The sequence below is a fragment of the Trichoderma virens genome (genome assembly GCF_000170995.1).
Source record: "Trichoderma virens Gv29-8 chromosome Unknown TRIVIscaffold_87, whole genome shotgun sequence".
Classification (NCBI taxonomy): Eukaryota; Fungi; Ascomycota; class Sordariomycetes; order Hypocreales; family Hypocreaceae; genus Trichoderma; species Trichoderma virens.
In genome coordinates, this window is record NW_014013662.1 from 1 (window position 1) to 474,366 (window position 474,366).

At 48.9% G+C, this 474,366-nt stretch overlaps 172 protein-coding genes across 172 annotated transcripts; 93 read left to right on the forward strand and 79 right to left on the reverse strand.

The window, feature by feature from the left end:
• Positions 1-4,946: 4,946 nt before the first annotated feature.
• On the forward strand, positions 4,947-5,693 carry TRIVIDRAFT_18327 (uncharacterized protein; the record flags this gene model as incomplete). Its single annotated transcript, XM_014096542.1, has 2 exons — positions 4,947-5,089; positions 5,151-5,693. Coding segments are annotated over 2 exons (686 nt in total), but the record flags the coding sequence as incomplete, so codon positions are not given.
• A 1,244-nt stretch (positions 5,694-6,937) lies between these two features.
• TRIVIDRAFT_44788 (uncharacterized protein) lies at positions 6,938-8,767 on the reverse strand (the record flags this gene model as incomplete). The annotated part of the gene is made up of 5 exons (XM_014096543.1): positions 6,938-7,334; positions 7,409-7,695; positions 7,743-8,292; positions 8,376-8,650; positions 8,702-8,767. 5 exons carry the CDS (start codon positions 8,765-8,767, stop codon positions 6,938-6,940), a joined length of 1,575 nt encoding a protein of 524 aa, XP_013952018.1.
• A 577-nt stretch (positions 8,768-9,344) lies between these two features.
• On the forward strand, positions 9,345-10,418 carry TRIVIDRAFT_45202 (uncharacterized protein; the record flags this gene model as incomplete). Its single annotated transcript, XM_014096544.1, has 1 exon — positions 9,345-10,418. The coding sequence occupies one exon, from the start codon at positions 9,345-9,347 to the stop codon at positions 10,416-10,418; it is 1,074 nt and encodes a 357-aa protein (XP_013952019.1).
• A 356-nt stretch (positions 10,419-10,774) lies between these two features.
• TRIVIDRAFT_123833 (uncharacterized protein) lies at positions 10,775-12,598 on the reverse strand (the record flags this gene model as incomplete). The annotated part of the gene is made up of 3 exons (XM_014096545.1): positions 10,775-11,093; positions 11,144-11,868; positions 11,936-12,598. Coding segments are annotated over 3 exons (1,707 nt in total), but the record flags the coding sequence as incomplete, so codon positions are not given.
• Positions 12,599-14,725: 2,127 nt separating this feature from the next.
• TRIVIDRAFT_67053 (uncharacterized protein) lies at positions 14,726-15,354 on the reverse strand (the record flags this gene model as incomplete). Its single annotated transcript, XM_014096546.1, has 2 exons — positions 14,726-15,094; positions 15,151-15,354. 2 exons carry the CDS (start codon positions 15,352-15,354, stop codon positions 14,726-14,728), a joined length of 573 nt encoding a protein of 190 aa, XP_013952021.1.
• Positions 15,355-19,635: 4,281 nt separating this feature from the next.
• TRIVIDRAFT_44555 (uncharacterized protein) lies at positions 19,636-20,489 on the forward strand (the record flags this gene model as incomplete). Its single annotated transcript, XM_014096547.1, has 2 exons — positions 19,636-19,694; positions 19,769-20,489. The coding sequence occupies 2 exons, from the start codon at positions 19,636-19,638 to the stop codon at positions 20,487-20,489; spliced, it is 780 nt and encodes a 259-aa protein (XP_013952022.1).
• Positions 20,490-22,011: 1,522 nt separating this feature from the next.
• Positions 22,012-24,214, reverse strand: TRIVIDRAFT_210230 (uncharacterized protein; the record flags this gene model as incomplete). The annotated part of the gene is made up of 6 exons (XM_014096548.1): positions 22,012-22,727; positions 22,934-23,472; positions 23,626-23,696; positions 23,750-23,761; positions 23,884-23,973; positions 24,164-24,214. The coding sequence occupies 6 exons, from the start codon at positions 24,212-24,214 to the stop codon at positions 22,012-22,014; spliced, it is 1,479 nt and encodes a 492-aa protein (XP_013952023.1).
• Positions 24,215-27,449: 3,235 nt separating this feature from the next.
• Positions 27,450-28,503, reverse strand: TRIVIDRAFT_136014 (uncharacterized protein; the record flags this gene model as incomplete). Its single annotated transcript, XM_014096549.1, has 2 exons — positions 27,450-28,256; positions 28,324-28,503. Coding segments are annotated over 2 exons (987 nt in total), but the record flags the coding sequence as incomplete, so codon positions are not given.
• Positions 28,504-29,518: 1,015 nt separating this feature from the next.
• TRIVIDRAFT_128617 (uncharacterized protein) lies at positions 29,519-30,490 on the reverse strand (the record flags this gene model as incomplete). The annotated part of the gene is made up of 3 exons (XM_014096550.1): positions 29,519-29,896; positions 29,932-30,171; positions 30,233-30,490. Coding segments are annotated over 3 exons (876 nt in total), but the record flags the coding sequence as incomplete, so codon positions are not given.
• A 1,762-nt stretch (positions 30,491-32,252) lies between these two features.
• On the reverse strand, positions 32,253-34,127 carry TRIVIDRAFT_112103 (glycoside hydrolase family 79 protein; the record flags this gene model as incomplete). The annotated part of the gene is made up of 7 exons (XM_014096551.1): positions 32,253-32,777; positions 32,837-33,048; positions 33,098-33,135; positions 33,187-33,249; positions 33,304-33,760; positions 33,844-33,897; positions 33,953-34,127. 7 exons carry the CDS (start codon positions 34,125-34,127, stop codon positions 32,253-32,255), a joined length of 1,524 nt encoding a protein of 507 aa, XP_013952026.1.
• A 3,043-nt stretch (positions 34,128-37,170) lies between these two features.
• On the forward strand, positions 37,171-37,808 carry TRIVIDRAFT_76398 (uncharacterized protein; the record flags this gene model as incomplete). Its single annotated transcript, XM_014096552.1, has 4 exons — positions 37,171-37,264; positions 37,321-37,373; positions 37,429-37,497; positions 37,554-37,808. 4 exons carry the CDS (start codon positions 37,256-37,258, stop codon positions 37,627-37,629), a joined length of 207 nt encoding a protein of 68 aa, XP_013952027.1.
• Positions 37,809-39,223: 1,415 nt separating this feature from the next.
• Positions 39,224-40,860, forward strand: TRIVIDRAFT_76400 (glycoside hydrolase family 5 protein; the record flags this gene model as incomplete). The annotated part of the gene is made up of 2 exons (XM_014096553.1): positions 39,224-39,378; positions 39,437-40,860. The coding sequence occupies one exon, from the start codon at positions 39,470-39,472 to the stop codon at positions 40,727-40,729; it is 1,260 nt and encodes a 419-aa protein (XP_013952028.1).
• A 780-nt stretch (positions 40,861-41,640) lies between these two features.
• Positions 41,641-42,841, forward strand: TRIVIDRAFT_44846 (uncharacterized protein; the record flags this gene model as incomplete). Its single annotated transcript, XM_014096554.1, has 5 exons — positions 41,641-41,702; positions 41,768-42,000; positions 42,060-42,132; positions 42,191-42,281; positions 42,344-42,841. The coding sequence occupies 5 exons, from the start codon at positions 41,641-41,643 to the stop codon at positions 42,839-42,841; spliced, it is 957 nt and encodes a 318-aa protein (XP_013952029.1).
• Positions 42,842-43,175: 334 nt separating this feature from the next.
• Positions 43,176-44,025, reverse strand: TRIVIDRAFT_194355 (uncharacterized protein; the record flags this gene model as incomplete). Its single annotated transcript, XM_014096555.1, has 4 exons — positions 43,176-43,395; positions 43,451-43,730; positions 43,800-43,883; positions 43,923-44,025. 4 exons carry the CDS (start codon positions 44,023-44,025, stop codon positions 43,176-43,178), a joined length of 687 nt encoding a protein of 228 aa, XP_013952030.1.
• Positions 44,026-44,617: 592 nt separating this feature from the next.
• Positions 44,618-45,568, forward strand: TRIVIDRAFT_67061 (uncharacterized protein; the record flags this gene model as incomplete). Its single annotated transcript, XM_014096556.1, has 1 exon — positions 44,618-45,568. The coding sequence occupies one exon, from the start codon at positions 44,618-44,620 to the stop codon at positions 45,566-45,568; it is 951 nt and encodes a 316-aa protein (XP_013952031.1).
• Positions 45,569-47,020: 1,452 nt separating this feature from the next.
• On the forward strand, positions 47,021-48,138 carry TRIVIDRAFT_44495 (uncharacterized protein; the record flags this gene model as incomplete). The annotated part of the gene is made up of 3 exons (XM_014096557.1): positions 47,021-47,185; positions 47,237-47,488; positions 47,548-48,138. The coding sequence occupies 3 exons, from the start codon at positions 47,021-47,023 to the stop codon at positions 48,136-48,138; spliced, it is 1,008 nt and encodes a 335-aa protein (XP_013952032.1).
• A 96-nt stretch (positions 48,139-48,234) lies between these two features.
• TRIVIDRAFT_44963 (uncharacterized protein) lies at positions 48,235-49,635 on the reverse strand (the record flags this gene model as incomplete). The annotated part of the gene is made up of 1 exon (XM_014096558.1): positions 48,235-49,635. The coding sequence occupies one exon, from the start codon at positions 49,633-49,635 to the stop codon at positions 48,235-48,237; it is 1,401 nt and encodes a 466-aa protein (XP_013952033.1).
• Positions 49,636-51,598: 1,963 nt separating this feature from the next.
• Positions 51,599-52,585, reverse strand: TRIVIDRAFT_45094 (uncharacterized protein; the record flags this gene model as incomplete). Its single annotated transcript, XM_014096559.1, has 1 exon — positions 51,599-52,585. One exon carries the CDS (start codon positions 52,583-52,585, stop codon positions 51,599-51,601), a length of 987 nt encoding a protein of 328 aa, XP_013952034.1.
• An 808-nt stretch (positions 52,586-53,393) lies between these two features.
• TRIVIDRAFT_67064 (uncharacterized protein) lies at positions 53,394-54,257 on the forward strand (the record flags this gene model as incomplete). The annotated part of the gene is made up of 1 exon (XM_014096560.1): positions 53,394-54,257. One exon carries the CDS (start codon positions 53,394-53,396, stop codon positions 54,255-54,257), a length of 864 nt encoding a protein of 287 aa, XP_013952035.1.
• A 2,039-nt stretch (positions 54,258-56,296) lies between these two features.
• TRIVIDRAFT_44396 (uncharacterized protein) lies at positions 56,297-58,168 on the forward strand (the record flags this gene model as incomplete). The annotated part of the gene is made up of 7 exons (XM_014096561.1): positions 56,297-56,455; positions 56,507-56,554; positions 56,606-56,753; positions 56,808-57,340; positions 57,421-57,507; positions 57,595-57,979; positions 58,041-58,168. The coding sequence occupies 7 exons, from the start codon at positions 56,297-56,299 to the stop codon at positions 58,166-58,168; spliced, it is 1,488 nt and encodes a 495-aa protein (XP_013952036.1).
• Positions 58,169-58,927: 759 nt separating this feature from the next.
• TRIVIDRAFT_44554 (uncharacterized protein) lies at positions 58,928-60,135 on the reverse strand (the record flags this gene model as incomplete). Its single annotated transcript, XM_014096562.1, has 2 exons — positions 58,928-58,981; positions 59,035-60,135. The coding sequence occupies 2 exons, from the start codon at positions 60,133-60,135 to the stop codon at positions 58,928-58,930; spliced, it is 1,155 nt and encodes a 384-aa protein (XP_013952037.1).
• A 2,634-nt stretch (positions 60,136-62,769) lies between these two features.
• On the reverse strand, positions 62,770-64,046 carry TRIVIDRAFT_210232 (uncharacterized protein; the record flags this gene model as incomplete). Its single annotated transcript, XM_014096563.1, has 5 exons — positions 62,770-63,041; positions 63,098-63,507; positions 63,569-63,650; positions 63,705-63,985; positions 64,038-64,046. 5 exons carry the CDS (start codon positions 64,044-64,046, stop codon positions 62,960-62,962), a joined length of 864 nt encoding a protein of 287 aa, XP_013952038.1.
• A 3,320-nt stretch (positions 64,047-67,366) lies between these two features.
• Positions 67,367-69,535, reverse strand: TRIVIDRAFT_1299 (glycoside hydrolase family 3 protein; the record flags this gene model as incomplete). The annotated part of the gene is made up of 1 exon (XM_014096534.1): positions 67,367-69,535. A coding segment is annotated over one exon (2,169 nt), but the record flags the coding sequence as incomplete, so codon positions are not given.
• Positions 69,536-71,636: 2,101 nt separating this feature from the next.
• Positions 71,637-72,581, reverse strand: TRIVIDRAFT_45106 (uncharacterized protein; the record flags this gene model as incomplete). The annotated part of the gene is made up of 1 exon (XM_014096564.1): positions 71,637-72,581. The coding sequence occupies one exon, from the start codon at positions 72,579-72,581 to the stop codon at positions 71,637-71,639; it is 945 nt and encodes a 314-aa protein (XP_013952039.1).
• Positions 72,582-74,347: 1,766 nt separating this feature from the next.
• TRIVIDRAFT_136949 (uncharacterized protein) lies at positions 74,348-75,391 on the forward strand (the record flags this gene model as incomplete). The annotated part of the gene is made up of 2 exons (XM_014096565.1): positions 74,348-74,387; positions 74,439-75,391. Coding segments are annotated over 2 exons (993 nt in total), but the record flags the coding sequence as incomplete, so codon positions are not given.
• A 1,043-nt stretch (positions 75,392-76,434) lies between these two features.
• On the forward strand, positions 76,435-78,199 carry TRIVIDRAFT_159722 (uncharacterized protein; the record flags this gene model as incomplete). Its single annotated transcript, XM_014096566.1, has 5 exons — positions 76,435-76,573; positions 76,631-77,132; positions 77,190-77,455; positions 77,523-77,788; positions 77,846-78,199. The coding sequence occupies 5 exons, from the start codon at positions 76,435-76,437 to the stop codon at positions 78,197-78,199; spliced, it is 1,527 nt and encodes a 508-aa protein (XP_013952041.1).
• Positions 78,200-78,637: 438 nt separating this feature from the next.
• Positions 78,638-80,800, forward strand: TRIVIDRAFT_225966 (uncharacterized protein; the record flags this gene model as incomplete). The annotated part of the gene is made up of 9 exons (XM_014096567.1): positions 78,638-78,744; positions 78,810-78,838; positions 78,894-79,043; positions 79,101-79,223; positions 79,275-79,543; positions 79,595-80,285; positions 80,339-80,442; positions 80,505-80,610; positions 80,661-80,800. The coding sequence occupies 9 exons, from the start codon at positions 78,638-78,640 to the stop codon at positions 80,798-80,800; spliced, it is 1,719 nt and encodes a 572-aa protein (XP_013952042.1).
• A 1,528-nt stretch (positions 80,801-82,328) lies between these two features.
• TRIVIDRAFT_44908 (uncharacterized protein) lies at positions 82,329-83,285 on the reverse strand (the record flags this gene model as incomplete). Its single annotated transcript, XM_014096568.1, has 1 exon — positions 82,329-83,285. One exon carries the CDS (start codon positions 83,283-83,285, stop codon positions 82,329-82,331), a length of 957 nt encoding a protein of 318 aa, XP_013952043.1.
• A 495-nt stretch (positions 83,286-83,780) lies between these two features.
• Positions 83,781-84,824, forward strand: TRIVIDRAFT_225968 (uncharacterized protein; the record flags this gene model as incomplete). The annotated part of the gene is made up of 2 exons (XM_014096569.1): positions 83,781-84,723; positions 84,808-84,824. 2 exons carry the CDS (start codon positions 83,781-83,783, stop codon positions 84,822-84,824), a joined length of 960 nt encoding a protein of 319 aa, XP_013952044.1.
• A 972-nt stretch (positions 84,825-85,796) lies between these two features.
• TRIVIDRAFT_194365 (uncharacterized protein) lies at positions 85,797-87,090 on the reverse strand (the record flags this gene model as incomplete). The annotated part of the gene is made up of 2 exons (XM_014096570.1): positions 85,797-85,931; positions 85,978-87,090. The coding sequence occupies 2 exons, from the start codon at positions 87,088-87,090 to the stop codon at positions 85,797-85,799; spliced, it is 1,248 nt and encodes a 415-aa protein (XP_013952045.1).
• A 634-nt stretch (positions 87,091-87,724) lies between these two features.
• On the reverse strand, positions 87,725-88,423 carry TRIVIDRAFT_67075 (uncharacterized protein; the record flags this gene model as incomplete). Its single annotated transcript, XM_014096571.1, has 1 exon — positions 87,725-88,423. The coding sequence occupies one exon, from the start codon at positions 88,421-88,423 to the stop codon at positions 87,725-87,727; it is 699 nt and encodes a 232-aa protein (XP_013952046.1).
• A 773-nt stretch (positions 88,424-89,196) lies between these two features.
• On the reverse strand, positions 89,197-90,114 carry TRIVIDRAFT_44992 (uncharacterized protein; the record flags this gene model as incomplete). The annotated part of the gene is made up of 2 exons (XM_014096572.1): positions 89,197-89,901; positions 89,971-90,114. 2 exons carry the CDS (start codon positions 90,112-90,114, stop codon positions 89,197-89,199), a joined length of 849 nt encoding a protein of 282 aa, XP_013952047.1.
• Positions 90,115-93,861: 3,747 nt separating this feature from the next.
• On the forward strand, positions 93,862-95,479 carry TRIVIDRAFT_194368 (uncharacterized protein; the record flags this gene model as incomplete). Its single annotated transcript, XM_014096573.1, has 5 exons — positions 93,862-93,886; positions 93,952-94,083; positions 94,141-94,440; positions 94,514-94,922; positions 94,984-95,479. 5 exons carry the CDS (start codon positions 93,862-93,864, stop codon positions 95,477-95,479), a joined length of 1,362 nt encoding a protein of 453 aa, XP_013952048.1.
• A 107-nt stretch (positions 95,480-95,586) lies between these two features.
• On the reverse strand, positions 95,587-97,334 carry TRIVIDRAFT_44989 (uncharacterized protein; the record flags this gene model as incomplete). The annotated part of the gene is made up of 5 exons (XM_014096574.1): positions 95,587-95,773; positions 95,851-95,894; positions 95,956-96,759; positions 96,838-97,085; positions 97,157-97,334. The coding sequence occupies 5 exons, from the start codon at positions 97,332-97,334 to the stop codon at positions 95,587-95,589; spliced, it is 1,461 nt and encodes a 486-aa protein (XP_013952049.1).
• A 1,628-nt stretch (positions 97,335-98,962) lies between these two features.
• TRIVIDRAFT_45230 (uncharacterized protein) lies at positions 98,963-100,899 on the forward strand (the record flags this gene model as incomplete). Its single annotated transcript, XM_014096575.1, has 8 exons — positions 98,963-99,063; positions 99,130-99,334; positions 99,405-99,474; positions 99,546-99,701; positions 99,765-100,026; positions 100,091-100,631; positions 100,685-100,730; positions 100,787-100,899. 8 exons carry the CDS (start codon positions 98,963-98,965, stop codon positions 100,897-100,899), a joined length of 1,494 nt encoding a protein of 497 aa, XP_013952050.1.
• A 319-nt stretch (positions 100,900-101,218) lies between these two features.
• TRIVIDRAFT_45228 (uncharacterized protein) lies at positions 101,219-102,123 on the reverse strand (the record flags this gene model as incomplete). Its single annotated transcript, XM_014096576.1, has 2 exons — positions 101,219-101,511; positions 101,571-102,123. The coding sequence occupies 2 exons, from the start codon at positions 102,121-102,123 to the stop codon at positions 101,219-101,221; spliced, it is 846 nt and encodes a 281-aa protein (XP_013952051.1).
• A 3,264-nt stretch (positions 102,124-105,387) lies between these two features.
• On the forward strand, positions 105,388-105,963 carry MRSP1 (expansin-like protein; the record flags this gene model as incomplete). The annotated part of the gene is made up of 3 exons (XM_014096577.1): positions 105,388-105,494; positions 105,564-105,881; positions 105,933-105,963. The coding sequence occupies 3 exons, from the start codon at positions 105,388-105,390 to the stop codon at positions 105,961-105,963; spliced, it is 456 nt and encodes a 151-aa protein (XP_013952052.1).
• A 608-nt stretch (positions 105,964-106,571) lies between these two features.
• Positions 106,572-108,933, reverse strand: TRIVIDRAFT_159961 (uncharacterized protein; the record flags this gene model as incomplete). Its single annotated transcript, XM_014096578.1, has 5 exons — positions 106,572-106,949; positions 107,103-107,897; positions 107,967-108,244; positions 108,318-108,579; positions 108,646-108,933. 5 exons carry the CDS (start codon positions 108,931-108,933, stop codon positions 106,572-106,574), a joined length of 2,001 nt encoding a protein of 666 aa, XP_013952053.1.
• A 934-nt stretch (positions 108,934-109,867) lies between these two features.
• On the forward strand, positions 109,868-111,295 carry TRIVIDRAFT_57812 (uncharacterized protein; the record flags this gene model as incomplete). Its single annotated transcript, XM_014096579.1, has 1 exon — positions 109,868-111,295. The coding sequence occupies one exon, from the start codon at positions 109,868-109,870 to the stop codon at positions 111,293-111,295; it is 1,428 nt and encodes a 475-aa protein (XP_013952054.1).
• A 982-nt stretch (positions 111,296-112,277) lies between these two features.
• On the reverse strand, positions 112,278-113,438 carry TRIVIDRAFT_225979 (uncharacterized protein; the record flags this gene model as incomplete). Its single annotated transcript, XM_014096580.1, has 3 exons — positions 112,278-112,441; positions 112,518-112,759; positions 112,825-113,438. 3 exons carry the CDS (start codon positions 113,436-113,438, stop codon positions 112,278-112,280), a joined length of 1,020 nt encoding a protein of 339 aa, XP_013952055.1.
• Positions 113,439-114,384: 946 nt separating this feature from the next.
• TRIVIDRAFT_76406 (uncharacterized protein) lies at positions 114,385-117,984 on the forward strand (the record flags this gene model as incomplete). The annotated part of the gene is made up of 7 exons (XM_014096581.1): positions 114,385-114,519; positions 114,601-114,885; positions 115,116-115,205; positions 115,273-115,634; positions 115,713-116,833; positions 116,890-117,008; positions 117,071-117,984. The coding sequence occupies 7 exons, from the start codon at positions 114,385-114,387 to the stop codon at positions 117,824-117,826; spliced, it is 2,868 nt and encodes a 955-aa protein (XP_013952056.1).
• A 133-nt stretch (positions 117,985-118,117) lies between these two features.
• TRIVIDRAFT_225981 (uncharacterized protein) lies at positions 118,118-119,119 on the forward strand (the record flags this gene model as incomplete). Its single annotated transcript, XM_014096582.1, has 1 exon — positions 118,118-119,119. One exon carries the CDS (start codon positions 118,118-118,120, stop codon positions 119,117-119,119), a length of 1,002 nt encoding a protein of 333 aa, XP_013952057.1.
• Positions 119,120-120,200: 1,081 nt separating this feature from the next.
• TRIVIDRAFT_44575 (glycosyltransferase family 31 protein) lies at positions 120,201-121,718 on the forward strand (the record flags this gene model as incomplete). The annotated part of the gene is made up of 1 exon (XM_014096583.1): positions 120,201-121,718. The coding sequence occupies one exon, from the start codon at positions 120,201-120,203 to the stop codon at positions 121,716-121,718; it is 1,518 nt and encodes a 505-aa protein (XP_013952058.1).
• An 843-nt stretch (positions 121,719-122,561) lies between these two features.
• On the forward strand, positions 122,562-124,058 carry TRIVIDRAFT_194377 (uncharacterized protein; the record flags this gene model as incomplete). The annotated part of the gene is made up of 5 exons (XM_014096584.1): positions 122,562-122,675; positions 122,835-122,931; positions 123,027-123,547; positions 123,649-123,747; positions 123,828-124,058. The coding sequence occupies 5 exons, from the start codon at positions 122,562-122,564 to the stop codon at positions 124,056-124,058; spliced, it is 1,062 nt and encodes a 353-aa protein (XP_013952059.1).
• A 927-nt stretch (positions 124,059-124,985) lies between these two features.
• TRIVIDRAFT_80752 (uncharacterized protein) lies at positions 124,986-127,052 on the forward strand (the record flags this gene model as incomplete). The annotated part of the gene is made up of 4 exons (XM_014096585.1): positions 124,986-125,468; positions 125,696-125,835; positions 125,919-126,380; positions 126,453-127,052. The coding sequence occupies 4 exons, from the start codon at positions 125,456-125,458 to the stop codon at positions 126,636-126,638; spliced, it is 801 nt and encodes a 266-aa protein (XP_013952060.1).
• Positions 127,053-128,089: 1,037 nt separating this feature from the next.
• TRIVIDRAFT_213958 (uncharacterized protein) lies at positions 128,090-130,938 on the forward strand (the record flags this gene model as incomplete). Its single annotated transcript, XM_014096586.1, has 2 exons — positions 128,090-128,591; positions 128,651-130,938. The coding sequence occupies 2 exons, from the start codon at positions 128,148-128,150 to the stop codon at positions 130,694-130,696; spliced, it is 2,490 nt and encodes an 829-aa protein (XP_013952061.1).
• A 284-nt stretch (positions 130,939-131,222) lies between these two features.
• ire1 (serine/threonine kinase IRE1) lies at positions 131,223-134,980 on the reverse strand (the record flags this gene model as incomplete). The annotated part of the gene is made up of 2 exons (XM_014096587.1): positions 131,223-132,361; positions 132,424-134,980. 2 exons carry the CDS (start codon positions 134,978-134,980, stop codon positions 131,223-131,225), a joined length of 3,696 nt encoding a protein of 1,231 aa, XP_013952062.1.
• Positions 134,981-136,391: 1,411 nt separating this feature from the next.
• On the reverse strand, positions 136,392-138,934 carry TRIVIDRAFT_89070 (uncharacterized protein; the record flags this gene model as incomplete). Its single annotated transcript, XM_014096588.1, has 3 exons — positions 136,392-136,961; positions 137,042-138,575; positions 138,663-138,934. The coding sequence occupies 3 exons, from the start codon at positions 138,932-138,934 to the stop codon at positions 136,518-136,520; spliced, it is 2,250 nt and encodes a 749-aa protein (XP_013952063.1).
• Positions 138,935-139,339: 405 nt separating this feature from the next.
• TRIVIDRAFT_182590 (uncharacterized protein) lies at positions 139,340-141,464 on the forward strand (the record flags this gene model as incomplete). Its single annotated transcript, XM_014096589.1, has 4 exons — positions 139,340-139,443; positions 139,533-139,684; positions 139,751-141,125; positions 141,217-141,464. 4 exons carry the CDS (start codon positions 139,441-139,443, stop codon positions 141,274-141,276), a joined length of 1,590 nt encoding a protein of 529 aa, XP_013952064.1.
• A 110-nt stretch (positions 141,465-141,574) lies between these two features.
• On the forward strand, positions 141,575-142,804 carry TRIVIDRAFT_225989 (uncharacterized protein; the record flags this gene model as incomplete). Its single annotated transcript, XM_014096590.1, has 1 exon — positions 141,575-142,804. The coding sequence occupies one exon, from the start codon at positions 141,575-141,577 to the stop codon at positions 142,802-142,804; it is 1,230 nt and encodes a 409-aa protein (XP_013952065.1).
• Positions 142,805-144,957: 2,153 nt separating this feature from the next.
• Positions 144,958-147,702, forward strand: TRIVIDRAFT_89077 (uncharacterized protein; the record flags this gene model as incomplete). The annotated part of the gene is made up of 2 exons (XM_014096591.1): positions 144,958-146,547; positions 146,627-147,702. The coding sequence occupies 2 exons, from the start codon at positions 144,997-144,999 to the stop codon at positions 147,128-147,130; spliced, it is 2,055 nt and encodes a 684-aa protein (XP_013952066.1).
• A 309-nt stretch (positions 147,703-148,011) lies between these two features.
• On the forward strand, positions 148,012-149,124 carry TRIVIDRAFT_44620 (uncharacterized protein; the record flags this gene model as incomplete). Its single annotated transcript, XM_014096592.1, has 1 exon — positions 148,012-149,124. The coding sequence occupies one exon, from the start codon at positions 148,012-148,014 to the stop codon at positions 149,122-149,124; it is 1,113 nt and encodes a 370-aa protein (XP_013952067.1).
• Positions 149,125-153,082: 3,958 nt separating this feature from the next.
• Positions 153,083-155,057, forward strand: TRIVIDRAFT_83084 (uncharacterized protein; the record flags this gene model as incomplete). The annotated part of the gene is made up of 2 exons (XM_014096593.1): positions 153,083-154,257; positions 154,333-155,057. 2 exons carry the CDS (start codon positions 153,234-153,236, stop codon positions 154,743-154,745), a joined length of 1,437 nt encoding a protein of 478 aa, XP_013952068.1.
• A 990-nt stretch (positions 155,058-156,047) lies between these two features.
• On the reverse strand, positions 156,048-157,154 carry TRIVIDRAFT_194386 (uncharacterized protein; the record flags this gene model as incomplete). The annotated part of the gene is made up of 2 exons (XM_014096594.1): positions 156,048-156,909; positions 156,970-157,154. 2 exons carry the CDS (start codon positions 157,152-157,154, stop codon positions 156,048-156,050), a joined length of 1,047 nt encoding a protein of 348 aa, XP_013952069.1.
• A 988-nt stretch (positions 157,155-158,142) lies between these two features.
• On the forward strand, positions 158,143-159,729 carry TRIVIDRAFT_182599 (uncharacterized protein; the record flags this gene model as incomplete). The annotated part of the gene is made up of 1 exon (XM_014096595.1): positions 158,143-159,729. One exon carries the CDS (start codon positions 158,143-158,145, stop codon positions 159,529-159,531), a length of 1,389 nt encoding a protein of 462 aa, XP_013952070.1.
• A 1,869-nt stretch (positions 159,730-161,598) lies between these two features.
• TRIVIDRAFT_213963 (glycosyltransferase family 32 protein) lies at positions 161,599-163,893 on the reverse strand (the record flags this gene model as incomplete). Its single annotated transcript, XM_014096596.1, has 2 exons — positions 161,599-163,157; positions 163,870-163,893. 2 exons carry the CDS (start codon positions 163,891-163,893, stop codon positions 162,144-162,146), a joined length of 1,038 nt encoding a protein of 345 aa, XP_013952071.1.
• Positions 163,894-165,546: 1,653 nt separating this feature from the next.
• Positions 165,547-166,690, forward strand: TRIVIDRAFT_44945 (glycosyltransferase family 64 protein; the record flags this gene model as incomplete). Its single annotated transcript, XM_014096967.1, has 2 exons — positions 165,547-165,821; positions 165,901-166,690. The coding sequence occupies 2 exons, from the start codon at positions 165,547-165,549 to the stop codon at positions 166,688-166,690; spliced, it is 1,065 nt and encodes a 354-aa protein (XP_013952442.1).
• A 328-nt stretch (positions 166,691-167,018) lies between these two features.
• Positions 167,019-167,678, reverse strand: TRIVIDRAFT_67100 (uncharacterized protein; the record flags this gene model as incomplete). The annotated part of the gene is made up of 2 exons (XM_014096597.1): positions 167,019-167,597; positions 167,664-167,678. The coding sequence occupies 2 exons, from the start codon at positions 167,676-167,678 to the stop codon at positions 167,019-167,021; spliced, it is 594 nt and encodes a 197-aa protein (XP_013952072.1).
• Positions 167,679-168,404: 726 nt separating this feature from the next.
• On the forward strand, positions 168,405-169,097 carry TRIVIDRAFT_57819 (uncharacterized protein; the record flags this gene model as incomplete). The annotated part of the gene is made up of 2 exons (XM_014096598.1): positions 168,405-168,593; positions 168,699-169,097. 2 exons carry the CDS (start codon positions 168,405-168,407, stop codon positions 169,095-169,097), a joined length of 588 nt encoding a protein of 195 aa, XP_013952073.1.
• A 635-nt stretch (positions 169,098-169,732) lies between these two features.
• On the forward strand, positions 169,733-170,110 carry TRIVIDRAFT_45154 (uncharacterized protein; the record flags this gene model as incomplete). The annotated part of the gene is made up of 1 exon (XM_014096599.1): positions 169,733-170,110. The coding sequence occupies one exon, from the start codon at positions 169,733-169,735 to the stop codon at positions 170,108-170,110; it is 378 nt and encodes a 125-aa protein (XP_013952074.1).
• A 1,537-nt stretch (positions 170,111-171,647) lies between these two features.
• Positions 171,648-172,157, forward strand: TRIVIDRAFT_130986 (uncharacterized protein; the record flags this gene model as incomplete). Its single annotated transcript, XM_014096600.1, has 1 exon — positions 171,648-172,157. A coding segment is annotated over one exon (510 nt), but the record flags the coding sequence as incomplete, so codon positions are not given.
• A 1,136-nt stretch (positions 172,158-173,293) lies between these two features.
• Positions 173,294-176,525, forward strand: TRIVIDRAFT_194392 (uncharacterized protein; the record flags this gene model as incomplete). Its single annotated transcript, XM_014096601.1, has 4 exons — positions 173,294-174,106; positions 174,302-176,095; positions 176,161-176,334; positions 176,391-176,525. 4 exons carry the CDS (start codon positions 173,294-173,296, stop codon positions 176,523-176,525), a joined length of 2,916 nt encoding a protein of 971 aa, XP_013952076.1.
• Positions 176,526-176,972: 447 nt separating this feature from the next.
• TRIVIDRAFT_80759 (uncharacterized protein) lies at positions 176,973-178,082 on the forward strand (the record flags this gene model as incomplete). The annotated part of the gene is made up of 5 exons (XM_014096602.1): positions 176,973-177,021; positions 177,082-177,203; positions 177,260-177,676; positions 177,752-177,807; positions 177,880-178,082. The coding sequence occupies 5 exons, from the start codon at positions 176,973-176,975 to the stop codon at positions 177,980-177,982; spliced, it is 747 nt and encodes a 248-aa protein (XP_013952077.1).
• Positions 178,083-179,261: 1,179 nt separating this feature from the next.
• TRIVIDRAFT_45064 (glycoside hydrolase family 55 protein) lies at positions 179,262-181,840 on the forward strand (the record flags this gene model as incomplete). The annotated part of the gene is made up of 5 exons (XM_014096603.1): positions 179,262-180,003; positions 180,082-180,302; positions 180,372-180,637; positions 180,701-180,811; positions 180,889-181,840. 5 exons carry the CDS (start codon positions 179,262-179,264, stop codon positions 181,838-181,840), a joined length of 2,292 nt encoding a protein of 763 aa, XP_013952078.1.
• A 129-nt stretch (positions 181,841-181,969) lies between these two features.
• On the reverse strand, positions 181,970-182,914 carry TRIVIDRAFT_129952 (uncharacterized protein; the record flags this gene model as incomplete). The annotated part of the gene is made up of 3 exons (XM_014096604.1): positions 181,970-182,084; positions 182,165-182,490; positions 182,555-182,914. Coding segments are annotated over 3 exons (801 nt in total), but the record flags the coding sequence as incomplete, so codon positions are not given.
• An 813-nt stretch (positions 182,915-183,727) lies between these two features.
• On the forward strand, positions 183,728-184,489 carry TRIVIDRAFT_45041 (uncharacterized protein; the record flags this gene model as incomplete). The annotated part of the gene is made up of 1 exon (XM_014096605.1): positions 183,728-184,489. The coding sequence occupies one exon, from the start codon at positions 183,728-183,730 to the stop codon at positions 184,487-184,489; it is 762 nt and encodes a 253-aa protein (XP_013952080.1).
• Positions 184,490-184,942: 453 nt separating this feature from the next.
• TRIVIDRAFT_133633 (uncharacterized protein) lies at positions 184,943-186,982 on the reverse strand (the record flags this gene model as incomplete). Its single annotated transcript, XM_014096606.1, has 3 exons — positions 184,943-185,489; positions 185,520-185,931; positions 186,124-186,982. Coding segments are annotated over 3 exons (1,818 nt in total), but the record flags the coding sequence as incomplete, so codon positions are not given.
• Positions 186,983-187,850: 868 nt separating this feature from the next.
• On the forward strand, positions 187,851-188,339 carry TRIVIDRAFT_45127 (uncharacterized protein; the record flags this gene model as incomplete). Its single annotated transcript, XM_014096607.1, has 1 exon — positions 187,851-188,339. One exon carries the CDS (start codon positions 187,851-187,853, stop codon positions 188,337-188,339), a length of 489 nt encoding a protein of 162 aa, XP_013952082.1.
• A 459-nt stretch (positions 188,340-188,798) lies between these two features.
• On the forward strand, positions 188,799-189,737 carry TRIVIDRAFT_44655 (uncharacterized protein; the record flags this gene model as incomplete). The annotated part of the gene is made up of 1 exon (XM_014096608.1): positions 188,799-189,737. The coding sequence occupies one exon, from the start codon at positions 188,799-188,801 to the stop codon at positions 189,735-189,737; it is 939 nt and encodes a 312-aa protein (XP_013952083.1).
• A 259-nt stretch (positions 189,738-189,996) lies between these two features.
• Positions 189,997-191,268, reverse strand: TRIVIDRAFT_57822 (uncharacterized protein; the record flags this gene model as incomplete). Its single annotated transcript, XM_014096609.1, has 1 exon — positions 189,997-191,268. The coding sequence occupies one exon, from the start codon at positions 191,266-191,268 to the stop codon at positions 189,997-189,999; it is 1,272 nt and encodes a 423-aa protein (XP_013952084.1).
• A 593-nt stretch (positions 191,269-191,861) lies between these two features.
• On the reverse strand, positions 191,862-194,184 carry TRIVIDRAFT_44566 (uncharacterized protein; the record flags this gene model as incomplete). The annotated part of the gene is made up of 3 exons (XM_014096610.1): positions 191,862-193,511; positions 193,573-193,860; positions 193,930-194,184. 3 exons carry the CDS (start codon positions 194,182-194,184, stop codon positions 191,862-191,864), a joined length of 2,193 nt encoding a protein of 730 aa, XP_013952085.1.
• A 395-nt stretch (positions 194,185-194,579) lies between these two features.
• Positions 194,580-195,309, reverse strand: TRIVIDRAFT_226011 (uncharacterized protein; the record flags this gene model as incomplete). The annotated part of the gene is made up of 2 exons (XM_014096611.1): positions 194,580-194,803; positions 194,892-195,309. The coding sequence occupies 2 exons, from the start codon at positions 195,307-195,309 to the stop codon at positions 194,580-194,582; spliced, it is 642 nt and encodes a 213-aa protein (XP_013952086.1).
• A 1,641-nt stretch (positions 195,310-196,950) lies between these two features.
• TRIVIDRAFT_204829 (uncharacterized protein) lies at positions 196,951-199,076 on the forward strand (the record flags this gene model as incomplete). The annotated part of the gene is made up of 4 exons (XM_014096612.1): positions 196,951-197,029; positions 197,075-197,834; positions 197,925-198,205; positions 198,268-199,076. 4 exons carry the CDS (start codon positions 196,951-196,953, stop codon positions 199,074-199,076), a joined length of 1,929 nt encoding a protein of 642 aa, XP_013952087.1.
• Positions 199,077-200,979: 1,903 nt separating this feature from the next.
• On the forward strand, positions 200,980-203,166 carry TRIVIDRAFT_159892 (uncharacterized protein; the record flags this gene model as incomplete). Its single annotated transcript, XM_014096613.1, has 6 exons — positions 200,980-201,102; positions 201,175-201,248; positions 201,393-201,611; positions 201,781-202,236; positions 202,313-202,378; positions 202,476-203,166. Coding segments are annotated over 6 exons (1,629 nt in total), but the record flags the coding sequence as incomplete, so codon positions are not given.
• Positions 203,167-205,823: 2,657 nt separating this feature from the next.
• Positions 205,824-208,660, forward strand: TRIVIDRAFT_57823 (uncharacterized protein; the record flags this gene model as incomplete). Its single annotated transcript, XM_014096614.1, has 3 exons — positions 205,824-206,071; positions 206,165-208,103; positions 208,187-208,660. 3 exons carry the CDS (start codon positions 205,824-205,826, stop codon positions 208,658-208,660), a joined length of 2,661 nt encoding a protein of 886 aa, XP_013952089.1.
• A 288-nt stretch (positions 208,661-208,948) lies between these two features.
• Positions 208,949-210,580, reverse strand: TRIVIDRAFT_159968 (uncharacterized protein; the record flags this gene model as incomplete). The annotated part of the gene is made up of 4 exons (XM_014096615.1): positions 208,949-209,115; positions 209,191-209,511; positions 209,642-210,216; positions 210,291-210,580. 4 exons carry the CDS (start codon positions 210,578-210,580, stop codon positions 208,949-208,951), a joined length of 1,353 nt encoding a protein of 450 aa, XP_013952090.1.
• Positions 210,581-211,382: 802 nt separating this feature from the next.
• TRIVIDRAFT_11084 (uncharacterized protein) lies at positions 211,383-213,876 on the forward strand (the record flags this gene model as incomplete). The annotated part of the gene is made up of 3 exons (XM_014096538.1): positions 211,383-212,366; positions 212,424-213,544; positions 213,618-213,876. Coding segments are annotated over 3 exons (2,364 nt in total), but the record flags the coding sequence as incomplete, so codon positions are not given.
• A 938-nt stretch (positions 213,877-214,814) lies between these two features.
• Positions 214,815-216,092, reverse strand: TRIVIDRAFT_67117 (uncharacterized protein; the record flags this gene model as incomplete). The annotated part of the gene is made up of 5 exons (XM_014096616.1): positions 214,815-215,042; positions 215,114-215,178; positions 215,495-215,739; positions 215,886-215,934; positions 216,086-216,092. 5 exons carry the CDS (start codon positions 216,090-216,092, stop codon positions 214,815-214,817), a joined length of 594 nt encoding a protein of 197 aa, XP_013952091.1.
• A 594-nt stretch (positions 216,093-216,686) lies between these two features.
• On the forward strand, positions 216,687-217,322 carry TRIVIDRAFT_57825 (uncharacterized protein; the record flags this gene model as incomplete). Its single annotated transcript, XM_014096617.1, has 1 exon — positions 216,687-217,322. One exon carries the CDS (start codon positions 216,687-216,689, stop codon positions 217,320-217,322), a length of 636 nt encoding a protein of 211 aa, XP_013952092.1.
• Positions 217,323-217,596: 274 nt separating this feature from the next.
• TRIVIDRAFT_44583 (uncharacterized protein) lies at positions 217,597-219,104 on the reverse strand (the record flags this gene model as incomplete). The annotated part of the gene is made up of 2 exons (XM_014096618.1): positions 217,597-218,086; positions 218,140-219,104. The coding sequence occupies 2 exons, from the start codon at positions 219,102-219,104 to the stop codon at positions 217,597-217,599; spliced, it is 1,455 nt and encodes a 484-aa protein (XP_013952093.1).
• Positions 219,105-219,499: 395 nt separating this feature from the next.
• On the reverse strand, positions 219,500-220,864 carry TRIVIDRAFT_44390 (uncharacterized protein; the record flags this gene model as incomplete). Its single annotated transcript, XM_014096619.1, has 3 exons — positions 219,500-220,517; positions 220,566-220,727; positions 220,782-220,864. 3 exons carry the CDS (start codon positions 220,862-220,864, stop codon positions 219,500-219,502), a joined length of 1,263 nt encoding a protein of 420 aa, XP_013952094.1.
• A 1,314-nt stretch (positions 220,865-222,178) lies between these two features.
• Positions 222,179-224,655, forward strand: TRIVIDRAFT_194406 (uncharacterized protein; the record flags this gene model as incomplete). The annotated part of the gene is made up of 7 exons (XM_014096620.1): positions 222,179-222,327; positions 222,528-222,706; positions 222,781-223,094; positions 223,157-223,237; positions 223,330-223,913; positions 223,986-224,168; positions 224,256-224,655. The coding sequence occupies 7 exons, from the start codon at positions 222,179-222,181 to the stop codon at positions 224,653-224,655; spliced, it is 1,890 nt and encodes a 629-aa protein (XP_013952095.1).
• Positions 224,656-225,371: 716 nt separating this feature from the next.
• Positions 225,372-226,841, reverse strand: TRIVIDRAFT_194407 (uncharacterized protein; the record flags this gene model as incomplete). The annotated part of the gene is made up of 4 exons (XM_014096621.1): positions 225,372-225,587; positions 225,632-225,919; positions 225,975-226,538; positions 226,599-226,841. The coding sequence occupies 4 exons, from the start codon at positions 226,839-226,841 to the stop codon at positions 225,372-225,374; spliced, it is 1,311 nt and encodes a 436-aa protein (XP_013952096.1).
• A 980-nt stretch (positions 226,842-227,821) lies between these two features.
• TRIVIDRAFT_45231 (uncharacterized protein) lies at positions 227,822-229,597 on the reverse strand (the record flags this gene model as incomplete). The annotated part of the gene is made up of 3 exons (XM_014096622.1): positions 227,822-229,064; positions 229,129-229,329; positions 229,380-229,597. The coding sequence occupies 3 exons, from the start codon at positions 229,595-229,597 to the stop codon at positions 227,822-227,824; spliced, it is 1,662 nt and encodes a 553-aa protein (XP_013952097.1).
• Positions 229,598-233,792: 4,195 nt separating this feature from the next.
• Positions 233,793-235,444, forward strand: TRIVIDRAFT_44825 (putative PTH11-type G-protein coupled receptor protein; the record flags this gene model as incomplete). The annotated part of the gene is made up of 5 exons (XM_014096623.1): positions 233,793-233,900; positions 233,968-234,103; positions 234,176-234,692; positions 234,782-234,934; positions 234,985-235,444. The coding sequence occupies 5 exons, from the start codon at positions 233,793-233,795 to the stop codon at positions 235,442-235,444; spliced, it is 1,374 nt and encodes a 457-aa protein (XP_013952098.1).
• A 331-nt stretch (positions 235,445-235,775) lies between these two features.
• Positions 235,776-237,379, reverse strand: TRIVIDRAFT_135160 (uncharacterized protein; the record flags this gene model as incomplete). The annotated part of the gene is made up of 4 exons (XM_014096624.1): positions 235,776-236,062; positions 236,129-236,554; positions 236,612-236,765; positions 236,825-237,379. Coding segments are annotated over 4 exons (1,422 nt in total), but the record flags the coding sequence as incomplete, so codon positions are not given.
• Positions 237,380-239,588: 2,209 nt separating this feature from the next.
• Positions 239,589-240,788, reverse strand: TRIVIDRAFT_194411 (uncharacterized protein; the record flags this gene model as incomplete). Its single annotated transcript, XM_014096625.1, has 2 exons — positions 239,589-240,636; positions 240,727-240,788. The coding sequence occupies 2 exons, from the start codon at positions 240,786-240,788 to the stop codon at positions 239,589-239,591; spliced, it is 1,110 nt and encodes a 369-aa protein (XP_013952100.1).
• A 777-nt stretch (positions 240,789-241,565) lies between these two features.
• Positions 241,566-242,546, reverse strand: TRIVIDRAFT_44524 (uncharacterized protein; the record flags this gene model as incomplete). Its single annotated transcript, XM_014096626.1, has 1 exon — positions 241,566-242,546. One exon carries the CDS (start codon positions 242,544-242,546, stop codon positions 241,566-241,568), a length of 981 nt encoding a protein of 326 aa, XP_013952101.1.
• Positions 242,547-243,937: 1,391 nt separating this feature from the next.
• TRIVIDRAFT_194412 (uncharacterized protein) lies at positions 243,938-246,243 on the forward strand (the record flags this gene model as incomplete). Its single annotated transcript, XM_014096627.1, has 2 exons — positions 243,938-244,047; positions 244,113-246,243. 2 exons carry the CDS (start codon positions 243,938-243,940, stop codon positions 246,241-246,243), a joined length of 2,241 nt encoding a protein of 746 aa, XP_013952102.1.
• Positions 246,244-246,468: 225 nt separating this feature from the next.
• TRIVIDRAFT_134212 (uncharacterized protein) lies at positions 246,469-248,413 on the reverse strand (the record flags this gene model as incomplete). The annotated part of the gene is made up of 4 exons (XM_014096628.1): positions 246,469-247,170; positions 247,252-247,398; positions 247,475-247,903; positions 248,003-248,413. Coding segments are annotated over 4 exons (1,689 nt in total), but the record flags the coding sequence as incomplete, so codon positions are not given.
• A 1,754-nt stretch (positions 248,414-250,167) lies between these two features.
• On the forward strand, positions 250,168-251,377 carry TRIVIDRAFT_67129 (uncharacterized protein; the record flags this gene model as incomplete). Its single annotated transcript, XM_014096629.1, has 5 exons — positions 250,168-250,257; positions 250,321-250,914; positions 250,980-251,048; positions 251,111-251,204; positions 251,271-251,377. 5 exons carry the CDS (start codon positions 250,168-250,170, stop codon positions 251,375-251,377), a joined length of 954 nt encoding a protein of 317 aa, XP_013952104.1.
• Positions 251,378-251,487: 110 nt separating this feature from the next.
• Positions 251,488-252,046, reverse strand: TRIVIDRAFT_67130 (uncharacterized protein; the record flags this gene model as incomplete). The annotated part of the gene is made up of 3 exons (XM_014096630.1): positions 251,488-251,525; positions 251,601-251,869; positions 251,919-252,046. The coding sequence occupies 3 exons, from the start codon at positions 252,044-252,046 to the stop codon at positions 251,488-251,490; spliced, it is 435 nt and encodes a 144-aa protein (XP_013952105.1).
• Positions 252,047-252,670: 624 nt separating this feature from the next.
• On the reverse strand, positions 252,671-254,017 carry TRIVIDRAFT_194415 (uncharacterized protein; the record flags this gene model as incomplete). Its single annotated transcript, XM_014096631.1, has 2 exons — positions 252,671-253,916; positions 253,977-254,017. 2 exons carry the CDS (start codon positions 254,015-254,017, stop codon positions 252,671-252,673), a joined length of 1,287 nt encoding a protein of 428 aa, XP_013952106.1.
• Positions 254,018-255,223: 1,206 nt separating this feature from the next.
• TRIVIDRAFT_44633 (uncharacterized protein) lies at positions 255,224-256,982 on the forward strand (the record flags this gene model as incomplete). The annotated part of the gene is made up of 3 exons (XM_014096632.1): positions 255,224-255,487; positions 255,553-255,897; positions 255,957-256,982. The coding sequence occupies 3 exons, from the start codon at positions 255,224-255,226 to the stop codon at positions 256,980-256,982; spliced, it is 1,635 nt and encodes a 544-aa protein (XP_013952107.1).
• A 286-nt stretch (positions 256,983-257,268) lies between these two features.
• Positions 257,269-259,475, reverse strand: TRIVIDRAFT_114237 (uncharacterized protein; the record flags this gene model as incomplete). Its single annotated transcript, XM_014096633.2, has 3 exons — positions 257,269-258,248; positions 258,305-259,143; positions 259,207-259,475. 3 exons carry the CDS (start codon positions 259,473-259,475, stop codon positions 257,269-257,271), a joined length of 2,088 nt encoding a protein of 695 aa, XP_013952108.1.
• Positions 259,476-261,596: 2,121 nt separating this feature from the next.
• Positions 261,597-262,950, forward strand: TRIVIDRAFT_44863 (uncharacterized protein; the record flags this gene model as incomplete). The annotated part of the gene is made up of 2 exons (XM_014096634.1): positions 261,597-262,510; positions 262,545-262,950. The coding sequence occupies 2 exons, from the start codon at positions 261,597-261,599 to the stop codon at positions 262,948-262,950; spliced, it is 1,320 nt and encodes a 439-aa protein (XP_013952109.1).
• Positions 262,951-263,474: 524 nt separating this feature from the next.
• On the reverse strand, positions 263,475-264,937 carry TRIVIDRAFT_194418 (uncharacterized protein; the record flags this gene model as incomplete). The annotated part of the gene is made up of 2 exons (XM_014096635.1): positions 263,475-264,705; positions 264,792-264,937. The coding sequence occupies 2 exons, from the start codon at positions 264,935-264,937 to the stop codon at positions 263,475-263,477; spliced, it is 1,377 nt and encodes a 458-aa protein (XP_013952110.1).
• Positions 264,938-266,716: 1,779 nt separating this feature from the next.
• TRIVIDRAFT_44893 (uncharacterized protein) lies at positions 266,717-267,908 on the forward strand (the record flags this gene model as incomplete). The annotated part of the gene is made up of 3 exons (XM_014096636.1): positions 266,717-266,781; positions 266,846-267,103; positions 267,170-267,908. The coding sequence occupies 3 exons, from the start codon at positions 266,717-266,719 to the stop codon at positions 267,906-267,908; spliced, it is 1,062 nt and encodes a 353-aa protein (XP_013952111.1).
• Positions 267,909-268,438: 530 nt separating this feature from the next.
• TRIVIDRAFT_57833 (uncharacterized protein) lies at positions 268,439-270,364 on the reverse strand (the record flags this gene model as incomplete). The annotated part of the gene is made up of 3 exons (XM_014096637.1): positions 268,439-269,718; positions 269,822-270,131; positions 270,281-270,364. The coding sequence occupies 3 exons, from the start codon at positions 270,362-270,364 to the stop codon at positions 268,439-268,441; spliced, it is 1,674 nt and encodes a 557-aa protein (XP_013952112.1).
• Positions 270,365-272,711: 2,347 nt separating this feature from the next.
• TRIVIDRAFT_210243 (uncharacterized protein) lies at positions 272,712-276,314 on the forward strand (the record flags this gene model as incomplete). Its single annotated transcript, XM_014096638.1, has 4 exons — positions 272,712-273,046; positions 273,178-275,412; positions 275,481-275,605; positions 275,717-276,314. The coding sequence occupies 4 exons, from the start codon at positions 272,712-272,714 to the stop codon at positions 276,106-276,108; spliced, it is 3,087 nt and encodes a 1,028-aa protein (XP_013952113.1).
• A 433-nt stretch (positions 276,315-276,747) lies between these two features.
• Positions 276,748-278,093, reverse strand: TRIVIDRAFT_135911 (uncharacterized protein; the record flags this gene model as incomplete). The annotated part of the gene is made up of 2 exons (XM_014096639.2): positions 276,748-277,820; positions 277,919-278,093. Coding segments are annotated over 2 exons (1,248 nt in total), but the record flags the coding sequence as incomplete, so codon positions are not given.
• A 561-nt stretch (positions 278,094-278,654) lies between these two features.
• Positions 278,655-280,096, forward strand: TRIVIDRAFT_194423 (uncharacterized protein; the record flags this gene model as incomplete). The annotated part of the gene is made up of 3 exons (XM_014096640.1): positions 278,655-279,293; positions 279,383-279,553; positions 280,088-280,096. 3 exons carry the CDS (start codon positions 278,655-278,657, stop codon positions 280,094-280,096), a joined length of 819 nt encoding a protein of 272 aa, XP_013952115.1.
• Positions 280,097-280,256: 160 nt separating this feature from the next.
• On the reverse strand, positions 280,257-284,953 carry TRIVIDRAFT_44508 (uncharacterized protein; the record flags this gene model as incomplete). The annotated part of the gene is made up of 4 exons (XM_014096641.1): positions 280,257-280,982; positions 281,037-281,488; positions 281,558-282,661; positions 282,697-284,953. 4 exons carry the CDS (start codon positions 284,951-284,953, stop codon positions 280,257-280,259), a joined length of 4,539 nt encoding a protein of 1,512 aa, XP_013952116.1.
• A 1,848-nt stretch (positions 284,954-286,801) lies between these two features.
• TRIVIDRAFT_67141 (uncharacterized protein) lies at positions 286,802-287,272 on the forward strand (the record flags this gene model as incomplete). The annotated part of the gene is made up of 2 exons (XM_014096642.1): positions 286,802-286,929; positions 287,017-287,272. 2 exons carry the CDS (start codon positions 286,802-286,804, stop codon positions 287,270-287,272), a joined length of 384 nt encoding a protein of 127 aa, XP_013952117.1.
• Positions 287,273-289,453: 2,181 nt separating this feature from the next.
• Positions 289,454-290,238, reverse strand: TRIVIDRAFT_44742 (uncharacterized protein; the record flags this gene model as incomplete). Its single annotated transcript, XM_014096643.1, has 3 exons — positions 289,454-289,575; positions 289,631-290,060; positions 290,122-290,238. Coding segments are annotated over 3 exons (669 nt in total), but the record flags the coding sequence as incomplete, so codon positions are not given.
• Positions 290,239-292,838: 2,600 nt separating this feature from the next.
• Positions 292,839-295,992, reverse strand: TRIVIDRAFT_194426 (uncharacterized protein; the record flags this gene model as incomplete). Its single annotated transcript, XM_014096644.1, has 3 exons — positions 292,839-292,953; positions 293,235-293,711; positions 293,768-295,992. 3 exons carry the CDS (start codon positions 295,990-295,992, stop codon positions 292,839-292,841), a joined length of 2,817 nt encoding a protein of 938 aa, XP_013952119.1.
• A 265-nt stretch (positions 295,993-296,257) lies between these two features.
• Positions 296,258-297,322, reverse strand: TRIVIDRAFT_83087 (uncharacterized protein; the record flags this gene model as incomplete). Its single annotated transcript, XM_014096645.1, has 1 exon — positions 296,258-297,322. The coding sequence occupies one exon, from the start codon at positions 297,320-297,322 to the stop codon at positions 296,441-296,443; it is 882 nt and encodes a 293-aa protein (XP_013952120.1).
• Positions 297,323-298,086: 764 nt separating this feature from the next.
• On the reverse strand, positions 298,087-298,994 carry TRIVIDRAFT_44911 (uncharacterized protein; the record flags this gene model as incomplete). The annotated part of the gene is made up of 2 exons (XM_014096646.1): positions 298,087-298,753; positions 298,810-298,994. 2 exons carry the CDS (start codon positions 298,992-298,994, stop codon positions 298,087-298,089), a joined length of 852 nt encoding a protein of 283 aa, XP_013952121.1.
• Positions 298,995-299,396: 402 nt separating this feature from the next.
• Positions 299,397-299,745, forward strand: TRIVIDRAFT_194429 (uncharacterized protein; the record flags this gene model as incomplete). The annotated part of the gene is made up of 3 exons (XM_014096647.1): positions 299,397-299,450; positions 299,527-299,657; positions 299,712-299,745. The coding sequence occupies 3 exons, from the start codon at positions 299,397-299,399 to the stop codon at positions 299,743-299,745; spliced, it is 219 nt and encodes a 72-aa protein (XP_013952122.1).
• A 1,390-nt stretch (positions 299,746-301,135) lies between these two features.
• TRIVIDRAFT_182621 (uncharacterized protein) lies at positions 301,136-302,721 on the forward strand (the record flags this gene model as incomplete). The annotated part of the gene is made up of 1 exon (XM_014096648.1): positions 301,136-302,721. One exon carries the CDS (start codon positions 301,136-301,138, stop codon positions 302,255-302,257), a length of 1,122 nt encoding a protein of 373 aa, XP_013952123.1.
• An 80-nt stretch (positions 302,722-302,801) lies between these two features.
• Positions 302,802-304,801, reverse strand: TRIVIDRAFT_67147 (uncharacterized protein; the record flags this gene model as incomplete). The annotated part of the gene is made up of 2 exons (XM_014096649.1): positions 302,802-304,641; positions 304,701-304,801. 2 exons carry the CDS (start codon positions 304,799-304,801, stop codon positions 302,802-302,804), a joined length of 1,941 nt encoding a protein of 646 aa, XP_013952124.1.
• A 601-nt stretch (positions 304,802-305,402) lies between these two features.
• Positions 305,403-307,082, forward strand: TRIVIDRAFT_44844 (uncharacterized protein; the record flags this gene model as incomplete). The annotated part of the gene is made up of 3 exons (XM_014096650.1): positions 305,403-305,481; positions 305,533-306,811; positions 306,869-307,082. 3 exons carry the CDS (start codon positions 305,403-305,405, stop codon positions 307,080-307,082), a joined length of 1,572 nt encoding a protein of 523 aa, XP_013952125.1.
• Positions 307,083-310,625: 3,543 nt separating this feature from the next.
• Positions 310,626-313,636, forward strand: TRIVIDRAFT_182629 (uncharacterized protein; the record flags this gene model as incomplete). Its single annotated transcript, XM_014096651.1, has 4 exons — positions 310,626-310,733; positions 310,993-311,796; positions 312,061-312,660; positions 312,779-313,636. 4 exons carry the CDS (start codon positions 310,626-310,628, stop codon positions 313,052-313,054), a joined length of 1,788 nt encoding a protein of 595 aa, XP_013952126.1.
• Positions 313,637-314,295: 659 nt separating this feature from the next.
• On the reverse strand, positions 314,296-315,213 carry TRIVIDRAFT_45121 (uncharacterized protein; the record flags this gene model as incomplete). Its single annotated transcript, XM_014096652.1, has 2 exons — positions 314,296-314,989; positions 315,086-315,213. The coding sequence occupies 2 exons, from the start codon at positions 315,211-315,213 to the stop codon at positions 314,296-314,298; spliced, it is 822 nt and encodes a 273-aa protein (XP_013952127.1).
• Positions 315,214-318,161: 2,948 nt separating this feature from the next.
• TRIVIDRAFT_231727 (uncharacterized protein) lies at positions 318,162-320,213 on the forward strand (the record flags this gene model as incomplete). The annotated part of the gene is made up of 4 exons (XM_014096653.1): positions 318,162-318,368; positions 318,471-318,766; positions 318,829-318,893; positions 318,969-320,213. Coding segments are annotated over 4 exons (1,812 nt in total), but the record flags the coding sequence as incomplete, so codon positions are not given.
• Positions 320,214-322,237: 2,024 nt separating this feature from the next.
• On the reverse strand, positions 322,238-322,872 carry TRIVIDRAFT_129753 (uncharacterized protein; the record flags this gene model as incomplete). Its single annotated transcript, XM_014096654.2, has 2 exons — positions 322,238-322,634; positions 322,712-322,872. Coding segments are annotated over 2 exons (558 nt in total), but the record flags the coding sequence as incomplete, so codon positions are not given.
• A 2,579-nt stretch (positions 322,873-325,451) lies between these two features.
• On the forward strand, positions 325,452-326,125 carry TRIVIDRAFT_67153 (uncharacterized protein; the record flags this gene model as incomplete). Its single annotated transcript, XM_014096655.1, has 2 exons — positions 325,452-325,588; positions 325,654-326,125. The coding sequence occupies 2 exons, from the start codon at positions 325,452-325,454 to the stop codon at positions 326,123-326,125; spliced, it is 609 nt and encodes a 202-aa protein (XP_013952130.1).
• Positions 326,126-327,885: 1,760 nt separating this feature from the next.
• TRIVIDRAFT_226056 (uncharacterized protein) lies at positions 327,886-330,117 on the forward strand (the record flags this gene model as incomplete). Its single annotated transcript, XM_014096656.1, has 7 exons — positions 327,886-328,152; positions 328,217-328,235; positions 328,291-328,485; positions 328,544-328,839; positions 328,893-329,099; positions 329,186-329,688; positions 329,781-330,117. The coding sequence occupies 7 exons, from the start codon at positions 327,886-327,888 to the stop codon at positions 330,115-330,117; spliced, it is 1,824 nt and encodes a 607-aa protein (XP_013952131.1).
• Positions 330,118-332,403: 2,286 nt separating this feature from the next.
• TRIVIDRAFT_44611 (uncharacterized protein) lies at positions 332,404-333,348 on the forward strand (the record flags this gene model as incomplete). The annotated part of the gene is made up of 1 exon (XM_014096657.1): positions 332,404-333,348. The coding sequence occupies one exon, from the start codon at positions 332,404-332,406 to the stop codon at positions 333,346-333,348; it is 945 nt and encodes a 314-aa protein (XP_013952132.1).
• A 629-nt stretch (positions 333,349-333,977) lies between these two features.
• TRIVIDRAFT_67156 (uncharacterized protein) lies at positions 333,978-335,335 on the forward strand (the record flags this gene model as incomplete). Its single annotated transcript, XM_014096658.1, has 4 exons — positions 333,978-334,122; positions 334,173-334,234; positions 334,284-334,496; positions 334,568-335,335. 4 exons carry the CDS (start codon positions 333,978-333,980, stop codon positions 335,333-335,335), a joined length of 1,188 nt encoding a protein of 395 aa, XP_013952133.1.
• A 354-nt stretch (positions 335,336-335,689) lies between these two features.
• On the reverse strand, positions 335,690-336,955 carry TRIVIDRAFT_45187 (uncharacterized protein; the record flags this gene model as incomplete). Its single annotated transcript, XM_014096659.1, has 3 exons — positions 335,690-335,727; positions 335,790-336,355; positions 336,420-336,955. 3 exons carry the CDS (start codon positions 336,953-336,955, stop codon positions 335,690-335,692), a joined length of 1,140 nt encoding a protein of 379 aa, XP_013952134.1.
• An 828-nt stretch (positions 336,956-337,783) lies between these two features.
• TRIVIDRAFT_67158 (uncharacterized protein) lies at positions 337,784-339,333 on the forward strand (the record flags this gene model as incomplete). Its single annotated transcript, XM_014096660.1, has 4 exons — positions 337,784-337,940; positions 337,992-338,095; positions 338,145-338,216; positions 338,269-339,333. The coding sequence occupies 4 exons, from the start codon at positions 337,784-337,786 to the stop codon at positions 339,331-339,333; spliced, it is 1,398 nt and encodes a 465-aa protein (XP_013952135.1).
• Positions 339,334-339,828: 495 nt separating this feature from the next.
• TRIVIDRAFT_226061 (uncharacterized protein) lies at positions 339,829-340,351 on the reverse strand (the record flags this gene model as incomplete). The annotated part of the gene is made up of 2 exons (XM_014096661.1): positions 339,829-340,094; positions 340,162-340,351. 2 exons carry the CDS (start codon positions 340,349-340,351, stop codon positions 339,829-339,831), a joined length of 456 nt encoding a protein of 151 aa, XP_013952136.1.
• A 505-nt stretch (positions 340,352-340,856) lies between these two features.
• On the forward strand, positions 340,857-341,423 carry TRIVIDRAFT_45216 (uncharacterized protein; the record flags this gene model as incomplete). The annotated part of the gene is made up of 1 exon (XM_014096662.1): positions 340,857-341,423. The coding sequence occupies one exon, from the start codon at positions 340,857-340,859 to the stop codon at positions 341,421-341,423; it is 567 nt and encodes a 188-aa protein (XP_013952137.1).
• Positions 341,424-342,079: 656 nt separating this feature from the next.
• Positions 342,080-343,952, forward strand: TRIVIDRAFT_57842 (uncharacterized protein; the record flags this gene model as incomplete). Its single annotated transcript, XM_014096663.1, has 2 exons — positions 342,080-342,426; positions 342,509-343,952. The coding sequence occupies 2 exons, from the start codon at positions 342,080-342,082 to the stop codon at positions 343,950-343,952; spliced, it is 1,791 nt and encodes a 596-aa protein (XP_013952138.1).
• Positions 343,953-347,086: 3,134 nt separating this feature from the next.
• Positions 347,087-347,762, forward strand: TRIVIDRAFT_204880 (uncharacterized protein; the record flags this gene model as incomplete). Its single annotated transcript, XM_014096664.1, has 4 exons — positions 347,087-347,427; positions 347,479-347,521; positions 347,564-347,673; positions 347,759-347,762. 4 exons carry the CDS (start codon positions 347,087-347,089, stop codon positions 347,760-347,762), a joined length of 498 nt encoding a protein of 165 aa, XP_013952139.1.
• A 2,161-nt stretch (positions 347,763-349,923) lies between these two features.
• TRIVIDRAFT_67162 (uncharacterized protein) lies at positions 349,924-355,084 on the forward strand (the record flags this gene model as incomplete). Its single annotated transcript, XM_014096665.1, has 9 exons — positions 349,924-350,252; positions 350,378-350,402; positions 350,573-350,939; positions 350,996-352,944; positions 353,254-353,470; positions 353,621-354,080; positions 354,210-354,663; positions 354,846-355,021; positions 355,069-355,084. 9 exons carry the CDS (start codon positions 349,924-349,926, stop codon positions 355,082-355,084), a joined length of 3,993 nt encoding a protein of 1,330 aa, XP_013952140.1.
• Positions 355,085-356,240: 1,156 nt separating this feature from the next.
• TRIVIDRAFT_44409 (uncharacterized protein) lies at positions 356,241-358,016 on the forward strand (the record flags this gene model as incomplete). Its single annotated transcript, XM_014096666.1, has 1 exon — positions 356,241-358,016. The coding sequence occupies one exon, from the start codon at positions 356,241-356,243 to the stop codon at positions 358,014-358,016; it is 1,776 nt and encodes a 591-aa protein (XP_013952141.1).
• Positions 358,017-358,039: 23 nt separating this feature from the next.
• Positions 358,040-358,615, reverse strand: TRIVIDRAFT_187127 (uncharacterized protein; the record flags this gene model as incomplete). The annotated part of the gene is made up of 1 exon (XM_014096667.1): positions 358,040-358,615. A coding segment is annotated over one exon (420 nt), but the record flags the coding sequence as incomplete, so codon positions are not given.
• Positions 358,616-360,743: 2,128 nt separating this feature from the next.
• TRIVIDRAFT_44901 (uncharacterized protein) lies at positions 360,744-362,532 on the forward strand (the record flags this gene model as incomplete). The annotated part of the gene is made up of 5 exons (XM_014096668.1): positions 360,744-360,932; positions 360,983-361,029; positions 361,095-361,174; positions 361,239-361,734; positions 361,791-362,532. 5 exons carry the CDS (start codon positions 360,744-360,746, stop codon positions 362,530-362,532), a joined length of 1,554 nt encoding a protein of 517 aa, XP_013952143.1.
• A 1,171-nt stretch (positions 362,533-363,703) lies between these two features.
• Positions 363,704-364,481, reverse strand: TRIVIDRAFT_182631 (uncharacterized protein; the record flags this gene model as incomplete). Its single annotated transcript, XM_014096669.1, has 1 exon — positions 363,704-364,481. One exon carries the CDS (start codon positions 364,479-364,481, stop codon positions 363,837-363,839), a length of 645 nt encoding a protein of 214 aa, XP_013952144.1.
• A 516-nt stretch (positions 364,482-364,997) lies between these two features.
• Positions 364,998-365,777, reverse strand: TRIVIDRAFT_137476 (uncharacterized protein; the record flags this gene model as incomplete). Its single annotated transcript, XM_014096670.1, has 2 exons — positions 364,998-365,290; positions 365,342-365,777. Coding segments are annotated over 2 exons (729 nt in total), but the record flags the coding sequence as incomplete, so codon positions are not given.
• A 701-nt stretch (positions 365,778-366,478) lies between these two features.
• Positions 366,479-367,712, reverse strand: TRIVIDRAFT_226071 (uncharacterized protein; the record flags this gene model as incomplete). Its single annotated transcript, XM_014096671.1, has 5 exons — positions 366,479-366,756; positions 366,817-366,884; positions 366,952-367,340; positions 367,403-367,507; positions 367,569-367,712. 5 exons carry the CDS (start codon positions 367,710-367,712, stop codon positions 366,479-366,481), a joined length of 984 nt encoding a protein of 327 aa, XP_013952146.1.
• Positions 367,713-368,650: 938 nt separating this feature from the next.
• TRIVIDRAFT_67169 (uncharacterized protein) lies at positions 368,651-369,002 on the reverse strand (the record flags this gene model as incomplete). Its single annotated transcript, XM_014096672.1, has 2 exons — positions 368,651-368,752; positions 368,793-369,002. 2 exons carry the CDS (start codon positions 369,000-369,002, stop codon positions 368,651-368,653), a joined length of 312 nt encoding a protein of 103 aa, XP_013952147.1.
• A 538-nt stretch (positions 369,003-369,540) lies between these two features.
• Positions 369,541-371,301, reverse strand: TRIVIDRAFT_67170 (uncharacterized protein; the record flags this gene model as incomplete). Its single annotated transcript, XM_014096673.1, has 1 exon — positions 369,541-371,301. One exon carries the CDS (start codon positions 371,299-371,301, stop codon positions 369,541-369,543), a length of 1,761 nt encoding a protein of 586 aa, XP_013952148.1.
• Positions 371,302-371,968: 667 nt separating this feature from the next.
• TRIVIDRAFT_57845 (uncharacterized protein) lies at positions 371,969-372,863 on the forward strand (the record flags this gene model as incomplete). Its single annotated transcript, XM_014096674.1, has 3 exons — positions 371,969-372,006; positions 372,058-372,313; positions 372,372-372,863. 3 exons carry the CDS (start codon positions 371,969-371,971, stop codon positions 372,861-372,863), a joined length of 786 nt encoding a protein of 261 aa, XP_013952149.1.
• A 583-nt stretch (positions 372,864-373,446) lies between these two features.
• TRIVIDRAFT_194445 (uncharacterized protein) lies at positions 373,447-375,132 on the forward strand (the record flags this gene model as incomplete). Its single annotated transcript, XM_014096675.1, has 4 exons — positions 373,447-374,151; positions 374,215-374,653; positions 374,726-374,949; positions 375,109-375,132. 4 exons carry the CDS (start codon positions 373,447-373,449, stop codon positions 375,130-375,132), a joined length of 1,392 nt encoding a protein of 463 aa, XP_013952150.1.
• Positions 375,133-375,457: 325 nt separating this feature from the next.
• TRIVIDRAFT_226075 (uncharacterized protein) lies at positions 375,458-377,893 on the forward strand (the record flags this gene model as incomplete). Its single annotated transcript, XM_014096676.1, has 1 exon — positions 375,458-377,893. One exon carries the CDS (start codon positions 375,458-375,460, stop codon positions 377,891-377,893), a length of 2,436 nt encoding a protein of 811 aa, XP_013952151.1.
• Positions 377,894-378,550: 657 nt separating this feature from the next.
• On the forward strand, positions 378,551-380,465 carry TRIVIDRAFT_226076 (uncharacterized protein; the record flags this gene model as incomplete). The annotated part of the gene is made up of 8 exons (XM_014096677.1): positions 378,551-378,678; positions 378,728-378,810; positions 378,874-379,033; positions 379,106-379,330; positions 379,413-379,501; positions 379,575-379,692; positions 379,759-380,057; positions 380,119-380,465. 8 exons carry the CDS (start codon positions 378,551-378,553, stop codon positions 380,463-380,465), a joined length of 1,449 nt encoding a protein of 482 aa, XP_013952152.1.
• Positions 380,466-382,682: 2,217 nt separating this feature from the next.
• TRIVIDRAFT_44835 (uncharacterized protein) lies at positions 382,683-383,747 on the forward strand (the record flags this gene model as incomplete). Its single annotated transcript, XM_014096678.1, has 1 exon — positions 382,683-383,747. A coding segment is annotated over one exon (1,065 nt), but the record flags the coding sequence as incomplete, so codon positions are not given.
• A 2,407-nt stretch (positions 383,748-386,154) lies between these two features.
• Positions 386,155-386,988, forward strand: TRIVIDRAFT_44752 (uncharacterized protein; the record flags this gene model as incomplete). The annotated part of the gene is made up of 1 exon (XM_014096679.1): positions 386,155-386,988. The coding sequence occupies one exon, from the start codon at positions 386,155-386,157 to the stop codon at positions 386,986-386,988; it is 834 nt and encodes a 277-aa protein (XP_013952154.1).
• Positions 386,989-388,993: 2,005 nt separating this feature from the next.
• TRIVIDRAFT_136338 (uncharacterized protein) lies at positions 388,994-389,761 on the reverse strand (the record flags this gene model as incomplete). Its single annotated transcript, XM_014096680.1, has 1 exon — positions 388,994-389,761. A coding segment is annotated over one exon (768 nt), but the record flags the coding sequence as incomplete, so codon positions are not given.
• An 803-nt stretch (positions 389,762-390,564) lies between these two features.
• TRIVIDRAFT_226079 (uncharacterized protein) lies at positions 390,565-392,160 on the forward strand (the record flags this gene model as incomplete). Its single annotated transcript, XM_014096681.1, has 5 exons — positions 390,565-390,767; positions 390,849-391,104; positions 391,177-391,239; positions 391,294-391,608; positions 391,660-392,160. 5 exons carry the CDS (start codon positions 390,565-390,567, stop codon positions 392,158-392,160), a joined length of 1,338 nt encoding a protein of 445 aa, XP_013952156.1.
• A 4,897-nt stretch (positions 392,161-397,057) lies between these two features.
• On the forward strand, positions 397,058-398,501 carry TRIVIDRAFT_45111 (uncharacterized protein; the record flags this gene model as incomplete). Its single annotated transcript, XM_014096682.1, has 2 exons — positions 397,058-398,329; positions 398,385-398,501. The coding sequence occupies 2 exons, from the start codon at positions 397,058-397,060 to the stop codon at positions 398,499-398,501; spliced, it is 1,389 nt and encodes a 462-aa protein (XP_013952157.1).
• Positions 398,502-398,764: 263 nt separating this feature from the next.
• Positions 398,765-399,517, reverse strand: TRIVIDRAFT_45247 (uncharacterized protein; the record flags this gene model as incomplete). Its single annotated transcript, XM_014096683.1, has 2 exons — positions 398,765-399,290; positions 399,339-399,517. The coding sequence occupies 2 exons, from the start codon at positions 399,515-399,517 to the stop codon at positions 398,765-398,767; spliced, it is 705 nt and encodes a 234-aa protein (XP_013952158.1).
• Positions 399,518-399,897: 380 nt separating this feature from the next.
• On the forward strand, positions 399,898-402,549 carry TRIVIDRAFT_89102 (uncharacterized protein; the record flags this gene model as incomplete). The annotated part of the gene is made up of 3 exons (XM_014096684.1): positions 399,898-400,041; positions 400,113-400,255; positions 400,341-402,549. The coding sequence occupies 3 exons, from the start codon at positions 400,002-400,004 to the stop codon at positions 402,492-402,494; spliced, it is 2,337 nt and encodes a 778-aa protein (XP_013952159.1).
• A 325-nt stretch (positions 402,550-402,874) lies between these two features.
• On the reverse strand, positions 402,875-403,998 carry TRIVIDRAFT_57849 (uncharacterized protein; the record flags this gene model as incomplete). Its single annotated transcript, XM_014096685.1, has 3 exons — positions 402,875-403,106; positions 403,172-403,673; positions 403,797-403,998. The coding sequence occupies 3 exons, from the start codon at positions 403,996-403,998 to the stop codon at positions 402,875-402,877; spliced, it is 936 nt and encodes a 311-aa protein (XP_013952160.1).
• Positions 403,999-405,709: 1,711 nt separating this feature from the next.
• TRIVIDRAFT_44904 (uncharacterized protein) lies at positions 405,710-407,070 on the reverse strand (the record flags this gene model as incomplete). Its single annotated transcript, XM_014096686.1, has 3 exons — positions 405,710-406,432; positions 406,721-406,891; positions 406,966-407,070. 3 exons carry the CDS (start codon positions 407,068-407,070, stop codon positions 405,710-405,712), a joined length of 999 nt encoding a protein of 332 aa, XP_013952161.1.
• Positions 407,071-407,508: 438 nt separating this feature from the next.
• TRIVIDRAFT_187128 (uncharacterized protein) lies at positions 407,509-408,325 on the forward strand (the record flags this gene model as incomplete). The annotated part of the gene is made up of 2 exons (XM_014096687.1): positions 407,509-407,752; positions 407,840-408,325. One exon carries the CDS (start codon positions 408,043-408,045, stop codon positions 408,202-408,204), a length of 162 nt encoding a protein of 53 aa, XP_013952162.1.
• Positions 408,326-408,488: 163 nt separating this feature from the next.
• On the reverse strand, positions 408,489-409,938 carry TRIVIDRAFT_89106 (uncharacterized protein; the record flags this gene model as incomplete). The annotated part of the gene is made up of 3 exons (XM_014096688.1): positions 408,489-408,554; positions 408,631-409,768; positions 409,881-409,938. 2 exons carry the CDS (start codon positions 409,713-409,715, stop codon positions 408,521-408,523), a joined length of 1,119 nt encoding a protein of 372 aa, XP_013952163.1.
• A 1,522-nt stretch (positions 409,939-411,460) lies between these two features.
• Positions 411,461-412,517, forward strand: TRIVIDRAFT_111588 (uncharacterized protein; the record flags this gene model as incomplete). Its single annotated transcript, XM_014096689.1, has 4 exons — positions 411,461-411,621; positions 411,788-412,110; positions 412,169-412,217; positions 412,276-412,517. The coding sequence occupies 4 exons, from the start codon at positions 411,525-411,527 to the stop codon at positions 412,407-412,409; spliced, it is 603 nt and encodes a 200-aa protein (XP_013952164.1).
• A 264-nt stretch (positions 412,518-412,781) lies between these two features.
• TRIVIDRAFT_76450 (uncharacterized protein) lies at positions 412,782-414,516 on the reverse strand (the record flags this gene model as incomplete). The annotated part of the gene is made up of 4 exons (XM_014096690.1): positions 412,782-413,384; positions 413,461-413,715; positions 413,867-414,100; positions 414,222-414,516. The coding sequence occupies 4 exons, from the start codon at positions 414,235-414,237 to the stop codon at positions 412,927-412,929; spliced, it is 963 nt and encodes a 320-aa protein (XP_013952165.1).
• A 1,609-nt stretch (positions 414,517-416,125) lies between these two features.
• Positions 416,126-418,154, forward strand: TRIVIDRAFT_67185 (uncharacterized protein; the record flags this gene model as incomplete). The annotated part of the gene is made up of 4 exons (XM_014096691.1): positions 416,126-416,241; positions 416,344-417,400; positions 417,481-418,085; positions 418,142-418,154. 4 exons carry the CDS (start codon positions 416,126-416,128, stop codon positions 418,152-418,154), a joined length of 1,791 nt encoding a protein of 596 aa, XP_013952166.1.
• A 2,290-nt stretch (positions 418,155-420,444) lies between these two features.
• TRIVIDRAFT_76453 (uncharacterized protein) lies at positions 420,445-422,423 on the reverse strand (the record flags this gene model as incomplete). The annotated part of the gene is made up of 3 exons (XM_014096692.1): positions 420,445-421,147; positions 421,268-421,772; positions 421,850-422,423. 3 exons carry the CDS (start codon positions 422,421-422,423, stop codon positions 420,445-420,447), a joined length of 1,782 nt encoding a protein of 593 aa, XP_013952167.1.
• Positions 422,424-424,363: 1,940 nt separating this feature from the next.
• TRIVIDRAFT_45024 (uncharacterized protein) lies at positions 424,364-426,195 on the forward strand (the record flags this gene model as incomplete). Its single annotated transcript, XM_014096693.1, has 3 exons — positions 424,364-424,504; positions 424,639-425,456; positions 425,514-426,195. 3 exons carry the CDS (start codon positions 424,364-424,366, stop codon positions 426,193-426,195), a joined length of 1,641 nt encoding a protein of 546 aa, XP_013952168.1.
• A 593-nt stretch (positions 426,196-426,788) lies between these two features.
• TRIVIDRAFT_210257 (uncharacterized protein) lies at positions 426,789-427,414 on the reverse strand (the record flags this gene model as incomplete). Its single annotated transcript, XM_014096694.1, has 3 exons — positions 426,789-426,999; positions 427,053-427,157; positions 427,224-427,414. The coding sequence occupies 3 exons, from the start codon at positions 427,334-427,336 to the stop codon at positions 426,789-426,791; spliced, it is 429 nt and encodes a 142-aa protein (XP_013952169.1).
• A 391-nt stretch (positions 427,415-427,805) lies between these two features.
• Positions 427,806-428,582, forward strand: TRIVIDRAFT_67189 (uncharacterized protein; the record flags this gene model as incomplete). Its single annotated transcript, XM_014096695.1, has 1 exon — positions 427,806-428,582. One exon carries the CDS (start codon positions 427,806-427,808, stop codon positions 428,580-428,582), a length of 777 nt encoding a protein of 258 aa, XP_013952170.1.
• A 760-nt stretch (positions 428,583-429,342) lies between these two features.
• On the reverse strand, positions 429,343-433,895 carry TRIVIDRAFT_132302 (uncharacterized protein; the record flags this gene model as incomplete). The annotated part of the gene is made up of 5 exons (XM_014096696.1): positions 429,343-429,617; positions 429,951-430,258; positions 430,535-431,394; positions 431,545-433,488; positions 433,551-433,895. Coding segments are annotated over 5 exons (3,732 nt in total), but the record flags the coding sequence as incomplete, so codon positions are not given.
• A 1,354-nt stretch (positions 433,896-435,249) lies between these two features.
• On the reverse strand, positions 435,250-437,280 carry TRIVIDRAFT_226094 (uncharacterized protein; the record flags this gene model as incomplete). Its single annotated transcript, XM_014096697.1, has 5 exons — positions 435,250-435,551; positions 435,664-435,915; positions 435,984-436,124; positions 436,226-436,289; positions 437,065-437,280. 5 exons carry the CDS (start codon positions 437,278-437,280, stop codon positions 435,250-435,252), a joined length of 975 nt encoding a protein of 324 aa, XP_013952172.1.
• Positions 437,281-437,602: 322 nt separating this feature from the next.
• On the forward strand, positions 437,603-440,194 carry TRIVIDRAFT_67191 (uncharacterized protein; the record flags this gene model as incomplete). Its single annotated transcript, XM_014096698.1, has 2 exons — positions 437,603-437,899; positions 437,963-440,194. The coding sequence occupies 2 exons, from the start codon at positions 437,603-437,605 to the stop codon at positions 440,192-440,194; spliced, it is 2,529 nt and encodes an 842-aa protein (XP_013952173.1).
• An 86-nt stretch (positions 440,195-440,280) lies between these two features.
• TRIVIDRAFT_172892 (uncharacterized protein) lies at positions 440,281-443,620 on the reverse strand (the record flags this gene model as incomplete). The annotated part of the gene is made up of 1 exon (XM_014096699.1): positions 440,281-443,620. The coding sequence occupies one exon, from the start codon at positions 443,618-443,620 to the stop codon at positions 441,269-441,271; it is 2,352 nt and encodes a 783-aa protein (XP_013952174.1).
• A 3,105-nt stretch (positions 443,621-446,725) lies between these two features.
• Positions 446,726-448,824, forward strand: TRIVIDRAFT_67193 (uncharacterized protein; the record flags this gene model as incomplete). The annotated part of the gene is made up of 5 exons (XM_014096700.1): positions 446,726-446,864; positions 447,066-447,115; positions 447,266-447,530; positions 447,677-448,289; positions 448,431-448,824. The coding sequence occupies 5 exons, from the start codon at positions 446,726-446,728 to the stop codon at positions 448,822-448,824; spliced, it is 1,461 nt and encodes a 486-aa protein (XP_013952175.1).
• A 1,808-nt stretch (positions 448,825-450,632) lies between these two features.
• On the forward strand, positions 450,633-452,883 carry TRIVIDRAFT_213982 (uncharacterized protein; the record flags this gene model as incomplete). Its single annotated transcript, XM_014096701.1, has 6 exons — positions 450,633-450,658; positions 450,726-450,863; positions 450,951-451,048; positions 451,109-451,923; positions 452,045-452,529; positions 452,668-452,883. 5 exons carry the CDS (start codon positions 450,633-450,635, stop codon positions 452,108-452,110), a joined length of 1,143 nt encoding a protein of 380 aa, XP_013952176.1.
• Positions 451,984-454,046, forward strand: TRIVIDRAFT_89121 (glycosyltransferase family 58 protein; the record flags this gene model as incomplete). Its single annotated transcript, XM_014096702.1, has 3 exons — positions 451,984-452,529; positions 452,668-452,912; positions 452,979-454,046. The coding sequence occupies 3 exons, from the start codon at positions 452,403-452,405 to the stop codon at positions 453,864-453,866; spliced, it is 1,260 nt and encodes a 419-aa protein (XP_013952177.1).
• Positions 454,047-454,074: 28 nt separating this feature from the next.
• TRIVIDRAFT_19740 (uncharacterized protein) lies at positions 454,075-454,389 on the reverse strand (the record flags this gene model as incomplete). Its single annotated transcript, XM_014096703.1, has 1 exon — positions 454,075-454,389. A coding segment is annotated over one exon (315 nt), but the record flags the coding sequence as incomplete, so codon positions are not given.
• A 928-nt stretch (positions 454,390-455,317) lies between these two features.
• Positions 455,318-457,054, forward strand: TRIVIDRAFT_76464 (uncharacterized protein; the record flags this gene model as incomplete). The annotated part of the gene is made up of 2 exons (XM_014096704.1): positions 455,318-455,788; positions 455,846-457,054. The coding sequence occupies 2 exons, from the start codon at positions 455,403-455,405 to the stop codon at positions 456,933-456,935; spliced, it is 1,476 nt and encodes a 491-aa protein (XP_013952179.1).
• Positions 457,055-457,254: 200 nt separating this feature from the next.
• Positions 457,255-458,136, reverse strand: TRIVIDRAFT_44687 (uncharacterized protein; the record flags this gene model as incomplete). Its single annotated transcript, XM_014096705.1, has 3 exons — positions 457,255-457,388; positions 457,451-457,593; positions 457,655-458,136. 3 exons carry the CDS (start codon positions 458,134-458,136, stop codon positions 457,255-457,257), a joined length of 759 nt encoding a protein of 252 aa, XP_013952180.1.
• Positions 458,137-458,968: 832 nt separating this feature from the next.
• On the forward strand, positions 458,969-460,580 carry TRIVIDRAFT_182662 (uncharacterized protein; the record flags this gene model as incomplete). The annotated part of the gene is made up of 1 exon (XM_014096706.1): positions 458,969-460,580. One exon carries the CDS (start codon positions 459,306-459,308, stop codon positions 460,578-460,580), a length of 1,275 nt encoding a protein of 424 aa, XP_013952181.1.
• A 2,366-nt stretch (positions 460,581-462,946) lies between these two features.
• PKC2 (protein kinase C) lies at positions 462,947-467,325 on the forward strand (the record flags this gene model as incomplete). Its single annotated transcript, XM_014096707.1, has 7 exons — positions 462,947-463,352; positions 463,486-463,752; positions 463,815-464,789; positions 464,858-465,944; positions 466,013-466,214; positions 466,279-466,684; positions 466,750-467,325. 7 exons carry the CDS (start codon positions 462,947-462,949, stop codon positions 466,809-466,811), a joined length of 3,405 nt encoding a protein of 1,134 aa, XP_013952182.1.
• Positions 467,326-467,545: 220 nt separating this feature from the next.
• On the reverse strand, positions 467,546-469,034 carry TRIVIDRAFT_45163 (uncharacterized protein; the record flags this gene model as incomplete). The annotated part of the gene is made up of 3 exons (XM_014096708.1): positions 467,546-467,591; positions 467,659-468,813; positions 468,925-469,034. The coding sequence occupies 3 exons, from the start codon at positions 469,032-469,034 to the stop codon at positions 467,546-467,548; spliced, it is 1,311 nt and encodes a 436-aa protein (XP_013952183.1).
• A 692-nt stretch (positions 469,035-469,726) lies between these two features.
• Positions 469,727-470,357, forward strand: TRIVIDRAFT_204919 (uncharacterized protein; the record flags this gene model as incomplete). The annotated part of the gene is made up of 2 exons (XM_014096709.1): positions 469,727-470,212; positions 470,283-470,357. 2 exons carry the CDS (start codon positions 469,727-469,729, stop codon positions 470,355-470,357), a joined length of 561 nt encoding a protein of 186 aa, XP_013952184.1.
• Positions 470,358-470,557: 200 nt separating this feature from the next.
• TRIVIDRAFT_76470 (glycosyltransferase family 15 protein) lies at positions 470,558-472,693 on the reverse strand (the record flags this gene model as incomplete). The annotated part of the gene is made up of 4 exons (XM_014096710.1): positions 470,558-470,930; positions 471,003-471,291; positions 471,355-472,182; positions 472,284-472,693. The coding sequence occupies 4 exons, from the start codon at positions 472,332-472,334 to the stop codon at positions 470,863-470,865; spliced, it is 1,236 nt and encodes a 411-aa protein (XP_013952185.1).
• Positions 472,694-474,366: the final 1,673 nt, after the last annotated feature.

Sequence of the window (474,366 nt, forward strand, 5' to 3'; positions counted from 1 at the left end):
AAATAATTAAAAAACTATAATTATATATTATTATTAAAATAATATAAATTTTTAAATATAAAAATATATTAAATAATAAAAAAATAAATAAATTAATTAAAAAAAGTTTAAAACTTTTAAAATATATAAATAATTATATTATAATTATTTATATTAAAAAATAAATAAAAAAAAATAAAAATTAATATTAAAAATTTATTAAAATAATAATTTTTTATTATATTATAAATATTAATAATTTAATATTATTATAATATTATTAAAATTTTATTTTTTATATTTTATTTTTTATAAATTTTTAATTAAAAAATTTAAATATAATAATTTTATAAAATATTATAAAAAGTTTAATTTTAATATAAAATTTATTTATAAATATAATAAATTTAAAATTTAAAAATATTTTATAAAATATTAAATAATTATATTTTTTTTTAAATATTTTTAAAAAAAAAACTTTTTATTAAAAATTATATATTTTATATATTTTTTAAATTATAAAAATTATAAAAAGTTTTAAAAATTAATAAAAAAACTAAAGTTATATAGCTTTTTTTTTATAAATATAAATTAATATTTCTTTTTTTATTTTTTTTATTAAACTAAAATATAGTAAATATAGGATTTAAATAATTATAGCTTTTACTGTTTTAATACTTAAATAAGGATTTATATAATTAGTTTATTTAATAAACGTTAATAATAAAATAAATAAATAAATAAGTAATGGGTAAATTGCAGGGATCGTATGAGTTACTAAGAGGGACTTATACATTACAAACCCGTTGAAGCTATTCTTAAGCATATGGGAGGTGTATTTCTACAAATCGAGAAGCAACATGTCCAATAATGGCACAAGATTCGCAGTTCGCAATACCTGATTACATAGATTCTTTGATAATGTCTGAAGCATAACTTTTTTGACTAAATTTAATAAATTTATAATTAACTTCTATGATAAACTTCGTTGGTGCTTTCAGTGTATTGCGTCTGGGCAAGTTCGTGAAGAGACCAATACAAATAATGTGTATAGTATATTGCTATTGCTCTACATAAGTATGTCAGAAATGTTCTCTTCAAATAGAAACGAACAGTACTTTCACTTTGCACTTGAGCTGCCTGTGAGACTATATTACTGCTTCTAGTTAGTAAAATTAATAATACTACTGGCGAATCTCACGATTTTTCCAAGGCAGTATAAACATGTATTCATTTCTGTTGTTGCACGCAACTTTCCAAGATACCGTAAGTGTAGATGGTTGCCGACAACAACCTCTTATCCCAATCCACTAATACAGGCACTATTTGTAGAGCTGTTATTTCCAAGAAAATCTCACAAGTGGAAGCTCTAGCTCTTGGTAAGGAGTACAGCGACCGAGTGAAAGTAATTCTTGGTATTTTGGCGCCACGCGTTCGTTGGTGAGTGGTATACACACAATAATTACTTTCTTCACTATAGCCAATGCACTATATAAAGTAGACCTACCAGGGTTGGAAAATTACCAGATGCAATAAATCCCTATTCTCATATATAATCACTTTCTCGTAGGCATTTAGAGCAGATATGCAAAAAGTAATATTCATATCTGCTCTTTGAGGGGATGCGCTGGGTGCCCCAAACAGGTGATGCTTCGCTGATCCAGACAATTGACATCTGTAACCCGAGAACAGCCATAGCGAGACGAAAGATTAGAGTATTGTCATAAGTTAGATGGTGTTACGGAATACTTCCAGCTTGTACGGAGTCATTCACAGCTCGTGATATTCTTCCCCGTCATGTAGGTAGTTTCTGCTGAAGGTGTATCGTTGGCATCTTAGATGTTTTTTTTTCTGTATCATTGTTGGAGCCTGCTCCAACAATTAGCAGCAATCACACCATTCGTCGCACTTTTTTTTTTTTTTTATCACAGGCTTCCAAGCACCATGTATTCCGTAATGCAGATAAAGTTCGCATTCGGAATGTACATCAATGGCTTCAGGGACTTGAGGGGAATAATTATCTTCATGCATTTGGCCTTGCAGAGGACATGGATGGTCTAGCGGCACTTTTTGAAGGCGAAAGAACCGGATATCGGCGAAGCCCGGTGTTCGCTTCAGTGGAGAACAGCATATGCAGAGTTCCCATCACCCCACGTGGTCTATCTGTGCCCTTTGGCTGGATATACATCCCACATTCCAAAGCATGTGCGACAGATGGGTCGTGAAAGGCAGTAAGTTTTCGTATCAAATGGGAGGAATGGGAAAAAGCATTTGGCTCGGGTTAGCGCTTGGTATACCTGCTCTAGACTTCTGTCTCGATTATTTCGCAAGACTATGGTGGAAGCATTCTGCAGTACTCCATAGACGTGGTTAAAATATATAAATGGTAATAACATGCTACCTAAAGTACATAGTGAGAGAAGGGGACATTTAAAATAAGATGATCCTGGATGATAAGCATCTCGACAAAGCATTCTTGGGATGCAACTAAACTGCAGAACTCTGTAGAGACGTGATTGAACACAAATGGCAGCTGAACAAAGCCAGCAGCGATTAAGAAAGATGCAATGAATCAAATATATCAATATATAGAGAAGAATTTAGGTGAAACCCCAGAAATAACAAGCTCATGATTAAACTATATCATAATGTTCGAGGCATATAGAAGATTCGATGTAATTCAGTACCATAGGCTAGCAAAACGCGGTGAATAAAACAGAGGCGTTTTTATGTATTTAATGTTTTATTATGCCTCGCAACCTCAGATGTATTCTTCATACTCTCCAATAGCGCTGTGATCGTTTCTCGACTCTTCAAGAGGATCTTCTCTTAATTCCTCCTCTGGTTCTATGGAATCTTCAATGCTTCCTTGCATGGAAATATCCATTCAAATACCCTACGTATTTAATGGCCTGCATAGCATAGCATAACGTATTGAGGTGCATGGGCGTTGATATATATCAACGCATCAGGCTCACACGTTGTCACTTTCGTATCAATCTATCTCCTCGGATAATTTAACTCAATAGCGCCATGCTATTGTTCCTCCCATAAATCATCCTCTATCTGACTAATAATGCCTCCCTACTTTATGGTACCAAAGTTCTTACAACTAGGTAATATTGCTGCCGTCGATTAAAATTTTATTCTCCGTTTCCTCGCTTAGGCTTATTTCCGGAAGATGACCTCTTGTGTCCTCAATGAGTCGGTTGGATAGTTTGTGTGTTGTGTAACAGACACGCATTTTAATGATATCGTGTGTGAATGGAAGAGCAATGATAAATTTTCTGTTCTCCCAGTTGCCGTCTCCATAGAGACACCATCGGCTGTTGACACCCTCTAACACTGAAGCCTAATTCTCTGGGATAATCCCTGTGCAATTTAACTACTTAAGCATAAATTATTATCAGCGTTACAAAGTACACTATCAAATTTATGTTGAGCTAAGCCACTGTTTTGATCTTTGGGTTTTCCACAAGTGGGGATATAACGACGTGAACCAGTAGCTGAGAAGTGGAACTATTTTGTTCCAGAAATTATCTGCATGGAGATATCCAGTTAACAACAGATCTGACAGGTCATGGAGCCTTGATTATGTAGGCAGTACAGTAAAAAAAAGATGAAGAAAGTGAGTGTATCATTCCCCTTATCAGGAACTGGGAGGGGTGGAGCAGAGGCAAAAGTCCGCTTTTGCCTCGAGGCGCGAAGTACCTGGGTATCGCCTCCATGCTATATATGGCATCGCGTCGTAATCTGAATATCGAAAGTATATCCAGGCAGTTATCAGTCAATGCCGAAATTCATAAGCCTCCTCCTTCTCCTCCTCCTCCTCCTCCTCCTTCTTCTTCTTCTTTTTCTTCTTCTTCTTCTTCTTCTTCTTCTTCTCTTCTGATGTGGGAATAACGAATGAGCTACCCTGCAAATGAATTTGATCCTACCTATTCCATCAAATATCAATGAACTGCGGGTGCTTTCCATACATCAGGTGCCTCAACCCATCAATCTCGTGACAGTTGAAGATGAAGCGTGCCTCAACACTAGAGACAATACTTACCAATATACAAATTCGAAAATATAGAGTGTGCTAAGACTATGACCATTAGTACTTTAGACGTCAGCCTTTTTCATTTCTACCCAAATCAGGTACATATTTCATTGGTTTGTGCAACAAAATGTTGCCTGGGATGTAGTGATCTAAGCTTTGATTAGGGAAACGTCCAGTGACAATGCCATAGTCAAGCTTGCATAGTGGCAGGTAAACCACGCATAAAAAATATGTCTGCATAGCTTGGTTTGTCTACTAAAGATTCAATGACAAATAAACGCGTGCAATTGACTGGCTCAACAGCGGACGGCGCGGAAATTAGTTGCTGTGCCTTGGAGTCTGCAACACCAAATGGATGGATTGATGAACGTGCTGTTGTGCAGCGGGGCTACTGACTTTCAACTGACTAGCCGCTGAGTGACCTAAGAGCAATTCCCATAATAGCTCGCACTGGGAATGTCTAGTTCATTTCACGATTCGGCGATAAGCAAAAGATTAAAATCATGAATGGTTAAGCTAGCTAGGTGGTAATAGTGAAAATATATTTATCTGTGCTCATGCTATCGGTTGTTGATCTAACTGGGAAGGGAAGTTCAAAAAAGTGACACGTGGGGATTTTCTATCTAGGCCTTGGCAATTCAGCTCTTGGCAAATCAACTCTTGGCGGAACTTCGGTGTGCAAATGCAGGCGTAAGCTTTGACAATAGTTCTGTCCAATGTGGGCTAGACCATCCGAGAGAAAATCTTTCAGCTGTATATAAAAGGCAGGTCTTGCTCATGGTAGAAGGTAATTCCAACAGTGGTTATTCATCTCGAAAGGACCATTTCCTAATAGTCGTTCGTAAAAATGGGATTGAGACAATTGCTGGCGGGTGCGGCTCTGAGTGCCGGCTCCGTGATGGCCGCTTCTCTTTCATGTGTCATGCCGCTGAGTTGTCATAATATATCAACTGTTGCTGACACTTGTCGCTTCAACTACCCCGGTGGTCAGCTCCTTCAGACGCAATTTTGGGATACCAACCCATCAACTGGCCCCAACAACTCATGGACAATCCATGGCCTCTGGTAAAATTACCCTGGTATTAGCTCACGTACTAGCTAAGTACCCTACTGATTCTCGGAGCAGGCCCGACAATTGCGATGGAACCTATGAACAAAATTGTGATAATTCTAGAGCATACACCAATATCACCGCAATTCTTGAAGAGCAAGATCCTTGCACTTTGGAGTATATGAAAATATACTGGAAAGATTATACAGGCAACGACGAGAGCTTTTGGGAGCACGAGTTTGGCAAACATGGCACCTGCATTAGCACTCTTGAACCAAGGTGCTATCCCAATTACCAGCCTACCCAGGAAGTCGGTGACTATTTTAAGAGAACTGTCACTCTTTTTCAAACTCTCCCCTCGTATGATTGGCTTGCCGCGGCCGGTATCTTGCCATCGACAACAGTTACCTACACTCTGGCTGCAATCCAGGATGCTCTCACTGCGCATCACGGCCAGAACGTCATTATCAACTGTAACAAGAATGGCGAGCTTGATGAGCTATGGTACCACTACAACGTCCGTGGCTCGGTACAGAGCGGCGTGTTTATCCCCGTTGACCCCGTTGGAGCACCATCTACTTGCCCCAAAACTGGAATCAAATATCTGCCAAAGTATAGCACCCCTACATCAACAGCAACAACCAAGTCGGTCACCCAGACGGCTACAAGCACGAGTACCACACGTCCGACCACGCCACCTGGTGTTCTCTCTGGCAAGGCATACCTATATGTTGACACTCCCAGCACAACAAGTCCTGGATTCCTCATCAGCAAGGGAGCGTGGTATCGCGGTGGCGGTACCCCAGCCACATACACTGCCACGCCAAACGCTGACGGCACGACGTTTTCCCTAAACTCAAGTAAGGGCAAGTGCGCAGTTTTGAGCGATTCTTCCTTTAGCTGCGATTCTTCTATCTCTACCGCTAGCAGCTTTGCCTATGATGGTACTCACTTGACATTTCAAGGATCATCAACCTTTTATGCTACTGATGTTCCAACTGGACAAACTCAGGGCACTGTGTTCACGAGTCCTCAGGCAATCTCATTGCAGGTTACCTGGAATCCTTTGTCATAGATACCAGCTTCGTATAACGAGTAATGACTATAGTTTTCCTTTGAAATAAGAAGCTGTTGCAATGAGTGTGAGGTACTTGTTCAAGATTTAATCTTTTCGAGGGTGGCTGATGTCGTAACGTAAAAGTATAATAATAGAGATGATGGATATGAAGCAGAACAGTACAATTTAAGTCGAATATATTTGTTTCGTAACAGTAATGCGGAAGACAATCACGGGCTTAGGAAAGAAGTTTACAGCAGCAGGCGAGGCGCTACATTATTAAAACAACATACAGTTGTGATATTAGATTGCTGAGAGCAAGCCAATCTTGAGGATGACGCTGTAGTTTCACATTACATGCTTTTCTTTGTTACTATCCTGATTTTTTCCGGGCCAGCCAGAAGGCAGACGATGGAGAGGAGGAAGCATGGACTACTGAGAGGCCTGGATGGTCTCTTCAATCTCACAAAGCGGTAAAGGAAAGGCATCTACCTGCATTCTGAAATATTAAGAACGACTATAACAATGGAGATAAATAAATATATAGACATGGCTCAATGATCGATTACGTTTCCTAATAGAAAGTAATCCCCCCGAATGAGGGTGCAGTGATACAATAATCCAGAGTCTCAAATCCAACACACCGGAGCCTGAATTAACCCAATCACTGGTACTTTAAATTGCTTTTCTAGCGAAAGAAACTTATAATGTGTGAGAGAATTCTTGGTACTAAATTATTCGTCGCCACGAATCTTGTTTTTAAGTGAACACAAGCTACACGCTCCCATGGCCTATTTCATGTGTGCTAAGTTTTTATGATGCCGCCATTGGGCTCCTGTGATTCTTCCAGATGAACAATATCTTTTCCTTTTAAAAAATCATCCAGTTCTCTGCGCTCATCTTCTGGGACGTCGGTAACGTGGACTGCAACATCATCACCGAAGCGTGCCGAAATTTCCTCCAATGACAATTTCGCTGTTTCGGGGAAGAAAAAGTACACGACCGGGATAAAGAAGATACACCAGATAATAATGACAAGATAGTATTTCCAACCAACATTGACAATTCCAATCGGTGCAGTTTGAAGAAGGATAATAGTGCTGGAGAATTGTCCGAAAAGAGAGAACCCCATGCCGATCGGACGAATTTCAGTAGGGAAAATCTCAGCAACGTATATATACATTGTCGTATCACACCCGGTTCTATTAGTGCTCGTGAGCGAATGTCCTCGTACCTAAGAAGAAGGCAGTTTGGAGCGAAATAAATAATACCATACCCTTGAAATGCAAGATATAGAAAAATGAAGAATACACCAGCCGCATTCCCTGCCTTGTTTGATGTGCCTGCGAACTGGGCTACACAAGCCGCAAGCCCGCTGGTAGTAATTAGGCAACCGAATAGACCAACCATAAACATCCACCGTCGTGAATTGACTTTATCATGTAACCAGGCGCCAAATGGGTTGTAAATTAAGCCGGCGGTGGTGAGCCAGAGTGCGGATAGCAAGAGAGGCATGTAACCCGTTTGTCCCAAGTTGGTATATAGTATCACCGAGTAATTATTCTGTCATATCAGCGACGAGTGCTAATAGTGGAGATGAGAGGACTCACAATGATAAGAGGCCCAGCAAACTCGGCACCCCACTGAGTCAAAAACCCAATAATCATTCTTTTCCGATAGCTCTTTTTCTTGATCACGGCTGTCCAAGGACTACAACCGATAGCCTTTAGCTTCGCAGCGTCAAGTGTAATCTGGGCTCGGATCTGGTAGAGTTCCTCTTTGGCTGCCATATTTTCCCGGTCCTCCGGTGACCTTCTGAGATTCAACACAACTATCCACGCTTCTTCCAGCCTTCCTTTGTGTAATAGCCACCGCGGAGATTCCGGAATCCAAAATGATGATGCTAGTAACACCAAAGGGCCAAAGCATTGCATGCACAGAGGGAAACGCCAAGCAAAGTCTGGGCGTTGGGCTGTGGCAAAGTAGCATGCAAATCCAAGCCAGCTTGAAAGCATATAGCCGAAGACAACGAAAATGGCGTGGTGACCGACCAGCCAGCCGCGCTTCTCGGGTGGCGCCAACTCGCTCATATACATAGGACACACTGTTACCAGAATGCCGATGCCGATACCCGCCAGAAAGCGTCCTGCCTGAAACATGCTTTTGATTGCCAAAGGATATCACAGTCAGTTCAATATCTTGGGTGCTTACTTGTTGTGAATAGTGAACTCAAGCCAACGTACCCGATATTTACGGCGCCCCCTTGAAGAGCCCCTCCCAAGAGAGCAAAGAATCCTCCGATTTGGATTGACCGCTTCCTTCCTAATGCCGATGCTGCCCACATGATGAATAGGGAGCCGATAGCACCACCAGCGCTGTATATACCATTGGCGGTGGCAATGGTCGAAGTAGTTTTGGTAGCATAGCCTGGGGTGCCGCTTGGAGGTAGATCAAAGTAGGCATACCATCCTGGCTGACCGATTGTGCTGCCGATGATTGAAGAACAGTATCCGTAGGTCTAACATCTCAGAATCTTCTGGTTTATTCGATCTAGTTGGGAGAGACTTACAAGAGATCCGAAAGCGACCGCAACGGTCACTAGGCGATTGTAGAGAGTAGCGTGTGAGACTACCATTTTGAAGGCGGTGAATTAAATGTACGTGGCCCAGCTGCGGCCAATATATATATACATATATATATAGTGGTTGTTTTCGTTTATTTTTGGGGTGCGTCCTACCTGCGAATTATCGAAATGACAGGCGGGATATGTAAACACTATACGAGGACTGAGAGCCGAGGGGGTTGTTGGCATCATTATACCCTTGGGACAGACTGTGAGGAATGCAAGTGCATTGCTCTGGTCACTCAAGTTTAAGTCTAGTCAAGATGTGGTAACGCAAACTATTGCGCCAGGCGTGCACGGCTCAGTGGCAAGCAGCTCGGAGCGTACCACTTTATTGAAATGCTGGGGGTGGGGATGTCACGTAAATGTGTAGATGTGGTGGCACACTCCGCCCATGCAGTAGATAGCTTCATTCTTTAAATTGCGGAGAAGCGGAGGAGTGCGGTAAGGATCCGTGTATTTGGAATAGTATTTTGAACAAAATCATGACTGTCAGATGCACCCACCCCATCAATATCATCTAATCTTGAATGCAATCCTGACATCGTAAGCCATTGTGTCTAAGTCATCTCACTCTTATATTACAAAGATGCATACGCGTCCTGTCTCAGACATAGAGTCCATTAGGTTGTTACCCGAAACCTCGGGTAACCCTGTCAATCTTAATTCCCTATCGTTCGACCGTCTTCCAAATCCCCGCCAAGTCTGGCCATTTCCATCCCGATCGACTGAAGAGGGCTTGGGCCGCCTTGTCCTTCTCACCCCCGATGTTGTGGCATCTGCTGCTTCATCATGTATCAAAACTGGCCGTCGTACATCTCTTAACTGGGACCTCACGAAGCTAGATGTCGCCAACTTCAACCGGGCCCCAGCACAGCACCACATCATTCCCCTCCTTAACGGTACGGCTTTTGATGATCTCTACGTGTTCAATCCGCAGCAGTCTTCACAGTGGGATGGGCTGCGCCACTTCTCGGCGCCCTTTCCTACAAAGGAAAATCCCAAGCAGCGACTTTTCTATGGTGGTGTCACTTCGGCCGAGATTGAAGATCGAAAGAATACGCGCATTGGAATCCAACATTGGGCAAAACAGGGTATATGTGGTCGAGGCGTGCTTCTTGACTATGTTTCTTACGCAGAGCGGCATGGAATAGAGTACAGCACCTTTTCCAGCCATGGAGTGTCGCTAGAGGTTCTTCTCAAAATTGCGAAAGAAGAAGATATTACTTTCCGTCAGGGTGATATTCTCTTTATTCGCATAGGAGTCACGAAAGAGTGGGATACCAAAATGACTCCAGCAGATAAACTTGCGTATGCACAAAGTTCGAACCCTCTCCATGCGGGCGTTGAGGGCACAGAAGAAGTTCTAAAATGGATTTGGAACACCAAATTCTCTGCTGTTGCAAGTGACGCCATATCCTTTGAGGTTTATCCTCCGAAAGAGTCATACTCGCGCTATGGAGACCAGGCAGATGCGCCCGGCGTATTTCTGCATGAGTATTTAATTGCTGGATGGGGCATGCCTGTCGGTGAACTATTCGACTTGGAGGAACTTAGTCGAATTTGTCAAGAGGAACACAGATGGGAATTTTTCGTCGTTGCATCACCGCTCAACATGCCTGGTGGGGTTAGCAGCCCTCCAAATTGTATCGCCATTTTTTGATCCATTATTGAGCAGTTTATTGCATGTAGTGTGAATTTTACTAGTTTAATACACCGAAATCTCGACAGTGGCCGTTAATGTATGAATTGATATGGCAAGACATCTTTTCAAAAACCTCTGTTCTCAAAAACATGAAGAATTTTGCAAAATTTGCCTGCCAACCCCCAACATCGTAATCGCTGCATTATAGCTTGCGCGTCGCGACTCAAAGTAGAAACACACCCGTCGTCAAATATGTTCTTGATAGATCCCAAACCGGCCGGCCCTCCCATGCTAATCCAGCCCGCAATAGAGCGCCTTCGAGGCGCGTGTTCATGGCAAGGAAGGTCTAGCTGGATATGCACTTGGTCACCAGCAGAACTCGTGAATCGCGGGCCATATGTTGAGTACGCCATTATGAAGGTATAAGCCATAAATACACGCATGATTTCGCATGGCGCTGATACTAGATATTCGTTGGCAATGCCAACGATTTGTGCAGCATGCCAAAGGAGCATCCGACCCTTGTGAGGGTCATTTGCAAATGCGGATCTCAATCTCATCTGGGCGACATCAATATTATATCGATGCTCTAAGCAATCCTGAGAGATATGATGGCGAACTATATAGATAACGGCATCCATTATATCTTCTGCAGCGTAGAGGTGCGAGTAGTTGCAGAGAAGCCCAGATATGCTACCAATTGTTAGTCGACTCTCTTGTGAAATTGTCCAAATGTCTCTTACTTATAGCTAATCAGCTCCGGGGTATTGGAAGGAGAGGCCATGGAGTCAAGTAAGTGGTTGAGGGACCGCAGTAAAAGCCTTTTCGATTGTTGGTGTGCACCCAAAAGGGATGGAAGACCGAAATGTTCCGGCATTCCGACGACTTCAAGCTGCTTGAAATCCCACAAGAGGCGCCCAATTACTTGCGAGCAAAGTCTTCGAGCCCATGTCCCCAGGGAATTATTTATCTGTTTCCCCGAAAATATCGCTTTCAAAGTATCCGAAAGGATTGGAGTGATATTTAAATGTGATCGAAGAGCCAGCCAAGCCTGCGCGGAGGTTGCACTCCACAATGATTCATTGCAAGGTAACTTTCGAGGCAGTTCACTGAGGTCAATAGCTCCTCGACGGCTGGTGAGAGTACAGAGGCTGCAATCGTATTCGAATGCGGCCCAAGCCGCTCTGCGTTCGTGTTCTTGGCTAATCCAAGATAACCAATGACGATGCAGAAGCCCCATGTCGTGTTCCACCTCTGGCAACTCAGTACTGTCTTGAGTATCGTCCATGATTCCCCAAGACGAGGAGCCTAGAAGGCCCATGCCTCGCAAACTTCCAATGAGAACACCTCTAGAACGGTCAGCATTTTGATAGAGCTGCCTATTGCCTGACCCAAGAGAGTAAATCTGGTGCAGACACAGTGCATTCAGGTAAGATATATCGCGGTAATTTCCTCCATCTGCAGCACCCTATGTTAGACTAAGTTAGCACGCGTCATCAGGGATCATTAAACCTGTTCCGTATGGGGCGGCCTACCAGCCATGAAATCATTGGCAAGCATATTTCACTAAGCATCCATGAAAGTTCTATATCCTGCTCATCATCTGAGAGTAACGCTCCCACACAAGCCATTGAAGTGAGAAGAACTGTTGGACAAGAAAACATGTTCCAAGTTGGCCGGTGGATAATGGGCTGAATGTCATGAAATCGGGAGAAATAAAGATCAAGCAGTCTGTGCAAATCGCCAAATACCTGCGAAGCATTACTATCTTTTACTAATGACAGATTCGGAAGATAGCCGTCAGATAGGAACGAGATTAGACTGTCCAGACGCTTATTTTGATTGCCCGAGGGGTTTTTGAGAATTTCCCTCAGAGGTGGGAGGGAATACCTATGGGGAGGTGAATCTCGGGTTTGGTCAAATGGCCAAGATTGTCCTGCGTAGCTGGATTCTAGTGGGTGTAGGTTGGGGCTATTCGCTGAGGCTCTTGTTCGGCCTATGGCAGTTGGTGGACTAACAGGTTGATAAAACTGAGACGAAGGGATTCTTTCCGTATCAAGGCCTGATTGATTCGAAGTAGTTGGTGACCGAATATGGGGGTTGTTCGAAATACCAGCGACAGGCCATGGCTCAGAATTGAGACCAAAACTGGGCATATCAACACTGAGCCAATCAAGCCCGGTCGTTCGAAAATCAGGGAAACTTGAAATCGGGAAATTCAGAGGCATCGTTTCATCGTTACTGGGGATGTAGTGATTGGCTTGCGAAAATATCTCGTCGGTAACAGACTGTGAGACGCGAAATATGGTTGAAGTAGGCGGCAGCGTAGGAGAAAATTCTGCGGGCATCGAATGAAAAGATCCATTTTGAGACATTGTGTGGCTGGATGACGCAGCGGGCTCATCCTCGGAATTGGATATTGGAGTTTGCAGAGTTTGCAGGAACGATTCGTCTTGTGCGGCTTCAGATGGACTCAATGTCGATGACATACCAACAAAGACGAGATCATTCCGCCCTTGCCGTCCTTGCGCTGAAGGAGGCTGCGGCGAGCCATCTCCAAAGTTTTGCGACAGGCCTATGTTCTCAAAAAACGATTTTCCAGACCCTGGCGACGTGTACTCGCACGGAACCTGGGATTCAACACAGCCTCCACAAGGCCGTGCTCGTTCGCATTTCCGCTTCTTGATGATACAGCGATAGCATGATTTTCTCATCGAGCGTTTGACGTTGGGCTGCTTAATCAGATGACAGGCACGCAGATGGCGAAATAAAACGTCACGTCTCGAAAACGATTTGTCACAGCGAGGGCATGGTAGGATGGCCTTAAGGTTTGGGGGGAGATGGGTAAGTTGGTGCCGGTCGAGATGGCTCGGGCGAGAAAACGTTTTTGTGCAGTGAGGACATTGTAGCGAGGGAGAAAGAGTTCGTCGTTTACTTGGCGGGGACATTTTTGGTAGAGATCAGCCTCATCTTTTGCAGGCAATGTGGTACTGAGAGGAAATTGGAGACAGCCTTGCACAAGGGAGATTTAAAAGAAAAGAAAAACACCTAAGCACATAGAGATAGAGTCTGGGGAACGCGGGGCGAAATTAGACAGCTCCAAGGCTTATTAGGTCTAGTTGAGTGCTTTTAATTACCCTAGATCTCTACTAATCCATCCATAGTGGCGCCTTAGAATCTGGTGCAATGAAGCAGATCCATAGGAACATTAAGCTTCCATCTCTTTTGTTTCCCTGATAACCCAGATTGTCTTCTCCATAATGCTTAGGGTCTCTGTATGTCGGTTACTGCGGCTTTCAGGTGAAAGAAGTAGGGTTTTGGTTCATTTATTAACACGAACACAATCGCGGAGAGACTTTTGAGTTTTTCTTGCCACTGGGGCTCAACAGCTAACTAGCGACATGTTTATCCAATATCTTCCAATATTAATACTATTAATACTGTCCGGAAACACGCCTCGCCGCTTTCCCATTCATATTTGCTTGACACATGAATGAGTATCAAAGTATGTCATAACCTAGGATAAGAGTAACCTACAATGCCCGAGCCAACCGCAAACGACAATTAAACTACAATCTACTCACGACTATGACTCCTCTTGCACGAATGATAAGTCACAATTGAGTCAACTAGTATAGCCCATAATCAACCTTATTCCTTTGATAGCATTAATCACTCTAAAATCATTATGGTAACCACGTTGATATCGACTGCTGCTATTTTCTTCCACGATGTAAGTAGCGCATTCAAAGTACTACTTTGCTGGAAATATAGATATCATTATACACTTGTAGAAAGCTAGGCAAATTATGAGCAGTATTCTCCTCACATATTATACTTGATCCTTTAGCAAGACAACATCTCAAACATTTCTCAGCTAATCAACTCCGCGTTATACCAATTCTAAAGGAATTCCTCTCACGCTCCAAGTTACCACAATTCTGTGTGTCGCATAGCATTACGGACGGGGTGGGGTGGATGCATTACCCCGCATTCAGCGAACCAATAGCACTGCGATTGTTGCAGCGCAAATGCCCAAAAACGAGTGGCACAGTCCGGTCTTGCCACCTGTGGTCGGAGCGTACCACTTCTTAATGAGAAGCCGAAGGGTGAAGCGAATCGGGAAAAATAGCCATATGGTAGAATCCAAGAGGTCACGAGAAGTAGTATAAGTCAGGCTCTACACAGAGGCACCTAGAGAGAGAAGTAATGTAAAGTTTGAGCTGGATAGAACGTTTAGGTGATGTATCATACGGATATAAACCTGCGTTGCTATCTACAATTTGAACAAATTACAGATTTTATACTTCATTGAACAACCAACTCTAGTACAAGATAGCATCGCCGGCATCCATGAGCAAGTTAGGAACAGTGTAAAAGGCATTTTGAGTAGCCTGGTCACAAGTAGCGGCCGCACCGGAATTAATAAAGCCCCAGTGAAACATGTTCAACTGCCATCCTAAGCCATCCAATGCCAGGCCAAGGTTAATTGCTGACGTCCGTGCATCGCTAGAACTGTCTTCAAATCCTGGTAGGTTGCCAAGTGTGTCGGCTGCATGAGTGCCGGCAGCCACGAACTTAGGAACCAAAGCACAAATCTCAGCAGCTTGTGCGGCAGTGGCACCGCCGATGTTCACATCGCCGTTCTTGTTGGGCAAGAGATTTAGTGTGCTGGTGAAGCTATCGGCAAGACTCTATGACCTCAGTGTTAGTCACTCCCGAATTACGCCCCGTTTCTCTTAGAACGCACTTGATAAGGAGAAGCAGCGTTCTGCTCAGTGAACTCTGGGGTAGTTTGCTGCAGAGTGGCTCGAAGATCTCCGTTAGTTTGAAGTGAATCAATGACACCCTTGAGGAGAGCTGTGGCCTGGTCTGCAGTGAGGTCCGCGGGATTAGCGGCTACAGAACTGACACCGACACCGGCAAGAGCCAGAGCAAAGAAATTAGAGCGCATTCTGAAGTGGGCTTCTTCGATTACAAGAGAAAATAAGGTGGTTGATCTATAAATGTGAAAATCGAGGGTGAAAATGATCAGTTCCACAGCAATAGGGAGTCTAATTTATAGTTTTGCAATATTATGCTTCGCCGATAACTTTATCTGTAAAATGCCAGGTTAAGGAATTCCGGAACAATAAAAATTAGACGCGGCCAGTTAATGCCCCGATGGAATCCACTGGATTTGTCTGCCGGGGGACTGTTTGTATAGAGGAACAATATTCTACCATCGCGTATTTAACCAGCTGCCTAAAATAAAGTATGTTACATTTAAACTTTTTGAACCGCCGCAGTTTGGGAAACTTAATCGGCCCGATGTAGCTTACTGACAAGCGATGTGTTGCATATCTCAATATAGCAGCATCATACTGAGTGGAAAAGTCGGGGTGTAACAAGCAACTGGTTCACTAGCATATACTCCCAATCAACGTGGTCAATAGCTCTTCGGAAATGTAATAAATGCATGTTCATTGCATTTAATTAAAAATTGTTTATACTATGATAACTCGCCTGGTTTCCTCTTCTTGGGTAACTTGTGTATTTACAAGATTTATATATCGAGTAATCTATCAGCCACTGTAATAAATACCAGAGAAAATTAAACTCGTATTGTAGTTCACCATGTTTGGTAATGGAAAAATAATAACCGGAGATATATGTATATCGAAAATCTTTGCTATGTAATAGTCCTTTTGCTGCACAGTTTTATAACGGATCTCACACGCGGGCATATTGATCTTTGCAATTACCGTCTCGCCTATTCTCTCACAGACCACTTGCCAAAGACGCTCCTTGATATCATCAACAGGGCAAAGTAACGTCACCTGAAATATGAAGGTACAATCTCACCAACGACGTTTGCGATGCACCGTTGTCAATGCACCGTTGCTTTAATATATTATAGGATGTAACTGAGTCTACTTTACTCTGGACAGTTCCGATTATGTTTCTCACGGTCCAGCTAATTTTCCTTTCCTCTTCTTTCCTTTTTCTTAAGATATGAAAGCAATCCTTAGTAAGGCTTTAGAAAGTGAATGGCAGAGATATAGTTAACCTTACTAACTTTATGTGTTAATAGAAGCCTGCCGCATTCGCACCTAGCGAAATTATCCATGTAAGGGCATAGCTGTCCTCTTGGGCCCCTCCACCTTGATCTCATTCCAATTACATATTAAAGATTATGTAAAATATGACATGTATTAGAAAGCGTAAGTTTAAGTATACATATATCAACCCCCTTAATGTTCATGCGAACAATTCAAATTGATGAGTAGTTGAGCGTGTTAGCGCAGTATTTGATGTTATATATCTAGTCATGATGTATTAATAAGATGGCAAAAACTAGAAACATGTTTATATCTGCTTTTACATACCATTCAAGCACATATTTGACGTGAGGAAAACCATCCAGCAACAACGATATTACTAAGCTGCTATTAGCTATAATTTTTGGCTTTTTGGGTGTTACTTGCCACTTACCTAACAGTTTGTATGAATCGTTGTTCCGGTAAAGGCTACCAGGTCGTTTGCCACATTATCTCACCGACGCCACGACGTCTGATTTCTGCCATAGATATCGATTTTCTTTAAGTCTTTCTACAAAAATGATATTGATGAGGCCAATGCCACGCATATCATATTCCATTCTGTGGGATTATGGATTGTGTACGGAGTACTCGATCCTCAATGTCAAGATTGGTAAATGGTAGCACAGTCCAACCAACCCGGTGATAACAATACTGTCGTAAAGGTATAAGAATATTAAAAATTACTTCGAAAGACCTATTTCTGTACCAGGCAGCTCAAAGTGAAGGTTATATAAGCCAAATTTCATCCTTGCTTAGGGCGTCTGACGATTGCGCTGCCGGGGTATCATGGCCCCGTTTTGTGTGCTTTGTCAAGCAGTAAGACTAATGCTCACGTTTCGTAGTTTGGCATTGCTCATGTGCACCTCATTCTGAAAACCTTCTAGTTCCCATACCGTATGCCAATTCATCCATAGAGCCATCAAGGCTCCAGACGCAAATCAATGCACGAGGGAGCATCAGGGTAGATCGAAACCGAGGATTCTACCTCTGCCATATTGACCAAAACCCATGCCAGACATGATCATCACAATCTAGATTCTAAGCAACTCTATGACGAAAGAAGCATGCATTGTCAGTGGCAATATTAAGAAGGTCATATACTCCGAGCCATTTGCGCCGGCACACCTATAGTCGGTGGATGGACGAGCATACACCGACTTTTTGAACAAACATAGGGCGGGAATGTATCGCCATTCTGGGAGAGGCGAAAGCGACCTAATAAGCTAGCTTCCTCATTCTGAGGAGTGCATACTTTAAATTCCGGGACACAATCTCCGTCTTGGTCGCCTGAAGTGAATTGAGCTTGGTCCTTTAGTAATTAAGACCTTACAAGAAGACATGTCTAGATCAGACCGTAATCATTTCCACATGCTACTAGAAGCTTCAACTGTCAAAATTAGAAAGGTATGACTTGCTCTTATGTTTACATTCCCTAAACGAAGCCGCCGGTCTATTTATAGAAGCAGATTAGTGACAAGCGGATGCACATCTGCTGCCCCAAACTTGTTACCCCAACAGCGATGGGTTAGATGGGTAGGTGCGGTTCCAGGATGCACGCATTGTCGGAAGCACAATGTTGAATAAGGAGGATACAGCGTCGAATTAGTCTGGTTCAATCCTTCTATAGACAAATATCCGCTGTTGTGTCGACTGTCACTTGACTCAGTGCATACATGAAATGGCTAGCTAGTATTTCTTCTTGACGAGCAGATAGAACAACTGATCGATGGGGACAGAAGAACATCACAATGCGTCCAATAGCTTCACATGTTCTGAAAATCTCCCATGTGAAGACCCGGTTTAGCTGCTCAATGTTGTTAAGGTAAAGGGGATTCGTGATAAGTCCGAGTCTAGTCCGAATCTTCAGAACAATCAGACTTTGCCATCCTTGACGGCGGCGTATATGTAAACAGCCGTCCGGTTGAGAAACTAGTATGTTTGCAACGTATTTCTGATGCTGTGGATCCTGATTCAAACTTGCCGAGTGGCGTTGATTCACTCATATTATTAACACATCAGACTGTCTCCTAGATCGTGTGACAAATTGTAATTAAGAGCTCACGAAGTTGGGAACTGTAACGCGAGATATGACGAAAAGCATCGCAATCTCGCTTAGCACAAGTCAAGTGCCACGCTCACCATTGTCAGCACTGAATAATTACCTCTTGAAATCGGACGGTGCTGCAGCATTTTATCATCATATGATTTGGATGGCATCCCTGTTGATGATGCGTAGGATCTGTGGAAGGTGTGCCCGTTCATAGCTGTACAGAATATGCCTGCTGCTTTCGCGATATATGTCATGTGATGCTGGTATGAGCAGCCTTTAATACGGTAAACCTATATCGTGATACGAATTATCACGGTTCAAGATAATAGCTAAAGCGCTCAAGCATTTACGGTGATTCCCTGCGTCAGCTCTGCAAATACATGAAGCCCGTTGGATTAATAGTAGATTAGATAAGATTATGCACACAGGTTTGAAGGAGAAACATGTAGATATCCGGCCATGATATTGATATCTTCACTATGCTGCATTTTAGGAATACATCGTTGATCTAATTTCACCGAGAGATTCCTCTTGAAAACTAAGGCATGCATCATCTTACTCTACATGTTTGAAGGGTACATGTATTTGTCTCGTTTAAACAGAAGCTGTACAGTGCCCTAAGGAGCGAATCGCAATGATATAACGAGCATCTTAAGGGTGCAACACTGTGGTACTATTCAATCAATTTATTTATCATACCTAAACGAAAGTGCAATTTTGATGTGAACAGGACAAAAACGAAGAATCTATGGAGAAGAAAACTGGCGTTCGTAAGTTCGTGGTCATTCTACCCTGAATTCGAGAACATGCACTCAAAGTGGTAACCTGACCTCGCCATCAGCTTCCTCAATCGACATCTCATAGATTCTGCAAACTTCGTCTGCCGGACGTAGCTTCCTTGCTCCGCAGTGGGGGAGCGGCAATACTTCGTCCTCGATTTCCTCTCTAGTTCGGTGGCTGGGTGCGGGGGCGACTATGGTCCATGGCACATCCAAATCGCCTGTCATTCTTAAAGCAGCCGATTCCGTATGAACTACCTACATGGGAAGGCTAGATTCTGCCATTTAGTCTATCTCCTTTTCAAATCATTTGCATTAAAAAAATGACATCCATCGACGAACTACAAGGCAAACTCGCCTTGATCACGGGAGCATCTGGCGGGTAGGTTTCACTAAACGAAACCTGATCTTGACTTACGTGCATCGATAATCGCTCATGTCTCTTATTTATGTCAGGATCGGCAAAGCTTGTGCCGATGTTCTATATCGCCAGGGTGTGCACCTTACTCTTACCTATTCGTCATCGAAAGGTGATGCCGACCGCCTCGTCGATGAGCTAAGTAAGATTGAGCTACCAGAGCGATTCGGCCGGCCAAAGGTCTCTACTCATCAAGTCGACATGGTTTCTCCTGAGCAAATTGACCGAGTTTTTGACCATATCAAGATTAAGCATGGACAATTTCCTGATATTCTCGTCTCGAATGCCGGTCATGGGAAACGCATCCCGAATCTTGAAGATATCAGTCTCGATGAATGGGAGTATACAATTCGCGTGAACTTGACAGCATCATTCATATTATGTAAACTAGCTATACCACGCATGAAGGAGAAAGGCTGGGGGCGAATCATTTTGATGGGAAGCATTGCAGGCTACGGAGGAGGAATCAACGGCTGTCACTATGCAGCATCCAAAGCGGGATTGATGGGTATGGTGAAGAATCTGGCTCTCAAACACGCGCAAGACGGAATCACCATCAACGATATTGCCCCTGCGATGATTGGGGGCACACGTATGATTCCAGATGCTCAATTTGTCGAGGGCACACCAGGTGATGTACGGAATATACCTGTTGGGCGACTCGGTAGGCCGGAAGAGGTCGCGAATGTAGTCATAATGCTGTGCAAGACTGGGTATATGACAGGCCAGAGCATACTGCTTAGCGGAGGACTAAAATAGTCTCCAATGAAGCATATTGATAATTGATTTGTTTTGTACGTTTCTCAATAGCGATAGCCTTGAATGTTAGTGTTTTTGACGCAGCGTCCTCGGACTTATTAACGTCCGGGTGAGAGAACACACACTCTATGTCATCGAAAACAAGCCTTTTCTGTGTAATATTGCCATCTCCAACAGATTTGCTACTGCCCAATATCATACATCTCCGGCTGTGATAACATATTCGGCCAGGGTACCTAGCTCGCTAGGGACTTTGGTAGTTTCTAATTTGTCCTACTTTCAGCCGACTCCTCGTGAATTACGTCAAAGTTGGCAGTATATTGTATCATATTAAGGACAATGTTGCCACCATCTTTACGAGCATGATAGCCCTCCAACATCAGTTTCTGGGCAGAAGTCAATCGGCAATAAGACCAACAGAAGCACCGTCCTAATCTGCCATGGGTGACCAGATTGCTCAAGCATACCTCTTCTATTCTTCGGACGCTTATATCTCACAGGCCGCACTACATTCTACTCGCGTCCAATTTTGCATCTATCTGGAGCAATATTTAAAGGTCGGTCCTTATCAAAGCACATTGCCTTGCCCTTGAATCACCAAACCCTATTTTCCAGTGATCTTTGCCACAGCTCCTCAAAGTGCAAGGTGACCATTTATTGTCTACAAGTGGCCAATTGGATTAATAGACAGCTAAGAGGCCGAAAAATAATTTGATCGGGCGGAAGAGAAGGTCATTAACGCACATTTTCCACTGGAGACCTTCCCATGACGGTAGGAATGGCTGAGTCTAACAGCACTACTTAAATTAATTCGGTACGCGGGCTTTGAATCACGCCAGTTCGAATAAATCTACCAATAAATGCACGCCACTCCGAGAATAGGATCAGTATTGAATGGGATGCTATTTAAAGCTTGTTGATTGTCATCTACACTTAACTTTTCGTCCACCCTTATTACCGTTGCTGGAAATTGTGACATTCTTATTCCGATCTAATGCCATTATAGTAACAGGAGCATTTTCGAACAATCGACGAGACAAAGGTTGTTGGAGTTTGACATATTTCTCCATGTGGACTTTGATTGCGTCAATAGATGTAATGTATTCCCAAAACCTAGTTGGACATGCTGCTGATGTTAAGACTGATCAAAGTAAAGCGAATCTCATAGACTCAATAGCAGCAGCTTAGTATTTCCATTATACACTCCACAACAAGTCTCGGGATCTTTAATAATGTCTTTATTCGACAACTGTCAGCAAACAATTACGGGTAATCTCCATGGCTTTTTATCATTTTCAACAATAGTCCGATATTAATCCAATTCAATGTACTAGGGCGTTCTGAGGATTATCAAATGAGTTACACTAAAGATTGCTGTCGCGCGCAGGCTGAGCTTGATGTTGTATGTTTTCACTGTTGCAGTAGTATACTTTCAGTACCCTATACCGTAGTCTGACTAACTCGTCATACGCTAACTAATTTATACCTCAGTCAATAAATAAATTGAAAGATGAGCGAAGAGTTATATAAAATCATCTGCAAAGAATGCCGCAGACAGAGAAGGGCGTTTCTGGGGGTCCTTTACTACTTGAACATCAAGCGCTAAGCGCTGATTGTTTGTCATGTCTTGAAGTCTCTGTAAGCACCAATTTTTCTGTTCGGCATTGCCTCTTTGTTCCCAATACCAATGAAGATTAAAGAAGTATGCCATAGCACCCTGGACTTGGAGTGTATTATCTCCTAGACCCCTAGCTAGTGTTCTTTTGATATAATTGGCAAAAAGATCTAAAATGCTGTAATCTTTGCCAAGGCTTGTTAATCTACCGGGTAGTTGAACGGGATCGGAAAAAAGTGCTGACAAGCTTGTAAATCGGGTTTGTAACTGCTTGATGAGCAAATTGAAGCGGATTTCTAATGACCAATGGAGCATCCAAAGGTCGTTGGCTTGAGCAGCAGCAATACCTACCACCTGCGGCTGAGCAATATCACCGTCTGGAACTGCTGTTGCAATAGGACATGGTGTAACAGCAGCCATTTCTCGAAGCCATCGATCTAGGTTGCGCTCCATTACGGATGCATGGCTGAGTAGATATCGAGTCGCAAGGAGGCCTCGCTGCACTTTCCTCTCAGTTAGAAAGACAATAGCGTCCAATCTATCTGCATACTCGCATATTGTAGGCAATGCTATAACTGCTTCGATGGCCTTGTGCGTTAGATAATTTGGATCTTCCTTCTTGGCTAGGCAAAGGGTATTGTATGGTGCATGACACAAAGAATCCTCGTCTGTGTCTCGCAGCATCGTAAAACTGCCGAGGATATGAGCAACGGAGATGCCAAATATTTGAGAGATGAACGTACACCAAGATAGCGAAGCCTCTGAACAAGAACCCTCGTCAAATCGCTACATGGAAAACTTGCGCCGAACCGTTGCACGAGATGCAAACCACCCTTGATATGGGCCATGTAACCCCCATTCGCCCCTTCACCGGCTAGAAGCTCAACACGCGAGAAAATTATGATACTCGCTAGGGTGGATCCGATATCCATGGGAGATGGCTTTTGTCTGACCCATATTATATCGCTTCCCCGCAGAGCGTGGAGTCCATTCGAGTAAAGCTCTGCTGAGCGGTTGATGAGTGCAGCGTCACCATTTTTTCGGCTAACGAATCCCGTATACAACGTAAGCAGTCCTTGATTCAGAGTTTCATTGCGACCATTAAGCAACGTAGCCAAGGAGCTTATCCAACCATCAGGAGAATTGACATATTGCTGCTGATTCGTCTTCTTGGGGAAGAGCAGATCCAAGAAAACGCCGGAAAAGGCATCACAAACCACTGCAGTTTGCCCCAATTGCATACATAGCGGGGCTTGAAAGCCTGGTTCAGCGTAACCGCTTGTCTGGCTGATAACATGACCAGGCCTACTGGCCGGACGCTCGTCAGCACGACGTGTCTTATCAATACTTCCGCCCTTTGGCCAATTACTACTGGTCGTTATATTAAAGTTGTACTTGCGATCATAACCTAAACACTGCCTGCCAGTAGTAAAGCAGCGCTGGCACTCCGGAAATCCAAGGTCACACTGCCAATCCTCTAGTCAGTCAAGGCAAACGCAATTGCAGTGATTCAAGGCTTACCCGGATTTTCCTTCTGCGACACGTCCCGCAGCCCCTAGGATGTTGATTAGAACCCATTTGTGGCGGGTACTCTGAGAAATACAAAAAATGTATAATGCAAAATATTAGGGGAAAAGAAACTTACAGAATAGGATACCTTGTGCGAGTTTAAGCAGTAGTCTAGCTCTTACGAATCTACTTGATATCGGCGATTCTTTGACTAGGTACCTAACCAAAAAGCGCGCAGCACTCAAAGGCGGTTGCATAATCGTTGCTTACGCTGATTGTCAGCGCCTGGAACATTAGTGCCCACGATTGGATGTCGCAGACCTCTACACTAACCGAATACAGTGCATCTTTGCCAAGAAACTGCATTAACATCCAATAGGGGGGTTGTATAGGATTTATTCTTAGGTAGTTATTAGGGTTCCTGTCTAGGTGCATGTACTACCTATTATGCAGTACCTTGAGATCTCATGCTTCGCCGCTTTGTCGCCGCATATTGTTTTGATCTCCTTGATGGCTGTTCTGCATGTTACATCTATCTACATATACCTACAAACGTAACATAATCCTCGGTGTACAAAGTCAAACGCAACGATCGTAGCATTACTTGATCCGTCGATTAATAATTAAGTCCTGATGTCAATCCTAGTATTTTTAGAAGGAAGGAATATGGAAACCCTTACTGAATTTAACTCAATAGTCTCGATGCGGGCGACCAATAAATCCTCACGCTGAGTTTCCATGCTTCATTGCTGCGTTCCTATGTTTCAGCTGTAGCCCTTGTTATTACTTGCTGCTTACCGTGCGCTTGCGTCACAGTTTCACTCCAGTCGGTGAGAATGAAAGCTCCGATCAGTAATGGAGTCGATGAAAATGTGCCAATGAATACAAAAGACCAGTACCGGATTTACATCGCCAAATGACACATCTTTCATGGCTATTAATAGCGGAGCCTCTAACAATCCTACCAAAGTGGTCACATTTCCTACTCCATGTATATAGAACCCACCCATCCTAAAATATGATCGGAAACACCCAGTTCTCCTCCGGTGATCAATTTGCAGTACCGACTTTGAACGCTTTACATAACGCTTGTCTCCTGGAGCCGATTTCGATGTGAAACTCGGACAGTGATCCATGGGGTAGGGTTAAAATACCCCATCTTACAAAATCTTTGCCGACTCCTCGCAATGACGGTTGGCTGACGCGCGATGACTCAAGTCGTGTAGTTTACTCATCACTACTTGGTATACCGGTTCTTGGATTATCATTTGAGGTCATTACCACCTTCAGTATAGAGACCGCATATTTATCTTAAAACTGTACTGAGGTGGCAGCTGATCCACGCCCTACATCTATTATTCCATCCAACCAGACTGCTTCCTCAATCGTCGCCAATCACGCGGCCCAGTGGTGGAATGCGACTTTGTGTGAAACATCCACGGGTTCTTTTACTATTTGCATGAATGGCTTCTACGATAGCACAATATGGAGAACTCACGGTGCTGTCTCTATGTTTGGAAACGGAACTCTATTCGACTTCCCTGCTGGAATAGTTTCCTTTCAGTCCATTGCGACTGTAACCCCTCTCCGTGTACGTGCCCGATGCCCCATAAACGTACCCTATGTCGAATCCTCTATCTTTTGTTCTGGTATAGATTGTGTCGTTGAAGCAATTCGGCCATTTAGGCAAGATCATCCGAACAGCAACTCCACAGGCCTTAGCTTTGCCGCAACTTTCAAGAAATTTAGCAAGAATCTCATCCCCTCAGTTGGCCAAGACCTACACGACGATACCAGCAGTCCCATCGAATTTTTTTCTTTCTGATCCCAAGACTAGAGACTTAGCCGGAATTGCGGGCGCGAATTTCTAAGGTGATAACGACTGAGCAAGTTACCAGGCGCCTCCAGCAAGTAATAAACACCTACTGGTACGGCAGTTTCTCGCCCGCGACCATGCTGGGAAGCACAGCTACTGCTAATACCTTAAACCGAACATCAACATGTGTAATTTCTGTAGCTCGCCAAAAACACGTTGTGGACTGGAAATGGTTCAGTGTGTTTATAATCTCCTCGGCAGTCATGGAAATGGTAGCTGCATTACGTTTCTGGCGCTAGTGATACATGGCCCGGATATTTTGGGATATGCTTCGACGATGCTATCAAACTCGGAATATTTATATCAGGGGAGGGGATTGGGAAGCGTAATGTAGGGCTACGAGAGGAGTCGACTGCTTAGACCAATGCGATTAAGGCTAGCGGACGTGAAACCAGACTGTCTTGTGGGATTTATTGCTATTGTCGAAGATAACGGCTTTTGGGAGCAAGGCGAATTGAGCTTGAAGAATAGAGTATATCATTGGATATAGCTTTTATTGGAAAGGTATGCTGCTCACACGACGGAACTATTAGAACTTATTCAAGTGTCAGAGAAAACCTAGTTTTAAATCCTAACGTAAGGAAAGACACTGCTATGGTTTCTACATCTGTTAGCAAGAGCCATCTTCTGAACGGTTCAAACTGTTTACGGTCACGCTGTGCCTTTCGGTCGTTCTGTGTAAGGTGAATAGTAGAAAACACCGGTGTTACTGTATTTAATGCCGACATATTTTGTGCGATGCCAGGCCGAAACCACCAGTATGAAGATCTTATAACCATTACATAGCCACTACTAGCAGTTGATTCTACCAACATGGTTGCGAGTCTCACGACGGTTCTTTTGCTCCACCGAGTTATTTGGGATACGCAACCCATAGCGGCAGAGGATTGCAGCGCCCTGTTGGGGGAAAAAAAATATGGGGACCAGATTCAGGATAGGCCGCACTGATGTCCATGCACATATCTGTATACCTAGTTGCCTAAGTAGTTAGTTAGGTGCCTTGTATCTTTATATGTACGTAGTGTCCTATGATTGATGCCCCATTGAAAGCTTACCCAACGATATGGAAGCGGCCGGCCCTTGTAGTGCGGTTAATGACAAACTGTTTCGGACGGACTCAAGGATTAACCTAACATCAGACTAGGCTACAGAAGCTCACTACACCTATAAAGGGGTGGTATTTGTTGAGATGTTGGGAGTAACGTGTGAGGCTAATGAATGAGTTGGCATTAGTGACATTCGCGATCAGGCGACCTCTAGCGGAGTATGAGTAGCACGCCATATGGGCATTTATTAATACATGCGACTTTCTGTAGATCATACCTCATACCAAACCGAAGTGCACTATTTATTCCTCAGCTATCAAACATACGAAAATAGGATTGATTCAAACTGTACGAGACCGTTTCGATTTGCTTGTTCTGACCTTTTTATGCGAGACGTAGCGGTTCATTGAAGGGCTAGCAAGACGTTATACCAATTCCACCTTCAGATCAGAACTCCACGCGGGTTCTCGAGTTGCATGGTTCAGGGCTATAATAAATATGCAATTCAGAACTAGATGCGCAAATTCATGCTGGTGTCACGGCTCGTTATTCGGCTATGAGAGATGAGTGGATTCTCGTAGTATCTTGTATATAGCCGTCGTGTTTCTATAAATACATTTGCCTGGGGCTGGATTTCCCTCATTCATTATGCGTAGTGACTCCCTTGCATTTCCCTCTTCACACGGATCCATCGCCTGAGCCTTGTGAGCGTATTTGTGCTACGGTTCCCCCTTTATTGGCTGTAGTCGCTGGCGCCATCGCTACGTGCTCGCCTTGCCTGTCATCGTTTCTTGACTCGCCATATGGCGCGGCAACGGCTTGGAACCGAGACCATGTACTGGATTGCTCTTTCATCCAATCTAGGAGCGACATTAATGTCAGGATACTGAGACGCTTGGTAACAATGTATTCAACTCGGACATACCATTCAGCTTGTACGAGATCTCCACGGGAATTGGCAACCAGGTAAAGAGTGCGGCAACTTGACCAAAGCCCCATTCGTTATCCTCAAATTCAGGTCCTGCTACCTTAATGAGCTCACTTCTCTGACCCCAGAGCTTGACTAGCCCCCACACCATGCCAACAAGAGATAGTGTTGTCAGCAGACTCCACACGACCGTCAGAATAGCCAAGACCCTGCGCAAGCTCGGCCGTTGCTGGATGCGAGGGAACACCGTGGTGGTGGTCTGCGCAAAGAATGACAATATACACAGGCCGGCAGCCGCGTACACTACGGCTTTGTTATATGGCACTGGTGTTACCTTGCGGAAAGCTGGTTCGTTCTGGCAGCCTAAGCTTGCCTGCAGCCAGTCCGTCTCCGAATGTCCTGATAGTTGGCTTTGGGATAAAGCAGCAGTGGCCAGAGCGAAGCCCAAAAGGAATTGTAAGAAACGTTGCCACCATCTGGCAATGGGGTGAATGAGACAGAAGAATATGACTAACAGAGAGTTAAGCTGTACAAAGTTCAAGATTTGCATCTCGGCGATTTCGAAAATCGTAGGATGTTGGCCCATGCGAACTAGCGTTGCCACTGCAGACGCCATAATGAGAAACCCATTTGATTCCCAAAAAATTGTTTGCACGTCAATAATCTCCTTGAAGAGTTTCCTCAGATAGAACACATCCCATTGGGGAAGACTGTTGTCAAAGATATCAAGGCCACGTAGAACTGGCCCGAAAATGATGGTTAATGCGACTTGGAATGAATAAGCGTACATCATCTGTCAGCATGTTTAATCATTAGTATCTGGCAATATTCGCAGCGTGGGGTCATAAAAAGCCGCATACTCCAATTCCAGACAAGTCTGGATTTCCTGTACCAAACGTGAGGATACATAGATTGGGACACTGTTCAATTTCTGCCGTAATATTGAGACCATGTTCCGTTGAGTAATTAAAGAATGCTTCAATGCTAGTAAAGTTACAATGCAAAGTTTCCGCCGCTAAGTTACCAGAGGTGACTGTTAAGTTAGCCATCTTTGTATATGCCAATATATAAAATGGCATTTAGGGCAGATCAAGTGGCCAGTCCATGGCCCATTTATACTTCGAAATATTATAGTAGGATTCCACTGCGTCTATTAATTGAACTAAATGCAACTCTTCGCATTCTATATCCCTATTTAGTATAAAGTCAGACAAGGGATGTGGAATGTATGAACTTAGTACGTTGGCAATCTATAAATAGGTACGGTAGAACTCTTCTTGCCGATAATATTTTATTTCGTGTTGTGGATTTCTTAATAGAGCACGTGCATTCAAAAAAAAAAAAATAATGAGAAGAAATATTTAATAATATCGCATTGCTATAACATCTTTAGCCATAGCTCAAACAAATATCACAAAAACATCACAAGCCTATCTATCTCAATAGCCGCAAGCAGTTCTATATACTGCTGAAGAATGGACATATGAAATCAAAAAAGCAAGTATGAGAGTCGGACTATATTTATAGTGCTCTCTTATTATTAAGTGATATAAAACTCTTTCTCTCCTTCATCAAGGGTAAAGAGGCGACAGTAAACTTTGCAATATCGGCACTATACGTGAATACGGCAGGAACCGATCTCGAATCTTAGCCTTGACATCAATAACGACCGTTATAGAATGACCTCTGGCGGGGCGTATACCAATAGGTGACTCGGTAGACAATTACCTTTGATTAAAAGAATTAAAAGGAGTAGCTTAGTCTTCCATGCATATCTCCTTGGCTGTAATAATCGCCGAAAAAGACCTAAGCTATAGACCAGTTGCATGCGTGTATGAATAAGTTAATATATCAGGTAAATGATGAGCTTTTGATTGTAAAAGTAAATATGCATATAAAGTATAAAACGCAGAAGAACAATCTGTCGCCGTCGCCGACATAGAGAATCTATATATCTATATGCTAGGGAGCAATACATTTTAATCATCTGGTTATTATTTATGAAAGCTCCAAGACATATATTCTCTATATACTCATTCAATCAAGCAATGAAAGCTCTGATTGTTTTATATGAAGAAGTAAAAATGGTGTTGTTCTATTTATCAATGTAACATAGCTCTCTTCAGGATGCCTTGTCAAGAAACAGCCAAGGACCATTCCCAGTGTAAAATCCCATGCAATCACTAGCGACAAGGTTTTAGAGCCGTCGGATCCTACGCAATCTAGGAAAATATTTCTAACTAAGATATTGCGTTCATTACCTTCAAATAACTGACTAACATTTCCTTCCCATATTTTCTCCGGCGATGGGACTCGGACATTAAGCATCTGTGGCGTGAGGTACTCAAAAGGCTTGAACTGAGGGAAATTGTTGATCAGGAGAGAATTTAAATGAACTTGTACCTTAAAGAGGACAAGAGCGAGCCTAAGCATCTTAGTTTAATGTTATAACCAGAATATCACTCGACGCACCGTTGATATTGCTCCCGAGCTACCGGGCTAATATTCTCGGCATCAATTCTTTCCTGGTCGAAAATACCGGTTCCTTGAAAAAGTTGACAAAGATGCTTGCTATTAATCATAGACGACGGAAACGTATCTGCTCCTCTATATACCGCTAGAACGAGTGAAATTGTGAGGGCTTGAAGATCCGGCAGATATTCTTGTCGAGGAGGTCGAGGTAAATCGTAGCCCTTTTTGACGTTGAACTATTAGTAATGTTTAGTAAATAAACCATTCATAGGGAGTTTAGGGAAGAGAATATCCCACAAGATCCCTGTCAAGGCGTCGAAGTATTGCGTCGTGAAATATTCTCGCCTGACAGCGTGTTTCGGGCGCAGTCCACAGACCTACAACCAAGACAGCTTGCATAATCTTTGGTGGCTGCGGCGTGCTTCGAAATGTCTGTTGATGCAAAAGAGGCCAATGCCCATGGAAATTGCGAAAATAGAGTTCCGTGAGCAGTTCTTGGTGTGGCGTCTCAAGGAGCAATAGAGTTGAGTCCGCTGGCACTCCCTGATTACTCACATGAAGATCATATCGCTCATGGTTAGGAGCTGCTGTCTTCAGGCAATCACCAACTGCATTTACAAGGTCTGAACTTATGAAGCACTTAGATCGTGATGCAACAGGTCGGCGCCTTGAGCTGCTGTGACTCAGTATGGTATGGCGCTTTAGAAGGTCCCTAGATGAAAGGCGTTTACAACCATTCACTTCTATTTGGAGCTTCTGGATCAAGCGTATTACCTTCTGTTGAACTTTGATTGACAAAAATGGCATGTGAATTGGCGGAGATCAGTATGATCTCTCTGATGGCGTGAGAGGTGCTCTTTTCTGAGATACGAGCGATTGCAGCTGGGGTATTGGCATTGGAACCTTGTCATCGTGGAATTGTGAAAGCTGATAAAAAGCTTCAAAAAGATCATATTAGGGGGCTAGGACATTCACCAAGAAGAAAACAAATCGATTACTGTAAGAGATTGTGGGATATAGCCCCAGAAGAGATGTGGGATGGGGTGGCGGTGTGATCTGGGATGATGCGGGATGCGGATTAGAGCGATGTGGGATATGACTTTACTAATCATAGTAGTCCCGCAACCCACCGTAATTGATTATCCAGTGATCAATACAGCTCTGCGATTCTTTATCGCATACAACTGTCGCAACTATCAGCTGTAAGTCAGGTCTTAGCGGCCTGGAGTATAGGGTATAAAAAGCGTAATTCCACACCGATAAAACATTTTTCGATTTAAAGGAAAAAGAAATTCTCATGACACCAAGACTGCTCATTCAGTATGAAGTTGAATACATTAAAATCGATCTCTCTGCTCTTAGCAAGCATATTGGCTTCTGCTCAGCTGCCGGACCCCAATGCGTACAGCTGTCCAAATGGGTTTATTAAATCCAGTGGCACTACCTATGCTACGATTGGGGCTAACGCAGGTGCTGTTAGCTCGATCATTGGAGATTGTAAATAAGACATGTATATCCTCGTGCTATTTTACATTGGCTAATGTTTGAAGTTTTTAATGGGACCTTTTTGGGAGCTACTTTTACTAGTACTACCGGCGTAGATAATGTGCCTGGCGCTACACGAACTGCCACTTTTGACTTTCCAGGAGCTGGAACTCTTACTGCCGAAGAAGAGGTATAATTTTTCTAGACGGTAACGATGTCTTATGCTCATGTTATACTCAGTTGCTCGGTTATACTCTGCTTCCTCATGGGGCCCTTAAGTGGCTATTCAATCTGGCAAATGGTATGTTGTGCACAAGCTATGCTCAGCTTGATTCCGCATATTTACTAACACGGACCTTAAATCAGCCCCTCTTCAATTCGCACCAGAGCATGCCCCCGGAGAATTCTATGGCTACTGGATAGGGCTTGAGACATTATACCTAAGTGACAGTGAGACATTTATCAGCTGGGGAAGTGTGATTTGTTCCACTAGGCAGGTATTTGGTAAGTGATGTTTGTTATCTCATATAACGTGTACCTTGACTCACTATATTTGAGATTTCGCTACCACTCACGAATTTGGCATCAACCAAACCATCCAAATTCTCCAAGATCAAGGTAAAATTCACGGCGTGAACCAATACCCTGTCTCTATAGGAGAACGGATTGGGTGATTGGCGGTAATAGAAAGTGGCATGAAGGCTTAAGTGGAAACTCATCTGTATACACTAATTTCCTATTCATATTCTTAAATTATATCTGTCATTTCTACGGTTTTTGTGGACAGAGGATATCAACGGATGTTTTTGTCCCCAACGGGCATAGAAACTATCTACTCATCCAATGTCACGACAACGGCTTCTGTGGATGGAATTGTCAACTTAGCCATTCCTTTTGAAATGCGTAACACCTCATTATGGGGTCTACCCGACTGTGTGAGCCGCCCATGGGTATAGTTCCAGCTGAGCCCACCCCACGAAATACCCGAGTCTGCGCTAGCTCCTGCTCCAAGAAGCCTCTGCACTTTGGCAACCTTTACTCCAGAGGGAAAGTTCAACTTAATCTGTTGGCTTGGACGAGGGTATCTAGTAGTGGAATTCCACTCGTCAAGATTGATGAGCACGTATTTGTTCAACTTTGATGACTCGTAAACACCATACGCAGAGAATTTCCAGAGCTCAGGGCCGAGATCGATGGGCAAAATTTGAACGTAGGGATTATGGCCAATTACGTCGGCCACAACGATTTGGCCATACAGTGGTGGTCTGACATAGGGTTGCATATTGCCAGTGGGTACAGGAACCCAACCCGTATATCCGAATGTGGTTCCTTGAATGAGATTGAAGCGTGTGATATTCTGTACTTTTTATTAATATATGGTGTCCAAAACACGAGAAAGAATGGGGGTTGACGTGCCAGAGACATTCCATACATGAGGTAGTCAATCAGCCATAGCGAGCTACCGAAAACTCCCTCTACTTGATTCATCAGTAGATTAGTGTAATCACTATTTGTCTCCCCGAGCAAGAAAGTGATGTTAGGGTAGTTAGTCTTCAAGTACTCATTTGCTGGCGAATAGATGCTAAGATTAGCCACAACAGCAGTGTGGTTCATGAAAGTTTCTGACTCTATTGTTAGATAGTAGAAAAAAGAAAAGAAAAGAAACCGAATACTGACCCTGAAGTCTGACCCAACCCTGGTTGCCAGCAGCATAGCTACCCCCTGTGTTAGCAAATGCGGGTCAGCATGCTATAATCACGACTTACTGGTGTAGAGAAACGGATTTGACGTGGTCAGTCAAGTCAATGCCGCCATTAAACGCGTTAGGACTTCTTCAGAATTAGCTGCGTTATAATCTCAATAGTTTCCTTGTCTTAACTGACGTGGTGAAGGTTTTTAATTGCGCGTTGGCGAATACCAGAGCTTGGAAGAACCTTTGCTCATCGAGGCCATACCGATTTCCTTTGAGGACAGTTTCTGAAATTGCATCCGCATACGTAGTCCACTCTTGAAGGTAGTCGTAAACGGTATACTCACAGGACCGAACGGCACACGGGTAGAGATCTACCTCATTTCCAATCTCAAAGTCAATCAGGTCGCCTTTTAGCGTGTTCATTACATGTTTGCACACTTCCATGGTGTTGTTGAGACCCCAGCTTGCATTGTTGGCAAGGTTAGCCTGGAAGCTCCACAATGAACCTGGAAAATTATTAAAGGCTTCAAAGTAAACAGGTCCAATATAAACTGCTGACGGAATGCCATTAGCACCCGTCTCCACCTGGATTGACTGCTCTTGCGAAGCATTATAGTACGTTCGATCGCTAGTACTTGGTATTAGCACTTTAGACATTTTCAGTCAGCAGGCAGAGCTAATTACGCAGATGTGCCGCCCACACGGATGTACGGGTGTTTCCCAGTCTTACTATAAAGTAGATCTAGGATATCACGGGAGAACAGGTTAGGGTGACTATTATTTCCTACAGAGACTGGATTAGCAAGAAGTCACTATCGATTTGCCTAGAAGTAACCTACCAGCGAAATCAGGAAGCCAATGGGCCGGGAAAGAGAAAGATGCGAAAGCATGATCCACGATTTGGGAAGCTCCAGGGGGCACGATACCAGGAGCAGCAATCCTAATTGGGGGATTGGAAGTTGCTACGGCTTGCTGGGATAGACAGAGAGCCACTAGAAGAGTGTGTCGCAACATTTTGAAGGAATCAACGTTGTCGAGGCTGAAGAGATGTATAAGGTCTGAAGAACTCGATATTCGAATGCAATGTTCGAGAGCTGAGCTTTTATACCCATTTTGCCTGATGCCAGCCTTTTAGACGCATCCGTCCACAGCTAGTACTAGTAAGCATTCAGAGCATTTCTGAAGCTGTTACTCCAATGAAGACATTCAACCTAGGCAGTTCGTCATTGTGGCTAGCTCAAAGAAGGCATGGATTAATCCACAAACTGGCCTCGGGGACTATACGGGAGCGTCAATCAGGGGAGAAACCCGTGAAGCAGTCTGCTATAGAGGGTATGGTGGCGGTATTCGGCAGCTATCTACCGGAGTTCGGCAGGATCACGGTGAGGGGCTTTCTCGCCGTTCCTCAATTGCCAGCGGCTTTCGGGTGGCAGGCAAGCAGCTACAACTTTAGAGCGGCTTTCATCATCAACATCTCGATGTAGGCTTAGCGTTATAAGCAATAGAATTTGATCAATTTCAGCTGGAACATGATGACGAGAGAATGGTTGCGTGAATAAGGCCTGTTGCCAACAATAGTGGATAAGACGCCAAGCTACATATGCTTGAATGCTCACGACGTGTCTGTCCAAAACTGGATCAAGCGGGAGCACTCAACTGCAATCAAACAACATTCATTAACATCATGAAAGATCAAAAGAACATATCTAGTACGAAATGAATTAGAATGATGTGACGCTATCGCGGGCACAAGGTGCAGCTTCCAGGGAAAATGATGATACGGTACGGAGTACTCTCCCAGCCATGAATGAATACATTACATATCTTGCTTCCATGCGATATTCAGTTTACTGCGGACTGTTAGAGTCCACCTAACTATTTCCTGCTGGATTCACGTAATGAGCTGCTATCGACATATTTTATTTAGTACTAAACCTAGGACCCATTGAAAAAAATTAAAAATGAGAAAATAACAATGTATCAAGTGTCGATATCAAGCTCGTGCATTTCATAATTTATCTGTGCGGGGATTGTACCCGACGTCACAATATATAGTTCGACTCAATACTTCATGACGATGATTCTTGTTCCATTTTGGTAACATATGCTCTATGACCAAGTAGCCATTAATAATTCGCGGTGGTTCGTTCCTTGGAACGAAAAAAAAAGGTTTGTTATGTGTGGTAGCCACACCATTCCCAAATTTAAATACGAAGAACCAATAGCACGAAGGTTCTACAACTTGGGAAGAGATCTACTAAACTTAGTAAACACTATCAGCATCAGCAGTGCCAATTGCGACAAAAGAAACTTCGTTGAAATCTTTTGTATTGATACCCAAATAGACCCTCCGATTGCGCGTTGAAATTATATGCCACATTACAATGCGATAGGATTGACTTGGATATAATCGCATAGTAAACATAGATTGTACTGTATCATGTCGCTCTACACAGGTGAATGATACCTACGGTAATGTTGCGGAAACAGGCCAAAGCTGGCAATTGTCACTTTGTTTTAAAAAAGAAAATCCTTACCAACGTCCACAACCAATGTGAAATGATGAAAGCGGCGCCCTTGGTCCAAATCCTTTGTGGTCATTATTCAAATGATACACATCATACCATAGGATGAGGAAATCACCGCATTGATACATGTTCCCAAATTACAGATATAAACAAGGTGAATATGTAATATATGGACTGACCGCAAAGCGATCCCGTCTTTGTATGCGTTTCGGCATTTCCACGGCTCAAAATAGCATGGAGAATTGTGCAGAAATACGTCGCGTGCGGCCTTGCATTCTGCCCAACGAGATCACATCCTTCTAGAGAAATTCGAAAATTTATTTCAGTTTTGAAAAGTCATGGAAGTTTTCCATTAAGTTTTATCCAGCAAATGGCATGCCAGCTGCGCCGAATACTCATAGGAAAATGACTTCCGTCTTTTCAATTAGGGTGGATTTATCGCGCGGTAGCCCATTCAGCGGGGGTTTATCTCCCTTGACCTGAGGTTATACTGATGAATTGGTACGGAATGACTAGTTGCGGCACCTGATTTCATAATCATTTAACATATCTACTAAGTAAGAAGACAAAGTGGTTGAAAACGTCCATGTTGTGGCCTTTCGATCTTTGTCGCACTCGGTGCTAAGGACTAGGGTTATATCTGACGATTGCCCCAATGTAGGTTGCGAATAGTAGTAGCAGTTTACAGAAATTGCCCTACCGATCAATGTCCTAATTACTATGATCATCATCAATGATAATAGTGTTTGAATGAACCATAAGGCTTTAACAGGGAAACTGGATCAGCCGTTCTCCATACTGGACAAGAATCGTCATGCAACTTTGTAGGGTCACTAGGTGTCTCCGTGACGAAAAGTACCGCGCGCCTAACCGCCATCCCCGCACCACCATCTCCACTTAAGGTATGAATTACTCAGGAGAGAGGTTTATCTCCACGAAGTATTTGCAGGCACCGATAAACTATGTTAGAGCATGTGCAAAAGTCATGTTGCTAGTACTCCGTAGTAGAGATGACATGGGCGGGCTATAGGCCTTCTATGGCTACGAATGAGTCCGCATTGAATATTATGACATGTTATTCTCTTTGCGTGATGCTTCTGCCTGCAGAACTAAGGAGCCTGAAGATTGTGGCGACTTAAGGCCCAATAGCAAAGGTAGAGAGGGGGAAGCGGCCTTGCGGGCCACGGAACTAACAAGCGAGTCATAATAACGAAACCTATTGGATGCTAGTTGCTGCAGGAGTGATGCAGGAGTGCTGCATGTATGAACAACAGCGCATGATTGCTGGCAAATGCACCTATTACTGCGCGCTACATGTCCTATTGGCGCCGCATGCTGCCACGTATATACTGCTGCCCAATGTGGCTTGTAGAAATGGATACGTCCGTACATGTATGTGGTTTAAGGCAACCACGTCAATATTGCGTGGTCCCAGTTGGTAGTTAGCGCACTTTAAAAAAAAATATCAAGGGGATTATAAAAGAGGCCATCATGAACTGTCCTGGAGAGTTTTATTCTGTATCACAGCAACATCCACTTACTCCAATAACCTACACAACACCAACACTCTGAGCCAAACTTCTCGCATTTGACCTTTGTCTTTCCACATTCACAATGGCTCTTGTACGTCCACATATATCTGCCAAATTGCTTTTCCGCATCTAACAGAATATTCGCAGCAATCCGTTCTAGTTCGCCCTCACGAAACCGCTGATCTCAACGAGCTTGAGGTGTATGTGTTTACCTATTCATTTGAAACATTATGATAGGCGCTAACCTTATCAAAGTTTCATCGAATCTCTCATCAACCAGCCTGTCTCTTCTACCGCCTCCAGAGTCCCGGTCTTCTCTTTCAAGTATGTTGAAATATTTCATTTCGCTTTGAGTGACATCATCGCTAACTCCAGCATAGGACAACGGAGGAGAACGTCAAGTTGATCAAGGCCAAATTCGGTAATGACATCATTGTCGATACTGAAGACATTTAAGCAAACATGCACTCGTCATGCAGCAGCATCACTAATGACATTCATGAGCTTGGGGTATATAATAACCAGAATTCGACAGGACAGGGTCTGGTAGTAAGGGAATAGAGTGAAACAGAAACTCTAGTAACATATAAAATGGAATAACATAGAATATATTAAACATATCTTGTATCCTCGTGACCTCCATTCTCATGGTTCATTGTATCCATCAACACTTCCTATGCAATTCTAGGCATGATTTTGCTTTGCATCACACCCATCAATTTGACTATTTTTGTGAATTTCTTTATCAAGAGAAATGAAATCAGTGACCAGGAGCATTGATATAAAACAAAAGCACATAGCCCGGTGGTCTGCATGATCTTATAGGATCGCCTCTTGCTAGATGAAGAGTAGATTAACTCAATCCCCGGGTAGCGTAACCCAATTAATAGGGAAATACAATTGTAGTGTATTTTCAAGACAATTATCAAATGCAAGTTGCGGATCGCTGTATCGGGGCGGAGCCTGCTTGATCACCTTATATTAACCAATTAAAATCTTTCCATTAAATTGGAAACGTGTAACACATGATTGTTTCTTCTGCACTACATATACTCTAAAGGTAGGGGGAAAACATTGCGCATTGGCCAGTATGTATTTAAAAATTGTCGGGTCTGCCTTAATAGATACCAAATAACAGGGCTACTGGTGCTTACTTTACGTATATAAGCTTCTCCTTCTTATCTAGAGATTGTGGATTAAGGGGTTTAAGCAACTATCAGGAGATGCAAGGACTATCCACCACACCAAAGTAGCATCTCCTTGCTAACATTGCTTCTAGAAGCACTTTATTTGGAGCAGTAATTGCAGACATATTACTATATTACTACACATAAATGTTGAACATATGCCGCAGTACATTGGACATCTACACTAGTTATCATTAATCATCTGGAACATAGATTAAGGCTGTAAGGCATCATCACATCCGTTAGGCTATATATTCAGTAACAGTTGTTGCTGAATACTCTCTTCTCTACTGTTTCAAGAACCCTTCCCTTATTTGGCTGAATTCGAGGCTTTGACTAAGTATGTAGGATTTCAATTGTTCGCGTAGTGGGGTTAGTTGCATCAAGAGTTTTGCCGACCGGTTATACCGCAAGGGCTGAAGTGAGGGCTGAGAACAGGTTGGTAATAGTTTCGGCATGTAACCTTGTGGTCAATTTGGTGCCTTTCTGCCTTAATATCTATACTAAATTAGCAAATAAGACCCCTGCATATAGGGTTGAAGGAATACACTGTCGCTGTAGAGAACTTCAAAAAGCCGAAAATTTCTTATTCAGGCTCAATTCCCGAGTATATTGCCAGAGGGTAAGATGGCATAGACATCCACATTGTAATTTCATATACCTAAGTTACATACTCAATTGGCTACTCCGTAATGTTGCTATTGCGGAGAACTTATTTGATTCTCTCATACGTTGTCACGTCGCTCTACGAGGCCGGCTATATGAGATTAGGTGTTCAGTGAGATACGCCCGCGACTATATAAGCTCTTCTAGAACTCATATTTTCGACTCTAGAGTATCACACAATAGAATTCGAAATTCATCATTGCAGCTTCTTTCCAAATTGATCCTCTAAATTCTTCTTGTACCACCAAAGTGATATCTTTTCTACTCAACATTTGGTCACAAATCGAACTTTAGACACACAAACGTTTGTCGCTTCAGATTCTTTTATATTCTAATACACCTTGAAACAAGAGTATGCACATAATGGATGGTCAGTTGTTATGCGACCTTCAGCTAATCATGATTATCAGTAATTGATCTTTACAACACTCCATTCGTTCACAATGAACAAACCAATAAGTTCATTGCTGCTTGCAGCTACTCTTCTGGCCAGCGGCTCCATTGCACAGCAAACTGTTTGGGGACAGTGTGGAGGGATAGGATATAGCGGCCCGACCAACTGCGCCGCTGGATCGGCCTGTTCGACTCTCAACCCTTATTATGCTCAATGTATCCCAGGCGCCACCACCATGTCCACCTCAACCAAGCCAACTTCTGTCCCAGCATCAACAACTAGGGCGAGTTCAACATCATCAGCTACTCCGCCTGCCGGCTCTGGCCTAACTCGATTTGCGGGAGTCAACATTGCCGGATTTGATTTCGGCTGTGGGACCGATGGAACTTGCGTCACCTCGAAGGTATACCCGCCACTGAAGAACTACGCTGGTACAAACAACTACCCTGATGGTGTCGGTCAGATGCAGCACTTTGTCAACGATGACAAATTGACCATTTTCCGCTTACCTGTCGGGTGGCAATACCTTGTGAACAATAACTTGGGCGGAACTCTAGATGCGAACAACCTTGCCAAATACGACCAGCTTGTTCAGTCTTGCCTCTCTCTAGGTGTATACTGCATCATCGATATACACAACTATGCACGTTGGAATGGTGGGATCATTGGCCAAGGTGGGCCTACAAATGATCAGTTCACTAGTCTTTGGTCGCAATTGGCAACCAAGTATGCCTCTCAGTCGAAGGTTTGGTTCGGAATAATGAATGAGCCACACGATGTGAACATCAACACTTGGGCCACCACTGTTCAAGCTGTTGTCACCGCCATTCGTAAGGCAGGTGCTACTTCGCAGTTCATTTCCTTGCCAGGAAATGATTGGCAATCTGCTGGAGCTTTTATTTCCGATGGAAGTGCGGCAGCTTTATCTCAGGTCAAGAACCCCGATGGCTCCACTACTAATCTGATTTTTGATCTGCATAAGTATCTGGATTCCGACAATTCTGGCACACACGCCGACTGTGTTACAAACAACATCAATGATGCCTTCTCACCTGTTGCCACTTGGCTCCGTCAAAATAACCGCCAGGCTATCCTAACTGAGACTGGCGGTGGTAATACTCAGTCATGCATTCAATATCTCTGCCAACAGTTCCAATATCTAAACCAGAACTCTGACGTCTACCTTGGTTACGTTGGGTGGGGTGCAGGCTCATTTGATAGCACTTATATCCTGACGGAGACACCAACTGGAAGTGGAAGCTCTTGGACTGATACGTCTCTTGTAAGCTCATGCATCGCTCGTAAATAGTGCTGAGAAAGTGAGCGATTGAGCGCAGGCGCAAAATTTTCTAAACCTTCTTTTTCTTCTGACTGAACATAGTTTTTAACCAAGGACTTTTTGGTATTTACCTTTTTCTTCACAAGCTTTCCTCAATATTGCACATATTCTCATTACCGCTTTTTGTGATACCTATTGCAATTTCTAGCGCATGTTCACACACAGTTTAACTTCAGAAGTCTCTCGATGCCCAAGTGTTAAACCCCACTAGGATGATAGATGCTAGCAGCAGTGGGACTGCAACACTACTGCTATCCAAGCGATGGGGGACTTTTCGCTGAAGATGCTTCAATCTATGAGTTTGGGAAGATCAAGGAATACAAAACGCGCTAGGTCTTGTCGTGTTCAAGAGTTATCATATCACAACATAACAATGTTTTAGTTCGATTGCATGATCATTAAAATAAGGTAAGTAAAAATAGATGAGAATATGCCGTTAAGTAAATAAGATCATCAACAATAAATTGCATGAATCGAATAGCAGAGCGGTGGTAGGAGGGTCGTGAGGTTTATTACAGAAATCTCGGACTTGATGGCTTCTAATAGACTCTTTTTTTTTTTTTTTTTTTTTTTTTTTTTGGGGGGGGGGGGGGGGGGGCGGTGAGGCTGGGTTACTAATAGATCACACTGATGCGCCATAATTCCAGAGTTGGAATACTAACAAAGTTCGCATTACCATATTAAGCTGATGTCAAATATATGGCAACTTTTTCCGAGCTCAAAAAGGAGTCTAGCTGCATTAGTCATGCAATTATTACAATTGTGATGCTTCGTGTCTCTGCATTTAAGTAGGCTGATGTTCTGAACTAATAAACTGGTCCTTTCCCTCAGATAAACCCATCACTAATAAAATTTTAAGCAAAACCAGCCGAATTACTACGATGTGGAGCGACACTGCGATTCCTGATCTTGCTGGGAAAGTTGCATTAGTGACAGGAGGAAAGTCAGTCATCATCATACTTCCACAACTTTCAAGATTTGTTATCCAAACTAATAGTTACGGTTTAGTGCAGGAATTGGACTACAAACGGTCAAGCAGTTAGCATTGCATGGTGCTAAGGTGTATCTGGGAGCCAGATCTGAATCTCGAGCAAAACAAGCAATCGACAGCATCCTTTCTGAATACCAAACCATTAATAAAGAGCATATCATATGGCTGCCTCTAGATCTTTCTAAACCATCCAATATTGTGGAGGCTGCTCGGTTGCTTTCATCTTGGGAGAACAGATTAGATATCCTGAGTAAGCTTGCTTCCTATGCCAAATGCTATACTTTGATGCTAATAATTCTTTCTTCCCAGTCAATAACGCAGGTATTGCCGCTGAGGATTTCACAACTACTGCAGAAGGATTTGAGTTTACAATTGCTGTGAAGTAAGTAATAATATTGCCCGAAAAGCGGCATTCGCTGTATTAATAAACACACATCTAGTCACATTGGCCATTTCGTCTTAACCACAAATCTCCTGCCACTTCTTAAAGAAACGGCGTCTCAAGTTGGCTCCGATGTGCGTGTTGTAACAGTGAGTCGTTTTTGGTGCCAATCAATACAATGGCAAAACTTCCCTGACCAGCCTATACACAGATAAGCTCTTCTGCCGAGAGGTTTGCGCCGAAACATAATGTCTTTGCGACAGCCAAAGATCTTTGTGATCCTGGAACGACGAATCCGAATGACTATACTTCACGAAAGACTGTCTTTAGCCGCTATGGTGCTAGTAAACTAGCCAATATTCTCTTTACAAGGGAATTGCAAAGGCGACTGGATCAGGAAGAAGTTAAAATTATTGCTCTGACACTTGATCCTGGCCCAGTTGCTACTGATGGTGGCATGGGTGTGTTTCCTGGTTTTCTGAAGCCAGTTCTAAAATTAGTGATGAAGAGCCCTGAAAAGGGTGCCCTGAATCAACTCTTTTGCGCAACTGCAAAGGAAGTTGCAAATGAGCCACACACATATAAAGGCAAATTTCTGAGCGCGCCAGGGAAGATCAATCCTGGATCGGAAAGATCACGTAATAGTGAGTTGGCTCAGTCGCTTTGGCGGATTACAGAGGAAGCTTTAAGAACAGCCGGAATTTCTTAATTTCCTGTGTCAGTTTTTTTGTCTGTTTGAGATGAGTATAGATGTTACAAATAATAGGAATTGCTTTTAATGATCATATTGATAGCTGATGGCGGCGCCTAGCCGGATAGAATATTGGATATCTTAGTCAATATGGCACTACCAGTATACATATAAAATGTAACACCCATTAAATAGGATTGCTTAACAGCCTGTGGGTATCATGCATTTTATTTTATTTATTTATTTCTTTTTTTTCTTTTTTTTCGGGTACACTAAAATGATCCGAGTTGAGCACGATTTGGCGATTCAGTAATACAATTCTATATTTAGATATGCGGCTATCGCGTTGTTTTCATTTTTCTTGGCCAGGGATGTCGAGTTTCATCGTGACGCTGTCATTTACGATTGCTTCAGAGAATTCAACATACCCCCTCCCTTTGACAAAAGTTGCATTCCATGGTCCTTGAGCCTTCTGTTTAGCCAGCTCAGTATAAAAGGCAGCGTGTGCTGGGCCGTCAATATCGGAATATACCGGATCTCCATCAGGCTTCCGCTCATCAGCGAAGTAAAATCTGCATTGCAGTCATTCATTAGAAGTGGACCAATTATCTACTTGATTTGACTCACTTGTAACCAGAGTCCTTGTGCTCCTCTGCTAAATAGTGCATCAAATGCGCCGACCCTGCTTTGCCAACCCCTTGAGATAGTAGTGGTCGTACAACCATGAAAGGGAGTTTGTTGCCTGTATAGATGAACGTCTTGGATGATTCAGGTTGGAGAAGAGCGAAAGATTTTGTGGCCAAATGTGCCGCAACATATGCAGACACAATGTTGATGTTGTTGTCACACTGAAAAGCCGCAATCTGTTGCTCCAAAGAGGTTGAAGGTTTCAGAGAAAATGATGACGCTGCAGGTTTCAATCATTGTTACTTATGTCACTAATCGCATAATGAACGAGAAAAACAATAGAACAAACCATTATAGACTACAACGCTGGGATGGCCAAGTTCGTTTATGACTTTGGAGAATATGCCATGAATTGAGGAGGGGTCAGAAAAATCTGCCTAAATCTGAAGATGCTGGATGTCCCTTCTCGAACGTGAGACTGTCGCCACTTTATAACCTTGTGCTGCAAACGCTTCAGCAACGTCAAATCCAACATTTGGTCCGTAGCCCAAAATGAGAGCCACAGCCTGAGCCATGCTAGGGAATGAATGTAACAAACGCTGTCAAGAATATGGCCGTCTTATAAGTATTTCTCATAGTCCTAGGTCATTCATTATAGTTAGGCACTATTCATCTTATATAGATCAATCACGCTATCGATAATGTTAACCAAATGCCCTTACGCACTTGTCGGTAGCTGAGTTTCACTCATTGACCTAATATTGTGGCGCCTACTGGCCCTTGTCGGAAATACTTGCCAACATTGTGTAAGCAGTATTGCCCCCACTCCACAACCAGAGAGCCTCATTCTATCCACCCCGAGTGCTTCCTGCTTATTACTTTGTCGCCGCTCGCGGATGGTGACGGATGCTCCTGTTGAAAGTTTCATATCTTCATATAGCCAAAGCCATGCATTTTTCGTTAAAAGTTTCCTATTTTGACGTAACAGAAGCGACATATTTCACAATGGAAGTGGGAAAATATAACAGCAGAGTCCCTCTACCCGGAGGTATATATGCTGAACAGAAGTCTTTTCAAACCTGGCGTTCAACTTTTCTATACATTACTTAGTTCTCCCCTTCCAAGCAAAAAAAAACAATAACGATAAATCAAAACGTTTATTTCCATATGGGGTTCACCAAACTTGTTATTGCTGGAAGCACCGGCTGGATAGCTGACCATGCTATCCGGGCCATCTTGGCATCTGCAAAGCCCAAATATGATGTTACAATCTTGACCCGAGCCAACGGCGGCAAGGAAGTACCGTCCCTACCAGGCGCAAAGGTCATAGCGGTTGACTACTGTAATCACGATCAACTTGTGAAAATTTTCACTGGAGCTGACGCAATTCTGTCGTTTATCTCTGGTCCGCCGTCCAAAATCGTCGACAAGCTGCTGCTCAAGGCTGCGCAAGAGGCCGGTATCCGGCGTATATTCCCGTCTGAGTACACTCTCGACATTTTGCACCAGGACGCAGTTACCCTCTTAACAGAAGGTGGAAATTGGCCTGATGACAGCTCGCCCGTGCTGACAGCCCGCAAGTTCGTTTCCCTGGCCGAAGAAGGTGGGCCTACAAGTTTCACAACATTGATCCCATCTGCCTTTATGGATGGATGGCTAGAAGGAGCTTTTGGCTCATTTGACCCAACAAATCGCAAAGTTACCGTCGTCGATAGTGGAGATTTTACCTTCTCGGGATGTACTCTCCGCTACTTGGGAGCTGCCATCGTCGCAGTTCTCCAAATGGACGAGGATAAAACCAAGAATAAGCGCATACATATAAGTGAGATTCGTACTACTATGAACGAGATTACGGAAGTATTTGAGGAGACTTTGGGCGCAAAGTTTGACAAGGCCCACATTACTTCTCAAGAGCTGCTTGGTCAGCGCAATGCGAACCTCGCGGCTGGCAATCCTTTCAGTGAACTCGCTGTTACCATTCTTGTGGGTGCCTTCAACGGATGCGGAGCAGGTGACCTGATTGACGGCCTGGACTTTGATGGCGACGGCTATTTGGCGCTGAAGAAGAAGACACTCAAGGAGATGGTTATTGAAGCTTTACAGAAGATTGGCGCTTAGGATGCCTTATGTCGTCCTGGCCCGCGAGTTTTAAATAGATATCGCAGATTTGAAGGACGAGACAAGATATTAGCGGCAATAGCAAGTATCGTGATAGATGGGAACGGAAGATGTAGTATTGTCATGATGCGACCCGCCACAATAGTCTTTTCATAGACGTCGAATTTCGACTCTTTACTCTTGTAGATATTTTGGCATACATGAACGACTCTATGCGTCGTCTTCGTCTATTCGAATACAAGATACAAGTGTTTGTACTCGTATAAAACAAAAAAAAAAAAAAAAAAAAAAACTCTATTCAAAAGGCCTGGTATAACTCACACACCCATTGTTTAGAATAGGACCCAGCCCATCTTCACATCCTCCGGATTGACCGTAAAGGCTCGATACTTGCGCAGTCGTCACTAAACATATCTGCCTGTTAGATTCATCAGCCTCAACAGGAGAAAATATGCGCCAGTCCTACCAAACCGCATGAATCACAAAGAGGCGCCACCTCGTCTCTGGATGCTGCCAAAGGCTGCTTAGCGCTCATACCGCCGTGCTTACTCCATCTAGACTAAATGCTGGGCAATTAGTAAGCTCTCCTGGCTCTCTAACTCCGTCAAAAAGGCGGAGTGCCAATAGTCGCAAACATTTCGACTTAGGTTTGCTACTCTTCTTTAAATTCCTTCTTTAAGCTCAAATCAGTTTCGAAAGCCTTATAATAGTCGCTTGGTGCGGGAATACGCACAAGAAGAATTGTCAATAAGTCTCACCTCTCTTCATAGCTGCACCACATGGGTATCAAAGGATGCTGGACATGTCGAGGTAAGGGGTGTTGAACAATCTGCCTAGTTTAGAAGCTGAATGATACATTTCTATCCAGCCCGCAAGGTTCGGTGCGATTTGCAAATGCCGACATGCACCAATTGTGCTAAAGCATTTCAACTATGTAAAGGCTATGGCATGCAATTGTCCTGGCCTCGAGAGGGAAACAAGCGGCGGGCTCTAGTCAACGGTGACACAACAAAGCTAGCAAAAATGTCACAGCAGTACCGGGGACGTGACCTGATGTTTTTGAACGCTTCTACCTCAGATGTGGCATTATCAGGCGCGCTCCAGGAAAATCGCGACATTGGTAACCCTTCTTTTTGTTTTTAAGGGAAAAAAAAAATGCTACACGCTCGCTTCTAGGATATTTCACTGACTTAGAGATTAATAGCCCATTATTTACACACTTTGCAAGTGCCGCACTTACCAGTCCTTTCACAATCCCAGCTATCTGGGAATTACCAGCTGCTCGACTACTGTGGGTAGTAGAACACTTGTTGAACGGTCGTGCCGCCTAACCATTTTAAAACAGTTAATGAAACGAAAACGCGAATATTGGCACCCATCATTGACGAGTCCCTGGCTCATTTCATTATGAAAATGGCAGTAATCGGCGATGGCTCAACGATCAATTTAGTCATGGAAGGCATATTCGCATTGTCATCTCTCCTTTTGCTGGGGCCCTCAAAGAGCCAAGGCCATAAATCGCGCCTTATCTCGATGCTACAAAAGAATATAACCCGAATGGATAGAGAAAGCGTCCTGCAAAACCTGATTGCTACCATGCTCCTATATCAGTGTGAGGTACATACAGTCTTCTTCCCCATTACGAAATTTAGATGTTGAGTGGGTTAGGTTTGCAATACCGCTACACCTGGAGTGCTATGGCGTTTCTATCTTTGCGGAGCTAAGAAAATTATCTTTGCCGCTTCCGAATCAGTCACATTATATCAGCATGACTGTGCGATATTAATGGATTGGATCTATTACCATGAAGTAATGTCAGAGTTCAGCCTACGACATTGGGCAGAACCAAGTGCAATTGATGACTTTTGTAAAGGGCCTCTGGCGATACGCCCAAACAACATAATAATCGATGGCCTTACAGTAAGTGATACTGTCTATTACATGATGACAATAGGATGCTAAGATAAATCCGGTGGTAGGTTTCTAACAGAATTACTTGTCCCATGGATGTTCTTGACCTTGTTAAAAACGTTTGCAAGCGGCCATCGACTTATTCAAGCGACGATATACCATATGATAACGCAGATATGGAGCGAATCCAGCAACTCCGACAAAATATATACGGAATTATAGGAGAATATGGAACTTTTCATGAACACTTAGAGTCATTGTCGAATAGACAAGATATGCTGACTTGCCTTTATCAATACGCTGCATTGATATATCTGAACCGCTCGTTATCAAATATCTCTATATCGTCGTTCTCACACAGGAGGCTGGTGAGGGAGGGCATACTGCTTTTAAAAAACCTTGGTTTTTGTGAGAGTGCGTGGCCGCTGTTTATCATAGCCTGCGAGGCTAATGAGGATGAACAGCGTCTTCAGATACTCTCTATTCTTTCTGAAACAAACCGAGAACTAGGGCAAAGATCAAACCACATTCCTCTTATCCAGCAAATGATCGAGGCCATATGGAATCAGAACGATCTAGCTATCGAAAACGACGTGGGATATTGTAGAATTCTTGGCGCGGTGGTCTCAACGGCACCTTCTCTACCACTCTTTGCCTGAGTGAAATGATGCCTGGAGCTTATCAATATCTATATTTGATTCAGTTATGCTCGAGATCTGTGATACTCCACTCTTTCTCACCAATGCCGATTCGTTTCACTCTTTTGTCTTCCAGTTCTCTTCATAGTGAAATCCGAGTTCTTCTAAACTGGTCGCCTTATAGCCATCTTTTTCAAATTTGAGTTTAGCCTGGGGGAAAATATGTTTCTGCCAAAAGGAAATGTCATTCCAAAAAGGCGGTTCTTTCCCTTTATGAGTATGATGTGACCTCACCACCCAGTCATAAAGGTCATTGATGTATAGACCGTCCGCCGATGACGTACGGAAAATATGCAGCTGCTCTCCTTCGTCTTCATAAAGCTTCTTAGACCATTCTTGCATCGCGTCAACTGAAGGAAGTTGAATATTGTTAGACCATACAGCAGAAAACACTGCAGCTTGCGCCTCGGCAAGTGGCCAAGGGGCAGTTTTCACATTGAGTGCCGAAAAAGCTAGAGTTGGGTAATCAATGCAAAATATGTGTTTGTAAAGCCCATGTACACCGTCGCCTGTTGTAATAAGCTTCCTTTGTAAAACGGGAAGAAAAGGATAGTCATATAAGAATCCCGTGCAAAAGATAACAGCGTCGATCCCGCTCTCGACTCTTCCATCCTTGAATCGAATTCCCCGTTCATCCGCAAGAAATTCCTCGATTTCTGAAACTTCTTCGCAACCCATGTATGCTAGTCGTGGCTGAGGCGTTGGTGTTCTCACAGAAACCATTGTTCTTCGAGCTGATACTCGATTGATTTGGAGCGCAATATCAGTACCCGATGCCCCGTTGCCCACCACTATTGTCTTCTTATCTTTGAAAGACGTGGGTGTGCGATAGTCGCGGGAGTGTAATACGACAGACGGATGGGTTTCCATAAATTTTGCGATATTCTTAATCTCTGGAATAAATGGGACAGAGTAGTGCCCTGTCGCAATAACCACTGCGTCGTATAGATCTCTCATGATCTGGTTATCATGCATAGACTTTGCCTCCAATACCCAAGTGGTTCTCGCTCCCTTGGATATAGGTTCCAATTTCTCTACCTGAACACCGAATTTTATCAGGTGCCTGACTTCCTTGGCATATTTAAGAAGGTACTCCTGGATGACCTCGCGCGAAGGGAATAATAAGCTCCCTTGGGGAAAGGGCTGGTCAGAAAAGCGCATCATAGGTACAGGAATATTGGCGTAAAGCTGATCATATATCGGTGACAGTATGCTTGGGTCATGACCAATGAGGCTGTTTGATGAACTGAATCTATCATCTTTGGGCATGGGGGTCGTTTCGAGTGGAGATTTCGAGCGGTTCCATATTCCTCCAGTTTCTCCCTGTTGCTCAAATATGACGATAGAGTCGAAGGCGTTTTGCGCACGTAGATATTTCGCGGCAGATAGGCCGCTTGGTCCTGCGCCAATAATAGCTATCTTCTTCACATCAAACTGGGAAGTCGATGATGGCGACATGGTTGGAGTGAGTGGGATAAAAGAGAGAGAGGGTTGAGGAAACACAACTGGTCAATTGAACAGATGTGACTGGAATCAGATGAAGGAAAAATCAGTACGCAGGTGCGTTCAATTTCTTTCGCATTAAGGATAGAGTAGTAAACTGTCTCTCATGTCTTGGGAACTCTCAAGAGCATTTAAATGGAAGAGACGATGTTATATGCCTACCTAGAGAGGCGGTGGATTTGTGCGTTAATCCGCGCACACTGTAATTAATATTAATGGATCAAGTAAGCCTTATAGTTGGCTTGGGGGGGCGAGTAAGACTTCGCCAACCAATAGTATAACGCCATATCCAATGCTACTGAATGATTACTCTTCAACCTCAGTAATACGTGCTGAGAATTTCTATCGGCTGGTCAAAATTGCATATGCTTTATAAAAAAGGGAGTATGCTGTGCGAATCAATGACGGAAAGTTCCATAAGATGCCCGTAAAACATAATCAATTCTGAACGACCACCCCACGCAGTTTCCCAACACGATCCCCCCACCTGTTGAATGATTGGGCTTTCCATGAACCCCTAAGATATGAACTTCACCGCGATTCGACTTTGAGTATGTCGTCGATTCACTTCCCCATGAATATTGGGCAGAGAAAATTAACAACATAATCTCATCGTGGTATCTATTGCCTACCAACTTTTAAACAAGATTGTTAAACGGTGTTTTCTTAGTGTCAGAAACAGGATTTGTGTACGGTAGATTCTGATGCCTTTAGCTTGACCGATTGGCGAGCCACAGTGAAGTGTGCACCCTCCTAGCATGACCTTTGGTTAGAAATAGACCATAAAGTCACCGGAAGTCTCGCCAGGAGGGGTCAACTCTTTTACACTAGCCTACGGGAAGCGCAAGGTATGCGTATGCGCCGTCGTTGAGTAAGCCGGACGAATTCGGCTTTTTTTATGTGGGGCCAGGATATGGCACTATGGTATCTAATTGCTGAAAGGTCATAAGGTTTCTTCGAAGCGGTCCCCTCCCACTATAATACGCGCAACGACGTGATTATAGCCATACGCATCATCCTTTTGGGTTGAAGTTACACGCTAGTTGATTTTGCCGCGAGAGACTTGTTTAATTGCCCATTTGATCTCCTCGACTTTCATCACAATGCCTTGAGTTTCAACCTAAGTATCGCTGGCTAGCACAACATTCAAGATTTGTAACTGTTATTAATAGATTAAATGTTGTTATATACGATGTAAAAAGTCGCCTATCACTATAATTGAAAGGATTCAATTGTGCAGAGTTCCAAATCTTCAAATTTGGAACTTCATTATAATCTGGGTTCCATGATTAGCGCCCGCTCCACTGGTGTAAACTTGGCCATACGCTATTAACAGGACACAGTTTCCCACTGTACCCGACTATATAAATTACGTAGTTTGGATGCTGTTCGTCCGACAAGCTGGTTAGATGACAGAAAGAGCCTTGGTATTAGTTTTCATTAGAGCCACAAAGGAATCTATTAATGGGACCCTAGTCGACGAGAACCACCTGATACTTTTCTAGAACACGGAAACTTTCCGCCAGTGTGTGTATAGCCATTCTACTTTATATATAAGCCTGTAGATGGTTTTCACTTTGTTTCGTATGGGAGCAATCATATTAGATTAAAAGAATATGTTCAATTAAGATCCTGTTGAATATCATGGCCATTGAATAGCCTTAGTAGCGTCTCATGTTTGTCTTTATTTGAGATATTCAGTGAGCTTCCTCTCTCGTCTAGCCATTCCCTTTCCATATAGACATGTCCTAAACTTCTATTAATAATGCCTTACAGGAAGAACTTATTTCAGAGATATCTCATTAAGCCCCTATGACTACACTCTCTTCGCTTCTACTTCTAGGCCTCCCTGATATTGTCGCAGCCCACACAATATCGAAACGGCCTCTTAGCCATCAACTGGATATAATTTTTCTCATTAATAATTATCCCCCAGCCACTCTACAAAGTGCCTCCCGACTTCATCAGGTTCCGCAAGCATACACCAATGGCCTGCATCTATTTCTCTCACTGTTAGGTGAGGCAGCAATCCAAGGGTTTCCATATCTTTAATTCCCTGTGCTAGACAAACAACATCTTTGGTAGCAGCCACGAATAAATATGGTACGTCGATTTTGTATCTCTCAGCTGGGAGCCGCGAATCTTGCTCGTAGAAGCGGCCATCTAGGAGCGATCGATAATAACATAATGACGATTCTAAGTGATCCTTTGTCATACGCTTCATAAAATTCTCTCGCATCTGGCTAGTGGCGTACTTTTGCACGGGCCCTTTCTTGTCCTGCTCCAACCATTGTTTTAGTCCATCCTTGGCACAGAGTGTGTTCATCCACTCCATTGGTTCCGCATGCAGCGCAGTAAACAGAGATTCAGTATGCTGACTTAGAAGCGTAGGTCCAGCGACCGGATCGCTGAACAGAGACCAGTACCACCCTGTGAAATAACCAATCGATTTGATCATAGCCGGAGCAAGCTGGTCCATCACAATTGGCCCTTGTGGCGGAGGGGATGCTGGGAAGTTCAGCATAATCAGCCCAGAGCAACGCTCAGGGTGAAAGAGATAAAAGCGATGAGCAAGACCCGCGCCCCAGTCGTGACCACTGCTAACAACTTTCTCAATCTGCTCAGCGTCTAAGATGTCAATGAAATCGCTGGTCAGGCCAGATGAATTGAAGGCCTCCGGATTGGTAGGCTTCGAGGTATCTCCATACCCTAGACAGTCAGGTATAATTACCCCATAACCATGTGAAATAAGATGGCACGTTGCGAGATCTCCCCACAGTGCCGCATGGTCAGGCCAGCCATGGAGGAGAAGAATGATCGGCTTCCCACTTGATGGTGCTGATGTATAATACGTGTAGGAAAAGCCCCTCGAAGATTTGACTGTCCTCTTTGTCAAAGCGTCCATTTTATATCGTTTGCTGAAACCAATGGAATTTCTGCGTAGGGTTGTAATGGACCTTCACTATCTTTTCTTGTTTAAGTTCCCGTCAGATGTGCTAAGGCTTGCATTCCCCTCATCGTAGAAATCCGCAGGGGGGGTTTAAAGAGATTTTAAGATTCTAACAATCCAATATTACGTCACCCTTTAGTAAAAGTAGAGAGAGTTTCATGGTATTTATCATAGGTAAGCTTGACAAGAGAAAAGTATGACAAAAATGACGTAAACTCTCAGAATATGTGTGGATGCATACGCTGAAGTCATCCATCAGTGAGACTTGCATTCCACCGATGAAACGCTGCAAATAGCCGTCAAACCCTTCGTCGAATAAAGACGGGCCAAGTGTGAGGTGCATACGCTCTAACATGTTGGGCCGCCCTTCGCCGCTTACCCCTCGTCAGCCATATGTGGGCTGATTTAGTTAGCGGTGAGTTTAGCCTTAGGTTGTGACGAGAGGTGTATCACTCCGATGCATTCGAGATTCAGCATTGTCAATTCTAAGATTAGAACCAGACTTAAACGCCATCTCTTGGCCAATGGTAGCTTGAGGGAGCAAGGAAAAGTTGATAAGTCTAGCGAATATGGCATGATTAACTTAAACTCAAGTGGATATCGTATGTATGGTTCAAATGTAAATGACAATAAATATTTGATGAATCTGATCTATAAATCCTCCTATCCTGCCTAGCGAAATTTCACGGTAATTGACATGCGACAAAAGGGTAATAACTTGCATTCAGACAATTTACGACTCTATCCAACATCTATTAGCGAAATGTCGATCCTGACTTCTGGAGTTCATAAATTTCAGGGTTCTGATATCGAACTCACGTATACGGTGCGAGGATCTGGACCGTATCTTGTTGTTCAAGCAGCAGGATGGGGAATTTCCTCACAGTATCTCCAAATTGGGCTATCGCCTCTTGAGGCTGAATTTACCATCATATATTTAGAACCTCGCGGTTCAGGCTCTTCCGAGCGGCCACTGCAGGAAGACATGATGAGCAGCTCCGATATGGCCGACGACATCGAGCATTTGCGAAAGTATTTAGACTTCAAGCAAATTGATCTTCTTGGACATTCTAATGGGGGCACCATTGCGCTTGCCTATGCCCAGCGATACCCAGTGTCAGTCCGAAACTTAGTTCTTGTCACACACTGGCTTGAAGGATACGATGACAGCCACACCTGGCAACGATTTGCGAATGATCGAAAGGACAATGCATCATTTTCGAAGGCACTTGCGGCAATTGAAATGATAAGGACTCACAATTTTCGGTCGCAGCAGGAGTGGTTTCAAAGCTTACGTGTGGGATTATCGTTTTATCCTGCCAACCCAGACAAAGATTACCCCACCTTTGAGAAGGCGATGGGTGAGCCCTCATGGTGGGTTTACAAAGCTCAGTCCGCAGCCGACAAGATCAAGCGTCTTGATCTATATGCGGGACTCGATAAAGTCAGGGCTCGAACGCTATGCTTGGGGTGTTCTGAAGATCCAATCTGCTCAGAGAACGTCTCTCGTATCACAGCGGAGCGCATAGCTGGCTCTCAGTTAATTATTATTCCTGCATGTGGGCATTTCCCATGGATTGAGAAGCCAGATCAATTCTTCGCGGCCATCACCACGTTTTTGAGGTAAACATTGAAAATTGATGGGAACACAACTTCTTGGAAAAATGTAACGTCCGCACAACACTATCATTAGCTTTGGGCAATTCGGTTTGAAGGAGAATTTGATGTCTTGAAGGACGTTAAAGGGATGGAAGCCGCTTTTTATGAAGCCATAAGCAGGTGCAGAGCCAGCCAGAGTGGTCGATATGGCTCGCCTATGCACAAAAGTGGCCCAAGGCTTAAAAGCCCAAGCTGTCTATAGAAAGCACCCATGTAGTAGATTCTAATCATTCAATTATGAATTTATTATTGCTGACAGGTTACATTACCACAATACATGTGGTTGAGCTATCGATTCGATCTCAAGCACGTTTCCTTTTCTCGAAACGTCCCTAGGTAATGCTTTCAATTACGTCGTCTTGGGTTGTAGAGTACAATCCCTTGTAGGGGGTACATTAAAAGAAGGACACTTAGCATAGATACAAATACTCAAAATTTATAAGAGAAGCTCGATGACTGGGGTTGACACACCCGTATGCAATTGAGAACTCCCAAGGGATTTCGAGAGAGGTTGCAGTGAATACATGTACCCAGACAACCAGAGTAGCGTTAGAGGACCTGCTGCACTGCACTGTGTCCTCATTGATGACACAGTGTGATTGAACTTTTACCCAAGGGTTACATTCTCTCAGTTAGACATAGAAAATATCTCAATATTTTGCCTATACCTCACCCTTGTCAGCTCCAATATTCTCTGGGTCTGCATCAGGTACATATCGGAATCTCATGAAACTATATGATATCGCATTGGGGAAGCGTGTGCAACATGCAATCGTAATTCGTTGCATAGTATACTCGTATAGAGACGAGAAGTCTTTTGGCGATTCGTTCCTTGTCGAGATTTTATTGTACCCATCCTAAAGTCTAGCACCTTCAAAGTATATTGTGTTTGATGGTAGGTCAGCTACTGTTCTCACTACTGAATCCTAATCTTACCCGTATGGACTTCGTTAATTGAAATAACCAGAGAATCGGATACGATTGTCATACGACTGGGATTTGATGTGCCTCCCATTGAATGTACAGAGGTAGATATGACAATGATCCATGGGACAGTATGAAAAATAAGCTCCGGGATATCAGTTAATTCTCTCGTCTCTGAATTGGGTTGATCGGACAAGGAAATGTAGACTCTAGGCTGAATGCCTCGCTCAAGAGCGACTGTCGGAGGCACGGCTAGGAATAGTGGTGTCTTAGCCACTCATGGAGATAATTGGATCGCGCATAGTTCTGTTTCTGAGTTTAAAAGCTACACAGTACCATGCTATATCATGCTAATCTAATTCCGGCAGATCTAGCCCATACAACTGAGTCTATTCCGGTTCTCATTTGTTCCCAGGAATCGCATTACCAACCGCTTTTACTCAATAGCCTCGTAATGACACTGCTTTAGCTTAAATGGGGGAGCTAGCCATGGAGATCTGTGTTACTATTGACGTCGTAATTCCGACAGGGCCTCTCTGTCCATGTGGAGTACGCAACACCAGAACTCTTTCAGCTTGAACTGCAGCCGTTGCCTATCGGAAGTCGAAGGCTAAACTTGAAGAGATATAAGAGCCGATTTAGTGACCACTCCCTTACATTTCCCCAGACCCCGCGTTTGACTAGATGTGTGGGGAGCCGAGATAGTCTGTAGGCTAAGTTTAGGGCGTCGAGATCGTAGAGTCCGAATCCGAATCCGAAACCGTTCAGTAAATGGGAAAGATAAGCGAAGTCCAGATATATATGCAAGGGATCGGGGTGTCCAGAGACATACCTTTGACTCTGCTAACCTCCAATAGCCATCCCTATCATTATCCAACTGTAGCGCTGCAGCGTTTTGTGTGAACCATGGCGCCTCGGGACTCTCGTGAAAATCTGGAGGGTGTTGTCACAGAATTGGAGAATCAACATCATACGGACGAAAAATTGATCGAATATGATCCAGCACTCGCCAATGCAGCAGATACACAGCAGCTAGGTGCGTTTAGGGTTGTTGCGCGTGCGACTAGAGGCCTTCCCATACTGATGTGCTGCATAGCAAGTATCGGCTACAAACAGGAACTCCAGCGCCATTACTCCACTGTTCAAGTCTTTGCTATAGCATTTAGCATCATGGGGTTGCTCCCATCTATATCCGCAACATTGTGGTTCTCTGTTCCTGCAGGCCCAGTTGGAATGGTTTGGGTAAGTGTGTATCTATGGATACTTAAGCACAGCAGGTTCTGACAGGCATAGGGATGGTTCTCCGCGAGTGCTCTCATTTTCATCGTTGGGTTAGCAATTGTTAGTTTTCCCTACGGTGACCCCCACTTTGAGCACCTCTAATCCTATTAGGCTGATCTCGGTTCTTCTCTCCCGACATCTGGCGGGCTATACTGGTGGACACATTATTTCGCAGCTGACCGATATAAAAACCCGTTAAGTTTTCTTGTAGGATACAGCAACACAATAGGATTAATTGGGGGTATATGTTCAATAGATTGTAAGATGAAGCCCCCAAGAATCTCTCTTACCCTTCCGGCTAATTCTAGTTTAGATGGCTTCGCCTCTTTCATCGTCTCACTTAGTACCATCAGCAGTGATGGAGAATGGGTCCCTAGCAGAGGTCATTTGTATGCGATATTTGTGGCGACAGTTCTCTCTCACGGTTTCCTGGCGACTTCGGCCGGGAGGGTCATGCACCATCTTCAAACTTGGTTTGTTGTCGCAAATTTTGCCTTGATCGTTGCGACAATAATCGCTTTGCCCGTCAGCATGCGACTACGCAACATACCAATCAACTCGGGCAGCTACGTATTCAGTCATTCGATAAATGAGACGACATGGCCCTCTGGATGGGCCTTTATGCTCTCCTGGCTATCGCCAATCTGGACAATAGGCGCATTTGACTCTTGTGTGCATATGAGCGAGGAGGCCAAAAATCCAACAAAAGCTGTCCCAGTCGGGATACTCGCTTCAATTGGAGGTTGCTGGATATTCGGCTTCCTTGTGACAGCGGTGCTAGCTGCTTGTGCTGGTAACAACTTCGACGAGATTTTAGGCACCCCCTTTGGCCAGCCGATAGCTCAGGTAAGAATATCTCGGATTATTCTATTGGCACATAAAGTACCAGCTTCAAATTGCCTTCGTTTCTGACTTTCTACTGGCAGATCTATTACAATGCTCTGGGTAAAAATGGTGCTCTGGGTTTTATGTCTGCCATATCGATTTTACAATATTTCATGGGACTCAGCATTGTACGTTAACCATTCGGAGCAACCACTGCATGATTTATCTCTCCAATTGCGGTTCTTTTTTTCATGATGCTAACAGCTATTATTTAGGTTGTGGCAGCGTCTAGACAGACATGGGCATTCTCACGCGATGGGGCACTGCCGTTTTCTTCGTTCCTCCGCCAAATAAGCAAAACATTTGGATACCAGCCTTTGAGAACTGTGTGGGCAACTTGTCTGACCGCAATCATTATTGGCCTACTATCCTTAATCAACAACGCCGCCGCCAACGCGCTCTTTTCTCTCGCAGCGGCTGGCAATAACGTTGCATGGGCAATTCCAATACTGTGTCGTATCGTCTGGGGCAGAGAGAAATTTCATCCAGGACCGTTCTACACTGGTCGATTCAGCGTTGTTATCGCAATTGCTGCCTTGGTGTATTTGACTTTTGCAACCATATTATGCATGTTCCCAACCGAAGGGCCAAATCCTGATCGTAAGTCCCCCATCCTCAGATATCATCAAGGTGAAGCAGGGTGATATTAACCTCAGTGAAGCATCCGTCATGAACTACTCCGCAGTCGTAAATGGGACAGTGTGGGGGGGTGCGTTGCTTTATTATTTTCTTTGGGCTCATAAATGGTTCAAAGGTCCTAAACACACTCTGGATGTAATGGAAATTTAAGACGGTATTATTTAGAGCACCTTATCACATTGTTAATTGTAACTCACTATTTATTTGCTCAAAGCTCTTCCATATCCCTCGTATATAGTGATACTCCAATCTCCTGAATTGTAATTGCGATAGAATATGACAGAGTGTGGGCATTTCTCGACAAATGCTGCTATCCCTCTGTAACTGGCTAAACAGTCTATAGGTTGTATCCCTTTTTTGTCATTCAGTGCACTTTCTTAGTTCAGATGAGAAATATTTGGCTTAGTGGTATTGTGTGAAAAAATATTATTTTATGGGGGGTAATAGAGCTAACAACTGACGAGCGACCGCCAACCAACGTCAGTCCAAGAGAAGACACCTTGGACAGTTCAATATACACCATCGGAAGTACAAGGATTTCCTTCAGAACTCTACAGCTAGTGATTCATTGACGAGTGCTTAGCTGCTCAATCTTATGGACATATGCAAAGGGCGGGATCTTGGCGATTCAACCGCCAATTATCTGTAGGATGAAACCATATTCTCGGAGACCAGTACTGTGACGATGCGAAAGTTGTAGGAATTCAATCATCTTACTCCAATATTTTCAATAACATGGGGCGACAGTTCCTGGAGGCTCATTATGATGCAAGTATCTGAGGGACATTATCAACTTGGCTATTATTACTTATTCATCTAGGGCCTATATGTTATACGGCAGCCTAGCGACTTCGATGTATTTAAATACCAAAATAGTTCTATATTCAACATGAACGCTATCACAAAACATTATCTTCTGCAAGAAAAGGGGCGGGTTGTGCTTCCATTAGATGTTTCCCGAATCTATGCAAAAGTTAGCCGGTCTGTCTTGCAGGAATCAATTTTGTTCGACTTACAATATCATCAATAGTGGCGTAAGTGCCGGCAACAAGAGCCACAACCCCGATTATAAACGCCAGTGTGCTTCCAAGGGTAATGAGGATATTCTTTCGTGAGAACCAGTTGCCCTTGCAAAGCAATTTAAACCACATAATAGCAGGGATCCAGTAAGAAAATCCAGTAACAAATAGTGCCGAAACAAGGGAAAGTAGATCAGAAAAGATGGGAATAGCTTCAGCAATAACCCAGGCAATAATTGTCAAGAATGCCGCGAGCGAAATCCAGCAAGCCCAGCCCTTGGGAGTATTTACATATCGAATGATCGATTTCTTCCAAAGACGACCATGTATATATCGAAGAGCCACCGTCGAGTTAATGGAGCCAGAGATAAAGATGACAGGCAGCGCAATGCCAAACGTGATCTTGGATATAAGAGGGCCAGACGATAGTAATGCGGGAGATTGGATTGACGGCCCGATGAATGCATAGCAGAGTGCACCCGTCAACGTATAGATAATGATTTGAGCAATACCAGATGACCAGATAGATTTCATGAAGTCCTTTGGAGTATGCATCTCGTCCATGAACGAAAATTGGCCAATGGCAAAACTGAAAGCAAAGATAATATTGCTTACTGCCACAAAAGCCTCGGAGAATGTAACACCCTCTCGAGGCCACGTCGACCACTCCACGCCAGAAAGACCGCCTGGAGAGTCTCGTGCTTTAATGCCTGTAGCGATAATAGTAATTCCAATGGCAGCGATAATTGATGCAAAGTCGATGTATCCAAGTATAGCAATCTCAGTAAATGAAGGCGGTATAGCCAGCAAAAACAGGATGAACGCAGATACAGCCGAAAAAGCAATAGAGCAGACGTGATTCCCATTCAAAGTGCTCAGAGCGATGCTGCCAGTCAGGGCGTGCGAACCAACAGACATCACGAGCTCGAGAACCATGGCAGCGCCAAACAGTTCATAGCCAAATCTTCCGAACAAGAGTGTTCCAGCATCGGCGTAGTGAGAGACTTGAGGGTAGGCCAATTTGACTTGTCCCACGAGGTAACTTGTGAAGATTGTAATTAATCCGAGCGTGATGGTAAGGAAAACTCCTGGGAACATTCCGAGGGTATGATAAGCCGCTGGTAGACTGAGAGCTCCTAGGGCAATGGCTTCGACGATGGTCACAATAGCCAGACGTTTCCAGCCCAGTCGGTGGAAATGCGCATTGCCATCTGCAGCAATTTGCTTCAGTCGATCATTTTGCAACTCATCGCTCGTCTCTCCAAAGATATCGTTGTCGGTTGTAGGGCTTGATTTATCTTGATGGTTTGCATATTTTCTGGCGCTACCCTCTGGGGAATGCTGAGTGTAGACTTCAGAATGCGCACCGGCAATATTATCCGCCATATTGAGAAACCAGAAGATGAAATGTCGCTTCGGTTGATGCCAAGTATATAATTCCTACGAAAAGGGAGTTATGAATACACTTCACCCAGAAAGAATGGGTGGGCTGGTCAGGAGGGAAAACTCTGAGAGCCGAAGAACGGGTTTTTAAACAGGTGGACTTGCTACACTGATAAGCTAGCGGCATGTTCCTCAAACAGGACCCATACCTATGCCGAAAATCCGTCAGATCCAGGTAGATGTTAAACAGTCGGTTGTGCGAACCACCTTGTCCGCTTACAGTATGCTCTCCACGAATCCATCCCGCTTTTCGTATGACCACAGCATTAAGATGTTTTCCCCCGCAATGCAAGATGCCTTGATCTTGATGCAAAATCTATCCACAGCATCCCTGATACAATGGGGAAGCCCATAGATGACACTGTGAGTGGTGCCTCCCCAAAATAAGATGGTGTACTACAACCGGTTTTGTGGCGGCGAGAAAATTTCTAGAAGTTTTCGAGTCATGTTCCACAAACGTAAAATTTTCCGAGTTGGTGGAGCAACCTTCCAATGACATGACGACCAGGCGTTTGTGCGGGACTATTTGTGGATGATATTTGTACAAGATCCATTGTTTTGCATATGATTTGGTAAAATGAGATAAGAAATGGGAAGATTCGTGTTCTATATTCTACTCCAACTTGATATCTCGGTGAAGAACCGAAGCATTCATAAGTTTCTGCTTACACAGGGCCGTTACGACCACGCCATGAGGACAGCCACAATTTGGCCAGAGTCACACAAGTTCTGAATAGGATGACACAAATATCTGCCATCATAATATACTCTATGAACCACGTCGTATTACAGCTCAAAACTGCAAAACCCATAGCCGCGCCCTGTGAGAGATCTTTGACATGTTTTTCGCTGCTGACATGCACAATGTTGGAATATATGGGGCGTTCAAAGCAACTAGTTCAGACAAGTGCATAGTGGGACAACATGATTGGTTAACAGATTAAGCAAAGGGCGCACTTGAGCCAATGCCGACGCTAAGGCGTGCACGAGCCGGAGCGAAAGAAATTTTATCTGTGCCTTATCCCGCAAATACGCGGCATTTGGCGAAATGCTTTTGTTCATTGAGTACTCAACACAGAAAGAAAAGAAAAAAGATAGAGAGTGGCTTCAACACATAGAAACTCAGGCTTTCAATTTTCAGACTTTATACAGAACTTTATTTGCTGGGTCTACAGACTGATGTCACATATTTCTACCTGGCATCTCCTTTTGAGCCCTTCATGCAACTGTCTTGTTTCATGACATCTGCCTGACTCCTTATTTGTAACCCTACGCATGGATCTAAACGGCTGTAGCCGATGATGGTCAGTCTATTGTAGGATTTTCTATTTACCCACAGGATCCAAGGCCTGGTTATAAGCTTAACTGAGCTAAATATTGACCCTTATATTGAAGCACTACTCTTACACATGATATCCCCATTTATGCAGGCATCCATTACCGACGATTGCCATTTGGTATATGTTACCTTTTTTTTTCATCTTTGAGAGTATGCGTGACTGATTCTGGAAATAGCGCCACCAAGTCATATCCGTTTAACGATAATACCAACTTCAAATACATTGGTCAGGATTCAGTACATAATGGTACCATCAAAGTGTCAATTCGGTTAGAGACCTAGGTTCTAAGTAATGACGGCAATAACTCCACGGCTGCCCGTGAGCTAATTAGGGCTGTATATAACTGCCACGTAGTAGGTCCATGCTATTTGCTTAGGTATGTGCTGGTAATGACCAAATTTACCAAAGGCCCTATTATCACCAAGGGAAGTATGTAACTGTGTAGGTAGTCAAGCCCTGTCAACCTCGTAGCTGTTCAAACTCTACGGAGTACGGGAGCTTGCTATTAGAACCCATATAATAGAGACTAAATTTAAGATCAATATGAGAGTTTTAATAAAGCCGTAACATCTAGTTCAAGAAAAAGCTATGCCCCAAGCTCTGGGTTAGACTCATATTATTGATCTTTCTTTAGTAACACCACCATTTCGTAATAATAAAAATAGCTATTCATCTTTTCTCTATAAGAGACAGCGTTTATTCTATCATGTGCTAGGACCTCAGCTACCTTATCACGTGAATACTGGTACGGTTTTCCCGCTCCACCTCGACGAAGACCTGTGTCACAGACTCTTGGGTGATATGTAATTTCAGCCATATGGCGAATGTCTGTGCAACTTTTATTATAGACTAATTACCTTTTGGATATTTTAGACTGATTGATCGAGATGCACGAACGCATTTTAAATACTGTAGTCATAATAGATTACTCTCATATTATGCATAAACCTTTGTGGTTTGATTCTATCTGCGTTTGCAACCATAACTGCGATAAGTAATCGCCGAACCAAAAAACTTTTAAATATCAGCGCTTGGGTATATGATGGCCACCCGACGTCCCATCGTAAAAGAAAAAAGACCTAAGAAAACATTTATATAAAAAAAAAAGTGCAAAGCCCTCTATGAAAGGAAAAAGAAAATTAATTTGTTGCAACGCCACAGCTCTTAGGGTCATCGTCACAGGTGCAAGTTGATGGTGCATAGACCCAGCCAGTGAGACGACTGTACTTCTGTTAGCTCCGTCAATGTTTCACTTGAGATCTATAAGGTGAACTTACTTGGCGATATCACTGGCATAGCAGTGAGTAGCAATGTTGCTCTGCAAGTTACCAGTCTTTGAGATTGAACCAGAATTATAGATACGAGCAGCGCGATAGTAGTCAGAAACATCGCCATTGCCAGAGAGATTGATGCAGTGAGCCAAGCCATCGCCAGAGGTGGTGCCAGCAGTACCCTCCCTGATCATTTCATGGATAGTCTTTGACGGGCATGGTGTCGTAAGTTTGTTATTATCATTGCAGGAGGCTTTGCCGTTATGGTTCTGCATCACGCCAGGGTTGCGGACGCCAAGATCAGTCGTGTTCACCCGCACGCAGCCATGTGACTCCTGCATAATCACAGCCAGAATAAGGCGATGATCGACTCCCGTTGCATCAGCCGCGACTTGAATGCCATCCCAGATAGCTTGCTACAGTTTATGGCGATTAGAGATGAGCTTGCGGAGAAACAAGTTTGGAATGTCAACATACCACTTCAGCAATATCATTGTTGGGAAGTCGCCAGTTTAGATATTGACATGCGACATACATTTGGAGTTTGTAGTTGTTGAACCTGCTTCGGTTAGAGTTTGCCGGTCATACCGGTATTGCACTGATCTACACTTACATATCCTCAAATGAAACCCATTTATCTTTGGAGGGCCACCCGGCAGCGACAGATCCGTTGCCAAGATAGAGGTGATACCAGTCAGTTCCATTGCCAACGCCATCCTCGATATTGCTATTATCAAATCGGGCCAGGTTTTTGTTGGTGACTTTTCCTCCTATCTCGCGGGCTGCGATTTGGCCACTGTTGGAGGCACGAAGAGAAAGGCCGGTGAGAGAAGTCAAGTATGAGGGCAGAGCTGCCACGAGGGCTGCGCCCGCTACAAGCGAAGAGACGGAAAGCTGGATCGTTTACTTAGTACCACTGCATCTTGGGGGGCTTCAAAAGTCTTACCTTGACCATTGTAAACGATGGAAGTTGGAATAAAGTGTTGCTACCTGAAAGTAGAAGGCAATAATCAACAAACACTTGACAAGATCTAGGGCTGCGGCTATCCTAGTATTTCTGTAATTCTGGGGGACATGGAGCCTTATGCACGGGAAAACCGCTAGATATATAGTGGTAGTAATATGATTATATATTTAGATTTATCATGGCTCAGCTGCGACTCCATCTTCCTCTTCCGGTCATATTTTGTATGCCGCAAGTGATAGAGTCTAGTTCCTTCGTGGCTTTACTCAACTGCAGCTTACTGCTATGCGCTATCAATAGTTCACAGCCAGGGATAAGAATCCCTGCTCCAATCTACTGGTAGGCTTCCTAGACTAGAGCCTCAAGTCGCTTATGCCTAGGGTATGTGATAGGTCCGAGTTGAGAGCTAAACCTAATCCTATGACCTGACCTAGACGTTTACGAGCTATTCAGGTTTGCCAGACGCCCACGCGCGCAGCACCCTTAGCATCTCCCCTTTGCTAATTTTAATCTTTGCCATGCAACTTAGGATTCATTAGTATAGCATCATCCAAGCAAACAGCATGCTTTATATAAATAGTACGGCAGCGAATACTGTACCTGTGAACATCGACTTTGATCGCGCTGGGAACAGGCCGACGAGCGAGAAATATAGCTCCAAAGATTCATGTCCAAGAATACTCCCTACCAGTGCCTGTACTCAAACTCTTGCATCGCAGTGCAAGTGAATCTGCGTTACTGCCTGACGCAGGTCTGCAAATATTGGGAACGCTCTTGGGTTGACGAGAATCCAGGGGCGGCCATGGGAAAACTCAGCGCGAGTTCCACCAGCTTCTTTTTCTGCCTCTCCGCTCTTCAATGCGAAGTATATCCGACGCCTTCTTTTTTTAGCGTATCCGTCAAGGCTCCGTCCGCTGCTAATTTCAGCCTAAGCTAGCCATCTGCAGGGGTAGCTTCTGGCAAACTCCATTACTGCATTAATCGGCGGTGAGTTTTGCTCTTGGCGCGTCTAAACGCCCCGTCCTGGCGTGAGGCTGAGTATCACGGACGAAACAATAAGCCACACCGGGTTCATTCGGTGCCGCTTGGTGCCTCCTGGTGCCTGACGATCGACCAAACCACGCTACAGAGTTGGGTTTGAGTTAACGTTGCCACAGGTACGAAGCAGTGGCGTGAGCTATTGAATTACGGTTCAGCCACTGTCGAGTGTTGAATACATGTATGCAACGGATAATCCAGGCACGGAACGGACGGCCTTCGAAATGGCGCAGACTCCACAGGTCAAATTTTGCGGGTCTGTGGCAATCCGAGAGACACATTACGGAGTGACAGTATGCTCCATAGCAGTACGGAGTACAGTAAGACGATATGCTATATTAATCATCTCTTGGCCTTAACAAGAGTGCCATTCTCTACATCTTGGCATCTAGCTCGTCATTCCCATGAGCTACCGAATGGCTCCGGGTTGTCGAATATAGGAGCTGTTGTACAGAGCAGAAGAGGGACGCCATCCGCACACTTGGTTGCTGACCACGTTGACGGCGATGACTGGGCTCTGGTTTGTCACAAGCCAAAAGTTGGTCAGCAATATGAGCCCAGCTGCAGCCGCACTATCACCAATGCGGGCAACATACTTTAGCTGCGGACACTGCTAGTGTATTTGTGAGGATCGTCTAAGCCAAGTGAGTGCTTATTGCAAGAGGTGATTCGCGTGAACAGCTTTGAAGGAATAACGTGGCACCAAAGAGCAGCGACGCCGCCAAATTCGTAAATTATATACCTTGTTGGTCTGATGCGATTTTTTGGGTTGACGACAAAAGAGGCTCCAGAGGTAGTCATTTCGCCCATGTCAAATTAATGAGGCCGCAATAATATGTCCCTACAGGGTAAATGAGACCGTGGTTTTATTGATATCAACCTTTCTGCATCCTTTCTGTTCCGTTGAAAAAAATTATGAAGGAACAAATTAATAAACCAAAATCAAGCCCTATGCTACACTTGTTCTACAGTCTCATGGCGGGTGGGAGAAAGATGACTTATGGAGGCCTGAAATTTGATAAATTTGAACTCAGCTTACTAACAGGAAATATAATCGTCAGTGTTAGTATTCCCACCCACTCACTTGCCGATGGCAAAGATTGCTCGAAACAAATAGATTACAGATATCTTTCATCTCGTGTTAAAGGACCCCCTCCTTTCATAATAACATACCGGCTTGTATCTATAAGCACACAGTGCAACGCATTCCCTGAGAAAACCGCGATGGGCTATCACGCAGTTGTGGTGAATAGCTTGTATTTGCACGATGAAAGGAACAATACAGTGGAGCATAGCGCAAAATCCTGGTGGCGATTGATTCTGATGGATATTCCTGACGACTGATGGCAATTTGTTCTAGTATTATGTCACAAAATCTGACCAGCCTCGCCGCTCCTTTGCAACCTACCTAACAAGTACCTCTCGCAGACTAAGTCGGGCTAGCCGAAGGCCGCTTCAATGCTCCCGTGCGACTCAATGAATTTTTCGCCGTTTGTGTGAACTATTGCTTAGTCAGACGGCTTGCCAAATAGACAGCTTTGGCAAGAGCACAGCCGATGTTAGTGATTAAAGGATAAGGAACTACATGTACCTAACATTAACTGGTACACCAATATACAGCCATCGAAATGTCAGCTAACCGTTAAAGAAAGCTGCAGCTTAGGCTGAGCATATGTCAAATGTGCCATGGAACATGCTAAGCATGCACCTTGATAGTAAAAAGATGTCTCGTATAGCAAAACAGGTCGTATACGAAGGCTGATTTCTCCTGAACAACATCTCTAGGATTGATAGCTTAATACCGGCATGATGGCGTGGATTGAGTTACGGTGAACGCCACTACCCTGGCGGGGGGCGTAACTGCCGTATCAGCTCGTAAAAGCGGACATCGACCACTTCGTATTGGTACCGCATTGGGGGTGCCGAAACACGACTCAGGGAGAAAAGGGTCCGACGAAACGTTTCATGGACGAAATTCGTATTTACTGGTAGAATTACGTCAATAAACATAGATGTAGTCGCTATTAACCTCTGCCTTGTACATGGACGCAGTTCATTGTCTGGCTTGAGCCGATTGGCGTAACGCACTCTACATTAATCGTTACCTCCCTAATTTGAGTCTATACAAACTCTCTTAGAGGATGAGATAGATAATATCATGGAGGGATGCTTGTATCATTTAATATGTTCTACAGCAAGCATGAATCATCGTAGTCCGCACTGATCTGTGACCTTGGACGCCGAGCTCATAGCCATTCAAGATCAATACCCTTCTATGGTTGGGGAAAATGGTCTAGCACAGTTTCTTCTCCTTGGATTTGGAATCCTGCTGTGGGCCCATCTGCACTCTCTACATCAATCTCGAGTGTGTATGCACCAGGATACAGAACAAGATTCCCGCTGGAATCATTGCGTGCAATTTGTCCAACATTGACTCTCAGGTCAATTTTTGTCGTCTCACCAGGCTGAGTACCATGAGCACGAGCATAAGATACCAAAGTCTTCAGAGGATAAGGCTGTGGTCCAGAATCTGAACTCTTTACAAAGAGCAGCGCAACGTAGTCGGACGTTGTTGAACCCACGTTCTCCACGTTGATCTGAAAAACATCAAATTCAGCCAAGTCTTTTGGATCCTCTGCATTGATGAAATCGGCTGTATCATATGTGCCTCTGCCGCTGCCTCCTGTTTTCCATGAGATATTGAATTTGGTGTAGTGTATACCCGTGCCAAATGGTATTACTGAGCCGTTATACCACCGATATGTTCTGCCAGGATTAGATGAACTTGGTCGCAAAGACTGATCTGTCATTGGCACTTGAGTGATATAATTCGCAGGATATTGGGTAACAGGTAGTCGCCCAGCCGGAGCAGAAGCGCCGCTGAGTATGTCAATCAATCCTGATCCAAATTCTTGCCCGGGATAACCCATCCAGAGCAAACCCTTCACATTTTTATTTTGTAAAAGAGAGGAATCATCGACCTGGCCACCACCAACTTGCACCACAACAACAGGTTTTACTGCTGCCAGTTGTTTTATAAGATTCAATTGTGCTCCAGGCCAGTCAATGGAGGTCCGGTCATGAGCCTCGGCCTCAACTTGCTCATCAATTCCGCCAATGTACACAACTACATCGGCTTCCTGGGCAGCACTGACTGCGGCGGCAAATTGTGACGTATCATTTGAGAGGACGTACTGTAATCCTTGCGAATATGTAACATTCCAGTTGTATGCAGACGAGTTTGCAGTAGGAACAGGAATAGTCTTATAAGGAGCAACCCCGTTGTAGTTGCCGAACATTGAGACAGAAGCATTGTTGGCCCATGGACCGACGAACAGGACTGTCTGGCCCATTGGACGGATAGGCAGGATATTAATACCTTCAACAAGTGCAGTATAGGCAAGCTTCTGTGTCGATGGCGTGTTTACGTCTGAAACTCCAAGAGTTCGATACTCTTGACCCTCAGGAGGATCAAAATACCCAAGGACAATAAGAGAGCTGTACAGCCGACTGAGAGCTTGATCAAGCTGAGCTTCTGTAGTGTAATTGTTTTGAACAGCTGATGCTATATTTGAAGCATATGCTGTTCCGCAATCCAAGTCTGTGCCGTTGTTGATTGCGAAGGCTACTCCTTGGGCAGCAGATTGACCAACATGGTGCTGGTTAAAGACGCCATCTACTGCACCACAATCTCCGGTTACCCAATGAGCTGAACTTCCCCAGCCCCAATGATCTCGCAACACAGTGTCCAGCATATAGGAATTGGCACATGAGGGATGTCCGTTGACTGCATTGTAACTGCACATGACGGCTCCAGTCTTGGCATCACGGAAGCAAGACCGAAAGCTGGGGAGGTAGTATTCGGCCAAATCTTGAGTGCTAATAATAGCGTTGTATGAGCCGCGGACTACTCCATCAGAATCCTCAATATCATAACCAGCAAAGTGCTTGCACGTCGAGACGACCTTGGACTTGGCTGGGCCAACACCGCCTTTCAATCCCACAACATAATTGTAAGCATACTGTGCAACATGATAAGGATCCTCTCCGGGAGTTTCTTGACCGCGACCCCATCGAGGATCCCTATAGGGGTTAATGTTTGGAGCCCAGTAGTCCAAGCCAGCCTTCAGATGATTGCTGAAAGCTCGTGCTTCTGTGCTGACCGCTGTTGCAATATCATGGACAAGATGGTCATCGAATGCTGCTCCAAGAACTATGGGAGATGGGAATTGAGTGGATGAGTTGAATGCCACATTCCCTTGAGTGAAAGTGCTATTAATTCCCTGGCCTGGAGAAACTCCTGCAAGCCCATGGAGAGCTTCATTCCGCCATTCGTATGGAGGAAGGCCAAGTCGCTTGACGCCTGGTGCATTGTTGACCAAGTTTGCAGCCTTCTCGTCCAATGTGAGCTCAGCAATTATGGCTGCGGCTCTGGCTTCTCTGCTGAGACTCGTATACAGATGCCAACTTGACTTAGAGGGGGTTGAGTACAATCTGGAAACGGTATTTCATTATTGGGGAAGAGGGAGTAAGCCCTTGGAAATAGAGATAACTCTACCAATGTAGTTAACAAGAGTATCCTCATGACTAGATTGAGAGAGATCAAATATGGTTGCACTATCGAAAATTCTGTTAGATGATTACACTTCTTTTTTGTTTTGCTAGTTTTGCTTTTAGCTGTCTTCTCAACTTTATATTACACAGCATCGAGTTGGTTCGTAATTTAGCCATATTAGATTGTTCACCAGAAAGAGAATGTATTTATTCAGCCTATTTAAAGTTCAGCCATTTCATTGGCATCTTTCTTCTTTATCAATTGAAGAATGAAGTTTGGTGAGATGTTCTAGAGGGAATCATCACTGCTGATCTTTTCGACGTTGGGGAAAACAGGTTTTAATTGAATGAAGTCTCCGCGGGGGATTCCCTCTTTCAGGTATCTAAATGCAAGGTGACGAAAATCATGAGCTTTATTCTGCCAGAATATGATTACTCGCACTATTCTCTCATTTCTACGTTCTAAATCGTCGTGTTAATATTTAGAGGCTTCTACGATCGCCTCTGATGTGATCATGAGGGGAGAGGGAGTTGGTGGTGTGGATCTTGATAACATCCGACGGAACGGCAAATCCCCGATCCGCTTTGAGAGCAACACCATTGCATACTAGAGAAGCATTAATATGATTGATTAGAATTAAGCATTGGGATAAAGACTCGAGTCCAAACTAGTTCAATTTCCATAAAGTGACGTATGGAGATCGACAATACAGTTACCCTAAGTATTGCCGTCGGAATAAAAAATATAATGAATCGTGGTAATGAGACTCGACATGTTTAATATTTGGGAGAATGTCAGACAGAGGTTAAGCCGTTCTCAGTTTGGGAAAAGTATCAATCATTTTATTCAATATGCTTTAATAAGGGGGGAATAGAGTATTTCGTTAACATATAATAGCGCTGATAGAACGATTCTGAAGCTATGTACTACAAGCTGGTTACAAAAGTAGTAAATACCTAGTATATCCATTACTCATACAGCTTCAGTGGACCGGAATACTCAAGTGATTGTATATACTCGAGCTCATCAACATCGGCTACCATATTTGTCCACCACTTGTCAATATCTTGCTGGAAATGCTTCACAACCTCGCCATCACTCAAGTCGATTGGCTGATAACCCAATGCGGTTTGAGTAAGCTGCGCCTTTTGACCGTCTGAGTTCCATATTCGTCCGTACGCTTATTGGTTCGTCTTGATAAGAATTGTGAGCTAAGGTAACCGTGTGCTCCGTGAAGTTGAACTCCATCAAACCTAGCCTTTTCTAGATATTCGGCGGCGTATGCGAAGCCTTCAACTATTTCATCTATTCCGCCTTACTAGCAGCATAAGGCTTGCCGAACATCATGTCCATCTTTGGCTCTGTTTTACACTCATTAGCAAGTACCCAAAAGTCCAGGGCAACTTCTTTCACAGAGTTGTACATCAGACGCGGATATAGCTTCTTTGCTCAACCGATATTGAACCTGTCTGCCTGGATGACTAATTTGGCTAAGGACGAAACTTCCATGTGCTTTAGCACCTTGGGCTATTTCTTGAAATTTTTCAAAGCGAGACCCGTGAAATTCACATTCAGGAGTGATAATCATATCTCCTATGTCATCCAAAGCGTCGAAGAAATATCGATGTTGCCGGTAATAATCATGCCCCATCCACCCTCTCCCCGTCCGGAAGGCGAAAAAATCATGGGTTTACGTAGCGGTGACGGTTCGGCTCCCCTTCGTTCCGTACCGCGCATAAGTCATGATGAACGAATTTCTCTCAGCTATTCGATGACAGACATGGCTGAAAATTTTCTTTGAGGGTTTTTTCCCCCGCATCCATCCATCCATCCATCCATTAATATCACCCAGTGGTCATTTTTGAAGACTTAATAAACTTGAGGGAAAATCATGAATCAGTATTGGCATGAAATTCTCGAACTTAATGGTACAATGCTTAAGCAATTGAGAGTTGCAAATATTAGAACGTTTTTAAAGTACATCATTTCTATAGCGGTTCTAGGTGCTGAGAAAATCCTGTCATATACTTCATACCTGAATCACACATAATGGCCACAACTGTAGAACCAGGGTTGAGACGTTCTGCTACACGTAATGCAGCCGTGACATTAGCCCCAGTTGAAAGCCCGCAGAATAGCCCTTCTTCACGGGCTAACCGAAATGCCATGGCCCTCGCTTCGGTTGTTGAAACTCCCTGGAACTCATCTGCTATTCCGTCGTGCCATAATGGTACAACATAGCCAGCTCCTATACCATCAATGTTGTGAGATCCTGACGGACCACCCGACAATACAGCAGATTCTGCTGGCTCAACAGCAACGAAACGGATCCGATTGTCGCGCTGTCGGAGGCGTTCTGATATACCTCGGAGAGCAGCTCCCGATCCGACGCTCTGCACAAAGACGTCGATGCGGCCTTCTGTTTGTTCATAAATCTCATCTGCGAGCTTTGTATAGGCAGAGATCTGGTCGGTATTATCCATCTGGGCTGTGATATATGCCCCCGTTCTTTTGGCCAGAGCATGTGCCTCGCGAATCATATACTTGGTGAGCTTCTCAGTTTGTTTGCCGTTGTCACTTGGTATGACTGTCAATTTGGCGCCGAGAAGCCTCATATGGTCAAGTTTCTCCTTTGAAAAGGCGTCTGATGTCACCACATGAAGTGGATGTTTTTTAACGGAGCAAACTAATGCTAGTGATACTCCAGTGCTGCCTCCAGTGTATTCAACGACATCACCGCCTGGTTTCAGACGACCGTCGTTTTCGGCAGCAGTAATCATCGCGAGAGCCATGCGATCTTTCATACTACCAGTCGGATTGCTGCTTTCAATCTTCAAGAGGATACGTACTCCATTTGATGGGACAACATTATGAAGCTGTACAATGGATGTATTTCCGATGGTATCAAGTATGTTAGATCGTGTTGAAGCCATCTTTCCAGTTGTGCCAATAGATCCCTAAAAAAAATCCAACTTCTTATTCTCTGAGTCGCCGTATGGAACAAGTATCAGCGAGCAGCTTTAATGCTTTTAAATGGAACAGAACTGTCAAACTTGAAGTTGTTGATAGGGGGTCCAGAAGATCAGGTAGTGGCCAAGATGTGTAGGAGAGGGCAGTGGAGCCGTGAAAAAGAAGGAATCTGTGAATAGAACTGGCGAGGGAAAGGGCTTGTTCTTTATTATTACGCCAACAATGCGTTTAGTATTCATAAATCTCTTCTATCTCCCTATTAGCAGTCTAGTTGCCAGTTGCTATCTTTCTGAATGCTGATTAGTCTTTTCTTTCCATAATAGAGGTTATTTTACAAGGGTACTGTTGTCCGTAACGAGTATAGCGCCACTATTTACGTAACCCGCAAGGCTACTGCTTTCTCAATCGAGAAAGAATTTGCTTCAATCTATGTTCTCCGTACAAAGTTTTTAACGAGGGCTATCATCTTATGACAAATGCATTATATACAGCTATAAACTATGGCAGCTCTATCCAACTTCAATTACTAATGGTAGAATCTAATCTATGACTTGTGAAAACGGCTCAAGACGAACGCTTAATAATCATGTCATTGCTGGCTAAGTGGCTATCGTTTCCACTGAATCGTTCCATTTGGGTTGACATTCCCTCTGATCCCTCTGATCCCTCTAGCACCAAAGCATATTATAATGCGAGATGCCAGCGGGGATATATTGATAATGAACTCCGTGAATACACAATTCTATTCCTCTCAACCTTGTTAATGAACGACTTACTCCACGATAATGGATAAGTCCCATACATCTACGAAAATCTACTACTATCATTGATACCAGCAAACAAGTATGCTTACTTCTCAATTTTCCAACCAAACTCCCAAAGCGAAAGGTAGCTCAAGTGCCTCTACGGGTAAGATATTGTTCTACAATTCAAAACTCCCCGATTTCCAATCTCGCCGCCCGACATGTGTCCAGTCGGCTGATGGACTTGACTACCGTGAAATGCAGGGTAGTGGTCGTCCACAGCTGGCCGAAATGGTGAGATTTGACAGACTATTATGGAGGACAACAAACTTGGAACTAAATAGCGTAGGATGACTGTTTGTCACTTCGTCAAGCCGCCGCGCAAATTAGCGGACCAATGAACGAACTTGTGCAGCTGGAACACATGGGGATGTATGAGTGCCCCAGCAAGTGGCTGCAGTGGCGTCTCGCGTGGCCAGATACATTCCCAATTTTTTCTTTCTCGATTTTCGTCTAAACGCCTAAGATTCAGCCAGAGCCTTAACTGCTGCACTAATTGTCTTTGTGCCCTCCTACTCGCTATTCGGGTTAATTCTGGTGTTGCACTTTCTGCACTCGGAAACAGTCCGCAGATAATACTCCGTTAGTCGCTTTGGTTGGTTCAACCGCCAGCCGGCTAAGATCGCCTGATGTGGTGAAATTCTGTGCTATCGAGTCTCGGGTAATCCGAATTTGATAATAGCCGGAGATACCTCATCATTGCACAGATAGGCAAACAGGTACCAAGTACGGAGAATGCTGCAAGTGTTGCCGAACTCCTCACAATTTGCCAGTCCTAGCGCGCAATATATATGTCTCCCCCGCCAGTGTCTGTAATGTAATATTTCTCCTTGATGCTCTATAGTTTTCACTTCGCGCTCTTGGATGCTTAAGCCTACACTCACTCTGCGCAAGATAGACATCTGACTGAAGTTTGCTAAATGGCGGGTATTGCAATTTTAGGAGCTGGCATTTTTGCCACAGAAGGTAGGTAGTAACCTGCATGTTGCAAAGATCCATGGCACTAACTCTCTCTAGAACACCTGCCTGCGCTTGTGCTAAACAAGGCGAATATCAAGGCAGTCTACTCTCGTTCTAAATCTACTGCATCCACACTTGTGGCAGAAGCAAACAAACTCGGTGTCACCAATCTTGACCTTTACTCAGAAGACACATCTGGACATACGCTCGACGATCTTCTTAAACGCAGTGATATTGAAGCAGTGATTATCGTCTTACCAATTCTGGTGCAGCCATCAATTGTTAGGCGTTGCTTAGCTGCTGGCAAACATGTGCTTTGCGAAAAGCCAATTGCCAAAGATGTTGCAACTGCCCGCGAATTAATCGAGGACTACAACAAGCTGTACGCAGGCAAAGGGCTTATTTTCAACATTGCTGAGCAATTTCGATTTATGCATGAATTCGAACTTGGTCGAAAATGGATCGTGGAAGAAAAAGCTGTCGGCGATATTACCCAAGCGCACCTCAGAATATGGCGCAATCAACCTCCAAACGGGAAATGGTACGAAACTCCGTGGAGAAAAGTACCAGAATATCAAGGAGGTTTCTTGCTCGACGGTGGAGTTCATCAAACAGCTATGCTGCGATACATTTCAGGTCAAGAGGTTGTTGAAACCGCAGGTTTTGCTCGTCAGGTTGCGCCTCACCTCCCACCTCTTGATACTCTTAATGCCGGTATCCTACTGAGTGGCGGAGGAACTGGGACCATATCAATGTCTTTTGCGTCTACACGACGGGCTTCGGAGCTTACTATCATTGGATCAAAGGGTAGCTTCTTCTTGACTGATGGTCCCGATGGCTTCTTGTTGTCTCTTGATCTTGCTACTGGAGAGAGGAGATCGGAAACAATAAGAAGTAAAGGGGTGGAACTAGAAATTCAAGCATTCTTAGAAGCGGTTAAAATGGGGAAATCGGAAAAGAAGGCAGGCCCAGAGGAAGCACTGAATGATCTGGCAATTATAGAAAGCATGTGCTCCGGTGGAGGCAAGGTGGACTTATACTGAAGCGAATATTCGTCCTCTTTTCTGAGGAGGCATTTGCATAAAAGCCATCAGCTCTTGAATATTACCATACTATGAAGACGCCGGATGTATATGTCTCTTGTAGTAGATAAATTCCTAAATAACGAATCTGATACATATGCATCGAATATAGTGCATGCGAAATATTATTCTTTTATTTGAGCTAGAACGCACGAACAAATAAGGGCAGATCCAATAGCAGTGTACCTATAAGCGATAGTAGACAACTAATGTAAGCATATGTGTGAACTTTCCAAAAAAGAATGCTTCTACATTCATCGATGCGCTTGGAGCTTCTAGTCGATTCATTTGACATGCATTATGGGCTGTGTGGTAGATAAATTATCTCGACAATTCATGTCTTGCTGATATTTGTGACCAGTAAAGCCTAATAGCTTTGGAGCTGACCCAATTGAAAGAAATTCATGGTTTATGTCGGGCGTGCCCTAGAATAATGGTTTAGCCGATCACCTGATCGGCAATCACGTCGGCTGAATGAAAGATTTAGCAAGAGGGGTCAATTTCGTGAAGATCAAGTAGTACTGCTGATTGGAATCTCATCGCCTGTCTTCAAAATCTGGACATTGCCGAAGATCCTTGCCCAGCATCTCGTGAACAGCATTGGATCGCATGTCCTTTTGAGTGGAGAAAATGCCACTCATCAAAGTGCGGAGAAGGAGGTCTAAAACATTGTTTCTGGGGAAATCTGGATTTCATCACAGCAGTTTCTGGGGAAGCTATGCTAACTTGTGGGGGAGCTGTGCATTTCGGAGGCTAGTAGTAACATGTGGAACTTGCATATAACTGCATGGCCCCTCTTCACCGGGACGGCAGATCAATGCCATATCTCATCTTAAATTTAATGTCCTGGGAGGCCTTGTTCAGGCTTCCTTTCTTTTATCATGGATAGTCCGAAAGTAATGAGCCAGCATGACATTGTTCATGACATTGTTCATGATGAGGACCCAATCAAGGTCACCACGCAGAGTTGCATGACGGAGTCACGCATGCAAGCTGCATTACTAAGGGAGAATCCTCGCGTATTTCGAAAGAGTTTCTTGAAATTGTACGGATGCATTTTCGTTGGCTACTTGTGCTCGGCCACCAATGGATTTGATTCCAACACTTTTGGTATGTCCACAATGTGGCAGCAGCATTATTGAATCTCCATGCTAACACCACCTTAAGGGGGTTTATCGGCCATCCCCCAGTTTACCAAATATTTCGGTATTACTACCCAGAATCAAGGCCTTGTTGCGGCTCTCTATGTCATAGGTAACATAGCAGGCTCTTTCTTCGCTGGCCCTTGCTCGGATACATATGGCCGTCGTGTAGGCATGGCCATTGGATCGGCCATTTGCGTGGTCGGTGCCATTCTCCAGACAGCTGGTACAAATCTGTCCATGCTCATGGGAGGGCGATTTATTCTGGGCATGGGTGCAGTGCTTGTTCAAACAGCTGGTCCAAGTTATGTTGTGGAAATGTCTTATCCCAAATACCGTGCCCAACTTACAGGTGGCTATCAAGCGTGTTTCTTCCTTGGTACCATAGTGTCAACATGGCTAGAATTTGGCTTGAATCATGCCAAAACAACACTTTCTTATCCTTGGAGACTTCCTCTTGCGATTCAGGGTCTTCCATCCGTCATTATCTTATGCTCTGTTTGGTTTATCCCTGAGAGCCCCCGATGGTACGTACTTAGTTTGTCTTCCATATCCCAGAGTCATAAATTTAACATTGATGATAGGTATGTGGGCCAAGGACGAATAGCTGAAGCCAAAAATATACTCATCAAGTATCATGGCGATGGGGACCCAGATGCTCTCGTCGCAAATCTCGAACTACAAGAAATGATCGAAGTCATTGAACTTGATGGTTCCGATAAACGGTGGTGGGATTTTAGGTCATTATTTAACACCAGAGCAGCACGGTATCGGACTTTTCTCGTTACCTGCATTGCTTGGTTTGGAGAACTTGACTTGCCGCCGACGAGTTATTACTTCCCTCTGATGGGTGTGTCTCCCCTAACATGATACATGTGATTGCCGTATTGTCCATTATTCTAACATATATTATGCAGTCAAGACAGTGGGCATTACGAATGTGTCTACTCAATTACTCTTGAACGCGATCCAAACTCCGGTCATGGCAGCTGCCGCGCTCTGTGGGCTTAGTGTTGTGCATAAATTTGGTCGGCGCAAACTTCTCATGTTTTCCAGTGCTGGAATGTCTGTATCCGTCGCAATTATTACAGCATGCACTGCTCTTCAGGCTGGGAGACCTGCCGTCGGCGGAACTGGCATCGCTTTTCTTTACATTTTCCTAATTGTTTTCGCTTTCGCTTGGGTATGTTTCCTCGGCAACTTCATACGAATGGCACTAACTATTTTTGCTTTGTGATAGACTCCAATGCAATCACTATATCCGGTTGAAGTTCTCTCATTCAACTCCCGAGCAAAGGGCATGGCCTATTTGGCATTCATGAACAACGCTGTCAAGGTCATGAATACATACGTTCCGCCCATTGCCATCGCCAATTCCGGCTGGAGATATTACCTCCTTTATGTCTTTTGGGACGCGTTTGGCGTCGTTGTCATTTATTTCTTTTTTGTTGAAACGAGGGGCTGGAGCTTGGAAGAAATCGAAGACCTGTTCCAGGCAAAAAACCCTGTCAAAGCGAGTCTTGAGAAGAAGAACATTAGTGTCGCGCAAGATGGCACCATAACACATGTTCAAGATGATGGAAGCGATGCTTAACAAGGGAAACAGAACGAAGGTTTTATAATTATATGAATTACTTACAAACAATGACTTAATACCAGTGTCTCTAGTTAAATTCCAATGCTACTTCTGATTCATCAATTACCTCACGATTTACCAGTCAGTCAGCATGTCATATGATACATCTTGTATAAGAATATATTCCCAGTGAAAGTTGTAAAAATGCACAAAATTGAAAGATCGTCTTCCATGGTCAGAATCCCATTTCATAGTTCGACTATTGGATCACGTGGGCTATGTACTAATCTTAGTTTCCATCACCAGCTTCCCCCGCAATTTCGCAGCTGTCTCTCCATGTTACATACAATTTATTGGTCGTGCACCTTTTTTGAAAGTACAGCTGTCCATGATTGGTTATAAACCCTACAGCCATGATACATCCTCGACGTTGACCGTCGCTGGGGCGTTGCAATCATGGCGCCAGCACAAGAGGTTCATAGGCGGGTCAGAACTGGTGAGAATCCCACCAATAACTACCCACCTAAAGTATATGATATCGCTGCTAATTCCCCCCCAGGCTGGTAAGCCAAGTGGCATTTCGATACATGGGTTTTCGATGATGCTAATCACAGTTTGTGCCGAAAAGTATTACATGTCGGAAGCGACATATGAAATGTTGGTTCATATCGGACCACTACTAGGCTTTTTCGTAATTGCTAACGTGATGAAGGCGATGAACGGAAACCTCAATGTCGGCACTGCGAAATCAGTCGCCGTGATTGCGAATACGAGGTGCTCGACAATTCTGCTCAGCGTGAGGACGGCAATGGGCTATTCCAGTTCTCGGCGGATCATGTCTGGTTAGACACACCATCGGAGAGTAAGCGCTCATTTTCTCTGCTGATTTCGAAAAACTCTTCGTACTAATTCAGGCCAGTCACATTTATTCATTCTGTCGACGTCAACAATGACGATGATGAGGAAGTGTCAAATGCACCGACACGTGCACAAGCGACCAACCCAACAAATATCCACACACCGCTCAATCAACTGGCAAATGGTAATGCAAATTGCTTTCTCTTATGTAGCATTAGTACTAATGAAATTGAAGAGCCGTCGCCTAATATTCCTCTACTAGGCTCAGGAAGAGATGACGTGGTTCAGGTCTTAACTCCTGGACCATCTCGTGATGCTGCCAATTATGCGTCTCCTCATTCATTTACTAGCGGTGGTAGCATGGAAACCATCGATCCAGTAAAATCCCTTATCCTTAGACGGACTTCTGGATCCACCATATACATACAAGGTGCAACCGTACCACTTGGAGATCCGCTGACAGCTCGCCTTCTCCATCACTACATAAATAATTTGGCATGTTGGGTATGTATACATTTTTATTATTATATTTGTGTTTTCGCTAATACTATGCAGCTGGATGTAAATGATCCGCAGCGCCAGTTTGAGACGTTTGTACCTTACCTTGCGATGAGTTGCCCGATTCTACTACACGCCGTTCTTGCGTTTTCAGCATGCCACCTTAATCGATTAGATGGATCCTGTGATGAGTTTTGCGCTGCTCATTACCATGATTTATGTGTCCAGGGCCTTATACCAGCGTTAGCTGATCCATCTACAACCCTTGATAACGTACTGCCAATATCCACAGTAATTCTTCGAATGTATGAGATGATGAGCTATGAAACGGATCATCAGCGACATCTACGGGGATGTTCATCTTTATTTACACATAATCGAAAGAATATTGGCTATCGAGCACTCAAAAGGACAGCGTTCTGGACCTATTTTCGGGAAGAGATCATGGTTGCTCTTGCAACAGGGAAGCCAACCACCATCGGTCCTCGCAACTGGAAAGTTGATATTACGTGGGGAGGAGACACTGACTACGTGAAAACGGAGAAGATGACCATGTTGACAGCTGAAGTAATAGATTACTGCTTTTCTCGATACCCCGGAAGCCATGATGGCGATGAGAGCAACTGGGACGAACTGCATAATGAAGCAGCCGCCTGGAAAGACTCACTACCAGAGTCATTTGACCCAGTATATGTCATAGAAGATGGTGAAGGATTTCCAGAAATATTGTACCTTTGTACTTGGCATAGTGAGCAAGGTTATTTACCGATAAGTGGCTCCTTTCAGGCTGACATCTTCCAGTCGTGGCGATGCAGTTCTATCACCTAGTGAAGGTTCTTCTAGCGCTTCATAATCCACATCGTCCAAGCGGCATTGGATTTCTACAGTTTGCAAGAGCCGTCGAGGTATGTGAAAGTTGGACTCATATCAACTGATATAATAATTTCAACGCTTTCCTTACACGCAGAAGGGTGAAATACTGAAGCATACAATTCAATTATGCGGTATGACGAAAGCACTTGGCGATAAGTACCCCGGTGCCCTCGTTAACGCTGTGCAGCCTCTGGTTGTTTGTAAGTTCTGAGTTCCAAATACAAGTTTCGTTGCTAATACCAATGACTAGGTGGCCAAAGTTTGAAGAACCCGGAACAGCAAGCTGAATTGGTCCGTATTTTAGAGCAAATCGAACGGGTTACGACATTGGCGACTTCTCAAGGAATACAGTCATTGCAAGAGGCTTGGAGTTCTCATGGGAATATATAATGTTGAATACGTGGATATTATGGATGCAAGTACTGTAAGCAGCTGAAAAATCACCTACCTTGGCAACTCATCTGTATTCTTCCCTCTATGTCCAAGTTCATGATCGGTGCCAAAAAGCTGAAACCATAAAGTTGGAACCATATCATACTGGCATCTCCAAGGCACCATTGCGTAACTTATTTGTTATCGTATTCTTCCATGAATAAATATAACTATCCTTAATACTACTGGCTATAAAAAGATAATATAAAAAGATGAAAGCGTACTACGTAGCAGACGGGCCAAGGTCTCAATCTGACATTTCAACATCCTCATTCTCAGATGCCGCTATCACTCCAGCCGCTTGTATTCCATACTGGAATACTCAATAAATGCACTATAATCGTAAAATTACGGTGGAAGTGCGCAACAGTGCCGGTTATTCACATTATGACCATTACATGTATATCTTGCTTTCAGAATTTGCCTGTAGCGCCAATGCGGGGTGATCAGGAGAATCCTGTTCGGGGCTCGCTGTGTTTGCAACCGAGAGCCGGAGATGTGGCTCTTCAATTTAATAGCTTGCGCCAATCACACCGTGAAATGTCAACATATGCCGAAAGCGGATAATAGCAGCAAGTCTTGTGCTCTAATAACGTGTTTAAAGAGTTAGGAGATATGCAGATAATATTCAGTGCATTGGTATATTGAATCATAGTTGAGGAGTATCGAGTTTATCTTTCTACAGGCCATATTGTGGATAATAATTGTTAAGCTATTTAGTGCTACTTCTTTGTTGAGTATATCGCACACTCATGTGATGATATAAATCTATTATGACGTTGTATTTTTAAACACCAGGGGCATTTTGTATATTTCTCAAGCATTCTCTCTCTTTATCTAAGCCTGGGAGGGATAATAGTGGAACGGTGCACTCACTCAATCTCTTTTTCTGTGCTGATACTTCATTTATTATATGGGCCCCAGGTTACTACGGAGAATCTTTCCCTGAAGTGTAGTACCGAAGATGTTGGCCTGGCAATTGCAGAAAATTGGGCGTAATTAAATACAATTGACGACAATGAGTTAATATGTTTGTAAATAGTTATACACTTACTTTGGGTAGTTTCAACCCTACCTTAATCTTCTGTTCCTCCAGCTTTCACAAATGTCCATAAGAGGCTTACATCATCTCTGGAGCTTTTTGTATTGCCAAAGTGTTCCATTTCTATTGCATATACTTAGGAACCATAAAGAAGTCGCTCAAAGTGTTTAATACTATTTTGAAGCAGATATTCTGACATGGCGCACTGTGAAAGTAGTGAGCACGTTCAAAGAAAGAAGCAAAGTTTTGAAGTAAGAGGCGTTGAGGAATTCAGTAGACAATCCAACATAAATCATGAAGAGAAGGTATGATAGGCCTGCATCTAGAGCGTATTCAATGCTATTCCGAAAGGAATATTGAGTCATAGTAATGAAAAGTAAACGTAAGACACCGAGAGTGGGTGGTTTTGTATCTCCTTCAATTTATTGATTAGCATTTTATCTGCTAGGTACTCAGTTGATCCAACACCCATCGAACATGATCTGCAATAGCATCGGGTCTTTCCATATGGATGCTGTGACCGCTGTCTGGGATAAAAGTGAAAAGAGACCGCGTAGATAGTCTTAGCATTTCCTTCTGCATGCTTGCCTCAGCTTCGTTGGTTTCTGCAATCAATTTACGCATCAGACTTCTTTGTGTTTCCGTGCCATTCCCAGCAGCTATGCCAGCATCATATATCTTTTGTAAGTCCTGTGCATAGTTGGCTTGAATGCTCACAGGGCAATCTCCCAACAACGGCGCTCTTCCTATTTGAAGTTGACCTTTCTCTTTCAGAACCGGCGCGCTGGCTTTGTAGAAGCTTACTTCAGCATCAGCAGTTTGCTGGTGTTTTGTATTAGTCTCTTCATCCAGTAACGTCTGCCACTCGACATTTGACAACTTGTGACAATTCTCAGACCGGATACGCAGCGCATCAAGCTCAGCAAGCACCGCAGATACGTTTGCATCGGGATAGGTTGCAGGTAACTCTTCGGTATTCGCATCAACAAAGACAACGCCAGCAATGTCATCCGATTTCTCTTTGTGTAAGTGAATGAACTCGTGTGACGTGATCCCTGCATACGAATGTGCGACTATGATGTACGGCGGTTTGATATTGGCTGCTTTAAGAAGAAGATCCAGTTCAACTGCCATTCTAGTGGAGGTAGGCTGTATATCTGGCGGAGGGTTGTCGCTAGCACCAAATCCCGATCGCTCATAGGAGTATGTTCGTACAAATTTGCTCAGGAGGCGTATCGTAGCTGTCCATTCCAGAACACTGCTTGTAAGACCAGCCATTATTATAATTGCCGGTTCCTTTGGCCTTCTGGGTGGCCCAGCAACGCTCAGCTGCAAACGGTGGCTGCCAATAGAGACAAGACAACTCTTTGTCTCGTCGATTTCCCACGGATTGTCAGACATGCTGTGGCTCGATCTTAACCAAATACTCAATCTTGTCTCGAGTTTACAGTGCAATTACAGCTAAATATGGTTATGCGAATAGTACTCCTATCTATGTATTATGTCCATAAACCATTAGAGGCTTGACCAGCGGCCTGCAACAAACGGCGTCAGTTCTGATTGGCGGCATTCCAGCTGACCAGGCAAGCTTACCAATCTCTCCATCCGCATTTTTCGCTATGCATGATGATTAATCATCTTCTGTCAACTGTCTTCTTCAGCCAGGCAACTGTTACAAACCGGTTTACTTCATCTTCAAGGCACAAAGCTTCAAACTCCACGATGCCTGAAATCAACTCTCACATGTCGACTGGAAATCGAAGATATATGAGTAAACGGCAGCGTCCTTGTGACTTTTGCCGTGCTCGAAAGTCAGCCTGTCGAATAAAAGGCGGTCCTCCTTGCCGCATGTGCATATTACACTCTCGCGTGTGTACATTTGTTGAGACTACATCAATGCACAGACTTTCTACCAATACAAAAAATCTTGCTCAAAATGTCTCCATATCGGAATTCTTTAGGTCTCCTTCTAGAGAGCAGGAGATTTCACCTATTGCGCTACCTGAACAGCTCCTGCTTGAGAATACTTCCTCAGGAAGCCCATCAATTGCTTCAGCATTGAACTCATCTTCTGGTCAGCTGTCGTACGGGATGGCCTCCGAAATTGGCCTTTTATCTTGGGAACAAATTAATGCCGACTTCGCCAACTTTCAACCAAGTCTTGCAGCTGATTTTTTGGGTGATTTGGGACCACAAGAGGAAGCTCGGCCCCATGAAGGCATGCCTCCCGAAGTCCTACTCGATACTGACGATACCGATGATACTCCTCAGTTTGTTGGCACCACAGGAGAATTTGAGCCCTGTCTATTTGGGCACTATCTAAGAGATGTGTCTAGTCGCTTGCGTTTCAAAAAGCTCACCTTACAATCTGTTCACCTCGGTCGCCTGCCTGCTCATTTTATGCTTACTTCACAGTCTCTGTATTCACAGAGCCGTGAGGAGGCTGGCCTAGCATCAAAGATGGATACAACAACATCCAGAGAAGAATTAGAATCACTTGTCCCTATAGATATTGGAGAACGCTTGATACGTCTCTATGAACGCTTCATAGGTCCTCAATATCCCATCTTTTCAACTCAGTGGCATCCTTCGCCCAAATCGTCACCTACATATCTATTAGCAGCCATCTACGCGATTGCGCAGCCATTTATGCAATTTGATGATGCATTAACGTTGGACCTAGCATATGATCCATTACCAAATTCGGCCTTATTGCAGATCTCGCTCAAAGATTTAGAGTTTGAGATATATGGCCCGACTCTTCCTGTTGTTCAAACTTTCATATTACTACTTGCGCGCCCCACTCCCCATCATCTTATATCTGATTCATCCTTCAGGTGTAAATTGCTAGGTATGCTTATTTCGGCGGCCCATACACTGATTTCACATGGATCCTGTTGAATGGTCTATTCCTCGGTGGCAGACTACGCAGCGGCGTAGGATATCTTTCATGATCTATAAAATGGATACGTGGATGGCATCCAGTCTAGGCAGACCACCAATGTTGAGCGAGAAAAACTGGCTCGTCACCTCTCTCTCCACTGAAAATGGCCATGGAGCTTGCATAGAGGAAGCGGACTGGAGAGATTTCCTCCAGCATGCCCAGCTAGTGTCTACTCTTCGCAGGGTCCTCTCGGAACTCCAGTATGTGTTTCTTGTGACTAAAGGTTCTCCTGGATGCTAATCATTTGCTATTCTACAGTTCCTTGCGGGCTTTAGCTCAGTTATCGTCAAATCTTCCGCAGACATTAGGCATTTCTATGAAAATTCGAGAGGAACTCTCGATTTGGTATAACAACACGACTAAATTATCAGTCGATAACGCGCCAGTATCTGTAATAAACTTGTTGGCCTACCACTACACAAATATCAACATTTTTCGTGCCATCTTGAGATGCCATGTCACGGATGCGCGGCTGAATTAGTCTTCCGCTGATGCTGATATGCAGCGCGCGCGCCAGGAAGCTGGGAAGTGCCTGTCAGATGCATTACTTTTTGTCAACAAACTCAAACTTGATACTTCATCCCAATTTTGGCCGGCTTGGGCGCCGTTGGCGTTTTCTTCAATTGTCAATCTCATGCTACATTTACTTGTAATGTCAAGCTCCTCAGAGGAAGCTAAACAGAGAATGCAGACTGTTCGAGAGACCCGCGAGTCATTGAGAATAAGATCAAAACAACTACCTGTTCTTAGGTTGGGCCTTTTGAGGATTGATTCTATATTTTGGAAAGGCTTAGACCAAATTTTTGTTTCGCAGCCACACATATATGAAGCTCTTAGCCCTGAATTTATGGGCTTGAGAAACGCTGCCTAAGACATTTCTTAGACGTTGAAGTATGGAAAAATATACCTAATTACATACTAAAAACCACTAAAGACCATCTCTATCGGACTTCGCAAAGGTTCAATATCTATGCAATCTTTGAGGCAGGTGTAAAAAGTGTGAGAGCTGCCAATGACATCGCATCCACAGCAACGTCTAAGCTTTCAATAGTGGGAGCAAAGAGTGGCGAGTGGTTATAAGGAATCTCGTCTAATTTCCCTTTCTGACGAGCGATATCTCATTGGATGGGATCTGTTGAGCCGAAGAACCATATGGCCAAAACGAGCTCCAACCGTAGTTGCCAAGATTGATACGTCTTCACTTGCAGTTGCCACGTCCATATGCTCAAGGCTCGATCCAAAATAGGATTTGAAGCTCTTCTCAAGCGTTTGAACAGTAGTCTCGTCGTTTGTAGTTGCTGGCGTAGACGAAATGGTCTCGATTAGTGGCTCACGGTCGCATCCGCCAGCTTTGCATGCAGCCTCCACGATTCTCTTTATGGAGACAAGTATTCGGCTGATAACGCCATCTGTAAGTGCCCGAATGTTAATCTTCAGATCCAAGAAATCGGGTATCATATTTGGGGCATCTCCGGTGTGTATGCTTCCACACGTAACAACCGCCAATTGCCTAGAATCGATTTGACGACTGACGATTGTTTGCAGCTGGACCACAACCGAAGATCCAATGATGATAGGATCAATGCAATCCTGAGGTGCTGAATCGTGCCCACCACGCCCAAAGATAGGGATCTGTAGAGAGACACTTGCCGTCATGGTCGGACCACTCCTCAAGTGTATTGTCCCACATCGTGCATTGTCGACATGTTGTGCTAAGACAATATCAGGGTGAGGGATTTTGTCAAAGAGCTCGTCATCTACCATTGCCCTGGCCCCATTCAAGTGTTCCTCTGCTGGCTGAAATAGGCAAATGAGAGTTCCTTCCCAATGAGAACGTGTCCTCAATAATAACTTAGCTACTGCCATCATAGATGCAACATGTGTATCATGGCCACACGCGTGCATAACTGGTTTCTCAATACCACTCCTGTCGATCTGAGTTCTCGTGCTCGCATAAGGGAGGTCAGTCTTTTCCAGCAACGGCAATCCGTCCATATCAGCGCGCAGAAGGAGTGTAGGGCCTTCTCCGTTGGTGAGAACCGCGGCAATTCCATGACCGCCAATTTTTGTGAATATTTCGAAGCTGCCAAGAGATTGGAGATATTCGGCGACAATACGAGCTGTTTCCTCTTCTTGACCAGACAGTTCTGGCATGCTATGCAATTGGCGATAAGTCTCGCGGAAAAATGTCATATCAGGACGGTGTTTTTTGATGAAGCCCGCTGCGTATTGGGTTGCTTCATCGCCAGTGTCAGTTGTCATTTTATCTGTTTCGTGTTAGATAGCCCTGAATTGGGGATAATGGAGGTCTTACACGTCATTTACGGGTTAATAATAAATACCTCTTTCTTTTTGAAGTGTGCCAGGTGATCGATGATCTATCCCAACCGCTTGGTGAAATATACTTGCCTTATATAAATGAGGGGTTATAGCCGCGCAGCTACACGATGCATGATTAGTAGTTGAACCCCTTACTCCGTCTGCAAATCTCGGGAGAGAGCGCGTCCAATAAGATACAACGCCGCAGTTCATGGCTAATGAACACAACGAGCTTCGATGGACGCCGAAGTTGCACTGCATTTTCTCTATTGCTTCATTCCGTCAACAAACATCTTTCCGGCGTTCATCACGTAACGCAATATCACCTCCATTTCTAGACTCTAAGAGATGCATTCCACGACATGTCTATTACGGTATATGAGATTTCGTTTTACGTGAATAATAGAACCACAGAGCCTCAACCCGTCTCAGTGGTCTTTCGCCACCGCCGTCTTTGGCGTCCAAACAATTTGCACGCCCTCGCCGATCCAAAGGCTTCCTTGTAATGATATCCAATCCATGCATCGCCGGTAAAAGTAAGCCACTTCGTCCAAGACTCCGATCTGGGATTCTTATCCTAATCCAATAGCGCTTTCTCTGCAGCACCCCGAGCATGTAGCTCGAGAGTATTGAACATTGGAACCTCTGGTCGGTTCTTTTGTTCAATGAGTAGCGGAATCTCCGTGCATCCTAAAATCACACCCTGTGCCCCTCGCGAAACCAACTTGTCGACGATTTTGAGATAGCCTTGTCTCGATTCCTCGGTGAATTGAGATTTAGCGAGTTCGTTGAAGATAACGTCGTCAACGAAAGTTTGTTCTTCTTCTGTTGGCACAATAATGTTTATTCCGAAGCGACTTGAGAACTCATTCGGCAGATAATTGGAGGACATTGTGGCCTTAGTTCCCAGCAAGGCAACTGTCCGCAGATTTAGATCCAGTATCGCCTGGGCTGTCGGATCAACGATGTGATAGAGCGGAATTTTGACATCCTTCATGAATGCCTCAGAAACTCTGTGCCACGTATTCAAGACGCAGATGATGAAATCGGCTCCAGCCCTCTCCAAGCTCAGCGCCTTTCCATGCAAGTACTCTCCTCCTTCGTCCCAGAGATTATTGTTCACAAAATGGGCGCTGCGCTCAAAATTCATGGAATTAATAATGATTTCCCCTGTGTAAAACCCTCCCAGCTTTGCTCGAATGTGCGCATTGATCAGCTTGTAATATTCTACCGTGGCAAGGTCGGTGCTGCCGCCAATGATGCCGACTGTTTTCATGATTGCTTGAATGGTGTCAGAAGCTTTCGAATGATGCTCGTTTTTAATGGAATTCAACCCGATATTTTTGCTCGTGTTTCAAAGGCAGAATAACAATGCGGAGGGAGATTTATAACTCCAGGTAATTCAAGGTCTGTTCAGAGCGGTTAAAATCGGACAGCATGGGTACTAATACGATGGCAACTGAAGTGGATCAATCGTCTCCAATTTCTTCATGTCATGGAGCGCCCTGAACGGAGCCACCAAAAGAAAGGGCGTACTACTAACACCAATCTACTCCAAGTACATACTCCGCACCACTAAGAAAATCACTGAGGAGTGCTATAGGTTCCACTAGCGACAAGGCAACTTTCCGCGAGTGGCATTACACTCTTCCAAATAAGGAATTACAGGGAGAATGAGAGAGGCTTCAACCTCCGACGGCCGAAAATTTAAAAATGTATGATCGATTAGCGTAAGTTGCGTTCTGACGAGACACACATATGTCTCTCTCAGCAAATATAGTCTGTTGTATCAGCAAAGTGTTCATGCACCATCAAAGCTACCTTCTCAGTAATTGCGGCTATTAGCAGGTCAATTGATATATCTATCGCTTCCTTGACTATTAAAGCTGTCCTTCGTGCTATCTGCGAGGCCCATTTTGAGTGGCTTGGGCAGAGTCTTGGTGGATTATAACGAACGAGTCAAGTTACAAAATCGTCTGTTACTGGAGTGGGGAATAAATGTAACCCTTTCATTCTGTATGCTTCTTGATGAGCAGCCAACAGTTCTATCTACAGTGCTGATTGATATATGCCAAACCGAATATATCTGTCCATATCCCCAAACCCTGGAATGTCAACCCTTCTCTCTTCACTAATGCCCACCTGTACACGCCACCGAGTTCCCGTTTTCATCCCGACCTCATCCCACAATTTCTGAAAGCTTTCCTGGTTGTGTAGGAAGGATTTCTTCCGTCCATCTCTTTCTCTTGGATTATGAGTACCGATTTGTCTACCAAAAATCAGGGCGTTAGTCACTCCCGGCTTCAAAAATCGTGTTATTCTCATCCCAATCTTCACTTGTTCTTCCCATGTGAATAGGTGGAAGAAATTCGCTGCATGTATGATCGTAATCTTGCCATCCAGCGTATCCAAAGCCTTATCTTCGGGGTCTAACATATCGCCGGCTGCAAAAGTCAACCCGCATCCTTCATCATCGAATAGCTCTGTTCCAATAGAAATAAATTCAGAGTGCAGATCCGTGCCGAACAAGCGTGTCGGTTCGATTCCGTCATGCACCAGCTTTCGTAACACTTGGCCAACACAGCATCCAATATCAAGGAGCGTGTCTGTAGAGCTCGAATCCATATCAAGACCAGTCGAATTCTTCAGTCGTTCGAATGCAGTCTTGAAATGAGAGTCTTGCACGCTGCGCAAATTAAGAAAGCTCCACCGGCCGATGCATGGGTACATGGCTACCTCCCAGAGCTTCCTACGCTGTTAAGAGAGTGTCAGATACAAATGTGAAGTTCTCAGAGTGGAAACGATGGGGGAAGAAATACTAACTGTCTTGATAAGAAGTTCATCGGTTTCGCCAGGGGGCACTTTGCTATATTCTTCTAGCAGCTCACGAAAGGGGCTTATTTCTTCTGGGAGATCATCGATATACGTGAATCGTTTCCAACGATCTAAAGCCGTTTCATGGTACATTTGATCAAAATAGGACATGGTATTCCACTTGTTTTCTTGTTGAAAGTCGTGGATCCAAGAATTGTACAGATGGCTTCAGGGCTCAGATATTGCCGAAATTATGACGACGATAGTATTCAGAGACAACACAATCCAAGTGTTATATCTCCAAATGATCATGAAGTTGAGGAAATTAAGAAGAATTGTTTTGACTTTGGGACATCGCTCCGCCTCCTGATTCACGGGGTTCTAGCTAAGTAGCCGGATTTCGGCGCTTTTTAGATCCGCCTAATATATTCGCGCCAGCTACTATTAGCTGAAATCTTCTGGTAAATCGCACAAGCACGGAATACGATTACGGAACGGTCTCTGAACCCCGCGCCAAGAGGGCTAACAATGCAACGGAATTGGGCAACGCAATGAAACAAGATGCTTAATAGAGCCTGTAGATCAATGGATTTTAAACTGCGCCAAGAGGGCTATCATAGCCGGCTAAATTTGAGCCATACAAGTGCGTAAACTCAGTCAAGATACTATCCTTGAGTTAAAAACCAAGAGTGATTATGCAACTAATCAAAGAAATGTCCGCCTTGAGATCTCGCTCGTTGGAAATGTATGGTCGATTGATATCTCAAGCAGCACCGTTTCGCACAATTTTGAAGTTTGAGCCCCACCTAGATCTCTTAGTTAACCACCGGCCATGAGTATGAAACTAATCGATAAGATTTATTCACGGATTGTGCTGTTGGGATGGATAAACTCGACTATGCCGCCCAGCTTCAACTCACACGACTTATTTCTAGACCAATCGGCAGATTGTGAAAAACATGATTGCGTGAGCATAACATCAGCATTCTATTAAAAGCTGAACTCCTTGTGGTGGGCCATGGCCAAGTATAAGGTACACTTCTGTCAACAAATATACAAACTTGGCATCCGAATTGCCTTATCGAGTGTAAGCCGTTGAACAACATAGGCACCTCGTATTTACCAGAACAGAAGCAATAAAAATGAATACTTTAGCCATCTTGGCACGTACTGCCCTGCTGATCTTGACGTTGATAAGACGATGGGATCTGTGGAAAATGAAGTCTATCTTACGGTGCACAAAACAGAGAACATCTTCCCTGGCGCCCCGGAATACATTTCAGTTTTTCTTTTCATCGCTGATGACCATTTTCCAGGTCGGCAGTGGTCTGGATTTCCCTGTCACAGAACTGCAAGCCGGGGGGTTGTGACACCAGAGTTTGGATAGCTGCTCGAGAAGAGATAACAGATGGAGCAAATACAGCCGTTTTGATCTATCTAACAAAATTCTATTCTCTCAGCGCGCGTACTCATCGGAATTGATGGCGCTCAGTGTGGCAACCGCCATCTGCTATACGGGTAATCCGTACATTCCAATTCTTTTGCCTGAGCCAGATACAACTGGTCAATTCGCCGTTCTCTTCCTCGCATATAGCCAGTCACAATAGATGGTCAAGGATATTGCTAGTTTTACAGCCGGGGAAGATAACATGCTGCTCTTCAACTCAACTATAACCCAAAACTCTCTCAACTCAGCTGGTCATGCCATTGACTATTTCTCCTCCCATCGGACCGACCGTGGAAATGATACTCAAGCCTCATTTATCGTCACCAGGAGGTAACATTCTATCCACGTATCCACGTATCCACGTTCAGCTGGCAGCTATGCTGTCTTGTCGGGCACATGGATGGCCGCGCCCTTTACCGCTGGCGTCTATGCTCTGGTCAATTCACAGCAACCGGATCTTAGCATCGCAGAGATCGCAGAGATCACATCGATTCTACGGTCAACCGCAGTGCCGATGAGGGCGCTGAATTTGGATATCATCTCTTCCATTACACAGCAAGACAGGGCTAATTAACGGGTACGCTGCCGTTGCTGCCCATTCCCAAATTTTGTTCTCTCAGTTGAGCTTACACGACTCACGGAAGCCGGCAAAACAGACAACCCAGGAAAAAACACGTCCGAAGAAGCCAAGACCTACTCCATCTCTCAATAAGACGCATCATAGTCTATATCCGTACCTTTCACAACTTCACTGCGGGGTCGGACCAGATATTCGTCAAATTTACCCACGTACATAAAGCCAAGTAATACGCCGCCACCAATTTTTCGAAGTCGAAACTATCCCTGCAAACGGGAGAGCCGGCAAAGATTGAAGTGCAATCAATTTACGGTCCCAGATGAGCCACAACCTTACTCAGAACTCGTCTACTCAAGCCGCATCAAGATTACCACCGACAGCAGGGCCTTACAGTTATGTAGGATCAGACTCGACAGGTCCTGGTATAGTCAACATTACCAATTATAGCATCCTTAGCAGCGACGGCTCTGTCCCGGATGATATCAATGTGCCCATTGCGAAGCTTATCATCGTGCAGCTAAATAATCTTACACGCCTAGAAATTGCGCCCGCCGACACAAATTTCGAGGCAACATACTACGATTATGGCCTGTCTGTCAAGTTTGACGTTCTAGACGTGGACCCAACCATTGCAGTAGGGCTCCCTCAGCGTTCCAAATTGCGGCATAATGGCTCAATGAGGCATTGGTATTCCATCTCTTCTGGGTTGGCCGTATTCCTACTCTACAACCAGATTTTATCTTGTTCTGGCCGCTTATTATGCACGAGAATGGCACGGGTTTTAACTTGACAGCTGGTGCTTTCCGGCCCTTGCTACGCATTTTGCGTTACGGCGCCAATGGAATAAGTGCTGACGGTTACGAGTCGTGGTTGGGCCCTATCATGAATGTGAAGACGTCGTAAAAGGGGTTGCGCTTCGGTAGGGCTTTTCGGAGCGAGATGAAGAGTCAGCAGTTGCGTTAGTACAGTACGTACACATTAGCAAAAATAGGTACACTGCACTCACTTTCCATCGTGTACTAATGTTGTTCTGATCGTGAAATTGGGGCTTTAGAATATCATTCACTTAGGCACCCACGTGTCGCGCGTTTTCTCCATCCGACATGCGATCCTTGTGATGGCAAACAGTGCAACGCTCTCCAAAGTCAGCGAGGCGTGCATTAATGGCATCGCGTTCCTCCAACTGCCAGGCACAAGGTCGGGGTAAGCACTAGGTTTTGACATGAGCCGGCATTCGATTCAGTCCAACGACTAGCTGTATCCACTGATCCGTATATCCGCACTCTGGTAATCTTCAGTAGCTTTCAAGACTCGCCACGACTGGGTGCCACCTGCTGTTGGTTCTGGCGTATGCAGCTGGCCAGATTCGATATCTGACAGCGACAGTCGCATCTAATGCATGTGTGAAGAGTTTGGAGGACCGGCGATTACGAGTATGACCTATACAGCCCGCCGAAAAATTAGGAATCCAAGCATTAGTATTTCATCTCTTTAATGCCGATCGGCCAGCAAACCTGTCAGTATAGCCGCGGCCAGGAGAGCCGAGTCTTAACCTCATCTTGAGTCCTTTGGGACTAGCACTATCGGACATCACGGCTCCCCCCACAAAGCTGAGTCTCCGCATTCCTCCATCTTCCACGCCGTATTCCGTGCTTCTTTATTACTCCGTATTTTCTTGGCCTCCCTATCGATGGCCGAATTTCGCCCCTTGTCCAGAGCCCTGCCCCGTCGCTGAAAATTAAGTTGCGCCAAAGAGCCCCCCTCAGCTCTTATCGCAAAAGGTTACGTACGCCGCCTTCAGCTCTGATATTTCCATTTGTTCCGTTCCAAGAGAGCTTCAGTGGCGAAAACACGGCCAGTCTGGAGCTACGTCGCCATGTCGCTGGCAAAGAGAAACAACGGTACGCCTATCAATCTCTACATTGTTTCCCTTGTATTTAGCGCGTAAATTTTGACTCTAGACCAGGCTGTCTCGAGTGCCGCACGCGCCGAGTGCGTTGCGATAAGACAGAGCCCGAATGCTTCAAGTGCTGCAAAAAGGGGATCAAGTGTTCCGGCCAAGGGATCGAGTGTCGGTTCAGCTCTCACATGAAGAATGGTAGCTCGCAACGCTTCTCACAAACTACAAATCGCGTTGTCGGCAATGCTGCCAAAGCTGCACCACGAGCGCCAAATCGTTACCGATGGGTCACTGTAACCAGCAAGCAACCGGGATCCTCGCCAGATGCGGCGAGGCTGTCTTCTCACCGGAGTTCCACCTCTCCACCAAAGACCTTGGATGAGCGGCCCATCGTTGGGCCTGTGCGCCCAAATAGACCTACATCTGATACACCTTCTCCAGATGGGAGTTTGGACGACGATGTGGAAGAGCTTGGACCGAGAGAAATGCAACTTAGTCCACCGCAACGTGCTATCCAAGTTGTCTCCCCCCAATCCAGACTGTTCTTTAACCACTGTAAGATGCCTCCTTCTAATTCCTGGCAGCGATGCCCATAGCTGCTGTTAACACGAAATGTCTTAAATCGCAGTTTCGGAATTCATTGCGCCGAAAATGGTTGTATTTGACTTTAACGGCAATGGCTATCGCGACATCCTCCTACCTCTCGCCTGTGAAGACGAACTTGTCGGACAGGCCATCTCCGTGATCGCGGCCTTTCATCTGTCGCAAAGGGCGCCGCATATGCGAATGGCGGCGGAGGTAGGCCAGCACGCCATATTATCGAAACTGTTTCGCGACTCGCTCCAGCTAGAGCCAAAAAGATTGTTTAGTCTATCAACATGGGCTACTATCCTTGTGTTGCTAGTGGGGGAAACAATCACGGGTGCCAACAATTATGTGCATCTCCTCGAGATTCTCTCAAACTTGGCACAATCATCCGATTCTGTGCAGTCTTTGTCGATAACTACAAGGGGTTTTATCAGAGAACAAACACGCATGTAGGTTACTTCCATCTATTGTCCATAAGCAGGCAATATGCTAACGTATCAAATCACCCAGGTTCGAACTATTTGGGTTTCCGCTATCCAGCGAGTCCAAAGGCCTGCAAACATTGTCGAAGCGCCCCGACTACTATTTAGACTTCATGTCTTCGTATCCATCGCTCAGCCAAGACCCTGAGCAGTACGCCAACGTCGCTACAATGAAGGAGGCTATCCGGCAAGCCTGCGATTTATATCGTAATCGTGCTCTGCACCTCATATCAAGAGAAGAATCTATCCAATCAGTAGAGCGGCTTCGAGAGACAGTTCTCGACCTTGATCCAAGCGTCGATGGTTGCCATGCTCTAGTCTGGACGTATTTTGTGGCCGCCGCGGAAAGTATTTTGCCAGAACACCGAGCCTTCTTTTCTCACCGACTACAAAGCCTCTACAGCTGCACAGAGTTTGGCACTATTCCCATCGCAGTCCAAAGCCTTGAACATATATGGGCAAACCAGGGCTCTCAAAGATGGACCGAAGTAGTCACTCGACAACGTCCAATATTAATCATGTGAAAGCAGATGGCGGCGCTGTGGATGAATTTATTCTTCGCTTGTCTATTATACAATTTTTTATCGCTTTTTTTTATTTTGTGTTTTCGGATATCGGTTGAGACCAGCTGTTACAGCTTGGCTCGGCCCGCGAAGTCGGCTCGTACAGTAATTGCAGCGCGGGTTCCCTCTTCGATGGCGCCATCGATGAAGCTACGCCATCCCAAGGCCCAGTCGGAGCAGGCAAAAACGATGTTACGCTCTCTTGCTCTCATATCCTTCAGATGCGTGGATAGCAAGCCTGGTGCTGGGAAAAACCTACAACAGAAAACCACAGAGTCAGGGATGGGCTCGCTTAAAGAGGAAGGGAGAGATGGGAAAGATTCAATGCTTACCAAGCCCCCTTGGCAAATTCATCCTTGGACCAGTTGTGGAAGACCTAGTTTGAATGCGTTAGTCGATGGTCCTTGTTTTCAACATATTGGATGAGTTTTGCTCACCAATCTCTCAATGTTCATGGGTGCGAAACCCTGGAACGCTGCCTTTGTATGTTCAAGGTTCTCCTCAGGGTGGAAGTGGTTGTGCTGCCCGCCGAATGCTACCACATGCGTGTTGCCCGCCGGAGTCTCTCCGTCTCCGAAGCCGTAGATAAGCCCGTTGTGCGGATAGCTAATGCCCGTGAACGAGCGAAGATCTCGGTCGCTGATTTCGGCATGGACCTTGACACACTGGTTAACATGACCGGTGGTGGCTGCTGCTTTTCTTCCCGGTGCCAATGGCGGATCGAATGCGACGTCGTTCAAGACATTCAACGGAATGGCGCAGATCATCTTCGCGCTCTTGTACGTCTGGCCAGCACGCGTTGTAATCTGAACACCATTGCCTCCGTGCTGGATGCTGGCAACCGGGCTGTTGAAGGCGTAGGTCAAGTTGCCTGAGGCCAGAGCCTCCTTGAAGAAGTTGATGGCAAACGACGACTGGCCGCCGCGGAACTTATACTTGACTAGATAGTCAATGCAGCCCTCGTATGAGTAGCCACTGAGCGCCCACCAGTGAAGGAACTCATAGAAGCTTGTTGTCTCGAGGGTACCTCCACTGCAGAGAAGGACAAATGATTCGGCACAAAGTCGTTCGTTGGGTGTAAGATCATTCTTGATTTCGGCAAGACGGTCGGCGACGGACATGTGATCGTACTTGCGGGCCTCTGGGGTGAGGACGCCGCTGTGGGGGAAAGGAACCACGGTTTTTCCCAGGCATCCATCGACGTTGACGAGTTTGGCGAGTGATGATTGCATCAGCGCATCCTATACGGTGTCAGCTTCTCTAGGAAATCCGCTGCGGGTTTGGTCTGTCAACTGGCGTTGGAGCAAATCTTGTATTACCTCTTCTTCATGGGTAAAGGTCTGTGTGCCCTGTGGGCTTGATAGCAAATACTTATTGATGCCTCTGGAAAAGTCGTAAGATATCTCCAGCTCGTCCTGCATGCCGTATCTTGCAATCTCGCGCCATATATTGGCCTGTCCCCAAAAAACCCATGTGCCGCCCATTTCGTATGGGTATCCCTCGATGTTGGATGACCATGATCGACCGCCAATTCTGTCGCGTGCTTCCAGAAGCAGCACTTTCAAGCCTAGTTTAGGAAAGGTAGCAAGGTCAGCTTTCTTCACATCTCATCCAAGTGGCCAGCATTGGGCTATTTACCTGCCAGACTGGCATCTCGAGCTGCTGTGAGGCCACAATAACCTGCACCAACAACAATAACATCGTAGACGGTGTCGGCACTCTTAACATTAGACGGCGGCTCAATCACACCAATTGAAGGAACGCCGGCCCGGAGACCTTGGGCCTTTGTCCATGAGTAGCCGTCCTTGGATGTCATTGGATGTCGTGGTCGCTAGATTAGAGTTTGTAGAGGACAAGAGAAGTGCAGAGTAGTATGCGAATGTGCAATTCTACAGAGTAAAGGGCGCACTTCAACTATTAATATTGTTTACTGGTGGGACAAGGGAATGGGTCGCGATGGATGATCTCTGTGTGGTCTCCGTACATATATTCAACATCAGGTCATGGAAATCATACAATCCACTTTGAGTTTATCTCCAAGCGGAAATATCCTGAGAATCGGCGCCCTTTTAATCGATAGGTGGCGAAACGGCTAAAGTGTTGTGTTGCGTATCGTTCTACACTTTCTCGCAGAATTGCCCGATATAGCATGCGGGCGGCCGAGGCTGCCGTATCCGTGGAAAAGTGGGAGAAATTAAAGACATCGGTCCACTCAGCGCCAAAAGCACTCTGATTCAAGATAGAACCCAATTACGATAGAGGTAATGAAAAGCTATCAGCTAAGATGTTAATCCACAATAGCTGTCTGCGGAGCATCCCCTGGCCCACTTCCCCAGATATAGATTCACTTGCAAAACACCATCAATTTAGCATCGCGAAGTCAAGTATTAAAGATAGTAATATCTTTAGCAGGACGCCTAGTTGCCGATATACGGAAGTAGCTCCCAATAATAGCGTAAATGCAACATGCGGTTGGTCGACAGCAGCTAAGAACGGCTCTTATCACGGCCAACCCCTGAAATATGCGTCCGGGGGGGCCTGCTTATGTGTGTATATTGCTGCATCTATAAAAGAGAACGTGGCCCTCAGCCCGCACGCGTGTGCGAGTTTCTCTGTTCTTCTTCTCCTTCGCCGCCGTCATCTTCTCCTCAAACAAAAGAAGCATACTCGTGCCCAGCGGCCAGTGAGAATCTCTTCCGGGTTCTAGGCTAATCCGTGGCGCTCTCTGCAACCACCATATCACAAGAATACCATCCGCGTGTCACCGTGTTACCGAGAAACGGGAACGAAGAAGAACGTGCGGTCCGCGGTCCAAGCGTAACTCCACCCGTGATACGGATCAGTTGGGTTGAGAATTCGGTACGGATCTTCACCCTTGCTATCAATCCCCATACCCACTGACGGTTTGAGGCTTTCCCGGACCGCTGAGATAGAGCCACATTTATCATTCGTTTTTGCTGATTTAGGCAGGATTCCGAGAAAACAGCGCCCCAAACCAAAGCATTTATCTAGATAGGCGTCCTCCTACCCCGCGTTTTTAGTGGATGGCAAGTTGGGTCTGGGGAACACACCAGTAAGTTTCTCAGGAAATTGCCTATTCGGGCATATCTCCAATACCAGTATCATTTGTTCTAGACACTTGCGAAGCCATCGCCACCAATTGTCACTTGGACAATGCGTCAACAGTTCACTATCATTATCAAAGGATAACGATGCATCATATCCGGACTAACCAAACTGTGGTAGTCTATCAAAAGCCTCTGGCACAATCGGAGCGCACAAGGCGCGGAGATCATGTCCATTAGGAGGTTTCCAGACGTTCCGCTTTCCTGACCAATAGCTGAAGGCAGTCGGTGAATACAAATCAAGCCCATCACCACCTCGATTTTTGTACATCCATCGTATATCCTCTTTCATCAATACCTTTGTCGAGTCTCTTCAGCAATGGCGCTCTTTGGGTCGAATGCCGCCACATCAGGAGACGGGGCTCTTCAGCCCCGTCTGTCAACTCTTTCAACAATGGCCATGGCCTTTGCTATTCTCAAGTACGACTCACTTCCATTGCCATATGCACTGAATCAAGTGTTCAAGATTACTGACTCGCAACATAGTACTTGGATCGCGCTTGCTGGCTCAATAGGTCTTGTTCTGCCGTCCGGTAGTTCTGTAGCACTGTTGTACGGCTTCATCTTCTGCGTCTTATGCTGCTTTTGCGTGGCTGCGAGTCTTGGAGAACTCAGTTCTATCTGGCCGACGGCTGGTGGACAGTACCACTTTGTTTACGCTCTTTGCACGGAAAGATGGAGGAAGCCAATGGTAAGATTCCCGGCTCAGCGCCCCCTGATTCACGTTGTATCTGGTACACTAACAAGTAGCTATTCTATAGAGTTTTGTAGTCGGATGGGCCAACATCGTCGGCTGGCTGGTCGTTGTAACTGTTCAGGACTACTTTGGTTGTAAGTATCAAACATTATCACTCATGACCTATATGAATCCTTTTGGACGCTGCTAATACAAGACGACTTAGCCCAGTTTATTTCTGCTGCAGCAGTGGTTGCATCGAACGGAGCCTACCAAATCACCCCCGCCAGAACATACGGAATCTTCGTGGCAGTCCTCGTCTTTACAACAGCGGCAAACATTTGGGGCAATAGGATATTGGGAAAATGGAACGATGCCGCCTGTAAGCTAGCCCAAGGCAGAGTCCAAAGAGCAGTTTCAGCATGATAACTAACTCTGAATATAGTGTACTGGTCTATCTTTGGCGTTGTCATCATCAGCATTGTTCTGCTCTCCATGTCAGACAAGACTAGTGCAGAGTTTGTCTTTACAAACTTCAACAACGAGACTGGCTGGTCCGATGGCATGGCTTGGATCTTGGGTCTTCTTCAGTCTGCTCTCTCTCTCATTGCATTCGACGTTGTTTTGCATATGACAGAGGAGATGCCGAATCCGTCCAGAGATGCCCCTCGAGCCATGCTGTACTCCATTGGGATCGGTGGTGTCACGTAAGTTCGATGCCATTTCATCCTGTCTTTTTCAAATCAGAACATGGCTAACAAGTCAACTTAGTGGCTTTGCCTTTATTCTTGTTATGCTCTTCTGCCTTGTCGACCCCGAGACCATTCTGGCTACTCCAACCGGGATGCCCATTGTCGAGCTCATTCTCCAGGCAACAAAGAGCCGAGCCGCGGCCACCATTCTCAGCCTGATGCTCAGCGTCTGTTTCATCAACGGTACAAATGCCAGCATTACCAGCGTCAGCAGATTGCTCTACGCCATGGCTCGCGACCGCGGCATTGTCTTTCACAATTTCTTTGCTCATATCCAGTCGGGCTTAAACGTGCCAGTACGGACCATCATGTTCTGCTTCGTTTTCAATATGCTCTTCGGTCTCTTGTATCTGGGACCAGTGGTTGCTTTCAGCGCATACGTCGCATCTTGCACCATCTTCTTGAACATGTCTTACTCTGTCCCAATCCTGGTCCTCCTCGTCCGTGGAAGGAAGGTGCTTGCCAACTACCAGACTGCAAGGACTCCCTTTAAAATGGGAAAGACATTTGGTCTGATCGTGAACATCATCGCTTCAATTTATGTTGTTGTTACTTCTGTGGTGAGTATATCTACTTTGGCAAGCCTAAATGACCTAGCTGACGGGATCTATAGTTTTTCTGTTTCCCCACGTTTCTTCCGGTTACTGGAGACAACATGAGTAAGTCTTGATGTTTATTCAACCTGGAACTACAAATAGCTAATGTGTCTGCGTAGACTACGTATGCGTTGTAATCGGCATCTTTGCAATCGTCGTTGGCGTTTATTGGCTTTTCTATGGAAAGAACTTTTTAGGTCCTGTAAGTCATATATCATGTCCCCTCATTTAAATTAGTCAAATTTCTGTCTGACACCCGAAAACAGCAAGATTTGATAGTAGCGGATCTTGGTGATGTTGTCGGCCGTCCTGTTTCCACGCAGAACTCAAGTGAAGAGGATAAGGCTGAGAAGGGGTCTCACACAGAGGTCAAATGAAGAGGATATGGTGGATAAGAGATCCCGTTGATTGTTATCATTATTATTTTTTTCCCATTTTAGCAAAATGTTATTAATGAGCCTTCTTTAACCCCACTTGACATTTTCTTTTAGCTCGAAGTCTTAAAAGAAAAATGAATCACAAAATACTTTTATTTACACATCATTCTCCGTCTATGATTTCCCCAATTCCGCAGCTCGGGCAGTAGCAGCTTTGACGGCCTTGTTGACAATTTCGTCGAAGCCCAATGATTCAAATGTTTGTAGAGCAGCGTAAGTGGTTCCATTGGGGCTCGTGACATTCTTGCGAAGCTGAGCTGGCTCATCTGAGGATGTGACAAGCATCTGGCCAGCTCCCAGACATGTCTGCTTCGCCAGTCTGGTAGCCTGCTCTTTCGGAAGACCCAGAGCAGTTGCGCTAGCAATAAGATGTTCAACCATGGCGAAAAAGTATGCAGGTCCAGATCCTAGCACACATGTTAGGCTAAGCCCTTTGTGGGAGGAAATAAAACAACCTTGAACTTACCAGACAATCCAGTCACGACATCAAGCAACTCTTCTTTGTCCACCCACTCGGTAGCCTTGCTGACACTGCCCAGCAGAGCATCAACGAGCTGCTTCTCACTTTCTTTGACATCTTCGCTAGCATAGAGCCCTGATGCACCTTCTCCGACGAGGGCGGGTGTGTTTGGCATAACACGAACGATTGGCGCCGTCTTGCCCTCGCTCGTCTTGAGCCATTCTCGCAAGCTGTCAAGGGTGATTCCAGCAGCAATGCTGACAACAATTGGCAGAGTAGTACGGTGAGACCAAGATGCACCTAGCTCCTGGCATACCGTCTTCGTAATCTGAGGCTTTACTGCAATGATGATGAGGTCCGCATCTTGGCCAGCCTCGATGTTGGAGGTGGTCGTCCTCACACCAGTAGCCGCAATCTTCTCCCTGTTGACATCCCAAGGCTCTGATACAATGATGTTTTGCTTGTCGATGCCCTGGTTGGCCAGCCCTCCAATAATGGCAGAGGCCATGTTGCCCCCGCCAATGAAGGCCAACTTGCTGTTGTGCAATGACGCTGCCATGGTTGTGCCTGATAACAGAATGCAAATATGCTGGAGGGGATTCTGCGAGTTACCGGTGAGAATCAGACTGTGGAATGCTGAAATGGCCAGAAACTTATGGGAAACCGAGGACGCTTCAAGTCGGTGCAAGCTCAATGACTGGTGGTCGATCCAAAAGCATCTGGTAACGATCTGTGGAGAAACCCCGGTCCCGTGACCGGCTTCCGTCGGCAGAGGTTTATGAGGCCGGTGTCGGAACGAACAAGATACAGTCACTGGGCGTCAACTACTTGAATCATGGCAACAACAGTGGCTTTTCATTGCTATTTTCCATTTCAGGGGTTTTCTTTTCCCACTGGTAATGATTATGTCTAATACCGAATCCATCTGAGAATATCTGCCCATTGCTTCTGGTGTGGCAAGATGAGCTAATCAAGCTGCCCGCTTTGAACTGTCAAGTTTCACGTGCAGATAGCGAAGCTTGGAACTCCTTTCAACCGATTTGATAGCTGTAAAGCTTAACCTTTTTAGCGCTAGTGCATATTTTTACAATGTTAGTGTGGACATCAAGGTTATCAAAGTCATGTAGCCCAAGCCGTGATATTTGTTACTCAAACAGAAGAAACCCATTTCATCTAGCTTTAATCTTCCCACTAAAAGATTCGTGTAATATGTTATTTATCTTGATTTAGATTCAGCGAGATTTTCTCACGTCTTCCCTTCTAGAATACGCAGTATATGTACATTGCCCTTCTACTTCCCCGCTTCAATCGCCCACTCTAGGGTATCCTCCCATTAATTGCCTCATGCTACCTACCTAGCAAGGTCACACGGCTTTGCATCATGGTGAGCTATGAGGATAACGTGAGATTCATTCCAAAGCGAGTCCTAAATTTAATATGCCTCTAAACATGACACCTACTCCGATGTAATAATTCTACTATGCTTAATTTTTGATGAGATGATCATCCGCGCTTGTAGGATGTCTACGATACATCGTGATCATCGAGACCATTGCCAGGATCGACAGCATGATGCCGCTGTCTTGGCAGATATTACGCCGGGCTGCCGAGACGTCAGCATCCTACAAATTCCCTAAATTACTGCCGCTGCTAAGAATAGTGATGTCGCATGAATTATTTGGTGGCAATTTTACAATTCCCTAGCATCTTTTTCCTGTTCTAGATAGTGAGAGCATGTAGAGTTGGCTACATGCATCTCACTCTATATATGTAAACATCAAGCTCCAAACGGCGAAACCTCCAGTGTGAGAAGTTAGGCGACAAACGTGGGCTGTGTCCCCGGTTGCCCGGTAACCCTCTACAAAATGGAATTTGGGTCGGATCTTGCCGTCTAAGTATTGCTAGTGAACGAAATCCGAGGAGGTTATATGCAGAGTAGGATACCCCTGAAGCACTGCCACATGGGACTGGCTGCACTAGCTGGGGTAATGGCTAATACGGAATACTCATCAACTAGTAGAGCTAAGGGAAGTTTGCGGTGCATGGATCTTTTGGACATTCAACAACGGCAAAATACTACTACTAATTCGTTCATCTCGAATATTGAGACTGTGATTGGAAACTAGCATGCTGGAAGAAGTTGCCCTGTAATACTGGTATTCTTGCGGTAGACAGACCCTTGTGTAAAATGGAAATTCGGAATTGGAAATCTCCTGATCGCTATCGATAACACCACATTTGTGCTCCGTACGATGTCTCAAGTTTCGGGGGTGCTGAGGGTGCTGGCCCACTGCATATCGGTGGCATACAGATGTCTACTTGTAGTTTCTTGACTTCCATGCCTTATGCGACTGCCCAAACCCTAATTGGACATATCGGATTGCCGAACACGTCCGTAAACGCTTGAGGCTCAGAATATATACATAGGTACGTAATGGTAGCCTAGTTTTGTGGCCTAGCTATCCTGGACAGAGCATTTACCATCTCAGGTTTTTTTCGGCTGTACGTGTTACTAGATAGGAAGGAGAAAATCCCGCCGTTTGATGACTGCGCCCTTGCACTCGTGCTAGCACAGGCCTGGTGATTTTCGAGTTGAAATTTGTCTTCACTTGAGTCTTCGTTTTTGTGCAAAGCGTAATTCAACTATTCGCACCCGAGGAAAGAAACAGCGAACACGAAACCGCTTGCATGGCAAAAAAGAATGTCAGAGTATTTGCAGGGCGATGGAATAAAAGTATCAGGTTCATAAAGAGCAGGTGAGGCCTCTTCGCTGCTTCTGCATTTAGAAAATGATGTTGCCCCGACAAGGCAGTTGTCTACAATCAGACCATCTTCCAATGCATTCATAGGCGGCTTTATTCTTGACAAGGGCATTATTCCAGGAAACGTGAAAATATCACATGTGCTTATTCGACCTACAGGTACACAATAGTATAGGTAGGTAGGCATAGAGTGCCTAGATTAAACTATTGCATTTTAGACTTAGATTTACATATAGAGTTATCCGTACAGTAGCATTTTAATATGCGCAGTTGTGCATGCCATGCGACGACAGAGCTAATTTAATTGCGGATGCTACCTGTCAGCCTCGCCTTCTTGGCGCACCTGAATAGGAACCTTGAAGCAGTTGTCCCCATTTAGGAAAATCCACCAGTAATCTTCATTCTACAAGCCATGAGCATCCAAGAGATTCGCGATCGATGGTTCATGGGACCACTTGCCCCCTGTAAAAACAACGAAAATACAGGCAAATTATGAGCATTTTTGAGTCAGGGGGGGTGGCCTAGATTAATTGCTTCTGCCTGGTCGACTTACGGAGCAACTTGCGCCTTACAAAAAACAACTCGTAGTCCAACCCGGTCCATTTTCTACCTTCCCGAAACACCAACGCCTTACCAACTAGCTTCTACTTGGGGCCAAAGGCGATCCATCATGCTTACATGGGCCACGGCTGTTCGACCTGCTTAGTTCCCGCGTGTAAATCCCTGAGAAACGCAATAGCGGAAGAATTCCACGTCTTACACCGAATGCATGATGGTGTGTTGGAACCATGTGTCGGACTCGCCGGTTTGAGCTATTCACGAAACTCTGGATCCCTGAGTTAACGGCAGCCGAAGGACATCTGATGATGATGAAGACATGGACGAGTTAGTAAAAGGCTCCGTTAAACGACGCGAGCAATGGGTATATAAAGCCCTTGGCCATCTCTGTCTCTCCGTCTTAATCTCAATCATCCAGCACAGCAACTCATCACAGCTCCTGATAACCTAGCTTCTCTACTTCTTCGAACTTCAGTTCCAAGGCCAAATACCAAACTTTCAAAATGTTCGCCAAGACCGCCGTTGTTATTCTGGCTGCTGCCGCCAGCCTCGTCAGCGCTCTCCCTGAGCCTACCCGTGTTCGATCTGCTCCTGAGGCGAAGCGAACCGAGTGAGTCTTGTTCCTTCTGAATGAAATTTTTAGTAAAGTTTCTCCCATTTACTGACATCCAATTTCTAGGCACTGGGGTACCGGCACTGTTTACGACCAGAATGGAGCCTACGGATCTTGTGGCGAGAAGCATGGTGACAATGAGCTGATTGTTGCCCTTACCCCCAGCTGGCAGGGCAGCGGCTGGCCTCCCAAGTACTGTGGCCGCAAGGTATTCATCCAGAACATTGGCAGCAACGATGGTGTTGGCGGCAAAGGCCGAACTGTCATTGCCACTGTCAAGGACACCTGCCCTGGCTGCCCTTCAGCTGACAGCATTGACTTGTCTCACGGAGCTTGGAACCAGCTCACCGGCAATGCTCCTTTCGGAACCGTCAACATTGAGTGGTAAGTCCTCCCTGTTAATATCTATCAAGATACTCTACTAATATTACTTAGGCACTTCTGCAACGAGAACGGCCAGTGCTAAATGTCTATTTCCAAGTAGACGAGCAGGGTTCGAATGATTGATGGCCGCTGATGTTTTTTTTTGGATTCATTTCTCTATATATTTTCTCACTGTAAATACTCTTGTCAACTCACGCATATAGTTAAATACACATGAACATACATGTACAACAAACTCTCACTTATAATCTGTCCAATTTTCGTGCATTATAACCTATAGAGTGCAGTTACGTGCTCTATAGGTATGAGCTGGAGATACATGGGTTAAACCACTTGAGCAAAACGGAGATTATGGCTAGTAGCTATAAAACCTGATATCGTGATTATTCTAACATTCCGGACCCGCAATGATTTTTAAGAATCAATCCGGCCCCTTGCAGAATCTTGTTATATTAAACCAAAGTGTTGACCACCAAGGCTCCACTCTTGCGAATGATCTACCTGCCTTATCTGTAATGCGTTAAAATAGACGTATGCAAGTACAAATTTTGACAGAAAGGCAGCATGCATATGTATCTACTACTGGCATACGAATAGATCCCGGCTGGCATAGTAAGCACTAGTATCGATTCTGTTGTGCATAGACCATCTTCGGCCAATCCATCGAGCATTTTATTGCCGGCTATCCGCTCATGTCTTGTTAAATTTACCGTTAATCGACCTCCAAACACCTCGAGATGCTTTAACAATTGCGTGCCTTCCGTCATATAAGGGGTACAAAACTACCGCAAAAAACGCAAAGAATTGCCAAATTATAGCGACAGTGGTCCAGCTTGAAAAGAATGTCTTGGTAAAGATGTAGTTGCGATATAAGGGCATTGGCCATGCGATGAAGGTGATGAGGATAACCGCAACGAAAAAAATCCATGCTATGCGATACCACCGGCTCAGCTCTTGCAATGTCTCCTCACTGAATGGGTGTCGCACATTGTCCAGGTTAAGCGTGCTAATCTCGCTATCGGTTGATACTCTCACTGTGCTCTTTTCCCCGGCGGTGGTGGTCTTTGCCTTTTCAGGGTCAGACGAAGCAGTTACAGAAATATTCTCACTTGGAGATTCAGACACCACTATGCCATTTCTCTGAGGGCCACCGGATTGGGCATTAACTTTAGTCTCCTTCTCGTCATCACTCGACGGAGAGGATGATTCGATTTTATCAACTTTTGGGGCTTCTGCCAGCTCGATAAGCAGAAACCGTCGCCAGTCAAAGGAGTCTGGTTTGTAAAGAGAAATGACGACCGAGTAAAGAGCAGGGGAGAAAAATGAAGCAATGGCTCCATACAGGGCTGGGAAACTTGCTTCCGTGGTTGCAATATTGATGGTTCCATAGAGCGACTTGGCAGTGGCTAGCCAGACGCTGAGGCCTGTGAGAAATCCCAAAATGGGCGATGCAATCGCGGCTAATCGTGTCTGTTTTGACCAGGCAAGGGTCAGACCCAGCGGGATAATACCTGGGCAAGAGAGAATAGGCCTGAAATAGCCGATCCATGTCATATCAGCCCCTCCGTAGTTAAGCGCCAGCGAGATGCCGGTGATGAAGATGGTGTGGAAAACGACAGCAAGATGGCTGACTTTCATAAGCCTCTTGTCCGATGCTTTCGGGTTGATGTATATTTTATAAAGATCAAATGATAGAATGCTGCTGACAGCAATCATGGAGGAAGAGACAGTGCTGGTCAGCGCCATGAACAAGAGGACAAAAAAGGCAACGATGCCCTTGTCGCCAATAAGAGCCTTGATAGTATATGGCATCACCAGCCCTGCGTTAACCAGATTCGGAGAGAACTCGCCGGGGTAAGTCGGAAAGATAGGCGTGTTATGAATGGCCCTTGCTGTAAGACCGATGACAGTGCCAAGGCCCCAAGGAATGCCGAATATAGCGATTGCCGCAAGATTATATCCTGGAACAGTAGCTTTGACCTCAGTAGCAAAAGACTTTTGCCAAAATGCAGTGTCCTATGGGAGGAAAAAAAGAGAAATGAGCTGTGAGAAAACCTAGGATGTGTGTGAAGCTGTATCTCTTACCATGACGACGAGGGCAAGATTTCCGAATTTTAGGATCAAGCCCCATATAATTGCATCCTGGGACTTCATTGTGAGCAAGGATCCTTGATAATTCCTCGCAATGATATTTTCTGGGGCTGTTGCCATAACTTTGTCATATAAACCCCCAAGGCCTCCGACAGCCTCGTGAGTTAAGGTAGTCAGAGTAAAATAAATAATGAGAATCAAGGCAACTGCTGTATGGAGATAGTCCGTCAAAAATGTGGCCTTAAGACCACCCACTGCTGTATAGAGAACGACTATTCGACGAGTTTGCGTTATTAACTTCTCTCTTTGAATGCAAAATAGAACTATATATCACACGACACTTACCTCCAAGAGGGATAAGAATAGTAGCTGCAACAAAGTGCATACCGGAGACGCCATATATGAGCTGTGACCCTGTCAGGATCATGGATGCGCATCCAAAGACATTATTTGTGATATTTAGGATAATAAACACAATATGTCCGATTTTGCCATAGCGCATGCGGATAATCTCCAATGAGGTGTGAGCATATGGCACTCGAATCTTGGCCAAAACACCAAGTGCTGCCATCAAGGCAATCTGAAAACACAATCCTGTAGCCCACCACTGGAATCAACACTTGTCAGCCGTTTAGTCAAGTATAAAAAAATATTCAGAAAATAGATATCTTACAAAAGGGACAGCCAATCCAAATTTATAACAGAAAGCAGCTGAAAAGACTGTCTCATTAATCCACATCCATGATGAAAACACCGCCGACGCCGTTAAACCGGTGCCCACTGATCGATTGGCGACCATGAACATCTCTGATGTTGATGAATCTTCCGATAGATAGGCCCTTTGCACTTTGATGGCAACTAGGATGACACCGCAAAATGCCACTCCAAGTCCAATAAGAAGGCCATATGCCGTCCCCTGGGGGATCACCGGCACCCCGGAAACTCCAAGCTGAACCGACATAATGAAAGCCAGTTGAAACAAACTAGCTGAGAAATACGACGACTTCCCAGTGTACAGTGAGAAGATGCTCTCTCAAGCTATAGCTGTATTAACGAGAACGCTCAACAGATGGCCTGGAGAGCCAAATGCAGAGACATCTTCTTTTAAATCATCGTGCATTGACTGCTGTCGACTTCTTATCTTCATGCAGTCCATCTCGGTCTATCTCCGTCGTCCAAATATCGGGGAACCTGGAAAAGGGCCCATAAATTCAGCACGTTGCATTAGGAAGCAATGACGTTATCTCGTCCCCTCAAGCTGTTAAACGGGTCGATAATTGCTCAGCGGCCTGTTCAAAATCTTACCTCAAGCCCTCGTGGTGTTGAGATGAAGCGAGATAGGGCCCATAGAGCGGCCGACAAACGGAACTAGACACTTGCCGCGCAAATGCCGTTTAGCAATTGAAGATTGATGACATTGCCCGGCTAAATGAGATACATTTCAATAGCATTGCGATCTTTTACTGGGTATTGATAGCCGTATGCACGCGAGATCGGCCGTTGATGTGAGATCATGGTGTGTATTGCGTGCTCTGCGCATAGTGTGACGACTTTATGCGGGAACATCAGCCTTGCCTTTCGCGCAACGTTAGCTAAACGAAGCTCTGATGTTTTAATAATTATTGAGCCCAGGATGTCTGAATAGAGCCAATAGGATAATTTTAATTGATGGGATAATGTGTCAAGATGTGGAACGTTATTTCCGCTTCTTATTTAAAAGCCTTTAGATCCTAAACAAGCATACTGCAGCACTACTATCATATGCATACCCCACGACAAGTCTTTCAAAATATTCTCAAATTTTGCTAGACAGCATCACTGATTCAACAATGGGCGACAGCACACCTACTGCTGCTGCCGCCGCTGGCGATGGGCATCCCCAAGGTAAAAAGCAAATGATCTTGAATGCCTTTGTCATGAATACTCCTGGCCATCTCGCACCTGGATTCTGGCGACATCCAAGAAACAAAACAGATCAATATACAAAACTCTCCTTCTGGACAGACCTAGCACAGCTCCTCGACAAAGCACAGTTCCATGCCATGTTTATCGCAGATACCCTGGGGCCGTATGACGTATACAAGGGCCCTGCAAATGTCGTGCCAGCTCTAGCATCTGGAGCTCAATTTCCGGTCAATGACCCACTATATCTGGTTCCTGCAATGGCAGCTGTGACCAAGAACCTCATTTTCGGGGTCACTGCTAGCTTGACTTATGAAAAGCCTTATGCGCTTGCTCGGCGTCTATCGACAGTAGATCATCTCAGTGAAGGTCGGGTTGCCTGGAACATCGTCACATCATACCTTGATAGTGCAGCTCGCAACCATGGGCTGAAGGAGCAGATTCCCCACGACGAAAGATACGCAATTGCCCATGAGTATATGGAAGTATTGTATAAACTGTGGGAGGGAAGTTTCCGAGATGACGCTGTTGTTCGAGATCGCAAGCAAGGTAGCTACATCGCCAGTGACAGCGTTGTCCAGATTCACCACAAGGGCAAATATTTTGAGGTACCTGGCCCGCACTTCTGTGAGCCTTCTCCGCAGCGTACCCCATTCCTCTTCCAAGCTGGAGTATCCGAGGCGGGCAATGGCTTCGGGGGAAAACACGGCGAAGCCATCTTTGTCGGAGGCCAGACGCCTGAAGGCGTCAGGAAAACTGTTGATAACATTCGCGAGGTAGCACGAAAGGAAGGGAGGAATCCAGATCACATCAAAGTGATTGTGGGAATTAACGTTATTGTCGCTTCAATGGACGAGGAAGCTCAGGCCAAGAAGGAAAGCTATCTTCAGTATGCTGACCAAGAAGGAGCTTTGGCACTTTTCGGAGGATGGACTGGAGTCGATCTCTCTGGCTATTCAGATGATGAAGATTTCCGCTTCACTGATTCGCCTAGGTTGCAGTCGATAGTCCGAAGATGGTCAGACACTGTCCCAGGAACAGACAACCTCCCATGGACCAAACGAAGAATTGTAGAATATCTCAGCATTGGCGGCCTCGGGGCAAAGGTTGTAGGCAGTCCTGCAACAGTAGCAGATGAGTTAGAGAGGTGGATCGAAGTGTCTGGGGTAGACGGCTTCAATCTGGCTCATGTCACAAACCCAGGTAGTTTTGAAGATATCATTGAGTATCTTCTTCCTGAACTGCGAAGTCGAGGCGTATTCCGAAGTGGTGTCGAGAAAGAAGGCGCAACTGCAAGAGAAGTGTTTATCAGGTCTAAGAGACTACCGGAAGATCATCCGGGTAGCCAGTACAAGTGGAGAGCTGGCGAAAGCGTGCCGAAATACCTCCAGCAACAAGCTGAGACAGCAGATAGCAGTTAGATGATACCCACAATATCAATGCTTCTTCTCACTGACTATCAGAGGTATAGCTTTTGCTACATCTCTAATCATATGTACTCATTGACTGTCGAAGTAATTTCAGCGCATCTTGATACGACGACACATTGGCAAAAATATTTGCCTGAGAGAACGTATCCAAAAATCCTTTCAAAAAAAGCTTGTCGGCGATGTCACTTTGGGTATTAGCAGCTAACCCAAGAGTCAAGGCACAACTGAGCGTAACGTGAACAAAAACCCATGATCGCCTGATTGGGCACCCGAGTTTGAGTAGCTCCAAATATGTGTGAAGAACAGAGCGGCAGCGCTGCAGATACATATCCGTAAGTTCTTTGTTGTACGCATCTCCGTGGGAGAGCACCACTGGACGGTAGAGACAGAGCGTGACTGAGTCCACAAACTCTCGAAAGAAGTTATGCTGGATACATTCGTCTCGATTCTCGCATATTGAGACATCCTGGAGGTGAGAAGTCGACTGCTTAACGATATGATCAATTACCTTTTTAAAGTCGTGTATTTCGGGGAGTGATAGTTGTTGCCCTAAAAATTTGGCCTTATTGATTGCTTGACTAATTTTGTTTGCTGTTATGAACAGATGATTGCAGCTGGTTGTAAAAGAGTTCAGGCGAGGCAGTATCGATGATACTGATGATGACGATTCAGGTGGGATGTCTTCTACAACCGCAATGCAGGACGGCCGCCCGTAGCATAAAGAAACTAACGTATCCTGCCATATTAATGATCGCCTAGTCAATTCAGACTGGTATTAGCCTTGCTTTTGAAGGAACAGACGCAGTTTACTCATATACCAGATGTAGTATTTAACAGTAGCCTCGTCTTGTTGATCTACATCAACAGTATTCGGCTCTGGAGAACAGTGAAGTCCTAGTGATTGTGCGAGACGTATAGTAAGCCCTTAGGATTGATGTGTTTAGTACTTGTTTGTTCAAGTAAAAGGCATAGTTTAGGCGGAATCAAAGCTGAAGTATTTACCGAGAATTGACCAAGAAGCCCCCGCATTGGCCTGATTCTGTAGAAAGTTTACAAGTAATATGAGAGCCTGAATAGTGTGGATGTCAGGAAAAGAAATAAAATTGCTCAGCCTTAGGCACTGGAATGAACAGCATGCTACATGGGTTGCGTGTTAGTAAGAAGCCAAGGGAATGCCCTTTAGTACGTAGATGATGGCTGCTGGGACACTCACCGAAAACACGAGCCTTGATCAATTCGGACTCCTGATCAGACCCAAGCTGTGCGCCGCACGCCAGAATGCCGAACAGTAGTCCAAACCACGTCAGTGTGCAAGCAGATGGAGGGCTTTGTAAAGTCTCTGCAGGGTGTTTTGCTCGCTCATGAAGGAAGTCCGACAGAACAGCTTCTAGTTGAGTGAAATTGATGGTAAAAGGCAAAATGCGGAAGAGAGAGGTTTGGAAAAAGCGAACATAGCTTCAGCGTTTTTATCGTTAGCCCTCATCACTGTAGCCGGGGCACTATGCATCTTTGAAGCTTACCCTGTCAAAGATTCATCTTCGGGCAGCGCATTATAAACAACTTCAGGGCCGTCTTCCGGTTTCCACAGATTGGTAAATGGTGAGACTGTACTAGAATCTTGCAGACAAAGCAGTTCGAAAATAGTTTGCGGATTTGTCGGTGGCTTGAAGGCAGCCCCATTAGAGTTATTCCGTTCTTGGTGATGTTGGTTGGAGCTGAGGCTCTGGTATTTCGCAAGAAGACTGGGGAGTGAATCCGGCCCTAGGTGCAACTTTGTGTTGTATGGCGCGACGGAGTTCACGTAAAGCCCTGTCAACTTATCTTCCTTGGGAGTGGGCAATTCTTCCTTGGGAGTGGGCAATGCATCTTCGTGATCACTCGCAGGATGTGATTTGCCTACAATCGAGGCATTGCCAGCCTTATGCAAGGCATTTGCTTGCGCGGGTGTAGCATAATCGCACAGATCTGGGTGTCCGCGGATGTTGCAGCTCTCACAGGGCTGGTTGAGATCGCATTTGACCTTGCGCCGCCTGCATGGATAGCAAGCCTTTGCAGGACGAAACCTCCGCCTCTTGACCAGCATCAAGTCGTACTCGGACTTGGTCCTCTTCCGTTTCGGTTCGTCTTGGGGCATTCTTGGGGGCTGTACATGTACGAAGTACGAGATTGATCATAAGGATCGGAAAAAGGCGTCATTAATTGCCGGTTTTGGTTTTGCCTCTGTCCATTCTTGGCTAAGTACATGTATGTAATGCAATAGCGGCAGATGCCCGTCTATTTTGCACAAGTGTCGCCCATCGTCCAGTAAGCAATATGACGCTAATGAACATCTAATACAGATATGGAGCTTGGAGGTGACTACCTATATACATGTATGTTGTTGACGTCCATCAAACACAGGCAGCTTCCATCTTAAATGTGGAGAAGATAAGCCGGTTTCAATGATCTGTCATCCTTTTATTAGCTAGGATTTGGGTGGGCTAGGCCGGCATTCCGGCGTCCAGCCACGGAAGATTTGTCTTATATCTCGTACAGACCAGGGATATATCTTAATACTCGTCGGAATATTTGCAGATTGAAAATATCCGGCCCACAGCGGAAGATGAGGACGGCACTTGACATGGCATGGGTTCAGTCAATTATTATTATAGCTTAGGGAGAATGCATGCTGCCAAACATGTGATAGAAGTTGAGTGCAAAACAGCAGTAAAATATCATCTATAGCGATACTCAACTGTAAAACGCCCAGTGAATGCCTAGGTAAATATGAATAAGGTTCCCCTCTGAGTTTAGTCCAGCTGTAATAAGAGGCTCATCACAGTGAAGGTACGTACCTTGGCAAAACGGCGCTCTTCTCTTAGCAAATTGTGATGACAGCCTCGTCATGCGCCACATTTCTCCAGCCACATCTGGTGGGGTATGTGTGGCTCAGCTGTCAGCCTTGCTCAGATCAACATTCCATGTTGCTTCTCCAAAGTGACCCCTCCAAACCATCCAACGATTCTCATGGGCTTTCGCTGCCACGGAACCTGGAAGCGACTGAGTGCGTGCAGCCATAGAATTTCAACCACACGCTCCTCATGAATCGCCAGCGACCTCGCCTTAAGAATGGGGTCGATCTCCAGCTCCAGTCGGCCTTTCAAGACGGCAACTGGCCGGTTGTGATCCGCCTGGCCGAGAAGCGAGCCAAGACGCTCAACGATCAGTATTATGAGGTGAGCTTCGCCGGTTCCTAGCCTCAAATCTTGAGTTCGCCACCAAACCCACCAGGCTAACCAGCTATCTGCACGATACAGGCCGTCAAAATCTGCGCCGAGAGCCAGCTGGATGATCCCGCCGCCAAGTTTGCTGCCGTTGCTGCTGTCTGGAAATTTGTTAAGGAGGGCAGCACTATCAAGGATGTAGACGCCATTGACTTGATGGAATGGGCAACGACAAATCTGCTCGATCAAGACGACTTTGCCGAGACTCTGGGGCCACTGAGAGTGCGCGCTGTCAAGGCTGCACCGAAAGACAAGGTTGCCGCCACTCGGTGTCTCGAATCATGTTTGCTTCACTGGGACCTTGCCAGCGCTCAACAGGTAAGGTCCCGGCATCTCATTCATATTGGCAAATATGCGCCTTTGGTGTGCTTCTAGAGAGCTAACGAGGCGCAGATTGCCGCCATCATCGACCGCTCGTTCCCACAGGACAGAGACATGTTGTTCTGGAACATTGTAGTCACACACCTTCTTTCCGTAAGTCAGACCTTTGAACAAGTCGATGTTGTTGTGAACAATTTCCGTGTACCAGCCTGCTGACGTTGGCATAGATGAGTCCTCAAGCCTCACCAGATAAGAGGAAATTATACGGTACATTGGCCCAAAAGCAGATCGAGCGAGCTGCCCAAGCGACGGAGCAGGTATTGTTTTCACCCTATCAAAACAATGGCGGGTCGGTTTCAGTTCTAAACGTTGTTTCCTCATTAGGCAGAAGCAGGCTCAAACGATACATCGGCCAAACCTCCAGCCAGGCGTGTGAAGACAGAAGAAGAGACTCTCCTGCTCTATGACATTGTCGAGACCCACGGAACTCCTCAAGACTTCCTCAAGCTCATTTCTAGCCCTGTTTTCTCTCCTGCCGCGCAATTTTGCCAAGGCCGAAAAGAAGTGGCCCTGCGCGCAATTGCCAAGTTCAAACAGGATGGCGATTGGCTTGCTGTGTTCAACCTTTGCAGGGATTGTCTCTCCGATTGCGATGCGGACAGACAATTGACGTTGCTTGCATCTGATATTGCTGTGTGGCGACATATAATTGATGCTGCAGGCCACATTAAGGATGTTGACCCGGAGTGAGTGACTCCCTCCCCCTACCTCTCTAAACTTAACAGCACACTGGTTCGAGTGAGTACTTATTTCATCGCTTTTAGGTCTACGAGCGTTGTTCAACAACTACTCGCAAAATTGTTGTCATCTGAGCACATGCGACCTATGTATAGACGCAATATCTTATTGGCAAGAGTCTTGTCAGTGTTCAATCTTGGTCACAGTGGTGAGAGCGACGTAGTAGATGGTCGTCCCTCATCGCTACGACTTCGAGAGCTGATCCACTACCTGAATGATCAGTATACCAGCCCTGCTTGTTTCAGTGATGTCAAGACATTGATGGAAAGCCTGGATTCGAACGGCTTGAAGTACCTCGCGTTTGAACATCTACCTCGATTGTCTGAGGGTGATTCGAAAGACTTCAAGGTGGCCATCACACGCTTATTGGCTCTGAAAACACAATATCTGCTATTGACACACCGGAAAACGAAATTCAGAGGCCAAAATCAACAACTTCAATGCACCGTTTGCGAAGCGACGGTAAAATCTACGTTGTGCAACGTCTGCCTCTCGCGGTTTTCTGAGGCCAGTGTGACCTTTTACGACTCAGTTATGAAGTCCGATGGTGAAAACACTAAAGTCAACACCGAAGTACTCCCAGAACTGGCAATATTGATTGCGTTCTGCAGCCTGAACCTAGCTTTTGATGGTTCTGCACAGACTGGCAAGCCACTGGAGCCACAGGAAGCACGTCACCTCATTCATGCTACTCTCCTGCTAGATGATCAGCTTGCACAGAATCCAGGTCACAGCCAGCTATCTCTTGTTTTAACACAGCTACATATACGTCTTGGTTCAGCTTACAGGGCTGCCGATATTTGGGATGTTATTGGTGTCAAGCGCACCATCATCGATTCTCTCGGACCTGTTTTTTATGATCGCCTATCAACAATTGCCCCTGCGTTACTATCGTCTTATGATAGCTGGGGCAGTCATCTCATGGACCTTCTGCAGTCTCACTACCAGATATCGTTGAAGCTTAAGATGCCTCGGCGTTTGGTCGACGCATTCGAATCAGGAAGCTACAGCAGCGTGATGGGGATACCAAAGTACATTGACCGTCTTCGCATGAGTTGTACACGGGCAATGAGTCTAGCGGAGGCGCGAAGAATCGAAAGACTCTTGGGGCAAACTTCACATGAACTGGAGTCGGATCCGCGATTCAGTATGTTTTCCTTCTGGCGTTTGATTGGAGCTTTGGGTAAACTAACATGCATACAGATGAGGTAGATGACGAAGCAAATCTCATCCAGACGATTGATTACGGATCATTTCCATCCTGGAACAGCAGTACAATCCGGCCGATGCATCTTAATCTCAGGCTTGGACCAGCTCCATCAGTAAGTGAAACATTGTCCGCCCTGTCATGATATAGCGTTCAGACTAACAAGAAAAACTTCAGAACCGCAGATGCCACTTATCCATGTTAGCTGAAGCATTCCACGAGCTGCTGGCCTATAAACCTCCGGCCAGCTATAAAGCCTCAGCTGGGAGCTTGGAATATGATCATATTTATGTTATCGAGACATTGGCACGCCTCAGCAACTCATTCCCGAAGTTCTTGGCCGGTCCAGATGACGAAATGACCCGACCAGAACTTCTGTACTTTGAGGCTACCAGCCTCACTTGTACCTTGATGTCTCTATGTGTCGATTTTGATCGATCTTCTGACAGCTCCGATGCCTTGTCTCAGATTACGAATGCATTGAAATTGGTTCTAGAGAACCAACGAAGCCAAATCTTGCACCAGAGGGAGTCTTCAATAGATCGTACGATTACAATGTTGGGTTCGATGCATAACATCACGATGCTTCGAGATACGACGGCGGTGATTAAGTTAGGTGCTCAATGGATATTGAACCACAACGAGAGGGAAAAGACGCGGGATAGGTCTGGGAAGAGCGGTCTTCCCAAAGACTTGGCTTCTCAATTGAAAGAGTTGCAGACAGCTGCCGATGCAAGCATCAAGGAAGGCCAGGGATGGATCTCAGGGCTCAAGACGGAAGTCATGTCAAGAGACTTTGAGCCTAAGCTGAAAAGGTGGCTGTTGGATGGCGAACACGATCTTAAGAGCATCTTCAGCATGAATTCCCTTCCCGGGCTGATTGATAGCTGGCAATCAAATGTCAAGGGATGGCAGCAGGTCAAATGGGCGTAAGTGTGCGTTCATCAGAGTGGTCTGGATGAAGGATGATGTATATGCATGGACATGTACAGTATAGACCGAAACAATTCTTCGGCTCTGTAGTAAATAAGTAGCTTTAGATAAAGTGTATAAACTGTGTAGATGACGATACGGACCGTCATCGGTTCTTCACACAGTCGAAACCCCGCCCACAAACTTTATCACAAGATCGTAGCAAGCCTTCGAAAATCTGCCTCGCTTGAACCTCGATATCTGTTGAAGATATTTTCTGTTTACAAACAAAATTGTTTACCTGAGGGTGAAATGGCTCTTCCTCCTCCCTCCTCAAATTCGAGTGCGTTCCTAGCTGTGCCACTAGAGATTCGCCGACAGATCTACCGATACTGTATTCCGCAAAATCTTCGCATCGATATTTCTAGTGGCATTTGCTATCGAAACCCCTCTGACAGGCTCGATGAAATAAATGAGCGCCATCACAATGACTTGGAGAGTGGTGGCGTCTCTTCGATCGATAGTGAGAGTGTCGAAGAGGAAGAATCTCATCTGTTGACAGATACTGACGAGGAGATCATATATAAGCCCTTTGTGGACAGTGTGGTCTATAGTGAGAATGGTGAAGAGGATGAACATAAAATTTGGACTGATACCGATGATGAAGAGATCATATATGAGCCCTCCGTGGATGGTGGTTATCGAAGTCCCTTCACTGGTCTCCTTCTCTGTTGCCGCCAAATCACTGAGGAGGTGACGGACATGCTATACAAAGAGAATACCTTTCAGGTCAAACTCCACGGTGACGGCCAATTTATTCTCGCTAATTCATTCAGTCCTAACGCAAGGGAGAATATACGCAAATTGATTCTCATTTTACGGCCCATGGGAGTTTCTTACGACCGCGATTTTCGCATGGACCCGAATGTCTGGGACAATATTCTCGGTAATATTTCGATTATAGGGATTGTTGCGGAGCAGCCTTCTCTGTTGGAATGGCCTAAAGAAGAACTAGAGAGAGCCCTCGAGGAATGGACTGCGTGGATAACACCAATCGTTGAGTACTTGGGCCAGTCTCTTAATAGCGAGGCCAAGATCGTGGTGGATGCAAATGATGAAGAAAGGATGGTGAAAGTACTGGAAAAAGCAATGCCAGGGCGCTGTATCTTTCAGAAATTTCCCATGGCCGACGTTATATTCAAAAGAGGGAGATACTCGTTACAGTCAGGATACTGGGATGATGTTGATGATGGTCCAACCAGCTGTAGGGACATCATCGATGACTGCGACTACGACCTCTACTATTCTGATTAAGGCTTTTTGGCCGATCTAATATAGAAGATTGATTACCCGTCAATTCCTCTGTTAAAATTGGGTTACAACTGAAAAATGCGGGCACTTTGTTTCGGTCGCTGCTGTACTAATGTACATGTAGTTTCAATACACGTATTCTTATCAACCCTCATACTACATAGTAATTCCTACTGGGCACAACCCAAGAGACTTGACACAGCCGCAATGGCCAATTACTCGACAAAAGGAGAAAATAAACGCCAAGTGCCTGAAACGGGCCTCGTCATTTGCATGTGGAGTGAACATCACAATTGAGGCGGGCCCCCTTTTTCTTGGCGCATTGATTGCGCGTACATGCACGTCACCACCGGCATTTTCATTCTCGACCGGCGATGGCTGCAACTAATAACAACATTCTGGGATTGTTTGTGCAAATGTGGTTTGTTCGAGGGTAAGCAATGGCCCTCGAGATTCAAGGTGTGAGATATGCAAGCGGATTCAGTCCATGAAGGTTATTCTAACAAGCCGTCATGAACTCCGTATGGAGCATCAAAATCCGCCCCGGACAGGGCTCTGCCATTTCTTCCCCAGCTTCTCTTCGTCCCTGTCATTCACCTAGGGCAGCTAATTCTACTTGTCCCGATTTTTTTGGGGTTCAGCAACTATAGCGCTTTTTTTTTCCCTCCTCACCAATGCCAACCCCGGCTATCACGGCTTTGTGACTGCCGGCACGCGCGTCCTCTTTTGGTTATCGCATCTGTGGAGCCCAGCAGACAACGCAGGTTGTCAACGCACAATCGGAGCATTTACGTGCAAATTAGACGTCAACCAATTCGAGATGCAATCTACTAGGGGCAATATAGCGACAAGATGATGATACATGTATTGGCGCTACTAGTATGGGTATCCCTGAAAGATTCCCCTGACACATTGGACCAACAAGGAGGTGATGGAGGGTATAACTCCAGTCTGCCATATTTCAGATTTAGAATTGGCAGAGCAGATTTTAGATATACTAACATCTACGGTCGATCTCAACCATTCGCAAAACTAGTCCAGCCCGTTTCCATATACGGATCATGAACACTGCGTGATCCCCATGATGCTCATCACGCGTTGCCACTCGCCCATTTCACACAGAGGTATAACGCTCATTTTCATTGTAGCCACTGTGTTTCTCCTCACCCTTCTTGCGAAGCGGGAGCACAACAAAGGAACAAGACAATATGAGCTTCCCTTTGACCTAGGTATTGCGATTTCAGCGCAAGATGGCTTCCATGCGGTCAAGCCGTGCGCTTCAGAGCTGGATTATCTGAGGCGCAAAGAGTACGGGCTGACTCGGAACATCATCTTTCGGAAGCGTTGTTTTCGTGGCGTCTATAGCCCGGATGCCAATTTGCGAAACTCAGTATCCGAAGTCGAAAGCCCGTTGTTAGGGTCAAGAGTAGATATCTTGGATCTCGACGACCAATGCAGGAAGGTCTCATCATCATATTCACCCGATCAAACCGCATCTTGCGAGCCCATCACGCTCCAGGTAGCAGAGCCATTCCCGGTGGCGGATTTTTCCAAAGTCATCTTTGGCGTGGCGACGACACTATCTCGCCTGAAGGACTCGATTCCTCAGTTTTCTCATTGGATGTCCGGGACGGGTGCAATTTTCCTAGCGATTGTTGTTGACGAATCCGTTGCGGACGACGACTTGGACTCACTAGAGTCAATGTACAACAGCCACGACATCAGCCTCACAGCTATCCGGCCATGGAATTGTTCTTTCGATGTTAACGAGCAGCATTTTGCCATCATCCGCGATCTTGTCGACTATTCAACTCATGAAACCCAATGGGCCGTCATCATCGACGACGACACCTTCTTTCCGTCGCCATATTCTATCACACAACTCCTAGCAGCTCACGATCCAACCGTGCCAACGTACATCGGTGGCCTCTCTGAAAGCCCAGGGGCAGTGGAATACTTTGGATTCATGGCCTACGGAGGAGCCGGCATCTTCATGAGCATGCCGCTTCTCCAACAGCTCGATTCCCATGTGGATGATTGTCTTGCCGAGAGCCTCACAAGAGAAGGCGACGGACTACTGAACAACTGCATACGCAACTATACACAAACGGAGCTGACGGCTATCCCCGGGCTGCACCAGCTTGATATGAGGGGGGACTTGAGCGGATTCTACGAATCAGGTGCTCTTCCTCTAAGTCTACATCACTGGAAGTCATGGCACCAGGCTCCGGTCGACAAGATGGCCAAGATTGCCGATTTCTGCGGAGATTGTTTTCTGCAGCGGTGGAGGTTCGATGGGAACAGTGTTCTTGCCAACGGATATAGCATCAGCGTATACGAAGACGGCATAAGCCAAGCTGATCTGGGCCTCATCGAGGGAACGTGGGAGGCGGCCATGGGCTACGAGGGCACTATGGGCAAAATGAGAGACAAGTTAGAGGGGACTAAGAAGAAGAGTTACCGGCTCATTGACGCCGAGGAGGTGGATGGGAACTTGCGGCAGGTGTTTGTGCATCACGGAGCTTCGGACTTGGACTACGATGGCGAAGAGGAGGCCATGGATGAGGTTGTGGAGATTTGGTGGGAGTGGACGCGGGAGTGATTACATACATGGGCATGGAACTAAGCGGGCATTCGGTGTATATTGGGTTTATTTTGGTATTGGTACGCTTGATCGATGAACCGATCGGTAGGGATAGATGGCGGTTTAGGCTTCTGGTGCTGGGAGTGTGATGGCGTTTCCGGGTCGTGGATATCATAACATAGCTAACTGGATACATGTCCACAATAAATTATACATTTTGCTGAAAAGTAAACAAGCGTCAGATGCAGATAAATCTCATAATTAACTGCCTGATAATTGATTGATATTACACCGTTTGCACAAGCGTGTATCCATTGTTGCAGGACATCGCGGCGGCTGGGCATCTCACCTCATCTTCACACTGCGAGCAGCAGGCTAGATAGGACTAGGCAGTAGACATGAAACGTCTCCTAACAGCACCCCATTTAATGATACCAAGAGATGGTTTATCTGTATGTGTATGTATCCGATATGCGGAGAAGTGGAGGAGGACAAGACAACCCATTCTTTAATACTCGACGCTATTTGTGAGAGTGAATGAGGATGGACGGATCGGATTGGCGGGGTTGAAAGAGATCTGTGGAGATGGTGGCTTTTTTCTGTAGCGGTATTGCCTATATCGGGCAGGACGAGTGAGAGAACGTCTTTTCCCCAGCCTGTAGAGTCATGCTAACAATACCCGGTCTGGTCAAGTATTTTCAACACCACGCATGAGCAGCGGCGACTATCATATACGGTTATGGGTGTTGAGATATAAATACCGGCAGATCAGCTACTGAATTCACAATCTTTGGAGGGGGCGTTCTTTGGGCGAATTTCCTTGTCTTTTCGTTTTCTTTAGAGAAGCAGAGCGCATTAAGCATGGATTCGCTTTTGGAGCTTCTTCCCGGTGATCTCACCGAGACATTACCGCTCTCTCCTGCGGTGATGGCGCTTGGGGTTATTTTGGCCATTCTGAGCACAGTATATACACTTGTAAGAAACCCCCTAGATGATATATACTGCTTTCAAATCATGCAGTATCTCTCTTGATGAGACGGCGCAGCTAACACTGTTTGGTTGGACATCTAGACTTCGTTGAGCCGTCGTCACAGCTCATCATCCCACACCCAGCGATCTGCAGAGGCGTCCAAGGATTCTCTAGAGATCAAGCCGTTAAATGGCCTAGACTATAAGGCAGTTGAGCCCACAAAATACCGGCCATTCAAGCCCATCTTTCACATCACAATGGGTAAGTCTCCATGCACGTAATGTTGAATATGTACATGCATGTACATATATATGCCCGGTACTTGTACTCCCAGACTAAACTCACACAAACAAAAGCCCTGCAAGCAGATTCACCCTCGGGGCTCATCACCGTCGACTCGGAATACCTTGACAGAGTCTCCCTGCGCCGCCAGATCATCGCCCAGCACGGCGACATGGTTCACGCGTGTCTCCCGGCCGGCGTTGAGGCTGTCCGTGAGCTCCACCAGTATCTCCTCCGGGACTACCTGCCGACCCGGTTCCCGACCATGTTTCGGCTCCGTGATGAGGGCCGGCAGCTCGATAATCTCGTAACGGGTCGGTCATTTCCCACGACGACGCCGGACGATGCGGAGGCGGCGCTGCGTGTGCTGGGCGAAACAGTGGAGGAGGACATGTTTCTGCTGATGGAGGAGCCAGAAGGACACCGGGCAGTGGCCTTTTTGTGCTGCTTTCCGTCGGGATTTGATCCGTCGACAAAGGTTGGGAAGCTGCTCAAGGAGATTCACTCGCCTGTGCCGTCATACGACAAGATTGGGCCGAGCATGGAGCGGTTTTTCAGCAAGATTGAGGTGGGCAAGAGTGTGAAGCGGACAAACGTGAGTGGCTTGATTCCTTTTGCTTTTCTCTCTCTCTCTCTTTATTTTCCATTCTTGAGAGAGCTCTGAGATATTGATGGCTAACCAATTGGGATGGATAGTGGTCGATGCAAACGCACAGCGATTTGTTCCATTACGACAGACACGACCAGCACAAGAGTGATGAACCAGTGGCAGCAGAGGAAATCGACATGAGCAAGGTTAGTTTTACCCAAACGGAGACCCAATGTCTCGCAAACACGTGTATTCGATGGCTGACGTGACATTCCCATGCTCCCAGACATATGCCCGCATCGAGCTCCAGACGCTCACCCGGCTGCCCAAGACGCGGGCCATTCTCTTCTCTTTCAAGACATATCTGTACCCGGTAGAAAGTCTCAAGAAGGAGGGACTGGGCCCGCAGGTGGCAGATGCAATTGAGGGCCTCAAGACGGGCAATGCGCCGGGCATGTGGAGGTACAAGGGCGCGCCGCAGTGGGGAGAGCCGATTTGCAAGTACCTGCGGTCTTGACCCTTGGAAGACATCAATGGAGAATAGGTACATACATATAACATCAACCGCATAAGCATACATACATACACCTTGTCTATACTGCCTAGTACCTATGCAGTGTTTATTCATGTAGATCAAGCTCGTGATTCATTGGATCAATGCCAGCATCAGCTTCGTCATGCCCAATGTCCGCGAGATTACATGCTAATGCAGGCATCAGCTAGCCACATGTACAATCAATGCACCTTGCAGTTTGACCGACCAGCCACATCAACAGCCACCCGGAATACAAGAAACAAGATATCGATATCAACATCAACATGTACATCAGCACCGGTCTGTGTAACGTACTAGGCGCTTAACGCGAAGGATTTCAACTTGAATGTTGAGAGAAAAGCAAAATGCTCCTATCCAATTGTTTAGCGCCCAGCACGCTAAGCTCTGACTGCTACTGGATACGTGTAGGTACCTGTATTACCTAACTGAACTGCCGTCAACCACAGCTGATCTGACAAACTCCAGTCCAGTCTCCATTGCTCGGCTGACATGGCACAGTATCGCTCTCCAAGCTGTCGTATTGCAGCTTTGCTTATCTAAATAACGTTTTTCACGCGTCTGCTTACCTCCCCTCAATGAAGAATCAAATGATTATCCCCTCAAATCCATCCTGTCCTGCTCATTCTCCCCCTCCGCTGCTGCGCCGGCCGGCAGTTGAGTTGCCAAAACCACCAGTTGCACTGCTGCCCTGCCCTGCCCTGGCAGTTGATGGCCTTATTGCCCCCTGTAAAACCGCCTGCCGAGCCCAATCAAGCGCCCTGTCGCTCAGAGGGCTGACGCTAAGCCGCAGCGCCTTTGGAGCCTCGTGATCCACCTTTATCCGTCGCACGGGGAACGTCACCGCACCCGCAACGTACCGACCCGAAAACCGCCAGCGCAGAGAAGCATCAGAATCCGCCCCAAGCCCTTGGATTTGCTGCTGTGCCCTTTTGCTTCTGCTTCTGCTTCTGCCTCACCAGCTTCGCCTGCATCTTCCGTCTTCCTCCTCTGTCACTCTGCCCTCTGCAACTCGCCAGCATCGACGCATCCGGCTAGTGCCCCGCGTGCAACGAAACGAACGGCTGGACAGACGCAGCGAAAAAAAAAAGTCGAGCTGGACGAGCAAACCCGAGACCTGAGCTGCGAATCCATCCGCCTCTGCTCCAACAGCATCCGCGCAACCCGCAGGCTATGCTCTGAGGCCGCAGAGCTGGTGCGCGCCCCCCGTCTGTCCGTCTGTCGCTCCAGCCTCGTCGCTTTGCCCTGCTCTGAACTGAACTGAGGCTCGTCTGTTGGCGTGTAGCGCGCGCCGCTCCACCTCTTTTCGCGCGACAAACCCCCGAGCCTGACCAAACGGGCCTGTGCATCACGCGGCCAACATGAGTCTCCCATGTGCGTTTCTGTCTTGCTCTGTTTCTGTTTATTATCATCTCCCTCTGTTTTACTCTCTCTCGTTTATGCAATTCCCCTGTTCTGCTCTGTTTCCCTCATCCTCCATCTCCCTTTATCCTCCCCGTCTTCTGTGTAATCCGTGGGAGCCAATCAACGTCTACACAGACGGCTCGTCCGAATCGAATCGGTGACAATGGCATCACATGGCTAACCAGCATCCGCCGCAGTGTCTTCCGACGAGAACCAGCGCTATACCGATATCATTGACGATATCCTCTCCACTGCCGATCTCGAGACCATCTCGCGCAAAAAGGTCCGCCAGGGTCTGGAGAATGCTCTGGGTGGCAAAGACTTGAGCGAGCAAAAGGCAAGCAAAATGCACGGGAGCGAACAAGAGACGCTGTAAACAACATGTCTTGGTTCTAAACTAACCTGCCGGGCGTGTTCTAGGATGCCATCAAGAAGCTGATAGAGGAGCGCTTCGACGCCGTCTCTGGCGCCGACCAGGGCGATGCACCCCCTTCTTCCATGCCCGATGCCCCGAGCAACAAACGGTCAGCCACCAATGGCACCTCATCGCACGATGATCCCTCTGCATCTCCCGAGCCGGCCAAGAAGAAGACCAAGCGGTCCTCGTCTACCGAGGATGCCGACGCCCGCCTGGCTGCTCAGCTCCAGGCGCAGGAAAACAGACTCGCGAGGAGCCGTACCACCCGCGGCGGAGGCGACAAGGCGCGATTGGCCAAGAAGAAGAAGGCCCCTCGCAAGAAGAGCGCCAAAAAGGTCGGCGACGACGATGACAGCGAGGTGGACGCCAGCGGAGACTCTGCTCCCAAGCGCAAGGCTGGCGGTGGCTTCCAGAAGCCCTTTATCCTGAGTCCCACCTTGTCAGAGCTGTGCGGTGAAACCCAGGTAAGAGCAAAAGAGGAATTGATTTCCATTGTACAGATTTGAGCTCTGTATACTAACTTCCCTTTTCTTTAGCTCTCTCGCCCACAAGTCGTCAAGAAGCTATGGGAGCACATCAAGGCCAACGATCTTCAAGATCCCAAGGATAAGCGCCAGATTCGTTGCGACGAGAAGATGCAGGCCGTGTTCAAGCAGGCCAAGGTCGACATGTTTCGCATGAACAAGGACATTGGGAGCCACCTCTATCCGGTGGAGGAGTAAAGGTGTCTGCGCTCAAAACACTACATCATATCATCAACATCATCATCATCACTTGAACCGGCAGCAGCCAAGATAAAAGCAAACGGTTTTATCAAATGCAGTGGGGTTCTGGCGCCCGGTGGCGTATTCGGGGTTTTCACAAGGCTGGTTTATCATCTATCATCTTTCAAGTACAGTTTCTTTGGGAGGGAGGGATGGATGGACGAAGGAAGGGGACGGGGGAAATAGCAACGAATCAACTGGGTTTTCAAAGTATCGGGAAACGGACGGTGGAAGGACTAGGACAGATGGGATCTCGATCGACTCATGGTGTTTAGCTGTGGTTGGTTACATTTTTTTGGGAGCTTTTCGAATCATTTGGCATTGGACAATAACCAAAGCCCAGAAAGGAGAAATATATCAAGTGCAAATTTGACTAGGAGATCTGCAATGGTTGTGATGATTTACTTGAACCTATATGCGTGTATGTGAAGAAGAGGGAGGGCTGTTGAGGTGCACGGATGGTGCCATTGTATACGTGTAAATGACGATTATGTTGTATACGTGTAAATGGTATCTATCTCCTATACGTGTATTTCCCCAGTCTTCCATGGCGGCGGTGATCAGATTCCATGTGTGAAATGATTCCACATGCTAACTTGCTTGCCACTAGACAGTGTTGCCCTTTACAATGCAAACCCCAAAGGGGGAATTGCGATGTAATCAATTATATGTACCTATGGGTTGACCAACAGACGTCACTCCAGAGACATTGCAGTCATGGAAATACCGAGTCACGGCTTTAATCCCCGATCCTTCATTCACGCGGCCCCAGAGACTAGGAGGGCTGTGAAATATTGATCCTTGCAAACAACTTGACTGCAGCTGGCCGGATGACTCCCAGCTACCAAGTACATGCGAAATTACTCCCAATAGCAGCTGAGTCATCAGGCGGACAGCACCGAGTTTGATTTGGCAGCACACAAAAAACAGCCTTGCTGGGCGAATCCGGCGCCGCTGATTGGCCCGCACAGCTCCAGGGTAACAAGCGCCGCACCTGCTACCCTCAAACCAGCCCGACTTGCCCCCCAATTGCGCCTGCCTCGTTTGTACAAAACCCCAGCTAGAGGGGCCAAAAGAGGCCAAAAAAATCGCAGCAAAACTTTGAGACGAGCGCAGACACGATCTTTTTCCATCTTCACTTCTTGGTCATTCTTCAATCATTAGTCTTTTTGCCACTCTTGGCTATTTGCAAGCGCCCCCAATATATTTTTTACCACATAATTTTGGCAACGTTTCCATTTCTCTCTCCTCCTGTTCTTACGTCTTCTCAGCACGGCTTCTCAGCTCTGTGGGGGAGCAACAGCACCACCGACAGCTGAATTACGGCTTGCTCTAGGGGCGAGGCAACAGCCTTCTTGAGCACTCATAGACACGCATCCGGCAACCCTCTTCGATCCCATCGAGATTGTCTCTACGGAGACTTGCGACACGTATCCCGTATCGAATATCCATCCACAAGCATCTACAATGTCGAGTGCTGAAGGAGCATCTGCAACCACTGGCCGAAGCGACGGCAGCTCTAGAGGACGCGGTCGTGGCGGAGGCGGAGGCGGAGGGAGGGGAAACCAAGGCCAGAATCGAAGCGGCGGCAAGCGAGGGGGAAGAGGCGGCGGCAATCGAGGACAGGGACGAGGACAAAAGGGCCCTGATTCAGCTGCGGCTGCTACACCTGAAGCTGCTGGCCAAGCAGGTCTTGCGGCGCCGGCAACCGCTGCTGTTGGGAACAAGGAGAACAAGGCGGCTATGGCGACTGCTCCAGAGCCTGATGACGACGACGATGCCGAAGTCTGCTTCATCTGCGCCAACCCCGTTGCCCACCACTCGATTGCGCCGTGCAACCACAAGACATGCCATATCTGCGGTCTACGAATGAGGGCGTTGTACAAGACCAAAGATTGTGCCCACTGTCGTGTAAGTTGTTCCATCTCCTTCCCTGCTCTCCGTTGTATATGTACTAACACCATCTAAAGACGTCAGCTGCTTTTGTCATCTTCACCGACGATGCCGAAAAGAGATTCGAAGACTACACAGATAAAGACTTTACCACCACCGACAGCAGCATCGGCATCAAGTACACAAACGAGGACATTGTTGGAGACACCGTCCTCTTGCTGAGATACAACTGTCCAGACGAATCGTGCGACTTTGCCGGCCTGGGCTGGGCCGATCTGCATCGCCATGTCAAGTCGGCGCATCGCAAGCGCATGTGCGACCTCTGCACCCGCAACAAAAAAGTATTCACCCACGAGCACGAGCTCTTCACCGATAAGGAGCTGGAGAAGCACATGCGGCACGGCGACGACAAGCCGGGCGCTGCCGATCAGACAGGCTTCAAGGGCCACCCTCTGTGCGGTTTCTGCGGCGAACGCTTCTATGACGATGATAAGCTGTTTGAGCACTGCCGCATGAAGCACGAGCGGTGCTTCCTCTGCGATCGTAGAGACTCAAGACAGCCGCACTATTTCCTCAATTATGATGAGCTTGAGAAGCACTTCAAGAAGGACCACTTTCTGTGCTCTGATCGGGGATGCATGGAGAAGAAGTTTGTCGTCTTCGAGTCTGAATTGGATTTACAGGCACACAATCTCGCCGAGCATGCCGGCAAACACGTAGGCCGAGATGCCAGGCTCGTTGACATTTCTGCCTTTGATATCCGTCAATCCTATCAGCAGGAAAGACGTGGAGGACCAAGTGGCAGTGGTGGCCAGCGAGATGGAGAGGGACGGGCGCGAGCCAGAGGAAGGGGCAACAGGGGGAGAGACCCCAACGAAGACAGCATATTGCCCACCGTGACATCCAGCGTTCCATTGCGGAGAGACGAGCTCGCATTCCAGAGGCAAATGGCCATCGTCTCGGCGCCCTCGGGCTCCAACCGGACATTCCGTGGCCAGCTATCGACCCCAGCTCCTGCTCCTGCTCCCTCTACCGCTCCCGTAACCCCCACGCTCGCACCAACACCAGCCCAAGCTTCGTCAACTCGGAATGCTGCTCCAGCGCCCTCAAGGCCCCGGAGTGTTGGTCCGGGCACCGGCCCCGCTGCTCCCACAACTGCCATAGAGACTCTCAGCCTCTCCGACACGGCCAACCTCTCGGCCGATGAGCGAGCTCGTCTAGTTCGCCACGGCAGCGTCATTGAGCGGGCCGCAAACCTGTTGGGCAACGACTCGCACAAGATGGCGGCGTTTCGTAGCCACATCTCGACATATCGCCAGGGAGGCTTCACAGCCCCCCAACTCGTCGAGGCCTTCTTCACGCTATTTGCTGATGTTTCCTCCAATGCTCTAGGAATTTTGGTGCGAGAGCTGGCGGATCTGTTTGATGACAAGAGCAAAGCCGACAGCCTTAGAAAGGCATGGCAAGACTGGCGTGCCATCAACGAAGACTATCCTAGCCTGCCCGGCCTCGGAGGCATGCAAGGAGCCACATCGAGCTCCAGCGGATGGGCGAGTGCTGCGGCCGTGAATACAAACTTCACCGTCGTTGGTGCATCGCAGCGAAACTCAACGAGGGTCCTAAAGCTGAAGAATAGTACTCGATTAGGCGGTCCGGCACCCAACACGGTGAGAAGTGTTCCCGGCTGGGTCCCGGCTTCGTCGTCTTCCAGGGCTCCCTCGTCGGCAGCATTCCCTTCTCTGCCGCCGCCGTCTTCGTCGTCGTCGTCATCGACCGCCGCACGCGTGGCTTCTAGTGCATCTACTCCCTCCTGGACAGCCTCGTCGTCCTCGCAGTCGACACAGTCTCGCGGACCCCCGCCGCCCAACACTCGCGCCGAAGATGCTTTCCCTGCACTCCCTGCGGCGCCTAAGCCACAGACAACCATCTTTGGATACGGCAAGGGCCGCGGCGTGAGGCGAGACTTTGGCCAGCAGGAGTCGAATTTCCAATGGGGAGCTGCCCCTGCGTCGTCGTCTGCGGCGGCTGATTTGGAAGAGCCTGATGATGCTGAGGTGACGGGAGGGAAGGGGAAGAAGGGAGGGAAGAAGGGCAAGAAGCAGATTCTGGTGCAGTGGGGATAAACAAAGAGGGGATGTTACCGTTTTGTCTCACTTTCCGGGATGTTTCCATCTTTTCCCTGATATTCGTGGTGTTTTTTTTTTTTTTTGATAGGATCTGTGTGAAGACTTTGGCTAGGCGTTGGATTGGTTGGCCTCTTCTTTCTCCTAAAAGCCGTCTGAAGGGCTGTTTAGATTGTCACCAGCGAGATGGGAACAAATGTGAAATAAGACAAGCGTATAAGAATAAAGAGACATGTCACGTCACGGATACCTACGTATTAGTAGCAGTCACGGAAGAATTAGTTAAGAAACTCTTTCATTGTATGAATGAAGCTGGAAGTAATACAGTAAAAAGAAAAACATGAAAAGAAATGAAAAGAAAACTCAAACCGCTTTTATGATGCCATATACCATAACAAATACACGACAAACCCGCTTAGCCATGCGATGCACGACGAATATGCGTCGACGCCAATTTTTCATCTTCTTTCCTCCCATCTGAACCCCTCCACCCCCTTTTTTTTCACCTTCTTTCTGTCCTAATCCCTTACAATCCAGCAGGCTCGTAATATTCTCTGAAGCGATCCGTATTCTCCCACTGGAGGTTATACACCACGTTCCAGCAAGTAAGCAGCAGCATCGGGAACTTGACCGTCCAGTACGCAAGATAGCCATCCGGCAACGACCCAACGCTGCGCTTAAGCGAGTCCGACATGTCCTCGTAATGGTTCCGCTTATTGCGAAGAGCGCGCAGCAAATCGAGAAGTTTGTTGCCCGTGTACTTGCGCTGCTTGCCCAGCGAATCGACAAACTCACGCGTGAGCACCTTCAAAAAGTCTCCTCCAATGACATCCGCCGCATGTCTCTCCAGCTCCATCAAGGCCGGCGACGGAGGATCGCGGACCTCCTTCTCAAGAGAGTCCGAGACGTCGCAGAGGAAGGCTAGGCGCTTCTTAGGAGACCAGAAGAAAGGGTGAGCCATGACCTCTCGCGAGTCGGGCCGTTGCTTGGGAGCCGCCTGGAGCATCGACGCAATCAGGTCTTTTGCCTCGTAGGCAAAGTCGCCTAGCGAGTCCAAGGGATCGAGGTTATAGATGCCTTTTCGAATGTTGACCTCCCGCATATATCTGTCACCACAGTCAAAGGGGTGAGACCCGTTGGTCAGCACGTAGAAGAAGACAAGCCCAAGAGAGAAAATGTCAATGGCTCTCGTGGCCCGTCCTCCGTTTGGCGTGGTGCCGTCTCCAACCAGGATAGTGTGTGAGCCACTGTGCGTACTATCAATGGCCGCGGGATTCTGTCCGTCGTCATCGAGAAGAAGTTCGGGCGCACGCCATCCTGACGTTCCAGCTGCCCGGCCTGTCGTTGCTCCAAAAGAAGATTGTCGATCCTCCAATTTCTTGCACAGACCAAAGTCAGAGACCAACAGCCTGGGTTTGCCATCCTTGTCCAGATTAACCAGGATATTCTGAGGCTTCAAATCTCGGTGAACAATGCGCAGTGAGTGTAAGTGACTGATACCGTTGGTGATTTGATACAGAACGCCAGGTAAATCTTTTTGTCCGGCTTTGGCAAGTTCACCAAAGTGATACGGCTTCTCAATTACGTCGGCCAATGACGCGGCACAACGCTCCAATGCAATGTAGAGAAAGTCACCACGCTGTACCTGTGAGTAATATCGGATGACTGCGGACATCATGTTAGTAATTTGGTGAATAGGGGCTGTTGCAGATAGAGTTAATATTTACCATTGGGGTGATCGTCACTCTCACGCAGCAATTTGGTCTCTCGTGTGGCGATGTCATAGAACTGTATCGTCATTCTCTTGACGGCAACGTCTCTGCCATCAAACTTGCCCGCAAAGACGACAGTACCATTGCTGCCCATGCCAAGTTCCACGTCCGTGTCGACCTCGATATTTCCCATGCTGATAATGGAGCCAGTGACGGCTTGCATATCGTTGTAGATGGTCATGACATCGGGCTCCAGGCTAGGCCGGTCACCCAGCTTTTTGGCATTGCTTACAGCCTCATCTACCGTCGTGAGGCCTGCGTCATCCTCAAGCGATTGCGAACCCTCAGCAGCCCGGCCCTTTCTGTGTTTGACACCACCACGACGCCCTCTATGTGCCTTCTTTTTCTTCTCAGGGGCGGCGCCATTAGAAGTGTCCTGGGACTGTGCATCTGCGGCAGCAACAGCAGCATCCACCTGCTTGACCACTACGGGTTCTTTGCCATCTGATTTATCGCTCGGTTCTAAAGACTCGGGAAGGTCTTGCAAGTCTTTGTCTTTGTCTTTATCGTCAACCGTCTTGTCTACCTTTGGTCTAGGCAAGTCTTCCACCTTGTCGTCTTGAGGTTGAGTGCGCAGAGAAGAAGAAGAAGAAAACACTCCTTCCTTGTCATCGGCCGATTCGTCTCCTGCATCAGCATCTAGGAACAAAAAGGGATAAACATCTTTGATTGTGCCATGGGTCCTGAATCGGTTGTACGAACGTCGAAGCTTCTTTTCGTTGTATATCAACGAACCGATCAAAAAGATGATGAGAACGGGGTTACTGATGAAGTCGATGACGCTGTTCGCGGCACTTTGCGGGAGAGCCTTCACTTTTGTTATAATAGTGGGTTCCTCCGGGACGGTGTTTGTCACGGCGTGGGCGTTGTTCGAGGCGTTTTCATTCTCCAAGTCGTCATGATAATCATAATACTCGTCAAGGTTACCAGGATCGAGCATTGGCGGCTGCTGGTGGCCGCCACTCCGCAAGGGATTCAGAAAGTGAGTGCCCACCAGCGCCTTGGAAAGTTTAGAAGGCTCCCACCATTCACGTTGCGATATCTGGGCCACGGGCGCATCAATAATAAGCGGATATGCCCGACCAGACATCGCATACCAGCTGCCGCCTTCGGTCTGGTTAAGGAAGATGCTGTTGCTTCGCATCTTGGCAATGGTCTCATCGCGCGTCGGCATGGGGGGCTGAGGAAGAGCAACGAGTTCCGGGTTGCTCTCTATCGTCACTTCCCAAGATCGACAGATGTCGAAAACGCGGGCCACGGGAGACGAAAACTTGTTGCTGAAAAGAGGCAAGTCATTTTCTGCCCGGGCATAATCAAATGCATAAACCCTGCCGTCGTGCTGACTGGTGATGTATTGGCCATCCATTGAGGCATGGTACTGGTGGTAGAGGTCGCTATCAAAAGTATTCGGTCCCCACTCGGAGTACTTCAAGGTTGCAATGGGACGACCATCTCGCCTCTGGATCCCCACCGTGTACTCGGTTCTCCCCAGGGTAATTGTGCCCATGGAGCTACACTTCTCGTCAAAGGCATTGGGTCGGAGACAACTCTCGCCTTCGTTTACTTGGGAGCCGCTGGAGCCAAACCATTTGAGGACGTGACCAGTAGCCGCATCAAGCGTAACCATGGTCGTCTTCTTGTCTCCGGTATATACGACGGGCGGCTCCTCGCCCGCGTATGGAGCGAGGTCTTCCACGAGCCGCTTCATTGTAAACTCTGTTCTAACGAGGCCGGAACCGGAGTCCGGAATCCATACATAAAGGCCTCCATCGCGGCTTGGCTCGACGGCCCAGATGTAATGATCAACGGGGCTGTAATCGTCATCAAGGACGGAGTTGTTTGTTCGGTAGTGTTTTGTTTCAACCACTGGCTGGTCGACCTCGAGGTGCCAGCGGAGCCGACCGGTTTTTCGGTCGCTGGCATAGAGATCTCCATCGACGGTCGCCAGAAGAACAAAGTCTTCAACTTCCCAGTCCTCCAGACTCCGCGCAATTTGCGGCGATGCCAGCCCAGAAGCGCTGGGCCAGTGTTGTCGTGAAGTGTGTGGTGCTCGAACGGACTGAGCCGGAGCTAAAGTTGCGAGGGCGCTCGCATCGCTAGGGACATTTATGTAGTTTGATTTATCGGATTCTCGGCTTGGGGATTGGTATCGATTCTGAGCCTTGTTGGCGTAGTCATGTGGGGCTCGTCGATAATTCTTCTGCTGCGGCAAAGGAGTCGACTGCTGCTGCTGCTGCTGTTGCTTTTGCTTTCTGTTGATGGTGTCGAACCTCGCCTCGGCGGGCACGTCTTGTGCTGCTGCTTGAGCTGAGTACCAACGGTTGTTGGTGTCTTCGGATATTTTGTCAAGAGGAACGTCTCCTCTCTGAGAGTGAATTCGGATCTGCGGCTGCAGAGGCTGCTGCTGAGCATCGGCAAGTTGGAGCCATGGTAAAAGGATAAAGGCAAAAGCAATGAGGAGCTTCTGCTGCTGTGAGGACCATCGTCCTTGACCCGGGGGTCGTCGAATCATGGTTGAGACGAAAGTCGGCTGCGGGACAACGGATCACATGGGGAGCTGCAGGCTATGGCTCTACCAAGAGAGAGGTAGAGGCTGTTGAGATGCCAGAGGAGCCATTCCCGGCCCGGATGGAAATGGATGGATATCGTGTTCTGCCTCAGCCTCAGGGGGAGGGATTATTAACAGAGGGAGAGCCCAGGAGAAAAGGCTGGGCAGGACCAGTCCTGCGCGGCAACCAGGCAGAAAAATCGCCGAAATGACTCGCAGGTGCCGCTCAGACAAAATCGAGGTTGAGAGAGCTCTCCCGCGGATATCGAGGCCGTCGTAGGTGATGAGGAGACGTGACGCAGGCTGTGGGTTCGATGGCTGTCGGCAGAGGTAGTTTTGTATCCACACGCGAATAAACGGACCAAGCCTCTTCCCCCTCTCGCTAGTTGTGGTACCACGAATGTGCGCGTGTGCTTGGTGCAAAACGCTGTATCGGTACCAGCACCGATATGGCTGTCGATGCTCCGAGGGGCAGTGTTGCGTACTCGCACAGGCAAGGGAACTCAGGAGAAGGGCGATGAGAAGAGGGAGAGGCAGAGGGAGAGGGAGAGGGAGAGTGGCTCAGATTAGAGTCCTCCAGAACATCCAAGATGGTGTGGTGCGGGTTTGTGGGTTGGCCCGACACTGCTTGGGTACCTGTACGCGGTGCCAGTCGCTTAACGAGTCCTCCGCCCACGCGGATACCCCCTCAGCAGCGCACCGGCGGCGGGCCCAGAAGTACCCTGGGCGTATCGGTACGTGTCCGCCAGCAATCCCCACGTAGTAGAAAAGTAGAAACCCCCCTGCCATGCCGGCTTCACCAGGGCTGGATCCTCAAACGTGCTCAGCAGCCAATTGCAGAGATTCGTGCGAATAAGATCACGGCTCGCCGAGAGCTTGCCTTGCATTCCCTGCAGCCCACCAAAACAACTTGACGCAGGCTGTTTAAAATTGCCGGTCGCGGCTTACAGTGCAGTCAGTACGAGTACGGGTTACGGCATACGTGTGCACTTTGACGGACTGTCCAGGTATTGTACGAGTAGTATTACGAAGCACACGCTTGCGGAATTGATGGGACCAGCATCCATGCACTGACTACCTAGTAAGGTGCTGGGTTACGATGAGATGGAGGCAGAATCCCAAGGATGACGCGACGGATGGCCAGATGCCAGTCCCCGCGACTTTGCCTCCCCCTGGCACTTAAAAAAAAAGAGAGAGAGGGAGAGAGAGAAGATGAAGAAGAGAAAAAGGTATCACGGTACCAATTAAAGAAGAACAAGTGTGGAATAGGTAGGTAATAGAAAGAAGAAGCGGCGGCGGCAGTGTGGTGGTGTGGTGGTGTGGTCAAAGTCAAGGTCAAGGTCAAGGAGCCGGGGCAAGCCAAGCCAAACTTCGGTAGCTTCTTCAAAACACTTGTCATTATTTGTGCCAATTTTCCGTAAAAAAAATCCGGTGGAAATCTACCCATACATACGCGCAAAGCACTCCCGGAATGCCCATGCTAGACAAAAGAGAGGACCATCTACCCTATCACCTCCTCGCTCTCCTCCAACACATCCTCGACAATCTCCTCAATCACCCGATCGCTTTCGATGCTGCCTCCTTCGGTGCCCTCCATCTCCTTGGTCTTTGCCTCTAGCAGGGCAGCGTGTGGATCCTGTGGGAGACCCAGTGCCTCCCGCTCTTCCACCACTTCGGCCTCCACCTCCGCACGCCAAGCATGCCACTCATCCAGGACGCGGCGACGGGCCTCGACAACTGCGAGGTCGGCTGACGCACCGCGGTCGGCGTCTTCTTGCTCGAATACTCTGCTGTACTCGCGCAGGTTCTTGCGGATCTGCTTCTGCTCGTCTTTTGAGAGCAGTGTCGCCGGTCGTGGCCGCCAAGCAAACTGCTTGAACTTCTCAATGGGCTCCTCGCGCAGGGCCTCACCCTTGAAGTCGTAGATGTGGTATCCATTTTCCATCTGTTTTTCGTTTAGTCAGCTCATGTACCAAAAAAAAAAAATCTTCAAGTTACACCTCGTGTGGACACGATAATACGTACCGCATGCTTCCATGCTGATGCCCACGTGGCAACGAATCGGCCTGAGGGATCCCACTCCACATCTGTGACGCCGTAGTGATCGGCTGTGTTCATGAGCTGCAGGTTAGCAGTCAGGTCCTTGGCGGACTCGGGCTTCTCGCCCTCAAAGTCGACGTCGTAAAAGTCGAGGTCAGAGCTCTGCTGGTTGGCGATCGTGGCGATGACGACAAATCGACCCTTTGGTGACCAGTAAATGGCATTGCTGTTCTTCTTGTCCAGAGTGCGCAGCAGCTTGAAGTTGCCGGCATATGGGCCCTTGGACTTTTCGGGGCAGAAGAAGGAGACGGATGTCTTGGGAGGGACGGCGGTAGGGCCGACAGGCTCAGTGGTGGTGATGAGAGCAAACCTATCGCCCTTGGGCTCCCATGCAAAGTTGATGACGGTGTCCTTGATAGTATCAACAACCTCGACGGGGATGCCCTTCTCCTTGACGCGGAAGATCTCCAAAGTCGTAGCCTGCGACTTCTTTGACTTGGAGTGTCGGTCGACCTTGACACACAGGTAGGCGGCATCCGACTGCCAGTGCAGCTTGGCGTCGCTGACGTTGAACAGGTTGAGGCTTCGCACGACCTCCTTGGAGGGGATACTCATAAGGCCCACCTTGGCGGGGTTGCTGCCGGTTCCGGGTTGCCAGAAGGTGAAGAGCTGCTCATAAGTCTTGACGCCCTCACGCTGAGGTGTTGCTGGGGCCCAGTCAAAGTCAACCACACCTTCAATCTTGATGCTGGTCTTGTCGAGGAGGTTCATTTTGGGGAGCTCGTAGACGGAGATGGAGGCACCGGGCGTCAGACGAGCAACGTACTTGTCGTCCGCAGACCACTTGAACGCAGGCCACTGCATCTTTGGGGGAGGCTTGCCCTCCTCTCCCTTGGGGGCATCCAGGTTGGCGAATGATCGGAGAGGAGTAGCCGTCTCAATATCCCAGATGACATAGTTCTTGCCCTCGTCGTCAACTGACAGCGCAGGGTGGCCAGTCTCGGGGATGGAGATGGGTCTGTTTGACCAGGTAACGATGTACTTTTCATTCGGGGAGAAGGCGACCAGGTTAACAAATGGATGAGCAAATCTGGCGGCGCGAGACCACGATGATCCAGCCCACAGCTGAACACCCTGCTGGTGGACTGAGGTCAAGTATGTGCCCAGAGGCGACCACTGGAGGAAGGCCTCAGTCCAGTGCTGGCGATCGACAACATTCTCGGGCTGGTCCTTTTCGTTGTTCCAGAAGACGCCGACAGAGTCACCACGATACATGACAAACTGGTCTCGGCCACGGCCAGAGGGGTCCTTCAGCCACCATCTCAAGTGCTCCTTCTCGGTGAACTCGTCAATAACAGGGGGCACGTATTTCTCGTCAACTCGTCCTTCCCGGCCATATCGCTCAATGTCGGTAATCTTGTTGACGCGCAGCGTGTGCTTCTTGTCCAAGGGGACGCCGTCCAGCTGGCGAGTTGCGGCAGCGGCTTCAGCAGCTGAGGAATACTCGACAAAAGCAAAGCTAAATCCCCACCCAACAAACAACGAGTCAAAAACGAGTTCCCCCGAGGAATCAACAAACAAAGGATATATCAAAGGCCCTGCTTACCGCATCGACTTTCCATCGTCGCCCATGGGCATGTAGATGAGCTCCTCCTTGGTCTTGCCAACAGTGTTGAGCTTCTTCAGCAAGAACTTGACCAGCTTTGGCTTCTGGTCTTCCGTGACCTCGGGAAGGCCATCGATGACCACAAAGGTGTCGTAGCCCAGCTCCAGCTGGACCTCGAACTTCTCGCGCAGGTCAGAGATGTCAATCTCATCTTCGTTAAACTCGTCGTCGTCGAGGTCAGCCTCGCGCAGCTGGTCGAATGAGGGCGCCATGATGGGAGGAGGGGTGCCGAGAGTGCCCCGCTTCGGCGCGGTAAAAGTCGAGGATTGGGGGACGGCTCAGGGGCTTCGGTTTGGGATCTCCAAGAGAGGAGTATCGAGAGGCGATTCTGGCGGTCGGCCGGTGCGTTCGATGCGCAGGGCGTGGGTGTTGGTTGCAGCAAACGACGGCGTGACTGCAGACGTGGATTTTTTTTTGGCGGCGATACCCGAACACAGCACAAATTTGTTGTTCTAACTTTGAACAAAGTGTGCGGCGGAGAAGCGATGTTCCTGAGCCGCGATTTCTCCGACAGAGGGGCAAGTCACGTGGCCGCGTCTCTGCATGGTGGGGGTTTTTTGAGATGGCGCTTTCGAGGTAAAGGAGAGCTCGGCGGCGTCGTCAGGAAAAACAGGCAACAAGGAGTGCTTCTCTTCTTCTTGCAGGCCAGCCCGATATAGCCTCCTTTTACTTTCCATTGTATCTTTTTGTCCGGTTGTCACGTCACTAGCAGTCCATCATGGTATGTTTTGCTGTTGCTGTCTTTTACGCGGCTCCATCGCCAGCTTCTTCTGAGGCCCAACTAACGTATCAATCTCCCCCGCCATACAGTCGTTCTTCCCGACCCAAATTTTCGAGGAGGGCACCACCGAGGAGAAGGGTGAGAATGCGCGTCTGGCTGCCTTTGTCGGCGCCATCGCCGTTGGTGACTTGGTGAAGAGCACTCTTGGTCCCAAAGGCATGGACAAGATCCTTCAATCTGCGTGAGTGCCCGTCCATTACAAATCCCCAGCCAAGCCCCTCAGCCCCTGACCCGTCCTTCCATCTAGTTCCACCGGCGATATCATGGTGACGAACGACGGTGCCACGATCCTCAAGTCAATAGCCCTCGATAACGCCGCCGCCAAGGTGTTGGTCAACATCTCAAAGGTTCAGGATGACGAAGTCGGTGACGGCACGACGTCGGTCGCTGTGTTGGCTGCTGAGCTTCTGAGAGAGGCTGAGAAGCTGATCGACAAGAAGATTCACCCTCAGACAATCATTGAGGGTTATCGGATAGCCAGCCAGGCTGCTCTCAAAGCCCTTGAGGAATCCGCCGTTGACCACAGCAAGAGCCCTGAGGCCTTCCGCAAGGATCTCGTTGCCATTGCACGAACCACCCTGAGCTCCAAGGTTCTGTCACAGGACCGAGACCACTTCTCCCAGCTTGCCGTCGACGCAATCCTCCGTCTAAAGAAATCATCCGACCTTAGCCACATCCAGATCATCAAGAAGGCCGGAGGAAAGCTCAGCGACTCTTACCTGGATGAGGGTTTCATCCTGGACAAGAAGATTGGCGTTAACCAGCCCAAGAGGCTGGAGAAGGCAAAGATCCTGGTCGCAAACACATCGATGGACACAGACAAGGTCAAGATTTTCGGAGCACGAGTCAAGGTCGGCTCAACTGGAAAGCTGGCAGAGCTGGAGAAGGCCGAAAAGGACAAGATGAAGGCCAAGGTGGAGAAGATCAAGGCCCACGGCATCAACTGCTTCATCAACCGCCAGCTCATCTACAACTGGCCAGAACAGCTCTTCACCGATGCTGGAATCATGTCTATCGAGCACGCCGACTTCGATGGCATTGAACGACTGGCGTTGGTGACGGGAGGCGAGATTGCCTCCACCTTTGACCACCCCGACCAGATCAAGCTTGGCCACTGCGATTTGATCGAAGAGGTCATCATTGGCGAGGATACGTTGATCAAGTTCTCTGGTGTGGCGGCTGGCGAGGCATGCACCATTGTGCTGCGTGGCGCGACAGAACAGTTGCTCGACGAGGCCGAGCGAAGTCTACACGACGCATTGGCCGTGCTGTCCCAAACCGTCATCGAGCCCAGGACAACCCTGGGAGGTGGATGTGCGGAGATGGTCATGGCCAAGGCTGTTGAGGGTGCGGCCACACGCATCGAGGGCAAGAAGCAGGTGGCCGTCTCCAGCTTCGCAATCGCCCTCCGACAGCTGCCCACCATTCTGGCTGACAATGCTGGATTGGATTCTGGCGAGCTGGTTGCACGCCTGCGAAAGGCCATTTATGACGGTCTGACCACGTATGGTCTTGACCTGATGACTCCCGGTGGTGGCATTGCTGATATGCGCGAGGTTGGTGTGGTTGAAAGCTACAAGCTGAAGAAGGCGGTTGTGTCATCTGCCAGTGAGGCAGCAGAGGTAAGAAGGCCTTTTCCCATTTCCCCATTTCCCCATTTCCCCGGCCACCCTTGTCACCTTATATGACGTTGTGCTGATACCCACGATACAGCTTCTCCTGAGAGTCGACGACATTATACGGGCGGCCCCACGGAGACGAGAGCGCATGTAAGATGTTGGAAAGGTTGGAAAAATAAAGCAAAAAAGTTCAGGCGCCACGGATCTCGACGAGATAGAAGCTTAATATGGATTGTAGCGATACCATAGACGCATGAACATGGACAGACCAAATACAATGCCATGAACAATAGCCTTTTGTGCTGCATTTGGAGTATAGTTAATAGAGGGCTTGTAGTGCTGAATTCAATGGCAAGGTAGGTGTCACATAATTGCGGGTGCCAACTTCAAGGTGAATCTCGTGGGCGCAAGAGTCACTTGTTGCTCACATTTGGCCGTATTGCTTTTTCCTCATGTCCCCCTGCTACTCTACGATTTTCTCTGCAAACATTCGTTCGTACCCCTTCATACTCGCCAATCACCAGACAAATATCTACTTGGCGATTAACGCAGAGCAAGCAACCAAGCAGCAACAGACAAACATGATGGCTATGGATTCAGCCGACGACGTCATATCTATCGAATCATCCGACAACGACTCGGACTGCCGAATTGTGAAGGTTATACCGTCACCTGCTAAGCGAGGCAAGAACAAGTCGAGATGGCAGAACAAGCTTTCAAGCAAGACACGAGGAACTCCGGCGGATTGGAGAGGCAGAGATATGACGACGCGCCAACTAAACGAAGCTGTTTATGAGGATCGTCCCAGCATGTCATCAGCATCGAGAAGATACACAAAGCATCCGAGTGTGGGCTTGATGACAACACCTTGTAGCCTCCAGGGTACGAACTCGAAGACGGATTACATGTATTTGCCTGATACGGGGCCAAACGACACAAGTACATTTACCAGGGCAGGTAGCTGTGCGATACAGCACGTTGATCTAGAAGATCATGTCTCGATTCAACGGTACATTGCCGATTCGAAAGCGGCGAGCACTCCATTTCCGACCTCGTGGCAAAGTGTGAAATGCAAACGAGAACCTCGACACCTAGGGGATGAAGATGAAGACGAAGATCAGCGCCGGAGTGTTCGTTCTAGATCTGGCTCCACGGCGACTCTCGATTTTTCTCCCGAGAGGCAAAGCCATAAGAGCTCAGGAGGAGATGCGCGGGAGATCATTGGCATGCTTGACGAGCCATCTGAATCGACAAAGCTGGTTGATACAAAAGACAATACAATGTTGGATGCGTCTACCGTGGGGGTGATGCCACATAATGGCGATTACCCTACGTCAACTCCAGAAGCCTCTCCAGAAAAGCCGGATGCAGCTATCTTGACAATGCATCCCCAAAACGGGCAAAATATTTCTGAAGGAGATTCTTCCTTTGGGCCGATAAATGCTCCGCTGCAGCCTCACAAAGAAGCATCTGCATCTGGTGGCCAGCTACGTCGGGCAGGGAGACGGCTGGCATGGGAATCAGTCGTCAACATTGCTGCATTCAAAGCTCTACCAGGGCCATTGTTCACCCGGCCGAAACCGATACTTGGTACCGTTACATACAAATCCATGATGGAAGAGAGGGCGGCACAGAAGACGAAGGAGAGAAAGGGAAAACACAATAATGTAGCATCTTGTTAAGTTGGACTTGTTAATGCTGGTAGTTGCTTATGATAAGGACTGTTCAACATTGGCATATCTAGATAGGGTAGCAAAAACAATTTCCGAGGGAGCAGGAGGATAGGCAGTGTTATGTATAGACGGACCATGGATATTCACAATAAATGAAATCAAGGAAATTTACCATCCGCTGTGGAGATGCAGTGCCATTCATCTCAGCTTGGAGCATCCAAAGTAAAATAGATCTTCTCATAATCCACATATACAATACTATGTATCTACAGTAAGCCGGCATCGCCTCAGGACGCTGCTTCTCAGCCATACCATTGTGGGGCGAGCCAGGCCTATTTATTTCCCAAGCAAGGGACTCTGGACGTTCTGTGAGGATCTAGAACGTGAAGTTGACCCAGAACCACGATCAAGACATTGATTGGGGACAAGAACAAGAAATCAACAGATATTAATAGTAGCAATCTGGCAGGTATGTCCTGGCATGTCTTTGATATACCTAACATGTACATGCATTTGCAAGACATGTCATAATCAAACGGTGCTATTATTAGGCAGCCGAGAGAGTCTGCAGACAAGCGAAAGCGGACTATGGCAATTTTGGAATTCGCTTCGTCAAAACCTACAAGGAGACGGCGGTGAAGCTATTCTGGTTCCTGGTAGGGCTGACTGTGTTCGTGAGTTGGAAAAGTTGGCGTCTGGCTACACAATACCACAGTACGAGTACGAGTACCGAATGTATTTAATAGTAAAGCAGAATGAACACTGCTTGCATTATCAGACCGCACTTGATAGCGTTGATATACAGCGGCAAGGATGAGCTGCACAGTTCTATTCGGCCCCCGAACCAGCCGAGATTGAACTTCATCTCCACTTGGTCAGGGGCTTGCTGATGCGACACTGTGGTGCTGCGGCGAGATTGCAACCGCACGTACTGTGTGAGGACCAATGGCGGGAGGCCCCCGGCTGTTTGAGAGGGTGGAAGTGCTTAATTGTTGTGTGTCAGATACATTGCGGACGCTGTTGGTAGGGTTGATGCTTTGATTGACTAAGACAAGCCTCTTGTGATGGTGCAACGCAACACAGCACAGGATGCATCTTGTTGTTGTTTCCCCCCTCGGGAAATACAAGCATGGCCACACCATCCCGCTCGGTACTTGTCTCTGTACTGTAGATAACGCCAACCCAACGTCAGATAAAGCGTCAACACGCAGTCTTACTGGCTTATGACTGCAGCATCACAATCTGCATCCGTCTTGTCCAGGTTCCGGCTTAGTTCGTCTATAGTACAAGTACAGGCGACTCCGCCCTGAACGCGATCAAGTACAAGGCGCGCGTGTATCGGCTACAAGCACAATTGGAAACGGGGCTAGCGCTCAGCGACCAAGGCACAGACACACCTGCTGGGGATTAATGCAAAGTAGAGCCTGAATTGGAGCCTGAGTTGCAGCAAAGGCACCGCAAAAAAGACCAAAAAGACCAAAAGAAGGGGGTGCGAGCCTTGCCAGATTCGCACGACCAGGTACCCTGTACCTGCTCCCAGATAATTGCACATGTACCCATTCCCTCCTTGTTTGAAGCATCGATTGGCGTCTCCTTGGCTCGTCATTCCTTGATCCTCCGCAATTCTGCATCTTCTCTCGTCCTCTTTTTCTAGATTCCTTCTTCAGCTTCCTTTTCTGTACTGTATCCCATTTCCCATTTCCCATTTCCCATTTCCACACTCGTTAGAACAAACATTGAAGCTGAGAGCTTTCAGTCGTTTTGCCTCTACTATTCTTTACTTTTACTTTTTTTTTTCTTCTCTTCTTCCCACACTCTTTTCTCGGTCTCTACTTTCTTGCTCAATTCATTACAGCCGGCCTCTCGGCCCTGCGAGGATCCAACGCTGTTTCAAATCTCGAGACACCTCTTGTTGAATTACCCATACCCCCGCGAAAGAGAATCAGTTCTGTTCTGTCGCACCGCACGCCGTTACCAAGACATCACAATCCATCATCCCTTTCTACCATCCCCACCTCCAGCCGATCCGGCCTCTCCAGCTGAAGACGAAGCAGACTGGACTTAGGGCAGCTGGTTGCCCTGTTGATGCAGCAATGATTCGGGATCATGGTGTTGGAATTGGCATCATCAACGGTGGCTTGGAAAGTGCCGCTAACCACGCCACGATCCACGGCCACACGAGCCCGGACTCGCCTCCCGGCATGACCACCTCCAAGAGCTCCAAGTCGTCCTCGTTCCATTCGCTAAATAGCGACGATGCCAGCGTCCTGGCCGACGTCGGCCACTTTGAAGACATTGGTCTGAACGACGACGGTGTCACCCCAAAAGCTGCGTCGCACAAGGCTCGCGGGCCTCGAGACCTCGCCTCTGCCAAGCGGGCGCCGCGCGCGAAGCGGTCGTTTCCCAACCTCAACGGCGCTGCGGCGGGATCGAATCCGCGGAGCACGACTCTCTCGTCCCTAGCCGACCCGCGACCCGCGACTCTCACCAAGGGATACTCGACATCATCCGTCCCCCAGGCTCGCCGCCACCGCAGCACCAGCCCGGGCCTGACGCCGGATCCTCGCGATCCAAGCCTCGCTGGTAGGCCGCGACGGGGCAGCTGGCAGGTCAGCCGCGACCGCAAGTCCATCTCGGAGCTTGAGCAGGAATGCGACGACGACGACGATGACGACGACATCCCCGACGGGCTGTTTCTCGATAACGTGCCCATTTCCCCGCGCCCACCAAGTGAGCGACCTGCCAGCCGGCCGGCGTCGATAAAATCCGTGTCGCCATCGCCTGACCGCCGGCGCAACAAGCGAGTCCGTAGCGTTGGCAATGGCACGCCTCCCGTCGCCCAAGCTCAGGGCTCATTGCGATCACCGAGCTGGAAAACCGACGGCGACAGGCTTCCACCGAGCCCCCTCAGAGGCAAAGCCCGCAGCTGGACTATTGCGCTTGCGGATCTAAATGCCGATACAAAAGACCTGGTGGAAAAGTTGGAGGAACACGCCGACGAGCTGCATGAAATCGAAGCCAAAAAACATGGTGCACGACCCAATACGTGGACCCCGAACCAGTCAGCAAAGGTAGATTATGACAAGAAGAAACTACGAGTCAAATCGTCCTTTGCAGAGCTTCCGCCACTGCGCCGCTCCAACATCATGATTGACCCGCTCCCCATTTCCAAGGAAAAGGAGGCCGTACTGAGCCGCACTCGACCATCATGGCTGCCACCCAAGGATCCCGCCGAAGAACGACGTCATCTACGCGAGTATCAGAAGATGATGGTAGCCAGTGTCAAGGCGGAGGAGCGCCGAGAAGCAGCGCGAAAGAACAAGGTTGACGCAAGGGACAACAATGCGGACAAGGCCATGCACATCTGGGAGGATGACATTCTTCCTCGATGGAACCAAGCTATACGCGAGAAGAATACGAGAGAACTATGGTGGAAGGGAGTGGCGCCCCGCAGTCGGCGATCCGTATGGGCCAAGGCCATTGGAAACGAGCTTGGCCTGACGGAAGCATCTTTCCGAGCAGCCTTGACCCGATCAGAAGAGCTGGAGCAGAGAGTCAAGACGGACAGGGGCGATGCAGAGGACCTGAGGCGAGTCAAGTGGTTTGAGCAAATCCGCAAAGATGTCGCCGAGAAGACGTGGAGGGAGCTTCGTATCTTCGAAGTGACTGGTCCGCTTCACCAGGGCCTGGTAGATGTTCTGAGAGCATATGCCATGTACAGGAACGATATCGGCTATGTGTCGGGATGTAACGTGAGTAATACCATTTCTCTTTTATTTTTCAACCTCTACAGGAATGCAATCCGTTGCTAACTCGTGCATGACAAAACAGACCATAGCCGCCCTGCTTTTACTTAATCTACCAAACCCCGAATCAACTTTTATCGCTCTAGCCAACGTCCTTAACCGACCATTACCCCTCTCATTTTACACCTTTGATCGCGGCGCGCAAGCAGCGGCATTCAATCTCGTGTATGACACGCTCAAGATCAAGTCCAACTCCCTATACGAACACTTGACCAAGACGGTACAAGGCGTCCAGCTGGACCAGCACCTTGCCAACATCTTCACCAACCTGTTTACCGCCCATTTAGCCATCGACGAGGCAGCAAGACTTTGGGATGTTTACGTCTTTGAGGGTGACACACTCCTAGTTCGCGCAGCTGTTGCCATTCTTCTCAGCCGAGAGATGGATTTGATGGGAAGCAAGACGGCCGAAGAAGTCAAAGCTGTCTTGTCCAGGACCAGTGCAGGCGCCTCATCGACACGAGCGTTGAGCGAAGTTGGCGCCGAGGATCGATTCATGCAAAGCGTCCGCGATGCCGGAAAGCACTAAACGATCGCTTCAATTTTTTTTCCTCTTAATTCTCTCTTCATAAAAGACATAGCGAAGCAGTGGGCTTCTTCTTTTTTTTCCATGTTATTTTTTCATATCAACTCACTATCTAGGGGCCTCACCTCCCCCCAGACATATTGATGCCCACGATATTTTGGTCTGATTCCCGGTGGTAATGTATATCAAGATATAGAAACGGAGATAAGGGTTGGCTACGTGAGGTTGGGCGTTGGTCAGGTTACACATTTTGGGAGCCTTGGTTGAGCAACGCTGAGCACGTTTCTCTTTTATTTGTTGCTTTTCTCTTCTTTCCCTCCTTTTTTGTTTTTTATCATTTCGAGACAGAAAATTGGCGTGAAATTACATCGAAGAAGCTTAAGCAAGCAAGGGATTTATCATATGGGCATGACTGGAGCTGGCCAATCTTAATCCTTAAATTACTAGTGTCTATTCAGTCTTGCTTTAGAGAAGCGGACAAAATTGAATGACTTTTGGTTTTCATAGCGTGTTGCCTCTTTTTCACTCCCTCTGTCTGCTAGGTAGTTTACCTAATCACATGAGATGAGACATTCACATATGCAATAAGTGTCCATGCAGATGTGCTCATTTTTATGCTTGGGCTCTTGTGCAAGATGATCGACATCATGAGGTGAGGTTGACGGAATAAGTCACGTGCGGCGAATGTGTGGGTAATTTTGCGTCGACGCTCCGTCAACGGCGATAGGTCGACGGCCCGACAGTGGGACTGGACAAAAATAGCACAACACAATGGGACTTTCATCATCTGCCGTTGCCCTTTTCTCCCTCCTTCTGGCGTCAAGTGTCTTATGCGGGCATCTACAATCAACTTACAGCAACGCCTTGGTACCAACAACTGCCCCATGCCTTCTGGATACAAACATGGGGATACTCCGGCAAAGGCTATGGTGCGAGGCACCATTTCGTATCTCGAATCCCAGGGGCTGCCGGTGAATAAGTCAGCCATCTTCCGCCACTTTGACTTGTCTCGATCTCAGGGCTACGCGGCTCTCAATACATCATCGACGCCCAAGAGTGACGACCCGGAATGGGGAGAGACGCGAGGGCGGCCCAGCAAGATTGCTGAGTCGGACCTGCAAAAGATGGAGCAGATCCTATGGGATGAGAAATACGAGGATGTGAGCCTTAACTGGAGCGGCTTAGCTAGGGAGGCCGGTCTAGAGATGAACTGCAACCGGCGGACGCTGCACCGAGCCATGGGGACGCTGGGCTATCGCCGGTGTCTTGTCTGTGGGCGGACTCACACGCACAAGCGGCATCGGGAGAAGCGCTGCGACTTTGCCAGGAAGGCCCTGCGGACGTATCCCCTCAAGGAGGACTGGCGCCGCATCCGGTTCAGCGGAGAGCTGCACTTTGGCTTTGGGCTCGACGGCAGGATGCGCCTGGCTCCGAGAAGCGGCGAGAAGCTCTGCGGCGGATGCGAGCAGGAGATGGGCAACGTGTGGCCGCGGGACATTCGGCGATTGCACGCGTGGGCGGCGGTGGGCTATGGTTTCAAGAGCGAGCTGGTGTTTTACGACCCATCCACCAGCCCCAAGGGAAATGGCGCCATGTCCATGGCCGACTACTGCGACAAGGTGCTCGACAAGGTCGTCAAGCCGTGGCTCACGGCTTCGGGGCCCCTGTCGTTTGTGCTGGAGGAGGATGCGGATGTGTTTGCCCACGGGAGCGCGAGCAAGATCAACCTCGCCCAGCAGTGGAAGGACACACATGGGTTGCGATGCTCGTTTAGTTGTGGCGAGAGCCCTGATCTGAGTCCACTGGAGTCTTTGTGGCCGCCGAACAAGCAGTGGACATCGGACCTGCTCAAGGACTGGGAGGACGACACGCTGAAGCAGGCGGCTCGGGAGGCGTGGGCGGGATTGAGTCAGGAGAGGGTGAATATGTGGGTGGATGCGATGCCGCAGCGGTTGCAGCTGGTGGTGGAACTTAATGGCAGCATGGTGTCGTGGTGAATGACGTCGTCAAAGCTGAGCATTTTTTTTCTGCCTTTTTTTTTTTCCTTTCGTTGCTCGGATTGGATTCGGGGCTTCGGCTTTATGGCTCTACGGCAGAGCTCGGAATGGTGGGTTGGAGATGGTGAGTTTTTTTTTTTCATGCGGAAATCTGAAGCGTTTATTTTGGGGATTTTATTGATTGGTTTTGATTCACGTTGTTTACTTGTACTTGGCATGGCGTATGGGGTTGGTATCCATAGCTAGCAGGACATGACGATGATGGATGGAGTCTACCATGAGAACACGCATTATGGGTATGATAATGGATTAGCTGATTGGGACTAATATGATACATGTTTAATTTGAGGAAATAGCATGACTGAAGCTTGACCCTTTTATCGAAAGTAATTCGAATTGGGTAGTTTTCATGTCTCTCTTGTCAGAAATATCAACGAAGCAATTCTGCCTCTTATTGGGGGTATCAGGAGTGATTAGAAATATCAATGAAGCAATTCTGCCACTTATTGGGGTTATCAGGAGTGATTTGAAAGGCCACAGCTTCTTGTGAAGCTACTAACATGCGTGCCATCCTAGTATTAGGTAGTAAAGAAGTAGCATGAAGGAATGTCGTGAAATCTCAAGCTTATTAATCTACCACTACTACTATGTACTCGTACACCTCTTACACCGAGATTATATCATATAACTACCAAGTAGGGACGGCTTGTCAAGTATAACGCCTAGCTTAACAAGTATCACAAATAACTGGGACTTGTGGCGGTGTGGCCCGTAACTCGAGGGGGATATGCCGAGAAATCAGAGCTAATATAACCTCGTTAAGCAGCGAGTTTAACCCGATCGTGTCACACTTCGCTGTAGCAAAGGAAGTTCTAAAATTGCAGTTTTTCTGCTAGCTGGCGCTGTAAGACAAGCTCCCATATAACGGGCTGCCGGTTTTTCATAATGCTAAAACCACACAGAAACGACTACTTTTGACATTCTCAACGGCTTTGAATTCAACTTTGAAGCTAGCAGTGGGTTGGCTGTGGTTTTTTTTTCCAATGCAGAACGCGCCGAATAACCGACATCGATCATACCTCAAGTCACGAGCCACACAGCCACAGGTCCCAATTTTTCGCGATACTCTCTAAGCGAGGAGTGATTGATAAGCCGTCCCTATAAACCATATACTACGCAGCGGCATTCGTCAGACTGCATCTCCTCCTATCACCTTCTCTTCTGGGTAATTTGTTCGAGCGACGCGGTCGCGTGCTGCATTATTTGCACATGAATCGAGTGCATAATTATGTAGTTTTCAAACGGAGAAGTGCCAAGCAAATCATTGCTTACATAATACAAAGCCATTGGTGGGAAAGATAACAATACAGTGCAATCAGATACCAGATAGCCGATTCTCACACAGTACAGTTATCGATCGATGAATCCCACCAATGATGGCAGTCGCAATTACTAAGCCGACATGGGGAATCCAAAGCGGCAAAAGCACGTGGGTTTTTGCGGCGAATCGGGCCCCACGCCAGATCGACGGGCAGGGAAAGGGGACCCTGGCGTTTTGTGGCCCTCAACAAAATTCCCAACAGATGTGGGGGAGAGACAGTTGAGTGCTACGGGTTTTGTACCATCTGAGAGATGCAGTACTTGGGATGTTTTATTTGTTTGTGTGTAGTGTAGAATGGGGAGATGGACAGATGGCTGCAGGTTTCTATGAGTAGTTGGGGATTGGGCTTGGAGAGAATGCTTGATGCGAGACAGTTGAGTACTCGATTCTCAAAGTGAAGAGAGCGAGAATCAAGGGGCGAAAGAAAGAGTGCTGTACCAGTACATCCCTACTCAGATTTACCCCCCAGAGGCAAGTAAGTACACGAGGTAGTAAGCAAATTGCCTCGCCGCCACCTGCGTTTGCCTGCATGGTGTATTTCCACGGCCCAATGGAAACGAATGAGTCGAGGAGGAACATACCAGCTCACAAACTGCTCGTCTTCCTGCTCCATCTAGAGAGCCATAGTTTTGTTTTGTTGGTCTTTATGATCTGATCTTGTTGCGTGACATGAAGAATGACACGAGACGGCACTGTGAGATGCCGAAGCGGGCCAGGGCGGAAAACAGTATGAGGAGAGGTGGTGAGGAGCGGAGAGGGGGGGAGAAGTTCGAGATTTCACATGCTCCGAGGCTTGCTTCTTTAACCGTTTTACGGGAACGAAAGGAATAAGAAAAAGCTGGGGGTGGTAGTGTGACGCGCGAGCTCTTTGCATGAAGCAGCTGGGATCGGGGAGAAGGCGTCCAAACGCCGTATCGGTTCTGAGCACCTACAATACTAAGCTTTGATGGATTAGTTGTTGGCACAGTAAGTAAGTAAGTAAGTAAGTAGTCAAGGTAGTATTAGCATGACACACGAATCGGGCGTAGACGCTTTAGCATTGAATCGTATGCTTGTTTGGCTTGTACTTGTACTCCATCCAGAGCACACCATCAACTTTTGGCGCCCTCCCGCAGAACTGAAACTCGGCTTCACATGTCTCTTCCTCCTCCTATCTGAGCTGCGTCCTTGCTAGACGATCGCCCATCTTGTTTTAGGCGCCTTCAGCCCAGCCCCCCGGCACGCCCGCGCCCCTCATGCAGGGTATTGGTTTTGCTTTTACCGGCGAACGGCGGCGCACTACGTGGTCTTTCTGGGAGCGAGTTGGTGCAGCCGTTCGGAGTTCTTGTCTGAGCGTATGTGCTGGGGACTTTATCTCCGTTGCGGAGGATATCTTAGAGTACCAAGGTGGTGGTGGTCATGTCATGTATCAGGCTACTTATGCGGGAATACAATTTACGACGTTCTGCTGAGCATGCCAAAAGAGATGTGAGGATACGATGCAGGCAGTATTTGCTGGTTGTCTTGTGGGAGATTTTTTTTTTTTTTTTTTTTTCCTTTGAGTCAAGCCAAGTGCGCCATGTTGACAGAGAATCGGACATGGCGTATCTTAGTTCCCCGGACAAGATCGTTTTTTTTTTTTTCATGTGACGGTGACGGCGAAGGCGACGCCGCGTTTGGATCTACGCACGAATAATGTCTACAGTACAATCCAGCCAAAACGCAATGAATAAGACACGGCAATGGCAAATCTGTCAGTGCGGCAGAGCCGAGTGCTTGGCTTGATGGTGCCGTGAAGTTACGAGTATTCCCTGGTTCGCGGGTACAGATACAGGTACGGAGAAGAGGTCCAGATACGGGGGGTGGCCAGGCCCTCCCATCCAGGGTCCAGTTTATTCTTTTCGGGCCCAGATCTGGCGTCAAGCTCGCCTCCAATTGGCACAAATTTTTCTCCTCTATTTTCCAGGGGCATCGTGGTTTCGCAGAGTCTCTTTGTGCTTGTTTTGGACGGCGAAACCACTCAATTGAGAAAAACCAGAGTGGAAAAGAGCAAGAGAGTAGAATGGAATAGTAGCAGATGCACTGCAAGAAAAGAATGAAAGAGGCATTGATACATGTACCTGTCATCTTTTGGCCCCAAGCCCCACGCCTGGCGGTTCTGGAGCCCTTTTTTTTTTTCCTCGTCTCCTCCCGCCCCAACAAAAAATATCTCCCATACTTGCCATGCCATTGCATCTGCCTCTGCATGTACTTTTACCGTACCGGGCCAGTGGGGGGGAGGCCAAACGTCCAAGGGGGCCCAAGCAAAGTCACTCTGGCTGTGATTTTGCGTGGGATGGACTTGGGCTTGCTTGGGCTTGGGCTGCTGTGTGAGTGTGAGTGACTTGGGCTCTCGCTTTTTTTTTTTCTCTGCTCTCTCTTATCCCGATTTGCCTTCCATTCCTCCTTTGGACTGTGAAACGGACCTATCACATCCCATTCAGTTGCAGGTCCCCTATTCTCCTCTTTTCCTTCTCTCTCCCTCCCCTCCCCGGGCCAAAACAAAAGCGAGGCCACCCCCCCAGTTCGTTGCTCTCTCTCCTCGTCCCCTGGAGGCCCCGTTCACCACACGCCTATCCTATCTTATCTGATAGCGAGCTGTGCTCTCGTCACCTTTTCTTTTTTCTTCCTTTCTTCTTCTTCCCTCAACTCCTCACTGCTTCGAGTCTCTGAGAGAACTTGAGCAACCTCCCCCCAAGAGAGCATCGCCATGGCTTCAACTGCTGTGCCCCAGCCTGCAGAGGCTCTTCTCCGGCGCAATGTGACCGACTCAACTGAGTCCTCTGCTGCCGTGTCCCCCATGGACTCCCCCAGACCGTCGGCTTCGTCCACGTCTCTGTCGTCCATGTCCTCGGTCGACGTCAATGCCAGTGCCGGCGTCAAGGCTACCGACTTTGGCCGCCTGGTCGATACGTACGGCAACGAGTTCAAGGTGCCCGACTTCACTATCAAGGATATCCGCGACGCCATCCCCAAGCACTGCTTCAAGCGATCCGCCCTCAAGGGATACTCGTACATCATCCGCGACATCATCTGCCTGGCCACCACCTTCTATGTCTTCCACAACTACGTGACCCCTGAGAACATCCCCTCAACCCCCGCCCGCGCTGGTCTCTGGGCCGTCTACACCATCCTGCAGGGTCTCTTCGGCACCGGCCTCTGGGTCATTGCCCACGAGTGTGGCCACGGCGCCTTCTCCGACTCTCGCCTCATCAACGACATCACCGGCTGGTTCCTCCACTCGGCCCTGCTGGTGCCCTACTTTAGCTGGCAAATCTCCCACCGCAAGCACCACGCTGCCACCGGCAACATGGAGCGCGACATGGTCTTCCTCCCCCGCACTCGCGAGCAGCACGCCAGCCGCATTGGCAAGATGGTGCACGAGCTGTCTGAGCTGACCGAGGAGACGCCCGTCTACACGCTCTTCATGCTGGTCATGCAGCAGCTTGTGGGATGGCCCAACTACCTGCTCACCAACATCACCGGCCACAACTTCCACGAGCGCCAGCGCGAGGGCCGTGGCAAGGGCAAGCACAACGGCATTGGTGGCGGCGTCAACCACTTCGACCCGTCCAGCCCTCTGTACGAGGCCAAGGATGCCAAGCTCATCGTCATGAGCGACATTGGCCTGATCATTGCCTTCAGCACCCTCTACTACCTCGGCAACACCTTTGGCTGGTACAACTTGGCCATCTGGTACTTTGTCCCGTACCTCTGGGTTAACCACTGGCTCGGTTAGTCTCAAATCCTCATGTCTGAAACAGCTGCAAAAGTTCCCGCTTACTGACCTTTTTTGTCTCTCCCCATAGTTGCCATCACCTTCCTGCAGCACACCGACCCCTCGCTCCCTCACTACACTGCCGAGGAGTGGAACTTTGTCCGTGGCGCTGCCGCCACCATCGATCGTGAGATGGGCTTCATCGGCCGTCACCTGCTGCACGGCATCATCGAGACCCACGTCCTGCACCACTACGTGGCCACGATCCCCTTCTACAACGCCGACGAGGCCACCGATGCCATCCGCCCCGTCATGGGCGAGCACTACCGCTCCGACACCAAGGACGGTGCCATTGGCTTCATCCGTGCCATGTGGACAAGCGCTCGCATGTGCCACTGGGTCGAGCACAGCGCCGAGGCCAAGGGCCCTGGAAAGGGCGTCTTGTTCTTCCGCAACCGCAACGGTCTGGGAACCAAGCCCATGGTCATGGCCAAGCCCGAGTAAGATTTGGGCGGCATGAAAGCATAAAAGTGTTAGACTCTTGCGTTTGCGTTTGTGTGTGCGAGTGGTATGTGGTATACTGCAGCAGAAAAGGTAGACTTCTTTTTTTGTTTCTTATGGCAGGCTTGAAATGATATCTTTTTTTGCTAGCCCAGTGGAACCACGGGTCGCGGAGCTTGATGTGTCGCACGAGCCATCATCTCTGAAGAGGATCTTGAGACTTGGTCAAGTCAGTCAGATATAAAAAGAAGGAAAAAAAGATCATATAGAGCTGGATGTATATGAAAAGATACCAATAGAGACATCCTACAGACCACTTTCTTTTCTTGCGTCCCTTTTTTTTCCGTGTATTGTGCGTAGTTGTTCTTGTCCTGACTGGAATGTGTTTGGGACAGTTCACGATGCGGGGATGCCATGCTTTTAGGATCAAGAACCCCACAGTCGTGTGCCGGGTCCGGTCATGCCGGCAATTTTTGGTGTATTTTTCCTGAGGGATTTGGCGATGTGTGGCTGTGCTTGCGTTGACATGGGTTTGTCGATCGAGTTGGGGTATGACTGGTGAGTGATGTAGGGGCATTTGAGGGAGGCCTACCTATACAAGGGTAAAGCACGACATGTACACTGGTTGAGGTGAGTTTTTTTTGGGTAAATTCAGGTGTGGAAATAAAGTCGTGCTCTGGATATTACCTACTACCTACCTTAGGTATGTAGTTGGGGTAAACAGATAAATGTTGCGCGCTTTGAAGAAGTCGTCGACTTGCGAGGTACATTACATATACGTGTTGTTGTTGCTGTTGTATGGATCAAGGTTAGGATTTTAGCTGCAAAGTTTATTGCACGGGCCGCTCCTTGAAGTGGCTCTGTTCTCTACATAGTAATATTTCATTGCCTGGGTGGGCATGGGATGTCAAATGTGATTTGTGATGGTCTCCAGCGGTGAAATCGCCAGCCACGGCGTATTTTGGTGCAAGCCCAGCCATTCTCGCCTCGTCTGTCGCGTTGACATGAGAAGAGCGACACAGTTGATGAGCTGCTGCCTATGTAACAGAAGACAACAGCCCGTTCAATGGTCAGTAGTTTAGTCCACAACTTGACGGCTGTTTCACAAGATGATGCTGTGCTTTGCCAAGTACATGTAGTAGGCCCTGCAGCTGGGCGCGTACTGTACGTGATGGCTGCATACCTGGTAGATCCAGCGTGTATATGTAGCCAGCCATAGCATAGGTAGCTGAGGCGATTCATAGCCTCGCAACTGGGCAGATAAAAGTCATACAAGTAACAACATTCACACTCAACATGTTGTTTCTACTGGCTTTTGCTCTTTAACCTTCCAACCACAATCGCAGCCTTCAACACCCTCGTCCGATCAAACCACTCATATATCCTCCCTACCATCGTGTACCCCGACAACGAGACACCGTACGGGCTCAAAGCAGCGTCTTGTTTCCGTAAGTGGCCCGCCAACCCGCCAAACACATGGTCAGAAATATCCCGAATCTCAACGCACGCCCTGTCGTAGCCGCACTCGACGAGCTGGTCCCGGTATTGCTCCTCGGTCAAGAACGTCCGCCATGGACACAGCAGGATGAAGCCCAAGAGCCTGACGGCCAGGACTTGCCACGCAGATGCCGTGTCGCTGAGGACCAGGTCAAAGGCCATGACGTTTGCGTTTAGCGTCTGAGAAGCACGCTTGAAGATGGGCTTCCTAGACGGCGAGAAGTGGTACAGGCAGTCCAAGCCCATGAGCCAGCGCTCGCGGAAAGCCTCGTCTGCTAAGCCGTCGACGGATGCGCAAACGGCGTGGCTCCAGGACTCGGGCTTGGCTGCGTCTGCCTGGAATAGCTTGAAGGAGCTTTCGGGGAGGCCGAGTGCGCTGCTGCTTCCGCCTTCTGGGATAGCGAGTGCGGCGTCGAGACGTTGTTGCGCTGCTTGGAGCTGCACGGCGTTCAAGGTGAGTCCGACGTAGCGGAACTGAGGCCGTGATGAAGCGTGGAGGAGCTCGGCGATTGCAACCGTCTGGTCTCCGCATCCGAAGCCCACGTCCAGGACGGCGACGGAGTGTTGCGTCTTTGAGGTGGACATGAGACCTGCGGCCTGTAAGAGCTTCTCGAGCATGTTTCGCGCAGCCTCGTCAAAGTGCTGAATGGGTTTGCCATCATCTCGAGTCCTTTACAGATTGAATCTCAGTAATCAGTTGTTACATATTATCTAAGAGAAAAACACTCACCAGAAGCCCAGGTTCATCCACATGGATGGAAACGGGGTCCTCAAGTTGAGCTTCCAATGGCCCAGGCCGTAAATGTCGCCAGCCCGCGTGAGCGAAAAAGCCACGAGGGCCAGCAGGACAATGACGGTCAGACATCCGGCGATGAAGCCAATGGCGAACTCGCTGGCGGAGAATGACCCGGGCATTTGGGCGTTTTGAATAGTAGCTGCGGCGTTACTGTAATTGTAATTGCATGCGTACAAAGTAGAGCTCCAGGATGGAAATAATTAAAGACCTGATCCATGGAAGTTGGCGGGGCCAGGCGCACACAAAGATGGTGTGGTTTGACGCTGCGTCTCACGTCCGTCTCACAAGCAGCATCTAAAATTTAAGCTTTGTGTTCCGCGATCGTACCTATCTAGGGGCATGTAACATCTTATGAGTGGTCACTCTGTCATCCTGCAGCCACTGCACTAGAAGCCTTCACATCTCAAGCCACCCGCTGTGGTCAGCATGATATTACATTGATGCATCTTGAATGAATCAAGCATCTCGCTCTATTCGTACTTTGACTAAACATTAAATAGATTCCAGTGGGCCAGCACGTGCCAACTCCATTGTCTGAGTCTTTAGCATCACAAAAAAAGGAAGAGGCAAAAAAAGAGAGAAAAAAGCCCCATGGACTCGGCCTTGTGCGGTCCGGCGGGGAGTCTGAAACGCCCTGTCCGGCCCAATCAAATCAGGCGCTTTGCAGCTTTTGTTGGGGGGTCCATGCCCATTATTTTCTGCCGAGATGCTGATGTTCTTGTAAATACCGTATCACCGCATGCATGTGAATCCGTCATTGTGCTTATATTCATTCATCTATCTGCCGGGGTCGTTTTGATGTTTTTTCCAGATAAGAAACTTTGATGTATACCTATAGAGACGGCAGCTGAAACCGCCTTTCAACTCATCACCCTGCCCCCCTGGACCAGCTGAATACACCGGCTATTGCGTGCTCAAACGAGGGACAAGGCGACTCAAGACATGATGCAGCAGCATCAGGCAAATGGCGAGGGCAAGACTCGAGTCGCCATCATCGGCACTGGATTGGCGGGACTGACGACGGCGTATCTGCTGCACAACGACAAGCAGAAGCGCTACCAGGTGACGCTCTTTGAACAGGTACGCATTTGATATGGGAGAGTCGTAATGTTCACCTCAACTTACATCTCATCTCAATCTCAACCTCAGGCCCCCAGGTTTTCGCTCGACGCCGCCTCCGTCACCGTCAAGAATGAAAAGACGGGTACCCTCGAGCGCATCGACATCCCGCCTCGCAGCTTCTGCAGAGGCTACTATGAAAACCTGTGCCGCATGTACGACCACCTCGGCGTGCCCTTCCAGCGAATCCAGCTCATCTGGGTGTTTGCCAAAGCCTCTGCCGCCACCCAGACTCAGATCCCGAGCCACGAGGCCGCCGAGACGATGCCCGGCAACTACTTTGTCTACGGCAAGCGGCTGCACGAGGCGCTGCTCATCTCGCCGCATTTCTGGCGCGGGTCGCTGCAGAACATCCTGCAGACGTTTTACCTGGCCCTCTGCCACATCTGGTTCTTCGCGGCGTGCTTCCTGCTGGCGCCGCGGACGATCAGGCCCGAGGCGTATCTGGATGTGAAATCGGCCACCAAGGACGTTGCCCACTGCGAGTCGTTTCGGCAGTATCTCGATCGCATCCGGCTGCCGCAGAGCTACGTGCTGTATTACCTGCTGCCCGTGCTGAGCATCATCTGCAGCTGTTCACACGCCGAGATGCTGGATTTCCCGGCCAGCGATGTGACCGAGTTCATGAAGGGATCCTTTTTGCAAAAGACGTATGTTGCCAGCGGCGGCATCAACCGGGTCCAGGCAACGCTGGCCGAAGGAATTGAGGACATCCGGCTGGAAACTCGAGTGACAAAGGTGGACCGAGTTGACGGAGGTGTCTTGATACGCTATGAAAGCACGCGGGACGCCACACGCTCTGCTTCCGAGGAGACGTTTGATCGTGTGGTGCTTGCCGTATCGCCAAATGTCGCAGCCGCAATCTTTAATCCGTCCAAGCCCATGCTGAGCGTCATCCCCACGGTTCCCGTCACAAGCACAGTCGTTGCTCCTCTCTCTTCAGGCTTGTCCGTTGTGCACGAAGATACCCATGTTCCGTCTGGACAGTGTTCATATCGCCGCGGAGACGCTCAAGTCATGGCCTTTAGGACGACGTTTTCTGAGAGCGTCGTGCAGACCGAGTCATTGCACTACCTGTCTGACGGACTGATTGTTAGGACGAGCCCTGTTGGAGATGCGCCCGAGCTGAAGGGGACACTGGACACATCGAGGTTTACACGGACGTTGCGCACCACGGAGAGCAGAGGCATGGTGCAGAGGGTCATGGGCACGGGCAAATCTGGTCTTGAAGAGACGGGCGTGTGGGTGAATGGAAGGGATAACGTGTGGATTGTGGGATCTTGGTGCTGGGATGGCATGGTGCTGCTGGAGGGATGCATTATATCGGCGATGCGGGTGGCGCGAGATCTCGGGGTGGCTATCCCGTGGCAGCAGTAGATTATGCATTTTCCTTTTGTTTTTATTGTTCTTGTTGGTTGTTAGGATGTCGCATGGAGATACCTCTGGGCTTTTGTGTTTGGCTTTGTTGATGGAAGAAGTGCATGTATGGTTGAATGAGCGAGTTTACGGTTTGAAGCGTTTTTGTTGTGTACTCTTCTTATTCCATTTGATAGGTTCCAACATGTTCATATTCTTATTCACGCAAGACGTTAGACATTACTCGGATCTTCCAGGTCATGCTCGGACAGGTTGCGTTTCTGATGATATTGCTCTGCTGTTATGAATGAATGCTCTCAATATTTAGATTGACATTATAAGCAACTCAACGAGCTTCAACACCATCTTCTGAAGTGGTTGTAGTGTCAAATGAAAGGCCCTGCTCACTGGAGTACCACGATACATGATGAGATATTAGTAGGTAGAAATGGGTAATGTCTATAACCGTAGTTTATATTTGCAGTATCATGACAAGGACTTGGAGTGATTTCACTTGTAATATCAATATTGTTAGACGAACCTCGCCAGTCATGCCATTGTATATCTTGTTGGTTGAGCATGCGTTTCTACAGCTAGCGAGAGAACTCTTAGCTAGAATAGAATAGAGATGGTCAGGTATACGCTGCAAATGGTTTTTATGTAGCTTCCAATCTTCATATATATAGTACTACGAGACATGTAGCCTCTCAAAGAGTATAGAAAGACCCGATCTAGATAATAATTTAGAACATCGAGACAAACAACCGAGGTAGCAAGTTGGAAGGATGTTTTCCATGGTGGCTTCGAATTGAGTTCCTGTTAGGTGCCGCCGTCAACGCCATTTGCTCTAGCCTTTAGGAGGCCAACTAACCAAACGAATACTAAGAATGAGGGGAAATGACATTAGATAAACAGCCCCAGTTCGAATGCCCTGACAATGGCCTGGAACGGAAACGAGTGGCATATCAGCGATAACGCAAGTACCTACTCAGTTTGGAGTTGGATCGCTGCAGCTTGTTTTTGATAGATCTAGGGTAGCTCCCCTCGGATGTCGCGGCACTGCACATGGAGACCAAATCTGCCTCGAGATGAAACATTGGGAACTGACAGATCTCCTTTGCTATACACGTAATCTTACTCAGTCAATTCATCCGAGAGTAAAAATAAACCAGCAAATCAAACAAGGTGGCGTCTTGCTCCGGCTTCCCTCAGGCACAGCCCCCCTGTATTATTCAGTCTTTGTTCATGTCTACTCCGTACTGTAAGCAGCATTTGCTGTTTTCTGCCAAGCCCCCACCACTGCATGAAATGGGCCTAGTAATAGCGTCTTGGTGATGGCAAGATGGGTAACCATGACGCCCTTGATTCGGGTCGGATAGATTACTTGAATTGCTCCTTGCCTGCAGGAAGAAGTACGAGTACTCCTTACGTGGAGACGGATGCCGCAAAGCTGTGCTACCAACAGGGGATACTCTATACGAGTATCGAACCAGTCCAAATACGGAGTACAGAACCTACAATCAAAATTACAAAGAATAAAGAATAAGAAGAGGAAGAAGAAGAAGGTAAGAAGGGTGCGAAAAGCAGCCTTTGTGGGAAACCAGCGGGGGCTGTACAGAGAGTACATACATACATTCTGTGCAATATGCACGCATGCTCATCACCTGTGGAGCAACAAAGCATCAGCCGTTTCGGACTTTGTCACAGCATTTGCTTGGCGATATCAGTCTAATCCCTGCTGATTTGCTGCTACCCGCCACCGGGGGCACGGAAATCATGAGCTGCGCGGTGCGACGTAATTCTGTGACCACGCTTTGGGCGGCCCCCCGACTTAGTTTTTTTTTCTCCCTTTCTCTTTTTTCCTTCTTGGCCCGACTGACTATGTGTGGGTGGGGTGGAGATCATTTTGACGGTGCTGGCTGGATCGTCATGAGGCGCATCGACAAAGAGATGGATCAAAGATAGTACGACCATGAGCCAACAGCATAGACTTGACAGGCTTCAGTAGGAGCAATGGCCAAGGACCGGTCCGATAGCAATGGCAAAGCTTAGATGATGAAACACAAACAGAAAAATTATCATTAAACTCAAAGGTGGATATTTTTTGGTATTCTCTATCATTACAACTCTGTGATGCGGTTTTGTCCCCGCTGCTGCTATAGGATAGAATGCTTCATAACCCCTATAGATGTCCGATCCAATGACGCCGAGCTGATAGCCAAAAGCCAACATGTTGCCCCATAGTTGCCATCCCGTGTTTCGTATCGTTGGTCCCCCCTTGGAACCACAGTTGGAAAAACAAAAAGTATGAAAAGAGAACCGTCCAAATCGAGCGGGCAAAGCCATCGCCAGCGTGTTCCTGTGCGCCCCTCATCGCATGCAGCCCATGGTGTAAGTCGACAAAAAAAAAAAAAGTAATAATAAATAAAAAAACACTAAGCGGGTATCTTTCTCTCTCTAAGAAAGGGCTGGAGAAGCGTGTAAGCAATGTCGAGTACTACTGGTGGCATAGTAGAATTAAGAGAAAAAGGTCGAGTAAGAGGATGGGTTGCGGAGCGGATTTTAGAGACGGTGTGCGGAGAACAGGGAGAGAAGTCAAAGTGACGAGTAGGGTGATGGTGTCGTCACTTGCTTTACACCATGGACTGGCTGACGCTGGGCTTCCGCGGCCTCGTCGGCGACCAGCTTTTCCGGGCTGCCACGCCACCAAAGGGAAACAGGCGGCATCTTCGGCGGTACGATCTCCTCGATGTGGTGTAGAAGTAGGCAGCGCCAAAGAAGAAGGTCAAGGCCACAAAGAGAAGGCCCAGGTAAAAAGTGTAGTGCTCGCCAATCGTCAGGAACAAAGCAGCATCCCAACCGTGCCAACTGCTGGCACCGCCGTGCACAAAGATGGGCGTCGTGACCTTGCCTCGCAGCATGTGAGGCGCCATATCGCCCTGCTCGTCAGACAGAATGTAGACCTTGCGGCTCTCGCGACCTGCCATGAGGCCGCGGACGTAGGACATCCACTGGTTGGAGTAGAACATGCAGCCGGTGCTGAGCATGTTCTCGACGTACGGAATGCGCATCGGCAGCGCCCAATGCAGGTCATGGCTGGGCACATTCTCCAGCAGCTGCGTCAGGAAAGGATGGCCCGGCTCAGTCGCGATAAAGGCATTGTTGACGCCGGCAGGGTGAGCGCCGGGAGAGACATACGGCAGACGGACAATGGGCGTCGAGTCGAGGGGCACGCGACAGGTGACATCGAGGTCGACGTAGATGCCGCCCGAGTGATGCAGCAGAGCATAGCGCAGGATGTTTGCGCGCTGGATGTTCTGGGCATAGTTGGTGTAGTGAGGCAGGATATCGGGATAGAACTCGGCGATGAAGGCCGTGGCGTTGACGTCGGTCCAGAGCTGGTGCTTCCAGTCGGGATGCAGATCGGTGCAGCTTGTGATGGCCGCCTGGTACTTGGAGACGCTGGCGTTGCCCAGGGCGATCTGGTGGATAATCTTGGGCACGACGACAGGGTCGAGCGACGAGGATTCCGGCGATTCGAGATCGGACACGGGAAATGAGGCGTTCTCTGGGTGTCGATACAGAATGTCCGGGTGGTTATGCAGCAGCGGGTAGAAGGTGCTGTACGTCAGGGCGATTTCGCCCAACTCATGGATGTGGCGGCGGAACAGGATGGTGAACCAGAAGATGGCGATGGCCGCCAGGGCCACGATGTTCCGGGTCCGCATCGTGGGGGTGACTATGGGGAGATGGAGGAGACGATCGATAAGATCGAACGAGAGGACGAGGATAGAAGACAAATTAATTCGAGAGGAGGAAGAGGGAGCGATGGCAGAGTGGGAAAAGAAAGAAAAATAAAGATACGTAAGAATGAGACAAGCAAGATAAAGAGCGGATCGCAAAAGCGCAGATCCCCGACCGAGCTGAGTTCCCTTTTCCCCTTTATTCGCAGTCTATCCCAGCTCCTTTCTTTGATCGTCTCCTATAGTGGCCCTCTATCCTTTTTCACAAGCTTGGTCGTCGTATAAGTAAGGATGTGTATACGGTAAGGTGTGGTGAAATTCGATGCCCGCCAGGTTTATTATTGCAAAGCTTCGGGCCGGGCAAGCGAGGCGCAAGAGAAGAGAAATAGCATTTCGGCCATGGACGTGCTAAGCATTCTACGAACAACTATAATTATGGGACTGGCCACACCCCCCCTTTTTTTTTCACTATAGCATGCCGTGGAATCACAGAGTTCGAATGGAACGCCTTCAAACGCAATTTAGCTGGTGGCTTGTCCAAGGAAAATGTCTGTCCATCCCTTGTCGTCTCCTTGCCGACGGGCAGCTGCGGCGGACGAGGGGGGGTATCGCATACCTGGCCGGTACCTGGCCGGGACATGGCTGTCGCGTGTCTGTCAGTAGTACTCGGGCCCCCATCTGCAAGTACCGTCTACCTGCGCCTGGAACTGCGGCAGTCCGTAGCTCTGCGACTCCTCGGACCCGGCAAATAAAAAGGCGGACTCGGGCTAGGCAAGCTTCCTTGGCGTGGCCCACGATTTGATGACGCTGCCCGTCAGATGCAAATGCGCTGGAAATGGCCTGGCGCGAAGGACCTGGAGCGGCTTCACGGCAGCGCCATTCAGGCCCCTACAGCCAACCGCGGGTGCAGGGTGACGGGTAGAGCGCGCTGTGATTGGGCAGAAACCCATGGGCGCGCATCACCATCCAAGTGGCCCCTGTCTGCTGCTTGGCAGCGTAGTTGAGTGCAGTGGTTGAGCTGCTGAGCGTCTCTCTACAGGGCTTGGCACTTGGCTGTGCTCCTGCAAGCAACGCCCTATTACATGTAGATTACCTGATTCACCACGCCAGGACCCGGAGGATTCTTGTCACGGCGCTCCGACGCTGTCCATCGTTCTGCCACTAGCTAAGCCGGGCTTCGGGGTGCCTCCTTGGCCCGAGGGACGCGGATACTATTCTAATGTTAGGCTTGGGGACGGAGGGACGGAGGATGGGCGACATGGCACGAGGCACGGGGGCTGGACTTTAGCGAAGTCCGATTTCACAACATGATGCTGCAACTCTGGGATGATGTGGAATTCTGACTCTCGTTCTAGTCCCAGATCTAATTCTAGTTCCGGTTCTAGTTGTGTGGAAACAACGGAGAGAAGAAGAGCAGGAAGGCAAAAAAAGAAAAAAAAGAAAAAAAAAAAAAAAGAAAAGAAAAGAAACGGCCTGCCCGTGGGCACAACATGGTGTGGCTCGACTAGGAGCCGCAGCCCTTCCGCTTATATCAGCGGATCGTCGATGCCCTATCTGATGCGTACTATTTATCACTCCGTGGAAGAAGAAAATACTACTAGGTAACTAAATAGTATGCTTACTTGGCAATTGTCAGATACGAGTAAACACGGAGCCCAAATACGCGCTGAGCGATAATTTTTCAACGGCCCTGAGCGCGGATCCGAGGCTTCCAGGCCCATTTCTTCTTCTGGAAGACTCCGCGGCAATGGGCCCAGCTGGCTGGTTTGTGGGAATTGAATTAAAGTTACCTCGGCCGGGCAGCTCCGCCAAGGGGCCATCAGGCGATTTGCTTCACCTCATGGACAGACCTGAATTACGGAGTCTTGGGCTCGAATCGAGAGCCCAACGTTGTTGATAATCAAATGAATCCTACAGTATAGACGCAGCACGTGAGCCTCAATTTGCACGGCTCTGAGCTAAGCCGTCTTGGCCGTCTAGGAGTGCCGGGGTTACGTCATTCTGGATCCGCGTCCGCCGTGGTTGGCGCTACGGCACGTTAGACTCCGTGCCTGCCTGAGTTACAGCGCCTTGAGTGCTGTAGTATCAAGGAGAATCATCGTCGAGAGCACGTGACCCCCTTCACCCAGTGTCTCTGCTGGCCATCACAAGGAATTGCTGCCAAAAGCTTCTTTCAAGATGCTGTCTCGAGGCGATTTCCGCATGTTTGCAGCTGCAGAGCCGCCAGTGACCGCAGCTGAATCTCGACCGTCTTGAAGAAGCAGCAAAATCCACGGTCCAGATGCTCGCCGCCATGACGTCTTGCCTCAGCTGGCTGCAGGTGCCCCGGTTTAGGAGAAGCACAACCATCTTGTCCGCGCTGATTCTCGCCATCGTCACAATCGTGCTGCTTGCCAATCCTTCGTCGGATCTCAGGGCCATTGGACACTCAAAACCGGTGTCCGAGGCACTGGCGCCCCGATATCCTCGCTGCAGCGATCGCACAGACGCCAACATCACTTGGCCTCTGGAATCATGGCGGGACGCGGCCGAAACCAAGTTTGGCGGGCTGATGGATGACAAGTTTACGTATGTACAGGGTTGATGTTCTGTACCTTAGCCAACCGTGTATACTGGCTTGTACTCGTATTGACAACGAAACCTGTAGGATTGCCATGTCCACCTTCCATCGCCCAAAGGAGCTCCACCGCACCTTGAACGTGCTCCTATCCACCAAGATCCCATCGCTGCACGAAATCGTCGTTATTTGGAACAACTTTGATGAACAGGAGCCCGAAAGCTTCGTCTCCGAGCACGGTGTCGTGGTGCGATACCGCAAACCAACGCGCGACAGTCTAAACGAGAAGCTGTGGCCCGATCCCAAATACCGTACCAAGGCCATTCTCCTCTCCGATGACGACGTTTATTACCGCCCTGACGATCTCGAATTTGTATTCCAGATGTGGCGCAAGTTTGGCAGGGACAGGATGACTGGGGCTCTTGCGCGCTGCGCTACGGCGCTTCCATCGGGCCAATGGGACTACAACTTTTGTTCGCAAAAGGAGCACGAAGACGTCTACGCCCTCATCTTGACCAATCTGGCATTCACCCACATTGCCTTTCTCGACTTTTACTTTTCCGACGACCCTGCTGCCACTAAGATCCGCAAATATGTCGACGAAGCCTTCAACTGCGAAGACATTGGCCTCAACTTTGTCGCCTCAATGTTGACTGGCTCGGGCCCCCTTTTAGTTCGTGCCAGCGGCCAGTATGTCAACCTGGACCCTTCAGGTGGCATCAGCAGACACCCAGGCCACATGGAGGCGCGCAGCAAGTGTCTGAATGTTTTTGCCGATGCCTTCCAGTGCATGCCGCTGGTCGACGAGACGGGACGGATAGAACACGGGGTAAAGCACAATGTATGGTACAAATCCGTGTGGAATCGGATTTTCGGATAGACGTCTGCTCAGGAAGCAGCTTATAAGATTTTCACGTAATATTAATGATAATGGAGCCGATACACATTTATATGTACAGAACAAACGACATGCCCCCGAGGGGGGCCTCAATCATTATACTAGGCGAGGGGGACAAGCAAGGAAAGCAATAAGAAAAATAACACCACCCAACCAAAGGTGTGAGGCATGATTTCAACTAAAAGAAGCCGCCAGATCAACAAATTCGTCGCAATCCAATCATTTAGTCCATATCACTGCGGGCGTTGATTGTTAGCAATGCCCGATACATAACTCGATGAGCCGGGAAGAGTCTTAAGGGGGGTATCTCTTACAGTAAAGCCAGTGTCAGATCTCCATGAATCTTTGCCTTCAACTCAATCTGAATATCCAGATTTAGGTCGAGCCGCAGCTTAAGGGGATTCTTGCCATCCTCCTTCTTCTGAGGTTGCTGCATTTGCTGTTGTTGCTGCTGCTGCATCTGCATCTGCTGCTGTTGATACATCTGTTGCTGCCGCTGCTGACGGGGCACCATTGACTGCTCTTCCTCGTCATAGTCGTCTTCTACTTGGCGCTGGTAGGGGGCTCTTCTCCTCCGGCGAGATTGGGTCTTGGTTTGGGTTTGCTCCTTTTCGCGGCTACCACTGGGTCGCCGGCGCTCTTGCTGCGGTGGTGTCGCTGGCTCATTATCCTCCTGGTCGTCTGAGTTGTCTTCACTCAGCTCTCCCATTTTGCCGTTTTGCTGTCCATCTTGCTGTCCAACCTGCTGCTCTCCCGATGCGTTGTCGTCCTCGCCGCCAGCCACGTCGCCGCCAGCCTCTTCACCGCGCTCCTGCTCCTCCTGATGTTCTGGTTCCTGATGTTCTGGCTCTTCTTTGGGTGGGAAGCTGGTCTCCTGGTCCTTGGGTTTCTGCAAGATGGTTAGCTGATATGGCTATTCGTTGCCGTACATGGACGCTATCGCCTGGAGACGAACCTCATCTGAAGACATGGTTGGTGGATTTCAAAAGCTTCGAGCTATGAACAGATAGTATAGATGTCGGGCGAGTGAGGAACAAGCAACAAAAAGGAATTGAGACTTTTTGATCAATTGGAGTTTTGTACAACGCAAGATATCGTCGTGTTGAGTTTTTCAGTTCTCTCTGTATGTCTAAACGAGGCGTAGGTCCGCGACGGCTGGCTTTTGTGGCTCTAGAGCAACATTTGGATCAAGGTCCCACTCCAGGTTTGTCTTGATATCGAGTGACGCAACAGCGATGTGTCTCATTGTCTTTTGACGGAGCTAAAAAAACAAAACAATAACCTGGACAACAGGGTCTAAGGAACAGACAAGCTTTCTCACTCCCCCCCTGTCATCTCGGTGGCGTCCATGACGTGCTAACCTTATGATCACACATCCAAAACCTGGGAATGGTTGTCATCTGAAAAATTCCCAAGGCTCACACCATGGGCGTCAATTCATGCCTGGTGAAGTCATCAGATGGCCAATCCTGGAACTGTGACCGGGATGGAGCTTCTGCCCCCACAGTTACGGCGCGGGATCTCGATCGCTTCATGCAAGCCCCCTCATGGGTTATGGGGTCATTTGGAACAAGCATATACACATGGAAATGGGACTCACATGGCCCATCCATAAAAACGTCATTCTACGGGAGCCCCCCATGGATCTCGGGGCATTGTTTCTTCACGCCAAAGCTACTCGGCCGACGATTACACAATGGTTATTGGGCTTCTTGCCATAACGGCGATTCCTACCGTTACGGGCGTGGGTCAAGCCGTCAGCGCCCAGAAGAAGGCAAACGCGGCGAATAAGGAGAAGGAAAAATTTCGCCTGACGGCAGTGGTCGAGGGCGGGGACGAGGACGACGACTACGAGACGGATTTCTGTGTGCTCAAAGATGGAAAGGTAGGCCACCGCAGACAGGTTTGCCCTAGCGGCTGACGACATGGCTGATGAGACCAACTTGGGCAATTCGCACAGCTGAATGTCAATATCCCGCTCGATACCGAGTTCCCTGGGTACGCCTTTTGTGGTTACTACTTTATGTACCCCAGCGAGGAGCAGCACCTGGGGTTAGTGAGCACCATCTCTGATGATCCGCCCATGCTCAACTGGCTCTACATTAACAAGGACACGCATGCGGTGGAGTACGGCGGACGCAAAGATACCCTTGGTCACGTCATTGGGCCCTGGGGATGGAGCGAGGATGAGTCTTTCTTGACTATACAGGGCAAGGACGAGTGTTTTGTGGCGAAGCTGGAGCAAGATGAGAATGGAAAATCGCGATGGGTGGTGTACTGGGATCCGGATAACGAGATACTAGCCACGACGGAGGTGGAGGAGTGCAAGCCTCTGAGGCTGAGGAGGAGGCTTTTACTGGGCATGGATAGCAAGTATGTGCGAGACTAGGAGAAATGACAAAAGTAAAAAAGACGTGTGCCTTGACGGAGATTCGTGGGACAGGGGTTAATTGCTTCATCTCGATGAGGTGGCTGCTGAGTGACAAGCAAAAGAGGCTAGGGATATGGAGTACAAGTAGCCGCTGCTCGGGAAAAGCGGCCGGGGTCCCATATTATTTTGCAGGATGCTGATCCATGTCCATCTATATTCTGGAAGGGGTCATGCAGGCAGAATTAACCACGAGCGATTGCCTCATGATGACTTCATAGGGGTAATGTAGAGGTGAGGCGTGTGAGAAAGAAAATGAGAATGAACAATGTTGATGGAGACCAGGATTGAAGAGGGAAAACTGGGTGAGGCTGACGATCGAAGGGTGGAGAATGATGGGTATATCATTATGATGCTCCGGGGATTGGAGGGTGGGATGATGGATATAGTAGAAAGGCAAATAGCAAAAAGAAAAGCTGCTCATACTTGCCGGCACAGACAAAACTCATCTTTTCTATTTACTTCCAAGGCTTCTTTTTTCTTTCAACTTACGAAACTCATCTCATTGTTTCTCATCCCATCTCATTCTCACCCGATTCTCATACTCCTGCCTGTTGAGAATATAGGCATCAGCGTCAACAACAACTACAGCAACAATGTCAAATCAGTCAATGGAAAAGGAGCGCACCGACTCAGCCGAGGAATACGGCTCCGACTCGGCCCCCGAATCAGTGCCTCCTCGCCGCGAGCGAAGACAAATGCAGAGAACCCAGCGCCGCCCACAAGCCAGAAACGGCCCTCTGGACCAGCTGCCCGTAGGCGGCGAGCTGGGACAAGTCGGACAAACAGCTGGTGGAGTGCTGGGAGGCGTGACGAACACGCTGGGCGGCGTGACGAACAATGCCGTCGACAACCAGAAGCAGGGAGACGGCGGGAAGAGCGACACGCTGAGACTGCGGCTGGACTTGAACTTGGATATTGAGATTCAGCTCAAGGCCAAGATTCACGGAGATTTGGAGCTGGCGTTGTTGTAAGTTAAACCCCATTTTCTTGCTACTTTCTTCTCCCCTTGCCCCATAGCCCAACAACGGCCATCCATTCCTCATCCTTTCATCTACATCCGTCCTATTGGGTATCACATTATCTTACAAATGCGGCACCCGCATCTCTCTTCAGGACTGGCTAGTTGATTAAACCAATAAGCAATTAATAGAGAAAAATAACTGGACGGATCGGCTAATGGCGTTGCGCTCTTGTTCACATCACCAGGAACTGAGAAGTCAACGAAAGACTCAACAACAAACCGGCTGGCGCTTTGTTAAATGACGAGAGCCCGGATCGATGCCGATATTTTCGAGCGCATTCGGGTTATTCGGTGGATGCTTTTGTTTCTTCCCCAATGTTGTTTTGCTTAATCAGTTATTACGGGCAGCCTCTTTTTGTTCTTTTTCTGTTTTGGGATGGTGAGGGATCCGCAGGGGTGATGAGAATGGGATGAGGCTACTTGATTAGTGTGTGGGAGTGAACCAATTACAGCGCGGGAGGGTGAAGATTGCCCTGTTTTTACGGTGGACTATTACGATTATCACACGTATGTATTTGTCGCAGAAAGATGGAGATGCGAGCAGAACTCTGTTCCCGTTCTCTGAGTTAATACTACACATGGCTATACAACAACTTGTACTATCAAAGATGAGATTCTGAATCTGATGATGAAGAGGCTACGATAAGTCCAGCCACAGCGACGTCACCAGCCACATTGTCGCCAGCCACAGCTCCTTCAAGTGAATCCTGCTTCGAAGTAGATGCCGTGAACAAGCCACTGCTCGGCGCCACGCCATTATTCTGGGGAGTGGCTGTCACTGTGGCTGTTGACTTTGCCGATGATGGATGGATTTGGCAGCGTCCCGAGAACTAAGAGCTGGGGCGGAAGAAACGGTCCTGAGACGGCGGTTTAGACACTGCAGAAACCGGTATCGTGGACATGCGGCATGTATTTCGTGCTTTCGTGCTTCTCTCCACTAGAATTAGAAACGTGGAGCGTGCTGTATGTACTGTAAACCTGCAATTCATGGCACATGCATGGCTGTAAATAGCACATACGCCATTCGCGGAGAAACCCCTGTATCAGCCGCGATGTTACGGCAGTGATCGGCACACGGATGATGTACGGCCATGTCATCATCACAGGGCATGTGGTTATTCGCACATGATGACGCATTTACTTGTTTTTTTGCTGGTCGGGGCGAGAGAGAAAAGGTTTGGATGTTGAGGCCTGGTGCCGTATCTAGAAAGGGTATTGCATCAGTGTAAGTTGGGCTTTTTGTCAAGTTGCTGTCCACTATTACGCGCAATCTCTCTATTCATACCAACCTTTTCATTCAACTTACTGTCTGCTATTCTGTCATGCCACACATGCAGTCCCCTTCTCAGAGCCCACAGCTGCCGTCGTGCGACAGAGATCGTCAGGAACGACGACCTTCATCTAGCCACAGACTCGTCATGCTACCTCGACCAGAAGACAAAAAAGGGTCTCAAAATAGCAATAGCAATAGCAACAGCAGCCACAAGAATCCTGACATTAAAATTCCGCGGATACAGCCTATTGAGCAAGGAGAGCCGCTGGCATCCCGCGCCCAGGGCCTGGTGGGCAAATTTGTCGATGAGTTCGGCAACATCCTAGACTGGGATGGCACCGTGCTGGGGTCGGTAGAGGGGGATCTTCCATCCATGGTGGGACGGCCTGTGTCTGAGTCCGGCGAGATCCTGGATAATGCCGGAGAGGTGGTGGGATATGTCTCTGAGAACCACACGAGGCCGACTCTGAGCGACCTGGAGGGTGGTTTGAAGATTGACGGGGCTGGCAACATTTACAACAAGAATGGCGATATTGTTGGGAAGATGAATGGACCTTCTACGGGGGAGGAAAAGGCTTCTGGACAGCAGAATGCGGATCAGAACAGAACATCGCATGATGCTGGGAAGGGGAATGCTTCAACACCAAGCCCGTCGGAGGTGTATCTGGACGTCAAATCGACACACGACGGCATTCAGCTTATTATCAAGATACCCACCATTTTTAAAAATGAAAAATGAAGACTTCACCAGAATAGCTGCTTTTCATATACCAAGATCATGGGTGGACGGAACTCAGGCGTTGTTTGGCATTTGTCCGTTTGTCAATCTGGCGATAGCATCATCTACGATGCTACTATGCATGGGACTATTAGAAGGCTCTTAATTATTAATTTCACATGATTTTCGAGATTCTTGCATCTCCAGCAGTTGTAATTACAGCCCCGTTCGTCATAGCCAACCCTTGACAATAAAGCCTCGAAGGATTCCCCTACAGTACAGCAATTAATCAAGCCGGTGCATGATTTCACCGCCACACTCGTTCTATCCAGACTCCCCATCGAAACCTGTTTGGCCGTGAGATATTCAGCGCCACATGATAAATGAATACGACACCCATCCAGTTAGGCTGTGGCGAGTGTGGCTTGCCCACGATGAGCAGATCGCTTCTCGGGTCTCTCTGGCGAGGACATCCCTGTTTCGGGCCCGCGCTACGGTAAGCTCCAAGCAGCTTCCCAGCCTGTATGGGAGCTTGAAAGACGGCCAGTGGCTTGTCTGATATCATTGTGATATGATATCCCCCTTGTTAAACGTGTCCTTTGTTCCGCTATGGTGCATTTCATCGGGGATTATCCATGCTGTAAGACGTAATTGGGGTCCATGTGCGTCATGCCGTGTTGGACGGGTTGCTGAGATGCGTATTCATCGAGATCATAGATTGTCGTCGTGACGCTGTCGAACATCCGGAGATTGGCATGTTGGCAGTCAAACATGTGTTCCGTGTAGCTTGCTGGAAGTTGATGATGGAAAGCTGCAACTTTATTTTCTGTCAGCTTTCATGTGAGTATATATATCTATGCATATCTATGACACAAAAAAGCTTAACATGCAATTGAGTTAATTACAAACTATTCACTTTGTCACGTAAAGTTATTCAATTGCAATACCCCCAATCTAACCATTTGTAAATCTGAGTGTTGAATCCAAAATGCCGTTCCCAAAACCAGTCGCTGTCCCGGGGGGATGGCAAGTTAAGGAGAGTCCCTCTCAGGAGCAGGGAAACCCAGGTTAGTATTATCAAGACATTTTTTGCCTACAGTTATTCGCAACCCTATATCTAACAAGCTTGGCAATCAGTCGATATGCGATCTGTTCCTCGGTCCGCCGCTGGCGTCGTGACCGACTCGGGTGATATTCTAGACCGATCCGGCAGGTCTATCGGAAAGCTTACCGAGTCTGGAGACGCTGGCCAGCTTGTGGGAAACGCAGTCACATCTTCGGGAGATATCCTGGATTCGTCCGGAAACGTTCTCGCCAAAGCTACTCTCAACGAGGACGAAGGAGAATATACAACCGAACCTACCCAGAAGGGCCTGGAGGGAGAGAAGGGCCTGGAGGGAGAGAAGGGCCTGGAGGGAGAGAAAGACCTGAAGGAGGAGAAAGACCTGACAGAAGAGAAAGACTTGAAGGAAGCAAAGGACCTAAAGGACGAAAAGCCTGGCGGTGGCGGCTGGGATCTTATGGGCAAGGGCAAATCGGCCTACCAAACAGCCAGCACTCTCCAAAAGCCCGTTTCCCAAGGAATGGACCTGGTTAGAGGGCTACAGAAACCCAGCGACGATGAGCAGAGCTCACCCACTGAGTCCTCGTTCCAGATGAGCCAAGGCGACAACAAACGGCGCCTGGAAGAGATGGAGGGGCAAGAAAAACCACTCGAGAAAGAAACCGAAGGCCAAGAACAACAACTTGAAAAGGCCACTGGAAAGCAAGACGAAGCCCCCATCTCGATGGAAGATAAAACGGAGGGTGTCAAAGAAGAGACGGGCAAAGATTTAGGCAAGGACGTGGATGTGCCGCCTCAGAAAGAAGATCTGGAGACTCTCCAACCAGATACCAAAGACCAGGAAGGTCAAGATAAACTTCAGGAAGAGGTCCCTAAGCCAATGGAAGACGAAGTACTTACCAAAGAAGGCACCGAAGAGACCGCTGGCGGCTTGGAGGAGAAGCCTGACGAAGCGGCAGAAGGCGTTAAAGAAGGAGAAGAACTCAAGGAAGGTGAAGAACTCAAGGAAGGTGAAGAACTCAAGGAAGGTGAAGACCTTGCGAAAGACAAGCTGGAGGAACAAGAAAAGCCAATCGACTTCTCGCAGCTCAAGGGAACCAAAGTCAACAAGCTGGGCAATCTCGTTAATAAGGACGGCGATATTATCGGACGTCTGATTGAAGGTGACCCTAAGCAGCTTATCGGCAAAAGAGCAGATGAAGAGGGAAGAATCTGGGATGATGCTGGCAAAGTTATTGGCAGAGCCGAGCCATTGCCCGACCGCGGCGACGAAAAGGAGTTTGCCCCATTCGAAAACTTCCCCGATGCCGTCGTGGAGGCGGATGGTCGTGTCATGTTCAACGGCCAACAAGTAGGCGTTGTCATTGAGGGTGACCCAAAGCGTATTAAGGGCAGCCACGTCGACGAGGATGGCGATATCTTAGACCGGCGAGGTAATGTTATTGGTAAGGCAGAGGCCTGGGATAAGCCCGAGGCTGAGCCTGAAGCTGCCGTTGATAAATCTGCGCTTGCAGGTACCAAAGTCAACAAGATGGGTAATCTCGTTAATAAGCACGGCGATATTATCGGACGTCTGGTTGAAGGTGACCCTAAGCAGCTTATCGGCAAAAGAGCAGATGAAGAGGGAAATATCTGGGATGACGCTGGTAAAATTATTGGCAAAGCTGAGCTATTATCCTTCGAGGAGCGCGGCGATGAAAAGGACTTTGCCCCCTTCGAAAATTTCCCCGATGCTGTCGTGGAGGCGGATGGTCGTGTCATGTTCAACGGCCAACAAGTAGGCGTCGTTATTGAGGGTGACCCAAAGCATCTCAAGGGCAGCCATGTCGACGAAGATGGCGATATTTTAGACCGGCGAGGCAACGTTGTTGGCAAGGCAGAGGCCTGGAATGAGCCCGAGGCTGAGCCCGAGGCTGTCGTTGACAAGTCTTCGCTTGCAGGCAAGAGAGTCAACAAGGCTGGCAACGTTGTCGACGGATCGGGAGCCATCTGGGGCAGAGTCGTCGAGGGCAATGTCAAGGCCTTGGTGGGACGCATGTGCGATAAAAATGGCAACGTCCTGAGCGAGTCTGGAGATATAATTGGCAAGGCCGACATTGTCGGAGAAGGTGAACGAGAGGGTATGAAGGAGGGACCATTTGCTGAACTCTCTGGCTGCACCGTCGCCAAGGACGGCACAGTTGTTACGCCGTCGGGTGATGTCGTGGGAAGACTTACTGAAGGAGATCCCAAGAAGTTGTTTGGTCGTACTGTTGACGAAGATGGCGACGTTGTCGACAGCAACGGAAATGTCTTGGGCAAGGCTGAGCGCTGGCAGGAGGAAGAGGTGGAGAGGAAGAAGGCCCCCTATGCTGGCCGCAAGGTGAACCGTGAGGGCAATGTCCTCGATGAAGAAGGAAACCTCATTGCGAAACTCGTCAGTGGCGACATTGCCGCCTGTTCTGGCAAGGAGGTTGACGAAGATGGTGATGTGATCAACTACAAGGGCGACACTGTTGGACATGTCGCTCTCCTCGAAGACATTCCTAAAGAAACCGAGGAAGACATCAAGAAGCGTGAAGAGGCTGAAAGTGATCGCAAGCTGGCTGCGAAGCTGGCTGGCTGTATCGAGCAGTCTCTTGATAAGATCCGCCCCATCTGCAAGATGATTACGGATAAGATTAACACAGCTGAGAGAACACCCAAGGAGGAGCTTGATGAAGAGCAGTTGGTCAGAGAGGTAAAGCCCTTGATTGAAGAGGGAGGTAAGATCTTGACCGAGACCAACGGCACCATCCGCGGGCTTGATCCCGATGGGCGCATCCAGCGGAATGCAAAGCATAAGGCGGGCACCAAGGAGGCAACGCCAGAGGAGTATCATCTGGCAGATGTGCTTAAGGAGGTAAATATCTGTCATTCTACGCGTTTTATTTCTTCAAGTAGTGTTGGCTAACATGCAAATATTAGCTCACTGGCACTATAACCCAGACTATCGACAACGCAAAGAGCAAGATTGAGGGTATGCCACACGCAAAGAAGGAGCTCAATCCGCTCTGGGGTCTCTTGTCGGAGCCGTTGTTCCAAATCATTGCTGCCGTTGGATTGCTGTTGAACGGCGTCCTGGGCCTCGTAGGTAAACTGGTGAGTATCCTACTTTCATCATCTCAACAAAAGATCATTTCTAACACGCTTCACAGCTGAGCGGCCTCGGTCTCGGCGGATTGGTCGACAATCTCCTCGGAACGCTTGGATTGAACAAGGTGCTCGACAGCCTTGGACTTGGCATGGTCACCGACGCCTTGACTGGCAAGGGTGACAAGAAGAAGAAATAAGTAATGTCTGACACGTTTTCTATCTTTATGTAAAAATGATTTACGAAAGGAATAATGACTCTCAGAATGGGCTGGAAAATGGACGAAATACGGAGGCTTGGAATTGTATGTATTTGTATGGACGATGTACTATTGCTTGGTGTTTTCTTCGACGAGTTTACTAGTATCGCTGTAATGCAATTAAGTCTTTTATCTTAATAAGCATCTCCAACGTAGCAGTAATACAACCTTGAATGTAAGCGCGCCATTTCCAGACTCGATGATTCTGGTACCTCGGCTTATCTGAGCTGCTCCAGGGTAGCATTAGCTCATTTTGACGTCGTGATATGGCATCATCTGCCCGCCTTCTGCTCATCTCAAAGTTGATTTCTAGTTCCCATCAAGCAGCGGGACAAGAGCAGTGACATCGATTTCATCCAATACAGTTAGTGTAAAATAGTCGCTTCAATGGCAAAGATTGTCTTCTTGATGGCCGATTATGGCCATGATCCTACAGGTAAGCAGACCGATTCCTACCGTCGCATGAATGTTGATGAGAGACTCATCTTTTGTCCAGAAACATGCGGACCCTACACAGCTTTTAAGGAGGCTGGATTCGACGTCAGTTTCGCTACCGAAGCAGGCAAATCACCTCAATGCGACACCAAGATGCTGGAGGGTCTCACACAGCGCCTTTTGGTGTGTCTCTGTGTATGAACGCGCGTCTTCCGAGATGAATCTAACTGGAATCATAGGGTGCGTCTTCCTCTATCGTGAAGAATTATCGCGTCATGGCAGAATCCGAAGAATGGAAGAATCCCTTGTCATGGACTGATGAGCATTTCACTCTGGACGCGTTTGATCTTGTGTTTCTGCCTGGAGGACACGACAAGGCCGTGACTCAGGTCATTGATTCGGAGAGAGTTCACCAGCTGCTGGTCGACTTCTTCCCCAAGACGAAGAAGCCCGGAAAGAAAGCCGTCGGCGCGGTATGTCACGGCGTCATGGTGCTATCAGAAACCAAGTATCCAGATGGGAGCAGTGTCATTCGCGACTGCGTGACGACAGCGCTGCCGGCGCGATTCGAGCAGTTAGCTTTCTGGGGCACTCGCCTTTTCTTGGGAGACTACTACAAGACGTATGGAGCGGGGAGTGAAAACGTCGAAGACTCGGTGAGATGCTGGCAAACTCCCGTCCATTTGGAGATGAGGCGAGAAATGCTGACGCTAGGGCAACAATCTTTTTAGGTGCGCAAAGTGCTGGCAAGTCCTAAACAATTCAAGAATAGCATTGGGCCATCACCGTGAGTTTCGCCGAGGCAAAAGTGTCGATTCTCACTCAAGTCATATTATGCCGGCTAATATGTTTCTTCTAGCTTTGTCGTTGAGGATGGCAACTACAACTATGTGACGGCGAGATTCCCCGGCGACGTAGAACTTTTGTCGCAGAAGCTAGTCCAGCTAGTGCAAGGCCTTTGATTGAGAGCTGCGGAAATAATACTTTGCAACTTGCCGGTGCGGCCAAGACTTGAGATCGGGGGCGGCGGAGAAAAAAAAATGGTTGGCCATGCCGAGTGAGATTTTGAAGTATCCACCCCACGACGAGAGATTTGTAAGGCCCAGAAAGCATGCAGCAGCTTCGATTTTCGATTTGTTTATTTGTCTAGGCCCGGTGGATTTGAACTTTCTGGTGCCGATTGGCCGCTTCGTTTAACTCGCTATTCATTCTTTGACAATCATGTGTAATCATCAAGCATGCCCGGAAGACGGACACCTCTTTGGTTTCCAAAGCTCCGTGTGTATAGAATCGAATGAAAGAGAGTCTGATACAAAAGGGTCAGGCCGCATGAATCACTAATCTTACATCGTATTCGATCTGGTTCAGGATGGCCGTGGTTCTTGTTTCTCATCTGTGGCGGTGTTGCATTCGGATAACCTTAACGAATACCACTTCAAACGCTGCTACACGAGATGGTACGAAAGAAGATCAGCTTCCGATGTTACCATGCCATGCATTTGCTTCTATACGTGGGGTCTCCAGCAATGGATGCCTTGTTTGCTTACCACTGGCAAGGCGGAGTCCAATTGGCGGGTAATAATCCGGACTCGCAGGTCCAGAGCTGCGAATGTGAGGCAACTTATGCCGTCGGCCGAAGACATCCTTGGAAACAACATCCGGTTCCCCTTGCGATGACGGCGAAAAGTATCCGCGTTGCGTGGGGAAGCATCAGGGGATATGCGGTTGTTCCCCTGCATCGTCCATTGTTAGCTTGAGCTTCCCCCGCACGCCAGCAGGAAAAGGGCCGAGATGTCAGTTTTCCCCCTTCAAAAGACTTGGTTGGCCTAGCCTTGTCGGCACAAACGATGAGATGAGATCCCCCGGACACGACAAGGGGTGGCAGGTCGAGGCGAATGTGCCGAATGGGTCGACCATGACATGCTTGTTTGCTGCCCTTCTCCGCAAACAGTGGCCCGCAGACATGGATTGGATTGGAGTTTCTGCAGACATAGGACCTTGTGATGCTCTGCAAATGCTGCCAGGCTTGGAATGTCCGTCCGTCCATTTGCCGATTCTGCCAGCAGGGCTTCTGGGGTGAAGGCGAATGATGAGGTGATCAATGCATCTATAAAAGGGCGTGGGAGGTCCTCTCAGCGGTTACAGAGGAGGAACTGGCTCTTCCAGCAATCCAATTGAGGCACAGGGGAACAAAGAAACAGCAGGTTTGGGATTGATCTCACCTGTTGACCCTCTGGAAAGATGCGATTCACGCCATTCTTCCTCGGCCTGGCTGCTGTTGCAGCTGGTAGTTCTCTACCGGCTGAAGGCATCGAGGCCAGACACTCATCGGGCTACTGGTACGAGAAAATCCAGCACAACGGCATCAGCCCTTTTATCCCGGACGGCAAAAACTGGAAAGTCTTCCGTAACGTCAAGACGGACTTTGGCGCCAAGGGAGACGGTGTCACTGACGACTGGGCTGCCATCCAAGCTGCCTTTGATTATGCCAATGCCACAGAGAAGCGCAGCTCGGGTGCCTGGGGTACAACCGGCGCCCCAGCTGTTGTTTACATCCCAGCTGGCACATACCGTCTGAGCAAGCCTCTCCAGTCGTATGTTGATACTGTTGTTATGGGTGATCCTACCAACAGACCAGTGCTTCAAGCCTCTTCCGACTTTACCGATCCCTTCCTCTACTTGGGCTATGACCCCGGCTATGACTCGACCATCAACTTCTACATTGGGCTGAAGAATGTTGTCTTAGACTCTACCAAGGTGCCCCTGGCTCACAACATTACGCTTCTTAACTGGGCCGTGAGCCAGGCTGTGCAGCTTACCAACGTTCTGTTCAACATGCCCATTGGAGGCGTGGCACACACTGGATTGTCGATGCCTCAGGGCGGCTCGCCTTTGATGATCAACGATGTTGTATTCCAGGGCGGATCTGTTGGCATTCGCATGAACGAGCAGCAGTATCACTTTAAAGGAATCACCTTCAAGAGTAAGTGATCTATACCAGAATGATATCTAACCTTCTTCGTATGACAGTAGAGTTTTGCTAACAAATTGCCTCATATAGACCAAGATATTGGCCTGAAGCTTGACAAGCTCTTCGAAGGAACCGGCCAGGGTTTGATCTTTGAGTCATGCAAGGTCGGCATCGAGACGACAAACAACAACACCGGATTCTTTGCCCTTATCGACTCGACAGCCAAGAATGTCGGCATTCTATGGAATGCGGCAGCCTCCCCCACCGCCCAAGGATCAATGGTGCTCGAGAACGTCCAAGTGGACAAGACCGTTGGATCTGTAAGTTTATCTTCTAATGCTACTCAAACCCAACGAAGAGAGACTAACGGCCTCTATTAGACCGTCACTGCTGGAGGAATTAATGTTCTCAAGGGTTCTGTCAAGCCCGGTCAGTCTTGGATCTGGGGTAACGTTTACGGACCCTCAAGCGGCCAACGCGCTCAAGGCAAATTCTTCCCTGCATCTCGTCCTGCGGCACTTGTAGATATCACCGGAAAATACCACGCAGTTCCTCCGCCAACCTTCCAAGAGTATAGCTTGGACCAGGTGATTAATGTCAAGACTGTTCACGGGCTGCCGGTCGCTGGTGATGGTGTTACAGACGAGTAAGCTCTAACCAAAGTCCGCTCAACAACTGCTTCAGAGAATTAAGCTGACAAGGTTCACAGTACCAAGAACCTTCAGAAGATCATTAACCAAGCTGCTGGCAAAAAGGTCATCTACTTCCCTCATGGAACGTATCTCGTCAGCGACACCATTGTGGTCCCCCCTGGAAGCCGGTAAGTAGGAGACATCCTGATGGGATTGATTCAACACTGGTCATAGAGAAAAGAAAAGAGGCTAATAAGGACTCTAGGTTCCATGGAGAAGTTTGGTCTGAGATTAGTGCCACGGGCAACAAGTTCAAGAACGCCAATAAGCCGGTTCCCATGGTTCAGGTCGGAAAGCCTGGCCAGCTCGGCGTTGCCCAGTTTGTCGACATGCTCTTCACCGTTGCAGACATTCTTCCCGGCTGCGAGCTCGTCGAGGTTAACATGGCCGGCTTGAAGGCCGGAGACGTGGGTTTCTTCAACACCCACTTCCGTATTGGAGGAGCTCGGGGATCCAAGGTTCAGACGAACTGCGATGATCCTGCCACATGCAAGGCAGCGCGCGTTTGTGCTCATCTCACTGCCTTGTCGTCTTCATACTGGGAGAACAGCTGGTGTTGGAGTGCCGACCACGATCTTGACGATGATAACGGTGCCAACCCATCGACAGCTGGTGGTTTCTTGGTTGAATCTATCAGGGCTACCTGGATGCTGGGCATCGGCAGCGAGCACAATTCTCTGTACCAGATCAACATCTACAAGGCGCAGAATGTCTTCTTGGGCTTCCAGCAGAGCGAGACGCCATACTGGCAAGGAAACAACTCGGGCCTTTTGACGCCGCTGCCATGGACCGGCTCCCTGCTTGATAGCGACCCGGACTTTAGCTGGTGCGCTCCCGATGACGCTCAGTGCCGTATGGCTATCTTCCAGTATATCCACGATTCTAGCAACATCAATGCCTACGGAGGCGGATACTGGGTCTTCTTTAACGGTATCAACCGCGATGGCTGCAAGGCTGAATGCCAACAGAATGCCGTCATCTACGCCGACAACCAGAAGTTGTACAGCTATGGCGTCAGCACGCACAATGTACGAACCATGGTGCTGGAGTCTGAAAGGGGGAAGAGCGTGGCAGAGGTCGTTGATACGGCGAATGCCGGTGGCTGGCAGAGCCATGGTGGTGTCATGGCTGCTTACCTGGGCCAGAGTGGCTATTAAGATATGCTATTATTTCTAGATACTACCGCGAGGCGGCAAATGAAGAATGAATAAATGAATGTTTATGATTTATATGCTATCATTGTCTATTTCCTTGTACTAGTTGCGAACATTCTCTTGCTTTTCAGTCAACCACTGGAGGCCTTCTAATAGATCGCGATACCATGTTTCACTCATGGCAAGACCTGGAAATATCCAGAAGACGTGTGGATATCCTGCATAAGTATTCAGCTTTGTGGGAACTCTAAAAAAGCTCTCGTTAGCAATGACCTCGTCCAGAAAAGTTATGTTTAACCGAAGAAGGATAGCACTATGATATCTTACCCCATACGATCAAGTTTCTGTTGATAAATCATGCCTTGATCCCGCAAGGGGTCGCCTCCACAGACCATAATGTGCGTGGGAGGCAAATTCTTGATGCTGCTCTTCTCATCAAATAGAAGAGGATTCAAGAGCAAGCTATCGCGATATTCGTCCGGCACTCCCATCAGGATACGGTATTGCTCAATGTGGGATTGATGGAGGAAGTCAGCATCGCGACATTGTATATGCGAAGTTTTGTCGCCGACTTTGTGGTCAAAGGGAAAGTTTTCTGGGAGACAGAGCCAAGGTGCGGCGAGGAGTTGGCCTTTGATATGTGATTCACCCAGCTATTATCAGACGTCAGCTATACTCTGCAATTCACTTCATAGTAATAATATCACCAAAACATACCTCTCTTTCTCTTTGAACAACACTTGCTGCCAGGAAAGCCCCAGCGCTAGTACCTCCGACGTATAGATCAAAGTCTTCTGAGAATCCCAAGTCTGCTGTATTGTCAACCACCCAACTGCGAGCATCCCAGGCATCATTAAATTGCGTAGGAGCTTTCCACTCTGGTATCACCCGGTAGCCGACGCTAATAACCGTAAACCCAGTGTCCCGGGCTAAGGATATGCAGAAGGGATCTTCAGTTGAGATTGAGCCTGTCAAGAACCCGCCGCCATGGTAGTAGATTAAGACGGAGGCTCGTTCCTTGCGGGTAGGCGAGCGAAAGATTCGAATCGGGATTTCGAGGCTGTCTGCTGTCGGTATTGTTCTTGTTTCCCATGTGACTTGATGGTCGCCGAGGGCCTTCATGGCTGCATCTCTGGCTGCGTATCGTTGGGCATTGTGGACGCGACGAAATTCGGTTGATATAACGTCAACCTTGGGCATTGGGTTCCGAGTTATGTATGCTGTCCATTCCTTTGAAGGCCCGGCGAGGTAACTGAAATCTGTCATGGCGAGTGTTGGATAATAGGGAACGTCTCTGTCTTTGATTGCCTACTCTAAAGCTGGTATGTACACAATGATAATGTGCCGATGATAATTTTACATCGCCATACGGAATGTAACCCATATATATATCAAAAACACCTAACTGATATAATAGAAAATGAGCAATTACCGGGATCTGTATTGCACGCGTGTATCGTAGCCTTGTCGTTAACAGATCCCGCTAGTTGTGGTTAGTTGAGGCCGTTTAGCAACCCACCTCTTATTGCTATTATGCGCTGATGACAGGCAGTTCTAGGCTTGTACTAAGCCTATTCCTCTCGTGCGGACACCGAAAACTCCAATGCGGATCGCGACTTTAGCGCGAGTCTATGCCGGAGAACAGGAAAAGCCCCGATACCAAGCGAGCTTGCAGTAATTGAGAGGCATTGTGGAGATGAGTAAGCCGCTGAGCAATTAGCATGACTGCATTCAGCTTGCTACAGAGCTTCTTTGGGTTGCATTTTGCTGTCCTGTCTTTGGAATCTTTATTACATATTCTCACTTCATCATTATTAAGCGCGCCGACAACCACACATAAGCAGCCCTTTATGAGTCTCGCAACCTGGCAATACTAGGTAGTCAATTTCAATGGCTGACAACCCCGCAACTAAACAGGTTGTGCTTGTTACCGGAGGCAACCAGGGCATTGGCTACGAGATTGTGAAGAAGCTTGTGGCGGAGCAGCCCACCTATCATGTCCTTCTTGGTTGCCGAGCTCTCTCAAGAGGCGTAGAAGCTATATCAAAGATCGAGAAGCTTGCTGGCTCAGTTTCTCCAATTGAAGTTGACATTACTTCAAATGAGTCAATTGCGGCCTGTGCGGCGCAAATTGATCGCGAGTACGGCAAGCTTGATGTCTTAATCAACAATGCTGGCATTGGAAGACATGCAGTGGAAGATTTACCTAGCCTTAGGGCCAAAATGGCCGCATTGTTTAATGTCAATGTGTTTGGCACCATGGAGATGACAGACGCTACTATTCCTCTGTTGCAGAAAGCTGCAGACCAAGGCTCAGTCCCACGAATTGTGTTTATTACCTCAGAGATGGGCTCCTTTGGGAATACGCTGAACTCTTCATGGAAGTACTATCAGCACAACGCCTCTATACCGTACAAGTCTAGCAAAGCTGCAGCAAACATGATTGGGGCATGTTACTCAACATTGTTTGAGAAGGAAGGCTGGAAGGTCAACTGCTGCTGTCCTGGACTCCGCAAAACGGCATTCAACAACCACCTGTCTGTCGCCATGGATGTGGAAGAGGGAGCTGTGAGGGCTGTAGCATTGGCCACTCTCGACAAGGATGGTCCTACGGGGACTTTTACCAACATCGATGGAACCGAGCCGTGGTAAGAGAGCTTGAAGTAGGATGGAGCAGGTATCAACAGAAGCCATCTATTAATACTAGTTGGTCCTAAAATTTTAGTCGCACAATGTATCATTTCATTCCCATCCGTCGTGTCAATTTGGTATATCGATTCGTTCCGATTCATAAACTATTAATTTCGTTCCAATCATGAGAAAAAAAATTCGTTCCGATGCGCACAAATTAATTGCCACACTCAAGGCATGTTTGATCCAAACGTCTCAACCTAAAGCGCATAAAACATATAACATCAAAAAAGAAGAAAGAACTCAGACCAGCGAGTAACGCTTCTAGTTCCAAGCAGCCTAGATTGTATTCGGTGGAAGCCTCAGCCAGTCAAACGTGTCTAGTAGACCGAAATTGAAATCGCTCATATCTTCCGGTAAACTCGTGTCCCATGTCATGTCGAACTCCTGTTGAGTTACGGGCCTTGGAATCGCGGGATTCAGAGCTTGCTCCATCACCCGTTCAACTACAGTCTTGATGCTATTGCACAGATGAGCACCCGGTGCTCCCGGTCCGATCCATTCAAGGAAACCAATGAGCAAACTGAGTTGCTTTATGATCATGGGCTTTGTGATTGTAGTCATTGTTGGTGGCTCAGTGCTGGAAGGCTGTTTCAAAAGCTCCATGCACAAAATACCGGCTGCAGGCGCGGCGTGTAGCATGACAAGCCACTCGTAGTCGCCCTGGAGGCCTTCGAGACGATTTTGCTGCGTCCAGAAGGAGAGGGTAAGTGTTATCATTTCCAGACTGATTTCAAGCATTTGGGGGGTGTATAAGATGCTTCCTCTATATGAGAGTCGCTCAATGAAGAAAAGGTTGCTTAGATGCTCAAGTCGTGTCAACAGCCTGATGTAAAGGGTGGGAGCATCGACGGAGGGATTAGTGAAATCCTCGTTCTTGAATTGCAATCCGGGTGGAAATAGAGAGAAAATAGCCAATTCTCGTTTCCGCATAGCACTTTTGGTGTTAGTAGAGAAGTTTCTTAGTTCAGGTGTAATGGTATCAACTTACTCAAAGTTATGCTGGGTGGTGACATGAGGCGCCTGGAGCACAATCTCGAGAATTTCACTTCTTATCCCCGCGATTATATAGGCAGCTCGTAGGAACGTCACCGGATGGTTCTTCCCTTCCATATTCCATCCGTCCTTGTCCAGCCGGTGCGGCCGAACTTTGAGATTAAGCAATGATTCATCACTCACGTCAAGAGGCAACGGCGTCGAGCAAAGCTTGCTACTGACTAATGGAGGCCGGCCTGTCAAAGTAGAAACCACCATGTCAATATTAAAAACGGAACAGAAGAGTCTCCGTTTGACCTGGACAGATACACACTCCTCTGGAACTGAGTTGTTCGGCTGAGCCGTGTGGAGGCCAAGAAAGGTGGCCAAAGCGACGGCTTCAGCATGATGACGCCAAAATTCCGCACCTGTTTATAGCAGTTAGGCACCAAATGATAGGAGATAGCTTAAGCACCTCTGAGACGAATATGAGATCCAAAGACACCTACCTGTATCACCCGTGATGAGCGACTCAGCAAGACTATGCATGTGCAAGAGGTACACCATCATTGTGTTGTTGCAGCTCGTCAGACGACAAAGGTAAACGCTTCTTGTGGCACCATCCTTGTACTTTTGCATAAGATTTTTACGATTGTAGTGTCCGAGCCACTTGCGTTGCTCAACGGTGCCGTTCTCTGTGAGGGAGGCAGACCCAAACATCCAAAACGTGAACAAGATGCCCAGACCTTCCCACCGAAAATTAGCACCGGAGAAGGCCTCAAACCACTGGTCTGGATCTGAAAAGTCTTCCTTGAGGGGTTTGGAACTGTTCTGGAAAAGTAGCATTGCCAGCTGTGACATTGCTTCGTTACTCCTCTCACCCTCGAGGAAGTGGCCCAATGCCGACCACAGAGTGGCGTGCAGACGATCCAAAGCAAGGCGGCACCAGGCATCATTGGGGTTCACATTCCGCCTGAGAAGAAATTGTGCTGCCTCTTTAGTTGGAATCAGCCGGAGCAACGCAAAGGCAGCCTCGAATGCCGCTGCGTCTGGCCCCATCTTGGCCAAAGTCATGTTGTTTTCAGTCTTACCCGCTAGACCATCACGCACCGGCTCAGGGCCAACTACGTAGTCAAGGTGCTTCTGAGTCTCGCGAAAGAATTCTGGGAAGCTGGTTGCCCCGAGATAGCCAACATTTTCATCCGGAGGGGAGAGATCTTCCAACGTTGACGGGCTTAATGTAGTCGGGTTTGGCCCTGTTGGTTCTCTGGGTTGCCGTTCATTAAGCAGCTCAGCCGATTGGCTTCTAGTGACACCTGAGGGCAAAGCCGGTGTTACGAGCTGCCCCTGGATGAGGTATCGGCAGCTTTGGGGAGTACTTTTGCGGATGCAGCGCGAGCAAATGGGAAGCCGGTGGTCACACGCGACTTTGCGCCGGCGGCACGGCTCGCAGGCCTGTGGACGCCCATTCCGTCTCCGGGGGATTTCAGAGGGAACAACGAAATTGGGAGAGGCACTGTTCATTGTGAAAAGTGATATATGGGTCCACCACCGCGGTGTTCCAGTTGAATCGCCTCATGAGTTATGTGAATACGGAACGCCGAATGCCTACGATGTGAGGAGTGAGCAGAGGATTCGCGGCTCTCGGCTTCGGCGTTCGGCTTGGCTCGGCGTTCGGCTCCATGGTTGACATTTTTGTCTTTCAACTTGATCAAGACGTGGCTGAGGTCGGTGGCTGATGTCCGATGAGATTCTAGCAAGAGGGTTGGAAGTAATGAGGAGTGAGGGTGAGTTAATATATAATAGAATAGATAATGATGGGTCATGATCGACGATCGGTGGACTACGATAGCTCCGAAGCTTTGACCATAGTATCAGGTGGATATGATATTCTCACGCCCTTCACTCCCTTCGCTGGGGTGGCGTCAAAAGCACTAACACATTGATACTACTCATACCCTTGTTTGATGAAGTCAATCTAGACGTCAGGGATGGACCGAGGCGTTGGGCTGATACCAAAGAGGAAACATCCTGCGTTTATTGGGACACCATGTGCAATGAAGAAATTGCTGTGCATGGCTATGAGAGCAAGATTCCATTGCTAGACGTCGCTTTGTTCTTGGATAATATTTGAGATGGAGACAACTTTGTTTGCCTGAACAATCACCTGGACACTTGATCCAAATGTGAACCAGCCGCGAGTTTGATGAACGACGCCGCATACCAACACGCTCGGAGTAATATAGACTACGCTTGCTGGCCGCAAAATGTATCGCATAAATAGCCGCGAATATGCCGTCTGCTTCTCTCGAGTTCACCCAATTGTTGAAAGCTTCAATTAATCAGTATGGGTTGCATCACAGAGATCCTCGCTAGACAAGCGGCAATTGACGTCGTGCTGCGATACGCAGACGCCCTAGATCGTGCCGACGAAAACCTATTCGAATTTTGTTTCGCTGAGGATGCTACAATCGACCTCAGCCCGTTTTCAGTCCTTGGGATGGACTACAAGCCGATTCAAGGACGTAAAGAGATTACCAGCGCTTGCATGAGTGCAGTCGGCACGACTATGGAAACCACTCACTCCTTGACTAATTTCTTGGTTAAGTTGAATGAGCAAAACACTGCCGCTAGTATCACTTGCTACTCAGAATCTCAACACATCAAGATAGGACAGGCTTTTCACTCCGACTCCCAGGATAGCTCTCTGATAGTCAAGTGTCGATATGAAGCAACGGTTGCTCAACAGGGGTCCGAGTGGAAGATTGAAAGTTTGAAGGTAGTCCCACTATGGAGCAGGGGCAGCATGACGGTTTTTCAGCCAGCAACGGAATGAATGGACAAGCAACAAATAGTAGCGAATCAATGTATTTCGCACACACTCGCAAGTACTGACCAAAGAATAAAATTATAAACCCTCAAAATGTTAATATTATGACATGAATTCTGATTAGTTGTAGCCCGTGCCTGCGTCCTTTTGAGGACATGAGCGGATATCCGTGAACCTGTCCGATCCATTTTGCCGCAGGTCCGGGGTCCGGAGCGTATAAAAGGGTCCGGAGCGCCGATACGGACAACACCTGGTCTTCGATTGCCTCTTCCGAACATACACGGGGGATAGGATAAAATGACTTGAGGACCGGTGACGTATCGATTATTTCTGTAAAGCATACGTATTTATACTGAATTCGATCTATCCTCTATGCTGCCACTGGACTCTATTTCATTCTCTCTGTCAATCACATTCAGATTTTATTTCTACGCTCTCTTATCAAGTTCATTTACAATATTCCCAATGGCTCTTTCTGCTCAACCCTCTGAGAAGATCCTGGGGATGCCGCCCTTCATGGCCGACTTTCTCATGGGAGGTGTCTCTGCTGCCGTCTCCAAGACCGCTGCTGCTCCCATCGAGCGAGTCAAGCTCCTTATCCAGAACCAAGATGAAATGATCAAAGTCGGTCGCCTAGATCGTAGATACAACGGCATAGGCGAATGCTTCAAGCGTACAATAGCTGATGAAGGTTTTGCCAGCTTGTGGCGCGGCAACACTGCAAATGTGATTCGGTATTTCCCCACACAGGCCCTAAACTTTGCTTTTCGCGACAAATTTAAGAAGATGTTTGGCTATAAGAAAGATCGTGACGGGTACGCTATGTGGATGGTAGGAAATTTGGCTTCCGGAGGCGCTGCCGGAGCGACTGGCCAGCTCTTTGTCTATTCTCTTGATTACACACGGACTCGGTTGGCGAATGACGCGAAGAAAGGAGGACAACGCCAGTTCAATGGATTTATCGACGTATACCGAAAAACATTGGCATCAGATGGCATAGTCGGTCTCTACCGCGGCTTCTTCCCGTCCGTCCTTGGCGCTGTTGTTTATCGTGGTCTTTACTTTGGCATGTACGACTCTTTCAAGCCGCTTGTTCTTATCGGTGCTCTGGAGAACAATTTTTTGGCCTCATTTTGTCTGGGATACTTTGTCACCACAGCAGCGGGCATTGCTGCCTACCCCCTAGACACGATCCGCCGACGTATGATGATGACCTCGGGAGAAGCAGTCAAGTATAAGAGCTCCTTCGATGCTGCCAGACAAATTATTGCGAAAAATGGAGTACGAGCTCTCTTTAATGGTGCCGGGGCAAATATTCTTCGTGGTGTTGCTGGAGCCGGTGCTTTGTCAATCTATGATCAGCTTCAGATGGTTCTGTTTGGCAAAAAGTTCAAAGGCGAATGAGAAGCTTGTCTTGTAATATTTTTTTTATACATATCCTGCCGAGAATATAGCACCCACTTAGAAGAAAGTAGTATTGAGGTGTATAAAGTCGGTAGAAATACAGTTGTTTCATTTGTATAAGAAAGTAGATTAGATAGAAAATATAGAGATACTAAATGATAGGTGGAGCGTAGATACTGGACCGTTGCCCTTGTAAGGGACATCGTCATATGTTTTATGCTGCCAGTTTTGTTAAACACATTAAAAAGTAGCCGGTCCATCAACTTCTCATCAGCTCATCATAGTTAGGAAGTGTCCATTTCACATTCTCCTTCAGAATCCAGTTTCCGACTACATTCAACCTTAGGAATGCCGCTATTCCAAGAATCAAGTTGACGAGCGCAACAGCAAATGCCGACGATGGCATCTGGTTCCAAAAGATTGTGTCATCGCCCACTCCGTGTGTTACCTGGTCGATGAATGGCCTAAACTTGTCATCATAGCTCTTAAACGCCACATCAAGACCATCAGTAGGCGCCTTGGCTCCGTCCTTTGGTTTCCCACAGTGACGACCAATCTCTCCAGCCAAGACGTAAGCTCCTACAAGACCAGAAGTTGTTCCCATGCCGGTGAGCGGCGAAGGACAGTAAGCAGCATCACCAACAAGCGCGACATTGCCGTTGAACCAAGAGTCGAGTTTAACGAGACCGAGCCGTTCACAGTAGAAGTTCTCCGAGTTAAACATATCTCGCAGAATGTCTTTTGCCTCCCATCCTGCATCGTCAAAAATCTCTGCTAGCACTTTCTTTTGCTCGTCTACTCCGTCTCGGTGTGCCTGCTTCATTCGATCAGAGGTCGTGTTGCAAGGGAGGTATACCTGGATCTCCTGTGGGCTGTGTCTCCGCGTCATGATAGCTCGCCTTCCAGTTGCCAGGTAAAATGTAGAATTGTACTCTTCGCCCTTTTGAATGGGGCGAGGAATCGTAAAGTATGCCGTGTAGGCACCCTTAACTGGACGCAATGCGTCTTGAACACCGGGGCCCAACATGAGTTTGCGGGTATTTGAGCCCATGCCGTCAGCACCAACCAAGAAGTCGAAATGATCCGTTGTACCATCGGTAAAGTGAACTTCGACCTCGTTGTTCTTTTGTTTGAAGCTATCAATCGAGACCCCGAAGCGAAAAGTGACCTTGTCCTTTATAACATCGTACATGATACGACACAAGTCACCCCTCATGATCTCATATTCGGTGGTGAAGCTCTGCAACCCTTTGCCTGACTTGTTTACTCCGAAATAGGCGCGTCGTCTGTTCGCGCTATCGACGATGAGAAATCCTTGTTCTGGAACCGACTTGGCCCGGAAAGCTTGATCAAAGCCCATGAGCTTCAGAACCTCGACGCCAGGACCTCGGAGATCAACTTGGAGACCAGTGGTTCGAAGTTCAGGGAAGCGTTCAACAACGGTGACATCGTGGCCCAACTTGGAGAGCCAGTAAGCGAGGGCATTTCCAGTGATGCCAGCACCGCTGATTAACACTTTCATTTGTGCCATTGGTGTTTGTAAGTTGATGTTGAAGCCGAAGTTGTGTGAGTCTAGTTTAGACGCTCTTGTTGAATCGGCGAAGAGTAGGAGGCGTACGGATGAGACCGTGGCTGAGATGAGAATGTTGCTAACAAAAGTTTTCGAGCTAAATAACAGATGAGAGCACCATGGAAGGATTATATATGTGTTGCTCGCCTACATCTAACTGTTGTCTCGGTATATTGAACCCGCAAAACATTGCCGAGCGATATATCCGCCGTTGCCGTTTCGGCCGAGGGGGGCGATCACCGCGCAACTGGAGCATCGCATAACAGTTCTTTAATGGCCCCTTTTAAAAAATATCATTTATAAAATCTCTCACGATTCCGTCACTCATGCGGGTGGGCTAAAGCATGCATGAAATGTGTTACATTTTCTCTCTCGAAATAGTAATTATAACCGCTGCGTTATATCTGCGTAACGATCATAGAGGCATGACGCGACCATTACTTTTGTACAAGGGGTCGAATACTTATACAACTTACAGTCGAAACATGCATTAGCATATTTGTAATACACTATGTTAGTTGTGATGAGTCCTTCCTTACGGAGGTATCAACAACTCAAGTAAATCCTGTATCCGCCAAGAAAAAGTCCATGTCAAAGTCCAATCCATAGGTGTAGTCCTCTCTTTCATCAATACTTGTTGATTCGATATCTGTCGTAGGCATTGATAAAGAAGTAGTACCAAGACGATTTTGCAGCAGCTCCAAGCACAACGAAATGCTATCCCTTGCACTCTTGGCAATACGCCCTTCACTGGATATGCCTTCTTCCGTGGCTTCCGCTTGTGCCGTGATCATGCATAAGAACATGTAGCTCTTGACATTCGTCTCGCCTTGACGAATCCGCTCCAATGACAGGGACTTCATTTCTTCTATGACTTTTTTAAGCGGGTTCATGTAATGCGAGTTGCGGTGCAGGGTCCCATCGAGATACTGAGTTTCGGCCTGAGCGAGAAGCTCGAGACTAATAATGCTCGTCGCATATCGAATACCCTCTCTGAACAGTCCTCCTCCAATCGCCATAAGATTAGAGAATCCTTCATCTGGCTCAGGAGAGACTATGGTCGTGGCGGTATCTATGCTAACCTTGAGAGAATAATGAAACAACGGGTTCATTCGCGCTTTGTTAGCAAAGGGACAATGAAGGGGAATTAGAAAACGACGTAAAAGGTAGTCGAGTAAATTTCGGTGAAATGGGGTTACACCAAAGGCTTTATTTTCTCTTGCGAAAGCATTCCACTGACGACAAGTTTGAAGGATATCTGTGCTTAGGTCAAGCACGTCTAGGTAGGACAGCTCGGAGTTTAGGCCGTTCAGGAGGTTAAGAATCTGAAGCCGCATCGGTAGCGAATCAAGGAGGATGAGCTGCATAGAAGTACTAGTAAAGGTCTCCTTGGTGTGAGGCTTCAGTTCAGTCGCCGACTCTCTTATCTCATTGTCATTACTATTAGCTGGTGGCTCTGTATCAAATTCCTCGAAAGAGATCCTCGGCGGCAATGCTGAGTCGAGCGACGATTGAACAACAAGCTCTAATATCGTAGCCCATAATCTTCTACGCAGCTGCGCTTGCAATATAGACATGGGAGGCAGATGCTTGGGGTCCCGATGCAAACCAATTTGCATCCCCCGGTGGATGAGCGAACCGGACGATATCCAGACGAGGTCCCCTCCAATGGAAAAGATTTGCCGAGCCAGCATGACCAAACAATGTATTTGCAGCCCGGAGATGTCGAGGCGATCCTTTTCCAGCGGTCCAGAGAGCCAGGTTTCAGCTGCGTATATCCATTGATGCACCGTATGGCGAAGTCCGGCATCGGATTCCACATGCGGAGCCAAACTGGACCCTATCGCAATGACAAGAAGAACCTGGAGACGTAGCTTGGATGAAGCACTCTCGGGGTTGCTCCAGAATCTATTGTATACTTTCCAAAATGTCGGCTCATGTAGAATCCGGTGCGTTGACTCGAATGACTGGAAATACAAGGCTGTCATCTTGTCTGCTACCTCACGGGAAGGGGGCGTCAGATCAAAGCTCAGCGACGAAAGGCATCTACTAGGTCGCCCAATCTTGAGATTTCTAGCCACGCTTTTGCATTTCTGGAGCAAGCCGCTGGTCTCGACAATCAGCGCTCTAGTTTCAGCGCTCTGTAACGAGTTCATATCTCCATAGCCACAGATCGCACCATAACAGGAGATGATGGGGGCAAACTGCATAACAAATGTGAGTATCCCAAAAGTTTACAACACATATACAAGCTATAGACTGTACCTCTTTGGCTATGCCAACCCAATGGCTCCATCTCATAATTCTGGTTTTATTCAAGATGATACGGGCATCCGGCATACCCGACTCACCAGCGAGGACATCTCTGCCAGCCTGGGATAAATCGTGTACGGGAACATGTACAAGGGACCGCTCAAGCCTCTGTACCCGCTCCCTGAGATGATGGAGCTCGGGATCCACGAACCGGGAGCGACTCGGATTTTGGATCTCATTTGCACCTGGTGTGTTTGACAAGTCATTTGGCCCAAGCGTCCATGCCGTGGCGCCACCTGTCTCATTTTCCCGGCCGCCATCGTCTGATGCCTCCCTATTACTCGTAGTCACATTACAAGTACGCCTGACTGCGTCGACTTGTGATGGCGGCGAGGCTGGAGGGGCAGCTGCCGGGCTTGGCACTGAGGAGCTGGATATCCGGCGAGTTTGCCGATGCCTAGCTCCAGGCTTCTGCTGATGGATCCTGTAATTGCACTGTGTCGCAGTCGAGACGCAGCGGCCGCAAGGGTTACTTCGGTCGCACTTGAGCTTGCGTCTCCGACATTCAAGACATGAGAGCGCGGGTCTCCGGCGGCGGTAAGGTTCATGCTGTCGTTGGTCCATGGCTTGGGAATGTCTCGGCGGTATCGCAAAAAGCAAATCTCGGGTGGTGGGTTGGAGTTACATCAAGGGATACAGCGCTTGGATGGAGCAATGCAAGGGAGATTGAAACACAGTGATGTAAGGGGGAGGGATATTGAGGTTGAAAAGGCGAGGCTCGGCCAACTCGGACATGGGTGTATGAATATGCCGAGGACAGCCCCAAGCTTTCGGCCGACAGATTTCAACAATGTTTCCTAGCGCCGCCCAGTGCCGACTGCGATCTACTAAATTTGAAATTGACCAGGGGATAATTCCGTATGCCTTTGCACAATGTCTTGTGAGAGGTCGGATGGGAATACTCGTACTGGTAGCTACTTGTCATTTCCTCATGCTCGTACAGTACTTCGTGCAGATCATCATTTGCCGTGTCTAAGTATCATGGAGGTGTGCAAAACACCAAATATTGGCACCGTCCTCACCTCCTCGAAGCCCGTCTTCGCGTACAGTGTCTTCCCGGCAGGCGTCGCCAGCAGGTAGCAGTCCTTTCCTTCACTTGCAGCCCGGCTGATGCCCCAGTCTAGGAGGATCTTCCCGATTCCCTTCCGCTGCTGCTGCGGGTCCACCCCGAGGTAATCAAGATCTTGTGAGCCGGGAAAGCTCCTGTTAGCTACCCGTTTGGGCAATTTCGGATAATGGCACGGAGAATTTCAGGGAGGCAGAAAACTTACGCCAGACGTCCTTGATGCCTCTTTCTCCGAACATCTCCTGGTGGTCGGCTGAAACAATAGCGCGCAGCTCTGCATAAGCCGCCTGGTCAAACGAGGGTGGCGGTAGTTGTTGAGCGGCAGACTGGGGTTGATTGGCCGCCTTTTCAGACTTGGAGTGCTGGTACACATCCCACAGGCCAAATCCCACCACTTGGTCGTTTAGGGAGTCATCGACGGCTACAACCATGACGGCATCTGTGGAACTCAGGCTTGCTGTCTTTTTGGCATACCGCCATGAATAGGCTTCACCCCCTCCAGCGAGTCGAGCAGGGAACAACCGGGCTGCAATGGCATCCGTTTCCGGGTGAAAGGCTGCCGCAGCTATGCGAGCAATGGCAGGGAGATCGTCCTCAGTGGACTTGCGCACACGAATCGCCATGTTGAAGAGACCGGTAAGGACCGCAATGAGTAGCAAAAAGAGCAAAGTATTGAATACAACCTAATACTTACAAGATCAAGATCCAGGCACGAGTATACTTGTACATATCGCTCTGGCTCTAATGGGATGTATATGTGCGGATGCTACCCCGTAAGCTCGCCCAAAATGTCAAATGTCAACCAAAGGGCGGAGTAGGTGGATTTCTCTCTTATCACGTGCAATTATTGGGTCTGAGCGAGTGTGAAGCTCTTGATCACGGAGATGCATCGAAATTGGTATTTTTTAGAATCGCATTGTTTGTATCAATAGTGGTCAAATGTTGTCACTGTTATCCTCAAAGTGAGTTCAGTCAGTCTTGTAATGGCACGTTGACATTTTGGACGGCTTGTAATAGACAGACAAGCCCAAATAGGTCGGCGTCTGTTATGGGTCCCGACAACATAAAAATTGAATCAAACCCCTTAATCTGTAATATGAGAAGTCATTCTTAGCTATACTACAAAGCAACCCTTGATTCTCATTTTTCCGGTGTGTATGTTTAAGGTCTAGGGTAAGAAATATAATTCCGCGACTTGAAGCTTCGAAATTTCATCAGTATGGAGCAAGATCAACCGCAACACCTTACTAAGCGGGAAAATGACTTGGACTAAGCGGTCAGCGCGACTGTTAGCACGGGCCTAAGTATCTAGACCTGAGATCCATGACTACCAAATCTACTGTTCTATATAGAGCTGATATCCATTCAATATCTGTCCGTTGGGGAGAGGCGGGTGGGGGTACAAACATCACTGTGCTGATCTATGACCACGTTGTCTATCCACATTCAAAGGATCATAGGTAGGTAGTGAACAAAGATGACGTGCTCATTCTGATATCTGCAGAAGACAAACAAAGGCTGCCATTAAAACGTCCAGTAAAAGCTGGGCCATAGGGTTTCACGAATGTGGGAGCTCTCGATTAAAATTCTGGGGCCAAGTTTTACGGTGCTTACAGGCGGATACCGAAAGATTCCTGTCAGGCAATTTAGCGCCGAAATGATCCATTGCGGCTTTCTCTTATTGGTTAAGAAATTCTCGCCGGAAGAGCGAGATGTCCGCGTCGACGCCATATCGATAATGCTGGGCTCACTTTTCGCTGCCTTCGATGCCTATATCCGACATCAATCGGATATACAGGAGTATACAAAACATGAAAGCTTCTCTCAATTTGTCTCATAGCATCATCCCCATCAAGATTATTATTCGGAGGAGATGCGATTTTGCGGGAACCGATTTGATCAACGGACAACCCGGTGGCATTGACACCGAGCTGGAGTCCACCATAGACTGCAGAATCCCGTACACCACGACGCGACCCTGATATGGATCATTTGCCAAACCCAGTTAGTCACACGAAATTTAGCTTCTCTGGACCATCCGGACACTCATACCCCGGGAAAACCTCTCTGTTCGATATACCAGCATAGGGGCAGCTCGGATCCAGGGTCGTGTGCGGATCTTGGACGCTTGAGATGATTGGTGGTACAGCCAGGCGGTTCCTGAGAGACTTCGGCGGCGGAGGCAACCTGTCTTTTAACACCCCGAGAGTTGATACACGGATTCTAAATTTTCCTTGGGAAACACGAATACTCATCATTTCAAGATGCAAAAGACTGCTTGCCTTTCATGCCGTACATCCAAGCTTCGTTGCTCGTTGGATACGTTTGCCGAGCATAACAAGTGTAAGCGCTGCTTGAAAACCAATAACGAATGCGTTTTCAAGACAGTCGCGCCCAGGCAAAGGCGGAAACGCACCGACACTCGCGTCACAGTTCTAGAGCAGCGTTTGGCGGAATTACAGGCCGCAATAGATTCACAAAGATTGAGACAGTACGACAATGGTATAGCACAGACCAGATCCAGCAGAATTGCGCAGTCGCAGCCGCTGCCACCTCAACCTGTCAATGGTGCCTATGCTAGCGAGGCGGCAGCACTAGTTGAAGACAGAAAGTGGTTGCCTCAAGAACAAGAAGGAAAACTGGTGGAAAATTACCACTTGCAGTCGCCGTTGGAGACGCTGCTTGCCTCGGGATTCCTGTCAATAGGCACCGCCATAGCTCTATTCGACGACTTCGTCAACAATGTTCTTCCTCAGCATCCAATCGTGGCTTTTTCCAGTCAAGAAACCTTTGGCTGGCTAAGAAGGCACCAGCCTACGTTACTTCTCGCCGCTATCACTGCTGCATGCAGGGCATCCGATCCAGGCCTGTTTCGAAAGCTTCATTTCAAATTACGAGGCGACCTATCAGAACAAGTCATGGTCCGCGGGAACAAGTCTGTTGAGCTGGTCCAGGCCATCCTGGTGATGGCCGAGTGGTACGATACACCCGACGATATGAGACAGTTGAATTTTTACACATGGATCCAGGTTGCTGGCCTAATGGTGCGTGAGCTGGGCCTCTGGCCGTGGAGGGAGGAGATTTTGCCCGTGGAGCATACCGCCGCTGAATGGCGAACGTCATTCGCTGCCTACCTGACCATGTCAATGTAAGCGAATTATTGCATCTTTCTCCTTTCCTTTGCTTTGTTTGCTCGCTTCGACGGGCCGACTTGGGAGGATTGCTGACTCGAACATAGCGCCGCCGTCAGCCTTCGTCGACCCATGTCCATAATTTGGACTGAAAGCATGCGGAAGTGTTTGGACGCCTTTGACAGGAACAGTGTGAATGACAATGACAAGCGATTGGTTGCATGGGTGCGGCTGCAAATGATAGCAGAAGGGGTTGAAACATTGAGAATCAAGGCATCATTGACGCCGCCTGGGGCTGAGGCTGCAAGTCCTGTCGATCAGCATACTGTATCGTCACTAGAAAGCCACTTTGGCGGATGGAGAGATGCTGCTCAACCCGTGCTGAACGGTAAGGGGCTTCACTGCCTGGAGCGGCTTGCTTCTTCTAGCTAACGACGACACACATGATAGGCCCACTGCGGATGCATTTCTTCTACTGTCGCATCAAGCTGTACGAGCTGGCCGTCACATGCAATCCAACACGGTCAGCACCACACACAGAGAAGCAGCCACCGGTCTTGGCAGCTGCTAGGGATATGGCCTACATCCGAGCTATTATGTCTCTCATACAGTCTAGCCATTCAGCTCTGGATACCCTGGTACTCTTTGACATTGCAACGTATCGTCGCTGTCCCACTGTCACAAGTATCCGGGCTCTTTATGCACTGCAAGAGATTATCACAGTATGGAAGTCAGTATACAATCAGCGGGGGTGTCTGTCAGAGTTTGTGAACGAGGAGGTGTTGGCACTCATGTTCTACGCCAGGCAGACTGAAGAGTTCTTCAAGCAGGCAACTGGGACAGAAGGTTTCGCCATCCCCCAAATGGCACTCAACGCGCTAGCCAATGTCTTGCTCTCTCTCGGAGATGTGAAAAACCACAAGAAACAGCACCAGGGGTCGCAGCCGGAACCTATGGGCCAAGAAAAGCAACAGGGAGCAACCAAAGTGCCACGCCCGATGATCAATGACCTGGAAGTAACCTTGATTATCGACCTGGGCAATATCCAGGCGCCATCTGAGGAACAAGTCCAGGGTCAGGGACAAGAACAAGTCCAGGAGCGGGATGATGTGCGACCGGATGCAACACTAGAGTGGCCGCCCATGTCTGCTAGTGATGGCTTCGACGTGACGCTTAGGGATGTGCTTTTGGCCCCCGAACTAGAGGCCATGACGGCTCCAGGCTCAGTGATAGACCCGGGCTGGCTATTTTCGGAGTAATGGATCCATGCGTATGCGAGATGCGAATATGCACGCAGGATGCAGCCATTTGCAAATGCGGAATGGGGCGGTCAACCATGGAAGCGCTGAGATAATATATTACAAGTTGTAATATGTAATGAGACATACTTTGATTAGTTGACGAATCGGCGACTGCCCATCATTTCGGATCCAGGTTTTCTTTCTCTTTGACAGCCGATGGCATGATGTTGAAAGGCTGTCCGGTCTCAATGTGAAACCCTGCAAACAGACTACTGCAGTCCAGACAGGGATGCTGCTCTAAAGTGAGGCTGGGAAAAAAAGGAAAGCGTCGACGAGAGCTTCACCATTGGCCAAGTCAAGTTCCTCGTGATTTGGTGCTCCTGTTTCAAAAAGTTGACGTTGTTTTCACCAGCTTCACACAACCCCCCCGGCCTCCGCAAGAGTGACAGCCACAACTGCCGAGTGGTCAGTGCCACCAGCACCGCAGCGCAGATTAAAATGAAGCGGTTAATATGTCGTATGACCCGTGTTGGGATGCCTTGGAATCAGGAGAATTCGGGTAGGTACATGTACCCAGCCTGATTGATCCCTGGCCAGCCGTTGTCAAAAAACCGGGGTACATGATGTTGATATAGAGGTACATCGTAAGGTACGCACATGTAGGTACGATTAGTAGCTGTACGCGTACGAACCGGAAACACAGATTAAAGCTCTTGTAGTAGATGGGCACCTAAACCAGTTCCTCCTATGTAACTAGTACACAGACGCGCAAGTGCCGTACTATGGGATGCCGAGGTTCACGATACCGCAGCGGCAAGCATCGCCAATCTCAATCTAACCGTTGTGACCCTCCCGCCCGGGTAAGGGATTTAGCGTGGGCATGGCCAACAATGCAAAGAAACAAACAAACCGATGGTGCCGGAGTGGCTGCGGCTGAGAGCAGGGGTGTCATTTCTACTGTATACTTGGCAAGGGTTGGGATCTGGCGTTGTTGCTTGTGTGGACGGAATCGAGTGAGACAGATGGGCTTGCCAAGGTCTGGTGTCTTGGACGCCTTCTGGACGCCTTGGAGCGCTGACAGTCGATCCCCTGTCTCGTCTATTGGCATGTGCCTCGTACCTTGTGTGAGAGACACGCCTCAATAGCTCTGCAGACTACTACTAGTAGGTCTAGTACTGTATCTGGAGACGCTGCGAGATGGAGTTCTTTCTATTGAAGTAAGGTTGAGTGCCTAGGGATTCTAGCGTCAGAGGGTTTCTCGAGGTACGAGTACGTGACCTACAGCAGATGCCTCGGCGCATCTCAGTCCATGACTCGAGACAATCCTCGTCATTTCGAGCGATGGAGACCAAATACTTGTACGGGGGCCGCAGTGTGAGATGCCCTCACCCTTATTGTTCTGGCATTGCATCCCCGGTTCCTGGATCTCGTGCGAGTACGGAGTACATGTACTGTATACAGTGCGGCTCCCCCCCTGCGCACATGCGCTAAAATCCATCTGCGAATCCAAGATCCACCGCCTGGGGGCACCTAACGGCCACTAGGCCAACTGGGGCTCCTCATAGCCAATCAAAAGGTCTCAGATCCACTGGGAAATCGCCGCTAATGATTCACGTGATGGCGCGATTCCCTTTTGGAAAGCTTGGGCAAGGTCAAGCTCTCAGCCCCACAAAGGCGGTTGTCTCTCTCTGCCGTTTTGAGATGGCAGCAGCTCGGCCTTCTGCACCGTTGGATCGTCGCCTTGGCAGCTGGAAGCAACAAAAAGTTGTCGTTATCGTCAATTCTGGCACTCGTTCCCCTCTCTTCTCTCTCTCTCATTCTCCTCTGATTTTCGACTTTAGTTTTGCATCTTTAACCTCGCATATCGGCTCCCTTTCTTCTTCTTCACCATCTTCATCATCCTGTTACATCACCAATGCACATGGGACAGCCAGGAAGGGGAGCCTCATCGAACCCTGGAGGAACAGCTGCGACTACAAATCAGTCCAGCACCCTCGAGCGGTTCAAGCATGCGTGCTCCGAATGCCAAAGGAGGAAGCAAAAAGTACGCCGCTAATCAAGACGCCGCATTGGCCCACCGGGCAGTTCTGGAGATGCTGATCTTTTTGCAACCCAGTGCAATCGGATATACCCTTGTATACATTGCCAAAGCCGGGGAGCCGAACGGCTTTGCAAATACATAGAAAAGCCGTCGAAAATAGCAAGTCAACGATCCCAGGAGAATGCTGCAGCTTCCAGTAGCACGGCCGTCGGGGTTGGGGCAAAAGGCAAGGGACCAAGCAGAAAGCGACGTCGTGATAGCAGTGACGACTCCGACTGCGAAAACCACCCTAGTTGCAACGATAGCTCCAACAATAACATTGCCAGTGGCAACGTTGATTCCCTTGGACAGAATAGTGCCGCTGTGGGCTCAGAGAGCTCAGATCGTCTTTTACCTGGGCTGTCTGGTGACGACGACCTTACGCTGCCTTCCTTGGATGCAGAGGTATCGCCGCTCCTTGAACTACCGGATTTGCTGATGAAGAAAAATGGCATACTTACACGTAAATTCTCGTTTCTAGATGGAAGAACACGACCCTCCACGCAACCATCAGTACTACATATCGGCTGCCGAATCCCCCGAACTCCGTCATGCACTCGACCTTATTCCAGAAAACCGAGGCCACATAGGTATGTCTGCTCCTTGAGTTGCCGACCTTGGCTCTTTGCCTCGGCTAACTAGAAATTGTCATTGCCCATTCATAGATGCACTCGCCCTGAGCTTTTTCCAAAACGTAAACCCGCACTATGGCATGATTCACAGAACCGACTTTGGCCGCGAGTACAACCGTTGGTGGAAAAAAAAGGACGCCAATAAGCCGTTACCAGTTCCCTGGACTTGCTTGCTATTGATGATATGCGCGTGCGCCTGCCAGCATTTGCCCATCGATATACAGAAGAAACTTGAGAAAATGCTCGGTGCCAGCTGCCAGGAACTTACCGAGTCTTTCCATTATTCAGCGCGATATCTCTATAGCTCCATGCCTGCTGATCGTCACCACAAGAACAATGTCTTGTGGATGTTGCATTCAACATATTGGTACAAGGCCGAGGCCATGTTTGCTGAGGCTTGTCATGTTTTCTATACAGCTGTTCGCGAAGCCCAAGTACTCGGTATGCCGTCTTATCACGTAATTTAGTCATTGCGTTAATTTTTGCTAACCTTGTTTCTTCTTTTGACTTGTGACAGGATTCGATACAGAGCAAGATGTAAGTGGTGTGCCGAACTTTGAGCTCGAAATACGGCGGAGAGCTTGGTGTGTAATAGATTCGTGGGACTGGTGAGTGCCCCCTCATACCCATTGACATTTTAGGAGCCTTGTCTCGCTTTACCCTCATATCGCCTGTAAGCGAGACTTATGGCTGATGTCTTTCCAGGCAAATAGCTTCCGGACTTTGCCGAAAAACGATGATCGATCACAGCGCGTGCAGTGGGAAACGCCCGTCGCTGACGTTGGAACGGGACGGGGAGTTTTCTCCCCTGATGCACATGAACATGCAATCGGATCTGATCCACAGATTGGCTGGGCGCTTCCCATCCCCATCTCAAGTCCAAACGCGCAGTGAGATCATGGAATACAAAGACATGATTGACGAATGGATGCTGAATTTCCCTCCCATATTTGCGTTGGTCGACCCGGACACGTCAAACGACAAGAGGCAGGCTTGGATCGAGTATCACCGCCACTACAATTACACCATGGGATATATGATGGTCCTTAACCCATTCCGCCCACATATGGCGCTGCCTTACAACGACAAGTCTTCCGAGGAGGAGCTAGAGCTCCGAAGGATTGCTGTTGATTTGACGTTGCACTTAGTGCAAGTCCTGGATAACTGGCTTAAATTTCTCACCTTTCGGGACGGGCGATTCCACTTCATCATCTTTTCTCTTGTTGATGCCGCAACCGTGCTGAGCAACATGGTGCTCAATGATAAAACTAATACACTTCCTCGCCGGGACGATGTTTACCGCACTATTAAGACTGCTCTGGTGCTCCAGAGGAAGCTCTACTTCCTTTCAGACTCTGCCAAACTAGGATTTAGAATGGTTCAGAGAATTGCTAGACACTTATTTCGCAAGACACCAAAGGAATACTTGGCTTCACTGGGGATTGATAGTGGCCTCAATCACGACGACGCGCAGCCGGTTTTATCAGATGCACCAGATCGAACCTCTGGTGGCGGTGCACTGATGAGTGTTCAGTATATGGATCCTGACGATTATTTAGGCCCAGGATTATTCTCGGCTGCCGAGATTCCGGATCAGACATCTAGTTATGAGATTCAACCGCAATCCGCTCTTGATACCTCACTTGTGGTTTCGAATTACAGTAGCGATGCGGCTATGGTGCCTGGAGGATATGCTGGATGGGCGGAGCCACATATACCATCTGAACACCAGATGATTACCTCTTCACAAGACAACCTCTCAGTTATAGCCGCTTCATTCGACTATGCGGGGCCCACGATGCCTATAATACCCACCAATACCGGAGCTGCATCCACGGACTGCATTTCTTCTGCATCGTTACACTACTCTTTATCTACGCCTCCCAGGTATGATGATGGGATTACAACCCAGTATTTGCCTGCAGCTACACCCACTCATGTTGGATTTATACCACCTGGGCAAATTCCTATTGCACCGCCAGATTATGCTCCCGCTGTATCTCCGGATTTTGTTGTAACTCCGTCTTCAGGCCATGTTATATCAGGATCGTCGAATTATGTGGCGACGACATCTTATTACGTTGCGCCTGGACCGACTGACCATGCCATTTATGCGCTGCCGGCCAACACTGTTGATACATCTTTAAACAATGTTGCAGTCTATACTACCGTCTCATCTGCGACCTATTATAGGACAGCGGCGCCAGTTTTTGTTAATCCCGCGTGCCTTTCGACACATGGCCCGTCCGCATCTTCCGAGTATATTACAGCTACATCTACCCTCAATCCCGAGCCAAATACTGGAATATCCTCTACACCTATTCCTGCCACTCTTACGGATATTACAACTTACCAGACTCCTACACAACACCCTCCTTGGACGGGATTTAATGATGCTAAGCTGTATAGCCCACTGGACTCTCATGGCTCTTCTGCGGCGATTGAAGCTGCTGTGCCATTTGATGCGCCCTCGACTTATGCTACTCTCGCCTCATATACCTCCCCGGGAAGCCATGCAAGATCCGAGAGCTACCAGAATCCTCGGGTAGCATATGATACGCCTCCCTCTCGTACCGCTCCTGCATATTACACATCTCCGGAGGGGAATGCTTCTCCAGAGAGTCATTGTGCTCTGGGGGATTATACTGTTGCAACACCTGCTGCATCAGTTTTGCTTGGCACAGGCGGGGACGGTAGTGACCATACGGGTTCCACGCTGTATGGGACTCCGGAATCTTATTGCACTGAGTCTGCTTATACCACGCCTCTCAACAACTTTGAATCTCCTAACACGGAGCCTCCCATTTGATTCTTAATATTTCGATTTATAATAGGTACACACCGACAGAGCGCACATTGTGGGTTGGTTTCTTGTTTGGCGGCATAAATTGTTAGCGTTGGGAGGGAGCTCTAGTGGTGTTGCTGCAATGTTTTCACCACATTTTTGAACTAATTTTTTGCATTATTTGGGCGTCATCTTGAGATTGAGATTGAAATACTGATCAAGGTCTGGATATATGCATTTCTTTTGTAAAAATGGGCTTTGGTTGGGTCTGGGAGGAATGGATGCTTTTATGTACCTAACACTGCCTTAATCACCTTGGATACATCAACTGTCATCCAAACACCAAATACATTCCTATACTCCTATACTGTACGAGTATATCCACATAACACCTTATGTAACCTGTGTACTGTACTCATAGTTGAAATAAAGGCTGTCAGCCTCATGTTGCACCTTTCCCCTTTGCGTATTGCTCTAGGAGCAAGGGCAAAAGTCCCGTCCCCTGACACGGCGAAAGTGGCCTGTTTGCCGGGCTGCCCCACCGGTCCATTGGATCTTTTGCGACGTGGGCAAGTGGGTAAACCTCGGCGGCGGACTGAAGTTTTCGGGCCATGAATGGATGCCATGCGTGAGCTGCTGTTCGCATGCATAGCCGTGCGCAACCGCGTCTGCAAACGTGACGTCGCTGCTGTTGAGCTCGGAGCTTCAATATCAGGGTGTCAATAAAAGACCACTGTTGAGCACACTGAATAGCGTCAATTCGCCGCCCAGTGCTGTGTTCGCGCCGCAACTGCTGGAACTGGAACCCTCCACTATAGCCCTCAGCCTGACAGCACAGCATGGGGTGGCTGCAGCCTCTCCGGGCCGCCAAAAGGTCCCCCCACCACTCACTCTCACTGGCACTGGCACTCAGGCCGACCCCGCCATTTAAGCTGGAGGGGCTCTCCAGGTCCAGGACCAGGAGCTCCTCGGGCTGGTGTGTCGCCTGCCGTGCTTCTGCTTCTCCTTCTTATACACCGTCACCGCCTTCTCTTTGCAAGAGGCCACTCTCTTCTCCTCCTCCTTCTTCTTCTGCTTCACTTTCACTTCCCTTCTACAGCTCGTCTTCCTTCTCCTCCCTGTCTTCTTCTTCTCCTTACCCTGCTCCGTCGTCAGCATCAGCATCTTCTCCTCTCTCGCCATCGTCGTCGTTCCCGCGCCTTCGTCTTGCTCGACGCCCTCCTCCTCCTGCTGCCCCGACTCGTTCCTCTGCTCGCTTCTGCTCCGCCATGTGTCGATCCAGAGCTGGTCTCGAGGGCTCGGCCTCGGCCGCTGTTCAGGGTCGTGAGCTGCTGCCTGCCAACGTGGTGCCTCGCCATTACCACCTGACTGTCGAGCCCGACTTTGAGAAGCTGACGTACAGCGGCTCTGTCGTCATCGACCTCGATGTTGCCGAGACCTCAAACTCCATCTCCCTCCACACTCTGGAGCTGGACATCCACAGCGCAAAGCTCTCCTCTGGTGGCCAGGCTGTTAGGTGAGAAGCTTGTCATTCTGCCATTGCGCAGCTTCCTTCATTTGCCGCCAGGACAATTGAATGTGCTAACAGTTATGGCTGCCGTCTCAACAGTGCCACGCCTGCCATCACCTACGATGAAGCTACCCAAGTGACCAAGTTCGACCTTGGTGGCTCCCACACTCTCGAAAAGGATACCAAGGTGCAGCTGGAGATCGACTTCACCGGACAGCTCAACGATAAGATGGCGGGTTTCTACCGCTCGACATACAAGAGGCCGGACGGCACAGAGGGCATCCTGGCGAGCACCCAGTTTGAGGCCACCGATGCCCGCAGAGCATTTCCCTGCTTTGACGAGCCAGCTCTCAAGGCCAAGTTTACCGTCACGCTCATTGCTGACAAGAACTTGACGTGCTTGAGCAACATGGATGTTGCCTCTGAAACTGAAGTTCAGTCCAAGATTACCGGTGGAACCAGAAAGGCTGTCCATTTCAACCCCTCACCTCTCATGTCCACCTATCTCCTTGCCTTTGTCGTCGGCGAGCTCAACTACATTGAGTCGCGAGACTTCCGAGTCCCCGTGCGAGTGTATGCTCCTCCTGGCCAGGATATCGAGCACGGACGCTTCTCTGTCGACCTCGCTGCCAAGACTCTCGCATTCTACGAAAAGGCCTTTGGTGTCGACTTCCCCCTGCCCAAGATGGATCAAGTCGCTATTCCCGACTTCGCCCAGGGAGCCATGGAGAACTGGGGTCTGGTCACTTATCGAGTTGTCGATTTGATGCTGGACGAAAAGGCCAGCGGCGCCGCCACCAAGCAGCGTGTGGCCGAGGTTGTTCAGCATGAGCTGGCCCACCAGTGGTTCGGCAACTTGGTCACTATGGACTGGTGGGAGGGTCTCTGGCTCAACGAGGGATTCGCCACCTGGGCTTCGTGGTATTCCTGCAACATCTTTTACCCAGAGTGGCGCGTTTGGCAAACATACGTCACCGATGACTTGCAATCTGCCTTGTCGCTCGACGCCCTCCGAAGCAGCCACCCGATTGAGGTGCCCGTCAAGCGTGCTGACGAGATCAACCAAATCTTTGATGCCATTTCCTACTCAAAGGGATCCTGTGTGCTCCGCATGATCTCCACATACCTTGGAGAGGATACCTTCTTGGAAGGTGTCCGCAAGTACTTGAACAAATACGCCTATGGAAACACCCAGACCAGCGACCTTTGGGACTCGTTGGCCGAGGTCAGCGGTAAGCCCGTACACGAGGTCATGACTGCGTGGACCAAGAGCGTGGGATACCCGGTTCTCACCGTCACCGAGAAGGAAGGCGAGAATGCTATCCATGTTAAGCAGAACCGCTTCCTCCGCACTGGCGACGTGAAGCCCGAGGAAGACAAGACCCTGTACCCCGTATTCTTGGGACTCAAGACTAGAGAGGGAATTGATGAGACGGTGGCCTTGAAAGAGCGAGAGCAAGAATTCAAGCTTCCCAGCACCGACTTCTTCAAGCTCAATGCTAACCACACTGGAATCTACCGAACCCTTTACACCCCTAACCGCCTGGAGAAGCTGGGCCAGGCCGCAAAGGAAGGTCTTCTGTCCACCGAAGATAGAACCGGCATGATTGCAGATGCTGCCGCGCTTGCCAGCTCCGGTTACGGAAAGACATCTGGCGTCCTTAACCTCCTCAAGGGATTTGACGCAGAGACGGAGTTTGTCGTGTGGAACGAAATCATCTCTCGGATTGGTTCTATTCAAGCCGCCTGGCTATTTGAGGACCAGGCTGTTCGAGATGGTGTCCGTGCCTTCTTGAGAGAGCTCGTCAGCGCAAAGGCCCATCAACTTGGATGGGAGTTTTCCGATTCGGATGGTCATGTTGAGCAGCAGTTCAAGGCCACGCTCTTTGGCAGCGCTGGCTTGAGCGGTGACGAGAAGATCATTTCCTCTTCGAAGGAAATGTTCACCAAGTTCATGGCTGGTGATAAGTCGGCTATTCACCCCAACATTCGCAAGAGTGTGTTTGCAATTGCCCTCAAGTTTGGTGGCAAGGAAGAAGTAAGTTTTTTTTATCCCATCCTTTCCCAGTGGCAACGAGATACGCATAGATATGGAGCTGTGCTAACATTGTACGCGCGTAGTATGACCAGATCATGAATCTGTACCATTCTTCGACCAACAGCGATGAGCGCAACACCTGTCTCCGATCTCTGGGCCGAGCCAAGGAACCCGAACTTATCAAGAGGACCCTGGCCCTGTTGTTGAACGGTGAGGTCAAGGACCAGGACATTTACATGCCTGCTTCCGGACTGCGCACTCACCCTGAGGGTATCGAGGCCCTGTTTACTTGGTTGACGGAGAACTGGGATGAGCTCTACAAGCGACACCCACCTACCCTGCCCATGCTCGGCTCAATGGTGTCGCTGCTGACATCTGGCTTCACCACGTCAGAGCAGCTGGCCCGCGTCGAGAAGTTCTTCAGCGACAAGAACAACAACGGCTACGACCAGTCGCTCGCACAGAGCAAGGACTCTATCCGGTCCAAGATTTCCTGGTTGGAGAGAGACCGACAGGACGTGGCAGACTGGGTCAAGACCAATGGATATTCAACGTAGGTGTACTCACTCCTCTTTGAATGGATACATCATAGCAATGGAAATAAATGAAATAAAAAGAGAAGGGGAAAAGAAACTATGGCCGGACTTTGAGCATGTGATACCAGTTTACCATTGCTAATATACCGTGATGAAGATATATATTATCGCATAAGTTGTGACGTGCTGTCTGCCTGTCTGTACAGAACTAGAATATCTCATCTGAGAAATTGATATACACGCCTGCACCCGAAGTATAATAAACATCCAACAAATAATACACCAAACATCTCCCTGCTCAGAGTATAATCATTCCTTCAAGGTGACGTTTGGAAGAAGCCACCAACAGACGCCTCCTCCGACAATCAAGGCTGTAACAATGGGCTGCAAAACCTGAACACCGGCACTGGTTGCGATGAGGCCAGTGAACGAGGGGAAGATGGCGGCACCAGCTTGTGCCAGTACAAAGATGAGGCCTAATTTGTGTCAGTTGTGAGCACTGTACATGAATCTTATTCACTTGGAAGAGAAGAATTAGAAAAAAGACTCACCCAGCCCTGTAGATTGAACCTTTCGAGGGATAATCTTGGCCGACACCCTCATACCCGTAGCAAAGTAGGGCCCGAAGAAGAAGCCCATGAGGGCGTACGCGGTGGCGCTGGCGATGAGGTTGGGAAGCAGCCAGAAGAGCAGCTGGAGGACGAGGGTGGCGAAGCTGTAGAGCAGGATCATGCGCTGCTCGCCGAAGCGGAACGTGGGCTCTGCGAGGAGGGTGCGGCCGAGGACGACGCCGCACCAGAAGCCGGTGGGGACGTAGCCGACTTTGGAGAGTTGGCCGTGGCGGTGTTGGGTGAGGTATTCGACGACCCAGCCTGTTTTGTTATATGTTAGGGGGTTTGGGTTTTGTGAGGGCGGGTTTGGTGTGGATGGAGGAGTGGCAAGATGGGAAGATGGGAAGATGGGAACAAAGTCGATGAACTGGGTTGAAGGCAGAAAACATACCTCCAGACGTGGACCAGGCACCCGACTGGAAAAAGTAAAAGGCGCTCATAAGCCAGACATTCTTTAGTTTAAGCAGTTGTCCTACTTCTTCCAACGCTTCCTTGTTTCGCCTCGTCTCACGTTGTGCCTCTGCGGACTGGGACTTCGTCAGGAAGAGCGTGTCCCTAAAAGCCAGAGCAACTGCGATTAAATTCAAAGCAGAAGTCCCAATCGTAACATAATACACCATTCTCCAACCACCTTCGTGAGCCTCCTCAGCGGAAGCAATAGCTGTTGAGATAAGCGGTCCGACGAGGCCCCCAAGCGCATACATGGCATGGATGAAGCTCAGCCAGCGATGCGAATCCCGGATAGCGTTGACATATGTGTTGGAGTGCGTGTCCTGGAAGGCCATCCCAAGGGCCTGGAAGAAGAAGGTTGCGAAGAAAAGAGAGTAGGGGGCCCATGGACGCAAACATTGCGCAAAGACTTGGAAGATTGCGCCGATGAAGAGGAGCTTGCCGAGGTGGAGGTGGGCTGCGAGGAAGGGATTTGTGAGCGCGGCGAGGAGCCAGCCTGCGAAGATGGCGGCATAGCTAATGAATTTGGTTAGATGAGGGTTTATATATCAAATCTGATTGAGGTGAAGATGGATGGCTGATTCAATTACATGATGGCGATGTGGCCTGTGCCAATGGAAAACGAGTCGAGAATATGCGGCACTAGCGGGCCGAGAGTTGCTGAATCCAAGCCGGCACAGAAGAATGAGTATCCAGAGACTAGAATCTTGAAGATTGGCAGAGGGGGCTGAGGCTCGGCCGTCTCTCCTCCAGTCTCTGGATCTGTGGCATTGGAAGACGGCCCGGGCTGAGCTTCATCGACGACAGTCTCTAGCTCGATGGGAGCTGAAGAGGGCTGGGATGACTCTATTGTTACGGTTGCTACTTTAGTGCTGGACATGGTGAGCGCAAGTTGATGCCATTGACATTGAAATGTAATGTTTTGTTCAATTCAATGCTCAATCCTGCCCAACTCACGTCAACTCACCACCGCAACGTGAGATTCATCATCCAGCATATACGATTGATACGACATGTCTCGGATTGATGCATATCCCCGCTTATAGGCACCCTCCGTGGCTCACCTGCGGCTTCGGTGGCGGCCGGCCGAAGCGGATCCCGGAGCGGCTTTTATGTGTCATTAGCTTTTATGCTTTTGACTCATTTTTTAGTAGGGCTGTCCGGAGTATAAAGAGCTGAGAGATGCCTCTGGTCTTTGAAGAATTTCCAAAACTTAAAAAAGGTTTCGCAAATTGGCGACTCCATCTGCTGCTACTGCTACCGCCGTTGTTATTTTTCATTTACCCTGAACCTATAATACATCTATTTGTTTTCTCCCTTGATCTATACGCCGTCTGCTCTGGTACGTTGAGCGTTTTTTTTTATTTTATTTTTAGTTTTCAAAATTTATTGAGTTTCTGCACTTTATCCAAAGCTGTTTTTAGTTATTGTCACGCGTTGAAAATATACCTACAATGTTCTCAGATGCCTAAATACTGCAATTCGTGTTCTATAGTTGTAATTGCACCAAATATACATTAATTAACACCAATTCTTTAGAGAAAAAAAAAATCGGTACCCATCACCTTTTCAGTCGTAGAATAAAAGACTGTGGTGTTCGGGCCATTCCCCCCTCCAAAATGTGTTCTCATCACAGAGAAGAGAGTGACAGAGAAAATACCCCTCAGCCGCCCGAGACTCCTGAAGATGGCGTGCTTCCAAGAGATATTCCTCACCGCACCACGTTCTACGACTCCGTCGTTGAGCGGCAAATGTCCCAAACTGATGCTAAGCTGTTCTACCAGCGAAGCCAGCTAGACAGTACGGAACAGGCGCAGTCATCCTCTTTTAATGACCCTGTCGCAGCTCTGGCATCAAGCGGCGGCCTTGAGTATGAGGGCGATTCCGCGCTGTCTGAGTCTTTTGGCAAAGCGTCTGTACCTGGATTAGACAACGCTAGACTTGCAGCTGAAGCTACCAGAGGAATCTCCAACATCAACTTCCTCGACCCTCAGCCGCAGGTGACGGCAGAGTTGAGCTCCATTTCCAAGAGCATCCAAGACATTATCGCGCTGAGAAAGAAATACATGGCCATTTCCCTTCAGCGATATGGCGATGATCCAAGAGATGCCACCGACTGGCAGATTTACCCCCCTGGAGACAAGGCCGGAGATTCCTTCGACATGGAGCATGTCATGCCATTGCCTTCAAAGGAGGACAGCATGACATTCAAGCTGAGCGATGCTGGCGTTTATGAAGTCTTTGAGGGTGCCGATTCTCAAACACCTGCTTTCCAAATCCCAACCATTAGGCAGTTTTACATGGATCTCGAGAGAATCCTTACCGCCTCGTCAGACGGACCAAGCAAGAGCTTCGCCTTCCGCCGCCTGCAGTACCTCGAAGGCAAATTTAACCTGTACGCACTTCTTAATGAGTATCAGGAAACTGCCGACAGCAAAAAGGTGCCTCACAGAGACTTTTACAATGTTCGAAAAGTAGACACTCACGTGCACCACTCGGCGTCTATGAACCAGAAGCACTTGCTGCGCTTCATCAAGAGCAGGATGAAGAAGAACCCTGATGAAGTTGTCTTGTTTCGTGATGGGAAGCACTTGACGCTTGCCGAGGTGTTTGCCAGTATTAATCTCACGGCATATGACTTGAGTATTGATACACTTGATATGCACGTATGTTATCCTGTTATCAAACATGCTAGGGACATTTCTAAGCTGACTCGATAATAGGCTCACGTTGATTCTTTTCACCGATTTGACAAGTTCAATCTTAAATATAACCCCGTTGGAGAATCTCGACTCCGAGAGATCTTCTTAAAGACGGACAACCTAATCAAAGGTCGCTATCTAGCCGAGCTCACCAAAGAGGTTATTTCCGACCTTGAAGCTAGCAAGTACCAAATGGCCGAATGGCGTCTATCCATCTACGGCAAATCACTCGACGAATGGGACAAACTCGCAGCCTGGGTTGTTGACAACAAGCTGTTCTCGCAGAACGTCCGGTGGCTCATCCAGATCCCTCGTCTGTACGATGTCTACAAGGACAACGGCTTGATGGAATCCTTTGACCAAGTCATCACCAATGTCTTCCAGCCGCTGTTCGAAGTCACAAAGGACCCTTCCAGCCACCCGAAGCTTCACATCTTCCTTCAGCGCGTCGTCGGTCTCGACAGCGTTGACGACGAGAGCAAGATTGAGAGGCGCCTGTACAGGAAGTTTCCAGTTCCAAAGGAGTGGAACACGAAGCAAAACCCTCCGTATAACTATTGGATCTACTACCTCTTCGCCAACATGGCGTCTCTCAACTCGTGGCGCAAGAAGCGTGGCTTCAACACTCTCATCTTGCGACCTCACTGTGCTGAAGCTGGAGACCCAGAGCATATAGCTGTTGCGACGCTTTGCTGCCACAGCATCAGCCACGGAGTGCTTCTCCGAAAGGTCCCGTTGTTGCAGTATGTGTTTTACCTTGAACAGATTGGAGTTGCTATGTCGCCGTTGAGCAACAACGCATTATTCCTATCATATGACCGCAACCCATTCCCTCAATACTTTAAACGAGGTCTCAACGTTTCCCTCTCAACCGACGATCCGCTGCAGTTTGCGTTCACAAAGGAGCCTTTGATGGAGGAATATGCTGTTGCCGCACAGATCTACAAGCTCAGCCCTACAGACATGTGCGAGCTGGCCAAGAACTCGGTTAAGCAGAGCGGCTACGAGGCGGCTGTTAAGGAGCAGTGGCTAGGGCCCAACTTTGATAAGCCGGGCAAAGAAGGAAATACCATGGCCAAGACCAATGTTCCTGACCGGAGAGAGGAGTTTAGGTATCATACCTTGCTTACGGAGAGGGAGGTGTAAGTGTCTTTTTTCTTCTCGCTTTGTGATTGTGGGAGCATGGCTAATCAATTTTATTAAATGGCCATATAGACTTAGTCGATACGCTGCATTTGATCCAAATGCTGAAAAGAAGAGCATCAAGACTGAGTTGGCCTCAAAGTCATCAAGCGGAAACATTCCCTCCTCAAGCGCGACAGAGGCAACATCAAGCATCACGAGTCCTACATCAGAAGCCCCATCTCTTCGAAAGGCTCCCAGTTCAGCTGCAGATGTGCACATTTCTGGAAATGATCCAATGATTTTCCCTGGAATTTTGAGTCGGGATCCTAGCCTCCGCAACCTGGCCAAAATTGATAGCTGGGGAATTCAGTCTACCGAGCTTCCCAGCCCGGAGACTGAATGAAGTACATCTACCATTTGGTAGGGGAAATGAGATTTGGTTGGGTTCTTTTTGACATGCATTGTTTTTACTTAAAATTTAATAAATGAATGAATATCTGGGGCTTAGTACTAAACGTACTTCGCTTTCTCTGGTGGGCTGAAATAGATCGCGGCTCAACACGCGCACTCCCTGGCCATCGCAATGATGCCGTTAATATATAACATAGATGAATACAAAGCAAGATGCTGCCAAACATAATACCTATACTCTATGAGACTACGTTTACTTTGCATTTTAAATTATCTCGAATAGCCTTATATAAGCACTCGCAACCCCCTACCTATGGTAAAGGAGAAGAACAGCAGTCCAAGTCGAAGAATCGCAGCAAAGTGCATATACTAAAAATCAGCCCTGTATCTTTCATTCAAGCGTAATTGGTTTAGTGGTAAAATTCTCCGTTGCCATCCGAGCAACGTCGGGGAGCCCTGGGTTCGATTCCCAGATTACGCATTGCAAATTCTTTTTTTGCCCTCGGTGTATAAGTTTTGTGGGTTTCGATTTGTCGTGGAGTCGTGATGAACCTTGGTGGGGCTGCTTGGTCTTTGATGGTGATACATTGTATGCCCCTGGTATGCTCTACATGCTGTTTGAAAGCTAAAATAACGGTTTCTAATTTTATTGTCCAGTGTTGAAGCCATTCATACAAGGGCGGTAGGATGCCATCCACTGTTCGCCTTGACCAAACGACGATAGAAGAGTGCTTACGGGGCCATGTGATGTTCATAAAATAGGCGCATGAGGATGTATGGGATGAGATACCATGCAGGGATATTATACTTATTTGAGTGTAGCAGATGTCAATTCTGCCAGATTGTGTTTCTAATATGAAGGTTCATTTCTTGCCTCTAAGTTGGAATGCTCGGCATATTTATTCCGCCTCGAGCAACAAAATCGATCAGTCCCACTGAACTTGCTTCTTCGTCTAGGAGAAGTCCCATGTCATATGCCAATTTCTCAAACAGATGCTTCAGCAAGCCATTCATACCAAGTGTTTGCGGCCCTCCAGAGGAGTGTACTATTTCCGCAAGCCCACGCACATGCTGTCTAGATGCATCAATATTACCAGCTTGTATCTATATATTCGCATTAGCCCAGCCTTGTCAGCCTCTTTTGTATTATATGAGCGATAGGAGACCACACTTACCTCATCCAGTATCAATGAAATAATAGTGGCAATTATAGAGTCTCTCGCTGAGCAATTCCTAGTCCCTATGGCCATTCTAATAGCACGGATGCAGAAGATTCTATACTGCGTCGCCCAAGTAGCGTATTCCTCTTTCTTATATACTTCATATAAATGACGGCAAGTGGATAAAAAGGTAGTACTCAGAAGTTCTACATTGGATATGGCTAGTTGGATCCAACTTATCCGTAGCTGGTGGTGATGGATGGTTGGATCTTTGAGTATCATGCACTTGGATCCATATTGGGTAGTGACTATTGTCACATCTGGGAGCCCATCAATCAGCCAAGGTCCGAGAATAATTGTAACAAACCACTAGTAATAAGCTACAGACCGACTTACAGTGGTCAAAGAGGTACTCCTCCAGCGGCGAAAGCGGCCTAGCAAAGCATCCAAAAAGATCCCGGCGACTGGATGTGAGCTGATTGACAGGATCGGGGATCACAATTGAACACGCCTCGGGTCTGATTTCGACCAAACTATCATCTCTCCGCTCTGTGGCTTCATCGGCCTGACCTTTCTCTGTATGCGGAATACTCGGCTCCACAATGTTGGCCTGACCTGCGGCTTTGCGGGCATGCCTCACTCTAGCATGAGATACTCGAGCAGCATGTGAGTACGCCAGACGTTGTAATTTAGAAGAAGACGCTTGTGAAGGATGTGACAAATTTATGAACTCAAGCTTGCTCTCCATTGGTGGCAACGCTCCGGAGTAGAGCTTCATTCAGCTTACAGGCGAGAGGCCATGATTCGGAGCTGGCTTTTCCGTGGCTGTTGACGCACTAGAGTGGGGGCCAATATCAGGCAATACTTAGATGGATAAGTATGGCGGACTATGATCCAGAGCACGGCGGAAGAACTGCTGGTCCTGAATTTCGACGGATTGTGTGTGTGTTTGTGTGATGCCATCACTGAAATTCCGACACCGCTCACAACGCATTTTGACGCCGAGATCAGTGTACCTTTGTACTCTTTCCCGATTGGGATAGACCCATCTTACTTGCTAGGATTATTTAGCAAAATCTCCACAAGAAGGATTACGAGAGTTTAGCATGAGAAATTAAACCAACTTTACTTTCGGTACGGATGCTCGCAGTTATGAGCAGCTCCAGGACAAGGCCAGAATCTCTGAATCTCAAGTAGAAAATGCTTGAATAACCCTGAATATAGAGGATAATCCACATGTACCCACGTACTCTTTCTGAAATGGGAATAACGCCACTTTGGGTATGTCACTTATTAATCTGGATGACCGGAAGATGATGGTAGAACGCGCGGAATTATGTCTTGTCTTCATTCAACTCTGTAATGTTGGCTCGACGTGTTTATAATCATCGTTTTGAAGGTGGAGAATGATTCTCCGCTTGATTGCCGCGGACATGTTGGATCCGATGAAGCGGACTTGGAACTGGTCGAAGGTATAAGAAGCTCCAAAATTATCCAGTAGGCGAATGGTACGCTTTTCTCACCATCAATCCATTCCAACGCTTCTTATTAAAGTTTCATAAACATTTACTTCCTAACACAAGTCAAAATGACCGCATCTAGTCAGGCCAAAGTGGCCATTATCATCACCAGCACCAGACCTATTAGAGTTGGACCGGAAATTGCCAACATTGTCAAAGACATTCTCGAAAAAGAAGATGGAAACGAGACAAGGCTCTCCTTGGTTGATGTTGCAGAATTTAAGCTGCCAATCTACGATGAGAGCATTGTTCCGTACCAAGTTCCCTCTCAAGCAACCTATGCCAACGAACATAGCCGACGCTGGAGTGCCGAGATCTCCAAATACGACGCCTACATCCTCGTCATCCCCGAATACAACTACGGCATGGCGGGAAGCACGAAAAATGCTATTGACTACCTGAGGAATGAGTGGATGGGAAAGCCGGCAGCTATCGTGAGCTACGGCATGACGGGTGGCAGTAATGCCTCGGAACAAGTCAAGGTTTCGCTTGAGGGGGCAGAGATGCGTGTAAGCCCTACACGGCCACAGCTTGTATTTGCAAAGAATGGTGAAGCATCTGATATCTTTGCCGCCATGCACAAAGGCGAACTAGGGGAGAAATCGCGCGAGGTATGGATGACTGAAAACAAGAGGGATATCTTGAAGGCTTTCGAGGAACTGAAAGAGGCGATCAAGAATCCACCAGCGGCCAAAGAAAACTAAGGATAGGTAGCCGATATATATAATCATATTATCCTTTAAGAGGAATATTGAGATACGCAAGATTACTCTTCCATAACAACAATACATACACAATAGAAAGGGATTCAGCTGTATTGTCATGTCCAATATAATTCAGGATTATCCTTCAAAGCCATCGTTGTCATACACTTTGTTTTACTTAACGTCCCGATTTGAACAAAAGTTGAAAACAATTGACTTAATCTTACATCGCATATCACATCTACATGTGGATGGATCATAAAGTTCAAACATTCTATGCCCAGCTAAGCTCAATATTACCACCCACTTGCTTGCTATTGAACCACTCTACAATCTCAAGCTTCTCTTGCACTGGTTTCGCACCATCCAATACACGGCTCCGAACTAGAGCCTCGGAAGCCCACCAAACAATAGCAGAGGCGAAGTTGCGAGCAATGCATTGCCGCGGGCCTTTACCAAAAGGAAAACTGTCTCGCAACATCTCAGGCGTACACTCTAGCCACCGCTCTGGCACGAATGCATCTGGCTCTGGAAACACTTTAGGGTTGAAATGTAGCGAGTACGCTCCAATGCCAACGCTAGTGCCCTCTGGAATAATTGGTAAACCCGAGACTTTCAGTCCGCCTGATGGGACAATCCGGGGGAGACGAGTGGGATTGGCCAGCGCTAGACGGGAAGCCTCTTTAACAGCACCCGAGAGATAAGGAAGAGATCGAGCGTCTACTTCTGGGTTTTGGATGATTTCGTTGTAAATTCTGTCGTACCTATAGAAGATTTCAACAAGGTGTCCATATATGTAAGTTTGGAGGCAACTCACTTGTCAGGGGCCTGGATCAGATGCCAGCAGAAGACGGCCAGAACCCTGGCAACCCCATCTGTGCCTGCAAACATAATGTCCATTATCTGTGCTATGGTTTCTTCTCGCGAGATATTTGCGCTGAGCAGCCGTCCTTGGTAGGTATCCTTCTCTCCCTGAGCAATACTGTCATCAACAACCTTGGCTGCGAACTTCTGAACAATATCTGTACTCGTGGTTATTGACGCCTTGTTTTCGTCAAGCTTTGCAGCCCAGCTGTCAGCAAGGCTAAATATCCAGCTCGGAAGATAAAAGAAGCGACCGCCCGCAACGAAATTATCGACAAAAGCAGCTGCGCTGAGTCTTTCGCTGCCGACACTGTTGAAGCACTCCCCAATCAGATGTTCCGTCATAGCATCAATCGACATGCAGCGAAAGAGGTTTAATAAATCGACTGGTCGGCCGGCTGCCAGAGATCTTCGGTGCTGTAGCTCATCTAGTGTTGCATCGATAATTTTCTGCATAGCCGGCTTGCTGTTGGTAATTGCTTGCTGCGCAAACAATGGCGATACAGCTTTGGCCCGAACTGCTCTATGAGCATGATCCACTACCGAGAAAATGGTAGGAAAGCCATTTATATCAAAGTTTCTGTATCCGGCAGTCTTTCTAAAGCCGCCATTGTCAACATATATAGGATTGACAGCTGCTCCGTCGGAAATGTCAATCTCATTCGGGGCAATGCGAACCACGGGTCCGTATTTCTTGTGCAAGGCAGCAATAACTGTACATTCGATGCCCTTCCAGCAAAGATACCAGTACCAGATTGGAGTAAGACGAGCAATGAGAGGACCTGGAATATGTCCAAGGCGGTCAGTACTCAGTCCGTAGAGAACTTTCAGTACCAAGATAGTAACAAAAGCTACGCCAATGGACAAAGGACTCAGAGTTGTCACAAGCAAGGCCGTATCGGTAACGGTAGTCACCATTGTGATTGATATTGATTGAAGCGGCTCTGTGGCCAGTTTGACGTTGAGGACTGAATCTTGTTGAGCGGCACGAATTGAGGGGTTTATGAATCCAGGTTTTAACAAGTGGTCATGCCGCTCGGATCCTGCGCACGTTGGCGGAAATTTCATGCAAGACAAGACTTGGATCTCCCTTGCATACGTGCTGCAGAGATGCAACTTGCTCGATCTTCTACATAGTAACTAAAAATACTATATTTATTCTTACTGTGCAATTGGTTAGATTGCGCTTGAAAACTATTTCTACAGATCATGCGTAGAGCTCCCACCGCGGGTTAAATTAGAACAGATGCACAAAACCATTGTTCACAGAATGTTGATTAACATCGCAGATGAGACTGATTTGACTTATGTTATTAATTTTCCTGCTGCTGCTGCTTACGATCATATGCATCGTCAAGAGCCACCCGAATTTGTGCAAGAAGGTTGGTGACTTGCTCTGCATTGCCCACCGAAATCCTGAGACTACCAACACAACCTGCCTCGTCGCCACGGTAGCGAACCAAGACTTTTGATCGTATCGTCAGGAACCTCAGCACAGACTTCGCAATGTCGTTGTCGGGAACTCCGCCCTCGTCAGCGGCCTTGCTAAGGAACTCGACCAAGACGAAGTTAGTATTGAATCCGCCAAGAAATCTACCGACACCGGGGATCTGGGATAGTTCTTGTCTCAGTCGATCTCGCTGTTCAGCCATCTTGCATCGATATTCGTCTAATTTTGCTTGTGATTCCGGCTGAAGGGCTGCAGCGGCTAGAGCGACTGTCGGGGCGGACATGTTATAAGGGCCTCTCAAATTGTTCAACAGCTGAGAGATTTGAACCGAGGAGTAAGTGATACCGAGCCGGACGCCAGCAAGACCGAATGCCTTGCTAAGCGTGTGCGTCACAATCAGGTTGGGCCATTTGTTGACTTCTCCCACAAAGCTGACACTTGGCGCAAAATCGACATAAGCCTCATCGACAACCACGACACCGTTCCAGGTGGGATGCTGTAACAACTGGAGAATATCGGATCGGGCAATGATATTACCAGTTGGGTTCGCTGGGGAGCACACGAAAACAATTTTTATTGATGCGTCGTTGGAAAGTTGCTTGCTAATTTTGTCTGGACGCAAGGCGAAACCGTTGTGACTGTCGAGATCCACGTGGACAACCCCAACGTCGTTCACATCGGCACTGACTTGATACATGCCATAGGTCGGAGGACAAATGAGGATCTTGTCTTTACCTGGTGTGCAAAAGGCGCGGATGATGCAGTCAATGGATTCATCAGAACCCACACTAAGACAGACATTGTCCGGTATCAAGGGTGCAGTTACATCTTGGCGAGTATTGCGAAGATCACAGAACTTTTGCTTCAATGTTCTCTGTTGTCTAAAATACTGTCAATTAGGTACCTGATTGTTATGTTGATTTACTCACGCGTCGGGGTACCGGTGAAGCTGAAGCGCCTGAGGATCCAGAGCACGCTGAATAGTTACACCATGATCAGCAGGCGAGGCAGCGTCACCAACGAGAATGCATGGTCCAAATGCATTCTCATTGGCATCGAGAAAAGTCACACCATCGTCATTGATGCAGTCTCTGCAGAATGGTCAGCGCACAATACTCTGCGTTACAAACCAGGAATCTATGTACTCTCTCGGGGTAGTGTATGGCTTCAAAGCTAGAATATTCGGCCGTGCACACTTGGTAATGTCAAACACATGACTCTCCGACATTTCGACTTCAATAACTACCTGGATTTTGTCTTTGTAAAGCCGCAGAGCAGCCTTGAGCCCTTAAGGGGGGGACTTTTGCTCATTAAAGGAATCGTGTGCGGGCTGGTTGGTTAGGGCAGCTCGTCATGTGTGACCTGGTTCTGTGTTGGGACCAGAGGAATTCACTCGTCTCAAAGGCCAACCAACATACATCTCCTATCATGTATTTTGTAACGGGATCCCATATGGGTCCAAGCACCGAAGACCGGGCCGGATGACGGCCACTCATACCGGAGAAGCTAAACTCGTGATTGGTTAGATGTCTCCATCACTGCGATATTGACCAGGGCTTGACCCATACAGTATCAACTACTTATGATGTTTTGACATGGTTTTGCATTCCATATACCAATCAAAAGCGGGTGGTAAACATATATCTTATCCAAGCTATTTTCGGGGTCCTATTTATGGCCCGGAATATGGACATCAACAGCCGTTGATGATCTGAGGCCGGTCTAGAGTTTTACGATGCCTCTCTAGACTCTCGGCAGCTAGAAGCGGTCTCAATAGTTTGTTTTAAGATCTGCAAGTATGAACAAGGGTCATAGCTACAATTAAGCTCTCGCTCCTACGGAGTATATAGCGCGATCATGCATACCCGCCAAAATGGGGCAATTGAAGCACCTGAGAGGTCCGGAGTTTTGGATACCGGGGCCATTGGGGTATACAAATACGGCTCGATATGACTCAATATGGCATTACTAGATTTTGAATCTTTTAAAAATCCTCCTGATTTGCTACTTGGAATAAGCTTGTTGTATCTACACAGAGATTCCTCGGCACTCCGGAGCATTCCGTACGGCCGCTCCGTATGTTCCCACTTTGCCCAGACTAGCTACTGGTCGTAATCGGCAAACAACTGCCGTAAGAAAGCTCTTTGTATATTTCGCTCATGACTCAAAATTCAAACCATTTCAACATAAGTTATCTGGTAACCCCCCTTACAAGTTTGCATACATTTTTGCAGCAATTACTCCGTACTTCTCATCTTCTACTCAGATTTCTAGATTACTCATTCGATTTCTCGATTACTCATCATATAATGTAATCCTTGCGTCTGCAGGGAGACATCATTCTAATCATATAAATGGGTCGTATGTCATCACTCAGCCAATCACAAGCTGAACCTCGGCTGACGTGGGATTCAAGTCCGAGGTTTAAGATTCCGAGGTTTCCATGCATCGAGGCTCCTCGATTCTATTTCCCAACAGGCAAAGACCCCTTCGATAGTAGGTCTACGTTGAGGTAAAGACAACCAAGGCTCTGGACGTCAAGATGTCGACTCGCCGCTATCGTTCGGCTATTGCTTGTCAAACCTGCCGGGTGCGCAAGGTTCGATGTAGCGTGTCTATGACCGGGGTGCCGTGTATTAGCTGCGAGCAGGACCAAACGGAATGCATCTTAAAGCCAAGACAGGGCAAACGGTAAGGCAAACTCCCATGATACATTGGGGAAGAGGTTTATATCATCTAACCGGATCACTGATTGCAAGCCACGTGTCCCACAGCCATCGGCAGAACACTACCGTATTCCCGGCACCTCGTCACTATGCTGAAAGCTCGGCAATGCGAGATACCGCTAATCAAAGCAATCGGGGCCCCAATCCTTCATCGCCAGATTCTAGTCCGGGGGGCGACGTTGCGCCACTACAAGATACACAAGCACCATTAGACACGCCTGATACTAAAGTTTCAGCCGCATCCAGTGAACCAAGTGCTGCTGAAGAAGAACAGCTCGGTGTCGAAATGGTAGAAGTGGCCTTGGGACATCCACGAAGAGAGTGCCAAGTCCCATACTACATCGGTATGTCAACCAGAAAGATCATCGGGGGTGTCATGATCTCATACGGCAGCGTTTTTAACTCTATATCCATACAGGTGAGCAGACTGGGGGGCCTACCTCTACTATGCATATATGCACAACGGATCACCTCATACCAAAACATCTCCTCATGCCAGCAGCAAAGCAAACCATCTTAACCGAAGATGAAAAAACCTTTCTCCGCCGCAAAGGCGTCTATTCATTTTTATCAGAAACAGCAAGTGATAGTCTGATTCGGGCATATTTTCACAATGTCCACCCAATCATGCCCATCTTGGAAGCGGACAAGCTCCTGGAATATCACCGCTCTAAACGACTTCAGGATTATAACCTTATACTTCTATGGGGTCTTTATACTATCTCTTCCAATGTAAATACACCTGTCCGCCCAATTCCTCTGTGATGTGTGTAATGACTGAATGCGGACCACAGTACATACCCGCAGAGATATACGAGAATGAGGGCTTTGCATCTCGGAAAGCTTTCAAGGCTGAGATGTTTGCTCGTGCAGTTGTAAGTCATCTTCTTATTTATGTATTCGTTCTCTTTCTCCCATAAACTGATCCATGGTATATTTATAGTGCATATATAACAACGGTGGTGAGAAGAATAACCTTGTTCTTCTACAAGGAGCGCTGCTACTAGGTTTCTGGAATTCGGACATAGAAGATCATATGCAACCATGGCAGTGGAGTGGCCGAGCTATCAACTTATGCCATGTTCTCGGCCTTCACCGCGATATTGACGCTATCGGATACAACACATCCATAACCGAACGGCAGCGCTCCCTATTTCGCAGACTGTGGTGGACATGCTTCTGGCGAGACCGTTGGCTTTCTGTGTCCCTTGGAAGGCCCCTACGAATAAATCTTGATGAATCTGACACTCCTGATCCGTTGGTCTCGGACATTGCTGTGGACCTGGAAGGTATACCAGAGTCTGTGACTTCGGCTTATTTTCCGAGGGACCTGCCGCGATTGGCAGAATACTGGATTCAGCTGATACAAATGACGAAATTGCTGGGCAAGACTCTCATGACATGCTACCAGCTGCGACGACCAAAACCAACAATCAACCAGATTGATACCCTCGAGGCGGAGTTGATGCGCTTTAATATGCCGGAACACCCAGACCCTAGTCTGTCTCGGCTGGCAACCTTTTATTACTACCATTTGCAGCTTCACTATCAGTTAGTGCTCCTTCGTTGCTTCACTTCCTCTCTTTGCCTTGTAATGTGGTTTTCACTTACTGACTAGTGCAGAGCCATCTTGGTCACATTTTACCGACCTTGTAGTGTAGAGGCTCCTTCAGATCTTCCTTCATACCGCCAGAGAGAATGGCAGCAGGAAATGCAAGGGAAAGCAATGTCCGCTGCATCAAAGACTTGTAACATTGTCTATTCTCTCGCCCAGGGCAACTTCTTTTCTTATGCTGGGCCAATGACGTGAGTTATTGCCACATCCACCCCAGTTCTCAACCGATATCATTCACTAGCTGTGTTTGACCGAGAGAAGCTAATGTTACTCGGCAGACCTACTCTTTTGGTCCCGGCAATGCAAGTCTACCTCCTCAATTGCAAATTCGGCGACGCTCTTTCAAGAAGGCTCGGCTTAAACATGCTGAACATGTGCATGATGATCTTGGAAGAGCTGCAAAAGACCTATTCAGTCGCTTCCGTGTGCCGAGGTATATTCGGCAAGGCTATACAGCAGCTCTTCCCTGACGACGCCGCCAGCATTTCTTTGAACCATTCTCTTACCGAGCAAACCGTAACGCCGGTGGCGGAGCTAATGCCCCCTCCGACATCTATCCCGGATACTGCTCTTCAGCTGGAGCTTTTCGGTGCCAATGCCACCAAGGCAGATTTTATTGATGCTCTTACAGCTGAGGCATCCATTTTCAGCTTTGTCGATATGTTGAATTTCACATGAATACTAATCCGATAATACGCCTAATACTTTTATGTAGCCTAGGCTGGGCTCTTATGTAACTTGCCTGCCAAAATATACGTGTAATGATCAAAAGTTCCAATGTTCTTTCTACAAGCACCCCACGAATTCTAATCGCGATTCATACGTGTATTTCTCTACCCCATGGTTATCCACGAAGTGGCTAAGCACAAATGGGGCAATCAGCGTGCCAAGGCATGTAGTGACTTGGATCTCCGAATAAATGGTGTGATAATGCTCTAGATTCCTCGGCTGCTTGGCATGCGCGAATCTACATTAGCTACAACCTTGGCGATCCCGGGCCGATGCCTAGTTTGTACGCTACATGTGCCATCATCCGAAAGTGGCAATATATAGTCGGATCCGTAAAGAGCTTAGGGCAATGAGTTGATATGACTACATTCAATGAGGTTCTACGGAATGGAACGGCAAAGTATCTCGGCTCATCATGAATTAACTTGTATCATATCCGAGGCCATTCACTTGGATTCCGTTCGAAATCCCCACCACCGGCTGAGAAATACTCCGATTTCGGTATTCTCTGTTTAATGAAAAGAAGTCGAGGAACACTCTTTGCCCAGCTTGTAGCTCAAATAGTATTCTAAATACAACAAATCACTAGTTTTATCTTTTAATAGAACATCGATCATATATGTACTCTTTCGTCTTTAAACCCGCAAACTATGCTTTGCGTCAAGTTACTCTTTATCCTCCTTTTCCCCATCAAACATAACGTCGATAAGCCCTACACTAGCACCTGGGATTACCTTTACGGCATTCACCTGAAACCGATCGTCTGCCATCTTGAATACGGTAGCCCAATCCTCTGCTGTACGTTCCTTGGCATTGAAAAGGACTAACATCTGCATGTCAAAAGCGCTCTGCATCTTTCTTACGGGTAACGGTGGTCGTTGCTGATCTTTGTCGTAGTCCGGAAGCATAATATATCGAATAGCACGACGTGAGCCCCTGGTGTCAAAGCTGGAACTAGCTGCTGAAGAATTTTCACAACATATTTGTCCGGCCAGTCATGAAAGATATTGCGAAAGATATATGCGCTTGCGGAAAGAGGCTGTGGCGTAAAGAAGTCATGTACCTGAAATGATATGCTACTTGCAAGCTCAGGCGTCGATGCCATGGCACTGTCGAAAGCTGGCTGTAGCTCTGAGAGATCCTGAACTGTGAAGCGGAGGTTTGGATGAGATTTCGCTACCATAGCACTGATATGACCACTTGAGCCGCCCACCTGTGAGTGCATTAGCTATCAGAACTCTCGTGCTAGAATAGTGTACAATGCATACATCAACAACAGTAGCCTCTCCGAGGCTCTCCCAGTCAAAGGTTTCCACATAGGTCTCGGTATTAACCATACCACCAAGATCTTGCAACCCTTCAGCGAATCGGGTAGCACGGTAGCCTTTTGGCTTGCCTTCCTTCTCATCCACGTTCAGAAATTCCCACATCGGGCGAGATACTACCTTGCCGTCAAAGCTCGCCAGATAAAAAGGAGCATGTTCCACCTCTTCGCTCGGCGTCGGGTGTTCAACCAACCATTTTTGTAATGCATCTGCCATCACCGTAGTCGCAGGGCGCACATCTTCAAGGAGATGACTCGTGAACGATTGCATATGGTGGTTACGTGCCATATATGCAGAGGCAGCAGTGTGAATGATCCGGTCGGACCCAGGAGACTCTTGTCGAAACAGGTAAATGTTCATGCCAAATCGGAGGAATCGGCGAACTATTTCCTCGGGTAATTTCGTAGCAACTGCAATTTCAGCATAGCTGGCAGAGCCTCCAATCGGAACAGCACCCCAGAAGTTGAAACGGTTGAGGACGTCCAGTGCCATGGCCTCATTACCCAACTAAGATCTGTAATATCAGTACTATAAACTTGATAAGAGATGCGAGTTTGTAGCACCTACCCACATATTTTGGGTCATAAAAAATTCGTTCGGGCCCATGGCTAAATGCAGCATGTCCATCAGCGCTTCGACAAGTTTCGTACGGGGGCCTTGGATATCTTGATCGGGAGGGAACGATCCAGGGGCATCTTCGTTAAATGATGGCTCAGAAAGGTTTTTTGCTCGAAGATTGGTTGTGAGCGTTGTGGTAAGCCCAGTAACTATCGACAGTAAACTCTCGAGCGTTTGACTAGATTGCGCCATGCTGAATTGATAAGTTAATTATCAGGTAGGTCTCTGCTATGTATGCTACAATTCGAATATGGGACTAGCCTTCTATATGTTATGTTGATAACATCCTGCAACGGTCAGCATCCTGCAAATAATGTCTACTCTGGGAGCCGCTAGCAGGGGATGTATATGTGTAAGTAATCATCACGGGTTGCCATGAACGAGTCACTATTGTCAGATACGGTGTTAAGCATAGGGCAAATTTATAACTAGTTTGGGACGTTTGAATGGCAGATGAGGCCTATGATATTGAAATTATTCACGTTGACGACATCCAAGTAAGCACTATCGGGGAAGGGAACAAGGAAACTATCCGCCCGATTTAACCGTACATGTGTTCATTTTGACTTTCACAATTGATTATATCTTATAATTGCCTCAGTCTCAATTATTTAAAGCCTGTTATGCATTGCTACTTTGAAGGGGAGGGGTTGCGTTGCTACAGTTGGTAGCTTCAACCTGTATTGATCATTCTCATCCTTATCATTGCTCAACTGTCTTAATCTAGTGCTCTTAGTTGTCCATGTTTGAAGTAAGTAACGGTGCGGTTGTCAGTCGCATAAGTGGAAAGCAATTCAGGTTTGTCCGATACTTGGACACTACAGCGACGATTGACATTTATTTCCGCCGGGTTTCGCACGATGAAGGGCATGCTACAGCGCGGGTCAATCAATTCGCCGGTTTTGACGCCATCATCGTATATTAAGAAGAAGAAGGGTAAGATGTCATTAGGTTTAATTGATTGGTCTTACAATGCCAAGAATTAGACAATCCTAGCCCATGATGAAGCCATCAGTAAAGCTCTAGGAGAAAAGGGTTCCAATAAGAGGCATCTTGGCAAAGGCGCTGAGATAAGGCCAACATAGTGAATATTGAAAACAAGAACAATTAGCAATATATTATCTATTCAAATATCCCTCCGCCCACTCAAGGTGACAGTAAAATCTATGTATTTAGGAACGGCACATTCTTCCGTCGTTGCCGACAGTCCAGGCTTCGCTGCCCACAAGGCGGAGGCCATAAAAGAGAGAGTTAGGGTCATACTTCTTCTTGATAGAAAGAAGAGTGTTGTAGTTGGTGCCGAAGAATGTCTGCTGCCAGTTGGGCTGCTGGAAATCACCCTCGTTCATGTACGCACCGCTACCAGGTGTCACAGCAGTAAGCTGCGGGACATACTCATTGGTAATAGTCTTCTGGTCCGCAATCATCTGTGACCACGGCGCGGTGTTGTTCCAAGGAGTGCCAATCTGCAGGTGCACCGTTGTGGTTCGCCAGACAGGGTTAACTGCGTTGTTGGCGTGGGGCTGGACACCGTAGTTTGCGGAACTGCCAACAGCCAGAACGCCGTGTGCGGTAAGGTTTTGCAGGACAGCCTGGAAAGCATCGTTGTTGTTCTCGAGGACGCTGCGGGGGATCAATCTGCTGCCGTAGTTGTAGTCTCCGACAGCAAGGTTTCCGTTGGGAAGCGGGCCCATGTAGGTGTTGTAGTGGTCATAGTATGAAAGCTCGGTGTACTGGGAGGCCACGGGAGTAATTCCAAGCTGGCTGAGCAGGGCATTGAAATCCGCCAGGACAGTGTTCTGGACGTAGTCGGCTGTGGAGTTGTAGACGGTAACTGGGTTGAGCATGAAGATCTCGTTGTTGACAAGGTAAATCACCATGGCGCCCTTGTCAATCATGGCAGGCAGCAGGGCATGGAATCCAGACACAAGCTTGTTGAAGTTAGCCTGTGTGGTGGTGGCGGCTGCGATGGTTACTGTAGCACCGCCGATGGTAGCTCCGGGATGAACCTTGACAGTCATAGACGTAACGACACCGTATCCGGAGCCGCCTCCACTCAGAGCCCAGTACAAGTCGCTGTTCTGGGACGGAGAAGCAGTAAGGATGTTGCCAGCCGCAGTGACAACCTCGAATTCCAGTGTCTGATCCGCGCCCATACCAAAGCTGGTGCTCAGAGCAGAGTGACCGCCACCCTGCGTGTAGCCTCCAGCGACGCCAACGGTTGGGCACTCGCCAGACACCGCAACGTAGCCATGGCTGTGAGCAGCCTGGAGCATTTCGTAGCCTTGGACACCAGCGCCTACCTTCATAGCAGGGCCGGTGTAGTTCTTGCTGGAGTAGTTCGAGATGCTGATGTTCTTCAGGTTATGGGTCCAGATGCCGAGAGCGCCAGCACCGGTAGAACGACCAAAGAAGCTAAAGAAAGAAAAGCAATCAGCTTATGTTTCTGATAAGAAGTTACAAATAAGTGTCGGCATACTCATGGCCAGTGTTGCGCACAACCACGCGGATGTTGTACTTGGTTGCGAAAGCCAGGGCGGCCTGGACATCAGCGTCACAAGTGACGTTGACAGCGTAGCTGACGTAGTTGCCCAGAACGCACTTCTTAGACTCGGGAGTGAAGGGATCGCAGCTCTGGTTGGCGAAGAAGGGCTGCATCAATGACGACGACGTCGTATAGCTATCACATCGTGTCAGACAGGCGTTGTTGAAGAGGGTGGACCAACGAACTGTGTTTGCGGCAGTTCCCAATTGGATTGCAATTGCGCACAAACGGCCTGGTTGTATTTGGGATCGTGGCACGGTGTTCCGATAGGAACGGTCGCAATAAGTCGGCCATGGACGGATGAGTTCAGAGACGCCCATGCGGCAGAGCTGGGCCAGTTAGCATCGCCAGGAAGGTAGCGACATGGAGGCGGAGGAGGCGGGCGAGCAGCAGTCGCGTCCATCATAGCAACGGTAGAATTGTCTGCGCGTGCGCACGCCAGCAGCGCGGCAGTGGCCGCTACATTGAAAAAGGACTTCATCTTTCTGTTCCCTAAAGCAGATGAAGAACTGGTGAAGCTTGAGAAACACCAAGATTGTGTCGCGATGGACAGTATACATATTCTTGCAACAGATCCATATTTATCGCCTGGCGGACAGCGTCGTATTACCAATTATGGAGACGTTGGAGACACGGAGATTGGAGACAGTCATGGATCGCACAGCAAGCGAGCGTGACGTCGCTGCCTCCGAAGGACTCGAGAAGAACTTAGGGCATAAACTGGCTCCATTGTGTGGGATCCAACAGTTGGACTATTGAAAACTTCCTATGTTTAGAGATGTCACGAACCGAGGAAGCAGAATGCCAAGAGAGGATGTTGCTCCGTCATGTTCAGAGAGGCAAATGAGGACTCAGAAACGAGTCGATGTCACCGTGGTTTCCAGTCGAGGCAAAACCCCCTGGGGGGGCGACATGCAATTATCGTAGATCGGGCTTGGCCTAAGATGGACTAAACACGGATCCGGTCTCAGGTCAGTTTACTACGATTAGGAGTATGTCCGAAGAACCCCGGTAAGCCACCACGTTCTAAGAGTCGGTGAATGCGATGGCAAACTTCCATTCCATGCCATGAACTCCACCCAGCCGAGGCATGAATTTCGATAACGTTCGACTTATGTTCGTTCAAACTGAGCCCGCCGCCGGGAGACGACATCGCCATATCTGTGCTGCTGTGTGGGGTAGCCTTCGTGCATTTTGCAATCTTGGAATGGTTCTTCCCAACAGAGCGGATGAATCAGCGGAGATTGCAGTTTCTCCATAAAAAACAAATCCACTCGCTAATCGTGGCGACAGGGGTTGTTTGCTGGCTGGTATGGCGGATAAGTTACTGCAAACAGCATTGGATAAGCAGAACAGGGTGGTTTTTGTATGGGAAAACAGCCCGTCTTATTTTATGCAGATCCACCTCGCCAGCATCACCTGTATAGCCTCTTCGAATGACTCGACATCACCACGTGGTTGTCAACCATCAAAAACGTGGCAAAATTACAATTACGGTCTGGATCAGCGAACCTAATCCAATCATCCCACGAGGAGGCCCTGGAGATGCTGCCTTCTTAATTAATATCTCCTTGGACATAGGCTAGATTAGGTGTTTGATCAGCAGGAGCTTGGCATCAAAAAAAGTATATAAAGGGCACGTCACCCCGAACGAAGGGCCTCGAAGAGGTGGACATCTAACATCGGTTTTGATTCTGTGTTTTTATCGAAGGACAGAATGCTCCGGAGACTTTGACAAATTTCTCAGCCCAGTTACTGTACAGGAGTATGTCCATTCTTGTTAGCTAGTCTACTGAAGATGGTTGGAAACAGTATGGTCCATCAACGGCTGTGATTAACCTGCTTTCGAAACCGCCTCAGGTCTCTGGAGAATGGGTGGTTTGCATAGCAACAACGAGCTACAGCCTGGTGCACATTCCTGGTAGACTGGCTCGCAATGAGCAAAGTCCATTTCCACTCGTCTGTCCTTTCGCTTTCAAAGCCCAATCCCGGGTGCGGCGGCACACTTAGACAATCCCATCACCCAGGATACGGCTATCTAGCCGGCAGCAGATGCTTATGATGAACTAAGAGCAGTCACCGTTGGGAACTACTATGTAATAAGGTGGGCATAAAGACCGCGCGATCAACCTATGAGAGAGCAAGGAGCGTAAGGCATTGCTACCAATAGGCTGGCTCAGGACGACTGGTCGTGGAGCGGAAGTACGAACTAGGTCCACATCGATTGTCAACGGATCTAGAGCCGACAAGTATTTTCTTTTTTCTCTTCACGCGTAGGATGGACTTGACCGACGACTTGACCGACGATCGGAGAGGGATTTATCACGCAGTATGATAGGGAAAAATCCATACGAGGGAAGATCATGGACCGTGTTGCCATAGCGTCAATCTTTTGCGGACCCCTTTCTATGTGTATGAAGATCCGGGGTTAGTAGGGAGTTTAGCAGTACAGTAGCATTGGTAGCAGTAAGAGCTTTTCAGTCTGATGATCCGTCAGAGCGGCCGGGCCTGAAAATCCGGTTTACGGGAGCGCTCTTGGCCGTTACAGCCACAGCGGCCCGGTTAGTCTGAAATTTTTTTTCTGGTGGCGTCTTGTTGACGCTTGATAAGGAGCCTAGCTGACGGGAGAAGGAAGCTTCGGAAGCCAGCGGAGACAGCTCCGATCATAGAGTCCATGATGGATTCCAGCCCCTTCTGCTCGAGTCCAAGGATCTACAGAAGGGCATTGTAGGAAGATAGAAAGTTTGGACACAAACCATCAATTGTCTCGCTTGTATCTCTCAGGCTGACTGGGCATTGACAAGGAGAGATGAGTGACGCTCTTGACCGAAATTACATACCAGGTAATCTAAGGTGCCTGGATCTTTAACGGTCCAGACTAGTCGCTACTATAATACGACGCAGGAGCTCGCCTTAATCCAGCGCTCAGAAGAAACCAGAGAGGGGCAGGGAAGAGAAGAGAAGAAGAAGAATACAATCGGTCCTCGAGGCACAGATACATAGTATTTGCAAAATCGCCAACGATTGCTTCGATGGGGGGATTTTATTTACAAAGAGCCTCCTACATGGAACCACATACGAGTAATGGTTTACTGGATCCAATCCCTTCGAAACTGCAGCACCCCCACCGTTGGCCGGTCGGGGCAATTACGAGTAGTTATGTTGCCTACTGCGTACCCAAGGCATTATCGGATATTTATAATATACCCTATTACGGAAGTGAGACGAATTGCCGGCCTATGAATTCGGCTTTCTCAGAGAATTACCTTAGTAGTTATTACGGTAGTTGGTTTTGCGGAGTATGCATTAGAGATTAGAGAGGTTGGTAATGAAGAGGGCTGCCAAGATGTGGGACCTCCACACAGCGCAGCTCAACGTTCTACAACACTACTCGTACAAGTACATTCCATTTCTGTTTATAGTACGAGTACGGAGAACTGGGTAAGAATGTGCGCCGTTCTGTCCGGTTATTACCCGAAACTAATATTTCGTGTGCTCTCTGGACTCGTAGTCTAACGCCCTGCTCTGCAACTACCGCGAGGAACTTGTTCTAAGCATGCAGCCAATCGATAGCTCAACCCCGGACTTTGTCACCATATTTGTACTTAGCTGGCATCACATGTACCTGCTGAACCGCGCCTTTGGTGCTTCAAATTTGTTCCAGGTAACTGCATACGGCAACTCCCTTTTACAGTATGTTCGCGTAGCTATCCGAAGCTGAACTAAACATCCCAGCTTCTTCAAGGGGTTCAGCTCATGCAGTCAACGGTATTCTGTTCCCCCGCTGAAGATTGCGAGTCTCCACCCATGGTTTCACGGGGAATCTTCCTGCGTCTTACCACGGGTTTAGTTTCTCTTTAGCTCAGCGCAGAGGCAACCGAAGCCTCTAGGTCTACAGCCCATCTTAAGCGGACGCCAACATAGGCTTAGAGACGTGCTTTAGTGCATCCCAGTTCCCTGGTTTTTTTCCTGAATTTTTTTTTTCTTTGCAGTCTTCCTGTCAGGGGCCCCTGCATAAGGTGGGGATTCTTCCCACCAGGTTTTTCCCCGATGAACCAGCCTTCGGCCGTTGCCCGTCGCATCCCCCAAACAGAAACCGATTCAGCAGACAGGGCTAATGCAATGCAACGTCAGCAAGACTGTTCGGCTTAAAGAGCCGTCATATTCACGAGTCAGCGACACCTCTAGCTCACAAAATACAGCACTGTATTTTTCCAAGTCAGCCATATTCTAGAACCTAAGGGCCGTAGGAGATGGATGCTAGTGCAGCGCGGTTACTCAAAGTGCGAATTAGGCCCGTCCCTTAACTCATCAACGCCACAGCTTCGTATTAATTATACTGGGTTCTTTACCCTTTTCTACAGTGTAGTACCTTTGGAATGCCCGCAATAACAAACTAGTATGCTGTCCCCCATCTTGAAATAAAGGGGCGTGCCCATAATCTACTTGTAGAAAATGCCCAGTTAAAGCAGGTACAAGGCGAGTGCTGGTCAACCCTCAAATGCTTGCCCTTATGTGATGATTGATATCTCCCACCTTCCCGTCCCGAAAACGATTCCTTTGATCCTGGAAATCGACCTCGGAGACCAGTAAAGACAATGAAGTTGCTATTTCATCTCTTGCTGGCGTTCCTGGGAACGTTTGCCTTGGTACTCGCAGACAGTTCCCCCGCTGATAACCCCCTTTCGGTGTTGCCGGCCTGTGCGGTATGCTATCCATTTTTTTTTCTTTCCTCCTTCAGACGTGATCCGAGCTCGAACTAAAGATGATCAGCAAAAATGCCTTGCATCTGCCGTTGCAAATTCCACTTGCAGTCCAACTGATGTGAAGTGTACCTGCGAAAGCTCGACTATTCAAGAAACCTCGGCAATCTGCATTGCAGGCACCTGCACGGTTCGAGAGGCCTTAAGTAAGTTCTCTACCAACAGCTCATCCTCCAAAACACCCCAACGGTGATGCCTTGTCTAACTCTTCTTGTTAGCTACCAGAAATGCGACAGATACACTCTGCGGCGTCCCTGTCCGTAACAGGACTCCCGACTTCGCCAATGTTACCATCGTGCTCGGTGTCGTCTCCGGCGTGGTTGTCCTCCTACGTATCGGCTCCAAGCTTTTCATGAGGATGGCCTTCGCTCTGGACGACTATGCCATCATCGTAACGCTCTTTTGTGGTATCCCTTCTTCAGTAATGAACGTCCGGGGCACGGGAGGAAATGGAGAAGGCAAAGATATCTGGACGCTGCCGTTCGATATGATCACTCGTTTCGGAGTATACTTTTACGTCCTCGAGATTTTATACTTTGCCCAGGTCATGCTTCTGAAGATGACATTGTTGTTTTTCTATCTCAACATCTTCCCAGGCAAAGCCCGAAAACTACTATGGGGTACCGTTCTCATTAACGGTGTATTCGGAGTTGCGTTTATGCTTCTCGCGGTTTTCCAGTGTCACCCGATTAGCTTTTTCTGGACAGGCTGGGACGGTCAGCACAAAGGCAAATGGTATGTACAAGTTCATCCACCACTTTCTCACCTGCATTTAGGCCTCCCTCCGAGCATATAGACCAAGGTAAAGGCTAACAGAGATACAGTCTCAACAGTAACGCTATCGGATGGGCAAACGCCGCGATTAGTATTGCATTGGATATATGGATGATCGCAATCCCAATGTGGCAGATCCGCAATCTCAACCTCCACTGGAAGAAGAAGGTTGGCGTCGCTGTGATGCTCCTCGTTGGTACATTGTAAGTGTACCCATGCTGTGGCAACAAGCTCTTGACTAACATAGCCCAAGTGTTACGGTTGTCAGCATCGTCCGACTCCAGTTCCTTGTGAACCTGGGCAGTTCCTCGAATCCCACCTTTGACCAGGTTGACGTCTCTATCTGGTCCACTATTGAGATTAATACCGGCATTGTTTGCACATGTCTGCCATCCCTCCGTCTCTTTTTGATCCGCCTGTTTCCCCAGCTGGGTGGCTCTTCACATAAGAACAGTGGCTATCAGAACTATCCGGACAACTACGTCAATAAATCAGATCACATGGGTAATAGTCGAGCACAGACGTCGGTTTCGGCTGTGAAATCCCAGAACCGCCCGGAGCATCGCGGGATTGAACTCAACACGATGTATGAGGTACGATATAGCGATGAGGATGAGTCAAGATTGGTTAAAATGCATGAGGAAGAGGCTTCGAAGGGAGTGCATGTGGGTAGTTCACGAAGCATGAATAGTAACAGTGAGGTATCACTGTAAATTATATACTTAATAATATGTAGCTAGGCCTTGGAAGATATCAGCCAAGTTCTCCCTGTCTTACTACACAGAGGGGACTTGATAAGCCACAAAAATTTGTCGCTTGTTATTAACGGACACAATTTCACACGAACAATTTGGTCTGGGCCTTTTTTTTTTTTAACAAAAAAGTCTCTCTTAGTTTTATTTTCGCGCTCATCTGTGTACCCAGTGTACTAATTTATAGCCCAAAATAGCTTCACCTGAGCTACTAACATAAACCCATACCCACTCACCAATATTCTTCTCGTATCATACATTGACCCCCAACAAAGCTCCCTTAATTGGCAGAAACTCCCAGAGCCTTGTTGAAGGCATCTGCTGCAGCCTGGCCCGTCAGTTGAGACGCAGCAGCAGAAGCACTTTGGCACGTAGAAACCACTGCAGCACCGGCCTTGCAGCTAGAGTTTAGTCGATCGCAGATGAAGTCGGCAATGACCTTGATGTTCAAAGCCGAGCCATGGTTGAAATCTGCTTCATTGACCGGCGCAAAGGCAGGCTCTGTGCGGCCATCAAGCCCGTTGGCGAACTTGATGCTGGGGTTGGAGCATGAGCCGAAATTACCCGTAGCATTGCTTCCTGCACTTGCATTGCCAGCGTTACCGTTACCGGCGTTGCTACCACTGCTAGCATTGTTTGCTCCACTGTTGCTAGCGTTGCTGTTGTTGTTTCCGGCATTGCTGTTGGAAGCTCCAGATGTAGCGGCCGCTTTACACTGGTTGTTCTGGTCATCACACTGACCTACTCCTCCGGAGAGCTTACCAGAGTTGGCAGCATCGGCACAGGCGTTGTGCTGGATATCGCAGGATCGTCCAAGAGCGGCTCCGGCGTTGACAAAGGTATTTCCATTAACGGAAAATGGTCGGTTTCCAGTGCCCGAAATGACAGGGGGAGGAGGGCCGCCGAGTGTGCCGGTGAAGGTCTGGACATTGTTTCCGCTAGCAGCAGAAGGCTCACTACCGCTAGAGGCTTGAGTCTGAGAAGGGGCAGCAGCTGGTGTGGAAGTTGCTTGGGCAGCTGGCTGAGATGTCACCGCAACATTGCTGCTAGGAGTTGGAGCAGTGGCGCCTCCTTGAACATTTGCCGTGGAGAACTTGCTCAAGTCGACCAAGTCCGTGGCCTGAATACCGCCAGTACCGGTAAACGTCTGAGACACAGCGGCAGCAGCCGAGGCGACTTCGTCCTGGCTAGCGTCAAGAACAAGCTTGCCCGTCGTGAAGATACATCCAAGCTGGGGGTCGGGATCGTCGCAAGTATTGCCCTTGGCTGTGGCATCATTGAGCTATGAATTTGTTAGTCATCAGTAATTCGACATATGTAACCGAGAGAATATGAACATACATCACCCGGGGCAAAGGTGCCGCTGAGGAGGGCGAGATTGGGATCTGCTCCAATGCTCTTGAGCTGCTTCGCCAACTCAAGAGTAATTCCTTTGTTGATGGAAGCAGCATTGGCAGACGCCGGGTCTTGGTGAGGCTTTACGGCCTGGATTTCTGGGTTCACAGCTTGTTCAGTGCAAGTAACACTTGCAAGTCCGACTTTGCCGGTATTTCTCTCCAAGGCCTGATACACCAATGCTCCAGCCATGAGTCGAAGATCTTTAGCAGCCTTGCCGTTGGTGAAAGCCTGATCAGCTGTCTCCTGTTTGAGGCAGTCCAAGTTTGTTACACTTCCAGCACCACCTGCAGCGGCTGCATTACCAAGCAGGCCAAAGACGGCATCTGTGATGCCCTTGGGGTTGTTCTTTTTCAGAGCTTCATTCGTAATGGTGAGGAAAAGATCGTGAGAATGCTCCTGGGGAACCTCCCGGCGAACCAAGTTGGTAGGAGGTAGAGGAAAAGCGAAAGTCTGACCAAACAGCAGAGCTGTGGCGATAGAGGTGCTTTGAAACTTCATGGTGATTGAGTAAGGAGGGTGATTGGAATTTTCAAAACAAAAGAGACTTTCAGATAAGAACGAATAAAGAATACAATAATAAAAGAGTTTCAAACTCTAAAAGAACGGACCAGCCTGCTGGATAAGAAGAAGAATGAAACGAAACAAAAGAAGACAAGAGTTGACAACGGTGCAGAGACTGTTCTATCGATCGACTAATTGGACAATATATACCAAATATCTCGGCCCCGGCTTCCTCGAGCTTCCGAATATCTACCCCAATACTCCTATAAGCGACGTTTCCGTAGCCGCTGTATCGCTCGTTTCATAAACACGGAAGGAAGGTTAAACGCTCCATCTGGAAATCCGGCCAAGACGAATAGATAAAATACAGGGGGCACTATGTAAGCAAATGTCTGATATACAGTAGAGTATTCTCCTTGCTTCTCATGTTCCTGTCGCAGGTCTGACGGGAGAGCTGAAACGGTTACCGTTTCTGGTGGGGCGAAGGTAGGGATTCGCAGACGTTTCATACAGAGGCGCGACAATAATGGCCGCAGCACCTATAGCCTCGGTTGACGCTGTTTATTAAGTTTAGCAAAGGAAAATCGTTGACCAACTTTAATCTGATTAGATATCAACTCATTTGTGACAGCGCCGGGAGACCGCAGCTCCGACTTGATACCGCTCGCAAGGAAAGGAAGACGGATTTGTGGGTCCGTACTCCGTAGGAGTTGTATATTAGACTCAACAATCGTTCTGGATTTTCTACCGGTTACGTGTTTCCATGCAAAGTGCATTGCTCTGGGCTTAACCCATTTAAACTTACGTACTATTAGCTTCTGAATATCTCCAAGGTCGAAGCTCAGTCTATATCAAGCATGCCTGCCCTCACGATAACCCCAGCAGTGCCACGTGCCCAAGTTGAGCATTTCTTCATGACCTAGTACGGAGTAGTTGATAGGGATTCCACAACTACCAGGGTTGCTGTCGCAAGTATGGGACGCAGCGCTAAGCGAGCCAGAGAGGCGCCTGCGTCGTGTTCGAACCAGTCCATGGAACAGACTGGAACACGACCCATAACAGGGGGTCCCAAAAACAAGCAAATCCCCATGTTCCCATGCATACTCCACATAGCACGGGGCGCGATGACTACTAGGATAACAGCTGCCGCCCTAATATCCGGGCTCAACGGACGAGTATTAAGTTCTACAAGGCTCCGAGTCGCCCTTATACTCTTAGGTCCAGACCATGTTATAGGCCGTTGTGGGAACACCGCATACATGAGCCCGCGACCTAAATGAAGCATGGTTTTGGCTGGATCATCGGCCAAGCCACCGGGCTTTCCACAACGGGCTTCGGAACGGGCCTGCGTCGTCATCTTCAGTAACAACGGTAGCTACGTGGGTATTCGGGCTTTCATTTCCCTATTTGATATGAGATTCGCAGTTTATGCATAGATCAACACAGCTCTTGGCAAACGCTAGACGCGCCAATCGGAGCACAAGCCCACCCTTCACTTTGTTAATGCTTTGCTAATATACTTTGATGACTTAGCCAGGAAACCTCAAGTAAAACATGATCAGAAGCACCAAAAGTGTCACTACCCGAGTAAATTGCGAAGTGGATTTTCATCCGAGCTATGGAATAGCCGTAGCACCTGGTTGTGACGAGCAAGACAGAGACATCGTATTCATTTCTAGGGTAACCGCCCACAACAAAGCTACTGGACGAACACATTTGATGCAACTCCATGCTGCCTTCTATCTGAATTAATTATTCTCATTGCTTTTAAATCTCTTAGTGGTAAATGGTAGTACTTGTATATGCTCGAAATAAGCGACAGTCGTCGGGGCGCATAATTAGAAAGAGAGTCGAGCTCCGGTGAGCTGGGGGAAAGGGATGCGCAGGGAGAAGATTAAATATGCTAAATTGCATCAACTTGTCATCAAACCCTGCTACTACTTACAATAAGGAAACTTGCACATTACTAAGACAATCAATTCAACTAGCTTATTTTTGTCTACGTAATAGCTGCCCAATTGGTCATGTATTGCCCGATAAATATATCCTAACTGTCAACGGCTTCAGCCGTAAAGGTATCCGTCACGAAAATCTTTACTTTCCGTCTTCTTGTTATTATCCAAGATATGAATCGAACTCAAATAGACGTTAGCTTCCTTCGGTGGTTGAGCCCGTTAAGGACTAACCAGCGCTTTGGTTGGCAAAATTAAATCGGCTCTTCGAATTCTTGCACAATCCACCATGCCGAAACTGGTTGGGATGTTGTCCCATTCTCCGAGATGGACATACCAATAGTACCAGATACCACCGTGGCGAACTTGTGCATATTCGAGTCAACTATTGTCACAGGGAGCACAACGAGACCTCTCGGAATGTCTCCTGGCCTTATCAACGGATACGACACTCCGTCTAGTATTAGTCGTCTGCGGTCCACTTCTTGACAATCCCAAAAGTCCTCTTCTTTCAAATTCATTGTGACCGCCCCATCCTCCTTAAAATATGCAAAGGCTGTGATCCAGCCCGACAGCGTGAGGGTGCTCCCAGCAGAACCTGCACTGCCAGCCTCATACGCGACGCGGAGCCAGAAATCCTTAACCTCCTGCGAGTCCGGCTCGTCAAAGGTTCTTAGCATATAATTCATGATGGGCTTTAGAAGACTGGCCCAGCGTTTGCACTCTTCGCCGTACTTGTCTAACTTGCTGACCCGGCTTGCAAGCATCTCCCAGTCGTGTCGGGTTCCCAGCAGTGTTACACTAGGTAATCCGCATCCAATCATGATTTTGTAGCTGAAGTATTGTTGCATTGCGCCCATCATGCCGAACGCTGCCACAGCCTTGTCATGGCTTGTTGTAGTGGAAAAGTCTGGTATCATCCACTCACGCAGCTCTGCATCGACAACGTTCTCCTGAATAACAGAGGCAAATTCCTGAGCTACCTTGCTAAAGGCGAGTTGGGAGAGGCTCATGAGTTCGACAGTCAGCTCCCGCTTTCCCTCGTGAGCGACGAACATGTGTCGCAGGCGTTCGGCGTTCCCGTTGACAAAAAGGCTAAACTGCGAAAGGATAGCCTGCCAGACATCGTCAGGTCGGATAACTAGGTGGAGATCCTGATTGAAAGCGCGGATGAGCCCATCAACAAATCCATTGTTGCCGTATACGGATACAATGTTCTCGGTTGTACTCTTAGGATCGACGGAGGAAGCGATAATTGGGAAATCGCCAAAACCGGTACTGCGAATTCTCCCAGTACTCGATCTGACTGGGGGTCGACGTGAGTCCTTCGCATAAGGGCTATGACAGGAGGAAGTAACAGTATTGAAAGCTGTCCTATCATCTGAATTGAACACAATCTCTCGGTCTTGATTCTTCCCCACCTTGGAAGGGGAAGGTCTCGTTGTGACAGGCATTCTCTGCGAATTTTGGCCTAATGGTGAATTAGTCCGAATTTGGTGTCTGGGGAAGTGACTTTTAGACAGCGTTGGTGTAGGTTTAAATAAGATGCTGATACCTAGAACACAAAAAGATGCCTAGAGCTTAAAGAGATGCCTAAAATGAGGCAAAGACATGCATGGATTCAGTAAGATTCTCGAGGCTCAGATGGGCTAAAGGTGGTGAGCCCAAGAAATGCCTAATATCTGACATGTAAGACGAGGAGATATGGAAAACTAACGTCGGAATGCGCAATCCATTTTCGAGCACTGTTGCTGGCTTTTATAGCTTGACGGAATAATGCAACAGTTCTTTACTGGTTGAATTGAATTAAATGGATTTGTTATCTTGGAGCCAGTTGTTGCGTGGTGTTTGAACTACCTATATGTTTGGCCCTCGTTGCGCGCATTGGACTTTGGTGTTTTGAACCCTCTCACCCTGATTGTAAATACAACCTCCAAAAAACAGCTATTGTCTGGAGATTCGAAGAAAACTAACCCTGAAATAACACTATACGAATTAGTGTTTGTAGTTAAACATACCACTAAAAATTTGTCACCCGAGTTAAGAGATAAATGTGATTATAGGACGAGAGGTTGATAAGTAAATTTTTGTTATATAGGTAGCTGCTCCGTATAATCTACCCATCTATTGGTCCCTTACATTTCCACTGCTCAATCATCTAGTATATCTGCCCGCTAACTCGGCTGCCATACCCTCTTGATAGGCCGTATCTCTGTGTATTGGGTGGTCAATCATACGGCGACATCACCAACTGTTAAAACCACCTTGCCCTGAGTCCTGCCTTCGTGAATTGACTTGACTGCTTCTACAGCCTCAGAAAGCGGAAGAACATTTCCGACACAAGGCTTTATTTTCTTCGCCGCCACAAACGAAATGAGATCTCTGAATTCATCCAGAGTTCCTGCATAAACTCCGTGGATGCTAAGCTGATCAACTAATAGGCGGAATGCATCTGTAGGCAGTTCAAAGCCGCTGTGGCCACCGCAAACCACAATTGTACCCCCTGTCTTCACAGAGGCAACTGTATGCTTCCAGGTCGCAGTGCCGCTGGTATCGAAGACAGCGTCGACTAGTGTGGGAAGCTTCTCTCCAGCCTCGAATGTTCTCTCAGCGCCGAGAGACTCTGCCAGCTTCCTCTTCTCAGCAGAACGGCCTGTGGTCCATACGCGCATGCCCGCAGCCACACCAAGCTGAATGAGAGCCGTGGTAACACCGCCTGAGCTGCCCTGCACAAGCATAGTCTGGCCAGGGCGCAGGCCAGACTTGGTGAAGAGCATCCGATAGGCGGTAAGCCAAGCAATTCCAAGCACAGCTCCCGACACTGAGTCGATTTCCTTAGGTAGAGGCAATATGTTGGCCGGCGGGACAGCCACATATTCCGCCAGGGTTCCATCTACAAGTTCCGAAAAGACGTTACGCTTTTCATCCTTTGTCTCGTCGCCAATATAGCCGGGCGAGATCATGACGGGGTAAAGGATGACTCGTGATCCATCTTCAAGAGTTCCAACACCCTCGCAGCCTAGAACAATCGGGAAAGTGAGAGAGTGATGGCCAATGCCCTTCAGGGTGAAAACGTCGTGCCAGTTGACTGTAGCAGCTTCGACTTTGACGCGTAGCCAACCCTCTGGAACCTTAGGTAAGGGCACCTGGCCAACTTTAAGACCAGCTAGAGGATTTTCAGCATCACCGTTGGCCGCATATACCGCCAGCATAGTCTTTGTCTCGGATGATACCATGGTGCGTAAGTCCAGAGGTAATAATATCTTTCGTTGGTGTCAGATGCGGGAGTGCAGTATAAGAAATTGAATGTGTAAGATGAACGCGAATTTAAATGACATAGACGAAGACTGATGAAGCCATATATACATATGAAGAGGCTTTAAAGGCTTGGATGTCTTCTGCGGAGAGGCGGAGAGGAGATAAATGGTTATCTAACAACCCCATAAATTTGCAAGTTACATGTCTACAAAGTATAAAATGTATCAATAAGCAGCTATATTGATGTCATGTATCCCCACAGACCACAAAGTAAAACTATAGAGAGATTTGTCGAGCGCAACTCTAGGGTGCGGAACTCCGCGTTTTCGAATCTTACCCGCACATGAGCGGATGAACAAGTATACGCATTATTAATGGCGCTAGAATCTCGTATATACTTTATCTGTCGGAAATCTAATCATATCTCTTGCTCTAGGTGATAAACCCGGATTTTCACCCCAGCCGCCCACTCCCATTCCGCACTGACGGTCCATGATGCGAGATGGGGACTCCGCTCCGCATCAATCGGAGATATTTTCTCGGTGAATACTATTCGACTACGCTGTTAACAGGCTAAAGAAGAGTACCTATTAGAGGTGATGATTGTTTGATTCACGGATGCTTTGTGTATGCGTACTGCGGATGTGGGTGGGGTTTCTCCTTGTGAATTGATTTGTTTGAGATAATCCTAGAGCACCAAAACATATTCACACTGTTCCTTTCCACAATTTAACAATTGCATTTTTTCTTTATGGGAAACACTATAATAACTCATATTTATTTTACGATTCACCGAAATAGCTGAATGACTAGGAGCATTTACTATATCTACTCTGAGTTGTATTTTTAGATTTTATAATAAAGACGGAGATTGCCGTTTATTTTGCTGCCATTCTAAAAATCGCAGCAAGTTGTCTCAACAAGCTCTGTAGACTAGAATGTAGGGTGATGAGAGAAACATCTCTTTGAGGTTGCAATTCACTAAAACAATGGTCGTTTGGGGTCTCAATATAATTAATTGTGATGCTGAGTATCAATTTAATTAAATATTACTATTGGATATAATATACGTGATAAATGGTATTCACCCTAACAGCTAAATGTTATATATGCGGTGAATTAATCATGCAATACATCTATGGAACAAACCACATTCACTTCGTTTCGTTTGCGTCCCAACAATGATTTAACTGCCAAATAAATTCGGAAATTGAAAGTATTGTTTTCAGTCTATCTAGCCTGTCAGAGTCCGGCAGATGTTCTGAGTCAAAAAAATTGCACGAAGTTTCTAGACAACCCCGTGAGCCATTTGCATTTCTATTGGGCTTAACGAGTTCGAGTTAAGATGGCTATTCTATCATCTTTGACTCGGAGCTTAGCCATAGGAGCGCGTCCATTGCCATTTAAGCCGACGGTATGTAACAGAAATCCCCAAGACGAGGCAGTGCTAACACAGTTATTGACAACACTTAGCTCCAAGCCCCCGGCATCTATAACTCCTCTCTCTTCTACACATCCAGCCGCGGCCTCTTTCGGCAACAAGTAAAGAAGCCATTTATCCCATCACCTGAGCAACTCAAGGTTGTGCAACTCTGTGCCGAGCAAAATGTTGTTGTATCAGCACGACCTGGGTCAGGCAAAACGGCCACAGCAGAAGCTATTGTAGCCGCGTACCCACACTTACGAACAGGTGCATTCGTCTACACGAAGCTCCTTCAACTTGAGACCGATCGCCGGTTCAAAAAATACCCCAACGCCAAAGCTTTTACTATGCACACAATGGCGAGGTTACTTTCTGGGGTTGTCGTGCCCAACGATGTAACTTTATTGAAGCAGATAAAAGCGATTGTGAATAGTAACATGCTTCCCCCAGGGCATTTTGAGCCGTTTGATATCATCGTGCTGGACGAGTTTCAGGACTGCTCGGAGTTACTCTATTGGTTGATACTCTGCTTTATCCGAGTAAACACTCTGAAGAGGGGAGGGCAGCCCGCCCGCCTCATCATTCTTGGGGATGAGCGGCAGTCCATCTACAAATACCGCGGCGCCGACCAACGTTATCTAACTTTGGCTTCCGATTTGCTAGGTCATACCAACCCCTCCCCCTTTGTGAATCTTCCATTGAGTGAAAGCTTCCGGCTATCGAACGAGACAGTTCAGTTCATCAACCAGGCTTTTCTCGGTGGAGACTCGTATATAACCAGCTCGAAGACTGGCCCTAAACCCATTGTCTTGAGATGCAACCCTTATCGCAGTTATGGGTTGGCCAAGAAGTTGCTAACTTTGATCGATCAATACGGCGCGGAGAACACCGCAATTATAGCGCCCGCTATACGCGGAAATGGCGCATTGATAAAACTTGTCAACATCCTGGCTGAAGAGCATCACGTACCAATTGCTGAACCGATTGATGATGATGGCCCTCTAGATGAAAGGGTCATTGATGGGAAGATGTGTATTTCGACCATCCACCAGTTCAAAGGTAGAGAACGTGATCTGATCATTCTCTTGGGTATCGACTCTTCATTCTTCGAATACATTGGTCGCGATCTTCCGGACAACACCTGTCCCAACCAAGTTTTTGTAGCTTTAACGCGTGCGGTGAAACAGCTTGTCTTGGTCCATGACGATCGCAAGGAGGTTATGCCGTTTGTATCTGTTGATGCGCTTTACAAAACGGCCGACGTCATTAACATGACGCCCAATAAGGGCAAAATTTCATTGCCCGACAAACCTGGCCGCCCTATACAGCTTGGACTTGTTTTGCCCAAGAAGGTCCGCATCAGTGACATAGCCAGACACGTCCGGGGTGAACGTCTTGATGAGATCGTTCGGCGTGACTTGAGTATCCAAGAAATATCGCCTCAACAAGATCTTATTAAAATTCCCAATGTTGTGTCTTCTGATCCAAAAAGGGGATTTTACGAGGCTGTGGGCGACGTGAATGGCCTCGTTGTTGAGGCAGCATATCAGCACGCTATTACAGGGACCGTAGCAATACTCAATTCCAACAATGACGACACTGACCAAAACATTCCAGTCAATCCGGAGGCGCAAATCCCTTGGCTTTGCCGGCAGGCATGTAAATATCAAGCTGATTTCTCAGGCTACCGCCCGCGTCAACTTCAGATGAAAGAACACGCATTCAACTGGATTGAACCAAAGAAGCTTGAATTAGCCAGGGGTCGGCTTCAAAGAGAACTCGGTGACTCGGCAGCTAATATTCACTTTGAGGTTGCAGTTCAACAAAGCTTTGATGTTGACAATGAGCGAACTATACTATATGGTCGAGCTGACGTTGTTAGCATGCCCATCACTGTAGATGGTGGTGATACTAAAAGTATTGAGTCTGTTTGGGAGATTAAGTTCGTCTCGCAGCTTTCTAACGAACATATCGTACAAGCATGCACATATGCATACTTGTTGGCTGTTCAATTGGGTCGGATACCTCGTATTATACTCTTCAACGTGCGGGATGGAAAGAAAGTGGAGATCACACCATACGATGGACTTGAGGGACTGCGGCGTATGATCGAAAATATTCTTCGACTCAAGTTTACGGCCTTAGAGGAGATTGGGGATGAGGAATTTGTTGAGATGTGTGCAAAGTCAGCACAGAAAGTTTCGAGCTTGGATGATCCAGAGAAGTAAAAGATGTTGAAAACAGGTCAAGTAATGGGTAGCTATTAGTCGTCTGCCTGCCATCATTGTGGATTTTAGGAAAGCACCTATATGCTTGTAAAGGCGGCTCTTGTCCTTTCCGAAAGGGATTACAGATAAATAAATTCTGTATTATACTGTATTAAGGCTATTTATAAGTCTATATTTTAAAATTCAACTCTATTCCCACTTACATACCTGCTACGGTATACTATCATATAAAGACAGCATGCCGCTGTATGCTTTCCCAAGCCTCCATCTTGACCCAATCAACTCTAAAACAGCTTCCAAGGTGTCTATATTCCGCTGACATAAAAAGTTTGATGTTGCACCCTCTCTCTGTAGCCAACGATACGTAACCGCAGCAGCGTAGATTGCGTCAAGGATAAAGGGACAAAACTCTTCAGTAACCCGCGGATCCGGGCTCACGACTGATAACGCGCCTGTGTCTCCTCTCGCCAGGATAGAATGACTCATTTCGCAGATATCTTGGCTTACTGTTTGTACCAGAGTCATTGCCCGATGTTGCAACGCAAGCTCATCGTCTGATTTTGCTCTGGGGGATACTGCGTATCCTGCATCTGACGAGACTTTCTCTGGGCAAGTTAATACGTCCAAGAGAATGAAAAGTGAAGAACGCGCGAGGAAAGATGGTGCCAGAGGGTTCGTAAAAGGTCCTTTGCCAGGACCCTCGGTGGCCGAGTCCAATAGGCCTGCAAAGTCGTTGAGCTCTTCGATTAGCGAGCTGACTTCGTCGATAAACGTGCTTGATCTTGATCCTGATCGCTGGGTTCTCGCACAATCAACGCAACGCCCGATGTATATGGCAGATTGGCAAAGACGAGCAAAGTTATACTGCGGGACATGTTTATCTGTCGAGACGGGGAAGCCTACGGCTTCTCTGACGTCGCCTGATTCCTGTTTGTGCAAAGAAAAAACCTTAGCTTGGAGAGATTCCTTTTTTTATATAGTGAAAGACCCAAAGCTGAGTTACCATACCCAGGCTTCATCATTACCAGGCAGCCTTCCCTCTGATGGAGGATCCGGTAATAGAAATGACCTCCTGCCGCCAGCGGACAACAATCGGTCGAGGACGAAGATAACCCACCAAGCTCTTCTCCTCTCTTCCGCCTCTGTCCATGACATCTTGACATATGGTTTCATTAGACATTCCGCTATTCAATAAGGATAGAAACTGGGAGCCTGCCATTTATTGACTCACAGGTGGGTTCAGAGGCGACGTCTTGGCCTCGGAACACGATAATCCTAGGATCTCGGCATACCTCGCACATGCTCCCAGTGTCATCCACGCAGCAGGGTATACTGCGTGACTGAACTCGTATAATGCGACAAGGATCATACTCTGCAAGCATATTAGCGAGACAGCATTATTAAGTTGCAGCGTGTCTAGGAATCCCTTGGCGCTCAAATAATGGGCGCCAGTGTCTGTACTGGCGTCATCTTCAATTTTGGTAGTAATTAACTTCATGGAGAAGAAAAGCATGGCTAACTCAGGGCCTGCTTCACGTATAGAGAAGCCTAGGTCCATCCTTCTCCTGGAAATAAAAGGTAGCCATCGATGTACAGTGCTGAAATAGTTGTTGGAGGCATCAACGACGGAACCGCCCTGTGTTAAAACGGTGAGGATATCCTTAAAAATTTGGGTCATTAGTCAACTTGATCAGCTAGTTCAAACTTGAAATGAAAGCAAAATAAGCTTTATAACACAGATTTCCGAGGCGCACCGTACAGTGGGGATTGGAACTGCCGATATATTTGGGGGCGGGAGAGAACATCGTGCCCATACGAAGACGTCCAGGTCGAGAAACAATGCTGTAGTAGGTACACTCGGATCGTTCTGGAGATCGAATTGATGAGCGGATACGCTTGGCGCTGCAGAAGTTGATAGTGGCCAGGACGATAATGACCCGTTGTCTGATGATGGCGTCGTCGTGTTCGTTGTGGTTGGCCCAGAAGCTAGCCGGCGCTCCATCCTGTCCAGCCTATTCCGTAGGGCCTCGATTTCTGCCGCAGTAGCAGATGGGGCTGGATCGACATTATCCAGCTGATATTCGCAAACGCGACCCATTCGGCGGCAAAGGCCACATGCTGGCAGCCCTTTGTCACATCTCCGTTTACGCTGGCGACAGGAGCGGCACGCCACAATCCCACTCATTTTCCTCTCTTTCTTCTTTGAACGCAGCCTCTGGTGAAGTTGCCCTGGCGTTCTATTTACTATTGAATAGTCCAAGCGGCCGCACAGATGAGAGTGGTAATGCTTGTATTTCTCTTTTGGTGATGCGGAGCGGAAGTTTAGTTCCACCCGCCTCATTGCGGATTACGCTTGGCGGAAGAAGTAGTCTGACTCGGACTAAATGGGCCAATCGGATCCTCCAACTCCAAGAAACTTTACGTTGCATTCAAGAAGCCAGTATTTCTCAATTACATCGATGAGTACAATATGGCAGCAGGTGTGATGCCCCCCCCGTGAACATATGTTCGAGCCTGCATCACAGACTTCATGATGTTGGTGAGTAAACAAACGATGAGCATATATCAGCTGTCCAATTGTATCCAACGTCCACACATAACAATTGAGAGATCCCACAATATTTAAGAAAAAAATGCGCTGTGTGTATTTCACTATAAACAGCATTCCAGAGCATCAACAAGCTGTAAGCCACAGCAAACCATTGGAGCCGCATACAGAAATGGGCATGATGCTCCTGCTGAGCCGGAAGGTCGAGCCACTAAGATTTTCCTGAGAATGATTTGGCAATTTCGCAAGTGTGTTTAAAAGAGTTCGAGTGCTTTCCTGAGCCCCTTTCAGTTAGCGACAATACCTCGGCGTTTAAGGAACAGATGTCTTTGTCTGGATAAAAGCATCCCGTTTTCTTTTAAGTGATCCGAAAGATAATTTGACAAACACTGCTGCAGCAAAGAATGTTTGGTGCTGAATGGTCCTACGGCTATTGTGTCGTTGTTTAGTGTTTGTTCTTTCTTTCCACCATTCGCTTTATTTTCTTCCCATATTCCTTTTCAAATGATGAAACAGATGATAAATATCTGGTGGACAGTTTGATAATACTATATGCACCAAGTCTGGTGTTTGCACATTGCAAGTCATCAAACTTTGCGGAGATATTAATCCACTCCTGGGCATCCTCAGCGCAATTGTACAACCTCGCCTTGAAAACGAATTCTTTAAGTCCCTTTGCACACGAATCCCATCCGCACAGCTCCCTATCTCTTCTTTACCCTCTATTTTGTAATTGTGGACTGATTCCACAACAAAACTTGAGTCCGCAGGGGTGAGGATACAGTTGCGGATGCGGCCGCAGCGTCCGCATTTTAGTCTGCATTAGTTGCGGCGGTAAAAATTTGGGTCGCCCGATTTCCTTGCTGAAATCCTACTCATTGATTCCGTCACAAGCTACAGATTACAATATGTAATGCTGTACTATGCAGAAACAGCCAAATACAGGGATAGCTTGTAAGTGTTGGCCGGATTTAATCCTTTATCTCATCTACACACGAATCAATACAACCTTCTTTGTGTGATTTACTTGCACTACAATCTTTAGCCTGCATATCTTAATCCTTCGGTGCCAGATCATATGCGGCCGCAGCCTCCGCATCGTTCACTATGGTCTACAATGCTTCACCACCGCTTGAATCAACGTCACCATTGTCTCCAGAGCACTGCGGACTTGTTTCTTGGGGCCAATTGGCTCGGACTTCAATATAATTACTTCGTCGCCTCAGATATATAAACAGCTTATGTGCAGCCTTCTCCAGCCACGAACATTTCATCCCTACACCTCTAGCATTACTACGAACATATAATTCCAATACCAAGTCCAATTTACTCAAATCATAACTCACCGTCTTGAAGTAAGGCGAGCCTTTGCCGAAATGAGTCTCAGTCTTAACCTCCGAAGGAGCTCCATATGCCCTTACAAGCCGACTCTCACACACGCCAACCTCGATGATCAGGGAGGAAAGGTACGCATCTATGAGCGACTCATATCGGCCGGCATTTTGAAACCAAACTGACTTCTTTTCTAGGTCTTTATCGTCACTGGAGGCTCTGGTGGACTCGGCAAGGAACTTGTCAAGATTTTGTACCAGCACAACGCGAGAATCTATATTGCAGCCCGATCAGAGGAAAAGACGAACGAGATCATTGCAGAATGCAAGCAAGACCATCCTACGTCGAAAGGGGAACTTTTTTTCTTACGACTAACTCTTGATGATCTCTCGACTATCAAGCAAACAGCGCAAGACTTCCTCGCTCGCGAATCCAGACTTGATGTATTATGGAACAATGCCGGTGTCATGGTTCCTCCTAAGGGTTCGAAGACGAAACAGGGCTATGAGCTGCAGCTGGGTGTTAATAACCTTGCGCATTTCCTTCTAACGCATTTCCTCCGTCCGGTGCTGGAGAAGACAGCTCAGGTGGCTCCGAAAAACTCTATCAGAGTCATCTGGGTGTCGTCGAGTGCTGCTGACGCAGCGCCAAACCCGGCTATTGACTTCTCCAACATGGATTACCACAAAGAGGAGGGTATCTGGCAGATGTACTCTCGAAGCAAGGCTGGAAATGTGATCCACTCATGCGAATTCGCCAGAAGAACAAAGGGTTCGGGTATTATTAGTCTTGTAAGTTGCGATGGATTTATTTATCCACATTAAATATGTGACGTTGCTAATTTAACAAAACCAAGGCTCTGAACCCCGGAAACTTTGTCACTAATCTGCAGGACAATATGCCTAAGCTACAGCTTGCTGCATTTGTAAGTCCACCAGTCCTCCAAACAATCATGGTTCTTTAGTAAGAAAATACTAATGTTTATAGAAAATGATTGCCTCCGAACCCATCAACGGCGCATATACGGAGCTATTCGCAGGCCTCAGTCCAAGTATTACAGAGGCGAATAATGGAGGGTGGGGTAAGTTGAGAAACAGAGCTTAGCAAAGATTATTGAGATCAGCTAGACTAATTGTAATCCCTTTAGTCTCGCCGTTTGGCAAGATCGAAGCCCCCCGCAAAGACTTTACCGAAGCTGAGATTGGAAACCAGTACTGGGAATGGTCTGAGACACAAGTGAGACCGTATTGGTGAATCTTGTTCTATATCTAGCAGTATTTATACTTAATTTTCGTCAATTTTCTCTATTATCACGTTTAATAATTGAAGACAAATACACGTCGCAAAAGGACTGTCAGAGTTAATTATGCCAACGCAGGGCCCCTGATGTAGAAGATAAGCCCTATAATCATTCAAAAGTACATCTAAGTAACAAAATGCCACATGGCGACATACAATAGCGGATTGCCTTATTTACGATGTATTTCAGTCAACGACTTGAAAACCACCTTTCCGTCCTGCTCTGCGCAAGTGACAATCGTCAGAGAGGATTCTTGCTTCACAGCGCCAGTTTCTTTGTCGATATCCAAAAATTCTGTATAGTGAGACACGGATCCTCCAGTTGACTTGTCTGCATCATGGCTGGCAAGAACTTCTTCAACCTTGACGAGCTTGAAGATTGATTTGGCGCGGGAAGAGGCAATAGCTTCCTTGTAAACTTCGCCCGGTATGGTAACGCCATTGATGCTATCATTATTAGTGATGGAAGGAATTTAGGCCATGAGACATAACCTACTTGGCCTCGAAGTCGGAAGCAAAACTCTCTTTGACAGTCTTTAAGGATAGCTCATCGTCGGGCTGGAAGAAGGCGTCGGTAAAGATTCGGTCAACAAAGTTACCGATTTCAGTAGTTTTCTGTGCCATGGCTGGAGATATGGTGGACGAATTTGACAGAATGATTGGGCAAGTCAACTACTGAGTCACACTAGAGCTGTTCTTTTTCTTGGTGAATCTATCTATCGAGCTGCTTTAGGTCCATCGAGACTTAAATACATATAATCGCCCTGCATGTATGACACATCTGCGACGTAGCATAACTTGACATTGGTATTCGTTTGTCCCCAACCGTGGCCTCCATCTATCGGTGTGTGCATTTACCTCTTTGATCCATAATGCATGCTCGGAATTCCGCCATGATTTCTTTCTGGCGATAAAGTGCTGACAAAACGATACCATAACAGATTCACGCCGTCTGCGGAACTCCGCCCGTGAATTTTCCCAAGACAGGGCGGTCGGTGGCATAACGGCGGCGACTTAGACTTGAGTTATATCAAAGGTGCCACTTAATATATAGTTATTCCACTCTTTCATCCGCCGGTGGAGGTAACGTGGAGGTGCTATTATGGAACAAAGGATGCCAACCTCACTTTCATATCCGCCGACCACAATAACGCAACATGACGCAACATAACGCAACAGCCCATTATGCTCCTCCTCGTCACACAATCTCCCTCATGAGCAGGCAAACTAATAGTCAATTACACATCGTTAAGCATTAACTAATGCATATAAAGCATCGGAAATGTTTTTAGGATAAAGGGCAGCAACACGCGGATCAAGTGTCGAAGTAGTGTCTGTGTGATTTACGCAGCCACGACACGCCTCAATCCCGTCAAGCCGATCCTGCAACCACGATAATGCTTTCGACACCCCAACAACTCCATATTTGACGTGACTCAAGTTCGACGAGTTGGCTCTTTCATAATGGACCGCGAAACCCCGATCGCAATAGTCGTGCACCAAGGCGTCTATACCTTGAATGGGAGAGAGGTGATCAATGACGCTCTGATAGACATACATTGGAGCTTTAATCTTGGAATCGTCGTCATCAGTTTCTTCGTTCCATGCTTTATTGAGCTCTGTTGTCAATCTTGGTATCGAATCATCATGAAACATGGCCAGAATATCCTGGTTTGAAAACACCGATGTGCTTGCTTGTAGACACTGGTGCAACGGGCTGTAGAAGGCCTCTCGAAACTGAGGTTTCAGGGACTGTTCAATAGATTTCTGTAGATCCGGATGCTGACTCGCCAGTCCAAGCATCGCCGATGGTATGAGCGCTGCACTGGGTCCCTTGTTGATGCTAAAGATATCACTCGCATCTCCGATACTTGAAAGTCCCCCCATGGCGGCACCGGCGATTTCCAGCTCAGGTGCATAAAGCTCTTGCATCTCTACTGCTATTTGAGTGGCAGCAGCTCCTCCAGAGTATCCCCATAGCCCTATCTTTGGGTTCGATTCAATTCCCGTGATGTGATTCGACTGTAGCGTAGCTCGGATGCCGTCGAGAATTGCATGGCCAGTAATTTTAGTTGCCGTAAATGATCCTTTTGGCCCCTCATGATCCGGTACGATGACAATCCATTTCTGAGCGAGCGCCGCCTCTGCGAATAACAACTGAAGCTGCGTGATATTGGAAGTGAGTAGTGGATTGCTCTGCGCTGAAACGAGCATCGTATAAGATGGACCGCAATCAATCGTAGCAGAATCCTCAGCCATTTGCAAAGATACCAACTTATCATATTCGGCGTCGGGAGGGATAAGAGCTGTCAAAACAGCCGCAGTAGGATTCTGTTGGCTATCTGTTGTCCGATATAGAATCTGATAGGCTTTATGCACATGAGCTGGAGTCCATCCGTAAGCGGATATCCGCGAAGGCGGTTCTCTGTGTCTTATTATTTCGCCGGGAGATAATGTGTTTATATTTTCTGGCACGGCGTAAAACGGATCATTGCTTGGAGGCGGAATAAGTTGGAGGCTATGTCTGTTGATTAAGCGTAGATTCAAGGCCGACACAGCGAGAGACGCAGCTAGCCAGTAGTAAAGAGTAACCATGATGAGTATAATTGATGTGCCTATGATGGACGCATGGAGTACTTTGGCGAAGGATTACACTACAGGAAAGCGTCTCTCGAGTAACTCAAACTATTGTAAAGTTTGAACTGCGCCGTATTCCAAGCTATTGATTAGCGAGCGGGCTCCTCTTATATCGTCCATGTAGACAATAGGAGTGAGAGATGTGAGACAAGGTGAGACATGTTCAAATTTCAGCACACGTTCGTGGCTGTGGCAGCCGATACGGGCGGTATGTGGCATCGTCATGCACGGCCAACTACCACCAAATCGCCGAGTAGTAAATCAAGAGTCAATACTGTACAGTTGCGCAATTAGTCTTGGGTAAACTCCGTTACCGCTCGTCATATCCTCAGCTTCAAAAACTTGAGGTCTATCGTTAATATTCCACAATGCATTATGCATTGTGGTATTCGGGGTAAGCCGCAGTTATACAGGAGGCCACTTCCGACGAGTATCCGCATACCGATACTCCCATTCACTCAATGTCTCACAGCTCGAATCCTTTTTAAACCTTAAGAGTGGTTACGTCGACATGTCTCGGATTAGCCGCCCCAAGGTACGGGTTTTACCCGCCATCCCGTGTCAAACACGGAATACCTTGGTTTGTGCTTCTCTCCGCTCCACACACACTCTTTGATGCGTCCAAGAGATGGAGAGAGTACGCAGTATTCAATTTTACATCAGATAGAGCATCTAGGATCATACTAAGCAATAGATTCAAGTCAGAGTATTCATCCTTCTACTCTCCGAAGAAATAACTAATCAAGGGCCAAATCTGTCTTACATCGGCACTTCAACAACGAAATCACAAGATCAAACCCCCCCCCCGTTCATCCCGTCGGATATTGAACCGGACCTGCAGATGCCCTTCGAGCGGCCCTATCGGGAACTCGCTCCAGCACCCTAGCCATGCAGCCGGGGCGATCAACAGTGTGGGGTTCAGTCAAACAGCCGGACAACTCCAAGCCAAGGTCGGTGATACCCAGATGCAATGTTGCATCAAATACGAGTTGAATACCCATTGCAAAGTGAGGGGTAGATTCATGCATCGAGATTAGTCCATCTTTGCAGAACCCAAGACTTCTATAAAAGGCAAGTTACCAAATGGAGATTATTGACGCCGTAAAATCGGCATTCCTTCTCCATGATCAGAGCTTCTAGCTCTCACAATTTACAGCAGCAACCATGGTTTCATTCAAGTGGCTCCTCTTACAGTTCACTTCCGCGCCGCCACTCGCCCATGCCGCCGCAATTCACCAGCGATCTGACGACACCAGCGTATCCTCTCCCATCGTCGACCTAGGATACGCCAAATACCGTGGCGTCAGGCTAGATGCAGGAGTAGATCAATTCCTAGGCATGAGATTCGCCCAGGCTCCTCTGGGAAATCTCAGGTTCCGCGCACCGCAAGATCCAACCCCCGAGGAGTCCATCCAAGATGCCTCCAAGGTCTGTCAAACTACTACATGGTCTTCACAAGGATATCTTGAAAAGTTAATTAACACTCACAGCAGTTTGGCCCCATATGCGTAGCCGTCAGCCAAACAGCAGATGCAAACAACGCAGAAGACTGCCTCTTCGTCAACGTCTACAAGCCTTCTGCAGCAACACCCAGCTCCAATCTCCCCGTCTGGGTATACATCCAAGGCGGCGGCTACGCACAAAACTCCAATTCCAACTACAACGGCACCGAAGTCATCAAGCAGTCTGGCGATGGCCTCATCTTTGTCAACTTCAACTACCGCGTGGGCGCTTTCGGCTTCCTTGCTAGTGAGCATGTGAGACAAGATGGCGATCTCAACGCAGGGCTACTCGACCAGAGGAAGCTTCTACACTGGGTACAGAAGAACATTAAGAAGGTGTGTATCACTCCCATACAAGTCCATCATCTTCAACCCGCAACATACTAACGAACCAGTTCGGCGGCAACCCAAAACACGTCGTCATCCAAGGCGCTTCCGCAGGCGGAGGCTCCGTAACACACCACCTCACAGCCTACGCAGCCAAAAAGGACAACCAGCTCTTCGTCGGTGCAATCCCCGAGAGTCCCTTCTGGCCAACCCTCAGAACCGTTGCAGACATGGAGTTTCAGTATCGCCAGATCCTCTCCAACGCAAACTGCTCATCCCTCGACTGTCTCCGCGGCTTAGACACTCAAGCGCTGTTGAATGCCAGCCCCAAAGAGCCCTTTGTCGGAGCAGCAAGCGACAATCCTCTACCGCTATGGTATTGGCTCCCCGTAATCGACGGAGACCTCATCACAGACCACCTGTACAACCACTTTGAGCGCGGCAACTTCATCCGCGTCCCAGTCCTCGTCGGTGACGACACCAACGAAGGCACATACTTCGCCTTCAACGCCACAAACCCCTCCCAAGTTGAGACATTTCTTAAAAACAACTACCCCTACTTACAAGACTCCCAACTGAAAAGTATTTCCCACGCCTACCCTCTCGAGCCGCCCATGCCCAAGCACGCAGCCTACTTCCCTTCCGCAGAAGCAGCTTATGGAGAATCCACCTTTACTTGTCCTGGAAACACCGTCGCCGCCTCCGTAGCCCGGTACTTTGACCCTCGCCGCGTCTGGAACTACCACTACAACGTCTTGGATCCGGATAACGTCGCCAACGGCCTCGGCGTCCCCCACACATTCGAAACGAGCGCCGTTTTTGGGCCTGGATACTCAGACACACCAGCAGCATCCTACTTCACGACCAACGCTGCAATTGTCCCCGTCACGATGCACTACTTCCTAAGTTTTGTGACGAAGCTGAATCCGAACGCGGCCAAGTATCATTCGGCGCCGAACTGGGATCCCTGGGGCCAAGGAACGGGCCAGCGCATTAGGCTGCAGACGAACAATACCGCCATGGAACCTGTGCCGCCTGATCAGATAGCGAGATGTAATCTTTGGAGGAGTTTACAAAGCTACACACAGATGTAAATAGAAGGTTATGAAGGGTTGTGTATATAGCGATGCTTACACAACTGAAGAACAATGAATGATGCTTGCTGCTAGTAATAAACGTCCACCACTCCGCCATTCCACCATTCCCTCGAGCATTAACGATCCTAGCCACCATGCAAAGAATAACAAGCCAAAGGTCTGAATAAACCTTGTTTCATATGTCGTATGCGCAGCCAATCCTTAACAATATTCAATCTTCATAAATATACAGATCCATTCCTTCATGCCTTGCTCTGCTCAGCCCACGGTCGGCGATTAATACTTAGGCATCATTGTTATTATCAGCTTCGTTCTTGTCATTGGCGATTTGGCTTTCCCTCATCGAGATAACAATCGACGTCAGCTGGTCAATCTTCTGCTGCAGCTCCAAAATCTGAACTTCAACCGACGACGGCGCATCCACATCGTCCTCTCCTCGATTCCGACTAGACGGACGCAATTTCATCGCAGATCTAAGAGATGAAACGGGCGGGCGGCCAGCGGATGATGATGGTCGGCCAGCCTCTGACCTGCGGCGTCTCCCCTTAGGCTCTCTTGGGCCCTTGAAGCCGCGAAACTCATCATCGTCATCCCCCTTGTACTTGAGATACTCGTAAAACTTGATTACGGCAACAATGGGCGCGTGGGTCACCTTGAGAAGCCAGATCCTACCTGCGCGGTATTGGGACCTCGGGAGAATGTATCGCCAAGGGCGGAAAAGAAACAAGGAAAGAAGGTTGAAGGGGGGGTAAAAGTGTGTCAGGCGGTTGCTGGTTGAGGCCTCCAGCACGTAAACGCTGTACACGTAGAGATATTCCTCCTTGGCGTGGGTAATGACACGCGAAAAGCTGTTGGAGAGCATACCGGTGAGCGAGCCCATGAGGAGGAACGAAGACAGAGTGATGAAGATGATCATCAAGGGGGGTCCGAAGATCGGATCAATCTGGTCCATGATTTCGAATCCCACATAGCTTGAGCCGTAAAAGATCTTGGTCAAGATGCCCGTCATCTTGCCAAGGCTAAAGATGTCTCTGCCAACGAGAGAAAAGGTGGTTAGGAAGCCAAGGTAGACAATAATGACAAGCACCATGAATTTGATAAAGTCTTTGCCCATCTCCTTGAGGCAGGGAATGAGGGTGCCCCAGTAGGGGCTCAGACTGAGGATGGAGCAAATACGGGGGATCATAAAGAGAGCCTCCAGGGCCAGCACATCAAACGCCAGGTCGTTTAGGCGCAAGTCCTCGCGCATGATACCAATAATTCCTTGGTCATGATTAGCATTTCAGTGTCTGTTTGCGCGCAAGAGAGACGGCACTCACTCAATACAGCAAAGATGGTGCCAATGAGAATCATAATCATGTCAAACAAATTCCAGATATCCGTTGCGTAAAAGATGGCTCCAGCATCAATCCATTCACTCAATTCATCGTAAAGGAAGGCAGCAATCCAGAAGAACAAGGCGATTTCGGGGCCGGTCAAGCGGCTCTCGTCCCGCACGATGAGAACAGAGTAATACAGGCACATGAAGACGCTGAAGAACAAGACTTCCCAGCACTTTAGATACTTGGGCACACGAAGTCGGGAGTAGGGATCCGACGTGAATGGGTTATAGAAGTGTGGGTGCTTTGTCGAATTGAGGGACATGGAATCCCAGAAAACGATATCACCATTCCATATGCCCGAGATGATCTTTTGCACGACGTGCTGGCTAAGAAATCTCTTGGCGTTGGCAATGGCAGCAATTTCAAGAGCATTCAAGCCTTCAAAGGCGGCTGTTGGGTCATCATCATCTTCATCGTCGTCGTCGTCATCCATGCTGAGATTAGTCAAACGGGAAAGAGACGATAGAAGCTGGATTTTCTTGGACGAGCTTCCAACGGGAGGGTGAGGATCCGAGCCGTCAAAGGAAGCCAGCACGCGAGGAATCAAGGGAGTGCCCTCGCCAGCTTCGGGATCTGACCCGAGGATCTGACCAGGCTGCTGCTGCCGCTGAGCCTTTGCCTTCTTACGGTCAGGGATCTCGTAGAGGCAAAAAGTCACAGCCTCGCGCTCCGAGTGGTGGGTCAGGAATCTCCAGGCTACAATCTCACAGGCATTGGAACGAGCCTCGCCGAGGCCCTGGTTGTCACGATCCAAGGCATAGTGCCATTTGAGCGCCCTAGCGATAGGTGATAAGTCAAGCATGCATGGGAGGTCGGAATTGGGCTTGAAGAGAACCTACAAAAGAGCATTGACGATGGCCGGGTTGGCACAGGTATCGCTCAGATGGTCAACCAAGAGGCGGAGAGCGGTGCCGGCCGAAGTCGTGCGCAGCTGGTCAAAGGTGCTTGGGAGCTCGATGGCCTCGGTTATGTACTGGGACAGCTTCTTGACGACCAGGCGGAACGAGTCGTCCGGGCCAATGTAAGGGGGCTCGATATAATCATATCGGGCGGAGAAGGGACTGCCCTCGCGCACCGGCGTGGGCTTGAGCTTGACACGGATGGGCATCTTGTGTTGCGACGATGACGACGATGATGATGGCGTCAATCTCCAATCCACTGGTTGTGAGCAAGAAGAGCAGAACTGAAGTCAGAAGAGATGCCAGATGAGAACAAAAAAGAGAGATGAGTGAGTCCCAGCCCCGAGAAAAGAGAAAAGAAGCCTGAGAGAGGGACACCAGACGAGGTTGAGACGTGATGCGAGGCAGTAGATATGGAGCTGTCGAGATGGGGAAGCTGCAGGTCTCTTACTAGCGACGTCAATCTAGCGCGGCGTGGCCTGTGCGTGGCGCAGGTGACTGTCGATTGCAGCTGCGTTGCGGTACGAGGAGAAGACTTGCTCCACGCAGGTGCCACTGGTGAACAAACAAAGGTATCACTGCGGAGTACACTATGCCACAACATTCGGGGCCATTCCAACTATACTGGCAGAGGTATCTCATAAGTACTCCGCCCACAGCAGCTGCTGCTAAGGCCGCTATTACGGGTCGCTGGTCCCCTAAAACTTAGGCAGTAGAGGTCAAGTGTCGCAACGCCCACTCGCACATGCCAATGAGAAGAGCTGCCGCTGCCATGCTACTGGCTTTCCATTGGTGTCGTTTCAGCCACGACCCCTGTAGCGCCTCTTTCTTTATTTTCTTTTTTCCAAGGTTCTCTTTCTCTTTGTGGTAATTGATGCTGAAAATTAAAAGCAAATCAATCCCAATTGTTGGAGAAGCTCTCGAATGGGAAAGATGCAAAACTCCACTGCTCTGGACAGTACGTCATCTCATCTGCAGACTTGGACTCACACCAATCTCACTATGAGATCCGTGGAAATCGCCTTAGTCCGCAATAGGACCCAACTTGCAGCAGGGAGAAGAGCAGCCCATCACTACCTACTAATGCTGCGCCATCGCTGATGATGATGGACACAAGCTGGTTTTAGAAGTCTCGGGAGGCAGTGTTCGAGACACATGCGGGCTTTTACAGCATCTCGAAATGCGGCATCTCCAGATTACTCTGAGACCGGAGACCGGATGCCGAATTGCCTCTGAACCTTTGGCCCAACGTGCTTCGCTTCCCCAGTGCCTTTGCATGCGTTTCACGCTCATGGCTGCCACGACGCACTGTTTCTTTTTTAAACGCTCGAATGGCATGCACCCGTCATGGAACTCTTTAACGTTTCATGCCATTGAACTAAATCCACACAACTTAGCACCAGAGAGATACGGAGTAGAGTACAGTAAGAGTACCTGTAACCACCTCGCCGCCCACTCAACTCGTAACTTTTTTTTACCTTGTACCCGCGCTACCCTGCGTGTATAATAAAGATCACTGCATCCATCTCTCTTATTGCCCGTTGCCCCCAGCTACTGAGCTTGGTTTAGCTGGTCCGGGCCGTTGCCAATCAGGGCCACCAATCGGTAGCCGCGAAATCAAGGGGGCTTGACTCAGGCAAACAAACAAGAAAAACACCACGGGTTCGTGTACCGCTTAGTGTATTTGAGAGCGCATGGACCTTGGAGTCTGTGTCAGATTGCTCTGTATACAAAGTACAAACAATTCAAATTGGATGCTCTTTTCGCCCTTCTAGTAGCGATGCAGGGAGACGGACCTGAAGCGGCTACCGCTAAAACATGCAGCCGCCTCAAAAGTGAGAGCTCCCGCAAGACAATGCTGTTCTCGTATTGATACAGCACCTCATTCATTATTTTATTCACAACCCTCTCACTCACTCACTCACTCACTCACATGCTCGACAATGGCCACACACACAGCCCTTTGTTTGTTTATATACCACCAAAAGCCTCCAATGCCTATTTATACCATCAATCCACCCTCCACGCAAGATTCAATCGTCCCGCTGCACCCTCCATTGGTCGCATTGCTCGACTAATGTATGCCAGTTGGGCCTTGCAGGGGTCAATACGAACAAGGCACACTACCGAGCAAAAGCACCGAGTAGCGCCAGTGCTACCTCACCTCACAATTTGCATCTGCCAAACACCTAGTCTATTACTCCGTACATCTGCAGCTTCTTCTTCCCTCGCACACGTCATTTCCCTCTGGTCTGCTTTGTTTTGTTTTCTCCTCTCGTCTGCTCTGTCGTCGTGCTTCTTCCTTGCGCCCAGCTCGCACCACCAACAAGATGATCGTGGCCCCTCCGCCGCGATCCTCCTCACTCACAGCCCTCGTCGTCTCCTCGACCCTCCTCCAGATCGCATCCAGCCATGCGCTGCCCCGAGAAACAAAGACAATCGCCGTGCGCGAGCTCAATGTGGTGCCGTGGCCCATCGCCCCAACGCCAGCGCCGCGCTCGCCCTCGTTCAGATCAATGCCGGACCAGCTGCTGCAACGAGACTTCAACACCATCTGCGGATTTATAGGGGGCGATCCCAACTTCCCAGCCACGTGCCTGGCCGGCTCGCACTGCGCCGTCGACGTCGACAACAAGGCCATCGGCTGCTGTCCGGACGGCGGCCCTTGCACGGGGGGCATCTTCACAGGCTGTGTCGATGTCAACAGCCCGCCGCAGACGGAGCTCAACCCTTACGTCTTCACTTGCTCCGGCGCCGATGTGTGCTACCAGAACCAGTTCGACGGCGGCTTCTTCCAGTTTGGATGCGGCGCGTCCTCGCGTCTGGCGACAACGGTGGCCACCACGGCGATTAGTCGTCTGCCTCTGGACTTTGACCACGTCACTGTCCAGCTGACGGAGACGCCCACGATTCTTTCCACGCCGACGACGATTGGATCGCGGACCGGAACCAAGTCCTCTTCCAAGACCACCGGCACAAGCAGTCGCGCAACCAAGACCAAGGGCACATCCGACAACTCAGAGACAGACACGGCTACTTCAACCGACTCAACCGCAACCGGAACCTCAACTTCCACCTCAACCTCAGCCCCTGACCCCTCGGCGCCGACTTCCAGCGGCAGCTCAAAGGCCGGACCCATAGCCGGAGGCGTGATCGGTGGTCTCGCCGGTCTTGTTCTCATCGCTGGCCTGATATTCTGGTTCCTCCGCAAAAAGAAGACGGCCACGCCCTCTCAATACATCGCGTAAGGAGTCACACGCACCATTGCTTTCACAAAGATGCCAAGAGACTAACCATGACAAACGAAACAGGCCATCAACTGAAAAATACGACAACTTCGACCCCCGCGGGGTACCCCCAAGCACCGCTCTCCTGACGGAAGAAAGGGGCATCCACGCGGAGGAGGCCGAACTCACTCCAATTGCCCCAAGACCCAGCGAGCCCGCCCCGCAGCTCGGCGAGGTTGGCCTGGCGGTGCCTCTCGATCCCGGATACGGCAGGGCGTCGGACGAGATTCCCCTGACGCAGCCCGCTCCAAAGCCAAGCTTTGTCCCGCCACCGCTGGAGCCCGAAGACGATGGCCGCCCGTACAACCCGCGGAGAAGAGGTGATGGCGATGGCGCCTCTTTCTGGTCCCAGACCAGATCCTCGTCTCGGTCTCGAGGCCAGCAGCCGTGGGTTTAAGGAACCAGCTCAGAATTGATACCCCCTAAAAAGAGAAAATGAAAATCCGTTTGTATATGCTGAGTGATAGCGGCAGCCACCCTGTATACTGTTTTTGTAATGTTTGAATCCGAAGACCACCCTCGAAATACCTCTAGAAATACCTGTCTACACGAAATGTCATTCCGCGAGAATGACTCTCTCAACCTCACCTATCATGCTCACATCTGCCTGTCCTTGCAAATTAATCTTGTTTGGCCTTGGCGTGGTATTGGAAACTGCTGGCTTTTGCTTGTTCCTTTTTTTTATTCCTTGTTGCGCATACGTACACTGTTGCCGATTAAATACGGCTGGGGAAGGGGATTACGACGTGACCAGTAGAGGGGCGCTGGAATACTGCTTGTTTCGAATACAATGAACGTTAGCATAATACACTATGGACATACTGTCAACACGACTTGCATTTTGCCATCACCAGAGTAGGAGTGTTTGAGAGAAAGCGAAACAATGTATATTTTACAAGATATTTACCTGTTTGATGCATGTCATGCCGTCACGCCCTGCCCACCGACAGACCAGATCTTTAGCGAAGATTCATCAAAGATTCTACTATGATGATGGTTTCCATCAAGAGTCGAACCCGGTCCTGTAAAGGCTGTATCCATGTCCTGCTCTCGCGGATACCCCCAGCCCCCTGAGCAAGTCGCCGCAACAGAGCCGCTGGAGTGCACAATCGTGCTTCCTATGGGAGAGTCATGGGCTTTCCATGTCCAGCTGGGATCAATGGCATCGTTCCGCATGCCAACCCCTTCCCATACCGCCACCACGCCATCCTGGGTGCCAGCCCAGACCTCAAAGCCCGTCTCTCCCGGAAAGACGTCAAAGTGCAGCCGCTGCTGCGTGGTAGACCTGCGGCCCTTGAGCACGGCCAAGAGTTGGCCGGTTCCCCGGATATCATACACCAGTAACCCGTCAGCCTGCCGCTCGTTGACGACAAGGTACCGCCCGCAGGGGCTCCACGCCGTCTGCACGATGCCCTGGCCTCCCAGGCTGATACGAAACGCCTTTTGGTCGGCATCCGCGATCGACCAGTTCGCAACAACTCTATCAGAGCGGTGGAGATCGTACGTCCCCATCCAGCGGGTCCAGGTGCCAGCCGCAAGGATGGATCCGTGCCCGTTGACGTCTGCAGGAGGTGATGATGCCAAGGCGGCTACGGTGCCTTTCATGCCGACGCCGCTACCCTTGGAGATGTGACGCCGGGATGGAATCGTGGGAACAGTGACCGTTGGGCCATCTGAGCAATGGCCGGACACGTCGAAGAGATCGATGCGGTTTGCTGAGCCGCAGACAAAGTGCGTGCCAGGGTACTCCCAGAGCAGAGACGCAGGGGTGATGTACTGCTCCGACTCCTGGCGGATAAGCTTATAGGTGTAGAGGGGGCGGCTGGCGACAGCACCCGCACCCGCACCCGTATCCTCTGGCTGAGGAAAGGCATGGTAGAGATGGAGGGGGTGATCTCGACAGCCAACCAGAAACATCTGCGACGCTGGATTGGCTAGGGAGAAGTAGGGCGCGGCGGCGAGAGTTTGGGTGGGCTCCGGGAGCTTGATGCTGGCCTGGCAGTGCAAGTCGCGCGCTTCTCCTGCAGGCTGCAGGAGGTCTGCAGGAAGAATGAAGGATGAGACGGTCTGGTCGGACGATTGGGCGAGAATGGCGGTACCGTCGGCTGTCCATTGAGCAGACGAGAAGAAGCGTCGGTTCCAGGCATCAAGACTGTCATCCGGGCGTCTCCCGCTGGTCCCAGAGCTTCCGTCGCCGTCGCCAGGTAATGGCCTCTCTTGCAATTCGGGCTTGCTCACGGCGAGTCGCTCAGCAAGCAGGCGAATGGCGGGCGCCTCTTGTTGCCCGTCATGGTCTGCGAGAGGCGGTGCTTCAGGTTGGGCCTGGTCCATGGCATTGGCATTGGCATTGGCACTGTCATCAGCATTGGCACTGGAATTGGCATTGCTGCCCCGGTAGGCAAGGCTCGAGCCGGTCCACATTCACCGCTGCATGATCGATAAACTCCGTGCTGTACAGTAGAGGATGGCGATGGTCGTCTAATCAGCTAGATGAATGCAAGGGAGGAAAAAGATGGTGGACAGACGCTAAAGGCGGAAGCACCGAAAAATCAAAGCTTACTCTAGCTCAGTACTAAGGTACCTAGCGCGTACTCTGTACTTTGACGCGTGCATTGAGCAGATCTAAATTGGCTGCCCTACGCGACCAGACGACGTCATTCCAGCACCTTGAGGGTCTCCAGCTGAGTACTCCATACTGCGCGCGTACTTGCTTTGGTGCCTCCAAGTTAGAGGCAATAATACCGACAGCCCCCTATCGGTACTTTACTAGGATTGACATCAATATTGGATTGAATATTGAATCTCACCCACTGCAGCAAGTGGTCTACACTGAACTTATGGGAGTCACAATGAACAACGGGTTCGGGCTCCCTCTCCTAGCGCAGAGTGGTGGTGTTCGCCCCCTGTGGCCGCGATACGGGGTACATTAGCTTCTTGGGGCGTTCAGAGGGAGGTTCAGAGGCAGCAGCTCAACCCAATGCTACTGTAGTGTACAAGCCACCAACATGTACAGTAGGGTGACACTGCAGCTGCGGTGCCGAGAGAGCTGGCGTTCTGATCTCCGTGATCAATTCAGTCAAATACTACCGGACGGCTGAAGTAGGTAGGTAAGTACTAAGGTACATTGGTGGATTTGATTGATGAGCTCCCCGACTGCAACTGCGGGCTGGGCATGGGCCAACGCACATGTCCCTATCCCATGGCCGGTCTAATCCCTATGAGATGCCTCTCATACCGCAGCGCCGCCCGCACGCATTGACTCATTCTGTCCATGCCATGTCCCCAATCCAATTCACAGCCGAGTCCCCCTTACATGTATCGCGTACCTGGTGCTCCCTACGAGTACCTTAGTTCCTGGCACCTTGGCATAGTTGGTCAAGTATTATAGCAGCAACCCGTATTCTCTTCCTCCTCCCTCCCCACCCCCCCATAAACGGACGGCGGATACAGGCACCCAAATGATCTCCCCGACCACCCAAAAACAGGTACCTCCACTAGCACTCAGGGCTGCTGCTAAAGGGATTCAGGCGCTGGGCGTGCTCCGTACCCCGTACTCGCTACCAGGTACAGGTACCGCCGTGCTAGGCTTCAGCACCACCCGTGGGCAGTATTGGGTACCTGCACGGGGCACATGGACACCCACTGCTAGGTACCAGCATTAGCACCACAAGCTCTCCATCTCCCATCTGGCTGGTGACAACCTAATCCATCCTCCCATCCATTCGCCTTACCTTCTCTCTGCCTGTCTCACTTCACTTCTGCTACGCTCACTTTGCCCTGACCCTGAGAGAGGCTCCCAGCGAAGCGAAATCGTGACCCCCGGCTGACGGCGTCAATCAATATCAATCTGCCGCCCCCCGCCCTTCTTCTGCCCGACCATGAATCCCGCATAGCCCGTCTTGCAATCATCTCGTCGCCCCTCGCGGCTCCAGCCCGACCAAAGCACAGCCAACAAAACAAATCCGACATCGCGGCAGCTTCAAGCTTCGCCTCGCCTCTCCCTTGCCAAACCGTTGACTGGACGCGACTCCACCACGACCAACCGTTGACCCATCGACCAACTCCCACTACGACTGAGCCATCGTCGCTCCATCATCTCCATCTCCATCTCCATCTCGACTCCTCCATCGATGCCACACACGATGGATGCCTCTCCCTTGACAATGGGCATGGCCTCCACTTGCGAGAGCCTCAAGACGCCCTCCTACATGGAGCTGACAGTTTCCATGTGAGCCGCGACCTCGTCATCTCCCATCTTGTGTCTTGTCTTTGTTCTAACAAATGCATTGCAGCGTCATTCTCATCGGTCTTTTAATCTCGTATCTGCCACAGCACTATCGCATCATTTCTCGCGGCACCTCCGAAGGCATATCCCCCTACTTCGTTCTCCTCGGCACAACCTCTGCCACTGCTGGCTTTGCCAATATCCTGACTGTGGCGCCCTCTCGCAAAGCCATTGGCTGCTGCAAAGAGCTGGAAACCTTTGAGTGTGCCGCCGGACTGCTTGGTGTTGCCCAGCTCGGAACGCAATGGCTATGCTTCACTGCCATGTATGTCAACAGCCCCTGGCCCCTGTCTATCCCTGAGAGCCTGCGCTAACCCCCCGATCCTTGCAGCCTTGTATTGTTCCTCATCTTCTTCCGATATCGCGAGGCCAATGTCCCCCAGGAGGAGCTTGGTGGAGAGAGCCCCAGATGGCAAACGGCCGTCGCCGTGGGTGGCCTCTGCATCCTTCACGGCTTGGTAGTCATTGCTCTGACTGGCGTTTTCGCCATTGCCATGCCAAACAAGCTCAACTACTGGGCTAATTTCCTCGGCGTCATGGCTGCCGTGTTGGCCGCCATTCAGTACATTCCCCAGATTTGGATGACGTACCATCTTAAGCACGTCGGCAGTTTGAGCATCCCCATGATGTTCATCCAAACGCCGGGCGGTCTTTTATTTGCCGCCAGTCTGTACATGAGACTCGGCATGGAGGGCTGGAGCACATGGGCTATTTACCTGTTGACGGCCGCCATGCAGGGCTCAGTGCTGACCATGGGCATCTACTACGAATTGGCGAGACGCAGCGATGACTACGCGCACAGCTACGCCAGCAGTGCGCCTCAGTCTCCCATCGAGCATCACGCCACGCCACAGCGCCCGTACGCTCCTCGTACCTACTCCGAGGGCTGGGAGCGTGGCCTGCCGGGCCCCTTTACGGGCCATCCCGAGCGATACGCCGAAACCGAGGAAGATCTGGACGATATCGAAGAAAGAGAGGAGCGGGCGATTGCCAGAGAGAACCAGCCACTTCTCCGGCCTGGCGGCATTGGCAACCCGCACAAGAGCTATCACTCGACCTCACGCCACTGAGATGGTGGTATTCCACTAAAAGAGACCGCCTTAAAAAGAGGCGATGATATTGACTGACTACCGTTGTTGTTTGCATTTGAATTATAGCTTGTACCATTGCAGAGATAGAACATCTCAGTGCGAGAAAAGGAATATTGATGCATTGCGAGATTTTAGGGAGGATCCCTATTTTTTATTAAAATAGCTTTATTTTTTTTCTTTTGATCGGATATGATGTAAGATTATATATAGTAGTCGTCTATTACCTGCTTATTTAGCTTGGGAAGCAAGGCCGTCATTTGAGCCAACGTTGAGCATTACAACAAAAACATTCACTGCACCAGAACTACGAACGAAATCACAATACTTCAACAAACATGCGTGTGTGACTCATGTATTCGGTCTAAAACTTCAGTCTCCTTATCTAGGAGACGAACGATCGTTCTTCATTACTCTAAAAAAAGGGGGGGAATAATCCACCGTCATAAACACATAATATCCGCTGGGTCGTTAAAACGGAGCAAAAACAGCAAACTTCTAGGCATCTCCCTCTAAAAATTCATTTCACGCACAGTACTCTTCTTGTCCTGCCCCTTGACTCCAGTATTCCTCTCCTCGTCATAACTGCCCTGGCTGCCGCTATCGTCCGTTGGCTGAACATCGTCGTCCAAGTCTCCGCCAACCTCCATCCATCGGTCGCTGGTAGCAGGGATGGGAGATATCTTGCACAGGATCCAATACACGCCGAGCGAGACGATGAAGCCGCAGAAGAAGTTGAGTCTGTAGATGTAAGTGGCGCCCATGGGTACTTTGGTTCCGACTGCGCCAGCGAAACCAACGACGTTGATTACAATGCCCGAGATGTAAGCTGCATATGCGCGCCAATGGATTCCCCAGGTATAAAAGTAAGGTCCGGTGCTGCGGCCATCGTATAGTTCCTTGACATCCAAGTATCCCTTTCGCACGAGGTAGTAGTCAGAGACGATGACACCTGCGATGGAGCTGAGGAAGACGCTGTATGCAGACAGGTAGGTCGTGAACTGGTTGGAGCTGCTAAGTAGATTATACGGGCACATTGCCAGACCAACTATAGCACAAATGTACGATCCACGACGGATGTTGATGTAGCGCGGGAGAAGGGCAGTCATGTCGGTTCCGGCCGAGACGGAGTTGGCCGCAATGTTTGTACCCAGCTGGGCGAGAGCAAAAGCCAAAGAGATGATGAAGACGCCGAATCTCTGGCCGGAGCCACCATCGTCGATGAACCGACCAAGGAGATCCAAGGGGCTCCAGATTGGCTGGTCGTAGATGATGGTGGACGACGACGAGACGATGATTCCGATGAAGGAGGTGATGGCAAAGCCCAGCGGAATGGTAAAAAGCTGCGACCACAAGGCATCCTTAGGCTTGCGCGCAAATCGAGTAAAGTCACTGTCGTTGACAACCAGCGTGGCAAAGTTGGCAATGGAAGACATGACACCATTGACGAATTGCCATCCCAGTTCGCTCCCATGAATGGTGGCGGGCTGCCTTATGATGGGGCCAACGCCACCAGCCCGGACGCAGGCCCAGATGAGGAACGCAATTCCAGCAACGGGCACGAAGTAGGCCTTGACGGTGAACAGGTGACGGACCTTGTGTACTGGGAACCACAGAGCTGGCAGAGAACACACCCAGAAGATGACGAAAGAGACGTATTCGGGGGTGTTGGTGGCGCTGGTGCCGAAATTGCCCGGCATTTTGGCAGCATCCCAAGACTTCCAAATGGAGCGAATCATTAGATAGACGCAAGTGCCGCCAATGTATGATTGAACGCCATACCAAATGCATGCTGACAGGTTTGTTAGTGATTTGGTTTAAGATGCAAGGGTCCAGAGTGGTCGAGAAGACGAAGAATCGTAGTGGCCTCAACATTCAAGACTGGTTTCACTTACCCATAGCAGCACGATTAAAAACAGGCCATAAGCTGCCCCAGATGCCAAAGGACGCACGGCCAATGACGGGGAAACCAATATGGTAAGTGGCTCCGATGCGTCCAGTGGTGACAATGAAGCAGGCGGCAATAGAGTAGCCCAGCCAGACACAGATCCACGCCTGCCACCAAGAGAGCCCAGCGATGATCATGGACGAAGAAATCATCCACGTGTTGATGTTGAACGAGTCGGCGATCCAAAAGGCAACAAAGTTCCAAGGACCCCATTGCCGGCGCTCCTTCTCCACGGGCTTCAGGTCATAGTTGACTAGCTAGGAGGAGAGTCAGCACCGCGTCTCGCTCTGTCTCATGCCATCATGTCTGGTGTAGGTGGTCTCGTTTCTTTGGCGCGATATCACGACGGATGAAAAGAGAGGGATCAGGTATGAGACGAAGAGGAAGAAGAAAACAAGGACCGCACCATCAGCTGCGTAGTCGTCAGGCCAGGCTCGGCCTCAACAGCCAGCTTGTCAGCTAAATTTCTGAACCTCTGTCGCAACGCCATGGTTGATGGTCGGCAAAGCAATGAGCCTCTCAAGAACGGAAAAGGTTCAATTGCAGTCGAGAAGAGGGCATGAAGCGTATTTCAGTTCTTTTCAACCAAAGAAAATAAGATATTAATAAGAAACGATCGGACAAGTACAACATCCAAATGGAATGATCGACGCACAGATGACGTGAGGAGCCAGAATTATTTTTTCTAGGGATGGAGGGTGGCAGACGTCGTTTGTGGGGGTTTTTGCGAGGGCGATGATCCACCAGCCAGTCTCTGTTCTTCTGATGGGCACGCGAGCCGGGATCCTTGATGCCACTCGTGTGATGCGAGGATCCGTACTCGCACAAGATCTGCTGGCCGAGTACCTTGAGATGCAGCGCAGAGTCGTCAGAGGCTTGAACTCAACGGTGGCGGCGCAGAGGCGGGAGAGTCCAGAGGCTTTATTTGATTTCCTCATCCGGCGAGCGCCAAGCAGGACGAGATGATACCGAGTGGAAGCCCAGGTAGATGCGATAAAAAAGCGGAGTTGGAGGGTGTTGCAAAGAGCTGATAGTCGATCCATGCTGACTCCATCTTGGCCCCTATCGGCGATGGGATGTGCTAGACATGTGGCAAAGCAGGGACCATCTTTTGATTCTTCTGCCCATCCAACCATCTCCGACCCAAGACATGGCCCGTCAGCTGGTTCGCAAACGCCTTCTCATGGTCCCCGAAAAACGATGATACCCTGCGATTGGGTGGTGATACGTCGACGATAAGCTAAAGCCATGGTCCGAGTGAGATAGCAGTAGCAGCGGGACAGGGGTTGGACTAGTCAGAGTGTGGAGGAGGATCCGCCATCCCGCAAAAAGAGAAGACGAGGGGAGAAATCGATTACCCCATCTAATCGAGTCAACGGGTAACTGGGTGGGAATGGATGCCGATAACTGCCGACTGACTCGTTATCTGCTATCTCGGGACGAAGAGATACGCGGGAGATAAGTGAAGATATGTATAACCGCAGATAGGTCTATTTTATTTTGTGGATTATACTCGTATGTGTACTGTAGCACAACAATAGCGCTGGATGCTAAGGGTGCTAGTTTGAGATTACAAGACAAAGTAGTATGATTGTTCCTTTGCCCTTTGTGGAGGAGGGGGAACGGATGGCCGCAGCCGCACAAACTTACATGCCCATGCACGGAGGAGGATTTTGATGTGATGTGATGCAAGGGAGGCATCAGCAGCCACCTGCGAGATCCGGCCAGAGGATTACTTTTGATTAATATGGGCCCTGCAGCAATGTGGTTGCCTGCAGAATTCTGGGAATTCTAGAACGCTGAGAGGCACCAGAATGAGGAGTTGACTTTTATTTTTCCGCAGAGGATCATCTCGTTGTTCAATTGGTGTAGGTAGTAAAGCAGCGGCTGGTGTTGTAGTTTACACGTTGGTTCATCTTGATCGGTTCGGCTTGGTTTCCGTCAATTCTATTTATTGCCAATTTCGACTGATGAATAGATGCGACGAGAAGGTAATTTTCATGGATTTGTCTCGCTGCCTTGAATTCTTTTTGGGTAGCAGCATCAAGATTTGGTGATACTTCTTTGAATTACAACATGACTCCAGGTGCTGCTACTGATTCCATCTTTCAAGCACATGGATGCAATTAGACGAGTATGAGTATTGAATGCTGCAATGCTCATGACAATTAGCTGCAAATATTGCTTATTTGATTAAATATCAAATATCCATTGCACCGCACCTTTGGAAGTTTCAATGAAACAGCCAATTTGTCTTTTTGAGTTTGTTCCGTCTAGTCATCGGGAGCAGCTTAATACAGATTACTTGTAGTTACCTAGTAGTTGTTCACAATGATCTACCAGGCACCTAGTCGCGGTCCCTATCACGAAGTAAAGAGCAAGTTAATGCAAGGAGAGTGGCAGGGAACACAAATATCTTCTTAAACTCTTTATTTAAAACACTCGATGCCTCACAAGAGTCTCCTTTTCTCATTCTCTTGAGTGCTTGCAGCCTGGCTTACCCTGGACCACGCAGCCAAAACTTGGCGCATCTCAAGCAAAAAAATACAGTGGTTCGTTATCGGCTTATCGCATATTCTCCCGCCAGCCAACCAGGGACGCGCTGCCAGTCACCAGCCCGCTTTTTTTGTTTTCAATCCCCCACCATCTCCCCTCCTAACTACAATTTTTGGTGCAAGCATCTCCTGGCGAACCGCGTTTTGGAACGAGCAACGGGGAAAAAAAGAAGAAAGAAGAGAGAAAAGGAAACGAAATACACCAAATCTCCGGCGATATTCCCTCTCCCCTCTTCCGCGCCAGATCTGCCCGTCCCTTCCCTTGAATCGCCATCGCCCATCATGGAGGACCAGCTGGCGCAGCTCCTGGCCAACACTCAGCTCCCCGAACAAGCACCCCGCCAAGCTGCCGAAATCGAGATCAGGCGGGCTGAGACGAATCCCGCATTTCCCATTTCTCTTGCTCGCATCGGTGCGCACTCGTCCATCGACACGGGCATTCGCCAGTCTGCCCTCAGCACTCTGCGACTCTTCATCGAGAAGCATTGGGCCGTGGAGGAGCTCGACGATGAGCCCCATATCCCCATCTCGGACGAGGCCAGAGAGCTTCTGAAACAGACCCTGCTCGAGGTTGCCCTGAGCCCCGAGGAAGACAGAAAGGTCAAGATTGCAGCCAGGTAGGACTACACAATCATCTTGCGTCCCGCATTGAACAACCTGGGGAGCGCTTCGCAACATCCTCATACCGGGGCTAGTCTGCGTGCGGGCTTAAAGAACAAGAAGCTGACCGATGTCGTCGTTACTTTAGTTATGCTGTTGGCAAGATTGCCATTCACGATTTCCCAGAACAATGGCCCGCCCTTCTCCCAACCATCCTAGGCGTCATTCCCACTGGTAACGATGCTCAGCTTCACGGAGCCCTGAGGGTGCTTAGCGACCTGGTCGACGAAAGCCTGAGCGAGGACCAGTTCTTCTCCATGGCCCAGGACATTGCCAAAGCTCTCACCGAGGTGGCACTCAACGAGAACCGAAAGCCGATGTTGCGCGCCCTTGCCATTTCCGTCTTCCGAGGATGCTTCGACCTGATGTACATGGTCAAGGATGAAAACAAGGATGTCAAGGTGTTCGCAGAGGAGCTTCTGGGACGATGGAACCCCTTTTTCATTGCCGTGCTCAAGGGCCGTCTGCCAGAGGGTGACTCTAGCTCCGGTGCTCAGCCCGACGCCTGGAACAGCATCATTGCTCTCAAGCTGCAAGTGGTCAAGACCCTCCTCCGCATTCGCAGAGTCTTCCCCAACCTTCTCCTTCCCCAGAGCACCGCCTTCTTCACTGCTGTGTGGGAAGAGCTCAGCATCATGCAGGGCGCTTACGAGCAGCTGTACATCATCGATGAGGTGCAGTCTCGATTGGAAGACTCTGACAACCTGCCATATACCCTCGATCTCCTCATCTTGGAGGAGCTTGATTTCCTCAACCAGTGTTTCCGCGCCCCGCCTGTCCAGGCCGAACTTGACAGCCACCTTCAAGCCCACGCCTCTGGCCACGAGGTCCCCTGGATGATGGATCTTATGAAGATGCTCGTCGGATACTCTCGCGTCACTCGTGAGGAGCAAGAGCTCTGGGATTTTGACTGCTCTTTGTACCTGGCAGAGGAGACTTCAGTCACGGCCAACTACACCGCGCGCACTGCTGCCGGTGACCTGCTCATCAAGCTGGGCGAGTGGTTCAATGAGAAGACGGTCGACGGCCTGTTTGGACACACCAAGAGCCTCTTCCCCGGCGAGGGCCCCTCCGCCTGGAGAAGCCAGGAGGCCGCGCTCTACCTGTTCGTCATGCTTGTCAGCGACTTCCAGGATTTGAACAAGCCCATCCCTGACGCCGTTGCAAGCGCATACCTGGAGCTTGTCGACTTTGCCATCTCCCAAGCCAAGCAGCCCCTATTGCGCGCTCGAGGATATCTGGTGGGTGGCATCATTGGCCGCTCACACCAGACCCCACCCAACCTCGTTGATGCTATTGTCCACTCCATCACGAACGAGGAGTCTGAGGTTGTGCAGGTCGCGTGCATCAAGGCCATCGAAGGCCTTGTCAGCTCAGGACGTGTGGCCCATGACCGCCAAACCCCCATCATTGCCTCCATCCAAGCCTACATGAACAGCAAGGACCCCGAGGAGATGGAAGAGGCTGACGAGCTCCTTGTCACCCTGACCGAGGCTCTCAGAGCCGCCATCGGCATGGACAGCCAAATTGTCATTACTAGTGAAATTCCATCGGTGGATCTCCTCTTCTTGTTGGCCAAGCTTGGAGCTAGCAACTTCCAGGTTACGATGCTTGTGACCGAGGCCTTTGAGGATATTGTCACCAGTCTCTCGGATGCCTCTTCATATGGCGCTCTGTGCGCGCGTATTTTGCCTACATTGACTGGTGCATTCGATGTGGCTAACCTTACAGAGGACAACCCTCTTGTTACCGTTGCGACTGAGCTGCTGGGCGTTTTGACAGAGCATGGCTCAGAGCCTCTCCCGGAGGGCTTCGTGGCCGCCACTCTCCCCAAGCTCAACCGCCTGCTCATGGAGTCTGGAGAGGGCGATGTTTTGCGACCTGGATCCGAGGCCGTCAAGTGGATTCTGGTTCACGACCACCAACAAGTCTTCAACTGGCACGATTCCAACGGCCGATCCGGTTTGGAAGTCTGCCTGCACATCATTGACCGACTCCTGGGCCCCTCCATCGAGGACAACGCTGCCTCCGAGGTGGGAGGACTCGCTGCTGAACTTGTCGAGAAGGCTGGACAAGAGCGTCTGGGACCATTCCTGCCCCAGCTCCTGCAAGCCGTTGCTAACCGACTGGCTACCGCGCAAGCCGCTGCCTTTATTCAGTCCCTTATCCTCGTCTTCGCTCGACTGTCCCTGGGCGGTGCGCAAGACGTGGTTGAGTTCCTCAGCCAGATCCAGATCAACGGCGAGAGCGGACTTCAAGTTGTTCTGGCCAAGTGGCTGGAAAACTCTGTCAGCTTTGCCGGATATGACGAGATTAGACAAAAGTCCGTTGCAGAAATCTTGGTGTAAAGTCCCCGTTTTAGGTAGGAAATTTGCTAACGTGATTTGGTAGTGTGATTGCTTTGTCGAAGCTCTACTCACTCAACGACCCCCGAGTAGCGCAAACGTCCGTCAAGGGCGATTTGATCGTTGGCGCCGATGACGGAATGATCAAGACCCGATCTCGCGCGAAGAAGAGTATGTCCCGCGGTGTTTCCACCATTTCCAGTACAGCGGTCATGCTGGCTCGACTGTATCACCAGTACGCAATTGAAGACATCAAGACTAATACACCAACCAAACCAACAGACCCCGACAAGTACACCATTATCCCCGCTACTCTCAAGATCGTCAAGGTCTTGATTGAGGAGCTCCTCTCTGCCTCGGGTGCCCGTGCTGCCGCCAGCGCTGCATCTGCCGCCGTTGCCAGCGCCGAATTCGACGACGAAGACAACGACGACGAGGGATGGGAGGACGACGACGACACACTCGACCTCTCCTTGGGCGCCACCAAGGCCGATCTCATGGCATTCGGCATGGACTCGAGCTCACGACAGCGCGACGACGAGACGCAGCAGTATCTGACCGAGTTCTTCATCCGCTGCGGCCGAGAGAACGTTGCCAACTTCCAGGAATGGTACAACATGCTGACAGACGAGGAGAAGGCCAAGCTGAACGAGGTTGCTACCGCCTCGGGCTAGTAGAATCACTGGACAGCTCGTAATTAGCGAGACGTATGGTATCATGAAGCAAGCGTGTCAGAGAGCTAGGTTGCTTGATTTGGGGGGGGGGAGGAATTTCCTTTCTTTTTAGTATCCGAATGAGGTGAAAAGGGGGTTTGGTCCTGTTCTTGGATGGAAAGCAAAACTACTTTATGGCAGCGGTGCGACAGACACTATAAAAGGACAAAAAAAAAAAAAAAAAAAAGGACAAGATCACGATTGATATGAAAACAAGTTACGATGGTAGAGGCGGTGGTGATAGATACCTTGATAGTATAGAGAGCATAAGAGAACATGTGCAAGAGAGGAGCCTTGTATCAGCACCAGCGTTTATCTGAGATGATTTCACTGACCAATTCTGTATTGATTTCAGTATTTACATATTCAAAGGGCTTGGCATAGATGGCCTTTTATACTATTTACACAGAATGTCACTTGTAAAACGTTCACACCAGCAATCTTCTGATAGGACACAAATCTCCAATGGGCGATAATCAGTCGCGTTCTTCATTACTACCTACACCGCACAAAGCATCCAATATACGGTAGTGTAACAAGAACAAGGAAGAAGAATCATCAACCGACAACCAGTCAATTTGCTCCCTATCTTGCACTATTTCAAATAATATCGCCCGGACCAAAGCCGCCGCCTGAACCAAAACCACCCGGTCCAGAGCCAAAGCCAAAACCCCCTCCTCCGTTGCCGCCGCCCCTTCTCCCTGGATAAGACGGCCTCTGTCCCAGGGGATACGTGGGCCCGTCACTAGGATCGACCGGATCATATCTAGCTCCCGGAGGCCTTTGCGAGTTATAGCCTTGGTCATATCCTTGGCCTCCCCAGCCACCCCGTCCCGTGAACAGCGGATCGTCAAAGGTGGGATGCATGCCTGAGAAGCCGCCGGGTCGAGGCCGACCTTCGCCCACAAACGACCCCCTGAGTGGATCGTGGGGTCCAAGTCCTTGCGGATTGAGATCGTCATGTCCTACGTTGCCGAAGGGCATTCTTAGCCCCCCCATGGTCCGCGGCGGAGAATTGATTTCGTGCTCATCCTCAAAGCCTGGAGGGGGGAAGTCGCCAGGTATAGGTCGCCGAGGGGCACCAGCAGGTAGTATATCGGGGTGCGGATATGGATGTGGCGGTTGTTCTGGTCGAAATGGCTCTGCAGCCTGTGGGATCGCACCAGGGCGGGGAGGAAATATAGAGCTGGTAGGGATGAGTGGTTCGGCTCGTTCGAAGCTGCGACGGCGTTGTTGATTTCGTCGTTCGGCTTCCTCTTCTGCGTTTATCTTGTTTTCCTCCGTCTCAACATAGCCCTCCTTCTGAAGCTTTGGGATCAACTTTTGCACAAGATTGACCCTCAGGTCCCGTAATATCGTCTCGATGATTTCGGACGAAACAAAGAGATTCTGCAGCATCCCCACGAGACTACTTCGGTCCTCCTTTCCCTCGGCGTCTAGAGCGATGCGCAAGGGCAGTTTGCTAGAGTTGACGACCTTTCGAATCTCATACTCGACTCGGTGGATGGTCTCGGCGCCGACGGCGAGGGCCCTGATCTCGACCTTTGAGCCCATGCGGTCGACGCGCAAGACAAACGTCATGGCCGACTGCTTGTGCTTGTACACGAATGATAGAGCGCCGAATCCATTGTTCCACTGAGGGGGGAGCCGGGGCGCCAAGGTCTGGCATTCGGCTGTGAGTGAGAGAGAGAGGGTTAGTGATATAGCCTTGTCGTATGATGCACGGCGCTGAGAATTATACAGGGCGATGAGAGTGGAGGAGGAAGCTTACGCAATAACTTGTCTTCGCTGAAGCCGTACAGGCGAAAGTCGAGAGAGGCAAAGTAAGCGTGAGCCAGCAGCGCTACGGCCTCGTAGGAACTTGCAATGTCGGACGACTCGTCGTTTGCCTGGTGCGTAGGCAGAGCATCGGCCATGGCCTTGAGCACCGAGTCTGTGCTGACCGGCGTGGGCCGATAGTCCGGGTCCGTCATGATGATGAGAGGCTGATGGAGATAGTGATTTGGCGATGGATTTCGATGATGCGCAGTGGGTGGGAGGAAGCGAGGATATTGAGGATATAGTGGTGATGTGTCGTTTCGAGGAGTGGTGATATGTGTGTGTAATGGATGAGTTCAAGTTAGAGTTGCCGCCTTGAGAGGCGTCATTGCCACTGCTGCCTTTTGAGTTTGGGGAAGCTCAGCTCAGCCCTACGGCGGGGGAGCTTCAGTGAGCTTCAGTGAGCTTCAGCGGGCTTTGCAGTGACCACCAGGTATTGATGACTTAGCAGGGCTGCTATGGAGTGTGCGTCCAGTGTATGAACTGTATTAACGCCTTGGTACTGGATACATGCAAGAATACAGCAGATACAGGCAGAAGCAGCTGCCTACAGGTACTAGGTAGGTATACTCCGTACTAATTCACTGAATGACGAAATCATCACATGACACTCACCCACGCAACTACAGCCCATCTCCAACTTGGCATTCAACTCTCCAAACCACCAAAACCCCACCATCACCACCCAAATGTCAGCCTCACCTCCTCCTCCTCCTGATCCTCCTCCTCCTCCCCCCGAAGACGCCGACTCCTACTCTCACTCCCTCCCCCAACACGCCGCAAACCCCCTCCTCGCCTCCTTCACCTCCTTCCTCACCATCGCCATCCACTCGCTGCTCTACCACCGCCGCCTCTACCCGGAAACATCCTTCCTCGCCGCCCGCGCCTACAACCTCCCCGTCCGCCAGTCCCGCCACCCGGGCCTCTGCGCCTGGATCTCCGACGCCGTCGCCGCCGTCGCCGTCCAGCTGCGCGCGGGCGCCGTCCGCCGCATCGTCCTCGCCGTGCACTCTCCCGCGCCGCAAGCAGCGGTTCGCGAGAGATGGGTTTTCGACGTCCACCGCTTTCCGGCTTGGGGCGAGGCGGAAACAGATGCGCCTACTTCACACCAACAGCAACAGCAGCAGGAGGAGGATGACGATGAGCCCATGGAGGAAGACGTGGAGGACGTTGCCGACGAGCAGCTCAACTGGGCCGACATTCACGAAGCATTGAGAGCGGCCCTGCAAAGACTCGCATACGCAGCTCAAGGCGCGCCCAAGCTCCCCCCAGGATGCACATTCACGCTTGCTCTAGAGCTACGAGACGAAGCCGAGGCCCCCATAGGTGTAAGCAGAACTGACAAAGCCAAAAAGAAAAAAAAAAAGACGAGAGCTACCCCCAGATTCATCAAAGAACGCCGGCTAACACTCTGCAGTATCCCCAGCCATGGATCCCTTCCGAGACCCCTCTGCAACCTCCTACTGCGGTGAAGCCGCACCAGGGCGGATCGCTGCGAGGAGCTGCCACGAAGCCCGTTCGCTCTGTAAGAGCTGATCCCCTCTTCTTTGAGTGTTGGCTCGAACAAGGTCCTCCAGATGTCGAGGCTGTAAGTTCCAATAGCGGCGTGGTGACGAACACATCATCAGAAGTAATATCACAGTGAGACTCTTTAAAAAAAAAAACACTGAAGAAAAGAACAATTAAAAATAGAAATGTGAACGAAGAACAATACTAATATAGTAAAAATTAATTGCGTTTGCTTCGTCATAACATCTTCGTCTTGCTATGATTCGTCCCGTAATCTACCCTTTCATATCAAAGATTAAAATAAGAGAGAAAGTATAAAAAACAACAAAAAAGCTGCCCATTCTAAAACACATATCCCATTTGGGGCCATGAAAGAAAAAGCAACAACCTGAAAAAAAGATTGGAAAACCCCTCCCCCAAATTTCATAAAAGACAGAACCCCTCACCCGAGACTCCCCTATTCGCATGCTTTGAACCCTCCCAACCCCCCTTTAAATTCCAGAGCTCTGTTCTGCGGAATAGTAGTATACAGCAGTTTTTCTCTTATTTTTTTGGTGTGCCATCATCGCCTGTGTCTATTAAAAAAAAAGAAGATTTTGGGAAAAAAAAAAAGAAGACGTGAGAACCAAAGGGTAAAAAAACGAGCCGACATTACCATGCCATCATCATAAAAACCAGAAAGCACCAAATCAAAATCCTCTCCAAAAACAGAGGAAGAATAAAAAGAGTAAAAATCCCCACATCATCATCACCGTGTCAAGCATCATCAAGAGCATTGCCCCTTATTCTGTCCCCTTCAGCGCCGCCCGTAGGCTAATCATCTCGCGCTTCAGTCGCGCGTTCTCCTTCTTCATCTTGGCAAGCTCTTCTCCTTGTGTCTTGAGCTTGACAATCAGCTCCTCCTTGTCTTCTTTGCCCTTGCCCTTGAGCGCCTTGACAATCTTTGCGAGCTCGGTATTGAACCGTTCGTATAGCAGCTCGTTCTCTGCCACGGCCTCCTTGTGTAGCTGGTCAATTGACCGCATCTTGGATTCGGTTGTCTTGAGGGTAATTTCCACGTCTCGCTGCAGCTCATCCTGTCTATCGCGCAGCTCCTGCATCACACCGGGCATGCGGTCCTCCAGCGAGGCTACCGAGGAAGCCAACAGCTGGAGGTTGGCTGCCTGGGAATCGGACAAGCTATCACCATTCACTCGTGCCATTTCCTCTCCAATCTTGAACAGTTCCGACTGCAGCATGGCGTCCGCTTCGCCCACGGCAGTCTTCTCCGTCTGTAATCTCTCCCGTAGCTTTTGCGGGGATTGAAGCCGGAGCTTCTGCGCCCCAGACCGTATCGGGCTGATATTGGGCTGTCGACTCGGTGATTCGCCAGACGAGCTTCCGGGCCGGATGGGCTTCGGCGGCAGCAGCGTGGGGATATTTGACGTCGATAGCGTCTTGGTGTGCGTCGGCTTCGGCCTCCTGTACGGGGGCGGATCTTGTCTGGTCGGTGAATTCCCACGCATCGCCTGTTCCAGCTTGGCCTGAATCTCCTTGATTGGGGACCCTGCTCTCATCCGGACGCTGCCGTAAATGTCCGCCGAGGCAATGTTTTCCTTTTGTCGAGGTGATTTAAGTAGTGATGAGTCGGGACTCAAGAGTATGTTCGGGGTGGGGATCACATTGGGGCTGCCGTTGACCCTTTCCGATGTTTCCTTTGTGTTTTGCAGAGGCTGTAGCGCATTTTCCCTCTCCTCGGCTTCTCTCTCTTCTTGGATGCTCTCAGTCTCCAGCAGCGACGGGAGATCCGACAGGGAGCTTCTCCTCTTGTAATGTCTCCTGGGTGATCCGGGGGTTGGCGGTTCGGAAGCAGGCTCGCCAATCGTATCGAGCGGGAACTCTGCGCGATGCGCGCTGGGTGGTCTGGTCAGCTCCTCAAAGGCACTAGCTACGTGGACCCTGTCTCCAGATCCCGGCCTGCCCAGTGTAAATCTCTTCTGAATATTGTTGTCGTCTATTGACCGTTGACGCAGAGCTTGTTGCATCGTCGCCCTAGACATGCTCGCGCTCTCGCCAGCGGCCGAATTCCGGTGCTTGCCGAGACTTCTCCAGACAGAGTTGCGCTCCTCCTTGGAGTTGGAGTTTTGCCGGAGCAGCATGTCCAACCCGAATTTGCGGCGCAGGGACGATGTGTTGGAGGTCACGGATCCCTGGTGGGATTTGTTGCCGCCGCCAACACCGCCGCCGGGGCCGCCGTTTGCGCGTGACTGGAACGACTCGATCAGAGCCAAGTCGGCCAAACTAAAGCCAGCATACGTGGGCTCGCCAAATATCCTATCACAGTCGTCCACCAGGCGATCCAGCAGGTTGATGTAATTCGCCGCTGTGCCATCGGTAACTAGCATCTCCGAAAACGCCAAGGTCAGCGCGCCGCGATCGCTATCGTTGCTGCAGCCGTCCAGGAGATCGGCCAGCAGCTTGATGAGAGCCGTGAAAGCCCTCCGGTTTTGTGGAGCCAGCTCCTTGAACAAGAAGTTGACAAAATCGGCAAACTCGCCCGGAACCCTCTTGTTGGCTCGCTCCTGTAGGGTGTCGAGCATCTTGATCGTCGTTACCGGCCCAATCTGTTCAGCCCAGGCAATGTGGAGAAAGTTCTCAAAAGCCGTGAAGACGACTTCAGTTCCGACATCGTTGGCCACTTCCACCTCGAACGGATTCTCAATAAGTCGATTGTACAAGTCGTTCACCAGCAATTCATCGGCCATGGCGCGGTGCATCAAGGTCCTGCCGTGGATAGAGCCCTTGCGATATTGAAGTGCCGTCGTGAAGGCCTCAAACGTCTGCTCTAGCCGAACAAGTGGATTTTCCGGCATGACCTCTTCCAACGGCCGACGCGAGTTGTCTCGACCCCTGATAGAACCGTACATGGAATGATGGCTGTCCGCTCGTTGGATAGAGGCCTGGCTATGGTGCTTGATTTCGGAAAGAGTCGTCTCGGAAGCGTTGTTGGAACCGCCACCACTCCATAGGCTTGTGAATAGCTTGACGGGGGACGCCGCTAAGAAGGAACGGGTCTTTTCTGCACGATTAGATAGACATAGAGTCCGTAGCGTTTTGGAATTGTACGAAACCATGGGAGCCGTGAGATTTCGGTTAGAAACGTTGAACTGGACACTCAAGAGCTGCATTACTGAACGGGGAGTTAGCACTTGAGAAACAAAGGGGGCAGAACAAAAAACTCACTTCGTCTTGACATGGTTGGAAGCAAGTCTTCCAGAGCCACGTCGTCCTGATACTGCTTCCCGTTGAGGCCCACGGTGAGCAGGGAGATCCTCTTCATATTCTTGCTCGCCACATTAATGACAACCTCGACGCCATAGTGCCCGACTGGAGCACCCTTAGTTCCCTTCTCGTGGTCCACCACCACGCGGATAAAAGCGGGTTCCCGTCGCCCCTCGATGAGTTGATCGGCGCCCTCCTGGAATATCGCCGCGTGCAGTCCCAAGTTGTTCTCAGGCATCCGGACCGAGCGCAAAGTCCAGCGAGGGTCTTCCCTCTCCGTCTCGGGAAACCGCGCCTCGATCCGAGCCTTGACAACGTCTTCGCTCCACTTTGCGGCTTTGCCCTCAAAGGATTCCTGCAGCAAGAAGCATCGCGATGTGATGGCCTTGGGGACCTTGTGCTCACCAGGGTGCATGCCCTTCATCTCTGCGCTCGACGTCATCCAGACGAGGTGGCCATCTGCCGATTCCGTAAAGCGAACATCGGCAAGGTGATGCCATCCGGTAAATATGAATTCGTAATGGCCCGGGCCACCAGCTGCGTTCGTCATGGAGATGAGCAGTTCAGCCGCCGAGGGCTTGTCGATCTCGCGCAACAAATCTCGGCCCGTCATATTATTATCGCCCGATTTCCTCAGCATGACTATGTAATCGGAGAACAAGAGGAAGATGCCGGCGTCATCGGAGTCGACGGTGGCCTGGTACGGTGGCGAGAGCTCCAAAAAGTCGGCGGCCAGGATGAGGCGGCCCTGGGGTTCAAGGTCGGCGGGCCACGCCTCGACCATATTTCGAAGTCGGTTGGCGACGTGCGGTTTGTCCGGCAGGGGGTCGTCCATGGAGCAGATGTTGGTGATGATGTCTCGTGCCTTGAGCATGGGCTGCAGCGCCGGGTGTGTGATGGGAAGCGAAGCGATAATCTGGTCAATCAGCAGGCTGTAACGCGGCAGCCTCTGGACGGGCTCAATGAGGAGTGAGCGAATGGTCTGCTCGCCCGCCTGGCTCACGCGCTGTCGGAAACTCGACTGCTGGTCCAAAAAGGAATTCAGCAGTGTCGGGAAGTGCTGGCTAGCCTTGATGTAGTCCTGGTAGCACTGCGTAAACTTGGGGAACCACTCGAGGAACAGCTTGGCCATGGCCAAGGCGCCAAGCGGATCCTTGACCCGGACGGGATTGCTGCCCGCCTTTGTCGATGACGAAAGGTTCATTGTGGGAAATTCCATGTCCTTGACGGCGTCCTCTTCTGTCTCATCCATGATCTTGCGCAGCTCTTCGACAAAGGCCGAGTTGACCTGCAGAATACCGTCTGATGACTTGGGGAACAGCTTCTCCAGCTCCTCCTCGGACGGGCTCAGACTCTCGAGGGATCGGGTTTTTGACTTGTTTCGAAAGTCATTGGCCACCGTCTTGACCAGCTCCTGCACCTTGAGCACGTAGCGCTCCTCGGTGTCGACGAGCTCGCCCATCTTCATGCGCAGCTCAATCTTTTGGTCCTTGGTAAAGGTCTTGTTGCGGTTCAGCGGCGTGGGCTTGGAGGGCGCGCGCCGCAGCTTGCTGGTGGGTAGGAAGACGGGCTCGCCAAACAGCTTGACGAGCGGTGTATAGGCTCCGTACTGGCGCAGCGTCGGGTCGATGATGTCGTCCTCGTCATCGGGCATGTCCTCGAGCTCTGACGGCGGGGGCGGTACTATGGACCCCGGCGGCAGGATCAGGTCAATGTCGACGTTGCTCACATGCTGGGTCTGCAGGGCCTCGTCCAGGGTGGCAACGACATCGACGGTGTTTTCGCTCTTGACCATCTCCTTGACCAGGTCGGCGGCGTGTTGCTCGCTGAAGAGGGTCGGGGCGCTGCCGGGGCGCTTCCCCTTGGGCGGGTAGACGGCCTTGAGGTGGTTCTTGACATTGTCGGGCAGCTCCTTGAAGTAGCGGAACAGGCCAAACGCCAGGCCACGGTAGACCTCGTCGCCCTGGAACTCGCGCGGCAGGTGATTGACGACGCTGTAGAATGGGGAGCTGGGCGAGATGGTGATGCGCGGGAAGGACTGGAAGCCGGCGGGGGTGAAGACGTGGACCTGGACGCGGGAGCTGTTGAGCGTGTAGTTGGCCGTGGTCGAGGGCCCGTGGAAGATGAGGACGGGCAGCTGGCCCAGCAGAGGGTCGGGGGCGTGGTAGAGAGCAATGTGCTCGGGCGAGAGCGCCAGCTCGTCCGTAACCCGCACCATGGTGTCGTGTCTGGTCAGTGGGCGGCGCTCATAGCCCGACGGCCTGGGTGGCGATGTCTGGAGGAGATGATGAGATGATTCGGGAGCGTTTCGGTGTGCTTGTGAGTGTCGTTGTTTGGAGTGTTTTGGTTTTGGTTTGTTGACGGTGTCTTGTCACCAGCTGGCCACCTGTAGCGTGTCGGTTTCCCGCCTGTTCGTTGTGCTGTTGGCCTCGTCAAGGCCGCGGGTTGCTCGCTTCGGGATCGCTTGTTTGGTTCGGTCTGGGACTGCAGCAGAAAATTGGGATGTGGGATGAAGAATGCGGGATGGAGATCTGTGTCCAGAAACAACGGCCCAGAAAGAGTCAAGGCTGGGAGGGGTGACATGGGCGGCCAGGGGTGGGCCCAGGCTATTTGTTTAGGTCCCGTCACCAAGTAAACATGCTAAGCCCGGCGGTGGCTTGCTCCGGCGGTAGGAAACCGATGGGTGATGGGGATTGAAAAAATTAATTCGAATTCAAAAATGCTAGTAGTACGAGTAGTAGTCTAGCAACAGCGGCGGTTAGCTATCCACAGGCTCGGATCGGATCTGCAAATGGCGGGCGCCTCGTTCTGGTTGCCGTGGAAGCGGCCGTTTGGGTTTGGAGGATTGAGTTTTGAGTTTTTGGGGGCTGAAGAGAAAAAATAAAAAATAAAAAATAAAAAATCAAAATGGAAAGAAAAAAAGAGAAACCTTCAGAGGCGCGCATATGCTCCGTCCGTGCTTCGCCTAGCAGATACGCAACAGGTGCTTAAACGAGAAAATAAGATGAATGTGGGCAACGGCCGGAATCTTGCGAAATCATGGACTTACCAAGGGGCCTGGCCTTGTCCAGCGCGGCGTTAAGAAGGGACCTGTCGTTAGTGCAGCTGGCAGCTAATAGCAGCTACCTAGTAGCAGCTAGCAGTAGCAGCAGGCCGTATCGTACTATTGACTGCAGCCAAGAGAGCCGACAATGCGGGCATAATCGTAAGAGGAAGAGCCAGAGAGCCAGGGATGAGTGAGAAAAGAAGAGCTGCTCATGGCAGTATGAAGGATTCAACATGGAAGATCAGATCCCTGCCCGCCCTCGAAAATAGACACCGCTCTCGGAACATTATGGTGCAAACACCCAGCTGAAAAGATTGCCGTCCTCAGTCCCTGAACTGATTGACGCCTGTCTCGCGAACCCCCCAGCAACCACCCCCGCTGTTTTATAATGAGACAGGCCCTGTGAAACGGAGCAGGTCCCCTGGAAACGCCGGTGCTAGTGAGATTTGAGGGGAGCTATCGAAGCTCAGCTTGGACCTGGCGCGTAGCACTGGCACTGTACCTTGCGAGTACCGCTGTCCGCAAGAACCCCGCCAGTTGCTGGAATTCTTTAGCGCAGAGGACGGGTGTACAAACGAGGTACCAGGCGCCGTGGGCATGACGTCGCATCATTGGCTAGGTACGGAGTACCTCGAGGAAATGTTTTCTGTCCAGCTTCAGCCTCATCTCATTCCTCATCTGCCTCTACCTACTAAAGTCGTATACTTTACTCCCCCTCTCACTCACTCAATTTACATATACGCACCCCATCTTTAACCTCATTTCATCCCATCATCATCATCATCATCATCCGTCATCATCATCATCAACTCCCCCAAATCCCAAAACAAATCATCAACCCCGACCCACGGAAATTTAAACCCTTCTCAACTCATTCTATTAGACCCCGCTTCCATCTCACTCAACCCCCCCTACCCTACCTTTCCCTCTCTCGTAATCAATCATATCGGCGATATTCATTAATCGTCATTACAATCCAACCCCATCAACGCTCCACAAGGTCCCCGTCAAAAAATCGCAATGTCAATCTCCAGCTCCCAGGCCACGGACAAAATCCCCCTCCACCACAGACCCGACGACACCGGCTACCGCCTCATCGAGCTGCCTCCCGAACTGGAAAGTCTTCTCGAATCGGAAAATGCTCCCGTGTTTGTCATACCCATCCATCATCATGATTTACTCTCTCTCTCTCTCTCTCTTTAGCCTATAACAGGTACTCATCAAGCTCTCTCCAGCCTCACTCTAGAACCCTCCGAGACATCAGCCCTCCTCAAGACCCCCGATAGGACATACGCCCTCCGCCAGAAAAACACGTCCAACTCCGTCATCCTCCTCTCCCCCACGCCAGACCAAGGCATGGCCGCCATTTCCACCATCCACGAAACCGTCGAGCTGGAGCTGGTGCCCCAGGCTACCTCTACTTCGGGCGGCCCGCTCAAGAACACCGGCAGCAGGGGCAAATGGCACGAAATGTTCGGCAAGGGACGATGATCGAACTGAACTGTCACCAGATGTAATCGGTAAAGAAGAGTTTTAGCGGTAAACTTCAAGTGTTGTATACAGATTGCTACGGCTCATGATGAAGCACCGATATACTGAGCTGCATGGCATTTCATTAACTATCAACAAGTATAACCTCTAATTATCATGATGCTACTTGGCAAATAAACAGGAGCAGCCCGTCCTTGTCCTAGCTCTGCAATGCTGTCCTCAAGAATGATCACGGCCTTTTGCACACCCCGTCGAACCGCCGACAACCTCGTTCTTACCCTCACGGATTCATATGAGATCGGTCACAATTAGTCCAAAATATATATTATCCAGTCATTAGCTAAAACACTGGATGCAGCCCTTTATTGGCTCGCTGCTTCTATTTGACATTCTATGCCATCATGAGCATAATCTCTATTCCTCTGGGTTCTATTGTCCCTGATCCTGACGACGGCGGCGGCGACGACGACTCCTATCACCCACTTCAAGAAGATCCTGCCGTATGTGTTGCATACGACGCCACCAACCACCCTCTGGGACATACTACTGCCCGTGGTGCCGATGTTGTCTCCAATCACCCTCCTCGGCGATGGCCGCCATCAACCCATGTCCTTCTCGAATTTCATACCGGCCCTGCTGTTGTGCTTCCACCTGTGGTTGATGTCGTGGAAGTGCCTGCTGCTGTGCTCCCAATAGGTTGAGTGGCCGATAGTGCGGAGCTATTTCCAGGGTTCCAAGGTTCGCTCCAAGCGGAGGCATCCTCACGGTTGCAGCGTGCGCCCCAAATGTAGGTATTCCCATGGTTGAAAGGGGCGTCCCAAGCGGAGGTATTCCCATCTGTGAAAGGTGACTGAGGGCCTCATCACGGGAGCGAAATAACGCTTCCTCCAGCGCGACCCATGGTGAAGGTTCTTGCTGTAACTGCTGTAACTGCTGCAGTGCTGCTTGCTCATGTATCTGCGCCAGTGTTTGGCCCTGTGCCTGCCCATGCCCTTGCACCTGCTGCTGTGCCTCTTGCTGCGCCATTTGCATTGCCTGTTGCTGTATCCTCTGCTGCCCTTGCTGGTGGAATTGATTCTGAGCTCTCATAAGCAATCGCAGATGTTCCTGTCGTCTCGCCTGCATCAAAGCGTGCTGTTGGTATTGCACTGTCCCTGGTTGTCCGCGTTGCACCTGCTCTTGTGCCCGCATGCGCTGGAGATGCTGTGCCTGTATTTCTGCATGATGATGTGCCCGCATGAGCTGTAAGTTGACCGGTTGTTGTTGTTGTTGTTGTTGTTGTTGTTGTTGTTGTTGTTGTTGTTGTTGTTGTTGTTGTTGTTGTTCCATCGCCTGATTCATTAATATGTTCTGTTGGTGAATGGCCGCCATGTGCCGAGCATTGTCAGCTTGTGTTTGCTGCAAAATAGCCTGATGTTGTTGTTGTTGTAGGGTCAGTTGTTGCTGAACATTGGGTTGCTGTTGTTGTTGCTGCTGCTGCTGCTGTCCACGGGGCCACAGCCCAAGTTCATTTGCATTGCCAATGCGAAAATTGAATTGGGGCTGTTGTTGTTGTGCCAAACCGTTGGCTGGCTGAACAGGATATAGGTTCGGCACTGCGAGGTGTGGTCGAGGTGTCCGGGGCATCTCGAGGTTCTCGATTTCCACCGCTTCATTTACCACTATTCTCTGTCGCTTGTTAGGCCTCTCTTGCTCATCTTGAGATTCATCTTGAGCCTCATCTTGAGCCTCATCTTGTTGTGAATCAACGTCGGAATCATACTCGTGGCCGCCCTCGTAACCGTCCTCGTAGTCATCTTCGTAGTCATCTTCGTAGCCATCTTGAGAGCCATCCTGAGAGCCATCCTCAGAATCATCTTGAACGCCATTTTGAAGGTCATCCTCGTTACCGTCTTGGGCGCCGTCTTGGGCGCCGTCTTGCGGTGCATTCGGCGGCGCGTTGCGCTGCACGTTCCGCGGCCCAACTCGCACTGCATTTTGTTCAAACATTCTCAATATCCCTGCTCGGCCTCTTTTATTCGATACTGGTGCTTTTGGTATCTCCAGATACTGGGCATCGATTTCTGGATGTTCATTGGCCAAACGCTCGCGCGTTTGTTTCGCGGCAGCATCAACCTCTCGGGTGTAGCGATGCTCGGCATCATCGTACAGTGGGCAGGCCTTGACTCCTACTTCCGTTTTCGGGCGATTCTCCTTGAAATGGGTGTAATCACAATTCTCGGAGCACACGTCACATTGGATGTTGCCGCAGCGTGTGCAGGACACCTTGTTGCATCCCACAGACTTGATAAACGGTGTATCACCTAAACAAGACATAACATTAGCTGCCGAAAGGAGGGAGACGACTAAGCGCCTTACACTTGTTGCATGTTCGAATCAGCGCGGCAGACATGGCCTCTTCAATCTCGTGCCGTGCCGAAACGCCAGCCTTTTGCGCAGCTTCCTGGCACGAGATCGGCACATGTGTTTCGGCCCTGCACAGTCTACAGCTCACGACTAGACAATCTGGATTCTGGCAAGGAAATTCTCTATTTTCCTCCGTGGGGCCGCAGATTGCGGCAAATGGACAAAATGGACATTTCACGAGCCCCTCGATGTTTGCGGATCGCAGCACGGCATCCTGTTCAATGAGTTCGAGGGCCCTCACCAGGCCTTCGTCTAAGAACTTGGCGCGCTCCGAGAGTGAAAAAGCCGCCGAGCAGTCGTCCAGCGATAAACACTGCAGCTGGTATCTAGATTGGCCAATCAATTCTTCAGCAAGCTTGCGAGGGCATTTCATACAGAAGAGCTGGAAAGAAACCATGTCAGTCGTGTGCATCTGGCCATCCGCGTGCAATCTTGGCACTTACATGATTGGGCTCGCCCTCGCAGCTGACCATTCTACTCAATGGGAACTCCACAAAGCAACATTCACATTCTCGCATAAGCCCATGATCCTTGGCATGCTGATACTCGGCCTCCTTCATTCTTTGACCCAGCTTCAGGTGTGCTTGAAATTCATAATAATGTCGGGATTCCTGCAGTTCTGTCTGCATCGATTCCTCGACATCGGCGGGTACTTGTTCATATGGTTCGGGAACAGGTGAGCCATGTATCCGTCCATGGCCATCAGCCTCGCTTTGTTCCGTTGGTGTCGTCTCCCGGAGAGTCATATATGTCAAGAATATACTGTGTCCGTTGTCGCTCATGGCGCCGGAAACGACTTCGGATGAATGATGGGGAAACTCTTTCTGAAGCAGCTGGTACCTAAGGGGCAGTCAGAAGTCTGCTCAACGGCATTTACATGAGTACTCATCCCCGTCGAGGCCAGCTCACATTCTCTGCGCCTTCTCCCCTGTTGGCGCCTCTCTCGAGTCATTGTCGTATTTGGTCCTAATGTCTCTCACTTCCTGCATCTCGTCTCTCGGTTCGATGCGTTTCCCCTCAGCATCTCGCTTCTTCTTCCGTCTTGGATATGCGAATCCCTCATCAGCTTGATCAAAAAGTTCTTCGGCTATGTCGTTAGCACAATAGTTCCATTTTTCTGCCAACTCTTCCAAGTAATCTGGGCAAATGTCTTGAAAAATTGACATGAGCTTCTGCAGGCATGTTTTTCGATCAGGAGGTTTAGCGTCCATGCTGTCAAGCGGAGATTGATCCATTGAACTCTGGGCAGCAGCTCAAATTCTGTAGTGCTGGAACGTGGATGCAGTCTCGTCTGTAAACCCTTTTTTGTTAGATTTTTTTTCCCATTTCGTCAAACCACCTGTGGTTGGAAGGTAATGGTAATGCGGCGGGTTCACAAGTATTTTTTCGTTGGATATCCCACAGGAAGAGGAGCACCACGCTATAGGCCCTCAGCTTCTGTCCACTAGAGCGAAGGAGTCTGGATGACCATAGATGACAACTTTATATATATTTATCAAGTCATACAGCCATATGTCAGTGGCCTGGGTGACTGTTGTAGTATCAAGGGAGTGACTTCCATTGAGTTTTAAGGCTGAGCACATCTCAGAAAAGAGTAGAGTGCGGTGCATACGTATCCATAGCAGCACCAGTCGCCAGTGGAGAGGACAGAGGAAGAGGTAAACAGAGGGAAGAAGAAGGAGAAGATGATGATGGAGGTGGTGGAGAGGGTGGAGGTGGTGGAGGTGATGATGACGATGATGATAATTTTCCCATTATGTCGGGCAGTAAGGCACAGCAAACGAAAGCAGCCAACTCACCAATGATTAGAAAGCTACTAACATACGCACAAAGTGATATATGCCAGCCCGGAAAGAAGGTATTTAGCCAGTAAACGTGTATCGCGATCCCCAGCGTTGCAGAGAATAGGAACCCAGGACGGCAGGACGGCCAGGGTGCTGGCTAGGATTGATGGGGCTCGAGATGTAGGTGCTCGAGATGAATATGTAACCCTGGTAGCGCTGGTCCAATAATAATCATACCTCGTCAGGTGCACGAAAGATGGCTGCCCAACGACAAAAGCATCGCTGTAGAAGGATATCACCGGTTGTCCGTCTAACGCTCGTCCAGGGAACGAAGAAAGAGATTGAAGTCGCAATGGCAGCCCCCCAAGGTCGCCTACACAAAGGTCGCCTACAAAGGAGAGGCAGCGCCAGTCGCTGTTCTGGCTGCCCTCTGTCTAGTGCCGGCAGTTGACGGCGCTCCAGCTCCACCCGATCCTAGTCGCAAGTCCAGGGCTCTCTCGGGCGTAAACAAAAGAGGACAGGAGGGGATAAAAATATCTGGGCCGTAGCAATGGCGATGATCGCTGCCAGGGGGGTCGTCGAGGCGGAGCGAGCGTACAGTAGGGCGGTCTTGCAGCGGCCACGGCTGGGGAAAAAAAAGAACGATGGGAGGTTAAGAGTCGAGGTTGGGAGCGAGGCACCTGATTCAATTTATGTGTCGGGAGATTGTTCCCTTGATAGGCCGGCGTTAAAGTCAAAGAGTAGCAAATACGCACAATGGTGGCGTGTTGCAGTTGTGGCGGCGGTAGCAAGTACCTGGCCATGCGGCTGCTGGCTACTGCCATCCTACCTTTGACGGCTGAGGTTGCACCACATTGGACAAAGAGCATGATGGATGACGTCCAGGGATGTACAGGTACCGCAGCTGCAGCGATCCCTGGTCTTGGGACATTTTCAGCTGCCAGGCCTCCCTTGTCCGTGTCTGGAGTAGCTGCTGATCGATCTGCCCAGATTGCCAGAGCAATCGCGGGAATAGCCAGAATTGGGGGTGGGAATTCGACGACTACGGACGGGGTGCAGCCCAAACTCTGAATAAAAGCATCAGGGCGATGGATGCTGAGTATATCAAAGCCTCAGCTGCTTTAATGGCGCCCGTATAAGTAACTACATGGAATGCCTATTAGCGGCATGATTAGGGGCAGGTGCCTTATAATACACGGCAACGGGTCCTTTATCAGAGAAATGCCCAAAAACGTGTCCAAACCTCCCATCAAATCATTCCCAAACAGATTTCAACCTACAGTGATAGGCTTTGATATGCCTTTCACGGGCAGGAATAATACATACCCATGCTTCACAAACTTTCTGTAGCCAAAGATGGGCCATTGCCATGGACCTTAAATCGCCCCAGCACAAGCGGAGACACTCCTCCGGCCGGGGCCAAAGGCTGTTCTTATGCGACAGAACGCTGCCCTAGTCCCAAGCCTTGAAAGTAAATGGTCAGCCAAGCGTCTATTCGTTAAAAGGCATTTGCACCAGCTATCAATCATGCCATGTGTCATTACACTTTCCCATCCTCCTCCCAGTCGCCATCTTCGTCATCTTCGCTATCAATGGCTTGCTGTCTTCGACGTGTTGCTCGTGCCTTGCGAGATCTCGGCGCCCGAGAGTTTGCTTGGGCTTCCGTGTCTTGGGCATCAGCTACCGCCTCGCTCTCGTCGCGGCCATCTTCCATAATAAGATCTCCATCTCCGCCCTGATCGTCTTCCTCGAGAGATGGGAAAAAGAGTGACTTCTCATGCGCCTGCTGTCCCTCGCCATCCTCTTCATAACCTTCAGGCAGAAATCCTCCAGCCATTTCTTCGCCGTGAACCTTGGGTGCCTCACTGACCTGGGCCCCTCCACGGGAGTGGCCAAAGACTGAGACACTCTCGTCGATCTCGCCGTATTCTTGCCGAATCCTCTCCACGATGCGCATTCCCATTAGAAACTTGCGCCACTTGCCCAGTGCTGCCTTGCGCCGTTTCTCATCTTCTTTTCTCACGCGTTCCGCTTCGTCTTTCTCTAGCTCTACCATTACTTTATCGTGATGCTCTTGTGCAATGACGACTCCCTGAATGACGGGGACAGCCATCCGATGGCCAAACTCAAAGTCCACCACGGCCTCTGCGTAGTCGATTCCTAGTCTCTTGCAGACTTTAACAACACCTCTAAATGGTACGTGTACTGCGCCTTCAGGGCACATGTGCTCGGCGAATAGGTCAATGTTCCTATATCTCGTGTCAGTCTTCATGATATAATGCCAATGTAAGACGGCACAACATACCCGTATTCGTTCTTTGGGATGACGCCGTCCTTGATAGGCGGCGGAATAATCCAGTCAGTTTGATCGAAGCTAAATAAACCCTGAAGCACCTTTTGCCCGGTGATCGCCTCCGTTTCCAGTATCTCCCGCTTCCGGTTGAGAGTGGCAGCGCGGTAGGGAACTCTCTTCAAGGGCTCCTCACCAGCAATTGGGGCTCGGCCTTGCTTGTGCCAGGTTTCCGCACTTTTGACGAGGACAACGTCGGATCGAAGATATACGTCCTCTTCATCTAATCTGCCGCCCTTACCTTTGTTCTTGAAAACCTTGACAGGTTCAGCACCACGCCTCAGCGCCTCCTCGCGTTTCAGGTGCCTCTCCAAGGCAAATTCCTTGGATTGCTTGTAGTACTGTAGCGTCTCTTCGCCTTCCTTGACCTCCCTCTTCTCAGCTTTTGCTGGCTTTAGGTCCGTGACGTCTTCTTGTTGGTCGACTTCTGTCAAGGGACGGTCCTTGCCTCCTCGCCTGTAGCCAGACATGGCTGACTTGAACCAATCCAGCATCTCGTAGCGCTTAACCTTGCCATGGCGATTATAGATTGGGATCTTTACAAGTGGCATCCTTGCACCCTTTGTTCGCCCTGGAAGAACCTGCCGTTTCAGATATCTTACCGTCACATCCTTGGCGGTTCCGTCTCTCGAGTACCCCACGACGTAAGCAATGACTTGTCTGGCTCTGTCAGCTTTGGCGCCACGAGGCTCAAACGTTTCGACGAGATCTCGATTTACGGCGATTGTTCCCTTCACAATGGGGTCGACTGAAAGATATTTTTTGGTGGCTGGTGATAGAATCTCGGTCCAATAATGTGGAAACTCCAGGTCTTTGTCGACCTTTTTTGTATCCAGAGTCTTGGTCGTGGTAAGATTCATGTCGACGGATTCGTCATCTGTGTCCTTATACTCGAGTTCCAAATCGTCTTCAGATTCTTTGATGGTAGAAGCAGCTGACTGCGTAGCAGAACGGGCAGAACGTGACCGAGAAGGAGTGCTGTTTTTTCCTGGCTTCTCTTTCGCTTTCTTTTTTGCTGCATCTTTCTCTGCCTTCTTCCCGGTACTTTTCGTATTAGTAGCTTTCATCGGCGTGCCTTGTTTGTTGTCGTCCTCCTCGGCATCTGCATCTTCCAATTTGTTCCATCCAAATCCGAGTGGCTGCAAGCTGGCAACCATCCGAGCATCGATGCCCAAGCCCCGAAGTAGCGCAGTGAATAACTGAGCTCCAACGTCTCTACTCCCTCTGCAGTTTGTGGCGCACTGTCGGAAATCCTCTATGCTCTCTATTCGCTCGCCAAATTCTTCATAATCTGCCTCATTGTCCTTGTACGCTTTGGTGAGTCTATCGAGGCGCTCCAGCGACATGTAGCCCCATTTACGGAGACCAGGAGTCGAGACCCGAAATCTCTGTTTCCACCAGGCGACTAGCGACCTCATAAATCGAAACAGAGGATCGCCATGGCTCATATCAATGGCTCCCTCTTCTAGCCGCTTGGCGCTTTCACCCCAATCTCGAGACTTTTGCTTCACGCTTCTCTTCTTTATCGCAGTCATCTTTGGTGGTGGCTGCGGGTCTGCCAGGCCACTGTTTCGTCTCCAACGATCTACCTCATCCCAGAGTCTGGGAGGAATGTGAGAAACCATGATTGCCTGGACTTCGGCATCGCATATCCACGAGTTCCGGATAGCATTGTGCCACAGAAGACACAGAATGTGAACGCAGTGCGTTGCATTCCGGACAAGCCGCTCTCTCTTTGAGGGTCCCTTTTTATCGCCGAATTGATTCGTCAGGGATATTCGTGTGTCCCGATTCAGTGTCAGCTCCAGATCGCCGGACGGTTCTGGGGCGTCTGGTGCAAATGTGAACTGCGGAGGGGCTTCTACATCCTCAAACTCAATATCATCGTCATCGTCTTCATCTACACCAGCATCCTCTGTTTTTTGCCGCTTGGCGAGAGGAACATCTTCGAAATCGCTGTCAGATAATGAAGAGAGGGGACTGTCGCTATCGCCGGAACCCTCAAGGCCCTGGAGGAGCGAGTCTGAACCTCCAGGTGTATGCGATGAGTCGAGGTCGTCGTAGAGCGTTCTCCTTCGCGCACCTGCCTTGGAATTTGCCTTGCTGGCGCTCGTATCAGCCGAGGCTGCGTCCTCGGGCTCAGAGGCTCTTAGTCTTTTGCGAGGCACATATGGAGGCATGTCTTCCCACACGCGAATCGTGCGATGCGAAGTCGACTTTTGGTGAGAAGTGACATGTCGTCATTGACGCGAAAATGTACGCGGGATCACGTGCCTTATTTAAGTGTGAAGGATGATAAAGCATTTGGACCTACCCTGAAGCACTAACATCGAATTGAGCAGCAATTAATTGCTTTAGGAACAAGCCATGACAAAAATTCATAGTGAGATACTGTGTTGATAGAACTGGCCTCGATGGTGTTGTGTAGCATGAATTACGTGACTGTTGAAAAGAGTATTATAACTTATATTGTATGCCAAATCAATATCGCTAGGCAGTCTACTTATGCCGCTATGCTCGCCGACTCATTGTATCCCCAATACCCCCAACCAGCTCGAAACACAGATTCGCTATTCAAAAACGCCCGTATTACCTCTTGTGTATGCCCTCTTAATCCAGTGTCTGTCATTAAACCTCAATCAAGTCCGCAGGCGCACCAACGCCTCTCAGTAACACCAGTGTATTCCCGCTCTGTATCGACGCTCCAACCTTCTCCCCATAGTCAAGAACCCTGCCTCCCTCAACATGGAACACTCGCAGCTTATCTCTCTCGTCTGAGCTCTGGTTGTTGACGTTTTGCACTTGAAGACTCCGTGCTGCCGCGTCTAGCACCCGGCCAACAACCCAATCCTTGGAGTAATAGAACTCTCCCTTAGGGAACTTGGCCTTTGCCGTCTCAGCCTCGGCTTCGACGTACACGTAGATGCGCTTCTCCGGGGCCAACTTGTCGTCTCCCTTTGCCGTCTTCTTCAGGCTGTTGACGGCGACCATCCGCGCTGCAGCTGAGCTGGGCTTGGGCTTGGGCAGCGCTCTGCCGGCCTGTTCCTTCTTGGTGGTTCCCCATGCCCGAAGCCGGTCCAGCGCGGATTTCGTCCTCTGGGCAACGTCGATCTGAAGAGGCCGCGCCCCGATTGGCGTCAAGTTCTTGCAGTTGTGGTCATCCTTGAAGCGGTGCTTCAGACAGTAGTCCCGGTTGCATGTTTCGCAGTGAACGCCCGGCGTCAGTGAAGTCCCGATGGTCGTATCGCAGTCTGGCGACGCGCAGGGCTTCTCTGAGATCTTATCCCGCAGTGTCCTCCCTTGGCCGATGGAGGGTTTTGAGAGCTGAGCCTGTCGTTTACGCTCCGCCCAGGCCCCCGCGTTTGCGCACTTGTGAGATGTTTCTGAGCGGTGATCCAGGCAGAACGTCTTGGTACAGGACTGGCAGAAAAAGGGGAGGAAATCAAGCTGATTGCAGTATTCGTACTGGCAGTGTTTGCCGACCAGGCTGGCGTCTTCTCTGTTCTTCATGATGTAGCTCGTTTCTGGAGCGTCGGAATCCGATCCTGACGCCATCTTGGGGACGTGATTAATATAAAGAAAATAAATAAGTCGCCGCAGTCTCGCTAATCCGGTTCATGTGCTATCAGGCAGAGCAACTGTCGTCACCTTGCGAGGCATGGAATCGGATCTTTGTTCGGCGCGCGGCTGACGGCGTCTCCAGTCGGCTGACCAAACGTGGCAAGGAAACCTCTGGAACCCCCTATAAGCGTCTGCTAAATTAGCGATCGCGCGCTGAAGCCCGTGCGCCGTGCTCGGTAACACTAGCGACAACGTTCTTTGTACCGTATAAGTCGGGTGATGAGCCCGAATATGCAATATGGAAGGGAATTTGACAAATGATTCGCCAAGCGACCGGGGACAAGATGAGATGAGGCGTAGATGAGGCGGTAAATAAGGCTGCTGCAGGGTCGAGTCGGCATCGCGGGGTCAAATCCGAGGCCCCACCACTTTGAACAAAGAAGCATAAACTCGTGATAGTACTCCGTACTAAGAAATAGGATTCTGGCTTACATGTGATATTATGCCGTCTGCGAACGGAGCCATCAATGTGATAGATGATAGAAGTCAAAAATGAAATAAATGCATGAATGGAGAACCAAAAAAAAAAAATCATCATCTTTATTGTATTGTATTTGTAAATTTCATCTACTGTATCCATGTTTGTATGCTCCAAAATCCAAGAGTGGAGAGCAATTGGTACGCCGCAACGCCTTATCCCATTCATATCCCAGCTACTCCTCCTTGATCTTGGGATCCTTGTTAAGCAGCTTCTCTCGGCCGGTAGTTGGCAAATCCCCGACATATGCCTTGCCCCCAAACTGCTCAAAACCCTTGTGGAATGCCCACTCGACAGCGTCCTCGACCGGCTTGTCAAAGAGGCTGGGCAGGAATGGAACTACAGACAGGCCGAGTCCAATGGGGCCCCATGTCCTTAGGGTGACGTTTTTGACATTCTTCATGGCCTTTCCAGAGTACTTGACCATGCTATGGATGGTGAATGCCGGCAATCCCATACTGGCGACGCTCTGGAAGATGGCTCTCTGCACCATGACTGTTCGCCAGTCCTCCAATGGGGGGACTACGCCTGGGGCAATGTTGCGGGTCTCCTTTTCAGGGAGGCCAGAGAGTCTTTGCTGGTGAGAGTTGAGCAGAAGCTGGGGGTTGAGGATCCGCTGGTTCTGCCAGTAGGCACGGTATCCCTCGTGCGAGACATCGCCTAGAATGTAGAGCCACGAGATTCCGTAGGCAGAGCGAACAAGGGTTGGATGCGCAACGGGTCGGAACGATTCGCCAATGTCCGAAGTATAGGCGACGTATCGATGGGCAGACAGGAGAATGGTTCGAAGTCGAGTCGCATACGCGGCATATCGCAAGTTGCTCTCGGTGGTGTCGGGGGCCCTGCAATGATTGATCTTAGTGACTTGCCGGAAAAAACGGGTGAGAGTGGCAATTACCGTCCTTCCTTTATGCTGTCGAAGAAACTCTCATCCTTGTCGGCCTTGTCAACAATCTTCTGCAGTGCCTTGGGCAGCTTCTCTGCCTTGGGAAGCGTGGGATCGAAGACATGTTCTTTCGGCGCCTCTTGCTGCTGCGGCTGCTGCTCGGGCTTCGGGTCGGATGATTTTCCCCACCAGCCCATGATGATGCTCTAGAAAGTGATGATATGCAGGAGTGAAAGGACAAAAAAGAGTGTCTGGAGAAAGCAAAATGCCCGCGTTGATGGATATGAATTGAGGGATTGCGAATGCTGCTGTAAGATCTGGAGCTCCGGGCTACTTGGAACTCCCGCAAAGCTAACATGGCCTAGCCGGTACAGTGACGTCGGCCGGCAAAGCGGAACCTCTCAGTTGCTCTCAGTTGGGCATCCACAGCGCAGCGGGATCAGCCGGGGAATAGCCGCATTGCCGGGCCTGCAATTCCAGGCACAAGTCTAGGTCCGTTTTTGAGACAAAGTCGTTCAACGATCCTCAACTCTGCAGCAATCCATTGATTCCCGTCCGTTCCTCTCGTCCACCCTTTCGACGCATATACCGAGGTCAAAATGGCTGGTGTCGCTACCTACACTATTGCTGGTCGACAGGTCGGCGGCCACTACGTATGTTTTGCCGGCGAAAAAACTCGCACTTCCTAGCTCTGCCTCCAGCTCTCTGACCTGAAAATCATCCTCACAGATTGCCATGGGCTGGTTGGCTACCCTCTTCGGCGGTGCCTACTATGCTACTTCCGGCCCCAAGAAGCCTGCGTCTGCTGTCGCCACTCCTCCGATCAACGCCTCCAGCTCTGACGAGGCCGACTTCATCAAGTGCGTTATATACCAGGTGCGACTTGAAGGCGCAACCGGCTAACGGGATGACAGGAAATTCCTTGAGGAGCAGGACAAGAAGCACTAAAGAGAGAAACTCGAAAACGACCGGCATGGAGGGGGATAGTGTATTGTTGTCTTGTACATAATAGATGCCCAGAGAGCGAATGTGTCTCGAGATAGAAAAACGATGCGATTTACTCTCCCCGACACGGCTAGTGCCCTTGTTTGATCTCGCCTACGTTTGACGGTGTGAATACGTGTCCTTTGCTCGGTTTATATCGAGTTGCAGTGTGTCATGTTGAGGGCTGAGGCGATGCTGTGACGGTTGAGCCGGCGCAGTTGGGGGGTAACCATTTCCTCCGCCGTATCCATTGAGATGAATTGCGATATCTGGGGGGTTAAATTTGCGTACACGATCCTCCAACATTTAGCAGATTGAATGCCCATAGTGAGTGGACAAATAACTCTGTATGTGCTATGTAGGGAAATGCAGCTTGTGCATTGGTTCTTCATGATATGGGCACTTGGGCGTGAAGACAGCGTATCTATCCATGATGAGATCATATAACTGTGAATTAACGCTGACATTTAATTGGCTTCTTTTCATACAAAATTATTCCGTGTACCTCTTTATGAATAGAACAAATGATGCTATAAGCTTGGTCACGCAAAGCGGCTTCACTAATAAGTTCTTGTAACAAGAACCGCATCAGGCTATGCATGCATGAGCATCAAATTGCCGATATAAAGCCTTGGTGAATTTATCAAGCGAAAATATGTGATCCATGCCCAATACTACGTAGGCCATTTATTCATGGAGCATCAAGTTAAATTACGTTACCGATAAAAGATCAATACAATGGGCCAATTGTCTGCGAGAAGCCAGACAGACGCATAAACTGATTACATCAAAGCTTCGTTAGATGCGTCACAGCAATAAGCTCGAAATCTCTGATGCATCCTATCCATCATAAGATGATAAAGAGTAATTCAATAACCGACTCCAGCAACGGGCTCTTTTAATTTATATTGATCCTAGCGTCAGGCCGGCCTCATGCTAGGAGCCTTGTTTGATCGACGGTAGCCGGATATAAGCATACCAGCACCTTTACTCGTATACATCCCTAGAACCATATTGCCTACCTATGTACATGCAGGCACCGTTACCTGCAATGGAAGACGCGCAAATCGCATAACCCGTCCATCGGCAGCCACTCGCCGTGATCAAATGCAGGGAGACAGCAAGGCAGCCCAAGGCAGCCTATCACGCATGTCGCATTCCAGCCGCCTGCAGGCATCGTGTAGCCAATCTGCAGGCCGTCTGGAGCGCTGTCGCGGTCACGTGAGCGGCATTTGGCTGCCCCCAAAGCCCTGAGCGCCTGAGCGCGCCCCGCCCTGCTTTTATGGCGCATGCACCATCTCCTAAACCGAAAGAATCCTGCATCCATCGGATACAACGATTGCAATTCGACGACATGGCCGCGACAGACTCGCTGGTGGACGGCAGCGACATCTCGCCGTCCGTCTCGGCGCCCAAGGAGCGGCACTCGCTGACGCTGGACCAGCGCCGCGCCCTGCGCCGCTGGGCGAACACGCAGACGATCCGCCCGTCGCACAAGGCCTGCATCGAGTGGTTCTTTGGCCAGTACGGCCAGCAGATCAGCCAGTCGACCGTCTCGCACTCGCTGTCGCCCAAGTACTCGCGCCTCGACGGCGACAACCCGCAGCTGTCGGGCTCGCGCCTGCGCTTTGGCAACTGGCCCGACGTCGAGAAGCTGGTGCTGCTGTGGTACCAGCAGGTCCAGGCCGCCGGCCGCCAGCCCACCAACGAGGAGCTGGGCGAGAAGGCCAAGAGCATCTTCAGCCAGCTGCCGCGCTACAAGGAGGAGAGCCCGCCCGAGTTCTCGCCGGGATGGATTCACCGCTTCAAGAAGCGCTACGGCCTGCTGATCCGCCGCCAGCGGCGTCACGGCGACGGCGGCATCAACCCGGCCGACGACATTGACTACCTGGCCGACTGCGTGCCGCGCTTCATGGCCATCGCCAGCGACACCAGCCCTGCCGCCATCCGGGAGCAGGTCCTGCGCGTGGTGGGCGTCGAGTCCAGCCTCAACACCTGCGCCCTGGTCCGTGACGAGATCATCCGCCGCCTGGCCAGTGCTCATGCCGCTCCGCTCCCGTCTCTGACCCCCGTCGAACCCACTCTCGCCCAGCCACAGCCCGACCAGCCGCTCTATGCCGAGGACGACCCCGAGGTGGTGCTCCAGAACGCTCTCCGACAGCTCCAGCAGGAAGAGCAAGCTGCCGAGGAGCAGGCCGCTGCTGTGCGCGAAGAACGTGAGCGTGCGGAGAGAGCTGCTGGGCTTCAGCAGCAGCAGGCCATGGTCTCTACGCCGAGTGCTCGCGCGCCGTCAGATACCCGCTACACCACGCCGGGCCAAGACATGGCTCCTGATCTGACTCTCACGCCGATTCACTCCGAAGTGCCCATCGCCACGCACGACAGACCGCTGCGATGCCCTTTTTGCGTCAACCAGCGAATGCTTCGTTCAATCAAAGAGGCGGTGGAACACATGTCGACGCATGTCGTGGTGTAAAAAACCTCCCCCAACTTCACCCAAGATCCACCTCTATACATTTTCTTCTTCTCTCTCTCCCTCATCAATTGGCGTTGTACTTTGAAGCCAAACCATCCATCGAATATTCCTTCGCCTCATCCTTTTATGCGCTCTTTTTTTTTCACGATCGGGGAGTATGGGGGCGGGAGGGGAATTTCACGTCGCTTCTTTTGGGATGAGAGGTCCCCCCCCTTACACGCTCACGGAGTTTGATAAAAGACAAGGGGCCATTGCGGAGTTTCGGTGCCTTTTTTTTTTTTAACTTCATCTTTTTTTTGATATCCATATGGCTGGCATATGAGGCGGTGATGCCGTCATGAGGCTGCTGATGTACACTATCTTGTTTGAGAATCAAGACGCTCAGGAATCTATACCGCCTGAACATGATTCACAAACAATCCCAACTCTGAGCATGAAAAAAAATATAAAAAGTGTATCCATGTAAAGTATTATCTTCCCATCGTAGGCCTCAATGAACTCGCTTTCTCTACCAAACAATGCAATCCAAGCCATCTAACCAGACCTATATGAACCCACTGTCCTTCAACCGCTGGATCAGCGCATCGGCCTCCTCCTGTGCCGCCTTCTTCTGCAACACCGCCGCGTCACTATTGCCAATGTAATTCTTCCAAAACTTGAGTCCCTCAAGCCCCTCTTCGCGACACAAGGCCCCGTGCTCCTCGGCCATCAGCAGCTCCTCCTCTGCCACGCCGAGACTCCATCCAAACCTCTCCGCGGCCTCTTGCGCCGTGACACCGCGCCCAAACTCTCGCCAATCCCATGCAACGTCCCGGTCAGGCGGGAACTCGTGTAAGTCTTGTAGCCAGGCTAGGATCGACTTGATGGTGGCATCGTCGGTGCGGTCGCGGGCCTGCACCACCATGACGCCGCTCCGGAACTTGCGCAACCGTACGGGCAGCTTGAGGCTCTCCCACATCTGCGCCGCCTTCTCAAAGTCCATTGGGCTCACGAGCTCCACTCCGCCGCGCGCTCGGTTGAACATTGCCCACAGTTCGACCAGCGTGAGGATGCCGCCGGATCTCTTGAGCACGCCCCTTGAATCGTCCGTTAGGAACTCTGCCAAATTGCGGGCCAGCTCGGAGAAGTAGAGTGACTCGGAGCCTCCACCACCGACAATGTCCTTGGTAGTGATTAGCCCGAGCTGATGGGCGGATTCGGCCAGTATGCTATTGTCCTTGGATGTGGCATCGCCGCTGACCCCGTTGACCTGCTGTGCAAATCTCTCTGCCAGGGCTACCACCTCCTTTGCCGAAGCCATCAGGGCCTCGAGGTCTTCAAAAGCGCTGCCGATTAGAATCTCGTTATTCTTGCGCATGTTTAAGCCCAGCTGTTCGAGCCCAGCAATGCCGGCCGTTTTCGTCTTCTGAACGGGGGCGCTTGGTGAACCGCTGGTGGAATTATCATCCATCGCGCGGTTGCTCTTTGGAGCGGGAGGTGCATCTTGCAGCAGCCACTTTCGCTGTGTCATGGCACTCTTTAGTCGCTCGTAAAAGATCTTCTCCCCGCCACCTCTGAAAGATATCTTTACGCTTTCTGCAAAGTCAGTGCCGCCCTGGCTGGGTTTGTTGCTGCTATCTTTGACCGGCCCAGGGGATTGTGTTCTAATATACTCGGCGCTGGAAAGGTTGGAAGGTATGTTTTGCGATAGTAACGGGGCTCCGCACATCTCGCAAGATAGTAGCGAAGGATGGTTTGAGAAAGTGCATCGCGGGCAGTGGAACGACACAGTAGCGTCGGGTTTTCCTTGTCCACTGCCCACTCGAGCATCACAAGTCGAAAAAGGATCGCTTGGCTGCGGAGTAGTTATTGATGAAGCCTCCTGGCTCGGAATTCCGGCCTGGCTGGCATTTGGAGACGCTGTTGGACGGTTGGTTGCGCTGGTAATAGCCGCCTTTAATACCTGGGAGAGCGTTGGTTTGATTCCGCAAGCCAAACATGGTGGAAGAGGAGTGTGGGCATTTGCTGCCACAGGATCAAAATTGGAAGGGACAGGATTCGAGAAGCTGCAAATAGTGCAGACCCAGGTTGCGGTCGTGATTGGTGGAGGTCCAGACGGAGGTGTGTAGGCGCTGTCCGACGCTGCGGGGGATGGCGTACTGCCTCTTGAATTGACTCCCGTGCTGGACACAACGCGGTTATGAAGCGTTGATCGCTTCAAAGGCTTGGGCACAATGGTGATCTTGGCCGATGACTTTAGGAACCCTGCATAGAACTCATAGCGATCCACCTCCTTCAGGTTGAGGGCAGCCGAGTGTTTCCTTGGTTCATCCTTGTCGACGTAACAGATGCGATGAGACGTCAGATACACCTGGCCATTTTGCTGATTTGGGAGCTTGAACTTCCTATATCTCGTCAACACCCAGCACTCAAACAGCCCCGCCTCAAGCGCCAAGATACTCACCCTTCGTACAAGCCGACATTGTCCTGGACAAAGAGCAGGACTTCATCCGGAAGATACGAAGGCCGTAGTGCAGTAGTTAGATCAATATGCTTCAGAAACATTCGTCATGCGGCAGCGGCAAAGAGCCAGCCTTGGATCAATGAATCGGCCTGGGATTCGGAATGCGTTGAATAGCACGTGCCGAAGGAAACGCAATGAATGGCCACTGGATGACGAAGTGAAATGGCTTGTTGCAGGAGCTTCAAACGGTGAATAAGAAATAATTTGAGAGTCTATAGAGTCTGCGTAGAGGACTAGTTCTGGATATATGGTGAGTCTATGGCGAGGACAATGACGAAGCAAGGTTGCGCTACCATTGATAGAAGATGAGGCATGCGACTTGGTCGAGGTACGTACCTGCTGGGCAGCTCTACTAAGGCATCCCCACTATTGGCCGGAAACATCCTCCGCTCCTTGCCTGCCATCATTCCGTCGGACGTAGCCGGCATTTAACCGTGATTGCCTGGTCACGGGATTTCTCTGACGCACATTTTCCTTGTTGCTGCCCAACCTCGCCCGTTGCCTCCTGATCTTCCCAAGCATCGCGACTGAGACTTTATCAACCCGCTGTGCAAACTATTGCCGCGCTCTCCATCTGCTGTTGATCTGTCGTCGCTCCTCGTAAAACTAACTCCAGTTCAGCACTCTCAAGCCGCCTTCACCATGTCCGGCTGGCCAACCACCCAGCATCCGCCGAGCGTTTCTCAGCACGCTCCTCCGCCTTCATACGCCTATCCACCTAGTAAGTCTTCTCTTCGTCCCACCGGCTGAAAGCATCTAACCTCTTCTGCAGACCCTGCTTTTATTCCAGTACAGGTGCGACAGGGCTTCAGTCCATATGCCGCACCTCCTCCGCCACCACCATACAACCCGTACGCCTCAAGTCCAGTTCAGAGCCAGGCCACTACTCCCGGAACCACGACAAATGCATCTCCATCAGCACCTGTAGAACAGCCCAAAGGGGGCAAGACCGAGTGGCCGGAATCAGTCCGACGATACGTCCAGCGGTCTTTTCATCCGGAAAACGATGACGCCTCTGTCTCTCGTGCGGAGCTTGAGGCTAAGCTGAAGGACACTATCGGCAGCGCCAAGGAGAACAACGCACTCTACACTATTGATTGGGATAACATGCCTCTACCCCAAGCTTTGGTGAGAGCTGATCATGAGGCAGCACTGCTTAAGCTTCGCCATACCTCATTAACTACACCGATATATGCCGACGACTCTTTCAACCCCAGAAAGCGCAAGTCGAATGATTTTGCAAACAATGATTCATCTGTGCCGCCGTGGCACTCTACTAACTCAGGCCGATCCCTCGAGGATCGCATTTCGTATTCCCCCGACAAGCGGGTAGCCCTCGATGACCCCAAGTCCAGTAAGTTCCAGAAAGAAGCCAACAAGCGAAAGCGCCGTTTCGAAAACGAATACAAGGCGGCCAACGTAGCGTCGCCCAGCCCAACTCCGCCAACATCCGGCCCCATCGTCGGCACCTCTGAAACCCTTGAAAAGAAGTATCTTCGCCTCACTGCCCCTCCTATTCCGTCCAATGTGCGACCTGAGAGAGTTCTCCGTCAAACGTTAGATTTGTTGAAGAAGAAGTGGAGAAAGGAGAGCAACTATTCGTACATCTGCGACCAATTTAAGTCCATGCGTCAAGATCTCACCGTGCAGCGCATCAAGAACGAGTTTACTGTTTCCGTCTATGAAATCCACGCCCGGATTGCCTTGGAGAAGGGGGACATCGGTGAGTATAATCAGTGCCAGACCCAGTTGCGATCATTGTATGCAATGGGCCTGAAGGGAAACCCCATTGAGTTTAAGGCGTATCGTATTCTCTATTTCATTCACACGGCCAACCGCACTGGCCTGAACGACACCCTGGCAGATCTAACAGCAGCGGAGAAGGAAGAGAAGCCAATCAAGCACGCGCTCGACGTGCGGTCGGCGTTGGCACTGGGCAACTACCACAAGTTTTTTCAGCTTTACCTTGACACACCCAACATGGGTGCATATCTAATGGATATGTTTGTCGCCAGGGAGCGCCTTGCAGCTCTGTGCAACATTTGTAAAGGGTGAGTCGTCAATAACATCACTTGTTCCTGTTTTCATCGCTAACTCTTTGCCATTAGATACAAACCTGACATCAAGCTGCGCTTCATCACTGAGGAACTCGGGTTCGAATCAGACGCTGATGCTGCTCAGTTCATCATTGATTACCAGGGGCAACATCTTCTCGAAGACCGCACAGAGTACATTGCGTTCCTGACCGGCAAAGCCGGTAACCTGTTCGAGAACTCTAGAGCCTTGGCTTTCCGGAAAGTGGACATCAAGGGGCAGATTTAACTTGGTTGTTGCTCCTTGCCACGCTGCTCAGGCGCCTCTTCTTCTCCGCGCCTGTTTTTTCCTGCATGTGGCTCGCCTCCATCAGCGTTTTTTTGTGCATTTCCTCTTCTCTATCTCTTTGAAAATGCCAGCCTACCCTTGATACCTAACGATAGCATCTTGCCGATTCCGGCAAGGATTCAAAAGACTTGTTTCTTTGGACTCCGCCTGTTAAGAACTCGATTTCGCATGACGAATCATTTCTTTCTCCTCTCTGCACGGCTCAGGGCTGAACAGTATCAATACTCGGTTCCCGCTCGGCGAATGCAGCAGACTTTTGGCATCCGCCTTGACTATGGCGATGCCCTCTTCAAAACTATTTTCTCTTTCTAACTTGACCCGCCAGATCTCTGCTTCTATTATAAGCAGGATATCACTTGATCCATAGTAGCAACTCCAACTAGTTGGATGTTGAAAGGGATTTGGACGACATGTGGCAGGATGTTTACGCCAAACTGCTCCCTTGGGGTGAGCAAATATGGCGCTTTGGCTTTATCATCATCACGGTCGGACTGAAGCCTTGGGAGGCTGCGGTGTTTGGCGCTGGTAGTGTTTTTCTTTTTTTATACAGAGACGTTTCCGACTGTAGTTGTACATTTATTACATAGTCGGAGCAGTCATCAATTGATCAAACTTGAATTTTCGAGACGTCTGCTTTCTCCTCTTTATCGCCTCCAGCTGTTACAGTCCATGCCATAACAGGTAAGCAGGAGTATCATCAATAGTCGTTGGGAGTTCCAATACCAACTCACTCTATTGTTCAGCGACTTGAAGGGAGAAAAAGTTAAGCTGAAACAAGGAGGAATGCTTTGGCGTAATCGATAAGTTGCCGGGCGTGATTGAGTAGCGCAACTCCTTGTCAATGGCCTGAAAGTTTCTCGTTTCACCATCGGGAGGTCAGTGATGGATGGCGCTAAATTGAAGCATGCAGACAGGGGTGGTGGAGCAGCTGATGGCCGCTAGAGATGCTGGTAAAAGCTGAGTGAGTTGATTTGATGTTGAGAATAGTATCCATGGATCCGACTAATGGTTTACGTTGCCTTGTGTATTGGGGGACAAAAGAAGGGGTTCTATCTTTGTGCAAATCCTAATGCTACAGTGCCATGGGTCTTATCTATGTGGTTCTCTTCAGGCATGGAAGTAATTATAACGTCGAGTGTGTAAGGCTTTGGGGTCCATTGGTTGCGTTGTGGCAGCTGTGCACTAACACAAGACTTGAGTCAATATCTGCTAAGACGAGGCCGTCTAGTCATGTCAAAGTAAAGGGGGGGACCAATTTTCTCTCTCTTTTTTTTCTGCATGCACGGTATATCAACTGTATCAGCAAAGCAACATGGTGTGAAGCAAGGGAAATGAAGTGATGTGAAAGTAAAATGAAATGGCTGCCCAACAGAGGTTACACTCGTGCAGCGATTTCAGCCTCGCCGGCGCAGGCTGGCGCTGAGCACACCTTGGGCAGGCATCAGGTACATGTACAAGAGTGTATGGATGAGGTACTCAACTTTCTATAAATAAGATCCAAGTACTCCGTACAAAGGCGTTAAACATCTATAGGTACTTCAAATCCCGTCCAGTCCATGTCTACTACAGTATTACCACAAGTACCGGTACATGCACCTCTGTGGATATAGGCGCCTGTGTGTGCATGTACCGTTACCGGCTGCCCGGGAACAAGGCCGTGAAGATTGCAACTCAAAGAGACTGGACGTCATGTTAGCGAGTGAATGCGTAGACGAGGAAAAAAAAGATGCAACCTTTACACATTTGATGGATCCAGTCTTTTCCGTCCAAGCTTCCTCGAGAGGCAACATGGAACCCTTGCTGTCATGCCCCTCCCTTGGCCGTTCCGCAGCGCCCATTGGCAGCTCTGGGCGTTTTGCTCCAGGGCTCGCGGGCCTATGGATAGCGCTTGGACGCTGGCCGCCCCCACTGCAGCCCACCAGCACCCCCTCTGCGGCCCCCTGTAGCCCACCTGGAGCCCCGGCTGCTCAGGCTCTCGCAGCTCCAACAGGCCACAGGTTTGCTCTCAGGCTTACTGCAGACGACAGGTCCTGTACCTGTACTCCGTACGAGGCCTCAAGAGCGTGCTCGTAATGGCTGTAGAGCAGCAGCGGCTCCCTGTTTCTGGCGCTGCCTTGTCTCACCACGCGCTGTTGGGTACCTGCTTGGGGGCAGCACAAAGCAGCTGGCAGTGAAGCGAGGGTCACGCACAGGTAGTGTCGGGTCGCACACAGGCGTGGGAGTACTTGCCTGTACCTTGCTCGTGCAACCACCTGCCTTTTGATGTCCACATGTACCTACCTGCTACTGTATCCTGCACTTGTACCTGTACCTACACCTACATCTTGCTCTCTCCCTCCCACCCACAACTTGGTAAAAGGCGTTTTGGCCAGTAGAGCAATTCTTTTCTTGCATCTGCATCTGCTCCAGCCGCTTCACTCGGCGCCAGCCAGCCTCTTTTTGCCGCCCACAGTCCCCTCGATCCAATATCAAATCTTTTTGAGAGACCCTTTTTTTGCGCCGCCCGTTGGGTGCTAGATTGATTACGCTATTGCGCCACCACCGTCTGCCAAGTGACTGACTGAACTGGACTGGACTGAACTGAACTGACTTGGATCATCATCGCATTGGTTTGGTTTGGACTAGATTGATTGCGACACGACACACGGAAGCCCAGCTGCACGATTCCTCGACGGCAGCCTGCATCGCCGAAATCTCAGGCCCTGGGACGAGAAAAAAACGTGAGTGTTGCAACGGCACGAGGCTCGACTTTCTAGAAGCACGAGGCGCAGCCGACACTACACAAAGAGGCTAGAGCGGACGCAAGACTAGTATTAATATTGCCTGCTAGCACGCGCAACCAACTTCGTGTGCGACGGACTGAGCTGCCTTCTGCATCTTGCCGGCCTTCTGCTTCTTTGCCCTCTTCTGCCGTGCGCACCGCAGTTTGCTCTGCTCTGCTCTGCCCTGCTCTGCGTGTATCGACGTTTGCCGGCTCGCCATTGGCATCGACCCCCTCCCTGCGTCGCTCGCAGTCTTTTGCGCACCCCTCGCCCACCAGTCGACATCGCGAGCTCGCACGAAACTAGACCCGCCCCTCGCCGATTCTATATTCGACATAGTATACCCTCATACTCGCATACCCTCATACCCTCGTCCTCTCGCACCCGCCTCCGCCGTACCAGGAACAGCATCGCCGTGCCGCTCATATCCCGGTCAGTCCGTCCACAGTTTGTTACACAAACATGAAGGTGCGTCATTGCCAACTGCGCAAGTCATGCGCTGCCAGCTCTAAACCGCTCCCCTCCCCAACCGCCGGACCGGCAACACGATGCCTCTGGTATATCGATCGTGTTTGGCATGCCAGCTGCCTGCTTCCAAACCTTTCCTCAGTCAAAACCACCACACGCGCAAACCAGATAAACAAAACAAAAAAACAAGCATAACAAGCTCCCTTGCGACGAAGTTTCGGACAAAGAGAGAGGAAAAACAAGACTAACAGCCATGGGCTTGGTACAGGCGCTCCGTCGGTCTATCAAGGGCGACAAGGAGAAGCAACACAGCATCTCCATTACCCCCAAAGCTGCTGTCGCAATCGTTCCGCCCAAGAAGGTTCGTTGATCAGTGTGCTGCGTTTCCCCCCTTCCCACTCCTCCTCCTCCTCCTGCTTTACGCATGTCTGTGTTGAGTCGACAAGGTCGCATGACAAGACATTATCGCGCAAAAGCAGCCCCACGCTCCCGTTTCCCTTGGTCTTTTCTCCCCTTGAGCTGCGTTGGCAATGGCATTTTCATTACGTCGTTTTTCTTGGTCTTCCTAGTAGTTGTAAACGCGATACGTTTGAGGGGCCCTCTTCTTATTTCATACGCAGGTTATCCGAGCTCTCTACGACTACGAAGCCCGCTCTGCCCAAGAACTAGGCTTCTCTAAAGGCGACTTTTTCCACGTTATCGGCCGTGAGGACGATCCCGACTGGTACGAAGCTTGCAACCCTGCGCTGCCTGACGCACGTGGTCTCGTGCCTGTAGCTTTTTTCCAGGCCCTAGGCAAGACTGAGAGGGACAGCCAGCAGTCAGACGGTGGTCGCCCGCAAACTGCAAACAAGAACCCAGACCACGATTCTGGCTACGGTGAAGTCCACTCCATACAGTCCCCGGGCGCATCTGCTCCCGCATCTCAAAGAATGTCCAAGTCCGCCAAGCAAGGCGCCATGGTCTATGGCGTTGTCATGTACGACTTCAATGCAGAGAGGTCCGACGAGCTCGAGGCCAAGGCGGGAGAAGCCATCATCGTCATTGCTCAGTCCAACCCGGAGTGGTTCGTCGCCAAACCCATTGGTCGACTTGGTGGCCCTGGCTTGATTCCAGTGTCCTTTATTGAGCTCCGTGATATGGGCACGGGCAAGGCCATTGAGAACCCTTCAGAAGCCATCAGAAAGGCGGGTGTTCCCAAAGTCGAGGAGTGGAAGAAGATGGCAACCGCCTACAAAAACAGCAGCATTACCCTGGGCAAGTTTGAGGGCGGAGGACCATCCCAGCCACTGGAGCAGGGTATGGAGCGCATGAGCATCCAGAATGCACCTCAGGTGAGTCTTTGTGCTATTCATCACATCTCCTGTCCCTCCCTTTTCACCTTATCTTCTGTACCGCCTGGCTATGTTTCCCCTCGCTCCCCTGTTGTCATGTCTCGCTCACCCCACTCTGCACATTTCCACTCTTGTCTCAATTCTTTTCTCTCGGTTTTTTTTTTCTGTTTGTTTCTCCCTCTCCCTCTCCCTCTTCTAGTTTTCTCTTGCTTTCTCTCTTTGTCCTCCCCCTTCCGTCAGTCCTCCGCCAACCCTACCCCCCCTTACGCCTGCTTCCCTTTCGACGTTTTTGCTCTCTTGCTCTCCTCTCCGTCAACCTTGCCTTTTGATCAGGCATTAATGAACCCCCAATAGCCCTTACAAGGCGCCGTAAGCGGCCCTCCTCAGCCTGCTGCCCTTCCCCAGCAGCCTGAGTTTGTATCGAGCGCGACCACGGAGCTCTACGCCCCTATCTCTGCCCGGATACCCCGCTACTGCTTTGCGGAGGACAAGTACTGGTTTGTTATCGAGACGCAGCTCGAAGATGGGCGGCACTGGGAACTGTCCAGATACTATGAGGACTTTTACGATTTCCAGATTGCCCTTCTCACCGAGTTCCCTGCCGAGGCGGGCAACACTGGAACCCAGAAGCGAACACTCCCCTACATGCCTGGCCCCGTGAGCTATGTGACGGATGCCATCACCGAGGGAAGGCTGCATAACCTGGATGCATATGTGAAGAACCTGCTAGGCCAGCCCCCCTATATCGCTCGTTGCACACTTGTCAAGCAGTTCTTTGCTCCCAGAGAAGGCGATTATGAGATGGACCCTGCCACCGTTGAAGAGGAATACCGGCTGTCCCAGGGCTCTCATGGCTCATCGTCCGGGTCACATGCTAACCCTGATTCGCGACAGTCATCGCGACACAATCTGAGCGGCAATGGATACACTGGTCTCTCAGCTACCCCGAGACAAGTCAGCAACCCGCAGTCAGGTAAGAGTTTCCCGCAACCACTCTCGGCACCTTGGGCCCATCAACGAATGAAATATACTGACCTTGTTGTCACTAGTCATGCAGCAGATGCCATCGCAGCCTCAACAAGGGCAGCAGCCACAAGCCGGAGCCGCCATGAAGATCAAAATGTACTACAATGGCGATCTCATTGCTATTCGGGTTCCCACAGACATCCAGTTCCAGCAACTCTGTGACAAGGTCCGAGATCGACTCAAAGTATCGCCAAACGAGCAAGTTCAGCTGTTTTACAAGGATGAGCAGACGGGAGATAAGCCCAGCCTGACGAATGACGCCGATCTGGACGATGCCCTTAATCGCAACGAGAAGCTCATGCTGTACGTTGAAGTGGTGTAACCGCACCTTGGGAGCCCATTAACTATTCGATGTCTATATTTTTCTATTTTCTTTGAACGGCCCGGACCGCCTGCCGTGGGGTAGGTACTGTCACGACGCGATGAGTCACGGCGATCAACGTCTTGTACTGATGATACCCGCCTCTCAATCAGCTGGAATTGATTTTCTTTTCTCTTCTCTTCTTTTCTTTTCCTCATTGCCGCTCGGAACCAGGACCTGGATTATTCTCCCTGGAACCTTGATTCTCCAAAGCATGTCCTAGTCGGCTGATAGAAACCGGACGATGTAATTCATGGAGTCTGCAAGGTGCCATGGCCCGTCCGATGACAGTTTTATTTCTCCTCTCACAAAATCCTCTTGGACTTTTTTCAATTTACTTATCCGATACTACCCATGGTCCCCGGATAAGAAGACCCTTTTTTAGGCCTGCCGTGCGTCAAAGGCATGGCATGTTTTATGATTTGTTTTCTCAGATACGATTTGGTTGGCCAAGCCTCGGAACGGGCGTTTGGGAAGGAGACGGCCTCACTTTTTTTTTTCAAGGCCGAACCCCTGAATCAGATGTTTTGTCGGGCCGAACCCCGGTTGCTTTTTTTTTTTTTTCGTTTGTTCTTTTCTCTTTCTCTTTGCGAGAGATGAAGAGTGGAATTATACCTTGCTTGAGTGTGGATGAAATTCGCTAGATATGGGGAGATGGATATGCTGAAGACGGTGTGTGAGAGACAGGGGAGAAAGGGTTTCGCTAGAGACAGGTAGCTGAGTGAGTGGTATTTACGTGTGTGTGAGAGAGTGACTGCGAGACAGAATCGGGGACAATGTATGTATGGATGGACAGATGAAAATTCTTCGGTAGGAAGATTTGCTAGAACTGCAAATAAAAAGATACAATTCAACTGACAGAGAGCAAAATCAGCGGTAGACGGTAGACGGCTGTTTGCCTGTGTGATTTGTATTTATAGAGCCAGAGTTGCTGGCTTTGAGGGAGAATAGTTTACATGGCAATCCCCTGTATGTATATCCTTTACCTGTCTATCAAAATAATGACTTTGCTTGTACTGGTCGGTACAGTACTCGAAAGACGCAACCTTTAGGTCTATTAATTCCCAGCCCTCCAGAAAAAGGAAAAGAAGAAGCCAGCCAAAACAAAATGAACCATGGACACATCGCTTCGTATGCAAGTAAGGCCAAAAGAAGAAGAAGAAAAATAGCAGTAACGATGCAAAAACAGGCTGCGGAGCCATTTACGCAATCTTTTCCATGAGATGCCGCCTCGTCTTCATATTGACTACTCCGCCTACGCCGAATGCCGGTATGATGCGACACATGCGCGCGGCTGTGCTGATGAGCCAGTTTGATCGCACGACTTGCCAGCGCTGGCGCCACCCGCCGTTGGGGCGGTTGTACATGTCCAGGCCGAGCAGGTGGACAGGAGTGGATAAGAGCTGGACGGATGCTGGGGCGATGAATTGGGCTGCTGTCAGGCCGGAGACGTAGCGTCGCATGGAGTCGGAGAGGCGGGTGTCCATCCACGGAGCCAAGAGCGGCGGCAGGTTGAAGGAAGCGAAGATGGTCAAGCAGTCGCGCATCGTGAAGAGGATATAGCTCGGCAGCGGGACGGGTCGAGGAACGGCGCCGGGAGGGCCAAAGAGGCGGACGAAGACCTGGTCCTTGTAGACGCAGAGGCCGACGTTTGCGGCGGACGAGGCGGCGAACTTGCCGGGCCCGGAGGTGACGGCGCTGGCGGGGCGGTTGGTGACTGTGGAGGCGGCGGTGTCGAGGGAGTTTGCCGTCATGTAGGTGCCGGCGTAGAGGGCGAAGACGAGGGCGCATGGGCGGGAGAGGAGGAGAGCTTGCGGGCGGGAGAAGAGGGTGCGGAGAGAGGAGCGGATGGAGGCGGCGAGGGAGTTGCGGCCGGAGGCGTTTTCCATAATGGAGCTGTTGATTTGAGGAACGGAGGTGAGGTCAGTTTTCTTGTTTGGATTCCCGTCTGATACGCGAGATGCCTGTCTCTGATAGTGTCTGTCTGCTTACCGGTCAATGATGGTGATGATGGGCGCGATGAGGGCGCCGGCGCATGCGGCGCTCGTCGCATCTGCGCCCAGGCGCCAGGCGAGTCTGTCGGTGTTCCATTTGGACTGCGGCTGGGACTGGGCGGACATGGAAGTCATGGCCATTGGGAGGCGATGGCCATCTCTTGAGTTTGAGGTTGTGGCTGTGGCTGCGGTTGTGGTTGTGGTTGTGATTGCGCTTGCGATGGTGGGCATGCGCGCGGCCAGCGGTTGCGATACTGCGTCGTCCGTCTTCATGGGGGATACTGTGGTTGAAAGCACTGAAGGAGAAGAGAATTGGTGAATATGGACGACTACAGACGCAGAGGCTTTAGAATTGGCGTCTTGAAATTGGATTGGATTGCTGAGTGGCCAGATGCAGCAGGTCAGTCCATCAGTCCTTCCATCATCTGATTCTGGTCTTTTGGCAAGTAGAAGATGACGCCGGTTGAAGGTTTACCCACGCCAATTCAGGATGTGCACCGGCAAACCTTGGGAGCATCAATTGCCTCTGATTACGACAGAAATCACAACAAAAAAGGATCGAACAATAGATAGAAATCCAAATAGCGGAATCAAAACAGAGTCACGCAGACGAGCTCAACGCACGGCGAGTTAGTAATTCAGATTCAGCCTGTGCTCGGTATCGATAGGATACTGATGCGGATGCCGATACCGATAGTAGGCGATGGCAGCCAGCGATCGAATCGCATGGCGGGAAACAGCTGCGCTCTCATCATACGGGCTGTGAGTGGCTGGTTGGGCGACAGGAGACCGATCTCGGAGCAGGGGGGGGGGGCGGGGATCATGAGTAAGCTCCAGCGGCACGGATCGGCAGTTATCAGGTTGGAGGTTAGTAGCAGGATGGGTTAGCACGGCAGCTTAACAGGGCGACAGCAAACAGATCACATGGAAGACAAGATTAGCTTGCCCGTGTTTGCTGGTCGAGGTTGTCTAGTTCTAGGGATCAAGTCAAGTCTGGAGCTCCGGAGCTTCGGCGGCTCGGTTCCGTTCCGCAAGGTGAGTGGGTATAGTATGTTTAGGTCCCTTTCTTTTTGTTTTAGACGGACAGGGACTTGCTGGCGGGGGTGGGTACTTGATGCTTGATCCTCCACTGCTAGAGTCATGGTCACTGCTACCAACAGCCATCACATGCGTTTGAGGAGCGTCGTCATCGTGGACATGTACCAGGGATATCGGGCATAACAGATGCACGTAATATTGATCACATTAACTTGGGTGCCTATTATCGATTAGGCTCGGGGTGGCCATTTTCTCAGTTTGATTTCATCCATCCAATGTTATCAGAGCTCAGGCTTCCAATTACCATTATAGCCTATTAGTGCCCAAGAAGGTACCAAAGACGGTGTACAGCAGGCGGTAAACCATTTCATCCCTCTCCCCCTGCGTCCATTGACTGCTGTCAAAGTACATATGTACCAACTACGGAGCATTCAGTGCCTGTGCCCGTGCCTAACGAGTAGAGCTACAGCACCTGGTGTGGCTTGGCTCAGCGTCTAGCGCAAGGTACAAGCACGGCAGCTTCACAAAGTCGGGCGCCAATTGAGCCACGACCACACATCCAGTCAATCCCTTGCTGTCGACGTGGCTCGCGGCTGGTGGCTGCGTCATGGCGATGTTTCCCTGGTCAGCGGCCGTTTGCCCAGACTACGGACTACGCCTCACTGCTACTGCTACTGCTACAGGCACAGGTACGAGGTAAGCGTATGGCGTAGTACCTGGAATAGGGCAAGCCTCTATCTCTTATCCTGCCTGAGTGGCTGGTGAGCACGACACGGAAAACGATGGCTCAGCACTGCTGTCCTGTCCTGTCCTGTCATGTTCTATCCTTGGCGTATTAGGCAATCAATCAGCTTCTTCCAAATCTCTCCCTCTCCCTCTCCCTTCACGTCATCTGGTCCTGTTTTAGCTCTGTCATCTGCAAGAGACGCTCGTGCCATCTTGCGGGCAGAGCTCCTGGACCAGGCAATAGACCCGAGCCCAAGCAGTCAGAGAGAAACGAGACAGCCGCGCCATCTGGAGCAGGGCAGAGGCCAGGATAGACGGCATAACAACATGTGCTGTGCATTTGCGGAGCGGCGTTGGGCAATCCGGGCTTATTATACTGTAACTGCACTCTGTGCAGCGCTGCAATGCTTGATAAGCGCTCCATGATGGGATCCCCGAGCCCATTTTATAGCGAGACTTGTGACACATCAGCAGCGTCATGATGCGATGCTCGGGGCATTACGGGAGAAGCGAAAAAACCAGACCTCCTCACGCTTATCTCTGGCCATAATGATAGCCTGCGGAGAAGACGTGTAGAGCAGTCTGTGAATGGCCGTGTGCTAAAGAGCATGCGTTGATTGCGCCCACGTCTCTCCAGTCCCGTCCCGGCTATGCGACCCGCGACAACACGCAATGCCAAACGGCCAAACGGCCAAAAAGGACCAGCGCCTCCTGAATTGCGAGAAAAGCGGCGTCGCGTGAGGGCCAGAGCGCAGCACGCCGAAACTGGGGCCTTTGTCGTGGCCATGTTTCGACCAATGTGTCTGCATAAGGCTGCAATGCAGACGGGCCGGATGGAGACTGAATATCAGCAGCCACCAATAAGACGCCTCCAGCAGTATCGCCATGCACGTAGGCTTCGCTACGTGGCCAGGGTGCTATGGCGAGAGCCCGTCTCCGCAGCCAACTGCAGTTGTTTCGCTTTAGTCACCCTGGTGAAGCCGGCATGCCCATCTATGCAGGCGAATCGCATGCATGGCCACGACCGAGGCACACTCAACTTGACTCAAGGGTGCGGCCGGTTGGGATGCTCCGGGATAATATAATGGCTGGCCAGTCGTCTTGTCGTAGTGGGAGGAGTGAGATGCAAACCCATCTTCGCGCCAACCCGTCTTGTCTTGATAATTTCTCTTTGTCTTTTTCCTCTTGTTCTACTTGGCGGCTCAGAGTCTACTTTTGCCTTGGCCGTCTCTGCCTGTTGGGACTTTGTTTTCCTATGAAAACGGTCCATCTTCCCTTTGCAACCCTTCACCAGTCTACGTGCTCTTACTATGACTTGGCGAAGTGGAAGCTCTGATGGAACGTTTTACTTTCAGGCATGGCACGTCGCCAAAGATGTAAGCGGGGAGTCGTGGGTTCAGAATAAGGCCATTGCCGAGTTTATCGAGCAGAATATCAGCCCCGAGACCAAGAAATGGCTGTACATCAAGGGCTGTGTGCCGACCAAGGAGAAGCCTGGACTTCTCGTTCCCTACTCTGTAAGTCATCATTGCCCCCCAATTGGCTGCTACCATAACGAGAGAAGGGGGATTAGATGAGAAAGAAGAAGAGCGAGAACACTGACCACACCTGTCTCATAGATCTGCGTCAAACTACGCACTCCAAAGTCTGGGCAGGACCCAAAAGATCCGGAGCAGGCTCTCCTCCACTTTCGCAATGAAGAATACCCCAACATTGCAAAGACCTACTTCAAGACCAAACTAAACAACAAAACGCTCGACTTTTTCAATTCCTACTCCGAGGGAGCAGATTTTGACAGTCCTCTTGCCAACTTTGACACTGTCAAGACCTCCAAGCGGTTGAAAGAGAGGGTTCGAAGGGCCATAACACACGTGAAAAGCGTTAAAAAGGACCTTGGTGACATTGTGCATGGATTGTACGTTTCACACTGCAACTATAACATGTTCCGTCCGATGACACTAACCCCCAATTTTCCAGAGTCGATGGCGTTTCATCAAAATCAGAGTTCAAGGCGGCTCGATTCATCAGGAAACGAGGCAAAGGTATGTACCAGGCCATATGGGACATGGAGGACATAGGGGAAAGCGACATTGTTAACATATGTCTCGACTTTTCAGACCCTGCCTCCGACCCCAACATCCTGCCTCCCACGCCACTGCAGAGCCCACTGCCCCCTCCGGACATTAGCTTTGCTCCTATCCAGGAGCCCGACGTTTCTACTCGACCTAGAAAGACTTCGGATACCTCCGATGTCACCGTCGCCTCTACAGATGCGCCTGGCACTGACGCTAGCTCCGTGGGTTCTGTTGAAACCGCACAATCGTCGGTCGTTGCCGAAGAGTCCTCTTCTGAGTTGCAGGATGAAAAGGATCCCTCCTCTGAGTCGTCCAAGGCGCCTGTCGAGGAGGAAGCATCTACTTCTTCTGCTGTCGAGGAGGATTCCCCTACTACGACTGATAGTGCTTCAACTGCGGATGCCGAAGCTGAGGCGCCCGATACTACGGCTGATGGTGCTTCTACTGCGGATGCCGAAGATGAAGCTCCTGATGTGGCTCCTGACGAAGACGAGGTCGTTGAAGTGACGCCCGATGAAGAAGAGGCTGTTGAAGCAACGCTAGACGAAGAAGAGGCTGTTGAAGCAACGCTAGACGAAGAAGAGGCTGTTGAAGCGACGCCAGACGAAGATGAAGTCATTGAAGTAACGCCCGATGAAGACGAGGCCGTTGAAGTGACGCCTGCCGAAGAGGAGACAGCTAATGTTACGACCGCTGAAGAGGAGACCATTGATGCGAAGCCCGATGAAGATGAGGTCATTGATGTGACACCTGAAGATTCATCAGAAACGTCATACCAGGTGACAGCAGATTCTACCGATACAAATAGTGCTCATGCAGCTATTTCTCCTTCTTCTGGCGTCATCGTGGCCAGGAGAAAGATGAACTATGTCTCGCCCCAAACCGCACAGACGGCCTACTTTGTTGTGCAAAACAGCGGAAACTGGCTTCGGTATCTCATGGCCAATCACGGCCAGAGTGCCCAAAAGCTGAGATCTACCTTTTTCGATTCGCCAATCATCCTCGCCGCGGCCATTCCTCCCCTTCAGGCCCTGACTGCTGACGGAATGACACGTGTGTACTTTATGTCGCAAGCTAGGAAAGAGCAAGATGAAGTGGTTTGCGATGAAAATGGCCGTGCGGTTCGCACTCGCAAGGGCAGTAAATCAGGCCATGAATGGGTCGTCGGAACCGCCAAGATCTCGACTCACGCCCTCACCATGCATCTTGGCAAGCAGCTCGAGAATAGGAATGCCAGACTCTTACCAGCGGCTCCGTCCGCGGTGCGCGAGGTCGACTCGGTCGTTGGTCCCAACAACCGACTGATAGAGATGACCGATGCGCCAGGCATTCCTCAAGCTATCCTGGTCACAACGCCCCATCCTGTAGAGGATGTCCGGGAGGGCGATATTGTGCAGGAAGAGCGAGATGATGGCTTTGTTCACATCGAGACCAACATCCACAACAGGCCTGTCGAGGAGGTGGTGGCCCCCGACAATGTCGACGACGCCGATAAGAAGGCCGAGGAAGAGAGGAAAGCGAGCAAGGCCGAGAGGAAATCCCGCGCCAAGGGCAAGCTTCCTATGACCAAAAAGAGATCCAAGGCGGATGTTAAGACGCATGCCAAATCCAAGACCAGAAAGGTGACCAAGGTGGATCAAACGACGGATACCAATACAGGCGCGAGGGCAGATGTCAAGGCTGACATCACGGTTGATGCCAATAGCGTCCCGCCTCGCAAACCATCCAAGGTATATACTCCTCCTTTCAGCCGCAAATCTTGGAGAGATCTGGAGCCTCAAGAGCCACAGGTCATCTACGACGTCATGAGCGGATACGACTTTATCCAAGTGGAAGACGTCCAAGTCTTTTCATTCTCGACATCCTCGCACGACATGATGCTGCGCACTGCTCCCGCCGTCCCCGCGGCGGTTGAAGAGGGCGAGGGCATCGGTGTCTGGTCGCCTCCCGTTGTCGGCATCTTCTCTTGGATGTGGGATTATTTGGCGCCGGGAGGAGGTTGGCCCAAGGCCGCTGCCGCGTATTAGATTTCGCTGCGACAGGGAGGTGAGAGAGAACGAACTTCATGGGTTGGAAGTGGGGAGCACCGACAAACGCCTCAGAACGAGGGTTTGACGATTTGGAATTATCAATGGCATTGCGATGGCGCTTTGGGGTATGGTTTTTTTTTTAAAACACCACTTTGCACCTCATCTAATTCTTTTGTTTTATTCTGCGCTTTGTGCGCCTTCTCGCTTGGGGTCAAGATTGGCGTTTACGCTCCCCAACGACTCATCGTCTTCACGAACACTCGTTGATTCCCTTTGTTCATATTAAACATACCGAAAAAAAAAAAATCCAAGTTTTACAATAACAAAAGAAAGAGAAAGATTGACGAGGCAAATTGGTCATGGGAATTGGCATATACGAAATTATGGAACACGAAATATAGCATACATTGGATGAAAGGGATATGGGAATTACTTGGCCGGAAACAGATTGCAAGCCATATTATAGATAGATAGATATAGCGTTTTTTAAACAGAAAATTCTTGACGATGGGCGTGTGCCTGCTTAGTTAGTTCGCTTCTATTATATATATTGCGTTTTTGGATCACGTCGACTGTAACTTCTGTGATTGCGTTTTGACCAAGTTCATGTGAACAATATTTTTGTATTTCTTTAAGATGAATCAACGAAATCTTCGGAAACACGTATATGAAAGTTCCATTTGGACTGTTAGGACCGGGAAAACCGGTGGGCAAAGAAAGAAAAGAAAGAAAAGAAAAAAAAAAAAAAAAAAAAAAAAAAAAAAAAAAACTCTGGCCCCTTGAGGGTATAGACAAGCAATTCAAACCTAAACTCTCTTCGATAACCCGTTTTCGGCTTCGTAGAAGCCGTTGAATACAGCTCCGTAATGCTGGACTAATTTGGTCGCATTTCGGATACATCTGATTCCGTTAGCACATATCATCCGGTCGACAGGAACGTGACTTACTTTTCTCGATGGCTAGATTTTGGGCCATACAGAATAGAATAGTGCAAGTATGAGTGACTACGGCTGGTTAGTAAGATCCAGAGTTTACGTCGAAAAAAAAAAAAAAAAAAAAAAAAAACTAACATGTGATATAACTTGAGGCGACTGAGGAATTAGGCATAACTAGAGTGCACTGCATCGATGTCGGAATAACTACCGGTACCGGAGAGCATATTTTCGATGTAACTTCTATCAAATTTCATTTCAAATCTCCTTAACGCATAGTCATCCAGATGGTGTAAGTAAGTGAGAAAAGCCATGAATTATGCGGGCATCGCCTTGTGGGTATGTATGTCTACTCACATTCCTTGGGTGCCCAAAAGGCAGCGGCTTCAAATACAATAGCCTCCCCACTATCCTTCTTAAACCCGCATACTTCGTTGTACAGATTACCGTGAACTAAGACGGGGCGAATAGACTCGGAATTTGTCAGTGGGCTGAGAAGCCACGGTATCACGCTATCACAGAGGACGAAGCCGAGATCGCCCCAGATGGAGTCTTCGCCGTTGACCTTTCGATCATGAGCTATTAGTCGTTGCATGTCTTTTTGGAAAAACTCGACCCAAGTTTTGCACATAACACTGTCGTTTGTCGAGAGGCCTAAGTGGAATGAGGTGGGATATCCATATTTTCCTGAAGGGCTTTCCTTTTCGTGAAGATTTGCTAATGCCTTGGTTAAGGCCGTTTCATATCTGCCCCAAAATGGCTCTGGAAACCTATGAATATAATTAATAAGGAAATGGTCAAGAGGACTGATGGAGATACTTACAGCTCTTCAGATAGAAAGAAACGGTACTCGGGGAAGCTTTTGTAGGTGCCCCATGCATATGGTTTCGGCACGAAACCGGGTACTGTCGAGTGGAGCAAAGTGTTGCTCTCGAATTCACCGCGTACGATTGCACGTCCAGTGTCGCCCTTGGCAACCTTAAGGAAATATTTCTTTTCCGTTCCGTTCTCTATCACTCTAATCTGCCCAGTGAAGTGTTGGAAGGCAAGTTTAAGTTTATTTTCAGAGTCAGGCTTTGGATAATGAAAAATAGCGACCACCGTTGAGTTTTCAGGCAATTCTGTAAAGTTTGTTAGACGCATGTAAGCGAATGGGTTCATAGATTTATGAATCTGTGGAATGCCTTACCCGCTCTCACATTCTCGTCTACTTTTTCAAAGAGGTCGGGGCCCTGTAGTGGCGCGGAGCCATTGCCACAGTGTTGGGTATTAGACATTCTCAATAGTATGGAACGAAAAGATGTATTGATTTAAGAGAATGCGACCTCGATGCTCGAGGGAAGCCTAGAATAAATATATGCGTACGTGACACGCCCCGGTTTAAACAGCCTTTATTCTGAAAGCAAGATTCGCAGTCGCAGGCGTCAATAAGATTCCCATTGAAGCTTTGAAACGCTTGCAACAAAGAACTTCAACAAAGACTTCGAGTGGTCAAAGGGAATGGCAAATCTGATGTGCCCTGTGAATTACGCGGTGCTTTGACAAAGAAAATGTAGCCATTGAAAGGTGCCAAATCGAGCAGAGCTGAAGCCTTTGCCGCTTTAATTTTCCAAGCTGAGAATCAACGAGAGGCTATAACGAAAGTAGTTATAAAAGAAGAAAACTCACCGTGTATTATAACAACGAAACAAAGAGGGAGCATGCCAAAGCAAAATAGTGATATGCCTGCTGGTGATTGTTACCGGTGAGACTTAACAATTATCTAGGATTTCTCCCGTTTGCGCCTTATAAGACTATTTCCATTGGACACGGCTAGACGAATTCAGCCCCGGGCATCGGATTGGGTTATTTTGGATGGATGATGAGAGCCTAAAACAAAAGCCTCGATACGCGACATGTTTAAGTGATTAGCATTGAAGAAACAGTAGCAGTGGAGAATGTAGAAACCCACACGTAAATCAGAGTCATTCAATGTCCTTCTGTCAAGGCCAAAGCCTGTATTGAGGTCGTTCAATATAACATGGCCACTTAGGCATGATATGAGTGTAACTTATTAGACGAATAGATCTGTACTGTCTAGGCCTGTGTATCTACCCATGTGCTGTTGATATTGAATGAGAGATTCAAGAAGGAAACACCACATATGTACAATTCCTTACGCTGAGACATAGGGCTTTGTTTAATATAATATACATATTCTTGGACATATTTATTCAAGTTATTTTAAGAAGTGATGGACATCATGTTAATTGAGTCTCGTAGTCCAAATCATTTTACCTTATCATGCATATTAGTTAGGCAACGGAATTAGGCATCTACCAGTCTCTCGTCCAGCATCAAAAGAAGGTATTTGTTGACTTTGTTGGAAGCCTGAGCTGTGATCCTCGAACACAGACTTGATTGTAAGTGAGTGGTTGTAACGTGATACTCCAATGAATAGAGACCCGCTTGCTATCCAAGGGGTGAAGAGAGACGAGTATTCTCGTCTTCTCCCAGGTCTGCAAATTAAAATCGCTGAATCGTTAATTTATCTGTTCAAAACCATTCGCAATGAGAGATTGCAAATAGAAAGAAATGTCAACAAATGTTAGGCGCCGGGCAATATACCCTTGGTTTCACAGACTAGGGCACTGCCCTGTACAATGTTTCACGGAAATACATGTAGTTGTTTCCCATAGGTATACAATGGCCTGAGTAAGGATGTGCTGGCAATGCATGACGTTACCTTTGAGGGTGACACGGATGCTATATGAGAGCGCTACAAAGAGCACAGGGCGGTGAAAATATGTTGGAATGTAGGCCAATTTCCGCCTTTGTTACAATACATCCTACAATACTACTAGGCTTATACAGGCCTAGTTATAAAGCTTATAAAGCAGCGTATTTTCTATATTATTATATAGGTAGCTATTAGTAGCAGCCGTTGCAATATTTTCCTTTATACCAATATAAGGCTCTATATAACCTTAATTATATACTCTATTTAATCAATTTAAGTATTTTAACAGCTATAAAGATTTGCAAGATCTAGAGTCAGGGTTTATGAGTAAATAAAATTAAGAAAAGCCGATTTAGACACTATATTCCGCTCGTATTCATCTAACTCACTCTTTCTCTAACTCTAGATATCGAAAGGGTTAGCACCAATAACTCAATACCAAAGCAGACTTTACTTACGACCTAAGTTACCAGGGCAGCCTACATGTACTTTAACTAAAACTCAGTTTCCGCTAGGTCGCGACTCCCTAACCGCCGCCACAACTGTTATATTTATCCCATTGGTTATCCATATGCCACAGCCCCTCCTCTGTGTTGTGGTATGATGGCATTCGTCTTTGCATGCTTGTCTACGGTACGTATGTCCGACTTCATTTCGGAAATAACTGACTTGATTTGTTCCCCGCTATTGGTAGGTGTCCCGAGAATTGACTGGGCCGAGCATTTCCAGTTAGGTTGAATGACACCAGCATAAATCGGTCCGCAACTCATTTAATTGGCAAATCTGGATTTTTTTTTTCTCAAGCAGAATCATTCAGCGAACGTCTTTAATCACTTTGACTATAATGGCTGCAGTTGATCCAGAATCGCACATCAAGTCGCTCCTTGTGCGCGAGCGCTATTATCGAGACTCCTGCCAATGGGAAAAGCTCCGAGCGGCGTACCACCCTGATGCTAGTCGAACTCGCATTGACATTAGCTGGTATGAGAACACCGCTGCCATTCACTAAACAATGAAATTGCTACTGATGAGTAAGGGCATGATAGGTTTCAAGGTGACATTGATGGCTTTGTCAATGGCTCCAAACAGATGTCGAAGGGTGGAACTAACGCGATACACACCATTTGCCCTATTGAGGTTCATCTGAACGGCAACAAGGCCCTGTCTGAATCGACAGGGTCTATCTCCATACGCTTCAATCATGACGGACATCAGTATGACTGTGTCTCCCATACTCGCTTCGTTTCCCGCCTAGAAAAGATTGGCTCCGAATGGAAGCTACTGACGCTCGAAGCGATCTACGACCGCGATTATATCAGGCCTGTGCTACCAATGCTGGCCACGACGCTGCCTCTCTCTTTGCCCACTTGGGGGAGGGAGAGCTACAAGTGCATTGCCTGGGTCCTGTCCCAGAAAGGCTTCACCATTCAGCAGAATCTTCCTGGGTTGGACCAACCCTCGAGTTGTGAGGAGTTCATGAATAAGTCCTTCGCATGGCTTGGCGAGGTTGCTCAATAGTATCTTGATTATTGCTGCAAAGTGCCAACACCGCCGTATTGGAGTTTTTTATTTTTGTATTTCATGATTGATGAGACTTGCCAAAGACGTCAAGTCGAGCTTCTGGCTGATTTCCAGATTCTTTCTGGAGATGAATTGTCAATCCGCAGATGCGTTTCTCTGACAACTTGTCATTAATGCTTGCTTGAAGCCATGCTTCGTTTCATCTTTGCCTTCATTCGACTTTGCGTTCTACTCCAAGTAGAGGAGCCCTGACGCCCAGGTTCAAAACCTACCCTCAGCAAGATCTAGCTCGAAGACTTGCATTGATGCCTGTAGATGGCAAGTTTTACAGAAGCATAATGGTATATGCTGTTTTGACGGTTGGGTGGGGGGTTGATTTGCTTATCCCTTTTTACATACATTACTCACAGGGAGGTCAGTTTGCTAGCTTCTGTTGGTTGGCAAAAGAGATAGTCTAAGTACTTTCGGGGTCATCGGCTTGCATGCTGCATGTTACCTTGACGCAGTGCCCCACAATGTGACGAATTGACCGATCTACAAGCAACCTTTCCACATTGGTTCGGGCCGAGGTGCGCATACTACAAGTGCTCATGTCATTCATCTGAATGACTCCTGAGCAGAAAATACCAGTACACCAACGTATCAACAGTACTTGCAAGTGGCTTTTGCTTCAGTAAAAACTGGGGTTTGCTTCGTGAAACATGGCATAAAGCTCTAACACCCAGTGCTTCGTTAGTAGCGAATGTTTATCAGACATGGGCATTATAAGCGACCCTACCGAAGGAAAAATGTGTGCTAAGGGTCGCACCTGTTCAATTTCATGCTACAAGTGTCCCCAGCTGCTGATACCAAGGAAAGCCAAAATCAAGATCTGAAAGTAGCCCGTGGACAAGTCGTTGGTAATTTTGTCGTAGACCAGTCGCAGCGCGTGGCTGCCTGTATGAGCAGCCGCTGCGCCATCATAACTCTGTAAACCTTGGGCACTCATCACCCTGATAACAATAGCATTTGAATTCAAGAATCATCCAAGTTTATACAAGGAATGCCATATAGAAATACGGGCTAGTTCTAGTTCATTGTGTATGGCTCACTATCTATCATCAAACCCATCGGTGAACGATCTAACCCCCGCAAATATCGTGGGTCCACGGCTGCAAAGAGAGATGAAGATGAATTTGCGGGGTAAGACACACCAACGCGCCACGGACAGCCAGAGTACCGCGTTTCGCTGCGTAACTATAACTTACCCTGCCATAGACTAACAAGAAAAGAATCCTCTTGCTCTCACAACATCGACTCCTACTCTCATCATGATCCGCAGTCCGAGCAATGTTACGACCAGCCTCGTTCCGTCGCATCGAGCTACGATCAGATCATCAAGTGCCTGCGAATACTGCCGTTCCAAGAAGATAAAATGTAAGGTGTCTAGTTAACCCATCGACCAACTGGATCCAGCTACATGTACTCACGTCCGCTTTTTAGGCAATGGGTCTTCACCCTGTGGGAACTGTTTTGTACGTCGTTTCGTCGCTCCGTAGGAAACTTTCTGGCCGCCGTCTGAGACCAGCTTTAACATTGAAGCATAGGACCGGGGCAAAGAATGTACATATCCACCCCACCGCCGTAGAAGGGGCAAGCATCGCAACGAAGCAGTCAACCATTGCAGCCCTTTGAATCATCATACTACTCTCAACGGCCAGATATGGGTTGAGGAGCGATGTAGCGATGCAAACAGAGTGCAATACCTGGGCCAACCAATGGGAAATGCATCTGATACGCCTGCTGAGTCCATTCTTGAAACAAATTTACCGCGACCCGCTACATTAGGTTTGTCCCCGAAGGAACCTGTCGTAGAACAATCAGCACAAACGAGCATTACTACAGCTTCACAATCATCACTTTCTGAATATGAGCTACATTCAGGGAGTGTTCAACACGGCGTCTCAAAATTTAGTAATGTGGGAGCTCTAACTCCAGACGAGTCCGAATTCGATAGCGAAGAATCGACGATAGACCTAAAGGACGTACGTTGTGGGCATAAGACTCAAATCAAGTTCGACCTGGAACTCTTTGCTGACGTTACCATAGATAAACTGGGAACATCATGGTTCGCTACCTTGTGTCACACTTGAACCTTGTAACCATGATTTTAACTATGCTAGGGCCGGGTTCTTGGCTTTCCATCTGTTCCAAACCAGGAATAAGGTGGGTCTCAGATAAAGTTGGCAGCATTGAATTCCGTGAGGTTGCGCAAGGGTTAGTGGCGGACTGGACCAAGCACTTGACGCTGTCCCAATATCCCACAACGCAGCATGGCCCAGACCTGGACTTTGAGACCGCCTGGCGGTATTCCACATGTGGGTGAAACCCATTTACCTGCGACGTTCATTTGTGAGCTGGCTGACCAAGGACAAGCTTACTTCGATTCCACGCAGGATGCTGCTTTCGGCGTAGTGGATCGTGCCGATTTTGAGGACCATCTTCAGCGTCATTTCCAAAGCGCCGGCACGGATTATGGAGACGCTGCGTCGTACGCCTTGCGGAATGCCGTGTATGCAGTTGGTTGCCGTGCCATGCCAGCCTACACGTGTTCAGACCCCTCACAAAATCAAGATGAGTCCCTGCAACTGTTCTTCAATGCCCTCTCTGAATTACCCAACCTGCTGTTTATGCCGAGTGGTTTGAGAGCAGTGCAGGCGTTGGCCGTCATGGTAAATCCCTTTGTTAGCGTTGCATATGACTCTATTGCTGATTAAGAGGACAGACATCGTATGCAGAACTTCTGGGAAGTCCTTCGGTCGAGTATATGCTTTGCGGTGCCGCTGCTCGGCTTGCACAGTCCAAAGGCCTTCACCGGCAACCTGCAACCGCATGGTGCCTGCCGGAACGCGAAAAATTCCATCGCGAATGTATCTTTTGGACTATTTACTGCTACGATAAGGGATTGGCATTGCGGTGTGGCCGCCCATCTGTAAGTGCGAGGTGTTTTGTCCTATTGGCTTCATATGCGCTTCACATTGCCATGTCTTGTGAACGCAGAACTGATAACATTTACAGATGCTCGAGAATGATGAGATTAGCTGCCAAATACCAACTAGGACTCCCAGTGGCAGCGCGGTAGATTTAGATGTACTTGTTGCTTCCATAAGGCACGCGCAAATCTGTGCAGACATTTTCAAAAGTCTCTACTCTCCCAAATCTCTCAATAAACCCCCCGACGACCTTTTGCAGCAGATAAGAGGGATTGATCAAAAGCTTGAGGAGTGGCGCAGCTCACTTCCCGATCGCCTAGCGAGGCCGCAAAAAAAGTCCCCCTCGTACAGAGAAGAGCCGGACATGAATCAGGCCCACGCAATTCGCCTGCTCCGAGCCTACAACGGGAGCATCATTGCGTTGTATGCTAGTTTTCACTATCCATGGATCAGGTCGCGGCTTAGGAAACAACGCGAGGGCCCTTCTCCTGATTCAATTTCGGCGATATCGGCTCGAGTGGCCGAGGCTGCACGGAGCATTCTCACAACACTTACGGAGTGTAGGCCCGTGTGTATCTCTACAGGACCGTATGCATACTGATATTTCTCTTGTCATGCTTTGCAGAGAATCAAACGCGTGATTTTAGATGCAACAGATTGCTGATTATTATTAAACACAGAACTGCCTTTTACTTCCCAATGCTTGCGATCATCAACCTTTTTATATACATCCTGGAGTATCCTACAACGAAGACGGCACAGTCTGATATTGCATTGCTTGACATTGGGGTTGGTCACTTCGGACAAATCTATCATCTAACTTCTGGGCGTATGTCGTTTCAATTTTCTCGCCAAGTCGCTGTGCTCGCATGCAAGGCTGTGGAACGAGCTGCATCTAGGGCTGCAAACAACGCGACGCCAGAAACATCCATGAACAACTCCAAGGACGCTCTTGACGATCCGAATGACACGGTTGTGAGTATGATATTCCCCAATTTTGATTGTGGCGGTGCCTAATCTGTTGCTCCTTCAAGGTGCCGTTGCATGATGCCCTCATTAGCCCTGGCCAGTGGAGTGCTTTATCAGCAGACCTTTTCAACGATTTTTCAATGGAAGGAGAGATGATCATGCTTTAAGTACCTTGAATGCAGTTGTTTGAACCTCTGTAACATATTGCTCGAGGCTGAGCCTAGTGACTTCAGAAGTCAAGCCCCAAGCGAGCCCGTGGCCAAATTCGCTCAGCCCGGTTGGATTGGCTAAGCTGTTTTGTGTCATGGGCCGGGGGGATTGGAGTCTTGAGGCACTGATGGAAACGGATTAAGTTAATTTGAGCACAACCGGTGGTGCTGCCTGTGGATCCTGCATTGCAACACAAACCAAGGCTCGAAACCTGTCGGCGTGTTTTCCGGTGCAGTACCTCTGATGTGTTTCGTCATTGACCTTTTTTTGCTGTTTCTACAGCAGTCGCAGGATCAGAGATGCCTTCAATGCCTGGCATCGTCAAGGAAACAATTGTTAGAGCAACCCCAGCCTTGTCCATTGCCTCTACACGGAGTTCGAGATTTTAAGAGTCGATTCTTGACATCTGCAACATAGTCCATATTGACATATGGGTGCTCGGCGCCACCTTTGGTTTCGGGTAAGGTGTTTGTTGGATTGAACACAGATGTGGTGATCGCCTCTTCGAGGGCAATCTTCCGTAGCTGCCTCCATCTGTTAGCAGAGAATGTCGGGCGACTGGTTCCGGACGCGAATATTTCTCCAGACATTTTAATTGAGCAAAGGAGGGATTGGAGCTGGCAGCACTCTTTTTTTTTTTCGGGCCGACCGCTAGTACATAGTAATGAGAGAATGGTTTTTAAACAAGAGTTGCTTTGGGATCGAGGCTTGAAGATATATCGTCGTCATAGCCCAAGGTTCAACTACTTAAAGTTCTACGTGCAGTATCTAGAAGCGATCGGGCCGAGCCCATTACTTCGATCGTGGTTATACACCCTCGGTACCTCGGGGTGCCGCTGCTGTACGCCCGAACCCCATTACCACTTCGCGTCCGAAACATTTGGTGGTTTGAGTATATGCTCAGTTCTTTCGGATCTAGCCCGGTGGCTTTCTTCTAGTAGTTGAAGAAGTATCAATAGATCAACTGCAACCCATTCATAATTTTCTTACGAAGATCGCAAGCTAGTGCCCCTTAAGCCATGCGTGGCCTTGAATGTATGAATGACTGGCTGCTAACCGCGTGATGAAGGCCATGTGACAGTTTTTTGGAAACTTCTTTACTAACCATTTCCTACATTCACAGTCTGACCATGACGGACCCAAGCGGGGAACGGGAAAACAGGGAATAGAAGGATTTTGAACACAAACGCTAAAATTATGCTCATACAACGTTGATGACCAGTTGGTGGGAAGGGTGCTCATGTTACGGTATTGTATGCATGTATTCATTTTGCGGTCCCTGCCCCCCTGCCCCCCTGCCCCCCGCCTGGGACCGTATGAAGGAAACATTGGGGTTCGGGCCGACCTAATCAGGAAATCAATCTTCAGTTCAGGATCCACTAATTCGGGTCTACATATGCAAGGAGGCAACTATCACTCGTGGCCTTACACTTGGTGAAACATAACATCACTTTGACACGTGTGTCGGCGAACTTGAGTCAAGTTCAAAGAAACCCTACTAGGATTACAACTTCTGTTACGGCATTATTGTTGTTATAACTGTATTTCCCGTTCATTGACAGCAGGCCATATAAGCCCCCCTTCCTTAGTGAGGATGTCTCTGGTATTATAGGGTACATGTAGCTTGATTACGTGACACGATGGTGCCACAACTGGCATAATGATAGCACTTATATGAAGGCGTTGATCGTCCTGTTGCAAAAATATACCCACCTTACACCAACTGACATTGAACGTCGCAAATGCTTGTTTTAATCTCTATGCCACTTAGTCTCAATGTCACCCTGCTTCATACACAGACATACCCCTATCAGTTGCCCTGTAGCTGCGGTTTAATATAGTACTTTATCTGAGCAGGCATAGTTCAGTCAATTCGGATGCTTCTCCCAGCAAATAACGGCATGCACGTTGCTCGGCCCGAACCAACGATGAAGGTGCTCCACAGATCCGCCGATGCGTCACGCGGTGAGGAATCTTATTGATGGGTGAACTTGTATAAAAATGCTAGATTTCGATTGAGAGCACAGAAAGGATAGGTGAATCTGATGCAAGCAATTCGTCATTGGCATCAGTCAGCTATCTTTTTATATTCTCCCCTCCGTACCTACTCATTGCCAATCAATTATGCAGGTCTTCGAGCTAGATCTTGCCGATGGAGGCAAAATCTCGGGACGTTTCTCTTTTCCCGAAGTTACAAACCCGTCAGGACACACTCCGCTTATGGTTTGTATGCATGGTGGTAGCTACGATTCTGGATACTTCGATGTTGGTGCTCGGTATTCTATATTAAATTTCTCTAAAACAATCGGAATCCCAGTCATTTCACTTGACAGGCCTGGCTACGGAGGGAGCAAGGTTGTGCCTGTAGTTGGTGATGATGATGCGACTTACGCTGAGGCGCAAGGACGCTACGTTAATGATGTTATCCTGCCATCTTTGTGGGATAGCTTCGCTAAACGAGCAGGCGCAACAGCTATTGTATTGATGGCACACTCCATCGGTGGCATGATGGCGACGATTGCGGCGGGTTCTTATTCCGGAGACGACCAATACCCGCTTGCCGGATTGATTGTTTCGGGTATTGGGTCGGAATTGGTAGAAGAGCCCCGAGCGGCCATGATTCAGCTACTGGCGAATGAGGAGAGTTTCGTCAATTTCGATGCTCAGTCAAAAGATGCTATTATGCTGCAGTGGCCTTCCAAGAATTTAGTCGAGGCAGAAATATGCCAATACACCGCAGAGCTCAACAAACCAGTTCCGCGCGAAGAACTCTATGATATCAATACAACGTGGCTGAAACGATGGGAGAAACACGCAGGCACAGTGACTGTGCCTGTAATGCATGGTTTGGGCGAGTATGATGGCCTTTGGATCAGTACGAAGGAGGCAACAGCAGACTATAAAAAGGCCTTCCCAAGGAGTCCGTCAGTGCAGAGTGATATCATCTCTATGGCGCCACACTGCATCGAATTGAGCTTTCAGAGCAAGGCTTGGTATCTGAAGTGTTGCGGATTTGCTTTTGAATGTGTCGTTTCGTATGGACTGAGGAATGGAACTCCACCGAGTTAGGAAGGGCAGTTGTTTTCTCAGAGCATGAAACCATGCGCGGACTTGGCTTGAATGGTTATGGGAAATTTATGCTAGGCAACATGTAGTCCGAACCTGGAAAAGTATCTCAAGGCACAATAACGTGCAATCTTAAAATGTAGGGTATTTTGAAGAGTAGCACCTGTGCTCACCAAAGAGGACAATGAAATACGGATATAGAACTTACATGGCTTAGTTCTATTGTATAGTGGTTCCTTAAGCTGGGGGGTTTCCCGAATGCGGCAACACTGTGAATATCTGACGCCGCGATTTGGCGGTTTCCTACGGCTTTAACCTGGGCGGCCAGTCTGAGCACAAGTGCTATATATATAACGGACCTTATCCCCAAGTTGGAAGACGAGTCTCCTTGTAGTTTCAACAATATTGAGAGCAGAAAATAACATCATGATGCATCGACTGTGCAAATGGCGGATGCCGGCCCTGTCAATGAGACAAGCATGCCATCTTTCATCATCTATCGGACGCCGGAACAAATATGCATCCTATTCCACCCTGTAATATACCTCTCTCTCTCGCCACTGTGAATGCTTTCTGATAACAAAAACAGGTCTTGTTTTCCCGGTGCACCCAAGAGTCCATTGACTACCAAGATGGAATGGATAGAACCGTCTACATTGCCACCAATTCAGACATTCAGCATCATGGATGCGGTTAGTTCTGTGCAAGACCAGTCACAGATTGGTTCAGAAGTGACCCCCGACAAAGTCCTGAGTTGGTACAAGAACATGTTGACAGGTGTGTGAAAGTTAAACAATGATACAAGTAAGAATTCTAATTTTTGATAGTGAACATTATGGATAGCATCATGTTTGATGCCCAACGACACGGTCGTGTGAGCTTCTATATGGTATGAAGATCTCCCCCAAAAGGTTTGACTCTGTCTAACAAGCCACCAGGTGTCCCACGGTGAAGAGGCCGTGATGGTAGGGTCAGCCGCAGCTTTGGCGCCCGAAGACGTCATCACATGTCAATATCGAGAGCACGGCGTGTTTCTTCAGCGCGGATTTGAACTGAAAGACTTTATGAGCCAGCTCACGGCAAATAAGAATGACCCTGGCAAAGGTCGTAACATGCCTGTGCACTACAGCGGCAAGTCTAAAGTAAACATTGTGCGTACTGTCTGATACATCCCTGATCGAGCTCGCACGAGCTCGGCACGAGCGAAACTAACTCTCGAAAGCACGCGGTGGCATCAACCCTCGGAACGCAAATCCCCCATGCTACTGGAGCAGCCTACGCCTTGAAGATGCAAGACCTTGAGGACGGTGCACCTCGCAGAGTGGCTGCGGCCTACTTTGGTGAAGGAGCTGCAAGCGAAGGCGATTTCCATGGAGCTTTGAGCGTTGCGGCCACACGAAATTGCCCGGTCATCTTCATTTGCCGTAATAATGGGTTCGCAATTTCTACTCCAGCTGCTCAGCAATATCGCGGGGACGGCATCGCTAGTCGAGGAGCTGGCTATGGAATTGAGACTCTTCGTGTCGACGGAACCGATATTTTCGCAGTGTACGAAGCTACAAAAGAAGCTAGACGCCGTGCACTCGAAGGCAATTGTAGACCAATCCTTCTCGAGCTTATGAGCTATCGCATCTCTCACCACAGTACTAGTGATGATAGCGCGGCATATCGCAAAGGTGAAGAAGTCGCTCTTTGGAAGTCTGAAAAACGCAACCCAGTCGCTCGATTAAGGCGGTGGCTTGAGCGTGAAGGCCTTTGGGATGAAGACAAGGATAAAGCAGCCAAAGATGAGATTCGCGCTGATATTATCCGCAATCTGACCAGCGCAGAGAAGGAAAAGAAACCTGCTCTACACGCCATCTTCTCAGATGTGTACGCGAAACTGACTGAGGAGGTTGAGGAGCAGAGAGCAGAACTCAGGAGGCTCATGGAAAAGTATCCGCAGGAGTACGACTGTGATCAGCATGAAGGCGGTATACAAGGTCTATGACAATTGACACCAGAAAGAGAGGTGGGTGAGACAAGCATATCAAGGATGAAGGTTGAGAATCAGGCTCCATACTACATATAGAGGCTACTCTTGCCTTCCTAAATTAGCGAAATGGATACCTATTCTCGCAAACTTACCGCTTTTCCTTATGGTTTGCATTAGATCCTGTCAGGATGCCCTAGGTGTCGCAGTACTCGCCATGGTTTTTGCCTTGCAGAACGATCGCCTTTTACCATGATATCAAAGGAATGTAAGTATCAATATGTATATAATATTTTCTATCGACGATGAATTACAAAGTGACATCGAAACCCTGCATATAGGATTTGAGGTATAGAGTAAGCCCCGCGCTGTTTAGTAGTCTACCATCTCAAAAATGCCGTCGTATATCCCTACACCATGTTAGCTTTCTGCATATATATAAAAAAAAAATCGATTTTCTTCATCGACTTACTTGCCACATCTGGAAGGATGTACTTTTCATAGGCCAATCCGGTGTGAGTGGTCCATCCCGCTATTCTGCGCACCGGGGCCTGCAGTTGCATGAAGATCTTCTCTTGGATTGTTGCCGCAATCTCGGCTCCAACCCCGAAGTTGACCATGCTTTCGTGAACGACCATGGCGCGTCCAGTCTTGGCCACGCTCTGCAGCACTGTCTCCCTATCCCACGGATAAATGGATCTCAGATCAATGAGTTCCACGCTTAGGTCTGGCCTGTTCTTCTTGGCGGCCTCGATCGCCGCCGCGCAAGTGTACATTGGTCGGCCATATGAAATAATGGTAAGATCAGAGCCAGGCGTGATAACCTCAGCTTTACCCAACGGCAGAGTGTAGTATTCGTCAGGAACCTCTTCAACCGCCGCACGATAGAGGATCTTGGGTTCCATAAAAATAACTGGATCTTCGGATTCGAGTATGGCGGACAAGAGTAGTCCCTTTGCTTGCGAAGGAGATCTTGGCATCACCACACGAAATCCAGGGACGTGGCAGAATAGAGCTTCTGGAGATTGCGAATGGTACCTGCACAGGTTAGATATGGATCAAGAAGCTTGGCTTCGGTCGGGTTGCAAGTTATCCAACTTACAAGGCCCCATGTCCTACTCCGCCACATGGCATGCGAATCACGAGACCACCAAGATTGGTCCCGGTTGCTCCCTCTCGGTAGCGAAACTTCGAAGCCTCGTTCACAATTTGATCGAAGGCCGGGAAAACGTAATCCGCGAACTGAATCTCTACCACAGGCCGCATACCCTCGGCCGCCGCACCTATGGCAGCTCCAACAATTCCCTGCTCCGTTAGGGGAGTATTGAAGACTCGCTCGTCACCAAATTCCTCCTGAAGCCCAGTAGTGCACCGAAAGACACCTCCAAAACCAACATCTTCCCCGAAACACAGAACCCGAGGGTTTGACCGCAAGGCTGTCTGCAATGCGGAATTGACAGACTGGAACAGGTTCATGCGCTTCGTAGTTCCGACTTTGGAAAACTCAGGTAGGGAGGTCAGAGTGTCCGGCTTCTTGTGCAACAATGGTGTGGTCCCGAAATTGATTGGCACATTGAGCTGCCGAGCTGCAGCAGCAGTAGAAGCATAGCGTTTGTATTGTCTTGTTGCCAGGCGCATTGCGTGTTCGAAGCTGGCTAGAGACGACGCGTAGAAGTGGCTGTCCAGATATCACAAGATTGGGAGATATTCGAGCGTCTATAACCTACAATGCTATTTGCCACAAAAGCTCATGCATAAGGGTTATTCAATGTAAGGTTGGAAAACAATTTCTACATCAGCAGTCCTAAAACGGGAGCTGGCATTAATAGTGGCACTATGTACTTAAGAGCCAAGAGCCAACGGCTTAACCCGATCACACGATTATCAGTGATCTGAAAATTCATGGCCGTGGCATGCCGGAGAGTGCATCAGGGTCGCCACGCCAATTGTCAAATCCTTATTACTGGTTGCAACCCTTTATTGATACTGTGCGTGAGCAGGAGCAAGAACGCTAAGTGTTGCATGAATATTAGTGACTTAAGCTGCAAGCTCTCGGATATAGCTGTTCTCCTCCAACATCCGACCCCTTTAGGTCGTAGTCCCCTTTATTTCGGGGCCGGAGAGAGAGATAGCGCAGGTGAAATACCGAATTCAACTGCCTCGATATCCTAAATGATGCTTCAAGTTAACGGGCCTCGAGATCGGCTGCCGATAATAACCGTCACTCAGATGGTGCGAGTTTGTCCGGATTAATCTTAATATTCTATTCAAGGGTTGTCTTTAAGGCAATGGTAATATCATATCCCCTTGGAAGACTTCTAATTGCATATCATCCGCATAGTTCCGACCTGCTCCAAATGCTCACAGCTCGCCGACATAGCTTAAGACAAGTAGCGCCACACATTTCCTGAATTCGGCTTCTTTCAAATCACATAATTTTGTCCGAATATTGAATCTTAATCAAAGATGTGGAAATTAGCCATTGCAAAGTCTATAACGCAGCAGATTGGCGCCATCAGATGCAGGACGCAACATTACAAATGCCTCTCCAAGTTGCAAGGATTTCACACCACACATTTTCGTCCTGCTGTTGTGCCGTATCTTCTCGCCGATATCGGGGAAGGTGAGTACATACAGACTGTTTGTGGGTCGACCTGTTGCTGAGTCGTTCTAGGTATTACGGAATGTCAGATCATGAGCTGGGCGGTAAAGCCTGGTGACCATGTGAATCAATTCGATGCGATCTGCGAAGTTCAATCTGACAAAGCTTCCGTCGAGGTGCGGTCACCGTAGACCATAAATATTTCGTTATTTAATTCTTTATTAGATTACTTCCCGATACGAGGGCATAATAAAACAGCTTCACTACAACGTTGACGATTTGGCAGCCGTCGGTTCAGTATGCACCCCATTTACTTACAAAGAATTGAGTCTACGCTAAAAGTGAGAAGCCTCTTGTAGATATCGAGATTGAAGATGAGATTTCGCCCTTGAGAGCTGATGAAGAAGCCCTTGGAACACTCCAAGGTACCGAAAATGTCTCGATTGATGGAGCTGTAGAGAAGCTGGTCGATACTATCAAGGTCTCGGCACCTACCACCGCCAACACCCATTTTGCCACACCCGCTGTCAGACGACTTCTCAAGGAAAGCAACATTGAAATTTCACAAGTCCAAGGAACAGGTAAGGATGGGCGTGTCTTGAAAGAAGACGTCCATCGGCACATCATGCAACTCTCAAATCAGCCTGAGCAACAGAGTGACCCAAAACTAGGTGACGAGACTGTTGCCTTAAGTCCCGTCCAAACCAAGATGTTTCAGTCAATGACTGGCTCACTTTCTATCCCTCACTTTCTATACACTCACAGAGTAAACTTCTCGCCTTTAACTCTCCTAAGGAAACGCGCGGTTGATCAGAAGATGTTGGGAAGCTTGGAAACGACGCACCCTGAAAAACTTACTGCCTTACCTATCATCTTGAAGGCCGTCTCCGAAGCTCTCAAAAGATATCCGATCATGAATTCAAATCTCGCTATTGAGAACATTTCTTCTCGTCCGTCCCTCGTCCTAAAGTCCGCTCACAACATTGGCGTTGGCATGGATACACCATCCGGTTTGCTCGTCCCGGTCGTCCGCAACGTGCAGAATCATTCAGTCTTATCTCTTAGTAAGGAGCTTGCTCGTCTGTCGACACTTGCCAAGGAAGGCAAGCTCAGCCCAAAGGACCTGTCTGGGGCAACCATTGTCGTTAGCAATATTGGGAGCATTGGTGGAGAGGTTGTCGCGCCTGTCATTCTTCCTCCTGCGGTAGCGATTCTTGGCATTGGAAGGTCCCGTCAGGTGCCAGTATTTCAGACCAATAAGGACGGAACAGAGACTATCACGAAACAAGAAGAGGCGATCCTGAGCTGGAGTGCTGATCACCGTGTTCTGGACGGGGCAACCGTAGCAAGATGTGCACAGATGGTTGGGTCCCTGCTAGAGAACCCCGAATTGATGAGCTTGATATGTCATTAGACTCTTAATTGACTTTGGTTTTGCATCGATTGATCTACGGAATGCTCTTTGCATTCACCCCTGATGATGATTACCATACAAACTTGGATGCCGTGCAGCTGCTTCCCAAAGACTCAATTCTCGCTCGCCACTATCCAAAACCATATCACCGGCCTCTTTCAGCACATGCAGCATCTCGAAACATCGTTGAGTTGATCTTTCGGAATGGTCACTACAGACTTGACTAGCGGATCAGCATATAACATCTCGTCTAGCTTCACCCCGGGCGCAATCTGAGCCATGCGTCAACAGCCCAGGATTTGGCCCTAATGGTCGGAGAAATACAAAAGATTTGTATCTGTTAACATATACAACTAACGCATGGGATGTGGTTAATGAATCTTTTCAATTTCAGTGAATATCAAGATTACACTTTTTCAATAATGGTCGCGGCTATGAAAAGGGGCCCATGGCCAGTTATGGTGCAAGAAACTACCAGGGCAAAACCACAAGCGCTCATGGAACCTCGATAATTGGTGATTTATCTTCCACTGCTGGAGCAATAACACGATAGAGCTTCAGCCTGAGTGCCGAATCCCTCTCTTCAATCAGTGCGCGGGCAACGAATTGGTTGGATGACTGCTTTCCCTGTACAGTCGTCACATCAAGCTTCCCGATCATTATCAGATCTAAACCATGTGAGTTGTTGGCATACACCTTCAGGACGGTGTGGCGGCGCCTTTGAAGAATAGCCCATGCATCTTTGCGTGATTCTTGTATTTCTGCAATGTACTCCATCTGTTATTAGCAAGTTATTCCTGACAAGAAACTTCTGAGAAGGCGATATACCTAAGAAGCCCTTGAAACTACCCTGAGGAAGTAGAAACTCTCCATCTGATGTGAAGACTTCCTTCGCCAAACGACTCCCTACATTTTCCTCTTTCGAGTCTGCAAGCGTGAAGAAAAGATTGAGAAGATTCTTGACTTCTTGCGACGGTTCTGGTAATGGCCACGATGTAGATATGGTTGGATATTCCATGCTGCGCCTAGTACTGCTGTGGAAGCGAACGGAGAAATTGTAAGCTTGGAGAACGCAGCTCCTGTAGCTTTACTTGTCAGTGCACAGCTAATTCAGTTTCCAAATCCTTTTTTTTTTGGGTTGCATTACTACCCATGACATTCACGCTAAATCAAATTTGTTCGGCTACGCACTTGAGCTTGATGCGTCTGCACGCTGCATTATGACTCTGGCAAGACCGGAGTTTCATAGTGAAAGTAGCGAGAGAGAGCCAAGGGTTCTCCTTGGGAACAGGAGAACCGAACTAGTATGGAATAGCGCAGTCCCGCATGCATACCCGCCCGGCAGGACCAAGGCGGATCGCAAGTCAATATTCATACTAGTCGTGGACTTTTTTTTGTTTGATAAGGGGCTCGATCCAAACATGCTCAGAGTTACTATAAGCAACAAAATCTATCACTAGTCCTTCCCCAGCTTTCACTTTTACCACAGCCCCTCTACGAATCCTTTCGACTCTCAGACGACTATGGCAGAAACTTCGATTTTGAGACCAAGTGGATTGGCCCATATTGTATTCCGAACTGGAGATTTGTCTGCTATGGTTAACTTTTGGAAATCATTTCTCGGTGCCGAAACGGTGTTCGAGAGCGACATCATTGCCTTCCTGCGCTACGATGAGGAACATCACCGCGTGGCCATCATTAAGGAAGAAGGTCTGACTCTCCGAGCTGGCCCGACAGCTGGTTTGCACCACGTTGCCTTCTCCTACAATACTGTAGGAGAACTACTTATGGCCTACAAAGCGCGTTTATCAAAAGGAATCAAGCCCGCGTGGTGTGTCAACCATGGGCCGACCACAAGCATATACTACAAGGACCCAGACGGCAACGCCATTGAGACCCAGGTGGACAACTTTGACACGGTCGAGGAAGCCAACGCCTTCATGACGTCGTCTCTTTTCCGCGAGAATCCTATCGGCACTGATGTTGACCCAGATATTTTACTGGAGCGTCTGGAGAAGGGGGTTAGTGATAAGGAGCTGAAGATCAGGGTGGAAATTGGGCCAAGGCTGGATATCCCGGCGAACTTGTAGGCTTGCGACACAGATCAGAGCATTTGCTACGAAGAACGAAAGCTTATCAAAGAGAGTGTAAAATAAGCTATACTTCGGGTACCTACAAAATCTATAGGTACTTATATATAGAGTATACTTTTTACTTTAGTTTAACTTTTTTAAAAAAAAAATATCCTTTTCATTAATAATTACTCTATATATTATACAGGTATAGGTTTATAGATACCTGAGGTACAGCTTATCGCACCACTTTATCAAAAAGCTTAACGCATGGATTCCCCATCGATATATCTCCAATTGCAAACATTTATTTTGTTCGAAGATCGGGAGGTGAATGTGTGAAAGAACTCCGAACAAATCGGGAAGTCCCCGCGATCCCCCCGCGGGGCTCCGCAGATCGGGCCGCCCCATCTGGGAGCCTGCTTGCATGCTTCATTGGTTCGGCCCGGACGTATCTTGTCAGCATGATTGCTCCACAAACCAGGTTTCCTCTCTTTCTGAAGTGAACAGCATGAGTGGAGACACGATTGATAGCCCTCGGGTCTTCTGAACAACAGGCGGTCATGATTAACTGTCCTTGGCCTCATCTCTTGCATATATAGTACGCTGTTTGCTTTGCATTGGTTGAATGTAGCAAACACCTCACAAACAGGTGAATAAGTACAATGCAAGCCATGTCAGATGAAATTGAAGTGCCGGTTCTGATTGTGGGAGGAGGGGGCTGCGGTCTTACACTGTCTTGCTTTTTATCCGATTATGGTATTGATCATGTCCTTGTCGAAAAGCATTTGAGTACATCGATACTACCCAAGGCACACTATCTTAACCAGCGTACTATGGAGATCCTCCGGGCTCACAATATGGTCGATGAAATACTGCATAAAACATGTCCCCCTCGTTATATGAGCCAAGTTGCCTGGCAGACGTCTCTCGGGGGAGATGGTCCGACCGATCGCAAAATCATACACAAAATGGAATGTTTCGGCGGGCATCGCGGTACTGAGTTTGCCGAATCATATAAGTAAGTCTATTATAAGACACACAGCTGTTCAGCCCACGTTAGGGCCATTACATTCCTCATAGGTTAAACTTACAACGTCTAGACGTGATGCGCCCCTCCGCTCCGGCAACTTACCCCTTTTGAGGCTCGAGCCGATATTTAGAAGCCTGGCAGAGAGAAGAAATCCCGGCAAGATCTTCTTTGGTACGAATATGGTGGACTTCATCGACGAGGGTACATCTGTGAAGGTCAAAACTACAGACACAGAGGGCAAGGAGATAATATATCGCTGTCGCTACCTCATTGGCGCAGATGGCGGCCGAACAATTGGATCCAAGTTGGGAGTTGAAATGGAAGGGCCACGAAATATCACCGACATGGTGTCAGTGCACTTCGGCGCCGACCTCTCTGAGTACTGGGACGAGAGGTACTTTGCCTGTCACTTTATAAATGGGGAGTGCGGCACCGTTTTTGAAAGTGGTGCAATCGTTCCCATGGGCCCCAGCTGGGGGAAAGAGTCCGAGGAGTGGGTGTTTCACTTTGGATTCGCGATGGATGATGATAAGCGACATGACGAGTCAGCTCTACTTCCAAGGATTCGACAACTGCTCAAGATCCCTGATCTTGCCATAAAGGTGCATAAGATCAGCCACTGGAATATAGAAAGGGTTCTCGCTGACAAGTACCGTGTCGGACGCGTGTTCCTTGCCGGCGATGCTGGAAACCGTCGCCCGCCAACAACCGGGCTTGGCCTTAACACCGCCATTGAAGACTCACTTAACATTGCCTGGAAGCTGAGCCTTGTTCTGGGTGGGCAGGCAGGTCCAGGAATTCTCGACTCCTATGAAAGCGAAAGGCGGCTTGTGGGTCGCGTAAACTGCGACTGGGGCCTATTTACCTTTAGCAACTCATCCGTCATCAATACGGCTGTTGGGCTAATGCCCGGCCAGCCAGATGTCAATCGCCTGCGTTTTCAGATGCTCTTTGAAGACTCGGACCGAGGGCTCAGCTTCAAAGCACAAGTCGGCCGTATTATCGATACACAGGCCATAGAGTTTCAGGCCCACGGAATTGAGTTGGGATTTCGATACACTTCGGGGTTCTTGATTCACGATGGAAGTGTTCCTAGCAATAGGGATCCTTTAGGATTAAAATATTATCCAACGACCCAGCCTGGACACCGCCTTCCACACACGTGGTTGGAGAAAGACAAAGAGCTTATATCAACGCACGACTTAGTTCGAGGCCCCGTGGCATTCGCTGTGATCACAGATGGCGAGGGGCATGCTTGGATTGGAGCTGCAAAGAGACTTGCCGAGAGCCTTGGGATACGAGTATCCGGTGTTCAGATTGGCGATAAGTGTCCTTATAGGGACTACGAGGAGCGATGGCAACTGCTTAGCGGCTTGCAGCCTGGAGGGGCCATATTGGTGCGACCAGATAATATGATTGCATGGAGATCTACTTGGGGGAGTATGAAGAATGGTGAAGAGTTGGAATTAGCAATGCGGGGACTCCTTTGGTTGGAGGAGCATCAAAAGACCTGAACTAATCCTAAGAGATGAATATTAACATCATGAGTTCTGCTGCAATTTCCTATAACAATTGACTCTGAGGCCTTCTCAATGCGAAGAAATTCGCAACTGCAATCATCGAGCTCTGGATGACCTACAAAGTTCGGTGATAATTTAGCTCGATCTAACAGGCACCAGCTCCACCTAGAATACATTATAACCCTGTATATAAAATAATTTAGTGCTAAAAACACAGATATAATAAATATCCTTATATCTGTAATATCTTAATCCCCTATTCCTAGCATAAGGTAAATTCTTTTTAGGTAATAAGCCTAGGTTATAGGTTTATATTAGTAGAGAAGATAAGGAATAGCTTGCGCCTTGGAGATTTAGCCTTGGCCCGAGGGTGTGGGAGAGTTATTCTACGACATTAATATACCCAGTCCAACCGCCAGACTGGAGATCAACATTTTCCTGCCATTCTTGGCAGATTATCACGAAAAGTGAAATTTAATAAACGAGGTTATACCTTTATCTTAGAATTGATGGCTCGCAAGCAGGCTTCGGAAAGATTTATTGTCTTGATCGACTATCAGTTACACAACCAAAGATTAGTCGAGTTACCAACCGCCACAGTTATCAGCATTGGAAGGCAGCTGTATTTAGGAAATGCGGTGCGGTTAGCGAATTCTCGGGCAGCATGAAGCGCATACGCCCCGTGTAATCTCCTTGATGATTATGGAAATGCAATTCCGACAACGGACATTGGTTGAGTAAATAAACTTAACAGTACTGGATTCATGCTGAAGATAACGATTTCGACAAGCCACCGCCTCGTCCGGCTGGGGAAATCTTAATTGTACAACTTAATACTATTAATGTCAGAAATCACAGCACAAAGAGAAGAGTGATGGGATCAAAGAGATAAAGCATAGCAGAATAGCACAGGTTTCGCAGCTAGGTAGACCATAAAGACTGTATTTATCTCTGACTTCTCCTTAAACAGGGAGGAAAACACCTGCTTTTATACATGTGTTCACGCCACAGTTTGTTAGTTCAAAATTTGTTGCGTTCTCGCTGCTAAGAAGCTTCTTTGTCCCTGACAATTGATTTGATGCCTGGAGAACGAAACTATTAGGGAGGATATATGAAAACGATCGGAAGTAGGCTTTTAGAGCTTAGTCTGTAAGAGCAGCCCATTCGCTTCCGCATTGTTCAATTAATGCATCGTGGATCCTCTCATCCAGCAACTGCTGGCGCAAACTACTTTGAGTGCCTTCCTCTTTATTCATGCTATTCTTATGTAAATGATTGTTCTATTCATGGCTATATCCTACGTGTTCCATGGCTTAACCATATGAAGGAGACTTTTTCCTTTAGTCCTTATCAAAACCAAATACACAGCAGCGTTTACTTCCATGATCCGGATTGAAGTCAATTTATGACTGAGTCTAATACTATAGAATTCCCGATGCCAACAGGCCGCGTTTCGACTTCCACGCTATCAATTTCTATAATGATAAATATAATGCCGAGAAGGAAATTGAAGTATGGAAACAGGAAGTAATGGCGAGGAGAAGAGGGGGGGATAGTAAGGATGAGTGCGATATAGAAGAAGACTGGCAGCCGCCTAACAACCTGCTCCCAATGCTTTACGAGGACTTTAAGGGCGGTCAGTTTAGCTTGACTATACTAGTCTACGTCAGCGCTATATGCGGACCCTCACATGCGGACGTGGTCAACTTCCTTCGCCCAGCTCAATTCACAACGCGCCTATCCGGCCTTATCTACCGCATGCGGCTTATTCTAGTCGAGGCCATACTACCACGCAAGGCACATGTCTATTTAGGATCCCAGCTAGGCCTCATCCAGGGGGACTTGCTATATTGCAAGGCCTCCGTCAAGAGAAAAGGTGCAATAAGTATCTGTCGCCGCTTAGCGAATTCCTCAGCCTCCTAGCATTCGCTGGTGCCCTTCGCAAGTCAAGAGTCTTGGTTTTTGTGTTTTATTGGAGCGACGATAGCGAGGAGACCTATTGGGATAGACGAGGAATTATCGTCCTCTCGAAAATCAGTTCCTAAAATAGACTAGAATTCTTAGGACAAAAATATCAGGACCGAAACCCAGAACCTAGCTCTGTGCTGCTATAGCGCACCTACTATATAGCTAAGCCACAGCCTAAGGGTTGTATAGCCCTTAGTCAAGGAGTACTATATATAAATGGCATAGTAAGCCTAGGAAACTACAGAAATTAGAGATGAATATAGTTACTTACTGCTACCTACCTGTAAGCTACTTGCGAAAAAGTAGTTATAGTATCCTTATCCTTCTTCATTCTTCTTATATATATCTCGGCCCCTAACAAAAAGAACGGCCTAGGACAGAATAAATTTCATAGGATAGGCGAGTGGTTCCACCTAAGCGATTCTTGGCTCCGTTTAGAGCCAAAGCGGATTATTTTCAATAAAAGACGCATCGCTTGGTTATTTTTAAAAACAGCCCGCAAAGACAAAGACTCTGTAACGTAAAAGCTGACAGTGCACTTTAAACTTCAGTTGCGTTAACTGTCTCCCTAGTGAAATGAGTTAGCTTAAAAAGCAAGTCCCCGTTATAGAGCAGGATAACAGCTTGTTGTAAACAAACTATGGTTTTAGAACTAAGCTAAACTTACGATATCTAGCAATTTTTAGTTTCAGACTGAGGGGAATAAACTGGTATAATACAGTAATGCAAAACTACAGTGGTAGTCGATTGAAATTGCTATTATCCTAGTTTATTTTACAGCAATGTGAGTATTAGCTAACGCTTGCAGTATCAGTATCTCTGGCTACTGCTATACTGCTAGTAGAGCTAGTCGTAATATCTCTGGAGCTGCGCCTGCTTTCTCTCACAAGTTGCCAGTAGCTCTTACCCGCGGCCGCCCACCGGCTTACGCGCCCCATATTATTATATATCCAATGACCTTGATATCTTAATATAGGGTTGCAGGGTCGCAGCGGCCGAACGGTATTCAATTATGTAAAGGGAGTTTGCATAGAGCTTAGAAAACTATATAAATCCAGCTTAAAACTTCTTCTTTTCTATCAGTTCTCTATCACTCTTTACAGAAGACTCAGTAACCTTCTAAAAGCAACACCTATACTAAGTTTCCAGCTTTCGTCAAGATGTACACAATGAAGCTCGCTTACCTTGCAGTTATTGCATCTTCCCTGGCTGCTACTACTCTTGCAGCCGGTTTTGGCGGCTGCAATGATCCCAGAATCGATGGAATCGGCGAGTTCAATGTTGCCGATGGCCAGAATCTGCAGCAAAATCTTGCACAGAATACTATTTCCAACTCCCCTGGTACCGAGTTCGAACTTAAAGCGCAGCAACAGCAAAACTTTTTCGACGGAAGTGCGAAGCTCTGTGTCGTCAACTCCTTCCTATTCGAGAATACACATGTTGCTTTGGGCGATGTTGCATTTGCTGTTAACTTCCTCTTAGGATCTTGTGGCTCAGCAGGGTAATTTTATATTTGGCTTTTTGAAATGAACTTAACTAATAAGAATCCTAGTGGTAAATTTACTATTCAGGGAGACTCTGGTCTTAATATCGATGTATTTCTGCAACCTACCGATGGTGACTGTTAAAATATACAGGCCTACTGGAATGAACCTAATTTCCAGAAAGCTTTCTGGGGTTTCAATTTTGAGGGATTGCGCAAGATCAAAAAGACTATTGATCCTGATGATGTATTTTGGGGCTATGTGTGCGTTGGGAATCATGGCTGGAAGGAAGTTATAGACTATTTATGCTGAGTATAGTAGTGAAATACTTGGATATGCCAATAATAGCTAATTATAACAAGAGTTTGGTAGCTACATAAATATAGATGGCGAGTTATTATATGGTTATATGCTTCTGTTAACAGATGTAGCCAGAGGATAACTTGGGCTCTTCTGTCTACCTCTGCCCCCAAATCCGCGAAAATATAAATCTTCGCCAAGAATACAGTTTCTTGTCCTTCCAATCAAAGTGTCTTCAAATATTTCCCTTGCTGTCCTACCGGCAGTGTTCTTTATGTTCACAACCTTGTCGCCACCTGCCTCTAGCAAGACCTTCATCATTCCATCGAATTCATTCCTTAGTTTCTCTAGCTATATAACCTCGAATAAAATGCCCATTTGCTGCTTCATGAAGAGCTGTGTTTCCTTTTAGGTTCTTTATGGCTAAACTAGCTCCCCGGTCCAAGAGAAAGTTTACAGCCCCAACGCGATCCCACTGCGATGCCATTTTGTGCAAACATGTATTGCCATTTGCATCGGCGTGAGATATATCCTCACTTTCTGTAAAGAGTAGGCCCATAGTGGCTGCTTCGAGTGGTCGTTGAATCTGTCACATAAGAACTGGAATGGTGTTCTCCCTTCTTGATTTCGATTACTTGCATCAGCGCTATTTTCGAGCAAATACTGAAAGACACCTTTGCAGGTGTTTGTCAATCGGCCATAGCTATGTGCTGCATAATGCAGAGGTGTTTCCCCATCGTGATCTTGAGCATTGACAGCACTTGGATTGCTTTCCACCAGTAACTTCAGAGTATTCACTGCCCTTCTATTGAACTCTGGACTTTCAATTAAGCTACGGTAAAATCCTTCTTTACTTCCAGCGGCTGCCCAGTGGAGAGGGAGGCGTCCATAGCTGTCGTAGCGCGAAACCAGCTCTGTATCACCATCGCCGCTTTTGTGGTGCTTAAGAAGCATTTCAACTACCTCGACGTTCCAATAAATACTGGCAACGAACAAGGCAGTGACACCCAAGGTTAATACTTTCTTCTGAGTCACAGCACGATCGCCTGTGTTGTATGTATAAGTTTCACATTTGGGTCGGCGCCTTTGTCGATGAGACGTTTGATCAACTCTCGATTAGCCTAAGGAACAGCGAGTGTTAGAACATTCTCTATCGGCTGCTCCAGTTCTATTGTCACTTCTTCAGGGCTCGGCCATTGGCTAAAATCTTCCGCTGATGCACCTTTATCAAGCAGCATGTGCATTATTTCGTCGCGGTGTGAAGATTCATTGTCGATATTATAGCCCGACCGTTTTGCAGCCGCCAATATGGCTGAAGTGTTGTTCTTAGCTTTTGCGTGTATGTCGGTATATTCTGGGTAGTTATCTAAGAGGAGACGGACTGTGTTAACGTGACAAGCCCGGCATGCAATGTTAAAAAAAAAAAATCCCGCTAAAGAATCCAGCGCCGTGTCTACGATGGAGTACCTGATTGAAAAGTATCAAATGGTTGCGAGGGTTGGGAGGAAGAATAGAAGCGCGCTCAAGGTGACGCTGCAGTTGCCACGGCGGCTGTAGAACTTGAGGTTCAGATTATTGACTTCCACTGCCAATCATTCAAGGGCGAATCTTTTATCAATTTGTTTTCTTTAGCTCGGGTATCTAAATAGAACCCTAAAACACGATAACCATTAGTTCCATGTTGGATTAACCGCCCGTGACCCCATAGACTTTCTACATGTCTGCGGTAGCAACACTCGCCCAACACACTCACACAATCACACAGTCTCTCTCTAACACCCCTTTTCAATATATATATGTATGTATATTGCCAAATTCTTGCACGAGATTTCTGTAAATGCCTCAAGCGGCAGGATAGAATGATAAATTGTTGATAGAAAGCTCGACATCCGTTAAGCGCCGTGTAATACGCACTTGGTTTCACAGGCAAGGATAATTCCTCGTGAACTGCACTACGAAAACACTCGTGTCCCTCGACATGCGGCTGGCCGAACAGGTTCATGTTGGCGATGCTTGATTTGGGTTATCTCTGAATGATACGAAACATTTGGAGCAGGGGTAAGGACATTTGTTGTTGTACTGTGTAGCCTCCCTTCAAATATCTCTTATCTACTCGGAAATACTTAAGTGCTAGGTTGGTAGGGTAGCTGGCCAGCTCTTATCTCTTTGTTTTTCAACTTCATCGCACATCTATAAGCAGTCCCTTCAATTTCATGGAAAGCATACCATCGATAAGTGGGAGCCATTCCCAGCAAGAGTCCGAGATACGCTATTCACGTGGAGAATGGGGACTTACTCTTCTTTCGTGCCCACCCAACCCGCTTGTCGATCTCATTTTTGTTCACGGCCTTGCGGGAGGAAGTGTGAAAACGTGGTGCTATTCTAAGGATGCTGCTAGTTTTTGGCCACAGAAATGGCTTCCCAAAGAACGCGGATTCAAGGATGTTCGCATCTACTCCTATGGGTATGACGCTGAGTGGGAGTTTTTGAGAGGCAGCCCGAATAGCAACATCACGGATTTTGGCAATCAATTGCTCGAAAGGTTACATAATTCTCCAGATTTCAAAGGGTCAAGAAAGGCAAGTTTTACATGAGAGTTTTATTTAAACTCTTTTGCAAATAGTGTTGACGTTTTTTCTAGAATCCGATTATATTCGTAGCGCATAGCTTGGGTGGCTTAGTTGTGAAGCAGGTAAGTCTTGGAACTATCTACTGTCTTTTGACATGTACTCTTACTTTCTTCTTACCAACTCAATAATGACAACAGGCATATGTGATCGCTCGTCAGAAACCTTGTCGCTCTGAATTGGCCGAACGAATAAAGGCCATGTTTTTCCTGGGTACTCCTCACAATGGCTCCAGCCTGGCTCCAGCCTGGCTCCAATATTGAACAAGATTCTCTGCGTCTTACCTCTGCATTCAAAACGCTGCTACGTATCAAACCTTGATACCGACAATGGGCTGCTATCATCACTGAAACTCTCCTTCAGTCAGTGCGTTTCTGGTGTATCGCTATATTCCTTCTATGAGTCAAAGCCGGTTCATACCGGCGTTTGGTCGGTAACGATCGTCAAGAAGAGTTCTGCTATCATGGGTATTCCCGGTGAAGAACACGCCATGCTTGATGCAAACCACATGAAAATGTGCAAATTTAAATCAAGAAAAGATTCAAATTATCAATCCGTTCGCAATGCTCTCCGGTATAGGATTAAGAAGATCCTGCGAGATCGTGAGTGCTTCATTTAATCGATCCAGAATGGTCCCCATCTAAATCATCATGGACAGTTTCACCAAACAATGACGAAGACAAGTGGAGAGCCATGCAGGGAATCGAAGAGTTCCTCGCCGCGCCAGTGAAGCCAGATAGTGACTTGAAGAACCTCGAGGAGTCAAGAGTTGAAGGCTCTTGTGAGTGGTTAACCGAAAGAAAGGCATTTAGAAAATGGGCAAACCTAAACTCTGAAAATACATCAATGGTATACTGGATCTCTGGTCGCCCAGCTACAGGCAAGTCAGTATTATCCGCACACGTTATCAAAGCTCTCGCGGATACAAAGAGGAAATGCTATTTCTTTTTCTTCAAACGGGGAGATGAGCAAACATCCACTGTGAGCGGATGTCTGCTTTCCCTTCTGTATCAGATGGCATTCAAAAGTAACGGCGTGCGTCAACAACTTTTGTCAATGATGAACAGAGGAAAAAGATTCGACAAGCACAGTGCCAATGAAATATGGAGGAATTTATTATTGCCAATAATTGCCCGCAAGAAGACCGACCTTGTTCGTTACTTGGTCCTCGATGCCCTTGATGAATGCTCTGGATGTGAGTGCATCTTTACTATGATTGCGGCTTTGGAAGGGGTTTTTGGAATCCGTATAATGATCACCAGTCGCCAAGTTCCTTTTATTGGAGAAACTCTTTCCAAATTGTCCAATCGCACTAATAGCATCTCGGTTTTGGAAACGGCGATATCGCCGGAAGTCACCAAATCCGACATCAGATTGTATATCGAAGCAAATAAACACAAAGTCAATGTCGGGGATGAGGAGCAGAAAAATAACTTCATCAAACGAATAATAGAAAAAAGCGATGGATGCTTCCTATGGGTGCGTCTGGTTCTTGATGAACTTGCATCCACCTGGTCTCTTCGCGAAGCTGAGCGCGTTTTGGACGATTTGCCCCAAGGCATGTCTCCCTTTTACTTACGCGCCATTGACAGCATGTCATCGGAACATCCGGATAATCAAAGACTCATAAGAGCCATTCTCACATGGGTCGTATGTTCTGTCCGCCCATTGACGGTGGCTGAACTCACAGAGGCTCTGAAACTGGACATAAATGACGAGGTGCCTGAACTAGACAAGGCCATTGCATCTCTGTGTGCGCAGCTGCTTCATGTCGACCAATCTGGACGGGTAATGATGGCCCATTTTACAGCCAAGACGTTCTTGGTGGATGTCGTCAATTCAAAATTTCGTATCAGACTAGACGATGGGCACCTTCAACTTGCTGCCACTTGTCTTCGGTTGCTCTGCCTGGGCCAACCAGAGGTATGGTCAAACAGGAGGCAAAGATTTAACAGCCGCTCTTCTTTTGCCCAATACGCCGCGCTGGAATTTGCAGAGCATCTCAACAATGCCTCCTCTGCGAGCCCAGGGATAGAAGCAATGCTTTATGACTTTCTCCAATCCGACGTGCTGTCCTGGGTCGAGTTTGTCGCTTTGAATGGAGATCTCTCTATTCTAGTAAAAACAGCGGATTCTATTTGTGAATACGCACTGAGACGCATCCAGTCACCACCTGCTATGGTCGAGCTTGCCCGCCTTGCTCAAAATTGGAAGACGGATTTGCATCAAATGATTGTTGATTTCGGCCAGAACCTTTTAGCCTGTCCATCAGCGATACACTCTATAATCCCGGCTTTTTACTCAGAATCATCGGTTATTGGCGCCAAGTCTACGTCCAATTTCACTGTCAGAAGCTTTGAGAATAAGGGCTTGATTAACTACGGGGCTTGTATTGACAGTATGGACCAACATGCTACCGTCTTCACCTGTGGGAGTACATTTTTGGCCGTTGGTTACACAAATGGATCCATAATCCTTTATGAGAACAACACATATCTCCCTTGGAAAACACTTGAGCATTGCGGTCCCGTATATCATCTTTTGTTCAACGGCGATGGCACCCATGTCGTATCCGCATGTTCGCGATATGTTATGATCTGGGACATTGTGAGTGGCGCCGTGCTCAGAATTATTGAAGTTTCAGATGCAGTGATTAGTGTTGCAATCACAGACGCAGGGGTTGTGATGGTAGTAGTGAACGATTGTAGCTCTTCATCTTGGAGCATGCTGTCTGGAGAACTTACAAACGAATTTCCTTGGAATAGTGAATTGCTGTTCAACTATGAAAGGTTTCCAGGAGAGCTGCCATTGATGGCGGCAATCAGTCCTGATTCATCCATAATGGCCGTTATGTTTGATTGTTGGCCTATTTGTCTATATGGTTTAGACGGTGGGACCCCTAATGGTGTCCTTCAGTATAGGCAACATAATGCAGATTCCCTTACGCCCAGTTCGTTCATATTCAACTCAAAGAAAGACAATCATACCCTCGCCGCTTTTTACAACACTGATAGGAATGGTATTATATGCATTTATGACTACAAGAACCGCACACTGCTTCAAAGTGCCCTGTCGTCATTCGGTATAGCTGCGGGTGCTTGCAGCCAGGATGGGCAGATATTGGCGATTGAAGGTATGGGCAACCTGGAGCTCCGAGACTTTCACACTTTACAACTATTGTGTTATTTCGACACATGGAATTATTCAAGCAGCCTGGCGTTCAGCTTGGACGGTCTGCGGCTTGTGTATCTTCTGGACTCACGTTGCTATGTTATGAAACCAGCCGAGTTATTCCACTTAGCAAACCGTGGAACGTCTTTGATTGGGCCAGAAGAGCTGGGAACAAACATCAATGATATAAATCTTGCATACGGAAATGTGATTAGCGTCTGCATAGACGGTCCGGGGCGATTTGTTTTTGCTGGTAGAAACGATGGCTCTGTCACCATCCACGACACTGTCGCTGGTGGATGTGTATTACTGTGTCGCCACCACCATGCGGTTGTATCATGCATCTTTGGGTCTCAAAGGAATATATTTGTGAGCCATAGCACAAAAGACTTTAGGGTCTGGAGTCTGGCCGGGGATCAAGAGTTTGGCTGGAGTGCAAAGCGCCTAATGCGCAAAAAGCTCGATGGCACAATGCAGCATCGGCTACTTTTGGATCCTTCAAACAGATTTTTACTTGTCGCGACAAGAGATGGACTCAATATCTGGCATGTCGATACAGGGGAATTGACAAGGTATTTGAGGAGCTCTTGTCCTCATTTGGAACTGGATGAAATCCACTGTTTGAATCACCCGGAGAATCCCGCGCAATTCATATTGGTTTCCAAAACCTTAGTGGAGATATTTGATTGGCATTCTCACAGCGAATGGAACATATCATTGCAGCGGTTCAGAAGATCTCCAGTTCCTGTAGCTCAGCGCATACAAAAGGTTACCATGATATCTCGGGGTGATTCGTTAATTTTAGCCATCCAGTTCTTGTCTACAAGCAGGGATAACTTGGGTATGACAGAGGCTGCCATTATCTGGATGGATTCTGCTCAAATATCCAGATACTCAGTTCATGTTACGGCGCCTCTGCGGATTGAACGAGAGATACGATATGTGGTTGGCTCTTATGAGTCTAAGTTAATATTTGTGGATAGGAGCGACTGGGTTAGCTCTGTTGACTTTGGAAATTGGGTTGATCTTGCATATTATACACGCCACTTTCCCATTCCACCATCGTGGAGTATTTCCGGGGGCGATTTAGGCACATCTATGGGCGTAAATGGAAATGGAAATGTGTGGTTTGTTCATGGAGATGAAGTTTATGTTGTAAGTCACGGGCTGGATTTTGAGTATCTTGTTCAAATGGACTAGAATCTCCCGTATCTATTGTATAAATATATTATATGGCCTCATTCAACTTTTTCTTACTTATCAACCCGTATGCTCTGTGTTAGTCAAGTTTTGCAACCATTATAGCATCAATATTTATAAGACTGCACTTTATATAGGACTTGGATATCCTCAACATCAAGATACATCACACTATCTCTCAATTACTGCGCAAACACCTAGATGACTACTACATACTCTCACATACGCGGAGCACAGTTCGACCACTTTCCGATCACGTATATGGGGATACTAACGAAATCTTGACAATCTTGTATTTGCAGGTCTCAAAAGAGTACGTATTTGATATGCTAAGGAAAACAAAACTATCATCAACTACAGCCAACAAAAAGGGTAATCCAACTCCTTGTACCCAGGACGGTCGAGTGTGCAGTGGAAAATCCCGTGTAACCGTACACTAACAGCACTACTTGGTACGACGATGTAATGATTGAAGCTTCTGCATCAAGAGTAAATACATTGTTTCTTAGATAGTTTCTGGATATAACGGTACTAAACCCACGATATTCTGGCATTATTTACAAAAGTTGTAGCCATTTGAATAATGTCTAACACGCGTTGTGGTGGTGCGGGGTTGCGTCTAAGTGGTCGCAGACTCTTGACATGTGAAGGTGATTATAGCATGGAAACCCCTCTGTACTTGAGTAATGATCTCCCCTATAGTGACTTATGGTTAAGCCGTAGTCTCCTCGCTTACTTTCCCCTTCAGGTGCATTAATATGCCGATCCCGGGGAAGATCTAGACTTGCTCTTCGATAGCAGTTATGAACACGAATCCCAGTCGGAGGAAGATTGGTGCAATTCCTGCTGACCCAAGCGCCCCCCGCTTCGTACATAGTATATGAACTGGACCAGCCTGAAAGCCGCCGGCCCAACCTGAATTTGGCGAATTAAGCGGAAAAGTGGCGCGGCAATGGGAGTCGAGATACTGCAGAACCATCACACTGGACAGACTAGGCATATGCCGGCCGAGTAGCGGTTTATTAGTGGAGTTTGTCCAAGGAAGACATGGATCAATTGATGGGCTATTCTCGATGTCAAGCCCCCTGAACCTGCCCCACTCGATTGCTACAGTATGTCTTCAACTTCAATGTTCTAAAAAAGCCACTTTAGAGAAGCCAACCCGTAAAACCACCACGGGCACTTGAACCCCGGAGAAAGAACCTAATCAAATAATGGCCCTAGGCGCTTAATTTGCCAAAATAAGGCTAGTCAAATGCTCCATCATGATACGGTATCCCCGCTACATGTTGTTGAGTCCTGAAGCGAGTCCGCCACCATATGATGAAGACGGATAACATAGGTTTTGCAGCGTGCTTTTATGCCGCGTGGTGGATGGGTTTTGAAGAAATTAAATCCCCTTGTATGTGCTTCTTATGACCGGATCAAGGTAACTTGCGACAAGTAAGAGTTCAAAACACCAAAACTTTCTCCAAACAAGACTGATAACGAGGGCTTGCAACCGCCTTGATTCAAAACCATCCTGGCCATCCATGATTAAAGATTCAAACTCTAGTGCAACCATGAGGCACGCTCAGCAAAGCACCATTCCCCTAGGGGCATACTTGTTCAACCGAGTCCAACAGCTCGGCATCCGCTCCGTCTTTGGTGTTCCAGGCGATTACAACCTCGCGCTGCTTGACTTTATTGAGCCCAGCGGACTTGACTGGGTTGGCAACTGCAACGAGCTGAATGCAGCCTACGCTGCCGACGGCTACGCGAGGATCCACGGCCTCAGCGTCGTCATCACCACTTTTGGCGTAGGGGAGCTGTCAGCCATCAATGGCATCGCGGGCGCCTACGCCGAAAGAGCACCCGTTATCCACATTGTCGGTACGCCTTCGCGCAGTCTTCAGAGCTCCAGGGCCTTGGTACATCATACCTTTATCGATGGAGAATACAAGCGATTTGCAGCAATGTATGCTCATGTCACGGCAGCTCAGGTCAACCTAACCGACGCCGAAACGGCGCCAGATCAAATCGACTGGGTCATTGCGCAGGCCATGATACACCAAAGGCCTGTATACCTTCAGATCCCAGAGGACATGGCCAATGTAGCTGTAGCGGCTACCAATCTCGGCCTTGGGCCAATCACTGGCCCCTCGCTGGGGACTTTGCCAATCAATCCAGAGCACGTTGCCACCATCTTGGATCGTATGTACTCAGCTAAACAACCTGTTATTCTGGTTGACGGCGAAAGCAGAAATATCGGAGCCCTTGCCGAGATGGACCAGCTCATAAGGGCCACCGGGTGGCTAACATGGACCTCTGCGTTCGGAAAGGGTCTCGTTGATGAGGAATTACCAAATGTCCATGGAGTTTATCTTGCCGATTATGGCGACGATTCTTGCGCAACCTACTTCAAAACGGCTGATCTTGTCCTCTTTTTTGGTCCTCACCTCAGCAACATCAACACTCACATCTTCACCGCGATTCCCGATGAGACTGTGACTATTGCCTTTTCACCAAACCAAGTGCAGATTGACGGTCATGTTTTGCGGGACACATCACCTCGCAGAATCCTTGCAGAGATTGTTAAATTGGTCGACATGCCACGACTTGCTCAAGTCACCGGGCCCCGTGTCGTGCCATTACCCGACCCCAACCCTGTAGCCTCGGATATGCTCTGCCAGGCTCTCTTCTACCCATTCATGAACCGCATGTTTCGACGTGGCGACATTATTCTTACTGAGACGGGTACCGCCGCAGAAGGTGGCAAAGTCTTCAAGCTCCCCAGTGGCTGCCGCTTCTTCACAGCAGTAACCTGGTTGTCAATCGGCTACATGCTCCCTGCTGCTCTTGGGGTAACCTTGGCCCAGCGTGACTCGGCTTCACACCAACAAGGCCACAATAGGGAGCCGCATCGCACGTTCCTCTTCATCGGGGACGGCAGTTTTCAAATGACGGCCCAAGAGATGAGCACCATGATCAAGAAGAATCTCAACGTCGTAATCATTATTATCAACAACAATGGATACACAATCGAACGCGTCATTCATGGGAGAAACGCGAGCTACAACAACATCTCACAATGGAATCACCGCCATGCCCTAGGCCTCTTTGGATTGAGTGACGACGACGCGGCACATCGTTACTTTGCGGCTAGAACATGGGGAGAACTCAGAACGGCTCTTGACTCGCAGCCCATGCAGCGCGAGAATGCGGGCGTGACAGTGATTGAGGCTTTCATGGGCCAGGAGGACTGCACAGGCGAATTGAAGAAGCTGCTGTTGGAGCAAGTGTCCAAAGAAGACAAGACATCACTGTAAAGTAATGGCAGTAGGCGCCTAGACAAAGGCATTCCGTAATGATTTGATCAAGAAAAGATTGATTGGTCCCAGGACGTAAACATCTTGCACCAGTGCACTTGAGCAATGTAGCTTTAAAACAAGACCAGATCCAGTCCAATTCGTTGGCCAAACACGTCCCACCGAGTGCCACCTCCGTTTTCCCAGTATTCCTTCATAAACTGAAGGACCTTGCTGTAGTTCCCATGGCCATGGGTACTCAGGGCCGTCATCCTGTCCGCGACGACGGAGCGTTGGAAGTCGGTCATGGCTTCGCATCCAGCCGTGAGCAGTGGCCATAACAACTGTATGTTGGTACGAGAGTACATGTCTAATTTCTGGACTGTGTCAATCATAGATTCAACCGCTAGTTGTACCTTGGGATGCGATTTTGGCAGCTCGTCCACGCGGCGGTACAAGCAAAGGAGCGTTGCCTTGATGTACATGCTGTGACAGAACTCTAGTTCTTTTTGGAGTATCGAGTCATGGTGCGATGAAGTGGCCGCATGCTCGATCTTGAGTAAACGGGATTCGAGAGATCGAGTACAAACTTGGCGTGCTATATGGACCTGATGCTGATTAGGATGACTGTTTCCCACGCGAGTATTATGTTTTGGGCCATTTTGTGCAACTTGAGTTGGGGCGGACAGTTCGCAAATGCCTTCAAGCGTTGTGATTAGCTGGCGGGATAGACCTGTTATCGCATCTATGTGCCCAAATCCGAGCATGCCAGCCAATGGCTGATCCCAATTGAAGCCATTGAAGCTCCAGTTTCCCTCTTGAGGGCTTGTCAATGGTAACCCTGAGAGTCTATTCATCAAATATAATTGGACAAGCCATTTGAGGCTCAGCCACCAAAGTGCATCATGGGCATGTGACGTGCCATGTTCTTGGTGAAGGATATTTAGGGCGCCATTCAAATGCTTGCGAAACGCACGTGTGTCTCCGGCACAGACGCACGAGGTGGCTAAGAACAGCATGGTACAGAGTATCGCCGAATGCTGACTCGTCACAATTGGAACCGTGATTGTTTTACGCAGGGCTGAAAGACTAGCCACTGTTGCAGCCATGGCCGCGGTGCGGGCTGTTTGAGTCCCTGTCAGTCGAAAGTAGTGACTGCAGCTGGCGGCGACTATTGCGCGGAGCATACAGGGGCTGTGCTGGGTCGTTGGTATGACCAAGCTTAGGGCAGTTTCCGGCTGCAGAGGAAAGTAGACGATGGAGGTATATGTAATGAAGTGATGCAAGTAGAACCGATCAGCATCAGATTGGACGGCAGGATAACTAGTCAATCTGTATGTGGACAAGAGAGGACTCGACGATTGCACGTCAGCGGATGGAGCATCAAGGGCGGCTTGAGGCGTTAGATCTTGTTTCAAGACTTCAAGACACATGGTTTAGTTAGCTAGATGGTGGTCAAAGAAGCACAAACACAAGACGGGCGACGTTACCGTGAGGGAGTTTGTCCACTCTTTTGGTCTGGAATTGAGTTTGCTTAATGTTGAGTTGGTACGAGCATAGCTGAGGCCATGGCGAGCAGCGTGAGCAGACTGGCCGCTTTTCATCGCACTGGTACAGTATCCCTGTGAGCCTCCGGAATAGCACTTGCGGGATAATAGAGTGCCACTACTCCGTACCTTTGCCTTTTTCCTGCGACACTCTGTGCACCCAGCACGCCGTCTCTTGCATGGCTGCATGGCATGTGGAACTTGATGTCGAGAATGGCGTCTCGTAGCCCATGCAGATCAAGGAGTGGACATGCCGATGCGCTGGCTGCCCCGAGTTGCGTTGCGACATGTACGGGGCACGGGGTAGACGATACCGGCCTCTTGGAAACTGGGCAGAACAAAGGATGAGAGGAGCAGATCCGATCCGGGGTCGGCTGTTGTTGAGGAGACGAGGGAACCTTAGGTGAACGAATCAGTCCCACCCGCTATCATGGGAGGTGGTGAAGTGAAGAAGTGAAGGAGGCCCAGTAACGGAGATAAAAATCCCGCGCTAAACCAAAACAAGCAAAACAGGCGTTTGGACCAATCGGATGGGCCAGAGTGTGGATTAATACTATGTGCCGAGTACCCACCACCAATCAAAATTGGAGACCAAGTTGGGGGCAGGAACGATGGGGGGGCACAGCGCCAGGCGCCAAGGGCGGCCACCAACATTGATTGCCGTACCGAGGAGTCTGAATTGGTATTTTATTTTTTTTTCTCAACATCATCATCTCAAAAGCCAAAAGCCAATGCTGCAGACAAGGCGACAAGAGATTTTAACAGCTTTGCAACGCAGCGAACAAACGTCGAGCATCTGCTCAACTGGAAACGACAAACGCGGCTGATTGGTCCAAAATGAACACGAACATGATCAACCGTTCAAGTCGAGCCACCATGTCCATCACCCCACCAAAATCTGGCGTCTGGGGTTGCACCGGCTTCTACGACGCCTCTTATCCCCTCTCATCCAGAAAAAGCGCGTTTAGGCAAAGAGCAACCCCCCCTGCCCGATTTGGCGTCAAGATAACCGTAATGCCTGGCGCCTCCTGATAAGCCAAACTTGGGGTGACTGCTTGCGAGGCATCGCCGCCGAGAAAACAATTATATATTCAAGCATGACGCCGACGAAAGCATCGACGTCCATTCCAGTCCTTAGTCGTCGTGCAACCTACTCGTACTTATCTTCCATCATCTGACCTTCATCTCGTTTGTCGCAGCCATGGATAGTGATTCCACTGAAAAGGGCGCCGTGTTCGAGACTCCAGTGAATGCAGTCACACCAGTCAACACAACCAATGTCGACATCACAAGAAGCACTCCAGTTCTGGAAAAGAGATTCAATCTCTTGAGTGCCTGTGCAACCGGTATCACCACCGGGAATACCTGGACGGCTCTGGGCGGTGCTATTGTGCGTTCCATGGCACTCTTGACTATGGCTTCTGAAGCTAACATTCCTAGATTGCCTCGCTATATAATGGAGGACCCCCTGGAATTATATATGAATTGTGCCTCGCCTCTCTAGTCCCGCGTCCTTGACATGACAACATGTGCTAATCACAGTATATTGCAGCATCGCTGTTTCCGTCTTCTACTGGTTTATTGCAGCGTCAATTGCCGAACTAGCTTCGGCAATTCCCGCGTCTGGCGGAGGTAAGTGGGAGCCCAACCCATCGCATCACCAAAACACACAACAGCTTACCCCGTGTCTCGTCAGTTTATCACTGGGCCACTGTGACTGCAGGGCCTCGGTACGGCCGGGTTTGCGGCTGGTTTGCCGGATGGCTTAATTGCCTTGCGTGGACTTTTGGTATATCAGCCAACTGTTCCATCATCGGCAGCATGATTATCTACGCCTATTCCTTATTCCACCCTACGTTTGAGCCACAACGTTGGCAAGTCTTTATTTGCTATCTAATTACGTGCTGGGGTTGCTGTTTTACCGTCATGTTTGCCAACCGTGCGCTCCCCATGATTAATAGGATCGGATCGTTTCTCATCGTTGGTGGCCTTTTTGTCACCATTGTGGTTTGTGCTGTCATGCCCAGCCGCAATGGCAAAGGCTACGCATCAAATAAATTTGTTTGGAGTGATTGGAGCAACGGGACGGGCTACTCGAGTAACGCCTTTGTCTTTCTAGCAGGCATGCTCAATGGTGCGTTTGCCGTGGGCACGCCAGACTGTGTCACTCATATCGCCGAAGAGATTCCTCAGTATGTGACAACAACTCCTTTACCTTCAGCATCGCCATGGCTAACATGTCTGTCAGGGCGGCGAGGAACCTTCCCAAAGTTTTACTCTGCCAAGTGGCCATTGGATTTGTCACAGCCATTTGTTACATGATCTCCATGTTTTACGCCATCAATGACCTGCCAACCATCTTTGAGGCCGAATCAATTTGTCCACTTGGCGACATCTACCTCCAAGCAACGGGGTCAAAAGCAGGCGCCTTGGGCCTTTTGCTCGTCATTATGCTACCGATTTTCTGTGCAACCATCGGTTGTTACATTACAGCAGGACGAACACTATATACACTTGGGCGCGACAATGCTGCTCCGTTTGCCAGCAAGCTCGGAGCAGTTAGTCCTCAATGGCACAGTCCTCTGTATGCAACTCTAGCTTGTGGAATCTTCTCCACCTGCATGGGCGCTGTTTATATTGGATCACTAGCTGCCTTTAACGCTTTTATCGGCTCATTCATCCTGCTTACAACCCTCTCATACCTTCTCGCTATCCTCCCACATCTGCTTACTGGTCGCAAAAATGTTCGACCAGGCCCATTCTGGATGGGAAGGGCTGGATTTTTGGTAAACGCCATTTCTTGCATCTATATTCCGGTGTCATTCGTCATTTACTGCTTCCCATATGCCTTGCCTACATCCGTCGAGTCTATGAACTATACTAGTGTCATAACCGTTGGCCTGGCTTTTCTTGTCGGTCTGTGGTGGCTGGTCCATGGGAGAGACAACTATGTAGGCCCTGACATGGGATTACTATCACAAGAAATATAGACATACGGGCATGTGTACGGGCAACTGCTTGGTTGGCGTGCTTGGTTGGTGGGTTGCCTTGGGCAGTGGTCTCAACAGGTATAGCACAGTTGTGTGTCTGACTACATAATGAGACCTTTGTTAGACTACGAGACTGGAGGGTCGAGTCGTTGTTCTGGTTCAAGTAGTCCAATTTTAATTCATGAACCGTTCTTTTGCTTTGCTTTGGTAAATTTCAGCCTCGTTCATGGTACATTGCCGTGAGCTGGAAACCATGTGCCTTATCGTCTTAAAAGGCTGATATGAGGTCAGTGAGCCCCGACAGTAGTTAGTCTTCAATAAATCCAAGCATTTTAATAGACATGAAAACGTAATTCGCGGATTGATTCTCAGTAGTAGGAGCTCAATTAATTACTTAGACGGAGACGGGGCAAGTGTATTACATCTGAAATCGGACATACCGAGGCTGTGCGTATCTTGTTAGACAAGGGAGCGGATGTCAATGCCCAAGGTGAACGATATAGAAACTCTCTTTAGGCCGCTTCTGGAGAAGGGCACACCGAGGTTGTACAGGCTTTATTAGACAACGCAGCAGGTGTCAATCTCAAGGTGAACAACAAAGTTCCTGAGCCTTCTAGCGACTGTGGTCTTATGTACTGTGGCCTTATGTAAGGGTATGAAGGGTATATTAGGCTTGGAAACATATTTCTAGTAGCGTACGGATTTAAAAAGGATTACTACAACAACATATAATACCAGGTATTCGCGGCTTATTCGCTGGTCGTTTGCGACAACTACCCAGGTACTAATCGGGCGCTCGCTACGACTTCCTTGGTAGCCAGTACTAGAGGCGAGGGCATCAAGGCAGTCACAATTCTGAGGACAGGTTTAAATAGCGACTAGATAAACAAAATGAGCACATGTGTCTAAAGATGAACTTCTTGAATGATCTCGCCACCAGCTACATAGCACAGTACTATTGAGTTTGATGGCCGTAGGCGTAGAGCCTCTCGTTGAAGGCAGGCAGACTACATATATGTTGCACCGCCGACTCGACTTCCACTCAAGGATAGACTAGTTTCGGACGCTGATGGCTCTCTGCTTGACAACATGCATGATTGTAATGTTTGACACGCATTGTGGTGGAGTGGGGTCGTGTCAAAGTGGTCGCAGACTTTTGACATGTGACGGTGATTATAACAAGGCTCTCTGTATTCAAGTAATAATCTCCCCTATAGCGACTCATAGTTAAGCCGTAGTCTCCTCGCTTACATCTAATTTCCCTCTCAGCTGCGCTAATATGGTATTCCAGCTGTTGGTAGGTATCAAGAACTTTCAATACCCCTGACCTTTTCCCACTCATGTTCCAACATTCCTAGTATGACAGTGTCGTGCCACTTCCGGTCAAGGAGACATGTCTCGCGCTCACGGCCCTCTTCGACAAAGCCTAATTTCCGATACAGATGAAGGGCTGTGGAGTTGTAGCTGAAAGTTCTGATACTGATGCGATGTAGTCCCGCCCTCCTGAAGCCCCAGTCGAGGGCCCAGTTGATAGCCTCCCCTCCGTACCCCTTCCCACGGTAAGGCGCAATGATGTTGATGGCTATCGTGGCGTTTCGGTGGTGCTGCACATGTGCGCCCTGGTTGACAAGGCTGATGGTGCCTACCGGCGTTGGCTTAGGTTTCTTCCTGCTGCCCTCGCCAGACTCACCCTCAGATGCCGCATCTTGGACATCTGGTGGAACACAAATCAGAAGGTTAAGGAGGTTTCCTTTGTTGAAATTCAAATAGTCTTGGGCAGAGCTAAGAGGCGCCGGGAGGGCGAGTCGCGGGGTCCCCATGATCGTGACAGCGGGATCGTTTAGTAAAAATTCCGCTACCCATGCTTTGTCCTCCTGATTGTCCTCCATAGCCCTATAGATTAAACGTTCTGACTTATAGGCATTGGTTATGAAGTCTGAATAAGCCATCTTGAACGATTTCGAAGGGCAGCCGTGCTAAGCCTTCTAAGCAAACGATATATGAGCGAATAATTGGTTATTAGTATAAAGCTGAAGAAAGAAAAGGCCTCTTTACGGCAGCATCCCTTTTATAGATCTACACAACAACACAGCCATCAACTAAATTCGGCGATGTTGTTTCTAGAATAGTAGGTTAATTGATAGCTTGTCGCGCGACTGCGTGGCGTTCAGAGCGGAACTTTGGCCGTAGTATTGTAGGCATCTACATTCCTCCTTTGGAATAGTGTATCCTGAACACGAGGTGACTCATCTCAACTCTCTACCAAGGCAGTAAAAGCTCTAGCCCTACATGGCAGCGGCCGGACCTATTTCAATTAAACTTGATTCAACCCTGTTCCCTGAGAAACTAGAGAATCCTGCTGTGTTTATAAGCCTCATAGGAAATGTTTCGGAAAGTGCATGTATAGAGCTTACAATCATATTTGAAGGAAGAAATTTGCCCCATTTCACTGCTGTTGCACTGTTGCCGATCCAAACTTGGCCGCTTGATTCTCTCTCCACTGCCTTGACGTATTTCTCGCAATATTCTTCAGTGCTCATTTTCGCTCCGCCACCTCCCTGAGCTCGTTCTCTAATAGCTTCTTCTGCGCCCCTATAAAGAGAAGTCGAAGGCAACTGGAATGCAGTGTTCTCAGATCCAAGGTTGCTATTAACGACTCCCGTGACAACTGTGAGCACTTTAACGCCAAATGAAGACATTTCTAGACGCAGCGTCTCGCTCAGAGTCATTATAGCCGATTTCGATGCTGCGTATAATGCTAACTCAAGTTAGAAAACAATATCAAAGTTTAAGTATTTCTTTTGCTTACCTCCAAAAGGGACATTCAGATAGCCAGATATAGAGCCAGTATTGGCAATGGTTCCCTTAGCATTAATGATAAGGGGAGAAAAGGCTCGTATCATTGCCAAAGGACCCCAGAAATTAACATTAAACATTTTTCTGGCCTCCCCTTCATCAGTATCCAATACCGGCATCATCATCAACGCACCAGCGTTATTGCAAAGGCAGTGGAGACGTCCTCCAGTCTCTTGCTTCACTGCTTCAACAGCAGCCTCAATACTGAGCGAAGAGGTCACGTCAAGTTCAAGAAGTTGAATATTGGGAATATTTGCCAAACTTGCCATCTTTGAGATGTTACGAGTTGTTGCAAAGACCTTCCACCCATGCTTCTGAAAACAAAGAGCCAGCCCTGCGCCTATTCCTCCATCACTGCAGCCTGTAATAAGAACAGAGTTTTGTGACATCGCCTGTGATAAACAAAATGTTAGATGATAAAGGAGAAGAGAAGAGCAGATAGTAATTCACGAGTTGAGTGATTAGGGCGAAGAGTGTCATAGAGATACATAGGAGTTATGATATACTTATACTAGAGGCATATGCTTTAGAATCGGGTTAACGTTATGCCAACGGATCACGAAGTTGAAAAGAGTTGATTTGGTTTCTTGGATTAATATTAGATAATTTGTATAGTCGCTACAAATTTTTCACACAAAAAGTAGCAACAAGATACTGTTCATAGCGTCGGTGTAATTTATTTATCCGAGAGAGACAAATTATTCCAAATATTTACCAAGTACTCCGTACTCGCATCATATACTATTCGTTCTACTGAAACAAGCCAGTCTTATTAGCTTATCAGAGACAGATTACTATTTATCCTCTGCTATGTAATGAATTTACCAAGTACCTCGACTGTTGCTACTTTTTACTGGCTGGCTTTTGAGGAGTCTAGCTTCCTCCCTGGACGCTTTATTTAGGTTATTTGGGATATCGAGCAGCTCGTTACTCCCAACATGAAAATGATCGAGAAAGACTTTTCCAGAACTGCACTTTGTGGCTCTGAAGCAAGTCCCTTCCCTTAAATAAATAGGGGGAGATAATAGTTGGACGAAATTTATATTACGTTTCCGTGGTTTGTGTCATATGTAGGTATTATATCTAATTATTATGGAACTATGGAGGCATGGGTGCTCTCTTCAATATTTGTTTTTAATTGTGGTGGATTAGAAGGGATGGGTGGCGCGCTGCTGCTTCTTATATAGCCAAGCTGGAAACGACGCTCACTACTCCGGCCCCGCCAGTAAGGGTTGCTTGGCCCACTGTCTGTTAGGCCTATTCTGTAGCTTATAAGTTGGAACAAAGGTTTGAGAGTTGCGAGGGACGCGGCTGTGATGCCTATGCCGACTTCCACGGTACTCCAATTTGCGATATCGGCAGTGGCATCTAGAGAAATGAACGTTAATTTGGATGAGAGGGGAGCTGCATGATCTTGGCAAGGCTTACATAGAAAGTTCGGACCTTCTGATAGGGTATTAACATACTTATATCGGATAAGCGTCGTGGTGCTCCCACTTTAAGACCGCGTTAGCTACCCCGGTCGTTTGGTTTGCGATCAACTCTCTTTGACTGAAGACTTACATAGCAGCAAAACTCAGAAGAACAATGACTAGAATCCTGGTCTTCATTGGCATCTCCAGTGACCATACAATAAAACCAGGCAAGATTCCGAAAGTCCAATCTGCAATGCAGTTCAAACAGGAAGCAACGTAGTTCATGATGATGATGGTTCTTTCTGGTATGCAGTAGCCTTCAACCCCTGGATATATTTCCCAATATGCGGATATTGGGTTGCATTGGAACACACCAACGAAAAAGAACGCGATGCCAAAGACTACTGTTGACGCCATAGAGAGCCGAAGGATCCATATATGCTTCGTGTCGATTGACAGGCGTAATAAGAAGAATCCAACGGATAACTTCACCACGGTAGTGCTGAAGACGTAGAGTAATTCACACACATACCACGTCTAATTATGTTAGCCATATTTCACAGTATTCGCTCCATCTTCAATACAGAGCAATGACATACCAGGAGCGCATTTCTGTTCTGACTAGCACTCAACATATCACGGCTTTTCCCGGTCCCGTATGAGATACCGATGTGCTGAGAGATGAGGTATGCGGTAAATGCGATCTGTGATCTTTATCAGACGTATTCTAAGAAAATTGCGCCATCGGTGGTGGTTAAAACGGACCCAAGTGACAACCATGAGCTGGTCGTCGATTCCAAATGATCTTATAATCCATCCTCGACAATAGACGCGAAGGGAAACGACAATCGTAGTAACTATCATGAAAATGATGTTGAGAACGAGCATCTGACCGCTCCGGTCCTCCATCGTGTTTGCGAAAACAAAATAATTATCACAGATAACTATCGTCGCAGTTGAGGGAAGTGTACCACATTGCCGAAATTATGATCGCCGGTGTGGCTCCAAACCAGTGGAACACACACAACTGATTGGGGTTTTGGGCGGCACGCAAGAGCTTTAATACCAAATGAGAATGTCAATTAGCCTATCATGGGGATTGTGGAGTATTTCCACAGCTACATCAAGATATATCAAGAGTCCCAGGCGCACTAGCTGGTGGCTAATATATAGCGAAAACTTACCGCTCAAGAAGTATCAGAGCGATTACGTATCGACGCGCGCACCTCCATGTCCATATCACACAATAGAGGCTCCGATACTTTACTAGATCGCTACGGAAATATCTCTATGTCTAAATCCGACCTTCTAATCGCTTGGTTTATTTCCAATTACAGCCTAACAACAGCTAATTTGGAAATCTACTTGGAATAGACGCCATCGAAGGCCGCCCGCGAGGATGTAATACCACTGGTATAGCCGACAGACCGTCCGTCTTACAATCTAGGATAAAATAGGGCGCTCACCCACAAGGCCCCAAGAACCAGAAGATCCAAGACACTTTAGATGAGACAAAGCCAGGGGGTGACAAGTGGCAATCGTCGTTAAGCGACCCTACGAGGCGGAAAACGGGTTTCAGGGGCTTAGCTTCTCCCTCTGCTTGCCTCAAGGAAGCTTAGGTAGTGTCTTTAGCGGCCGCTGCTGGCCGTTTCCGCGCCCAACGCGTTGGAGCGAGTCAGGTCTTCATCAGCAGATGTAGCTTTGTATGCATCTTTCGAATACGACATAAGAAGGAACGAAATGCTAGCTATGGTTAATCTCGTCATCTAAACACTTGTATTCAACGGCAGTGAGGTTACAGTAAGTTCAGGCTTATGGTGGTATCACAAATTCTAGTCCATTGTCGTCTAGACGCCATGCTTTCCGTCTACAGATTCATAGTTGCCCAATTTAGCAACAGGTGCCATCTCTGGGCCGCCTGCAGCCGAATACGGCGACGCCACGAGAAACTGGCATCAATCATTTAGTAGACCAGAGTCGTCCACACACCATCTTGAAATTCAGATGCATCATACCCGTAAGAGACCTACGTCCCCAGGGGATATCGAAACAGCCTAGGGCTTTCATGGTGTTTGTCTTAAGCTGATAAAGGCTCGGATTTGCCGGCCATCTCCCGGCTGTCATTGCCTCTCGCCCTCGGAAGGCATCCTCAAACACATCCGAGGCAGTTGTAGGTCTCGCATTCCGGCCAGTGACCATGGTCATTCACGTGCCAGTTGCAAGCGTACGAGTAAGGGTGGCCGTGCAAGTCCCACATTCATACATCCTATACGACTTACCGAAGGATATCCACTAACCGACCTCGCGGACTGCCCTTCAGAGAGGAGTGGAGCTCGGCAGATCGTGTAGAAAAGTGCATGTGGAAGCGTTTCCACCTCTTCCTTTCCTTACCCCGCACGCTTCTAGAGACACTCATCACACCTACAGTACACTACTTGCACCTCGTACATCGATTAGTAGGGTGCAGTGCCTGAGTACCATAAGGCAATAGGCATAGATATGTGGTCTAGATCATGTCCTCTCTGTCTTGTCAGTAATATCTTCACTACTCTCCAGTTCCTTTTCATCTTTACCACAAGCAGGATGGCATAGTCTGGCAAGGCGTACGAAGGATTTTATTAGAGGATAGCACTTGTATGCTCGTATTATTAATATCCAATGAGATATCACAATTTTGCTTGACAAACGTACCATATATCATCTAGGTACTCTACATTCCCATTGCTCAATCGAATGATCATAATCTCGCCCTTATAACCTCCTGATGCTGTACTTCCGTCTTCATTGCCTCCTGCTTCATCATCTCCGCCGCAATGTTACGTAAATCAGGTTTTCTCAGCTTCCCGCTCGCCGTCTTGGGCCACGCCTGAAAAGCTGGATGCGAGCCCAGCCAAACGATATATCGCGGCCGCTTGAAATGCGCCAAGGTTTGGGCTACCCACTCCCGTAGCTCGTCGTCTGAGGGCCTATCTAGGTCTGTGCCCGTGGGCTCGACAAACGCGCAGATTTGCTCGCCGTATTTGGCGTCTGGTACGCCAATGACAGAGGCTTGTGCGATGGATGGATGCGCGGCAAGACGCTCTTCAATCTCCAGGGGTGAAATGTTCTCGCCACCGCGGATAATCATGTCCTTAATGCGGCCGGTGATGACAAAGAAGCCATCAGGATCAAAATAGCCCTCGTCGCCGGTATGGAACCATTCTTGACCGTCTTCAGGAGAGATCCGGTGAGCCTCTGCGGTACGCTCCGGATTCCCATAGTACCCGGCCTGTATGCCGTTGCCGTGGAGGGCGATTTCGCCTCGCTGACCTCGAGGAACCGTCTTACCGGTAGACGGGTCGGCAATTCGGGCAGAGAAGCCGGGGAAGAGGCGGCCAGAGGTGATAGTTCGCTGAGCGATAGTGTCAGAATCTCGGGTCATAGTGACGATGGATGAGGCTTCGGTGAGGCCCCAGTTGGTGTGTGTCTGGGTAATGCCGAAGGCGGACCAGACTTTGCGCATGAGTGGCTCGGGGACGGCAGATCCAGATAAGATTGCAAAGCGTAGACTGGAGAGATCAAATTCAGTGAATCGAGGATGAGCCATTTCCGCGACGAACATGGTTGTGACGCCGTACAGACCGGTGCAGCTGTACTTGGCGATGCACGATAGCGTGGCCTCGACGTTGAAGATGCTTGCGGGCAGCACTAGAGATGCTCCAAAAGCTGTTGCTGTGGCAAGGCCGATGATGAGGCCAAAGCTGTGGAATAGAGGCACTGGCAGGCAAATGCGGTCAGACGCCTTGAGATACATGGTGCTGCCTATATAGCGGCCAGCATTGTAAATGCCGCTGTGAGTCAAAGCAGAGGCTTTGGGGAGGCCTGTTGAGCCGCTGGTGAATTGGAGATTCATCACGTCTCTGGCGTGGATCTTGGTTTCCATGGCGAGCAGGTCAAAGCTACTCTTGCGGCCGCGAAGAAGCACATCTTCGTAATTATGGTAGCCATTGTACCCTAGCTTAAGGAAAGTAGGATCTTTATCTGCGTTCACTACAATGATGTTCTGTAGAGATGGGATGCCCTTTCTCAGATTTGGGATCCAATGACGGTAATCATATCGGTCGAAGCGTGGGACCATTACGAGCATGGAGACGCCGCATGATGACAGGACGGAATGGAGCTCCTGTTCGCTATATGCATAATTGGCTAAGGTGACGGGTGCGCCGATCTTGGTACAGGCGAAGAAGGTTTCGATGTATTCAATCTCGTTGCCCATGAGGATGGCGATGCGGTCACCTTGCTTCGCGCCCAAGGCGACGAATCCACGGGCGAGGTCATCAGATCGAGAATCGGCCTCGGCATAGGTCAAAGATTTCTGTTGATGATCTGATGCAACAAGCAAGGCGGATGGCCGAGCTTTGGCTTGTTCACGGAGGAGACAACCAAAGGTCTTATGGATGGGTGCCGGTTGAGCTGGGCCATGGAGGATGGAGAGGTCGCCATTGCTGCTGGAGGACATGGCTTGTGATTCTATGCTGTCTGCCATGGCTCGAGTGTAGAAGGAGAGAGGAATGCGCAAGAAGTTTGAGTTTGAGAGAAAAGGAAAGAACTTCATGCGATACAAGCAAAGAGAGGAGCTCTAATTTGAGAGGATAGAGGAGGGGGAAGTGTCTTGGAGCTGGTATTGGCTTGGTCCGCTTCCGGCCCCGGAGGTGGGGCCGATCCGGGGTCCGGAGGCGGGGTGAGGGGAAATCTCGTCTTTTCATAGGCGAAAGCGAAGAGTTTCTGCACGTCGTCTATTTTGTTGGTGTGTTTCGATATGACCCTTAGGCACAGTAGTTTCTCGGATAGAGAGAACTCTCTCGCGTGCCGGGCTTTGGTGTATCATTTCGTGATGGTCGTCGAGTCGGCGCGATAGGCGACACGCGACAGACGACTGGGTGGTGTGGGGGTAGGCGGTCCTCACACTAAGGGAATTGGCGGGGATGGTGGAGGGACAGTCCAGGAGGGGTGGTAGCTTTGTTTGGAAATCAATGGCTTTATTTGAAGTAGCCGGCACTGTAATTGTTGCAAATGAAGAGGAGAATGGGCTTGTAACGGGAAGAGACATGTGGACTTATTCGGGTCCTTCTGAAGTAGACCTAACACATATCTCACAAGACGGCGCAGCTGAATCAAACATCAATATGAATGTCCAGGATAAAATTGTTGTTGTTACAGGAGGGTACGCTTCAACACAGTATTATTATTGTGCCCTGCTAATTACACACGAAAGCCTTTCTGGCCTCGGTGCAGCGACAGTTAAGCTCATGAGCAGCCTCGGTGCCTCAATAGCAGTCTTCGATTTGCAGTTACCAAAAGATTCACCAACTGGTGACTCAGATTCGCAGAAATACCGATATTTCAAGGTCGATGTGTCCAAGACGGAGCAAGTAGCCGCAGCGGTGCAGGCTGTGACGGCGTGGAGCAAGGAGACGAACAAGCCCATTGCTGCAGTGGTTTGCTGTGCTGGTTTTCTCGGTCCGGCAAAGGTGAGATATCCTCACATAATCTGGTTTAGCAATTCCAGCCAGCTAATCAAGCACATAGATTCTCTCAAAAAACAACAGTCCTCTGGCTCTGGAAACCTTCAAAAAGGTCGTCGACATTAGCCTCACAGGCACCGTCGATGTCATCCGCCAAATCTTGCCTCACATGTCAACCCAGCCCGCCGACACAAATGGTTCGCGCGGAGTCATCATAACCGTCTCCTCAGCTGCCGCCTTTGATGGCCAAGAAGGTCAAGTCTCATACAGCGCGGCCAAGGGAGCCATTGCGGCCATGACGCTGCCGCTCGCGAGGGATCTCTCCCGGTGGGGGATTCGGGCGGTTTGTATTGCGCCGGGCATGTTTGACACGGGAATGGTGGAGGGAATGCCAGAAAAGGCGAGAGAGAGCTTGAACAAGACGCTGGAGTTTCCGGCGAGGGCGGGCAGGCCGGAGGAGTTTGCCTGCATGGTGAGAAGCGTGGTTGAAAATGTCATGCTAAACGGGACGGTGATACGGTTAGACGGGGCGGCAAGGATGCCAAGTCGGTTGTAATCTTTACGTATAGGTTTTTATTTTATCGCAATCAATACTTATTATAAGCATGTTAATTCTACATTAACCTTTGTGCAAGGTATTTGACATGCCAAGGAGCCATGGTCTCGCTGTCGCCTTGTGTTTGTATCAGTCTATCCAGGTAATACCAATAATTCAACTCAGTCAACAGAATCACTCTTGGATTCATGTACATCTCTTTTCATTCACACTTGAATATCTGGCTGCTGCATTACTCAGTATACCGTAAAGAAACATGAAGTGGTGGTGGAGTGGGTCTCGGCTGTCGTCTATCGCCAGAGAAAGGTGGATTATCCCAATGCATGTCGATTATGCATCATATGCTCTGAACCACAGCGCAGGGCGCAATCCTGTGGACCGGTGTGTTCCAATTAATTTAGAACGACTAATACATCCGAGGCATGTTAAGATATCCGTAACGATATCGGGATATTCAGATCTTCTTTAATCATGATAAGGCATGCTCTTCTTCAAGTTACATGACAGAGTATCGAACAACCATTTACACAAGCATTACGACAGACCGCAATTTCCTCTGTTCATACCAACATAGTAAATCACAATGCCTGGGTCACCATCCTCTTTCGTTGTTGGAGTTGGCATGACGCCGTTTCTCTCCCCGAAAAAGTCAGCCAGCCTAGCAGCCAACCCTCAATCAGACTATCTTGATCTCGCTGTTGAAGCTGGAGTCAAAGCCCTATTAGACGCCGGCCTTACCTTTGATAAGGTAGACCAAGGCATAGGGTGCTACGTTTTTGGTGACTCAACATGTGCCCAGCGCGTCTTCTATAGCCTGGGCATGACGGGTATTCCCATCCTCAATGTCCACAACTATTGCAGCTCTGGAAGCACTGGTCTTTGGCTAGCAAACCAGGCCATTCGTTCTGGTGATGCAGACTGTGTCATGGTCGTTGGATTCGACAAGATGTATCCAGGAGTTCTTCCGCAGACGCACAAGGATCGCACGAATCCTCTCTCTCGTGTCCTGGATCTCTCCAAGACACAGATACACGAAGCTGACCGCAATAAACCGTCGCCGGGTTGGAGTCCCCAGCTCTATGCCAATGCTCAGGCAGAGTACCTCGACAGATATGGCGGATCTGGGGGTGCTGAGAGACGTGATTTTGCGCGCATTACGGCTATTAATCGAGAGCACGGCACTCGTAACCCTTACTCTCAGCTGTCGAAAGCTGTTTCAGTTGAGGATGTTTTGTCCAGCCCTGTGATTTCTGGAGACATTACACGTCTGCAATGCTGCCCCTCATCAGTAAGTGACGAAGAGTGAAGCTTTTATAATGTTTCGTTTTGACTGATCACGACATTTTGATAGACGGGTGCGGCCGCGGCGGTCATTGTGTCGGAATCTTTCTTGGCTGCTCATCCCTACCTTCGCAGCACAGCCATCCAAATTGCTGGCCAGTCTCTAGCCACCGATTCCTCTAAGCTTTACGAGTTAAAAAGTGCAATTGAACTCATCGGGTCCGACATGACACGGACCGCAGCAAAGCGTGCTTACGAACAGGCGGGCATTGGACCCAAGGATGTCTCCGTGATTGAGCTGCATGACTGCTTCACCACCAACGAAATGTGCGCTCTAGAGGGTTTAGGACTGGCCGAAGAGGGTAAAGCATGGAAGCTGGTTCGAGATGGCCTTATCACATACAATTCAAAAGGAAAAGAGAAAGGCTGGATCGTGAATCCCAGCGGAGGGCTCATTTCCAAGGGACATCCCTTGGGTGCTACGGGATTAGCACAATGTGCAGAGCTTGGTAAGTTGTTTGACCATCTTTATCACCCCCAATTAATGCACAATACCGCTAACAATATTCCGCAATTGAAAGTCTGGCATCTTCGTGGATGGGCAAAACGTCGCTCTGTCGCATCGACGCGGTATTGCCTCCAGCATAACATGGGCATGGGTGGCGCGACCGTGGTGACGATATACAAGAGGATAGACGGAGAAACAGCTCCAAAGATTGAAGATACGAAGCCGGAAGAAGATGGACGGAGCCGCTTGGGTTATAATCCTGCCGAAGAGGCGCGATCCATAAGCCGCGAAGACTGGGTGAGCGTTATTGCAGCAGGAGAAGCAAGCTCTGCGTGGGCGACGGCTGAATTGCCGTGGAATGTGAATCCCGGGGCTTATAGTACTCGAGCCAAGCTGTAGAAGTAGAGAGTTATAATGAGGTTGAAATAATGCCGAGTATGAATCTGTGCAGTGTAGCAAATGGATGTATCAGAAGACTGAACCTTTTGAAGTTGAAGTTGTCCTGATAATGAAATGTTCCCTGGCCATTGTTTGATCGCCCAGCGCTGTGACAGGCTGGATGCCCTGTAGAATGGCAACTACTACCCTATAATAGCGGGTGCTATAGCGCACCTTTAGCTGCTGTTAGTGGCCCACTCCCCTATAATGCACCGCCCCGCCCCCGCATTTCGCATTCATGGAAGGTACGGAGCCCGGGGCTGCTCTTCCGGTTCAGCAGAGCTCCATGATTCTCTCTCGCCTTCCACCGCTATCTACATGTATCTACACATAATTCAACAGCAAGAGAATCTTTCAACTTCAAACAATGTCGTCTCGATCCGGAATTGTCCGGCATCAAAGTATTGCGCTCGGTCGCTCCGGCCCGCGATCCAAAAACGGTTGCGCAACCTGTCGCCTCCGCAGAGTTCGCTGCGATGAGCGGCGACCGACTTGCAGCCACTGCGATAGACTCAAACTTGAGTGCACGTATCAGCCTCCCCGGCCTCGACGCAGCCAGAGAAGGCTACCATCCCCAGACGATAGTTCGGCGAGCTCTCGACAAGACGCAGATGTTGATGTTGATGAGTCGCGGAGATTCAGCGTGGTGGATGAGAGCGGCGAAGGGGGACAAATGCCATTGCCATCCTTCAACTCAGCGGCAATTTCATCACGTCCAAACAATGACCTGCAAACTATCCAAAGCATTCTTCCTAACGACATCAACGGTCAATTTGATGTTTCACCTGAAAATCCAAATCCAAGCGGTCTCATTCCTGACCCAATGGCATCCTACATGACTCCTACAACTGCCACGGCACTGGATATTGGCCCTACTTCCATACCTTCAGGAGACCATTCAGGGGAACTATCACAATCACCTTGGAGCCCCAGTTGGTTCGATCGACTACCTCTCCCCGATTCAGCATTTTCTTTCACGTCGTTAGGATTCACCAGCGCCCTCAGTCCCAACTTCTTCAACTCAGATCAATCATCTGCTTGGCGTGGTGGTGCTCTTTCAGAGATAGATAGCGGCACGATGTTATCGACATCAAACGTAGACAGCAGTCCAAGCATGCATACAGTTGTACAAAGCAACACCGAAGATCAATTTGCCAATATTGATAGGCAAGAAGACAGCGGACAAGTGAACAAACCGGGATACAAACCAGCCTTTGCCTTTTCACCACCACTTCTATCAGACGCTCAAGAAGAGCTTCTTCTTAAAACGTTCGAGTGCGCAATTCAGCCCCCGGCCTCTCTTGCCAGCATCCATCCGTTGGGTTGGCCCAAAATCAAGCGTTATGTGCTTCATATGGCCAATGGCAAGCATACCTCGATAGAATATGGAGCGGTCATGCATGCTCTTGCAGCTCTCAGTGCTATGCTCTTTGAGCCTAGCCGACCAGCGGCTTTGGCTGCCCTGGGGAGCCGCGTATCAACTTGCCGCGACGACTTTGGCCTTTTATCTCTAAGATTGCATGATGTCGCCTGTGTCGCACTCAAGTTGAGCCTTTCGCATGCGGGATGGGAGGAGCGAAGCAGCCGAGCTCTTCTCGTGGCAATATTTTTGTTGGCTTGGTTTGAGACCGCATATGATGGCAGTGATCAGGTTCGACCTAGCTTCCCAGAGGATATGGCTGAGCAGGTCATTGTCAATGGCCGATGTTGGGATGCTGGTTCTGCTAGTCTTTTCCAGTGGCTGGACTCATTCGACGCCAAGATGTCTCATATGGGTGGTCGTCATCTTCTTTCAGAGCCGGCTCTAGAAATTATCAGGAAGCCACGTCCAGGCATCACGGACTCAACCAACATGGAGGTGGCGGACAATGATGCCCTCAATGAAATCGACGGGATATCAACTACGAGCACTGCTGTCCTAGCGATAAGCAGTAAGGGCGAAAGTGCCAATATGAAGCCGCGCAATGGTGGCTCTAGACTCGCTACACTGTTAGCAGAGCCGCCCACGATTCCTAAGAATGTAGTGTGTATGGGCGTTTTCAACATCTTACTCCAACCCGCCTTTGAGTTTCACATGGCATCTCAAGCATACTCGCGGCGCGTTGGCTGTCACGACCGCCATCACCGCCCACGTGGAACCCCTGAAGATGAATTGGAAGTAATGAAGGCATGCATGGGTTTTGAAGAAGAGTTGGAGGAGCTGTGGCGACGTCGGCCCAGCATCCTAGACCTCGATGCCTCACAGCTACGCCTATTTGTGAGCGAGAACATTGCCCGCAGGCTAGAGCAGCTATTCAGCGTCTACATTGCAACCTTTTGGGCTCACTTCATATACATCCACCGTGTAGCATACTGGACCTTGCAACATACACCCATTGCCCTCAAGGCTTTGACACAGACAGGCAACATGATGCGTCGCAGCGTCGGTCAACCTATACACCAGCATGCCTTTGACGCAAACCTCTCGCGCACGACCTCTACTACTATCCATCCAGGCTTGATGTGGGTTTGCTTTTTATTTGGCTGCGAGGTTCCTGATCCTGTACAACAGGAATGGGCAGTGTTACAGCTGCGAGCCCTAGGCCGGCTCAGCGGCACAACTCAAAGACAAGGGGCGGCGCTCGACGGCAGCGAAGGAGACGGATTGCCTATTGGAGGGTTAGATCAAAAGGGGGCGCAGACGGCTTTCAAGGTGGCACGTCTTCTCGAAGTTACTATTGAGCGCCAGACAAAGTTGGGCGCCCGTGTGGATGGCAAGTACTTGAGTCAGGAGATCTTTGGCTGCCATTTCTATATCATCTAAATAGTACAGGGTACACCCATGGTGTTACGCGCCTTGGAGTGGCTGCAAGTGACGCAGTGAGACATGTCCAACCTATAATTCTAGGCGTCGGAGGCGATGGAGTTTGATGTTGCCGAGTACTCCGTAGAACGAATCTCTTGATAATAAGTTACCCAAAGCCACGCGACTGGCTGGCCAAAGCATCGCTCGTTCCCGTGCCATCTCCGCAACACAATCTACTGAATCTGACCAGCGCTATTACAAGCCATCCCCGCTAACGTCTGGTCAAACGGCCCTTATTCGTCCTCGCCTATCGTCTACCGGCTAATCTCGATTCCACTGGCATTTCCCCATGGGGAGAATCTCCTAAGCAAGGGCGGGGTGAGGAAGCACGGCAAGGGCCTGCATGTCTTTACCTCTTCCGACTCTCGTCAACGAAGGGTGGTGTGAATTAAGGACCTATCCCAACAGTCCAGCAACTATTGAGGCCTGCGATTGATATCAACCTAATATTTGTCTTAGGTTCATCATTCCATTTATATATGTCGGCTGATTCTCCCTGCGTTTAGTCAATAGACGCCTCTCAAGCCTGTGACTCAAATGCGTTGGCTCACATCTACCACCACCATCTTTTTTTACTAGCTATTACCAGCTTCTCATTATCTCGGGTCATTAGCTATGACAGTTATGGATGACGAAAAGCTTCCAAAGACCATTGAGGATGGAACTAGCTCCCATCTCGAGCGTATCCAAGAAATCGATCCTGCTGTGGAGAAGAGGCAAGTCGTTATCTCCATGAGGAAGTGGTGATTATTATACAGTTTGAAACTAACACAAGTTGACTACTGCTTTTAGGATCGTACGCAAGATTGACTTGAGGCTGATGCCTTTTACTGTCTGGATCTATCTCCTATGCTACATGGACAGGTCCAATATCGGTATGCAATTTTCCCCAATTTATTACCAAAATCCTGCCATCATCTAACCAACAATTAATATAGGCAATGCGAAGATCTTGAATGCCGACGTAGGTCACGACTTGCTAGACTCAACGCATATGACAACGAAGCAGTACACCATTGCTCTCATGGTCTTTCTGGTTGCCTACTCCATCTTCGAGGCACCAAGCAACCTTGCAGCCAAGGCATTCCAGCCTAATTAGTAAGACCACTCCTATGATTTCCTTCCTACATCAAAAGTCTATCTACTAATCATGATATTTGTGCCACAAAGTTGGCTAGGCTTCTTGGTTGTTGGCTTCGGAGCCTTCTGTACAGCCATCGCCGGGGCGAAGAGCTTCGCCAGTACATCCGCGCTACGATTCTTCCTCGGTGCCTTCGAGGCGGGCATTTTCCCTGGCATGGTCTTTTTCATGAGTTTTTGGTACAAAGCGGAGGAGCGAGCCACTCGGATAGCGTTGTTCCTCTGCAGCGCTACATTGGCTGGTGCATTTGGCGGGTAGGTTTCTTTCGCAAAATCGAGACATTGGGTGCTTAATCCGAACAAGTGGAGAATATAGCTAACATTTATGTTCTCATAGTGCCGTTGCATATGGCGTTGGACATATGGACGGGAGACTAGGCCTAGAGGGCTGGCGATGGCTGTTTATCGTTGAGGGCGTTCCCTCCAGTGAGTTATCGGCTCTTCTACTTATCCGATCAAGTTATATCAAGCCTCCTCTAACCGGGTTTACCACCTACAGTTGCTCTAGGAATCCTCACATTTTTATTTATGCCAAGCTATCCGGAAAAGGCCAGCTGGCTCACCGAAGAAGAAAAGGCTATCCAAGTTATACGCCTCGGCGTCAACTCGTCTCACGGGTATGAAGAACCTTGCAACTCAAGTCATTTACTCAAGTCATTTGGATAGATACTAAACTGCCCTAGAGAAGCAAAACTTAATTGGGAGGATGCAAAGGCCACTCTTAAGGACGTTAGACTATACGTGCACTATATTACGTACATGTGCATCGGCGTCGGCGTCTCCTCGTTGTCACTCTTTGCGCCTACCATCGTCTCTGGCCTCGGCTACAAGAACCTTCAGGCTCAGCTGTTTACTATTCCTCCTTATGCCGTGGCTTACGTTGTTACTCTTGTCTTGGCCATGATATCTGACCATAAGAAGACGAGAGGTCTCGTGGCTGGTGGATGTTTTCTCTTTGGCACTATTGCCTTTATCATTCAAGGTGAGGCCATGATTCTTCTTGGCTGTTATCCCAAAGCCAAATACTGACAAAGTTCTTACAGCCTGTTTGCCTGGCAAGCTATATGCTGCTCGCTATGCAATGCTTTGCATCAGCACCGCCGGCGTCTTTGCCGGTCTACCTCCGTTGTGCGCATGGATTTCAGACAATGTGCGAACTACCACGGCGGGATCTCTCGCCACAGGACTCAACATTGCCTTTACGGGGCCTGGCCAGATTATAGGCGTCTGGATTTATCGGGCGCAGGACGCGCCGTTCTATCGCCTGGGCCACGGCATCAATGCTGGGTTTCTTGCCGTGGGGACGGTTTTGAGCTTTTCCCTGTGGTGGTACTACACGCGACTGAATAAGAAGCTGGTTGGCACCAGTGAACCCAGATGGGTTGCGTAGAGGCCCAATACGCTGGTTGGTTGGAGAATAGCAGCTCTGTTCTATGATTGAAGCGAAATATAATTCTTTGTAATGATATTATTTACACCCAATTGTTTGTAGAAGGTTGTACTCAATAGTCGATTATTGCTGGACATTAAAATAACCATTCATTTATACATGAGAGAGTGAAGCCATCTTTTGGCTGAATTTAGCGCATTTATCCAGAGTGTGCCTACCTGTAGGTAGATGCAGCGATGGTTGAAAGTTTTACTTGGCTGATTATGACATGGATACAGTGGTGAGGTGAGACATCTACAAACATGGAAAACACCAAGTGAATTTACATGCGATATCAGTACAAAAAGCAATAACTAGGAATAAAGCATGGTATTATTTTATTCTGGCCGCACACCACCTATGAAAATGTCACTCAAATCTCACCCAACTGCTGTTATTGCCAAATGATGCATCCCATCCAGTCCAATAGTGCGAAACACTAAGAGGAGCTGATCGACTCCTTTGCAGGAAACCAACCAATCGAATCCAGGTCACCAGACGTGATCTCAGCAAGGCAGAACCCTCCCCTCCTCGCCTTGCATAATCTGTATGGCATGCTGCTGCATAGCCACAGCCCGCCCGTATCAGCCTCACTTGTTCTTCGTTCATCTCAGTCGTATCGTCGAAGCCCTCTTTCTTTCCTTTTCTTTTTGTTATTTATCAAAGCGAACTGTTTTTCGCAAATCATTGGCTTCCATGCGCTCGTCTTTTTGCTGTGCCGCCGTTGCTCATACGTGCTTTGGTACATGCACTCTTTGGGGGAGTGATACTTTCGGATAGCTACATAACATAGCTTCAATAGCTGCTGTGTTTGCCTATGGATCCTTTCTCGTCGCTAAACTTGGCGCGGTCAACGATTCAATTAATCGACTGGAGCTCGAAATTGCTGTCGGGAGCATATGAGATATACCATTCTCCGGATGGCCAGACCAGAGACGATGCTGAGCTGGGCGAGAGGACGGCGATTCTTCGTAGACTGGCATTTGGGTTAGCAAATAGATCGTCTAACCATGTCGACGAAAGCAAATGCCAGCCACTCCCAAGCCAGCCTATTGCTGCGTCGGATGTCGGCGATGATTCCCTTGAAGGAGAGAAAGAAAAGACCACTAATCCCGTGCAGGAGAAGGAAAAGACACCTCAGGAAGACGACCCCAGCGATGTGATGATTCAGCTTCCCCATCATGAGGACGACGACAAACCGTTGGGATCCGGCAACAAACTAGAAGTCGACCAAGCATACAAAAAGCTCCAAAAGCTAACTTCTAAAATGAAGTCCGACGCAAAGGCCTTTGCCGCCGAAGACGTTCCGCGCAGCGAGCAAGAACAAAATCTCCAGCGAGTAGCCATGGGATGCGACGACATCGCGAAGCGGCTCGAGGCCACGCTGAAGCAGCTCCGTGTCGATCCCAAGAACACAAAGTTTCGCAAGATTTCGAGTTTTCGTCAGGCCTTTGTCAAGATATGTAGTCAAAAGAAGATTGATATGATGGAAAAGACGTTGGACAAGTATCGGACGGACTTGATTCTTCAACTCTCGGTGATTATGAGGTAAGGTTCCAATTGTAACATTTTGACATAGGCTAATCAGTGTGTAGCGATCAGCAGTCAAGCGTTGTTAGAGAACTTCGCACCCTTCGAGATGCCAGCAATCGTCTTAGCTCAGCATACGAAGAGCACCTCGACAACATCTCAAAGTCGTTTAGGTTAATCCAAACTCAAGCAACCAAAGACGCCCATCTGCGTCGACAAAATCCAGAAGCTCATAAGACATATGACGATGACGATGAAACCGAAGGGAAACGATTCAGCCTCTTCTCATTACACAAATCCCACGGACCGTCTAGCAAAGGCGGACCCTCGCAGAGCCAGAACAGTCTTGCTGTTGATGACGAAACTCCGCAAGCGTTCCAGTACCTGGCAGAGACACTCCGTTCTCTAGTCTCAACAGCAACGGATGTTGCCATTGCACAGCGAGTTCTAGGCGGCCTGCACTTCAAGACCATGACAATGCGCATAGAAAGCGTCGCTGAAGCATACACAGACACTTACGAATGGATCTTCAAGCCCCGCTGGGCCAAGGAGGCAAAAGGCATCAAAGTGCGCTTCTCTGAGTGGCTCACCGAAAAGGACGGCATCTTTTGGGTTTCAGGCAAACCAGGATCTGGAAAATCGACACTCATGAAGTTTCTCTGCGACCACCGTCGCACAGGCGAAGCGCTTGTCAATTGGGCGCGGCCCCTGAGTCCAGTCATGTCGACACACTTCTTCTGGAGCTCGGGAACAACGATGCAGAAATCACAAGAGGGCCTTCTCCGATCGCTACTCTACGACGTCTTTAAGAAGTCACCCAAGATCATGAAAATGGTCTGCCCGCAGCGCTGGGAAGCTTCTAGGAGAGGTGAAGGCGATCTGGAGCCATGGACACTGTCAGAGCTGCGCAGAACTTTGGCTAATCTTGCGACTTGTGATGGGCTCGGCTATAAATTCTGCTTCTTCATTGATGGACTTGACGAGTACGAGGGAGATCACTCCGAGATCATCGCCATGCTACGCTCGCTGGCTACTTCGCCACATATCAAGCTTTGCGTGTCCAGTCGCCCATGGAACGTCTTTGAGGATGAGTATGGGAGGTTCACTGACAGAAAATTGTATCTCCAGGATTTGACGAGCCAAGATATACGTCACTATGTTCGCAGAAAGCTGGAAGAGCATCCAAACTGGCAGGTTCTCCCGTCTGAGGAGCCCCTATACAAAAGTCTCCTAGAAGAAGTAACCACAAAAGCCCAGGGGGTGTTCTTGTGGGTATATCTCGTCATCCGCTCTTTATACGAAGGCCTTACAAACGGCGATTCTCTTCCTGCGCTTGAACGAAGAACTCGCGATCTACCTGCAGATCTTGAGTCCTTCTTCAAGCACATGCTCGACTCCGTAGACTCGTTCTACCACGTGCAAATGGTGCGAACGTTTCAAGTAGCCATGGGTTCGACATGTCCTTTACCGCTGATGATCTACTCCTTCCTCGACGAAGATTTCGAGAATCAAAATTTCGCGCTCCAGATCCCAGTCAAGCAAATGCCGATGCTCGAGGTAGTTCGTCGCCATGAACAACTGCGAAGACGCCTCAACGGGCGATGCAAGGGCCTCCTGGAAGTCTGCCGCGACAACAACGAAGGGCCGTACATGGGCCACCGCGTCGATTTCTTGCATCGAACTGTACGAGATTTTTTACGAACCAAGGAGATGAGCGACTTTCTCGCGGAAAAGTCTGGAGACCATGGAGGGCCAAGCACGCTCGTGTTCAAGAGCTTCGTGCCTCTCATCAAGTCCATCCCGTGGGAAGAAATCGATGTGTCCGAGGGCGGCTCGCTATCGAGAATGTTGGGCGATGCAATCCACTATGCCTATAAAGCGGAGCTGGAATCAGGAGAATCCCAGGTCGAGCTGCTCGACGACCTCCACCGCACGCTCAAATTCTACGCAACAACTACTGGCAAGCCCATCCCATGGTATTGGAACTGCTACACATCGTCTGGCGATGGCACTGGCTATGCTCCGTGCCAGACGTTTCTCGAGTTTGCCATCCAAAATGGCCTGTGTTTGTACGTCCGGGACCAGCTACACCGCGAATATCAGCCTCTCAATGCTCAGCAGCCTCTCCTCCACTGTGCAATAGCTCATTCGCCGGGTTATACTATTAAGGAGCCGGATTTAACGCCCATGGTCCGTCTTCTCCTTGAAGAGAGACAATCATCCACATCAGAGCTACTAAACGGGGATGCTTGGAGCTCCTTTATTATGGCCTTTGAAAAGATTCTGATGGACGAAGACAACTCGCTTCAAATAGCTCTCCTGGCACCACACAGACTGGGCATCATCGAGCTGCTGCTCACCCACGGAGCAGACCCAAACGTTCACTGGAAAGACTCCATCTCCGTATGGCACCATCTTCTGGTAGCCATAGCGTCCTCTCCTCTCCCGCCCTGTCCCACGATCATTCAGATTTCCAAATCATTCCTCTCTGCCGGCGCGAGTCTGTCAGGACCCAATTGGAACACCTCGGATGCATTTACCGAGATATTCTTGGAGCAATGCAGCAATGACGACACCACAACTGATACGGCTCGCTTGGACTTTCTGACCCAGATATGCTGTCTTCTGATTTCGCACGGTATGGAACTCAAGACGATGCATAGGCTTCTTATTCAGCGGAGGCTCCCCTCGAGATTGTCAGCGTCGATATTGACGGCCGTAGACCAACAAAAGCTAGACAAGAGAGTGAAGAGCCAGGCATTGGTAAATGGGTCACAGAGTTGGACATGGACTTCGTGGCTTGGTCTGCTATGGTAACAAGATGATGTCGTAAGAAGACAGAAAGAGGAATTTGGCAACATAGGTAGGGTGGGGTATTGTATATTAGATATGACAGCAGTCATCTCAAGCAGTAACGTGCATGGCATCGGATGCGTTAGTGTCACAGTAGTCCAGAGGACCGAAATGAGCGTCAGCCTTTTATGTATGTGTGTTGTGTCGCGGCATGCTGGGTAAATATAGTTGTCAAACCTTTAGTCTGGCCATTGAACCTCTTTTCGCAAGGACTTGATGGTGGCTCATACAGTAGATAGTAGGTACGAATAAAACTAGTTGTAGGTAGGTACCTGTATCTACATGTACTACTCATTCATAGCTGGAGTCAACCTCACCGTATGCAGGGAGCCTACCCTTATTTCAGGGACCCACGAGACCAGGTAGCAACCCTTCAGGTCATTGTCTCTCTGATAAGTAAATATTATATAAGCCATCTTGGGTCTGACTTTCTTCAACTATAAGTACCTAGGGAGGATAGAGGAAAGCTTCTGTACCAAAGTACATAGGTTTACGCTCTTCACATACCTAGGTCCGGAAAGCTCGTATCAAGAGCCTATACCTGAGACATAGGCGCGAGTAAGCGGTGTCCGTGAGAATCAGTGGTCATGGGAGCGTCTTACCCATCCTAGCCTTATTAGTTCATATCAAAAGTCCTGAATCAGCAAGCGGTACTCCGTACGGCACGCAGAACGTTCCAAGACTAAGAACCGGATACGTTAGACAACGTTTGTAAGGTGAGGAAGGCTGCTGTTACCACTAGCTGCTAAAATTGGGAAATGACCAGCCTTTGTTTATGGATTTCATTAACAAATATCTCACACGACACTAAATAAAGTGTTCTTCTCGCCACTAGCTGATACAAAAAGATTCACGCTAAAGATCGATCCTTGTTAACTTGACAGGTAGGCCTATGGTGAACCCAATAGGTATTATTTTATCTCTGACCTCTAAGCCTTTTCAGTAAGATAATGCAGTCATAGCTCTTAAATTGCACTCTATGTTATTTCTCACGCAATAGATACTATCTTATAAGATCCTAGCTAATTCATTATTTAAGTAAAATATTAGTAATATCACTTGACGTTCGGGTTAGTAATCTCCCCGAATGAGTTCTTCCGCAGCTCCGTTTTGGCAATGCTGGTACGGAATTGTATACAAGTTGCGATGTTAATACTGTTTATATAAGTCAGGTATGTCGTTTGAAATAGTATTCACATACTCGAACTATTTAGTAAAGTCTTGTTTATACATAACTAGCTATACTGCTCCTTACCACCAAGTTATCATGGCTAGACTTACGGTCCTTATTACTGGTTGCACAAAGGGGGGTATCGGGTATTCACTGGCCAAAGAATTTGCCACTCGAGGCTATCACGTTTATGCTAGCGCACGCCGCATTACAGCTATGGACGATCTGGTCAATGTACCAAACATCACTGCTATCGCCTTGGATGTAACTAAGCGCGATTCGCTTCTCCAAGCTCACGCCCAGATTGCTCGTGAGTCCAATGGCAAGCTCGACATCCTTTACCATAATGCCGGGTACCGCACCCTCGGTATGGCTATCGAAACTTCCCGTGAGGAAGCCTTTAAGATGTTCAATACCAATCTGTTGGGTATTGTGGAGATGAACACAATTTTCGCTGAGCTTATCATAGCCTCAAAAGGCAAGATTGTATTCACAGGCTCAGTCTCAGGTTATACACCACATCCTACACAGTCTGTCTACAACGCATCGAAATCTGCAGTTCAGCTATACGCTAGAACATTGCGAACGGAGATGAAGCCTTTTGGAGTGCGCGTCATTTTTGTTCAAACCGCTGGTGTTAAGACTGGAATGTCCATCGAACGTCTCACTATAGCTCCCAGCTCATATTACAAATATCTTGAGGCCAAGATAGATACCGCTTGGGCAAGCTTTGAGGCTGATGCCTTGGATCCCGACATCTATGCGAGAACTGTGGTCACAAAAATTATCAAAAATGACCCCCCGAATACTATCTGGTGTGGGAGTGGTGCATTTACTGTCTGGTTAATCGAAACCCTTGGCGCACATTGGGTATATGAACTTGTATTCTCGAAAATGTTTGGGTTAGATACGGTTAGAGTTGCGGCCTAATCTAAAGAACAGCCTTTTTAAATATAAGATTAATGTTATTTTTAAATGCTCGCCTTCTTTGCTTGTGCAGTGATTGAGATACTTAAAGCGTCCATCCAAATAATTATAGGATGTTTATATTTACTAGAACACGAGTTGACCAAAGGTTGAATGCGTTTTTAGATGAGAAAGCGGTAAGGCATTCTGCCAGGTTTGCCTTGGCCATATGCCCAGACGTAGGTGATGGCTACACATATAAAGCTTGGCCTTTTCCTCTCCTAGCCTGCCCAATCTCAATTCGCTTCTTAGTTTTCAACGCAAACACTGGGATTCTGTCTTTTCTGAATTATATCAATAACCATATTTACAGGTACTGAGGTAATTGCATAGCTATACTCCTCAACGTACCATTTCGCTCACCTTCAGACGGTACATGACGCTGCGGCCATCGTACCGAACATCGTAGATTGTCGCACCCTCGCGTGGGCTGAAGGCGGCACCCAAAAACGTCAATGTTAACCCTCCTGTCCCGCCTCTGCATCTCAACCGCCGCTACGACTTTACCCCGACGGAGTAAGAATCTCCGATGGCCAGTGATCGGAGTGCGGAGCTAGCACCCCGGTCTAATGAGGCCCGTGTCGGAGATGCGGAGTCCGCCGGGGGTTAAACTTGAAGGGCGGAGAAGTTGTTGGTTAACGCACCGCATCATTTATAGCGGTTACGTAGATACACATTGCAATGCGACTTGCATGTATCCAGACATGAGTATTTCACATATCATCTTTGGCAACACTTTCATCTGTATTCGCGTTACGGAAAAATTACATGGCTCCTGAAGCATCCCTCGCCGCTACCACAGCGACACGCGACGACCTTTGCTCAGCGTGGGAGTTGGAGGTATCGTCGGTGATTCCCTTGACCCATTCGTTGTTATTGCCAGTACGGATACAACCAACACTGGTAGCGTCGACATACTATGAAATTGTAGAATTATGTAGGCGCGAAAAGCTCTGGGTCCACGTTGATGGTGCCTACGGCGCTTCAGCGTTACTATCCAAGAAGTAAAATCGGGGTGCTGGATACATGTAGAGAATCCCCAGTTCTATTACAGAGCATCAACAGTAAATTCAATACTATCGGCTGCAGAGTCCTTGTCTTAGTTCCTTTCTATGGACTACCAGCTTAGTTAAGTATAAAAAGGTCTTCTCTTAGGCTATTCGTACCTGCATATCTAACTAACTAATACCTAGTATAGACTATTATTACTACTACTTACCTAGCCAACCTTAACTCCTAACTTTAACTTCTTTAGCTTACAACTTCGATCCGCTCCGATAATAACCCTTATTCTCAGCACGCCACTTACTTTATCCTCTCCCAGAGCTTCGAAGCTTTGTCGCAATGCCTTTTGCCAAGTACTGCCTTATTCCAGTCGCTGTCTCCAATTTTCCTTTCTGTCCCATCGTTCATGTAATTACTGTAAGTCGCTGCTTGACCCCCGTCTAGACGCCACCTGCTTATACCAATTGAAGCCCATCCAAAGACGAGATGCCGCCTAGAGAAAGGAACGCACAGCCTCCGCCACCACCGAAGAGTGCGATCCGTATGACATCTCAAGCCACTGGCCTAGCCATCACTAATTGGAGGGTGTTGACAGAAGATCCGCAAACTTCTTCTCGTCGCCAGCCTGCCCTTGTCTCGAGACCACCGATCCTGGAGAATGGGATGGTGGCTTCCACACGCTTTAGTACTAACGGCTTGGAGAGAAGCTTTGAGTCTAGCGCAGAGAAAAGCACCCATTCAGTCGTTGAACCTGGCTTGGTATTCAAGAGTTGCTGATAAGAAGAATTTAGAGGCTTCCCACAGCACTTGCAAATGCATGTATACTACCATACTAACAACACAATTTCCCGCCAATATCTCGGTCCTTCTTAGCTTTAATCTTTTTCCTCACAGCGAACTGCATCTGACAGGCCAGTATAATAACGAGCGCGAGGATCCATAGCAGCACGACAATTCCGCAAAGAACAACCACAGCGATAGCCAACCCCCAGAACCCTCGAGCAAGTGCGCGCTGGTTCACATCAACCGCTAATGCCACTTGCATACCGGATAAGGCGAGGGACAAGACTGCGAACGCAGTAATGAAAACTGTGATGTAGTCCCTGAAATACTGACCGGCCGTCCACCTTGTCTCGTGATAATACCACCAAATTTTTCTCCGTTTCATTCCCACCACTGACACCGGCCGCACGAGCCGGGTCGCAAGGTGGAGGCGAGATAGCCGGAGTTGCCCATAGTGATATCTCTCCGTGACGGCGGCATCGGGGAGAGTTCGAAAGGTGCGGATGAAAGTTTCGAAATCAACCCCATCAATGCCTTCGGGAACCAAGTTCGCCTGCCGGGCCAGGGCGAAGTCCGAGGGGTGTCGAATCAGCCAGGAATAGGAACGCAAGAAGCCAATGGCGGATTTAGTCAGATCCGAACAATGTGCTAGTGAGATTGATGCTGGAGACGGAGAACTTGGTACGGTTGACAATCCAATCAATTGCTGATCCCAGACAGCGCTGCAGAGCAGCCAATTGGGGATTGGTTTGACATAAAAGACATCTTCGTGCCACACTAGGTGGAGTCCAGGGTCCTCTATTATCACGACTTTCCTAGTTTTGCTAAATAGCTGGTGTAAGGCGTTAATGTGGGAGCCTGACTTCCTGGAAAACAACCACAAGTGAGGGGCGAGTTGGTCAAGGACTGAAGCTTGTAGCTCGGACTGGATGTACGATCGAATCTTTTCTCCATCAGAGTTTAAGTTCGGTGCTGAATGGCTAGAGATTATTTACCCCTGCCCCGACTGCGGACCGGTGAGCGAGATGGCGGATGCTTACTCACCCTATTGCATACCCTGTCAATGTTTTGATGCAAACGGCTTGATTAACAAGATTGTCGGGCGGGCGCACTCCAGTAAGGTCTAAAGTTGCCTGCTGTTGCTCAGCTGAAGTTGAAGGCTGCTCGATGCTACTTCGCGAGTGGGCTATGTTCATGGCGGAGACAAGATATCTAAAACTCTTCTGGCCTAGAACTCACGGAATGAATTTTCCACGAGAGGGGCGGTGCCTAAAGGATGTTCTAGATATTTCTAATGAAACTTGGCGGTGTGGCATTTATACCGAAGGCTTTGCTGTGACTGCGGCTCGCAGGCGAAGGCGGCTGAACCCGCAATCTGCCTTGCGGTCTGAGCCGGGCTTCAGCCTCAAATGATCAGCGCCACCGGGGAATGATTGGCTGGCATGTTCCGACTGCTCAAGGCATGATGCCCCTGGGAGGCGGCAGAGTCACTCATTCAATGAATATTGAGACAGGGGTATTCCACAATGTGGTAATTATAGCTTCCCAACAGGGCTCTGCTGGATTTTTCCTTTCCTCCACGTACTTTTTCTTTCCTTTCCTCCTCCAAGCGTCTAATCTCATACGTACGGCAGCGGCTAGGCTCTGCACTGCTCTTCTCCTATCCTTCCTCTACCTGACTATCTACGGTGCCCCTCGGTGATCCTACTGCTTCCCTCACTCTTCCTACAAACGGGTCTGACTGGTGGCCCGATGAACGACCAAAAATCATCTCCAAGCGGAGGTCGCCTGCGAAAGTGGGCATGGAGAATTATTTTTATTACTCCTTTCTTGTTCTTCGGCGGCTACTTTTTCGTTTTACCCATCGCCGTTCCTTCTCGATCGGAGATGACTCCTCATCTACGAAATGGCCTATTGCCAGTTGAGACGAAGACGCCACTCAAACCGGTCGCTGAGTAAGTGTGACAATGCTTCTATCCACATCCAGCCACCTAAAGTATCGGTAAGGGAGATGTTCTGATAGGCCAAATCTCTAGCGTGATATTTGTTCATGGACTTGGATCCTTTCCAGACTCTACTTGGCATAAGCCGTTTCCCGGGAAGAAAACGAAATATCCTGAAGGGGTTCACTGGATTCGAGATCTTCTGCCAGCGGATGTCCCCGACGCGCGCCTTCTGTGGTTCAATTATGATTCTACAACGTATCACGATGCGCCTCAAAAGTCCCTCGAAACTATTGGCGGCGAGCTATTGTTCTCAATAGAACACTGGAGAGCTAACGATACCGAGGGGGTAGGTAACAGCCTAATAACAAGATCCTCGAGGAATCTTCTTGGAATAATCAGCTCACTCATACGTGATTAGCAGCAGAATGATTACCCAATCATCTTTGTCTGCCACTCCTATGGGGGTCTCGTTGTCAAAGAGGTGAGAAACTGACATATGCCATCGCGGAAGCAATCACTCAATGAAAGGACTTAGGCGCTACGACTAGCATCCATCAAGGCCAACGAAACCAACAGCAACCCACTTCAACCCATATGGGGAACCATTTTTCTCGGGGTTCCTCATGCTGGCACGGAGGACTCGTGGTATACTTATCAGTTTGCAAAATTTCTTTCCTCCATTGGATCCAACCCGGACATATTCGTGCCACTGGCTCGAGACTCGAAGGATTTAGCCAAGCTCCATGAGGATTTTATGAAGAACTATGCGCATGTGAAGAAAGTGAACTTCTTCGAGACTCGAAGGCAGGTCATTTTTAAGCCTCTAGGCCGATTTTCCCCGACTAGGATGGTAATAAATCTTGCCCTTTTAGACAAGCCTATAATAGCTAACGTTGAATAGATTGTTCCAAGAACATCAGCAACTTTTAATGGCACCAATACAGAGAACCATTCTCTCGATTACGACCACAGCGGGCTCAACAAATACAACAACGTCTCGGATGAGGGCTATGTCAAAGTTGTGTCCGTTCTGAATAACATGACACGAAGCATTACTGAAGAGGAGTACAAGAGTGGCCTACGCAAGGCAGGTGTCGAAGAATCATGGTCTCAAATCTCGCGGGGCTTGAAATCCCACCGATGCAACACTAAGCAATGCCGAAACGAGCTCTATTCTGCTTGGAGCCACATTCTTACGGATAGGGTCCTTCAACACGAGAGGCAGTGGGCGAGCACTGAGGAGTGGATTGCGGAGATGGAAGATGGTTGGTGGAAGACGACTTATTCATGGGTGTTTTATTTTCACTATGTCTTGACTTATCCACCAACAGAGGAAGAGCGGATTCGAAGAAGCTTGGACCGGGATCGAAGCAGATGCGACTATGATCTGTGGTATTACTAAGCTTAGCTTGTAACTGCTTTATTTCATAGCAGGAGTCTTGCTATTAGGGCTATACTTTCTACTATAGAAAAATTCTCCAAGTTTATCTCTTTCCCTTGCATATCCCTATTCATCTTATCTACAATAAGTTGATCCATAAATATTTTTATCTGTAGAGGGGGTAGAACTCTGTAAAGCCATAGTAGCCATCAGAGTAACGAACCGGGTCCCTATACGATAGACGCGCGTAGTTTATGACTTAATCTCTTGAAAAGGAAGGTATTTTATTTCCAAATTAGGATTATTCTACTCTTCTAGCTTTAATCATCATCATTCACTCAATTGAAGTAATTTCTAGATAGCAGGAAGTACCACCTTATTTGAAGATTCTAGGAATGCGACAACTTCTTGGCAGAGCCAACCTGAATTTCGCGGAACATGGGATATCCTGTCTACATGCCTTGCCACGCTTCTGCTTTGTACTTGGACAGCCGTTCATCTCAACATCCCAGTCCCTGAAAAACTAAAAGAACAGAAATGGAGGAAGCTCCGCTGGATACTTGTTGGCCTCCTCGCCTCGGAAATGGTACGTCGCCCAAACGGACCATCCGCATATGGATAGCTGCCTTCGAAACCAACCAAGGGCTGTTCTAGGCTATTGTCACTGCGTGAATTCAATACAGATCTTCTGAAATGTTGCTCAAGACCATGAGAAAAGCTTTCGAACAGCCTACCCCACCAACGACGTGGCAGACAACAAAATCGCTGCTGACCGACATTTGGGCATTTATCCGTCGAATCCCAAGATCGCTACGTCGATGGGGTTCTGAAACCATAGAATCTATTCGCAACCTTCTCAGATCCTCTCCTCCATAGTCGATAGAAATGAGTGTCTATGGAGATGAAGGCAAGATGATGATCAAGGCAACACATATTCTCCTCAACACCGCTTGGCTTGGATACTAATGTCGTCCTACCATAGTTATATAAGACCAAGTCCGTCAAGGAGGAGTCTGATAGCACCATATACGCTAAGGACCCCACGGACTTCAAAAAAAAACCCACAGATGTCGAGGCCACAGATGTCGAAGATCACACAGAGAACAAAAGACCCTAATGATCCCAAGGTCAACAAAGTCGCCAAGGCTTCCAAAAGGCTATACGAATAGGTAGACAGAAACTCATAGCTTGTGCGCCGTAATGGGCGGCTTCGCTGTCGCGATGTGACAATTCCAGCGAGACTTTGTCCCAGGCTCGCCGCGCTCTCAGATCCTGTCTGTCGACGACCTGGCCAATAGCTCGATGCCAGCCAGAAGGAGAGCGCGAGATATCTGCAGATACAGCTGCCTACTGATAAGATTTGGGACCTTGCTATGAGTGAATTATTACTTTTGTTTTTACGATTTTTCTAATTGTTGGGTGCTGTATTGAATTGTTTCATATATGGATCCCAGAGTTTTTGATGATCCGTCATGGGTGGATTTCTTGCCGCATAACAATTAGACTCACGGAACGGCCGCGAGTCAAAGGTTTCATCAGCAGAAGGTCACTTGGTTTTTTCAATCTAGTTAATACCTAAATCCATCTCGCTTTAATAATTGTGCGAGCAACTATCGGATACGTCGAGTTATACAACATGATAATTAACGGTTCCCTATAGACGAAATCATCAGTTGCTAAACAACAAAAGCACAGAACCCACTTCCGCGTACCTAGTCATGCAACGCTTTCGCTGCAAGTTACCATAGAATTCTTTATAAAAAAAAAAAGAAAGAAAGAAAGAAAGAAAGAAATTGGACAATCTCATTGATCCAAAAGTAAATTCGACAGAAATTGCAAAAAGAAATGCCCACTATCAGAGTCGAACTGATCACCTTGTCATGTCAAGTATTTACTAGTGACACGCTATACCGCTTAGCCAAGCGGGCAAAGAGCTGTTGATATTTTATTTCGGCGCTAGTGAATTTTATAAACCCACAGTGACCGCATTCCGAACTGAATTTGAATGAATTGATGAAGATCGATATTGGTTATACTTTCATCTTATCAGGCCCTCAAATGCGATTCTCACAGATATAAAATATATATTCAGGCTTTATTGCTGCCAGTCTGGGGTTGTCCACTGTTCAGTTCGCTCAGTAATGGGCGAGGTCTATAACATCACCACACTCTTCAGGATCATCCGATCCATCTCAGGACTGCCATCTTTCCCATGCATCATATTTCTCCGTAAGTATATCGAAGGTTTGTCCAGTTTCGAGCTCGCAGCCAGATTTTCTTCTCATGTCCGTGGTGATGGTGTAATAATCCTCCAATTGGTAGACTCATCGGAGCCCGTCATGCCAAATCTACTGATTTTGGAGGATTCCTTGAGAGAACGTCTATTGACACAAATCATCTTCTGTGAATCTTGAGAGAATCGTAAGTGAAGCATAAGTGAATCGTTATTTTAGGACCGTTGATCCGTTATAGCTATTCGTTTCGGGCTTCAAATTGCGCAGCTCGCGCATCTGTTCCAATTTTGGCAAATTCAAGGCGGCTCGGCTGCAATGATGCAGGATGCCATGTTTATGATCGTATTGTGAGGAAATCTGTAGCACGATATGTGAAGGCAGAAGAATTTCTAACTCCGTGATCAATGGTTAATGCCGATTAGTCCAATAGCGCCTTCACTTGAATGTCAAGGGTGAGGTCTTCATCAGCGCAATCTACCAATGTTGTACTGTGATCCTCATTAAGGAATGCCCGTCGAAACCTGGTTGGATAGGGTACCCTGCCAATCTCAAGAACTCTCTCCGACGGGGCATGTTGGAAATGTGGCGAAAAGAAGTACCGTAATGTTAACCATCGGTCTAGCTCTTCAGCCCTCTAGTGTTGACTGTTTAGTGTGACTGTCACATATATGTTCCCCATCCACAACGTTATCAGTATCATAGAGGCTCCATCGTGCTCAAGCTCGAGTTCAACTTCATAATTTCTTATGGGCAAGAGACCTGCTTGGATAGTTTCGCGGCGTCTGTTTCAACAGCGTTGATTTGATGAGCTTGAAGCGTCTTGGAGGAAGTAGCCCCTATCCAGAGGAAGGCGAACGGCAATCAGAAAATTCATTGTTTCCAGGAGTATTCTCTCGAGATTCGAAATTTTCGTTTCGTAAACCTGTTTTTGGAGACTCTGTGGTGAAGTTGTTAGGGATATACCTGCACTGTCTACACTATACCTTGCTCCTCTAAAGTTGTGATAGACTGACCTGTGTAGTTCCTCTCTGACTAGTACATTGAAATGCGTAGAACTGCACACTCTCTGATTTCCTGTGTGTAGTGGATCCTGTATAATAATGCTTCCAGGTAGATGATTGTATGACGCTTCATAATATGCATCGCCGGACTTGAGACAGTCATATACGAGACAAAATGCTCTGCAACAAAGATCATTCCTCATGTCTATCTGAGCGAGGAGCTCGTTGGAGAAAATTTCCTGTTATGGATAGGTCTCTCCATCCAAATAAATGTTAGTAACCCAGGTCCTGCTGCCATACTTATGAAACTCACTGTTTGCGCAAGGGTGTACCGACTCGACTGTAAGCAACTTATTGCTGCCAAATGATCTTGAGTACTATCTGCATGGATAAGGCGGAACGAAACGTTCTATTGAGTAGAATGCGTTATTGGATTGTTGCTTAACCTTGAACAAATGTTGTCACTTAACAAGATGAGAAGTGTGAAAGGAAACGATGGAATTCAACCACCATGGTGTTCATATTATCCAATAGAAGTGAGTTGGGGATGAAACAAACCTCTTGGCCACAAGTTGGTGAGAATAAGTTGAATAGACTGTGGATAGCTTTGTTAATTTGGTGTCAAAGAATCTCCTATCAGCAGCAGGCACGTCTTGCTGTTTACCTGCTCCTTTTTGAGACGAAATTCGTAAGCATGACACTATTTGTACATGTAAAAGTGGCCTGATTTGCTCTCGGGGTCCATCTTCCAGCGTGTGTGATGTGTAAAGCATTGTATGATACCGAGAGAGCAAAGGGGTACTCAGAGAGAAGCAGGGGAAAACATGGCGAGTATCGCCATGAGAAGATGAACAAAAGAAGATCCGAAAAATAGGGAATTGGAGTAGGGGAAAGGGATGTCATTAAATATTGGGTAGCTGGATGGCATCGAGCTCATGTTGACGTGTATGTTGATGTAGAAGTCCGCGTTTACTGGAGCCTGTCACGCAGCCTTTGCCAGAGTATCATCATTCACTTTGATCGTTTGCCTATTTAAACATTCAAGGTGTCCAACAGGCATGAGTCTCTTGCTGCCTCGGAATATATTCACTCGACTTGGGGCGGCAGGATGCTTGTGGACGGCGGTGAAAATGCACTCATCCGCATACGGGAGAGTCGATCACTATCGGTGGCGGTGAGAGTGCCTGCAGCTTAGAGCCGAGGAGTTGAGAATTATTCTGTCTGTCTAGATAATAAGTGGAATTTATTTTAAAGAAACAAAATTTGAATCAATATACGCGCAAGAGACCAAAGTCATCGACCTTTGTCAATGTCACTACAGCACAATAACAATGTGGGATATACAAACATTTGTTGATGTTCACTTCCACGTTAGTCTGCCCCACCGAATTCGATTGCTGTTATGAGCAATTGATATCAGGCAAGAAATAATGAAATATATGCGATGAAATGAATTTATTTATGCAAATCACACCTATTGTCGTAACAAGGTCTGTCTGTTGTTGTTCTTTGTTGATATACTTGACATCCTGTAGCTGTGTAGGGTAAGTGCATCACGTGATTGGCCATAGAGTTTCTGCAGCAACCTTGTGCATATTATTTACATGCAGTCAATACCCCACGACAACGAATCATTTTCGCATCGGCATTGCGTTTCCACGACCAGCAAATCGACGGCGCAAAATGGCATTCAATCCTCGAATGAGCATCATCCCGGCCTCGCAGCAGCAGTCGCGGTCGAGGAAAAAGGAGGAAGAGGCCGACGCGTTTATGCGGCTGCCGGACCGCGAGATTGTGGGATGCATCACCGATATTGGCATCAACTTCACCATCGCCGACCTGCAGAAGCCCAACCCCGCCCATGTCCAGCAAATCTTTGAGTGGTTCGCCGAGCTGCTTCTGAATGCGACGCGCGAGACGGTCGAGCCGGCGATGCGCGCTGCAGCAGAGGACATTTGCGGCGAGTATGCCGACGTCATTTCGCCAGATACGCGCAATCTGATGGGCTTCTATGTATCGCTGCGACGGCTGTTGGTGGAATGTGGCATCCATGACTTTAGCTTCAATGACCTGTACAAGCCGTCGTACGAACGCCTAGTCAAGATCTTCAGCTACCTGATCAACTTTGTCCGGTTTCGAGAATCACAGACGAGCGTCATTGACGAGCACTATAACAAAGCTGAATCGACAAAGACGAGGATAGAGACCCTGTATCAAGAAAACCAGGACAACGAGTCTCGACTGGAGGACATGAAGAACAACCGGCAGGCTATGGAAGCGCAGGTGCGGGAGAAGACGATGCGAAACGAAGAGCTGAAGAGGCGCCTACTGGAGCTCCGGCGAAACCAAGAGAAGGTTGCGGCACGATTGGAGGAGGCAAAACAAAAGAAGGGAGAATTCACAACTTTACTGGAGCAAAGGACACAAGAAAAGATCACGCTGAAGCAAGAGAGCGCTAAGCTGCGGCCGTATGTGCTTCAAAGCCCATTGGCTCTCCAAGAGAATCTGACGGAGCTCCGAGACATTCTAAACAACGATAAAACCCGCATTGATGCGCTGGACCGACGTGCTCGAGCACTCCAAACATCGGCGGACTCGTTTGCTGTCGTGGCAACAGACGTGGCATCCTGCATCAAAGTCTTGGAAGAGATTGCGATGGAGATGGCGAGAGAGGACGAAGAAATGGCCAAGAACACAAAGCAGCGTGAGGCACTGTCAGAAAGAGGAAACAATGCTCGCGAGGTGGAGAGAGCAGAGCAAATGCTGAAACGACAACTGGCCAAATGGACTGAGCGGACGGAGAAACTGCGAGAGCAGAGCAACCAAAAGGCGCAAGATGCCAAGGAGAAGATGCACGAGTTGCGGGCAACACACAAGAGGCTTACGGAGGAGCTCACTGACAAGGGCAAGGAGATGGAAATCCGACGAGTGAGGATCGAGCAGACGGAGAAGAAGGTATGCATACAGCATCTATTGGTGTCAGTTACGGTGGAATACTAACAGCGGACAGATGCTTGATCTGAAAGAAAACATCGAGAATGAAGTTCATTCGGCGTATGATGAGTACCTCAAAATGGAGGCTCACATCAAACTTTACATTACCGAGATGGAGCAAACAATCGGCTAGACTATCGGGCTGGGAAATTCTACATTTTTACCGGGTTTGCTGGGTTGTATATGTATATGTCGGAATGTGGCAATGGTATTAAAAAGGATCACGGGCGTATATAATGACGGAGATACCACGGATTGGCGTTGAGATTGGGGGCTTGTCATGATCTTGTTTCAATGTGGCATGAATGATGACCATGGATCTGGGTGGGTAATAAGCGTTATTGAAATGTCTTTTATTTTTATTTTAAAGAACATGTATATGAACTTTTTGAATCCTCATTTCTCAACTTGTTGTTCAAATTCGAACCATCGACTGAGTACTCCTCTAATGGGAACAGTCCGTCCACTCCACGTTCCATCATGCTTGATGGTTGTGCCACTCAAGATGGGCACCTTTTCATCCAAAAATTCATCCAAAAGTTGAAGCCCTTTTGATCCCCTAGGTTCGATCACGGCAGCCCTGAAAGAATTCCTTGCCGCCGCTTCGACGAGATACGCAGCTGAGGTCCCGATGCCCTGGGCAGACCACTCGATGCCGTCGCGATGAAGCTCCAGGAACCCGTAAACGAGCAGCAGGGGAGTCTCTGATTTGCATCGCGGGTCGGATTCGTCCAAGTCTAGTAGAATTGGAGGCGGGATTTTGGATTCTAAGGCGGAAAAGGTGCCGAGGTATGCGCGGAGATGGGTGCTGCTGGGGATGAATAAGAGGCGGATGTGGCGAGAGACGGCGGTTTGCAGAAGGGTTTTGCGTTGGAGGGGGTGAAGCTTGGATGTTGAATTGTTTGTAGGCTCTGTTTCTGTTCTATCTTTTTCGGTATTCTCGGCTGCTGCTGCTGCTGATGTTGATGACGGTTGGTTTTGCTGCAGGGAGAGGTGCAGTGTGACGTCCTCGACGAGGCCTTCGATGAATGTCTGCTTGGGCCATCCGATGAGGACTGTGGTTGGGTATCTGTGATGAGAGATGATGTACTGGAGGAGTTCAGAGGGAGTGGATGGTGAGAGGATAATGGGATTGGGAGATGGCGGCATGGCTGGTGCTTTTGTTTGCAGTAAGGTGAGTTGTCATGTAAGTGATTTCGTCGAGTGTCTGTGCTAAGAGAGAGAGGGCGTTTTGGTGTTTCTTTTAGCTCTGCTACTGCAGTAAGTAGTGGTTGTGTAAGCATTTGGGTGCGATGAGTGACGATAGCAGTAATTAATCTCGGTTCTTTTTTCAATTTTTATCCTTATGAAATAATTCATTAGTAGATAATTGATTCATGATTCAATTCGAGAGACAATGGCGTGCATCTCGTCCATTCAATAATGGAAAACTGCCGCTTTAGTGAGCTGCCGCACTAAACCGCAACTGGCCAGGGAGCTGCCTCACCACCAAGCCGCACGTCATCTCTTCCAACTAACCAAATCCTCCAACCTTCTTCCTCCCAACCCCCACGCGACCAGCCACGAGCCCCATTCCGGCTTCAACAACCGCTGCCAAGGGCCATTTCGCCTCGTCCAACCACGGCCAGAGACAATGGAGTCAATATCACGAATCTCTGGCCTCCTGGAGGCTGGTGAGCATCCTCCAAAAGCCCCGCGTACGCACTATTTGACTTGAAGCTGACCAGCTCTGTTCGATTCCCAGCGAGAGAACTCACCCTCGATGCCGCCCAGGCCACGCGCGGCGTCCGCACGAGCTCCAAGCTGCTCGACCGCAACCAGATGCGGAAGCTGCTCGACAGCCGCAACGAGAGGGAGGTGTTGGAGGGACTGCGGCGTGTCATAGCAGTGCGTTTTGCCTTGTCTGGCTTTGCCTTGCCTTGCGATTATCCTACCAATCCAGATTGAAACTAACCTGCGGCTGTCACTACAGATGATGTACCGTAACCACAAAACCTTACCCTTCTTTTCATCCGTCGTCAAAAACGTCGCCTCGCCCAATCTCGAAATCAAGAAGCTCGTCTACATCTACCTCATCCACCATGCCGAGCAAGAGCCCGATCTCGCCCTGCTCTCCATCAACACAATCCAAAAGTCGCTCTCCGATACAAACCCTCAAGTCCGAGCCCTCGCACTGAAAACCATGTCCGGCATCCGCGTGCCCGTCATCAGCCAGATTGTGTCGCTTGCCATCAAGAAAGGCGTCGCCGACATGAGCCCCCTGGTGCGCAAAGCCGCTGCTCTTTCGATCCCGAAATGCTATCGGTTGGACCCGAGCCAGTCTCCCCAACTGTTGGAATATTTGGCAACGCTGCTAGGTGATAAGCAGTATTACGTTGCTGGCGCCGCAGTCTCGGCCTTTTTGGAGATTTGCCCCGAAAGGATCGACATGATACACAAGCATTATCGTGGCTTGGTCAAGAAGATTGTTGACATGGATGAATGGAGTCAGCTTGCTACGCTCAAGCTCATGACATACTATGCACGAAAATGCTTCCCCCGACGGGCTCAGCCAGCTACCACATCCGAAGCTCCTCCAACGCAGACCCAAGGCACGATCGATGACTTTTATGGGGAATCAAGCTCACCCAAGCCCGCCACACACTCGACATTGCTAGACCCTGATCTGGCCCTACTGTTGAATGGCATCAGACCTCTTCTGCAGAGTCGAAACTCAGGTGTTGTCGTTGCCGTCACAAGGTGCTACATAGACGTTGGCACTCCGGAATACGTAAAGCATGCAATTGGCCCATTGGTCGCCCTCTTGAGAGGGGCTCAGGACATACAGCAAATTGCATTGTACAACATCGTTTCTGTTTGTCTTGTGCGCCCACTTGACTTTGTCAAGTATGCAAGCCACTTTTTGGTCAGATCGACAGACAGCGCGCCGATATGGGAACTAAAGCTTGAAGTGCTGGCGCTCATCTTCCCCCACAGTCCCATCCATGTCAAGAGTCTCATTCTGAAGGAACTGGAACACTTTTCGCAAGGATCTAATAAGGCCCTTGTACGCGAAGCAGTCAGAGCTATTGGACGCTGCGCCCAGGCAGATGCTGCCACAGCCCCCAGGTGTCTCAAATTGCTTCTGAGCCAGATCACCAGCTTAGATGGAACTTTAGCTGCCGAGTCATTGACCGTCATTCGACACCTCATCCAGCAAGATGCAGACGCACATGCGGGAACGGTAGTGCGCCTGGCGAAAAACCTTGACTCAGCAACTGACCCTCAAGCAAGAGCAACAATCATCTGGCTGGTTGGCGAGTTTTCCGGCCTGAATGGGGAAGACAACATCGCCCCAGACGTCTTTCGCATTCTCCTCAAGGATTTTGCTAGTGAATCGGAGGCTGCAAAGCGTCAGATATTACTGCTCGGCGCCAAAGTCTATCTCCACCACCTGAACCGCCAGAGCGAGGCAGAAAAGAATAGAGTAGGAGAGGATGATCCTCCCCAGGAGTTAGAGAAGCACCCTATCGAAAGACTATGGGACTACGTCCTACTTCTTGTGAGATACGATGTCTCTTTTGATTTGCGAGACCGGGCCCGCATGTATCGTGCTGTGCTCTCTGTGCCGCAACTTGCTACCTTGATGCTGCTTGCACCAAAGCCGGCTCCTCAGGCTCCAAGCCCGTCGGAATCGAGAAAGGGGTTCCTGTTGGGCTCCTCGACTCTTGTCTTGGCTGGAGGCGGTGGTCTGCACGGCCTCAGGGGTTACGAGACGCTACCTGATTGGGTCGAGCCCGGCAAGGAGCCTGATCCCCGTTTACGCGAATCGGAAAAGGATGCTACGACAGCCCGCTATGACAGTGATAGACCCACGATATCGGCGGCTGATAAGCTTGACGAGATTGTTAGATCGGCACCAGTTAGCAAGTCGAATGGTGTTGGAGAGAGTCTGAGGACGAAGACGTTGGATGACTGGCTGGCTGAGGAGGAGGAGGAGGAGGAAGAAGAGGAGGAGGAGGAGGAGGAGGAGAGTGAAGAGGAAGAAAGCGAGGAAGAAGAGGGTGATGACGAGGATGACGATGAAGAGGAAGAGGAAGAAGACAGCGATGACGACGGAGAGACGGATAGACTAGTCAAGTCATGATACTGATGATTTGATATGCACATATATGAATATTAGAGCTCAATGTTGAGAGGGGATTCTTTTACTATCCCCAACGTTGAATCCATTTCCATTAAAAGAAAGAGAGAGAAAGAATGCTGCTTCTACCAAAGGCGGGGAATCTATGATATTTTCTTGCTTGCCACGACGATGGACATCCCGCATCGAATCAATGGAATCCTTCTGTTGTCTTCATAAAACCAAAGTGAAGAAAGATAACAAAACGCCAAATCTAAACCAAGATGCAACAACAAGCAATTTTATAAAGACGTGTCAAAATCTTTTTGCCTTTTTTTGAAAAGGCCACCAAAATCATCATCGTCACCATCATCACGTCCTCCTTTTCAAAGCATAACCTGCATTTAGGCGTCCACCTTGATACCCTCGCTGGATGAGCCGGGCTGCTCCAGCTTAATCTCCTCGGTGGGCTGGGCGGCCTTCTGGACGTCACGGCGCATCTGGGGGAAGTAGATTCCGGGGTGGTAGAAGGTGAGGAGGAAACTGGCGACGAAGATGAGGGAGCTGTCGAGGACGAGGAAGCTAGCCTGGTCCTGCATGATTTTGTTGCCCCAGCCGCCAGCCATTTCAGCGATACTGTGAAGTAGTTTGTTAGTATTCTGTGTTCTGGTTATAAGTGACGAGAAAAGGGGGTGACATACCGGTAGATGCATCGGATCAGGATGACGATGAAGGCACCAGAGATGGCATAGCGGAACTTCTTGAAGTTGGAGTCGTGCCACAGCTTCCAGCCATCTGTGCCCTGAGCCTCAGGAAGAGTCATGTACTTCCTCACCCGGACATAGTAGTCGACGCTGAGGGCGCCAAAGACGATGAGCACAGCGACCTGCAGCGCAACACCAGCAATGATGGCGCGGTTACCGCTCTCCTGAAGCTTGAGGTTGGTCTTGCCACCGGCAGCAGCGATGCCACCTCCGATGGCCTGGACGATGAGGCAGCTGAGATCGGCGGGGAGGAAGATGATTGGGTACCAGCGGGGCTTGATGCGGGAGATGGAGGGGTTGAGGTTGATGGCGATGTGCTTGAGAGTGAGATAGATGGAGACGCAGATGAAGGTGGGCGCGAGGATGATGGCGCAGATCTGGAGCTGGAAGGCGCCGCTGTTCCAGGGGTTAGAGTGAAGCTGGATGCGACCAATGTAGCCTGTGAGAGATGTGTAAGTGAGATGACTTATATAAGATTTAAAGGGGGAAGATGTAAAAGATGTGAATGAAAAGACTAGTTCATTGAAGATGTATGAGTGTGAGATGTGGTGATAATACATACCAAGCATTTCCAAGAGAAGACCGATGGAAAGGCCGATGGCATACGTATATGTCTTTTTCCATATTCCCAAAACGAGAGAAGCCACCGTCAAGATACCAAAGACGATGGCGAAGAAGATGCCGGATCCAAGATTAGGATAGTAGCCCAGCACCGTAGCCTCGACCGGGCAAAGGGGCGAAATCTCCAAACAGTCTCGCGCCATTGTGTGCGATTCGATTGTCGCCTCTACTCCTCTCTATCAAGGCCTCGTGGAGATGAGGGTATTTGATTAGTAACCTTATTTTTCACTGTCCTGCCTGGACTTCTTTTGCTTCCCCCCTATGATTGGATCTTTGTCGTCGGGTTTCGGAATCCGGAAGCGTCGGTTTCTCTGGCCGTTTAGTCTTCTGAACCGTAGAGGATCTGGCGATGTTGACAGAGGCCGCAAGATTGATAAACAACCAGCCGGCGACAAGATCCCCAAACAGCAAGGTTAGAGAAGAGAAAGAGAAGGGGAAGATGGGGGGGGAAACTGGGCTCCAAAGCAATATTTACGGATTATGCAACTCGCACATCAAACATGGAGTTTGAGAAAAACCCGAAATCCCAACCAGCGAACCCCATCCACTAACGCCCATCCTTGGCATCCTTCCGGTCCTGAATTCTACAATCCTGTCAGCCTCTCTCTGGCGCTAGAGCGCGGGAAGAAAGAAAGTCCAGCAAGAAGGTGACGAGCGAAGCCGTGCAATTCGCCGGTTCGCCTGTTCCACCCCCCCTGCTCTCCCCCCGGCCCTTTTCTTTCGTATCGTTCTTCGTTTACCAGGCCCGCCCACATGGCAGCGTTTGCCTCATTCGAGCAGCGGCTGCGCAACCTTATTCAGGAAAAATGTCGCTGGTTGGAGGCTTTCCCCCTGCCGTATCGTATCGTATCTTGTACACGTACTGAGTGCAGCGCCAAGATAGCCATCAGATTGGCTCATCCCCCAACTCCGGGCCTGCAGATGTGCCCTGATCCCGCCAGATATGGAGTTGGAGCATGAAGATGCTAATCTCCTCGTAAGGATGAAGGATGGCTCCCATTCTTGTTCCTGTCAGCATCTTGAACGGGCTCAAATGCGCGGAATAAGCACACAAACAACCAAGTTTCGAGCCCGCGCCAAACTCTTTCACGCAGCCACCCGCTCCAGACGAAACGAACAAAGACGCCACCCGCTGCCCAGCGAATCCACAGGCCGCAAACGGCCAAAGAGAAGAGCAGGAATACGCGTGTTTCGAACAAAACCAGGTGGTAAAGCCGCGTGGGCGGGACCAAGTCCGCAGGAATTCGGGTTCGGCGTAATTCAAGAGTCCACCTATGGCAGTTTGAGCAATGACTATGGCTGAGCCACGACTCACTTATACGCGTACTCACGACTGGACACGAGTAATAATTTACTCTGGAATACGATTGAAACACGCAACAACATCGGCTTAATAATGGTCGGTTTGCTACTTCATTTGCTGATGGTCAGTCCACGTTGTCGTGTAAGCGCGTGCGGTTCAACATGGCGCAGTTTGTGACTGTTTATGGCGTCAATACTACTCCGTACGCTTGGCGAGAATCTACAGAGCCACAACAAATTAGGAACTCGTATATCCAAATGCAGGTTGCTCTCACATGCCGGTGAAAGATGCAATTGCGTCTTCACGCAGCCCTACGACTGACAGCTCCGACCGGGCCATCTATCCGACCGATAAAGTGAAGCAATTGGATCCGATGTGGGCTCGAAAATGACAAATTATCCTTATCATTTATGCTTGGAAATTTCATGATCTGTCATCCCTTAGACAGCGTAACTCATGTACTCCGTATCAGTCCCGTCATTATCAACCACAGCATTATCAAGATAGGCAGCCATCCTAAACCAGAAATTAGTTTTCTATTTTCTTCTCTTCTACTCTTCCTTTCCTCCAAGATATCTATACACGACCGAAAAGTCGCGGTCCTTGCAATCCTCACGCTGCGCCGCCTTGTCATACATGTTAAACGCCAGTGTTCCCAGCTCCGTCTTAGCTTGTGCCGATTCAGCAGCCACCAGAGCCAAACGAAGATCCTTTCTCATGAGTGATATACCAAATCCGCCGCGGTAATCACGGCTGGCAGGTGCAGTCTCGATAACGCCCTTGACAGGGTTGTTGATCTCGCTGGGCCAGCATTTGCCCGTGCTCACATTCAGCACGTTGGCAAGCGTCTTGGGATCTAGACCACATCGAATGCCCAGGTTCATAGCCTCAGCCGTTGCAATGTTGTTGAGGGCTAGGAGGTAGTTGTTGGCCAGCTTGGCAGATAGGCCGGCACCTTGGTCGCCACAGTGCAACACCTTGCGGCCCATGAGGAACAGCGTGGGCTCGACTCGAGGGACGACGCTTGAATCCGCGCCCAGCATAAACGTCAAAGTGCCTGCTGTGGCACCGACAACGCCGCCAGACATGGGCGCATCGACAAATGTGCCCTGGCCGGCCTCTGAGACGGATTTGGCCACTTGCCGTGATGTTGTTGGGTCGATTGTGGAGCAGTCGATGAAGATTCGATCCTTCTTAGGGAGCGAGTCTGTGAGGATGGATTCGTAGACGCCTCGGACATGTTGTGGCTCTGGCAGGCAAGTGACGACAGTGTCCTGTTTGTCAATTCATGTCAGCATATGCCTGCCAGGTCCGAACTTATAATTTCAGTAAAAGAAAGAAATAAGTATCGAGGTGTAAGCAATGGCAGAGAGCTAGGGCATTGTTTCACAGGATTCAGCCCTTCGATCGTAACAATCAGGGGATTCCTGACAGCTATGTGCTCTTCCACCCTACCATAGCTCAAACCCGATCATAGCCGAAACAGTAAAGATGACCCCCTCAACATCAATGGCAGAACACATAGCAATAAAAAGCACCAGCAGTCATCAGTCAAGACTTACAGCTCCCTTTGACGCATCATGCGCACTCGCCGCAAGCTCAACAGCAGCTCCCGATGACGCAGCCTTCATCTCTGCCGAGAGACCCTCCATGGCTGAGGTGTTGACGTCAAAGATGGAAACCTTGTCTGTGGGTTTGAGCTTGGACTGAAGGTTCCTGGCCATTTGGTAGCCCTAGTAGACACAAGTGTTAGGTATAGCCATTTCACATGAAACGATTACAAAACGCTGAGAAGCATGAATCTCACCATCTGGCCGAGACCGATGAAAGCATAGTTGTCGAGCCGCCTCGGTGTGCTCGCAAATCCCCTCCTCTGCACTAAGCTTCCTAGACGTGTAGCCGCGACTCTCATATTGGGCGATTGGAAACAATCTCCGTGGATATCTACAAAGAAAAGGAACGGAAAAGGAGAAGAAAAAATAAAAATAAAAATAAAAAACGCGTGAGAGAGGCTGCTATGGCCGAGATGCAGGGTAAAGCTCAATGGCCGAGGAGATCCGACCTAGGACGTGTGGGGGTGGATCATTCCCCGCGAAAGCCGCACATTGCCGGTGCCAGCCATTCCGGGGGGGAAATTGTACTAGGGTGGTACTTGGGCTGATGAGTGATACAGCCGCTTACTCGGAAGTCGACGGTAAGTATCGAGGCGACACCGGAGGAGATACAGCCGTTTGGACAGGTGTAAATACTAAGAAGTAGGAAGTCGTGTTCTCAAGTGTTGCCGAGCAGCATGGATGATAAGAGGTTATAAAATGGTACATTGAAAGATAGATAGGCATTTATACTATATATATATGCATCTGTTTATTGAGTTTGCGGATTGCATATGGAATAAGCATTGCTCCGTAGAGTCTACAAGTAAGCCCTTTCGAGGCTCATGTGGCTTTGTGAGTGTAAACGAGTGGTAGGGATGAGGTCGGTGCTCATCGGTGAACTTACAGAACGGTATCCTCCACCTGGTATACCCGTAAAACTAGACAGGCAGCTACCTGGATTGTCATGGCCATGATAAATGAGCGACGTGGCCACTATCTGCAAGACTTGTATCAGCATACTGCAGCCAGTATCTCAGGGCAGTCAGAGTAACACAGGACTCGTCACACGCGGACACCACCATACCTGATGTGAGATTCTCATTTCGTTTTAATTCTGTATTACACTGCCCATCAGTTCAGATCGTCTGTCTCCCTCCCTCCCTCCATAACTCCAGGTATTTCCCCCTCCACCATACATGTGAACCACAGCACTTCATGGACGAGACTCGGACAAAAAGACAAGACTCATCATCCAACACTCGTCGTCATACTCAACACCGAGACAGAACATGGCAAAAGCCATCAATCTTTCTTTCTTTCTTTCTTTCTTTCTTTCTTTCTTTCCCTTCTTCCTCCTTCTTGAAAAAAGATTATCATCTCGCGGCAAAACCATCGCGTACCAGCCACGGTACAATGACGTCGGTAGTATCGAGTTGCAGCGAGAATTGTAAAAAAAAAAGTGCTATGTCCAATGAAAAAAGGAAAATCTCGCACACGCAAAAAACAAGAGAGAGAGAGAGAGAGAAGAGAAAAAAAAGGGCATGAAATATGTTTCGGCTTGGGAGGGTATGTCGCCTCCCTGTGTTGTAAAAAGAAAAGATAACCACAGATTAAAAATGACAGAAAGACAAAGGAGAAGGATAATAAAAGCAAAAACCGCGCCATCCCAGTCCTCATTCAGCCGCCATAAAAGATCAGTTACTTTCCTTCAAGGTCAGATTTTACGCAACACAAAACACGACACAGGGCTGCAGCCTCTAGTATCATTTATAGGAAGTTTGCGAGCCAAGGCACAAGTGCTCTGCGAAACAGTCAGTATATGCAACAGCACAAGGGAACACCGGGAAAAGAAGGGGGGGGGGGGAAGGACAACATACCCAACTGCAACTGTTGCGCCAATGCCAAACAAGGCCCTCTTCTGTATTCTGCCCTTGCGCACCTCGACTTCGGTCTTGATTTTCTTTGAGCGGGGAGCCTCTTCAGTCTTGTCGTCTCCCTCAGCAGCCTCGTCACCCTCCTCGCCAGTGTCGGTAGCCTTCCGCTTGCTCTTTGAGGTGGTCTTGTTCTGAGTCTCCTCTCCCTCGGCACCCTCATCAGGCTTCTCCGCCTCTTCCTCATCCTTTTGCACCATGGCCTTGGCAGTAGCCATCATGTCTGCAATCTCCTCAGCGGAAGGGGGCTGGCCCGTCGTGAAAGGGAGGGGTGAGGCATCTGCCTTGCTGCTAGCCTCAGGCTTGGTCCTGTGCTCCAAGGCAATGGCGGGTTCGAATTCTGTCGTCTTCAAAACGGCCTCCTCCGTCTCCTCCTTGTCCTCCTTGACCTCCTTGGCCTCCTTGACCTCCTTGGTCTCGCTCGGGGCTACCTCAGCAGTCGGTGTGGTCTCGACAGCCTCAGCCTTGGATCTGGTGTTGCGCTTTCGCGGTTCTGCAGTTGTGCGTCTGGTGGCAGAGTTCTTGGTTGGGCTGGCTGAACGACGGGTACGACCACTTCGGGTTGTCGGAGTGGCCGGAGAAAGCAGCTGCGTAGGTGTCGCCTTGAGGCGATCGAACTTGGGCGGCGCAGTAATGGTCTTGGGCGAGGCATCAGCCGGCTGGGTAGTGGAGATCTTTGCGGAATCAAGGAGTGCCTGGATCCAGATGCTAATGTTGTACTCTTCGGCCAGGGCAAGGGCAGCTTCCGGGGGAATCCAGATGTTGCCAGCCGTCTCTTCGGGGCTCGTGGTTGGCTGAGCCTTGATGAATTTACGCTCGGCCTCCTCCTCCGCGGCAGCCGCGTAGGGAAAAGTGGCCTTGAACATGCCCGTCGCCGAAATGTAGCCGTCAAAGCTGCGGCGCATCAAAAAGTAGCTGTTGGGGCTGGACTTGAAAATGCCCGACACGATACCCTTGGGCAGCGGCGCGCGCAGATGGGCGTAGTCGAAGAAGCCCAAAGCACCGGCCTCGGCCTCATCGCTGCCCACCATCTTGGGCGTCAGCTTGGTCTGGCCGAGACGGCGGCGCGACACGAGTTCCGAGTCTGCAGCATTCCGCGTCAGTGGTGGTGATTCGGGCGCATTGGCGACGGTGCAGAGCGCAAAGGGCGATGGGAAGAATCGAGGATGAAATAAAAAATAAAAACAATAACTTACACGGAGGGACATCTTCGACGAGAAGCGGATTCCGCTTGGCCGGCAGCGATCTTCCTGCAGCGGGGGCCATTGTTGGATTTCCTCTTTGGGGAGTGCAAGGAAACAGATAAGGCTTATGTGTCGCGGCGCAAAGCGTGTCGATGGAGCCAGTCGAGACCAAGAACAACTCCTTACAGGCGACTAGAAGCAGTGCAAGACAATTAGGCGCGCGGAAACAGACAATCCGTAGCGCAGAAGCGGCGAGTCGTGGTGGTTCGCGCACGACGAGTTTCGCATGCAGCAACGGCAAAACAACGATCTGGCGATGGCGGCGCGTCGGGCTACAATGGCCAATGCACCGGGGGAAAAGCGGACAGGTGATGCGGTCTCGACCGGGAAGCGCCTGAGCGACGGGCCTTGACGAGAAACGCAGCAGACGAGGCCTGGGGAGATTATGCTGTGCTCTGGCGGGCTGGTAAATGAAAAAGGGTGAAGAGAAAGATTCACTCGCGATGGTGGGCGAAGAGTCGCGCAAATTGCTGGGAGCGCCTGATGTGGCCTGGTCTCTGCGGAGGCATGGATGTACATGGTACCACTTTTTTGCTGGGCGGGTACTTTGCGCTTTTGCTTTGGGGGCTTTTGGGGGCTTTGGGGGGCCTGAGGAACTGGGCGAGTAGGGGTCTGGTCCCCTCTTTGAGAACACGGTAGCGTCGAGACGAGCGCCCAACAGACGCAGCCGTTGCCACTAAACGGTCCCAGCCAGCTGCCGAATTCAATTGACCCCTGCTCGATTGCTGGAGGGATTGAGCCGGCCATGTGGTCAATTGATACATATGTGGCTCTAGCACTCTGCAGGCGCACAATGCTACAGTACAGCACTTGGGACTAAGGCATTGATCAATTCTACCGATCCCTCAACATGGAAGTACTGTACTCCATTAGTACTAAGGTGCCCTGCCCTGCACTTGGTTTCCCCGTATTACTGTACTTGTACAGTACTCGCTCATTGAGGCTCCAACCTTTAGGTACCTTCTAATGCAACTCTAGGTATGGACCTCTACGGAGTACCTATTGACAGCTGGGCTCTAGCGCTCAGTATTGATCCCTTAGTAGGGCTCCGTACTAGCTCTAGCTTCCATCACCTCCCAGTATTAGTTGCGTGCCTTGGATATCAGGCAAACATGGCAAAGGAAAAAAGTCCCGTCTGGCGCTAACACGGGACGTTACTGCGGTACCGCTAATTTCACCGGCCTGATACCGTGCGCTTGGTGTACTGCGCTAGCACCTAGTAATAACACTAACCTGTATCACTTGACAGCACAAATCCATTGGACCTACAGGGTTACTGCTGTATGCTCCGTATTAGTTCCCTTCCTCTTTACCCCTTTGCAAAACCTCGCTGGGCAATGATGCCCGACCCCTGACCGGACTGGATTACAGCCCCCTGTCGCTGATCCAATCACCAATCGCCATGGCCCGACCCCACCAGCAACCCGCTGCCCCTCCATGGCTCTGCTATCCCGCCTTCTGACCACTTGACCGACTTGGCTGGCTCTGATGTTTTTCAACTCTCTCCTTTCGATCTATCAGTAGCTGTGGATAGCATCGTCTAGAGCTTCTCTCTTTTGGTCTCTTGCCCACCGAATTTCGATTTCCGACGTCATAATGGCTTCTCACAACGATGATGATACTATGCCCGAGGAGACTCAGGGCTACAAGCTCTCCCAGCCGAAACAGAGCTTAGCCGAGTACAACCAGATGGGTATGTAGCTGTTGGTTGAAGCCTCCCTGGGAGGAACACGGACGGGATGTGTATGAGTAGAGCTTTGTATTGGCTGCTCTTTTGAGGGCAGACGTACACAGGGCCAAAGCAATCCGTTACTGCAGCCGTCGTGTTATCCATCACCGTGCTGACTCTTGCAATCCAGATGCCGGGGATGAGTCTCTCCAGCGATACAAGCAGTCCCTTGGCCTCAGCGGCGGCAAGGACCTCTCCGATCCCTCTGACCCTCGAGTCTGCATTATTATAGCACTCATCATGGAGTCGCCCGGCCGAGAACCCACCGAAATCCGGCCTTCCAACGCCGAAGAAGTGAGGAAGCTCAAGGAGACCCCTTTCCGGATCAAAGAGGGCGCCAAGTTCACCATGAGCGCCGAGTTCAAGGTCCAGCACGAGATCCTGAGTGGTCTTCACTATGTCCAGGTTGTTAAGCGAGGTCCTGTTAGGGTCTCCAAGGACTCGGAAATGATTGTCAGTTGAACATGGCGAGCACCGTTGCATTGGGTCGTTGTACTAATGACCTATTTAGGGAAGCTATGCTCCCAACACCGACAAGCAGCCAACTTATATCAAGAGGTGTAAGTATTCCTACTGAAGAAAAGCGGGAATGGTCATTGTGGCTTACAATCTTAACAGTCCACGAAGAAGAGGCCCCCTCTGGAATGCTCGCCCGTGGCACTTACGATGCTGTCTCCAGCTTCGTCGACGACGATAAGAAAAAGCACCTGGAGTTCGAGTGGAGATTCAAAATCGCAAGTGATTGGGACTAAAAATACCAGGAGGACTATTTACACCTCCAGCTAGCTATCCAACACCCCGGCACTATGTAGAATTCAAGCGTTATAATAAAATGCAGAGGACTGATCTTTTATTTACTACCTATTACTTAAGTAGATGCACAGTTCCCTAAGTAAGTACCTATCTGCTACTACCGCTACTACCTACCTATCAATATATTCCTCTAGTATTTGCTAGGTACTTATTAGAACTACCTTGGTAAGTACCTACCTAGGTAGGTAGTTACTGGGTCCAATTGCAAAATACTAAAGCCGCAGTTTCCTGATGGAAACGAGCATATCATAGGTACATTTTGAGCAAGTACAAATACAAGGTAGCATTTCGACATTAGGCGGGGTGGATGTTGCAACATCTGCCTTTGTGTTCTAGCATAGCCCGCAATTCTATATCATGACAAAGCTCTGCACAACTGTTTGCAAGGTACATTGATTGATACATGTTTATGATGATTTCAGTATGATCCAACTCCGGCAGGTCTTTCTCTTTCTGTTATAAGAAGTAATCTGGCAGCGAATTTCCATCCGCCGTCTTCTCCAGCCCCTGCTGCATATCCTTGTGCTGGTCGTTCTCCGGCGCCGCGGCAAACACGTTGAAGAATCTCTCGCCTTGCGTATTGACTTCGAGGACACTGGCCATGTTGCCGCATCGGTAGCAATAATTCGGCGCGCTCCACACAGTACTCAGTCGGTCGTCGTAGAGCACCTGGAAGCCCTCTTGGCAGAGCTGGTGGGCCCGGAGGATATGTGACATGTTGTTGACGGCCAAGAACTTCTTGACGACCTGCGCGCCAAACGTATAGCCCGCGCCGCGCGGCGAGAGCGAGAATTCGTCTCGGTCGGGATCCGGATCGGACCACACGAGATCAGCCATGGGCCCCTCGTGGGGGATTTCCCTAAAGCGATCTATGATTTTGATTTGGTCGATGGAGTGGATGGAGGGCGAGAGGCCTGTAGTTTGACGCTGAGCACTGGGTTTCTCATTTGATGGCATGGTGGGGTTGTCAGCTCCGAGCCAGGGACCTACCTCCGTGGACGCAGAAGATCTGGTTGTCGATGACGACACTCAGGGTCAAAAAGTCAAACATGTCTGTAAAGTAATGCCACACGTTGGCGTTGCCATATTTCCGGGAGCACTCGGTGTAGAATCCGTACGACTGCGTAACGCCGCGCGACTCGTGGTTGCCGCGGATCAAGTGCACGCGTTCGGGGTATCGGAGCTTCAAGCACACGAGTAGCGATATCGTCTCGACGCTGAACATGCCACGATCAACGTAGTCGCCTGCCATATATCAAAAGCTGAGTCAACGCCACAAATCCCACAAATCCCACGAGCCAGGCGTGTAACAGTAATGAATACGCACATGCACATGCACGGGCATATAGTAGGTATATACCCATGCATGGACATGTAACATGTGGAGGGGACGGACCTAGGAAAAGGTAGTTGGTGTCAGGGCAGTAGCCGCCGATTCGGAAGATCTCGATGAGGTCGTAAAACTGACCGTGGATGTCGCCGACAACGGTGATTGGCGCCTTGACGTGGACGACGTTGCTCTCGCGCATGAGAAGCTCCTTTGTCTTGGCACATACTGCCTCGATGACGGACTCGGCCAGGAGTTCCTTTTTGTAGAGGCGCGAGATGCACTCGTCTAGATCGACGGAGGCTGGATGTAGATGTCTTTTTGTTAGGCTGCTGCTGCTTGTTGTGACGAGGGGACACTGGACGAGGGGCAAGACAAGACAAGACAAGACAAGACAAGTCAACAGACAGCAAATAACACTCACCTGGTAACGACGGCATGGCGCTCTCCTACAAAGCATAGGATGGATCTCTTCAGCTGGGATGTTTTATGACGGAGCGGGCGGTTACACAGGCTGCACCATTGACGACGGAATCATCCAGCTAAGAGTAAGAGTCTGCAGGCGATGGTGTTTGGAGGGGCCGTGGCTGGATGCACCAACATGGTCGAGGGCCCGACGCCTTTATCTCACATGCAACGGCCTGGACGGCGCTCCAGAACCAGCAGATGAAGCAACTCGACGGCGATGGCGATGTGAATGTGGCCACAAGCAGGAAGCTTGGTTCGCAGCATGCAGGTTTCTGGGGATCCGCTAGCTGCAATTAGCTTTTCTGCTGAGAAATTATCGCCCACGCCCACACGAACTCGGATTTGATCCAACGCCAGCACTCGCTGGACTGTGACTGTGCAGTACGTAGTTGGTAGCACGACGGGGGCCCAGGAGGGTGGGTGGACTTCCACTGGCTGGCGCTGCTCCCGCCGCTAGCGCCACTAAACCGTGCAGCAGCAGTTGGAGAATTGCAGATTCCGGCGGTCGGTACTTGATGCTGCGAGGAGATCTCGCGCAGATTCGAGGTACCTCGCGGGTAGCGGTAGACCCTGAAATCCAAATCCAGGACGGGCACATCGCCAAAGACATCATCATACCTGAGACAGCTCATCACGCCTCTATGTAGGGGGTGATATTACTCGCAGCAGCTAGTTTCCTCGTTCCGTGTACTCGTAAGTATTTCTACCAGCTGTTCCCCACCACGCCGCTCTTCATGTTTCTCGCCTAAACTAATGACGACTCATCCTGTTCCATCGGCTTGTGCGATGCAAGTCGACGGCCGCTCGAGTGACACAGAGCAAAGCCACAGGCTCCTAGCCGATACCCAGGCGCCGAATATCCTGAGTTTTTGACCGCTCCTGCGTTTCCCCTACGCAAGTGCTTGCAAATGTTAGTAAATGACAGGTTAGCGAACACGATAAACGTTCAACCAGCGCAATAATAACGGCCTCTCCCAGTGCCTTGAAGTTGGTTGCCCAGGCACATGCACGATCCTGTACGAGTATTAGTTAGTCTTCAGCCACCTTTTGCATCAAAAGCAAGGTTCACCGCCACAGGAGCAAGCCCAAAGGTTTCAACTCAACTCGGCAACGCTTGTTTACTCTTTTCCTTCGCCAAACATCAACCTGCATAGGCGCATCTGCTTCTACTTTCCCAGACTCTCTTGCGACTCCAGCGCGCGACTCTGGTCAACCCGAGACTCCATCCGGGCTTCCTCCTCTCTTCCTCTTCTCGATACCACTACGGAGTACCCGCAACTATAACCACGGCTAAAACTCGGAGCTGGCCCCAGCTGAGACAGTTGCAAAGCTCTGTTGGCCTGTGCGCAGCCTCACGTGGCGGCTGATTCAACGCGACTTGCGCTCATCCGTTTGCCAGTCACCCAAACGACTGGCTCAGCTTCTCTGACCAGGGCTCATCGTTTTTTGTATTCTCTTTGTTTTGTTTTCTCTAGGATCCCCAGACTGCGCATCCGGCGGATGAGACATCGCTTCATCCATCTCGAAACGGCCTGGGGAGGGGGTTTCGGTTTAGAAAGGGGTTTATCGCTTCTAGGCCGTCTTATCCAAGCAAGGTATGCCTCACTTGCGCCTTGTGTGATGTGACAAGGTTCTGATGTGGTTGATGCTCAAGGTGACGGGGGCGATTTTCTTTTCTTTTTCTCTTCTTCGAGGGCACTTGACGGGGAACAGTGAGAAGGCCCTTTTCCTTGTCTCAAATCCTCGCCCAGTCGCCAACCATCAACTGCCTCAACCATCGTCGACGCCGTCGTCGGCTCTCTTCTTCACAACCTGATCCATTTCCTGTTTTAAAGCCCGTCGTTCTGCATCGTCACAGAAATGTCTGAATCTGCGCATCCTCATGCGGGGCCCTCTGATGACTCGCCGTGCTACAACTGCGGCGGCAGAGGCCACTGGGTTGTTGCTTGTCCGGAGCCGACAAGAAAGACTCCTGCGTAAGCCTTTCTCTCCCCCCTGATCATCTTCGCTCGCCTAGTCCTGATGACGCCCATTTTTGTTCCTACTGTTACATCCCTAACTGATATTCAACATTGTAGTGGCCTTGCCAACGCCTGGAGGAATGCTCCAAATGCCGGCCAAGGCAATCATCGGCAGCATCATGGAGGAAGCTCAAAGAGAGTAAACAAGGGGCCTATCATCACCAAATATGCACCTCCTCCACCTCCACCTCCACCACCGCCGTCTCACCCTTCGTCTCTGAGCCATGGCACAGCTTCATATCCACCACCTGGGCCACCATATCCCCAGCAGAACGCTCAGTTCCAGGCCCCATATGCTCATTATCCGCCTGCTGCGCACTACCCAGCTGGCTATGGTCCAGCCTACCCACCACAGCAGTACCATCAGCCGTCTTACGGTACAGCTCCTGCAGCCCAAGCGGGTTATGCAGCTCATCCTCCTGGGCCACCAGCATCACAGCCACCGGCACCATATCCTGCTGCGTACCCTTCGTATCCGCCTGCTGGGCCATCCAGCGCGCCTGGCTACCCGCCCCAAACTTCGTTCGCTCAGTCGTATCCGCAGCCGCCATACGGACTGCCCCCAGTTCCTTACCCTGTTCACAGTGGGCCTCATTATCCTCCTCCACCCAAGCCGCCACATGTTTCTCGTCCTCATTCTGGTTTGAACCAGCCAGTCCATCATTCTCTTCCACCAAAGCCCCCAAGAAGTGTCCATACGCAGCAAGAGCCGCATCGAGATCATAGGAACAGACGGAAGCATGATCGTCAAAACAAACACCGTGATAACAGACGCCGGGATCAAGGCTCTCGTCATCGCTCTTCCCAACAGAAGATGCAAAACAAGAATAACCGTTCTAACCGAGGCAATCGCTCTAATCCTAGATCCTCCCAGAAAGCATCGGCCTCGACCAATGCGGATAACACCAAAGGTGCTCCACTGTCGTCAGTAGAAGACCTTGAAAAGAATGCCAAACTTGGATCTGAAGCCCCAAAGGAAGGCTTCCGGGAAGATTCAACTGCGACCGAGATACCAGCGTCGGATAAGGCGCGGGCATATGGACACGAGGACGACCAGTCCCGCCAGTCTATTTCTGGTGAGCTTGACGACGACTCCGAAACGGCGGATTCTGAGGTATGTAGGCCTGCTCTTTGACGACTATTCATATGTCGCATTTCTCCTTGACCAGAGCGCTGACTAGCCTATGTATACAGTCTGGAGAGTCTACTGACGGCGATGAACCCGAGCCGGCGCGGACGCTCATATCTGATGACGAGGCAGTGTCGGCACAGGGTGACGGACATCCTTCACAGAACCCTCAAGATCATGGGAAAGACGAAACCTCAACTTCTGGTAGTTTGGCTCCTGACATGTCTCATCCCAACGGAAAGCACAAGCGTCGAGACGACGAGTCAGAGGATGAACGTCAGCCAAAGAAGTCAAAGGCTACCTCCTCGCTTGCACATGGTGGCCCAAAAGACGCTGAAGAGGACAACCAAACAGAAGCGCAGCACGATACTGAATCAGCTATCCAGGGCGACGATGTGCCAACTGTAGAAGAAGAAGAAGACGGGCCCATCTTGCCTCCCCTGGACCCTGAATCTCGGGGTCGATCAAAGGAGGGTCATCAGAGGCCGAAATCTAGGAACTCGTCGGTTTCTAGCCGATCATCCGACTTGAATTCACTGGAAGCTGAGCTCTTGGGGCGACCTGCTAAGCAAAGGTCTCCCGACGACATTGGTCTCCACCAACGGCAGGATCGTGTAGCAATGCCTAAGATGCAACGCCGCCGTCAACCAAATGCGGATTCTGCATACAGGTAAGATCGAAGAACGCTCTGTGTCGGGGTAATTTGAGTGGCTGACCTTTGCATAGCCGTCGTTGGTGATCATCCTCGCTGCCTGTTTCTTCTTTCAAATTTCGATTCGCTGCTTATATTCAGGCTCTTCTTCAGCCTTTTCAGCCTCACGTCCGATTTAAGATGGCTCCTTTCAACGTTGTCGGCCCCAAGGCTGCCTGACGTGTTTGTGCACATTGATATACTTTCTTCTTTTTTTCTTTTCGCATTTCTCTTGAGATGATGCAGTTTTTCTTTTTTCTTTGTCATTTCAGGTCCGCATGGCAATGTGGAATTTGCGTCAAAGTTACTGCGACAGGTATATCGCTGGCAGTCATTTCTTTTAGTCTCGCGACTACTAAGGGCCCCTATGCATGGCTGGCGTTTTGTTAGAATTCACGAGGTATGCGTGAATAGTTTCCAAATGATTTTCCTGATATTTGCTTTGCCCAGACACAACAAGTCTTGGATGCTTAGCCATGGACCCAGCTTGTCCCCTTGAACACTACGAGAGGTACAGCACCTGTTTGAACAATGTTTATGGCTTACTAGATCTTCTTCCCTTGATGGTATTTCATGACCCGTGCGCTTCGTCATTCATGCGTGTGAGACTTGTTATTCCTTGTTCAATCCAGCTTCTTGTGGCTATTTTGGAGGATGAGAGAGTATCAGGCTCATCGCAGGGATGCGTTGGAAGTCGCGTATTGTCTTGACCAGATTCGTATCAGATACATGAATCCGCCTATACGACCAGCTCACTTATCCCAAAGTACTGCCAGACCTGCCCCTTTCCAGTTCGCTTTTTCTTGTTACTCTCAAAAGCACCCCAAGAGAATTAGCCCTTTCCTCTGCCCCTTTTTGTTTGTGCTCAGATACCAAAGTTGTCCTCAAAGATTTACTGCGTTTTGTATTCACCGATATGGCTCACTCTTTAGCTATGTGTCGAGACGATGAGCTGCATAACCATAACCTCAGTAGGTATCACGACTTGGCGATCAAAAGTTCGATTCAATATGGACGGGCGACCTGCTTCTGGACATGGGCTTCACTCGAGTATATGGTGGACCACGTATTGCCGTAGCTTAGACGTTAAAATAGAAGAAGCTAATGCAATCAATTCCAAGACTCAAATCCACTCCAACATCTGACGTGATATTCACATGCATAGTCGTTACGTGATGCTACACTGCTATCTAACGGCTATTTTGAGTCCAGGCACGTGCCTAGATGCGTCCGATGCAAGAAAACCACCACAAACGAATTTTCCTCCAGGTGATTGGAGCAAGCAGGCCCATGTACAACGATATCGGACGCTGGAGTTGCTCAGCTGAGAGGGGAGGCCAGCTGGGGAAGCACGACATTGAAGGAGCTGCAGCTTTGTGTGATATGATGCACGAGATGCTTGCGCTGTCACACCGACGCGGTAGTGCCGGATTCTCTTTTTATGTAATTAAATAGGCATCAAGATCAGCCATTAAAATGAAACACGAGATCCCGTGCCTCTTTCGGTTCGCAGCGGCAAAAGATGTCGAAGGAAGGGAGGGAGACTTATCAAGGGAAAAGTGGGTGTTTTTGGTTTCCCTCGAAATGCTGGGACCCCTTGAGATTATCTTCCCATGTGAACACAAAATGAATCAGTGATCGGCACTCCCAGATGCTCAATCCATGCCAACCTACATGAGAAATTTCAAGGCAACTGGTGCACGCTCTTCGGCTGGAGGCGGGCGTTTAGTTGCAGCTGCAGCTGGCATTTTAGGGCATTTAGGGGGTTGAAGCTGCGTTTTTAGCGCTGGCGGGAGGGGACGAGGTGCAGTAGCTCCCGCTTGGGCTTTAACCCTGCTTTCGTGGAGTTGATGTCGAGTCTTGCGGCTCAGCTTAACCTGGAAGCATTGAAAGATGGAAGTGGTTTGGCTGCATCGAGTCAGATTTGAGACTTGGGGATGCGTGTCTTTGTCGGTAACAGATCCGAAATCCCACCCCCATGAATAGGTACCTTATTCTCTTTCGTTATTGATGCAAGAATATGTAGAATCATATATTACTATTTTAAATGATTGTATTATTACTTAGTAGTCCTTAAGTATTTAGGTATGCTACTGCTATTTTGCCGTCATGTAAACCAGATATTTCCCAAAAATACAATCTCGCTCGAAGAAACTCCGTTATCAATGGGGAAGGGGGAAAAAAATAGAAAATACAAGAAAATAATACATGGGTGAGAAAGCTGTGGTTGCTTGAACGGCAGGTGCCAACGTCGCTGGAAGGGAAGCAGCAGCCCTAAATCGTTAGATCGCAAGGGACTACATGTACCTTCGCAAGATGCAACTTGGAGCAGAAAACTCTACACTATCAGTGCATCAATCCCCATGCTCTTCAAGCCTTGCAGCCAGTTGATGCCGGCTTCACCATTGGAGCCTGGGTTCGCATCCTGCATCTCCCAGGCCGCCTTCAACAGCTCTATGGCCGTGAACAAATAGCCCCAGGGGCACGTCTCCCAGATGCCCAGCAGACGCTTCATCGCCCATGTGCGCTTTTCTGCATCGCGAGTTTCTGCTCCCGCGATAAAGGTAGGCCACGACGTAGCCTTGTAGTACGGATCGTCCACGCTAATCTGGCCCAGGTTCCCATAGATGTCGCCAACCAGGAACTCGGTGTCTACAGGGCGGACGGCCCGTACAAGAGGTAGTGCCTGCAAAATATACAGGCAGGCGGCTGACCGATGAGCCGAGGCGATGTGGATGCGACTTTCAATGTCTTGCACCCGAGGATTCTGTCGCAGTCTGTCTGCCCACGCCGGTATATCAAACGCAAGGGCCTCGTCGATAAGAGCAAGGGCCTCGTCCGCGGCAGACAGGGACCAGTCAGTGCACGGCGTCTCGTACGAGAGCTTGGAGGCTACCAGGATAATGTGAAGGATCTCCGGCGGGCATGACAGGTAGCTGTTGACTTCGACACGCTTCATGACCGGTAGGAGTTCGAAAGCATATCGTGCTATGTTGGTGGCGAGGCTGCCCGATGCAAGCGTTGACCCTAAGATGTGATATCTGTGGGTTAGTGAAGCGAAGCGGTGTCAGTTTTGTTTTGCCCAGTACGGAGGAACCCAAATCGCAACCCCTTTGTTTGGCAGACAGCCCAAAGTGAGACACAGAGCGGCAGCTACTCACATAAAACAATCAGCCACCACACAGTCACGCAGCATCCTGTTTGGCTCGGTTCCATTGCCTCCTGGTGTGAGCAAAGCTAGGATACTACTGGCTCCTTCCAAATGAGCCCTCCATCCCTTTCCGTCATTCTTTTCCAAGTCTATCAGATCAAATTTGATGAAGAAATGCATGGCAGCAAGAACAACTTCGCTTCCACCAGGATCCAAGGTGTCGAGCACTTCTTGCAAGTGGCCCATAGCCTTCTGCTTTGCCGTCAAGGCATCGATGAGAGCTTGCCTGGAAACCAGGTCTTTTGATCGTAACTGGGCGAGATAACCTCCGGGATCACTAAGGCCCGTAGGAATTGCAGTGATAGGGCGAAATATATTGGACCAGTGTATCGCTGAGGTGGCGACAAGAACCTGAAGCAGCAGAGGATGCCTGTTAGTCAACGGGATAAGATCTCTGAAAGGATTGGCCCCCGGCACATCTCGAGCCACCAAGTCTTTGCAGACGCGATCGGCAACTTTCAAATGCGTTAGTACAATTCCCGCACAATCTTCTTGCTAACCTGGGCTATTTCGGAATTTGGCAGTTTCTTACAATGTGCTAGGTAGTATCTTGAGTTGCGATCAAGGTCTTGGAAAAGAGGATCTGTCAAGCTGCCAATTGCTTGTGGCATCCACTTTCGATGCTCCGGCACCGCCTCCTGGATTTGGCTTGAAGCTGCATCTTTCGCTGACTCCGGTGCAGCCGACATCGTCGAATCGTCTCTCTTACCCTTTAGTGGCGGCGAGGGGCGACGACCAGACGCTTGCTGGACACCGCCCCGGGCAGATTTGCGCTCCCTGACCAGTGCATCATGTGCTTGATTTTCGGGGCTAGAATCGGGGCGACGGCCAGAGACAGAATCCGAGAAGGGTGGGAAGTAGCTGTTGGTGACGGAAGAAGAGGTTGGTGCAGAGCCAGAGCTGAGAGGACCACCAAGGGGAGTCCTGCGACTTGGTGATGGCTTCGGATTCCCATGAGCGTCAATCGCCTGAGTCCAGATGAAGACTTTGCCGTATCCAAGGCACTCCTGCCCTGAGACCGCACATTTGTGGCACGTCGGCCACGAGCGATCGCAGCGCAGTCGTCGACGGCGGCAGTTGTGACACGGTTTGCTGTTGCTTGGCATATACGCCGAGCTTCGTGCGGTCCGGTGACGGAAACTGTGTGTGCTTTCAGGCTATTCTGATGGAGAGCGGATGGCCGGCCTCACTCTCGCGCGTCTTGTCGGTCTAGCAACGCTCTAGTGACGCGCAACCAGGCCGGCATACGAGAGCAGCAGCGGCGGAGAGTCGATCGCTGGGCGGGCCTCTTTCACGCCTCTGGGAGTATGAGCATGGCGAGAATCTCGGGCCTTCTGCTAAGTTTTTTTCTCTTCCCCTTTTCGGTGGTAAGATCAGAACGCACGTGTGTCAAGGGATAGCGTCAAAACCAGCAGAGGTGATGCCTGAAGAGCTCCATGACGGCGAGGCCATCGTGATGTGGCACTCCAGCTAGCCAGCCAGTCAGTATCCAGCGGGCAAAGCATCCGGCCCACCATCGATTATCAATGATCCAGCAGCATAATCCCCAATATCCAACCCCTCCGCCCACGCCACCACCCCAAACGCAGTCTAGACGCTCAGAAGTAGACAAGCTTTCTCATCACGTCGCAAGCGCGCCTAAATGGGAAAGCTCTTGACATTCTCTGCGTCCGATGCACGGCGACCGCTAGGCGGGACCTGCAGAACTGGTAAGCATTGGAAGCCACCCTTGTCCTAGGTCCCGAAGCTTGTTCACCTGGTCTGCCGGATCTTGTCCATCCAGAGGTCACACAGGCGCCCAATACGGAAATCGCTTTACCCATGGCGCAGTGCGAGTACCTGAATCTCGGATGCGGGCTGGGATTGAAGGGTTCAATGAGAGAACAATGTTACAATTGGGGTTTAGGGCCTTTTCCGCGATCCATCATCCATTGTATGGCATTTCGGAGTGAAGAACGAAGCAATAGACACTGGTTGCTAAGTGCGCTATGCAAAAAAAGTCTAACCAACCAATCCCATTTACCCAGCGCATACCCTGCAAACTCTCTCTCCTTCTTCTGGAGACGAACATGTCAAGTAAGGGAACGATCTTCGGCGAGCTGAGCGGAGGTGAGAGAAGAATGACGAAGAAAAAATCTTCCATTAATTTTCTTTTCGATTTTCTTTTCTGGAGATTGAGAAGCACAGGGCTAACCAGGCCCAACTTCGGTATTCATTATCCCGGACTCCATCCGTGGCGCCAAAAAAACAAAACTACCCCTGCGACATAGTCACGATGTCTTCACAAACTAGTCTCTGCAGCCCCAGTTGGGCTGCTGCTACCGGGATTACAAAAGCCCAACTCTTATCATCTCCACCGCACGAAAATTGAACTGATTCTGGAACGAGGTCCATGACACATCGAATCCATGTTCTGGCTCTATTATCAGAACGCTGCAGAGAAAACGTGGGCAGTAGTTTCCATGGTGGCCACTCCGAACCTCACAGTCGGCTTTCATTCCGGATAGAAAAGTGTGGACCCCTTGTCAGATCTCTCGAGCTACGATTGCAATGAACTTCCCTAGATGGGAAACCTTTGGACAACTTTTGCGTTTGTTGCCGCTGTGGCTGGAGGGCGAGATGAAGGCAGGAGAATTCAAGGCTTATGAAACGGTAAAAAAGTACGAGGACCGACAACGGAATGCTCACTGTGAGACTGTTCACACCATGATAATTGCCGGCAGATGACGATAGCGCATAGCAATGGCGTATGATCTAGCAGAGTATGATTCAGGGTGTGGAAAATTGCTTTCTGGGCGCCCCGTGTCCGTAAAACATAAAAACTATATAAAAGAGAGCATGATGGCTTTTGGGTCAAAGGCCGAGAGGCTGGTATCACCGGCACTTGACGGATTATTTTCTCTCAAAGGCCTTTGAACACCATCTGGCTTACATCTCTTGAGAAGAGTCTGTTCTCCTCTTGTTCCGTCTAATCATTTGCCTAATCGCAATGTTGGAAAAGGACAGCAAGACACAAGTCCAGGATGCCGCCGTCCTTGTCACAGAAATGGGCAGCGAGCTTTCCCAGGACATTGATGTTGAGGACATTGATGTTGAGAAGCTAGGAAGACAGCGCCCCGAAGTTTTCTCTTCTACGTTGACAGAGGTTGCCTTCGTCATCTCTATCCTGGGCTCCCTTTCTATGGCGGTGGGTCTCTCTCCTTGACATATGCAAGCAAGCAAGACAAGTCACATTCCTTACCAGACGGAGTGCTCGTACATGCCTGTATTCCGTCCTGGAAGAAGTATACAAGAATAAGAAGCTAACTTGTTCCTCATTAGGATTTCGTCATTAGCGGCTTTCAGGTCGTTTTACCTAATTTGATCGAGCCACTCGACATCCCTCTGCAAGCACAAACATGGCCCTCGAGCGTCTTAACCCTGGCTGCAGGCGCATTCCTGTTCCCTCTGGGGCGCCTGGCAGACATGTACGGAGGATACCTTCTCTTCAATGGAGGCGTGGCGTGGACTGCGATATGGTCCGTCATTGCCGGCTTTTCTCGCAACTTCATCATGCTGGTCATCTGCCGTGCTATGCAGGGCATTGGCGCTGCCGCATTCCTTCCTGCCGGCATTTCTCTGCTTGGCCGGATTTACAGACCAGGCCCGAGAAAGAATATTGTTTTCAGCCTCTATGGTGCTCTTGCGCCTCTTGGCTTCTTCAGCGGTATCATTGTTGGCGGCATGGCTCAGGATTTGCTGTCTTGGAGGTGGTTCTTTTGGCTGGGCGGCATGGTGTCTGCCGTCTTCGGTGTAGGAACAATTTTTACGGCTCCTCGTGACTATGAAGAGGCACGCAAAATGAACGTCAAGATGGACTGGTGGGGAGTTTTCACGACTGTGCCTGGCTTGATGTTGCTCATTTATGCGTTGACCGATAGCGCGAATGCCCCCAACGGATGGGCATCACCTCAAATTCTGGTGACACTTATCCTCGGCCTCATCTTTCTTGGTGCAGCTGTATATGTCGAAGGCTGGGTCGCTGAGGCACCTCTTATCCCGGCAGATATTTTCCGCGTCAAGTGCATGAAGAGAATGCTCCTGTGCCTCTTCATTACATGGGGTGTCTTCAGCATCTATCTCTTTTATGCCAACTTTTAGTGAGTCTTCAGCGAGTGACTATTATATAACCATATTTTGCTAATTGAGAAACACAGCATTGAAACGATTCTTGAAAAATCGCCCCTATTGACCGCGGTATACTTTGGGCCTTGGGCTGGTGGAGGTCTGGTCTTGGCCACCACAAGCGGCATCATCCTCCACCTCCTGCCCGGCAAAGTGCTCATTGTTCTCTCCGGTATCTCAAAAGTCATTGCTGTGCTCATGTTTGCCATTATGCCTGATAACCCGAGCTATTGGGCGTGGATTTTCCCAGCCATGCTGTGCGAAGCCGCCTGCGTCGACGTTCTTTGGACTGTGAGCAATGTCTTCCTAACAACTAGCCTGCCAAAGAACCGTCAGGGACTTGCAGGTGCACTCATCAGTGTTATGCTCTTCCTCGGAGGTGCCTTCTTTCTGGCGATTGCAGACGTCGCCAAAGCGCAGTTTGTGTTGAATGGGATGGATCTCAAACATCAGTACAAGGGTGTCTTCTGGATCGGCGTCGGACTCGCAGGACTTGCCCTGATCATCTGCCTTTTCATGGACTTGGACAAGGCTGGCGGTGATTTCACTGTTGATGAGAAGGCCATGCGGAAGATGAGCAATGCATCTTCAGAAAACGAATCGGATGTGGAATCTGCTATTGGAGGTGCTCGCGTGGAGCCGATGCTGGGTGTCGTTGTTCATTCACCTGAGCAGGTTCACAATGATGAGCAAGCAGCCAAGGATTCAGTTTGAGTTGGGCGTTTAATTTGGATTTTGTGATTACATGGCTATGGGGCTAGTTTGGAGATTAGCATTATTGCGGCGTATTTGGGTTCAAGGAAGCGAGGCGTTTGGGAATCAAAATTGGGAGCGTGAAAGGGCATTTTAGTCGTGGTGTATGAACAACGAACGAATGTATTAATCAAAGCACACCTGATTTGAACGTTCATTCTGGCTGAATAAATATTTTCTTCTGATCGACTTCGAGGGCGAGCGATATCACTGGGGCAAGAGGAGTTTCAGAGAAAGCAAAATGTAAGGCAGAAGGCTGTGAGTGTTGAGGAGGCCATACTAGCTACAAAGCCAGGTAGGTAGGCAGAGGTCCTTGTGATACCTTGCAGTTAGCCAAATTGTGATGCAGGTGGAATTGTTGGGAATTTAGTTGCCAACTATTCACGTAGGCTCCACGAGCCGGGGCGAGATGATCCTTAGATGTAATAACTCTGTATTGGATATAAAGGCATCGAGTTGCCGTTGCATCCGATTGTCTATCAGATCTAACAGGATACAGATTATATCTTACACTCCCACTCAGTCCCAAACTTTTCCTCCTATGGCATGCCTTTCTAAGCATTGTGCTTCCTCAAGGTCTGCAGCAAAACAGGCGGGTTTGCTCCAATCATCTCATCGACCTTGTTGCCGTTCTTGTAGAAGAGAAAAGTTGGCATGGCGCGGATTCCCAGCTGCTGGCTCAGCTCGGGCAGCTCATCCACGTCGAACTTGACAAAATGGACCTTGTCCTTGAACTCTGGCTCTTCAGAGGCCCTGTCATTGATGCTGTTAGTATGCCATTGCCAGTTAAAAATTATCTTCTCGTCTTGTGGACGCACTTTTCCAGGATGGGAGCAATAGCTTTGCATGGTCCGCACCACGTTGCGAAGCAGTCCACAATGACCTTGTCCTGTTCCTTGATGACCTTGTTGAACTCCTCGGCACTTGAATCCTTGCTCAGCAAATGTACATGTCAATTTGATAGCGATTTACCAAGGGGTGCAGCTCACGTCTTGACATAGTGGACGGCCAAAGCTGGGCGGCTGGCATGGAAGAGGCGCTGCGATGCGATGCCTTGCCGGGCCATGGACGAGGCCGGACGGAACATCCGTGTTGACAGCATGTTTTCGAATGAAAGTTTCTTGTGAAAATTCCGGAGAAAACAGCGAATTGTGATTGAATGAGTGCGGATCAAGATGATTTATAAGACGAGTTTGGATGAGTTAATACCTGACATGAAGCACCCATTATTCTGGGAGGCAATTTAAGCGTATGTATGAGGTAAGCCAGTCGGCTCCGATTATCGATACAGAGGCATGACTAAGCTAGGACATGTACATGGTTAGGAATGTGGAGACTGCTGAGTGAAGCTATACACAAGCGTGTTGGTCTTGAATATTGCATGTATTTCAGGAATTTGTATGCGTTCTACCAGACCCATAGGCGGCTCGTGTCCCAGATCAAATGGATCAATATTCTTCCCTCCCCTTTGAAACCTTGATGGAAGATTTTTTTCTTCCCCGATATATAAACTTGACGAAGTATAGTGGATGACGGGATGAAGACATTGATCTTGCTTTGAACTTACCGACATGTCATCTGCGACTATGGAAATCTGCGAGCGGGGTGAATTAATGGATGAGAGTTTTTCTTTCCATCACATGGAATACATTCTCAAACAAAACTCGGGAGAGTACTTCTACGCCAAACTCAACAGACGCATGCCCCTCGATGCCGCAATAGACGTGGACACACTGGATCCCATCCGGATTCCTACCGAACATATTTGCCCGCAGTTTGCCCCTGGGCTCACTCGCGCCCCAGAGCCACTTCCGAAAGGTTGCTATGTGAAGCGGGCGAGTCTCCTGGGTTACGGGACCAACGTAAGCGGGGACGACATTTCTAGGACGGTCTTGGGAGAGGCCAGAATTTGCGAAACTCTACGCAAGAATCCGCATCCAAACATTGCCAAGTATCATGGATGTATAGAGGTTGATGGCAGGATTCACGGTCTTTGCTTAGACCGATACGTCATGACTCTACAAGATCGGGTAGAAACTGGGACACAGTTTGATGCAGACATCTGCTTTCAACGTATCAAGGACGGTATCCGCCACCTACACAACCTCGGACTCATTCACAACGACATCAATCCACGAAATATCATGATAGATGCAGATGACAATCCCGTCATCATCGATTTTGACTCATGCAAATGTGAGGGAGAAGAACTTGTTAAGGGCGGAACGATAGACTGGGAGATCGAGAATGCACGATATGCTACCCGCGAGAACGATTTCTTTAGCCTCTCTAAGCTACAAGAGTATTTGTTTGCCAGTGTGTCCGGTTTTGGGGTAGCGGCTGCATGATACTCGGTACATTGGAAGGAATTGAGGTCTATGTTACTGCATTAATAATATTAAAAAAAAAAGAACAATAAACCACTGCGCTACATGTCTATTAAAAAATTCATCAAGAAGACTTTCCGGAGAATGGATCAAATTGTCAGGATCCCGAGAGCAGAACACGGGGGTGATATTGCTAAAGGACTGTGAGTAATCCACACGTTCAATATATGTTGCTCTCTGTAGGTCGACTGACTCAGTTGTTCAATCTCAACTCAAGCCCAAAAGTGCCTTTTCCATACCTGACAAAGCATCTCCTAAAAGACTATTGAGGTGAATAGCTTAAGAGGCTACTTGTTATAGCACTTATCGAGATAAAGTAAACATGGAAAGGTTGGCCCCCAAAGCTGACCGTGAGATAATTAGGGTTATAAATGTTGCTAGTCTAAAGCACCCAAAGTTCGCTTATCCAGCATGCCTGTGAATATATTAAGTCTAAGCGTCGTATAAACGCGGAGGAATGATCTTTTATTACTGCTATTCGATTAAATACACATATCTTTAAGTTTAAATCACTACGTTCTGCTAGCATCAATAGATTTCTTTAGTATTTGGTATTATGGTTACTTATTGGGTAGTATGCTATCATGGCTACCTGTTAGGTAGCATGCTAAGATAGAGATGCGCAAGGAGGTGCGCCAGAAAAGCGAATTATGCAGGGATTACCTGTACTGGGGTTTGCCATGACAATACAATTGCGGGATATTGCGATTGATGTAGTTGTTCGATAGTCGGGTGGTAGCCATATAATGTTTTTTCCGTTCCAAGTTATCCATGATCTGTCGAGACTTACGCCATAGCCTTCGGCGATGGAGTCATATGCTACTGCTACTGTCTTAGAACTGGACAAATTTTTCGCTGCCTGAGCAATGAGACTGTCCAGAGCTACGCGACCAAGTTGCGTGAGAATATGTGTACATGTATATGGCGACTCCATGTCAAAAGAAGGATCGAAGTATCGGCAACAAATAGGTAGCCTACAGGTAGTTTTTTCCGTTCCTTTCAGAATCCACATCCCATGGCGGGCACGCTCTGTAAAGACCACTCTGCTACCATTGTTGGATATTGTAATTGACTCATGGTCATTTGCCCCGAAGTGACATGTGTTGCAATAGGTAGTACCATGGTATATTTCAATATCAGTCTTTGTCGCCCATAGCTCCTCGCCAGTTTTCGCATTCCATATAGTAAAAGTGTAAGGCGTAGATTCTGAGGCGTTGTGAACATACTTTGCAGACGTAAGATACTCTGTAGAAACAAGATACTCTGCATTTTGGGAAAGGGCGAGAAGATGTATATTTTTTAGCCCTCTCTCCTGATGAGCCATGGAACGAGAGGTGGCTTCAGCTGTGGTTAGATTCCAGAGCAAGATCTCATCTCCCTCCTTCGATTCCGATGCGAAAAATCTTCCGTCAAAAGAAAATGCTATTCCGGTCATCCGACCACTGACTGGAGAGGTGGGAAGCGTATGTATCGGACTACCAGAGGCAATGTCCCACCTTTGCAAGCCTTCTACTTCTGAGTACGTGTAAATGGACTTTGAATCTCTAGAAAACCCCAATCCACAAATATGGCGGGTATTGACCCCCTCGAGCGTCTGAACCAGGCTACCGGTTGTTGTGTCCCAGATTGCGAGGTATCTACCAGCAATTGCCACGAGTTCGAAATTGACCGAGAATATGATCAATGTTGGTGAAAACTGGGTTTGACGCGATAAAGGCTTATCATAGACGTTGAAATCCCAGTATGAATGTTCAGTAACATCATATATTTCGATATTGTCGGAGAACGCCACAGCTAATGCTTTTGAGTCGTCCGACCACGCCATTCCTGATATTTCTCTGGGACCAATACGCAACTCATATTGCTTCAGACCAGTGGCTACTTCCCACACACGAACAATTTGCTGAGACCACCCGTTGTTGCCCTTGTGATACCCAGTCTCAGCAATGAGCCTAGAGTCTTTGGAGAACTCAACAAATTCCACTTCCCCTGGATGCTCTGTGTTGAAGGTCAGGATCCTTTCTTCTGTCTCCAAACTCCAAATCTCAAATTCTTGCCCAACAGAAAAAGCTATCAACTTGGAATCGCCCGAAAAACTGGGAACTCTTCGAATCTTGCCATCATGGTTAAGAACTTTTAATTTCTCGTTGCCTGTGGGCATTTCCCAGATGCGTGTATAGTGCTCCGTTGAAACAGACAAGAACCTGGAATTATTTGACCAGTTCAATAAGTTCATTGAACCGGCCTCACCAGTATGTGGTAGCTCCAGCTTAGTCTGTTCGACAACGTGGTATATCTGAACTCCGCTGTCATCATCCATCCCATAATACCTGCACGATGCTATGAACTTCCCGTCGTTGGAAACAGCGTAATTTCGATCATCGACAAAGTCACAAATGCCGACATTCTGTATCACGGTGCCGGAATTCACATTCCAGCGATAAAATCGATCCCATGAAAGTGTCAGCACGCAATTCGAATCGCTCGAAAATACTGCATGATGAACAACTTTTGGGTGGCTGAGTGTGTGAACCATCTTCCCTGTAGCCATATCCCAAATTTCGACATTTTTAGAGGAAGAATGCAGTACCAAGAGATTTGTACCGCTGGAACATATTGCCTCTGGGCCTCCGTTCTCGATTGTCAGTAGGCGAGGACTCCAGTTGCTCTCCTTTACTGACTTGGATACGTGCTTTATCCAAGAGAGTTCGCCGATAAAATGCGTTCGCACCAAACTTTGAGTAGGGCTGAACAGAAGTGCGGATGAATATATCTGCATCGGAGTATTTCCTAAACAGTGGGCATGGCATTGCATGAATCGTGTCGCATCATATATGAATTTTCGAAGTTCATCAGTTGCGGAGCGTTGCTACTGTAGTTAGTGACATATAATTCTTTGTAAGATATGGAATACTTGTCTCACCTTCAAAAACTCACAAAGCCTTTGGACATGCGTTATGTTGGTTGATATATTTCGTGTTAAGGCAAGCGCTTCAAGCCAGTGGAGAAAGTGCTTCTTCAAGAAGCGTAAGATTTCTTCCTCATCAACAAGACTGTCCAGGAGACTCTGATCGTCTGTACTGCTGTATATTTCAACCAAATGGGCAACCCAATTAATGCAAGAATATAGAAAATGGTCCAGAGGATTGGGACTCTGTGGGCGAATATCCTCGGCGAGGATCCCAGGATTCTCCAGTCCATAGATATCCTCTCGTAGTGTATTCTCCATGGCGCTCAACGAATTTGAAACCATATTATACCGAATTCCATTCATTCCATGCGGGGAAATGATAGCTTGCGAGGAGAGATCGCTGACTAGATACTCCTTTGCAGATTGATGTATAAAGTAAATGTGGTTCTCTCGGACCGTTAAAAATGAACCACAATCCTTTATTAACCTGTTCAACTGAGGCAGGTTCTTCAGATTACCCCGGAACCCTGCAAGAGTTGAGAGCTCGTTAAGGTGGAGGGGCCGGTACGCCAATGTTGCGATAGCCAGTACAGTTCGACATAGACCGGGGCCTTTCCCTTTCAATTGAGAAATTCTCTCAAGCATAATTGTGTACAGATTAGTTAGATCCTCGGGCATCTCATCTAGTATTGCCATCACATCAAAAGTGTCATCGTAATAAGCATCGCTTTCGGAATTCAGTCGTTCAAAGACAATTGCAACCCAGAGAAATGTGCCGTTAGCTTTCTCTCGCATCTGACGGCAAACTCCCTCTTTTAATTCATCATCTTGCTTTAGGAAGGGTATTTGTGATGCCTTGTGGGAGATGTATGCATTTACTGCCGTTACGACGAGTGCAGCATTGACTTCGAGGCTGAGATTCATCCCCTCAATTAATTCTTGTTCAATTTCAGGCCAGTTGCGGCTGGATACTGCCCACTTGGCGCTCAATGACACTGAAACAGTTCGAATAAGACGTAAGAGCTCCACGCGACCTGTAGTACACTCATCAAGGGCATCGATAATGATATATACTGGTGGCAACTCCTTGTCCCTCAACATATTGTTGAAAATTTCTGACAATATGTACCAGGAATTTCCCTCATCAAACAGGGCTTTTCCAGCGGTATCATATGACTTTCTGATGTAGGATATCAGAGAAGGGTGCTGGTCGGCCAACAGCCATATAAGACCGCGTAGGACTGCTATGTGATTATTGATGCTGGGTATTGTGGCCTGGCAGAAAAAGAAAGTGACTAGACTCGAACCTGATTGTTGCATCAATTCTTGGGCAAGACCACAGAGAAGCATTGTTTTCCCTTTACCAGGATCGCCTCTGAGCCAGAGCAAACGGTTATCATCGTTATCACGCCAAGTCTGGAATTGCGGATTTTCAAGGATCCAGCGGTATGATTCTTGCAATAAACCTCCTTTGGTGTTTTCAATGCGTCTCATGTCAGCACGAGGATCCGTGATTCGTATATCTCTAAGGCACTGTTGATCCTCTTGAGTCCTTTGATGCCTTGCTTGTGCCTTGGTGTGATGGGCTATAACTCTAAGATGTGACTCCGATTCAAGGCTCAGGAATGCTTTGACTTTCTTGCGAAGAGAAGTGTCGTCTGCTCGAATAGACTGCAGACTTCCATTCCAGTCGTCTAGCTCTACGAGGTCTCGTAGGAAAATGAAACCCCGATGCCTGTAATAGTTACAGATACTTCTCATCTGAAATCGCAGAAGCTTTTTGTAAAAGTCGATAAATGCCATTCGCAGCTCACTTTGGACCCCAGTGAAAGAAGGATCTTTTGAGTTGTCGTCAAAAAGTAATACAGCTTGCTCCCAATACCACTTTATCGTGATTCCAATATATTCAATGCCCGTGTGATTAGCTTCGGTTTGCGATATCGGGTTGGCCAAGATCTGTTCACGAGAATTAGCATTTTAATGCTTCTTGCCGGCGGTTGTGCGTGGCATTGCCTTACTGAGAGGGAAACACAGACTAGAGCCCAAGGAAGAGCAGCTTGTGGCATGTCCTTGATTGCATCGCTCACTAATTTTTTGGTAGTGTTGACGACTTGCATAACTGTGCCCATGTCGTTCTTGATATTCGCCTCTCGGAATGTTTTGCTCAAACCCTCATTGATTAACTTGTGCATCTGGTCTCTTCTCACCAGAACGCTTTCATTGTCGATGGTATTCTCCACATTCGCGGGCTCCAGAGACACAGAGCTCGAATTCAGCTTTAAAGACAAGATCTTCTCATATGCTCGTACCAATTTTGGTTCATCGGCTTTCAGTGTATCATAAGCGCTGTTCCAGATGCTCTCGGATGGGGTGATGGGAGCTTTCGCCACTGGTACTTCAGGCTCTACGGCCGCTGATTTCACGTTGCCATTCGGAGTGGAGGAGGCCTGGACTTTGCCGCCAGAGGTGCTTGCAACGGAGCCCTTTCCCGAGGATTTGCGCCTATCGCGCCAATCTCTTAGTGCTTTACGCATAGATAATAGAGATCCTACTGTGGTAATCCTTGTTAGGTGCGATTGAGTTTAGAAAAATAGAATTCGATATCAGAATATGAGGACGAGATGAAGATGCACACAAGGCAGCCAAGCATGATGCGGAGTAGTATTAAGCGCTGGGCTTCGGCCAATAACAACCTGCATTGAATGTGTCTCGAATAGAGCAGCCCGGTGGAACAAATTATACACATGTTGGCCAAATATGCAGGCCGGCAAGGTTGCTGGCATGGGTATGGAGCAGGGGTTTAAACGGAATTCAGAGTACATTGTACATGTACATTTAGAGGCCGCATCTACGACCCGAATATCCATTTGGTAAGATCTGGGCTGCATCTTTGGTCCTAGACAGGCTATTGATCAGTTCTTCGGGAGTCGCAAATGCAGTAGAGATGGAATATGCAATTTGGTTGTGGCAAAGATTATTGTAAAAGCACACAGTGTGAGCCTTCACGAAGAGTAGGCTTTTAAATGGCCTCCATAGGTGAGAGTATTGCTGCACCCGCTGTAAGCGCTGGATACATGTATATGATGCACAAACATTAACAGTTTAAAAGGCCAACAATGGCCTCATTACACAAGGTGTGCCAAGGAAAGATAATCTCCGTTAAGCTCGGAGATGAATACAGGCTTTGTTGTGCGACTGGCTTCTTGACCGTTACCGCTCCTCTCTTCCTTATCATTGTGTGTGCGACTGATATGACAATCATCACCATCGTGTAAGCGCAAACAAGGGAGAAGTTTAGGAGAAATCGAGAAACGATGAAGTCCTAATTTTAGGATATGATGCGATTAGGGCACTATATAGCATGGAGGCGTGTAGTAGCAGATGAATACGGGCTCAAATCTTTAGGTATATTCATGCATTATTCCGCCATGATAATTTACCCTTCCTGTCGACCATAAGCCTAATAAATAACTCCTATCATGTATAATGATCCCATTTCTCTAAGATAACTATAGAAATAGCGCTTTAGAATCGCATGAAACTTAAAAAAAATTAAATCCGGCGACAATTATTTTTTTTATTTCAATTCGAATGAGCTTACCGTGTGGTATCTATATTCTACATGCAGTGCTTTACAATCCAATAGTATCATCTACGGGACTGGATAATATGAGATAATATGATGTTAACGAACCAGCGTTATGTAGAGAAAAGCTATTATGCAGTTTGCGCATTCGAGTCTCCGCCCCTTTCGAGACCCAAACCCTCATGTTCATTTATCCAGTCTATATTTTCAGTAAATTCCTCAAATGTCCGCTTCAAATGATCAACACGTTGGGCCAGAGGCGCCTTGCCGTAATCTTCCTTATTGAAGTCACAAAAATCCAGGCCAAACATCATCAAGTAGTAGTCCCACATGTCCTTATAAGGACCGGCTCTCGCAGCGACGATGAATTGACACACTAGGAATGCTACGACCCTGTTCAATGCTTCCCTAAAGCTGTCGAAGTCCACCTTGCCTGCACATCTGGTCAGCCACGCATCCCCAGAATAAAGTTGCATTAGGATTCGATGTTCACCTAGTCTTGCGGATTCGATCTCTAGACGTTTTATGATCCCACGACCTTTTACCCGTATAAGCCGCGGTAATACTGCCGATCAGAACGACAGCCCCCAATCCCCAACCAGTGAGAGTCCAAATGCCACCCACACTGACGCTACTACAACAACCAATGCCATGGCCGACGGATCTAGTCTCAGAGTGTTTCTTTATTACATCGCCCAGGATCCCAGTCTGATTCAAATTCGTGATCAAGCGCCGCACGGCATCCGCTTCTACCAAGTCCAAACAAATGTCGGACATGTTTATAGCATTGCCGTTGCCTTATCTAGGTCAGCATCCAGGATCTAAGTCTTTGCCAGCGACAGCTCCGACCGAAAATCAAGCTTACATGTAGTTACCTTGACTTTCAGAGTTCCTATTTCCCGGTTCGACGACTTCAGCTTCTCGATTAAAGTTTGGGTCGTATTTTTAAACTCGGAATCGCTCTTTGCAGTGCCCGTTGTGGCAGCCCCTTCTATAGTCACAGACACTGTCACGAGCCAGTCAAATATCTGGCGTGCCGCAGAAATTTTTTTTTGAAAGAGAATAATTGACTTAATGTCCTGTAAACTGTTGGGGGTCACAACTTACTCTTCTTTTTGCGCATCCTGAGAGCCTGGCCTACCTCGTGGTGCAGCTCTATTTGCTTGAGGAACTGATTGTCATATGTCAGCGGTTCTGGGCTTATTCTTCAATCTTGGGGCTACTAAATGGAGGTTCCAGAACTAGGGTTTTCACTGTAAGACAAATGCATCTGAAAATGAAGATATCTTTGAGCGCAATCATATATTATTCCACTGTGATCCTTGGGATTCACACACTACGTTTTGGTTCATCTGCGTCACGATGTTCACTGTTATGACTCAACCTCGATCAAACTACATAGGTATTTTCGGAATAGCATTTATCTAGAAACCTACTATTAAGCATCCTGTGTCTTAAATTTGAAGCTACTACATAAGTAGTGATGATAGCAGATATTCGATAAATCTATGGTAATAGTAGAAAGTAGCGATGGTAGTGGCAGTAGCGGGTATCTGAGGAACCCTGTATCTACCTAAATACACATATATTTCATCTGCGCCTTGTTACAGTATTTAAACTCGTCGCAGTAGTTGGGATGCTGGTTAGCCAACTTGGGGCGCTGAATATGTATTAGCCCTTCCCCCAATCTATATGTAACAACCATGCAATCAGCGCTGACTGTAGACAGAGGACGGATGGCGCTGCGAAGGATTATTCGGTTACAGGATTTGTGCTTACATGCATGCACTCTACAGGTTATATTTGGTATTATTGGCCAGAGCCCAGCATCACTCCGCATCCAGACCAACTCTTAGTCGCCTTCATCATGTCTTCATGGGGAAATCCAACCCCGCCATTCCATCTCCAAAAGAATATCTCTCCAATTCTACGATTCAAAATATCACCCCAAAGTCAATTTTGAAAATTTGGTAGACCCTGGGAAAATTCAACGACAAGCAAGGATCCTCGAGGGAAAGCTCCGTTGCAGGTATCTCCAGCCAGGGGACCGCCTGGATTTTGATCAAAGACATGAACTCGCCGACCGCAGATCCCAGGAGGGAAAATGTCACAACAATCCAAGATGAGATGCCCGAGGACCTAACTCTTCTCTCCACGGTCATGCTTGGGCGGATTTCTCAACTGAACGGGAAATGCCCTGAGCTATGTCGTCGAACTATACTAGCCATTGCAACATTGGCATATCGGCCCCTGCATCTTAATGAACTCTTAACTATAGCAGAGTTTCAGGATGATCTAAAGGCTCAAATAAAAGAGTTAATAAAGGATTGCGGATTGTTTTTAGCTGTTCGGGACGACAAGGTGTATTTAATACACTCATCGGCAAAGGAATATCTAGCCAGCGACAGTTTATCACGATCTATCCTTTTCCCACATGGAACAGGGAGAATTCACTATGACATAGTTTCAAATTCATTAACAGCTATGGAACACACACTACGAGAGAATATATACAGTCTAGAACATCCGATTCTTATCGATGATATTCACCCGCCAAATTCCAACCCTCTGGATCATATTCTCTATTCCTGCAGCAATTGGGTCACTCATTTGTGTGAAATATATGGCACCACAGACAATCAATTTTCCCTAAGTGGCCTCGAGAAGAAAATCTTGTCCTTCTTGAAGAATCACTTTCTCCACTGGCTTGAGGCGCTGAGTTTAACGCGGAATCTTTCGAGTACCATTGGTCATGTTAAACAACTTCATAAATTGCTAAAGGTGTGTCTACAGTAGTAATCCTTCTCTTTTTGTCTCACAAGTATATAAAATTAACTGTAGCAGAAACGTTCTGTAAAAGACGAGCTTCAAGAGTTCATTTATGATGCTAGCCGATTCATGCAATATCACGCCGAGATTATGAAGAGTGCCCCGATGCAAATATATGCATCTGCACTTCTGTTCAGCCCTACGAAAAGTTTAGTACGGACTCAGTTCAAGGGCACGCTTTCCTCTTGGATAACATCCACTCCTGCACAAGAGAACCATTGGAGTCCGCTTCTGCAGACAATCGAGGCCGATTGGCCAAGAGTTGCTTCCAGTGGCACGAATCTCTTGATTTTACGTTCCAAAACAAAAAATGTTGAAATTAGGGATATGATTTCAGGACAGCGAGTCCAAGAACTCGAGCACGCAGAAGAGGTTATGCGAGCGGTATTTTCCGATTCGAAGCATGCGCTGACAGTCACACGGAATCGGATTCAAATATGGAACTTGGATTCAAATGCCGTGATCCACGAAGTCTGTGGGCCGGATTCTGGATACGGCTTGGTTTCAAATGATGGAAAGTTGACTGCTTGGAAGACACACCAAGGCGTTCAAGTGTGCGACGTGGCCAACGATATGAGTTTAACAAAAACCGACCAGTCCATAATGCCGGCGAAGTGGTCAAATAACTCCAGGTTCTTGGCAGTCGGGAGTCATACAATGGAAGTATTTGAGGTGGCTGACGGTACATTGGAAAGGAAGATGTCGATATTTGATAATTATTACGAACCAGAAGAAAATGGCTACTACTGTTTCAGCTTCTCACACGACTCTAAGCTTATAGCGACTCGTCATGCTCAGCGAAAAGGCATCGAAATTTGGGACTTGGCTACAGAAGAAAAGACTCAGACTATCGAGCACGGCGATTTATGGAAGGTCAAGGTTGTGGAATTTTCGAAAGACTCTAGGCTCATTGCAGTGGGCTATGGTGAGGCCCAAGATTCTCAACCTCAATGCCTTGTTCGCGTGTGGGATGTAGCCACTGGCCAGAGGCAACATGAACTGCACTGGCACCAGGGCCGCAGTTTCATCGGACTGGCGTGGTCCGAGGATGCAAAAAACCTGGTTGTCGCGTTCCAGCACGGCAGCGTTGAAATCTATGATCTAACTGAATATACTGATTGGGAATTCGACACTGATTCTAAAGCCCCTCCCAACGAAATCACGTTTTCAACAGACTTCAACCTCGTCTCAGCAGTCAGCCTCGGGTCGTGCATCCGAATATGGGATGCGAAAACTGGCCGCAAGATGAGTACGCTCCAGAAACCTCGTAAAGGCGGCCCCCCAGAATGGGATTTTCACAACGCGCGATTCTCTCGAGATTCCAAATACGTCCATCTTTACGACGTTTTCGAGCTTAACTTTGGAGTGTGGGATATTGCCTCTGGTAGTGTAACTTCACTTTCTCATACAATCCCAAGAGAAATCCTAATGCAGAGAGCATGGTCCGCTGACGGAAGATATATTGCATCCTGGCCCGGGACCTACGAAGTAGGAGCATATGAGGTGACGGTATGGAATGCCACCGCGGATAAAATAACTCTGCATTCGACATTCCATCACGAGAGAGGGGGTGTATCTCGTCTGGCATTTTCTAACAATGCAGAGTATCTTGTCACATTGTCTAAGCAAAATAGTGTTACGGTATACCGCTTATCGACAGGCGAGGAAGTATGGATGGATAAGGCTCCAGATTGGGTAGCAGCTTGGGCAGATGAAAATGAAGAGGACCGATGTGGAACTTGTGAATCTGACCGTTTCTACTTTGAAACATATAGTTATTCTCCGTCAATTGCGGTCTCTGACGATAGTCAGAAGGTGCTTTTCACGGAACCTCAGCGTCACAGATTGTGGATAGTGTCAAATGGGGGACCAAAGGTAAAGTTGCAGATATGCTGTCGATTTTTCCTGCCCTCTTTTGACATCGAGTCGCCGTATATTCTCACGCAACATGGGCGCATAAACCTTGACAATTTCATCGCCCAGGCAGAGAAATTCATCGGTTCCGAAATTGCTTACGACTACCAACACATGACTGAAGGATATGGTATTAGTTCTGATCAGGCATGGTTAACTTGGAATGGGAAAAACATTCTATGGTTGCCACCTGACTATCGGCCGGCACTTGAGAGAGCCATATCCCGCAACTGCATTGCTATGGGAGCCGAGAGTTCACATCAAGTCAACATCTTCAGCTTCACTGGCCCCCCCTCCTTTTTAACCCAAGGCACTATGCTGGAGCAAATCTAGCAAAAGGAAGAAGAGGAAGAAGAGGAAGAAGAGAAAAAACCGACATTATGAAGAGGAAATGGAAAGAAATAGGGACTCAAATCTTTAATCGCAATGATGTATTTTTCCACCGTGATACTTCATCGTTCTCAACTGCCATATGCTCAACAAAGTGGCATCCTATATATACAAATCACTCCGTCAAAATGACTACCAAAAATCGCAATTAAAAAATGGCAAGATTTTGATCAATAGTATCAACCTGCCCTGCAGAATGAAGCCTCTATAAGTTTTTGTTTTCCCAGTAAGTTTTTTTTCAATCTGTTGTATTTTAAATCGTCCAACGGTTCAAATTGAAAGCTCAATTCCACCTCCCTACTTGAGGGACAGATTGTATAAATATCACAACCAGCCTACCAACAAAAAGTAGTCGAGAAGCAGATATCAGCCATCATGCAAAAGAACCGTCCCATTTCGTTTGTAAATGCTCATCATTTTTTGGTCCCGGATACCCAAGCTTCCGGGACGACGCAGCCTCCCCCCGAAACACAAGACGAGCTGCGAAAGAGTCGGGAAAATAGACCCCTTCGGCAGAGTGGGTATCAAATCTGGTATATGTGCCTGTAAAAAAGTACTTGGGAATAAGAAAAAACAAAACGCAGCAGCCCAACGCCGGTCATAGTTCGTCAAAGGTTGTAATGTACAACGAGACGTCTGCCAAGAAGCAAAAGGTCCAAAGGTGGTTCGATGTGCAATATCAGATGCCGATGATTCCGAAGTCGAAGAGATCCCCATTTTAGCAGTATATTTTTGGTTTCGTTTTGTATAGATTTTTCAGCTTTTTTAAATGTTGTTTTAATCGTTTTTCGGTCATCATGTAAGGAGTGAAAATAAATAAGAGAGTGACTCGGGTCAGTTATAAGGTGGTACAAAGGAAAGTCATCAACGGTGCACCATGGCGGTTCCAGATAAAGACTGGAACCATCAAACGGTACTCCTCTTTTGCTTTTCTGTTTTTTGCGTTTTTTTCTCTCTCATTTGGATTCGGGGAACTCTTTCGACTGTTGGAATCATTAGCATCACAAAAGCATCAACTTACACGCCATTAGGCCTCTCTTGGCTCCTCCTCTTGCCATCCATAGATGCTCGTGGGTGTATGTCCAACAGCTTCGCGCTTCCAGCGCTGAAGTTGCGGGCATGGCCAGGATCCATTCGCACGCTTGTGGCGCGCTCTAGGTCGACCTTCTCGTCAATGCTCGGGGTAATTGGAGAAATGGGTGAAATGGGAGCTTCGAAATCTTCCTCGTCTCCCGAGTCGATGTTAAGCAAGCCTTCGCGGCTGCGAATGGTATCGCGGTTGTTTGCGTGTGAGACAAACTGCGGTTGAGCTCCAACAGCCCCCCACCGGACCTCGCCTTCTTCCATGAGCTCTTCTCCATCGCTGCTCGGACGACCCTCGCCCGACAGACGAGTGTTGAATGTTAGAGCCGTTGGATCGGGGCTCAGGCGTGACATGTAGTCGTCTTCGGTAATCTCAAGATCATCGCGTGCGCTGTTGGCAGGAGAATCTGCCCTGGCTTCTCGGTCTTGTTGTCGGGATCGAATCCTATCACGAATAGATGACATCCGTTGGCTCCTTTGGCTACCGACTCTTCCTGAGAGCCACGAGCCTTCTGAGTCGACAGATGCCAGGGACATGGAAAGATGGGGCTCAGCTGAGTGGCTGCCGTACATCTTTTCTCTCGACGCACGTCCTTGGGAAATGTCAATGGAACGATGGCCGGAAGTTGGGGTATCGTCTCGCAAAATGGGGTGATGGATAGTTATCGGTTCTGAACCAGCGGCAGATCTGTATTCGGAAACGCTTGGGCGCGAGGCATCTGCTTCGGGAGATTGAAGGCGGGATCCAGGGGGTGATAGCGGCAGTTCTGGTAGATCTTCTCGGAAGCGGGATTTCATTCGCTTCGGTGGGCCTGAGCCTGGCTTGGATGATAGATAGTTGCCGGAAAATGACGACCCGGGTGACTCAAGGCTTCTCGCTTTCGCTTGCGCCACATGGGCAGCCATGGACATTTCTTCGCGCGAGGTGTTTGAGAACGAAGACGGACCGCCCGAGTTGCGGCGACTTCTCCCCCATCTAAGCAAGGTAGAGAACGATATGCGGTTAGTCTTGCTGCTGGTCTCAGATCCCTTCCGTGTCGTGACATCATCGTCCATTGCCAAAGATGTCTTTTCCTTGTCAGAATCAAAGTTTGACCCAGATGTCGACGTCTTGGGTAACATGTTGCCCTCAAGCCGAATAACAGCAGGTAATACGGTGGGAAGACGCTCATCTGACATTCGAGGAATCTGAGGAAATCTCTCGGGAGCTTGGGTAGGTTCAGGTTCACGAGGTGCCGTATCTACCCTGTGGAATGTCCCTAGGGGCTCCGCCTGGAAGCCCTTGGGAGGCTTCTGGGAATACTCCTCGACATCAGACATTGGCTCTGGAGAAACCCGTTGCTTGGAGGATGTCACTACGGTTGACGGGGGATCGATGCCGAGACCAAGTTCTCGGCCCATGACACCACGCTCGAGATTCTCGGGAGACGGAGTCCCCCTCTCCCTGGCGGTTTCTTCCTCTTTCTTTTGCTTTTCAGCCTTTCGTGCTAATCTCCTCTCCGCTCTGTCTCGCTCATGCTGCTTGTTTCGTTCCCGTCTCCTGGCATCCCTTTCCATGAGCTCACGCAATTCGCCGGCATCGAAATCGTCGGCCAGCTCATCAATGCGCTTATGCGCCCTGACCGTCTCCTCGTCGAGGGCAGCGAGCCTCTTTTTCTGAGAGCCCGATCGTGCAAGCCCAGAAGCACGGGACGGGAGCAGTCGAGCGCTTCCTTGATATCTTAACGTTGGTCTGGGTGCGAGAGAATCTAAGGCAGTTACTCGATAAGACGAATAATTGGAATCGGAGGACAGGCGGGATTCAACTGAGATGGGGAGAGGTAGCGAGGCGTCAGATGTAGGGCTGTCCCAAGGTGCCCTGGCAGGTGGCCTGGCCGGCAAGGTCTTTGCTCGCTTATTATCACGTTTTGTACTTCGAGTAGTGGCAAACGTATCGGTAGTTGCTCGTGCCGGTGGAAAGGCACTCATGGCTTTGATCTCTGCCTCCCGGTTGTGGTCATGTCTCTTTCGCTTGCTGCTCTTCCTCCTCGAAGGTTGGTTTCCGCTTCGTTTGTGGTGCAGGGTTGGTACCCGGTTCTGCCAAATGGGATTGGGCGCATTCGTATTTTCTTCTGCCGGCTCTTGGGCTCGATCGACCTGGATTGCGTCCTGACGATCAGGCGAGAAGCTGAATCTCGGCGCATCGCGGCTAGGCCTGACGGCGGCTGACTTTGCTACATTGCGAGCAGAAGGGATTTCTGTCGCAGCGCGCTTGTCGCCTCTATTGCGAAAAGGCCACATAGCCATTGTGGTGGTTGCTTCACCTCGAGGGTGGAAAGCCCTCTTGGTTTACTTGCGAGTCGTCTTGGTGTGGGTGTGCTGAATCGATATGGCTAGATCAAGTGAAGCGTGAAGCAGCATCATGGTCGTTTAAGGCTTTTGAACCGGCAGACACGCATAAAGCACAAAGGGGTCCAGATGCGAAACACATGCCACGAGGCGCGTCGACAGGATCAGGCGGTTGCAATTTGTGAAGCGGACAGGCCGGGGTTTGTTTGTGCCTTTGGAGGAAGTGGAATTGGAATGAATCCTAGTCCCGCCTCAGCGCGGCATGTGAGAGGCCTCAAATCCAGGCGAGTACTCCGTAGAGCAGCACGACAAAAAGAAAGCTGGAGGAAAAGGAAGGGAGAAAAACGAGGGTCAGTAAGAAAAACGATTGGTGATTCTAGAATGCAGAGAGGATGCAATGTCAGACTATCGTTTGGACTTGGCCAGCATCGTGCAGAAAAAGAATCAAAGGGCCCTCCGAGAAAAAGAAAAGATCAAATGTGAAGTGGTAGGGTTCAAGTGGGAAAACAGGGAGGCGGCAGCGACGTAATTTAGCGGATAGAGGGTGCAGCGATAGGCACTTGCAGAGGGGCGCTGTGGGCGCTGATCCGGCCGCTAGAGAGGGGCCTGGTAGAGGGGCCTGGTAGAGGGACCCGGCCTGCCTGGTAGAGGTACATGGCGCTATTCTTGTAGCGCTACCTGGTGGCGCTGTGCTGCTGCAGTCGCTGCCAAGGTACGGGGCACTTGAGCACTTGAAGTGGCACCAGGTGCCCTGTGCGCTGGAGCTGCCGGGGCCAGTTTTAGCGCCAACGGGCCTGCGTGGGAGAATTTTCGGAGTCGAGGGCGTTAGTCCCAGTTGGGCAAGTCGGCAGAGGGTGCTAGTACAAGTGCATACATAAGAATAGATCAATCAAATGCTGCAACTTCTTGTCGTTTCTTTGCTGGGGCTAAATGTGTTTTGGGCATTGATTTGATTCATTCTGTGGCATCCATCCGTTTATTCCCATATTGCCATAGGACAGCACAGCACTCTAGGCACCAAAGGAGCTACCTAATAAAGATACTGTGCTGTACTGTACCTAGTAGTACTAGCACCTTTGGCAAGGATGTACATGTACATGCCGTTCTGCAGCGCCAAGTCGGCAATGACTGGCGGACAATTGGCCTCGACTGTACTGCTACTGCAAGAGCGGTACAAGTACGTGCAGCGCTGCAATCACAGCGAAGCGATACCAGGCCACGAGCTCACTAAAGCAACTCGACCAGACTTGCTTCATGCACTGCACGACATGGACCTTCAATAGGTAGGATGGGCCAGACTCTCAACGATGTTACAAGTACCTCCTGTAGTGTACCGCATGTACTGTGCTGTACGTGTATACATGTAGGCACCTCTGCATCTGCGCTGCACGTGCTGGGAAGCGGCGGCTAGCTCTGATATGACTGCAGTTGCATACTTGTACGAGAGAGAGAGCGAGCTGCCCTGCCTACTGTACGGTATCTTTATTTTTTTTATTTGTCTTCATCCGGGGTGTTTCTCCGCCCTCGTAATACTTGGACCCGTATTCTCTTAGTGAAGCAGTTTTTGAGTGTCGTTTGCTCCGTACGAAGTACCAGGGCTTGGGACCCAGGGAGGCGGGACTTGTGCTCGGCCTGTCCAGGCCCCTGGGCCGCGACAAAGTGCAAGTGCCTGCACTCGTACGAAGTCTTTGTACCTGTACCTGTATTGATACCAAGACATCCATCCAATAACTCCGGACTCCGTACCCGTACGAGGTACCACTCGCTCTATCAAGAAGTGTCCGGATCATGTGCCAACAGCCAGAAGTAGCGCATCGTATACAGAACAGAAACCACCAGACTGCATATACATGGGCGGAAAGAGAAAACACAGCGGGGGGGCAGGGGTCGGTCAACTGCAGAGCAACATGAATGGAAAAAAGCATTGATCAGGCTCGGCTTGTCCCCTGCTGCTCGTTGAATAGGACCGGACCAGGCCCTGACTCCGTGTCCCCCCTCAATTCCCCTAGAGCCCCAGGGCTTAGAGCCTTAGAGCCTTAGAGGGTCTACAGTGCGGACCGCCAGTCTCTGCCCTACTCGCGCCGTGCTGCTTGTGGCTGAACAGCCTCTGACAGCGCCCAGGCGACTAGAATAGAGCTTACATGCAGTTGCCGGGCTGCCATTGAGTGTGTCAATGCCTCAATGATTGCGTACGCCGATGAGTTGTAAACACCATGCGCCAATAGATAAGGCACAATGTATATATTCATAGCTACATACGTGTACCTGTACGTTGGTTGTGTCTTGGCCTGCCCGCGCTTTTGCTGTGCTGTACTCTGCTGCGCCGTGCTGTCAATACGTTATGGACGCGTCAAGCCAAGTCCTTCAAGTCATTCAAGTCCCGGTACATCCCAGCAGCCAAGGTCGCAGCCGGTTCCTGGCTCCAATCCCCGGTACAGATACATTGCAGTGGCTAATAACAGCCCGGTCATGCCCGGCGGTGGTTTATGAATGGCTCTGGCAAACCGAGCATTTTCTGCCACTAGCATGCATGAGAAATAAAAAAAGGAATCAGATGGCCCATCTCGAACCATTCACAGCGGCCCGCTTAGCAGTAGCAGCGTCTGCGGGAGGTGTCATGGCCAAGTCTCGTGGACGCCTGCTGCCAGTCCAGAGTCTTGCGGCTTGCCACCGCGCAGCCACAATTCGTGTCTGGTGCTCTCCAATCGTCCAAGCCCGGGTTGAGATGTCACTTCATGCTACAGCACATGCTACAGCACATGCAATAGCCCATGCTCCAGCGAGGTGGCCGCTCCAGAGCTATTGATTGATATCGTGATCAATGTACCTGCACCCGTACCTGTACCTGTGCGGGCTGCCATCGACCTCGTGCACGCGGAGGGAGCAGTACTCGTACATGTACATACTGGACATCTCCTCGGGGAAACGGCAGCTCCTTACTCCGAGTTCCGCGCAAGTCTCACGACGCCTTGATGCTGCCTCATATTGCCTTGCCTCCATCTTCCAGCCCCCTTCAGCACCTCCAGCACACCCTTACGATCCCGTGCGCGGCCGTGGCGAGCAATGGCTGGGATTTGCTGCCATTCGCTGCAATTTGCTTTGCTCGGCGCCGCGCTCTCTCATTTCGAGGGCCTAGAGCTGGAGCTAGCGAGCGAAACAGGTGACGAAGGCCGCACTTCTCGTCCCGCTATTCGCTCCGCTTGTGAGACTTGACATTGCTTCTCCCGATCCCTAGGTGAGACATGTTCTTCTCTAGTCGGGATCCACCATTCTTGGGTGGCTTGACTGACGTTTAGACGAACAGGTACCCTCCGTCCGGGTGGAGTCGCCAGTACGGAGTACACACAATAGCCCGATCTCGACGCCATCCCGATCACTAAGACGCCTTGATTCGAACAGACAGGGACTGGATGCATCGCCGCACAGACGGGCATGTACTCGTACATAGTACATGTACGTGTACAAGTATTGGAGCAAGCCGCCCTCGACGACTAATCACTCGGCTGACCATCGCCGGCTGATTCCATAGACTGGCCATGGGAGATGGAAGAGGGAAGGGGAAGAAAAAAAAAAGGGACTCTAATACTCTAAACCACTCAACAGGGGGCGTCAACCCGAATGCCACTTGCTGATGCAAAAGTGAGCTACCTGTCAGTCCAGCAAGCACTATCTTGGTACAAGCAAAACCTCGACGCCGCAATGGAGCAAGCCCCAGCCTTTTGTTACGGCCGACCCCATGCGCAAAGCCGGTGGTCCGCCGACAGCGCTTCTCCAGTTGGTCTCTGTCCACGACAAACGATCCATTTGCGTCTCGGTCGCTGTCTAGGTGCCCATTGTGGCTCTTGTGTGCGCTACGGCATGACTACATGTGCGTGCATAGGAGAAATGTTGCGAGATGCCCAGTCTGTCTGTTGCTCATGCGCGTGCCTTCGTATCACTGAGGAACCATGAATTGCCCCCGCAGTAGACTTCGTATTCGTCAGATGGCTGCTGATACCTGCGATACCGAGACAGCTACCCGAGGCTACGTGAAAACGAGGAAGCCATTGCAGTCAATGGCAAGGCAAGACAGGAGAAGCAAGCAAGTGCTGATTGTCCCGGACGAGCATGTCTTCGATCCCTTTCTGACCACCATCCTGTCTCCGTACCTTGCATGTACTCGCCGTTGGGCAAACGGAGTCGCCCAGCGGTTGAATATACCCGCGACAGCAAGCCCCACGCTAGGAGCCCGCTCATCAGCTACGAGTAGGGTCAAGGGAAAAGGGAAAAACAGGCTTGACAGGGTTGCGTCCGTGGCTGTACAGTGTGTCATCCAACTCCCACAGGCGCCTGCATTATCAGCGTTAAGGGCATGCTTCCTTTTTCGACAGGGATGCCGCTCTTGCTCCCTGCTGCGATTCGATCCCTTGGAGGTCTTTGCGTCATGGCCTGGCAACCCAGGCAGATCAGCCACTCAGACTTGCAAAACCTCGCGAGCCTTGCAACCTTGCAACCCAAGCCAGCTCATCGACGGTCAATCTCTGAGCCTAGAGATTGGAACCGGCCGAAGAGACGTCATCGTGGCCAAGTTTGGCCTTGGAAGAGAGCTCGCCAAAGCAGGCTGCGCGAATGCTGCAGTGCAGTACATGTACGCTCGACTTACAGGCTCGTGCTAGTGGCATCTGTGTGCGTCTTGTTTGCTTTCTCGAACTTGGTCCGTCTCGCTTGTAGTGGGCTCAAGTCGACATCTGGCTTGGTCGGCTTGAACATCATCTACCCTCTTTGGCAGAAAGGCACATGTACTTCTACCCGACGCCGTGTTGGCTCTGGAGCCTCGCCCGAAATCCCAATTTGCAGGCGACAAGTCATCGCTGCATTGGTACTGTGACCTCCCATTGCATTGCTCCGTGCTGTGCTACGACACGTTGGACATGCCCGCCTGTGTCATGCTGTGCCTGGTGGGTGACAAGGCCTGCCGCGTCTTTCTACGCGCCGTCTTCTTTGCGCATTCCTTCGAGCTCGGGGTTCTCCAAAGCCCCCATGGCCTTTCGACTTTGCCAGCAACATTGTATCAGGACGAATCCCCATCCGATCAGAGCAGCTTTTCGCTGGCCAGCACAACGCCCGCTTCGGATAAGCATCATGCAAGCAACCTAACCAAGATACTCTCCGCCAATCCTTGAAAGGCCGGGCCGAGCATTCACAGTACGAGATGCTACGGCAGTTCGGGAAGATGGCCAGTGCCACCGCAAGTGGCCGCGAATGCAACGGCCCCCGTCATCTCAACGTCGTGCAACCAGTGAACAGCCAGGCGGGAGATTTGCCAACCCCCAAGGATTTGCCAACTGGACTGGTGGTACATGCACCTCCTGTTGCCCACAACCACCACAGAGTATACACAAGTACCTCACTATACGCATCCCGATATGGCCGTGTCCCATTGCCATTTGTTATTAACGCACCACACGCAGGTACGAGTACGTCGTACAAGCTGCGGTGATGAAATGTCTCTCGCCTCTTTTGGTGTCCTTGGCACTAATGGGGACAGCCGTGAACAGCAAACAATGGGAATATCAGGCGAGTAGCATTCTATCTGCATGCTCCCTACACGTTATGTTGGGACAAAAAAAATCTGTCTGGCAACCCTCCGGGCGGATGATAGCTGACCACGTGGACGGGATGGGACATTTCATTAGGGCCCGACTTAATCTCAACTGTGTGTGCGTGTGTGTGTGTCGACGACGCCACATCAACCAGCAGCTGGGCTAAGGTCCGTCTGCAGCACAGATGAGACGAGGGGGGAGAGCATTGGTGATTCATCATCCAGACTAGACCTCCCCCTTTTTGGACTCGTTTCGTTGGTGGCAAGTTTGATTCCGACAGAAGACCACTTCTTGCAGATGTGTGTTGAGCTGCATCCATGATTTGCCAAGTACTTGTACGAATGCCGTGCTTCGTAGACGTAATTAACTCTACAGCTTTTGGTAACTTGTGAAACAGTCTGATTTCTTGAAGGGGCCTTGTCCTACCCCCACTCTCAATGCAGTTCTTTCCATTGGTCCACAGCGAAGAATCCATAACCCAGCAATTCTAGTGTAGCTGCAACGCCCTCTTGTTTTCCGTGTTCGCATTACCACAAAGCTGAATTGTCAAATGAAAGGCTGCTCTTTAAAATTAAAAAAAGCCTTGGTGAGATTGGATGTCAGAATAATCGCCGTGGCAACGTCATCTGTGCGAGAATTGGCCACTGCTCAGTGTTTGGGAACCAACAGTGTTCTCAACAATCTTGGGGCTCTTGCTAAGCCATCACCCACGGCGCTCGGCAACTGGACAGGGCGATATTTTCTCATTAATCTATGCAGCTGGGAACCTGGCTCTTTATTTGTTCTAGCACCAGGTCGGATGTCTGGAGGGAGCTTCCGGAGTGAGACCCAACAACTGATCCTGGCAGGATCCTTGGCCGCGGAACAGCTGGAACAAAAAGTCTTGCTAAACTAGTTGCGACAACACATCGATGGAATCTTATCTCTTTTTTTTTTTTAGATTCACTAACGGTAAGTGGACAGACATGGCATTGACGTCCTCGCAGTCTGCTTACACGCCAAAAAAACTCCCGCGCGGTATTATTCTATCCTGGTTCCATCCGAGCTCGCTGCCTTATCTAAGCATTCCACCATCGTTGAAGAATCGGCACTTGAAGGCTCGTCTAATTGCTCTTCAATTCTTGACGTAAAAGTTATCCAACATGTATGCTAAATGCTCCCAATGACTAAATAAACGGTGGTTCGATTGAATGCGGGGAGAGATCCGCTGGAGTCACGCCGACTCCGCAATCGCAACTCGACGACTCCATAACGTTATCAGTGCGCTTATATGTGAATCTCTTTACCGTGAGACACGCGATATATCAGAGCTCATGATTGCTCACGGATAGAATTGCCATTCTGATTTAATTGTTCAATTCTTACTCATTGCGATATTCCCAAACACAATGGTGAATGTAATCGTCGTTGCAGGGTGAGACTTGGAGCCTCAACTAATGTATTCCATGCGTGCATACATTGACAAAGATATTTTGCTACAGAGCTGGCGTAAGCGGTCTCACTTCTGCGCTTCTCCTTTCGAGGAGCAAGGCCAACAAGGTCACCGTGGTTGCAAAGCACATGCCCGGCGATTATGACATTGAATATGCCTCACCTTGGGCTGGAGCAAATGTGTTGCCGTGAGTGTGATCCTATGTCATGCTACGATTCTATTCCCCATCGTCAACATGTACAATTTGGATGATGAATTAACCCATTGCAAATAGAATGGCAGAAGATGAGAATAGTAGATGGGAGCGCCGCACTTGGCCAGAGCTGAAGCGCTTGACGGAAGAAGTTCCTGAAGCGGGAATTCACTTCCAGAGTAATGATTTCTATCTTTCCTTGTGTCCCATATTCACTGCTAATGATGTATCGTTTATAGAGGCCCGTGTTTATAGAAGACTAAAGGATGAGGCAGCTCCTGGCTACCATCCAGCCGATCCACTCTTCTCGGCAAACCCCTGGTATAAATCAGTGCTCCCTGATTATCGTGAACTGAACCAGGATGAAGTCATTCCGGGTCACGACTCTGGATGCGAGTTCATGAGCGTGTGCATCAACACGGCCGTCTACCTCCCGTGGCTCGTCGGCCAGTGCCTCAAGAACGGCGTCGTGTTCAAAAGAGTCGTCTTGACGAGCATTCGCGAAGCAAAGACGCTGAGTCACACTGGCCAGCCAGCAAACATCATCATCAATGCCACCGCCTTGGGATCACTCAAGCTTGGAGGCGTCGAGGATACAACTATGACTCCTGCTCGTGGACAAGTCGTTGTTGTGCGGAATGAGCACCATCCCATGGTTGCCACGTCGGGAACGGACGACAGCTCTACGGAGATGACTTACATCATGCAGAGAGCTGCAGGCGGAGGCACCATCCTCGGCGGAACGTACGACCTGGGTAACTGGGAATCTATCCCGGATCCAAACATTGCGATACGCATCATGAAGAGAGCTGTGCAAACTGCACCGGGACTTACAGGAGGAAAGGGTATCGAAGGGTTGAGCGTCATTAGACATGGCGTGGGCCTGCGACCGTACAGGAAGAATGGAGTGAGGATTGAAGAGGAGATTCTAGATGAGCAGACTTCTATTGTGCATAATTATGGGCATGCAGGATGGGGATATCAGGGCTCGTATGGGTGTGGAGAGAGGGTTGTTGAGCTGGTGAATGAGATTCGGAAGAGGAAGGGCGAGGATGTGAGTGGTGAGGCCAAGGTGTTTTCATGGGATTAATTAATTATTGCCCATTATTTTCTTCAATGCAATAATCTGGCATTTTTCTTTTTAATTTTATACAAATAAATATACATGAGTCCAGCAATCAAGACATGATTTACTCTTACACGACCTGTCATTCCATCTCTCCATCTCATTGAAGCAGTGAGGCAGATAAGCGGGTCTATGCACTTGCCGGGGCGCCTCTCACCCTTGTCCCAGCAAAAAAGGCTCCACGTTGCATATAACGAGCTACGAAAAAGCTCCTCTAACAAGGCCGTTTCACGTGTATTTCGACAAAAAAACGACATGCCCCTTTAAATCAACAAGCCTCGGAACTGGAAATTTTCAAAGAAAGAAAGAGATTTCTTTCTAACTCATCGCTCTCTTTTCACTCGGTGGAATCGAAAAGGTTGGGAATAGAAAGAGAGAGGGAGCTGCTTCACCAAAAACGGCGCTCAATGGCCTCTCTCATCAAGTTCGCCTCTGACGTCGCCAATGGCCGCCATGCGCTGTCGAAATTCATTCCGATGGGCCTTTGGCTCGCAGACGCCGTGCTGTGCGGTCTGATTATCTGGAAAGTGCCCTGTTAGTCGACACTGTACGGTCCCTTTGGAGAAAAACGAGAGAGAGAAAGAGAGAGAGAGAGAAAAGGCGGAAATGTTTTTCATCAAAAAGAACCCAGGCTAACGAGTGGAAACCTTTGTTACTTTTTCACCCTTTTAGATACGGAAATCGATTGGGTTGCCTACATGGAGCAGATCACGCAGTTTGTTCACGGGGAGCGAGATTATCCCAAGATGGAGGGCGGCACGGGGCCGTTGGTGTATCCCGCGGCTCATGTGTATATTTACACGGGTCTCTATTATCTGACCAACAAGGGCACGGATATCTTGTTGGCGCAGCAGCTCTTTGCCGTTTTGTACATGGCTACGCTGGGGGTGGTGATGCTGTGCTATTGGAAGGCCAAGGTGAGCTTCATTGATGATGAATTTGTAGTGAAACCAGCCACTAAAAGTGATGCCCGTTCATGACAGGTTCCCCCGTACATCTTCCCGCTTTTGATTCTTTCAAAGCGACTTCACAGTGTCTTTGTCTTGAGATGCTTCAACGACTGTTTTGCGGCATTCTTCTTGTGGCTGTCAATCTTCTTCTTCCAGAGGAGAGTCTGGACCCTTGGTGCTATTGCGTATACCATCGGTCTGGGCGTCAAAATGTCACTGCTGCTTGTTCTTCCCGCCGTCGTCATTGTCCTATTCCTGGGTCGCGGATTTAAAGGAGCGTTGCGGCTACTGTGGCTTATGGTGCAGGTTCAGCTGCTCCTTGCTATTCCATTCATCACAACAAACTGGAAAGGCTATCTTGGCCGAGCATTCGAGCTATCGAGGCAGTTCAAGTTTGAATGGACAGTCAATTGGCGCATGCTGGGCGAGGAATTGTTCCTTAGCCGGGGCTTCTCTATCACGCTACTGGCATTCCACGCCTTGTTCCTCCTAATCTTCATCCTAGGCCGGTGGTTGAGGATTAAGGAACGATCCTTTTTAGGAATGATTCCCTACGTTCTCCGGTTCACGTCACCTTTTACAGAGCATGAAGAGGCCAGCATCTCCCACAGAGTCGTCACGCCCGAGTACATCATGTCTGCGATGTTGTCGGCCAATGTGGTTGGGCTCCTGTTTGCCAGGTCTCTGCATTACCAGTTTTATGCGTACCTGGCATGGGCAACTCCCTTCCTCCTGTGGACGGCCTCTCCGAATCTTCTTGTCGTGGTCCCGCTGTGGGCGGCGCAGGAATGGGCTTGGAATGTGTTCCCCAGCACTCCTCTTAGCTCCAACGTCGTGGTGAGCGTGCTGGCCGTGACGGTTGCCATGGCGTTTGTAGGTTCGAACCCGCAGCGTGGCGCTCCGAAGCCAAAGCAGCTATAGTGGTGGTGTAGCTAGACGACTGTATTGTTGCGAGCAAAAGCTTCGTCTCATTCTTCCTCTTCTTCCTCGTCGTCGCTGGGTGGCATCCTTCCTACGTTGGAGTCGCTCTCCTCGTCGCTGAGATCCTGAACCGCCTTTACGAATTCCTTAGGCCTAGAGCATATCGTTTAATACATGTATAGATATAGAGACTGGGAAGATGCAAATCATACCAATACGGCTGCTTTCGCCAGAGTTTCTCGTCGCGCACGACATTGATGATTTCTCCAATTGCCCTGCTGTCCTGAGTTCCCACCGGATAACCCTCAGCCAGGACGTATCCGCCGCGCTTGATCCATATGGTGTTGCGGAATCGTTGGGCGAGCTCGAGGATGACCTGCTTCTTGTTTGGCATCTCGCAGGTGTACAGATTGTTTCCCTCGGGCTTCACGACGCGCACGATGACTTGGGTTGGTTCCAGGGCATCTGGCGGTGACAGCGCCTCTTGCGCAGCAGCGAGGACGTTTCGCTTCGGACGGCCCATGGCTTCGATTTCGGCGGTTGAGTTGATGCTATCACGAAAAATAAAATTAAAAATATAAGATAAAAAATAAACTGGTGGATGGGAATAAACCGGGGCTTGGATGGAGGGGCAGCTGTATCGATAGACGACATTTCCCCGATAAGGAAAAAAACTCCAATCCCTTTGATACCCGCCGCGGTATTTCCCCATTGGGCGAGACCGCTTCAGGGTCCATAGCTGAATAACTGGGACTAGAAGCTACTCCGTATTATTATCACATAGGTATCGGATCGGATCAAGGCGAGAGAGTCTAGACGCCCCAATGGGAGAAATGCCGGAGAATTGGCTTCACGGCAGAGAATACAATGGATTTCTAATCTCCTGTTTAGGCATTTTGGCGTTCACCAGCTGAGTTTGACTCACAAAGGGATCGAGCTAATGGGCCGCAGGATGGCTGCCACAGCACCGCCAATCTCGTCGAAATCACGTACACCCTCACCTTCAAGCCACCCGTGGTCGGGACAGCGGTCGAGTCTCGGTGGAGCGGACATGAGCCACTAGCAGCGCCGTGTGAAGAGATAATCGAGCAGCTTTCTCACATGCGGGCCACGGCTCGCTTGCCGGCTCACGGAGGGCCGCAGCCGATATCGTCGGACCCGCAATAGAAGCTCTTTTACTTACGGTGTTATTACTTGACCACAATGCCGTAAAGGGCCCCCAAACTCCGGCACGATGGCTTGTCCAGCATGGATTCCCGTTGGCTCACCGGGCCGTAATTGGGCATTCCACTAGCAGAGCTTATCGGTCCACGAGACCTGTGGAAAATTGGGCCGTGGCAGCTTTGTTTACGGGATGTGGTGAGTGTCTGAGCTGGACAGCTTATGTATATAGATGGCCTGACCAAGCTGTGCTGAGCTTGCTGGAGCTCACCTGGGCATCCAAAGCTAGTCTTTTTTCCCAAAGTAATTTCATTAGCAATTATTCAAGCATATAACTAACTCAATTGCTGTCGATTGGTGACGGCATCTCCCACCATGGACGCAATCCTCCTGCGAAACCTCGTGGAGATCCAATCCGGCCCCTCTCCCGACGAGGCAACCCGGCCACTCACAGCCCCGGAAAAGACGTACCAGAGAACTTATTCTGGAGGCTCATACCAGGAAGAACCTGTCAGCGTGCGAAATGCAGCTCCTCGTACTGATGGGTTTGCCTCTGGTGTAGTTACTCCACGGACTGAGGATACCGACCTTGAGAGAAGCCGTCCGGCCAGTCCGGTTCTTGAGGTTGATGCCGTGGAGGTGATTCCCAGCGCATGGGAGCCGTACATGAATCGCTTCAGACTTCTATCTGTTTGTCTGGCCAACTTTGGCAATGCCTTGAGCGACAGCTCTGCCGGTGCTCTGATTCCTTACATGGAAAAGTAAGCCATCTTATATGAAAAGCCATGAAGAAACAAAAGACTAACAAGACGACAAAGACACTATGACATTGGCTACGCCATCGTATCCCTCATCTTCGTCGGCCAAGCCCTAGGCTTCGTCTTCGCCGCCGTCTTCCTCGACGCCCTGCGCGCGAAACTCGGCCGCGCAAGACTCCTCGGCCTCGGCCAGATGCTCATGGCATGCGCCTACATCCCGCTCGTCGCCGCCGCCCCCTTTGGAGTCGTCGTCGCGGCGTTTTTCTTCGTGGGGCTCGGCATCGCCATCAACGTCGCCATGGGAAACATCTTTTGCGGCAGTCTGCAGAACAGCACTGTCATGTTGGGGCTATTGCATGGGAGTTATGGGATCGGGGGCACGTCGGGCCCCTTGATTGCCACGGCGCTGGTTACGGTGGCGCATACGGCGTGGAATCACTACTATATCTTGACCATGGGAATTAGTTTCATCACCATGGGGCTTTCGGCGTGGGCTTTCTGGCGGTTCGAAAGAGAGCAGAGCCCGGCGGCGCGGGAGAGGGAGGCGAAGCCAGACAACTCAGCCGTCCTGGGCATGCTTGCCGCGGTGAAGCTTCGCATCGTACTTCTTGGATCGACCTTTATCTTCGCCTACCAGGGCGCCGAGGTTTCCATCTCCGGCTGGGTCATCTCCTTCCTCATCAACTCTCGCGGCGGTGACCCTTCATCCGTAGGTTACGTCTCGGCGGGATTCTGGGCCGGCATCACCATCGGCCGCTTCTTCCTCTCGGGCCCGGCCCAGCGCTTCGGCGAAAAGGTCTTCGTCTACGGCCTCGTCGCGGGCGCGCTGGCCTTTCAGATCCTGGTGTGGTTCGTGCCCAACGTCGTGGGCGACGCCGTGGCCGTGAGCATCGTCGGCCTGCTGCTGGGGCCCATCTACCCGTGCTCGGCGGCCGTCTTCATGCGCGGCATGTCTCACCGGGACACGCTGAGCGGGATGGGGGCCATCAGCGCGTTTGGCAGCTTGGGCGGTGCTGTGGCGCCGTTTGTTACGGGGTTGTTGGCGCAGGCGGTTGGGACGTGGGTGCTTCATCCGATTGTGATTTTCCTGTTTATCGTGATGTTGCTGTGCTGGTATGGCATTCCGGCTGAGACAAAGGAGAAGAAGTAATTGTGGAAGGGGGATTTATATGTGTTGGAAAGGGCAGAAAATGGCGTACATGGGCGTGTGTTTATTTCAATGGTCAAGGACAATGCGAGGCAATGAGAAAATATCATAAATAGTATACTATAAACGAGTCTATGCGGCTTGTTCATCTATCCTTCTATAGACAATCTAAGCGATCATTCTTTTTTTATGTCTCCCGAGAAATCTATACCCTCTATAGATGGTATCCAATCAACCTAACCAAACACATATCAACATCCATTGGTTGAAACGGTTATTCAAATGAAAAATTGGAAAGCAAAAAGTCGTTCAAGTCGTAAAGTTAAATGCGGCCCTTGGCCGCGTCCTGGACGGAAATGTTGCCGGCAACAATATCCTTGACCGTCTGGGTGATGCTGGTCCAGTCGTTGAATGTGACAAAGGGGACGTTTTCGTTTTCGCACCAAGTCACCAGATCTATTCAAAAACATTAAAATCAGTATAATGGGCGATGAGAAGTGGAAGAGGTTGAAACAAACCCTTTCCTGCCTTTGCAAAGAGCAAATCGGTTTCCTTGGCGGCAGAGAGATCGGAGACACCGTCGCCGGCGTAGAACATGGTTGGCCGGTTGGGAAGGCTCGAGTATTTGCGGATCTCAATGGACTTGTCGTGGCCATGGATGCTGTACCCTGTTGTTAACACCAGAACGAAGCATGGCTTGCTATCAGATCATATGTCCTCACCTGCCATCGCGGAAGATAATCTCCCAGCCACCAACGTCGTTGAGGCTCTTGCCCTCCCTCGCCCGCACAAAGTTGCTCACAATCTGGATATCCCACCCAGTTCCCAGCAGCTTGTCCAGCAGCGCCCTGATAACAGGCTCCATGCCTCCGCTGAGAATGACAATCGGGATGTTGTTGTCCTGGGCCCAGTTGTAAAAGTCCTTGAAGCCGGGATCGAGCTTGATGTTGGCCAGCAGAATGTCGAGGCACTCGTTATAGGGCGTCGTCACGCTGTCCAGCATCTCGCGGAACGCATCGCGGAAGTTGACTCGGCCGCTGAGCGTGTCGGCGTTGCCCTGCTTGCGCTTCTCGGAGCCGTAGCCCAGATTGTCCGTCATGTAGTCGTTGGAATCGGCGGTTGTGACGGTGCCGTCGAAGTCGGTGAAGAAGATGAACTTGGGGTTCGTGGCCATGGCCGGAATGTCGGTTGCGACGGAGCCCATTTTGGAGGATCTGGGGGTTTGGCAAGGGGATATCGAGAGGTGAAGATGGAGAAGCGAGGAGAGATGGGAAAATCTGGAGGGGCAAAATAGATGGAGGGGTGGTTTTGGCGGCGATAAGATTGGCGGTCTCCGGGGGAAATATGAAGGTGAGAGGGGGATATATAAGACGACAATGGCTTTGACCAAGATGAAGAAGAGAGAAAAAAAAATCAATCAAAAAAGGAGTCTAATAAACACGAATGCAAATCACCATCCCCTGTTGATTTTGATGAAAATCCCGCCTGGCGCAGCGCCGATCTGCCAAGTGCATGTATCCACGTCCGCTATGTGTCGTCATTTCTGGCGGCTTCACCTCGCTGAGATGCCCCGCCACAGTGGTTGAGGGACAGGGGCCGCGAGCCCCGCCGCAGCGCTAGAAGCCCGAAATAGGCCTTCTGGAGTTGGTCGGGCGAGATTTCCATCCATTGATCCATGGATTGAGTTTAATGATGGATCAGATTAGTTGATACCAGCACGACTGTAATTCTTCTAGCAATTCGTTGTATATCAATTGCCAACACGCATTCTCAATTCATCACTCAATTCCATCACAAATAATCAAACTCGGCCACTACTTTTGGCACCCGCATATTCTAGTACTATAGTATAGCCCACTATTAAGCCGCTCACATGCGGTGCCCAGCAATCGGCGCGCGAATTTTTGCGAAGGCGGTCTACACCAAAAACCAGCCGTCGAGATCGGCCCAAAGACCCGGACTCAGCCGGGGAAGCTGTCTGTCTTTTCAAAGGTGGAGGCAACGGGTACATTATCGCTCACGCCTGGGCCTGTAAGCTGGCCACGACCATCAATTGGTAGGGCGGAGGAGCACTGCTTTTTTTCTTTTTCTTATTTTTCTTTTTTCTTTTTTCTCTCTTCATCTTTCCATTGCCTCGACGATTACGGCTTTGGGTGTCAAGGCAAGGGCCCAGACTAAGACAAGCCCAGCCCAGCCCAGCACTTTGTCTGTGTCTCGGCTACGCAGAAAAAAAAAAGAACCTTGAAAGAAAAGAAAATCCCCCTCCAACCACCCCCCCCCCCCCGGAAGCTGCACCGACATCCGGCGGTTCGAGCCCTTGAGAACGAAAGAAACACCGCGGTGCAGAGGCTTCTTGGCCCTGCGCTGGCAGAAATGCAGCCGTTTGGCCGTGCTGTCTGGCGACATGGCAGGATAGGGCTGGAGTTGGCCGCAAGGCCTGCCAACCGCGGCATCACCACAGCCCGATGGCCCTCGACGGCCTGCATGCGCTGCCATGTCCAGACCGTTGCCTTTCCTGTCCGCTTCTACTCTTCTCAGCCTCCCAACGACGCCGACAAACCCCCCGTCCCCCCTCCATCCGCCCCCAAAGCCGACAAACCGGCTGCAGCCGCGAAAAATGCAGCTGCCGAACCCGCCACCCCTTCGTGGTCCCGGCCAAGCTGGCTGGAGCTGCCATCGATATCCGAGGAGCGGCGGAGTGCCTTGAACAAGCAGTTCAGTTCCATCATGGACAATGTTCAGTCAAAGGTCCTCAATGCCTCGCAGAAGCTCAACGAGATCACCGGCTACACTGGCATCGAAGCCATCAAGGTGGAGAATGAACAGCTGGAGATTGGCTTAGCCGAGGCCCAGGCCCGTGTGCGGGCCGCCAGACAGGCATACAAGACGTCAAATAACAAGAGAGCATCTACCCAGCGTGAAGTGACGACGCTGCTTGCCCGCAAGGATACATGGACACCGACGGACCTTGAGCGCTTCACAGAATTGTACCGCACTGACCACGTCTTGGAGGGCGAGGTCGTCACGGCACAGGAAACTCTGACCGAGGCCGAGTCCGATGAGCAGAAGCTCAGCCAGAAGCTCAGCGCCGGCATCCTAAAACGCTATCATGAAGAGCAGATTTGGAGCGACCGGATCCGAAGGGCCTCGACCTGGGGCACCTGGGGCCTGATGGGCATGAACTTTATCCTCTTCGTGGTGCTCCAGTTTGTTGCCGAGCCCTGGAAGAGGAAAAGGCTGGTCAAGGGCGTCGTGGCAGAGGAGAAGCGAGTCCTGGATGAAGTTCAGACCGAGCTGGCCGTTATCAAGACCAACCTCGACAAGATGGCCGAGGCCGCCGAGGTCGATAGGGTCAAGGCTCGTGAAAAGGAAGCCCAGAAGATCCTCAGCCTGACAAAGATCAGGGAGGCCTGGCAGTCTACCATGTCTGCGGTCTGGATCCGCAGCTTCCAGGATTTGAAGGATCTTCTGTTGCAATGGAAGGCTCTTATAACAGATCTCGAAGTGTGGAGAGCAGGTTTCGAATACCTGATTAGCGAGCGCCAGGTGGACTTGCGTATGCGAGACGCATCCGCCCTGGTGCTGGAGGGCCTCATCACTGGCATATTCATCACATGGCGCATGGGAGCGTTGTTTGGACGTAAATGAAGGAGATGGATAGACATGTATTCTAACGATTCGACTCTTTGATGTAATATAGACACAGTACCATATGGGCCTTGAGGGATATACAAGGAGCTTTAGACACATATAGCGCAGCGGATAGCCGGGCTCGAATTACTATGTACATCTGGGGAGGGCTCTTGTACAACGGAAGGCTGCTATGAGGCCCAAAAAAATGCATTTTCTTACGACACAAAACTTGAAGACTTGGATATTGATGGCGAGGCTGTTTGGTTTATGTGGCGATGAGGCTTGTGGAGGTGCTGGTGCTGGTGATGGCTTTGGTGGCGGTGGCAGAGATTCCGATTCCAAAGTGCTGCTATTACAGTCTGATGGCTAATACTACTAACGAAAAGCAATCAGTGCAATCAACTCTTCCAAAGTTCCTTTTCAAGCCCACCGACGGCACAATAAGCGGCCGCTCAGCCAGCGTGGCCCAAACTTCTCCAGCCACAGCAGCCTCCCGGATCTCGTTGCGAGAATCCGCGGCCGTTGCCTCCACCAAGCACTAACAAAGCAGACTGTATGGCTGAGCAGAGCGCCATGGCAAATGTCAAGGCACCAGACTGCACAAGCCATTCAGCACCAGACACAAGCCCTGCAAAATAACATGGAGCAACGTCATTCCGGTCGGTGTAACCCATGTCCTAGCAAGACGGCCAATACTGGAGACAGGACAGGACAGGACAGGACAATCTAGGACTTTGAAGCTAGAGTTGCTAGGACTTTTTTCTTGGTTTGTGCTTTGGGAAACCGAGCAGGCTTTTGCTTTGCCTTGCTACCATCCCTTATACGCATACGGGAGTCGCACAAGGAAAAAGCTTCGTTCTAATGCAACCCCCCGCCGTTGGAACTGCTGCTCATTCGCTCTCGGGGCTTGTGGTGGAATAAAGTTTGGAGCCGGGCTGGAAGTTGGTTTTCACGAGCCGGAGATCGCCATGGATCTCTTCTTTCTCGGTGAGATCGAATGGATGGATGGATGGGAGGAAGCGTCACGTGGAGCAGCGTGATGGAATGTGGCATTGGCCGGATGGCTTTTTGTTTATACGAGAGGCCGCCTCTGCATTGTGACAGATCAGAGCTGTGAAGATGCTTTGTGCACTGCCAAGCTGCTATTAATGGCATGACGTGGCTGCAGTTGGGTTTCTCTCATGATGGATTCAAGTGTAGGTGCACTTGCTACAGGAGCTGATGGCATCGTATTTGGTGTTTACATGTAAGATAGTTGCATCACGGCCTAGCACTACGTCGGACAATCCGTGAAGACGGTGCCACTCAGCGCCAAATATTTGCCAGAGGGCCCGTGTAATGCCCAACGGGGTGCCATCTCGAGGGCCGTGGCCCCATGTTACGTTGTCCCGGCCGCAATTGTCTCAGACAACATTGGAAGTCTTGTTTCTCGGGTTATGCAGGGTAGGTTGCTGCCGTTAGCTTTGGCCGAGGTGAGGCGACGTTGTGATGTGGAATCACACAACAGGCACGGGTGTGCTTGGTCACTGGTTGGTTGGTAATTACAGGCAGAATGATATTATTATTATTATCTATGGAGGACAAGTGGTTCATCTTACAGTACCTAGGTACAATAGAATACCTCCCTATAAACGTTAATGCCGTTTTCAACGCCTCTCACAGCTGAAAGGGGGCTTCGGCTAGTTTCCCAAACGCTGCGGCCTTAGTCGGCAGAGGTGCACGACGACGATCCAAAGCCCACCTAAGGTAGTTTTCCCCAGTGGAAGAACCACCCCCGGGCGGTGGCTGTAACACAAAGAGTCTCAACGAAGTGTGTAACTCGTACATCCATCGACAGAATCAGCACCGGCTTCGAATGTCAACTTTCAGTTAGTTTAGCTACTAGGTCCTACTGGATGTGTGTGTGTGTGTGCAGTAACCACAGCCGCGTGCCTGCTATAGCAGCAGAGCCCATCAATCGCATCACCGCTGGGCCCGCTGGCTGCCCGTTTAGTGCCCTGCAAAACCACCCGATACTGGCTCTGGACGATAATAAACCCCGCCACATGCCTACCTAGCGACTCCCCCCCATCACTGACGACATCCACAAAACACCACCTCTGCCAGGACAGGCACCTTGGCCTTTTTATTTTTTTCCCTCTTCCCACCGCAACACTCTCTGCCCTGCCTCTCCCCAGGCATCTCGCCCAGCAGCTTCTCGTCACACCTCCCTCGCCTTGTCTGGCCGCTCTTGTGGTGCATCTCGTCGTGGAGCCGCTTGTTATTTTTTCTCTCTCCACCCCCATCTTCCTCTTCCTCCTCCCCTCCACCCCTCCTCCCCTCCCCCATCTCCATCTCTAGGCCGTCTTGCGCGTACGAATCGCGCTCCCCGCACCGGCGCCATGAATGAGGACGAGGCAATCCAGAGCATCAACAAGAAGATTGAGCGGGAGAAGGCTCTGATCAACGCCGCCAATGCCATGCGTTCGCAGACCAACAACGAGGCGGTTCGCTCTCGCCTCGACTCCCAGATGCGCGATGGCCGCCGAAACCTGCAGTTCTTCGAGGAGAAGCTGCGGGATATCCAGATGCGAAGGGTCGGCCAGGGCGTCGAGGGCATGTCTCTAGGCGGCGACGACGCTGGCGCCCCCCCTCCGCCGCCCAAAGATGCCTCGGGGTCGTGGGGAGACCAGGCGTATGGCCAGGGCCAAGCTGGGCCGCCCTCGGATCTGGCACCGCCTCGACACAACTTTGGTGCTCCGGGCCCTGGAGCTGCCTCCAAAGCTCGTCCCAACTTCACCAAGCTAGGTGCGTTCTACCGAGAGCTTCTGCTACCTCGTTCTCTTGTGTCCCCTGTCCTTTGTCTCCTACCTCCCTCCCCGCCTTCCCCTCTTCTCTCTGCGAGATACGAGCTGTGGCTAACCAACTCCCTTGCTCGCAGATCTGATCAAGTATGATACCCCTTACCTCGGCCCTCGAATCCAGCACATGCTCTCGCAGATCCAGTTCAAGCTCAATGTCGAGGAGCAGTATCTCAAGGGCGTTGAGAAAATGGTGCAGCTATATGGTATGGAGGGCGACCGGAAGAGCAAGGCCGACGCAGCTGCTCGTAGGGTTGAGAGCAAGCAGAAGATCCTTCTCTTGAAGCAGGCATTGAAGAGATATGAGGAACTGCACGTCGACATGGACTCGGCTGATGCTCAGGATGGTATGTACAACTGCAAAGGACATGAAAGACAACCCCTTGATTACTAACTCCTTTCTTCCCAGACGACTCCATCAACACGCCCAACCTCCGCAAGCCTTTGAGCGGTCAGCTCTCCATTCGTGTTGTGGCCATCAAGGACGTTGACCACGCCACCACCGGGAGATTTGCTCGGGGTCCTGAAACATTCGTCGCCGTTAAAGTCGAGGACACTGTCATGGCCCGAACTAGAACCTCGAGAAATGACCGCTGGGAAGCCGAATACCACAACATTGAGGTTGACAAGGCTAACGAGATTGAGCTCACAATCTACGACAAGCCCGGCGAGCACCCCATGCCTATTGGTATGCTCTGGGTCCGGATATCCGACATCGTCGAGGAGATGCGCCGCAAGAGGATCGAAGCTGAGATGAATAGCTCCGGCTGGGTGTCCGCCGACAGAATGGGCAGCTCTGGAGCTCCCTCCCAGTTCCCAATGAGCCCAACCCAAGGATCCTTCGGAGGCGGTCCTCAGACTCCCGGCGGCCAGGGTCAGGGAGCACCCTTTGGCGACCCCGGTCCTCAGCCTCAAGTCGTCACTGGCCCCATCGATGGCTGGTTCAATCTTGAGCCGGCTGGACAGATCCAGCTCGAGTTTAGCTTTGTCAAGGAAAACCGAGACAAGAGACAGGTGGATCTCGGTCTGGGCCGAAAGGGTGCCGTTCGACAGCGCAAGGAGGAAGTTCACGAGATGTTTGGCCACAAGTTTGTCCAGCACCAGTTCTACAACATCATGCGCTGTGCCCTCTGCGGAGACTTCCTCAAGTATTCTGCGGGTATGCAGTGCGAGGACTGCAAGTACACTTGCCACAACAAGTGCTACCCCAGCGTTGTCACCAAGTGTATCAGTAAAAGCAACGCCGAGACTGATCCCGACGAGGAAAAGATCAACCACCGCATCCCTCACAGGTTCCAGCCCTTTTCCAACGTCACGGCCAACTGGTGCTGCCACTGCGGTTACATACTGCCGTTTGGCAAGAAGAATTGTCGAAAATGCTCAGGTAAGCCGTTGTCACGCTGCTCTTATTCACTTTTTCTTCACAATAGAATTTGTCTAACAACGTTGCAGAATGCGGCCTCACATGTCACGCTCAGTGCGTTCACTTGGTTCCCGATTTCTGCGGCATGTCCATGGCCGTTGCCAACCAGATTCTCGAGGGCATAAGGGTCCAGAAGCAGAGGCAGCAAAAGACGACGTCGCTGTCGGAAAAGACACTGCGATCTGGCGCCAGCAAGAGCCCAACGACAACCGGCCACGGATCATCTGCGTCATTCTCCAGCGCCGGTGCGGGCTCGACCCCCGGAACACCCTCCGCAGAGGCTACCGAGGCGGCACGGCTCATGTATGCTAACCAGACGTCGCCTCAACGGCCGGATCACCCTGGCCGTGCGCCCTCCGACCTCTCCGCCGCCGCCGCAGCCAGCGCTGCCATGGCCGCCGCCCAGGGCCGCACTGGTTATGACACGGCGCTGCAAGATCCATATGCCCAAGGAGGACAGTATGGCGGTGCGGCTCCCCAGCATCACAAGTACAACCCGGCGGACTATGCCAACGTGGACCAGGGATTCGGTGCTCAGCCGCCGGCTCAGCAACGACCTGCTCCCCCTCCGCAGCAGCCACCGCAGCAGCAGGCTCCTCCTCCTCAGATGCCTCCCCAGCAGCCACCGCCCCAACAACCGCTGCCGCCGCAACCGAGCCAGCCCCAGTACCAGCAGCCTCCTGCCCCGAAGCCGCAGTCCCCCATTTCTCCCCAGGGAGCAGCCACAGGACCCGGGGGTGCTCAGCGAAAGGCCCTCCCATCTGCTACCGATCCTGGTACTGGCGCGCGCATTGGTCTTGATCACTTTAACTTCCTTGCTGTTCTTGGAAAAGGAAACTTTGGAAAGGTCATGTTGGCAGAAACGAAGAGATCTAGACGTCTATTCGCTATCAAGGTGCTCAAGAAGGAGTTTATTATCGAGAACGACGAGGTGGAGAGCATCAAGTCGGAGAAGAGAGTATTCCTTATCGCCAACCGGGAGAGACATCCGTTCTTGACCAACCTACACGCCTGCTTCCAAACCGAGACAAGAGTCTACTTCGTCATGGAGTATATCAGTGGTGGTGACTTGATGCTTCACATTCAACGTGGCCAATTTGGCACCAAACGTGCTCAGTAAGTTGAATGAAGCAAAGTTGTTTTCTCCCTGTAAAGACAATCCAACTGACACAAGTTGTTTTTAGATTTTATGCCGCCGAAGTCTGTTTGGCTCTCAAGTATTTCCACGAGAACGGTGTCATCTACCGTGATTTGAAGCTCGACAACATCATGTTGACGCTTGACGGCCACATCAAGATTGCCGATTACGGTCTTTGCAAGGAAGATATGTGGTACGGATCCACGACTAGCACGTTCTGTGGAACTCCCGAATTTATGGCTCCCGAGGTACGAAATATTCGCTCTCCTTTCTTAGTTGTCTTCGAAATGAATACTAACAACAGCCGACTAGATTTTGCTGGACAAGAAGTACGGTCGCGCGGTCGACTGGTGGGCTTTTGGTGTCTTGATCTACCAGATGCTTCTGCAGCAGTCCCCCTTCAGAGGTGAAGACGAAGACGAGATTTACGACGCCATTCTCGCCGATGAGCCCCTCTACCCGATTCACATGCCTAGGGATTCCGTATCCATTCTCCAGAAACTCCTTACCCGAGAACCCGACCAGCGACTCGGAAGCGGCCCTACCGACGCACAGGAGATCATGAGCCAGCCCTTCTTCCGCAACATCAACTGGGACGACATCTACCACAAGAAGGTCCAGCCACCTTTCCTTCCCCAGATCAAGAGCGCGACGGATACAAGCAACTTTGACTCTGAGTTTACAAGTGTTACTCCTGTTCTCACCCCAGTCCAGTCTGGTAAGTTTTGTGCCAATATTTTTTAACCCCTCTGTGCTCTACCACGTACGCTAACATTGTTACAGTGCTATCCCAAGCAATGCAAGAAGAGTTCCGAGGATTCAGCTATACGGCAGACTTGGAATAGAGTGTTGATGAACAGAGTTAACTACGTTGTGATAAAAGTTAATGGTGGCGGCGGCTCGATACACGTGGGCTTTCTCCTTGCTACACAGCAACCAGGATGCGGTGCCGCGAGGTGCCCAGGGGATCTCTAAAGACTAGCTTGGCGAGTCGGTATGCTGGCCATTTGGCGATGCCTACAGACGGAGAGAAGAACATGGCGAGCGTTTTGTGCCTTTGTTCTCGGAAAAGGGAGATGATTTCCCCATCACTCGCCAGGCTACGGTTTGATCGCATCTGTCTTTCTTTCGATTCTTAAAGGAGCGACTCTTTTCTTTTCTTTTTTCTTACGTTTAAAAGAAAAGCAAATCTCTCTGGGGTTTGGGAATTACTTCTTTTTTTGTTATTTAAAAAGCTGATTGTCGCGCATTTGTTTTCAACATTCCTTCTTCAGCGGAGAAGAAATTATTATTGCTTGTGGGGAAATTGCTAGCGTAAGAAGTATACCTACTAATAGAGAATTTGATTCTATGGCTACGAAATAGTCGGAAGATTTGACTTATGTAGTGTGATGTGGATGTGAATGTGTGAATCTACGTGGTGTGGAATGTCAATTGAGTGATTGATAATGTCGTCATGAGAATTGGCATCTATGGTATTATTTTACTAAAGAAATCCTCTTCTTTTACGTCTATATATATAATTTTTTTTTGACATTCGTTTACATGTATTGTTTCATTGCTTCCGTCTCTCATTTTCTTAGTTGGTGTATTCCTTTTGCAGCAGCTTAGCAATGGTGTTGAGTCTGTTGTACATCATATTAGCCACTGATTCCTTCACTACACAGGTCATTATATAAAGATGAAACTCACTGAATGTTGCTTGTGCCCTCGTAAATGGCACCAATCTTGCTGTCGCGGAAGAACTTCTCGGCCAGACCCTCACGGACAAAGCCCATGCCACCCATCCACTCAACAGCAAGGCTGCTCACGCGGCCGGCAACCTGGGAGGCGTACAGCTTAGCCATGGCGGCGTCCTTGATGAAGTCCTGGCCGGCCTCCTTCTTGCGAGCGGCATTGAAGACGAGGGCGCGGGCGGCGGCGATGTCGGTGTAGGCCTGGGCAAACTGGTGCTGCATGCCCTGGAACTCGCCGATGAGCGAGCCGAACTGGCGGCGGTCGTTCCAGGCATACTTGACGGCGTTTTCCCAGGCGCCCAGGGCCAGGCCGGTCATCTGGGCGGCGATGCCGATGCGGCCCTCGTTGAGGATGCTGATGGCGTACTTGTAGCCCTGGCCGCGCTCGCCGAGGAGGTTCTCCTTGGGGATGGCGACGTCGTCAAAGTTGAGGACGCAGGTGCTGCTGGCGCGGATGCCCAGCTTCTTCTCCTTCTTGGCGATGGAGAAGCCGGGGGTGTCCTTTTCGACGACAAAGGCGGTGATGCCCTTGTAGCCCTTGGATGGGTCCAGGTTGGCAAAGACGAGGAAGATGCCGGCCTCGACGGAGTTTGTGATCCACATCTTGGAGCCGTTGAGGACGAAGCCGTCGGCGGTCTCCTGGGCGCGGGTGGCCATGGCGAAGGCGTCGGAGCCGGAGACGGGCTCGGACAGGCAGAAGGAGGCGACGGTGTCGGTGGCCAGGCGCGGGAGATAGGTGCGCTTGATGTGCTCGGAGCCCCATTTCATGATGGCGGTGTTGCAGAGGGTGTTGTGCACGTCGCACATGACGCTGACGCTGGGGTCGGCGCGGGCGAGCTCCTCGATGGCGATGATGGCCGAGGTGAAGTTCATGCCGGCGCCGCCGTACTCCTCGGGGATCTCGATGCCCATGAGCCCTTGCTCGAACATTTGCTCGACGATGGCGGGGTCCATGGCCTCGGCCTCGTCCATCTCACGGGCCTTGGGGAGGACGACGTCGGTGGCGAACTTGGCGACGGACTCGGTCATTGCGGCCTCGATCTCGGAGAGGTGGGAGATTGGCGTGGGGGGGATCTCCGAGATGTCGAGGGGCGAGGAGGAGGAAGAGAGTCTGGGGGTGGATGTGGCGAGATGGCGGATAGGGCTGTTTGGCATTGTGATGTTTGTTTTAGCCTTTGAATTGGAGCTGTTGAATTGTGGTATTTTTTTTTGCTTTTCTTACACATTGCTTCGGATGGCTGGGCGGACGACGCCGGCGACGGAGGTTCGCTGGGCGAGGGCCCGGCTGGATCGCAGGGCAGGGCGAAGAGCCCGTGTGAATGACGATGACATGATCTTGGGAGGATGAAGATGCGAAATGTGGGGGAGAGAGAGAGTTCCGTCGTTTATCAGCTCTATGTAAGAGAAGGGGGACAGCAAGAATGAAACCGAACACAGCGGGACCAAGGATAAATAGAGGAAAGAAAACAAGGGGAAAAAAAAGGGAGAAGAAAACAAATAATCAATCGATTATCGCCGGGCTTTCGGTTGTTCGCTTTCCCTTTTTTCTTACCCCCAGCTGCGTTGGCGTTGCTTCTTTCGGTGGACTACAGCCGAGGATAACCATTCTATCCGGGGCCGCCATACCGATGCCGCGGGGCTGCGAGACGTGAGGACGTGGGGTTTTGCGCGAGGGCCGGGGTTTAGCCGCGCCGAGCTGGGTGGGACCCTTGCTTTCACATGCCGCGAAGCTTGGGCCCTTGGGTACTTCAACAATGTACTCTTTTTTTTTGGGAAGTCCTGAAGTCGGAATGCGGCAGATCCGGGGTTCCGGGATTTGAGGTCATGTGACTTGCTCTTTTCGCTCGTTCAGCCCACTTGCAAGATTTGGTTTGGGGTGATGGCGGCATAATCGATTGAGAGCAGCCCGCAGCAAAAAATCGCCAAAACAACCAACCAACCAATTCCACATACAAACCGACAAAGAAGGGAGGGCCCTTTGCTTTTTCATCTCAATTGCCCAGCCAAAGGCCCAGCCCTTCATCATGGCGTCCGCACTCCTCCGCAGCTTCTTCTCCCCCGCCGCCGCCCTCACAGCCAAGCTCCCCTCGGCATCAATATCGCCCATCTCCAGACTCCAAACAGCAACAGCCTCACCACTCCTCTTCTCCTCGCCGCTCCTGCGCGCATTCTCGACGACCCCCGCGCCGCAGGCCACGCTCAACCAGGTCCTGCGCGGCATTCGAAAGGGCAAGCGGGCGCGCCACGCCGTTTCGCCTGCGCTGTCCAACACCCATTGTCCTGCTCTCAAGGGCGTGTGTCTCCGTGTCGGTGTTGTGCGGCCCAAGAAGCCCAATTCTGGTGAGCGCAAGACGGCGCGTGTCAAGTTGTCTTCGGGGGCTGTCGTGACGGCGTATATCCCTGGTGAGGGACACAATATCCAGCAGCACAGCGTGGTGCTTGTGAGGGGTGGTAGAGCGCAGGATTGCCCTGGTGTGCGGTATCATTTAGTCAGAGGAGCGTTAGATCTGGTATGCTTGAGACTTTGATATGATTTTGAGTTTTGAATGGGGACTGAGAACTGACACTTTTTTGCTTTAGGGTGGTGTTGCGAGCAGGACAACGAGCAGGAGTAAATATGGTACTAAGAAGCCTAAGAAGGCTACCGTTGGCTAAGCTGGGAGACTGAGTGGTTGAGGAGCAAAACGACATATGAAAACGACGTATTTCTTGCGCAGATGAGGGGAATGTTTGATCTAGACATTGAACCGTCATGTATAAAAATATCATAGAGCAGCACAAGAGATGAGCACTGTACAATACATGCCCAAAAAAAAAGGCAAACATATAATCACGTCTTCAAGAGGACCATATCACGCCACAAACAGACACTCTCGTCACTTTCCATTTCAACATATATTTACACCAGCAATCATTGTCCAAATCGTGTAAAGCCAGACAGACACAGACGCCCCTTTATACCTCCCGCAGTTTAAAAAATGCCATTCCCTTTTTTTGGTCTCTTCTCGTGGTCCTCCCTATTTCATCCGTTCATGCACATGCACTTGATGTGTGAGACGTGCGTCTGAATCAAACTTGAGTATGAATAACTAAGCGTACTCGCCCGTCCCATTGAAAACTTGGATCACTTGCCAAGTATAAAAGCTTTTCCGTCCTTTCTCTAATCCTGCTGGTTTTCCCAGCCCTCCGGCTTGTCCATGCCGTTCAGGTCAAAAAACCGGTTCGTGCCTATAGTCAAGAGTTAGCAAATGCTCGCCATTACACAACATAAAATGCCCAGCAGAGGAGGGGACGACGTACAAGAATAACCCTTCCAATCGAAATTCTCCTTGGGATCGCAGTGGCAGCGCAGGTCAAGTCTCGTCTTCTCACCGGTGGGGCAGTGAGTGAAGGGGACGTGCCAGTAAGCAATGTCGTTGAAGAACTGAATCTCGCTCTTGTTGAGCATCAGGCCGGCGGCAATGGAGTGGACGGGAGCATCTCCCCATCGCTCGTAGAAGAAGCCGCCATCCTTGTCCAGGGACTCGAAAAAGTCAATGTACTGCTTGCTTCGCAGCCACTCCAAGCTGCCAATCTCAAAGTTGGACCACTAATTACCTCCTAGTTAGCCGAATTCTCGCATGTTAAAAACAAAAAAGAGGGGAATGCTTACAAAGTGGCAGTTGTTGTAGGTTTCACCACCATCGTCGCTCAGGAATTTCATCGAGTTGTCGGCGGCAATGTGCTCGGGGTGGTTCTTGATAAACTTCTTGGTGCTCTCCCACAGAGTGGCAATGGTGGCCGGGTACTCGTACAAGCTCAACACAAAGCTGTACTTCTTTCCCTGCTCAACCATGAGGCGGAAGGGGTCGTAGTGGATATCGCAGTAGAGCTCGATGGAGGGCTCCACGCGCCAGTAGTATTCGTAGTTCATCATCAGCGGTTGGCGGAAGAAGAAGCCGGACTCGAAGCGGCACATGTGGCGGTAGCTGACGGAGTCGCCGTAGATGATCTTGCGCTCAGCCATGTCCTCTCGCACCTTCTTGGCCTTGTCCTGGTCAATCCACTCGGGGAACGACCAGTGCTCGGGAGCAATCTCGCCATAGTACGTCTTGCCGGACACGAGAGACGTCGTCACCTTCTTGAAGGTGCTGTCAAATGGCTTGTCGTTGAGGAAGACCCAGTCGTAGTTGTATCGTCGGTTGAAGCGGTCTTCAACCTGACGGATTGAGCGAGCAATGTCCCAGACGTCGCTGTTTCGGGCGAGGGTGACAAAGGTGGCGTTGACTCGGGGGCCGGGGGCAATGCCCACGAGGTCGTTGAATCCGGGGTCGTTCGGGGTCAGGGCCAGGGGGAAGTCTTTGGCATCGCCGGTGGGAGCCTTTGGTTTCGAGGGCTTGGCCACTTCTTGGGCTGGCGGGTTGGCGCCCGGGATGACGCCCTTGCTAATGTCCACGCCCTCGTACTTTGAGTTGGAGACAAAGTAGAAAACTAGAATCGTCTTTGCGTCGCAGTTAGCTTTACCTGGCTGTGCATGCGTCACTGTGCCAAGACACAGAACAGGCTGAATGAATGAATGAATGAATGTCTGGAGCCACGTACAAAGAATGCGATAAGCAGGTAGCGCACATAGCGCGCATTCGCAGACGCCATGGTGGTGCGTCAGTGGCAACAATTGCCGGGAGGAAATACGAGCGGTTGCAGGAAATCAACGGAATCGATGGAGAAGTGGGAAGGGAGCAGGTTTTGTTTCGAGGATGGAGAGAAACAATCGAGACAGGGGGGTTGGACAGCGTCTTGAATCGTGAACAAATGCTGTTAGACGCACATGGCCGGTTCGTATCGCCAGAGATTCAAGGGAGGAAACAAGTCAGGCCGCTGGCTCGGGGGGCAAGAGTCAGGCAGCCAGAGCAGCGAGTCGGCGATGGAAAAAAAAATCGCAAATGCCAACTGCGAATGAAGAAAAGGGCCTGAAACGAGAGAAGATGAAAAGGAGGACAAATACTGAGGCGGGTATCCGTAGATAATAAGTGGGAGGGAAAAGGGCCAGTCAATCCTTCAGGTTCAGAACTCGTATCTCTCTAGTAGCGGGTTAGCAGCTGCAGATGATTCGGCCAGCATTACGCAGCTGAGGCCGGCAGGGAAGGCCAGGCTTGCGTGTGCTAAGATCCCCTAAAAAAGGGAACTATAGGGAGCTATTGGCGTTACCAAGTACAAGGCGGGTACATGTGCTCGTATGTACTCCGTACAGACAGACAGATGGGCCCCCTGATGGTACAGTAGTATACAATAGTAGTAGCAGCTGCCGTGATTAGTCGTCGTCGTCGTCGTCGTACTGACAAGTACATGTACCTTGCGTGTACTCTAGAGTCAATAGTTGAATGGATCATGGAAATTTGGTCAAATCAACTTGCAGCAAAGCAGCCTCAGGAGAGGAGACGGCAAGACGGGAATCTTGGGCGGATAAGGCTGTGCTCGGAGATGGCGAAGGGGGCTGACTAGGCTTCAAATTGCTATCTACTTTTGGTGCGACATGGAACAAGAAGAAGCGGTATGGAATTGAGGGAGATCAATTTAGTACAGGTAAGTATCTGCTATACAGTGTTGTACCGAAGTGGTACTTGTTGTCAACAACAAAGTGGCCTTTTCGTCGCACAATGGCTGGCACGCGATGCAACTCGCCAACCAACAGCAAATTGATGCACTTCTCTCTTGTCTGGCATTGCATTTCTCAGAATGTAACTGAAGCCCCTGTAACCACTAGCGCACTGCTGTTTCGCAGGCTCAGCACTGATCGCCGCCCAACCCTGTCAACTACCAAGCCTAGTAGTAGAAGGATCGTGCACAGTATCAAAAGTTGGATGTAATCCATGATTCATTGTGACTTGGGCTGATGTAAACGCGTACAGTACAGGTACATATCTTTTCTTATGGTGAGGCCTCATGAACAACTGAAATTGGTCAACGCAAAAGCAATCCCTCTCTATGTAGTGCCAAGCACAGTCTGGTTGATCAGAATCACAGTTGAGATTCTCATCTCGGCAGTTGCCTGTTACGTACATCTTCCATAGGTACATGTACTGTACATACTCGTAATACAGACCATCCATGTCCCGAGACGCCGCAGCACAAGCAAGTACTAGGTAGTAAGCCGGGTACCCGATCTCGTCATGTAGGAGATTGGCTGCTTGAATGGCTTTGGCCGATCGGGGCCAGTGACGCGCAGTCAGGGCGCCCAGTATGAAACACGTTCGTCGCAACTAGCAATTAATGGTTGAGCTTGAAGGCATCTCTTAGCACTAAGCTATGTCTCTTCACCTGAAATAGAAGAACAACTATATGCGCTTTCTAGATGGAACCCACTTGTTGAATCCTGCTTCCAATGTGAAGAAAAAGAAGAAGATAAAATCAATTTATTCTAGATACCATCGATGATAGCCTATTCGTCCAATTGGCTATTTTCCACATCAATTCATATTCATATTCATCACTTTTATCCAACTCTCATTCATTTTTTATGCATCTCGCTGCCCCTCCATGCGCGAGGCCACGTGACCCCACGCCGGCTGACTGTTTCCTCCCACATGTGGGGGTTTCTACCTCAAGGACGTCAGTCTCTCACCAAACCGCACAATTGGCCTCCTCCAGGCGCTTTGCTCTCGCTCCGCCGCCTCGAGTTTCTGGA